Source organism: Chlorocebus sabaeus, chromosome 21 (assembly GCF_047675955.1).
Source record: "Chlorocebus sabaeus isolate Y175 chromosome 21, mChlSab1.0.hap1, whole genome shotgun sequence".
NCBI classification, from domain to species: domain Eukaryota; kingdom Metazoa; phylum Chordata; class Mammalia; order Primates; family Cercopithecidae; genus Chlorocebus; species Chlorocebus sabaeus.
In genome coordinates this window covers 105,095,491-105,672,206 of record NC_132924.1, presented here as the reverse complement: position 1 = coordinate 105,672,206, position 576,716 = coordinate 105,095,491, and the positions used below count along the sequence as shown (strand labels likewise).

Here is a 576,716-nt window from a genome sequence, read left to right as displayed (position 1 = left end):
ATGGAGCATGCAGCACGCTCCTCCTGCTGCCTGGCTCAATGTCTGTCTGAATTTCCCTGAGGACAGGGAAATTCCCTGAGGGTCTGCCTCTATTCTGTCCTGTCCTCAGTTTCTAGCACACAGTAGGCACTCAAGAAAGGCTCAAAGAATTCCTGACATCCTCTAAGATCCGGCGATTATTTTGGTGCCCTGGGAATGGCCAACGTCCATTGGGTTTTCACCTTGCCTCCTGCCTTCTCAGCCCTTGGCCATGCCTGGGACAAGGCTGGGTGGGTCACAGTGGGATGTGCAGTGGGGATGGGCCAGACAGCAGCGGCCACTGGCCCCAACCCTGCAGGCTTCTCTACTGTGCTGGAATCCAGGTGAGTGATGGCCGTGGAGCCAGGTCTGGCAGAGGAGGGGTAGTGAGCTTCCCCAGTGACCTCAGCAATTACCCAGGCCTCTGTGGACTCTGGACCGCCTGGCATTTCTTCCCTCTCCCAGTATCCCCAGGGCCCTGGCCTCTTTGAATGTGGGGGCTGCAACTCATTATTCCTTCCTCCGTGCATCCGCGACTTGACTTCCTGACCAGGAGGCAGCAGGGAGAGAAGGGGTTAATGATGAGTGGGGAGGTGGAGGAAGGGAGGATGATGTCAGCCAGGCCGCAAGGCAGAGACTAAAGCCCCTAATTGCTCTTTTCCTTCTTGTCAGAAGTGCAGTGGCTGACTCCATAGTTACTGTAATAAAGGCCCGTGGACAGGGAAGGCGGCCCACTAATGAGAGGGCCATTGTTCAGTGAAGAGGGAAGCAGGAGACAGGCCCATGGGGCCAGAGCCCTGCTCCCCAAAGGGAAGATGGAGAAAGTCCCTGGGTCACCTGGCCTGCGCCATGGGTAGGATCATGGAGGTTGTGGTCAAGTTGCATTTTAAATGCCTTCAGCGTAGAGCAGCTGGTCCTCTCTGTGACATAACAGACTTCCAGGACCTCACTGGGAGAATGATCCGAGGAAAAGAGACTGGGCCCTGATGGCTGTGTTATTTGGTTAGCAAGTGGGATGACTTCCTTCAGGGGGCAGGTTTTGAGAAGCTGTTATGTTTGCAGGGATTCACCCTGAATATGGGGTCACTCCATCTTCTGTAATAAACGTGTCTTGATTACTCTCAATTGAGCAATTCTTCTAGAACCTACCTTAGAATCAGAGACTCCCAGGAGCAGGAGGGAGGGCTGTCCATCCACCCATAACTAGTTTTTGTTTGTTTGTTTGTTTGTTTGTTTTAGCAATGCAGGAGGATTACTCCATGTCCTTGCCAGGCTATGGTACGGAGGCTCTGCCACTTCCTCAGCGCCCAGCAGGCCAAGGATTTGGTGGACACTGTCACACAGCTATGCATGGGCATCCCCTCAGCCAGTTCATTTCCATGTTCCTGAGAGGATCCTGCACAGAGCTGTTGAGTTTGAGTCCTCACCCTTGACTATCCACACCTGAATTGTCATCTTCTCTCTCCTCCCCTTGGAAAACTTGCTTCCTGCCTTCTGCAGGAAAGCTACCCAGATCAACAACATGTGGTCTGTCTGTGCAATGGGATATTACTCAACCTTTAAAAGGAAGGAAATCCTAGCTGGGTGTGATGGCGTGCATCTGTAGTTCCCGCTACTTGGGGGGCTGAGGTGGGAGGATCACTTGAGCCCAGGAGGTCAAGGTTGCAGTGAGTCATGATCGTGCCATTGCATGATCACACTCCAGCCTGGGCAGGAGAGTGAGACCCTATCTCACAAAAAAAAAAAAAAAAAAAGGAAGGAAATTTTGATACATGCTACAACATGAATGAAACTTGGGGACATTCTGCGAAGTAAAATAAGCCAGTCTCAAAAAAGCAAATACTGAAAGATGCGACTCATATGAGGTCCCTCGAGTAGTCAGATCAACAGAGATGGAAAGTAGAATGGAGGTTGCCAGGGGCTGGGGGCGGAGAGTGGAGAGTTAGTGGAGTAATGGGCATAGAGTTTCAGTCTGGGAAGACGAACAGAGTTCTGGCAATGGCTGCCCAACATCGTGAATGTATTTAATGCCACTGAACTGATACTTAAAAGTGGTTAAGATCATAAATTTTATGGTGTGCTTATCTTGGCACAATAAAAAAAAGGCTTCCTGACTTCTCTCTCCCTTCTCTAAACATCTATAGAACCTTCCTCTTGAACCTCCCAAAGGAGAAGCCTTGCCCCTTCTTCTAGATTGTGGTCATTCCAGAGACTGTCTTGAATTTACTACAGGGCTGAGTACTTAGTATTCAGGACATACTTGCTGCAATGGGTTAAATGGAATTCACATCTGCATCCTCACCAGAAATCCGGACTTTTCACTTTGGGTGCTTGGGGTGGCCCAAGTTTATACCAAACAAGTTGAACTGCTTAAGTACTTATTAAGGCTCCTGGAACCCCAGTACCTAGAGCTACCATAGAATAGGAAAACATGATGTCATTTCAGGAGCAGAGGCCACATGAGGACAGGAAGGAGGGCCAAGGTATGGTCCCCAGCTGTATCTTCCAAGGCCAGGTCTGTGAGGAAGTGGTTCTGTGGTTAGGCAGCTTTGGGAAGTGGCACAAGCCAGGTTGATACAGCAGGAATTCTCTGATCCTTTACATATGAGTGTGCCAAGAGGCCCACGTGGTGTGTGCTGCTTTGCACATGCGTATCACCCCAGAGTCCCTTTAGGGAAAACCATCTCCCAGGAGCTGGGGTTCATGGATCAGCCTCAGGGAACTTCCTGCATATGGGCTCCCTATAGAAGACTGAAGGGTCCACACATCCTCACATTGGATCAGGCCCTGGAGAACTGAACATCTTGGGCTTGCCCCGGTCCTCCCCTTACCCTTCTTGGTGCCATCTGGTCACCCTGTCCTGGCTCACACCCTCACACACCCTCACAACAGAAGCTGTAGGCTCTGCCCATGTCGAGGGCAGCCTCTTCCTGCTCCCAGCCCTATCCCTTCCCATCTGAAGGCTCATTTATCTTGTCTTCTGTGCTTCTTCTGTTTCCTTTTGAACCCCACTCTGGCCCAAGGGCTATAATTTATTAACAATCCCACATCTCCACCCTGCTGCTCTGAGTCACTGATCCCATCCATATTCAGTCGTGCATTATTTAAATCTAGAAAATGTTCTGGGCTTGAAATGAACAGGGAGAGACTCATTAATATGGGTCCTGTAGATGTATTTTTTCCAACTCTTTGGAACTTCAGAGGGCTCTGCGACCATTATCCCAAATAGCTCTTTCTTCCTTTGAAGAGCAGAGGCCCACAGGCGGCCCATTGGGTTGATGGGGGGAGGGCTGTGGCTGTGGCAGTGGCATCGCAGTCGGTACCAACCCTGCCACACAGGGAGGGCTGCGGGGAAGGGGGGATCGGCACGTGGGTTCTGGCTGCCCATGCTGTCCCAGGGAGTCTCTTCCTCTCTCTGGACCTGGAGTCCTCTTCTGTAAAGTGAGGCATCAGCCACATGGCCTCCCAGGTCCCTCCGAGTTGCTCATGTGCGCTGTGAAATGCATCCCTGCCTCTCCGTCGCACTGAAGAGGAAAAGAGTTAAAGTCAAGCAAATCACACTTGTCAACTCATATATCTTTCAAACGCCTCTTACAAGTCAAAAGAGCAGACCGATCACAAAGTGAGTTCATCCTTTTAAATCATTTCGCTGCAATAGGAAACCTGAGAATGCCCAATGCAGAAACTGTTTAAATCCATTGTGTTTATATAGCAGCTTTATTTGCGAAGTGCTTGAAATAACATTTTCATATTTGGTCTTTGCAGTCTATTTACAGAAGGTGAGTTGAGGAGAGTGACTATTGCAGTTTACAGATCAGGCACTGAAGCCCAGAGAGACGAAATGCCTTCCTCTAAGCCACCAAGCTGCACAGTGGCAGGGGGCTGTGACATGGACTCAACGTTTCCTGGAAATTTCTCCACCAGGATACCCCCCAAGTTCTTGGGCTTCACCTGATAAGTAGAACCATCTCTTTCTCTCCCAAGCCTTGTCCTCTTCCTGGTCAGTCCTACCCAGGCTCATCTAGGCCAAAATCTGGTCACCGGCCTCACTTTTGGGACTTTGTCATACTCCACATCCAATCAAGCACCAACTCGTTCTCCTAAGAATTCCCTAAAACCTTTCCCTTTTCTACACTCTAAAGTCAACTGCCCTCCGTCAGACCTCCATTGTGCCTCATCTCATGTGGACTGGGCCTTTTTTTTTTTTTAATCACAGCTTCCTAACTGGTCTCCTTGTTCCCAGGCTCCCTCAAACCCCTTCTCCAAAAAGGCAAATCTGGCCACATCCACCCTCTTCCCCGCCCCTCCCACACTAGTTTGAAGCCCTTCATTGGCACTCATGATTTATTGAATAGCCTGTGTTTTCTAGCATGGTGTCTGGGAACGGCTGATCTCATCTGGTGCATCTATCTGCACCACACCTTATGTTTTCCTAATATTGGGCCAACAGTAATTCTCTGAATAAGCCATACAATTTTCTGCCTCCATGCTTTGGCTTGTGCTGTTTTCTCTGCCTCGAACAAACAGTGCAGTCCTGTTTGCCTCTTCTTGGCTAATTCCTGGTCCTAATCTTTCGAGACTCAGCTCACGTGATGCCATGTGGCTGGATTAGGTGCCACTCTCTGGCTCGTCTAATACCCTGTACCCATTTCCAACATGGACTCTTCTGTGTTATAGATAGAAATGATCTGTTTACCTATTTATCTCCACGGTAAGACTTCTGTTTTTCTCAGAGCAGGAACAAAATCTTATTCATTTTTATAGCTTCAGTGCTACAGCTACAAAGCAGAACAAAGTATGTGTGTGGCAGGGTTTGAAGGAAAATACTCTCTTTGATTTTATTCTCAGAGTTGTGGACGGGGAGAAAATGCCTAAGGATGTGGGGTGCCCTAGTAAAGATGTTGTTTCTTCTTCTTTGTGCTGATCCTGGGGGTCTCTACCTAAGATGCTTCACTGAGGTATAGATGCTTGGTCAAGGTCAACTATATCTGTTCAACACTGTCTCTAGTTCTGAGTCCAAGACTGTAACTGCAGCCCTAAAAAGAGCTATTTACTTGGCTTAGAGGAAACTTCTATTCCAAAGCCACAGATGTTCCCGTGATCCTCGGCAGTCATCTTGGAAATTACTGTCACTGGCTCACAAGGAAGAGCTGGTGACAGGTCATGCAGAGACCAAGGCAAACCCCTTCTTTCTCCTTGTACAGGAGAGGAGAGAAAACTTCAAGGAAGCCTTCAGCATCACTGTTTGCTTCTCAGCAGTGGTGGTGGAGGAAGGGGAGGTCAGAGGGCAAGTACCATTTCAGAGAAACGTGTCTGTTTGTGTGTGTGTGTTTGTGTGTGTGTGAGAGAGAGATCCTTGTTTTCTCTGCTGCCTAGGGAGACTGAATAAGTTTTGGGACAGAGACGGGCAACAGCCAAGGTTGACCAGAAGTCAACCCCTGACCAATTGGCTTTCCCTCCCACGAGGACACTTCATCCCTGTCTATCCATGGGCCTAACAAAGCAATCACTGTCTCCCACTGTTTCAATCTTTTACTCAATCACTTAATGATTTCTCAGGTCTGGGTGGCATGGCCACAGCCCTGTATTAACACAGAGCATAATTACCCACCCTACTCCTTGCGACTGTGCCTCCTATTTACTGCCCTTAAAAAGACCAAATTCCACCCCTCTTCTTGCTGTGGGCATAAAAAGGACCTCGGCCTCTTATCGCTGTCTGGGGCCTTGGAGCAGCCAGCCATAAACTGCAATATCTGCTCGTTTATTCCTGTTCATTCAATTGGCTCCAAATTGCTCTGAACGAATTCTTGGGCTATAGAAGAAGCTGTGCAGGCCTATTTTCATTAGTGTGGACACTGAGCAGGGAGAGAGGGAGAGAAAAGAGGAAAGGAGAGGGCACTGCAGCTGGGATTTTCTCTACTCCCCACCCCTACCTTGCCCCTCAGCTCGTCTGGGCACACATTGCCCCTCTGTGCAGAAATCAGGCCACTCCAGCATGCCTGTGCCTGAGCCTTCTGCTGAGAACCCGGATTTTATTGACACAGACTCACCCCCATTAAATGTATAACTTAATGACTCCATGATAGGAGGGAGAGCTAAACCTGTCCTCCCCTCTGGCCAAGCTGTACTTGTTGGAGAAGATGGCGCTATCTGACCATCTTTTTATCTTTCCCAGGGAGCTGGAGAAACTTGGTCAGGGGGAGACAGGGTCCCAGTGTGGCCAGTTGAGCAGGGATGCAGGATCAGCTCCACAATGATCTTAATGCATTGATATAGTTTGGATCTGTGTCGCAACCAAACCTCATGTTCAACTGTAATCTTCAGTGTTGGAGGAAGGGCCTGGTGGGAGGTGACTGGATCATGGGAGTGGTTTCTCATGAATAGTTTAGTGCCATCCTCTTGGTACTGTTTTTGGGATAGTGAGTGATCTTGGAAGATCTGATTGTTTAAAAGTGTGTAGCACCTCCTCCGTCTCTTTCTTGCTCCTGCTCCTTCCATGGGAAATGCCTCTTACCGCTTCACCTTCTGCCATGATTGTAAGCTTCCTGAGGCCTCTCCAGAAGCAGATGCCTGTGTAATGCTTCCTGTACAGCCTGCGGAACCATGAGTCAATTAAACCTTTTTTCTTTATAAATTAGCCAGTCTCAGATAGTTCTTTACAGCAAGGCAAAAATGGCCTGATACACACATTGAAGATTTTCCCCTCTTGTCATCAACACTGTCCCCATAGGACCACCTCATCCCAGCACCCTGGGACTGAAAGGATTCTGAGGTCAAGACATTTGGTTTCCCTGCCCTGTGTTCTTTCTTGATTTCTTGCCTACTGCGTTTACAGTTTGGAAGTTCTCAGGGAGTCTGACCTGAATCATCGTTATATAACGAAAGCCTGTTTCTTTTTTGTTTGTCTTCCCTTGGGGCGTCCGTGCCTATAACTCTTTTGAAACTGGAAGTCAGTTATGAAAGTCTTGTCTCATTTTCCTCAGCCTCATGTTCTCCAGGCCAAACCTTCCCAATTCCAAGAGTCCCAGCAGCACGTAACTTAAGAGTCAGAAGGATGCCTGTTAACCAACCCTCCCGCTTGACTTTATTACCCCTTCTACACATAAGTGACTTCCTTCAGATCCTGCCCAATTTATCTGCAAGATTTTTAAAAATGTGGGTGGTCCACTTCTATTTCTAACAGCCCATTTGGTTCTGGGGGGCTGAAATGAATACTTTAAAGAGGGGTTCTTGGTTTTTTCAGCTTTTTTCCTAGAGTACTGGGATGGAAAAACATTAACCTGACTTCATTTCTCTCTTTCCCTAAGGACAGGGCAAAGGGGACAAGGTTTAGTGGGACTGTGGGTTTTCAGCATCCAGTTCCCACATTTCAGCTTCAGGAAGGAGGCCTGCCCAGAGGAGGTGGGGTGTGACAGAAAGAATAATTGGTTTGTGTCCAGGATGCTTGGATTCTAGGTACAATTCTCCCAACTGTAGCTGGGTAACTTTGAACAAGTTGATTTACTTCTGTGGGTCTCAGCTTCTCTGTCTATAAAGTGAGGAAATTGGACGAAGGAATTCTAAAGTCCTCTCTAGTTCTGACATTTCTGAGTGAAGAGCCCTGTAGAGGAATGACCAGAGGGTGAGGGACACTGGCGATCCAGAACAGTGCTGCTGAAGACACCTGGGCCAAATGAGGCTCCAATGAAATAAGCAAGAGAATGTGATGGACGGGAAACAGGGTGGTGGTATTGACTCAGAGGGCTGGTGCAAGGTGTGTGGCATGGGTGGTCAGGCCCACGTGTGCTGGGGAGTGTCAATCTCCTTTTTGTTCTTCTAGAAACTGCTGTACCCATCCATGGTGCTCTTCATGGCATTGACCTCCATCTTTCTCCTGTACCCATAGCTCATGTTTGAAGTGGGTTGCTTCAGATTTTTCAGATCATCTGAGAACTGCTGTGTTTTCCAGAGTTTCTCTCCATCTGGTCAGTCGGCTGGCAAAGAAACCCATCTAAAGGCTAGGATCATCTCATAGATAGATTAAAAAAACCCTGCCAGCTTCAAGCCAGCCTTTTCTAACAAAAGAATCCAATAACCAATATTTCCCACTGCTTTTTCTCTGCTAATGCTATGGAAATGGTACATTAGATACAGGAGCTGGAGTGGTTTGAAGAAGGATAAAGAATCTATTTTTCTGTGTCTGTAAACATTTTCTCCTTGAAATCTTTGACATGGTTGGGTGTTTGAATGCCTTGGGCCCTTGCAAGCGGAGTGTCCACTGTAGCAGGCTCATTTCCCTGTCTCCTTCTTCCCGGGCTCAGCCAAATGCCCCAGCTAACAGAGAAAATGTAGCTTTCTTGTAGTGATGGACGCTGGAGCAGGCGTGGAGCCCTGCAGCTTGCCAGATAGTGCTGGGCAGTGCCACCATCTGAAACAAGTTCCAGAGGCAAAGGCAGGGGAGAGACCAGGTTGACTCATGGTCATTTCCCAGAGCCATAAGATTTCCAGGCAGCTGAGCCAGCCTTGGCTGGACAGTCAGGAGCAAGGCCTGGCCAGAGGGCTGAGGGTGGCATTTCTGGTCCCCAGTCTCCACGGCATGCTGTGGGCATTGTGACTCAGGACTGTTAGGGCAAGCTGCTTTGTCAGTGTCCCCAGAGCATTTGCCTTCTCTCTCCTTTTCCCCGAGAACATTCTGCCAACTACCAACATTGCAAAAGACTGAGCACAGATGAATCCTTCTGTAGTTTCCTGGTGTCTGGATCAATGGAGCTCACATGATATGTGACCTTGAACAAATGTTCTTGTTTTTTGTAAAGTTTTTCTAAAGTGAGGCCATCTCATCCCTGGCTGCTGCCTGCATCCCCCTTCTGCACAGTACAGAAAGGGTTGTGGGCCTGGAGTGAGGCATCTGGGTTTCAGTTTCAGTTTCCGTTTTAACAATGCCACATAACAGCAAACTTGTGACGTCAAGCAACACATTTAACCTCTATAAGCTTCCATTTCTTCATCTGTGAGATGGGTTTAATATTTGCCATGACTATAGCGTTTTCGAATCAAATGAGTTAACAGTGCTTTGCAAGAGGTGAAGATCTGTACAAGGGTAAAGTAGTGCTAATGATATAGACGTGTAGCAAGTTTCATGTGAAATCCTTTGACGTCATCATCAGAAACCATGTGTATAGGGGAGTGGCCACTGGAAGTGCTGTGTTGAGCAAGGAGATGAGCCTGTCAGACCATAGTGCTCAGAGCTCCACGACATCATCATTCACTTAACCATCTGAGAAATGATGAATCATTGGGGCTGTCCAAGCCCTTACTTGATATTCCTCAAGTCATGCTTATGAGGACATTTTAGGGAAGACAGAAGAGAAGAGAAGAGAATAGGGAAGGACCATGAAGTGAGGAGAGCAGGAGCCCAAGCTTCTAGGTCCTGAAGATTGGCACCATATAGTCCTTATCCTGGTGATCTTCCAAATCCATCAGCAGCTTCTCCAGGCAGGCCTTAAGCTACAGTGGTAGGATTCACTTCTTAAAAAGGCTTATTCACTTCTTAAAAAGGGGACTAACTGGGTCATGGGAACCATCAAGATTTTGACTAGGGTTGACCAACTTTGAGCTAATTCATTGAGAAAGCCTCATGGGTTGTGGATATTTCATGTGAAAAAAGAACCAAGTTAAGGGCCTGTGCATGAACAGAGTTGCTTTTTAAGACATTATAGTGTTGCTAGTGCCATGATAGTGCCTGCCTTTGCCTTTGCATTCAAGTGTGTCTAGGCCTGATCTGTATCACGCGGATAGGTATCTAGATTATCCTTTAAAATATTCTGGGATAGGAGATTCCAAAATTGCCCTTGGCAAGCTATATAAGTATTAGCAAATTTAGCAATACAAAGGCCTGGATCCACATCTCATTTCCTACTGTAGAAGAGGATATTCTTGAGTTTTCAGGAAGCGAGAAATAAAGTTTATTGACCTCTCTTTGAGGATATACTATTATTTTTATTGAAATTTGTTCTCAAGTCTATTAATGCCAAGAGTTGTGAAGGGTCTGAGATTTTACTTTACTTAAAATGTAATAGTTAGCCTGTTATTGTTCAAGTTGGTGAAAGACATGAGATTCCTGGATCAGAGATGAAAAGTTTTATTACTCACAGCAAAAGCAGTAGCCAGGTTATCAGCTTATTTGTGTTGGTTCCCTGGACCCAGTTCCCACAAGGTGGGAATGACGATGGCCAGATAAAACCTGTACATAGAGCAAGTTTTATTGTAAGAGAGAAACCCTGAGCTTAGAGAATCCAAATCTTTTCTAATGGGCAGTAAACATTCCTGTTCTTCACTCTGGAGTGAGACCCCATCTCTATCTTCCAGGGATGTTTGCTATAGAAATACTCTTGAAAAGGTAATCTAGAACATAAGATAACACCTTGCTTTCAAGACACGCAAAAAGCTGAGTCCTATGGAGAAGTGTCTCCCAATATTGATCAGTTTTACTATGTTTAGGTGAGCAAATTCCAATTTCTTTAACCTTATTCCCTGGGCTCTATTTCCCCACCCCTTCATTTGTTGGGCATTTATCCCCAGTGGTGCTCCATAGCTATTTTTGGGTCCTGTGGTTTCTTGCCTCTTAGACAGCACCATCCAGATAGACCCTCTACTCTTCTGTAGGAGACTTCCACAGAAGAAGTTTACCTCCTTGTTCAAGGGTCCCCAAGGAAACTGCACCTGGAAGGTGCATTGCTATCATCTCTTCTGTTCTAGAAAGAGGAAGACAAATTGCAGGCAATTCAGAGAAAAGTAACTTAGGTGATTAGGGGTGATGTCAGGGGAAAGATGAAAAGAACTGCACATGCAAGCGTCTGCTCATGTTGTGTTGAAGAAATTGGAGAAAGAGGATGTAGGGGTGCTTCCAGTGCCTGAGCAGATCAGGCTCAGAGTACCTTTCAGGACACAGATATCTGACTCTGTTCCTCCCTAGTTTGGCCTCTTTGTGGATCTGTTTCCTTTTTCATAAAACAGGGATGAAAAGGATGCATTGTTGCTGGAGATTAAAGGGCATACTATGTATTTATAATCACCTAGAATAGTGCCAGGCACATAGGAAGAGCTCAAGTAATGCCTCATGTTTTTGGAACACAGAAAATTCGAGCTAGAAAGAATCTTAGCCTCATATTCAGCTTCTCAGTCTGCAGAGGAGGAAACTGAAGCTCAGAGGCAGAGGTGACGGATCCATGGACACAACACTAGCTACAGGAAGAATATGACTAGCCCCAAATTCATCCTTTCTTTAAGACAAAATAATATATTATGGCTCCCTGTCATTTTAAAGGTGTTTTAATGGTTAATGTCCAGACAGTGAGCAAAAGTGGCACGTATTTATTAGGCTTCAAGTTCTCCTTCTGAGTTTCTTTAGAGAGGGTAAGCGCGTGGTGGTAGCTTTTCTGAGATGAAATGTAGCCTTCTTATTACAAAGGCCTACTGCTGAAGCTCACCTTCTTACTCTGGGTGTTAACACTATGGCTAAATGCATATGGGCTTTTACAACAACTTCGGGTGTTGACACCGTGACTGGATACATGTGGGCCTTTTTATTCTGGAGGCTGAGTAGAGGCAGCCACCAGCTCCTTAATTTCCAAGTTATCTTGTAGGTGTCTGTGGGTGTGGGTGAGAAAATGTACTCTAACTTCCCAAAAATAAATTAAGCTTCCTCTTGCAACATACATGAAGGATGCCAATACTTTTAACTTCTAAGTGATCTTACAAGACATTTTTTTTCAATCAAGATGTATTGATTAAACAATGATTATTATTCCATCTTATGTTAATCAAAATTTAACTGCCAATCAGAGCTTCTGATCAGTAAAATACCCTTGCCATCCTACTGGGTTGACATAATTCTAGGCCATATATTGAGACATAATTTTTTTTAGTGTGCCTGGGCAAACCTGTCTCCAATACAAATTTCTGTTTCATTTTTGGAAATATTGAAAGATGTCCAAATAGTCCCATTATTACTTTCAAGAAGCACTAGGGACTGCCACCATGAACCTCAGGGTCAAGAAGCTAGGAGGGATCTCAAATAACCTAGTCAAATGTCTGGCATTTACAGAAGGAACAGAGGCCCAGGGACTGGGTAATGACCCAAAGACACTGGCAGAGGCCTCTTGGAGTGGCTTTGTATTAGTTCGTTCTCATGCTGCTAGTAAAGATATACCCAAGACTGGGTAATTTATAAAGGAAAGAGGTTTAATTGACTCACAGTTCACATGGCTTAGGAGGCCTCACAACCATGGCAGAAGAGCAAGGGACATCTTACATGGCGGCAGGCAAGAGAGAGCTCATGCAGGGGAACCCCCCTTTATAAAACCATCAGATCTTGTGAGACTTACTCACTATCATGACAACAGCACAGGAAAGACCCACCCCCATGATTCAATTACCTCTCACTGGGCCCCTCCCATGACATGTGGGAGCTACAATTCAAGATGAGATTTGGGTGGGTACACAACCAAACCATATCAGGCCTTTCCAGCTCTACTGATGTCCCTCATTCCTGAGAATGACTGCAGTATAGGGGGAGGCCTCAGGGCCACATCTGGGCTGTCATTCCTCCTGACCTAGACCCCAGAGATAGCAGGTTTTCTCTCCTGGCCTCGAGCTGAGCTTATCAGTCTCTTTCTCAAGAGTTTGACATTTGACACAGGGACTCAGGCTGAAGGTTTCTTGAGGGTAGGTCTGTGAAGGGTGGCACAATTGGAAGGAAGTCCGTGCTCTCCTAACGCTGAGTGCTGGAGCCAGTCTCATGTCCTCCCTTCACGTATCTTGCTTGTCCAACTCTTTCTTCAATTTTGTACACCAGGGGCCTTCCAATAAATTTTTCATAAAAAATAAAAGATCATTTAGAGCTGGTTTCTGTTACTGGTTACCAAGAGAACTTTAACTAAAAGGATAAAGAATTAGTAAATAGCAATATTATACTTAGAATCCAGGTCTCATGATTTTCAGTCTAATGCTCTTTCTGGCACAGCATGCTGCCACTCAGAAAAATCCATAAAGTCTTGATATAACTCATGCTTTGAGCGATATAATAATTATTAGACAATGAAAATTCTAGTGGGAAAAATGCAACCTTTTTTGGAATCTTTATTGAAAGCTCTTTTTCAAAGTATGAGATGGAAAAAACAAAAGTCACATATATACCTACATACTTGATTGCATTAAACTAAATAATGAATTCAGTTTACTTTAAAATGAGATATTATTACACAATCTCTAGGGTAGATTTACCAAACCATTAATATACAAAATAGAAAGACATTCTCTGAATTTTGAAACATCTTTCACTGGTATGTTTAATACTGCCACCTGGTTTTCTGTGAGTTCCTAGAGGGATGCAAATGAGTATGCTCCTATAGACAAATGAATATGCTTCTTTTCAAAGTTGTGAAGGAAAAAATAAGGATCTATTTTACTCCTGTCCCTGTTTATGAATAGAGAAACCAAGGCATTGAAGCTGATTTAATTGCTTGAGGTCTACTGAGAGGAGGCAGTGGAGGGGTCAAAGGAGGAACTAGAATTAAAACCCACATGCTTACTGCTTTCTAAGGTTGGGTTTAACTTCTGAAGTGAATTTTGAATGAAACGAGAATGATGGCTTAGTTTGTGTATTACATATCTTTATACCTCCCCATGCCTACCATGTAAACAGGCACCTAATCAATATTGACGGAAAGATGAATAGAGGGAGGGAGAGGAAACAAAAAGGAGGATGAAAGAAAAGTAGGAAATAGGGAGGGAAGAAACACAAAGCTACTGATATGGTTTGGATTTGTGTCCCTGCCCAAATCTCATGTTGAATTGTGATCCCCAGTGTTTGAGGAGGAGCCTGGTGGGAGGTGATTATATCATGGGAGCAGATTTCCCCCTTGCTGTTCTCGTGATACTGAGTGAGTTCTCACGAGATCTGGTTGTTTAGAAGTGTGTAGCACCTCTCCCTGCTCTCTCTTCCTCCTTCTTTGGCCTGCTTCCCCTTTGCCTTCTGACTTGATTGAAAGTTTCCTGAAGGTTCCCCACCCATGCTTCCTGGACAGCCTGCAGAACCCTGAGCCAATTAGACCTCTTTTCTTCATAAATTACCCAGTCTCAGGTAGTTCTTTATAGCAATGTGAGAACAGACTAATACAGCTACTGAGCTGGAGAGTGTTAAAGGAGAGCTTATTTAAAAACTGCCCCAGGAAGTCCTGAGGACACATGTCCCGGTTAAGCTATGAGGCAGACAATTTGGGAAACCTGTAGCCATACTGGCTGGAATGGGGATTCGTATGTGTAGAAAGGGAAAAGATGCAGAATAGAGGAAAGAGAATCAAAAGAAAGCAAAAGATGAAGAGGTTGAGGTTGACTTTTGGGGAGCAGCTGTGCGGTGCATGGTGAGCTCCCTGTCCTTCTCCACTGCTGGGCTCTCTCAGCTCCCTCTGGTTATTGGCCCCCTCCTCGCTCAAGGTGCCTACTCCTCTCCTGTTTTTGATCAAAGCCAGCCTCCAGGAAGCGGAGGCACATTCACAGCTGAATAAAACACTGACCTCTTTTTAAAGTGTTACCAAGACATTTGCATTTTAGCAGATTTAAACCTTGAGCTACAGAAATGAATTTGTAATGACGCAGTTTGTGTCATCAGCTGGTGGACTGGCAAAGTTTCACTTGGTGCCCCGAAATGAATCCCACTGAATGACTCTCACTGCTCAAGTCCTGCTTCTTCCCCAAATGCTCTTCCTCTTCCTACTTCCTGACTCAGCCCTCCTCCATGCACCTGGGCCCCACTCGTCTTCCATCTGCTCAGTTTCCTCCACGCTTACCACTTGACTGGTAAGCCAAGTGTTAAGGAGTTCTAGTCCCAAGTGCACACACAGGAAAAAATTATGCACTGCATCCAAAAGGGGGTGTGTGTTATTCCTGTAGAATATGTGGCTTGTGCTTTGGGCCCAGGGTGGCATGTCCCCACTCCCTGAGATGTAATTTGTGCTCACCAGTGTCACAGGCTGGACCATGCCGTGCCAAGAAAGTTTAGGTAAACAGAGGTAAGGAGGGAAATATGGAGATGGTTTGAGGCAGATGAAAATAAGAAGAAAGATTAATGGATGAGGAGGGGTCCATTTGGCCACAGTGATTCGATGCCATACTCACAGATGTCCACCAGGAGCAGTGTTTCCTAGAGGTTTCCTGTATTAGGGTTCTGGAAAGGGACATAACTAATACGATATATGGATATATGAAGGGGAGAACTGACTCACACGACCACAAGGTGAAGTCCCCCACAATAAACCGTCTGCAAGCTGAGGAACCAGGAAGCATGTCCGAGTCCCCAAACCTCAAAAGTAGGGAAGCCAACAGTGCAGCCTTCAGTCCGTGGCCAAAGGTCCGAGAGCCCCTGACAAATCACTGGCATGAGTCCAACTGTCCAAAGGCTGAAGAACTTGGAGTCTGATGTTCAAGGGCAGGAAGCATCCAGCACAGGAGAAAGATGAAGACCAGCAGACTTAGCAAGTCAGCTAATTTGACCTTCTTCTGCCTGCTTTATTCTAGCCAGCCTGGCAGCTGATTAGATGGTGTCCATCGAGATTGAGGATGGGTCTGCCTCTCCAATCCACTGACTCAAATGTTAATCTCCTTTGGCAACACCCTCACAGACGCACCCAGGAACAGTACTTCGCATTATTCAATCTAATCAAGTCGACACTCAATACTAACCATCACAGTTACTGTTGGGTGATCTGGGACCAGGGCCATTAGGATCCAATGGGAGTCATTTGAATTTCACAGTTAGAAGGTTGAATGAATGGATAACTTTAAGGGCAAGCAGTGTAGCTTAAAGATATGAATAAACTGTGTGTGTGTGTGTGTGTGTGTGTGTGTGTGTGTGTGTGTGTGTTTTCCAAATTGGTAGGAGACTAACAGTTAAGACTTTGTTGAAGAGATCACTGTATCAAGAAACTGACATTTTAATAAATCCAGATCAGCTTCTGTTTCAACCATTCTGAATGCTCTGCTGTGGGTCTGAAGTTAGAGCATTTAAGGACCCATTGTACCCATACTTTCATCTCTTGATGCCTCAGTTTCCCTTCCAAATGACCATTTCATTATTGACACACCTTCAGTTTTCTTTTGCCTTATCAACCATGCAGCAAAAACAATTTAAATTCATGCCTTAGTAAAATTGCAAATTACTTTGGGTAATGGACCTCCTGGGTCAAAATAGCAAATGATAAGCCTGTAAATGCCAGTGTTCTGTCTACTGTATAAAGTTGGGCTCCAGAGGGAGGTGGTTTGGTGGGGTTCCCACTCAACTTGGGTCCACTTACAACTCTGAGCTCCTCTGTTTTGGGATGAAGGGAATGAGGTTTTCTACTGAGAGGGGAATCTGTTGGAGATTCTCCTTCCTTAAAGGAAGGTTCTGGGGTGCACCATCAAGCCTGACGAACCAGCTGCTAGGGTTTTCTATTCTCCTAGGACTGGGTAGTGCAGTTGCAGCCTGAGCCTCGGTGGGCTCTGGGTGAGTTGCTGGTGTTGGGATCTTAGCAGGAGAGGAAGCAGACAAGAGGAGCCCAGCACGGATGCTCGTGAGCCGGAAGAGGCAATAGTATCTGCCAAGTTGATAAAGAGTAATGTGCGGATCTTGAAATCGCTGAAAGTGCAGAGGGAGGGGCCCTCGGAGAGGGAGAGAGAGCACAATGTCCCACCAGGGAAGCCGCAGCACTTCCTCTCTGGTTTGATTCCCGTTATGCATGTCAGACAGACTTACTCAGAGAAAGAAGGGGGTGGAGGGGAGTAGAAAATCAATTGTTTTTCATATTTATTGATCTCTTTCAATGAATCTCTGTGGTAATGGAGTGGGAGGGGATGGAGGAGAAAGGGTCAGCTCCAAAGGGTGAGTAGCCATCCACTTTGGCACTGGGAATGTCAGGAGCCCACTGAGGGTGCTGGGTGAGAAACTGCCACTGTGTCCCCAAGAGGCTGTGGGAGGGGCAAGGCTCAAGTCTACCCAGGGTTGGGGGAAGGGCCTGAACATTCCTGTTTAAATATTTGGGGTTGCAGATTCATCCAGATGAGTTAGAGTTCTCCACCCCAGTGTTACAAAATAATACACATCTAATTGCAGAAAAGATGGCTACAGAAAAGAGTACTGTAGTAGAAAGGTATGTAATTTCATGAGAGCATAGCAAACATTCCAATCTTTTCACATATGGTTTATGTAGTTATGATAGAACTTACATGTACAATATCATATCTTGCTTTGTTTGCTTATCAATAAGTTGCATTTGCTACACTATTAAAAGTTCTTTAGAACATCCTTTAAGTAGGACTTTTTTTTTGCTATAAAATAACAAATGACCATTACAGAAAATTTAGAATATACAAAAAATATAAAAAAAGAAGTAAAAGTATTCAAAATTTTACCACCTAGAAATGACTCCTGATGATAGTTTATTATATTTCATTCTAAGCTGTTTTCTGTACATGTATATATAGTATATTTACCTCCATGAAATTTTGATCATTATATATATACATATGTATTATGTTCTACTCTTTCACTTATGTGATCAAATAATTTCACCTTTCCAGGTTGGGGATGGCTCAGCTGACAGGAGGATTTTTAATGTTCATGTAATGTTCTATCATATATGCTCAGCAGTCTTTATTGGATTGATCCTGTTACTTCCAGTGTTTGGGTTATAATAAACAACACAGTGATGGCTTCTTTACATCTATCTTTAACCTCTTCTCTCAGTATCTAGAAAATACTATTTTTGTGGAGATGGAGCTGGATTTCCCCTCAGCTTTGGGTAGAAACTCCACTTCCCCTGGCCTGCTGAAGCCTGGCCCATGCAAAGTTTCTAAACTTGGCTCAGAACCTGCTGAAAGCCTCTGGTGGTGGTTATCCCTCACTGACAACCCTTATTATTATTATTATTTTTTCAGTTTAGTTTAGGGTTTTCTAGAGCTTTCTGTCTAATACAGTAATACATATGTGGCTCTTCAGATTCAAATTAATTCAAATCAAGCAAAATTAGAAACTTGGTTTCCTGGTCACACTAACTACATTTCAGGTGCTCCAGAGACACACATGGCTACCATATTGGACATAAAATCATGGAGCATTTCCATTGGGGCAGAAAATTCTATGGGAAAGTTACCCTGGGCACTTCTGATTGACTTGTCTGGGGGTCTCTCCGAGTTTTTGGGGCTGTCAGTCTCTACTTGCAATCCCCTTTCACCATCTTCTCGGACAGACCCATATTTCAGCCTTCTCTATGCCTGCTTAAATTCTAATTTTTGCGTCTAAGTTGCAGCTTAGAGCAGGTTCTTTTTGTCTCTGGGTAAGTAAGAATTTACCCAGAGATCCGAATGATAAAAGCACAAGTAGGCTTTTCTAGTGCTACCTCCTCAGACTCAATGAGGAAGAAAATGGATATTCCTAGCCAAAAAAGGAAGTTAGCGGAGGTGGCATCTCACCTCTCCAAGCTGGGGATGGCTCAGCTGACAGAAGGGGTGAGCTGTTGTTCCTATAGTCACCACCCTTAGAGGGCTGGAGTCTTTCTTCTCAGCACAAGGGAGGGCTAGAGCTTCTGTCAGTGTCTTCCAGGCAGGTTTCACAGCAGCAGCTTGGGCACAGCAAGGCCATCAGTCACCACTTCCCCTTTATATAGGACTGGCCAGGTGTCATCAGACTCTGAAAGCATGTGGCAAGCAAGCAGGGATCGAGGGCCCTGGCACACCAAGGGAGACCATGTGTTCAGAAGTCAGCAAGTCACTTAAACACACCAGGGTGTTGAGAAGGATAGGGCGGGACACAAGCTTCACACCAACGCTCGTGAAAAACGGAGGTCCAAGCCATTTACATTCACATTTCAATCATGGTGCCAGGATCCAAATTCAGACTGTTGCAGTCTAAGCAGATGGCATCAGCCAGGTGTATAGAAAGGCCTACAGGCTTCAATTACTTGGGGGGCGTATTAGTCTGTTCTCACGCTGCTAATAAAGACATAGCTGAGAATGGGCAATTTATAAAGGGAAGAGGTTTAATGAACTCCCTGTTCCACATGGCTGGGGAGGCCTCACAATCATGGCAGAAGATGAAGGAGAAGCAGAGTCATATCTTACATGGCGGCAAGCAAGAGAGAACATGCGCAGGGGAACTCCCCTGTATAAAACCATCAGATCTCGTGAAACTTATTCACTGTCACAAAAACAGCATGGGAAAGACCTGCCCCCAAGATTCAGTTACCTCCCACTGGGTCCTTCCCATGATACGTGGGAACTGTGGGAGCTACAATTCAGAATGAGATTTGGGTTGGGACATAGCCAAACCATATAAGGGGGACAGTCTAGTGGCCAAAGAAAGTCTAATTATAAAGTAAGATTTATTTGGGAGGCAGATTCTAGACCCCAGAAGAGATTGTATTGAAAGCTCCTCCCAAGACAGGTCCTTGTCCTTTGTCCACTGCCTCTTCTCAGAAGACAGCAGCACTATGGGGAAGGAAATGGAGATTGCTTGTCCAAGAGGAAGTGAAGGAAGGAGACAATTCTCCAGGACTCAGGTTAGCTCCTACAGTCTTAGCTCTGTCAAAGTGAGAGCAAGAGCCAAGTTTGTCCTGCTTAGTGACCAGTCCTCAGGGCAGGCACATGGTAGATGCTCCATAATTTTTGGTAAATGAATGAATAATAATGATTTTACAATTGGGTTGATCTGGCCTTAACCAATCTCAACATGCCCCCAAAGGGCAAATGTATTTCAGGGGAGATAATGAGATTTGGGACCAGAGATGGCTTTCCCTCACATTCTTTCTTAGTATTTTAAATTTTAGTATATAATATTTAATAAATTTATGAATAAGTATATGTAGAGTCTATATAACAATGTAACAAATAAAGCATACTAATGAAACACACACTGCTGAAGCCAACACCCAAATTAAAAATCAGAGTTTTACCAATAAGATAGATGCTGTCTGCATTGTCCTCCCCCAACAGATTCCATGGCCCTGCTCTTCCATAAAAACAACCACTATTTTGAATTTTATGTGCATCATTCCCTGAACTTTTAAAATACCATTTCACCTCCTCATCTGTGTGAATTATTAAGCAATATGTTGTTTCATTCTGCTTGATTTTGAGTTTAAAAAAGACATATTGATGATAGTCCTTTGAAACTTGCTTTTTATTCAACATTATGTTTCTAAGATTATCCTTGTGTCTATATTTACATTCACTTTTCACCGTCACCTACTTTTCCATTGTGTGAAGATACCAGACTTACTACGCACTCTCTCACTGATAGGCATGTCGGTTATTTCAGGCTTTTGATGGGAACATTATGGTTGTGGATATCTTGCATATGACTCTGGGTACACATGTGTAAGAATTTCTCTAGGATGTGTACCTGGAGTGGAATCACTCACCCTATGGTAGATGCAATTTTAACTTTCAAGGTGTTTCCATATTATTTTCCAAAATGCCTGAATATGCTCCTGACAAAATAATTATACTTATACTTCTGACATAAGAACCCCCATGTCTCCACATCCTCGCCACCACTTGTTAGTCTCGAGTTTCTTAATTTTTGCCAATATAGTGAGTATGATATTGTGCTCCTAATTTATATTCTCATGACTATTAATTAAATTGACCTTCTCTTCATATTTCCTCTCTTTAGTTTTGTTTTTCATATTTCCTCTCTTTAGTGGCATCCTTTCTCATGCCTTTTGCTCTTTTTCTTTCGGATTTTGTCTTTTCTTTGACTTTTTTTTTTTTTTTTTTTTGAGACGGAGTCTCGCTCTGTCGCCCAGGATGGAGTGCAGTGGCCGGATCTCAGCTCACTGCAAGCTCCGCCTCCCGGGTTCACGCCATTCTCCTGCCTCAGCCTCCCGAGTAGCTGGGACTACAGGCGCCCGCCACCTCGCCTGGCTATTTTTTTGTATTTTTAAGTAGAGACGGGGTTTCACCGTGTTAGCCAGGATGGTCTTGATCTCCTGACCTTGTGATCCGCCCCTTTCGGCCTCCCAAAGTGCTGGGATTACAGGCTTGAGCCACCGCGCCCGGCCTTCTTTGACTTTTAAGAATTATTTCTGTGTTCTAGATACTAATCCTTGGGTGATTAAATATCTTTTCAATGTTTTCTCCAGTTGCTATTTACTTATTTACTGGTATCTTTTGATATCTCAAAATTCTTCTTCCTTTTTGAACAGAAGTTCTTGATTTTAGAGTAGTCAACATGTATCAATCTTCTCTTTTTGTGTTTTAAGAATCCCTTTCTGATTTTGAGTTTGTAAAAATACTCCTCTATCTTATCTTCTAAATGTTTTAAAAATTTTGGCTTTTTGTATTTAAGTCTTCAAGGGACCTGGAATTGATATTTATGTGATATAAGAGTAGTGATTCACACATTTCCCTGGGTATCCCATTGGGATATCCAGTGGAGTATCTTTGTGTGGATAGACAATTGTCTTGGCACCATTTGTTTAAATTAATCCTATCCCCAGTGACCCAAAAGTCACTTCTGTATCAAGAATATGGGTCTACCTAATAAATCTTGAAATCTGGTAAGGCGAGTCCCTTATTTCATTATTCTTGAGTGTCTTTCTTTCATTCTTAATCTGGAGGAAAGATGGCAGTTCCCGTGCCCAAGGTCATAAATAGCAGGGACTTAGAACTCTGACAGTTTGTGTGTAATGCTTGTTTATGAGGGCTGCACCAAGTAGACTATGCCAAAAACATCTGTCTGTGATGCTGAAGTCCCCAATTCAATGTAGGAAATTCCGAGTCTCTTTTAGCCCTGGGCTATACTTTCAATATCCTTCTAAGTGCTGAATTCCTAAGACAGCGAAACCATCTGACAGGAATGTTAGGGTTTACTCAAGGACAGGATATCAGTGTTTGGCTTGTAAACCAGATGCGGTGGATGTGACAGTCCCGGGAGGGAAGCAGCGTGGTCTCAGGATGGCTTGCAGCCGGTGGTGCTATCCTGTCACACATTAGGAAGAGAAAATGAAGCAGAAGAAAAATATTGCCTGAAATGTTCTCAGCAAAGCACTTTTCCATCAAAGCCTCTGCTTCTTGACAAACAGACTCTGAGATGCATCTAGGAATATCTCTGATGTAGAAAAATACAAGGTCAGAGACACGTCGGGTGTGGGAAGAGTCCATTTACTCATCTATACAATCGCTATGTATTGAGTGCCTACTATGTGCCAAGCACTATTCTATGGGCTGGGATTCAGCCTTGAAGAAAACAGACAAGTTCCTGATGTTCGAATAGGGGAGAGCAGACACTAAACAGCTAACAAAGGAGCCAGATAATCTTACCTATGAATCACAGTTATCTAGATGCTCAGGAAAGGATTCTTTGGGGTAGTGTGAATGGCAGGAAGTGGCAGCCTTGGCACGATCTGCTGTTTAACTCAGTCCTTCAACAAAGCAGCTCAATAGAGCTGCTGGACCAAGGTGTTGTCACCTCTGCTCCCTTATCTTGCAGAGGCCTGGAGTTTTCTTCCATGCTTTTGGAGGTGGTCTTTCACTCACCAGCTGCCTCACACCCTGTCCCCCATCCAATCCCTCCTGTGGACTGTGGCGACCTCCTTAGAGAGCTGCTGCCTGACACTTGCTCTTCAGAATTGCCATTGTGTTCTTCCTGACCAGTCCTATCTGCATGAGCTGTGGGACCATGTGCCCTCGGCTGCCCCAGCCAACCTGGCCTTTACTGTTTTGCAGTGATGTACCAGGCTGTCCGGGGATTCAGGCTCCATTGCTGGGGCTGTCCTTGACCCGTCTGGTGCAGAGAGCTCAGAAACAGAAGCCAGGGGACCTAGGTTCTCATCCTAACTTGCTGTGTGACCTCGGTTAAGCCTATCTGGACTCCCATCTATAAAATGACAGTTTGTGTGTGATGCTTGCTTATGCACTAGTGGTTCTCTAACTGTTCTGTGGGATCCAGGTCTTTTCTCTCGGCAGAAGTGATTCGAATTTTATCCAAAAACTATTTTTGTGGCTGTAATAGAAAAAACAAAACTCCAATGGGTTATATGCCAAATATCAATAGTTTAAAACCCAACATGTTAATTTGTTTTGCTAGGCAAACTCGTTTTTGCACAGATCTTAGAATAAATCTCTTATTGCCATCTGTGTGTGTGTGCATATATATATGTAAGCTATTTATTAAAATGTCATTGATTTGGATGCTTGTAACTTGGTTCTTATTTGGCATGTCTGCACCTAATAAACAGTACCAGCAAGTGCATGACTACAGTGTATACCTTCCCTGGGCAATTCACCGCCAGGTCTGTGCTAGCAGCATGTTCTCAGTGAACGTTGTAATATAGGCTGGGCCTGGCTTTTTTTTTTTTAAGTTAAATGTTTTAGTTGGAAAGAACCTTACATTTACAGAAAAGTTGTCAAGATAGTAGAGAGTTCCTGTATATTCTTCACCAGCTTCCCCTAATGTTAACCTTTCACATACCCCTCATTGCATTGGCAGAGGAGGGGAATTAACATTGGTACAATACTGTTACCCAAATTACAGACTTCATTCAGATTGTCACCAGTTCTTCTACTACTGTTTCCGGTCCCCTCCAGGGTCTCACGTGGCATTTAGTTGTCAGGTCTTCTTAGTCTCCTCCAGTCTGTGATGGCTTTCCAGTCTTGTTTTTCATGACCTTGACACCTTAGAAGAGTGCTGGTCATGTATTTTGTAGAATCCCTCTCAATTTGGGTCTGTCTTGTGGCTTCTCATGATTAGACTGGGGTTATGCATTCCAGAACCCCAGTCTAATCATGAGATGAGTTTCAATGCATTCCAGAACCCCAGTCTAATCATGAGATGCAGACTGCATGGAGATCTTAATGCATGGAGATCTTGCCCACGAGTAGCGTGGCGCAGTCAGCGTTATGGAACACAGCCCAATCAGACCAGTATTTCCCCTCTGTAGCTGGATTGAGGAGGGAACATGGGGACTGAAACCTTGAATGCTTCTGCTTTAATTACCCTGAAAAGGTAAAAAGCATTGGGTGGAGGAGCCCCCTCATTAGGGATCACTGGGGATACTGAGCAGCATTACTGTTGAGAGTGTGAAGGCAGAGGAAAGCTGAGATACAGCTCTTAGTGATGTCCCTTGGCTGAAGCCCCATGGGAAATGGCCAAATTCTATATTTCATGTCACTGAAAAATTGGTAAGAGTTGGAAAAGAGGAAGGTTCTGTAAGTCACTGGTCTCACTAATCAGGAATTATTGATACTGTCAGAGATGGAAAGCGTATCTGTGCTTAGAAGGACATATATGAAGTGTGAGTGTGTAAGTGGATGCATATGTGTGTGTGACATGGTGTGTGTATGTAAGTGTATATGTAAGTGCATATGTGTGTATATGACACTGAGTTTGTGAGTTTGTGTGTGTGTATGAGTGTATATGTGAGTATATATGTGACTATGTGTGTAAGTGTATGTGTGTTTGTGGGTGTATGACTGTGTGTTCATGAGTGTTTATGTGAGTATATATGTGATTGTGTGAATGTGTAAGTGTGTGTGTGAGTGTATGACAGTGTGTGTTCGTGAGCGTATATGGGAGAATGTAGATGTGTGTGTGAGTGTATGTGTGCATATGATAGTGTGTTTATGAGTGTATATTTTGAGGGTATGTGTATGTTTGTGACTGTGTGTGAGTGTATATGTGTGTACATGATAGCGTTTGTGAGTGTATATGTATGTGTGTAATTGCGTGTGTGTGAGTGTATGTGAGTATATGTGTGACTGTGTGTTTGTGAGTGTATGTGTGAGTATATGTGTGACTGTGTGTTTGTGAGTGTATGTGTGAGTGTATATATATATGTGTATATGATAGTGTGAGTGTATGACAGTGTGTGTTTGTGAGTGTATATGTGAGTATATGTGTGACTGTGTGTATATGAGTGTATGTGTGAGTGTATATGTGTATATGATAGTGTGAGTGTGTGTGCGACAGTGTTTGTGAATGTATATGAGTATATGTGTGACTGTGTGTATATGTGAGTGTATGTGTGAGTGTATATGTGTATATGATAGTGTGAGTGTATATATGAGTATATGTGTGACTGTGTGTATATGTGAGTGTATGTGTGAGTGTGTATGTGTATATGATAGTGTGAGTGTATGATAGTGTTTGTGAGTGTATATGTGAGTATATGTGTGACTGTGTGTGTATGTGAGTGTATGTGTGCTTGTATGTGTATTTGATAGCATGTGGGTGTGAGTGTATGACAGCATGTGTTTGTGAATGTATATGTGCATGACTGCATGTGTGTGTATGCTAGTGTATGTGTGAGTGTGTATGTGTGTATGATAGTGTGAGTGTATGACAGTGTTTGTGAGTGTATATATGAGTATATGTGTGACTGTGTGTGTATATGTGAGTGTATGTGTGAGTGTATATGTGTATATGATAGTGTGAGTGTATGACAGTGTTTGTGAGGGTATATATGAGTATATGTGTGACTGTGTGTATATGTGAGTGTATGTGTGAGTGTATATGTGTATATGATAATGTGAGTGTATGACAGTGTTTGTGAGTGTATATGTGAGTATATGTGTGACTGTGTGTGTATGTGAGTGTATGTGTGCAGGTATGTGTGTGTATTTGATAGCATGTGGGTGTGTGTATGACAACGTGTGTTTGTGAATGTATATGTGCATGACTGCATGTGTGTGTATGTTAGTGTATGTGTGAGTGTGTATGTGTGTATATGATAGCATGTGGGTGTTTGTGAGTGTATGACAGCGTGTGTTTGTGAATGTATATGTGTGTGTGATTGTGTATGTTAGTGTATGTGTGAGTGTATATGTGTGTACATGATAGCATGTGGGTGTTTGTGAGTGTATGACAACATGTGTTTGTGAATGTATATGTGTGTGTGACTGTGTATGTGTGAGTGTATATGATAGCATGTGGGTGTTTGTGAGTGTATGACAGCATGTGTTTGTGAATGTATATGTATGTGTGTGACTGTATGTGTGGATGTTAGTGTATGTGTGAGTGTATATGTGTGTACATGATAGCATGTGGGTGTTTGTGAGTGTATGACAGCGTGTGTTTGTGAATGTATATGTATGTGTGTGACTGTATGTGTGGATGTTAGTGTATGTGTGAGTGTATATGTGTGTACATGATAGCATGTGGGTGTTTGTGAGTGTATGACAGCGTGTGTTTGTGAATGTATATGTGTGTGTGTGACTGCGTGTGTGTGTGTGTTGGTGTATGTGTGAGTGCATGTGTGTGTATATGATAGCATGTGGGTGTTTGTGAGTGTATGACAACATGTGTTTATGAATGTATATGTTGTGTGTGTGACTGTGTGTGTGTGTATGTGGTGTGCGAGTGTATATGTGTGTATATGATAGCATGTGGGTGTTTGTGAGTGTATGACAGCGTATGTTTGTGGATGTATATGTGTGTGACTGCGTGTGTATATGTTGGTGTATGTGTGAGTGTATGTGTGTGTATATGATAGCATGTGTTTGTGAGTGTATAACAGTGTGTGTTCATATGTGTGGCTGTGTGTCTATGAGACAGTGGAACCAGCAGTGGCTTGGGAATTGGGTCCTAGGTCCAGCCTAGTTTTATGCATTCAACAACTCTACATCTTAATTTCCTCTTTCGTAAGATGAGCCCACCGGTAGGGCTCGGACTGAGTGGTCTAAACAACAGGCATTGATTTCCCAAAATTCTGGGGGCTAGGAAGGCCAGGAGCAAGGTATCAGTAGGACTGGTTCCTGGTAAGGGCCCTCTTGCTGGCTAGCAGATGGCCACCTTCTCACTGTGTCCTCACAGGGCAGAGACAGCACTCTGGTCTCTTTCCCTCTTCTCATAAGGACACTAATTCCATCACTGGGACCCTGCTCTCATGACCGTATCTAAACCTAAACACCTCCCAAAGGCCCCATCCCAAATACCACCTCCCAAATACCATCACATTGGAGATTAGGGCTTCAACACAGGAAATTTAGGGAGCCAGAAACATTCAGTCCATAACAGGGAGGGAATACAAAAGAGACGTCCCATGAGCCCAGGTGTTCTGAGTGGAACAGACTGAGAGTGGAGGAGGAGTTTGGTGAGTCCAGTCCTTCAGCTGTATCCTTGGATGACTCATCCCCAGAGAATCCATAGCTCTTCCAGGGAAAAAAACACCAAGGGACTGACAGAGGGGAGATTAGCGTGTTCTATGAAGCTTGTCACCTTAATGGCCTGATGAAAGGAGGTGACAGAGATAGATCAGAATAATACCGTTGATCACTTAATGGATTGCCACTATCATTAACAGCCTTAATTAGTCCGTAATATACTGTACCTCCAGAGCAAGTGCCACTGTTAGAAATGGAAATCAGGCCAGCCGCTGGGGTGGCAAGCAGCAGGAATGCAAATGTCCACGACCCCTCAGATCCACACAAAGCCTTCTGACCTTGGAATTCAAGGTACTGGCTCAAGCACAAAAATCAGCCTGAGTTTCTAATCAAGCCTGTCTTTGGCTCCTCTCTCTTTACAGTCCTGTTCTCTTCCTCACTGCTCTGATCAATCATTGTAGCTCTTACTGCTTTCACTTCCCTTGATGGTAATGCCACCTTACGTGTGCACATCACTTTGCACTCTTCCCAACTTGTGTCTGTGAGACTGTAGAACCAGCAGCAGCTTGGGAATTGGGTCCTAGTTCCAGCCTAGTTTCATGCATTCAACAACTCTACATCTGAATTTCCTTACTCATAGGATGAACCCCTACCAGTGGGCCATAGCAGCCCCAGCTGCCCAAGATACGCTCCTAGTATTCTTATAGAAACTGTATATTAGTCCATTTTCAAACTGCTATAAAGAAATAACCAAGATTGGGTAATTTATAATGAAAAGAGGTTTAATTGACTCACAGTTCCACATGGCTTGGGAGGCCTCAGGAAACTTACAATCATGGCAGAAAGGGAAGCTGGCACCTTCTTCACAAGGCAGCAGGAGAGAGAGTGCACATGAAGGAGGAGCTGTCAAACACTTGTAAAACCATCAAATCTTGTGAGAACTCACTGTCATGAGAACAGCATGGGGGAAACTGCCCCCATGATACAACCACCTCCCACCAGTCTCCTCCCTCGACGTGGGGATTATGAGGATTACAATTCAGGATGAGATTTGGGTGGGGACACAGAGCCAAACAATATCAGACTGGGACCATGAAATGAGGGCAAAGGAAGCAGCTGCATGAGGCTTGGCATCTGGTTACAGTGTAGGTTCTTAATGGGCATCCTTAGTAACAGGTGGCTCGCCCCTGTGGCCCCTGCTCAGCTCTGCAAACTAAGCTGACACACCTGAGAAGGCATTCCAGTCCTTCCTGACCCAGAGGCACTGGGTGTGGTCCTAACCTGAGGGTAAACATCTGTTGGTCTCTCCAGTACCCTCAGGCTCTCAGCTGGGCCCGTCTCTCTTGACCTGTACCTGAGCTGGGCACACAGGGTTGGCAGTTGGTTTAGGAAGTATGAGCGAGAGAGGGAGGTGGGCCTTGAGATTTTTGTCAGATGAGGAGACTTAGAACCAAACCTCCCCATGGTTCAGTCTGCCACTGGGAGCCAGAAAGGGTGTCTTCTTGTCAAAGTTCCTAATAAAGCACTTTCTCTGCCTCTCAGATATTGATTCATCATCTTTAATTTCGGACAGGGCATGCACATCATGTACTCTTTCCAACCACAGATCAACTGCCATTATTTCCTTCATCATCTTCCTCTTTAAATATATCATGAAGGAATTACAGTGGCTGGGACCATCTATTTCCCTGGAACCAATGCTGAAAGGGGGCTGGGATAACGAATGTCCTATTAGAGTAAAGTAATGTTCTCCCCTGAATTGAAATGCGCCTTTCTGGTCACCCAGCCCCTTTGATGGTGAAGAGGCAGGAATCAGTGGAGCCAATTGCTGTCTGTGGAGTGAGAAGGAGGATGCTAGGGAGAAGCTGCCAGGCAGAAGAGCCATGGGGCAGCTAGGAACCAGGCCATGACCAAGTTTATGGTTTGCTTTGGTGCCAGAGATTCTTGAGCAAGACGAAGGGCATATTTCTTGGTTGTGATAGTGATAGTGAATGTTTCTCGAGTGCTAACCATTTATCAAGTGTTAAGCCAAGATTTCAAGATAAGCCTAAGCACCTTGCAACCATCCCATGAGGTGGGTGTTGCTACTGTCTCCATTATACCATGAGGGGAGGTTAAGTCACCTGCCAGGGAGACAAAATCATAGATGTGGGGTTTGAACTAAGCTTTGCTGGACTCCAGAGCCCTTTGCTCACTCACTCCTCTAGGCCACTGCCTTTCAAATACTTTTGGCTGCAACCTACGGTAAGAAATATGTTTTACCTATGACCCACTGTTCACACACATATTTGAAATGAAACATTTTCACAAAATAATACTTATTTTTACTAGTGTGTGATATATTCTGATTTTTGAAAATTTCCATTCTTTTTTTTTTAAGAGACAGGATCTCCTTTTACCTAGGCTGGAGTGTAGTGGTGCGATCTTAGATCACTGCAGCCTCAAACTCCTGGGCTCAAGCAGTCCTCCTGCCTCAGCCTCCCCAGTAGCAGGAATTACAAGCATGGGCCAAAACACCTGGGTAATTAAAAAAAATTTTTTTTGTAGAGATGGGGTCTTGCTGTGTTGCCGAGCCTGGTCTTGAACTCCCGTCCTCAAACAATCTTCACCTTGGCCTCTCAAAATCCTGGGATTACAGGTGTGATCCACCTCTCCAGGCCCTCATTCTTTTTAAAAAAGGCTTGTTGGATTCACCACACTGATTTCACAACTTACTGGTAGATTGTGAACCCTCAGTTTGGAAACCCTTCCCCTTGGTGCCTGCGAAAGTCGTTTTAACCACAAAGAGCAGTTCTAATACGGCCTCTGAGACTGGGCTGGAATTTCTAGGAGGAGAGAATTTCCCCAGCTTGATTATGCAGCATTTGGGTCTGGGGCAGACTGCAGAGGCTGCTTCATGTGGAGTGGGGGCTGGGGGCAGGTGAGCCAGCACATCTGGCAGCTGGAATTAAGACACCCTTTGCTGTGTTTCATGTGCGTTAGGGCACTGTGGGGGCTCTGAGCTTGCATGTGAAGATTCTTGCCCTTGAGGAGTTTATGATCTTTCTCTGTGCATCTCTGTGTGAAACAGCAGAAAAGAGCATCTCTGTGTGAAACAGCAGAAAAACAATACCAGACAGACGGAATCCTGCAGGAAGCTGAAGGAACATGGAGGAGCTTCATCATTACCTGTCCACACGCAAGCCTTCCCACAAACAGAGCCACAGTCTTATATGAGCTGCCCTTCCACTTAAAACATCTTTCTTCTCCCTCCTCCTCCTCCTGCAGGACTAAAAAGATTCAGTGGCAGACCCCTGAAATTCTTCCTCCCACCCCATCTCCAGTCACCTAATACTCTTCTCTGGAGGTAACCAGCCCTTTTAGTTTCTTGTGTATCCTTCAAGAAATAGTCTAGCACATATAAGCATGTGTAAATTAATTTTTTAACACAAATTATATCGTTTCATACTCACTCTTTTGCATCTAGCACTTTCTATCTAGCACATTTTGTATCTAGCCCTTAATTTGTCTTGGAGATCACTGCATAGCAATACAGAGTTCCATGTTGGGTTTTTTTGGAACTTTCTAAAAATTTCTGTTTGGGTGAACCATAGTTTCTTTAACTAGCACCTTATGGATGAAACATTGAGATTATTTGTAATCTTTTGCTGTTATAAAAAGTGAAGCCATGAGCAACCTCCTTGCACTCTGGGATGTGCCTACACGTGGTGAGGTGGGCCCAGGAAGGCCTTGGCCTGTATCTCTGCTCTGTGCCCTGCCGTGCCCCCCATCCCTCACCCTCAACTTCAAGTCTGTCTGCCTCCTCCCTAGTTTCTGTCTGCTACCTCCAGGGCCCTGTGCATGCTGTTCCTTCTCCTTGGAATATCCCTTCTCCCTGGCTGACTCCTAACTCACCTTCTGGGTCTCAGCTCAAGAAATCCTTTCTTAGGGGCAACTCTGTTCATCCTAGCATTTTGTAGACTTGTGAGCAATCACTTAATACTATACAGGGTGACCCTAAGGTTTGTATGCTGTTGGGAATTTTAATATGTTTATTTCTAGAATACAAACATCTGCAAGATGGAAAAGAGAGGAAATTTAATCATAATTTACTATATTTAATTACCGAAATGTTGGCTTTCAACATATCCAGCATCATTTTAGATATATTTGGATAGAACCGTTCCGTATAGTGAAGGGTTTATTACCTAGAAAATTAAAGAAAGAAATTAGAACAAATGAATCATTAAAAATTTCATTGAAATCTTGAGTAAATTCATTCTCTGTCACACTTTACAGTTTGCTTATATATTATATAGAAGCGAATTTATTAAAAACTCAAACTGCACAAGAATTACATGGATATCCTAATTTATTTATTTATTTATTTATTTTTTACCATATTTCATCTAAAACACACACACTTTTCCCCACATTTAACATTTCTGAAAGGGGGATATGTCTCACTGTTAAATGCTATGTTATGATGCTGTGGGTTGGACAAGAGCGTTGACTGCTGTGATCATTGTCTGAGCATGCACAGACTTGGTCATGGGTGCTTATGTTGTCATCCCTCCAATGGAGTTAGGTGCATGATTGACATTGCGTATCTGGGGTTTAGTTTATATTTAAAATACCTTTTACAAAACAGTATTACTCTAATTTGGTACCAAAACAAAAAGTTTATATAGAAAGAAAACAGAACAGCAGGGTGTCAATTTGATGCTAGCAAGCAAAGCAAATTTTTTAACATTTGAAAGATAAGATCACTATTCTCTTGCAAAGTAACAACAAAATGCTTTACAAGACTAGTAGCCTGAATTGTGTCCCCCTTAAATTCACATGTTGAAGCTCTAACCCCCAATGTGACTGTATTTGAAAATAAGGCCTTTGGGGGAGGTAATTAAGGTTAAATAAGGTCATATGGATAGAGCCCTCATCCAACATGACTGGTGTCCTTACAAGAAGAAGAGACACTAGGGATGTGTGAGCACAGAGGAAAGGCCATGTGAGGATACAGCAGGAAGGTGACCATTTGCAAGTCAAGGAGAAGGCCTCAGGAGAAACCAAAGCTGCTTGCACCTTGGTCTTGAACTTCATTCTCCAGAATTGTGAGAAAATAAAGCTCTGTTGTTTAAGCCACCCAGGCTGTGGTATTTTGTTATGTCAGCCTAAGCAGATTAATATAAGGACAAAGAAAGAAAGAGTTCACAAGGAGATGAAGCTATGTTACAGTTACATTAGTGTGCAAGAATTGTGTATCACAGGCAAGCATGGAAGCATCAACATCCATTTGCATGATGAATGCCAAGAACTTGGAAGAAAGTCTTGGAAGCAATAGTGGAGCACACTTTCAGGAAATAGGCCTCATCCATCATCCATCCATGGTGCCATTTTCAAGTCTGAGTTGGAAAGTGATTCAGAAGACTTCGACACTGACTAAGAAGTTTTAGGGATAGTGTAATTAATTTATTTTGCTTTTATTCTCCTTTTTGCCTGTATAAGAGCAGCCCAAACTAAATGATTCTAAAAGAGTTTTTCAATGAATCTAGAAGTTCTAAGTGATAAGAAGTAATTGTGTTTAATTGGCAGTGCCTTTTTTTTTTCCTTCAGCAGACATAAGGCAATGGTGTGTTACAAAGTCAATAGTGTCCTGGATTTGATGAAGCATGGTGTAAACATGGTGTATTGGTCAGCTTGGGCTGCCATAACAAAATATTGCAGATTGGGTAACTGAAAAACATTGATTTTTCTCATACTCTTGGAAACCGTAAGTTCACGATCAAGGAGCCAGCATATGTGGTTTCTGGTGATGGCTCTCTTTCTCGCTTGCAGATGGCTGCCTTCTCTCTCTGTGCTCTCATAACCCCTTTTCTTTGTACATGCAGAGATAGCAAGCTCTGGTCTTTTTTCCTCTCCTTATAAGGACACCAGTCACATGACCTCATTTAATCTTAATTACCTCCCCAAAGGCCCTATCTCCAAATACAGTCACATTGGGCTTAGGGCCTCAACAAATTAATTTTAGGGGGATGCGATGCATTCTGTAACCTATGGTTATTTAGTGTAAGTTTCTCCTACCAACTGAAAGATCCCTGAAAGCCACAACTTCTTTGATTGTCGGTTCTATGCTGATCACGTCTTCTCTGGTCACTGTGTACCTCAGCACCCAGCACGTGGTCTGGCACACAGTAGATACTCCATGAACATCTGTTGGCTCACTGTCATCTCTTCCTGATCCTCTGCAAGAACGGAGCACCATTTCTGCTTTGGGAAGCAATAGCAGAGATCTCTCATATATGCTTCAGACGCTGGTGTCAAGGCCAAATCCTGTCTTGGTTGTAATTACTTATCATGAGTGATAGTGCAATGCTAGAATGTTGGAGCTCTGCAATCCTTAGAAATCAAGCCGAATCCCCTCAACTCACAGATGAGGAACCTGGGCAGTGTTCTTACCCCAAGCCAGTTAGAGAAAGGGCTGGGGCTGGAGCTTGGGTCTCCTCTGAGGTGCCCTTTCTACTCATGACTCTGATCAGTGGTCCGGAAATTTACACGTGTCACATGGAACTGGGTGCCGTGGCTGTAAGACTTTTACAATTTGAGTATAGAAGCCAGGAAATTTATCATTGGAAAAATTGCATGCATTTTTTCCCTAGCTATAGATAAAAACTTTAACATTATTTTGGAGAAGATGAATCCTTTGTTCTGCAAGACCCCTTGAATGGCCCCTTTGGTTCCATCCATGCTGGGGAACTGGGTCGGGGGTGGCGGGGGCAGTGTTGACTCAACGCAGAGGTAAAGCCTGGAAAGATAAATGTTCTTTTTAGGAACATTTTACTACTGGTGATTGTGGGGGCGCATGGTTCTTGGCAGGGCTTCAGGGAATGAGGGACAAGCTGAGTGGCAAATATTATATTTTACTTTGCCTGAATTCTTGCTTTTTCTTATACACACAATGATGTGAGTGTATACATGGTCATGATGGTGAGAGGTTGGGGAGGTTTGGAGATGCTTTCAGGAAAATAGAAACAGAGAGAGGACACAAGAGCATGAGGTTTGATCTTCCCTTTGCGCTGGAAGTGGAAACTGAGGCACAGGCTACCCTGCTATAGAAAATTAGCACAAAGGTCTAAGGACTGGAAGAATTGTCACTGTCCCTTTTAAATGAGAAGCCCTGGATCTGCGCACCTGGGATATGGAGGATGGATCAGCACTGAATCTCAGGCAGAGAAGCTATTCTGGGTCCACTGGCCTGGGTTATAAGGTCTGGGGGCCCCAGGCTCGGCACCATGAAGGGTGTTTTCAGTCTATCCTTAGATGGTGAGCTTTGATATGACCCGGATGCTGCAGAGTTGCTGCTCTGGGACGCCAACCCCTAGAGCACCATGTGAGGGGTGCCCACTGGAACTGGGAAGTGCTGGACACTTGGGTGTAATTCCTGAGGACCTTAGAGATATCTGGAGACTTGAAAAGATAAGATGTCTTGTGATTAAGCAGACTGGGGCTGAGTCATTGCTCTTTGTACGTTGAATGTCAGTGAGCATTTGTCCCCACGGGCTAAGACATTCTGGTTAGACACACACCAGAGCATCTCTTGCTCCCTCTAAGCTCAAAATGCTTCCTTACCATTATTATTATTACTTTTTATTTCATGTGATCAAGGTAAAAAGGGTAAAAGGGAGTGAAGATGTGATAGCCCAGAAACCATGGGTACAAATGATCAGCATTTTTTTTTCTTTTTTCTGTTTTTTGAGACAGAGTCTTGCTCTGTCACCCAGGCTGGAGTGCAGTGGTGCAATCTTGGCTCACTGCAATCTCTGCCACCTGGGTTCAAGTGATTTTCCTGCCTTAGCATCCAGAGTAGCTGGGATTACAGGCACGGACCACCACCCAGTTAATTTTTGTATTTTCAGTAGACACGGGATTTCACCATGTTGGCCAGGCTGGTCTCGAACTCCTGACCTCAAGTGATCTGCCTGCCTCAGCCTCCCAAAATGCTGGGATTACAGGCGTGAGCCACCATGCCTGGCCCTGGCATTTTCTTGTATAGGAGTTTTACCAAGATTCTCTCAGTCTTCCGATTATCCTAGGCCTAGACCTGCTATGATGTGTGTTGATCTGCTCATGACCTCATGGGGTAAGCAGGGATGGGGACAGGGCTGTGCCTGGCGTGACAGCTGCCCGTGATAGAGGGACAGATATGGGGAAACCAAACCATAGTCTCTCTTGCACACACAGCTGTGTAGGGAGGGGACTGTGCGCTGGGAGCGGAGGCTCCGTCGTGGCAGGCCCTGGGGGTGGATGAGAGCCCAGGCTTCAGCCTGGGCCCTGGTCAAAAGCTGTCAGGAAGCACTGCTATGAAAGACAGCGGAGCCCAGCTGACTGTGGGGCTGTGGGCAGACTCTAGTACTGATGGAGGCCAGCAAACTCCTGCTTAGTATCCATTTTTGGATTTAGGAGTTGAAGCCAAGGTAGAAAACTTTATAGTGGGGAGAAAGAAACTGAGCCACCATAGAAGCTTCCTGTCTCAGGATTAGTTCAGGATCTGGGCAGGGAGTGGAGGAGGGAAGTCTCTGTAGTCAGCCCATCGGAGATGGGGAGGCAAAGGCGTGAGAGATGAGGCAAAGCCTCCCACCTGCGGTTTTGGGATGTCTTGTCCTCATTTTCAGTTATTTGCTTGTTGATGGATTTTCTGCTGGAGTAACTACATCACAGGTGGGGAAACTGAGGCATAGGATGGGCCAATGCTAAGGCTGCCAAGGGTTTCTCATAGACTTGGAAGACAAGCATGGCTTCTGTCAGTCTTCCAGAATTTTCTTAGGCAGGAGCTGGGACGAGGGGCAGCTGAAAGCAAGTCTGGGGGCATCTTTGCTAATATTTTACTCCCAGTTAAAGAGCACTTCAAGTGTCTGAGAACATCGTGTGGCCTTCCTCCTGTGCAGGTTGTGGAAAATTGCATTCTCCTGTGCTCAAGGCAACCAAGGAGAGCCTGCTATGTGCAGGACGCTGCTCTGGTATCTTTGTCAATTCCCCTGTGACAGCTGCAGATTCAGAGACCACACTTCAATTATGGACCTAGCAGGTGAAGGGGTGCTTGGACAGGGCCATCATGTTGAGATCAATTCATCCTTTTCACAGCCACGGAAAGGGGGAAGGATTGTGAATACAAATTGTGGATCTGGTCTGAAAGTGGGATGGGGGATGAGGAATGGAAGAGGGGATAGACAGAGAAAGAGAAGGGTGAGGGAGCTGAGAGCCAAGGGAATGATCAAAAGGCTCTTTGGGAATGGACTTGTAGAGCCAGCTATCTCTGCATTCCCTCTCGCTCATCCTTGTCATTCCAAGCATTTCTACAAAGCACTGTTTAGGCATCAAACAATACCAAGAAGACTTGAGGCAATAGCTTCCTGGGAGGGAGCACGTGCATGTTGGGGAAGCTGGATAGAGCAGAATTCTTCCCAAGTCCCTCCCCACCTCCTGCATCCTTTGCATGCAGCTAGCTGTGGTCTCTGCAGCCTCATTCAAATAGCAAAGGTGAGGGCTGGCTTGGGTTTGCCCAAGGGAGACAAGAATGATTCAGTGCCTGAGGCCAGTGGCATTTTGAGAAGAGAATGAAGCTCAGAGAACTGCTAGGCTGGGAAGTCCTTTCTCTGCTCAAACAAGGCCACCTTATTGTGGTGCAGTGGGGGAAGTGTGTGGGGTGGCATCATATGAAATCTGACCTTCCAAGGCTTTACATGAATCTGGAAGGGCAACAGCAGAGCAGGGTTTTGGCAGGTGACTGGCTGCTACTCCCTGGGCCTTGTATGACTGGGCTTTGAAGCCCACTTGCCACCAGGCATTTGGGCATTTGTATAGCAACCACGGGATGGAGCTGAGAGTGTGGGACAACAGCCAATCTATCACTCCTGGGGGATATTCTTTGATGAGGTCTCTGAAGCTCACAGATTCTTGGAAAACCATACTCTAGAAGCCCCACACCTGGAACATCAGACTATGGGGGATCTCCCAACCCATGTGGCTGGAAGTCCAGGCTGCTGGTGCCTCAGCTTTCCTGCTTGACTTGGGGTAGCCCCTTCTCTCCTCTGCCCCCTGCCTGGTTTCTTGTGGTCCCTCATTCCTAGGCCCCTGCACTCTCAGAAGCCTCTTGGCTAAGGAGCTTTACTGGCGTTTGGCTATGAAACCTTCGGTTTGCTTGGAGTTTTGTGCAGAACTGAGCCAACCTGGGTGTTAGATGGGAAGCTTTGAGCTGAAAGTTTCTTGCGCTCATTTTCTATCCTTACTGCAAGATGGTGGACGCTTTCCTCACACCTCCCTGGGCACATTGGAGTCTTTTGAAGGGGATTCCCACTCCTGAAGCTCTCTACCCTCTGAGTTCTGTTGAGAGGGCTTCTAACAGATCCCTGGAGCCTCCTCCTCCATCCCCCAGCCTCCTGGAAGAGTTGCATCCTATCTTTGCTGCCTGCAGATAAATACTTGCCATTCATTTACCTATTTCAAGTTCAATAACCTGGCCCTTGGAAAATTCCTGTGTTGTTAAGTATTAAACATGGAATTTTCTGATGCTGTTGCGTGATTTTGCATCTTCTGGGGTTAGTTGGGGATTTGAGTCCAGCCTGACAGAGGCATGGGGCAAGGAGCAGGGCCGTGGGATCAGAAACAGCCCGTCCTGGGGAGCTGAGGAATTGTCACAGCATTTCTTCCTCTTCAGTCCTCCAGGAAACCTCTTAGCAATGTCAGCTCACATTGTTTTTTCCTTCTAATTGCTGGGAACTTTGTGTGTTCTAGCTCTTGGTTATTTTGAATCTAGCACTATATTTTGTCTTAGAATGTTTCATCCTGTGGGTGTATCATCCAGCCAATTTACAAGCTCCTGGGGACAGGAGCTATATCCCTAAATCCAAGTATACAGTTCAAAAAATCTATTCAAGTTCTTACTCTGTGCCAGGTGCTGTGCTGGCATTGAGAGTGCAAAACTAAGTATGCTATGACCTTTGACCCCAAGGAGGAAGCAATGGACACATGACTTCAGCAGAGCACAGTGACTGTATTAGGGTTCTCTAGAGGGATAGAACTAATAGGATAGGTATATATATAAAGAGAAGTTCATTAAGTATTAACTCACACCATCACAAGGTCCCACAATAGGCTGTCTGCAAGCTGGGGAGCAAGGAGAGCGAGTCCAAGTCCCAAAACTGAAGAGTTTGGAGTCCAGTGTTCGAGGGCAGGAAGCATCCAGCACAGGAGAAAGATGTAGGCTGGGAGGCTAGGCCAGTCCCATCTTTTCACGTTTTTCTGCCCGCTTTATATTCTAGCCGCACTGGCAGCTGATTAGATGGTGCCCACCCAGATTAAGGGTGGACTTGCCTTTCCCAGCCCATTGACTCAAATGTTAACCTCCTTTGGCCACACCCTCACAGACACACCCAGAATCAATATTTTGCATCCTTCGAAGTTGAGAGTCAGTATTAACCATCACAGAGGCCATGATGACAAGGCATGCATGCACATCCACATGTCCCAGACTACGTGAGAGGTGGTGACGAGAGGTGGATCTCAGAGGGGCTCCTTGAGAAGCTGAGACCTGAGTGAGGCCTGCAAGAGTGAGTAGAATTAGGTGGAAAAGGGAGAGGGCAATATTCAGAGAGAGCAGCATGTACAAAGGCCCAGGGGCACTTGTTCAGTAATCTAGAGGAAGTTCTATGTTTCTGGAGTATTGAATTTAAGGCAAAGAATGGGATAGGATGGTGTGGATAATTATAGCTTTCTGTATGTGTGTGTGTGTGTAGTGTGTGTGTGTGTGTGTTGGCACAGTGTTACTGTGTGTGTGTGTGTGTGTATGTCTGTGTTGTGCCAGACCCCTACTTACTCCAGTAGGGATGGAACCATGTTAGAGAGGCCAAATAATAGACCTGGAGCCAGTGAATGAGACATAGGGTTTATTGTGGCCTTACATATGGGTAGACTAGTGGCAGTGGGCTGGACAGGAGAACTGCTGTTTGTAAAAAGTATGCAGTTTATATAGCATTTTCACTTAGCACCCTCCACCCAGGAACCTCCACCTAGCAACCTCCGTTTAACCCTAAATAAAGGACCTTGATGCCCTGTGTGCCCTGCATTCTAAGGAATGGGCCAAGGGTTTAGATGACCCTCATAGATAAGGAATGAGGCTCCAGGCTGGCCACTCCTGGATTTCTTAGCTTGGGACTCCAAAACCAGCACTCTTCTTAGACCACAGGGCCAGTCTCAGAGTATGCTTAAGTTATTGCTGTCAGATGCATCATCATGCACTGTATGTTTATTACTGTCAGGTTCATCTGCCACGCACTGCGTTTGTGTGTGTGTGTGTGTGGTACGGTGCAGTGCATGCACACGTGTGTGTGTGTATGTGTGTGATGTGCTGGAGTTGCTGTGTGTGCTGAGTGGGAAAGCCCAACTTGATTCCTTGGGTGACAAGGGAGAAGATTCTGATGGGAGGAGGTGAATCACAGGTTTGCATTTTGGGAAAATCAGTCTGGAGAAAGATGGACAGGCCGTGGGGACATGGAGCAAAGCTACTTCAGTGGTCCACCAAAGAGATGATGAGGATCAGAGTTAGGGAAACAGCTGTGGGAAAACATGAAAAATACTTCGGAGATAAAATGGTCTGGACCAGATCCTTACCTTTAACTATTCAGTGCCTGAATATATCCTTGATGACACAGTAGACTGAGACAGGAACAATCCGCACAAGAATGAGAACCTTGGTGGGGCGCGGTGGCTCATGCCTGTAATCTCAGCACTTTGGAAGGCCGAGGAAGGCAGATCACAAGGTCAGGAAATTGAGACCATCGTCGCCAATATGGTGAAACCCTGTCTCTACTAAAAATACAAAAATTAGCCTGGTGTGGTGGTGGGTGCCTGTAATCCCAGCTACTCAGGAGGCTGAGGCAGGGGAATCGCTTGAACCTGGGAGGTGGAGGTTGCACTGAGCCGAGATCACACCACTGCACTCTAGCCTGGTGACAGAGTGAGACTCTGTCTCAAAAAAAAAAAGAGAGAGAGAACCTCAAGCCCCACTGTTTTCTCAATCACCTGGAGCAAATTGTGTTTGTCCTCCTCTGTCTCAGGCAATTTTAGATCTTTGTTGTCTGCAGCCCACTCAGAACACTGGCTTCATTGATTTAATTTCTCTCTCCCCATCTCTTCACCCACCTCCCCCTATATACTGACTGCCCTTGACCCAGGAATATTTTGAGTTGAAGGGAGTGTGGAAAGCCTGATTAGGATGGAGGATGCCTTGGATAGGAATAGGCACAGATTTTCCATCCTTGTGATGTTCCCGGGGTTGAAGCTGGAGTTCTGTCTGCCCACCTTCCACTCCATGTCAGCCTAGAGACTCAACTCTGTGTCCTGAGAACACAGAGATTAGAAGAGCTAATTTCTGGCTCCAAATGCTGTAAAAGGATCACAGTAGGTCCCAGATAGTTTCCACTGGTCTTCAGCAAAATGGGGAAAGTGTGGAGGCTCTCGTATTTTTCATAAGTCTAAATTTATTCCGTTTTAAGTTTCTGCTTTTATCCTGAGATTATCTTCTTCCCATCTTGTGGTGTTAACAAGTCATTTAAAAAAATGAAATGATAGGGATAATGGGATTTATTTTTAATGTGCTTATTTGGCAAAATATAAACTTGGCAATTTTGTGTTTATCTACCCTCCCCCAAATTATTTTGAAATTTTCTTGGCAGGTGAAATCTCAGAGCCTGGGAGCTGTTGAGATGGATGCTACATTTCTATCCTGGGAGGTAGATAATGAGTAAGAGCCTAACTCTGGAACCAGGCACATCTAAGCTCACACTCAGCTCCAGCATTTGCTCACTGTGTGATGACTTCTGGGCTTCAGGTTCCTGATCTGTAAAGTGGGAATAATATAGTAGCTACTTTATAGGGTTGTGAGGATCAAATGAGTTAATGTGTATCCTCTATTATTACTTCTAAAGAGTTCCATTACATATATCATTTTCTTGTCTACCATGAGCTCTAATTTTAGAAATTCTACCCAAGAATTTTACCCAAGACTGCTCTTGCTTCACTATTTTTTTTTTTTTTTTTTTTTTGAGATGGAATCTAGTTCTGTTGCTTAGGCTGGAGTGCAGTGGTGTAATCTCAGCTTGCTGCAACCTCTGCCTCCCGGGTTCAAGTAATTCTCCTGCCTCAGCCTCCTGAGTAGCTGTGATTCCAGGTGTGTGCCACTATGCCTGGCTAATTTTTGTATTTTTAGTAGAGATGGGGTTTCACCATGTTGGCCAGGCTGGTCTTGGACTCCTGACCTCAGGTTATCCACATGCCTGGGCCTCCCAAAGTGCTGGGATTACAGGCATGAGCCACCACGCCCAATCTTCCTCCACTAATTAATCCAATCTCTCTCATATTTCTTTAGCATTTAGAGTTTTGATGAGAGGTGTAAGTAGAAAAGAAAGGAATTGAAAGGAGAGTGCTTAAAGTTGGAACATCTGACTATGTCCCTTAGTGTAAGATCAGCCCGACTTCCAAGCATGTAGCTTCTTGGCTTGGACATGTAGCATAGATTTAATCATCCCAGGAATAATGAGGAGAGGTGGGTGAGGAGCAGACGAGATCATGGGGTTTGGGGAGGGTCTATGGAGTTGAGTGTCAGGGTGAAGATATTTCAGTGAAAGGCTTATTCAGGGACATAGCTACCCTGGGATCTCAGGGCAAAAGGTCAGATAAGAGCATTTGGAAAAGCTTCCAGTCTGGGGTACCATCTAGAGCAGACACTCACTAGACAATATGCTCATTCCTCCCTCTAGAGCTTAGCTTAGCTAAATGGTCTACTGGAAATGCCATATCTCCCCACTCCCCATCCAAATAATACCCTTCCTACAAGATTATTCAGTTCAGTTGATTCATCAAACACTTGTTAAGTGTATTATCTTCTAGGAACCAGCTACTGGGCCCAGTTTTCAGGACTCAATAGGACTAAGACACCTTAAGAGTAAGGGCTGTGCCTCTTAAACTGTATGTGTCTCATGGATACACAAAGTAATGAGATAAATTGATCAGTTTTTCAAATCATCAATTTGAGTTGAAGATTGAAGAAAGAAAGTAAAGGAAAGCAATTTAAATGCCAAGTAATTTAAACTAATATTCTTATTTTAAAACAAACAGATCCATTATGGAACAGGGTCAAAATTTGCATATATTTAAAAAATAAAACGTGAGATTTCAAAGAAATTTTATGCAAGTGGTTGAATCTTTTGGATTATATCCCAGACACTTGGGAATACACACGTTAATTATCTGTCACTATGGGTGCTCTGGTTTAAAAGTCTGAAAATTCTTTCTGTGTGTCATGGGAAGAAGTTGAAGGGTTTTAGTTAGGGAAGAGTCATAATAAAGATTGCAGTTTAACAATGTCACTCTTGAGGAATACCAGGTAAACTTACAGATCAAACACTTAATTTATTTCTACTCCCTCTAAAAACTCCACTGACATGACCATAAAGAGTCAAATAAAAAAGCAAAAAACAAACAAACAAACAAACAAAAAACCCAAAATGGACAAACAATGTTTACAAAATTGAGGAAGCTGGAAAAACAATGAGCACATGACAAATGACTTAGCAGTGCAGAGAAAGTTAAAACTCTGCTGGGGAAAAACCAAGAATCAAAGTGATTTGCAGAAAGAACCAGAAGTCAGAAGCAATAGAGTCTGAAGTTTTCTGTTATAGACTGTGTGCTATGGACATTGAATTGTGTTTTCCCCAAACTCATATGTTGAAGCCCAATTCCCAAGTGTGACTGTATTTGTAGATAGGGTGTTTAGAAGACAAGTAAGGCTAAATGAGGTCATAAGGGCATGGTCCTAATCTGATAGGGGTAGTATCCTTATAAGAACAGACACCAGGCTTGTTGCGGTGGCTCACGCCTGTAATCCCAGCACTTTGGAAGGCCAAGGTGGGTGGATCACAAGGTCAGGAGATCGAGACCATCCTGGCTAACACAGTGAAATCCCATCTCTACTAAAAATATGAAAAAATTAGCCGGGTGTGGTGGCAGGCGCCTGTAGTCCCAGCTACTCAGGAGGCTGAGGCAGGATAATGGTGTGAACTTGGGAGATGGAGCTTGCAGTGAGCCGAGATCACGCCATTGTACTCCAGTCTGGGCCACAGAGTGAGACTCCGTCTTAAAAAAAAAAGAGAGACACCAGAGAACACTGTCTCTCTATGCATGCACAGAAGGAACACCATGTGAGGACATAGTGAGAAGGCGGCCATCTGCAAGACAGGAAGAGAGCCCTTACTGAAAATCAAATTGGCCAGAACACTGATCTTAGTTTTCTAGCCTCCAGAACTGTGAGAAAATAAATTTCCGTTGTTTAAACCCAGTCCATGATATTTCGTTATGGCAGCCCAAGCTAAGACACTGGCTGGCAATAGGAGAAACAGTTAGAAGTTGTTATAAGGAACAGTTGGACTCATGGTTCCCAATCCTCAGTATGCATCAGTTTTACCTAGAAGAGTTAAAAAATATGCAGGTCAGGACCTCGCCACAGAAACTCAGAGGTAATGGTTCAGGAGAGGGTCTAGGCATCAGTTTTTAAAAATGTTTCCCAGGAGATCCTAATGTGCACTCAGCCTTAGACTAACAGAATAGGACCTACCAGATACCCTTTACAAGTCTACATACTCAGGTATCTGTCTATGACTTTAGTGCAGGAATGAAGCTTTCCTCTCTGGAGAAGTCACACCAGAGGGTCTCTAGACTCAGAGTCATCAGATAAAATTGATGGTGAGGTTGAGTCAAAACCAATTTACTGAGGCCTTTTATTCCCCTTCTTCCATTCAGCTTTGCAGAATGCTGGTAGTTAGGTTTATTTGTCCAAGGCAGGAGTTCTAAGTATTCCTCTCTGAGGAATACATTCCATCCAAGAGAAAAGCTCTAAAGGTATTACCACTTGGGGTCCCCTTACAAAAGGGCCTGGGCATACCTGATCAATCAATAGTGAGGTTAACTAGCAGAAAAGACAGTGACAGAGCTTTCAATCAGCATTTGAGTGCATCACTCTTGAACATAAATAGACAACCAAGAACATAAGACAGCTGAAGAAATATTTTTAACATGAGACAGAATTTGAACTAAGCAAATCAGAAGGAACTCAGAAGAAATGAATGCAAGGCGTAGTGTACAAGGAAAACAAAAAATATCCTCATGATGAAAATGCTTTGAGATGTAAGACAGAATACTACATTCATAAAACAATAATAGAAGGTTGTAAAACAAGGAGTTTCAGAGAACAAGATCACATAAATTAAAAATAAGAGAACAGAAATAACTCTTAACAAAAAAAGTTACAAGATAGAGTTGAGGAAAGTCTAGAAATTAGATCAAATTAACTTAGAGACTGAAATGGAAGAGAAAAATAAAGAAAATCCAGGAGATCCAAAAAATAAAAGATGTTTTGAAAAAGAGAAGAGAGGAAATGAGGGAGAGAGAGAGAGAAGACATTTTTAGAAACAAACCCACAAACAAAAAGGCATGTTCAAAGAATATGAGTTTACAGACTAAAATGATCTGTTGACTGTTCAGCATAATGAAGGAGAATAAAACACTCTAGCAGAAAATATGAATTTTCAAAATGCCGTATAAAGAGCCTAAAAGCTGAGAGACAGAGAGAAAAACAGGGAGAGCAAGAGAGAAATACAAAGGAGCAGGAGTCAACACAGCATGGGTCTTCTCATCAACAACATTAAAAGTTGGAAGACTGTGGAGCCACGTCTTTGGAATTCTGAGAGAAAATGCTTTTGAACCTAGAATTTTATACCCAGCCAAACTACCTTGAGTACGAGGATAAAATAAATTTTTAGGAAGGTAGGTCTCAAAATATTACTGCCTGTATACTCTTTACAGGAAGCTGTTAGAAAATGTGTTCCACAAGGATGAGGACTATTGAGCAGGATTAGAAAGTTTCTGTCCATATTGGAAAAAGAGGAGAGAGGGCTTCAGGAGGGATGTCACCAAGGAGAAAAATATTAAATGGATTGAAGACCAGCTGTGTTTAAATGTATTGAGAAGAAATATTCTGGTGGAGGATCTGGAGAGATATTAGTGAGAGTATCTGAGTCCATTCTTGTTGCTATAACAAAATACTTTAGATGGGGTTATTTATAAAGAACAGACATTTATGCAACCACAGTCTGGAGGCTGGGAAGTCCAACATCAGGGTGCCAGCAGATTCATTGTTTGGTGATGGCTGTTCTCTGCTTCAAAGATGGTGCCTTCTTGCTGAGTCCTCATATGGTAGAAGGAGCAAATATTGTGCCTTCACATGGTGGAAGGGATGAAGGGCAAAAGGACCTAGTGAGTTTACTTGAACACTTTTATAAAAGCACTAATCCCATTTATAAGGGCAAGGCCCTTGTGACCTAATCACTTCCTCTTAATTCTGTCATGTTGAGTCTTAATTCCAGCATAAGAATTTGTGTGTGTGGGACACATACATTCAAATGATAGAACTGAGGGCTACATAAAAACTAAGCAAATAAGACAACCAGGGAAAACAAACAAGCAAAACTGTACAGGAAAAGAAATGTAATCATAGTATACACCATGGATCAGCTGTGAATAATGTTATATAGAATCAAAACAACAAAAGCCATGAAAATTGTGATATAAGAATCTCAGGAGAAAGAAGACAGGAAAAGTGTGTGTGTGTAAAAGATCTAAACCTTCATCTTTGATAATAGGAAGTTGACAGATATCTAAAACTGAAAAGCATCAACAAATAGAAGCATAAGCATGTTATTTAGAAATGTAAAAATAAATGGCAGAAGGTGATGGGATGGGTGTTGGGAAGGAGTACCATTCATAATACCATAACTCATTGTGAACCATGAGTTATATTTGGTTTCATAAACTGTAGTACTTTAATAAAACTAAAAGTTAAACTACAGAGATTGGAAATACAACTTTTGTAGATATTCAGAGGTGGGATTGATGAAGGGTTGAGCCAAGGTAGAGCAGGTAGTCAGGAGCCATTGAAATTTTCTTGTCATCATAGATTGGATTCCAGCATGCAGCCTCTTTATTAAGGAGGGTACTTGGGATCAACATCTGTGAAAGGAAATGGACAGAGTACCATGTTGTTCTGTGATGCAAGCTCACTTGCATTCTCAGATGACTCCATAGGGTGCTCCAGAGCTATATCCTGGGTTGGGCTGAGATGCATGCACCTTGAGTGAGACAGTTCTCTGCAGCTGAAGCAATCCCATTATGGATTGACAGATGTGTTAGGTCATTCTTGCACTGATATAAAGAAACACTGATATAAATAAAGGTAATTCATAAAGAAAAGATGTTTAATTGGCCCATGGTTCTACAGTCTTCTAGGGAGGGCTCAGGGAGCTTTTACACATGGTGGAAAGCAAAGTGGAAGCAGGCACATTACATGGCCAGAGCAGGAGCAAGAGAGATATGGGGAGATGCTGCACACTTTTAAATGACCACATCTCATGAGGGTTCACTCATGATCACAAGGACAGCACCAAAGTGATGGTGCTAAACCACTCGTGAAAAAATCTATCTTTGTGATACAATCACCTCCCACCAGGCCCAACCTCCAGTACTGGGGATTACAATTCAACATGATATTTGGGCAGGGACAGATATCCAAACTATAGCAATAGCTGAAGGCTGAGCACTGACAGCACTCCCAAAGTTGAGGCAAAAATCCTTCAGGCTAAATTGAGAGGGAATCTGGGCTGTGCATGACAGTGTCCACTATAGTAGGTAAAAAATGATGATGTGACAAGGACTTGACCTAGTTTGTGGCAGTGGGAATGTGGAGGAGAGAATAGATTTCAGAGGTACTTAGAAGGTAAAGTCTACAAGGCCTACTTGATTGGTGGTGGTGAGTGAAGGGAAAGAGAATGAATTGGGATCATCTGGTATACCACCAGTTTTCTTGCTTGTAAGGCTAGGTTCACAGAAAGAGGGTATATAAGGGTAAGGGTGATGAATTCAGTTTGGGATAAACTGAATAAAGAGGCCTGTCGGGGGAGAAGACCTGCTTAAAGCCTCTATTTCAGACCACTCAGATCTTTTCTCTTAATTACTGATGACTTTGCTTTCTGAATTCCACGATCAAACCCTGAAATACGTTTCCTACAAGAATGTAAACTCCATGAGAGCAGGATTTTTGTCTGTCTTGGTCTTTGCTGTATCCCAGTCCCTAGGGGAGACCCTGGTATGAAGTATGCAGCAATATGTGGATATTTGTGGTTGATCTAGTGTGATGTTCCTATGTCACTTCTTTGTGTCTGACTTCCTCAATGAGAGTGCAAGTCTTTTGCAGTTATAGTATGAAAATTATTTTACTCCTCTACACCATATAGCACCCAGCACAGTGCTGGTACACATGTGCCAAATGCTTGAGAATGAATGGATTGAGGAAGGCCAGGGGATCTCAGGCCTCTAACTGCCTAGGACTCCACACACCCCACCCTGCCTCTCAGACCTGCCTTCTGTGATGGTCTCTCTGGTGCTTGATGTGACAGATGCTCTACAGGATCTGTGTGAATGGTGTGAAAAGATGGTACCTAGAGCGAGGGGGAAATCCCCTTGAAATATTGCAGAATTAACCAGTTTTATTGGAGATGAACTCACATTATGTACATTAGCAGGGTAGGGAGGTAGTTGTTGAATTTTAAGGACACAAATGTCAGAATGTCAGAAGAGGAGAGTTAGGGATCCTTCATAATTCTGCTCCTTCAGGATCCAGCACTGTGCTGGGCTGGAGGGGCTTTCATCATATGGTTGCATGACCCTCAACCCAGAGAGGCTTGATTTGGCACTCTCTACCACTGCTGGGCTGAAGTCACCAGTATGTACCCCATCGGGGGGTTTAGGTTCTTTCAAATTACCTAGCCCTCACTTTTGAGATGGAAAAAGCAAGTAGAGGACAAGTTTGAAGAACAAAGAAGAAAAAATCGTGAAGGCCAAATCGATGTCTTTATTTTTGGGGCTCAGAGTCCTGTGTGTGAAAACGTATTCTCAGCATTGGCCATTTGTGGGGAAGAGTTATTTTATCTACTTTATACAAGGAGAATAAATTGGGCAATCTAGAAGCAGAAGAAAGTCCGAGGACTTGGGTGGTTTGTTCTCTCTTACCCAGGACCCTTTGTACACATGCTTCCTGTTCAGACTTGAGGACTGACTTAGAGGTAGGTGAACTTTTGAGATTTATAGTGACATTGATTCTAAGGGTCATGGCAGGTGGTGGGGAGCCTAAATAGGGTAGCCTTTGCAAAATTTTCTGGTGGGGCTGGTGTTTAACCCTAAGCTTACTGAACACTAAATCAGCAATCTGTGAGTTATATGGACCAAGTTTATGACTAATACCAGGACCCAGGAACTGTGGTTTTCAAGCTCATGCTTCCCCTTCCAAGATTGAGTAGCCCCCAGATGTGACTTTTCCTATGAAGTAGGATTTGGGCTTTGAGTTGGTTTCTAGGTCATGAGGATGAGTTTGGGCTGATCTGCTCATTCTCTCTATTCTTCCCGCACACACACCCCCATGTAACCTCTGGCATAAACATTTAGACTATTTGGCATGGGCTCTGTGATCTATGCTCATGAGCAAGGATCACCTTTCTCAGTGTGAAGAGACAGAACCTATAGCCATGGGAGCTAACCAACCAGGCATATGCTTATGGCCAGGGACTGGAGCCTGTATATTCTTTGCATATTGCTGTGATCTTAAAGAATAGTATACTACTATCACCATGGGTACTACCATTATGATGGCAGCATCAGAGTCTCAGCAGTGAGGGTAGGATAAGGAGCCCTGGTACTTGGAACCTGAAGATGTGGTTCCAGTCTTGCAACTGCTTTGGGACTAGCTTTGTGGCACTGAGCATGTCACCTAATCCTCTGAAATTCTGTTTCTATTAAATGACAATCTATCTTGACTACATCATAGGAGGTTCTGAATATTGAATGAGACAATATAAGGGAAAGTGCTATATAAACTGTGAAGTGCTATATAAACTGTGAAGTGCTATGTGGCCAATATGCTGTGACTATTACTGATGGCAATGCAAAGACTAAGCTTCCTTTATTCTCTCATTCCCCTGATATTAAGTGCCTCATATGTGATGGATACCAAGCCAGGTACTAGAAGTACAACAGGCAAAAAGCAACTAAGTGGCATGGCTTTATGATTCAACGTTAAGATTTCCAGGTTCACATTTGGTGGTCTGCCACCTTTGGGTGAGGTGCTGTACACCCTGGGGGTTGCTTCCTGCTAGACCTTTGGATCGGTCACCTGTAAAGGCCTTTGGAGTGGTTGTTTTTAAACTGTTCTCTGTAGAGCCCCAGGGTCCCAGGGAGAAACTCACATGGTTATGGGGTAGAGCAAACAGGAGGGACTCTAGGCCCTCCTCCTGCTGTCTTCAGCCAGGCTTGCTCTCCTTTGACTGCTTTATTTGATGGTTTGAAAACTGCTGCTATGGTGGAAGGAGCTGGACAGTCTGGCTCCTTGATCTTTTCTAACTTTTGCAGTGACTTATGGGTGAGTCCTTTTTAAAGTCCACTTGCTCCTCACTCTTCCCAGGGCAGCCAGAGGCATAGACTGCTGTCGTTATTGGAAAGTAATCAGGGTATGAAGACTTTAATTTTAGTTTTTTTGTTTTTTTGTTTTTGTTTTTTTTTTTTTGAGATGGAATTTTGCTCTTATCACCCAGGCTGGAGTGCAATGGTGTGATCTCACCTCACTTCAACCTCCACCTCCTGGGTTCAAGTGATTCTCCTGCCTCAGCCTCCCGAGTACCTGGGATTATAGGCATGTGCTGCCACACCAGGCTAATTTTTGTATTTTTAGTAGAGATGGGGTTTCACCATGTTGGCCATGGCTGAACTCCAGACCTCAGTTGATCTGCCTGCCTCCACCACCCAAAGTTCTGGGATTACAGTTGTGAGCCACCATGCCCGGCCAATTTTAGTTCTTATACCCAGTGGGGAAGGGGCTGGGAGAGTCACCTGGAGAGGTGGGTTGGTTTCCTTTCACAGCCATGGAGCAATAGTCTGCACAAATAGCTTTGACAGCCACCTGGCTGGGCAGCCGTGCTTCATGAGAAATGCTGGGCATGACTCTACCTCGGGCAATTTCTCCATGCCACAGAAAGTCAACTTCAATAGGTAACCTGGTAACCATATGGTAGATTCACCCCTGGCCCTGAGCTCGAGGGCAGCTTCCTAACAGCAAATGGCATTTTAAATAGTCTGACCTTGGATGAAACAATTCTGCAGCATCTAGACTCTCTGCAGTAATTGACTCTGATGGCTGACAGGACATTTCCAAGGGAACAGGGTCCCCCAAGCCTGAAGCACTGACCAACAACTAGAGTCATCTGGGAAGTAGCTCTTAGGTCATAGTGAGGACCAGAAAATGGAAGAAATCTCTTTTTTAGCTAACTTGTGACATAGGCCAGGGATTTTTTTTTTTTCCTTCAGATAGCTCCTAATTCTTTAGACAGTTTCTAAGATGGAGTATTTTGTGCTGGGAGGTATACCTATATGCCCAGGATGACTCCCTGATTATTTCCCCAATGTTTTTATAGCATCTGCAATCATCTTAATGAGCTAATCCTCACTACAATCCTGGTGGCTGCTGTAATAATAATAAATAACCCCACAAATGCTTGAATAGGAGAGAAATTTGATTCTTGCTCACATTAAACCCAAAACAGGTATTCAGGATTGGCAAATAGATCTTTTTCAAGTGGTGACCTAAGGACTCAGACATCTTTCCTCTTTCCTCTGTATTTCTGCCATCCTCAATGTGTGGCTTCTAGGTTCATCATGCTTGTTTATATCCAGCCAGTGGAAGGGAGGAGAGCATGGAAGATTGTGTGCAGAAGGTTTTTGTAGGCCAATCCTGGAAGCAGTACACATTGCTCCATTTACATTTCAATGGCTAGAACCCAGTAACAAGTCTCTACCCAACCACCAAGAAGTCTGGGAAATACAGTCTAGTTGTGTGCCCAAGGAGAAGAGATTTGGAGGATAGTTAGCTGTCTCTGTTACTACTGTCTACTTAAGTAAAGTCTCCCTATTTATGGGGAGAAGAGGGCAAGAAATAGAGTAAGAAAAATTCTCTTAAATAGCAGCAATGTAGTTGACTTTCCACATTCAGATACTCCTGGGCAAAATAAAACAACAGTGGGAAACCATTTTCACTCATCCGATTTGAAATGATTTTTAAGTTTGGTGATGATGGCAGAGGTTTAGGGAAACTGGTTCTCTCATACCTTGCTTGTGGGAAAGTAAATTGGTGCAGCCACTTCAGAATACTATTTATCAGTATTTATGGCAATTTTAAGTGTTCATGTCCTTTGACCCAGCAATTTCATTTCTCATTATTTTTTCCTGGAGTAACACTTGCCCATGTATATGGTGGGGCTCAAATAAGATAGCTTTGCAGCAATGTATAAAAACCAAGAGATTGGCCAGGTACGGTGGCTCATGCCTGTAGTTCCAGCACTTTGGGAGGCTGAGGCGGGCAGATCATGAGGTCAAAAGATGGAGACCATCCTGGCCAACATGGTGAAACCCCGTCTCTGTTAAAAATACAAAAATTAGCTGGGCATGGTGGCATGCGCCTGTAGTCCCAGCTACTTGGTAGGCTGAGGCAGAAGAATCGCTTGAACTAAGGAGCCGGAAGTTGCAGTGAGCCGAGATTGTGCCATTGCACTCCAGCCTGGGTGACAGAGTGAGACTCCATCTAAAAAAAAAAAAAAAAAAAAAAAAAACCAAGAGATTAAAAACCATCTGAATGACCAGCAGTAAGGGATTAGGTAAGTAAACTCTGGTTCACTTGAATTATAGAATAGCATGGAATGGTGCTATGAACTGAATGCTTTTGTCTCCCTAAAATTCGTATGTTGAAGCCCTAGTGTGATGGTATTTGTGGGTGGAGCCTTGGGGATGTGATTAACTCATGAGGGTCGAGCCCTCATGAATGAAATTTGTGCCCTTATAAGAAAAGACGTCAGAGAGATGATCTGTCTGCCCTGCGAGGATACAGCGAGGAGGCCATCTGCAAACCAGGAAGCAGGCCTTTACTGGAAACTAAATTGGTCGGAACCTGGGTCTTGAACTTTCAGCCACCAGACCTGTGAGAAATAAATGTCTGTTGCTTAGCCACCCAGTTGATGGTATTCTGTGATAGCAGCCTGAACTAAGACAAATGGTTAAAAATATAGGGTAGAGTTATATGAGTGGATGTGGAAACGGCTTTAAGACACATTCCAAATGAAAACAGCAAGTAGCAGAGCAAAAGGTATCATATTACATCATTTATAGAGATAATGACAGCAAGACAAAAACTACAAATCTCTCTAAGTACATATATATTTACATACATCAAAGCCCACAGGGAAGAGTCTGGAAGGTTATAAACCAGGGCAATGTTGTTACCTTGGGAGAGAGGACAGGGTTTGACATAGTAATTAAGGAGACTTGAGATTTTATTGTTTGGATTTTAATAACTCTAAAGCATCTTCAATGTACTACTTATATAATTAAAAACAAATTAATAAAAATAAAGATGTTAAATAAATTTTAAAAACTCAAATATTTTGGACTTTGCAAGTATAAATACCAATGGTGTTTATCATGTTTTGTTATTACCTTAATGTTTTAAGACCTTGAACAAAGAAACAAAAACTAAGCAAAACAACAAGAACCCTCTCAGAAATCCTAATCAGAGGCAGGCCACTTATCCAGGATGTCTTCAGAAATCTCAAGAGTAGGTGGGATTATGAGAACCTGCATACTGAGTGTGTCATGACGTCTTTCAAGACCAGTTGGTGATCATGTGACCCTGTAGCCTTTAACATGGTACTATCAAAAAAGAGCTTATTAAGAAGAATGGGCTGGGCATGGTGGCTCACGCCTGTAATCCCAGCACTTTGGGAGGCCGAGGTGGGCGGATCACGAGGTCAGGAGATCAAGACCATCCTGGCTAACACGGTGAAACCCCATTTCTACTAAAAATACAAAAAAAAAAAAAAAAAAGAAAGAAATTAGCCAGGCATGGTGGCAGATGCCTGTAGTCTCAGCTACTGGGGAGGCTGAGGCAGGAGAATGGCGTGAACCTGGGAGGTGGAGCTTGCAGTGAGCCGAGATTGTACCACTGCACTTCCAGTCTGGGCGACAGAGTGAGACTCTGTCTCAAAAACAAAAAAAAGAAAAATGGACAACAAGTAGTCCTGCTGTTATCTAGTAGCTCTCCAGTTATGTTCCAGTAGTTTGATAGTTGGAGTGAGATTGGTTCTATAGCTAAAATCAAGTAGTTTGGTCACACATCTTTGTTTAGCTTCTAGACTATGCCATACACTAACCCGGAACTGAAATGGAGCCATGAATAAGACAGTCATTGCCACTTTGCTCATGGGGCTGGTAATCTAGAGATATTTTCCTAATTAATACAAAACATTTAGTCAATTCATAGAATTTTCTGTTTATAGTTTTTCTTCCATAGATGTTTCCTGTGATTTTTGATTTGCTTACATACCAGCAAGCACAAATGACAACAGCAATAAAGCTGATGAAACAGTAGCAAATAAGTATTAACAGAAAAATTCAGAAATCACTTTTCACATATAATCTGACAGTTAATCTTTTTGGACAGGTAAGCATGGTTGTGATATGATATTTCATGTATATGATATAATCTTCTTGTCCCCATTTAAAATTGTTGATTTGTACGTGGAATTTAAAATATCTCATGGGAACCAGCCAGAGAATGTCGTGATTTCCAGGCTTGATACTATCTGGAAAAGTTTGAGAAACATACATATATACTTGGCTCTTTTTAAGGGTTCGTTTTCCTAAGGATTCAAAACAGGCAGAAATCTTGGTTAAGAAGGTTTTTTGGGATTTACACTTCGCTGACATTTTCCCACTGTTCTGAGTCATTTCCTTCTGAGCCACAGCTTGTCTAGTTACCAGGCAGTGTCTGGGTCATAGAAATACAGTCTAATGAATTTTAAAAATTTCCAAATAATTTCTGTCCTCTTCTTGCATTTTTTAATTTCATAATGTCCACAGTGATACTTCTGAAATCTACTTTTCTTTCCTATCCACTTCTCTCATGGAGCCCAGGCTACCAGAAATCACTTTTTATGTTTAATTTGACAGTTAATCTTTTTGGACAGGCAAGCATGGTTGTGATATCATATTTCATGTATATAATATAATCTTCTTGTCTATAATTAAAATTGTTGATTTGTAAATGGAATTTAAAATATTTCATGGGGGCTATACAGAGAATGTCATGATTCTGTCCGCCCAACATAAACCTTCTGCTACTTTTCTCTCTCCTCCTTGCCTCACAATCTTGCATTGCAAAAGCCCAAAGCAGTTGTCTGGCCTGAATGAGCCTGGTCTACAGAAGGAGGAGGAAAAACAGAGAGGCAGACAAAGTTAGGCAGAGCTAGAGGGAAGCAGGGAGTGAAAGACAGAGAACAGTCAGAGGTTAATTACGATTATCTTTTCACATAATCATTTGTGAAATAGTTCACTTGGTCAACACATATTTATTAAGAACATACAAAGTGCCAGGGCCTGGAGATACATTAATAAATAGACAGAGTGAACATGGCCTCTGCCTTCATGAAGCTTCCCCTAATGGGACTTAGAGAGGAGTAAGGAGGTACTCACACAGCACCGTGATGAATGCTGAAGAATAGCAGTGCAAGAGTTCATGGGCCATGGTGAGGTAGGAGGAAAAGCTTCCTGAAGAAGGCCACGTGGCTTGCTAGGAAGCCAGAGGCTGCTAGGTGTCCACTAATATTCCTTTAATAATAGCACCTAAATTTAGCTGACCAATGGCTGCCCAGCTAGGGACTACATTTCCCAGGCTCCCTTGCAACTGAGTTTGGCCATATGACTTAATTCTGGTCCATGAGACTTCAGCAGGAATGATGTGGGCAACTTCTGGTTTGCACCCATAAGATGAAGGGTCTGCCTTCCTGCTCTGATTCCTGTCTGGAAAGTGGGCCTGGAGGTGGTAACTGAAGCAGCCACCTTAGACAGTGAGAAGGAAGCTCAATGGTAAAGGTGGCAGAGGAGAAAGAATGAAGCAGAAACAATACTGTTGAGCAGAGTTGCCCTACCAGCCCAAGACCTGCAGATAAAAAGATTCTATCTGGTATAAACTGCTCTTATTTAGTTTCGATTTTGGTAGCTGGACAAATATTTTAGGTCATATATCAGGTTTAAGAGAGAGTTCTGAATTTCTAACCTCTTCTTATCCACTTGGGATCCCACAGTTTAATTCAGTAGCAGTCCTTGGATCAACCAGTCTGGGAGGCATTTGGGAAATGGGCTGTCAGTGTTTTAGATTTCATGGGAGGAAGCCTCAGTGATGTAGATACTCTTCTAATTTAATTACTGTGAAAATTTCTAAGAGACAGTGATTACTGCCTTATTTGCTGAAAGAATGGCCTAAAGGAAAAGAATTTATGTATTTGGTCTGAAATCAAACTCCTTACTATTAGGAAGACATAGGACATGCAGAAATGGAATACAGAGGCATTTTTCACTCTCTAGCTTGGAGCTCTTTAGTCCAGGGTTCAAGGATGGCCTTGGGATAAGAGCGGAAAGTGCCCTTCAGTTCCTGGATCAAGTCTACCCACATTGTGCCTTCCTGATCAGTCTTCAGATTCTGAACCATTTCTTACATTTTGACCCCATCCCTCAAACCACCCTGTGCTTTTCCTCTATGGCACTGTGGCTCCCTGTCACTACTGAGAAGCACCCTCTCAGCATGACAACTGGGTGGGAGCAAGCCTCAGAGAACAAACCAGTGCCCAAGGTGGCACTCGGGTTCTTTACAAATAGAATCAGTCAAGAGAAGCTAGGTTGTGCTGATGTAATGAAACCCCTCAGATCTCAAATCCAACATGGCTGCTCACTTTATCCACTCAAGTCAACCTGGATGACTATCTTGACTCCACCATCCAACATGAGGCTTCAGGCTTCAATGTGGTGAGAGGAGAGAGGGCATGGGAAGTTCTTGATGTTCCCAATCAGAAGGGACCCATTTGCTGGACAGAGCAAGTCATGCAGCCACTCCTAACTTCATGGATTGGAGAGTAGGGTCCTCCTGTCTGCCTGGAAAGGAAGGGCAACTGGAGGATCAGAGAGCAGCACAGTCTACCACAGAGATGACCCGTGAAAGGGCTGGCAGGCAAATGCAGTGTCTTCAGACAGGTGCATATTCCAGGAAACTCACAAGAGGATCCACTGGGTGCAGGAAGAACATAATAGAATGTTGAGTTGTATTTATTCTTTATCTTCTCCTTTTACAGTTTCTGTATTTTAAGTATGTCCATTACATCCACTATAATGTCTATTTTAGTATAAATAATGTTAGACATGTAATTTATGTGATTATAATTTATAAATAAATATGTATATACTGGGGGTGGATGCTCAAAGAGTTTTATGGATGAGGCAAGCAATTAAAAATGTTTGGAGGCCACTGGGCTGGAGAACAGGACCCAGAGCCTCTTAGGTTGTAAGTGCTGAGGGCTCTTAGAAAACAAGGCTCCTGCAGCCCTTGACCTCAGGTGACTCAGTTTCCTTGGCTATGAAATTCCCATCATGATTCCCTTTGCAGAAGCTTTTAGGATCAATACCCCAAAGGTCCTTAGAGAACAGGCTGAGACAGGATAGGCAGGTAGGGTAGACAGAGGAGGCTGAATACATTTTCTCTCTTGCCTGCAGCCAGCAAATGCAGAAGCACTGCAGTGCTTTGCAGAAGCACTGCGAAGAGGCAACATGCTTTTTAAACTGTGCGTGGCACATATAGTGGGTGTGTGGGGTGCATGGTTACTGTCTGTGTGTCAGGTAGAGAAGGGCAGCCTTGGACTGGAGAGCCAAGGGAAAGCATGACCAGGGAGTCTGGGCGTTATGTGCCATTGCTTTTCCTGGTGTGGCTGGAAATTTTTGAGGGATCCGCTCCAAGGGAAGAGTGTTGCTAGCTAAGTCTGGCTGATTTGGGGATAGGGAGAAAGCAGGTGGTGGGGAAGAGAGAGAGAGAGAGGAGAGAGAGAGAGAGAGAGAGAGAGAGAGAGAGAGAGAGAGAGAGAGAGATCCTTTATCTGTCAAAAAGTGTATTAGGTCTCCAGAGGGGAGAGGGGAAAGGGGAGAGGGGAGAGAGAGGGATAGAGGTGGGGAGAAGAGCGAACGCATGCATGTGTGTGTGCATGTGCATGAGTGTGTGTGTGCACCCGCGTGCACGTTGCTGAAAGCTGATGTGGACAGAGTCTGTTAGTTTTTCTTCCTCTGGTTCAAATAGGGTCTCCCAGCTTTGGAACGTGGAAAGTGTCACTTCCCTGCTCACTCCAATGGCCCGCAGAAGGGAAGAAGAGCAGGGAGGAGAGTAGGAGCAGGGAATAAGGTAGCAGGTGCTACCGGGTGCGGAAAGGAGAAAAAGTGTCAGAAGACAGATCCCGAAGTGAACACCGGAAGTGACTCTTCGTTGCGTCCAGAGCCCTCAACCAAAGCCTGCAACCCAGAGCTCTAGGGACTCCGAGGCCGGGCACTGCGGGCCGCCTGCGGTGGCGGGAGAAGCCCCAGCCCCCGTCCCCTCCGCCAGGGGCGCGGGCTGCAGAAGTCCCTACGGCGGCAGTCCAGGCAGACAGGACGCGCGTGGGGTTCGTGCTGCACAGGCATCAGTTTCCCATAGGACCCTGCCCCCTCTGCCACCACTCCCCTCTCTATGAAGGACATCATCACTTTCCCAGCCTCAGGCTCAAAACCTCAGCCATTTCCCGAACCCCCCTCCCGCTCCACCGGTGGCCAAAGCCCTGGAATCTCAGCTCTCCCAGATCCCTCCCTTCCCGCCCCCATGCCGGGTCCGTAGGTCGGGAGGAAAACCACAGCGTGTCCTAAAGCCCTGTGCTGATGGTATTTCTTAGGACCTTCTAAATCTTTTGTTCTATGGAAGAGAAACCAGCGTTCTAAAAGAGGGCGAGGGCTGGGAGGAGAGAGATTAATTGCAGTTTAAGGGCAAGGGACATCTTGGGAAGCCAGGGGGCAGGATTTCAGAAGAGGCTCCGGAAGGGTCTGGAACTTGGAAGCCGGCGGGACACAGGCGACCTTCCCAGACACTCCTCCATCTCCGCCTCTCTGCACATCTGCTTCCTCCTTCTCTGCAGCTTGCTTTTCTCCGCGGCTCAGTTCCGCGGTGGGAGGTGCCTCCGGCATTTCCCAAGTATTTACATCTCCTCCATTCAAGAGACCTGAATAAACTGAACTAGTACCAAATTTCTTGGAAATTTCTCATTAGTCAAATTGGGCCAGGTGCCTCTGTCCCGTCAGCTGTGGCCAGGCAGTCAGAGCGCTACACACAGCTGTGGTTGCTGGGGCCCGCGTCTGTGCCTGCCAGCCTTGCCTGGGCACCCTCCCTGTGGGTCTGGCATTTATAAACCTCTGCTCCAACAGCACTCCTTGAGTCTTCAGTGCCTCCCCACCTTTGTGCTTTATTTCCATCAACTTACATGCTGAAAACAATATGAAATATGCTTGTTCCAACTTCACCCGCTGTCTGCTGCATCCTGCTATTTTTCAGGGTGGGCCTGCTCAAGCCCACTCCCGCTATGGCACTAGACCTGTCCAGTATGAGGGCCTCTAGCCACATGTGGCTACCAAGAACTTGAAATGTAGCTAGTCTGAATTGAGATGTGCAGTAAGTCAATCAAACATTAGATTTTTAGCATTTAGAAAAAAAGAGTGTAAAATATCTCAGTAATCGTTTATATTGTTGATCTGTTGGAATAACATTTTGGACATCCAAAATATTGACTATTAATATTGGGTTAAAGAAATAAAATGTAATTTTAAAAAGTTAATTTTACCCGTTTTTACTTCTCTAGTGTGGCCACTAGAAAAATATGACTCTCATTACCTTTCTACAAGATAGCACTGGGTGAAAGCACATTCTCAGCAAAGGCCTGGGCTTGCTCACTTACTCCCTTTACTCAAGCTGTTCCTCCCTCCAGAAAGTCTCCCATCTTCCACCTATGCAACTCCTATGCATCCAGCAAAACCTCCTTCTAATGTTGCCCTTTGAAGCCCCATGCCCACAGGCAGAAGTAACCTTCCCACCTTCAGAACTGTGGAACGTTTTTTCTTTTACTTTTTTTTCCTGGATTTAAAAATACATTCCTAGCACACTTTACATGTAATTATTAAAATATATTTTATCTTCTGTATTATATTGTAGGTCCTTGTGGCCATGTTTTGTTTATTTTTTTATTCCAGGTATAGATAGCCAACAAATGCATATAACTGACTTGGAAATATTAAGTCTGTGCAAGAATATCACACATGCTACTTTGCGTTCGTCCTGGTCTGTATTCCAGTTTTCTCCATCACCTCCTCGTCCACTCACTGACACACCACAGGTGCACACTGTCTCACCCCCATTGCCATATCCACTCAGCCACCAAATAATGGCACTTTCCTGTGCCAGGTGCTGGTGGAATATGGGTGAACACCGGTGAATAAAAAGACACAGCCCTTGCCTTCATCAAAGCCGCAATCTAATGGGGAGAGTGATAATTAAAAAGCGAATAGACCCACATGGACTTATGAACTGTGATATGGAGGATTCAGAGGAGGTGCCAGTGGGGGAGGGCAGGTTTATTTAGATTCATGGTCAATTGGTGGCAATGACCTTTAAGTAGAAGCTGGTGGGATGAGGAGGCATATATGTACAGAGCAGAGGAGGGGAGGCCCAGGCTGAGAATCTGATGTGAGAAGATCCTGAGATGGGCAAGAGCAAGGTGTGCTAAGCCTAGGGAGGGAGGAGGAAAGCTGCATGAGACCAAAGGGCATTTTCTCTGCAGTCCAACCTTTGTGTGCATGAGAGGAATCGCTAGTAGGTCAGTTTCCTCTCTGTCTTCTGAGTTTACTCTTTGGAACTTCAGAAGCATCATGGACTACACTGAGCTCTTAACCTCTTTTCAACAAAGCATAAAGATTAAGTCCATTTTTTTTTCTTATAGTGTTACATCAAGGTGACTGTGTAATACAGTATATGTATATATATTCTTATGAAGATCACGTGTATAATCTCATTTTGATGACCTTTTGATATAAATCAATGGTTCTCACCCACGGTTGATTTTGTCTTCCATGAGACATTGGGCTATGCCTAGAGACAGTTTGGGTTGTCATAACTGCTTGGGTGGGGGGTGTTGCTACTGGCATCCAGTGGATAGTGGTCAGGGATGCTGCAAAATATCTAATACACAGGACAGGCCCTCCCTGCACCCAATGAAGAATTATTTGCCCAAAATGTCAGTAGTACTGAGCGGGAGAAAGAGTCAGGATGAGGACCTGTTTTTTTTTTTTTTTTTTTTGAGATGGAGTCTCTTTCTGTTGCCCAGGCTGGAGTACAGTGGTGCAGTCTCCTCTCACTGCAAACTCTGCCTCCTAAGTTCAAACGATTCTCCTGCCTCAGCTTCCCAAGTAGCTGGGATTACAGCTGTGCGCCACCACACCTGGCTACTTTTTGTATTTTTTAGTAGAGACAGGAGTTTCAGCATGTTGGCCAGGCTGGTCTCGAACTCCTGACCTCAAGTGATCTGCCCACCTTGGTCTCCCAAAGTGCTGGAATTACAGGCATGAGCCACCGCTCCTGGCCAGGATGAACACATTCTTGTGATAGGTAGAAGGTTGAATCTGTGACAGAGACTGCCAGATGCTACATCACATCTGTGGTTCCTTCCATTCTTAGTAAAAGAAACCCAATTTTTTTCAAGGTCACACAATGCATGCAGCTAACAGGTGCTATGTCCCAGTGTCCTCTGCAGTTAGGTGTGGCCATGTGACTAAGTCCTGGCCACTGAGATGTAAGCGGACATGTGCTATCCTTTGGGAAGGTTGCTAAAATGGAGTTGACTTGGCAGGCATTGTTGTCAAGGGGGCATTTTGCTCTTGTTTTTCTGATTTCCTGCTCCCTGGAAGGTGGTGTAATAGCAGGAGCTCAAAACAGCCATCTTGACATACTGATGACCTTGAGAATGGAAGCCGTGAAGCAGCCTTGAGGTGACCCTGAAGATGGCAGAGCACAAAGTCAGCAGCCTTGGTCTCCAATGACTTCATGGAGCCCCTGGACTCTTTCCCTCCCTCCAGGCTTTTTTAGGTGAAAGAATGTGCCCTGCCTGTTAAAACTTCTGTTACTTTAGTTGCTTGTAATATGCAGCTGCGTCTATTTTTAGCTGAGAGCGTCACGGTCACAGAGAAGGTTGAAGGTCCAGGGCCCTTTCTACTGGTTCTTTCTCACTACAGGTATCAGCACTCCTCTTTTGGTACTGGTCTCCCTTGCTAAATTGTCAGCCTCAGACACAATTTTCAAATTCTAGGCCAGACTCTACCTGTGGGGAGATTTGTGTGTAGCCCATCTTGCAGGATCATGCCCCAGGTTGTTTAATAAATTCCCCCTCTTTGGGTGCACATTATGGCACTGGCACAGCATAGTAGCCTCGCTGCCCTCTGATCTTTCTTGGAGACATTCAGAAGCTGTGAAGGAGCTGGGTACTGAGGAGTGTGCACCAGGCTTGGCCCCACTGCTGTCACTTTTGAAGTCTGAAGTTCTGTGTCGGAGCGTGGATTTGGAAGCGTTAAGATATGTTTGCCAAAGGCTGGAGTTTTGATGTGGAGTGGAGAAAGAGCTGTTACTTTGAGGGGGAGAAAAACACCTTTCATTTCTTTAGGGAAAGATAAGTAATGCAACTTTGCAGTTTCTCACTTCTGATCTTCTGGGGAGCAGATGTTTCTTAAGGAATGGCAGGTCCAGAGGCGACATATTTAAGTTCGCAAACACCACACATTTAGATGTTAGACATTTCAGTGTTGCTAAAGAAAACCACCAAACGAAACAGCCAACTCTCCCTCTTAGTTTGTCAAAGAGAGACTTTTAAAAATTCACTTGGCGGCTGGCTGGGGGGACCGGCTCACTTGCCAGTCTCAGAGATGGGGGAAGGGGGTGACTGTGTGAGTGGGGCTGGGGAGACCAGTGATTGAAGGAGAAGGGATATGGGGGTGCCTAGGTACACAGAGAAGCCTCCCTTCCTTATGGGGACAGACAGGGAACCGCTCCATGGGCCAGACACCCTCCTGCTCATCCACATTACAAATGGCGAACATCTGCTCCTCCAAGAGGCCGTATCATGGCACTCAAGGGGGAATCCACCCCTGTGCTACACGGGCGGTTATCTCCTAAGATGCTTTCTCCAGGAGGCAGAAACTAGGAGGAGAAGAGGAGCCTTAGGTAAATGAATGGAAAGGATTCCTTCAGATAAGAATGAATGACACCTGGGTTTTATATGATGCACTTTTGGTTGAGTAAATGGCTTCCCTTAGCCTGATGACCCTCTTCCCATGCATGCACATGTTAGTTTTGAAGACATTGTTGAGGCTGAATGTCAGGGGAGGTTGCTGCAGAGAGCAGAGAGAGAGGGAGTTTTAAGCAGCTGTATTCTAGCTATGGTCTGAACAAGATGAAATTCAGCCTTTTATTTTTAGCAGGGATTGGGGGACCAGGAAGAACCTTCTAGAGTGGACTGAAGAGCTTCTTTTGGAGGATGAGGATGAGAAGGTTAGGGATGCCCTCCAAACACCTGCCAGTGCAGCAGCAGCAACAGCAGAGCAGTCCCGCTGCACACAGCATAACTCCACTTCCCAGTCTCAGAGGCGCCTACTGCCAGTGCTCTGGTGGAGAAACTGAGGCCCAGAGGTTGTAGTGACTTTTTTCCCATCTTCCCAGAAATTCCCTAGGAGGAGTACGACCAGCCTGGGGCTCCTGGCATCTCGTGTAAGGGTTTTGTCTGCATGATTGCTTTGCCTTCATTATATCACTTTCTGCTCGGGTTCTTGGAAGTGTTCCATAAATGCCCTGCTGTGTGAAGCTCTTTCTTAAAATAGGAAGAGGATAAACTCATCTAAAGGAAGGGAAGGACCTTGTGAAGAGAGCTGGGCATAATTACAACTCACCCTGGTTTCACTAGTTCAAGCAGGCAGATGGTGGATAGAACTGAAGCCAGATAATTTGCACTTACCAAATTAGCACCCGTCTGTTAGTCTGGAGAAATGGGAAAAAAATGGGCATCTCTCTTTTAACCATATAAGGTAAATAAAAGCCAGTATTCATGGAGTGTTGGCCCTATAGGATGCAGAGTCAATGCTGTCCCAGCTACTGCTCTACAGCCCATAGGCTTCCCCCTCCCACTGCCAATAGGGGGCAGCCCAGTGTAGCGGGAAGAACTTAGTCAGACAGTCAGAGGTTCAAATCTTAGCTCTGGTACTTACTAGTTGTGTGATCTTGGGGAACTTAACACCAGAGAGGCTGTTTATTCACCTATAAAGTGAGGATAATAATATCTATTAGTCTAATCAGTAAATAAAAGTAAATGAGCAGGTTGTAGTTGGCCATCTGCAGTGATAGCTCATTGGTAATGGCCACCAACCACCATTCAGTCATCACCTACATATGACCATAGCCACAAGAAGGGTGGTGGAAGGGACTAAGGGGAAGGCTGGTCCAGGGCAAATTCCCTATCACTCCAGGACATTGCCCACAAACCACATGCTCTTGTGGTCAGCCATATGTGAAAGAAGGATGAGGCTTTTACTCTGCAGGAGTTACAACCACGTGGTGGAGCAACTCACATTCTTCCAAGCAGCCATAGACACATTTTGGAAACAGTTTGTCATTCACCACTCTTTCCACCAACTATTACTGAGTGGCCCTACTCAATGTCAGGCACTGCTCTGGCATTGAGAAGACTGGCTCTGCACTCAAGGAATTGTAAATCTGGGAGGGAAGGGAGATACACAAATGTAATTATTACAAAACATGTAAAATGCTATAATCAAGGTGTGATGAGTCCCACTGGGAATGGGATGGAGGGGGCTGTGGGATGTCACTCATGTGGACACTGAACTGGGCCTTTAGGGACAAGGGGTATTTCAGCAGGTAGTGACAGGGTAGGAAGGGCCCCCCAGGTAGAGAAACAACATGTGAGCAAGGTCTCAGGGGTGGCAGTGCCTGGCTCTCCCAGAGAGAGTGAGCAACACAGGGTAACCAGTGTCAGTCCCACCTGGGCATGGCAGAGCAGGGCGGCGTCTGACCCTGAAGGGGCTTTTCTGAGTTTGAATGTGGGCCTTGAAAGGAGAGTTTTTAGTCAGTGGAGTGAGTAATCCCTGAGGGTTGCAGTTTGGGAAGATCCATCTGGCTGCACCAGGGAGAATGGACCACGAGAGGCAAGAGTGGAGGCAGTGAGACCAGTTTTTAGGCTATTGCAGGAGTGCGGGGGTGGGGGATGGGGGGAGGGATTGAATGGAAGCAGTGGCAGAAGGAATGGATTGAAGTCCCCATGAGAGGAGAGACTGGGCAAACTTGGTGATGAATTGACCACGGGGTAAGTGTCAGAGGGCCAAGGGTGAATACCTTATGACTTTCTTGGGCAGTTAGAATCTTGGGCCAGCTTTCTCTGAGAGCACTTTCATTGTAATGCTTGCAGTGTACTTCTCCTTTGCCATTGGACTGAGTGTTCCTTGAATGCAGTGACTCTGTGTTATTCATTCTACCTGTAGCCCTCATGCTAATACAGAGTATGGTCCCAACAAGCATAGAATTAATATGTTTGTGAATAAATGAATGAACAATTCATTCTGCCTTTTACTGCACACTCCTGCCTGGAGAGTGTGTGCCCAGTTGGCTTCTTACAGGTCTCAGCATGGGGTCTCATTATCCCCATGGGATAATGAGGATAATGGCGGTGATGGTGGTGATGTGATAGTGATGAGGATGATGATGGCGGTGATGGTGGTGATGGTGATAGTGATGAGGATGATGATGGCGGTGATGGTGGTGATGGTGATAGTGATGAGGATGATGGCAATGATGGTGGAGGATGGTGATAGTGATGAGGATGATGGTGGTGATGATGGTGATGGTGATAGTGATGATGATGATGGTGGTGATGGGTGGTGATGGTGATACTGATGATGATGATGGCAGTGATGGTGATGGTGATAGTGATGAGGATGATGGTGGTGATGATGGTGATGGTGATAGTGATGATGATGATGGTGGTGATGGTGTTGATGGTGATACTGATGATGATGATGATGGTGATGGTGATAGCAATGAGAATGATGGTGGTGATGATGGTGATGGTGATAGTGATGATGATAATGGAAGTGATGTTGATACTGATGATGATGATGTCAGTGATGGTGATAGTGATGATGATGATGATGATTGTGGTGATCGTGGTGATGGTGATAGTGATGAGGATGATGGTGATGGTGCTGATGGTGATAGTGATGAGAAAGATGGTAGTGATGGTGATAGTGATGAGAATGATGGTGATGGTGCTGATGGTGATAGTGATGAGAATGATGGTGGTGATGGTGATAGTGATGAGGATGATGGCAGTGATAGTGGTGATGGTAATACTGATGATGATGATGATGGCAGTGATGGTGACAGTGATGATGATGATGATGATTGCGGTGATGGTGGTGATAGTGATAGTGATGAGGATGATGATGATTGCGGTGATGGTGGTGATGGTGATAGTGATGAGGATGATGGCAGTGATGGTGTTGATGGTGATAGTGCTGAGGATGATGGCAGTGATGGTGGTGATGGTGATAGTGATGATGATGATGGCAGTGATGGTGATTGTGATGATAATGATGATGACTGTGGTGATGGTGGTGATACTGATGATGAGGATGATGGTGGTGATGGTGTTGATGATGATAGTGATGAGGATGATGGTGGTGATGGTGTTGATGATGATAGTGATGAGGATGATGGTGGTGATGGTGTTGATGATGATAGTGATGAGGATGATGGCAGCGATGGTGGTGATGGTGATAGGGATGAGGATGATGGCGATGATGGTGGTGATGGTGATAGTGATGAGGATGATGGTGGTGATGGTGATGACGGTGATAGTGATGAGGATGATGGCAGTGATGATGGTGATGGTGATAGTGATGAGGACGATGGCAGTGATGGTGGTGATGGTGATACCAATGATGATGATGGGAATGATGGTGGTGATAGTGATACAGATGATGATAATGGCAGTGATGGTGATAGTGATGATGATGATGATGATGGTGGTAATGGTGATAGTGATAATGTGATGCTGCTCCCCTTCCCCTTTCTAGAACATAATGCTTCTGTTCTGAATTTCCTTGGGGATTGCAGGGGCCTAATTAACTAATGTGAGGAAAGTGATTTGATTGGCACTTCTAGGCTGCAAAAAGGTATAGGCTCAGGGAACATCTTCTTTACACAGTGATCATTGCTCTCATAGCCCCTCATGAGGGGCCCCATTAAGGTGCTTCTATCAAAGGTAGATAAAACTCCAATCCCTTTAGCCTGGTTATTACATTTCAGAACTATCCATCTCTCCATCTATAAAGTTTTCCCTTGATTTCTCATTTGCTCAGTATGGATTTGCAGCTGCTCTTCTGTTGTGCTCTGGGCTGCTCCTGGCTAGGTATGAGGAGCCCTGGCTGCCCTCGGGGAGGCAAGAGGAGATCCAGGGTTAGTGAGCAGTGAGGCAGGAGGGAGAGAAGGGGAAAGGAAGGAGAGAGGCTGCTTTTCCTTAGACAACTTGAGTCATATTGGCAATTGCTCTAGAATTTGAAACCATGCTCAGAAGGCATGTCTTCTGGTTGTACGTGCAGGTCAGCCTCTGGGAACTGGAATGCTCCGGGCATGGGTTTTCTGGTTAACTGTGGATTATTGAAAATCTTTGTTTTAGTTAGACTCATTAAACTTTTTCAAAACCTTCTGTTCATTTTCCTTCCTCGGATGTTTGAATGTTGAACATTATTTACTTTTGATTTGGTGGTTTAGAAAGCTTCCAGGATCATGATTCAGAAACCCCATTCTAAAAAGGCCAGTTTTTATTTTGCTTGACCATAGGTGTGGAAGGCTCAGGGGACTGTGTGAATCTCACTTCGGGATGCATTCCTGATTTTGTTTGTCTAAATTCCAGGTATCAGCTTGTTTCTTGTGATTTGCTTCTACTGAAGTTTAAGGCAGAGAATTCTAAATATGTGAGAGCTCAAGCTGCTTTCTGATGAATGACATTTTTGCCGTGTATCAGGTGCTCCCTCCTCCCTATTTTTTCTCAGGCTTAAAGTGAGGGGTGACCCTGTGAATCTAGAGAGTTACGTGTAAGACTGTGCCCAGCCCTATTGCTAACTCTCTGTGTGAGTTTGGTGGTTCAGTCAGTTCTGCTATAATGCTTGTTTTGGAAATGCAAATCTGTTCCAATGCAATTGATGGATTAGGGAATGATCTGAGCATAACACAGATTTCACATTTACTTGCATGCGATTTAGCCTACGAGAAACACTAGGTGAATGCAGAAAACTGCATACAGATGAACCGAGTGGCATGAGAATGTATAGAACGCATGCTTACACACTTCAAATGTGGCCCAGTGACCTTGGTTGGTTTCCCTTTTGTTACCCTGACCTGCTCAAGGAACTAGGTTTTTCTGATGATGGCTACTATTTTCCTGGGGCTGACATAACAAAGTACCACAACCCAAGTGTCTTAAAACAACAGAAATCTATTCTCTCACAGCTCTGGAGGCTGGAATTCTAAAACCAAGGTGCCCACAGGGCCATGCTCCCTATGAAACTCTCAGGAGAATCCTTCCTTACCTCTTCCTGGCCTCTGGTGGTGGCTGTCAGTCCTTGGTGCTTCTTTTCTTTTATCCGAGATGGAATCTTGCTGTGTTGCCCAGGCTGGAGTGCAATGGCACGATCTCAGCTCACTGCAACCTCTGCCTCCCAGGTTCAAGCGATTCTCATGCCTCAGCCTCCCTTGTAGCTGGGGTTACAGGCGTGTGCCATCGTGCTCAGCTGATTTTTGTATTTTTAGTAGGGGCAGGGTTTCACCATGTTGGCCAGGCTGGTCTTGCACTCCTGGCCTCAAGTGATCCACCTGCCTCAGCCTCCCAAAGTGCTGGAACCACAGCCGGCCTTTGGTGTTTCTTGACCTGCATCTGCATGGCTCCAGTCTCTGCTTCTGTCTTCACATGATGTTCTTCCTGTGGGTCTCTCTGTGTCCAAATTTCCCTCTTTGTGTAAGAACACTAACCATATTGGATTAGGGTTCACCCTAATCCAGTCTGATCTCTGCTCAATTTGATTACACCTGCAAAGCCTTATTTCCAAATAAGATTACATTCACAAGTACTAGGGATGAGGACTTAACATTTTTTTGTGTGTGTGAGGGGTGGGGGTGGTGGTGACACAATTTAACCTATTAACAATAACCAAACCAAGTTCCAACTCTGCTTGACTTCTTGTGTCCCCAGAATTGACCCAAATCTACCAATGCCACATACCTGCTTCCTAACAGACCCTCCATGCACCGTCATGTTTCCAAGCCCTTGGCCTTTCCACCACTTATCATGTCACCTACCTGTTCTCCAGGGCCAAAGTCTAGTTCTGCCTTGTCCCCAAATCCTGAAGACAAAGATCTGATGACTCTATCACTGGATCCCCTCCCTAAATTCTTACAACTGTTGCTCAGACATAGCCTCATTAGTACAGTAAATAACAAAAGCAATGCCTAGTCCGATGGGTCTCATCTACCGGGGCTACGAGGCACAGTGCATGGCCTTGGCACACCGCTGCGTGGAGTGGGATCTTAGTTCTGCCATTTCTTAACCGTGTGACCTTGAATAAAGTGACTTATCTTCCCCATGCTACATCCTCTTCATCAATAAAATGTGGATAAGAACAGTGCCAAACTCATAAGTTGTGAGAATTAAATGAGATGGTTCCTGTGGAGTGCTCAGCATGGGGCCTGCACATTTGTTAATTTTATTTTGAGTGCTGAGGACACTTGCCTTTTAAAAGTACTGCTTTTTAGGTTGGTGCTGAGCCTGGGCTGGTGTGCACTGCTAGGACTGGAGTCAATAAAGGAAGAGCCATCAAGGGCTGGGACAAGAGGGAAGTGCAGGACCAGGAGAGTTGAGTCCCAGGGAGAGACTGTGGCTAGGGGCAGAGTCTGGCGCAAGCAGAGTCATATCTAGGGGACAGGACTGAGATATGTCACCATCTGCACATGGAAACAGAGGTATGTCATGCCTGCGCCTGTACAGAGAAATGGCTTATCAAATGAATGAATTATTGAATAATGATAAGTTTAGTTCGAAGTAGTTGTAGAAGGAGATATAGATAGAGAAGATGTCCCAGTAAGTAATCATATCAAGTCAGATAGTTGGCTGGGCAGGGGTGGGGTGAGGCAGGAGAACCTGTGGCATCCCTTGGCCAATTCTTGTGTATTACATAAGTTGGTGTTTACTGTTTATTGAAAAACCACTGTTTACCAGATTATTAAGACTCTTTTCTATTTCATGTAACAAAACCAGCACAAGCTGATTTTCACAAGACAGGGAACCTTATTTTGAGGATGCAAGGGTATGAGTTTCATAGAAGCCAGGGGCAGAGATGAATTAGAAGCAGAGCCTTGAATGATATCTACCCTCTGTCTTTTGTTTCCTCTCTGTATATCTATGTTCCTCTTCTCTCTCTGCATTTGAAGACTAGCTCCTCCCATTGTTCCAGGCTGGTTGGCAGAGCACAGGGTCCCCATCAGCTCCTGAGCTAGTGGGAGTTCATGGGCCACTATCCAGAGAGAGACTGATTTCTCTCAGCACTCATCCAGTGCAGAATCTTGGGGAAATGCATGCATATTGGCCTGGCTTGTGTTAGGTGCCACCTCCCCACCACCCCGGAACACAGAGGGGTAGTGGAGTCAGGTACCTTAGCACCCACCCCTGCAACACAGGGAACTTCACAGAAGAGGGATGTGGACAGTGTTGGGTACAGCTGGGCAAATAACCCAATCGAATAGTCTGCTAGGCACTTTAGACATGTTATCTTTTAAATCCTCACCACAACCTTGCAAAACATGCATTAACTTTCTCAATAAGTCACCACCAATACATAGTGGACGCAGGGTTTTAATTTAGATCTGTTTGAAACAAAGGACCCTGCCCCAGTAAGTTCTTTGCTCAAGGCCAGAATTAATTGGTAGCTAAATATGCACTCATCAGCATGATACAGTTTTTAAAATACAAAACCACACCCAAGGAAGAAATATAAATATAAACCAGTCCTCACAGCTGGGAGTCTAATATACTTGGTTGAAGTCCAATATCTGACTCCCAAGTCCTAAGGTTGGCCCTGCCCTTTTGCATGCTGTATGAGCTGGCTCCTGGGGAATGCAGGCCCCTTCCCATAGCAGAATCTGCACTTTCAGCAGTGGCTTCTCTACTCAACATGTTTACCTGTGAGACTGAATCCTGGCCTGCAGGTGGTCAAAAAAGCTGATACATATTAGAGGCTGGGCTCATCCACTTCTTCCTGCAGGCAAAGCTGGTACCAGAATCCTCTTAGGGGAGGTCAATGAATCTTTTGCTTAGAGACCAGACACAATCACTGTCTGGATTATCTGCAACTCATGGCTGCCGAGTAGCTGGGCAGAAGTGATTTACGGAGGAATAGTTCCCGACAAGGGACTCTGGTGACCTTATAAACCAAGAGACTGAAGCAGCTCGGCTTCTCTCTTTCCAGGGTAGAATTAATTCCACCTTAATCTCTGCAGTCCATTTGATATTTTTTTTTTCAATAAAGAGAATACAGATCCCAGCAGTCTATGCTGCTTCTTGGAGACATTTAAATGACCAATCTCATTAGTGTGGGAGCTTCTTCAAGGAAAATTGAAACCAGCAAACTGGCTATGAGAAGAATAGAAACATAGTATGGAAAGGAAGAAAAATAGGGAAATTTGTAAAGGCTTTTATTTCCAGGCTAACAGCTCTTTTCTGGGTACTTTTGGTATTTCTTTCATTTTTTAATTGATTGATGGGTTGTAAGTGGTTGATAGGCATACTTATTGGAAAGTTTTGGTTATGGTAGGGGAGAAGTTCTCTTTCTTTTTCCATGTTTCTTCTGGTTCATAGAATTGTACTAATACTTCCTGATGGCATTAGGGAGATCTTTCCACTTCTCAGTGACCCCTCCATGGGTAGAGGAGAATCCACTGAAAGGTGAGACAGTGAGAGTCTGATAACCTTCTCACCATGCCTGTGTCTCTTCACGGTGCAGATCTGTATCATGGCTGATTCTCATGTCTCTGGTCCCTCTTGTACTCTCTTCCCTGGCTAAGATGGGAGGCAGGTCCTTGTCATCCCTGGTAACTATTTTGATGGCTCGGTAAATGTCTTTTCTGCAAGCTCAAACCTTCCTTGTGTGGGAGGATCAGGGTTGGGGCTTGGAAAGAAAGACTGGGAAGCTTGTTGGGGTCTTGAGTGTAAACTTTTCTCCTGGTCACAAAAGCAAATATTTTTATTTAATTTGACTCAGGTGATTTTGAAGTTGAATTTGAGAAGAACATGCTGAGAAACCCCCCATAACAACAAAGAGACCACAGGGCCATAAAGAAGCTGGTAGACAGAGACAACATGGTCTCTTGGTTGTATAGGTTACAGAGCATGTAGCTGTCATCTGGGAAGCTTGCTCTGGACTGAGCTCCAAACCTCCCTGCAAAGCCATGACTGAGAGAGTGGACTCCAAATGACAACTCATGAAGGAGGCGAAATAGCCCCTTGAGAGTCAAGCTCATTAGCCACAAAGGGTGGACAAAGTTCTCATATTTTGGTTCAATGGTCTTTGACCTTGAAAAGAACAGGGAGTCTAATTACCTCACTAGCTAGAGAGTCAAACCTGAGAAAAATCATACCAGAGTCTGAAAAATTTGAGGCTTACTTGGATTTTTCCCAGGCGGTCACTAGAACTGAAAATTATTCGGTGTTTACATGAGTAAACCTAGATTCTTCTATGAAGAACCTTTGGGACCAGCCCTCATTGATTTAGAAGAGGCAAATTTGTCCAACAAATTGAGATCTGAGTAAGAATGAGAGACAAATCTTAGTCTCAGCTCCCACACTGCTTTCCCCATGTGTGAAACGGGGATTTTAACATCAACTTCTTTCTTAGATCTTTGTTGTGTGTGCAAGGACATCTGTCAGAAAAGGATCAACATGTACCCACTGAATCAATTACTAATCTAATTCTGTTCTAATCATTTAATATGTTCAGCTACATGTGACAGAAACCTCCATCTCGCCACCATAGAAAAAGACCCCAAACTGTGCCTTAAACAACAAAGGAGTTCTTTCATAAAGAAGTTCAAAGACATTTACATAGAAGGATAAAAACCCACCAACAAAGCAAGATCATAGGAGTGAGTAGGGGAACCTACCCTACCAGACTTTAAGACGTATTAGAAACATGTGGTAGTAAAAACTGAGGTGGTCAGGCAAGAACAGCCAAAAAAATCAATGGAACAGAGTCAGTATAGGGAGTAAATACCCAGTTAAGATGAATTATGAATGATTGAGGGAAAGATGAATTATTTAATTAACAGATTTGGCTAAATCTACTTATCATACAGAGAATCATTAAACTAGTGCCCTACCTAATGCCACATATAAAGGTGACCTAGAGATGGATTAAAGACCTAAATAGGAAGGACTAAACTGTAAGGTTAAAAGGAGATTTCCTTTGAGACCTAGGCCTTTTTGTTTTTGTTTTTGTTTTGTTTTGTTTTTTTTTTTTGAGACGGAGTCTCGCTCTGTCGCCCAGGCTGGAGTGCAGTGGCGCGATCTCGGCTCACTGCAAGCTCCGCCTCCCGGGTTCACGCCATTCTCCTGCCTCAGCCTCCCAAGAAGCTGGGACTACAGGCTCCCGCCACCACGCCCGGCTAATTTTTTGTAGTTTTAGTAGATATGGGGTTTCACCGTGTTAGCCAGGATGGTCTGGATCTCCTGACCTCGTAATCCACCCGTCTTGGCCTCCCAAAGTGCTGGGATTACAGGCGTGAGCCACCGCGCTCAGCCTGGATAAAGGATAACTTCTTAAACGGAGTTTTAAAAGCACAAAATATAAGGAAAAAAGTATTTTATTTAACCATAATCGTATCAAAATCCAGAATTTCTATTGGATGAAGGATACCATGGACAGTGAATGAGCTGATGACAATTGGGAGAAGATATTTTACTATGTTTAAAACTGACAGAGCGCTATTATTTAGAATTCACAGGAAATTCTTGCAAATCAACAAGCAAAAGATGAGAACTCCAAATGAAACATGGGCAAAGGTTATGAACAGGTAACTTATAAAAGAGGAAACCTGAACAACTAACAAGTATATGCAGAAATAATCCAAATCTCTTTAAAATGCAAGTTAAAATGTTACTTTAATGTAGTAGACTGATAAAAATGTGGAGGTTGGATAATGTTTGTTGAGGTTGTAGGAATATGGAAAATCTCATGCCAATAAGAATATATATTTTGGCCAGGCACAGTGGCTCACGTCTGTAATTCCAGCACTTTGAGAGGCTGAGGCTGGCAGATCATGAGGTCCGGAGTTTGAGACCAGCCTGGCCAACATAGTGAAACCTCGCCTCTACTAAAAATACAAAAATTAGATGGGAGTGGTGGTGGGCACCTGTAGTCCCAGCTACTCAGGAGGCTGAGGCAGAAGAATCTCTTGAATCCAGGAAGCCGAGGTTGCAGTGAGTTGAGATCACACCACTGCACTCCAGCCTGGGTGACAGAGCAAGACTCCATCTCAAAATAACAATAATAATAATAATTATAATAATAATAATAAAGAATATATATTTTGTTGTAGACATTCTGAAGGGCAACATAGCATTAGTTAGTCACACATATTTGTTAACCATATGACCCAGAGATTCCATTCCTGAGTATATATTCCAAAGGTGCCTAACGGGATTGTACCCAGGTGCAAATCTGGGTGCCTATCAATGGGCAGTAACAAATGTAAAATGTGATAGAAGCACACAATGGAGTGCTATTGAGAAGTTAAAAATGACAGATTGGATATATATATATATAATATATATATATAGAGAGAGAGCACAACATGGATGGATTCTCAGAACTTAATACTGAGTGAAAACAGTAAGGAACAGAATGAAGCATATGACATTATATATGTATGTAAATTAAAATTCTATATGCATGAAATATATACATATTTTACAAAAATGCATATAAACAAAAGACCCCCATTAACCTTATCAGAATGGTAGTCAGTGGTCAAAGTAACAGGATTGGGAAAGGGAAATAAAAGGGAATAAATAAATACATGAATGAATGAATGAAAGGAGAGAGACAATGCTTGATTGAATATGTCATGAACTAAGAGTATGGTTGACTCAATTCTCTGGCCTAAAGCCTAGTAAAACAGAAAAGAAAAAAGAGATGATTAAATATGGCCACTAGGTCTTACAATTTAGTAAAAGGACATAGACATATTTTGTTTAAACAGTAGGATGGAATTATTGAGATATTTTGGAACAATTCTGCTTGTGATAGAATAGTGACACAAATGATGATGTAGTGACTTCTGTCTGAGTGGGGGCTCAGGAAATGAGAAGTGGTCTTGCAGAGGAGACAACAAACTATTGGGGGAGACTGGCATGAACAGAAATAATACAATTCAAAGAATGATAGGGAAAAATTCAAAGTGAATTATAAAAATAAATTCAATGGGAATGCAAGGAAAGTCAAGATAATTCTGCAGAGGGAATTGAGGAACGCACCTTGATCCTGAGCTAAGCCCATAACACCGGGCTGGTGACTCAGGCAATCAGTCAGTCTGGGGTCACATCTAGGTCCAGAAATGGCTGCTGACTTTAGCAGACTATGCATGGAAGCTCAAATCAAAGCTCTGCACAATTGTACCCCCAATGTAGTTAGTGTGACCTGAGAACCAATCAAACAATTAGTAATAAAATATAAACTTCCATTCTGCTTCCTCAGTGAGGAGGTGAATCATTTTAAAACCAGGTTCCAATGCTGTTTTTGTTTTGTTTTGTTTTTGTTTTTGTTTTGTTTTCAGGACCATGGCATTTAGATTCTGTTTCCAAGTTTGTAGATGTAATGAGATGATTAATCATGGAAAATTATTGCATGATCATCAAAAAGTAATGAAAGTTGTCACAACCTTCCTTCTTAATGGTATTTTTCCCTGACCTCCTTCTCCCTACCCCAAAAATGAGCTCTAGGACTCTAGCATGGAGCCAACCCAGGGATCTGATACTATTTAATTCAGGCAAGCAGTCAACCATAAATGCATTTTTCAGAAGTTGCAGAACTTCTGCAACTTTTTAATTAAAGCATAAAAGCCCCTAATTAAAGAGACATAAATCACTGAGAAACCTTTAAATCTTCATAATCTTTTGTGGCATTGTATGTGTGTTTCCTGCTGTGCTCACTACAATCTCAAAGGCAGCAGAGTCCAGAAAGGGACAGCACTGTTCTCCAGTGTCCTGGAGCAGTGGCTTGGCAGGACCAGGCATTCGGTGGCTGTGTCGTGGGGAGGTGCTGGTGTGGACCCTGCACTCAGTGGAGAGAGGCCCAGAAGACCTTAGAGCAGGAACATCCAGCCCTGCTTGTGTCTTAATCTCAGCCCACACTCAGAGTGTTTGGTAGGTCAAGATGGCAGTCATTTCTAGGGGATAGAGGGACAAGTCAAACAACACCAGGAAGAAGCAATCAGACAAATCAAGAATATACATTTATAAAACTATCAGCCTGGTTCATCAAAAAATCAGTGTCATGAAAGAAAAATGTTGGAGGACTGTACTGAATTAAAAGAGACTCAACAGACACTACAAATACAATGTGTGACTTTTGATTGGATCTTGGTAATTGTGAAAAAAAATCCTATACAAATATATTTCTTAAGATGATGGAAAAATTGAATAGGGACTTGATGTTAGATAATATAATGGAATATTATTAATTTTATTTTACACAATAATGGTATTGAAAGTATGTAGGATAATGTTTTATTCTCAAGAGAGGTTTGCTGAAGGGTCTAGAAGTGAAATTTCATGATGTCTACAAATGTGACAAGATGATAACAATTGTTGGGTATAGGTGGAGGGCACCTGGTGTTCATTTTATTAATCTCAAACAGTTTATATACATTTGAAGCAACTTTGTCTCAACACTTGGGGGGAGAAAGAATAGCAACTTCTTTGTAACTTCTATTTGGTCTTCCTCTACATGTGGGTCACCAGTGTACTGAGTGAACAAGAATCAGGTTGGGCCAGTATATCTGGACAAGGTTTCCTCTCTTGCGACTTAGTGCCTGGGTATTGTGAAAGTACCCCTTTTCCAGGTTTTAAAATAATATGGGCTTTAAGAACAAGGTAATTATTCAGGTCTTCCCTCTGGAGCATTCATCGCTGATCCACCCGTATCTGAGGATTTAAAACTTATGAGCACAGAAGTCCTCGTTCTCCTGGAGCTCCCAGTCTAGCATGGGAGACAGATGAATAGTTAGGCAGTTAGTCCCCATGAGGCATCATCCCTTGCCGAGGCTTCTGACACCTGTGTCATCAAGTTTGCCATGATGCCTGGTGACCCTCCAATATTGGTGATACCATGCTCCTTCTTTCTCTGTTTAAAGATAGACAACAAGGGCATCATATACATCTCAAAGTGGTGTTTACTGTTCTATGAGGCATTGGACATCACTGCTGGGTGCTGGGGGTCTCTGTGGGAAGATGGGGAAGTGGCAGGTCATGGAAGCTTTCACGTGGTTGGGTCCACTGTGGAACTTGAGATGGTGACTAGGTCTAGAATCGGACCGAGTCTCCGGGATCTAACAGGATCTAAGCCTGCCAAAGATCTCTATCTATCTATCTATCTATCTATCTATCTATCTATCTATCTATCCATCCATCCATCCATCCATCCATCTAGCATCTATCATCTATCTAATCTCTGTCTGAATGGAAACACCGCTGGACTAGACCCAGAAATCTCCGCACTTTCTAGCTCGTGTGTGAAGTAGCCACCTTCTCCCAAGGCTCAGTGCCTGAAGAAGCAGAGTGGAATTGTGTGGGATGGAGTCCAGCAGGGTCCCATCAAGAGACCAGCCTATCCATGCAGCTGGAGAAGAAAATGTCCCCCCCATGCAGCCTTCCCTAAATTTTGAACCGTTCTTTGTCAAAACTGAAAACGGCTTTAATTTAGAGAGTGAGAGCTGGAGGGACCTCGGAGATCGCACCATGGTTTTCAAAGGGTGCTGCCACAAAGTTGTGGGACGCTGAGAAAGTTCAAATGGAAGTCAAGACTCAAACAGTTTGAAAACTGCAAGTCAAGTCCAACCTACTCACCTTATAGAAAATGAGCCTATTAGTTTCCTAGGATTGCCGTAATGAAGTACCACAAACCAAGTGGCTTGGCAGAAATCTGTTTCACAGTTCTGGAGGCTGGAAGTCTGAGATCAAGGTGTCTGCAGGGTTGTGCTCCCGCTGAAGGCACCAGGGGAGGTTGTTTCAAGCCTTTCTCTTAGCTTCTGGTAGTTCCTTGACTTGAGACAGAATAATTCCTTATGGAAAACATGGTATTCTCCCTGTATGGGTGTCTGTGTCCAAATTTCCCCTTCTTGTAAAGACACCAGTCATGTTGGATTAGGGTCCCATGCTCCTCCAGTATGACCTCCTCTTAATGAATTGCATCTGTAATGTCCCTAATTCCCAAAAAGTTACATTCTGAGGTATTGGTGGTGACCACTTTAACATATGATTTTTGGGAGAGACACAATTCAGCCCATAACAACGAGTAGAGAGGCATAGACTTGCCTTAGCTCAAGTAGCCTTGCCTGGTCATGGCCCCATGCCTGGGTCTGGGTCTCTTGGTCCATCATCCAGAGCTCCCTTCATCACTGCAAACTGCTTCCCACCTGATGCTCGAGCTGAACAACGATGCCCAGGCACACTTTTCTCAGCCCTAGCATAGGAATCACTTGCCAGTTTTGGGGTGCCCTCATTCAACCTCTTTTTGTGAGTGCCTGATCTCCCATTTGGGGAATCCCCTATTGTATGGCCCTTCCATGGCAGGCAGCACTTGTTTCCCTCTCTGCGGATTGAAACGGCAGACCCTCTTTCTCCTGTCTTCAGGGAGTCCATGTGGATACGTGCCTTAGGCTGAGCCAGTGAGACCTGCTGCCTGCGACTTGGTCCCTGGAATGAGCAATGGCACGACATGGAGGCCACATTTGGGTCCCAGTGCTGCAGCCACGCCTGCACCCGCCTGTCCTATAAAGTGTCTTTGTGGGGCCTCCTCCCTAGTCATCCTCCAGGATTCCCTTTCTTCTTGCTTTTGCGAGTCCCTGATGTTCTTTAGTAAGTTCCATCTTTGCCTAGGAGAGGCAGATGGCATCCATTTCTGTGATGGACACACCCAGGGTGTCCCGGCTTACCTGGGGTGGTGTCACAAAATTAATTTTAATTTTAGGATGAGCCAGGACAAATCATGAGACCCTAAAGATGACAAATGACCATTATGTGGATTTTTTTTTTCCTGAGACCTGAGACCTGTTCTCTGAGGGTCGGACTAACCCAACCAGCTTGGAGCTGGGGTAGGCAGGGAGAGGAGCTAATTTAGATTCCAAGTCAGCCCACACTTCGTGTCAGTTGTGTGGGTAAACAGCTTCCCCACTGGCAGAACACCAGGCCCAGTGATTTTATCTTGTTAAAACTGAGCCTAAACAAAACAGATAAGCGTTATATCATCCTCACGAATTAGTCCACCTCTGGTTTATCTTCTGAGAGGCTTGCTACCCTGTCATTTGTATCACTGTAAACATAGGTTGGGTGGATCACTCTTAACTAATTTAATTTGCTTTCAAATGTATATGTGTGTGTGGGACCTCCTTTAAACCAAATTATCTGGAAAAATAACATCAAGGTGGGTGAAGAAATGCAGGTGGCAAAACAAGGTCTTGGTTTTTTTTTTTTTTTTGCTTCTGGAAAAAAAAAAAAACCACCTAGGGGTTTATTTTTGATTAAATGCCTTAGCCTTGCTTTGGTATTTATCTTTCTGTGGCAGCCCCTGATCTAGTCACAATGTGTAATTCCATTAGCATTATCTCTCCATTCATTTGAGAGGGGCTTCAGCCTGGACAGCCACGGCATAAAAGGGCTACAGCGTTCCGGAGGCTTATTTCTTATTTCTTCAGCAAGTTTATTCCTTTATCGGCAGCTCATTTAAAGGGAGCTAAAGGGGACCCCGTCAAATCGTTAAACGAGAATTTAATGTGGGTTTTTAAAGGCAAACCCAAAAGCTTTACAGAAAAAAAAAAAAAAAAAAAAAGGTTAAATTAAATAAATGAACAATGGCCCACAGCAAGCATAACTGATGGCTGAGGATAATGCGGACGGGCCTCAGATTTATGAAGGAGGTTTTATCTTTGTGCTTTTGATCGGGTGTCAGGACTCCTGGGTGCATTCTAGCTGAGCCGCTAAGTGACCTCATGACTCTGTTTCTCTCCCTGCACCGCACTCCCATCTTTGTCTCTTGTCCACCGCAGAGGTGATGCTGGGAGGAAGAAAGAGAGGCTCTTTCTAAAGTGCTTTGAGTAGCTGCAAAGGAAGATGAGGGCAGATGGAATGTAGATACTGGCAATTCTCATTTGTCCATGCTAATGGGAGGCAGGGTTCCCAGGGAGAAATGAATTGCACAGCGAATGCCCAGACCTTGAGTTTTAACTCTCCCTTCCCCGAGGGGCCTTTCACCTCATGGGCTGGCAGGTCACCTCTCTGGCTGGCTTTGCTTCTCCTCCTCTCCTTGCTGTTGTTCACCCCTTCACAGAAGTTCCCACCAGCCAAGACATATAGGGAAGATGAACAGCAGGTGGGAAAGAGGAGAAGATGCTGGGGGTTGGGGTAGCTATGTGATAATAGCTCCCGGGAGCTGCTTGTAGGATGCAGCGCCTGTAATCCTGTTTTCTGGGACAGAGATTTGAGGTGCCAAAAGAGTACATAACACACAGCATTCTGAGAATGGAGTTGGGAGGGACTGGGACAGATGCCGACCCTTGCCATTAAAAATGGCAACACTAATGCATCTGAAAGGGAGATGGGGACAGCCTTTGCTGAAGACCCAATATGCTCCCAGTCCTGTGCCAAGTCCTTTATATGTGTTACGTTTTTAAGAAAGTGTTTCCAAGCTTACAGATAAAATCTGGATCCTTATCAGTACATTTTTTGAGCATTTCAACATATACACATGTTATGTATTTATAAGTTATATATATTCTATTGTTGTAATGCATTATGTATTTTATATGCATAGCTGTATATATTTTAAAAGAATGAGAAAAATAAATAGAAATAGAAGTTACAATACTTTTTTTCCTGCACCCTTGTGGAGTCATGGGCAGACACTAGGTGCTCACAATTCACTCTGGCAATTCGTGCTCTTCACATCCTGCTTGACAGAGATGTTGTCACTTCCACTGTATGGATGAAGAACTGTGGTGAAGATTGTTTGAGTGATTTGATCAGAGCTGGGACAGTAACCCATGTCTTCTGAATCCATTACAGTGCATTCTCTTTGTCTTCCCTCTTGTCCCCAACATGGGCCCTGTGTTTCTGTGGCCCAACCTTCCCTCCATCCCCTGTTCCATGGCTCCCCATGTTGATTGCATCTGCGGGGGATGACACCTTGACTCTTGATTAGTCCAAATCAGTGTTAGTGATCCCATGCTTACTTTCCAGATGCTCATTTCCCCAGCCTCCCTTGCAGCTTGGAGTGGCCAATTCTGGCCAATCAGATATGCAGGAGCACTCTAAGAGGTTTCACTTGCTGTCAGAAGGGAGCACTGGGAAGGAGATGCAGAGAAAGTAGGAAGAGAGACTGGGTCCTTGATAACTTCACTGAGTCCTTGATAACCTCACTGAGTCCCTGAACCAAGCCAGGAGCCACCTACCTCCAGACTGCTCTCTTGAGATATTAAATGTCTTACCGCTTAAGCAGCTAGATGAGCATGATGGTTAATACTGAGTGCCAACTTGACAGGACTAAAGGATGCAAGGTATTGTTCCTGGGTGTGTTTGTTAGGGTGTTGTCAAAGGAGATGAAGATATGAGTCAGTTGGACTAGGAGAGGCACAATCCACACTCAGTCTGGGTGGGTACCAGCTAATCAGCTGCCAGCACAACCAGAACACAAAGCAGGCAGAAGAACGTGGAAAGGCTAGACTGGCCTAGTCTTCCAGCCTACATCTTTCTCCTGTGCTGGATGCTTCCTGCCCTCAAACATCAGACTCCAAGCTCTTCAGGTTTCGGACTCTTGGACCTTTCACCACAGACTGGAGGCTGCACTGCCCACCTCCCTACTTTTGAGGTTTTGGGACTCAGCCTGGCTTCCTTGCTCCTCAGCTTGCAGATGGCCTATTGTGAATCTTCACCTTGTGATCGTGTGAGTCAATACTCCTTAATAAACTCCCCTTTATATATACATCTATCCAATTAGTTCTGCCCCTCTGGAGAACACTGACTAACACAATAGGCATTTTGTTACTTGCAGACAAAGGCCTTCGTAACTGACTTAGTCTCTATTTCTAATCGGCACCTTCCGTCCTCAGTTGTTTTCTCAGTTACCTTCTGTGCCCGTGCCTCAGTTAACTTTTATGGAACCAGGCTTGGTTCACACGGCATAAGAAGTCAGATGACCCCGAGGTCTTTTTAGAGCTACAATATATTTTCCTAACTCTTTTCTGCGTTATGTTTCCCAATTGTATTACCATGTGTGTATTTGTGTGTTCCGCTTCTTTCCCTTGCATAGTTCTATCCACATTGATCCTTTCATGGTTCTTTGGAACCGAGTATTTTCCCTCCTCTGTGTCCCAGCTCACAGCCTTTGCACTGGGCACTCCTCTGTTTCGTCTTCTCTCATCTGCTGGCTCTTTCTTTTCCTTCCAGTCTCAGTTCAGACGTCATCACCTCAAGGAAGTCATTCCTAGCGTGTGTATCTCCACTCTTCACAACACCATGCTTTAATTTTCTTCATGTAAATTACCACTGCAAGAAGTTCTAGCAAGAAGTTCTATTGCTAGTTCGTTTCACTTATTACATCTCATCGCCATTCAGAATGTATGTTGCACAAGAGCAACCTTGTCCACTTTGATCTCCACTTTATCTGCAGCACCTAGAGCAGTGCTTGGTACACACTAGGAGCTCACAGTGTATTTTTATAACAAATGAATAAAAGAAAGAATGACTAGATATGAGGGGACTACTCACCTGAGTCCTTGGTTTTCTTCCTCAAGGGTATATTTGAGTGTTTATAAATGGGGATACTAAAAGCTAGAACAATCAGAGCTTCCTGTGCAACATGCTAGTTAAATAATATGCTATCATCAACTTTCTGTAACTTAAAATCTTAACTTAGAAGAACATATATAAACATTACTATTTCTTACTGAGATGACTTTTATTTTTAAAACATTGTAACGGCAGAGACAATATTAATAAAAATACATAGTTATAATTTAATATAGTGTTATGATCAGAATCAAGAAGAATTTTATTCTAAATCTACACTCTCTCCCTTACAGTCCCACACTACTGGGAGAATACTTATATCTTAGCATTAACAACAGGCTACGACAGTTACTTGTTTGCTGTTTTGTCCCCTATTCACCCGAAAACCCGTAAGGGTAGCAACTATGGCTGAAACAGCTTTGATCTGCAGCATGGTGACATATGGCAGGCATTCCATAAATGTTTTTTTCAATGGATGATTCTAAACATGATATGAGTTACATAAAATATCCTGTTGGCATATTTCACTCTACAATTACAATGAAATTTTCTAAAATAAAAAATCTTTATCATCCCATGAAAATCTATATTATCTCTTTTGGTTGTTTGAATATACCTTTATTATTGTCATAATCACTCCTTCCTTCCTCTCTCTATTTCTTTCTCTCTCCCTTCCCTACCTCTTTCCCCCTTTTCTTCCTTCTCTCCCTCCTTTCTTCTTTCCTCCCTCTCTTCCTCCCTCCCTCCCTTCCTTCCTTTTTTCCTTCCTTCCTTCCTCTTTCTCTCTCTTTCTTTCTTCTCTTTCTTTTCTGTTTCTTTCTTTCTCTTTCTTTCTTCTTTCTTTCTTCCTTTCTTTCTTCTTTCCTTTCTTTCTTCTTGCTTTTTCTTTCTTTCTTCTTTCTTTCTTTTCTCTCTTTCTTGCTTTTCCTGTTTGCTTCTTCTCTTTCCCCTCACTTCCTCCCTCCCTTCCTTCCTTCCTTCCTCTTTCTCTCTCTCTTTTCTTTTCTTCTTTTTTCTTTCTTTTGTCTTTCTTGTTTCTTTCTTCTTTATTTCTTTCCTTCCTTCTTTCTTTTCTCTCTTTCTTTCCTTCTTTCTTTTCCTTTTTTCTTCCTCTCTTTCCCCTCCTTTCCTCCCTCCCTCCCTTCCTTCCTTCCTCTTTGTCTCTCTCTTTCTTTCTTTGTCTTTTCTTTCTTTGTCTTATCTTTCTTTCTCTCTCTCTTTCTCTTTCTTTCTTTCTTTCTTCTTTCTTTCTTTCTTTCTTTCTTTCTTTCTTTTCTTCCTTCCTTCCTTCTTTCTTTTATCTTTCTCTTCTTTTTTTCTTCCTCTCTTTCTCCTTCCTTCCTTCCTTCCTTCCTTCCTTCCTTCCTTCCTTCCTTCCTCCCTCCCTTCCTTCCTTTTTTCCTTCCTTCCTTCCTCTTTCTCTCTCTTTCTTTCTTCTCTTTCTTTTCTTTTTCTTTCTTTCTCTTTCTTTCTTCTTTCTTTCTTCCTTCCTTTCTTTCTTCTTTCCTTTCTTTCTTCTTGCTTTTTCTTTCTTTCTTCTTTCTTTCTTTTCTCTCTTTCTTGCTTTTCCTGTTTGCTTCTTCTCTTTCCCCTCACTTCCTCCCTCCCTTCCTTCCTTCCTTCCTCTTTCTCTCTCTCTTTTCTTTTCTTCTTTTTTCTTTCTTTTGTCTTTCTTGTTTCTCTTTCTTCTTTATTTCTTTCCTTCCTTCTTTCTTTTCTCTCTTTCTTTCCTTCTTTCTTTTCCTTTTTTCTTCCTCTCTTTCCCCTCCTTTCCTCCCTCCCTTCCTTCCTTCCTTCCTCTTTGTCTCTCTCTTTCTTTCTTTGTCTTTTCTTTCTTTGTCTTATCTTTCTTTCTCTCTCTCTTTCTTTCTCTTTCTTTCTTTCTTTCTTCTTTCTTTCTTTCTTTCTTTCTTCTTTCTTTCTTTTCTTCCTTCCTTCTTTCTTTTATCTTTCTCTTCTTTTTTTCTTCCTCTCTTTCTCCTTCCTTCCTTCCTTCCTTCCTTCCTTCCTTCCTTCTTTCCTTTCTTCCTTCCTCAAGGTGTGTTCTCTTCCTGTAGTTTCTATGCCTGAATACGCATGAAGAATTAGGAGGGAAATTATGATCATACTTGAAAGATGTTGATAAAGCCACCAGAGAGGAAAATACAGGTGCTTTAGTTTTATTTTCAGGAGAAGAAAATGATGGCAATGTTGATAATACTGATTGCAGTATGGAAGGAAGCATAATTGGGAATGGTAAAGAGTTTAGAAAAAATTTGGAACTCCTGCAGAAGAAGTAAGCACACATTCTTTCACAGACAGGTGCATTGATGATAGAATTTCTCCCAAGGGAGAGATGAGAATGCCATTGCTCAGGTCATTTAAGACAAACTAGAGGAGGAAAAAGCAGTCATTATTTTTAGTTTGAAGAATGTCCACAGTGTAGTTAGGCATAGGACAAAAGCCTGTCCAGCCCCCAGGTTCACAGTCCATAGGATGAGATGATACTACCTGACACTGAGTTCATCACCTGAGGCTTCTTTGAGACATTAAGATCTCTGTCCTAGTTTTCAGGACCTTATTAACTGTTGAAGGCTTCAGAGGGTTAAGGGGGTAGGAAGGGAAAAATGGAAAGGGTCCCCCAAGGAAAGAGAGAGATCACCTAGTGAAAAGGGAGACAAAAGGAATCTGGACATAGAACAAAGAAAGACTGGGAACTCTGGGGAGTGTGGAATGGGAAGAAGATTTGAAAACCAAAGAGAAAAATAAACAAAAATTCAGAGCCCTGGATTATATGAATATCCAGTAGGCAAAAGGAACATGGAAGATAAATTCATATGGACCAAGTGGAAGATGGTGCATCTGGTGAATGAGGTGTACAGTGCAGAGTGGGAAGAGGCAGAGTTTAATTGAGTTCTGTGCCTGCTCCTTCCCTTCGTCCCACGCTTGGCCTTGAGTTTCTGGCTTCATCCTTGACTTCTCTCCTTAGTAATGGTCTTGGGTGGGATATTGGTTCTCTTCCCAAGGAATTACTCCCAAAGCATTCCAGTTCAACCTAATAAATATCTACTGAGTCAATGCAAAGCCTACGGCACCATAGGGCATACAATGATAAATACAGAATGAAAAACATCTCAAACCTCTAGAGACATCAGAGATCATTCAATCCAAACTCTAGTCTTCACTTGAGCATCCCCTGGTTTCTGCCTGACCACACGAAGTGATGGAGAACTCACTACCACTCAAGGAAATTTATTTTATCTTTAGAGAACTCTATTAGAAAGACATTCCTCGCATTGAGCCAAAATATGTCTAAATAAGATAAGTTCCATTCTCTGATCCTACTTTCTCATCTTGATGTTACACAGAAGGAATGCAGTGGCTCTTCTCTTTGACAGCCCTTCAAATATTTGAAGCTGTTATGTTCCCTTGAGCCTTACTTCTCAAAGCTGAACATCACCAGTTACTTTGATTGTTTCAAATTAATTCCCTTCTGGGCTCGGCCACTCTCTCCTGAATGTGCTCAAACTTATCATAAAGTGCTTAAAGTGTGGGGCCTTGAGCTCTATACAATAATGCAGGTATAGTCTACCTATCTCAAAGTTGAGCAGGACTGCTTTCTTTGGGACTCTATTCTCTTTTAATACAGCTTACGTTCCCTTGACTTTGGCAGTGTTTCACTATTGATTCATATTGAGCTTATTGTCAACTTCAGCTCATACTTTGTTTTTGGTTTGAGACAAGGTATCACTCTGTCACCCAGGATGGAGTGCTGTGGTGCAATCACGGCTCACTGCAGCCTGGACCTCCTGCCTGGGCTCAAATGATCCTCCCACCTCAGCCTCCTGAGTAGCTAGGACTAGAGGCACATGCCATCATACCCAGCTAATTAATTTTGTTGTTGTTGTTAGAGATGGAATCTCACTGTGTCACCGAGGTTGGAGTACAGTGGCGCCATCTCAGCTCACTGCAACCTCCACCTCTCGGGTTCAAGTGATTCTTCTGCCTCAGCCTCCTGAGTAGCTGGGACTACAGGTGCCCACCACCACGCCTAGCTAATTTTTTTTTTTTTTGTATTTTTAGTACAGAAGGGGCTTCATCATGTTGCCCAGGCTGATCTTGAACTCCTGAGCTCAAGAAATCTACCTGCCTTGGCCTCCCCAGTTCTGGGATCATATGTGTGAGCCACCGTGCCTGGCCTGAGAGTGCCATATATTTTCAAACGTAAATCTGTTAAGCTCTCTCACCTTTTTCATTCCTTAGAATGGTACCTCAAGGCAACACCAAAATGCCCTGTCAACACCCAGAATGCCCGACATTCGGCAAAAGTTTCTTTTTCTTTAAGATGGAGCAGGATTGTCAATACTCACATTTAATATGTTTCTTTTATTGCAATCATAGACAAATTTGATGACCATGTCTCCTCTATCATTATCCAAGCCATTAGTAAATGTGTTGAATAGGATTAGTCTGAGAACAGAGCTCTGACATATACCCTAAGAAAACCTTCCTTCATGTTGTCTTTGATGCATTAATGAACATCTTTGGGGTTTAACCATTGAGTCAATTAATTCACCAGCCTACATTGCCTGGTGTTCTACAAGGATTTTATTAAAGAGTCTATTAAATGCCTTGATTCAGTTCAGATGTTCTCACTTACGTTTCCTTGATCTAAAAGCCTCACAGCCTTGTTGAGTTAGAGAGCAAGACCAGCCTAACCAAGTTTGTTCTTTGTAATTGCTATGGACTAAATGTGTTATCCCACTCCCAATTCGTATGTTGAAGCCCTAACCCCCCAAGCTGGGGTCTTTGGAGGTAATTAGGTTTAGATGAGGTCATGAGGGTAGAGCCCCCGCCCCTGATGGATAGAGTCCTTATAAAAAGAGGAAGAGTCGTTTGAGATCTCTGCTTGAATGAACCAAGGAAGAACCATCTGAGGACATAAACCGAAAAGGAGCCATCACCAAGAACCTGACCATGTTGGCCTCATCTCAGACTTCCAGCCTCCAGAACCATAAGAAATAAACATTTGTTGTTAAGGCAAATTAACAACAGAGAGTGGCATTTCATAATAGCAGCCCCAAATGATGAAGACAGTGATTCCAGACTTACTCCTAGTGATCAATCACATCCTTTTCTAAATAATCACATACCTATCTTTTAGTGATCCAATGGTCACTTTGGGGGCCACGCTCATTTGTTTGTTTTTCAGAACTCACATTATTTTCCCCTTTTGCAAAACTGGAATGCCATTTGCCTGTCTCTGGTCTTTCTTTGTCTCTCCCTACACAGTTCCTGATAACATTAATAACAATATGGAGCTTTTACCCATTGCTATCTAAATGTTTCCTGGCATCATCCTATTTTTGGCCTGTACCATGTCTGAGTGTTAGTTTCCATGAGTTTACTGACTCCAATGTAGAAGGATATTTCCTTTGACTTGATCTAAAGCTGCTTGCTTTAGCATAGAAAGGAGGTGCTGGAGCATCTCTGGAATCCCCCTATAATCAATCTAGTGCCAAACAGAAGTTCTCTGGCCAAGTGGGATACTGGCTGGTCTTTAGGAAATGAGAGATGAAGTCTCATTCTCTGGGACGTTTACCGGATCATGCGTAGGCAGACAGGCTGCTGTGTGACCTTCACGGCAGCCCACAAAAGAGGAGCAACAGGGTGCATCTAGTAGGAAACTAGAACAAAGGCAAACTCGAATATGATACAGATGGGGTGGAGGAGTGGTTGGCTGGATTTGAGAAGAGAGAGCGAGCAGAGGACTGGCGGTGTGAGAAAGATGTTTTTAGTAGCAGTATTTTTTTGTTCATTTTCAACTAGCTTTTTGAAAAATGGAGAATGTAGTACTTGCACGTGGTAAAATGTCAAAAAGAATAAAGAATATACAATAAATTAAGAAAATACATATTGTTCTCTCACTCTGAGGTTTCTGCTGTTTTTTGTGTATCCTTCCAAAATGTCCTATGTATGTACAAGCCTATTTTGTATACTCAAAATATGCAAAGATATACACGAATACACCGTTCTGCATTTTGCTGTTGTTTTTCAGAGCAGCATACATAGATTTACTTCATTTTGTTTTCATTTTGTTTACATCTGCACCATGTTCTGTTGTATGGATGTATGGTAATTTTAACAGCAGTGCTTTGAGGAAATGAAAACGGAATTTCTGCCAAACCCAAGGCATTAATCTTAAGTTTGAGGTGGAGGGAGTAAATGACAGGTGTTACCAGATGTATATTTCAAGCTTCCTACGCACCTGTGGGTCACGTCAACATCCCTTGCCTCAGTTTACCTAGCAGGAAAAGAATAACAATTTGATTTTAGTGTCAAAAACCACGAGTAAAGGCTCCTTACCTACAGGACTTGGAAAGAACAGCTAATAGAAAGATTCCATATTAATATTTTCTTATAATCAAAAGATGGGGTACGCACAGAAAGAAACTCTTACTCTGACGCTGAACTGGGCTGATGCAGTTCATGTATCTGATGGGTTCCTATGAACAATTATTTGAGAACTGGGCAGACCTGGGCTGACCTACCTTATCCAGGCCCATCATTGGACCTGCCAGAAGTGTACTGGAAGGTGTTTAACACTCAGCTCTCCACAAAAACAAAAGTCCCGATTTGTAGCATGTGCCAATTTCCATGGTGCAAATACATCCACAGTGGCTGATTTCCAGCTGCTGACCTGGCATTGCTGGCTGCAAAGTTGGGGAGAGATGGCACGATTGGCCCTCCCCAAGCCTCATGTGCTACCACACACCTCTGTGGACTTCAGGCTTCGAGGGTACCTGCTCTCTCTGGACTCCACAAGGGACACCTCACATCTGTGAAGGTTACAGTCAGCAGGGGTGCATTAGGGGAAAGCCCTTTAAAAACAGAGGAAGAATATTTGGCCTAGCCATGAAAATAGGATCAGAAGGAGAAGGGAGCCAGGCTGCAGAGTCCTGGAGGCAGACACTAAAGTGGGGAGAGGTCACCTTGGGCCTAAGACCTGTCCTCAGAATCCCCAAGGCAACTGTCTGCGGCTGTCTTTCTCCACTTCGCATAGGCACCACTGTCCCTTCATTCTTCTTCCTCTTTGCCTCTTTCTTCCCTTCTTCTCTTGTCCTAACCCTTGTATATGCCTTGGACTTGCTGATAGCCTGCAGGCTCCACTGAGCTCTCTGGAAGCTGCTGAGGGCACAGGAGAGAAGGTGATACGAGAAGTTCTCAAGGAGAATGGTGTGTAGGGAAAGTGGACGATTAGCTTTCAATCACATCTCACTTCTAGTCTCTTTTTACACTACGTGCCATCTATGGGAAGCATGCTTGGGCCTCCCTCCTGCCCTGTGGTGCAGCACGGGTCAGGATCAGATGTAGGGAACGCTTTCTGCACCACTAGGCCTGATGCTTGGCAGGTGCAAGTCCTCACCTTGGAACCCCATTCAACCTCACCTCCAAAAGACTCTCTGGCAGAGGCAGGTGCCAGACAGCTTGTGAAAGTGAACAGGACCTGGCACAACTTTCTGCCTCTCTCTTGAATGTCTCTGATGGCCAATACCCTGGAACTGAACTGATGATGGCCCATCTCAGGTGACTGCTGGATTTCAGTATTCTGTATGTGGATGCCTTCAAGCCTCTTCACTGGGTTTTCTTATTTCCATGTAACACACTGAGATGTACTAAGAGGCTTAACCCAGGAGCTCTGAAGGGAGTGACTGGCAGGACATCTACTGGTGCCCAGTCCTGACCAGCATGAGACTATCATGCATCAAGCATGCCCCTCTTTGTCCTTCTCATTCTAAAGCCAAGTGGGCTCAAATAATAAGCTTAAGAGGTTAATGAGGTCAAGGTCAGAGGAATGATATCTTCCCTGCAAATCACTGTATTTGTTATCTGTTACTGCATACCAAATCCCTGGGATAAAACCATATCTTATCTCTGCTCCATGATGTCTGGGACCTCAGTTGGAAGCTTCTGAAGGCTGAAATCATCTGAGGGCTGAACTGGGGCTGCAGGATGGGCTCCTAGGCTGGGAGGGGATGGCAAGCTGGCACTGGTTGGTGGTGGGTAGGCTCAGTTTCTCACCACATGGCAGGTCCAAGGGCCTCAAGAGACCAAGCTGGAAGCTAAAATGTCTTTTTTGACCTAGCCTCAGACACTGTCACTTCTTGGTCAGTTAAGTCAGCTCTGATTCAGTGTGGGAGCAGACTGCGTGATGGCATGAATACCTCTGGTTGAGAGTCACTATGGCCATTTTGGAGGCTGGCAACCACAGTCACTTAGAACAGCTTACACTCAGACCACCTGGCAACCATCTTGTAAATGTGTTACCAGGCAAGAGCCTTCAACCCATCAGCATAAATCCATCTTCATCACAAGGAAAACAACCTGAGGCCTTTCTGTTATGTGCACCCCAGTCCGAGGGGCCAAGTGACTCATTTAAACCAGGCAGTGCCGAGAGAGAGGCGCCATGTGGGAGACATGAACTGTATCCAGTCCTTGGAATTCAGGCATACTATGGGATCTTATGCCTCCCAGGACTTAACCCCCAGACGTGTTACACTGAGGTATTTCTCCTTTCTTGTTGTAGCAAGACATGGCTTTGGCCAGATCTGGGACTCTGTTGTTTCTGGCCAATGGAGTTAGGTCACGCCACCTCCCTCCCTCGGTCTCCCCTTACCTCACAATATCCTCTAACTTCTGGTTTCTGTGGTTAAAAAGACAAATTTTGTTGTTGTTGTTGTTGTTGTTGTTGTCAGTTGAAAGAGAAGGAAGCATTCTGGAGAGGGGGCAATAGATGAAATGGTCTGAGGAAGAAGAGGAGTAAGACTCAGACCATGGGAGGCATGGGAGTTGTTTTGGCGCCCAGAAGATCAAGATCCACAGAGTGTGTGTGTGTGTGTGTGTGTGTGTGTGTGTAGGAGGAGAGGGGTGTCCTTCCTACTTAAACACCAATCCCCTGGTGTGGCTTGGAAAGCCATGGCACTGCAGCAGAGCTTGCCATGTCCAGCAGTGCAGCCTGGTGGAGGTGCCCTTACAGAGGGCAACCACAGAGCTGGCAATGCAGAGATGTCCTTCCATCAAATGGCTCATGGGCAGTGGATTTCCAAGAGGGTACTTGTGGTGAATGAAGTGGTCAGACTTGTTCCTAAGCACAGGGGGTCTCTGACATAATGGGAAGAGACAGGGAGGGGTTTCTCGGTGGTGGCCAAAGTCTTATCTGAGCAGAAAAGGCTAGGAGTTGAGATTCGGATGTTAATATCTCTGTGCTCATTTGCACCCATATGCTAGGGAAGCCTGGAACAGTTGGGTCTGCTAAGAATACCCAGCCACCAAGTTCAACCTACTAGTAGGCACTGTGGTGACACAAGGATGTTCCTCCCCTCATCTTCCTCGAAAGGCAGTCACTTCTCCTTTCTGCTTTACTGTTCCATGGTCCAGTCTCGAAGACAGAACCCTTGGCTTAGAGGTCCACTTAGTCCCTTGGGAGACAGAGGGAAGAGTAAGTTAGTTTGAATGGACTGAGAATCTTGAGAGCTGCCGTCCATGCCTTGAAATGGCAGCATTCAAGGAGGATGCAGATTAAAGGCTGCTGGAGTGTGCTGTGGACATCTGGTGACACATGCAGAAAGCAGGGGCCAGAGGGGACCCTGGCCTCACCCATGTCACTGCAGAAGGCTCCTCTTGCCTCGTCTGCTGAGCTGTGGGATACCGATGATATTTCTGCTGTCCTGCAGGTGGCGCCACAATTTAGGTTTTTAAGCTGCTGACTGCCTGCCTGTGGTTTCTGTCCAGTGCAAGGTACAAGACCCAGCCATGAGGGCAGCTCTTGGGGAAAAGAAAATGTCTCTCTAGCACCACCAGGCTCTGGTGATTTATTTAACAAGCAAATCTGGCTTTTATCAACTTAAATAGCAGCACTGTTCCTAGGCTCATAAAATGGTGGTAGCTAAGTGAAGGGAAATTTAAGGGTTTATTCTCCTCTTTCCTATTAAACTGGTCCTTTTATTCAGCCGTGAGAGATGAACCAATACTTTTTCTGTCTAAACCCAGCAATAAACCCCAACCCAAGTCCCAAACACATAGCTTCTTTAGAAAACAGGACTCTCTGAAGCAATATGCCATTTAGCTTCTCCCTCTTGTGGCCGTGGGTCCAGACAATGACATAACCAGCTTCACAACCAGGCAAGGGACAGAGGGAGTGACTCACAGAGCCATTGTCAGTAGGCGACAGCTAGATGGTCCTACTTGTGTCTCCCTTAGCCCTCATCGGTTGGAAGGAGTAGAGGAGGTGTGAGAGCCAAAAGAACTTGTACCTAATGCAGAAACACATTTTGAACTGTGGTAAGATGCTGCCTTTGCCTGTGTGTTTATTCATGGGGTGGGGATAAGACAGCAGAAGGCCTACCCTCATTGTATCATTCTATTTGAAAATAAAAAAGATATGTTTGTCTGGAAAGTGACCCTAATTCCCTACATGTGTTTTGTACGTACCTTTGAGTTTCAAAGCACATTAATAAGATGGTATATCTTTTGAATGTCATTGCAACTCTAAAGGGGCAAATGTGTCAAATGAGAGATGAAGTATCATTGAGAGGGCGTGACCTGCTCCAAATTATAAAGCCGATGACAGGACCAGAAGTAGGACATGTGTCTTCTAACTTCCAATGTAGAGGCTCTACTCATCCCATCCCCATTCCATTCTCCTAACTTAAGGGAGTCAATCCAATGGGCCATCACTGAAAAAAAAAAATCCTCTATTGCGGCTAATTTGACCCTTTCTGCTCCTCCTTCTGATAATATGATAACTGCCCCCTTCAGTATGCCTTTCACCGTGTTATTCAGTGAAAGGAAAGCGGGGAAAAGGCAATTTGAGATACGGCCCCATTAACAAAGGAGAGCTGGCTGGGCCCCTCACCTGCCCATAGCTGGTCCAGCTTTTTGCTGTATGTCTTCTCTGTCATTTGGCTCTGTTATTACTCTTCAGGCACCACATGGCATTCATTTCTCTGAATGAAAATAAATGACACCACACACTAGGCAGGAGATAAAGAATAATAAACACATTTTATTTGCCACCTCTGAAAAAAAAAAAGAAAAAGGTCTTTGACTTCCCGTCTATCCATCAGGAAATGGGCCTGGAACTCAAGCCATATTCACACACACACACACACATACAAACACACACACGCCTGAACCGAGGAGGAAAAAGACAATCAGATTGTATTAAAAATACATGCCAGAATGACTGAGAATGGAGACAGAGCTGTTTTCTCACCTTCCCCATTCCTTTCAGCATTTTATGGCATACTGAGTGGCCAACAGACATTCAGAAGGAGTACCCCCTGCCCTGCTTTTATTGAACAATATTCCTTAAGTAACCCATTAGGGACTTTCGTGGGGCTATCTGGGCTCTCACTTGTGGGAATGGACTGTGATGGTTCCATGCAGCAATTTTAAAAGGGGCACCTAGAAGCAGTGCCAGGATCAGGTGATGCAAACCTTACATGGATCCGGGGGTGAGGGGGCTTCCTTCGATTTTGTATCCTCAGTGCCCGGCTGGCCTCATGTCTTGCACAGAGAGACATTTGGCCCTGGGCTTCCTCCACCCCGGAAGGATGTCCAAGAGGCAGTAGCATTGAGTGATTTTGTTATGTGTGTCTCTGGACTTCTGAAACTAACCTGATATTGTGTGCTTTATCTAGAGTCTGGGATTCAGGGTTTCTGGGAAGAGTGGAGCCAGATCAATGTATTCACGTAAGCTTAATAAGATAACTCCTTGCTGCTCTCTCGGCCATGCAATACTTAGCAGAGAACCAGAGACTAAAAGGGCTCCACGCTGTCTCCTGGAATATCCTTTAACCAAAGAATCAAACATCTGGTTTACTCCTCATTCTGGCTTGGTTCATCTTCTCATTGGTGAGAGCAAAGTTTCAGTGGGGTCCTCTATGGGTGGGCCAAGCCTGACCTACATGTGCTGCTCACTTTGGGGCTTGTTTAAACTATCATCTCACAGCTCCTTTCAAAGGCTCCCCAATTCACACAACTTTGTTTTCTGTGAGAATATAACCCATATAGGGAGGTATAGGAATCTATGCCATTATCAATCATGTCCATCTAATAAGGAGGCTCTGAGATGTTTTGATGGGAGGGACAGTAATGGGCAGGGAGTTGCTGGGTGTGAGGACACGGAAAACTAAAGAAGGGACAGGAGAGAGGAAGCCAAGAGCCGTTGACTCCTTTAGAGGGTCGTCCTTGATGGTTGCCTATCCCAGGGAATGCCTACTGGACACTGCTGAAGGTGCCACTTCCCTGAGACTATGCTGGGAGCCAGGATGAGGATGAGGGAGGTATGCACAGAGTTTCGATAACAGGTGTGGGAATCCCTTTGGGTTCTCTTGGTGGCTGGGCCCATTCCTAACGGGATCTAGGCAGAGGTTTGGGAGGTAGTGCCACCCACTCCCCATCTCCACTGCCTAAACCAGAACCACATGGTAATTGCTTTCTTTGGACTTCAGAAACCACCCTGATGTTGGCATGGTCTGTTTTGGATGTAGTCTAGGATCCAGGGTTTCAGAGAAGAGAGGAGCCAGGAGAACCGCTCAGTATAAACATGACAGGAAAAGTCAGGTTACCAAGCCAGCTCTGGGGCACTGACCACTCATGTTCTCTCGTGCAGGCCTTGTGCCCTCGGTGTCCTCGGCCTCCTTGGGTGCTATGTGGGGGTGACTTGGTGGGGTGTTGGGAAGGGTTCTGAGTAGGAATGGGTGTATGCCTCGGCGTCAGTGTGCGCTCGTGTCAGCTCTGAGCACCTGAGGGTCCCTCCGACGGCCAGCGCCCAGAGCTGCACCTTTCGAGGCGGCTGGGTGCCTCCCTCTGAGGGCGCGCCTTGCGCCCGGGTCACCCATGTATGCCCCCCTCTCTGCCCCACATCGCCACTGCCAGGGTGGCTCCGTGCGGGCCGACGGGACCCGGGGGGGTGTCGGCAAACATTGGTAGGGCGAGAGCCGGCGAGCCAGGCGGCGGCAGGTGGGAGAGTGTAGGGAGGCGCCCCCTGCCCCCTCTGCCGGCAGCTCTCCCTCGGTCTAGATGTCAGCCGCGAGCTCCGAGCCAGCGAGAGCGAGCCAGAGAGGGAGCGGCGGCGGGCGGCGGGCGGCGGGCGGCGGGGAGGAGAGGAGGCGAGGCGAGGGAGGGAGGAAGGGAAGCAGGGAGGGAGGGAGGGAGGAGAGGAGGACCCAGAGAGCGCCAGGCAGCTGGAGTTTTTGCAGCGCTTGGCCGGGCTTCAATGCACAGCAGCAGCGAGCCGCGGCGGCAGCAGGCAGCCCGGGAGCTCCGGCGGCGGCCGAGCCAGCGGCGGCCCCGCTCCCTGCCCCCTGCAAACTTTGCTAGCAGCCCGCCCGGGGGGCCGGGGGCGCGCCCGGGAGGCCCGGCTCGGCCCGCGGCCGAGCTCTCCGCTGCCGCAGCGCCAGCCGCCGCCGCCACCGCCGCCGCAGCCCCGTGCCTCCCCGGGGAGCAGCCGGCGGCTCCCGAGGCCCCCCAGCCCCGGCCCCAGGGCACTGCCCAGCGAATCCCCCGGCAAGGGTGGGGGCTGCAGCGGCGCGGCCGGCCGCGGGCTGCCGGGGGGCGGCCGCCGCTACCCAGAGAGGCGCGCAGAGGCGCCGAGAGCGCTCCCCGGCGGGTCCCCCGCGCACTCGCCGCGCCCGGGCAGCGGCCCGACCGGGCGAGCATGGGCGGCGCGGAGTGACGCCGCTGTGCCCGCTTGGCATCAAGGACATTCAGCCCGCGGGGGTGGGGACGAAGGGGGGCAGCCCCGCGTCGCCACCGCAGCCCCCGAGAGCCGCCGCCGCTGCTCAGACTCCCGGGTTGGGTGGAGGAAAGGGGTGTTCGGAATCGATCCCCATTTTCCGACCTTCTTGTTGGACATTACGCCCACCTTGGACGCCGTAAGAGGAGCTGTCAAGCCCCGCAGGCTCTGATTCGGCGCCCTCCGCGTTCCTCGGTTGCTCCCGGCTTCCCTGTGCCTCGGTGGAGTATTTGCGTTCGGGGCTGGGGCTGGAGGAGGCAGCCACACGCGCGCACACGCACACGTTCAGAGGAGGGCGAGAGGCAGCGGCATAGGCTCCATCTGCAGTGTCAATGCGGCGCTCCCGCTGAAGGAGGGAAACGCGGCGCGTCCAGGTAAGGAGCCGGCCAGCCGGGGAGCGGGGCCGGGCGGGCGGTGAGGGCAGCGCGGTCGGAGAGACCCGGGCCGGGTCGGCCCGGGAATCCTCGGTGCCCTGGAGCTAGCCCGCGGCACACGCACACACACACACGCAGGCACACACACAGATCCACACCGGCACACACAGCGCTCGCGCACCTGCCCATGTCCCACCTGGGCGCCCGCGGAGGTGCAGCGGCCGGAGCAGGGATTTCCCGGGTGCGTTCTCCTCTCACGCTCCCGGACTCAGACTTCTCTTTCCCGGACTTTCGGGGTGGGATTCTGTGTATTCCCGGCTCTGCCTCCCACCCGAAAAGGTTGAGGGAGCGATTTTTTAGCTCTCAGCCCCTTTCATCCCTAGCTGGGCTTTAAAACGGGAGAAGTCCTGGGAGGTCTCCGGAGACCCACCCAGTGTCATCGCGGCCCCGTGGCCTTTGGACACCCTGGGATTTCAACGGGAGACAGAACCACAGATATTCGGACGCCTATTTGGAGAGAGTGATGGCCCAACGCGTGGAGAGGAGGCCACATAGGCGGTTGGGGCTGCAGTTCTGTAGGGCGGCGCATATGGAACAGACACTGCGTTTCCCCAGTAAGAGGCAGCACAAACGCCTTTCTGAAGCGTGGCACTGCTTCCCCGGGAATGCGCCGAGATTTCAGACAGAAAGCGGCTTAAAGCATCGCCGCGTATGTTGCTTGTCTAGGGAAGGTACGGGGGTCATATCCTCCTTAAAAGGTATGACCTTATTCACAGCCTCAGTCCCTGCTTAGCAGCAAGCAGACAGGGCTTGGGTCCCCTCTCACCTCCCTACCCTTCCTTGGCACATGGGGCTGCCTTCCCTGGTGCCTCCGGCTGGCGAACACCTGTCACATGCCTTTCGAGGTGTGTGTCTGAGAAAGATAACTAGAAGGGGGAAGCACGAGGGGTGTAGTTCTCCAAAAGAGTAGGCTTCCCTCCCTCACGACCGCGGCAGGCGGCGGTGCCCACTGGAGGAGGCAAAGCATTCATGGGTCTGCCAGCGTCCCCCAGAGCCCAGGGCTGCTCCGAGTGTAGAACCACTCCACAGAAGCCCATTCTTTAAGGTCCTATATCCCGAAAGCATTTTCATTCTTGTTCTCTCTGGCTGGAGTTTCACAGGCTGCTCATTTTAACTTTTTCTGGAGGAGGTAGGAAGTGTCTGGGGTTCTAAGAGGCTTTTCCATAGTTCCCTTCTTGGGGTCTAAGAGCAACTCATTTAGGGTCTCAGTGGTCATAGGGAGAAGAACATGAGCTCCAAAACAAATTTGGAATTGAATATACATGTACAAGCTCCTGCGTTTCTCGAGCTGTCCCTTTGAGGTACCTTTCTGGGCAACCTGATCATATCATTCTCCCCCAGAACTGAATAAGCTTGTACCCTCTGTCCAAGATCATGTGTTCAGAGTATCCCACAAACCCACCAGTGGAAAAAATATGTTACAAGTCTTCCAGAACATGATGGGAGAGGAGCAAACATTCTTTTGAACAAGGAGGCCTCAGTGCTAGGCTCAGAATTTGGGTTGTTTTTGTAAATCCTGAAGATGGGGGATGAATGAAAGGGCTTTTTCAGCACCCTGACTCCGCTATTTCCAAACTTTTTTCAGCTCCTGCAAAGGTCTCTGGCTAGGCTGAGGAGAAGCGCAGATGCCCCGGGAGGGAGATTGTATTCCCGCTGTGTGCTGTGTGAGCTGCCCTTTGATTGACTGAAAAGCGTAGATGGAATAAAGCAAATCTCTCACAATGGGGAGACCCCAGTAGGGGGAAGAAACCTTATTTGCTTTTTAAGCATGGTGGGCGTGTGCACACACATACACACCCAAGATATATACCCACATGCGTTCTCAGAGTCTGGCTAAATGTGGTCAGCTCCCCCAGCATGTGTGACAATGGGGTCCACCTCTGTCTTCCGGGCTGTGGAAGAAATGGAACATTTCTCCCCACATGCCCCTCGAGGGCGTGGACAGGTAGGTCCCACCTACGTGTACAGCAGCACATGGTTTGCAATAGAAATAATGAGCTCCAGCAACAGTGGGTGCCTCCCAGGTAAACAGTCCCTCATGAGACCTGGAAGAGGCAAAGGGATAGGGTACAGGATCTTCCTGAAATGTCTGCATCTTCCCTGCAGACCTCCACTCCTTTCTCTGCTTTCCTCCCTACCCTCTTTCCTTTCTCATGTATTTGCAGCCTCAGGATCCATCATTTTAATGCAAAGCCAGCAGTCATTATGCTGGTTATAAGCTAAACATCTGGGTTCAAACAATCTCCGCACTTTCTGCACTTAGCGTTAGGTACCAATTTGGTTTCTAGGACAAGGCAGGCATTAATTAACATCTCTGTAAAGCGGAGTATATATCACGTTTTCCTGGCTCTCTTGCCCAGCCCTGGAGCATGCCATACTGTCATTCACCCTCTCTGCCACTCTTCTGTGCCCTTCCTTTTAAGTTCTCTGAGGTCTTTCTCACTGAGAAGGGATTCACACTAGAAAAACTCCAGCCATGAATGCTTCTTTTCAGCAGACCCTCACTGCCTGGTAGATGGTGCTTAAGGCAGCTCTCCTGTGAGCACTAGGCGTGGGTCACCTGCAAGCTGCTCCTTCTTGCCCAATCACAGCCTCCCGGGGCTCTCCTCTGTCCTCCCAGGACTTCATCCTGGATGCCCACCGGGACACTGCAGACATTTCTGGAGGACTCCAAGGCAGTCAACTTGTTTCCTTTCTCCTTCTCTGTGCCTTTCTGTCGCCTGCTGCTGCTACTCCCTGCAGACAGGGAAATCTGCACGGCAGAGTCTGCCTACATACACTTGGCCTCGGGATCCTTTTCATCACAATGAGGGCTGCTGGGAATGAAGTGGGGGCTTTCTAGGATGGCAGCAGTCCAGAAGTGGGAGAGAGCTAAAGGGGCTGGGTCATTAACCACTCTTGGTTCATAGTTATCATCAGGCTTTGATGCAAAGAAATCGCAGTGGATCTCTCTACTTCTAGCCAGCTAGGGGGCATTTCTTAGCTGCTTCTCCCCATCCTCACCTAGAGAAGGCATACGCAGACAATGAACATCAGAGACCTGTTGGAGTGGCTCTGTGGTGGGTTACAAGGGGGCGGCAGCAATACAGAAAACACGACCATGATCTTGGCTGTCATTAGACTATGCAACAGATGTGCCAGTGTCTCTTCTCTTCTTATTTGTGTCCGGCGCTACCCAATGTGAAACTGTCTCAGATCCTGGGCTATTGAGTAGGTTCATTTCCCTCCCTTGACACCTCCCTTCCTCTCCCTCCAACCCCCACTTCTCTGTCCCCACCATTTGCTAATCTACCTCTTGGCTTTGTGCGCACATCCGCCAGCCCATTCGCCCTCAAATTTGCGGCACTCCAAGAAATCAATATAACATGAATTTAACGACAGCTGGATGATTAAGTGTTATTTATATTTAAGAGCGGCATTTTAAAAAGACGTCTCACTAATAAATCAAACGGCTGTTTGGGAGATGCACATGATTAGGATAATTGGCCTATAGGCTCTATCGAGCTATGCTTGGTCCCCACAGGGCCCCGTGGACAGGACACTGTCTCTTTAAAAGCTGCAAGCTCCACTGCTCCCTCCCGGGACTCCCACCTGATCCCCTCTAGCTGCCCAGACTTTCTCTTTCTTCTTTCATGTTGTCCTCACTGCCCAGGCAGTACCATTCAAGTTGTGGTAGGAAGGTGGAGCCTGTAGGGAGGCTGAAGGGGGCTCTGCTGCTAAGTGGTAAGAGATGGATCTTGAAATGAAAGACGGGCAGGGGTCCTGATTCCCACAGCCCAGGCCTGTTCCTGAAGGAGGAGGCTGCTTCCCTGCATGGTATAGAGCAGCCTGGAAGAAAAGCTTCCCGAGTCCCTGTGTAAGTCTGTGTAAGCCCCCACACCCCTGCCCTGTCCTGTGGCATCAGCCTCCCAAGGGAAGAGGCTGTGAGGATATTAGTATTGGTTTCAGTTCTTGTAAAAACAATGGAACGAAAGATGATAATTAATGATGATGGTGGCCAATATTTATTGAGCACTCATTAGGGCTAGGCACCATTTAAGTAGTTTGCCTCATAACAACCCAGATAGGCTATTACAGTCCCCATTTCCTCCAGGAGGAAACTGAGATGCAGGAGGTTAAAGACTTTGTCCCAGATCACACAGCCACTTAGTGATGGAGCCACGTCTCACTTGTGAGCAATCTGACCTTTCTCCTCATCACTGTGCTGGTTGCCTCCTTAGAATATATGTGTTCACTGTATTGCTGCCCCTGTGGGAGGTTTATGGGTGAGGGCTTGGGAGGAAGTTTAGAATATCTGGTCCTAGTCTCTTGCACTACCTCCGTGATACCAGGCAAATGTATTTATTCATTGAGACTCTATTTCCCCATGCATCAAGGGGGATGAATCTTCTCTTTGGCTGTTGGTAGGTTATAAAATTGCATGGATCATTCTAGCAGAGTGCCCAGGTCCTGAGGGTGACTGTCACCTCATTTGGCAATTCCCATTTTCTCCCAGGAAAAAATAAGGAGTGAATGAACGAATTGAGTGAAGTCCCCGTCTTTACTTTAGACTCTCTGAGGCTCCAATTCTGATAGGAGTCTAGTTCTCCCTGCTGACTGCTTCAAATTGCTAGTATTGTGGAAACAGCACTTTCTCATTTCATCTTTAAAGTAGCTGTGCAAGGTAGGTATTGCTTATTCCCATTTTGATAGCATAGAAACGAAGGCCGAGAAGAGAGTTTAGGTGAGATGTCTAAGGCCCCAGGTTGCTAAGGGATGGATGGTTTTTTCCCTCTTGGGCAAAGATTCTTACCATTACACCACTCACGGTAGGTGTTTGACATTTGTTCACTCATGCATTTATTACTCGTAGAGTTTCTGACTTTAGGATCCAGAAGCAGGGAAGAAATCTGTGCCTGGGGACAACATGCCATGCTGGGTACCTGGATCCTATGGTGGTTGGAGCAGAGACTCATCAGATGTTGGTGCCAATGGACCATGTCAGGGGATAGCCATCCTGTAGCACTTAGAGGAATTTTGATAGGTGCCCATTTGCATGAAGAAAGTAATCCAGACCTGAGATGGTGCAGGCCAAGGCAAGGCATTAGGAATTATATCCTGATGCCAAAAGGTGTGGGTGTGAATCCCTGAAGGAGCCCATGGGCCTGGTTGGGTTCTGTCCCATTCCAAAGCCAGGGCTAAGCTTAATCCCTCTGGTCCAAACGTTTTAGGAGAAATCCACAAGCGAGGCACTTTGGTTACTTGTCTTTTTTTTTTTTTTTCTTTTTCTCCAAAAGACAAACTTTTATTCCATGCATTATTTCTTTGACTTCTCTACACTGTAAAGTGAGTGAAGGTTCTGTCCAACTTGAGGTGGCTAGAAGGGGTGTACTTGGAATTTCATCTCCTCCCCTCTGAGGCAGCAGTAGGAATGAGTGGATAAAACACTGGCAGGTAACGTCCTGTGCACACTGAAACCAACAGGTGTTGGCGAGATCTCAGGCATCCTCTCTTTTCCTTCTGAGCTTGGATCTTCCCCTTCTCCTCTATGGTGTTTCCTCCATGAACCAGGATTCGCAACAGCAAATTGGATTTGGGGATGTTTTGTCACTCCAACACAAAACAGATCACTAGCTAAGAGGATAGAGCCTCCTCAGTCAATGCGCTGAACATAGCCTCGCTGAATTAATTCCCAAGGTCTTACAGTGTAGAGTATTTTCACTATGAAGTGCGAGAAGAGAAGCAGTTGAGGAAGAGGTCACTGGAAATTTAGGAAAGGAAAACCGTGGCAATTGAAAGGCTTTCCTGGTCTTTGCTCAAGATCAGTTCCTTATCTGACATACTCACTGAACTCTTCTCGAATGAGCACAGCTGGATTTCCCTTTTGGTAGTGTGGAGGCTCAAACTAGAAGGTGAACCAATCATTCCTTGGCTTTGGCCCAGAGGCCAAGAGGAAAGAAGTAAGCAAGGCATAGCTGGTGGATTGCTTCCGTTCTTGTGGCAGGGTTAGAGAGTGAGAGGAGACAGTAGCAGACTTCAGGATGTGCAACTGAAGAAGCAGCCTGCCTGGAATGTCAGCTAACATTGCTAGAGTCAGTTGGAATTCATTTTCTTCCTCTCCGTCTCAGACCTGCTTTCCTGAAAGTAATACTTAAAACAGAGCAGAGTTTCCCAAAGTATATGCTGTGGGGGAGTGAATAGGCATTACATACAAAAAAGTTTCCACAGTCAAATAAGTTTGCAAAACCCTGGGTGTAAAGCAAAGCTAAAGTTACTCCTTGCTGCAGGACTTCTCAGATCCTTTAATACACTCACATGGATTGCGAAATCACAAAAGTAGATATACTGTGTAGTGGACCTGGAATCCACTGAGAAACACTGAACTAAGACAGGCACTTTCCTATGTCTACTCTCAAATGTGAATAAAGAGGTGGCTTCTACAGTGAAAATTTCCACTGAACCTTTGCATTACATAAACCAAGTACTGGATTCTGGTGATTGTGTAAGCATTAGGTTCTCAAGCAGAATTGTGCCAAGCAGGTAGAGAGTCCACCTCTGGCCTCAGCATTTGCTCAGGCTTCTTCAGAGCCTATCCTGCCCCTTGTCTTTCCAAGGAAAGAGACAGCTACTTAGGCACATGTCCATTTTCTTAGGTTCCTCGATGATTCCAATATGTCCCTTTGCTTAAAAACCACTGTTGTGGAAAAAGCTAGGCTTTGGAGACAGATAGATGTAGAAAACTCTAACTAAAGCATCTTGGGAAAAATCATTTTATGTTTCAGTTTATTGTTTATAAAATGAGGAGGTTAGTCTAGATCGGTGATTAAACATATTTTAATATGTATACAGTGAAAGTCTTTGCCCCAGTGAAATTTTATATGGAATTCCAATGCACAGAACAGATGCAAGCAGGACTGTTCTTGTCAAACCTATGGAGAGCCTGGGCCTTGCCCCCTCTGCCTGTCTGTCCTTCACCCCAGTCACAGCCTGGGTTCCCTAGAAAGTAGAGCTCAAGGCAGAAGCTGTGTGTTACCACTTTATTGAGGGGTGGGGTCCCAGGGAAGCAAAAGTGAAACAAAGGAGGAGAGGTAGGGAAGGAAGAAGAACAAATAGTGTGTTACCAAGCTGGCCCTGGCTTCCCAGTGAAAAGCAGCTGGTGGCTCAGTCACTCAGGAGGTATCCAGGGAAGCCTGGTGTGAACACTATATCTCAGAATAGTCTGTGGTGGGGAGGCACAGCCAGCAGTTAATCCACGGGTCCTTCTGGTCTGCTGTAGCTCAATGGTCACAGGTCAGCCCACGAGGCTTCAGTCAACTCCTCTCACTTCGGGGTTGGGATACCAGGTCAAGTTAGAGCCTCTGTGGGTCAGGCCCTGGGGCTGGGGCTTCCTTGGTTCTCCCTGCAGTAGGTATGTCAGAGTTAACCCTGCAGGAGCTCAGCCTTTGCCTCTGAAGGAAGAAAAGACAGCAAGAACTTTAGGATCAGAGGAATGGCAGAAAGCATCACTGGGACCTCTCTTGTCCATTAGATACTGACCCTGTCTTCTTCCCTAAATACATATGCTTGCCCCTAACCACTGATTGATGTGAGCAACTCACTGACTTAGAGACGTGGGTCTGCGTTAGGGCATCTGCCTGAGAGGAGCAGCTCCTAGAGGGTAGGGTCAGCCCCTGCTTCAAGGAGTGTCTTGTTTAGTCAAGAGCTCAATTCATGCTTTTTAATAATGGTGAAGAAGCTGCTACTGGCAGTGGCAATGATAACAAGGGGAACAGGAAAATGACTGCAGCTCAGAATTGGGGTGGGGTGGCATGATGTCAGGTGAGACTCTGCAGATTTGGGTAGATACATAAATTGGGAGTCTGGGATAATAGTTTCCATGCAAGGAACATAAAGTTCTTCAGAACAGAGTCAGATGGCAAGACAGGGCAGGGTACTCCAATTAGGAGCCCCAGAATTCACGAGTCTATGTCAACACTAGTCGACTACACTGTGGGTTATCCAATTTAAACCCCAAATAGAAACCACATGAAGAATGGGTGCCAATCCGATATCTGGAGACTTTTCTAATGTTTTGGGACTTGTTAAACAACAGCAAGCCTTCCGCATAGTGGTGTGTGACTATCTCAGGGACGGCACAGCTGCTGGGAAGCAGGGAGAGGTCGTAATGACCTCTGCCACCCCCCTAGTTTTCAGAAATAATGAAAGCATTGAAATATAATGCTACAGGGGACATTTCTGCATAAACTATTTCCTGTAAGTCATTGCCTTTAGCTAGTCCTGCCCCTCATCAACATTTTTTACTACTCCTGTGCTTTGAAGGCCCTTTAGGGTCAGGCTGGGCAGAGGACTGATGGTCATGCTGTGCTTGTGACCTCTTTCCAGCTCTCTTGTCCATTAGATACTGACCCTGTCTTCCTCCCTAAATGCACTTGTCCTTAACCACTGATTGATGTGAGCAACTCACCGACCTAGAGACGAGGGCCTGCATTAGGGTGTCTGCCTGAGAGTTGCAGCTCCCAGAAGGTAGGGTCAGCCCCTGCTTCAAGCAGTTTTTGGTTTAATCAGTAACTCAATTCATGCTTTTTAATAATGATAAAGAAGCTGCTACTGACAGTGGCAATGAAAACAACGGGAATCATGTATTTCCTTATACTTTAGGTTGAGAGGGATCATTTCTTACTTCTTGTATACTCAGTGCCCAATCCAGAGCCTATCTTACTGGAAGCAATGGATAAATATTTGCTGTAAAAATAGAAGGAATAAATGGAGCAGGATAAGGTGGAGAAGAATGACCTTAAACATATCAATACTAGGGAAGTGTGAACCAGGCTAATATGGTGGGTTCTTGCTCTGCAGCAGGGACAGAGCCAAAAGTCAGGCTGACTGGCTATTCCAGAGGATTCAGATGAATCCAGATGGGTGCAGGCTGAGCCCCTCAGTCACCCTCCAGCATCCTGGGTCATAATGGTCAAGGACAGGTAGGTGCAGTGGTATTGCTCATGGATGCACATGGAATTAAATTATTTCCCTCTGTGCAAAACTCACTATGGGTTTAGGCGCTGATAGATTGAAGGGGAAGACCAAGCTGAATTTAGCAAAACATTCCAAAGACTAGTCTATAAAATCCTTCATGGAAAAAGCGTTCTGTGACCAAGTAAGTTTTGCAAGCATCCTCTCTTTTGTCCTATTCACGGAGATGCACAAGGGTGAATTAAAGGCGAAGAAGACCTGTTATTGGGAAACCTATTTATTCTTCGCCCACTGCTTTTCAGGTTATTGGGCCATGGGGATCCCTTTATGTGGGTGTATTTAAGCCTATTGATGTCTCCTGGAAAGAGGGTTCCCTAGAAAGGCATTTTGGGAGATGGTGGCCTTCAACCGGAAGCTTTCAAGTTTTGGTTTACTTCAGAGGTGAAAAAACCGGAAGAATGAATTCACTGTACTGATAAAATGGGGACTTGCAGGGACTTGTGGCCCCAACTTTCAGAGGCACTGCCTGCCTCTTGTCCTTGTCATTTGCTTTTGAGACTCCCAGAAATGACTGCGAATTCTCACAAAACTTTAGCGACCGTGGCCTTGCGATCTGCCTTCAGGTGTATATTTCATAAAGAAACCATTTCGAGAAGTGTGAATGCCATTCTGACAGGTTTGTGGACATGTTTCCCACAAGTGGCACTTTTTGCTTGCACATAACAGATCAAGATGGATGTTTGCAAAATATGTGAGTAATGACATTCACCTTCTCAATTTTTTTTTCTCCAGCTATACTTCTTGAATAAGAGGCTTCAATATAACTGACAAAGATAAGTGTTCTTTATCAAATTAACAAAGGAAGCTTGAGTTATTAAGACACATCTCCCTAAACTTTGGATGATTGAAACAAATTTTCTCTTGGGAAGAGAAAACTTTGCCATCCAAGAAAGGGCTGAGTATTTCTAATTAGACTGTAAATCCATGGTTTCCACCACTGGGTAGTGACCTGGGAGTGAAGTTAGGCATTTCCCATGGAAAGCATTTTCACCACCTGGCATTCATCTAACACAGTAATGATTGTGTATGTGCGTGTGTGTGTGTGTGTGTGTGTGTGAGAGAGAGAGAGACAGAGAGAGAGAGAGTGGGAGTGTGTATGTGGGTTGGGGTAAAAGGGAGTACCCTCTCAGTGGTATTTGGGTTTGAATCACTTGGGGACACTGGTAATTCACGTGCCCAATTATAGGCCCCCCCCATTGCTTGGTATAGGCATGGTCCTCCTTTCCAGAGTGAATAACAGTTGCTAACACACACTAACAAAATTCCCCTGACGCCCATTCATAAGGCATTGCACTGGTGATTCTATCAGCATTAAACTGTTTGGTGACTGAGCTTAGAATTATAGAAATCGGAGAAATGAATTAGCAGTAAATCAAGTCCCAGCTGAGTTCGAACCCAACTGCAGTGAGTTTTAAATTAAAAATATCTTGCTATGATGAAGCAGTTGTAAGTCAAGCACTGGAGCTCTGTCGCTCTTGACTTTGGAGAAGTGTGGCAGCCACCCTTTGAAAGGAAAACCCTGACAACAGCTTGTATTGATTCCCAGCCATGCTGGGAAATTGCCACTTCGTTTCTTCTTCATAAACTGTTGACTTTCATTTTTTTTCAAAAAAAGGAATCCTATTTGCAGGGATACAGCAGGGCTTTGGGAGGAAGACAGGTGGGAGAGGGCTCAGGCCCATGGGGGACTATTCATGGCATTCTCTTTGGTCCTCAGGAAGAGTCATGCTGAAGGGGAATCTGGGTCTGCGGGTGTCATGTGGTTTGTTTCCCTGCTCGGACCATATGTGATTCTTCTTTCTGGAGGATCTGTACAAAAACAACAAAGAGAACACTTCAAGGAAGCTGCAAGACTGTCGTGTTGCAGTGACAATTGCGGTATAATAGGAAATCATTTATGTAAGTTACAGTGCCCTCTGAATGGAGCTTGTCAGAAATGTGGCTACGGTCTTTCTAGGCCTATTTTTGTTTCTTCCTGCAAAATAATCCTGAGGTTTTCATTTTCAAAGCAATTGAAGAAATATTATGTACTGGCCAGGGAATACAGAAACTGAGCTTCTAATCCTAGGTCTGCTGAATGTCTTTCAGCGAGTGCCCTCTCTGGGCTAGGCCTCAATTTCTCCTCTTTAAAGCCAGGAATAAGCCCTTGCTGTTTCACACCTGCAGCCCAGGAGGTGAGGATGAATGTGGCCTTGCATATTAAAGAGTTGGGTGAGCATCAGAAGAAAGAGTCTATTTACACACAAGGTCAAAGAAAATCAAGACAAAGAGAATGAAAACTGAGCTTAGGCCTCTCATCACACCTTTATCAGCTCCAGTGTGTTTGCTGAGCTGGTGAGGAGGTATAAGTGATAAAAGCCACATGCAGAGGGTCAGAAAGGAGAATGTAGTAGGGATGGCAGAAGACCGTGGCAGGGGATGGTCAGTGCAGGAGTCCAGAGGCCTGGGTCCCCGGGGAGATCTCTATCCTGGCAGTAGTAGGTTCAACTGGGGACTGCAGAAAAAGAAAAGGGTTCGTAACATCCCTCGATGCCTACATTTCACCAAGCTCCATGCACATATATTTGCATATTTTAGTAAGAGACGTTGATATGATGTCATGAAATATTTAATCAATTAATTGATCAAGCAATTAGTCAATTCAAGCAATATTTATTGAGTGCCTACTATGTGCTAGGCACTATGTGAGAATTTGTGTAGAGATGAAAGACCTACTTCTGCCAGGAGGGAGTTCATGGCCTAGTGTGGACACAACATATGTGGGAATAGAGAATTTACATGCAATGTGGCAGGAAGTGAGATTGAGGCATGAAGAGAGTGCTCTGGGAATAGGAAGAGAGGCACCCATCTGGTTATGAAAAGCAGGACATGAAGAAGGGCTCCTGGAGAAGGAGGAGGAGGAGCAAGAAGAGGGGGAGGAAGAGGAGGAGAAGGAGAAGGAAGAGGAGGAGGGGAAGGAAGAGGAGGAGGAGAAGGAGGAGGGGGAAAAGGAAGAGAAGGAGGATGAGGAGAAGGAGGAGGAGAAGGAGGAGAAGGAGGAGGAAAAGGAGGAGAAGGAGGAGGAGGAGAAAGAGGAGGTGGAAGACGAAGAGGAAGAGAAAGAGGAGGAGGAAGAGGAGGAGAAGGAGGAGGGGGAAAAGGAAGAGAAGGAGGATGAGGAGAAGGAGGAGGAGAAGGAGGAGAAGGAGGAGGAAAAGGAGGAGAAGGAGGAGGAGGAGAAAGAGGAGGTGGAAGACGAAGAGGAAGAGAAAGAGGAGGAGGAAGAGGAGGAGAAGGAGGAGGAGGAGAAGGAGGAGGAGGAGAAGGAGGAGAAGGAGAAAGAGGAGAAAGCAGAGGAGGAGGAGGAGAAGGAGGAGGAGAAGGGGGAGGAGGAGAAAGAAGAGGACAAGGAAGAGGAGGAGAAGGGGGAGGAGGAGGAGAAGGGGGAGGAGGAGGAGAAGGGGGAGGAGGAGGAGAAGGAGGAGGAGAAGGAGGAGGAGGAGAAAGAAGAGGAGAAGGAGGAGGAGGAGGAGAAAGAAGAGGAGAAGGAGAAGGAGGAGGAGGAGAAGGAGGAGAGGGAGGAGGAGAAGGAGGAGGAGGAGGAGGAAAAGGAGGAGAAGGAGAAGGAGGAGGAGAAGAAGGAGAGGGAGGAGGAGGAGGAAAAGGAGGAGAAGAAGGAGGAGGAGAAGGAGGAGGAGGAGAAAGAGGAGGAGGAAGAAGAGGAGGAGGAAGAGGAGGAGGAGGAAAAGGAGGAGGAGAAGAAGGAGGAGGAGGAAGAAGAGGAGGAAGAAGAGGAGGAGGAAGAGGAGGAGGGGAAGAAGAAGGAGGAGAAGGAGGAGGAGGAGGGGAAGAAGGAGGAGGAGGAAGAGGAGGAGGAAGAGGGGCATCCAGTTGAGTTTTAGAGGATGTTTTGAAGGATCTCTCAGATTGTCTTTGTGAACTCATAAGCAGACGTCCCACGTGGAGGAAGCAGCACAGAGAGGTGAGAGCACAGCCCTTGGGGTCTGCAGGAGTTCAAGGCAGAGGTGGGAAGTGGGGCAAGGGGCAACATGGCAGAGGCTACACCAGGAACAGTATCAGTGTCCAGCTAAGGGATTTATCCATCAGGCAGCAGTCAGGCCTTGGGGATCTCCAGGAAGAGAATCAAAACCAGATTTGTACTGTGGCAAGGTTAAGCAGGGGCCACGTGGAGAATAACTGGAAGTGGGCTATTGCAGTAAATCAAAGCATCCTGAGCTGGGGCTGATCAAAGGTGGTGGCAAAGGAGAGAAAGGGGCTGATCTGAGAAGTACATCATAGGAGTTAGCGCTGACAGATGGTGGATATGGTGGTGAAGGTGGTGGGCAGCAAAGAACGGGCAGTGGGGCTGTCCTGCAGGTGTCCTGCCTAGGTGGCTGTGGGAGATGATGCCATTCATGGAGCTGGAGAAATCTGGACTGAGGCAGGTTGTGGGGGAAGTGGTGGGGCAGGAGTACTGCATTCTTTTCTGGACAAGGTGAATTGAGGCACATGTGGATTTGCAGGTGGAAGTGACCAGGAGGCCGGTGGATACAAGGCTCTTGTGTCCCTGGCAGCTTCAACTTCATGCTTACCTAGTGCTGTTTCCTTCTGGACCCAGTTGCAGACTTAGGAGTTCCTTTTGGGATCTGGCAGAAACTTGACAAAGAAGCTAGAAGATCCACACAGAGATTCTTTCATTTTTCAAGTAGTTCATGTTTCGATGTAAACATACTGTCTTGGACAATGTACTTGAAATTATTCTGAAAGCATCCCAAGTATTCACCTTCCCTTAGGAGAATCCCACTACTTTCCAGTGGAAAAAGAACGATCCCTGGAGGTTGAGTAGCACCCAGAGTGCTACTTATGGAGCAAGCTTGGAACAGAGCACACCTGGGCCACTGTTCTGCTTGTTCCCTTCCTTGGCGCGTGCCTCCAACTTCAGTGAGTGCATGCTCAAAACAGTATGGTCTAGGGAAATGAACTCCACCATGAACTAAGAGATTGGTGATTAAAATATTGACCTTGCCCATTAGGAATAATGTCCCATTGACCTAATCCCACATTCTGGGAGGTAGGACAAAGTCTGCACAATCAAAGCCTGCAGGTAGTACCTGGCCGCTACATAGGGTTGGCTTGGTCCAGGAGTGTCAGGTGTCAAGGAAAAATTTTTATGATTGGAATGCCATTAGGTGGGGCAATCCCTCTCCAGGTTCTGCCCCCTGTTTCTTATATCTTTGCTTCACAAATCTATGATGAAGGTATTTTTAAAATACCAGACACAGTCTAGGGCTTAGTAAAACTCAAGCACTATCTGTTCTCTCTCTTTCCAATACATGGGGAAAAATGAATGGATTAGCATATTAGTGACAGATGCTTTGCATTTTGCAGGGGAGCTTTATAATTTAGTGGTCTTCATTTGTTGTAGGAGGTGTAGACACGGGCTCCTGTGTTCCATTACAGAGTGCATGCCTTAGGAACTGCAGAGAACAGGCCATTGGTTTGAGCAGTGCTAGAGAGAGATATACCCAACTCCTTCAAGTCTTCCCAGATGCTTTCAGCACTCTGTGCTGCTGTGGAAGGTAGTGAGACTTGGGGATGGGGAGAGGCCCGAGACAGTGCTGGGCCTCTGACTAGCCCAGGCATCATTTAGACCTGTTCTTCCAGACTGAGGGACCCCGGGAGTTCAGGCCCAAAGAGTGTCTTTAGCTGCAAAATTGCAGTGCAACATCAAGTGAAACGATGGATCTACCCTCTTCTCTGGATTACTTCTGGGTATCTCAGAGCTGCTGATAAAATTGGCTTGTGCTTTGGGCTGTCTTGTGGGGAGAAACGGGGGGCAGGGTAAGTGTTTTTGAGCTCTAACCTTTCAAAAACCCCACAGAGGTGGCAGGATTTCTGTTCATTCCTCCTCACGCCTCTTTTCCCAGCTCTTGTACATTATATCAACTGCTCTCGGCATGTAATACATTTATGGAGCTGCACTTTTAGTCTCAGGGAATTCAGCAGCTTCTCCCAGTTTATCTGGTGGCACATTGTTTCCTTACTAGGAGGCAGAGGGCAGGGCCTGGGGCTCTAAGAAGGAAAGTAACCTAACCGCAGTGATCTGTGGTTAGCACTGGAATAGAGCAGTTGATGCCACGGGGGGTGTCCTTGTTACATCCCCTCACCATGCCCCTGTCCACTGCAACTGAGGCCTTTGGGATTGGTGAGCTGAGCCCTCTCCAAGGCTGTCTCAGAGCCTGCAACAAAGGTAGGGAATCCCTACGCTTTCCCCTTTTCTTGTACCACCTTCTTACATTTCATTTTAGAGACTACCTACTGACCTGAAGGCATCAGATGTCCTCAAAGGGGCTGCTGGCTTTATGCTTGGATGAGAAGATCTAAGAAAGGAGGCAAAGGCAAAAGAGGCGGGATACTGACCATGTGCATGATGTCAAATTGGACAAAGAATCTTGGCTGTCATTGGCTCCAGGCCGAGTGTTGGGGGTGTGGAGCAGAGAGAGGGAGCTTTGCTAAACCCAGGCCTAATTGCATGAAGTTGCTGTAGCTCATTTCACTCTCCTTTGTTCCTTCTCCCAGGACTTAATACTAGCAAGACCGAAGCCTTCTTGGCAAATACTTAAAAATAAACTAATTAAATAATTTTTCTAAACTGTATTTATATTTCTGGCAATCATTATTGAGTGAAATGCTATTTTATTTACATCTAGGATTTGCGGCAATGTAATAGAAGTTCTCTTGTTTTAATTTGATGATGCTCATTTTTGGAATATTCTAAAGAGCGTTTATAAAAAAGCTTACAGAATATCACATGACCAAATATAGAAAATTCGCTTTGAAAATATGTCATTTCTCCAGCACATACTGTTTTGAAAGAATGGCATTTTCACTTAAAACTTATATTTGAAAACTTAAAAATATTGCTAGGCATGGAACAGCATGTTAACCAGGTAACAAATTTTACAAGTAGACTTAGCCACATGCCAGGTCTGGGCATTTTTGTGTGCAGACAGTAGTATACAGAGAGACTTTCTGAAAACAGCCTGCCAAGAATTTCCTGGTAATATATGATTTATTGGCTTGTATTTTCAGTATTTATATCTCATATCCCCACTTAATTGCAAGCTTCTTGAAAGCAGATATTGTCTTAGACACATTTGCAGTTCCCTTTGGACCCAACATAAGGTTATTTGATTGTCTCTCTCTCTCTCCCTACCTTAAACTTGGTTTTCTGAGCTTGAAAAGAGAAGTATTTGAATGGTCGGACAGTAGAGGGCATACACATCCTGAAACAGCTGTGGATCTACAGGAAGTGGGAAGTAGCTTCCTGGGGAAGTCTGCAGGCAGTGATGTCCATGTTTTTGTGTTTATTCTTCCATATGATTATCATTTTTCACCAGCTGATGGTAAACAGAGCACCTAATGAGTTGGTCTCTAGACCACAGATGTACCATATTGCTTGGTGGGCACAGAGGAGCTGCAGATAATATCCTTTCCAAAATGAAAACTCCATTAAACTTTGCTGATTTCCTGTTGTCTTTGGTCAAAAGGTCCAAAGGTTTTGCAAAGGTGAAAACTTAAAAAAAAAAAAAAAAAAGGTAAATTCAAGGAAAATTCAAGGAAATAAAGAGATTTTTATTCAAGGGCACACACAGTTGCTCCTTGGTAATTGATTGCCTGTCTTTATGTACCCCCTCCTCCCATTTCCTCCATCTTCTGAGAAGAAAATCTTAAGTTGTAGGTTTTGATAAACTCTCTTCCCACCTCTTTTGTCTGAGCCAAACATCCTGGCTGTGCTGGCAAGTTGGGAGCCTTTGCAGGGGATGGGAACAACTCAACTTCAGTAGCACGTGATAGAGGGCTCTTTCTCTTTTAACTGCTTTGCACATTGATGCAGAGCTCATTGCTGCTCATGGTACAGGTAGGTCTGACTCCACATCTAATTTTGTGCAGGTCACCATTTACAGGAGGTGTAGATAGCAAAGCCCAATGTCAAAATTCATCCGCATGGCAGGGTTTCTGGGCAGCCCTTTAAGATCTTAGGGCAGCCCCCATCCCACTGCTGGTTCATAACTAGTGGGTCTCTAAGCTTCTCCCACCCTCATTATATGTGTGTCTTCCACAACCTTCTGCCATCTGGTACTTTATCCATTAATATTTTTTGAAGCCTAAAATTTGAATTTTTGTTTGTCACATTCAATTTCTTTTGGGGGGTCCAGTTTTGACCTGTTTCAGGTTGCTAAGATAGTCTTAAACTTTGTGTCATCCTCATCAATGGGTTGAGCCTTACTCTACTATTAAATGACTTCTCTCATATTATCTCATTTGACCTTCACAAGTCCTGGAATCTGTCAGTTGCAAATTTGATAAATGTGACTCTCAGTCTTCATTCAACTTACTGATAAAAGTATGAAACAGCACAGCACCAAGGACAGAACCCTTTGACGTGGCATTTTCTGAAGAGCATCACTTTTGGGTTGGACAAATAACCATTGATTCACTTTCTTTAGGCTCCAGAAGCAGGGGAGCACCCAGGACCCAGGATAGACTTTGGAGGCAGATAGATCTGGCACTGCAACCCGACTTATGCCAAATTGACCACGCCCAATGGGCAGATTATGTGGGGACTCATTTCCAATGATTATAGGCAGGTGAGAGCTATGGGCCTTCTCCACAACCTTCCTACAAAAGCAAGTTGCAGACTCAATTCTACCCTACCTACCATTCTTTGTTAGTAACCAGGCACAGAAATAGCCATACAGCCTGTTTTTGAAGCTCAGTGTGGATCCTGCTCTCTGCCTCATCTGGTGTCCCGGGAAGGCTCTCAAGATTTGCTGATATAGCGGATCACCTCAACCCTGCAGGTGGACAGCCAGAGGGCACAAGGGGCATGCAGTAGGCAGAGGCTCCCTCTCTGGCCCCAGGGTGTAGTAAAAATATTGTCAGTTTCTGCAAGTATCAGGAAGTGAGAAAGTTTGAGAGGCACTGACTTAGTAACTCTGACAAGTTTATTTCAAGGAAGATTTATTTGAGGCAGATGTGGCAATGTGGTTGCAGGTTTCGGCTCACCTTCTAGTGGGATTAGAGGACAGCATTCTTTGAGAGATGAAATAGACCCTAGTAAGACCCCTAGGCCAAGAATGGAGCCACAAAGGGCTCTAGGCTTGCCAGATTCTTGTGCCCAAAGGGCAGAGATGCCTGGATGGCATTTCTAACCAATTATGCATATTCAACACTGCTTAATTTCTCGTTGATAAATTGTTTCTAACATCTCTTATGCATTTTAACAAACAGTGTAGACTCTGATGCAAGGCTTTCAAAGGCTAAGTCACCGGCCCTGGTTAGTTACAATACTTCAGATGTTGACTAACCATCCTTGGGTGAGGATTGGAACTAACTTATATTATATCACTCTGTTTAAGCTGGCACATTTTAAAGTAATTTACAGACATCATCAAGCCTTGGCTACTCAGCTGTGTGGCATCAGCATGTTACCTGTCTTCTCTGTTGTTCAGTGTCCTTATCATTAAAAGAATAAAATAAGGGACTACTCTAACAGTTAAGTGACATAACTTAACTGTGACATAACATAACTTAAGGGAAATAGCTTGCACACTGCTTGACACATATTAAATGCTCAATAAATGGAGAGGTGATATTATTGAAAATTGTTGCCTGTTCTTCAGATTCCTAAAGCTTGTCAGTTCTACTACTTGCCACCCTGTGTTGAATTAAAACACTTCAGTTTTCTTGGTTTATAAACAGTCACATCTGTTTCTAACACTGGGCTTCAACAAGTCTACTGCCTTGAGGTTCTATAAGCAAATGGGAAGGGAAGAAGAGCAGGTGGCTGGTCCCATTGCATTAATTCTGGCTCTCTGTCAGAGTATGACCTCTTAAAAAAAGATTTAAAAATATTTGTAGGGATTCCTTTATTTTTGGAAGACTCCGAATTTTCTGAGTCTAGATTTAACAGCCACATTTATATATTCAATCTGTGCTCAGATCAGCCATCCACATGTAAACATACATTATTTTTATAGGACCTGGAGTGATATCTTAGATAATGTGCTTTCTTGCCAGGCCATGGTAATAGTTAGGTTTTTTGTTTTGTTTTGTTTTTTGTTTTTCAGGTTTACCACCCAAGACTCTGAATTTGGTGTAGGGAGAGCAGATAGGAGACTCTTGGCTCAAAGCAGTGGCTAACCATTAGTGAGTAATTATTGCCTGGAGCCTACCTGATAATTATGCCAAGCATTGCAGGATGGGGCATCTGCTAATGTTTGCCTGCAACAAAGTCAGAAAGCTGAAGTGGTCCATCACAGACCAGAGAGGTGTATTCAGTGTACATGTTATTTGCATACTTGGATGTCCTCACCTGCCTTCAACAGGGGATATTTATGAGCACAGCCCATCTCAGCTGTCTTCAGCCCCAGGCCCTGGTTTCCTGGAAAGACAGCCTTAAACTGGCGAGTAAGGGCCTCTGGGATTCTCCCGTGTGGTTTTCATCATGTACAGCCAGCCAGCCAATCAGAACCCTCTGCCCTGAGGCATCCTGGTTCAGAGCATGCTCGATTCTTCCAGGCACCTTAGCTTTGAAATCAGTGAAATCTCTGCATGATGACAAACGATTAAGCTGGAAACATTGCATTATTCCCAGCAACACTCTGGCTGAGAGAGGAAAGAACCACTGGTTGACTGTGGAGAAAGGTGATTTGCCACTGTGGAGAGGGAACAAAAGCTCTGAGAGTCTGGAACCGGAGTGTGTCAGTATGTTTTGAAGATGATGAGACCTCTGTGAGCAGAGTCCTGCTCTGGGCTTGTGGAGATGGTCTTTCCACAGCATAGCACATCATGGGGAGATTTTCCATTGCTTCTCTGTCCCCTAAAAGAAAAGGGGCACCTCATTGTTACACTGTTCCCCCAGGGTCCTTGTCACTGCCATCCTCTACTGTTCAGCCCATCTACAGAATGCAAAAGAGGGGCCAGATATTCTGTGCCATTGCTTGAGTGTGTGTCCTGATATTTTTGGGTTGAAAATAGTCATATATTTATATCTATATCTATCTCCAAATGGGTATCCTTAGGCAAAATTGAGAAGTAGTTGAATTTTGCCCCAAGTACTTGGGTATCTCCTTTCTATCTCTCTTTCTTTCTTTAGACAGGGCTTTTGGCGCTATACACTGTAGTGTGTATACCTGTGAGCTGGGAGCAAATAAGGGCTGAGATTCTGCTCATGTTTTATTGGCCAAGGCTTGGTGTATCTCTTTGCTCAGGAAGGGCTGCCCTTTTCTTCCCCCAAGATGCCTTCTGTTTACCAACTTCTGTTTACCAAGTTCTGGCCAACCAGAGAGGACAGCACTCCCTAATTCTCAGTAAATAGCCATGTAGACCAGTGGGGACCCTGCTGTTTGCACCCTCTTCACTCTCTTCTGTTTAGCCTTGGGCCACAGAAAAACAGAGGTGATGGAGGAGGTACACTAAGGTGTAAGATGTTGAAAGAGAGAGCATGATGCTTGACCCCAAGAAACCATGTTCCAATGGTGGACTTTCAGGATGTCAGTGGAGGGAGTAAGATGTGGACTGTGCAGGGGGCTTTGCTAGAACCTCTCAAACCAGACAGGAAGGTCCTATGTGTGGTTATTCTCTAGGTGCCTGTGCTTCAGATTGAGCTCAGGGACAGCTGTCTCTGGCCCCTCTTTTGCATTTAATTTTCATGTACCCTGCCAGGAAGCTTTCCCCCTGGGCTGATGACTCTCACCCCTTGGCTTTTCTGATGGGTCTGGGGAACCTTTTCTGATGGGTCTGGGGAACGGGGAGATCCTTCTGACCGTGTCATGAGCCTCCTGGGGGCAAAATACCATTCACAGTAATGTGGAAAATAGCCTAAGGACTGCTGAGAGCTGCCTCCTGCCATGTCCCCCAACTTCCTTTATGTGTATCCTCCCTGTCATTCCAGGAAATGCTGACCTCTGGGTGAGCAGGTTGCAGGCCACGCCTGGGGCTGGCAGAAACATATCTCAAGACGCATCTGCGAGGCTTCCAGATCATCCATGTGTGGATGCCGTGCAAGAGCTAGGCATTCAGAGCGGCAGGTTTTCTGCCTTTGAGGTCCGCCCAGAGAGACTGGCTTTTCCAGCAACCAGAATTAGGAGGAGCTTCCGTTTCATGGCATGGGAGCCCACAGCACCCCAGAATCCTGAGCCAAGCATTCTAACTGCTAACAAGCCAATGCCCTGCCTCCTGGCAGAATCACCCCTAAGAGGGCTTGTGATAGGCAGTACTGGTCCCAAGACAAAAATTTTTTTTGAGTTTCTTTTATCCTAACACAACTTCTACTTCAACTAGCATCACTGAGCTGGCTTTGGGGTGAGGGTCTCAGGCACTGAATTGATTTTATACAGAAGGGCATTTCTCCTGATATTAATCTTTAGGGAAATGAAAGCCTACTTTTATTCTGCCCAGTGTTTCGTGGTCCAAAGCGGGTGTGTCTCCAGATGAAGGAAATGGAGTATCAATGCTAATTTGAGATCCAATGAGCAGCGGCTCAGGTAATCAGATACCACTTCAGCTGGAAACCTCACACCTGCAGAAGGACTTTTTCTTCTCACCTTCCAGAGCCTTCTAGCTATGAGGTGTGCTACAGGAAATTGGGAGCTGATGAAGAAGCGGACTGCCCCATTCCCACTCCCAGGGCTGCCTGTAGAGAGTCCAGACCCTTCACTTCCCAGTGCCTACCATCTTGGGGCAAAGGTACTTACAGTTACTGCTTGTGAACCAGAATTTTTGAAGGGGGGTAAGACTAACAAAGAGCCCCAAACAGATAACTCCCACTGTGGCTTCTTTTTGACCAAGTGGTTGCTGAGAACTAAATCAACTCTCCTAAGTGTGTTCTTTCTCAGTATTTTAAATCAAGGTCTAGGAGTCAGGGCTTCAGCACTGAGGTTCCGGGTAACTCTGCCAGCTGTGATCCTGGACACCATCTCTGAATGGCTTTTCATGCCCCAATTAATGTCTTCCTTGCTCATCATATTAACTCTCACCAGGAGTTTTCCTGTCAAAGGAAGGAGGCGGAGCGAGCACTTAGCTTTCCATCTACTGTCACTTCGGCTGCATCTTGGCTGCATGTGTGGCATTGATTTTACATGTCCCTCCTCAGCAAACCTGCTAATAAGATTATTTTCCTTCCTCTCCTTTCTCCCACCCCCTTCAACCTGGCCCTGACTCCTGGTCAGACCTTGATTACATGTCTCATTGATTCCATTCAGCTATTTATTAATACACTAATTAGTATGTTCATTTAAAGGAGAGTGACACCGCTTTTTAAAAATAGATGTACAGAGGTGTAGGTTAATGGAAGTCTCTGTTTATTTAACATCGATGTCTGGTGTGAAGAGGATTAGTTTTGGATGTTAAAAGGACACAGGGGTTTTTCTGGGGCTTAAATCACTTTAGCTGACAGTCAGTAACACCCTTTGAAAGGTGACACCTAGAATAGTGTTTCATTTTCCTTCAGTGATCATAGATACTCCAGTATTGGGGTGGGGAAACTAGAGGGCAACTGAGAGGGTACAGTACAGGGCTGGTGGTATTAAGTCTTTCGCAGATAGCTCTGATTGTGTATGGGGACTGGCTGGCCCTTACAGCCTCCAGTGAGGTATACTCACTACTCTGGCTGTAGGACCTGACTGGCATTTTGTAATGAAAGGTTTGTGAAGGGAAAAGCATTGCTTTTCTATTATAGACTTGTTCTTTTTGTTCTTGAGTTGCTCACTATTAATCATGGCCGGTTAATTCTGTAACAAACCACCTCAGTTCAATATGGGTTAGTATGTGGGGAGATTTTGCTCCATGCAGTCATTCAGGAGCCCAGGTTCCTTCCATGTTGTGGCTCCACCATCCTGTTGAGGGCTTCTCAATTTCCCATTGGCTCTTCTGTATCTGGTCAAGAGAGAAAGGAAGAGAAAATGTGTGAAGAAAGCTGCTGAGTGCTCTGGGGACCTGGGTGTGCACCTAAGCTCTTTGTCTCCAAGTTCGGTGTGCGGGACTGCACTTTGAGTGTTGGGGAATTGTCAGGAGGCTGCTGCTGTGGTCCAAGGGAGAAATGATGAGGACTGGGCCTGGGGTACTAAATGGAAGAGAAGGCAGAGGCCCAGAAGTGGGTCTTGGTGAGAACTAGATGAGGCAGCTGAGGGGCACGGAGGACTGAGTGGGTGCTTGTGCTCTAGCAAAGGGAGAGAATGCAGGAAAAGGAGCAGGTGTGGAAGAACTGATGGGGCCTGTTTTTGAGGAGCTGGATTTGAAGTGTCTATGGGACAGCATGGAGATATACTGGGTGTGTGAGTGGCCAGGAGGTCAGGGGGAGACCAGGATTAAGGTCTGCACTGCAAATTGGATGAGGGGCTATGGGTACAGATGTGGTCATTGCAGCCCAATGGGGTGGGAGGACTATTAGGGTCATCAGCAGCAGAGGAGCTGGACTCTTCCTTTCCTCCTCCCACTGAGTCTTTCAGACAGAAGCCTTGAGGGAGAGGAGGACGGGGGAGGTTAATTGTGTATAGCAGACCTCGGTGCCTTGCAAATACAAAATAAAGTCATATTTTGGTTAAAACTCAAATTATAATGATTTTTTAAATTAGCTGAGCTGCACTCAGATCCTCTTTAAGTGTCTACTAATTGCCTCCTGCAGCTGAAGAAATGCTGACCCCTCCCTCTCATTGCTATTTCTCCCTGTTATTCCAAGCCTGGAAGAAGTCCTTCCCCAGATTCCTTCCAGCACAAAGAGATCAGGCTGTATGTTTGAATATAACTTTTTTTGATGGGTCGAGGGTAATAAAGGAAACACAGAGAGTAACTTAACACTTCTTCAAAAGGTAGCCGCTTAAACCTGTCCTCACTTGTGGGTACCTCATGCCCCACTCCTGGGCATCCTGCTCCCTAGAGGAAGAGCAGGCTCACCACCATGCTGTGGGGTCGGGGGTACTCTGAGTTGCAATGAAGACCCACATTCCAGCCCTCATTGTCTTCCTAGGGAACGTTCACTTCCTTCCGGGTAAACCTTACCTTTGGGCAGCAGGTGGGGTATCGCCCTAGCCTTAAGGCACCCACAGAGCAACCACAGCAGAACAAGGTTACAAACCCAAAGTCTGGGTTGGTGCTCCAAACTGCAACTGGATCCTGGGCTCAACCTCCACCTTCTTGTAAAGTGAGGATCTCACCCACCTGTGCTGTCTTCTTCTGCCTAATTTTTAAACTATAGCTCTACCTCTCTCTACCTAATATTCAAACTGTGGTTTGAACTATAACTCGTCTGCCGGTCCACAAAAATAAGCTGAGCATTCTAAAGTCATTTTAAGAATAAAATCCCAACCCCCATGCTGTTCCCCAAACAAACAAACAACTCACACTAAGGAAATATTAAAGATGTAGCAGTAACTTAACCCAAATAGCAATTGACATGAGTGCTGAGGAATCCTCCCTGCATTTGATGTACTTTGCCATTTTCCAGAACACTAAGGAGGGTAATGGCTCAGGCAAATGACCCTCCCAGGAGCAAGGAAATCTGTCCCCAGGAAGATTTTAGGGTCCACTCACTTTTAAGGTTTTTCCTGCCTTGATGGTTCCAGCTTTCAAAAATCTTGGGAGGGTCCAAATGTATCAGTGTCACCGGGGTTGGGACCCAGGATTTTTTTAAGTTCCCCAGGTGATTCTCATGAGTAGCCAAGTTCGGAATAATTTCCAGTGTCTGAACTAAGTGGTTCAGGTCCTACCAAGACACCTCAAAGGGTGTGAGTAGTTAATCAATAGTTTGCACGAGGGGAAATTAGGTTCCCTGGGATTCCTGTTTTCTTAGGTGGGATAATGATAGGGGTGTTATCGGAAAAGGGTCCTGATCCAGACCCCAACAGAGGTTTCTTGGACCTCACACAAGAAAGAATTCAGGGCAAGTCCATACAGTAAAGTGAAAGCAAGTTTATTAAGAAAGTAAAGGAATTAAAAAATGGCTACTCCATAGGCAGAGCAGTAGGATGAGTTGCTTGACCAACTATACTTACGGTTATTTCTGGATGATATGCTAAACAAGGGGTGGATTATTCATGAGATTTCCGGAAAAGGGGTAGAGATTTCCTGGAACTGAGGGTTCCTCCCTTTATTAGACCATATGGGGAAACTTGTGGATGTTGCCATGGCATTTGTAAATTGTCATGGTGTTGGCGTGAGTGTCTTTTACCAGGATACTGTATTATAGTTAGCATATAACCAGCAGTGGGGATGACCAGAGGTCACTTTCATCACCATCTTGGTTTTGGTGAGTTTTGGCCAGCTTCTTCTCCGCATCCTGTTTCATCAGAAAGGTCTTTATGACCTGTATCTTGTGCCAACCCCTATCTCATCTGGTGATTAAGAATGCCTAACCTTCTGGGAATGTAGCCCAGTAGGACCCAGCCTCAGTTTACCCATCCCCTATTCAAGATGGAGTCACTCTGGTTCAAACACCTCTGACAGGGGTACATTTTACTCTGCAAACTAAGAAATAAGAGATTAAGGTTTAATAGCTATGTTGGGTATTTATTGGAACTTTTAGGAGAAATCTTGGTCTTGGTCTTGGATGAGAACATGCCTTACCTTGGGTCAGAGCACATTTCTCTTGGCTCGGGGCTAGGAACCATTTGTCTCAGACTGCCTGGCAGCCTGTCTCACTGTTATCCGTGTTGTCTACCTCCAAGTCCCACTCCTGGGCACTCTCCACCAAGCAAAACCCCCAAATGCATACAAAATGGTAGGACATTTTTTAAAAAGCAAATAAATAACTACCTTACTTGCACTTGAAATTTCCCTAGGCTCATCTGCTTGTCATAAAAGTCCTTTCTCAGTCATCTTGCAATAAGAATTAAACTCTACTCTGTTGATTTGTGATGAGGGCTAGGGGAGTCTAGAACTCCGCTTCCTACTATGACAACTAAGTGCTGTTTGACAAGCAGGACTCTCCAAACCCCTCACCAACCCCACCGGATTTGGGACGTGGCATTCCTAGAAACTCTTTTGAGGCTTTCCAAAGCCAGGCTTTGTCTCTCTTCACTCTCTCCCCACTTGCAGCCCTGGAGTGAAGCCACCAATTCAAAGGGCTCTGTGTGGCTGGGTGTTTTCTTCGGTTTCACGTTTTGTTCGACAGCATTAGATCTGCTCGTGTTCAGACTCCCCAGGGCCTGTGTGTGCGTCACTGAAGGCTTTCTGTCCTAATGTGGTCATAGTGGTCTTGGGATCTGTAGTTGTGGCTACAAAGAGAGGTGCTTTCTGCTTTCTTGCCATCCCCAGGGCTCTTTTGCAAGCTGCTGCATGAAGCTGAAATACAGAGCAGTCCAAAGAATAAAAATCTAGGCCACCAACAAACTCTCTTGTTGCCTCCACAGACCCCGATTTGATTCTCCCGGTAGGTATATTTGTGGGGTTCTGATGGCTTTGACCGCCTCCCTGTTTTCTCTGTGGTTCTGGTTTGCCTGGCTGTTGGAACGTCTGTCCTTTGATTCTTCTGCACAGTAGGCCAGAGTTGGAATCCCTGGTATAGTTCTGCACCCTATCAGGATGTCCCAGTAGGAGCTCCAGACAGCTCCCAGCCTCTCCTCTTGACTCCTACTACCCACTGTATCCTTACCCATGCCTGCATGCACTCAGGAGCATTGTAGCAAAGAAATAAATGCAACCACATTGGCATGGAGGGGATGCTTGTTAAGTAACATACAAAGACCTAGAAACTTAAGCAGAGATGTAGGTGTGGGAAGGTTTAAGAAAGAACATACTGTAGGCTTCAAGGTAAAGACTCCGAAATCAGATTAAAGTTCAATTCACATCCCACCACTTTGTAGTTTGGGCAAGGTACTTAAATCTCCTTGAGACAGTGACTTCATTTGTAAGAGGTGAGTGACGATGCCTTCCTTACAGTTTACGTGAGATGACGTGTGTGAAGTGGTCAGCATCAGTACTGGGCCCAGAGCAAGCATCATTGAAGAGCACAGACTACTGTATCTTCCTTTTGAAAAGCATTTTTCACTTTAAATTCTCTCTGTGAACTGGAATCAGGGGAAATATCACCATGGAGCTAGCTTGCTGTAATTCAGTTTACTATTTCAAGAGAGGAAGTATTTAAAACATAGATGTATTTTTCAGGCCACTTGTAACAAATTAGCATCCTTTTGGGCTCCCTTTCCTGGAATAGTGAAACCAGATGGGCCAGTTTGGCATTTGACTTGCATATTTTCATTTTGTGAATCTCAGGGGTTGGACCCATGGTTCCTAAGCCTTGCTTGTCCTCAGATTCACCTGAGGAACTTTTGAAAGTTACAGATTCCCTGCCCTCCTTCCAGACTGATGTAACCAGAATCGACCAGGGTGTTAGGAGCAAGGGTGGGGATGGAGAACCTTCTCAAAAGGGGCTTAAGGTGGATCTGATAATCAATCAGTTTTGTAAGTCCAAAACAAGATCACTGTTCAATAGTGGGGCATTTGTTTCAATCATTTCCATTAATGCTGTTTCTTCTCCCCTCTGCTCTCCAGTGTATTATTAAAAAAGCTTAGCACTCAAGGGATCACTAGCACCTGCCCCCTTCTGTTCCTGAGTCTCAGTGAGTGTCTGGTTGTGAATTAACGGTGCCCACTGTTTTTGGCCACACGGATATATTAGATTCTGGAGATATGCTTACAAATGGCATTCACCAGAGTTCCACTTTCTTTGGACTTAAAAAATTTGATTGGTGCATTGGGATTTTTAGTCTCTCAGTTCCTACATCCCAACGGGGTAGCATATTGAACCCACTAAGACTGTCAAAGCAGGAGGGAAGATCCAGACCATATGAAAGGGATCCCTAATACTCGTCCCTTCTTAGATGCTGCATTTTTTGTGGTCCTGGAGGCACTATTCCTGCATTTCCACATCCTAGCCCTTTTTCTGCTGTGCTGCTATTGTTTTTCATTCTGAGGATTAGTTTTGGGAGTAGGCGAGCCACTATTCCTGAAGCTCTAGCTAGAGGCAAAGATCCCAAGTACTTGGGTGGTGGCCAGAACATCACAGAGGGGAACCAGATGTAGGTCAGGCTAGTCAAATGCACCCTTCTGTGCACCATCTGGGGTTGGTATTTAAGCCAGTCCCCTGTTGGACTCACTAATGATGACCGTGGTTATCAAAGGTGACTGACAACTCAGCACTGGTCAGTTTTTGGGGGTTGGTTTGCAACTGCAGGTCCCCTTCTTAGCCTTGAATGTGCACAGTTATCCTATCAGTCAGCAGGAATACACCCAGCCGCCTCCTGCAGGGTCCAGGCCCACAGGTGCCTGATGACTTTGTGGTGGATGATGTCAGTCGATCAGTCAAACCTCTCCCTGCTCCAGCAACACTGAGTTTTTCTTAGCCTCCTCTATCCTATTACACTTCTTAACACCTTAGTTCCAAGTTTTCTTAATCCTCACTTTTTTTTTTCCTTTCCTGTGAAAAACAAATGAAAGTCATCCACTCACTGTTTTGCTTTCTTCTGGAATAAAGGCATTTGGAGAGAAAAAGTAAGCACATTTATAGGGAGGATTCTCTTTGGGGCTGTGTCATGAGAGAAAAACCTTGGGTCAACCCATTGCCCTGCCTTTGGGTGGCAAATGTATAAGAATTATTTGACTAGAAAGGGATGCCTGGCTTGTTTTCCTCATCCCAGCTCTCTCAGTTCAATAATTCAGCAAGTATTTATAGTATGTTTTTTATGAGCCAGGTATTGTGCCAGGTGCTGGGGGTTCAGTGTGAGTGGCAAACATGGTCCTACCCACAGGGAGCTGAAAGTCTGTATCTGGGACGTTTTTGTTCAACCTCATTCTGCTTTGATAGGTTTCCAACCTCATTCTGCTTTGATAGGCTTCCCAGGCCTCTACCCAAACCTACATCCTGACTTCCACTGGGATAAATTAAAGCTGCCCACAGGAGCATGTGAAGTAACTGCAGGAGGTAGGGTCCTTTTGAGAGAATTAGTAGGAGCTTTCTTGGGACAGACAATAGGAGCCCAGAGGACACTGGGGGAGGGGTGGTTATCCTCGTACACTCCAGGTCTGAAGCGGGAAAGGAGTCTTGGGATAGACTAGGGAGAAAAAAAATACATTTGCTTTTTACAGATCTTATTACTTTGGTGTAGACAATAAGAAAGGCAAAAGCAAATAGGCTGTGTGGTGAGCTTTGCCTGGTGTGGCTGTACTAGTCCCCTCTATTGTAGCACAGGTCCAGTTCAGATCAATGTCAAGATCAGTCATTTATTTATGAAATTAATATGGGCCCTTCCCCAAGTTACATTTTACTTTTAATTTATTTCATCTCCAAGATCTTTGCAGTGAAAGCGAAAGTTTTCTATTTTTATTTTTTACAGGTACCTACTTTTGATATTCACTCATATATATGGAAGGGAGGAAGAAATATCTGTAGTACATGACAGACATCTAGGCCAAGAAAGTCATAGTTATTTAAAGGTTTACATTTCCACTCCATTCAGACCCTACCTAAAAACCTGGGAAGTTAACCCTAATGGGCACCTTTTCATTACTCAGTAGAACCAATAGTGAGAATCCTAGGAGCCCCCATGGATCACCTGTCACATAGTGACAGGGTGTGCCCCCCTCACCCTCTGCACACTTAGGTCTATTTCTGTGTGCTCCTTCTTTTCTATGGAACTTCCTGGCTTGTATTCCAATGCTCCAGGACCTCTATTACTAACAAATGGCTCTGGGAGCTTTCTCCTTCCCCAAAACAAGAATTGTGCTGTCAGCCAATTTCACTTAGAGAATCTCTAATATCACAAAATGGGTTGCTCTCTGACTCTCCAAGAGGTTATCCCACCTGCCTGACTGTAGTGACACCATATCTAGATGTATTCCATGGTAGGTTCTCTATTCTCAAATGAAATCATCTCTCCTCTGGGAGGTTTTTGGGTTGGAGAGTGGCTACTGTCACTTACTTGAAACTGAGACCTTTACTTTGAGCTGTCTCATGACTAAAGGAGGATGGGTGGGTTGTGGCTTAGCCCTCATAATCTCTTTCCCTTGTCTAAGCTACCCATGTTCAAAACCTCAGTATCATCTTTGATTCTTCTTTCTCTTTCAATCCCAGCCTCAGTTAATGGGCAAATCATATCATTTAACTTTTCTCCCTCTGTCCTTCATCTGGTTTTCTTTCCATATTCTGATTTCTGTCCCATCTTCTAGTTGGTGTGCTTCACTCATGAAATAACCCTGGCCTTCCCATCTTTCCCTGTCTTCCTAGTGTTGTTGCCAGCATAGTCCTAGCTCAGATAGTTTGCCGCCTTCTCTGAAGTTTGATAAAAGCGGTCAACTCTCCTTCCTGATTTTGGTCTCATCCCCCTCTAATCAGTTCGGCACATAAGTGTCTGATTCATCTTCCTCAAGTATAGCTCCCCAGGAGAATTCCTTTGCTTGAGAATCTTCAATGGCTCCCCATAGCTTGTCAAAGATCCTTCCTTTTTAGCCTAGCATTCAAGTTTATCCTTGTTTTGGAATTGGCCTGTTGTTTGGGTTATCTTTTATTTCCTCCCAAAAGCTGGGAGATTTTTGCTTCTAGTAAAGGCAGACTAGCTAATTCAATTGACTGACCTTCTTACTGATAAAAATTCAGAAAGTGGAGAAGAAATTTTCAAAAGCAAGCTTGAAGACACATGAAAGCTAGTAAGGTGGTAAATATTGATAGGGCCACATTTTGGAAGAAGCTGGAAATCCAGAGGTTAACTAATCAGAGGGATTAGACTTTTGCTGGCTTCTAAAGAGGCAGCTGAGGGTCTAAGCATTGCATTTGACAGCATCAGGGCATTAGAGGACACAAGCTGGAGTTCAGGGCCTATTAAGCATGGGAACATTTTGGGTTGGAACTACAAGTAAACCAGCTTTTGCAAGTTGTGAAGTCAGGCTTTGAATCCCTTGAGTAGCTAAGAAAAATGACAATTTCTGAAATGGGATTAATGTTACACTATGTTGCAAGTCAGTTACCTGGTAGAAGCAAACAATACTATCTGGAGGAAGATACCTTATCTTAGTCATCATATTATTTCCACAAATAAATCTTTGAATACAATGTCTAGCATGTAATCAAAGATAAGCTGGCACATGAGGAAATAAGTCAACATGACCAAGAACCAGCAGAAATAATAGACTCACGGGTTTCCTGGATAATTTCCAATGTAATTATCAGACCATGGATTTAAAATAACCATGCTTACTATTTTCAAGTAGAAATAAGACAAGATTACAAGTTTTGGCAGCAAACTAGAAACTATAAAAATGACATAGTAGATTTCAAACAAGAACCAAAAAGAAATCCTGGAACTGAAAAAATACAACTGAAATTAAGAGTTCAATGGATGTATTTTAAATAATTTAGAAATAGCCAAAGAGATAATTAATGAAGTAGGGCAGGGGGCAAATGAAATCATCCAAAATGAAGTATAATAAATACAGAAAACTTAGGTAAGAGACATCAAGGATACAGTGAGAATAGTCTTTATCTATTTAATTGGATTTCTACAAAGAAAGAAAAAAATGAAGAAGTATTATTTGAAGAGGTAATGGCTATGAATTTTCTAAAACAAGGAGAAAATATCAATACAGAGATTCAAGAAGGTCTGTAAACTCCAAGCAGGATAAATAAGAAGAAATCTACATTCAGACCTGTCACAATACAAACATAGAAAATTGAAGACACATTGTAGTATTTGTTATTTCCGGAGCAAGTCTTTAATTTTCTTGCATCTGTACCTTGGTCTATACTATTTCCCCACCCCCTCATCTTCATCTGTCCAGATGTTACCCATTATTTACCAAGTTTTATCTTATAATCCTCCTGTCTTTACCTCCAACTGAATTTATAATTAAAATTATCAGTAAAAACTTAATGTCAACCGTATTAATCCTACTTGTTTGACTACTGCTATCATTATTAAGTGCTTACTTAGTTCCAGGCATTGTCCTGGGCACCTGTCATATATTATTTCTTTTAATTCTCATAAAACTCAGCAGAGATTATTACACAAGAAAACTCAGAGACCACCCACCTCTCCTCTGAACTTGTCTAGCATTTTACCTGTCATGTACCACCTATTTCATTTCTTTAAAAACACCTCTTCTTCTAAACATGTATTCGATTTTCCTGGTACTATTATAATTTGTATGTAAAGCCTATTTCATGTAGAGGAAGTGAGTAGCAACTGGTTTTGCTCATGCATAGTAGGTGTTCATTCATTTGTTGAGTGAGTGTCTCACATGGCTTACCTGGCTTGTCCCTGAGATGCCTTAAATGCCTGAGGATCTGTTAAAATCTGAGCAGATGCACCAATGGAAACTGAGCCCATCCCCACACCTTATCATCTCTGCCTGCCTTAGCGGCTCCCGTTCACACGTTAAATTGAAAGCAGCAACCCATGCTCTATTTAAAGTGTCCTCGAAAATGGTACTCAAGTGTGTAACACAGCTATTTCACTGACATGGGCAGGGTATTTATGGAGAAGTTGTTTTTCTTTTGGATAGGGGGCTTTATAACCAGGAGCCATTATATGACACCTATGTGGATGTCAAAAGGAAAACAACGAAAAAACCTCTACTAGTTACTTCCATCTCTATCAAGACATAATCTCCCTGGTTATTTTCTCTATCAAGCCGTCTCTCTTCCATCAGCATCCAAAGATCACAAAATACGACCTGGGGCCAGTAAAGTTGAAGCAAGAATTGTCCAGAGGAGAAAGAATAATTGCGGTTTTCACCATTAGCATTCCAGCAGCACCGGCTCTCTCTGGGTTTGTTCACCAGCTCAGCTTGACAGCTTAATGGTTTGCGGGGCAAGGAACATTTTAGCACAGTCAGTTGCTACTCTTATGGGGAGGGGGAAACTGGTGAAAGCACTAGGTAGGAGTCTCTAGAGAAAGGGGCTATGTATGGGAAGAGAGGTGTTAAGTTAGGGGAAATGACCAACTTCATCCAAGCCACATTTCATCCAGTGCTTCGGGAAACCTGTGAATTGTGCATGCTTTTGTGTGCTGCTGTTACTTTTCTCCCCTCTGGCTCTCTGTCTGGCACTTTTTCCTTGGGCATTCTTTGAAAGAAATCTTCATTGATTCTACTGATTAAATTCACTCCTGGCATTTTTGACAGCCAGGATTGTTAAGTTTCTGAATAGTACCAACATTCTCCTCTCATCCTTACCTCCCTCTCCCTTTCTGAGTAAAAATTAATAATTAGCACAAAGTTTTAAAGAACAGGCTACACTACACCTTCTGCTCTCTTGACCCAACATCCATTTCCTGTATGAGCTTTGGGGAAATTTGGGGAATTCCTACGAACACCGTGTTGGAAAATGTTTGCCTGGGCCCAGGGAGCTGGAGATCTAGCCCAGGTTTGGTAAGGGGTGATCGGAGCCAGGGCAATTGAAGCAATTGCATGTTAAATGAGATTTGAAGCAATTGCATGTTAAATAGGACAATGAAATGTCTAGAGTGAAAGCTGGCCCTCACAGCACCCACAGTAGGACTGGAGAAGGAAACGTGTCCCATGAGACTTCCAGCCCTCCACTGCAATTGTTGTGATTGTTTAGTGGATTCTGCAGGCAGAGACACGGTGCATGCTCTGGATAGCTCCGAAACTCTGGGGTGATCAGTGTTTCTCAGTGGAGATGCCACCTGCATTGTAAGTAGGATGCTTCTTCATTATGCAGAGCCATCTTACACAGTGCAGGAGGAGCATTCCTGACCCTCTGGATCCTAAAAGCTAAGAGCACTCAGTCAACCACAAAGCCTCCATACATTTCTAGATGCCCATGGGGAAGGGAAATGGTCCAATAGGAGACCTTTTGCAAGTCAGAGAGAAGGAAGGGCATTGTTAACACCTTGCCTTCAGTTAACACTGTACCATTCTCTGGGGAATGGCCATTAAGATATCTTTGATAGCTGAGTGACCTCGAACAGTTCCTTTCAAAAACTCTCTAAGCCTTCACTGAGGTCCTTGATAGTTGCCTGGTGATCGTAGAACTCATCTCTTAGGTTTTTAGGAAGATCAATATTAGCAAATATTTATGAGTGCTTACAATTTGCTAAGCACATTATATGCAGGGTCTCATTTAATCTTTGTAACCAACAACCCTATGAAATAGGTTCCATCATCATTCCCGTTTAACACATGATGAAACTGATCCCACCTTAAGATGCAAAGACTTAAGTGTATTACTCAAGGTTGTGCAGCTAGTCGGACTATAACATAGGTCAGTGGCTTTTCAAACTTCAGTGTGTTCCAGAACCTCCTGGAGGGCTAGGAAAAATCAGATTGCCAGAACCCAGCTCCAGAGTTTCTGATTTTGTAGGTCTGAAGTGAGCCTGAGATTTACATTTCTAATAAGTTCCCAGGTGTTGCTGCTCTGGGGACCAATTGCAACTTGAGAACCACTGACTGGAGCCCTCTGATTCATAACTGCCAGTAATTTGGAATGTACTGTGAGCTCTGGGAAGACAGGTGGAGGGTCTCCCCATGTACACACAGCACACTCATCACGGGATATTGTATGGCTCTACGTGGCCTTGGACAGGGCACAGTCTTTGTGGCAGGGACAGAGTCTCACTTGGGTTGTACTCCACTGTCAATCTCTTGAGACTCCCTGTGTCTCACAGCCCTGGGAGGGAGACGCAGGGTCCTAAGTAGGCACAAATAGGTCCTGGGGCCTTGTAGTAGGAGAGAGAAGAGCAAGGTGGGTGAGGGGGTGGCAGCAGTCACAGGGAAACAGGCGGGGGCTGGGAGGTTAAAAAGTCATAGAAGATGTGAGTTATTACAGGATCTGAAACCTGTATTCAGGGGCTTTAATTATTTCTACTGTGTTTGTGTTTTCTGTGACTATCAGATTTTCATTCTCTGCTTTTCACAATGTCAACTTGGGCAAACAGGAGCCAGGGAAAGGGATTTTCTTTCCCTCATGCTTGGGGCAGGATGTTAGGGGAACAACGTCTCCCTCTGGTTGGTCATGATGGCTGCAGCTGGAATCAAAGTGAGGGAAGTTTGAAGAGAATGGACAAGGGGTGGGGCAGCAGCCTACAGCGTCCTGGCTCTCCCAGCCTGGAGGCACTTCCAGTCGTAAAATGATACACACTGCTTGTCATGTGCAGGCGCAGATGCTAGGTACCTTATCATAGTTGTGAGGGAAGGATTCTATTTTTGAAATCCATTTTATAGATAAAGTAAGTCTGAGAGATTCAGAAATTTGAGAGGTTTACACAATGAGCAAATGACAGAGCCAGGCTTGGAGTCCAGGGCAGCCTTAGGTATAGCCCGCACCCTTAATGCTTTTGCAGTAATGCTCACTTACAATCTTGGTGCTTGCTCTGTCTGAATTCCTGACACTGGGGATACTTCAGTTCCATTCACCTTGCCCGGAAGCAGGTATTCCTTCCTGTGAAGCTGGCCATGCTCCAGGCTTCAGACTGCCTCTGCCTAAGACCTTGCTGGTGAACTTGTGCTGATCATATAACCTCATGCAGCCTGAGTGTCTCCGCTTGGGGAGCACCAGGACTCCTTTCCTTGCTTGCTGGGCTGCTGTGTGGACACTGACATGTCTCTGTGCTCATAAGAGGAAGGTGGTACAGGTGCTTATGGAAGCAGGCAAGGGCTCCACTGCCACCCTGTGTCTGCAAGCCTGGTACATGTTTCTCCTCCACGTGGGTGGCGGCATTGGGAGGACTGGAGATGGAGAAGCAAGAGAGGACAGCGATTGATCCTTTTCTCCGAGGAATTGAAATGTGAGCAGGTTTGGGGTCAGGCAGGATCAGCGAAGCTCTGCATTTCGCAGAGGAGTTGCTCTGTTCTGGGGGATTTTCCCCTCTGCTGGTTTCATAAATGATCCCAGGCTGGGTGTCCAGGCTGAGGATGCAGGTCGTCGTGGCCCCCACTGCCCGTGCACTTCTCCGTGAAATTGACAACAGAAGGTCATGGCTTGAAGAAGGGCTTGATCCAGATAAAGACTTTCTTTTTTTAAGAATTTCCCAGCTCCCATTCTTACGCAAGGCTTTGCTGTCATTGTGGATTTGACACCTCACTCTCAGAGGGCCTGGCTTCACTTCTCTCTTCCTGTCTGGCCTTTCTCACTCCCACTTCCATGCAGCACGGTAGAGCATGTTGAGTAGATGCCTCCCACCCTCTTCGGGGTCTGGTCAGGCACACGTGCCTTAGTCCCGAGACACCCTGCAGTTCTGCTTCTGGTGTTTGTCTCTAACTAGGGAATCCTAGCTAAAGCCCTTAAAGAGGGTCTTAACTTCTTTGAAATAGGACCTTGGGTGCTGAAAATGGCCCCTTCAGGGCAACGTATGGACTTAAAAGATTAAGGCTCCTTCCCAAGAGGCTACTTTCATTGTGTCAGGCCAAAAAAGAACCACCGAATCTTATCATTAGATTGTTAATTCCATCCAAAGTTTTCATTTGTTGAGTGCTTGGTAGGTGCCACACACAGCCAAGAGCTCATTTTAGGCATTGCTTGCTCCAACCTCCTGCCCTAGCAGGGAGTCTTGTGCACAGGAAAAGGGCACCTGGCTGCTGCCTGGATATGTCTGGGGTTGCTTGACCCATTGCCAGGCTGGCCCTATGGACGGTGAGGTCTCAGAGAGGATCAAGATCTCTGATCTTGATCTTCTGACCTCCACTTGCAGGCCCTGCTTCTGCCCCTTGAAAGAAAGAAAGCTCGCTCCTCCAGGCAGCAACCCCCAAGTGCAGTTTATACATAACCTGTCACTTCAAGGCTTCCTGGACTTCTCTAGTTGCTTGCTTCCTTGCCATCTTTTAAATCAGCCTAATGCCCCTGGGAGGAAGGTCAACTTAGCAACACTCCTTGGTAAGAAGCAGAGGCTGACATAGAGTGGGGACTCAGCAGTTCATGCTCAAAATAATCTGCTTTTCTTCAGAAATGCTTTCCTCATGACGATCTCTTCCTGCCCTGACTTTTTGGAGTTGGGACTTTTGACTTGTCAAAGTCAGCCACCTCTTTAGGACAGCATCTCCTCACTTGGCGGTGGCGTATGAGTCGCTGCCACTGCCGTAGCTGCAGCGCCAGGCAACTCCATTGCTGGCTCTAGGATTACAGCCTGCTATCCTCTCTCGGCAGCTCCTTGTGGCTAGGTCCTCTGGGCCGATTTGCCCAAGGACTGGCTGCCTAATTAATCTCCAGGTGTCTGGAGCCCCAGTAGAGCAGCCTATATCTGGCAGGTTTACTCAGAGGAGAAGCTTGGCTGTGCCATGTGGGGGCCCTGCAGGGGCTGAAGGAAACCTTGTTCGGAAGCAAGCCTTGTTCAGAAGCCTCCTTCTTCCTTCTGCACCACTGAAGTCCTCGTTCTATTTGTTGAGACCTTGATATGTCAGTGGGGTGCATGCAGAGGCGGAGGTAGGCTTAGGAAGGGGAATTTAGTCTTTGCCCTCTGTAATGCACAGCTTCTCCCTTGGTCTGTTGCAAGGGTCAAGACTGGGATAAAAGAATAAAAATTAATCATTTACAGGGAACAACAGGAAGAAAAACTGAACTTACTAGGGAGAGCAATATAACACAGTCAAGATGGCAATAATAACTGCAAACACAAATACAGCAGCTACTACATGTACAGCACTGTTTGAAGCATTTACACTTATTAACTCATTTAATCTTCACAAAAGCCTCATGCAGTATGTCCTATTATAACCCCATTTTACACATGAGGGCCCGAGGTTTGGAGAGTAACTCGTCTAAGGTCATAAGACAGAGGTAAGTTTTTCTCCAAGTTTGGCACACCTGCTTGCTGTGGGAAGCAGAAGAGAGGTGGGGAGCAGGGTCTTGACTTTGAGTCCAGGCTGCAGCCTTTAAAATGATCTACTCTCTGTGAACCCCAGTTTTTCCCTCTGTCTAATGGTAATAAGACCTACCTTGTAGGGTTGTGGTGGGGATTAATGGAGATGATGGGGGTCAAGTGTACAGCCCCGTGCCTGGCCTGTGGTAAGTTCTCCGTAATTAGCTCCTGTTGTGCAGGGGAAGATGCCTTGGTTTTTCAATCATTGGGAGAAGATCCTACCTGTGTGGCCTGCAGAGGGGATCTTGGCCAAGATATAAGGCATGAGTCTGGGAACAAAAGGACCGGGGTTCTATTCTCTTGGGGTCACACTTTCCTTTTGGCTTTCTTAGTGAATTGGTGGGACAGTGAGGTGTGGGGTATGGGGCGGCTGTCATTGAGGTAAACAAGATGAATCAGGGTCCTGAATACCAAGGGACCCCTTTCCTTTGCTCTGGAGTCCCAACTCTGCAGCTGATACGAGGAAGAGGGTAGGGTGGGAGATAAGCTCATTGACCTCAACCACAAAAGGCCATTACCAAGAGCTGAGTCTTGAGGTTCCTGAGTGTGGTCCCCTCTTGCTCTTCTCCCACGGAAACCCACCAACCGGACCACAGCCCATTCTCTGCCTCTGCAAGCCAGGAGAGCCCTCAACAAAGTCGGGGAATGGCGTTTGGTCTCTGATGTTTTTGGCATGTGCCTCCCTCCATTGGGCATTGTCTCTAAGTAAATCAGCGCTCATTGGAAGGTTCATCATTAATGATGGTGAATATAAATCCAGATATCAGAATAGTCTTCTTCATAATTTTGATTTCTTTTTTCTTTGGAGATGGGTTGATTTCTGGTCTGATGAGTTGGTCCTGCAGCTTGTAATATCGACGATGAAGAGCTATACTAGGCCGTGAAGGATCACATCTTCATTTTGTTATTGATTACCAGTGCCTGCATTATTTATGTGTTACGTTCTATCCATATTCTCCTGATAGGAAGCCCTTAAAGCCACTTGCCTACTTTTTAAAACACTGGATTATTGAAGTGAAATAATTCAGTAAATCATAAGTTTCCTGAATTGGCCCAGGTATACTGTCATATCTTGCTAAATACCGATGGCAGACTAAGGAATGAGGTCACCGTGTCAGCCTCAGCATCATGGCGCTGTCTGCTCTCAGACACCTGCAGGACCCACGCCCCACAACACACCAGCCCGGTCATAGCATCCATTCTCTATATCAAATATTAGTAGAGCTGTTATGTTTCAGTCTTTTGAGATACAAATGGATTTAAATAGAAGTTCTAGTATTTTCTTTCCATAGCCCTTCTTTTGGAGACCACTAAAATAAAAGGCTCTGGGTGCCAGCCAACCCAGTGTTCGTCCCATTTGCTCCAACTTCTGACTGCTCTCAGGCTAGAGGCTCTTCGTGCCTCCTCACCCCATTCCGCCATTACTGAATCTGTGCACACGCAACACTCGTGGGTAGGCCCCCATGGACAGGGCCCCTGGAGCCAGGTTCTCAGTCTCTGCATCAGGCTTAGATATGTGGATGCGAGGGTAGGGAGGGCTAGGGTGGAAGGAACCTCAGGTCTCTCACTTGGCTCCTCTCACTTGGAAGTTGCTGCTGTTTCATGGGGCCTGCCACAGAGGGGAGAGTGTCTAATGGTGAAAGTAGTTAGTAGGGGCGGTGGCCCTGAGGCTGGTGACTTGGGGAGCCTTGGAGCAGAGTCAGGGAAGATCTGGAATTGCTGATTGGATTTCTCACCAGGTATCCCTGCTCCAGCCAAGCAGTCTTGTATCCTCTCCTTGTTGAAGCTGACTGGTTTTCTATTTCAGTGTGAGTTCCTGCTCCCCTCCCCTCTCTACTACTACACACACTCAAGCTGCGGCTTCCTCTTCACTGGCCTTTTCTTTTCTTCCTCTTTACTGGCCTTGGGAGTTCTCATAAAGCAGCCATTTTTTTTCCCTTTCTTCAGCCTTCGCTCAGCCACCAAAGAATGTCTCTGAATCTTATTGCCTTTGTTGCCTGATGACTTGTTAACATAATGATAATAATAATATCCTTATTCTGTCCTTTAGAGCAACCCCACAGGGGTCTGGTTCTGTGGGAAGTGGTCCCAAACCAGAGTTCTTGGTTCTTTTCCTTTTGTGTGTGTGTGTGTGTGTGTGTGTGTGTGTGTGTATGTGTGAGATGGAGTCTCGCTCTGTCGCCCAGACTGGAATCCTGCGGCGCGATCTGGGCTCACTGCAAGCTCTGCCTCCTGGGTTCACACCATTCTCCTGCGTCAGCCTCCTAAGTAGCTGGGACTACAGGTACCAGCCACCATGCCTGGCTAATTTTTCTGTATTTTTAGTAGAGACAGGGTTTCACCATGTTAGCCAGGATGGTCTTGATCTCCTGACCTCGTGATCCACCCACCTTGGCCTCCCAAAGTGCTGGGATTACAGGCATAAGCCACCTGACCCGGCCGAGTTCTTGGTTCTAAGATGAGAGGATGAGGTGGCCTTGTTCAAGGAGGTGGGTTGGTGTGGGATGGGTGATGGCTCCAAGGTGGGCGGTGAAGGGAAGAAGCGCTAGGTGCTGGCAGCAGACACAGAAGGGAGAGCAGAGCTCTCTGGTCCTGCAGCCTCTGTGCTCAAGAAGCCCAACTTCCACTGATCAGAGTTCCCCGAGGTGGGCAGGGCAGCTGCAGCTTCTTAGACTAGCACAGCAAAAGGAGAACAGAGGCCCAGAGCATCAAATAGAGAAAAATGGCTTTCTTGTGGAGCCAAGGTTTTTTGTTTTAAGTAAGCACAGGGGAGTCCTGATATGGATGAGAATCTTTGAATTATTGGAAGATGCTTGGGATGGAAAATTGGGCTTATGCTGGCCTCTGTGGATTCCAAGGAACCCTTTGAACAGGGGGGTGTCTGGAGACAAGTTGATTCTTTTTATGTTGGGGGCCTTGCACCTCTCCAATTCCTGAGTTTGTGTTCCACCCAAGGATTTGGCTACCTACGACAGGACCTCAGAGCACTGCAAGGGCGGCTCTAGGGGGAAATTTAAGGTGACACAGTCCTGATCATTTGTTCCTCCTACTTTGAGTGGGTGTTTACCCTGTGCTGAGTACTGTGCGTGAAACTGAAAATAAGAAATATATCTTCACCTTAATGGGGTTTCCTTAGCAGCAAAGGGAATACAGGTATAAACGTTATGGCAAGTGCAAAGTAGAACATGATAACGATAATGTGTATACAGGTTCTATTGTTCTGGAAATTAAGGGAAGGACAGAAATCCCTTTGCTTTGGAAGTTAGGAGGGATTTGTGGTGGTGGCACTCAGTTCCACTGATGGCCCTACTGATTCCTCATCACAACCTACAAGGAAGATCCTACTGTCCTCTCTGTTTTATGCTTAAGGAAACTGAGGCCTAGAGGGAACAAATAGTCTCAGCTCACATTTGTTAGTGTAGAGTTGGGGTAGGAAGGAGGAAAAAGGGATCTCAGGTAAAGGAAACAACTAGGTGAAGGTGTGACAACAGGAAAGCACAGGACATGCTTGGGCAATAGAGAGTAGTTCTATTAGAGTGGGAACCATGAAGCCAGATGATGGAGGTCTTTGAATACAACGTTAAGTCTGTCCCTCACTCTGTAGGCAATAGGGAGCCATTGAAGATTCTTGAGTAGGAGAGTGGCATGATCAGAGAAGACAAATGGTTTGGAAAGAGGAGAATCTGGAGCTGTATAGAACATTAGAGGTGATGGTAACAAAACACAGGACGGATAATGCATTGTGCACAGAGGATGGTATGAGGTCATATTTTTCAAACAAGGCAGGAAAGAAGAGGCAACTGATTTCATAAGAATAAAGAAGAAGTGACCCATATTCTAGTTCTTCCCATCTGCATCCACACGTTTGTACCTGGAAACTTCCTAGAAATGCAAACTCTCATATCCCACTCCAGACCTGTGGCACCTGTGTTTATGAAAGGCCACCAGGTGATTCTGAAGCATGGTCAGGTTTTAGATTCCACTGTGACAGAGTCCTGACCCCCAAATGAGGCTCTAGTTATTATTGTCCCATCCTTTTTCTGTCTTCTTACTGCATTTCTCTAGCACAAATGCCAGTTAGTTTTTTAGATCACTCTAATGCCAGTTTGTTGGAATGGGTAAAAATGTCTTTTATGTCTTCAGACCTGTGTTGGCTTTGAGGGAGGTTGTGCCAAGTTGGCACCTGGAAGCATCCGGATCACTGGGGTGATGACTTTATGCTGTAGTGAAAAAAGCTTTGGACGGAGGCTGTAGGCCCAGCCAATGACTAACCCCTTTTGTGGTTCTAGGATTTACAATGTCAGATTTTGAGTGACAGCATCTGTAAAATGTGGACCATAATGAGATTCTGTATATTTGTGATTCTCAAAGTGTCGTCCCTGGGCTATGAGTGTTACCTGGAAACTCGTTAAGAATGCAAATTACTGAGCCCTGCTCAAGACCCACCAAATTGGCCTACTCAAGATGAGCTCCAGGTGAGAACCACTCCAGGCAAGAATCAACTCAGGTGACTCTGATGCACCGTTAAGTTAGAGAACCGCTGCTGTTTGTTGAGAATAACTGCTGCTTGTCATAGCACTCAAAAGTTCAGGCTCTTAACTGAACTCAATTTTGGCTCTATTATAGTGGTTCTAAAACCTGACCACGCTTCCGAATCACCTGGCAGTCTTATCACACAGCTTCCATAGGTCTGGAGTGAGGTCTGAGAATTTGCATTTCTGGGAAGTTACCAGAGGAGAAACATTATTCTATTAGTAACTTTGTGGTCTTGGACAGATTTCCTGCTCTCCGTGACTCAGTTTCCTCGTCTATAAAATAAAGATCATAATAGTGTCTACCTTATAGACTATTAAGATAAATAGAATAGTTAATTCATGTAGAGTTCTTAGTGCATGATAGCTTCATAAGCCTTTTTCTTATTATTAATTAATCTATAACATGTTTTACAAATACAGACAATAATTGTGAGAGTTGGGTGGCAGGGGACTACAGTGTGTCTATATTTAAAAATTCTTGTGGTGGTAGAGTACATAAAACATAACATTTTCCATTTTAACCATTTTAAGCGTAAAATTCAGTGGCATTAATTACACTCATGATGTTGTGTAACTAACGTTGTCATCCATCTGCAGAACTTTGTCATCATCCCCAGCTGAAATTCTGTTGCCATTAATAACTCCCCATTCTCTTCTCCTCCCAGCTCCGGGTAACCAGTGTTCTACTTTCTGTGTAGGAATTTGCCTGTTGTAGAGATTCAGATAAGTAGATTCTTACGATATTTGTCCTTTTATGTCTGGCTTATTTTACTTAGTGTAATATTTTTAAGGTTCATTCATTTGTAGCGCATATCAGAACTTCATTCTTTATATGGCCAAATAATATTCCAGTGTGAGGATATATAACATTTCGTTTATTCGTTCATCTGTTTGTTGATAGACACTTGGATTGTTTCTATCTTTTAACTCTTGAACGTTGTCTGCAATGAACATTTTTGTGTAAATATCTGTTTGAATTTCTGTTTTGGAATATACCTACGAGTGGAATTGCTGGATCATGTGATAATTCTGTTTAGCTTCTTGAGAAACCACCAAATAGTTTTCCACAGTAGCTGAATAAACCATTTTACACTTTCGCTGGCAATATCCAAGAGTTCCCATTTCTCCACATCTTCACCAATACTTGTTACCTTCTATTTTCTTGATTATAGCCATTCTAGTGGATGTCAAGTTGTATTTTGTTGTAGTTTTGGTTTGCATTTCCCTAGTGGCTAATGAAATGCATACTGGGCATTTATATATCTTCTTTGGAGAAATATCTCTTTAAGTCATTTGCTCATTTTCAACCTGGTTTATCTATTTGTTGTTGAGTTGTAGAAATTGTTTATGTATTCTGGATATTAGACTCTTATCAGATAGTTGATTTGCAAATATGCTGTCCCTTTATGTTTGTTGCCTTTTGGGTCTATTTTTAAATACAATTTTGTTGAGATATAATTGATATTCCATAAACTGCATGTTTAGACATTTGAACGAGTTTTGACCTGTGAAGCCATCACTACAATCAAGGTAATGGTCATATCCATCACCCCTAGAAGTTTCCTCATGTCCCTTGGGGAGTCCTTCCTCCTGCGCTTCCTCTCTATGTCTATTAATAATAATGATCTAAATACCCTGGAATTGACACAGAAGCATGATGAGAAGATTCCCAGTCTGGGGCTCCGGAGATCAGACCCCGAGTGCCCTGACTTTCTTGCCAACAGATGCGTGATTTTGAACCCTGGGCCTGCTTCCTCATCTGCATGTGACAGGGTTTGGCTCTCAGTGGTTCTCATCCACTCTGACTGCATATAAGAATACCCATTTGGGAAGCTTTTAAAAAATATTGATGTCTGCCCTAGACCTTTTAGACCAGAGTTTCTGGGGGTGGGATGCTGAAATCTGTGTTTTTAAAAAAGCTCTCCCAGTGAATCCAATGCATAGTAAGTTGAGAAGATTTCCAACACAGCCTTCACATCCCAAATCCCATGATTTCTATAACACCTTGTATTTTTCATGCTGATTTAATGTTATTCTTTCAAAAACACCACGAGGTGGGTAAGAAAGATGTAGCTCATTTAAAGACATGAAAATAAGTATGCAGAGTAGGGAGGATTTGAGGAGATGTGAGGTAGAGTGGGGATGAGAAGGTAGCAGGTGTTTTCTGCTATTTCTGTTATTCCCTTTGATTACTGTTAAGCAAGATGACACCAACCTGCATTGGAAGGCAGCCAGTGGCTGCCAGGTAGGGCCTTCCGGGGTGGGGTTATTATGGACTGGGGCTGGCTTTGCTGGTGTGTGTACCCAAAGATGAACAGATTCTCAGGACTAACTCATTCTATTCCCAAGGATGTTGATATTTAAGATAAAATACCATCTTATTCATTGCTGGTGAATGGCCGTTGCTGTCCTAGACACCCTTCATAGTCTTCATGGTAGCAAGGTATCATCAGCGAGCACAGCTGTAGCCTGAGGGATTAGTGGGTGAGTCAGTGAGATGCTTTCACCTTGGGTAGGACCCAGTGATAGTGTGAACCATAAGTGAACGGTGACCTCACACAAGAAGACCCAGGTTGGGCGGCTCCAAGATTGGTCATTCAGCAGCTCCCCTGCATCATCCTACTCATGGCACTTCCCTTCTCTCTGTTCAGCCATTGCAGGCACATCATTGGTGCCTCCCTCATGGGCATAAGAAGTCTGCCACAGTTCCAGGCATTGTAAGCAGGTGGACAAGTAAGTAAGAGAGGTGCTCCCTCACATGTGTCTCTTTTAAAGAGCAATAAAATTACATTCCTGATTCCCCTGGCAGGCTTCCTATTCCATCCCATTCTTCAGGCTTGGGTGGCATGGCTGTTCCTAAACTCATCACTGGCAGGGGAAAGGAGACCAGCATGATTGGCTTAATCCAATCATGACTGTTGGTTGGGGCTGGGAATCATTGGCTTAGTCCAATCATGGCTGCCCGCTTCTGGGGTGCGGCCATGTGTGGAGGGTGAACTCCTGAATACAGTTGGGAATATTCCAGTAAGAAAGACACATTTGTGGGTTGGCTGCTCCCTGGGGGAGCATGGATCGGGACCAGGAGGCTGGGTGTTCTTGAGAACAATGTCATCTGCACCGTGGAGAAGCCTTGTGTCCAACTGCTGCCCCTCCTGGGAGTTCACCTTCCTGGTGAGTCAACCACAGCTCTCTCTCCCTGGCTGGCATGAGATTAAGAACCAAGTGCTCATGCTGCTTACTCTGTTCTCTGAGTCAACCACCCTGAGTTGGTTAATACCTTCTTTATTTGAGCTGTTTAGATTATAGCCTTCTTAAGTTATATTCTTGTCCTGGGGAAGAAACCTTGTCGCCCTGATTGGGCTTCACTTCCCTGCTCTTTCAGTGGAGACCTGGGGACACCTTGCCCTTGTAAGGTGGTTTCTGCAGGTATCTGGTGCTTCCATGCGGATGTCTTGATTGTTACTAAATTAACTCTCAGAAGGTCACCTTATCTCCTTGTTCCAGGGGCTCTGTTCTCTTGCCTCTGTGTGCAGGCTCTATCAGTTACCTCTCAGGGCTGTTGGAAGATGCTCTTCAGATTGGATCAGGTGGGCACGTGCCTAGAGGTTAAGTCTGGCGTGTAGGCAGTATGCTGGCAGGTGGCATGGGGAGTCGGTCTGGACAAATACAAATATGACTGTAATGCAGTTGGGTGTCAATTCAGCTGGGAATACAGGTTATTGGTCCGTTGCCGCATCGATTTTTGCAGGCTGAGTCTTTGCCTCATTGATTTTTCACTTTGGACTGAATCTTATTCGTCCGTTCACTAGAGATTGCTTCATTTTCTTTCCAATTCTTTTTTTTTTTTTTTTTTTTTTTGAGTCTGTTTCACACTGTGCCACACTGTGCTGCCCTTACTCACTGTAGGTTCCTAGGAAAATCTCTGTGATGTGGAGAAAGGCATTTAGCCTCTTTAAGCTTCACTTTCCTCATCTGCTCAATGGGGATGGTAATTCCTGCCTAAAATGCCTATAAGCTTTGAAGGCAGTTGGGTACCTGGGAGAGTAGCTCCTGAGAGGTGGATGGCAAGATTTTCTCAGTAAGGGAATTCTTACCTTGCTGAGCAAAATAAAACTCAGACTCTAGACTTGGCAATGGAGGAAGAACCTCTACTTGAGGAGGTGCTGAGGTCCTGCAGCCTCAGCTCTTGTCTAAAGATTTCAATTTCTCTGCCAGTAACTGCAGCTTTGGCCACGTTGGGTCCAGAGAATGGAATGCTTCTTCCCAATAATCTACATCCTAAGTTGGGATTTACAACTGTCCATTAATTTCTAAGAGCATGGCTAACATAAGGCTGGACATTTAACAGGATTTTATCTGGGGCCTGGGGGTGATAAAAGTGAAATAAATAGAGAGAGTTACCATAACAAGTAAATGGGCTTTCCAAGTTATGGTTTATTTTGCTTCATCGGTGTCTCTTGTAGAGTGGCCCTGTTTAACACCCATTGTGCCACCATGGGGGCAGGGTCTGTCTTTGACCACTAGCCAGACCCTCAAGACCCCTTAAAGTTTAGGCATGAAGACTATGCACCAGAGAGGGATGGGAGGTCCCTGTCCTACCTGTGAAGGTGTGCCATCAGTCCTAGTGACCTCTTTGGGAGCCACCTGGATAACTGCCACCATAAATGTTCACCTCCTTCTTGAGAAGCCATGTCCAACCTCACAAGCATAGCCTTACCCCATAGGGCAGAACAGAAGAGTCATTATCCCCAAATAAAACAGCAGCCCCAACAGGGGTTCCAGGAGTGCGTACACTACAGGCAGCAAGGAAGTGAGCCATTCAGGCAGGGCGCCTTAGAAGTCGAATCAGCAATTTGGGTGTGAGGATTGGTGGGGCCTTTGAGCCTGGGAATGAGTTAGGAGTTGATGAAACAGAAACCTACACTTTATTCAGATAGACTTATTTTATCCTTCCTCCTTTCTCTACATTTGTTTTCCTGTCAGATTTCTTATAATCAGAGAAAATTGTGGCCTCTCTCATCTGTGCTAAGAGGATCAGGAGAAGGCAGTTGTCACAGGCGGGCAGGCATCTGCCAGAAGATTAATGGGAGGGCTGCTGTGTTTCCATGGGGCCATGGTGATGGAGGATGCAATGTGTTACATGCATGAGCCTTCAGTGGGAAGGGAAGATCAAGGAATGCAGTCTATATCAGTTGCTCTCGTTGCTTCTCCTCACCTAGAGGTTTTCCTTCCAGACCTAAATCTTGAGAGCTTGGGTTTTTGTTTCAATAAGTGAAGCAAATTGCTTTAAGTTTCTCAATTTGCTTGACAAGGTTTTTGTAAAGACTCAGTGAGACAATAGATGTGAAAGTGCTTTGAGGAATGGAAACCAACATGCCAGTTTTTCCCAAGGTGTGTACCATGGAACAGTGTTCCCAGAGATCATAATAGGGATTCAGCAAGAAAAGCTTCCTTGGTCAAACAAGTGTGAGAAACCCTGGTTCACAACTCTTCCATGGGTTTGCTTATCAAAGCACCACCTCTCAGGACTTTTAGTGAACTGACGTGCATCATGGCTCCCCAGGAGGGTGGTGCAGTGTTGTCCATACTTGCTTAATAGGGGACCTTTTCAGGGCAGAGCCTTGGGAGGGACTGGTGTTCTTCTCAGTGCTATATTATTATAATCCTGTGGGTCTGAAGATGCAGGTTGGTGAAAGGGACATGTTTTCACCCAATAAGGCTTGACAGACATTTGTTCACACGCTTTCTCTAGGTCTTCCCTTTCTCACCTGTGTCCATGAACTGGCAACTGTAAACAGGAGTTACTTAAAACCCAGAAGTGTCTGATGCCCCCACAAAATGGATCTTTATTAAAAAGCATCTTACATGCCTGTAATCCCAGCATTTTGTGAGACTGAGGTGGGAGGATTGTTGGAGTCCAGGAATTCGAGACTAGCCTGGGCAACATACTGAGACTCAACTCTACAAAAATTTAAAAAATTAGCCAGGTGTAGCAGCCTGTGCCTGTCGTCCCAGCTACCCAGAAGGCTGAGGTGGGAGGATTGTCTGAGCCCAAGGGTTAGAGGCTGCCGTGAGCCATGATTATGCCACTGCGCTCCAGCCTTGGTGACAGTGAGACCGTGTCTCTCAAAAACAAAAACAAAAAAACACCTTGTTGTCTACATGTTACCACATGAATGAACCTTGAGGACATTATGCTAGGTGAAAGCAGCCAGACACAAAGGAAAAATACTGCATGATCCCACTCATATGAGGTACCTAGGATAGTTAAATTCATAGACATAGAAAGTAGAATGGAGGTTGCCAGGGGCGGGGGCTGAGGGGATGGGGAGTTGGTGTTTGATGCGTACAGGGTTTCAGTTTGGGAAGGTGAAATGGCAGCGATGGTTGCACCATGACATGGATATACTTAACGCCCCTGAACTGTATGCTTAAAAATTGTGAAAATTGTAACTTTTATGTAATGCATATTTTATCACGAGTTTTAAACATGTTAATATTTTTTTTAAAAAAAGTCTTGCCCTTAGTCTGAGTTACTTTGATTTCAGCCTAATTTCCTTGAGACTGGCCTTTAGCCCTTCACTGGTTTATGTAACGGAGTACCCAGGAGACTCTTTATGACTTGAGAGAAGAGAGGGCTCCTTGCTAAGAGGTATATGATCAATGCTGTTTCCCCTTTTCATTTTCAATCCTTTAATGTTATTAACTTTGTTTGGGAACTGATGAAGTTTATAAAGTAGTCTGTACTGCATAAGCATCTGTTATTTCCCTTTGGTAAAATGGAAGTTTTGCAGTGGTAGTTCTTCCTTCACAAAAAATAAGCATCAAATTATAGGTTCCCAGGTAAAAGACTTTCATTGACTTTCAAAAGACTTTCAAAAGACTTCCAGCCAAGGACCCTTGGTACAATCTCTGCATCTACCCAGGGCCCATCCCAGTTACAAGGTCCCCATCTCTATGGGGCTTTTTGCAGGGTTAGGTTGGTATCTTAGCCTCACTTCATTGTAATTATTGAGAATCAGCTTCTCATCCAGAGAATGAGGATGACATTAGCATCCTCCTGGGGGCATTTACATGCGATGCCTTCTGCAGAACACACAGTGTGGTTCTCTGTGAGTCACCTCCCTTGATTGTTCTCTTGAGCATCAACCTGGGCTGGGTGGGCCCTCTAGACAACCTCACCCTTGACATCCTAAAAAGAACTCTTGCCTTCTCTGCTCCCCTGCCTGATTTCCCCATATCAGTTAAGTGGTACCAGCACCCACCCAGACCCTCAATCCAAAAATCAAGGAGGTGTGACTAAGTGCCTCTCTTCCACCCCTCTCGTTTCCATCATCACCAGCAACCCCTGCTGGAGCAACCTGTCTTGTTTAATGACACTGTCACCTGAGTCAGGCTGCTGTCTCTCCTCAGTGAACTCCTCTTCCACCCAAAAACCATTCTCCAGACAGCAGCCAGACTGAGCTTGCAAGCCATAGACCCTAACTATGTCACTCCCTTGCTTAGAATTTTTTCATGGCTTTTCCTGCCATTTGGAATATACTTTCCAGCATCCACTGTCTCTCTTCTCTCCCACCCCATCACCCATCCTTCCATGCTCATCTGGGTCTTCCAGCCCCTTGGCCTTCTGCCTTTTCCGTGCCAAGTCTGCTTCAGTGTCTTTGCATTTACATTTCCTTTGGTCTGGAAGGCTCCTCTCCCAAATCTTTGCATGACTGACTCCCCCTGGCCATTCAGTCCCCCTGCAGGCGTCACCTCAGAGATACCAACCGTGGCTATTCCAACTACAGAAGCCAGGGTTAGTCTCTCTGAGGTCATGCTTGCAACAGTTATCTTGTAGCAAATGACTTTGCTTCTTTTTTGTTTTAGGTTTTAACACTATCTGAAAATAGTTATTTTTCTTGTTTATTGTGTTTCCTCGCTGTTGAATGTAAACTCCATGAGACCAAAAACTTTGTTGTCTTACTCATTGCTGCACCCCCAGAATGCAGGTTCCCAGTGTAGAGTCTAGGGAGCTGAATAAGTGTTGGTGAATGAATGCATGAAGACATGGGCCATCTTCCCTGCCTGCTGGTTAGCTTCTTCAGACTAGCACTTGGCCCTCGAGAGCCTGCCCAATAGTGCCACCTCCTTGAGCTCCATTGTGCACAAGTTATCAAGGCCTACCAAGGTGACAGGCTAGAACAGGTTAGAAGGTTTTTCTCTCTTCCCAGTTAACATCTGTGCATTTATCATGGGCCTTCTAGACCAATTTCCCTTCCCACTTTTGCTATACAATCCCCAGTGATGACTCTGGTGAGTGACTTTGGGGTGTGTTTATTTATTTATTTTGAGTCAGAGTCTCCCTCTGCCACCCAGACTGGAATGCAGTGGCACAATCTCAGCTCACTGCAACCTCTGCCTCCTGGGCACAAGTGATCTTCCTGCCTTAACCTCCTGAGTAGCTGGAACTGCAGGTATGTGCCACCATGCCTGGCTAATTTTTGTATTTTTTGTAAAGATGGAGTTTTACCAGATTGCCCAGGCTAATCTCGAACTGCCGGGCTCAAGCAGTCTGCCTGCCTCAGCCTCCTGAAGTATTGGGATTACAGGCGTGAGCCACCACACCCAGCCAGTTTTGGAGTTTATTAGGAAAGTATCAGATCAACAGAAGACCTGAGGTGTAGACAGAAGAAAGGTATGACTTTGGGCAAGTTAATGAGATTCTGTGACACCCAAAGTCATGCCTCAGCAATGATCCTAATGGGTTGGGTTGGGGTGGTCATGTATGTTTGAAGCCATGAGTGGTTTATTGCCTATGAAGGAGCTTAGAGAAGGCAAAGTGTTCCACCAATGAGAGGTGGTGATGGTTGTGTTGATGATGGAGTTTCGGGCGGCATAAGAGGAGGAGGGCAGTGGGAGCTGGCAGGTGTTGTCCCCTCTGCATGGAGCATACTGTGTTTCTGTCCGTGGAACTGATCCACAGAGTGGATTCAGAAGAGCTACTGAGTCTACTGAAAGGCCTCCTGCGTCTTGCAGTGGATCTGACCCTTTATCACACCTCAGTCCACCTCATGGCCTCTCTTTCCCCATGGACACACAGCAGGTCCTGAAAGGGGGATGTCAGCAGCATCCAACACGAATCCCTCTTTTGCCTGGCCCTGCCCTGGGCCCTCCACCAACATGCTTCTTTCTGTATTCCTGTCACCTGGAAAAGGAAGAGGGCATGACCAAGTCATAGGGGTGCCGTGGGAGAGAACCTGTTAAGTCAGGAGTATTGGCGAGAGGGCCTGGTGTTGACCTCAGGGGTAGAGGTTGGCTTGTTGAGGACACATCTACTTTACAGTCACGGGTACCTGAGAGGATGGCGTCCCCAGTGCTTCACCCTTCTATGCCCAGCTTTGTGAAGTTGGGGAGGAAAGGGATGAGACTTCCTGCTCCTTGCCCATGTGTTGCTGGCACAAACACAGAGATAGGGTGAGGTTTCATCATAGTGCAGAGGTGAGGGGAAAATGAGCTGGGAGATGGGGGTGTGTTAGTTGATTTGGAATCATTTGGAATCAGTTTGATTTGGAATCAAACTGCACATCTCCTTGGCCATTTGACTTACAGGTGTGTGCCCAGTGGGAGAGGCAGGATGACTCGGAGACTGGGACCCAGAGCCTTAAAGCACATGTTAATTCTTGGGAGTAAGGAATGAGTGGGCCCAAAACAACCTCTTTACGATGTATGACATGTTCTTCTGGCATGTACACTATATATTACACTTGTTACTTGATCAATACTAAATATTTCTTAAATTTAGTGTTGTCATAGTGATAGAGATTATTTCCAAACTTTATGTCCCAAAATCCTCTATTCTGCTACCCCCTTACATATTCTCAGGTAGTAGTGCCTGGCTCCAAAACTTTGTTGCAGTCATTCTGAATTTTTTTTTTTTTTTTTTTTTTTAAATGAGCAAATATAGCTCTGTTCAGCTTCCGGCTGCAGCGGAGATTTCTGCCAAGATTTTCGGCACACAGCTGAAATATGTTTTGTATTTTATGAGCTTTGGCTCATCGTGGAATTAAATAGCACTAATTACATGAATATAGACCAGCAAGGGAGACAACTGTTCACTTCCTGATTTTCCGGGGAATTGAGAAAGAAGAGAGGGGGTACAGGGACAAGAGGGGCCTGGAGTGAGGCGCTCCCACTAGATGTTAGTGACAACAGAAGCACTGTCATTTGGCTGAGTGAGCCCCAAATAGCATGCTCCCCCGCAGTGCCAATGTTTGGTGGGATTATGGGCTTCCTGGAGTGAAGACTCTGTGGGGTTAGAAGGTAGGTGGCTGAGCTGTTGGGGAGGCTGTGACAGGGGCTGGTGGGGGTGGCCAGGCCTTTTAGGAGTGGAGGGGTGGCCGGAGAGTTGCTGAGGCCCAAGGATCTGAGTGTGTGGACTCTCAACTTGGTTTTTCCAGAAGCTTGCATGTATTATTATCATTTCTAAACCCCCTGACTGTTTTTACAGTTAGAAAAGTCTAGCTAGAGATTCCACACCAGTCTGCGGAAGGGAATATTTCCATTTCTTTTTCTTACTTGCTATGGGTAGGAAATGAAATGGGTCAGATTATGCTGGCAGAGTCAACCTGTCGAGGGGTCTAAATTAAGCCCTTGGGTGGGTGGGGGAGTTTCAATGCTTGGAAGCCTCCTGCTGGCCTCCTGCTGTGGACTGAGGTCCTCAGAGGCCGGAAGAAGCAAAGGCCCTTCCTGGAAAGATCAACTTGCTTGTCAGGCTCAGTGAAATGGGCCAACACCTGAGCTGTTAAGAATGTGCTTGGTCCTTTTTATCTGAGGGAGAAAATAGACTCCAAAGCGTGTGACTTATGTCCACTTAACAGATGAGTACCCAGAGTTCTCTGAGGGCAGGCTGTGGAATTCAACCCTGGCAGGCACTCCTGAGGCTCCCCACAACCTAGATTCAGGCAGCTAAAAAGGCAACTTAAGCAAAGATGCAAAGAGTCTTTGGAGAGAAACTTCAGCACCAGCTTTTTGTCTCCCGGTGAACACCACCCCCGGGTGTTGTAATCATCACATCACGTGGCTCTGCCCTGCACCTCCACAAAGGCCGTTTGTGGAAACTTCCCAGCCTCAATAATGGCCTGTGTTCTGTGAAGCCACAACATTTCACTCTCACTTCTGGATTTAGCACAAGAAGAAACTGGGTGATCTCTCTTCCCCGTCCTATTTCCAGAAACACCATTTTACAGATGGGGAAACTGAGGCAACAAGAAAGAAGGCCTGTCACTTAGCAGGACGTGTCTGGTTAGAATGACCATTCCTGATGCCTGTAGTATCCTCAGCCATGGCGATCCTGAGAGGAGGCTTTTATGGGTGACACTGGCTGGTGCGTGACTGGCTGTGAGCTAAGAACATCCCACTTCTTCCCTTGACCATGAAAGGAGAGCAAGGAGCTCATTTGGGTGAAGACCACTGAATGTGGCTTTGCCTACTGGGGCCAGGCCAGAGCAGCTGGAGAGGCTACAGGGAGTGTAGGTTAGAGTGGCAGGCAGGAATGCAGTGAGCCTCCTGTCCTGATGAAAATGTCAGCTGGGCAAGCCTCAGGCCACATGCACGAGACAGGGATTCCTGGAGAGGTGACTATCCCCAGCCTGTGGTGACACCCAAGCCCCTTTTCTGTGGCCACAATGTCCACCCAGGTCTTGGGGCAGCAGAAGTGACAGCAAGTCTCCCTTTGCTGCAGCTTAGCAACTTTCCACGGTGTGCCCCCATTTCTGTGCACTCAGAGGCCAGTGGATCCCCTTTGGAGACCAGGAGCCAGCACCCGTGGACAGACCCCGGATAGAGTGTTCCTCATGGGCTGGGTAGGAGACAGTGACCACATAGGTGCCAGGCTGTGCCATTTTGTAGAGCAGGTCTTGACACCGACTCCAGCTGGGGCATCTGACTCCAAATTCCTGGCTGGACTGTTTCTTTAAGTGAAATGCTGGAAAGAAGTTTAGGATTCTATCCTCCCCAAGTCAGGATCCTATTGAGAGTGCTGTGTTTTTAAAGCCTCGCTGCCACACTTGGAGTAAAGAAAGCCATTGCCTAGCGACTCCCCCGCCCCAAGGCACAGTGCCTGGAATCTCAAGGCGATCTCCACGTGGTAATGGAGAGTTTCACATGGGGCTGCCTGGGCCTCGGCTGGAGCTCCTGCTCGACTCTGCTGGGAACGGCAGACTTGGCCAGGGAGACGTGGTTTTGTACCCTGAGGGAACACCCTCCAGGCCAAGGACAAGGAGTCCTGGGGCAAGGAAAGGAAGGAAGGCATGGAAACCATGGATAAATGCCTCAGAGGTCCAGCTGGGACCTGATCTCTGAATGGAGAGGCTCACAGGCTCAGCCTCCTGCAGAGGCTTCTTCCAGGCTGGATCCAAAGGCTCTGTCCATGGTAATCACTTCTCAGCCCCTGTTAATAAACTAGGAAGTAAGGATGAAGGGAGCCCTGCGTAGCTGAGCTTGGTGCTGGATTTCCCTGGGACCGGGCTTGTTGCCTGGCGGTGCCAAGACTCTACATCAGTGCCTGGCCCTCTATCGCTCCCTCTTCCCCATCTTTTGTACTTTTCTCTAGCCCTCCCACCAGTCATCAGTTTCACAGTTCCCATCTCTCAGAATAGAAGCAGAGGCAGAGGGAAGCACACTGGAAGGAGGGCTCCCACGGCCCCTGCTGGACTGCTGCTTTCTGACCCCACAAAGCCCCACCCACACCGAGACTGCCCAAAGCCAGCAGTGACCTTCTCTTGGGAAAACAGTTGCTTTGACTTGACTTTTCCCCCTAGTGGTAGTGATGGGTTGTGCTGTGTCAACCCTACCCTCTGGCTCTTTCCTTTGATGAATGTGACACTCATTTCTGAGATAGCCAGCAACAAGGGGCAGGGGTAACATTGAAGGCCAGAACAGATGAAGCTGCAGTGAGGTGGGTAAGTATATAGGGTCAGTTGTCTGTCACGGGCCCCAGACTGTAGTGGGCTGCATGATTGGGCCCTAGATGGGTGTAAATAGAATTCTCCAGGGAAAGATGTAAAATAATTCATGGCTCCTACTTCTAGAATCCAAGAGTTGAAAGTAAAAACAATGCAGACATGAAAAAATACCAGTGTTACTGAAGATGCTATTCTGAATGCATGGATTGCGGATTGGGGTAGAAATCTACAAATAACATGTGTCCATTTTGTTTGCATGGATCAATGAGGGTTTAGAGTTTCTTAGATGAAATGGAAATGAGGCCTGTCGCTGCTCCCCAACTCCCTCACTGCCCTCAGCTACACACACACTTGCCTCCTTGGGCCCCAAACTTGGAAATGGCCATCGAGCAGGAAGATTTCTCTATCCTGTATATGTTAGCTTGGCTGTCTCCTCTCTCTCTGGGCTTGGCTGCTTGCCATCTGGCTTTGGGAGTGAGGGAGGGGGCTGCTGACATCTAAAGAGAACTCTTCCTAGGGCCAGAGCCTGATGTACCACAAAGAACAGAGACCTGCAGCCCCCCAGCATTAGGTTTGAATCCCAGCTCTGAGTTGTGGTGAGCTTGCTATGTTTCTGCCTGTGAGTTAGGGTGAGGCTAACTGTTGTCATACACAAATCCACAGTTTCAGTATTATCACAGTAAAGGTTTCTTTCTTGTCTGATATTCCTGGTTGGTGCACAAATCTTTCATCTTGAGGCTCCACCATCCTATAGGGCCTCAGGGTCCTTTTTATCCAGCTGGGTGGTGAAAGAAACTGTAGAGAAGACACACGTATTTCTTGCCTGCTTTGGCATGGAAGTGTCACCATAAACTTGCTATTCACACAGTCACACCTGAATACCATGTGGAAATGGAGAGGCTGGGAAATGTCATCTATCGCTGGTGGCCACCGCTCACTGACTTCATACCAGCAGCCTCACGCATAGGGAAGCCCATGTTTTTTGTAAAAAGTTAGCTTCCTGTTCCCAATCCATCTGCACAATTGAGATGAAATGACTTATTGTACAGTGTTGTAGGAATGACTAAGGGAGATGATGAAGTTCTGGGTTTCTAATAGGAGCTGGGAAGGGGAGGATCTGCAGAGCTTACCAGTGGGACAGCTAGAGGGGCCTCAGCCCCTGGAGAGCAGGGGCACTGTATTTTGTGTGTGTGTGTGTTTGTTTTTGTTTTTTTTTTTGTTTTTGTTTTGTTTTTTTTTGAGATGGAGTCTTACTGTGTCACCCAGGTTGGAGTGCGGTGGCGCGATCTTGGCTCACCACGGCAACCTCTGCCTCCCAAGTTCAAGTGATTATCCTGCCTCAGCTTCCCAAGTAGCTGGGACTACAGGCATGTGCCACCATGCCCAGCTAATTTTTTTTTGTTTGTTTAGTAGAGATGGGGTTTCACCATATTGGCTAGGCTGGTCTCAAACTCCTGACCTCAAGTGATCTACCTGCCTCGGCCTCCCAGAGTGCTAGGATTACAGGCGTGAGTCACCGCTCCTGGCAGGGACACTGTTTTTTTTTGCTCTGGAATGTATCTACCCTTTGCACCCAGCCCAGAACTCCTTATGTGGTATGTGCTCCATCAATAGTCGTTGGCTGAATACATGAGTGCATGCTGACTTCTAGCAACTGGCATCTCCTGCATTGTGGCTGTTTTCTGTTGTTGTCTGTTTTCTATCTGCAATTTTATTTTCAGGCTCAGCTTCTTCTGTTCAACCAGGTCCATACTGATTTCCTTTGTTGCATAGGACGGTAGTCCTCAAAGTCCAGTTTGCTAACACAAGACAACTTTTTATGATATTCCAGCTGGTGGACTGGTTGGTCTCTGTGTCAATCATATATGAAAGATGTAGTTTCTCTGATGCATTTGAACTCATGTTTTAAAAGGACAAAATGGAGTATTTTAAGTATTTATAAGCCCTGGTTTAGAAGAGGGTACACCAATTTTTTAGGTTGGTCCCTGTTTGAACTGACTGGCTCAAAAATTTACTTGAAGCACCAAGATTTACTTTGTACTTTAGCCGTACGTGATACCCACTGCCATCTCATATACTCTGCTATGGAGCATTCCTTCATTCATTTATTCACGTGTTTCCAAACATCTATTATATACCTACTGTGTTTCAGGCTCTGAGCTTGGAACTGGAGAAAAGAGGGGTAAAATATAATCCTTGTCCTCGAGGAGCTCATATTTTTAGACTAGGGGATAGCATCAATGGACAAATATCACAGAGTTTGTAAAATATGAGACTCTGGTGGCACTGGTTCCCGCACTAATATATAGTAGGGGCATCTTAGACCAGTGGCTTGATCAGAGAACGCTTCATTTGAACAGTGAGTCTAACTCAGGGCACGGAGGCGTGAATTGGTGAAGACTTCCCAAGAGGGCTGCTGGTGCAGCTCCTAAGGCAAATGCTCGGCAGATAGGGAAGTGTTGTGTTTGATTCTGAAAGTTGGTACATACACATGCACACACACTCACACGTCACCTGAGATTATGCCTCACTATCTGTAAAACCGTAGTTTATCTCTGTGGGCAGTGGAAGGCATAGATCTGTTTGGCTTGCTCACTTGAACCCATGGAATAATAGTCTATTAAAGAGGTTGTAGTGGGAGACACTGTACTCTTTGGGATTTTTCTCTGTATGGGTTAGGATTCTTATATTAGCCAGTGCCAGAAAACCGAACCCAAACTGGCTTCTGCAAAAGGGGTTTTTTTTTTTTTTTTTTTTGAAAGTACAGGCATAGAGCTGGTTTCAGTGGACACAACTGAGATATTTATAGGATGTCGTCAGGCCTGGGAGCTAGTACTCTCTATCCTTTGGCTTAGTTCTGCTCTTCTCACTACTTTGGCTTCATTCTTCCAGGCTCCTGTCCCCTGCTCCCACCCCTGTGATTACAAGATGGCACCAGCAGTTCTTAGGCCCTTGCTTCTCCAAGGTCACATCTGGTGGAAGAGCTAGAACTTTCTCCCACAGTATCCCCATCCAAAGCCTGTTGCTTGTCAGAGACCTGATTTAACCAGTTTCTCATTGCTGAGCCAATCACTCTGCCCTCCCCACCCCTGTTCTGTGCTGAGTGGCTCAGGCTCTGAACCAGAGGTGGAGTCAATTCCAGCAGAAGTGTTTGGGCTGAGAGAGGGCAAAGTCACAGATGCCCAGAGGATAAATGAATGACAGCAAAAACAATAGGTATGCACTGTCTCTGAAAGTGTGTTTCAAATTTTTTTGACCATGACTGTATTAGTTGGGCTTCTTCAAAGAAAACAGAACCAAGAGGATATGTGTGTGTGCGTGCGTGTGTGTGTGTCTGTGTGTGTGTGTGTATGTGTGTGTCTGTGTAGAGACGGAGAGATTGATTTAAGGAATTGGTTCACACAATTTTGGAGGCACCAGGTTCAAAACCTGTAGGGTAGGCCTGTAGATGGGAGACTCAGAGAAGAGCCAATGTTTTATCCAAGTCCAAAGGCCATCTGCTGGTGGAGTTCCTTCTTGCTCAGAGCAGGCCAGTCTTTTGTTCTATTCATGACCTTCAACTGATTGGACGAGGCCCACCCACATTATAGAGGGCATTCTGCTTTACTCAAAATCTACTACTTTAAATGTTAATCTTATGCCAAGACACCCTCCCAGAAACTTCCAGAATAATGTTTGACCAACTATCTGGGCACTGTGGCCCAGCCAAGTTGACAAATAAAATTAACCATCCCAGGGACCCAGTTACATCACACATATTTACACCACACTCGATGTGTACTTTGCTATATAGTGGGTAAAACAAAAGTCTCACCAAACAGTGCTTATCTTTTCTATGTGACATACTAATATTTTCCCTTCTATTTTATTTCATTAAGAAGAGCACCTGGTCAGGTGCGGTGGTTCACGCCTATAATCCCAGCACTCTGGGAGGCCAAGGCAGGCAGATCACTTGAGGTCAAGAGTTCAAGACCAGCCTGACCCAACATAGTGAAACCCCATCTTTACTAAAAGTACAAAAATTAGCCAGGCATGGTGGTGGGCACCTGTAATCCCAGCTACTTGGGAGGCTGAGGCAGGAGAATCGCTTGAACCCCTGGGAGGCGGAGGTTGCAGTGAGCCCAGATCACGCCACTGCATTCCAGCCTGGGCGACAGAGGGAGACTCCATCTCAAAAAAAAAGCACCTGTGACTCACCTAGTTCATGGTGTGTTGTGACGTGAATTTTGAAGTGCTATCCCAGGACACATTTTCTGAGAATCCTATTACCCCATAGCAAAAGGTCTGAGGACCTGGCCTCTGTCCAAGGGGCCAGGGAATGTATTGTAAATAACCAAGTGAGGCCTGAAGAGCTCAGCTCTCCAATGCCCAAAGTGACTATGTGTGACCTCCGCCAAGACCTGTACCTGTTCATGCCTTGGTTTCCTTATTTCTAGAGGGCATACTTATAAATACCTCATCTACCTAACAGGATTGTCATGAACAAGAAATGCAGAACAAGGTAATATCCATGAAAACACTTTGTAAACTCTAAAGTAATTTCACAGGGTAATTGCTATTTTAAACGACTCTATAATAACTTTCCTTTCTACCACTCAGGAATCTGAGAGGATGGTGCTATTTCATGAAAATTAGTTTCAGTTCTTTGAAACTGGCTGCCTAAAACAAAGACAGCCCCAATTTCTTTAATCAAAATGATGATCATCCTCTATAAATGAGTCCCATCTCCCCCGAGACTACTCAGAATTAAAATCTGATTTCAAAGAAGGGAAAACTGTGGCGTGTTTGGGTTGGGTTCGGGGGGTCTTTCGGTTCTCCTGCCTTCTTACCCACCCTCCGTAGTTCAATGAATCCTTCGGGGCAATCATGAAGCTTATTTGGTCCCATTACTTGCCTTTAAGAATCAGAGTTGGGCCGAATGTAATTTCCAATACTTGGTTTTGACACTAGCTAAATGGTGACTTGAGAACTAAATGATGGGTAGGCTCTGAAATTGGGGTGGGGGTTTCCTAGGTTGGGGTTACCGCTTACAAGAATTGACATCCTGAAAGGGAAACCCCCCTGGAAACTCTTGCTTTGCCAGATTGGAGCAGCCTTAGACAGCTCGGGGAGGCAGGGGGCTGGTGGCTGGGCATATCTGTGTGTCCCAAGCTGGGCAGGGGTCACCTCTGTGGTGGTGCCTTGTGGGGTCTTCGGTGAGGCAAGCTGGAGCTCACATCCTTATTTTCCCACTTTCTCTTCCATTTCTCTCTTATTTGTTTCCTAATCAGTCCCTTTCTTGGTGTGTAAAATGAGAGGCTGGTTATTCCCAGTACATGTTATTGTTTCTGTGGGCCCCCCTCCTCTCTGGGTATAGTAATCTCACCATCCCCAGATGAGGCGATAAGTGTTTGAGATGCATAACTGTGTCTCATTTCAGTGCCTAATAGAAGATGCAGAATGAGCCATGGCACCTTTCTGCTCAGTAAATTCATAATTATAGGATTCTTCATCTCGCCTCTTGCAGACTAGAGAGCTGTTGATTGGCCGTGGGTCCATGTGTGTGTACAGTAAGGCAGGTTGTGGGGTACGCACACTTTCCCCAGCATGTGGCACGTTGTGATACAGAGACCGTGCGAAGTTCCCTCCTCAGAAAAGTTGGTGGCTGAGCCCCGACCTGCACCTGCCTGTCTGAAGGGGGGATTATCAGCCCTGCTGGAATTCGGTTGTTGGCAGAGATGCTTTGAGAGCCCTGTTAGCCAGCAGAGCATATGGTGCCCAAAGAGCAGTCTCTTTCAGACAAAGGCTGGAAGCAGCTGCTGGAGTGAGTTCACATAAAGTCAGAAGAGAGGCCGGGGTGGTGGAAAGAGCATGGGACGGACAGTGTGAGACCCGATCTTACACCATCTTCAACTCAATGTGTGACCTCTTGCAATTTCATCTGACCTCTTGGATTTCAACTTCCTTGTCTCTAAAATCAGGGATTGGGAAACACTAAACTGGATTATCCCTTTCAGATAAAAAACATATAGATTTGTCTTTGATATGAATTTGACTTTGCACAAGAAATTCAAGGTGAACCATCCTGACTCTTCATCACTCATCTTGAGATGTACCACCAAGTACCATCTCATTATCATAATCCTAATCTTTCTAATCCTATTTTAATCTTGCTAACGATAACAATGACAGCAACTATCATTTCCTAAGCACTTAACTGTGCTGGGCAGAGGCTCTATGTGGCTTTACAGTCGTTAATACTTTCAGAGGTTAAACCACAGAGCTCACCTGATCGGTGTTATCTACCAGCTTAGCCCCTGAGGGTCAGAGAGGACTTTGTTTTTCTCCTGATACTGGTTGGTGATATCCCAGGATTTCTGTTTGGGGCTTCCATGAGTTAACAAGGGCTTCTAAGTGCTCTATCTTCTGGGCTCTGGAATTGTGCATTTCTAGAAAAGTATGGATTTTGCAGTGATTGAAACCTGGAATTCAAACCCAGTTCTGCTACGTATTAACCAGTGTCCTTGCAGAGCTAAAGTTTCCTCACCTGAAACAGGAATAAGACAGTTCTGACCCCAGGGAACAGTAGTGAGGATTACGTGAGCCAAGCTATGTGAAAGTGTTTGCATGGGCTCTGGGATGCAGTAAATGCTCCACAGATATTGATATTCCTCTATGCTTCCAGCCCCTCTTTCTGCCAGTCAGGAAATAGTTGTTGAGCCTCCTCTATATGTCCAGCTGTGAATGTGTTGACGAGCGAGAGAGACCCAGCCCTGCCCTCGTGGTGCTCACAGACCCTGAGCTCCAAACTCTCCTTCTGCAAAGGCTAAGGCTAAATGGAAAGAGAGAGGCTGCTCTCTGGGGGCCTTTGCTCTTTTCCTCTGCAATTCCATTTCTTTCTTCAACACTTTGCATTTCAGTCTCAACTTGCCAGTGATATCCTGGCAAGGCTGAAGCTCTCTCTTTTCAGCCTCATCTTCCACCTGATTCATTCGTGAACTGTGTTCTCCAGACGTACTCTTCCTTGTACACACCCTCATGTGATATGCCCATGCTTCTGCTATGTAGACCCCTCCCCTAGAAGGCCTTTCCCTTCGTGCTCTGCCTGTCTTCTCTAAGTTCACGGCTCAGCCCGAATTCCATGCCCTCCCCAAGGCCTCCTGCAGCCTGCTCTTTGCTCTCTCTCACCCCAACTTAGAAGTCTTCCTCCTCCTAGGAACTTCCAAAGCACTCTCTTGTATGCCACGTGATTTTCATCATGCACATCAGTTCAGGTTCTGGTGGTATTGGCCTGATGTGACTACGCGTTCTTTGAGAATCTGATCCTTGGGCCCCACAGCATCTCGCACATTTTGTGTGTGTTCTGAGCAAACATTGACCACATAGGTGAACGAATGAAGGCCCTTGGCTTGCAGCACAGCTCTTGGTTGTGGTGTGCTCCACTAACCAGTCTTCCTCCTCAGATATGGACTGGAGAAGACCTGTGCTTTTCATTAGGATGCTGACTGACAATGCAAAGTCTTTATTTGGTTTTCTTCCTTCTTCTCTTGGTTTCCATCTAACCTAGTGTTTGCTCCCTGCTGGGGAATTTTCTATTGCTTAGTGGTCTACCTCTTCTCATTCTCCACTTTTGAGGTGTTTGGGGGTGAATGAGAAAAATTCCACAGAGCTGAGGTACCCCCAGATAGGATGTTGGCAATTCCTGCCCTGAATTCTCCCAAACTGGAAGAAACATAAAGCTGTCCAATGGGAACATACACAGGAAGCATCTTGAATAGAAAGAGACCCTCAGGATGGGAGGTGATCTTGTTCCCTGGGGAGTTTTGTATTTGTTTGTTTATTTATTTGCTTGACCGCTTCTTAAAGCATTTTTTCTCTCCCTTTAATGAAAACCTCTCAGAGGAGGCCCTGCTAGGGGAGGAAGCCAAGATCTGCCTTGTTAAAATGACATTAGGGCTCAGGACTGGGCAACGAACCCACAGGACCTTGTTGCCGCCGCAGTGTGAAGAGACTGAGGATGTGGGTTTTTAATTTGGCCTCTTCCTTCGGCAGAGGAGGCACAGAGGAAAGTTTCTCCTGCAGTAGTAGGTACGGACACAGAGAACCAGAGGTAGTGGCTGTAATGGACAGCCCCCACAAAGGGATCAACCTTAACTCTTCTGCTGAATTTCACAGGGACCACGGTACAGCCCCATCTGTGCAAGGCTGGGGTGAACTGAGATGGTTTAGCAGTTAAGATTGTGAACCTGTGCACATTTACACTACTCATATTTGGAGCTACTCTACCACTTATAGCTGTGCAAGTTACATGACTTCCCTAAGCTTGCTTTCCTTAGCTGTAAAATGTGGATACAATAGGATGTACTTCGGAGGTCTACCAGTCAGGGTCCCGGCAGGTAATAGACAGCACACACAAATTTGGTCCTTTGAGAAAAGGTTAATAAAGAGGCTGCTCATAAAAGTGTGGCTTTTTAAGAGGCAGTGTAGTATGGCGGGACAGTAATAGTGAGGTCCCCATTACCACCTCTACGGCCAGATGGGGTCTGGCAGGAAGTGGTTTACAGAGCCTGGAGACGGAGAAACTGTGTGCAGAGGCCTGCTGTGGGGAATACGGGACAAAGCTTGCAGCCAATGCAGGCAGTCCTGCCTCCTGCCCTCCCTCCCTCCCTCTTCTCCTACAGCCAGTCTTTGCGGATGCTGCCTGCTGGTGGCACCTGACCTGGGTGACAGTGCTGGACAGTGTCTGACACAAATTCAGGCACTCAGTAGATAATGGCTGTTGATCATGATCATCATCATCATCACTGCTATTATTATCATGTCATTATCATCACCACCATTATCATTACTGATGTGTCCTCCTGGGGCCACTGCCACCCGGCTCTGACTGTGTCACATGCCTGTGGTGGGGGTCGACTCAGTCAGCCTCCAGCATCCCTCCAGTGCAGTTCTGCTCAGTGTGTGCAGAACATTTTGAAAGTCCAGGCAGACAAGCCGTGGGGTGAAGTGAAGCTGCTGGCGCTGTTATCCAGCTCATAGTCTTCCCTTTCTCCAGTAGGGGAGACTGCATTGCTGAGTCCTGGCCCTGCGAGGGGACGACCGTGCCTGAGTGCTGCTGTGCCACTGGGACCCGCCTCTGCCATGAAAGCCATGCCCTGGAACTGGACCTGCCTGCTCTCCCACCTCCTCATGGTGGGCATGGGCTCCTCCACTCTGCTCACCCGGCAGCCAGCCCCGCTGTCCCAGAAGCAGCGGTCATTTGTCACATTCCGAGGGGAGCCCACCGAGGGTTTCAATCACCTGGTGGTGGATGAGAGGACAGGACACATTTACTTGGGGGCTGTCAATCGGATTTACAAGCTCTCCAGCGACCTGAAGGTCTTGGTGACGCATGAGACAGGGCCGGACGAGGACAACCCCAAGTGTTACCCACCCCGCATCGTCCAGACCTGCAATGAGCCCCTGACCACCACCAACAATGTCAACAAGATGCTCCTCATAGACTACAAGGAGAACAGGCTGATTGCCTGTGGGAGCCTGTACCAAGGCATCTGCAAGCTGCTGAGGCTGGAGGACCTCTTCAAGCTGGGGGAGCCTTATCATAAGAAGGAGCACTATCTGTCAGGCGTCAACGAGAGCGGCTCGGTCTTTGGAGTAATCGTCTCCTACAGCAACCTGGATGACAAGCTGTTCATTGCCACAGCAGTGGATGGGAAGCCCGAGTATTTTCCCACCATCTCTAGCCGGAAACTGACCAAGAACTCTGAGGCGGATGGCATGTTCGCATACGTCTTCCATGATGAGTTTGTGGCCTCGATGATTAAGATCCCTTCGGACACCTTCACCATCATCCCTGACTTTGACATCTACTATGTCTATGGTTTTAGCAGTGGCAACTTTGTCTACTTTTTGACCCTCCAACCTGAGATGGTGTCTCCACCAGGTTCCACCACCAAAGAGCAGGTATATACATCCAAGCTCGTGAGGCTTTGCAAGGAGGACACAGCCTTCAACTCCTATGTAGAGGTGCCCATTGGCTGTGAGCGCAGTGGGGTGGAGTACCGCCTTCTGCAGGCTGCCTACCTGTCCAAAGCGGGGGCCATGCTCGGCAAGACCCTTGGAGTCCATCCGGATGATGACCTGCTCTTCACCGTCTTCTCCAAGGGCCAGAAGCGGAAAATGAAATCCCTGGATGAGTCAGCCCTGTGCATCTTCATCTTGAAGCAGATCAATGATCGCATTAAGGAGCGGCTGCAGTCCTGTTACCGGGGTGAGGGCACGCTGGACCTGGCCTGGCTAAAGGTGAAGGACATCCCCTGCAGCAGTGCGGTGAGTCCAGGGAGGGCTGTGTGGGTGGGGATGGTTGGGAGTGTAGGATAAGAACCCCAGCCTTGTAGCCCCCATGGGGTGTGTATCATCCTTCCCCTTTTGCAGATGAGGTGAATATATCCCATACCATCTCTGAGTCTCATTGGACCCAGAGTGTCACCAAACATTCTGCAACTATGACATTGAGTGTATAAGAGTCAGAGTGGGAACTAAAACATAAATTCCCATCAGAGTACTCTCCTCTGCCCCATACTGGCTCACTGGTTATGAGGGGGAGTGCTGGAAATAGGTAGGAATTGTGTCAAATGGATGTTGTAGGGACCGGGCATGGCTGGAGTCTAGATCACAGTGTGCTGTAATGCAAGATGTGTACACACCCTTTGTACTCACCAAGCCTGCAAATAACCTTCCTGGGAGCTTATAATAAAACCACAGGGTAGGGGAAGAGGAGAATGTGAGGAGTCAGCCTACATTTGGGATAGATATGGAATTTCAGGAGAAGTGTGTTTTTAGCCTTTCGTATGTCTTTAGCAAATGCTAAAATGAGAGCACAGTTAGGTAAGAGTGCAGTGAACACATAGAGAAAGCAAAGCCAACTTAGAAAAGGGATGGGAAGGGACAAATCATGTTTATTGAGCATCTTCTGTGTGTACAGTGCCTTGGAAGAGACGTGAGAAAGTCAGGAAGCAGCCCGAGAGCAGCATGGGATGATGGGAGAGCTGTGGGGAACCAGAGGGAGAGCAGGAGAAGGGTTCGCTTAGGGGTCTTCGCATGGCCTGTGGGTATGGCCTTGCTGGGTGACCCCAGGTGAAGCAGGGGACACAGACTCTTGCCTGTCGTAGCCTAGCTCACGTGTGCCGCACCATGAAAAGCATCTGCCTTCTTGTAGCTGGACTCTGTTCCTCTTCACAGTGGTCCTGTTTGTTCACAATCATTCTTTGGGCGACTTGGAAGGCTCAGCTATCAGCATCTTCTGTGCTCTTGTCCTTTTCCTTTTGTAACTGTGCATTTTAAAGATTATGAACCTACTTTGAGAACATCAATTCTGTAATTTTAATTTGGGGAGAAGAAGAAAGGAAAATGTATCCATCAGACAGAAGTACACATCCATACTGATGTGATTCTTGACTCCTTAAACTTTGGTGGAGTTCCATATTAGGAAATGTATTTTGGTTGTTTAAAAAAGCATTAGTTTCCTTTCATAAAGTATAACTATGTGCCAGGCAGATCTCAGAGGGGACTGGCACCCTCCCCAGCCAGAGTGTAGAGAGGCTATCATTCCAGTCTTTGGGATTTGGGTTGGAGGTAGGGAAGAGGGAGGAGAAAGATGGTGCCCTGGCATTAGGCTCAGCCTGTTTTCCACTGGCAAGTCTTCCAGGCACTGGGCCGGCTGAAACTAAAAGATGTCATCTCTTCTTGGAGGTTTTGAAAAGCCAGGAGTCCCCTGATGTCACAAAGGAAACAGGAGAGGTGCTGTGGACCAAGCAGGGCAGGAAAAAGTTGACACATCAGAGCCAGACCAGAGAATGAAGGGGACTCCACTGTATCTACTGAGCCTTCCTAGCAGGTGACTTAACCTTTGCGAATGCCTCCTGGAGCCCTCTGTTTAGGGCAGTAGCGGAGCCACTTAAGAGAGTCCATGAGACAGGGCTATGAACTTGTGGGGGCATGGAATGCTCCCAAATGAAGGCAGCTAATGACAGAGGCTGTGCTGGACATATGTCTATTACGCACTCAAACATGGGTCTATGTGAGATGTATTAGAATGCTGGTGTTGAGAAGGCCCTTCGAGAGCCTTGGCCTAAAACTTCATTTTACATTGAGCACCTTGAGACTCAGCAAGGTGAATGAATTGCCCAAGGTCACACATGTTAGGAGTGAGTGACAGAGCCAGCAATTGAAGAGAATCCCCCTTACCTGCAGGATACCCACACATGCATACATGTAATAAATTCCCCACGAGCATGCACACATATGCAGGCCTGTTAGAAGATGGCAAGTTTAGGCCATGTACTTACTAAACAACAACTAGTTCTTTTGAGACCAGAAGGGTTGGCAATCTCTGACAGTTTCCTGTAGAAAACTTGCTTCAAACCCTGACTTTCTGGGTGATGCTCCTAGGAGAAAAATCAGCTGCAGGGGTCCGTCTGGCTGCCCGTGGGCAAGTGTTCATGCTGCCCTTGCTTCCTGCCACAATACAAAAAGCCAAGTTCATCATGGAAGTCTGCAGAGCTGCAGGTCCTAACACCGTGTGGTGGCCTTGGAGAGAACAGAGGGGAAACAGCTTTGCAAGACAGGCTAATGCCAGGATGGGGAGTAATGGAGCCAGATAACAAGCTTTTGATTTTTCTTTTGGCTTTAATTAGTCCTTTCAAGTTACAGGCAAGTTCAGGGCCGAGAGTAGAAAGGAGGAGGCCAGAAACTCTGCACAGGGCTGGGGCTATCTCTCCAGCCAGTCTGAGAAAGGCCAGGCTGCCGTTTAATGCACAGTATCAGTTTCCTTTGATTTGGCAGATACCTGAGTTCCTTTGCTCCAGCATTCATTTGGAGTCGACTCAAACCACATGTGTTTCATGCGACATCGGCCAGGCCAGGCTCTGTGTTGCCACGATGGCACCATTTGCAAACCCAGCTCTTCCTCAACCCATTTACAAGGCTGTTGGTTTAGTTTTCCTGTTCCCTTCCTGCCTAGAGGTGGAGGATGAACAAGATGAACTCTGGAGTTCTTGCTTGTCATGGAGTCTGACTCTCCCTTGAGCCCTGTGAAGTGGGAACTCAGTCCCAGATGACCTCTGTCCTGTGGTGTTCCTGTTGTAGGAAGATGGCAGAGGGCAGGGCAAGGTCCAGGAGGTTGGCTTTTAGTACTTGTGTTTTGTAGGGCAAGGGGTTCCCTGTGGGTTTTATCAGAGTTGCAACTCTAAAAACTTGAAGAAGGGATTTGACTAGCAATGAATATCGACTGTGCTCCAGGCTGTACCAGCTCTCTAAGTTAGAATGCTCCTCTCATGTGGCTCTTCAGGCTTTTCTAGCCCTTTTCACATCCTGAGACCCATATTCTTCCCCCTGAACTCACACCTCCAGAACTCAGAGCCGGGATCCGCATAACTCCTGGGCCACCTGCCTGCTTCATAAGGTCCCAGCACCTCCTTTGGCTATGTTCATTCGGGGGATAGGAAGGAATGGGAAGAACCCCTACTACAAGGCCCCTGGTGCCAGGAAGCATCCACAGAGCACTGGGCAGGCCGAGGCCTGAGGACTGGGCAGAGGGAAAAGTCTTGGGCCATGGGGGTGGAACCTGCTGACCCACAGCCCCCAGAGAGCTCGACGGTGCCTCAACTTCAGGTGAATCAAGTAAGGCTGGCCGTGCTCCCATCGGAGATGAGGGCTGGTTGGCCAGGAGTGGCCTCCTCATGGGAATATGTTGCTGTGGACATAAACAGGCCTGTTGCAAATGCACATTCCTGAGTGCGCACGGAGTGTGGAGGCTGGGGAAGCAGCTGGGGCTTTCTGGTGTCAGTGGGGTATGAGAGCAGCAGCTTCTGCCTTCGCCCTCTGAGCCGTGCTTTACCCCTGTCCTGGCTTTCTCCAGCCTGGGTGGAGAGAGGTCTCCCAAAACAAGTGGGTTAGTATCTGCAAGTAACTCTAAGGATCTCATGAGGACATGGGTATGAGGGGGGTCCTAGAGGGTCTGTCAGGGCCCCAGTTTGTCTTGGGACTCACAAGACTAGAGGTCAAGCTAATGAGCACTCATGTGGGGAATGGCAGTGATTTCATTTCTCAGTTTCTGTGGCTTATCCTTGGTGCATCTCTATCCTCAGCCCCTTTTGAAGGCTGCCATCCAGGCTCCCTGAGACCGCCTGTCTGCAGAGCATGTGACAGACAGTAAGGCTGAGGAGCCCATACCTGTGGCCTCTGTCATGTGCCAGGGCCTTATGCAGGAGAAGGCGATGGCTCTCTGTCCTTCTCTTGGGGGGACCTGACACTCCTGACTTGGAGTGGGCAGCTGGCTGGAGAAGATGCTGGGTTTGACCAAGCACCTGGCATCTCAGAATTCCCCAGGCATAGGGTTATCTATACCTTCTCTCCTTTCTTCAGCCTCCTGGGGCAACCTCATCCAACATTAATGAACTAGCGCCTCCAAATAAACTAATGAATGGCGAAACATGTATGGAGCCCTAGGAAAAGGCTTGGCAACGCACTGCCTCCTGGTGGATATCAAGCATCGTGGAATGGCATCTGTCTCCAGGAGCCCACACAGTGGAGGCAAGAGATGCACACCAGCAGGTCATTATGGCCCAGGTGATGGGAACAATGGCTGCGGTCATGGGAGTGACTGTCATTCACTCCACTTCATTCTTCCCTGACTTTGGAACCAATTGAGCCATGGGTAAGGGAGTCAGATAGTCTTGGCCATAGTACCGATTAGGTGGTGTGGAGAAAGGTGACATGCAGTAGGTACAGAAATCGGCTTCTCAATCTCTCTGTCAAGCTTTGACCTGAGTGTCCTTCAACTAGAAAATTTGGGTCCTTGGAGCAGAAACTATTATCTAGCATCACTGACTCACACCTGTCAAACCCCAGTAGTGGGAGCAGAGGGCAGAGGCTTCCTGCCTGTCTGGAAATAACACACTGGAGTTTGCATGGTACTTGATGGTTAACAAGGGCTTTCACACACCTTTTCTTCTCCCGCCAGTACTGTAGGATAATGGAAGGGCAGGCATCCTCTGCAGTTGAGGGAACAGAGGAACAGAAAACTCAAGTGTTTCACTCAAGGTCATGTCATTAGTAAACTGAAAGCTGTTCTGTATCCTAATTCTCAGCTTGGTGCTCTTCCCGTGGTGTTTCACAAGAGTGTTCTAGCGGTGTCTGTGGTAGGCAGTTCATGGTGCCGGGATTGCCTGATATTGGGGGGTATTTGTGATCCGGGGCCCTAGAGTGCTGAGCACCAGTGGAAGTTCCCAGTCACTGTGAGGCAAGAAAACCTCTCACATTTCCAGAAACCTCTCATTGAGAATCATTGCTAGACCCAGCTTCCACTTGACTCTGGGGTTTACCCACCAGCCCTGTGCAGTCCCACAAGGACCACACAGGCACAGGAGATGGAGCTTTTCCTTTTTAACTCAAAGCTCCCCTTCCTGCCCTGCTGTGTACATGACTGGGTGGCGACGGAGGTCCCCTTCCACGTGCCATTCCTTTGACTCACTGGTTTCCTAGGCATGGCAGTCCTGAGCAGGAGACAGGGTCACCCACTTGGACTCGGGCTGGCCTCACGTCCCAGTCTGGATGGTCACTCAGGTTGATCTGGCGCCTGAGATCCTGAACCTCCACGAAAGTGAGCATCCGGAATGGCCAGGCAGGCATCCCAGGCTCTGGCGCCTGGCTTCTGCAGGTCTTCTTGGGGTGTTTTCTTTTCCCTGTCAGCAGGAAGCACAGGGCTCAGACTCGATGGGGTTGTATCCTGTTGTTTATGGCATTAGACAAGGCTTGCTCTTTCTGCTCAGCTCTTGTCCTCTCTAGACCGGGAACTCCTCCTCTTCCCTGCACCATCCCTCCTCTCTCATCTCCACTACACTTGCCGCACACACCATGGTCCATGCCACACTCACGTCCCAATAAATGCACGCATCAAAAATCTCACACAGTGGTCTGAGTGCCCATCTCTCATGGCCCATGACCCTGTACTCCAGATTTCTTATTTAGCACTGGGTGCCTGACATATCACAGCCCCAATCTTTATAGAATCAAGTCTTCCCACTCTCTCTTGGAGATGGCTCCTGTCTCAGGTATTTAGGTGAAAGGCCCACCCACCTCCCTCTTTTTGGCCAGCAGGGTTTGCAGTGAAAGTCCCATCCCAGCCTAGTGTGCATGGTGCTTTGTGTGGCAGGTGGCTGAACCCTGGGGGATGTGCTGGGTTTGGCAGGAGCAAAGTTAAGGCTGGCTTCCTAGGCTGGATGTACTCCCCCAGGATGCCCACCCTGGAGGCCATTGGGTCAGCGGGGGGTGAGGCGGGACCCAGGAATCACACAGACTGAATTTTAACACAGATGGCTGCCAGGAGAGCTCAGCACAGAGTTAGGGTTGAGGATGTGGGGTCTCACAATACTGAGCCGTGGCCTGCATGTCATGAGCCCAAGCACAGTGGTGTGCACACCTGTAGCACACCCACATGCACACACCCATTCTCTCTGTCCTTGATGTCTGTCCTCCTCATTGCTGTCTGTCTGTTGCTTTCTCTGCTTCTCTCCTCTTGCTCACTCACTCACACTCCTGGTGCGTAGTCCTCTCTTAGCCTTTCTCTGTCTCCCTCTTTCTGTGACTTGTTCTCCCTCACCCCACACACTGTGCTTAGCAGCAAGTACAGTGAGATTCCTCTCTTTCTCTCTCTCTCTCACACACACACACGCCTCATGCAGTATGAGATAGCCCTGCCAAAATGGGAACCCGGACCTCTTGTTCAATGGGCACATAGACCAGCCCTACTTAACAATCCAGATCTGGATTTCTGGGCCTTCCTTTCAATTCCTGTCATCCTCACAGGGTGGCGTCTTGGCTGGGTTACTGGTCTGGGAGTCAGGATCTTTGGATCTCAGCCAGTCCCAGTTTGTGAGATGTCACTGGGCAAGCAGTTTCCCTTTTGCTTTGAATCACACATTTTATCTTCAAGAAGGAGATGATAAAAAAGTATCCTTTTAATAAAGAGTACGGAAGCTCATAAGGAAAGAGAAATATACAGATGTTAATAATGATAGACACACACAGCCCCTTATATTCATAGGACACTCTAACATCTTCATAGTGTCATCCTGTGTCTCCTCCTTTAGTTATAATAACCACCCAAGGGGACAGAAAGGGGCATAATAATATTGCAGTGATTTCATGCTTAGAATTTTTTTTTCTTCACCAATACCTGCTTTTGAGAGATTTGGGCTGTGCTTAAATCAGGTGTGATGTTTGGTATCTCAGGCCCTAGGATGTGCTCCAATTGCCTTTATTATTATTATTTCCCCATTCACCTTCCCCTTCCCCTCCTCTTCCTTTTTCTCTTCCTCCTCTTCCTTCTCCTCTTCCTCCTCCTCCTCCTCCTCTTCCTCCTCCTCCTCCTCCTTCTTCTTTTGAGACAGTGTTTCACTCTTGCTGCCCAGGCTGGAGTGCAAAGGCACGATCTTGGCCCACTGCAACCCCTACCTCCCAGGTTCGAGCGATTCTCCTCCCTCAGCCTTCCGAGTAGCTGGGATTACAGGCATACACCACCACAACTGGCTAATTTTTGTATTTTTAGTAGAGACAGGGTTTCACCATGCTGGCCAAACTGATTTCAAACTCCTGACAGGTGATCCACCCACCTCAGCCTCCCTCCAATTGCCTTCCTTTCTATATAGCACAGATTACAAATGATAGGAGAATGCATTTGGACACTAAGACACGTTTTGAGCCAGTGCTTACTGCTGTTACCTTCATGTGTCCCTCAGTTTTGTAAGGTGGAAGGGAAGGACTGCACATCACCACATCAGGCTTGTTTCTTTTCTCAGGAAAGTCAGTGGAGAGAAGGAAAAAGAGACAGCTGAGAGAGCTCTTCTCCATCCGGCCTCTCAATTTACATGTTTTCCCTAGTGTGTGTGGCCCTTTGGGCGTGAAATGGGGTCAGTGGGAGAGAGGCAGCCCACTCCCTTCCCTGGTCTCTGTGTCATTACTGTGTCTCTGTCAGTGTTCCAAAATATAATGGGATTTGTTCGACTGATTTATCCCACACGCAGGCAACATTACCCAGACCCACACTCAGACCCGAGGAGCAAGAGAGGAAGATACACGGCCGTGAGATTGGGGCTAATAAAATTTATTTCCACTAACCAGGGAATGACCTACCCCCTAACTTAGCCTGGGGAGCAGGGCCACTGCTTCCCAGCACCCACCAGAAAACACACAAACTTAATCATCATGGTGTTCCTCACTTCAATGACAGCCCTTGTGGCAGCTGAGGCTGCCTGTCACAAACTCTGGGAGGGAGAGTAGGATTTGGGATTCATGGACTGGTGGCATGGGATTTATCTGCCCCTGACAGGTAGCCACTGGGGTTCTCTGGAGCTAAAGTACAAAAGGAGAGAGGTGGCACCCCAGTAGGTTTTGGTTGTTACCGTTCGCAATGCTGAGATGCTTCCCTGGGATTTCCCATAGGTCTCGTGTTGGTTGCTAAACCAGCCCCCAGTGATAATGCCATCTGCAGAATTACAATTCTCTTGGTAGACTAGCCTAGAGCTCTGGCCTGTCCAGACTATCCCCAGGTTATTGTGCCATAGCCCTGTCTGCTTCTCAGAGAGAAGAACATGAGGCTCTTGGCAGCTAAGCTAATGAGGAGAAGGCTATGGGTTCAACCCTTAGGATTCTGAGCTAAAGCTTGTCTTTGGCTGCTATGCTCAGCAACCCCTAGAAGGGGTGCATTGCTACAGCTCGCTATTGGTTACAGCCTGGCCCGCAGAATGTGTGCTTGGCTTAATGCCCCTCTCCAGGGAAAACTGCTCAATTTAGTGACATTAGATCCCTATTAGAAGGATAGTTTGTTTTCATGATGAATGAAAGATCACTGAGATATCTGGTGGGCTTGGGTCACAGATGGTCCCAAAACATACATAGAAACTTCAAAATGAGTATTGAAAGAAGTGTTGCTTTTAACAAATGGCTTTCATGGTTCCATAGGTAGTTAAATGCCTTCATTTAATAAATATTTACATGAAAATCCCCAGCCCTACCTCCTAAAACACAATGACTTTCTATCCTGTTTTGTGGTCTGCTCTCCTCCTTTTTGAGATGCCCAGAAGCAAAGCTCTTGGTTCTTGAGAACTGGGGCCATATGATAGTCCCCACTTATCCTTGGGAGATGCGTTCCAAGTCCCCCAGTGGATGCCTGAAACTGCAGATAGTCCCGAACCCCATATATACTGTGTTTTTTCCTATGCATACTGTCATGGTTTGGCTATGTCCCCATCCAAATCTCATCTTGAATTCACATGTGTTGTGGGAGGGATCTGGTGGGAGGTAATTAAATCATGGGGGCAGGTCTTTCCTGTGCTATTTTTGTGATACTGAAGAAGTCTTAAGAGATCTGAGAGTATTATAAGGGAGTGTTTCCCTGCACAAGCTCTCTCTTTTTGCCTGCTGCCATCCATATAAGACATGACTTGCTCCTCCTTGCCTTCTGCCATGACTGTGAGGCCTCCCCAGCCATGTGGAAATGTAAGTCCATCAAACTTTTTCTTCCAAGTCTCAGGTATGTCTTTATCAGCAGTGTGAAAATGGACTAATACACATACATACCTATAATGAAGCTTAACTTATCAATTAGGTACAGTAAAAGATGAACAGTAATAATAATCATAAAATAGAACAGTTGTAACAATATACTATAGTAAAAGTTATGTGAACATTATCTCCTCTGTCTCTCTCTCAAAAATTTCTTATTGTGCTCTACTCTCCTATTTTTGGACAACAGTTGATCTGAAGCTGTAGTAACTGAAACCATGGAAAGTGAAGCCAAGGATCAGGGGAACTGCTGTAATTTGTTGAGTTGTTTTTCCAATGCCAAGACACTTTTCTATAAGCCCCTGCAATGATGGGTTTGTCTAACTGGGTTTTTGTGACTGTGGCTTGCTGGCTCTCCCTCTGTTTCTCTTACACATTCATTTTCCCTACAATCTCATTGAAAAAGACACCAGAAAGAATCATTCTGAGATGAAGCATTAGTAACTGAGTGTATGAGCCCTCACTCCAGCACTGTTTCCATGGCCTGTGCTCACAACCAGGGTGCAGGGGTCAACTTTTACCTGTTATAGGGCTTCTCTGGCTTGCTTTCAAGAGACTTCAATCTCATAGGGCCAGTGTGGGTCATGTGCCTGAAGGTCACGTGTCTGAAGGCAGACCTTCTGGGGAGGGCTAGAAGTCATAAAAGAGAAAGTTTAGGCATTACAGTGAAGCAATCAGAGGATTGGATAGTCAGGTCTTTTTGATTTCTTCTTTGTTACAGAAATCATCACTCAAGCATATGGAAATATCTTATAGAATAATAGCCTTTCTGAGGAGCTAAACCTAAGCCCACTAGAGACTCCCAGAGATATTTCTACCTCCCTGTGGACACTCTCCACTTACCTCTACCCCTGAGGAGGTAGTGGGGAGTAAACACGGTGTCATCTCAAGGGGTGGATGCATTTTGTGTATTTATGAACACCTTAGGGGTCAGCCGTCATATTTGAGATATGGTTGCCAATAAGTGGGTGATCATTATCTCCCTGTACTGCAGAGCTTTACAACTGGAGCCTGCATTTAGACATGAGCTATTACAGCTTATCTGATCAATATCTCCCTTTAAAAAGAAATCCCACATGTGCAATTCACTGATTCCCCATTTCCAGTGGAGGTGTGCTATGGTCAGCTCCCAGGATATGTGTATGTGTGTGCGTATGTGTGTGTTTGCGCACATGTGCATAAGTGTAATTAATGGGAAGAAATTTAGGGCTGCTCAACAAGAAGAATATAAAGACCTTTTCTTTTCTGTATCAATAGGCAGCTCATGGGCTTCCCTTCTCTTTTTCTCCTAACTTGAATTTCTTTTCAAAATGTCAGCTCTCACTTTCTTTTGGGATGCACAGACCCAGGAAAGGAAGAAGCCCAGCTTGGGTGAGTGGTCAGGGGCCTCCTTGGGAGGGGAGAGTTGGTTGATTCGGGTTCTGGAGATGGCAGAGCACTCATCCCTGGTGCTGGGAAAAGAAGTGGACACGTAGGCTCTTCCCCAGCAGTCCCCTGCCTTCCTCTGATCCTGGAATAGATTGTCTTTGTGACCACCCTCTAGCAACCCCAGAGGAAACCCCTGCTTAAGATCAGATTTTTGGCCAGGTGCGGTGGCTCATGCCTGTAATCCCAGCATTTTTGGAGGCCAAGGAGGGCAGATCATGAGGTCACGAGTTCAAGACCAGCCTGGCCAACATAGGGAAACCCCTTCTCTACTAAAAATAAAAAAAATTAGCTGGGTGTGGTGGCAGGTGCCTGTAATCCCAGGTATTCAAGAGGTTGAGGCAGAAGAATTGCTTGAACCTGGCAGGTGGAGGTTGCAGTGAGCCAAGATTGTGCCACTGCACTGCACCCTGGCAACAGAGCAAGATTCCATCTTAAAAAAAAAAAAATTCAGGTTTTTTTGTTTTGTTTTGTTTTGTTTTGTTTCTGTCACCACGAATTTGGGGCTTTGGTACCCATTTTGTCAGCAACCTGATAGGTAACTAGGGGAGGCACCTCACTTTCCAGGCTCTAGTGTCCCCTTCTGTAAAATGGGGCTGTTGGATTTTATAATCCTGAATTATTTTCCACATCTGAAATATGATGTGCAAAAGAAGGGCAGAATACTGTTTCATAAGCCAGAGAACTTGGACGTGAGCCCAAACCTCGCCTCGAGCCCAAACCTCACCTCCTCCTCAAAGTCATGCCTGCTCCCCAAGGCAGTTGGTGGCCCACTCTCTGGACTCCCCCAGGCACATAACTGAAGCAGGGCCCAGATGGCTTTGTCCAGTCATGGCCCAGGCTGTCCATCCCTGCACTGGGAAAGAGGCAGTTCTTTGGGGCATGAACTGAGACTTTTTCATCTTTATATTCTTAGGGGCTCACCTGGTGCTTGTGGCTTAGTAGGTTTTTCATAAATGTTCTTAAGCAAATTAGTAAGTGAGGAAAAGTAAATAGCATTGTCTTCATCTAGTGCCTGTTTCCCTGGCTGAACGCAGGGAGTTCCAATAGCCCAAGGAACCAAAGGTTTGGTGGAAAAAGGTTGGTCTAAAGATCCGGTTGGTCCCACCATGGGTGAGCTTGGGAAAATCTCTGATGTCTTCTTACCCCATGCAATGGACAGGAGTGGGGGCTTCCCAGCTGTGGAGGAGCATGAGGCTAGATGATACTTTTCCATTCAGGAAGGGCAGGAGAGCTGGTTTTCTCCAGACGAGAGAAATCTTCTCTCTCCTGGACCACAGGAGTTGCCCACAGAGTAATGGGAAGACCAGAACTGATTTTGTCTTCCATCCTGGGACTCAGAGATGGCTGCTGCTGCCTCAGAGCAGCAGGGCAGGTACATAGGTGGCTGGAGGAGTTGGGTGCATTGCACATCCCTGCTGGTCACCTGGTCTGCCTCTTCAGGGTCAGCTCAGGATGTTTGTAAACAGTGGATGCCTGCAGTAAGAGGGCAGCCTGTGGCTATGGAAGAGGCTGTGTCCCAGAGCTAAGCTAATTGGCCCACGGGGGATGGACCTGCTGACCTTTACCTCATTAGCACTGCATTTGGCCACTGAGCTCTGGCTTGGTTCTGACCTTTCCATAATAAGGACTCAATGTGAGGTTTCTGCAAAGGTGGGGCAAGCCAGGGCCGGGTCTAAAACAGCTTCGCTTGGCAGAGGAGGTGCAATCAGGACTCACGCCAGGGGCTGTGCAGGCTGGGGTCAGGGGAGGATTTGGGGATCAGGGGTCCACTCCGCCTCGTCACCTGCAACCTTCAAGATGGATTGGTGTGGCTGTCAGAGTGGGTGATAGTTGGTTCCTTAAGAGTGTGTCATTGAGGCCTAGGGTTAGGGGTGATGTCTAGGGTTCTTGAGGAGATCCCCCCACTGTTCCCCAGGTCTACCTCCTCCTCCAGCCCTTCCCAGGGAGTCTTCATAGAGACCACTGGACACTTCTGGGGTCCTTGGGCAGTGGCTTTGCAGCTCTGCCCCCGAGCCTGTGGAACTGCTGGAGGAAGGACACTGTCTGCATTTAAAATCCCCTTTTCATGGAGATGATAGAGTTTTTCAGAGTGCCAGTCTCTCTGCAGAGTGGGAGCAATTTCCCTGTAATTGGTAAAGTAACCGTAACTGCTCTGTCATTTGTATGTGGCGACACGTAATTGCACGGTAACCTTTGCCGCAGTGCACGAGGGAAGCGCTGTAAGCTATTAGGTTGTAATTCGGAGTGTCAGCTCCAGCTCCCCACGCCACCTCCACCACTGCCACACTGTGTGGCAGCCCCTGGGGAGGCTGCTATGGGGTCTGTCTGTATCCAGGTCCAGCTCAGGGTCCTGCTCCCGAGTGGGGATGCTAGGCACATGCTGTGTTCTGTAGTGCCCTCAGCTAGGAAGGGCCCTTCATGGTGATCTAGCCCAGTGCTTCTCAAACCTTAGCAAGGGGAGGTTGGAATCACCTGGTGGGGTGTGAAGACGAAGATGTCTGAGCCCCCACCCAAGACTTTTTAATCCAATATGTCTGGGGTGGAGCTCAAGAATGTGCATTTCTAATGAATAGCGCTCAATCTTCTGGATCTGAGACCATTCCCCAGCTCCTGCATTCAATTTTGTGACCAAATGTCTATCTGATTCTGAAAGATCTTTGGGAAGAACTACCTTTGCTATTTCATCTTCACAACATTAGCCCCTTTAATCTTGATGACACCTCTGAGATAGATACCATGAATTTCCTCAAAGATGCTGAGACCCACAAAGGTCATCTGACCATCTAATGACAACAAACAATAAGAGTGAACACTCTCAATAGAACTAAGTGTCAAACATTGTTCTATATGTTTTAAATTATTTAATCCTCACCACAGTACTATAAAGTATGTACTATTGTTATAATCCCCATTCTACAGGTAACAAATTAAGGTACAGAGAGGTTAAGTGACTTGCTCAAGGTCACGCAGGATTAAGTGGCAGAGTTGGGATTCAAACCTAACAGTTCTGGTTCGGTACTGTTACCCACTGTGAAACTCAGGCTTTTATTTATCCCATCTATCCACCCATCCATCCATCCATCCATCCATCCATCTACCCATCCACCCACCCACCCACCTATGCATCCACCTATCCATCCATCCATTTAATATACATATATTAGACTACTATGAGCCAGGCACTAAGCTAGGGGTACAAAGATGCATAAAACACGGTCCCTGTCCTTGAGCTCATAGTCCTTGGAGCACAGTGGATCAGCCATCTTAATTTGCACCCCATGCATTCTATGAGGACATTTGAGCCAGTGAAAAAAAGATCCAGTGTCCTCCGGATAGGGATCCAGACAGTGTGGCCCTCTCAGGGCTTCTGGGTCTGTCCACAGGGTTGTCCAAATGCGTTCCACATACATTCTCATGTAATGGGCCCGTATTTCCTTTCCTTGTGAGCGTAGAGTTGCTCTCTAATAAACAAGTGTTATCATAATCATGGCCAAACATTTTGTGTATTTGTGGAGTGACAGGAGGCCGGCCTGGGCCTAGGGCACGACTGGGCTCCTGATCATAGCAGAGTCCGGACCTGGCTCCTCTGGCTGTGGCTCTAATCTCACTGTTAATGGGGCCCAGGGGAAGGCCCAGCCAGGGCTGGAGCAAACACTCTCTCCCCCTATCACCAGGGGGCTCAGGAAGCCACACCAACCCTCACCTGTTGAAGGCTTTCACCAATTAGCCTCCCCTTCTTGGGCCCAGGCAGCCCTGGCATCTCTTCCCTACATGTCCACCTCCCAGGTCTGCAGGCCCTAGGGACCCTCCCTCCTCCTGCTTCAGGTACTGTAATTAGCTGGTGGTTTCAGCTCAGACCCAGCAACGCATACCGTGTTTGCAGTGCATGCTGTGGTCGAGAGGCATGCTAGGGCCACGCCCTGCAGCCATTCTACCCCTGTTCCAGGCAGGATTTCTATACACGAAAAATCAACATGAAATATCTTACACTGAAGTGCTTCCCAGCTCACCAGGTGCCTTCGCTCCTGCAAGCTTACCCACTCTATAGCCAAGGAAAGTCAGGTTAGAGAACAGTAGAAGCAAGTTGTGCAATTGGGAAGCAGCTGAGCTGCCATTTGAACCCAAGTTTTTCCACTGTTTCAATCTTAAAACTCCCTCCCCATCACCCCAGCCTCGAGGCAACAAAGAGCAGGGCCACCTGCTGCCACAGCTGGGGGACCTCAGCAATCATGCAGACCTGGATGGTGCTTGGTCAAAGGCCTCAGTGGCACCTGTATCACATTCAAAGAGAAAAGCCAAGCCGTGGGGAAACTTAGGGAGAAAGCTGTCATTGTCTCAGATCTTGCCTGGGCTTCTTGCTGCATGAAGTTCTGCAGAGGAAGACAGTCACAGGTCCCTGACTTTCTGGTGAGTGAATGATGTCACTGGTCAAATGTATACTCTCTTTTTGTACATGGCTGTTGATGTGCTTGTGTTGTGCCCAGCCAAGGGGAAGAATTGTATTCAGTAATCCTGACCACTCAGAAATGCAATTTTGGGAGCTGAGAGGCCTGAAGCCTCCTCGGGCTAATGAGGCCTATGTTTGTGGCAGAGGTGGTGGGGAACTGTGAAACATGGACTCCCTTTCTCCCTGCCTCAGTGTCCCCACCTTGTGCAGTGTGAGCAATCATTCAGCCATCTCTACTGGGAAAATGGATCATAACGGGCGATGTACAGACTTGGCGATGGCAGAGGTCCCTGCAGCACAGTTTAGGCCTGAGAAAGTCGGGGATGTGAAATCCTTGTGAACCAGAAGCGGGAACATTCAAGGGCCATGAGGACGCCTAGCATTCCAGGCTGCCCTCGGAAGGCCTGGCAGGTTGCCGTGGTCATATCCAGCAGGGACAGGGCATCTTCTCCCCTTTGCCTGGATTTGTCCTTCCTCTCCTCTGCTCCTCCCTTTAATTCTCTGCCTCCTGTCTCCTTCCCCATCTCCTTATTTAGGGAAGAATGGTAAAGATCAGACTAAATCTTGAATACTCCCTTGTAAATTTGACTCCTATAATTTTTTGTTTGTTTGTTTAGTAGAGACAGGGTTGGTCTCGAACTCCTGACCTCAGATGATCTGCCTGCCTCTGGTGGGATTACAGGCATGAACCACCATGCCTGGCCAATAATTTAATTTTTCTTTTCTTTTCTTTTCTTTCTTTCTTTCTTTCTTTTTTTTTTAAAAAAAAGGGAAGGGGAGAGAGTTGTGTTTGGCCTGGGCTGGTGGACCAGGCCACGCAAGAGAGGCCAGAGGCTATCAAAGGCCTGGAGAGCAGACGTCTGCTCTGCACAAGGCCTGCTTGGGCTCGCCCATGCTCCTCCCCATTTTCACTCTGGCTGTCCCTACCCTGTAGGAAGAAGGGGAACGGTCAGAGAGGCTTCCGATGTTCAGCAGGTTGCCTTCTTTGGAGGGACAGTGCCCGCACCTCTTCTGGGAGGGAGTGGAGGAGCCTCCTGGGGCCGGGTGAACACCTGTGCCTGGTTTCACACACTCCCTGGCAAGAGCCTGCCTGCTGTTCTCCAGATGCCCTTTCCTTTGCCCAGATTGAAGCCTTTAAAAAAGTGACACCTTGTATTTTATTTCACCCCTTTCTCTGCAAAGTCCAAAGACGTTTACAGGCACGAGTGCAATAGGTTTTATGGTAGCCCATCAAAAAGCAGGGACTGTTTCCGTCATCTTTATAGAGCAGAAAATAAAAGCACAGGAAAACGGAGTAACTCTTCTGAGACCACATAGTCCTTCCAAGACACGGTGGAAAATCCACCCCAGAGGGGTGTGTGCCAGACCCAGGCTGCTTGTGGGGAGTGCTGAGGGCTTTTCACCGGCTACTGCCGGGGTCTTCACCACTCCCCAGCACCACAGAGCCCAGGTGAGACCCTCTGTTTCATGGGGGACCTGATGGCCTGGTATAAAAAGGGGAGATTCCACTGGAAATACAGTGGGGGAACTGGCCCCAAAGCTTCCTGACTTCTGAACTTATACTTCCTGGAGTCAGGAGCAAGTGAGTCAGGGTCAGTGTCTCAAGGATATCTGGAGAATATTCTCTTTAAGGAACACTAGTAGGTGTTCCAGTCAAAATGGTTTAGCGGCTGGGTGCAGGGGCTCACACCTGTAATCCCAGCACTTTGGGAGGCTGAGGGTGGTGATTACTTGAGCCCAGGGGTTTAAGACCAGCCTGGGTAACATGATGAAATCCTGTCTCTACAAAAAATACAAAAATTTAGCCGGGCATGGTGGCACATGCTTGTGGTCTCAGCTACTCGGGAGGCTGAAGCAGGAGGATCGCTTGAGCCTGGGAAGTCAAGGCTGCAGTGAGCCATTATCATGTCACTGCACTCCAGCCTGGGTGACAGAGTGAGACCCTGTCTAAAAAAAAAAAAAAGAAAAAAGAAAAAGAAAAGAAAGAAAAGAAAAAAGGTTCAGAGAATAAAATGTTCAGGAGAGGCTGAGATAAGGTTAAACATATTTTTTCTTAAAAATACTTTTCAGACCTTTCACGTAACTAATCGTTATGAATCTCTTAGATGGTGTTAAAAGGCTTTCTAGAAATTTGCCTGCGGAGTCCTTTTGTGTAGAGCATATCGGGGACCTGGGTTTCCATGGATGGCACTTTGGGAAGTGCTGGTGTAGGCATGGCAGGGCCAGGACTGCCCGTCTTCACAATGCTGTAAAAGAGACAGGGAGCCTGCGATCAGAGCTCATAAAGCACCAGCTGTGGCACATTGAGTTGAATCAGCACCTTCCTTCCCCCACTGCTCCTTTCCCCAGCTGACTGCCCGCACATGGCTCTGTTGTGATAGTGCTCCTTACATGCTAATGTTTTCCATTCCCTAGTCTACACTTTTGAGTCCTTCTGTGTGTGTCTGCTCAAGATATGGAGACCACATCCCTTTTCTGTATAGATACAAAGACCACATTCCTCTTTGTGTATAGATACGGAGACCACATCCCTCTTGTGCCTGAGCAGAGTGGCCTGGAGCCCCTGCTCATCTGGGCTGACCCAGGGCTTTTCCACCTGAGGATGATGATGATAATAATGATGGCCAAAGCTCCCAAGATGGTGCTGGGAGGGGTTGGAGAAGAGGCAGAGACATAGATTATGGGGAAAGGAGACCTGGGATCGTGTTTTTTGCCTTGTCCCTGCATCTGCCTACTCAGGTGATTCTTCACAGGTCACCTAGTTTCTCTGGAGTGATGTTTTCCATGTAAAAAAGAGGGATTGTTAGCAGATGATTCATCTCTAAGGATTCTTCTACCTCCATAGTTTCCTGACTTAATATCTCTGCCAATTTCCCTGACGCTCCCTTCTAATTTTTCTCTTTTTAAAATTTTCAGCTCTTAACCATTGATGATAACTTCTGTGGCCTGGACATGAATGCCCCCCTGGGAGTGTCCGACATGGTGCGTGGGATTCCCGTCTTCACGGAGGACAGGGACCGCATGACGTCTGTCATCGCATATGTCTACAAGAACCACTCTCTGGCCTTTGTGGGCACCAAAAGTGGCAAGCTGAAGAAGGTAGGAATGAAGTGCAGTCCTTTTGGTTATTGTAAAGACAGTCTGACCCTCCTGGGCTGGAAATTATCTTGTGTCTTTTCGCTACCTTGGGCGTGTGGGCAGGTGATGCAGTTTGAGCTAAGGAGATACGCCGCTGTTGAGGTTATGATGATCATCTTGTGATTTCTCTGCCTCCGTGCTGAGGTTGCAGGGTGAGTGTGTGGATTCACCTCCTCCCTAGAACTGGTGTGCACATGAGAGGTGTCAGACTAGCCTTGCAGAGTTGTTCTAAAGGGCACATACTGTGTTCAATTTGAGCTTGTGCCTTTAAGGCAAAGGCTTTGCTGGGTCTGAGCAATTGGGGAAGGTGGGCAGGGGGAAGGGACAGGCCTGTTCCCCTTGCTTCAGCCCTTCTGGCTGCTGCATCATCTGGAATGCATTCAGGGAACAGAGGGAGGAAAGTGCAGACCTGGTAAAGTTGCAAATGGGGCCCAGAGCCAAGTTGTGGGCTGAGAAAACCACGGGTGCAATGGGAGCATGGAAATTGCTTCTGGTGAGGTCAAATGGTATGATCTGGGGACCTGACCTTTCCCCTGCACTTTCGGAAGCTGGCAGGTTCTGGGGTCCTGGGCGATCTTGGATCATCAGTTGTGTTGGGAGCAGTCATCCACCGAGGGATGTTCTGTGCTCAGGCTTCTCATCTCATGAGTTGGAGCTGGCCCTACAGCACATGTCCTTCTTGATTGGATTGAAAGCCCTTCTAAGATGGTAGGCAGGATGTCCTGTTTCCTGTTGGCCAATAATTGCATTTTAGTCCTTTCCCAGGAAATATTGGTGATTTCATGTGGAGCTCTTGCTTGCTTTATTTTGGCTTCTCTTGGAGTTCTCTGGACATTGTGTGGACATTTACTCAGATTGAGTAAAGAGGCACTGCCTGATTGAGACTGAGCCTTAATCCCTCCATTTCCCTTTGCTGTATTTCTGGCTGCTAGCTCTGGATGGTCAAGAGGAAATGTGCCGGGCATATTTAGAGGACTATGCCTATTTTACCATCCTACAGTGTAACAGCCCAGCAATCATTTCTGTTGGCATCTCTGTGGACTGGTGGTGTGTCTGGAATGGGAGCATGAGGAGGACAAGAGGCGGGCACCCCAGAGTGTGTTTGTGACTTGGGAACTTGTGTGTGGAGTAATTCTATGGGTGATGACTGGGAAAGAAAACAATGAGCACTGGGGAAACATCATGGTACTCTGCAAGAATGGTGTCCACGAGGCACCACGCAGCCGGTGCTGCCTAGGAGGAAGTAACCGCCTAATTTGAGTGGACCGCCTTCAGTGTCGCAACCAAAAACAGCAAAACACATCTTTAAGAATTGTGTTTCATAATTCATTGCAAATAATTATATTTCATACTTCCTTTCTGTGAAGAAAATGGTAAACACAATGGAATCTTTCCTTGCTGCCTCAGACTCCTCGTGAGTTTTGCTCACATAATGAACTGAGTTTTGCAGATGCCTAGGGAAGATGCTGCGAGGTGTGGGCATGTTGTCCCCACACAGCTCCTGTGTCTGATTGTTGCTGCCTTCCCGGGTCTTCCTCTTATGCACTTGGCCACTCATCACTTCCAGTTGCTGCCAGGAATCCTGGTTGACTTCAGCACCCTTCCTCCTCCCTCATTCTGCGGCTTCCAGCTTTGGTAGGCTAGGAAATCAGATTGCCAAGCTTACTGAAATTGTGTCTGACAAGCGTCAGTCCACACTGAGGAGAGAAGTGTGTGAGCTTTTGGGTAGGGACTTCAGATGGCTCGATTCTTCAGTAGGATTCGGCAAGTTTGGTCTGCTGGAAAAGTGAATTCTAAATACAGGGGACATTACTATGTACAATTCATGCACTGAGACCTGCTTCGCCTGCTGCAATGGGTGAATGAGCACTATTGAGAGTAAATAAGTCAGCAAGGCAGTATGGGGGATGCTTTAAGTCTTTTCTCCAGTGAGCTCAATCTCAGTGCAATGGAGAAGCTAACTTCCTGCCTTGCTCTAAAACAGTCCTACTCACTGAATTTCCTACCAGCTGCCAGAGGACCATTTACTAGCTGGCAGGATGGAGTAGACCCTGGATGAGGATTTGTGTACGCGTGTGTGTGTGTGTGTGTGTGTGTGTGAGAGAGATTGTCTGAGCTGGTTGGGCAGTGAATGTTATCATTGAAATGAACATTGAGAGTTCAGTGCACATAACAAAACAGTTATTTTCTCTTGGAAAAAGGAAGGTGTTTCCTGTCCATGGATGCATTGTAAACCCAAGACAGTCAACTTGCATTTTTGTGCTGTTGGTCCAAGGTTGGGTTGAGGCATTTGGTGGCTGGTGCTCTCTCACCTGTGGAAGCCTGTCCAAATCTGTTCCCCGACAGGGAGGTCAATCAAGTGCAGCACCGTGAGTGTGGAATCAGGACACCCCCAGGAGCCTGGGCCAGCAAGGCGCTCAGAGACAACCCTCCTGAGGCAGGTGAGGACAGAGCCCAGCAGTCAGGCAGGCAGGCAGTGACAGGTGACACACGCAACACCCCACCAAGAGCCTGGGGCTTCATAAACCGTGGCTGGCATTTCCATCTTTTACTTTGGTGGATTGATGTAAGAACAGTTCTGTTTCAGCCACCTGGGATATTCTATCTAATTTCCAGAGCAGTGGTGGGGCTGGTGAGGCATAAACGTTTCAAAGGTAAGAGCGCAAGGGTCAGTTGCTGGGAATGAGCCTTCAGTCCTCCTGGGGAAAGCCAGGCCACCGGTGGGGGGGGGGGGGGGCAAACTTTCTGCTCTGCAGGCTCAGAGTGGCAGCCTTTTAATAGTTTTGCTCACGCCCAGCTCCCGTGCCTGCAGACTCAGCACAGCTGGCCCAAGGGAACAGTCTGAGTTGGGAAAGGAAGGCTGGGCCACCGAGTCTGTTGTTTGAAATAATAAAAAAGCAAAAGTGACCCGTTTATTTATTTTTTTTCGAACAATAGAATTCCCCACCCCCGCTCACTCACTAAGCACCACTCCCCTTTCCTTGTAATAATTCCGACTCGCTTTTCCCAGAGGTTATCAGGACCACAGTCACCTTTTGGGCAGAGGCCCAGCCATGACAAGTTGTGAAGCTGCAGGAGAATTTCGCTGGAAGTTTTGCAAGCGACTGAGGCCAGGGCGTGAAAATAATGGAAATCATACTGTAGCCATAATTATAGAGTTGGTTTCTCTGAGCCCTGTAATAATCTCCTGTGTGTATCAAGGCTTTACGGTATGACAAGAGACTGGAAATGGGGGTAGGTGGTCAGGAGACAGCTTGGGGGGATGCTAAGAGTAAGGGTGTTTGCTGTGGGTTTCAGGGGTCCAGGAGCTAGACTGAGCTATCTGTGGGCTGCCCTCAAAATTACTGAGTTTTTATTTTGCTTGAAAGGCATGAGTCCCAATCATTTGCAACCTTGTCTTTGATGACCGTGATTTCACTCCTCTGGTGCACACATCACATGAAGCAGGGGGAAAGGAGGTGAGGAAAGTACCAATTTTAGATGTCTTTGATGTTTTCTGATGTGTGTGTGTGTTGTCATGGTATTGGCAGCCTCTTCCTGTGGTGAGCTTTAAGGGTATGTGTGTAAAGAAATATGACCTATAAATGCTACAGTCATGAGTAGGTGTCTAGGAACTTAGCAATAACCTACAGACTGTTAATATTTCCACTATAGGTAAAAATCGTAAGGCAAATGCCATCTTGACTGGCTTTAGGGCCAAGCAAACCTAAACCTTTGGCTTGAGTTGGGACAATCAGCTCAGTGTTGTCTCAGAAGCACAAGATTTCTTTGCTTGAATATTTCTGCTGAAATCCTTTCCCTCTCTCTCTTTCTCTGCCTCTTGCTTTCCTTTCACTAAGTGATCATTTTTATGGCTGCTGTTCAGTGGTGAATTACTGCCTGACATTAGTGGGAGAGACTAATGTTCATTGTGAACCAAAACATCATAAACTTCCACTTGAGGTGCGATTGCTCCTCTCGCTGGTGATTGCATCTTCCCTGGATGTTTTTGCTAGGTTAAACTGTTCACACCTAAGGGGGTGGAGCGCTGTATGGATGTTGGTTAAGTCAGGCTGGCCCTGCTATTAGCCTGTTGTAGGACATGCATCCATGTGTCTATGCACAGACGAATCCATACCAGCCTCTCTGAGTAGGAACTGGGTGCACATTCCCATGGAGGGGCGATAGGAGTATACAGTACAAAATCATTCTTATTGGGAATTGTCATGTAGATTAATTTAATCTTCTTAAATTTTTTTGCTTAAGCCTGTTTTAAAATTAATTTGCTTGTGTTCCCTAGACCTTCAGCACAGGTCCACAAGGGGGAATCACCCAGGAGTGGATTGGAATGGAGGGAGACCCACCTGGGGTGAACATTGCTTCTCAGGAACAGATGCTGTGTGTGTGTCTTCAGTGCTCGAGTCACAAAGCAGTATCAGATCAGAGAGTCCAGCCCCTGCTTTGTTGTTCCCTAAATGTACCTGGGAATTCTTCCTAAAATTACTCTGGAAATTTGAATCCACTTTAACTAAAAATAAATATTCGTAGCATAGAAAGCCCTGCAGATGGATGGAAGTGTCAGGAAATCAAATGGAGATACAATGTTGGAACACCAAATAGAACAGGAACCTGCAGTTAGGGCAGAGGGCATGTGTATTTGATACAGGGTTGGGTCAGGTAGTTCTGTTGTGCTATATGTTTCTCCAGCCTAAGCTGCCATGTTCTCATGTGTGATTGATCACAAGCAGAAAGGGAAAGAAATGCAGAAGCATCAGGGCTGACCGATTTCCATGACAGGAAAAGACCATCTATTTGCTATATTGTGTCTGCGTTTTCCATCCTTGGTTTTGCAAATGTTAAACCTGCATAAACCTTACCCTGTGCGTTGTGTGAAGGGGAGGCTGAGGTTGAAGAGCTCCAGGCAGAAGATCCCACAGGTGTACCAGCAGTGCCATCCTCCCTCCTCTGATTTCACGTTCAACCACAGACAGATGGTATTCTGTCGTTAGTCTTTCCAGCCTGGGAATTCTAAGACTGGCCCTTCAGACTGACCTTGCCTCAGACCAGTGCATCCGCTTCTCAAGGGCCTTCCTCCCACCTCGTTTCAATCTCTTCTGCTGTGTTTTAAGGTTTCTTCCCAAGTTGAACTCAGTTAATAAGAAGAGCAACTAGGCTGGTTGATGTCCTCTTGGGCATATTTTATATTCTGGAACACTATTAAGCCCTCACTCAATCACCCTTTTGATATAAGTGTGGCCACACTGGCCCTCTTTTCTTATCTTTTCCCATTTCTCACTATTCTGCCCTTGGGCCCACCCACCTTCCCTGCAAGTCCCTGGGGGATCTCGAGTGGTCCCTCTGTGCTAACCTGAATAAGCCTGGGGAGGTATTCTTATCGTGAAGTTTCTGCTGCAGCCAATAGCGAGGCACTGTTGCATTCTCCTCCTGGCTTCATCCTGAAACACACGTTGAGATCCCAGCAAAGAGTTTCTCAGGAACGCTTGTCATTCTGTTTTCCAAGTGATCATTGCTGGTGCACATGATTTAAAGAGATCGTCTTAAATGAGCTTTGCCAATTCAAGATTTATTGATACATGTGCCACTTTTTTGAATCATATGTGTGTATATATACACACATTGGTATAGAAAGATCCTGATCATAAATTAAAATGCAAACACATTAAAATTGAAGAAAGTGCTGCAGAAACACCCCAAATCATAGAGCACATTCAGTCAGCTGATACACAAATGTCAGACACACTAGAGGAATTTATCCAGTGACACATGCAATTGAAGTAAAATATTGTGCTTTACAAGAACATATCATTAAAATGAAAACTAGCAGCATATCAGGAGTCTGGCCATGTAACCAAGACAACAAAGATAGGAAAGGATGAAAGACATGATGTACAGAGGAAGAGGGAGGAGGCAGAGGCAAGAAGAGGGAATGAGCCCCCAACCATAAGTGGTCCTTTTACTGCTGGGCTCACACCTGCTAGACTCCGGATGGGAGGAGAATAGAATCTTGAAGACTCCCAGAGAGGGTAGAGCCAGAGGAGGTCTTTGTTACCAGAAATTGCTATGATTTCCTCAGCCACTTTGATGGGGAAGGCAGTGGCAGTTGGAACGATTCACAGCTCACCAGTTGATGTTCTGGTTGGGGGTCTGCTGAGAGTCCATACTTATTCTTAGGGAACTTCCTGGGAATGTATCCACTGGGCTTGCTTATTGGTGATATGGTGCTGCTTTTCCCAGCAGTTCTGGCTTCTCATGGAAGTATGCATGGTGACTTTAAAAGAGGTCTCTTGGCTGGACACAGTGGCTCATGCCTGTAATCCAAGCACTTTGGGAGGCTGAGGCAGGCAGATCATGAGGCCAGGAGTTCAAGACCAGGATGACCAACATGGTGAAACCCCGTCTCTACTAAAAATATAAAAATTAGCCGGACATGGTGGCACGTACCCTAATCCCAGCTACTCAGGACCCTGAGGCAGGAGAATCACTTGAACCCAGGAGGCAGAGGTTGCAGTGAGCCGAGATCACGCCATTGTACTCCAGCCTGGTCAACAGAGCAAGACTCCATCTCAAAAACAAACAAAAAAGGTTTCTTCAAAGCTCTCACACTCACTCCGTACCTTCTCTTCTGGCCCATGAGACACAGGTGTATTAGTTATCAATTGCCGTGAACTACTCCAGAACTTAGAGGCTTTGAACAACACTTATTATCATACATAGAGTTTCTGTGGTTCTGGAATCTGGGCATGGCTCAGCTGGGTCCTCTGGCTTTGGGTCAAGGTGTGGGCTAGGGCTGCAGTCATCCCAAGGCTAAAGACCGGAATGAGGAAGAATCTACCTCCAGTGTCACTCCCAGGTTTGTTGGCAAGCTTCAGGTCCTCACTTGAGAGATCCCTACATTGCCATGTGGGCCCCCCCATGAGGCCACCTACACAACAATGTGTGAAGCAGCAGGCTTCTCTAGAAGGATGTCTGAGAGATGGGGGTGAGAAAGAGGCTGAGTAAGGTGCAGGCCTTTGTCATTTTGAAACCTGGTTTCAGAAGTGACACCCCATCCCCTTTGCTGTATTCTGTCTTAGAAGCCAGCCACCGGGTCCAGCTCACACTCCAGGAAGGGCTCTACAGGTCATGAGCACCCAGAGGTGGGGATCACTGGGGGCCATGTTGGAGGCTGCCTTCTACACGAGCGCTTTGTTTCTCAGCCATTGAGGGGACTTGAACCCATACTTTCAAACTTCAAGTTCACTTTTGGTAGCAGGGAAAAGGACACAGCCTTCCTCAGGAACACCAGTGGCCCAGGCACTGAATCCTGTCTTTTGACTTGTGGCTTTGATTGTGCAAACACAGTAGAGAATCCAGAGGATAAACAGGAGGCTGTGAAGCAGTTGCCACACCCACAGGACCAGGGGTGAGAAAGCTTCCTCAACAAGGTGGCCTGGGGGCTCAGCAGGCAGTCCCAGGTGCTCTGTTCATCTAGAGAGAGGGCAGTGCTCGATGATGGACAAAAGACACTTAGATTTTGAATCAGTAGCTGCCGAGAACTCTGTGTGTCCATGGAGAATCCATATCTTCTGTCTTTGGCCTCTGTGGGGAGGCCCCCAGCATCTTAGGAAGGGGTTGTTTTCTTAATGTTTAGGGCTGGCAGAAAAGAGGTGATGCAGAGGAAACTACCAAGCTTTGAACACCGTGTAGGCACCAGGATTGTTCTAGATGTTTTCACATGTTACTTACATTGATTGTCACGTGTAATCTTCAATTTTTTTTTTTTTTTTGAGGAGATGTTACACCTTCCATGTAAAATGGAGGAAAGGGGTTGGGTAACTCCCCAGAGGTCACATGGTCTAATCTGAGGTTGTCCTGGCCCTGTATGGAGTAATATCATGGACTCTACCTAAGGCCCGGCTCCTGGGCTGTACAGTAGGTCACCTCTCCGATGGAGGGAGGAGGTGGTGGCTGGGCCTCTGGTACCTGCCCCGGAGCCTGTTGCTCAGAACCCTCCTTTCATTCCCTTTGTCCCTGCCCTGACTCAGGTCCTGATGTCCATGCTAGGGTGGTTGAAACTGATTTTCCCCTCTTTAATCCATCTTTCTGGGATGGATTAAAGAGGAGAGCACTTTAGGGACAGGAAAATCAGTTTGGATGGATCCTAGATGGCAGATTCAGCTTCCTAAAGCAGTTCCAATCCTCTCATCCTTGTCACTAAGAAAAACAAAACTGGACTCGTCTCACCCACCCTTCCGTAGACCCTTGCCTGTGGTTCTGCCTGCGTGGAAGTGGCCCCAACATTCTGAGGACTCAGGTGCCCGACTCAGCCATTCAGCCTCAGCTGGCTGCCTCGGCCTTCACGTTTTGAGTCCTCAAGGGCCCTGGCTAAATTTAAATACCAAGGAAGAGGCTCCCACCTGAGAAATAGGAGGGGACTCCTGCCTCCGTGGCTGTTCTCACATCACCAACCTGCCTCCATGGGCAATTTCCTTCTCCGAGGGCAATGATGCCGGAGCTCGGATCCCACAGCCGAGTGGGAGGTGGCCATGGGGAGGGCAGGAGGTTTTGTGGGAGGCAGCTGAGCTGTGCTTTTCCACTTACCCCTGGCGAGCTGCCTGGGACAGACTGGGCCTATCTTTGTCTTGGTTTCTCACTGGAGTTGTCCCTCCTAGAGCCTGTGTGACTGTGTGCTGTGGTTCTGGCTGATTTTTCCTGTGATGGGTTATCCATGGTCCCTCTCTTGACCCATTTGGAGGATGATGGCTTCTCCCTAATCACGGATCATTATTGCTTTGCAAGCCCTCTGGAGTGGAGGGCCTAATGAGCCAGTCTCCTTGTTACTCCCGGTCACCTGGAGCACCTGTCACCACCAGCACATCCAACCTTCTTTTTCCAAGTGTCTAGCCCCCAAACCTGAGCTTCTCGGCTCTTCTCACAATCCTTTACCTACTTTCCTCACTTTCACCCCTTCCATTCTTACCTTTTCCTTCCTGTCACTCTGTAGTATTGTACTTTTAACTTCACTTTCACCCCCTCCATTCTTACCTTTTCCTTCCTGTCACTCTGTAGTATTGTACTTTTAACTTAGTGAAGATGTGCTCACAAATGTTATCTTGACCAATTAATTTGCTCAGGATGATGTGGAGTTAGGAAGGCCTGAGGCAGTGTTGACTTTGCTATTTCTTTATAGATATGGGGACTTGGGGGAATAGTATGATTGGATGGGAGGTTAGGGAGACTACTTCAGAAGTGTGCATAGTTCTTTATATAGTCAAACCTCTTTTTAAAAAAATGCAAAGAGACCAGGAGCAGTGGCTCATGCCTGTAATCTCAGTACTTTGGGAGGCCGAGGTGGGTGGATCACTTGAGGCCAGGGGTTCGAGACCAGCCTGGGCAACATGGCAAAACCCTGTTTCTACTAAAAATATAAAAAATAAACAAAAAGAAAAATTAGCTGGGCATGATGGTACATGTCTGTAGTCTCAGCTACTCCAGAGGCTGAGGCAGGAGAATCGCTTGAACCCAGGAGGTGGAGGTTGCAGTGGGCCGAGATTGTGCCATTGCACTTCAGCCAGGGCAACAGAATGAGACCCTGTCTCAAAAAGAATGATTAATAAATAAAATAAAAGAATATGAAGAATCTATAAAGAGCAATCCTCTTTCCCCCCAAACCACTCCTGGCGGCCCACTGCAGGCACTCATTGTTCTCTCCGTCACTCATTGTGGGGGTCCCAGGCTCACTAAGGTGCGGGCAGAAGGCCGTATTCCCCATGCCCTGTGTTGTGGCACAGCTGCATGGGGACCCAGTTCTATTTTGTTGGCTTACTGGGTTTCCCTTATGAGTCCTTTTAGGAAAGACTCTCCACTTACCCCTGGTGTGCTGCCTGGGACAGACTGGGCCTATCTTTGTCTTGGTTTCTCACTGGAATTGTCCCTCCTACGGCCTATGGGACTGTGTGCCACATTGCTCCAAAGGTTGCATCTGTGAGAAGTGGGTGTTTGGGGTTTTACCCCACCTTACAGGCTCTCCCTTCTTTGGGGTTGCCCTCTGACACTCCCAGTGCCTCACCTAGTCCCAGTTTTCCTTTTGGGAACTTTTTTTTTTTTCCCCTCAAAGAGATAGGGTCTTGCTCTGTCACCCAGGCCAGAGTGAAGAGGTGCTATCGCATCTCACTACAGCCTCAAACTTCTGGGCTCAAGTGATCCGCCTGTCTCAGTCTCCCAAGTAGCTGGGACTACAGGTATGTGCCACCATGCTCCACTAATTTTTAACATTTTTTTATAGAGATGGGGTCTTGGGTCTTGCTATATTGCCCAGGCTGCTCTTAAACTCATGACCTCAAGCAATCCTCCCACGTCGGCTTCCCAAAATTCTGAGATGTATGAGCTACCATGTCTGGTCATGGGACATTTTTTGAGCTGCCTTCCAGAAAGTTTCTCCCCTCCTGGAGAAGGCTTCTGAGGCTTTGGTGGCAAGGAGGTTGGAAGGAAAGAGGTGGGTTGTCTTTCTGCTTAACCACTTTTGCTTTCCCACCAAGATATGAGTATTCTGGGGCTGGAGGTGGCTAAATTTGAGTGTTCCCAGGTATTGTTGGACCTGAGAGGCCAGAATGATGTTGAAACCACCTGATGACCTGCCCTCATCATTGCATCCAAAACTTAAACCGAATCCTCCTGTGTTCCAGGTATTCCCATGGGAGTCTCAGATACAAATTGCCATTTTGGCCTCCAGGCAGGAGATCATATATGGGTGCCTTATATACATTGTGGTTTTTATTATAATGAAAATGATTAGATATCTTCAGTCTACCTTTAAAAATCTGTAAGTCAATACATTCTTTACCTTGGTCTTTCTGCAACAAACCAACATTTCCTCCAGTGATAATTCAGCTCTGTCCCTTTTGTTCTTCCTTCCCCCACAGAGCATAAAATTTATCCATGATTTTCTGTCAAACAGGATTCCTCTACTACAGGTATCTCTTGTGAAGGGTAAACAGATTTTTTTTTAATGTTGCATGTAATTATAACCATATTTTAAATGCATCAGGTTAGCATACCTGGAATATTTTATTTTATTTTATTTTATCTTTATGATCAAAGTTGTCCTGGACCTTTCCCTAGACATACCAGACTTGGGAGAGAAAAATATATCTTAAACCTCACTTAGAAAATGAGTCTTTTTTAGATCCAGAGAGGTTTAGTTAGGCAGTGTTGGCTTATGCCCTAGGTGGGCCTGAACTTGTACACTGTTGACCTTAAGTAGAGCTAGAGTGGCAGCTGGGGACCCTAGAGGTTCTGTGACCTAGGAAGGGCCATGGCTGAAGGGAGGCTGATAGTACTGATGACTTCCCTGCCTCAACCAGGCTGTGGGCTTCTTTATCTCATTTGGGGTAGGAAATGTGGATTCATTGTAGGAAACTAATGAATCTCTTTCTAAAATGGAGAATTATTTTCTAAAATTAATAGCCTCATAATGTATCCATTTTATAAATTTGGTTTTTATTTAGTCACATTTGATTACCCCAAAAATTACAGGCGATAGAAGGTTTCAACATTGTAGCTGAGATGGTTTTCTGAAAGGAATTTGTTCATTTTCTTCACATAGAAAATACAGTTCATTAATATAGCTGGATCTATTTCCCCAGTGTGTTTACACTTTCTTCCAATTAAACTGAAGGTGCCTCCACAGTACTGCCCCGAAGGTAACAAGTGCTGAATAAAAAAATGTATTTGAAGATGGGCCACTGGAGCTTTAGGGTCTTCTAGTGCCTGTATGCACATGTGTGTGTATCAGCTAGCTTAGACTACATTATGTTGCAGTAACAAATGACCCCCAAGTTTAAGTGGCTTACAACAACAACAATGAAGGCTATTTTCAACTCATGTTCATGTGCACCCTGGGTTGGCTGCAGCCCTGCTCCATGTTATTTATCTGGGAGACTTAGAAGGGCAGCCCCTGTCTGGGACATGTTGATCTCATGGCCAAAGGAAAAGAGAGATGGCAGAACCGTGCCATGGTTGTTAAAGCTACTGCTTGGTGGTGGCCCATGTTTTTACCACCCCCATTTGATTGGCCCAGTCAAAGTGAATGGTGTGGAAAATATAACCCTGCCTGGAGTCTTGGGAGGCCGCTGATGTGTATGTATGACGGGAGGTGGAGTCTTGGGAGCGTGCTGGTGCGTGTATGCAGGGAGGTGGGAGAGAAGGGCAATGAATATTTTGTGGATAATTCTGTCCATACAGTTTACCATAAGGATTATTTTTGTGAACATCAACATTCAGTCAAGAACTATCTTCTTGGCCATCTAAAATGCGCTAAACGCTTCTTAAAGAGCTCGCGATCTCGTCTTTGCTCAGTGTTGGAGAAGATGTGCAAAAAATATAGGATATGGCTGATTTGATATCATCAACCCCAGATATAATGTTGGAGATTTTTAAAAAACTAAATCCTCTCTCAGATGATTTTCCTGTGATTTACTTTTTTCCTCCTAAAACTCAAACTGAAATTATTCCTTATCTTTCATTAGTCAGGTTCTGAATGTTTGTATCTCCCCAAAATTAGTTTTGTTAAGAGTGAGGGCACTTTTCTACTTAAATACAATGATTAGATTGTGTTCAGCAGATGTCTCTTGGATAATTAAATTACCCAAATTTATGGAAGCATTTCTTTTACCTATAATTAAATAAAGTTTCCAAATTAGTTTTCCCTAAGTAATTTAAGCTCCAGAGATTCCCCCACTTTCCCTCTGAACCCACCTTGCCAACCATGGGTTCCACAAATTCACTCTGGACACAGGCAGGATATTGCCCATTAAATTCCATTTCTCAGGACAAGGAACCCAAAGTTGTCTACTGACTCAAAACAAGCTCACATGCCTTCTTGTCAGGGTTTCCTGCCAGCCTGCTCCTCTCTGGAAAAGGCAGGACACTTGCAGAGTCAGAATCCTCAGTGGAGGAACCATCCTGCAGATTGCACTGAAAAACATTGATTTTTACCTCTCAAAGTCATTTTGTAGACTGCCAAGTTTTTGGCCAACGTGTCTCAAACTTGCATTGTATTGATGATGCCTGGGAAAGCATCAGTCATCCGTAACTGGGTACCATAATATGTATTTTCATGGCTGAGCTGGTGACAGCAATTGCGGGGGCCTTGACAGTCTCAGAAAGCTCATAAGGAGTTGGCCGGGTGCTATGATGCTAGGAGGGGCACTTTGATTCTGTCTAAGCTCTTCACCTTCTATTTTCAGGTAGATAAGATATACTCACACATGCCTGGCTCTGTATCCCCTCTCCATACACACATCCATAGTCATAAACACGCACATACACCCAGCTGACACACACACCTGTGTTCACCCATGCTCAGGGAGGCACCCACACATGCCAGCATAGGAACTGGCAGAACCTTCTCTTCACTAAAGCCTGGGGCTGCTCCCGCTGGTCTCTGCATTCTTGGATGGAGCATCCACTTCCCTCATGTTCTCTTTGGGAGATCAGCAGCACACTGTCTAATCAGTTTACCTCTGACTCGCCCGCTTTGGCTTCAGGATGATGACAGAGCGGAGCTATTTAGCTGTCAAACGCCCTGACCATTGCCCAGATGAAGAGTGCCTCAAACACCAGAGTGGTTTCTTTCTCCTCTGGGTGTGGGGAAATCAGTCTCCCAGCTGCTTTTTTTAAAAATGCTCCTTGCATCTGCCTTCAATTTTCATGTTAATGCCTCTTGCTTGCTGACCTCGCTTCCCAGCAGCCAGCCTAAGTGTGAGTCCCATAATTAGCTTAGTGATAATTTAATCTCTCTGCCTTAAATCTGATTGTTTCTGAGGGAGTTGGGTCAGGGGAAGGAGGACCTTTATTTCTCTCTTGACCTGTGCTTTTGTCTGGATGCTTGTTCTGTGTGGGGGCAGGGGCAGAAGGAAGCAGTGGGATTGGGGGATACAGTGACAGAGTGGTCCCTGGCATCGAGGGTAGATGCCGGGCAGGAAGCTGAAATGAAGTTCATCTCTATCTCTAACATTTTCTCTCTTAGAGGGGGTTCTATTTCTTTGTCCTCATTTCCCCCTAAAACTGTGAAGGCATTTAAGTGTGGGCATATAAAGAGCTCTAAGATGCTTGGAGCTGGGGAGCAGCTTGAAAATGGGAAATCAATGTGCTTCCTCCACTGGTCATGATGACCATTCTCTCAAGCCCAAGGAGGGCTAGGAGGGGCCACGGGAGCCACTGTGGGCCACCCCGCTGCCTCCCACTCCTGCTCCTAGGTACCCCTGCAACCTTTATGCCCAGGTGTCTGCCCTGGTCTGTGTCTGAGGCCATCCATCCCTCTAAACTCTTAGGAGCCAGGCCTGGGTGTGGCTTAAAATCTTGGAACCGACATCCAGGAGATCTTAACTTTGTTGCTGGCTGCACTTCTGATTTGGGACAAATTCTTTATCCATACGTGTATCACCTTTGGAGTAATGAGCATATTAATGTATGCACCCTCCCTCCATCTCTCTTATGAATAAGCTGAGGGTAGTGAGATTTCACATCTATAGAACATTCTTTAATTCACCCAGGAGGAAAAAATTAAAACAAATTAAGAAGATGGCAAGGATCCATAAGACTTTCTGTGTTTAAAAAACTTCTAAGAAGAGTCTTCAGACTCACAGATGCAAATAGCCATGTGAGCCGAGGCAAGGTAGAAATGCAGAGGGGGGCAGGTCTCCAGAGGTGGGGCTCTGCAGGGGAAACAGCAGATACTCCAAATAGATGCACCAGTTCTGATGGGATTTAATTGTGTGTGTGTGTGTGTGTGTGTATGTGTGTGTACATGTGCTCAATATCTCTTTGGGAGAACTTCGGAAACCCCAATGAAGAAGGTGAGGTGTAATTCATCAGAGTCACCCTTGGCTACTCACTGAGTCCCTGTAACATGTGCGGTGCTGTAATTGGGGTGAACAACCTGGGTGAGGAAAAGCAGGACAGGCGGGGCAGGCTCAGCTCTGCAAGGCTTAGGTTCCCTCCTAATACCTCCTGCAGGCTGGAAACAGGGGCTTTGATTTATGAGCTCACTTTTAATGAAAAGAACTGCAGAAAAAAAAATCTCACGTTGCCTCTGCAGAATAAATGTTTTACAATCTAAACTAATTTTGTATCTTTCCCAAACGCCCCAGTGCTGCAGGTGGTGTGTGTGTGCGTGTGTGTGTGTGTGTGTGTGTGTGTGTGTGTGTGAGTGTGAGAGAGAGATCGATTTGACCTTGGCTCGGCCTTGTGGGTCTGACCCCGTAAGGATTCTTTGCTCCCACTGCTAATGCTGCCTCTGCCCTTTGAGCTCTGCTGCACAGCCCTAATGCCTCCTACTAGGTGTTTATTGTCCTGTTTTTTTTTTTTTTTTTTTTTTTTTGCCATTTCTGTCTGCAGCTTTCTCTAAAGTCTTCACCTGAGATGCTGTCAGTTCTGCTCTAAGTTGCTTGTTGAACTTTCTTTCCTTTAACCACAATAATGTTCACGCTATCTTTGGTGGGAGAGATTTTATTTTGGTGGCCACCCCAAATTCTCAGTACATTTTAATTTCTTTTTTTTTTTTTTTGAGACGGAGTCTTGCACATTTTAATTTCTCTGACAGCCCCTCATTACGTTCCCTTGGCACTTCCCAGTATGGAATTTATTAGCCTCCCAGCCCTTGTTCTCTGGGAGCTGATCTTCTCTAATATGACTGAAACTGACACAGGAGTGGCCCTGGTGTGCTTGAATATAAACCTGGCCTTTTTCACATGACAATATTTATTTGCCATCACTATCCATCCCCATTAGCAGTGTGATACCAACCACTCTTTTTGGTGGGCCCTGCCTTCTGTAAGTATCTATGTTTATTTGACATTTAGAAATGTATTTATTTCTTTGTGAGAGGTGTCATGTCTGCTTTTCGTAGTTATTTTCATACCTTCCTTCATCACAAAAGTTCATGGGATGCTGTCCATTAGCTACAGAAGCAGGAGACAGGGGTCCCCATCCCAGCAAAGGACCTGCCTCCACTACCCTCTTGGGACTGCTTTTTGGAAGCACTCGGGGAGCCGCTGGGGCCTCTTTGCTCCAGGAACAGGAGGGAGAATCTGACCACCAGACATACTAAGAAACTGCAGGGAAACGGACCAGCAAAAATCTCCAGCTAAGGAAGCCAGAAAACCAACTTCAGAGCCATGGAGAGGCAGCTTGAGCCAGTGGCAAGATTTGGGGTTTGCACCTAGTGACAAGTTCTCATCTTTTTCTGCCACTGACTCACTGCAAGAGACAAGGGATCCTTGCCCTCCCTTTGCAGGGATTTGGTCTTATTTTCAGTAAATAAGAGGGAATGTGCCTCACCCTCTCTACCTTCTGCCTGCTGCTGCATTTATAAATACTCTGCCACGTAACGTCCTGAAGTGGGCCTGACAGGGGAAGCTGTAATTCCACAATGAGCATGTTTCGTACTGTTTGCCACTCATCTCAAACAAAGTGTGTCCGTATGTGGACCTGTCCTGGAACTTCAGCTCACTGTGCCTGGTGTTGTGGGGACTCTGAGGAGAGCAGACCTGCCAGCCTGTTCCCCGCTGGCCACGCCCTCACCACCACCTCTACCTGCTCCTTGTGGTCTTGGTGTTCCCTTTTGGTGAGCTGAGAGAGGGGCCCTGTGCCTTTCAGAAACCTACATTATGGGACTAGCAGTGACATCCTCTTCCCAGCTCGTCCAAGTGATGTTTCCCTGAGCCCTGGGGCTGTTCTGCAAGATGAGATCATCGGTGCTAAATTTGCCTCTGCTGACAGCCTGGAATTGGGTTCCACAGCCCCAGCAGGCTTGGGAGGCTTTCGGCTGGGGGCGAGTCCCGCGCACTGCCCTGGCTCCTGCCATCGCCCCTGCTGCTGTCCGTTGAGAGAGACTTCCGTCTTCCTCTGCAATTCTTACCTCCCTCTTTTCAGCTCCCAGTTTCCTTGTTCTAAAGATTTGCTTTTGTGCCCAAGGAGGGAATTAAAAATATGATAATCATAAGGGAAGTCATACAGATATGAAGAATCCTGCAAAATATAGATAATTGATGCTCTTGTGCAACTGACCAGAGCAAATCAAGAAACAAGCAGAATCCAATAAGGAAAATATTTCTGAGCAAGAAAAGATCTGGATTTTCATGCTGAAAGACCTTGCTAGGCCCCAAGAAAAATAAATGGATATGGGGGGAAAAAGTATCAGGGCAAATTTTTTTTCTTTTTCATGATCAAAAAGCAAGTATGCAGGAAAATAAATTGAACTTGAAGAGGAAAGAAAGGTCAGGGTGGGCTCAGATTCCTCAGACTTCTGAGGCTTGTAGACGATAATGGAGCGTGGTTACAAGCAAACTTTACAGAGTGTTTTCTGCGCAATACAAGTTCCGAGAAATACTCCATCGGAAAACTGTTTTGGCTTTTGTTTGTTTGATCAAACAAGTTTATGAGATGCTGCAGGTGTGTCTTCTTTTGGGCAATTCAATAAAGCTCACTCAATGTATTTTAAAATTCTGAGAAAACAAGCCGGAAAGCATACCCGGTTCCGGTAAGAAAGGCTGTGGCCCTGCTTGTTGGTTCTTGCATGAACTGTTGTTTGGCATGGAAAGTGAGGTGGCTGGTGTTTTACAAGTCCACGTGAGGGGAAGCGGGTGAAGGGGGAATCAGTTTGAAAGAGCGCCCCTTCTTCTCCTCCCACTCCAAGGCATCTGTGGTCTATCCTTCTGACAAGTGATGTTTGGAACTCGAAGGGCCCTAGGGATTAGAAACAAGCTCTAGAAGGCCCCCTCCCCGAAGATGTCCACATCCTAATCCTCAGAACTTGCAAATAGGTTACCTAACATAGCAAAAGGGACTTGGCAAATATCATGAAGTTAAGAACCTTGAAAAAGAGAGATGAGCCTGGACTATCCAGGTAGGCACACTCAAAGCACTTGAGTCCTTAAAAGCAGAGAACTGTTCCTGGCCATGGTCAGAGAGAGGGAGACATGACTACGAAAGAAAGGCCAGAAACTTGTATCACTGCTGGCTTTGAAGATGGAGGAAGAGAACCGTAGCCAAGGAATGTAGGTGGCCTTTAGAAGCTGGAAAAGAAATAGATTAGGAAATAATGATCTCCTAGAACCTCCAAAAAGGGATGAGCTCCTGGAAAGGCATGAAGACCTGCCAGTGCCTGGATTAGCCCAGTGAGACCCGAGTCAGATTTTTGACCTACAGAACTATGACATAGCTTGGATACGAGTCCCTGCCCAAATCTTATGTTGAATTGTAATCCTCAGTATTGGAGGTGGGGCCTTGGGGGATGTGATTAAATCATGGGGTGGATTTCTCATGAATGGTTTAGTACCTTCCCCTTGGTGCGGTTCTTGTGATAGTGAGAGAGTTCTCTCAAGATCTGGTTGTTTAAAGGTGTGTGACACCTCCCCATCTCTTGCTGCTGCCTTATCCATGTGACATGCCTGCTCTTGATTCACCTTCTGCCATGACTATAAGCTTCCTGAGGCCTGCCCAGAGCTGAGCAGTTGTACAGCCTGCAGGACCATGAGCCAATTACACCTCTTTTCTTTATAAAGTATCCAGCCTCCGGTGTTTCTTTATAGCAAGTGGAGATTCCTCTAAAGCATCTGCAAAATTGTTTGGGGATAGGTGTGAAGTTTGGGAGATAGCATTTTGGGACCAGATAGGGCCACTTAGAGGCCCACATCCAAAGAGAAGGTGAGAAAGTTTGTACAAAGACTGACAATCCCACCAAACTTTGTCATCATTCTCAACTAGAGCACTTCAAGTCCTCCGATCCAAGCCAGACGGGGTGAGGACAGGCCCCCCATGTTTCTGAGCCCAGTGAACTCTACTGGTCAAGACAACTGTCAGCTCTCCCTCTTGGATATTTATTGAGAGGAGCCCTCTGTAAACTTCTCATTGACTTTATTTGAGGTTTCAGTATATACAGAGTTTCTTCCCCTTGGTTTTGGAAGATGTTTGGGCATAAAAAACTTTTGGGAAGTTCATCTTTGTCTTAATTGGACAAGGCAGAGAGGCTTTTGGTGGCTCTGGCACGTGGAGCAGCTACTAGAGTCCAGTGAGAAGATCTGCCACTGAAGCCGACAGTGTGCAGGGCCAGTCGTGACAGTGGCAAATGGTGTCCTCTCTCCCTAAGGGGAGTCACCACCGACCTTGGTTGTTTACTGGTCAGGAGAAACCATGACTGACCAGGCTTATGTTCTTGTGTTTTGTTTCTGTTTTCCTCCAATAATTTCCTGGCACCACTGCCATCTTCCGCTTAACAGTTCCTGTTGAGCAGGATGTGATTTTAGGCAGTGTGTGATGATCAAATAAGGAAAAAATGGTCTGTCTATTCTTGGAGATTTTAGGTAGACAGAAAAATTAGAATGGACGAATGCATTGAGAAACCACAGAGGTATATTGGGACGAAGACCATGGGCTACTTTCTCACTGAAGGGGTATGTTCTTTGCTTGGCTTTGCAAAGCGTCCAAATGGAGCCGTGTTTCAGGAAGGCTAAGAGCTCCAGAATCAAATTTTTGAAAGTCAGTTTTCAATCCCAGGGTTGAGAAATAGAACTCACTTCCAGCAACCAGGTGAATCATCAGCTGAGGTTGGGTCTGCTGCAAAAGTGAAAATCACTTCCAATCAGTCAGGGCTGAGGAGAGGAAGAGAGAGAATGGAAAATGAGAAAACGGTGAGCAACTACTTCATGGTGAACCTTGTGCTATCAATGTTTTACACATGTACAGTCTAAGGCCCTCACAACAACCCTGCAAGGTGAGGATTTTTGCTCCAATTTACTGTAAAGAAACTTACACCCAGGGAGGTAAGGTACTTCTTCGTCCACAGACTCCAAAACCCATGCCCTTGTACTACACCATGACATTGTGACACTCCTCCCTTTTGGATCAAAAATATTCTTTTTGTTGTTGTTGTTGGTGTGCAATTCAGAGCTCAATTTAGTTTCCCTACCAGATACCCAGCTCTGTGGGGGTTAGTCTGGGGGATATGTGGAGACCGAGGCTCCGGAGAGGAGGCACTTGGTGCTAACATCTCAGGTCGCCCTCCAGGCTGGAAGCTTTCAAGGATTCCACAGGCCATGTTCTGTGCTTCAGAGTGGGCCTTTTCTCAGTGCCTGTTGAAATTCCTAAACTCTCACCCCAGACTTCTATACTTATAGGATTGAGCTCCATTTCAAGTGGGCCTGTGAAAATGAACAGCTGATGTGTTACATAATTCCTTCTCTCCTTAAATGTGTGTATGTAACAGTCGTGCATAAATATTGTGTGTATTGTGTGTGCTGAAGGGAGGGAGGTGTTCCTGGAAAAGTGGAGGAGGACCTGTCTGCCATTTTGGATAACTTATTTCAAAGCATTCTTCTCTCTTTCTCCTCATCTCATTCTACTCCTACTTCTGCAGGAAGAGTGAGAGGGCCACAGAGCAGTGTTCTAAAAAGGGATGATAGAAGCATTGCCTGCCCCTTCGACTGCCTCTTCTAGTTTTTCACCATAAGGCTAAGACTTCCCCACCTGACCTCAGCTCTTTGGATTATTGAGATGAGAATGTTTTCCTTCAGGGTTCACCGGGATTGAGAGTGCAAACTAATAACACTATTAGGAAAAATTATTGATGTAGAATACGTATGGTGTATGTATAAGCACCAATTTACAAAATGGTAACTGGGGACAATTTCTAAATCGTGTCCTCTAAATATGAATTATATTTTAAGTTTTCAACAATACCATCTCTGTGTGTGTGTATGTCGGTGTGTGTCGTTTAAAGCCTTGGCAGTTTGAATTAAGATTTGTCTATCTCTGTTGTAATAACTTGAGACTTATCTTAGGCCCAGTTGATACCAGGTTACAGGGTTGTTGTTTTTGTTTTTTTTTTTTTTTTTGTAAAACTTTCTCTTTTTCCAGAGAGCTAAGGACTGGAGGGGTTTCTTCTAACTCAGTCACACCAGGATGGATTGGGGAGTGCAGCCAGCTGTACCCAAGGAACCACCCAGTGAGCCAGCTGGAGCTGCGTGCATGTGTGTGCAAGTGTGAGAGCCATGTGCAGTTACTGCTGATGGCATTGGAGGGGACAGGTGTTTCATTAAGTTGGAGAGATTTGGAACATGTTGGCATTCCAAAGTGAGCCAGCAAAAGGATCCCACAGCCAAGAAGTGTGTTCCTCGGCAGTGCTGCCATCCAGGGATTGTCTGTTTCACCACTTGGACACCACCATCCTGAATGATGAGACTATTTGAAGTATTAGAAAGACTGAAGCAACTTACTCCCATGCCACCTATGGGAATATTCTCTTGGGCCATCATGGGAATGGGCTGGGAACCTGGGTCCCTAGGTTCAATGCCTTTTAATTTTGTGATCTTTGGCAGCTACTTTGCCCTCTCTCTGTGTGTTAATTTCCCACCTTTGAATTGAAGACCAGAAAATGTGCTTGGGACAGGATATGCTTGAGACATGTGCTGGGACATGATGCCCAGCTGAGAGGTGGGAACTTTGAGGAAGTTTTTGGTGAGTACCATTGGTGCGTGGACCAGTTTTCAGAGCCTAGGATGGGAGGGTCGAGTTGTGAAGCAGTATAGTAACAAGGCCAAGGTCTTTCACATGTCCCCTGCAGGAGGATAGCAAATACCTCTGGCCCGCAGTCTCAGGCAGAGCCCTGAGCTCTTGCCTAATGGGTCACCTTGGCTGTGAGAGACTGGGACTGACTCAGCTCTGGAAAAATAGTACAAACTCACCCCCCAATATAGGTCAGTTACCCTCACACCTCTTTTGGCCCCAAGGTCAGCCACTCTACAGAGCTGTAGAGATGACCCCAGAGAGGTGGGCTAGGAGCTCCTCATCTTATTTTGTGGCTTGATGAATTGGGAGACAGGAAGCTTCAGGGGCTGTGGACTCTCAGTCCCCATCCCACCAGTGACTCAGTCCGTCTGAGGCTTTTCCATGTGTGGAGCAAGTAGTGTGCAGTTTACCTGATGGGGCTGCTTAGGGAGTGATTAATGATCATGGAGGGCAGCTAAGGCGTAGCGGCCATGGCAGCTTCTCTAAGAGGTTAGAAAACATTCTAGTCAGGTGGCTTCCCCCGGCGGGAGTCTCCTGCTAATCACCCAGAAAGCCCAAGAGCTTGTGAACAGGCAGTTGCAACTATGGTCCTACATTATTTAAGTTTCTTGATAGATGGCTCTGCAAATCTGCTAAAAGAATACAGGGGGAGAACTTAGGAAATGCTTAAAAAATTAGGAAGAAAATGGAGAGAGAAGAGAAAAGATGGAAGTGGAGAGACTGCCCCCGAGGGAGGGGGTTGCACATAGAGAAAATTGCTGTGGGGGTGCTGTTTGCATCCCATTGCCACCAGGGGAACTTCATCCACCCACCTCCATCCTTGCGTCTTGGGAGGGCTGGACCCAATGGGGCTTAGCGTGAAAGGGATTTCCCCACGGCTGCTCCAGCCAACACTGACTGCAGACTTACCAAGTGTAGACGCTGCTCTGCGTGATTTACACCTGCTAACTCTTTCAACCCTCAGAACAGCGCCACAAAGTAGACATGCTTACCGTTGCTGAGGACGCTCAAGGAAACTGAGGTCCGGACAGGATAAAGAGCTATCCCAAGGCCACATGACTCAGGCTCTGGAGGCAGGATTTGAATGCAGGGCTTGACTCCTGGTTCCAGAGCCCGTACTTGTCCTCATCATGCCCTGTTGGGCTCAGGCTGAGCCGAGTGTGGTCATCCACGACTCCTGCCCGAGACCTACAGCCTCCAAGAAATGTCAGACATTGTCCCTCCTGTATATTTGCCCCTTTCACACTGGCCCTCTCTCTTGGATCCTTCTTGCTCTAAGATCTTTCAGAGCCAAGCAATGATAGATGACCCCTTTCTGTCTTTCTGGCCGATGGCTTCCAAATTCTCCATCTCTGAGGGGAGAAGCTGAGCTGAGGGGCTTCAGCTTGCTGGCCTCTTGATGTTTCCCAAGTTGAGACCAGGCCCCTGACCTGCGTGGGTGCCTGGCGCAGTGGCTTGTGTTGCCCACGTGCTTTTGAATCCCTTCGAAGGGAATGTTCTCTGGCTCTAGGCAGGTGTCTCTGCTTCCCTAGCCTCCTCTTTTTCCAAAAATGCGTTTCGAAAAACACAGATGGGCCTCTGTGTGCCCTTCCAGCCCCTCTCTCCTCCACCTCTGCAGGAAGAGAGGTCTCCTCTGGGTCTTTCTGCTTTCTTTCCTTCCCACCAAACCTGCTGCCTGTGTCCCCTTCCAAGTTTGTGAGAACACGTTGCTCACTTGGGCTCATCTGGCCTGAGCTGACATTCCCAGGCCCCATGATCCTGGGATGACAGCACATGGGAGAGGAAGAAGGGCTTTTTCCAAGAAACAGAAAATTCCGTGTACTTAGGTTTGGTAGCCACATGCCCAGAGAGATTCTGGATGGTGTTACTGTTGGACTACATTTTCCCACTAGGAATAAAACATGGTCGTTATTTGGATGGGTCCTTAGGTGACTTCACTCCAATCCAAGGACCAAGGTAAGATTCCCTTTCCCTGGATTCATATAAGCCTCAGGAACAAATATTGTAAAACTTTTTAGAGTTTAGAGAGAGAAACTTTTCTTCATATCAAATCTTATGCGGAAGCCAAACATTAAACTGATAAAAATCATTTCAGGTTGAGGGTGTACATTGGTGGGTATGAAGTGGTTTCAGAGCTTCCCTCTCAGATTTCCCAATGTTCCCCCAAAACTCCTAGGACACCTCAGGGAAGCTTGGGGGGCCCAATGCAGCACAACAAGAGGCCCCACCCTCCACACTGCCTGGTGGGTGGTCCAGACTGAACTGTGAAATCACCCTGTCTATGGGCTGCGTGTCTAGTTGTTGGGGTGCGGTCTGGGGAGTGGGGAATGCGAGTGGTGGAGGGAATGAAAGGAGGGAGGGAACCTTCCAGTGCCTCACCATTCACCCTCCCCATAGATGGCACCTGGGCTCCCCGGGACTGGGTCAGGCTCTGAGTGACAGCTGTTGAAGAGAAGCCAGCCTCCAGGAAATTTCTCCAGTGTGACTGGGCATCCTGTCTCCTAGCCAAATGTATCAGATCTTGGAGGAAAACAGGCTTCTGGCCAGGCCAGCCTCGTCCTTAGGAAGAGCTGTTTCCATCTGAGGAATCTTTTTGTAGACAGGTGCTGGCCCTTGAAGGGTAGGTCCGCTGAGCTTACGCCATAGAATGCCTGCACCACTGACATCCTTTAGTCCTGCTGAGGGGAGGGGCTAACTCCTGGTAATTTTCATTTTGCTGATCAATGAAGGTTGTTGTATTGGCAAATGCCACCTGTATCACTACTACAGATTCTTAGGGACTTGCCCTCACATGTGAATCTCGGGTTACATTTTGCAAAGCTGTTTCATGTATTTTGCAAAGCATTTTGACACATTTTTCACATATTTCACATATTTTGCAAAGCCCTTTCACTGTATTTCAATGCACGCCCACCTGAGAGGCAGGTGCTGAGAGTCTTACTTTACAGATAAGCAATCAGCTTAAAGAGGTTCCCTGACTCAGGCAAGGTCACAAAACTGGTTAGTGCCAGAGTGCAGACCTAACAATCAAATCTCATTCCAAGCCGGATGGCATCTCGCCATGCCGCAGGGGCCTTCTGGTGGTATATCTGGTGACTGAGGACAAAAGAGGAGTAAGACAATGGCAGACTCTTAATTTCTAGCAGGTTCTCTGCAACTCCCTCCTGAATGCCCCTAATATTCCCGCTTACCTCCCCACCCTTCCCTGGTGAGACAGAGCAGGACTCTTCCAGAGAGCAGATTTCCATTGTTATTTTTCGCATCTCAGCACCACGTGTATTGCTATTTTTATCCTGTACTAGAAACTATTAAGTGGGGAGAAATGTTAATTGGTATTATTACACAAACTGTGTCCTAGTAACATTGCAATTCAGAGGTAAGCTCCCCACTCCCCTCCCCTGCCTTTTAGGCAAAGATAGGGATTTTATTCATTTTGCTGACAGTCAGCCCTGGTTTCCTAGGCTGGCGCCTGGCTTGTGGGGAGAAGTACTTGGGACTCTGACATGTATTGGACATGCTCCTGGCCTCTGCGCTGTGGCTAGTTTATGAGGGAAGGAAGTGGGGGTGGGTGGAATAGCGATGAATTTAGTTCTGTTTTATCCACTGACGCTGGACTGGAAGGAATGAGATGTCTGCTCAGGTAGCCCTCATGAGGGGTGACTTGCAGGGTCTTTGTGAAAGAATCTGGGACATGTGGATTCACCGTCCAGCTGAAAGTAAGAGACCATGGCCCTCATGGTGTGTCCCTGTAAGCCAGAGGGAAGAATGAGCAGATTAAAAAATAATAGCAGTGAAGTTCACACAAGTTCTGCCTAACTTCCAGAAGGAAGGGGACACATTATTATTAGGGATTCAACAAATGGGCTGGTTTCTAAGCCTGGCAGCTCTCTGGCGTCAGTTTTCTCATCTGTGAAATGGGCTAAAAATACTTACATCTCCGGGTTGTTGTAAGAATAAATTACACTGCACAAAGCACACAGTAAGGGCTCTGGAAATTAAAGCTTAATAGTGATTTTTTTTTTTTTCATCATGTGCTCTAAGAATCCTGAGGGCTGAGTGTGCACTGGTAGATGGAAAATCCAGTTTCCAATCCAGCAGCATCCACTGACTGCTCAAACCCAACCTGCGCTTGGTAATACCTTCCGAATCCTCTCTGGCCCTTCTTCCTTGCGTGGGAAGAATAATCAGCTTGATTTCATGGTACCCTACCACTTTTATTTTTTATAGTGTTGATTGTTTTTAAGAATTATTATAGGCTGGGCACTGTGGCTCACGTCTGTAATCCCCGCACTTGGAGAGGCTGAGGGGGGTGGATCATCTGAGGTCAGGAATTAAGAGACCAACCTGGCTAACATGGTGAAACCCCGTTTCTACTAAAAATACAGAAGTTAGCTGGGCTTGGTGGTGTGTGCCTGTAATCTCAGCTGCTCAGGAGGCTGAGGCAGGAGAATTACTTGAACCTGGCAGGCGGAAGTTGCAGTGAGCGGAGATTGCACCATCGCACTCCAGCCTGGGCGAAAAGAGCAAATCTCGGTCCTCTCACCAAAAAAAAATTATTGTAGAAATGCATATTGTTTGTGAAAAATATAAAACAAGAATAAACAAGAAAAAAAAACCCTGAAATCCTACCATCTTCAATAAATTATTAATGCTTGGCATGGTGACTCATGCCAGTGAATACCAAAGACTTGGGAGGTTGAGGTGGGAGGATCACTTGAGGCCAGGAATTTGAGGCCAGCCTGGGCAACAGAGTGAGACCCTGTCTGTACAAAATAATAATAATTAATTTTTTAAAATAAAAAAAATACTTGAGTATATCCCTATGCCTTTTTCTCTATGAACATGTACCTTAAATATAGACAAAGTTGAGATTATATATATGTACATATTATGTTTTTGTCTCTACTTTTTATTGTGAACATTCCCCTGTGTGATTAAGTATCCTTCAAACATGGTTTTTAGTGGCAGCCTAATATTTCATAGCACAATCCTTGTTTTTCTGTTTTTTGTCTTTAAGCTTTCTGGTTTTCTTTTTGATGCATTTACTTCCTATTTCCTTTTTATCATTTGTTAATTATGCTCTGAGGGTTGGATTTTCTCTGCTTTCCTTCCTTCTGGTGATTTGGAAAGTATTCATCCTATTTTAACCTAATAGTGGTTACCCTTAAGTTTTTGAAAGCACATTTAAACCCACATTCCCTAAGGCATCAAAGTTAAGAATTAAACAGTATGATTTTATGTCCTTCTCCCCCTACTTCCAATTTTTATTAATATGATCTAGGTTTTAAGACTTGTATTAATTATTTTTATATTATGATAATTTCAACATTGATTCATCCCTTTCAAACACTGTTTTTGACGTCTCTGCTATGTTATAATTGAAATTATACTAAGTATTTGGACAACTTTAACAGCTTTTCATTGCTCATAGATCTATAACATTGCAAATTTTCCACCTGCGGGTTGTTAATTTTGATTTGTCTCCTTAACGGCATTTGCCGTTAAGACGTTTTTTCCCCCATGAAGGGGATAATATTTAAGCCCTTGGATATCTGAGACTGTTATTCTGTTAACCTTAAATGTAAATGGAGACTTGACTGAGTATTTTTCTTTTCCTCAAAGTTGTTGAAATGACTCCATTGTCTCAGAGCAATGAATACAGGAGAGGAGCCTGAGGCCCATTGGATTTTGATTCCTTTGTAGGTAATCTTTTCATTTACTTTGTCTGAAGGTTTATAGAATTTTCTCCACATATCAGAAACATTTATCAGGATATGGATGTGTGTTGACTTAATTTCTTTTGCCTTGGATTTAAATATGTTCTTTCAATCTGTAGCCTCCAGTTTTCAATGCAGGAAAGGCTTTTATTATCACTATTATTATTATTATTATTCTCATCAAGATGTCTGCTCTGTGCTGTTTTGTCTTTGGAGGGTTCCTTGTATGTACATGTTGGGGTGTCTGGTTTTGTGGTCCAGATCTTATTTTGTTTTCCTCCCTGTCATCTGATTTCTGAGGAAGCTTTTCAAGTGCGTCTGTCACTTTCTTTTTTGCAGTGAAGTTCCTGCTTCTTATAGTGAGGTTTTAGCTTCAGTCATTCATGCAACCTTACCTGACGGCAGCTCCTTCCCTCTGGAGCAGGGGAAGAGGCCAGATTCAGTCCCACCCCCTCATTTACACGTTGTTTCTGCTTAGGGAAGCCTTGTTGTACAGACACCATGTGGTCTCAAAGCCGTGCATATTTCCTGCCTAGCCTTTTAATGGAAAAGTTTGCTGACCTCTGCTTCAGATGCTATTTACCTTGATCTTTTTCAGACAAAAGGCCTCTTGAATCTTACTGAAAAACAAAGTTTCCCAGATATTTTCTTTCTTTTTTCCTTTTGGTAAATCTATCTCATAGGAAAATATTTCTTGTGATCATCCTCATCTCTTTTATGTTTTACTTTTTGGGGCTGCAATATCTTTCTGCTTACTTGGTTGCTTGCTTCTGTTTGTTCAGCCTTACAAAGAGAGGCTGTGTGCAGAGGTACCATGAGTCTAAGAGAGAAAAGCGCGAACACCTTTCTGAAACGTGTAGATTCTGCTCCCATCCCCCCTCTGCTTTTGCTTTACTGAAAAACCAAAATCATCCTTGTCGGGGGTGATGTGTGCGATTAGCAGAGGGTAGGATTCATTCTCAGACGGTAAAGGAAAGACAGGGAGAAACTGAGGCTCAGAGAGGCTGTGACTACATATGCTCAATTTTTGAATTGAAATACCGCCTGCTAGGTTTGACTTCTCCAGTCCCGCACTTCTCAGCCGGCGGCCTGATCTCCAGTTGTCCTGACTTGATTTGGCTTCCAGCTGGCAAAACATCACCCAAGGTTCTTTGCCACCTGAAGCTCTGGGAAGCCTGTGATGCTGTCACTTGAGAAGTGGACCCCACAGAGTTGCAGGAGAGAAGGGTGGGCACACAGCTAATTTTTTCCATGCAGCTATTTTTGAAAATATTTAGAGAAATTACGATTTGAGGGTTTTGTTTGTTTGTTTGTTTGTTTGTTTTTTGAGACAGTGTCTGAGTCTGACACCCAGGCTGGAGTGCAGTGGCATCATCATGACTCACTGCAGCCTCAATCGCCCGGGCTCAAGGAATCCTCCCACCTCAGCCTCCCAAAGTAGCTGGGGCTCCAGGTGTGTACCACCATGCCTGGCTAAAATTTTTTAAAAATTTTGGTAGAGACAGGGTCTCATTATGTTGCCTAGGCTGGTCTTAAACTCCCGGGCTCAAGCAATCCCCTCAGCTCGGCCTCCCAAAATGCGGGCATTACCGGAGTGAGCCACAGTACCCAGTCAAATGGAATTTAAACTGTTGTATCTGAATTGTACACAGTCATAAGTATTTTTGCTATCAGTTGCCATCATGACAGCATTGGGTACTCGTATTATGTGCTGATGTATAGGTTAATTATAAGAGGGGCATGGGGAAGAGAAGGGGCAGGGTGGGGACACTCTTGTACACAGTGAATTAAAAAAATCAGTTATTTTCGCAATTTAGTCAACTCCAATTATCTACACTTCTGGAAGGGAGGTGTGATGTAGATCATAGAAACCAGAAGGTAGTTTAAACGTTATTTTCACTTTGTTTTGGGATATTGTATATTAGGATCAAGGGAGCCTCCCCACTTCAGATCAGGCCCCCTGCCCCTGGCACCCCCGCTCCACCACCCCCTAGCAGATTTCCCTTCTGGTCTGTGCCTGCTTGGGCTGGTGTTGAAACAAGCCCAGATTAGCTGAAACGCTGCCCAGGGGCCTCAATATCTGGGGGAGCAGGAATATGAATTGAAAATGCCCAAGGGAAATAAACCACACACAAAGCCGAGACCTGGACCACTTCTGGCATCTCTAACCTCCCAATGTGCTGGCCCTGGAAGAATCCACAAAATCAAATTGACTGTAACCAGCTCACCACTCTTGGTCTTTCCCTGGCTTCCTCTCCTACTGCCATTCCATTTGCATCCAGCTCCTCTTGACTGACAGATTATGACCAAGAAGGCTGTATTTCAAATAAGAAAAGGGGTGGGAGATTGTTTCCCCGAATGTAAGATCTTGTTGGTGTTAAAATTAACAGTGATAACTATTACTCTTCCTCCAGTTCTTACCTTCTGCTTCTTCATGCAATTTTTAAATTAGGGGTTCTGGTTCAGAAAACCGTCTGCTCAGGGGAATTGATCCTCAGAGCTACCATCTTTGATCAGACAGTGGCCCAAAGGGTCCAAATGCTCCACGGCTGGGAGCAGGAGGAAGAACGCCGGCTCTGGTTCGGTCGTGCCCTGTAAAGGCACACGGTTTACCTAGGCCTACGTAGATGTGTGTATTTATACTGCCTAAGCTGCATATTTCAGGCTGTAATTGCATCCTGTGTCCCCACAATATTATAGACATGAAGGGAAAATGAGGGCTTTGCACATTCCCAGAGATGTAATTATGGTAATAGGCAAACCTCATTTGCAGTGCTTGTCCCGTTAGGCATTTTGCCCAGCTCTCCACTGCACACAGCTTGGGAGTGGATGGGCTTGGCGGAGGGACTGTTTCCAAACTTAGGTTTCTTGGGTAACTTTTTATTGCACTGTCATATTCAAGCAGCAACGTGCGTATGTCCTAAGTGTACACCTTGGTGAGTTTTCACATGCTAAACTCCTCCATGTTGCCTGTACTGAAACCAATAAATATAACATTCTCATGCCCCAGAAGTCCCTTTCTATTCCCTCCCTCCAGGGACAGACACCATCCTGACCTCTCACAGTGCAGATGTGCCTTGCCTGCTTTCTGCTTGATATGCCTGGAATCCTGTGGTCCATACTCTCTTGTGTCTCTTTTGCTCTACTTAAGTTTGTGACAGAGACCCAGCTCACTCTATGCAGCTGTGGTTTGTTCATTCTTATTCCCGTGTAGCATTCCGTTGTGTGGATACACCAACATTGACTTTTCCATGTAATTGTTGATGAACATTTGAATGACTTTCAGTTTTTGCCTTCCGTGAACAGTGCTGCCCTTGATACTCTCATGCAGGTCTTCTGGTGACCATATATAATCACATTTCTTCTGGCAATACACCTAGGAGTGAAGCATGTGTGCCGCTTTGGTAAACCCTGCCAAGCATATACTAGATATTTTTAAAGGACTTTTGGGTTCTGGTAGGCTGGTTAATATCCTCACCAGAAAATAGCAGGAAGGGGATACCTTGTCGTTCTTAGACTGCATGGTGTAGTGGGTTTTGGAAGGAGATACACCTGGGTATATTCACTCAATGAGCATGTCTCGAGTGCCCACTATTGTAAATGACAGGATGTGTTAGTTTCCTATGGCTGCTGTAACAAATTACCCCAAACTTGGTGGCTTCAAATGACACAGATTTATTCTCTTACAGCTCTGGGGGTCAGAAGTCCAAAACAGGATTTGCTGGCCTGAAACCAAGGTGCACACAAGGCCACATTCCTGCTGGAGGCTCCAGAGGGGAATTCATTGTCTTGTCTTTTACAGCCTCTGGGGCTGCATTCCTTGGCTCATGGCTCCTTTTTGCATCTTCAGGGCCAGCGGCATAGCATCTTTAAATCTCTCTGCTCTGTCTTCACACTGCCTCCCTCTCTGTAGTAAAGTCTCCCTCTATCCTCTTATAAGTGTCCCTCTTAAAAGGGTACTTGCAATTGCATTTGTGATCTACCAGATAATTTAGGGTAATCTCCTTCATCTCAAGGTCCTCAACTCAATCACATCTGCAAAGTCTCTTGCTCTAGAAGGTAACGTATAAGGTAACATTCTGAGGTCCTAGGGATTAGGACATGGGTGTCTTTGAGGACCATTATCTGGCCAACCACACTGGGAGGTATTGTCTCTCCATTTTCACCATGTCATCCTTGGAACCTGCCTTCGTGAAACATCATAAATGGCACCACAAGCTGCCCAGTTGTTTGGCTTCTGTCTGTGATTCTTATTACATTGTGAGGGAAGGTTGATGGATGCCATGGGGGATGTGTGCTTAAAGGATAGATGACTTAAGATTTGTTTCATCAAATTGTCATTTACTTTCAGCAGTAACGAAGACTCTGAAATGGATAGGAAGAAAAATCCAGTGCAGTGTGGGATCTTGGACTGGATCCTGGAATGGCAAATGGACATTAGTGGAAAAACTGATGAATTCCAAATATAAGCCTACAGTTAGGTTAACAGTACAATGTTAATTTTGTTACAGTAATTGTACCATGGTTCCGCGTAACATGTTAACACACAAGGGGAAGCTGAGTGCGGAATATACAGGAATCTCTGGATTAACTTTGCAATTGTGCTATAAATCTAAGATTGCTTTAAAATAGAAAGTTAAAAAGAATACAAGGTACTCACTTAGGTACCAGAGGAAAAGCTCCAGATTCCTTACGTTTATGTGACATGGGAGACAGGGTTCGGTGTTGTCAGAATGAGTTTAGATCTGAAAGGTAATCATGAGGTTTTAAAAAATACAGAACCATTAAAGTGTAAATGGAAACTGGGGAATATGAGACGAATCAGATAGTGTCGGTTATCTCTATGGGGATGTAGGAACCAGTTCCATCCAAGGTCTCCCAGGCAGGCTGGGCTGAGGGTGGTCCTTGGGCATGAATGGAGAGGGAGCCCTGCCCTCAGTCTTTCTGATTGATTCGTCAACTCCTCCCTAGCCCTCCTCCCCTCCCCTCCGCTGCCCTCCTCTCTTCCTGGCCCATCCTCGGCTCAGTCTGTTAAGGGCTCCCCAGTGGCTGCCGGCTCGCAGCTGAGTCGTTATCTTCTCGTCACACACTTATCTGGGCACGGTTAGAGCTCCATAATAAAATTTGTCACTGACTTTAATCCCATCACTGTCCAGACCCGGTTGATTAGTCCCTCTGGTTGTTTTGGCTTAGTTGTGTACCTCCAGCCTCTTCTAGGAAATTGGTTGAGATGGAAGTTCAGAGTGTGCTCTTGGCCTTACAAAAAGAGAACAGAGGCTGGGCGCAGTGGCTCATGCCTGTAATCCTAGGACTTCAGTAGGCCAAGGCAGGTGGATTGTTCAAGACCAGCCTGGGCAACACAATGAAACCCCCCTCTCTACTAAAATATAAAAAATTAACCAGGCATGGTGGCGGGCACCTGTAGTCCCAGCTACTCAGGAGGCTAAGGCAGGAGAATCGCTTGACCCAGGAGACAGAATTTGCAGTGAGCTGAGGTTGTGCCGCTGCACTCCAGCCTGGGTGACAGAGTGAGACTCCATCTCCAAAAAAATAAAAAAATAAAAAAATGTAGAGAGAACAGAGGAGATGCGAAGAGGGACCTTCAAACATGTCTACCAGAAATATATAAAACAGTTTTGTCTCCCTGCTGCCCTCCCAGCGGCCCCTGTCAGGCCCATCAGGGCCAGAGGCAGAGGAGGGGCACCTTCTCTCATCCATGCTGTGAGCTGCAGAAGGATGGCCTCACCTGCATTCTCCCGACAACTTCGCATGCCCCACATCTTCCTCCCAGGCCTCTGGAGATGGGCGGAGGGGTTGATGGTTAGGTCTGGACAGGGGAGCAGAGGGACCGAGACTGTCAGTCAGGTCACCGGGAGCCAGGCACCCACACCCTCAGACTGGCTGAGGACCATCTGGGCCCCACTCCCCCGCCCCTTTGCTAGGCCACATGGAGCACCCTGGCAGGCTTCTCTGCTTGTATCACTCTCTTCACAGCTGCATGCTTGGTGCACAATTTTGAAGCCCAGAAAGAAAGGGTGTGTGTGGAGAATGCAAAGGGAGGATTCTCCAAGGAGCATTTTCACTCAGCAAACTTACTGCAGGGGCTCCCCACAGACAGGAAGACTGTGCTTGTGTGTGTCACCCAGGGTCTGCATGCAGGCATATGTGTGAGTGAGTGCATTGGGGTTTGGCGTGTCTCCAGGTGTCAATTCAAGCGGCCCTCACTCTGTATGTGTGTGTGTGTCATATACTTGGGCACACTTGAAAGTGGCCTGGCCCCTTCTTCCTTCTCATGTTCTGCTTGCTGCACACCTGATACCTTCCTCTCTGTTGTTCCCTCTGTACCATCCTGAGAGCCAGGCGCCCCTCCCTGCCCCTGAAGTTGAACCTGTTTTCTGCAAATACGTGTTTTGTCTCAGCTCCATGGTTTTCCATCCTTGGGCTGTCTGGGCTTCATGTTTTATTTTCAGGTATCTGCCAGGAGGGATGCAAACACTGGAACAGCCACAGTGCTGGCCACAGATACCTGCCAGTGTGTTTGAGTACAAACAGCACCCAGGCGAGGCTGCAGGCTGACGGCCGGGGCTGCCTGTTTCTCTGACATCTCCCCACCTCCTCAGTCAGGGCAGTACCTCTACAGCTTCAGGCCCCCACCCAGGGCAGGGATGCACAGAACCTGCTCCTCTTGGCCAGCACTGGCCCCATCGAGGATGCTGCAGGAGCTATGGGAAGGTGGACAGCCCACTGTGGGACAGGAAGAGATCTGGATGAGTTTGCTAAGGCTGCCATAGCACAGTACCACAGACTGGATGGCTCCCACATTTATTCCCTCGATCTGCTGGTGACTGGATGCCCAAGATCAAGGTATAGGCAGGGCTGCTTTCTCCTAAGTCTTCTCTCTTTGGCTGTCTTCTCCTTGTGTCCTCACATGGCCTTTCTTCTGTACCTACTGGTGTCCAAATTTCCTCTTCTTATAAGGACACCAGTCAGTTTGCATTAAGGTCCACCCTGGTGATCTCATTTTAACTCAATGACCTCTTTAAAGACGCTATCTCCAAATACAGTCACATTCAGAGATACTGGGGGTTGGGACTTGAACATATGAATTTGTGGAAAGGCAGTGACACGGTTGTGGGGGCACACTTCAGCTCAGAACAACGTCCTTTCTATGCCCTACTCTACTCGGCCTCCTTTTGTAGAGCCATTTCCCAGCCAGCTTCTTGTTAAAGCCAAGAAATGCCCGTCACAGAACCCAAGCCCCTTTTCTTGCATGGGTGATAAGGCAGCTTTTGGTTTTGTGGTTTGCAAATTAATTGCAAAGAAAATGGAGAGGTTTGTTGTTGTCGTTGTTAAGAAAAAGGCAATGCAGAAGCAGGAACAAGCACTTTGAGATGAGACTTAAGAGTCATGTGGCCTTGATCAAATGGCTTCACCCCTCTGCACATGTTTTGTCTATACGATGGGGCTGTTGTGAGGATTGGGGTGAAAGAAGGTGTATCAGATGCTCAGGACAGCGCCCGACACGCAATGGGTGCTCAAAGCTTACTTGCTTCCTTTACTTTCATTGACAGCATTGATGCTGCTGCCATTCCTGCACAAGAAAGTGTGCTGACAACAGACACACTAAATCCACTGGGCTGCTTGGCTGCTGCCCACACCAGAGAGCAGGGACAAGGGTGTGCTCAGCACGTGGCACAAACCTCATTCTGCTCTTTCAAAATAAACCACACTCTGATGTCCTTTCTGCTGATGGTGGGCCAAAGACCACATCTCTGGATACAAATGCTTGTAATAGTCACTGAAAGTGATGTGAGGTCTCAAGGGGAAACCTGGAGTTTAAAAACACTCATTGGCTGAGTGCACTGGCTCATGCCTGTAATCCCAGCACTTTAGGAGGCTGACGTGGGCAGGTCATGAGGTTAGGAGATTGAGACCTTCCTGGCCAACATGGTGAAACCCCATCTCTGCTAAAAATACAAAAATTAGCTGGGCATGGTGGCATGTGCCTGTAATCCCAGCTACTCCGGAGGCTGAGGCAGGATAGTCACTTGAACCAGGGAGTTGGAGGTTGCAGTGGGCTGAGATCACACCACTGCAGTCCAGCCTGGTGACAGAGCGAGACTCTGTCTTGAAGAAAACAAAAAACCCTCATTGTGGGCAAAGGATGCAATGGAAAACTATAATTCTTTTTCCTTCCAGGGACTGTTCTCAGACCTGAATGTGAGTTGGGATCACCTGGGGAGCTTGTTGAAGCACACCCCTACAGTTTCTGAGTCAATAGAGCTAGGGTGGGATCCCAAAAGCGGTATTTCTCACAAGTGCCAAGTGATGCAGCTGTGGCTAGTCTTAGGGCCATGACTGGAGAACCGTGGCCCTGCAGTCGAAGTCCCATGTGGGGTCTGTCACCTTTCTCTCCAGCTTTGCCTGTCTTTGCTGCCCTCCTGCCTGCCTGATCTGACTTCTCTCTCTTCTTGGGAGAAGGGCAGTTTTTTTGGCCCACCTCCATCCTCTCCCTGATTGACATAGGATTTGCATCTGTTCATGGGCAACTGATTTTTTGGCCCTTATCCTTCTCTCCTCCTTTTCCTCCACTTCTCTTGTCATTTTGGGGCCTCTACATAATTCCCCATGACCAAAAAGTAGAACGTGGTGCATAGCTCCCTAAATGTTGCCTGCAGTGACCCCAATTAGGAGGAGGCAGATGCAGAAGGAGCATCTTTACCACTGCCATCCTCATCTTCTGAACCCCCAGGTGCCTCTACCCTAACACATATCCATTCCCTGGTCCCAATTCCCTAATCACTTTGCCAGAGTAAATAATTGCTGGTGCATGGTGACCCAAGGTCGTAGCCAATGGAGGAATGTAATTAGGACCTGCATTTCTGACCATCTTGGGAGCTGTCTTGCAACTGATATGTTTCTCTCAGCCCTTGCACTTATGCTCATGTCCAACCCCACCTCTTCTCTTTGAAGACCAGAGAGCTTGGGTTGGAAGAGAGTTGCTCATGAACAGATGGCCATATTGCCTTTCTTTGCATCTCTCCCCCACAAAAGCGAGAGGGTAGAGAACCAAGCCCCCAGGGAGCTGGGAGCTGGACCCTTACACCTTTCAGACCATATCTTTTTGTGTATGAGGGCTCACTAATGAGCCTTGCAGGGACAGATTCGAGACTAGAAACTCACTCTTTGCCATGTTTTTTTGGATTTTCTAAGACCTCATGGCCACCATCGCTTTCCTTGTGTTGGAGACATTACTTCTTCTTTTCCTGGCCTTCTGAGTCTTGCTAACATGTACTTGGTAGAGATGGGCATGCCACAGGCTCCCTGGGTCGAAAAGGCCTGAAGTGACTTGGCATGCGTCCTGATGGGTGGGATGTTAATGTGGGAGGCAGAAGCCTGACCTTTTATTCCTGTCTCTTCCGTCTCTCCATGCTGAAACGATTTCTCTATTAAATGCATGGTGCTGGGATGCCTTACTGGGGGAGATGATGACAGATAGAGGCTTTTGATTTCCTTTGGAATTATCCTCCTGGTCAAAGCAGGAGGAGGAAAACATCTTCTTGCCTCTACTCTGGCTCCCATGGCTAAGCCAGACTTGAGACAAAAAAACAAAAGAAAAGGGCAAGAAACTCTTGTGTGTCCTTCTAGCATCCCTTTGTGGAATGAGAGAGGACTCTTGGGGAAGGAAGGGGGCAAGGAGTATGATACAATATTTTGGTGTCTGATACTTTGAGCCTCCTTTTGAGAACTTCCAGACAGCCTGAAGGGAGCAGAAGTTTTATTGATTGAAGAAAGATGGGAATCATTGGCTGTCATGTCTAGGAGGGCCCTGCCTACCGATGAACTTGCCCCTCCCACACAGCCCCATCCCATCCCTGTGCCAATCACTCCTGGGCCACTGGGGCAGCTTAGGAGTGTGAGCTTTGTCTCTTCCAGGGGCCAGCACTGCCCTCTCTTTTTGGATTCCCATGGGGTCCATGGACCAAGCTCTTGCATCCTTCTAGAAAGACTCTCTATGTGCAGGGATGTTTCCTTGACAGCTCAGCTCACGGCCATTTACCCACTAGGCCCATCAGGCAGGGCTGAAAACAGAGTACAGGAGACTCCACAATGGAAAAAGTCTTTCCTTGCTGGACATCAGTGCAGGCAAGCCCTTACTGAAATTTTGATTTGGGACCAGGCTTCTGTCCAATCCTATTTCCCCAACTTCATGAGTACTGGGCCCATCTGCCCTTGTGGACGTGCTTCCCCAAATACCCCCTAAGCTGCTCAGCACATTGGCTCTTGGTGGTGAAGGGGATACTGATGTGAAGTCAGTGGCCACTGCTGCCTCCAACCGTTTTCCTGTGATAACCTCAAGAGGCCTCAGGGCAAGGATGCAGCAAAGAGGAGGCCCAGGGTGTAGACTTTAGCCAGAAGGATTGGAGTACAACCCAGCCACTCCTTAAGATGAGATGCTCATGACAGGAAGACTTCTGGATCAGTGTGGATGAGGCCTCAGCTGTGAAGGGTGGGCCCTGAGTCCCTTATGGTCTAGACTTACTGCACCTGGCCTCAAGCTCCTTCCTTAGACATGGTCTTCCATGAGGCATAGCAGTCAAGTGCCATTTTCACAAAAGTGCCTGGAGGTTAGTGAGTAACTAGGACTTCTGTGTTTGTACTACTTGAAGGTGTGGCTACAGAAGAGAGGGTGACCTGGAATTTTTCTCTGCTTGAATCATCTTTCTGGGCTCCTTAGCCTTGCGTCAAAGATTCCACCCCTGCAGAGGACCTTGAGCCATAAAACAAGAGGACTAGGGACTGACTCATCCATGTGGGCCTCCTGGGCCTCCGACTTGCTCAGGGAGCTCAAGGCCATAGTGGAACAAAGTGCTCCCTCATGGACATACAGAAATACTCCAGAATCTCAGAGAGAGAGAGATCTGAAGAGGCCCCCAAAGGGGGCTAGGAGTCCCTGGGGACACTCAGCTGACTCCTTGGCCATTGTTCCTATAGCAGGCCAAGCAGGTTCCTCTGCTCCAAGAATTCTAGGGTGATGCCACCCTTGACTTCAGCTGAGGGCAGGGTCCTGGCCTTTCCAGCCTTCCCAGTCCACCCTCCTCAGTAGCTGAGTGACCAAGGAATTGGGGAGGAGGAGTGAAGTGGACATGATCACTGGCTGCTGATAGAGCAGTAATGAGATTAATGGCTCTTAGAGCTCTCTCATTAACAGTGGAAACGGTGTGTCAGAGGCATTTACAGTATTGGTTCTCAAGATGTCAGCCCAGGACACACAGAGCTAATCGCGTGTCCTGCCTACCTCTGAGCAAAGACCTACCTGCTTCCTTGGAGGAGCACTCCCTACCATTTTGAAACTTCGTGTATGAGGTTTCATACCTTCTTCATAGCTGAGGAGGAGTGGAGGCCACAGTTTTTGATGTGGTTGCTTCTGAGATCCACAAACACAGCACTATGTGCCTGCATTAGATTCCAGAAAGAGCCACAGCCTCCCAGACCTACCTGCTGATCCCATCTCTCCTAGTAAGTTTGGTGTGAGCCTGAGCAAGTTGCATGGCCTCTGTGGATATCAGTGTGCTCACCTGTATCTGGAGGGGTCCCGTAGAATAGTCATCTTCCTTCCTGGAGGACAGAGGGGACTCAAGAAATGAAAAACAGGAGCTGGTGTCCAGGAAGGAAATGGACAGTGTGACTGAGAGAGGCATTTCATCAGAGGCCATTAGCCCAGGGTCCCCAGAGGGGCTGTCACAGCCTCTGAACTCTGTAAGGTTGTCTGTAAAACAATGGATGAGTGAGCATTTTCCAACATCTTTGAGAAGATTCTCAGAGAGGTCTTGGTTCCCCCAAGGTGAACGCCCACTGCCAACTTAGGGTGGAAGTTGTCTGGACTTCTACCACTAGGTTGGGGAGGACGGGCGTCTCTGTTGAGTCAGTGCCCCAGCCCAGCAAACCTGGGCTTTCATACAGGGTACTGAAGGCTTTTTGCCTCTGGTTCTGGATGAAGCTGTCAGGAAAGAGAGAAGCATGACCAATGGTGGCAGTCATATGTGACAGAGAATCCAGAAAAGGACAGGTTTCCAAATGAGGTAACTCTGCCTCCTCACCCCTTTATGGGAGTAGAGCTGATGCCATGTGACCAGGATCTGTCCATGCATTTCTTTGGGCATGGTTTCCCTGAAATGGATCATCTGCAGTGGGAAACACTGATTGAGTTGGGGGTTTAGAGAACACAGTTCCTCCTGGCTTCTGAGTCCACCTCTGAATGTGGACATGGTGGGCCACCAACTTCATTGTCTTGACCTGACTAGACTTTGGATTGTTTTAATTTGGGTTGATCAAGGTGCGCAGTTGAATGTTGTCAGGGGCCAAGTTACCAGCTTACTAAGAACCCAAATCCCATAGCACATGGATCTGAGTAAGAGGCCAGGAGCCAGGAGAACTGTGGAGAAAGAAGCGAAGCCAGTCAACTGGACCATACAGCAATGAGTAGAGCCAGGGGTATGAGCTCAAGATAACTTATAAGGTCATGTGTATGCCTAATCAGTGTCTATTGGTCTAGCCCGCCAGCCAAGCAGCTCATTTTTACCTCTTAGAAAAGGAATTTGAAAAGTCTTGATGTCTGATCATAAGCCAGTGGTTTGCCACCAGTTCAATTCAATTCAAAGTGATTCAATTAATAAACCAACATTTTATTAATTACCTGTTGTAACATCAATATCTTACCAGGTACAACAATGGTTATATAAGAAAAGAAGAGCACAATCCCTGATTTTGATGAACTCTACAGTTAGCTGTTGTCTGGTATAGATATTTCTACACAAGAAATCTCTAGAGACAACTGGAACTGGGCTATGTATAAATGTGCATATAGAATTCAGTCCGTGGTTCAGAGCTCTTTGCTGGTTCTTCCTGCTCTGACTCACAGCTTCTGAGAAATGATAGGATCCAAAGTTCTGTCTCTTTAGTTTTCTCCACTTTAGGTCTGAGAACATGAAACAATAACTACTTTCCTTAGAGAAGAAATAACATATAGATGCAGAGGGAATAAGATGTTTCCTGGTTAGGAAAGAAGGGCAGGAAAGGTGATTGTTTAGAGTTTGCTTTTCCCAGGATACTGAAGAATGTGGATTCCCTGACTTGCCTCCACCTCGTCCTCCTCACCCCACCCTTTCTATGCCTCTCCCTCTATCTATGTTGATCATGTGACTGGGCACCCTCTTCATGAAACTCTTGGCTCTGCAGAAAAAAGAAGCCCTGATGTATAGCATATGCCAATTTCTATGGTGTAAATACTTCTGCCCTGGTGTTCTCAAACTACCTATAGTTTAACAACTGGATCACAAACTTCTTAAAAATGTAACAACCAGCTATTGTGAGCTGGCAGTGGCCACTCTAGTGTACCTCTGTGAGTCATCTCCTTGTGGAACTGGTCACCACTGACCACTTCACAGGACACTGGGCCTATTCCTCATTGACAAAATGGAAGCTTCCATAAAATACCAGCTTGGACACCCACTGGTCATCACGCACTGGGAATGGGAAGTTCTGGGAGGAAAATGTAGCTCTATCTGGAACCTAGTACTCCAGTGTACTTATCAGAGAAATAAGTTAGAAGGTGTGAGAGAGGCTATATGTGTGTGTTTGTTTGAGGTGTTTGTTGTTGTTGTTGTTGTTGTTGTTTAAGACAAGATCTCAGTCTGTTGCCCAGGCTGGAGTGCAGTGCCATCATCTTGGCTCACTGCAACCTCTGTCTCCTGGGTTTAAGCAATCCTCCTACCTCAGCCTCCTAAGTAGCTGGGACCACAGGCACACGCCCCCACACCCGGCTAATTTTATTTTTTAATTTTTTTTTTTTTTTTTTTTTTTTTTTTTAGTAGAGACGGGCTTCACCATGTTGCCCTGGCTGGACTTAAACTTCTGTACTCAAGCGATCAACCTACCAAAGTGTTGGGATTACAAGTATGAGCCACTGTGTCTGGCGTGCGTTCTTAAACTTAGGAGAGATGCTCACCTTCCTACGATGTGCTGTGTGGTATGGACAGAAGACTGACTTAGATGACCTCTGGGGATTATTAAGTCCCATTTTAGAAAAGTGATCATTCTATGGAGTCTTCTGATGGATTAAGAGATGAGAGGTCCTCTGTTTGCGACATGGTATCCCAGTCCCCTTCCCACCTCTATCTCTGAGTCCATTTGGTCTTCCTCATAATCCTCTTTCTCCTCCACAAGAGGTCCAATTACCCCAGCTATGGCTGAAAACATCAGTACTTAGGAGATCAAAACTCACCTGGTCCCACCTCCCAAGACATTTTCCACAGTTTTCCCCTCCTCCCCTTCCCGTTGAGAATCGTGAAGGACTGAGGTGTGCATATCCATCAATCGGTTAATGGGGACAGAGTCTAGAGGGCACTGAGTTCTGACACAGTGCGAGCACTGAGAGCAGGAAGGAGGGGATGAGTTCCAATTCCGTTTATTCAGGTGATGCGCTATTTTACTCTGGGCTCTGGCGGGAGCCTGGTAAGCCAGCTGCAAGCCTCTAAGGGGAAATCAACCAGAAATGTCAGTCAGGCAGTGGAGCGGGGCCAGAAAAATCAATGCTGAATTTCAGACATCAGGAGGGCAAGAGAAGGGATAGGAGGATGAAATGAGAGCATTTGTTTGCAATTCTAATATAACAAATCAGCAGATCACTGGGCAAAGAAGCCTAATGAAAATGCGCATTATGGATGTGGGTGGGTGGGGAGAGGAAGGGAGGATGGAAGGTCCAGGCACAGGCCTGTCGAGGAATTCAAAGGTGTGTGTGTCTGCTGCAGTCCTGCTGCAAAGGGGAATGGTGCCAAAAAGCAGCTAGCTCTAGGCTGGAATCCCAAATCTACCGCTTACTAGTTGTATGGCCTCAGACCTTAGCTTGTTGACCCTCTATTTCCTCCTCTGTAAAATGGAACCCTTGGGAATTCAGATGGGGTAGGGTTTTGGGAGGATACAATGAGGCAACATAGTTACCTGGATAGTTGAGTGGGTGCCAAGGCAAGGGCACCCACTCGGCTGTGGCAAGGAGAGGGCTTTGAAGATCCCAGAGACAAAAATCAAGATGGTGTGGGGTGTGAGTTGCCGTAGACAAGTCTCTCTGTCTGCTCCAGAGGTCACATAGGAGGAGGAGCAGGTGGCAGACTGGGAATATTAACCTACACATGGAAGGGTGGATGTGGTTGGCTAAGCCAGGATGTTCATGAGAACCAGTCTTAAGGGGATGCCTTTTAACACACCTGACAGTGCTGGTTTTCAGTTTCTCCTGCACATCTAGAAAAATGATTTTGCTTGTATGGTTTACTGACGGTGACCAGCAGAGCACTCAGGTGTGGGGAAAGTGGACAGGGTGCATGGTTGCACACCCACAGGTTGGCACAGCTTCACACAAATCCCACACACCCTCCCACACTAACACACACACACGCCTTAACGCAGATATGCACCAGGCTGCCTGGGGTTACTGGAACTTAGGTCCCTTTACATGTTCATTAGATGACACCTGCCGTTCAAGATGCTTAAAGGACAGAACTGGGTCCTCTGTTAAGAAAGTTGTTATATTCAGCCAGGTACAGTGGCTTACGTCTGTAATCCCAGCACTTTGGGAGGTTGAGGCAGGTGAATTGAGAGTTCGAGATCAGCCTCTCCAACGTGGTGAAACCCCATCTCTACTAAGAATACAAAAATTAGCTGGGCATGGTGGCACATGCCTGTAATCCCAGTTACTCAAGAGGCTGAGGGTGGAGAATTGCTTGAACCCAGGAGGAGGAGGTTGCAGTGAGCCAAGATCGTGCCATTGTGCTCCATCCTGGAAGACAAGAGCGGAGACTCCTTCTCAAAAAAAGAAAGAGGTTACTTTCTGATAACAACACCTGAGCCAAAGGTCATCGTTAAAAGGATGAGAAGGTGTCTGGTTTAATTTCCAAATTTGAAGGACAGGAGTAAGTGTGAACTAGAGTTTCGAGACAAAAGACTTTCAGATTCTAGAAAAGGGTATTCATGAAAGCTGAAATTCAGCAAGATAATGTTCTTAAGTTGGTCTCCAGGTTTTCAATCAGGCTCAGTTTGTAAGCCAGGCATTTGCAGAGAAACAACAAAGGCGGGGGATCCTACCCAGTTCACTGAGCTGGGTGTGGCTTCGTTGGCCAGTGTTTTAGCACTGAATGACAGCGGGGGAGCCAAAGGAATCCATGGCCCTCCTCTGCTCACTGATGGGATTGGTCTATTATTGTGTTGCTTGGAGTGGAAGTGCACATTTTTTGAAAAGAAGTCATGCCAGAAATGTTTTAATTTGAGAGAAGTACCAATTTAGAAAATGATGGGGAACCCTGGAGATGCCACATGTTGGTCTTTGGAAATTTTCTCTGCTGAATCCTGCAGTAGCATTATTTTCACTTCTGTGTAATAAAGAAAGGATGCAGACGTGAGGTTAATGAAGAGGGAAGTGTCTAAAGGAAGATTGAGTCCAGGGCAATCCAGGGGAACATGGTCACGACCAAGCGCAGTGTCGGCTCATCGTCTTTATTTGTATTGACTGATCACATGCCAGGAAATGGACAACAGGCCTGGTGGCAGCTGGAATTGACTCTAGAAACATCTGGGAAGAGAGGGCAGAGAGATCACAGTCGTGAAACCATCAGTTTCTCATTTGCACTGAGGAAAGAAAGTCTATACAGAGTATCGGCAGTCTTGAGTTCTAGAAAGCAAATTGCCCCGTTGATTTAAACTTCAGGCAGTGCGACTGCTCTCTCTGAAGGTTTGGGACTTTGGAACCAGATGGAGAGCAGCCTAGAAGCCAGGAAAGCTCCTGCAAAGAGAATGGGGTGCAACAAGGATGGTACTGCTGATTAGATTTGCCTTGGCTGTAGGAACACGGCCACAAAAAGGAAGGACACAAAAAGGAAAGAAAGCCTCCAAACATCAGCAAAGGAACATCCCTCAGTTGGGCAAAACTTCTTGTTCCCCAAGAGAATCTGAGGGAGCTAGGCCCCTGAAGACACCAGGAGTGGGAAAAGCATGGAGAGGCCTGGCTGTCTGCATGATTATACAGTGATCTCAGGCTTCCGTTGGTTGGTCTCCTTCATGATAAAACCAGTAGGATGGAAGCTGGTGCAGCACGGACTGAGGTAAGCAGAGCCGACACTATTTGTCAGCAACCCATAGGACCCTACTGGTGCCATCCCATCAAATGCCAGCCAGCCTTGGGCACAGCATAGGGGTTTGACCTCTCAGGCCCTGCCAGCCCCAACAACCAATCCCTTGAAGTCTGCTAGATCAGAGCAAGGTAAATCAGAGAGACAGAAAAATCAGGGGCCAGAAGGTATTGCTGATGCGGGCAGCTTGGTTCCTTGTTTAATGCCTGACCCTGTGAGCTCAGGTTGGCCTGGGACTGTTTTTTGTCTTGGTCAGTGTTCCACATCTGGTGCTTAGTCCAGGGCCTGGGCACAGAGCATGCTTAAGTGGGGACGTTTGCAGAGGGGGACTTCTCTGAGTGATAACATTTGGGAGGACAAAGGTCAGCAAAAGAAAAAAGAAAAAGAACAGAAAGAACCCCATGGAGAAGCAGCAGATTGGAATCTAGAAAGAACACGTAGGTGGTGGGGAAAGTTGCCCGTTCAAGAAAAGTAAGAATCTTGAGGCATTCCCAAGAAAAAAGGGAGTGGAAAGGACATCTGTTAAAACTTCTGAAAGTGGGATGGGGGTTGGGAGATGCCTCATTTCCATCTTTACAGGCTTCTCTTTCTTGTTTCAGTGCTTGCTGGCATCAAGCAGTAACTTCATACACAATTTATATACAACCCATAGGCTCATCCCAGCTCCTGGCATCAGGGACCTCTGTAGCCCTGACACAAGAATCCAGGCTGGTGACACTCACTATGTTCCCTTAATCTTCCACTCTTTGTCCCTGACTGATAACTCAGTCTCTGTCCTTTGAGATCTGGATTTATCCTTTCTTTTTGTCTCTGGAGTGCCTGGGCGTCCCTGAAGGCATGTGATCATTAAGGGCCTGGGGCTCCTCCCAGATAGGGTGAGCACATGGTTCTCCAGCCTCAGAAGATCTACGCCCTTGTCTTGCCCCTGACTGTGATCAACGGGTGACTTGAGGTCAGGAGTGTCACTCTTGCGTGTGATTTTGACCGAGCGTTGGTGGCATGCCACTTCACAAAGCCGTTGGCACTCCTTACCCTGAAGGGCCTCTCCAAAGTGAAGCCCCAACAGACCTCTGGCCTCATTAAGCTGAGTCTACCTTTGGGATCATCTTTCTCTGATATTCAGTTTTTGCTGGCCTTGGGCAAATCACTCTTTGTGAGACCTTCGTTCCCCTGACTGGCAGCCAAGGAATAGGATTATTATTTGACTGAATAGGTTTTTAAAATGTGGTACAGTCATGATTTTTAAAAATATAAATATAATATGAAATGTAAAACGGCATGAAAGAGACTCCAAATGCAGGGTTTAAAAAATAATTCATTACTACCTAGAAACACTGAGCTTAGTGCAATGAGCACATGGAAATGCTAGGTCCTATAGCCTCAGGATCTATGGGCAATGTCCTATGCTTCGGATCACAGTGTGCTCCTAGCTAGGGAACGTCAGTGGGGGTTAAGAGAATTTTGTTGTTGTTCTCAATTCAATGCAGTGAGCATTTATGGAGGATATATTATAGTTCAGGCACTGTGCTGGACACTGCCAACCAGAAAGAACTCACCGTGACCTAAGGAGCTATCAGCCTCCCCTTACTGGTCAATCTTCCAAAATACTAACAAGGGAGGCATCTTGTCCGAGATCCCATAACAAGTTCGGTGACAAAGGCGAGTTTAAAAGTCACCTGCCTATAGAATTTACCTTTTGTTGCAATGCAGGTGTGATGCAGTCACATTGGGCGGGAGCTAGCAGGCAGAGACTAAGAGTTAGGAGGCTTCAGTTCTAGCTCTATTTCTGATGGGAACTCATCATGCAAAGCTGTGGTTTACCATACTGTTTCTATATTATATTTGAAGAAGCTGAGTTTTCAATACCCTAAGCCTTGTTTTTTTTCATATGTAAAATGGAAATAATAATACTTACTTTGCATGGATTTTAGCAAATAAAATGTGAGAATAACTATCATATTATTTTGGAAAAAATAAGTTCATAGCGGCCTTGACTTTGCTTTTAGAAACAGATGTTGTCCTGTTCATCAACCTTTTTTGCTCCTCATCCCCTTCTCTACCAGGTGCCCAAGTGAAACTTTGTAGATCCCAGCAGGGTTTCTGCAAAGAGAATCAGATGCAATTTTTAAAAACATTTTACTTGTGGGCAAAAATCCCATAACAGCAGCTAGGCCTTGACCCCATCTGGTTGACTCTTTTCACAAATAAGTGTTGGATAATCACCCTTTGTGGTAAAATATTTGATTTATTCTATGTCAGTTCTTTGGAGAGCCCTTAAAAAAAACTGCAAAAGCATTCGCTAGCAGCTTTAGGGAAGGGGAGGAAAGAACAGGAAGAATTATGAACACACACCCTTGGAATCGTTATCATATTAAACCTGTGTTCCTTGAGAGCACGGATTTTCTGCTGCAGTTGGATCTCTTGCCTCTGGACAATGAAATTGGTATCCTCTGCCACAGAATAAATTACCTGTCAGGCTCTTTTAAGCAGTTTCAGGATGGTTAGTTTGAAGACAGCAGCCCACGCTGGAGAAGGCAGGCAGGGCTGGGTGTGAGGAGAGTGTGCTTTCGAAAGTTGCTGGTTGCATGTCGTAGTGTTATTTGCTGTGTCATGTTGATGGGGTGTGATTTGACAGCTGCATGGGAGAGGTAGCAACCTCAAAGAATTGAGAAGCACCTTCCAGGTGTTTGTCTGTGCAAGGCATGGGGAAGGTAAACCAAGGCTCCCTTTTTCAACACAGGGATCCTGGCATTCTCCTGCAGGTTGAAGCTCAAAATTTGTTTTTGTTGCCTTACTTGTGGGGAAATGGGAGAACATAATGGACCCTATTATGAAGATAAATTTGTGTTCTATGGCAGTATGGCACAAGCCCACGCAGATCTCTCTCACACATACACACACGCACACGCACACATGTGTGCACATGTAAAATAAGGTTTTCCAATAGCCAGAAGCATTTATCCTAATTCCATAAAGCTTTACAAAGTGCCACACTGCTCATTCACCATTGGGAAATTTTTGAGGTCAGGAACCGGGTGCTTCTCTCTCCAGTCATGCCCTAGTCAGCAGGGCCTGGAGGACCATGGGTGCAGAGGAAACTGTGCTAGGGCCTTTAGGGAAAGGGAAAAGAGAGCAGAAATAATTAGGACCACAAACTTTGGTTGGCTACCTGTTGTGCAAACCTCCGAGTTCAGGTCTTGCCCCTTGAGTTCAGATCTTGCCCCCTAAACCAGTGGTTTGCACATGTTTTGGTTCCAAAAGCTATTTGAGCAGCAGAAAATGCCCCTCCTTGTCCCACAAAGATCCCTAGCAAAATGTGTCACCTAAGGTGACTGGGAAGGGTAGTTATGCATGGATATACACATTGTATATGTATATGCATATGTATATATGCATATGTGTGTATATGCATGCATGTGTATGTACGGGTATATGTGTGTATATGTATATCCATGTATACCTGTGTGTATACATGTATGTATAATATGAATCACCAAGTAAATTGCTTGTTCGTGTATTCTAAAGTGTAGATGGCCACACATTCTGAGAGACCAGTTTGCAGATAGCCGGGAGAATTTCCAGAGTCCCCCAGGGATGGCTTCATTGGCTGGGACGGGCCTCTGTGGTTGCAGAGCCCCAGCAAGGTGGGCTTGTTGCACCTGTGGGCCACGTGTCTGAAGCTCCGGCACCTGCCAGCTGCACTGCGAGTGTCAGGGCGGCTGGATCTGGCTGAGACTATTTTCTGCTTCTCAGTTGCCTCCAGGCCTGAGGGAAAAAATGAGAACTGCAGTTTGTGAATGATACCAGGGTTGCTGAATGAACCAGAGACTGTTGACATTCTTGCCAATTGTAAAGCACATTATACACGGTAATAATTGCAGGTTAATACTTGCTGCCTGTGATGGAGTTTAAAAGGGATGTGACAGTTCATCTCAATGTGGGTTGAAGAATTAATATATCCACGTGTTTCATATAAACCTGTGAAAGTCCATCGACGACTTACTGTCTAGCACTGGGCAGTTGATATGGAATAAATCTTTTTGTTTTGATATGTTGACAATCAACTATAAGGATGATTGGGAAAAAAAGCTATTAGACCAAAAACAGAATTGTCAATATTAAGCACATCTAAAACTCCACAGAACTGTAATTTTTAAAAACAGCTATTGGGGTGTTAATATGTGCAGGGCGTTAGGCTAAGCCAGCCTAATTGCCAGCAAGTGGCAAAAAATAGAATACTCCCATAGTCTAATATCAAAGTTCTTGCTTTACCATGACACTATGGGATACTTTTAAATATATGTTAGACTAATACTGAGATTATCCAGTTAGAATTATCATCCTATGTTGATACTCAGTGTGTGGTTGAGAAGTTAGCAGTTCCCTGTTTAACTGGGTAATATGAACAATGGCTTTCTTGCAAACAATAATGTTATGTATCAACCTACCCTATTTTTGCTATTAGACCTGAGCTCATGGGGAATGTCAAATAATAATAAACCGAATTAGTATTTATGGAGCACTTACTACATGCCAGACCCTACGTCCCATGCTTTATCATGGATTATGTCATCAAAGCAACCCTGTGATAGTTTTTTACTGTTATCTACACCTCATAGATGAGGACATTGAAGCTCTACATGGTCATATACTCTAAAGCTGGTATTTTAACCAGAATCTGTGGTCCTAACCACCCTTTAACCCAATTTATAAATGTGCTTCAAACCCACACACATGCTTGTACACCTGTAAGTCGTGCTGAGGTTTTCCTGCGTAGGGTGTACCAGAGACACACTTCTCAAAAGCTCCATCCTCCCAGAACCACAACCACACACAACCACACACTGGATACAGTTCCTGCCCCTCCTCTTGGCTTTCCTTCCTGCCTGGTCTCTACGGAACCCATGGGCGTAATCTTGGCTCAAGTTAATTTCACTTTTCACTCCTCCCACCTCTTCACCTCTCTTTCTCAGTGGAGAGAGTGGTTTCCACTTAATGTGGAGGGAATCACATGGGCTTGTCAGGCTGCCCTCTGCAATCACATGGTCCTCCTGCTGCTGACGGTCTGCATTGTGTGTACTCGTGTTGCTGTGGTCACCACCTCTGGGTTTTGCTGTATCTTCAGGTGGTGTGTATTTAGTGGTCTGGGGCCAACCTGGGGTGGGAGAAACAAAGGAGAGTTTCACTGAAAATAGGAGAGGCTAAAGAGGCCAATGAGAGCGCAACAAGCTAAGGATCTCTTGGTGCGGAGGGTACCAGGCTGGTGGCTTTTTCTGTTTTTTTTTTTTTTTTTTTTTTTTCCCCTCAGATGGAGCTCTCCTTCCATTTGTGATCCCGAGCTTCACATAGCCACATGCACAACCCCCTAACTCTCACACATACACCCACACATCACCAGTGATCTCAGTTTCATTTGTAAGGATGTGTGTGTCTGTGCACGTGCTTGCAGGCAAACATGCACACACACGTGTGGTCACATCCCTCCCTGTTAGATTTCTGCCCCTCAGGAGTCAATTTCTTCAGATACTTTAAGGGGTTGCACTTAGGACCATGAGGGGAGGCAGCTGACACAGGCCTGGACTTTTCAGGGTCTTTCTATGCACCAGGTTCTGACTATTGCACTTCTGATTCTCTTTGAAGAGCAAAGTGGATGCCCTGTATTAGTTGGTGGGGCACCTGAATTGGATTCTCTTCTCCAGGGCATCAGCTTGCAGCTGTTTTCATCTGAGGACTCAGGGAACAAAGGAAAAGAAAATCTGAGGATGCTCCCTGGGCATGCTCCTTCCCATCTGTGTTTTGGGGCTGAGGTCAACATGGGCATGATCCCTGAGCAATGCGTGGGTATGTGGCGATGGAGCATCTGTAGGGCATTGCAGCAGGGAAGCCCAGTCTTATCCAAGTCAGATGGCTCCACATGCTCCTGCAGGGGTGGCATCTGAGCTGGCCAATAGTCTGAGTGTCCTGGAGCCCTGAAGCAGCCTGCATTGAGTGGGGTATAGCTGCTGTGAAGCCACTAACAGGGACTGCATCCCAGCTTGAGGGAGGTGCTGGGGATTTTAATAGGTCATTCCTAGCTTGTGGCAAACATCTTTCAGCTTCTCCTTTCCCCTCTCTCATCACTGACCTTTTCACTGTTTCTGTCCTGTGTTGATTGTGGGTTTTCCTTGTCTCTTGGCTCAGCAGCCATCACTGAAATTCAGAGCCCTGATTTTCCATGTAGTAACTTGGAGGAGGGGTATGCAAAGGGACTTTTCTTTGCATTTCTCCAATGATTGGAAATTGAGGGACAGGTCATCTTGCTTTGACTGGGATCTCCCACTGCATTGGTTCCTTCTGCTGTTTCCGTTTGCAGTGAAGGTGCAGGTGGAGGAAGGGAATTCCTAAGCTGGCTGGCCCTGTCTCATTGCTCATAATCTATGGGGCAAGCCTTCCGCCGCCTGGCTCCAGGATGGCTGGGCAAAGTAATTATCCTGGATAGTGGCATGGTGTTCGTTGCCATGGCCTTACCTCATCACTCCCCATTTTTCACTCTAGCTGCTTAAAATATAAACCAGACCCGTTGTCCCCATAGACGGACTCCCTTCAGAGTGGGACGGAGTGTGCAGCATGTCATATATCATTTGATTTGCAACGTGTTTGGGTGATTGCCAGATGAATACAGGAAGAAGGAGAGTGCAGCCTGGAGTGTGCAGGGGGATGTGTGGCTTTGCAGGGACAGAGTCTCCAGGCTGACACCTGACTCAGCAGGTGAGTTTGACAAGTTGCCAGCCTCTGAGGTCTCATATGTGGATTGGAAGAAAACCTAGAAGTCACCCATCATTTTCTGGGAACTTGAGAAGTCTGTGGGGAGCAGGGTGGGGGGTGTCCCTAAGCCAGAAGCCTCTCATTTAGAGGATATTAGCACAATTCTTCTCTCTATCCCAACAATTTGCTGAGAAATTGTTGGAAGCTGCTGATACCTACTTCTGGCTGGGTGCTGATCCTGGCTTTTGCTTCACAGGGTTTATCCTTGGACTACAAAGCTTAGAGCTTTATAGGGAAAGAGAGAAGAGAGGAAGCGGGCACTCCAATATGTAGGAAGGGGAAGGGAGATGAGCTCAGTGGACGTGCTGTGGATGGTCACACTCACACACTGGCTGCAGCCTGTCATGCGTCATGTGGTTGCTCAGAGGCTCACCAACACAAAGACAAGTGTCACTGGACACAGGTGGCTCCAGCAGACATCCACAGACAACCCCCCCAACGTCCGGCTGCATCTCTGACTCCTTCCTTTCACTCTCTACTTTCTTCAACACTCCTCACTGTTCTTTCCCACCTCCCCCGTGAGCCTCACCCCTCCTTTGCCCTCTGTTCTCTTTGTAGGAGATTGGGGTGGTCGGAGGATGATGGTGGTCCTCCAGGCTGCTTGGGAGCCCCCTGGCTGGAGGCCATTTCTGGGTCTGCAGGCTCCATCCACGGGGCTGATTAGAACAGGCTGCAGTCTGAGCAACTGTATTAAGGAGGAGTTGTCATGGAAACAGGCTCTTGATGTTGTCTAGATTCCAGAATCTCTCCCCTCTCCCCACCTTGGTTATTTTCTTTCCTCCCTTGTTTTTTCCCCTGGGGCTATGGGTACATGTTCAGTAGGAGTTTGTGGACCCACAGCTGACACTGAAGACTGCAGATCTCAGCTGGCTCCATGATGCAACCATTCGAAATGAGGATATGGGTCTGTGTGGCCAGGAAACCCGAGGCAAGTCACACGTACTTCCTGCTCGAGTCCTAGAGATATAGGCTGATGTGTCCAGATGCCAGAAGCACAGACTGATGCTCCAACAAGTGTTCTTTAGGCGTAAAGAAGGGCTGGGGAGAGTGGAGCAGACTGGGAACTTGGATCTCAGCCCTGTCTCTTCCCAGGGTGGCCCCCAGAGCAGAGACCTGGAAAGAGGGTTGAGCCTCTGGACTTGGATGAAAAATTAGAGTGGAGACTTTTGTAATCACCACTGACAAGGCTAGTGTTCCATCCATACAAGAGACTAATCCTCTAACTCTCTACACCTGTACCCATCAAGGCCGTGCCAGCTTATGCAGCTGAAGGTGGTCAGAACAAAGCAGAGCTCACTGTTCCATACTTAGGATAACATCATTCATGGGCTGTGTGCCTCGGTGTCCCCAAATGAGGTAAAATGGGGTTCATGTTCTTTGATCTGACTACATTCATCCCAAGGAAGTTACGTGGCTAAAAAGAGATAGCAGATGGCAAGCTCCTTGGAAAGAAGCAAGTATTATACAAAGAAAAGAAATAGTTGTAGTTGGAAATCTACTTTAAGATAGACTTGAAACAGCGTGACTTAAGAAAAGCCACAGACTGATTTGTGTCTTGAGGGAAACTAAACTTCTGAGTTTGAATTTTGCTAAACCTCGGGGAGAGACAGTATAGCATGCACAGAGTGTTCGCCTACCTCTCTGCCCTCCTTGCCTCCCACCGTGGGCAGCTGGGACAGGCATGGCAGAGATGCCAACAAGATGGATAAGGTGAGCTGGGACCCAGGGACAGCAATGCGGGTACCCTATGGTGGCCAGAAAACCGTGGAACCGGGAGCTGGGTGCACACTGTGGCCAAAGGAGAGCTTGGAAAGCCAGTGCCGGGAGTGCCAAATCTGATGCCAGTGAGGGCACTGGGGATAGAGAAGGAGAGACAAAAGCAAAGTGTCAGAAACTGAGGAAATAGGAACGGAAAGGAAGGGTAACCAAAGTCGGGAGGTGTCCCTGGAGTCAGGCAAGGCTGTGCAGCGGTGGGCAGGCCAGCCTGGTTTCAAGGCCCAGCTTGGAGCAGTTTCATAGTAATGGCACCTAGTAGGTGCTGAACATGCTTTTATTGATGGGCTGACACTGGTTCATCCATCTCTAGGGATTGGGGTCATCAACTCTTCCTTCTGTGAATCCTTAGCCTGGTGTTAGCATGTTGGGCACTTTTGTTTCTAATTTCCCTCCTCTGCCTATTCAGCTGAATGGAATGAGGATATGGAGGGAATTTTCCAATATGGTGATTCTTTCTAGAATCCTGAGAGGTGCCAGATGAGGTTAGGAAGTCAGGGCTGACCTGAGTCCTTTTATCTCCTTGCTTAGGGGGTCTCGGGTATCACAGGTGGCACAGGTCAGGTCTTCTGTTTTGGGCCTCTCCTTCTAAGTGGTAAATTGTGCATCTCTCTAAGTAGGAAATCATAAAAGGTAAGGTGGTGTCCAACTGGTTCTCTTTTCTGAGAACAGAGAGGAAACTTCATGCACAAGCCAGCTACTCTCTTCCTTTCAGTGGTGTTTGTGCTGTCTCCAAAGGGAAATGGACGCTGAGCACAAGCCTCAGAAAAACACCCTAGTTTAGAATAGTTCTGCCGTGGCCATGGCCACATGTTTTCTCTTGCAGTTGTGTTTCATTGAATGTCTTTTTACCTCCAGCCGCCTGTGTTTGGCACTAACCAGCAAGGGTGGCACTGAAGCCTTTGCTGGGTGTGTAGGGTAGAAGGCTTCCTGTCCACTTCAGGGACCCCCAAAGCATGTTTTTGGTATCGCTCTGTTACTGTGACAAAAGGTGACATCAAACCAGTGACTGTAGGAACAGGTAACATCACAGAGCTGTCAAAAGCGGTGAGTGATCTCAGAGTCAAAAATATTGATTTTTCCTCCCAAGTTTTACTCTAGTAAGGGAACATTTATAGAATTTAGGAAATTCAATATAGTTCCTACATTTTCCAACCCATTCAGGTGCTTTAATCTAGTCATGTTTGTTGGCCCTGTTGACCATTTGGTGTGGGTGTCAACCAGGACTAGACAGAAGCATCATATGTGTAAGAGCCACTGTAATGCACAATGGAAGTATAATGAGAAACACTTACAATGGTGGGATGGTAATGCATACAAGAGACATGGTAGCTCCAACAGTACACTGTACTTGTTTGTAGAGATGCTGCGGGAAAAATATACTAAAAGGGACTTGAAAGCCCTAGGTTTCAGTTTAGGCAATGTCATTTCTAGTGGTGTGTTTTTAGAAAGATCCTTTACTTTTTGGGGCTTTGTCTATGTGATAAATGAACCTACTTTGGGGGATGTTGTAAAAATGAGATGAGAGAATAAAAGTGAACGCACTATCCAAATGCAAACTGCTTTTAACAATACTGTTTTCTTATGGCATGTTCCCACAGCCTCCTTCTTACCCATTTCCTCAGTTTTTCCATCTGTTAAATAGTCCTTCCCCACACCCCATCAACAAGCAGACCTCCTCCCCTTCTCTCCTTCACATTAGTGAAGAAAGAATAATAGATGTGAAAATCTTTGAGTTCCTTGGAACCAAGGAGTGGGATAAATACCCTATATTGATTATGATGATTATATCTGGGACTAGAAAAATATGATTGCCTGGTTGCCAGTAGCAACCAGATGGCAATGCAGGAGTAGGAAGTTGAGCTGCGTTGTGTGGAGAGCTTCCCTGAGCACAGAAACACATTTATTTTCTTCTTTTTCTCAAATCCCCATTCCTGCTCTCTTGGCCTAGCATTCTTGCTTTTGGGAGACTGGTCACTCATAAATGGGATTCAAAAGGAGTTGCAGAAAGGACTAACTAAAAGCTTTTTAGGGAATGACATGAGTGACTGGTGAGTCTTCCGTCACCAGTTCTGGTCCCCCTTTAGATGCAGAGATGGGATATCCAGCTTCTTGGAGTGAGGAGGGTGGGCTGTAATTGGACCAGGGAAGAGAAGAGACCATTATTGTGGAGAAACACAGAACTCCCATGCAAAGGAAGACAGAGAAGCTATCTAAAAAGATGTGGGGGAGAGTCATCACGGAGGCCATGGGTAGGGAGTATGGAGAGGCTCTGAGCCTGGTTAAAACCACTTCCACCTAAGCAGAAACCAAGGTCTCAGGCAGGCATCGGTTATGAGAGGCGAGGTCCCATCCTTGTCTCAGGTGTGAGCAACCATTTCTCCAAATTCCACATTCCTCTGTCTTTATGCCAGAGGTCCCAGGCACTGGGCCACAGTCTGTGCTGAACACACGTTATCTCACGTACCCTCATTTAACTGATGTCCTTATTTACATAGTGACATGGCCAGGGAGCACCGAGGCCAAGACTGGAGCTCATGGCTGCCTGGATGCAGGGCCTGTGCTCTCTCTGCCAAGATACTGATCATGTTCCTAGCAGGTCAGAGCCCTAAATCTTGAGCATGAGGGTTCCCAAAAGTGAGCCCTCTTGCAGGTCAGACGTCTTGCAGTCAGAGATCTTGGTTTGAATGCTGTGATACTCCTATTTAACTTCTAAGGCATTTAACTTCTGAGTCAGGTCTTTCCCTCCCTTCCTCCTTTCCTCTCACAGTGTTGGGGCTGTGAGTTTTCTGTTGAGCACATTAACTTGCTTGACAGAGGTCCCCACATGGAGCTGCACATTTCTGGTTGTTGGTTGCCACTAGCTGGCTGAGGAGTGACGAGGAAGGGTGTATGTCAGCTCCCTGAGGATGTGTGTGCCTGGCCACCCAGGATTGGGAGGGGGAGAGGGGAGGTTGGGCGGGGGGATTGTGGACTGTGGTCAGCTACCCTTCCACCTCCCTGGCAGAAACAAGCTTCTCTGACGCGACTGGGACTTCTGGCCAATGGACAAAATTTGACCAGGATTAGCAAATGTCTATTGAGAATTTGCTCCGTGCAGGGCATGAGGGTAAGCACGTCACTTGTTTAATCACATCTCAGCTTCACATGGAACCTAGGAGATGATGACTCCATTTTATTGCCTCTGTTTTACAGATGGGGAAACTGGGTTCCAGAAAGGACTGATCATTTACAGGGAGTAAGTGCTGGAGTTGGACTTCAGCCCAGTTTATCTGACTCCCAGTCTACACTCATAACCACGAATCACTTTACAAGTCCCACCTCCTCCCGCTGGCCCACAGCCACTCTTCTGCTCCGCCCAGTGGTATGGCCAAGGCTGCCTGCTCCTGTCCTAGTTTAGGGTTTCTTTAAAGGTACTCCTTGCTTATTCCAGTCCTGATGTTCTCTGCCACCATGTTCACTTTCCTAATCTCACTGCCGCCCAACCATCTTTGCTGAGAAGATTCGATGCCTCCTACCACCTACAGATGTTTAAACTCCTTTGCCTGACTTACTTGGCCCTGAACTATCTAGAAACAGCTTAACTCTGGATTGTTAGCACTCAAGCTATTATTCCTCAAAAGGCATGAAGACTGCAACCTCGGCTATCCATGTTCTTATAGACACCATCATGCCTTGCTAGTTGTTCTTTCTGGCTGGAATTTTTCTCTCCTCTTTCTCTGTGCCCCAACTGTGCATACCCTAATCCCACTCCTCTTGTCAGGCTTAGCTCAACTGCCCCCTCTGTCATTGGCCCTTTCTTGGCTTCCTCAGCTGGACCTAATTCTCCCTCCTCCCTGCTTGCATAGGATTTGATTTGCCTTATGCTACTTAACCATTTCCCTCTTGTGCATTGATTTTCTAATTCACTCAGCATTTCCTGAGCTTCTCCTGTGTGCCTTATGCAGTACTGGGTGCAGAAGAGGAGTAACATCCCCGCTGTCAGGGTACTAACTGCATAGAGAGACTTGGTGTCTGTATGTGTCTGATATCCTGTGCCTGTTTTCCTCTGGTATGGTGCCAGGGCAGGCATTCACTCAATATACTGGTTTTGAATGAATGAAGATGCTTGGTACTCCCTGTTGCTAAACGGAGAGGCAGTAGGAGAAGACAGTGGTAAGTTGGGTTGTACTGCATAGAAACTCAGGATGTTGGTCTCTTATTACCTTATATGCCACAAATACCCTCTGCATAGAGAGGGGCAAATTGAGACATAGTTCCTCTTCCATATCCTTCTGGGAAGGGATTGTTTGCCCATCTGAGGAAAGCTGTCATCCAGCTGCCCAGCCTGCTTCTGGGGACTGGGTTCTCACAGGCATCAGAGGTGTCTTGAGCAAACCTTGTAGGATGATTTCCTGAGGGCTTCCGTGGTTGGTAATAGCCTGGCCTACCACAGTAATGTGACCTAGCAAAGACTGACCATCAAGCCTTGTTCTAAATACCATGCTGGTTTTATGGAGTCAAGGGATGGTTAAACTCTGAGTATGGAATAATCAGAGATGCACAAAGTCTTCTAGCAACATCCTAGAGCAACAGTCAGCAAACTCCAACCCATGGGCTGGATCTTGTTTGCCACTTGTTTTTATAGCTCACAAGTGATGAATGATTTTTATGTTTTGAAAAGGTTGAAAAAAATCAAAGGAAGAATAATATATCGTGGCATGTGAAAATAATACAAAATTCAAGTTCCTGAGTCTGCAAATCCAGTTTTGCTAGAACACAGCCATGCTTACCTGTTTATATATGGTCTGCGCCTGCTTCCATGCTGTGATGGCGAAGTTGAGTTGTTGCATCAGAGACTGCATGGCCCACAAAACTTAAACTATTTCTTATCTGACCCTTTCTGGGAAAAGTTTACCCACCCTTACGCTGGAGGACAAAGTTCTTCCCATACCCATCCATTTTGGTCAAGAAGGTAGAATTTCCCAGCTGTCCAGTGGGTGGGACCAGTGATTTCTAACTCAGGCACCAAAGGCAGAAGTTAAGGAGCCTGCACATGGACAGAGTGTTGGCCTGGGGCTTGGAGTCCTGAGTTCTGTTGGTTTGGGGCAAGACTGTTTCTCTCTTGGTCTTTCTCATCTTGACAATGAGAAGTTTTGGCTGCATGATCTTGAAGGGGGACATGGTTCTCTAGTCTACATAGCTATTCCACAGATGGGTCTGCTTTGCATGAGGACTTTCTGAGCCATCCTTTGAGGCCCTGAGCTGGAGGCAGCCCCCAGCTGACCTGCAGGCAGACATAGGAGTGCCTTTGTCCTCCCCAGTCTCCTTCAGGGTCTCAGCCTTTGCACCCCAAAAGCTTTCCAGAAGTACCATCTTTTCCTCACATTGGTCGCTGTTTGGACTCAGTTAAACTTTTTTTTTTCCCCCCCTGAAGTGCCTGAGATCTAGGAGAACTGTAATTATGTAATTCTTCCTCGTTATCTTTTCTAATTGTTCTCAGAGCTGTTTCCTAAACTGATTGGAAACAATTGCAGACAGGGAATGGAGTGGGAGGTAGGCGAGGACCTGGCGGCTGGCCAGAGCTTGGCTGTCTGATGGAGGCAACGTCTTGGCAGTGGGTGCAAGGGCCGGGACAGAGGGGACCACCAGGGGCCAGGCTGCCCCACACGGTTTCTGTGTCTGAGCAGCAGAGGTAGCAAGAAGGAAACACTCATTGAGGTGTTGGAAGCTTCAGTTTAATCACCCCAAAATAATAAATCTCCTTTCTGCTCTCGGGCCCTAGAGATCCAGCTGTTTTCCCTTTCTCTGCTGACGCTGGTAGAGCTCCCTGGGGATTGCGCCAGGGGCCAACAGGGAGCAAGGTCCTCACCTGGCATCAGATTGTTTGTGCTTTCTTAACAGAACAAAAATTGCAACTCGAGCCTTCCATCACCCTCAGAAGGCCAGGAGAGCCAGAGTGGGAGAGCATAGGGACTTCCCACTGATTTGAGCCTGAGTGGGTAGAATGGAGTCCCTCCTATGAGATCTTTGGGAAAACATCAAAGGTGCTGGCTCTTTGGGCCAGAGCCCCAGGAAAGGGATGCTCCTGGGATGTCCTCGCTGTTAGGAATTTGTCCCCTAGCTGCATGGTTCTCTGGTGGGGGCAGGCAGAAGGCAGCTCATGCAGGGCACTTGAGGTACATGGGGCCTTCCATGTCACCTGGAGGCTTTCCTACAGTGTCCCTTGGTTTCCCTGTCTGTGCTGATGTCCTCCCCTCCCCCATGCCTCTTCTCACCTACTTTGCAGAAGCGTATGGGTTTTCTAGCAAGGGAAGAGGAGAGGGGATGTGGAGGGGACGCCCACCTTGCCTATTGTACACAGGTTCTCCCTGCACATTCACACCATCTCTTTAACATTCCCAAGAACCCCCTGAGGCATGGAGATGGTCACTCCCATTTTCCTTTTGCAAAAACATTTGCAAAGGAAGGGATCACACTGGATTCCGCAATCATGTATGAAGCACATAGTGCATGATGGGTTCTAGAGAAGGCATCGGGCAGGAGAATGGAGTAAGACAGAGCCCCTTCCCAAGGACCAGACTCTCCAAGATCACAGGGACAGTCAGACCATGATGAGCTGGTGTGCAAAGCCCAGCGGGTCTGACCCCAAAGCTCTTTCCACCAGCCCCCGAAACTGCCAGTTAAGATGGATACTTGTTAGGCTGAAAGCTGCACCACTCGCTTGGAGGAGCTAGCCCAGCTTCAATTCTTTTCCGGGTGGAGGTGAGGACCCCCACAATTGTCACCCATGAGTTTATGACTGGGTGTGTGGGGGCTGTCCATTCTGCTGTGTAGTTATTTCTCTTCCCTCTTTCCCAGCCTCTGGAACCAGAGAGGGAAGAAAAAAAGGAAGTGTGTGAGGGGTTCTGGTGGGGCGCTGTGGACCCTAAGGTCACTCCACTTTGGTCTTCTACCTGGAGCATCCTAACTCCCCTGGCTGTTTTTAAGGTCATGAATCCTTCCAGGCCCGCACTCCGATCCTGCCCTCAGTCAACCTCCTGGAGCTCAGATGTCCGGTGGGCCATTTCTCTGAAGGCTTTAAGGTCTGGGGTCAGGAGCAGGAAGAGGCCCCAAGATCTTTTTACTCCCGGAAGCTCTTCCCTCTGCCCCAGCAAAAGAGACAGCATTGCGGTGTCTCAACCAGTTGCCCTGCTAGGTTGCTCAAGTCTCCCACCACTTTTAAAGTTTATGAGTTTCTTCGGTAGGGGTCACTGACTAGTTTTGGGGAAGAATCCCCTCCTGGGCCCTGTTTCGTGTTTTGTGTGCTGAGCTTGGTCCCAAGGGGGTACAGGTGAGTGGATCCAGCTCTGTCCTGTGGGACTCGAGGGGCTACTGCCCTAGGTCAGCATTTCTCAGCTTTTTAAAAATCACCTTTTCGCCCTTGGAGAAAAGTTAAATTTAATTTAAATTCTCTAATGAGATGACATGTGAATTTATTGAGTAATGCTGACGTTTGGAGGGCCACAGATCATTACATCTAAGATTTTTTTTCTTTTTTTGTGCCCTCTAATTTTCCCCCTCTGGGGAGCACTCTTGCACCCATTGAGAATGCATGTTCAGGACTAAATGTTTTGAAACGCTCTGTAATTTCTCCAGACTCTCACTTAAGCTATAGAAAGGAGGGTCTCAGTGAATGAAGAATGTGCCTCCCAGGACTTTAGATGGTACTAAATCTGCTACTACAGCAAATTTGCCTCGGTGTTTCTGGGCCTCCGAGTTTCCGTGTATAAAATACAAACACCTGCTGCTGCGCCTTCAACCAACAGGGAGGCCACACCTAGTGTCAGGTGGGCGTGACACTGAGCTGGGGTTGGGCAGACATGATAGCACTGGCCACTCTGTGTGCCTTACACAGAGGCGGAGACAAGACATCTTTACTGTCGTTTTCCTACCCTAACTTCTGCCAGCAACCCAGCCCGTGGAGGGGTGTCCCTGGTGGAGAGGACCCCCGCCCCCATCACCTTAGCCGTTCTGCTGAGTCATCACTGGGGGTCATTGAAGGGCTGATGAGCCATGGAGGTGGGCTCTGCAGGATGACGGAGGCCCTGTGCAGTTGCTCTGGACATCTTCTCTTGCTTGGCCGTGCTTCTTGACACTCCCCCAGTTGTACACTGAGCTCCCCCTGGGAGAGACCCTCTTGCCCCTTTTCGGAGGCAGGAATGAATCTACAGCAGTGGCAGAGGCTGGGAGGAACCAGAAACAGCGCGGTGCCGCCTTCCTCCTGAATGAGGCACCAGAGTCCTGGGCCTGCACTTTATGGACAGTTTTCTCATTTTCAGAGCCAGGGAGTTGGGGCCACTGAGCAGGGTCAGGGAGCCTGGGCAGGAGGCCTGAGGGCTGCAGAAGCCCCCATCTGCCTCCATTGGAACTGTCTGATGGCAGGGTCAGGGAGCCTGGGCAGGAGGCCTGAGGGCTGCAGAAGCCCCCGTCTGCCTCCATTGGAACTGTCTGAGGGAGGTACCATGTTCAAGAGCAGGCCAGAGCCCCCAGCTCCCGCCCCTACCTCGATGGAGAGTTTAATAGGAAGCACAAATGAGAAACAGCCTTCTGGAATTTTGCTTTGGTTCCTTTCTCTCGGTTTCCTCAAATGTTTCTTTCTTCTCTGTTTTCCCTGTCCTTCTCCTCTCTCTTTGTCCTCTGCCCCTGTCTTCCTCCTTGTATGATTTTCTGGCTGCGTGGCCCTGTCTGCCTGCCTGCGTGTCTGCCTCCCTGTATGCCTCTTCTAAGGCAGGTACCCCTGACTGCGGCAAGTCAGGGCCCAAGGTGGCGAGAGGTGGGGATCTGAGGAGGGAGGGTGAGGAAAGGGAGGAGGAACCAGGAAGGGCCTGGGGTTCCGGGACACAGACATTAACCCTTTCCTGGCCTAAGGACGTCATTCAGCCTTCCCCTCCCCTTTCCCACCAAGGTCATAAAATCTGTTTCTTACTTTCACCAATTCCCCTGTCAGTGCCAGAAACACACAATTAGCTTTAAAAGTGTCTCCAAGCTGTGGCCAGTTAGAAATTTATGACTTTTTTTTTTTTTTAAAGCTTTCCTTTAAAGTGGCTAATTAGGTGTATTTCTCCAATGGTAATTTTAAAAATGCTAATTGGTCTGCACTCTGGAAGGAGGAGAAAAATCTTTCCCCCTTATTATCTTGGCACTAGGGAGACATAGAAGAGATTGACATGGCCCGAGCCTCCAAGGAGAGAGGCTGGGCGCCTGCTCTTTTACGGACTTGGCAGTGTGGAGGGGCCAGGACTGGTTTTGTGTTTCAGACAGTGGCCTCGCCAAGAGGATGTGGCACAGTGGGGCTGGAGAGGGCAGCTGGGGTAGGACGGGGAAGCGATTGGCTCACCCACCCGGGTGCCATGGTACTGACACCCGGCAGAGGGATGGCATTCCTGGGAGGATGGGTGAGCTGGAGGATGTGCGGAGGGCACACCCTGGTCAGGACTCGGCTGTAGCACAAGATTTGACAGCTGCCAAACCACACACTAGCAGAACCTCCCTTTTTTTCCTATTTACTTATGTATAAAATTTTTATTGATATATAATGCAATTTTTTGGTACATGTATGTGGTGTGTAACCATCAGATCAGGGTAATTGGGATATGCATCACCCCAAACATTGATGTGAGAATTCGCCATTTGGGGGAGGCTGTTTCTGCCAGGGACGATTATAAATGGAATTGAAAGGGGACAGCATCCAGGGTATAGTGTCCTCACATGTAGGAGGGGCAGGTCACAGGGAACCCTAGGCAGGAATGAGGCTGGGAAAGGAGCCCAGGCCTGGGGGGTTCTACTGACCTCCTGACTTGCTAGGCAGGATAGGGGTTCCACCAAGATTTTGGTCCCCCCAGAAGGATGGAGATGACCTCAGCCTGGTTGGACGTCTACAAGGAGCGGTGCCCCCTCCACTTTCTTGTGGGCCTGGGCCAGGGCTCTCCAGCTGACTCCCTTCTCAGCCCCTTCAGCCATAGAGTATCTTGGGACTTGGCATGGGTTTCCTAGATCTTCTTCTTTTCCAAAAGTTGCTCAAAGTTGGAGCAAAACCCAGGCCAGGGACCGGGGGCAGCCCAGCAGCACCAGCATGTGAATCCACAACCCCTGTGTTTCCAAGACATGGGTATGATGTTGGGTGAGGGGCTCCCTGCTCCTCTTCTTGGGGCTGGGGAGCCACTCAGACCCAGGCAAGGAGGAGGCATGGGCTCATTCATTTCAATGTCTCAGCCTTCTCTGTGGGAAAGCTGAAGTGGGGATAGAATCAAGGGCCTCAGGTGACCCCTGCGTGGTTAGAGGCAAAGGGCATGTTCTGGGAGCTGGTCCAGAGGGGAGGGCAGCCCTGGGGGGCATTGACCTCTGTGCAGTCCCGCCTGGTACAAGGGGGCCTGGTGGGGAGTGGGGCATTCTCTTAGAATGCCATTGCTTTCTCCTTGTGGCCCTGATGCTGGTGGCTGTAGTGTGGCCATCCCCCTGTGTTGCTATGTGAGTAACGCAATTACGAAGACACAAAACAGGGATGAAGAAAAACATTCTGCAGGAGAGAGAAGGGGAGGGAGGACCAGTCACAATCAGCTCCGTTGTTATCAGATCATTTCAGGAAGGAGTCGAATTCCAGACAGGGAGCCCAGTTCCCTTTAAAACCCTGTGCTGTTGTGGAAAGGAGGAGTGATGAACAATTAAACAGATTCCTCAGCTTGTTTGTTGAAATGAGCTTTTATTAAGGATGTCACTTCATCTCTTGGCTTCATGACTGTCTCTAGAAAAGCTGGATGGACATGTGACTGGTATTCTGACCCCAAATCTCTGCAGCTCTCTGCAACTTCCCTGAATTGCTCACAGACTCAGTTTATCCATCAGCAAAATGGGAAGAGGGAAACCCCTTCATTCTCTCTGCTGCAGTGTGACAGATTCTTGGGAGCCCTGAGGGAGGACAGAACAGGGCCTAGATCCTGGCTTTCCATTTCCCGTTGAGTGGACTTGGGCGCGTCCCTTCACTATGTAAGCTTTGGCAGGTTGGGAAGAGTTAACTGAAATAATAACATGAATTGTGCAAAATAGAAATATGGACTCAATCTGATTGATGTAAAAATGAAAGATGAGCCATGCAAAGTGCCCAGTACAGTGCTGGGAATGCAGAGCCTGTGCAGGGCAGATCTGATTTCTTTGCTACTCCTCCTGGCTAATTCCATGGTGTGTGCACAGGAGGAGACTGGAGAGGATGAACACAGCTCAGGAGTCATGTAACAAATTCCGTGCCACCCCAAGGGGCTAGTGGGGCAGGGATGATGAATGTTCTTAATCAGAACCTGCCACACCATCCATTCTGCTCTCCCTTGACTCTCTGCCTCTGATGAGGTGGAGAAGCCTGGCTCCCCCGGTTGTGGAAGGCTTTGCTTGGCAGATCTCACCTTCAGAGGTTTCCCGAGGTGCTAGGCCAGCTCATTTGTCCATCTTCTGGGGTTACCCAGAGTTACTTAATCTTTATGATCCTCTGCCCAATGGGGTAATAATACCCCCTTTATAGGGATATTATGAGGATTAAGAGAGATTATGTATGGCCAGGAGCTCCTGGAACAGGGCCTGGGCCTTGGAAAGTGCTCAGCAAATGTTACTTCCCTTCCCTTTGCAAACCTAATAGCCAATAAACTGGCAACTGGACGTCTGACTAAGCACATCGCGAATTAGCTTGAGTCAAAAAGGAGACAGAAGGGGAACGAGAGCCAGGCCATTAGATATGGCCAACACGAATCTGTCTCTGGATGAATTACTGCTGGGCAGTTAGGATGGCCCCTATTAGAATGGCTGCTTGGAAGAGTAGCACGTTCATGGATTTTGGAGGTCGGCAGCCATACTTTTAATCTTGGGTAAGCTGCACATCCTTCTGTGCTTCTCTGTGTGTGCACATACATGGGAAGAATTAAATGCCATTGTGACTGTAGAAAATCTGGAAGGACAAGTAGATCCCCAATAGATGTTCATCTTCTCCCCTCTTGCTCTCTGAGGTGGGAGATCAGTTTGGTCTGAGTAAGTCACCCATTGTTCTGCAGGAAGTCAGATTCTTTGCATCCCATCCATGCAGAGCCATACAGGGTGGAGGAGGGTACTGGGCTCACACGTTCACCCTTGTTTTCTGGCCTCTAGGGTGGGGCTTGCATAAGACATAGACTCAGACCATTCGGTAACCGACTGAGCAAATCGTTCTCAGAGTATGACCATTTTTCTGTGACTACAGGTGTCTATTTGACAATGACTTCCCTGTGAAAGGCTCAGGGCACTTTGAAGACATTACCTCATTGTTGGGAGAATTTTAGAGGCATCATTTGATCTATTTCAGAGTCAAGGAGGGTGAAGAATACAGAAAGACTTTGGCTTGCCAGGGTTGCAGCGAAGCAGTGATGTATTTGACATCTCAGTTCTAAGCCGGGGTTCCCACTGCGGTAATCTTGGTAACTAAATTGGTGTCTCAAAAAAGAGGTTCTGGGATTCTCTTGGTGATCACTAGGGTTCATATGGGATACTAAGACTAGATTGTGACCCTGGAAAACATTATTAATTGGGATAATAATAATTACCATTTTGAGCACTAAGTTGTAAGTTTTGTGTTTGATATTTTATATCTTTCATCTTATTTCTTTTTCACAACAGTCATTATATAGATGGTAGTTATTTTCGTTTTGTAACTGAAGCTCTGGTCAAAAATTTTAGCAATAAAGTAAAGAAGCAGCTAAGATTTAAATTCAGGGATGTCAGCCCAAATAAAGCCCACTCGGTCTCCGTGACACAGTAGAGAAGTTGGACAGGGTGAGCAGGACGGGGGAATTTTCTAGGGGCAGAGTGATGATAAGAGGAGGGAGTGAGATCCATCCTTGGTATTGTTGGGGGAGAGATGAAGAGAGTTTGTTGTCAATGTTGTCATATGTCGAAACTCCTCTTCTATTCTAGAACAATTTGGGACCCACCTTTTAAAAGTGAGTGTTCTCTTATTTAGCCTTTAAAAAAAAGGACATTCTGACACATGCAACAATGTAGACGAACCTCAAAAACATGAGGTTTGAGTGAAATAAGCCAGACACAAAAGGACAAATGCTGTATGATTCCATCTACATGGAGTACCTGGAGTAGTCAAATTCATAAAGACAGAAAGTAAAATGGTAGTTGCCAGGAGCTGGGGGACAGGGGAATGGGGAGTTAGTATTTAGCAGGGACAGAGTTTCAGTTTGGGAAGATGAAAAAGTTCTGAAGATGGATGGCAGTTGTATTAGTCTGTTTTCACACTGCTGATAAAGACATACCCGAGACTGGGCAATTTACAAAAGAAAGAGGTTTGTTGGACTTACAGTTCCACATGGCTGGGGAGACCTCAAAATCATGGTGGAAGGTGAAAGGCATGTCTCACATGGCAGCAGGCAAGAGAAGAGAGCTCGTGCAGAAAAACTCCTGTTTTTAAAACCATCAGATCTCGTGAGACTCATTCACTATCACGAGAACCGCATAGGAGAGACTTACCCCCATGATGCAGTTACCTCCCACTGGGTCCCTCCTACAACACATGAGAATTCAAGATGAAATTTGAGTGAGGACACAGCCAAACCATATCAGTGGTGATGGTTGCACGACAATGGGAATGTTCTTAACACCACTTAACTCTACACTTAAAAATGGTTAAAATGGCAAATTTTAAAAGAAGTTGAGTGTTCTTCCTATTCAGGTGCATGAAGACAGAGCTTTTTGTTGGGCAGAGGCACCTGTGGGGCAGGTGGGAGCCCTGTGGCTTTAGTTAGCCGAGGAGGCTGTGGAGGCTGGAGCCTGAGGCTAGGTACCAAGAAGCACCAGAGAATGAGCCCAGCAATATATTCTTTGCATGAGCCAAGAAAGTATTACGAAGGGCAGAGGCTGTCTTGCTGTCCTCTGGACCAGAAGCTCAGGAATCTACTGGATCAGAGTCCCAGGGGTAGACAAGCAAAGAGACATTTCAAGGCAGACTGAGAAACGTGTGATCCAAGAAGTATATCCTCTTGGAGGACACAGTTCAGGGGACAGAGACCATCAACTAAATACATTAGAATTCATGCTCTAATACAGAGGCACAGGAGCAATGTGGACTTTACCTTGACTCGTGGGCAGCTGTAGAAGAGGTTATTAAGGCTCCCCTCACTCCCACATATTTGTGAATGCCAGAAGCCTTGAAGAGAAGGACTGGCAACATGCTGCAAGCATTGGATGATGTGGTGTGGTCTAGTGGGTGATAAACTCTGTCTCCCAGGCCAAATCCAGATTACCCCTGATTTTGTACAGCCCATGAGCTAAGGATTTTTTCTCCATATTTAATGGTTAAAAAAAAAAAAAAAACAAGGCTATGTCATAGCCCATGAAAATGACATGAAATTTGAATTTTACTGTACATAAGTAAAGTTATGTTGGAACACAGCCACCTTCATTTGTTTTTGTATTGTCTGTGGCTGCTGTCATGCTACAACGGAAACGTTGAGTGGTTGTGACAGAGACCATATGGCCTGCAAAGCCGAGAATATTTCTTATCTGGCCTTTACAGAAAAGTTTGCTGACCCCTGGTCTAGTCCAGTATTTTTTCAAACTGTGGGTCACAGCAGCCAGTCATGAATCAACTTAGTGGAACATGACCAGAATTCAAACAAGAAAAATAGAAGAATGGACAGAAACTATCAGAGTGTATCGCTTATTATAAGGCTGTGTTTATCCTCAAACATTTTCTTATTTCCTTTAACTTTTATTTTAATTAAGCATGTATGTGTATTCTTGGTCATGAGCTGAATTATTTATCTTACTTATGGGTCTCAACCAAAAAAGTTGGAAAACTACTTGTCTAGGTGAACCTAGGAAATTTCCAGTTGCTCACTCAGTTATCTGGGATGAAATTTGCATGCAGGCTGCTCAGCTACCTGTGCTCAAGGGAGCAGTTCTCTATTCCTGCAGCCCAGATCCAAGCTAAACTGGTGGGTACAAGATTCTCTGCTGCATTTCTCTCTCTGGAATAATGGTGGTTACTTCTGCCCAGGACACAACACCTGGCCCCAGGTAGAACCCTTTCCTTGTTCTCACCCAATTTTCTCCCACTTAAAGAGGAAGGTTTCCATTTTCCCACTGGGAGTGAATGAGAAATGTTCACTTCCAGGCAGGAAGAGAAAAAGAAGCAAGTCCCAGGACGAAGGACACAGAGCTCCCTTCCCAACCCTTTGACAGCTAATACTCAGTGACAAGAGACGGTGCCTGTGCAAGGTGACAAGAAGTGAGATCCGAGAAGCCTCTGTGTTTACAAACATATTGCCAAAAGTGTCACGGATACAATTGAAAAACATCGATAGCGATCAATGGGAACAAATCACTGGCCCCAGCCATTAAAAAAGAAAGTGAATCCAGGCCTGGAGGAAGTGAAGGGGAAGAATCTGTAGAGGATGGGAGCATGGTTACACCCTCTGCCTCTCACTTCTTCCCCTCCTGCTTACTCTTGGTTTTTCTTCCCACAGCCCCTGCTCTGAACCTCTGCTCATCACTGCCAGTTGCCCCCTTTACAATGGAAAGAAAACCATTGATTTCTACAAAGCCTCTGCCTTGGTCTTAGAGGAGGAATCTGAGCAGAGCTCCCTGCTTTCCTCTTCCTTTCTCCAGGCTGTTCCCCAGTGCCTGTTGAATTTCAAGCAGTGACTTTGTGAACCAGTTCTTAGCTAAGCTTCATGTTCTCACAAGGCATCCCTCCACACAGGGCATTATTAGGATGTGATGTGCTTTGTCTGAGCAGGGGGTTCTAGGACTTGAGAGCTAAGCTTGGTTGGATCCATCTTGGTCTGGAAAGTTTTGGGAGGCCAAGGAACTATGTTCAGCAGGAAGTTTCGACCCTGGTATTATGGTAGAAAATAGAGTGTGGAAAACAGGAGCACAACTCCAAAATCACAACTCCAAATCACAACTCCAAAAATTTGAGGTGAATTTGCCGCTGGAGTCTGAGGGACTGGAGTAGACATCGTGGAGAAACTTGGGGGAGGGATGAATGAACTTGGATGGATGGAGAGTAGAACCTTCCTGAGTTCAGGTCACTTTAGAGCCTGGGAAAGCGGTGTAATCCTTCTTTTAAAAAATGAGATAAAACATACAGCAGCAGCAAGAAGGACAGTGCTCATGCCAGAGCTGCAGAAGTGTCTAGAAGGACTCAGCAAAGGGTTGGGGTTGGCTCGATGCTGGGCTGTGGATGGTCATTAAGACTCGATTCAAAAAGTCTTCCACAGGAGGAATAATGAATTAGAAGTGTTTTGTCCAAATAAACCAAAGTGACCTAAGAAGAGACTTTAGAGGACAGATATCAGGTGGTTGCAGAGAAAGCAATTTCCCCACAAAACTAACAAGGTAGATAGGGGGCCCAGAGAGAATGAGAACAGAGACCCAAGGACCAAGGAGTAAACCAGCTTTCCTGGGACAAACAACAGCAGCCCGGGCAGAAACCAGAGTAACAGATTGGGCATTGTTTGATCTCCTGCTCCTTCTCTCTCCCTCTGTGTCTCCCTCTCCCCTCCTCTCCCACCTCTCCCCCTTTCTCTCTCTCTCTCTTTTCTGTCTTTTTCTGTCTCCTCCTCTTTCGCCCTCACACACATATATACATTCATTCATTAATCTATTGTATTGCTTATTTATTTTGTGCAAGGCATTTTTCTGTACACTGGAAATTCAGATTTAAAAGATATAGAAATAAAACCTCTGCCCTCAAGGAATTTGTGAACTAAAGCATTACCTCATTCCTTATCTACTGGACAAAGTCTATATCCTGAGATTTTTCACTGAATCTTAAAACAATTGCATCATTTAAGTGACTGAATATGTAGTTTGAGGGAACAACCATGAAGCAAGGGTCTAGGAAGAAGCAGAGGAGGCAGCCCCAATCCAAAGCACAGGTCCCATGACACAGGGAGCACACTTGGCCATGGTGACAATAATGTCGTGGCAGGTAGGAGGAGATGCCCAAGAACCTTCAGACAAGGAGCCCCTTCTGCCATTTCATCTCTGGCTGTCAGAGGCTCCCCCACAGCCCTGGTCGGTGGTAAGTGAGCTGTCAGGAGGATGGATTAGCGTCATGCAATGAGATAGGTAATGATCTTTGAGGCCGGGGGAAGCAGGAGTCCCTGTAGAGTGGGCATAAACTTAGCTTAAGAGTGTGAATTTCTTGTGCAGACAAGAAGGCATTCAGCGACATTCTCTTGCAGGACTTAAACCCCTTCTTTGTCCTGGTATATAGTCATGGTAGGATATAGTCACTTCTTTTTTTTTTTTTTTTTTTTCTGGAATCTGAAATGCAGTTGAATTTTTCTACATGCTGAGATGTTTTCCATTTTTAGTAGCTTGTAGAGAAGCAACTGTGAGTTTGTGATGAACAGTATGGGGGTGGACACTAGTCCATAAAGTGGTTAAAGGACTGTTAGGTGTCATCCAACCACTCTTCCATCCAGCCAAACATCCATTGGTTTACTCAAGGAGTATTTACTGAGATTCAATAGGGAAGAGAGTCCTACAGGGCTGCTTCCCAAACTCCAGGTTTGTCATTTATCTTTTCAATTGCTGCTATTTTACAGATGTTCAATGTCTCATTCTTGGACAGCCCTGTGCCATAATAAGAAAGGAAGACACAGCGATAGGGCAGTGATTTACCTGTTAGGAGTCATAATAGTGTGAAGATGTGTTGGAAATCACCTCTGAGTACTCTGATATTTTCTATGCACATCTCAGAAGGGATCAAGGATGAGAATAATGGGAAGAACCCAGAGTGACAGGCTGGGTGGGATGGGAAGAGCCTTCGACATAAATGGCCATGTGACCTGGTCCATTGGCCTCCCCAGTTGTCACTGGTCTTATTGTAATGTATGAAAAGAGGTTGAATATGCTAATCTCCAAGGCCCCTTCCTTCTGTGGCATTTCATGAAGTCTCACTTGTTAATAACAGCAACCAATTGATCCGTGTCATGCTGCCCTAGGTTCTTCTCTTTGCTTCTCACCCTTTTCTTGTCCTTTCTAGATGTGGACAGCTCACAAATTAATGCCATCCTTCCTCCAGCTGCTGGTTATCCTGAAGAGTGTTTCCATTTGCCAACATCTAGCCTTATACTCTAACCAGTGTTACCCAATGCATTTTCAGTAACGGTGGCAGTATTCACATCTGCACTAGTCATTCTGGTGGCCACCAACCACATGGGACTACTGAGCACTTGAAATGTGGCTAGTAGGACTAAGGAAATAGATTTTAAGTTTTACCTAATTTAAATTTAATTTAACTTTAAAGAACCATGAGTCATTGGTTATCAGACAGCATAACTATAATCTGTTCTTTCCCCAATGCTCTCTGGTCTATATCAAACTTATCTGTTCCTTTCTTCCTAAATCATTGGTTAAATTTGGTATCTGTAGTGAAATTTCTTTGGCTGGAATTCTCTTGACCACTTACTAGCTGCAGAACCTTGGGAAGTTCACTTAACCTATCCAGACCTCAATTTCCTCACCTGTAAAATGCAGGTACTAATAGTCCTACTTTGTGGGATTGCTGTATTGATGAAGATAATGAATATAAAGCACTTAGCACGGTCCCTGCCACTTTGTGTTGATAAAGGTTAGCTGAGAGAGAGGAGGAGAAAGAGGGAGAGAGGGAAATGTATTTCCACTATCTATCTCCTATTAAAGTTAAGTCTTGCAGGCTGACTATCTAACCTGTAGTGTTACTAGTTAGCATATGGAGACAATACTGTCTCCCAGGGCCCACATGTGTATCTTTTTTATTTGAGTCTTATCTCTTTGTCAAGCACTCCTGATATCTCTGTTCCCTGCACCAGAGCAGATACAAATCTCCTAACAGCAGCTACACTGACACAAGCTGAGGGTCTGTATCCCTGGTCTCACACACACATACATGTGAACATACTCATGCACACACACACGTCTTATAAAGCAGACAGACCTGCGATCTCATTCCTTCAGACATCTGTGTCTTCTGGCTGTGGCTCCTCCTCCTTTGGGTGATGGGGAGCAGGGCGATGACCCCATTAATTCCAGGCAGGCCCTTGTTGCTCTGCAGGCCTCCAACTCCCTTCGGACCTCCCCTCTGGCCAACTTGATCTCCCAAGTGACGTCTCTCAATCCTGCCCCAGGAATCAGATGTCTAAATAGCAAATGAAAGATTAATGCCAGTGGCCAAGATTAGGGTGTGAATAATTTAAAGGGCAGAGTAAGAGCCAGCTCTGCTTACCAGTAGGGCTGCCTGGTAGAGGTCAGGGAAAGGGTAGGGGCCTGTGTAGGGCCAAGGATTGGAGGTTGTGCATTCCCATGGATTGATTTGGGAGAGGATTTGTTGTCCTTGGCGTTGGGAAGAATTTGTAGTTACAACTAGGAAATGGATCCTTTGGCATTCTTATCAATATAGAGATTGTGGGTTCCATGAGGTGTGTGGGAGGATTTCGTGTGGGTGCCATGTTTCCGTGGAACTCACAGCACATCCTATGCCTCTCATGATAAGGATGCCTCTCACCAGTATCTCTGTTCTTGTTGCCACCTTGAACCCGTTGGGCTATAGGAATCCACATGACTGGGGACTGGGGGCTGATTAATTAGCTACTCCCACAAGCAGTGGAGCACTTTCTGGGGTTATGGGTTTTGAGGTGAGGAGTGGCCAGGTATTTGTGAAATGAGCAGATATTTTACAGAGAGTATGGCTCTTGTCCAGGCATAAAACCTCTGTGCGGATATTTTTTTCTCCCCTTCCTACCATCTCGGTCACCTCTCTGCCACCCCAGCCTCCTGTTAGGTTTACCACAGTCTCTCCTCTGATGGTTTGGGGTTTGATAAATATTTTCCTCTCTGGAAGTCTTTAGCAGTGCAGCAAAAAGGTTACATGATGGATTCTCCCCATCACTTAATTGAAGCCATAAAAAATGAAAAGAGAGTTTCCAATAAACCAAACCATTACTCACTGGTGGATGGAGAGGGGATCCCAGAACCGGGACCTGGGAGGCACAGCTGGGAAGCCCTCCAGCTGACTGTCTATTATGGTTATTAATCACAACAGCAACAGGGTTCATCTGCACCGAGCTTCTTAATGAACTTGGACTCATGTCCTTACAAGGTTGTAGCCATTACAGCAACCAGAGCTTTTCCATTTAAAATCCCTGAAGGCTTAGTTGACTTGGATGGATGTCCAAGTGGGTGCATATGTCCCAGTGCTCCCCCAAATTATGAGATATGTGTAGTCGTATCTAGGCCCAAATAGTGGAAGAGAAATAGCTCTATCTGCCATGACTGGGAGACTTGTATAGTGACTAGCAATGTAAGAGTATGGCTGGTGGCTGAGTGCATACCTTTTTTTGCGAGCACAGCTTGATGGCTGCATGTTGTGAATGGGGTGTTGAGAGTTTTGTTTACTGGATGGTTGATATGGGGGTGGGGAGTGAGGAGTGTATGGTGGTAGTGGGTGTATATACTCTAAAATAGCATCATCTCTGTGTGGATTCCATAACATTTGGGTTTCCAGGTGCATCACAAGTAGGAAGACCCTAGAATTTATTGTCCAAACTGGAAGAGTTTTAAAAGTAAAAGAGGGCATTGCTAATATTTTGCCTGGGCCACACACCTAAAGCAGCACCATATTTCAGGCAGCCAGGACCATGGGGTAACTCCATTTATAAGGCATCGTTGAATTGCTTAGGTGTGTTTTCTGTTGTGTTTTGCTCTGAGTTGGGTTTAGGTTGAGGCCTGTCTGTCGGTGCCTAGAGGAGTGGCAGAGGGTGCCTCCTTGGTGGCAGAATAATCGTGACATCTGCCACATGGTGGAAAAAACAGCCTCATGGCTCCAGGGGCAGAGATGTGCTGGTTGTGTGCCCCTGTCTTGATGCTGGGGGACTTTGATGTTCACTCCAGGAGTTACTAGAGACAGTGAAGCAAACCCCTGGGCTACTCCAGGGAAGGAAGTAAAGACCCCATCGAGGAAATCTTCAGAGTTGCTTCCAGGCTTTGCTGTGTGCCCTGGGGCCACTGTGCAGCAAGTCAGGAGGCAGACTCTGTTCCAGTATGATTAGGTCTGTCCTAGACTTGCCTGGGCCTCAGTTTATCTCTGTGTAACACTCAGGGAAGAATAGTATCTAGTAATGAGAGTGTTAATGCTTGAGACAGCGTCAGGAATGAACTGTATAAGAACAGCATGCCGTCTTTTCCATTTTCCTTGCTCCTTCTCTCCCCACCCCCTATCCTTACCATTCTTTTATCAAGTGACTTTGCTTCTAAAGACCTCAGATCTTTGTTCCCTAGTCACTAATCCCTACACATCACCAATAGTTGACCTCCGTCATGGCACCCCTGAGGTTTAGGAGGAAAGGAGAGGGGTCATCCCTCCAAAGCTTGGCCAGTGTGTCCTGCATGGAAGTCCTTCCCCGGTGCTCCAGGCCCTGGTTTTCTCTCCAGCTCACCCTGGGATCCACAGCAGGCAGTGAGCTCTCTGGAATAACACAAGAATTGTGTCCTGGCTGCTTTCTCCAGAGGTCCTCTCTCCCACCTCCTCCCTGAAAACGAGGAACTCCCCCATGCTGCCAGCAACTAGATGTAAACAGAAATTAATCCATCTGTGCCAAACCTCAACATGTCACCTGATCCTTATCACTGCCTCAATATCGCCTCCAAGGAAGATCTTATTATATTAAAAAGCAATTGCCCTCTATGCTGGTAACACTAATAGATTTTTGTGTGATATTTATACAGGATTTTGTTGTCAGCTCACGAGATGCTATTCCCTTCCTTCTGCCTCTTTCCTGCCCCCTTCATCTTTGCCCAAGTCTCCTATCATTTCAGTTTCCTGCAGGTCTCTGTCTGCAAGGTGATCAGCTCTGTGAGGGCAATGCACCTGTCTTCTTGTCTGTTGTATCGTCAGTATGGGAAACATGCTTGGTGCATAGTAGGCATACCATTTCATCCAGCCACTTCATTCATTCATTCATTCAACAGATGGAGCTGAGGTCTAGAGGGGGAGATACACCAAACACCAAACAAATAAATAAAATAATAAACAGTTATCAGCGCTTTGAAATAAATAAGCAGGGTGTTGAAATAGAGGATAATCAAGTTTTGGAGGTCTACTGAGAATGAAAGGCTGGAATGTTTGCTCTGAGACGTAAAGAATGTGAGGAGCTGAGGTCGGCTGAAGAGCGTTCTAAGGCGAGGACACAGTCCTACCTGGGGGTTGTGAAGTGGAGAACAAATTCGGCACCTTTGAGGACCTGAGAAAGGCTTCCTGTGGACAGACCTTCATGAAGGGAGGCAGAGGGCATTGGTTAAGTTTGGAGGGGCAGGCAGGAGCTAGGCCATTTCAGAAATGTCTGGGGTGGTCAGAGCATTCAGGGATGTGATCATGTAATTGGATGTAGAATTTAGGATCCTTCACACTCCAAGCATAAATATCGGTGTAAATGAGAGACCAAGCCCTTATTAAGTCTGTGGTGTGGAAATGCAAGGTGAGGTTGGTGAAGAGTGGAATTTGAACTGGGGATGCCAGAATTTCTGGGCCTTTTCTTCTCTTTCACACTGACTGACACTCATTTCCTCGTGTCCTCTGTTCCTCAGTGTTTACTGAGATTATGTCGACATAAACATGGAATTTGAACTCAGATGGTGGCAGAACTTGAAATCAGGGCCTAGCTGAAGCCTTGTGATAAGTTGAAAAGACCCAGGTTTCATAAACAACCACAATTGTAACAATGGCAATGACAGTCCATTTTTGCCTTCTGGGCTCTTTGGTTTCAGTAAATTCAAAGCAGTTTAAATTGAAGATAGATTTGATGGCAAGAGCCAAGCCCATAACACACCCTTCATCAGCTATGGTCTTGTCAATTACTCATCAGAAGTAGCTGCTGCTGAAGGATTCTGGGGTGAAGCCCGAACAGGGTGGCGAGGTGCCAGAGCCCAATCTGATTGCTGGAAGGTACCCATTCAGAGTCTGGGGAAACGTAACCTGCACAGAGAATCACCCAGCTCCGAGAGAACTTGGGCCTTCATCTGCAGTGAGGGAAGAGATAGGAGAGTTGTTTGGAAACATGGAGCAACTCATTAATTAGAAGTTGAATGTCCCCCTTTCTCTGCCAGCTCTGAATACATTAAAGTGAAAACGAGATCAGGCACGTTCCTTTCGTTCTCTTTTTCTAAACATTCCTTGCATTAAAACCCTCATGTTTCTTTATTCCATGACAGCCGGATCATGTCATAGGCAAACATAAGCGGGATGATGGCCAGAGTACCAGAACTTTTTCTAAAAGATGCTACTGAGGACTGGTGCTTGCTGCACAGGCTAGTATCTCCTGGGGCTCACGTCTGAGGTTTGGGTTCCCGCTGGAGTTTCCACCTAGAATGGATGGGGGACGGACAGATGGGTGGATGCACTGTCAGAAGGGGAGCTAGCTGGAGTCGAGGCAGGTTTGTGGCACCTTCCATATCTCCTGATGGAGATGAGTAAAAGCATAAATGATAGTGGCCTTCCCCACCAGGGCCTTGGGGAGGGGAGTGATTGCATGCCTGTTTTTGGCAAAGTGCTTGGAGAAAGGCAGCCTAGACAGACAAAACTTTTATTATCAAAAGGCAGCACTTGGTAACCCTCCTCTGGAGATGACACCAGCCTCTCTGGTTGTCAGCTCATAAATGTGTCTCCCAGTTACACAGCACACGATGTAATCCCATCAGATCTCCTCACTGCCCATTGGGATGGAGTTGGCAGTTCTAACGGTTATCCCTGCGGAGGGGGGAAGGCTAGGCTGGGATCTGTTCTCAGCTGTGCGAGTGACAAGGCAGCTTCGTGTCTCTGTGCTTCCTTCTCCCCTTGGACGAAGTCAGGAAAAGCGTCTCTCCTTCCTGTTCCTTCTGAAGGTGCCATGTGTGAAAGGTACACAGGAAGGCACTGTGCTGCTTCTGGGGTTCCACGGTGCTGGCTCAGAGGGTCTCAGTCCAGTCTGTAAAAAGGAACTGTGAATGCTGAGAATAGCACGGGGGGCCACGGGGAGGTGGGGACAGTTTCCCTTTCCTACCTGTTTGCCCCAAACTGTTGCCATCCCCCAACTTTCACCCCCTAGAAGCAGGAGGGAGAGCATGAGGATCCAAGCCTAAACTCGTCCTTATTACATTTCAGCCATCGTGGTTATCCCATGCAACTACAGTCAGCTTCTCTCAACTCAAGGGACTCCATTCAAAAGAGGGAGCAGGGAGAGGTGAGATTCAAAATATTTAAACTTCAAGGGCACAAAGCCTTAATGCTGGGTGAAGAGTCTGGAGGCCCCCTGCCGGGTCAGTCATTAACCCTTTAGGTGACACATCTTAGGTCATTGGGGGGGTCTCCCAGAGGACGAGCCAGCCTGCTGGGACTACAGGGGAAGTATCCGAAGGTGATGGCAATTTACCAACCAGTGTGGAAACATTTCAGTATTTTATCTTCCATCCCTCCTGGTGCATGCTGGATGAATATCAGTTCTAGAAACAAGTCATATTTTCTCTGAACTGTGGGAAAGATGGCCAGGGTCCAGGAGAGAGACACAATTCCATGTAATTATCAGATCATGGAATTCCACCATGAAAGAGTGAAAAATCCAATTAACCCCCTCATCCAGGGAGGGGAGCTGGTTCAACGTGTGGATTCTCATTTCCCCTCCCCTGTGAACCACTCAACCGCTCTGGCATGATCGAAGGAGGGACAGACTTTCAAGGGGTGACAGACAATGTCCTTGAGGAAATGGAACTGGAAACCATGAGACCATCAGATGATATGTGAGGTGATGCCCCATGCTCATAACGGACAAAAAGAATCCCATGGAGTTCGGTCAAGGGGAGACGTCTGGGGGCAGGAGCTGCCATGGGAGTTATAGGACATGGGATCTGTCCTGCTGTGCCGGTGTGGGCCACCAAGCCATCTACTGCAGTACCCTGGAAGGTCAGGTCCAGCTGGGGCCTGGATGGAGGCACAGAGCTGAGCCCCCCACCTCCCTAACCTGGATTTCTGGCATCACAGGGCAGCTGCCAGCGACCCCATTAATCTGGGTGTTTGGCTCCAGATGTCCAATCCCAAGGACATCAAGTCAGCATTTTTCTCTGCAGACTCTAAAAGAACAGCTGCATCTAGAAGACCGTCCAAGTTCATGACTTGTTAGGATGATTACAGTGTTTTACTTGTAGCATAGTTACGTCTCTTGGACCCCTTTCTGAGATCCCATTCTCAAACACAGGGGGATGGTATTTCAAGACACAGAATGTGAGAGCAGAGAGGGTTTTAGAGATCATGTGATCCAACACATTCCTTCTTGAGATGATGACATGGGGTGGGGGGCGGGAGGGAGGCAGGCAGAGAGGGCACTTCCCTGCAGTCATCTGCAGAGGTAGTGGAAGAGATGTGACTGGATCTCCTTTTGTAAATAATATGTTTTTAGCCCAGTGCAGTGACTCATGCCTGTAATCCCAGCACTTTGGGAGGTCGAGGCTGGTGGATCTCTTGCGGTCAGGAGTTCGAGACAAGCCTGGCCAGCATGGCAAAACCCCTCGCTACTAAAAATAGAAAAAAATAGCCGGGTGTGTTGGCACGTGCCTGTAGTCCCAGCTACTCATGAGGCTGAGGCAGGAGAATCGCTTAAACCCAAGTGGCAGAGGTTGCAGTGAGCCGAGATTATACCACTGCACTCCAGCCTGGGTGACAGCGAGACTGTCTCAAAATAAATAAATAAATATTTAAAAAGTGTTTTTGTGTTCAAAGCTAAAAAAGAATTGAAAAATATTTGTTTATTTAAAAAATTTAGAAATCTATAAGAAATGTAAAAACTGCACACCCAGAATGCCACCGCCTGCGGCTATCATTAATATTGCCTTTCAATTTTTTATGTTAATCATTTTCTGTAGATAAGATTATACTATGTATCTCATTTTTTCCTACCTATTCAGTGAACCTTGTGACTCAACTAACTTCCTCACTTGTAAACTCTTCATAATTTTAAACATCTGCTTAATATTCTATTATGCAAATACATTGTAGTTTACTTACCCACTCCCCTACTGTTTTATATTTTAGTTCTCATTTTCTAATTATAAATAATGCTAATATGAAAATTATTGTGCATAAAGGTCTCTTTTTAAAATCCCTGTATTTCAGACTATTTCCTTTGCTAGAGTCCCAGAAGCGGTATTTCTAGGCCAGAGGGTATGAACACATTAAAGATTGACTATCTGTTACTCAGTTGTTTTCCAAAAGTATTGTTCCAATTTATGTTCCCACTAGAAAGCTACGAACTTTTATTAAATCTTTGCTAATGTGGTAGACACTTCTTGTTTCCGATGTATAAAATCTGTGTGTTCTAAGTTCAAGTTCTGTGACATAGCAGAGATGGTGATATGAATAAACAGTTTCATTTAACATTCTTGAAAATTCAACAAAGCCCTGTATCCACCTTGGATAACAAAAGAATTGGCCCCATTTAGCCCAACTGACTAGGACAAGCCCCTCAAACTGATGCCTACACTCCAGACCAGGAGAAATGTATTGACATAGTCCCAGGAATAAAAATAAAACAAAGTAGGTTGGTTTCCAGGGGGCATGCTGGGATGTAGGACCTGAGCAGCCAATGTACTTGTGTGCATATGTGTGCATGTGTGTGTGCATGTGTGTATTTGTGTGTTGGCGTACATGCATGTTTGTGTGCATGTGCATGTGTGCATGCATGCAGGATGCATCTACATCCCTGGAGGAAATCCAGAGTGCTGGATCAATGGACTCAGAAACACACTTCTCACACTAGAAAATGGGCGTCATACACCTCTCTGTGAAAATCACCAGAGGGGCTAATTGGCTACTCTGATGATCCACGCCAGTCCATCTCAGCCCTGCTGTTCAGAGGGCCTCCAAGTCCCGGGGGTGCCCCAGAAAGGGTTGGGCCATTTCAGCCTGGCTTAAGGAGACAGCCAGCTGAGATAATGAGCCCCTGCTCATTTTTAGGGCAGTCTGGCAGGCAGGACCACCAGAACAAATGAGAGTGTCAATATCCATCTTTGCAGATGCATCAGTCAGGGCCATCAGTGTAGCTATTTCTAGAATGCCCCTCTCTCCCAGACTCCATAAGGCAGATGAGGACATGGGGGATGAAGGGTTCTTATGAAAGCTGAAATCCCACTTGGGCTTGTTTCCCTTATTGTTAGAAAAGGGGTAAAAGAGGTCTAGAAAGTTGAATTTTCCCCTCAAAATGATCACCTACTCCCTTTTGATTCTCTTGGTGCCCACTCAACCTTCTCTGCAAATGCAGAGTTGGGGAAGTGCAAGGACATTAGAGATTTGAACTTGGCCCTTCTTACCCTCATTCACAGAGAGGTTGCGTGGCTCCTGGGAGACAGGTCACTCAAATTCTAGCCCTCACTCTAGCAATCCATGTGGCTCCAGGTGAGTCACAAATGTCCCTGGGTCATGCTCTTCTAACCTGTGAAACAGGAGGCTGGATGAGGTAAATCCTGGACCTTTTTTTTTCAGTTTTATGAATTTGAGATATAATAAAAATAAAATATGCCTAAATAAGTGATATTTGGCTAGAAGGCAGCAGATGCTCTGAATCTAGGAGGCCAAAGGAGAAGCCCTATTCCTTTCAGTCATGTGGTCAAGAGGCTCCTGAGTTTCCTATAGCATCCAAAGATGATGGGAGAGTTCAAGATGAACAACAAGTGAGTTAGAACGTGCTCTGGTTTACTCAATTCCAAAAAATCTCACAAGGGAGGAAATAAGCTGCGGTTGGAGTAGCTGAGTAACTGATTCCAAATTTGAAGAAGTTCTTGGAGTGCATGATTGACTTATCTAATGTCAGCTTCATTTATGGGCCATGGAAAAAATACTCAGACCATTGTGTGGCAGAAGGGTATGCTATCCCTTTCAAATGAGCCAACTTCTGTCTGGGCTGAGAATTAGTTATTGGAAGGATACAGAAATCCTTCTCTGTGAAGAGGTCCATGGATCTGAAAAGTCCTTTTAACCCTACAGTGTAAGCCTGGAGATACTTGGACTCTGACTTGGTCAGGCAGTCTGTCCCTTTGCAAAATGGGATTTCCGCCTGCATTGAGGCCACATTGAGTCATTGTCACTTCCCTGCCACTCAAACGGTACTTTCCAAGCCAGGGGGCCACAAACTCATTGTGTAGCTTTAAGTCAATTTAGTGTGCTGTGGCCAACCTTTTTAAAAATGGAATAGACTAAGGAAAATATCTGAGTGCATTGCAGGTAGCAAGGGGAAGACTTCCTTTCCTGAAATGTGTTGTTTTATCCTGGGTTTCAACATAAGATCTGGGTAGGCCTCCAGCAAAACAATTTTTACAACTGCCCTAAAGGATGGGGAACCTGAGGTCTAAGGAATCCAGATGCTCTCTGCACATCCTCACAATGTATATTTTGTGCCTCATGGGTATGTGTAGTAAAAACCAGAAATACCACCTGGTTCTGCAAGTGATGGGCTGTGGGGCCTGTGGGCATCCACTCAGCCCAGTGTCCCCTGGCTTTGCAGCCTGGGCTCCAGATGGAGGAGACCTGATAACCTGACACCTCCTCCCCTGGGAGGACCAAGAGCTGTCACCCGTATTTCCAAGACCGGCAGTAACCAGGACTCTCCATTCCCTGTTACTCCTGCTCCTCTGGGAAGAAGGAGCAGGAAAGTTTAATCAAGGAAGAGTGAGATCAGAGAGAAAAGGGAGTGGCTGGCTCAGCATCTCATGGTGAGTCCAGTGTGGCAGGTATGGAATCACAGTTCCTAGGATTTCCTAAGTAGGAGCAGCTGTAGACACAGCCTAATCCTGCCTTATCAGTGTACAAGGAACCCAAAACTCTGCATTGCTGTAGCCCATTTCAAACCAGACTTTTAATCACCAAGGCCCAGGCTCCACTGCCCTGCCTCCTGCTTTCAGTCAAGCAGGGAGCACCATGTTTTAGCAAATGGCTTCTGAGAGCTATGGAGTGGAAAACATACATCCCTCAGAAGAGAATGTGTCCGACACACACACACATGCATACATGCACATACACACACATACGCACATACACACACATACCCTCGGCTGCCCTCTCTTATTATTTTTCTGAAACAATGGATCCCCCTGATGTTATTTTAAAGTATAATGTCAGACTCAGGTCCTTCACAACAAGGAGGACCAGCCCGGGGAAGCCAGTGGGGACACTGGGGTGACAGGAAGGCAGTAGCACCCCACCCTGTGCAATACTCCCCCTGCAGCTTCATCCTTCCACCCTCTATACCTTCTGGTCTCCTGGATCACAGGGAGAATAATAATAATCGTAGTAGTAGGCATCAGAATGATAATCACAGTCTACACCAGCTTGGCACTGTTCTAAGAACGTTACGTGAATTATCTCAATCTCTATACCCCTATCAGGTGGCGCTGTTACTGTCAGCCCCTTTAACAGGGGACAAAACTTGGGAAAGTTAAATAACATGGTCACATTGCTCATTAGGATGCCAATCCAGCAGTCTTACTTGGGAGTCCATTCTTAATCACTACCCTGTAGCGTGTGGCTTCCATGTCACCTGGTGCACTGCCAGGTCCATGTAACAGGGACACTGTGACACCAGCAAGCCATGTTGGTCGTGTGGCCATCCTGTTCTGCCACCCAGTGGGAGGCCACCTGCCCACTGCCCCCTGGCTCTGGGCCTGCGAGGGCTGGTTGGCGACAGTGGTGGCGGGTGGCCCCCTGGCCCTGGGCCTGCGAGGGCTGGTTGGTGACAGTGGTGGAGGGTGGCCCCCTGGCCCTGGGCCTGCGAGGGCTGGTTGGCGACAGTGGTGGAGGGTGGCCCCCTGGCCCTGGGCCTGCGAGGGCTGGTTGGCGACAGTGGTGGAGGGTGGCCTCCTGGCCCTGGGCCTGCGAGGGCTGGTTGGTGACAGTGGTGGAGGAGATCCACCAGCCTCCTCTGCCTCACAAAGGCTGAGGGGGCTGCATATCGTCCTGGTTGGGGTTTCAGTGATGAAGTCACTGGGGGGAGTCTCCCATAGTCTAGGAAAAGGGGTCTTTGGAAAGCTTTCTTGGGACATTTCCTAGAGTTGTGTTGGGCGGGCCCATCAGAGCTGGTGGCATTGTGTGTAGCCTCACATCAGCCTCCTTCAGGGTTAGAGGTTCAGCCTTCTCATGGAGCTATTTAGGGTCTAGGCCTCTGGGTTAATTCCTCAACGGGCTCTGACCCACCCTGTGTTATGGAGGTGCTTGGAGACCCATGGAAACAAAAGAAGTGAAAGAAAGAAAGTCTTGTCTCCTGGCCCCCACAGAGCCTGGGTGAATCTCTGCTCCCCATAACAGCAGGACCAACTACGAACCCCTTATCCCGCTCTGAACTTCCCTGTTGCACTTCCTGAGTCCTGCCCCTTGTGAATGGAGCATGTCTGATGCAGACTCTCCTGGCTGCCCTGGGGACTGAGAAGGGGTTTGTTTGCAAGGGGGACTGAACACCAAGTCGGCAAGTGGGTCCTGTTGGCCATTTTCTCCCTCCTGATCCCTCAGGTCCTGTCCCCAGTGTCAGCCCCCAAACACCCTCTTCCCCCTTCTCTGCCTCTTCCCTCCCACCCTACAAAGTGAAGCCACAAACCTGCATTTTGGAGTCGGCAGGCAGATTCCTCCGTCATCACTATGCGTGGGGTGGGAGGAGGTTGGAGAGAAGAGTGGAGAAAAAGCCAGGCCAGGCAGGGGAAAAAAGTCCCAATTTAAACCCAGGCCAATTTGGGAATTCAGCTGACACAGCAAGCAAACGCGATCAGTAAGAAGTGAGAGGGAGATGATTTATGTTTTGTGCCTGAGGATCCACGGAAGACTTTCAGGTGTCATCAGGGCCCCCCAGTGATCTTTAGCAGCAATTAGGGCCCCCTCCCCTCACCGGCCTGCCTGGTTTTCGGCTCACGCTGCCACCTCCTCCCCTGAGTAGGGGAGATCTTAGAAGCCTCTCTCCCTTGCCTGACTTCTCTTTTTCAACTTTCACATTTGGATGAAAATGGGACACTGGCATTCCCAAGAGAGAATATGATTGAGTGCTGGGTTCCTGAGAGGGCAGTGCATTGCCAGCATAGGATGCTTAGGTTTGGAACCTCCATGCCCTTCTCTGCTGCTTTTGGGGGCCAAGCATAACAGGGGTCAGGGCCTCTGAGTCTGGGGCGGGGACCTGGGTTCTGTGTAGTGGGAGAGATCATCTTCTCTCATCTTCCTGCTCCAAGCACTGCGTCCTGGGATGTTGGCATGGAAGGGGCTGCCCAGCCTGCCCTCTCTGGCTCTGAACCACACAGAGAGCCAAAGCAATGCAGCTAGCCAAGAAGAGATGCTCGAGGTTAGCTGCGGGAGAAGAGAGATCCAGTTATTACATATTTGCATGGTGGCGGCGGGTCAGCTGAGTGTTTTGTGTTTTGTTAATGAGCTCTTCAACACTAGCTCTCTGGATTGAGGGTCAATGGGTGGGCGTGATCAGCACAAGAAATGAAGCAACTGGGTCAAGGACACACAGTTTCTGGCCACGCTGGAGGTGGCATTCTCAGCCAGACCTGTCTCATGCAAAGTGATGGTGCTGTGGTAATAATGTAGGAGGTGCTTCTCCTGGTCCTCGGATGCCTCCTTGTTAAACCTGATTGATCCAATGGACTGAGCGGCTCGGGAGCCGCCTGCCCTTTGCTCTGCATACCCTGTGATGGCAGTGGCCGGTGCTACAAAGTGAGAAAGCAGGCTTTGAGAGGGGAGCTGTGTTTTTGGCAGAGAGTATTTCCTGCAATAAGATGATTAGCCAGCCGCCCCTCCCATAGTGGCAGCCTGCAGCAGCACACTGCCCCTCTCCACTGTGTATATGTTGGATTAACTAATAACATGAAAAAGTAAAGAGATGTTCTCCAAGGCATTTAGAACTTGGACTTGAGTATCTTAAAGCCCTTTCTCCACCTTTACAATGGAGCCCCTCTGCCTTGCTAGGGTGGCTTCCTCATGTTAGGTGAGTGCCCCAAGTTACTTTTTATAGCTTTCTGTCTCCCTGTCTACCGTCAGGATGTCTGTCACCTGTCACTCCTCACTGTTGTCACTGATCCTGTCTGATGCAGCTCTCCTGCTGCCATTTAATTTGTTCTTTTTAATTTGCTATGGGCTTGGAAACAGATACTCAAGCTTATTAGACTTGTGTATAAAATAAGAATAAAGAGGTGTTGCATGATTACTCCAGGGACCTGCTAAGTCAAGTGCATTCACTTTGGTATGTAGGCTTGAGATTTCTATTTTACTATTTCCCAGATCATTTCCGGTGTTTTCTAGCACCTGGCTGTGTTCTTGACTGGGGAATCTAAGGCCAGTTGAAGTGCAATCAGGCAAAGTGACATGAACCATGACAAGGACTGCTTACTTTTATACCCATCGATACTGTATTCTGAAGCCTCTCCAGCATCTCCCTCTTTTGCTTCTCTGAGAGATGCCAAGTGCCTTCTGGGGAATTGGCTTTTTGCTAAAAATTGCTATTGGTAATTTGCAGGGACTTAGAGCTGGTTCAGGTGTTTGAAAAGATTCACTCGTCTAAGCAGAGGGATACAGCCAGTTTATTATGAAAAGTTTTATCCATCTTCACTCCTTAGCTGTCCCCAAGTTCAGTTCTTCCCCTCCTCCCCAGCATGGCCACACCATCTCTGAGCCCTTCTTTATTGGCTTAGAGGGCACTTTCCCTTCCTTGAATTCTCCAATTCTGCCCCGTCCTGGTTAAATCCCACTTCACCATGAAGCCTTCCCTCATCCTACATGAATTTCTCCAACCTTTTGCATCTGTTCAGCAGTTCACTGATTTACTCCACAGGTATTTATGAAGCCTTTGGTACTATATCACATCTGTTTTTGGATTTCATGTGTGTGTCCCACCTTCCTCCATGAGCAGAGGTTCTCAGCCTGGGCTTCACGTTAGAATCACCTGGGGAGCTTTTAAAACTCTGATGCTCAGGCTGCACCCTAGTCCCATTAAATCAGACCCTGGAAGCACATTTTTTTAACTTTGCCTTTTGAGATAATCCTGGATTTGCATGCAATTGCAATAGATTGTACAGAGGTATTCCTGTATGCTTCACTCAGTTCTCCCTTCCACATGGCAACATTTTGCATAACTATAGTACAATATCACAAATGGAAAATTGACTGGTACAACCCACCAAGCTTATCCATTCAGATTTCACCAGTTTTTGCATTGGTGGGTGTGTATTTAGTCCTGTGCAATTTTATCACACGTGTAGATATGTGCCAGTCAAAGGTCTCTCCCTTTTCCGCAGGTCCTGGAGACCTGATTTGAGATCGTGCATGTCAGGTCGCTGGAGTCCTCTTCTGGCCCGCTTGCACAGATAGCTATTTGCAGGGCTCGGGAATGAAATTGAAAATAGACCAAACAATGTGACAGTTTTCTCCTGCTATTTTTTCTTCCACGAACAGAATGTTCAGCATTATTTTTTTCTCTTTGTGCAATACTGCAAGTGAGAAATAATCTGATTGGAATGCTGGCTTATGCTGTTTATAAGCCTGCAGTCTCCCGCAAGCTGTGCACAGGGAGCTTTCCCGAGGAGGACATCTAGGGACTTGCAGGATGAAAGGTTTTGGGAGTCTCTTCTGCCACATCCAAAATCCTGATGAGGAGGCCGGGCGCGGTGGCTCAAGCCTGTAATCCCAGCACTTTGGGAGGCCGAGACGGGCGGATCACGAGGTCAGGAGTTCGAGACCATCCTGGCTAACACGGTGAAACCCCGTCTCTACTAAAAAATACAAAAAACTAGCCGGGCGAGGTGGCGGGCGCCTGTAGTCCCGGCTACTCGGGAGGCTGAGGCAGGAGAATGGCGTAAAAACCCGGGAGGCGGAGCTTGCAGTGAGCTGAGATCCGGCCACTGCACTCCAGCCTGGGCGATACAGCGAGACTCCGTCTCAAAAAAAAAAAAAAAAAAAAAAAAAGAAACAAAATCCTGATGAGGCTAGGAAGGAAATGCGTGGCATGCATATGGATGGTACCCCTGGAGGTTTCTCTTTTTCCTGGGAGTGTTCTCATGCATTTTGCCTGAAAACCATCAAGGAGTGGCCTAGCCCATTCACACAGGGCCTGGGAAGGAAGGGTGAGCGTGTCTGAGACTGGGGTACATTATGTCTCGGATTTTGTCTGCTGAATAGCGGGGAGGAGAGACAAGGACCTTAAGCTACCTGCTTGATTTTGTGAAATATATGGAATTTGAGGCCTGAGATGGACTGGCTGTAGAGAACACAAGAGCCTGGGTGACAGGTGGGTCGCAGGACAGAAGGATACTCTTCTGCATCCTCCTAGGGACTCCTTCCTAACCTCAAGAGAGGGGACAGAAAAGCATCATAATTGTCAGTATCACATGGGAACTTGGAGAAAGTGAAGTCCTTGATTTCCTGGGAGACTTTAATCTGAGGATGTTAATTCCTTCCTTTTTTTTAAGAAACACGTATGGATCACTCACTCTGTGCCTGGTATGAGGCTTGGTTCTGGGGCACAAAGCTAAGAAACACAAAGACAGACTAGGCATTTGTCTGTTTAGATGTGGATGAATTTTATTTTATTTTTTCTCCTGGGGTAGGAGGTGAACTGGGTGGGGCAAGGGAGGACGTTGATTATTTTTATTTATTCCAATTTACGAATGCCCAGAAGATGTAGGTATGGGACAATCTGACCACAAAGGTCACATTCCTCCCCTTTCATGCCCATGAAAGTATTCTAGATCTCGGTTGGATTGTTAGTTACACAGGTGAAGGCATTTGTCGAAAACTCATCAAAGTGCGCCCTGAAGGTCTGCACGTTTCACTGTGTGTAAATTTTACCTTAAAAAAATCACGCTCCAAACAGAAATGGAAAAGAAGCAGTGAAGCCCCAGTTAAGAGCAGTCCACTTTCATCAGGAATAAAACCTGATTTTGAAATTTCGTTCTAACAACATTTTCAGATGCCAGAGCCCACTGCAATGAATATACCTGTGGCCCTGCAGCTCTGCCCTCCAAAGCACAGACGTGTGACCTTCAGCAAACTCACTGCAGCCCTGCCCGGGTGTGCCTGTTTCTGCTTCTGGAACACTCCTCCCAGACCCCACTAGGACCAGTGTGGTCCCGCCTCCCCCGTGAAGCCTCTCTTGATCTCTCCAGTCAGCCAAAGTGATCTTTCCTTTTTTTTGCTTCACCTGCATTGACTGCCTTAATATAATGTGACTCTTATTATTCAGAGTCTTTCATTCACATTTACTAAATAAGCCAGCACATAGTGTAGAACAGTGCCTGGTACAAAATAAATGCTCAAGAAGCGATCACGACTATTTTTGTTGTTGCTATGTTTTATGCTTATGATCAGTCCCCCTAAAGCCTGTGTCTTTGACTGACATACAAGCTGATAAGTCTTGTGGGGACTGGGTTGTGTCCCTTTGGTGACCCGTGTGATGCTGAGCACTTGTGCCCGTTTGAATCCATTGGAATCTGCAAAACCGTGTGTAAATACTCCAGGCAAACTTGAAGCCCGTGGGTGTAATAGAGACATGACTGAGGGAAATTCTAGCAGGGACCTCTGTACTTAAATGCAGCACCAATCAGATGGCATGAGGTGGGAGGGGATGCCCAGGATTCTAAGATTCTTGTCCAGCCCTGCTGTTGAGAGGCCTTGAGAAAAACCTGGTGCCAGGGCCAGCCGAGGAGTGGATGTGGCAGCCACAAAGGCCATCTTTGTGGACAGCCTTTAGAATCTCCTGTGGGTGTCCTGAGGTGGGGTAATAAGATGCCACTTGATGACAACAGCCCTGCCTTTCAAAGTGACACTTGGCAAAGGGACATCATGACAATGACACCTGCTCATCAGCCCTGTCCACCTCGAGTTGGCGAGGGCTGGGCCACTGTGCTCATTAGGTCGGCATCTGTCCCCACCAGCCTGCCGGCAGCTGATGCTCATTAATCCTGGAGCCCCGAGCCTACTGGGCTGAAAGAGGCTGAGCTTTTAGAGCCATTTATGGCAATGGCCTCAGTGAGTGCTGCTAGATTGATTTATAATTGGGCTGAGGAGCCTCCCTGCGTCCCTGGAGCCCAGGCTCTTAAACTGGGCCAGCCCAGGAGGGTGGTTTTGGCTCACTGGCTTTGTGAAAAGGACAAATGCAGAGCTGGGGTTCCCATCAGACCCGGCATGGATGGCATCTCCACCGAGCTGACTCCTGCACACCCAGGGCCCTCCTGGCTTAGCCGCCTTGGACATGTGGTTCCTTGTTGGGACACCAAATAGAACCTGTGATAGTGAGGACATGGACTCTTCAGGAGAGCAGAACACTTAACAGGGTCTTCCTGGCCGGCTTTGGGATCAGTCCTCTGAAGTCATAACTGTTTCACAGGAGAATATCAATAATGAAAATGGCAGATTATATTTATTGTCTGCTTTACATCTGCTTGGCATTGATCTAAAGGTTTCAAATGGATCATCTCATTCAATGAAGCAAGAATTATTATCAGGCCTCTTTGGCAGATAAGGAAACTGAGGCACCAAGGGTTCCATAACTTGCTCAGGGACACACCATACTAGAGGCAGAGCATGGCTTTGGACTAGGTGGCTTAGCTTGGGGCTTTGGTGCCTTTGCTTTCTGCTGCTCCAGGCATGGGACTTGGCATTCCCAACCTAAGCAATGGGTCTGATGGATTGTCAGAGATCCTGGGACCCTCCATATTGAAATGGTAGTGCCCAGGGTGATGTAAGAGAAGGTGACTGGCAGTCAGAAGACTGGAATTCCAATTTCCTTCTGGCCGCTAAGCAGTCGTGTGACTAGGTATATCACCTTTCTCCCCTGTGCCCTTCGTCAAATAGGCATACTGTCCTTAGTTGTTGCTTTTAAATAAGGATATCGGCCCACAATAGATATTAAAACACTGAGAAAATAATAAATAATGATGACCGTGACTGCCCTTGGCCCAGTAGGAAGGCCCCCAGCATAGGTCGAGAGCTTGAAGGAGAGCATCATATTTCAGGTGGTAGAGACAGTGACCTTTTGACAGTCTAGGAGCTGCTTCCTCCTTTGCCAGGATGAATCCCTGGTTCTCTCTGTTGCTGTCTTTCTGTGTCCTGTGGAATTTCCCGGATTTGGGGGAAACTGATGTCTACTGACCTCTTTGGGTCTTTTCTTTCTTCCGGCATGGGGCTCTCATGAATGTGTGGTAAATAAAGCACTTAATGCCACCTTGTTCCCCTAATTCTTCCTACTACCTGCTCTCCACTTCCCCTTGTGTCTGTTTCTCTCCTTCTGCTGGTTCACTGTCATCAAAGACACATCTCAGTACCCAAACTGTGCACCCAACTGACTTCATTGCTGCAGGTTTCAGATCAGCTCGAGTGATGGTGGCGCTTTTTACGGCAACAGAAGCTGCTGATGCATAATTCAACAAACAATCCAGAATTGCATCAGAATCCAAATTACTCACATCAGAAGGATCTTGATGTTAAACACTGTCTCTTAAAAACCAACTTCATTCATGCCGGTTCCTGTGCTTTTATCTTCTAGTATTTGTAAAATTTGGGGGAAGACTGAGATGTGGAGAAGACTTTTAGCCTAAAACGGATGGCTGGGTATCCCTGTGGAGAATGCGGGTGGTGTGATGTCCCCAGCCCCCATCCCTGGGCCAGCTGTCAGAGTGGCAGGTGTCTGTGTCTGGATCTTGGGGCAGGATTTCCCTAGGCCCCAGGCAGGTGTGGGGCAGGGTCGCCCCCGGAGGCTCTGGTTCCCACACCCAGGCAGGGTCTTTCCCTAAAGAAGCCAGCATCCTGCTTTACTCCGGAGAGCCTGCGTTGCACCATGGTTAAGAGTGCACAGGCTTTGGGAGAAGCCTTCTCAGGTTCAAAGTCTGGCCCTGCTGGCCAGGTGCGGTGGCTCACACCTGTAATCCCAGCACACTGGGAGACTGAGGCGAGTGGATCATTCGAGGCCAGGAGTTTGAAACCAGCCCCATCTCGTGGTGAAACCCCGTCCTCTACCAAAAATACAAAAAATTAGCTGGCCATGGTTGCACACACCTGTAATTCCAGCTACTTGGGAGGCTGAGGCATGAGAATTGCTTGAACCCAGGAGGCAGAGGTTGTAGCAAGCTGAGATTGTGCCACTGTACTCCATCCTGGGTGACAGGGGTGACTCCATCTCAAAAATAAAAAATAAATAAAAAACCCCAAAACCAAAGTCCGCCCCTGCCACTAATCAGTTGTTTGACCTTAGGCATGCTACTTAACCTCTCCGTGACTTAGCTTCCTTACCTATCAAGTGTGGATAAAAATAGGATGTGGTAAATAAAGCACCTTATTTGGAATCAGGCTGCTAACTGGCTTCATCATTTGTTTCCCGGCCATGAGGACCCTGGTCATTCCTTCTAGAGCAAGTGGTTATGGATTGCACTTGCATCTGGGCTTCTTGCTTTTTCTGGGAGGCAAAGAAAGTCAAGTGTTTATCTTACAGTGCTGTTGTGAAAATTAGAGTTAGTATATATGAGTGCTGCATACGTCTTGGCTATTCGTCTCTTCCAGAAACTTCCATAGATACCTAGGGAACCCGCGGGTCTCCCCATTCCTTTTATGAACTCCCCAGTTTTCGAAGCATGACATATACTCTTCAGTATCTGGACTGAGTCCCCAGAGTCCTTTCTGCCTATCCATGGTGGGGATATCCCAGGGGGCTGGCTGAAGGCTTTCTCTTGATGTGATCACTTTGACCACCGGCTCCCCATCTCTAGGGTGCATTTACACTAAGCCTACTTTGGTTCAGCTGTGTGTCCCAGGAAGCCCCCAGGCAACATCACTGTCTATCTCCAGTGAGGCTTAAAGGATCCGAAATTTATAGCTCACCAAACTATGGCAGCTCTTGGGATACCAGTTGCCCATAATTTGCAAGAAAACAAAACACCCCAAACAGTGAAAGCTTTCTGTGTCTTGAACATATATACAGGTAGAGGTATAATGGGAGAAATACTCATTTGGAATCAGGCTGCTAATTGGCTTCGTCATTTGTTTCCCTGGTCATTCCTTCTAGAGCGAGTGGTTATGGATTACACTTGCATCTGGGCTTCTTGCTTTTTCTGGGAGGCAAAGAAAGTCAAGTAATATTCTCCCCTCTTTACGAGAGGCTAATTGAGGATCCCAGCTTCCAGGCTGTCTGTCTATCAGAGGCAGCCTGCATGGGTGCCAGGGTTTAACTGACTGCTGCTTCCCCCTGGTTCTGCCCAGCAGCATGTCAAGGGCCACATGGCCAGACATGAGATGCACAGGTGGGACGCACATGCTAGCCTCCCTGTGATACTTCAAATAGGACTTCGTGCCCCCACTCAGTGCTGCATCATCAAATTTATCGGGCTGACACCCTCTCTCAGCAGGACTCTCTCTGGGTTCCCTCCCAAGGTTTCCATTGATTTCTTCCTCTTACAGCGCCTCAGACTCTAAAGAAAGTGCTTATTCATCTTGTCCCCACTCCTCATCTTCCTTTCTGCCTGAATGGCCACCAGCTAGCCCGTTGTCCTCAGCCATGCCAACTAGCCCCCATAAAACCCTTGGTCCTGTTATCCTGCAACAGCCGCAAACCGGTGATTTCTAGGAGCCTGGAGGGCAGGCTGTGACTTCCACTCAAGTCCAAACCTACACCTGAATGCTTAATTGAGTGTTTCCCCCATTATTTCCAGGAGTGAAAAGTGGGTTACTTGGTCAATAGCTCTCCTAGCTGTTTATCAGCAGCTGTGGTGGCTACCCTTTTGCTGTAAGACTGCAGAGAGATGCAGCTTCACTTTTGCTGGAGTGTGCAGCCACACCTGTCCCGGAAAGGCAGAACTACATCCACATGTGATGAGGCCTAGGATCCCTGAAGGCTGAGAATTCCCAGGGCTGGTCCCAGAGCTCACCTGACTGGTGGATCAGAGCCATAGATGGCCTCAGAGAATTCTGACAAAGCAGAGGGATATTTTAAGTGGGGGAAGAACGGCAGGAGCTCAGAGCAGGACTGCACACACAGTGGGTGGACCAGCAACTTCCTCATGACTCGAATCCCAGGGCAGGGGCAGTGGGAAAAAGTAGGGAAAATTTCTTCATAGATTCTCATGATTTCTTCCTGGGTTCATTCATGGCCCTGGACTCACACTAACTTGGTTTTAATTTCATGTTGCGTGCAATGTGACTTCTAAAAGATGGCTAATCTTAGCACAGAGAGGTGAAGGAGTTTACCCAACTTCACACAGCAGGTTAACAGCAGAGTAGAAGTGAAAACCCAGTTTTCTTTTCTTTCAAAGCAGTATTTGCACTTCTGACAGCTAGAATCATAGACTCAGACAACAGGGACACCCAGGGTCAGAGAGGTGAAGTGACTTGCCCAAAGTCATACAGCCTATTTGTGGCAGAGCTGGGACTAGAACCCAGGTTCCTAACTCTTAATCTAGTGTTTGTTTCACTTCTCACTCCTGATCACATTCTCTGGTCCCTTCACCTGCTCCCCTCATTAGCTAGGGAGGAGGGACCCTCCTAGGGACTGGCATCTGCTGGTGCCATCTGCACCAAATCGGCTTGGGTGTCTCGAGGGGGTAGGACAGAGGCAGCCCTACTGGCTGGGCACTGCTTTAGAGGAAACTCGGCCCCATCCTGGCCCAGGGGCAAGCTTTGCATGAGCACAAACTGTTCCCTTCCCCCTCTCCCATGTGTCCTGGGTCTTGGCCAGGGCTTGGAGGAAAAAAAAAAAGAAATCTGGATGGCGGCTAGCCAGGCAGACTCCCAGGTTGTCAGAGGATTGGGGAAGGTCAGGCAGAGATGCCAGTTAACAGAAAAAAAAAAAAAAAAAAAAAAAGGGTGGGGTGCAAATTGGTGATCTGCGTCTCAACACCACTGTGCCTGGAATCTTTAATAGGTCTTGTCGTAAGTTGGCAGAAGAGCCTGGATTGTTACACAGCCCCACTTCTGAGTCAAGCCTGGGCTCTGCTGCCATGCTCTGAAGATGGCTCAGTGTCCTGGTGCTGCCCCGCTTAAATGTCCAGTTTCTCTCTTACATGGAGTCAGGGGCCTCTTCTTTGGATTCCCACCCTCCTCTCCACTTCCCTTGCCATGTCTGCTTACTCTTCTGCCTCTCCTCCTAGCCTCGGAGTTTCTAGAGAACGGGGACTATGTCTTGCTGCACTCTGTATTCTCAGTGCTTAGCACAGTGTTGTGTAGTGTTATGCTCACTAAATATTTCTCAGATGAATGAATGAATGAATGTGTAGCTAACAAAATTAGGACTTGAGTGATGAGCTTGTTGGGAGGGAGGGTGCTCCCATGATAATCAGCCATGCCCAAATCCAGGTTCATACATGGGGCTGTTTGCTCTTGACTCCTTAGTTTGACACCCAGGTTAAAGCCAATGCACCCTCTCTGGATCATGGGTTCTTGGGGTAAAGCCCATTCACTGCCTTAGGTGCTGGGCTGATAATCAGATGAGAGACATAGTCTGGCAGGGGAGTGGGATTTATCACCCGCTGTAGGAACCCAGAATGGGGAGTGGGAGAGTCTTCTTGGGTGGGTGAGGCTGGGGTCAGTGGTGATGGTGGGGGTGTTGGGGTCAGTGGTGCTGATAGAGAAGGTGAGCATGAGCTAGGCCTTGGAGGATAAGTGAACATTTCCAACGAAAAGGATGAGGAACAGCATGAGAAAATTCGGAGCAGGAAACTGACAACTGGTATGGGGAACTGTAATAGTTTTATTTGGCTGGGGCATAGGATTGGGTGGGATGGGGTAGGGCATGGATGCGGAGGAAGCTGTGAAGCGCCTTCATGCCAACTGGAGGAGATCCTCTGCCATGGGGCTTGGGTGCTCAGATGGACTCAGGGAGGCAGCATCTTCTAGGGCTGCTGGGTTTTGTGAATGATCACGCCTGTTTTGTCTCCTGGCCAGCCTGGGGTTCAACAGGACTCCAGTGTCTGTGTCCACTCACTGGTTTGAGATGCCTGGACCTGCACAATGACCAGGATGGCTGTGGCTCACAGGATTGTTGTAGCCTCCAACAGCGGCCCCTTCTCCTCAGGACAGCCTAGGCAAGGCTGAAGCCTGGCTGTTGCCACAGTAACTGCCAAGCAGGGCACACAGCAATGCGCGATGCTCAGCTCTGCACTGTACCTCACTGCAGAAGAGCACTGAGGCCAGATGGCAGCTGCCAGAGCCTCTGGGGCACCTGGCTACCTGCCTGGAGCATCACCCACCAGGGGTGAGCCTCCTGCTGGCTTGGAGTATCATGACTGTGAACCCAGGAGACCTGGGAAACTCAGAGTGGCAGCCCTCGAAAGATTGTGAGGACAGATTGGGAGAAACAATGTCTGCACTTTTCAGAGAGCATCTGAAAGACAGACCAGGGCCTCCTGATAGCAGGTGCACATTTACAGACCACATGAAGGCTAGTTAACTTTGTTGCCTCCGTGATACCCTTCCATTCCTACATTTCTTCATACATACACTTATTAGTGTAATAAATATTTTTCAAGTGCCCACGATGCCCTTGGCACATGGACGCTGCCCTCCAGAAAATTACGTTCTAGGAGGACAGAAATATCAATGAGTAATTTCCACACACACTAACGTGTGCTTCTTCCAGGAATCTTTTTTTTTTTTTTTTTTTTTTTTGAGACTGAGTTTCACTTTTGTTGTCCAGGCTGGAGCGCAATGGTGTGATCTCGGCTCACTGCAACCTCTGCCTCCCAGGGTTGAGTGATTCTCCTGCCTCAGCCTCCCGAGTAGCTGGGATTATAGGCACCCGCCACCATGCCTGGCTAATGTTTCATATTTTTAGTAGAGATGGGGTTTCACCATGTTGGCCAGGCTGGTCTTGAACTCCTGACCTCAGGTGAACTCCATCTCAGCCTCCCAAAGTGCTGGGATTACAAGCATGAGCCACCAGGCCCGGCCATTCTAGGAATCTTTTATTGATGCTCCAGAGCCTTGTGCCCTCCAGAGACTGTGGAGTCTGCCTCAGTGGCCTTCCTGGCCTCTGACTACTGGATGACCTGGACAGTGAGGACCCCAGCAGGAGACTAGTGGGGTGGAAAGGATAGAGGTTGGAGATTAATTCACACTAGTTCCCCACCTTTAGCACTCCCCCCCACCCACTGTCCACCACTGCTGGGTAGCCTGGGATTGGCTGTATCCTCTACCTAAGATCACTTCTCAATGTGATCTGCCCTACACGATTCTCCTTTCAACTTCCAATAACCATCCCCATTCCTTGCTCCCTCAGGCTAAAGGGTTATAAGGGTGCTTTACTTTTGCTAGCTCCGGGATCCTGCATTATCCCTTGAGGTTGCCCATTAGTTCACGTGGGTGAACCAGAGAAGAAATTGGAACCTATCAACACAAGCTGTCCCTAGTAACAGAAGACAAATGCAGGGAGGTTCTACTTCTTCTTCAACATGCTTTGCCAGTCACTATGGGGGAGATCAAGTAAGGGAAGGGAAGTGGGTTCCCCTAGCCCCAGTTCTCCTGCCCTGAGCCTGATGCTGGGCGTTGCATTTCCCATGTCACCTACCTGATGCCACCTTGCAGCGTGGCCACACACACACGCAAGCACACACGTGCACATGCCTGCTCCTGCCAGCCGCTGGAACTCTTCCATCCTCCTGGCTGGGCACAGATTCTCCTTTCCACTAATGCTAACTGGCATTGAGGCTAAGCAGAAACTAGATTCCATCATCCCTTTGCTTTGCTCAAAAGGAAAAGGATGGGGTAAAAGGGAAACTCTTTAAGACTATGGTGCTGTCGTATAGGGAGAAATAACTAGAGTTTGCCCTCTGTGTTCCTTCCCATCCACTGCCTTCTGTGCTTACCAGCTTTTGAGTCACCAGCAAAGAATTTCCTGTCTTATTACAGACATCATTTTTCAACATTAAAAGCACAAAAGGAGAAAGGAAAAGCCTTAGCCCAGCTTGTGCCCAACCAATGTGAGGAAGTACAAGCTCCTTGGGACTTTCAAGGAGTGCGAGTAACTGCTGAAAGGCAGGGTGTGGCTGGGCATGTCTCAGGAAACACTGAGGAGGATGGTTGGTGGGCAGAAGGGGGCTGGGACTCATGGGGCAGAGAAGCAGGGGCCATGCTGTGACACATCCTGGGGCTTGCTTTGCCAGAGGGAGAAGTTAATGATGGCTGTGTTTCCAGTGGGGGCCTTTTCTTTTTTTTTTTTGTTATTATTTTTTATTTATTATACTTCAAGTTCTGGGGTGCATATGTAGAACATGCAGGTTTGTTACATAGGTATACATGTGTCATGGTGGTTTGCTACACTCATCAACCCATCATCTACATTAGGTATTTCTCATAATGCTATCCTTCCCCTAGCCCTCCACTCCACAACGGGCCCCAGTGTGTGATGTTCCCCTCCCTGTGTCCATGTATTCTCATTGTTCAGCTCCCACTTATGAGTGAGAACATGTAGCGTTTAGTTTTCTGTTCCTGTATTAGTTTCCTGAGAATGATGGTTTCCAGCATCATCCACGTCCCTGCAAAGGACATGAACTCAGCCTTTTTTATGGCTGCATAGTGTTCCATGGTGTATATGGGCCACATTTTCTTTGTTCAGTCTGTCATTGATGGGCATTTGGGTTGGTTCCAAGTCTTTGCTATTGTGAACAGTGCCACAGTAAACATACATTTGCATGTGTCTTTATGGTAGAATTATTTATAATCCTTTGGGTATATACACAGTAATGGGATTGCTGGGTCAAATGGTATTTCTAGTTCTAGATCCTTGAAGAATCACCACACTGTCTTCCAGAATGGTTGAACTAATTTACACACCCACCAACAGTGTAAAAGAATTCCTATTTCTCCACATCCCCTCCAGCATCTGTTGTTTCCTGACTTTTTAATGACTGCCATTCTAACTGGTGTGAGATGGTATCTTACTGCCCAAAGTAATTTATAGATTTAATGCTATCCTGATCAGGCTACCATTGACTTTCTTCCCAGAATTGGAAAAAGACTACTTTAAATTTCATATGGAACCAAAAAAGAGCCTGCATAGCCAAGACAATCGTAAGCAGAAAGAACAAAACTGGAGGAATCATGCTACCTGACTTCAAACTATACTACTAGGCTATAGTAACAAAAACAGTATGGTACTGGTACCAAAACAGATATATACACCAATGGAACAGAACAGAGCCCTCGGAAATAATGCCACACATCTGCAACTATCTGATCTTTGACAAACCTGACAAAAACAAGCAATGGGAAAAGGACTCCCTATTTAATAAATGGTGTTGGGAAAACTGGCTAGCCATATGCAGAAAACTGAAACTGGATTGCTTCCTTACACCTTATATAAAAATTAACTCAAGATGGATTAAAGACTTAAATATCTAAGACCTAAAACCATAAAAACCCTAGAAGAAAACCTAGGCAATACCATTCAGAACATTGGCATGGGCAAAGACTTCATGACTAAAACACCAAAAGCAATGACAACAAAAGCCAAAATAGACACATGGGATCTGATTTAACTAAAGAGCTTCTGCACAGCAAGAGAAACTACCATCAGAGTGAACAGGAACCTACAGAATGGGAGAAAATGTTTGCAATCTACCCATCTGACAAAGGGCTAATATCCAGAATCTACAAAGAACTTAAACAGATTTACAAGAAAAAAAATATCAACCCCATCAAAAAGTGGGCAAAGGATATGAACAGACACTTCTCAAAAGAATACATTTATGCAGCCAACAAACATATGAAAAAAAGCTCATCATCACTGGTCATCAGTGGGGTCCTTTTCTTTTGAGAATGTTGTCTCTTCCAGTCCGAGCTCTGTGAAGGCCACGCCTCTGCTCTGAGCTGCCAGTCATGGCTTGTGGGATTCAGGTTCCTCTCATGTGTTATGGGACTTGACAGAAAGAAGCCCTGCTTTGAGGAATAGAATAATGAAGGCTAATGCTTCCTAGAATCTAGCAGAATTGGAAGGGAGGGCTGGCATGAGCCCCAGGCTTGAGCTGATCGTACCCTGAATTCTACAACCCAAAGTTTGAGACAGTTTCTGTCTTATCCACCCTTGAAGCCAATGTCGTCCCAACTTGTGGCCCCAATGCCTCTTAGGACCCCTGGGAGAAGTAATTGGGTGAAACTCTTCACATGTACTTATTCTCCAAAATGTTGAACAGCTGGAACCCCTTAGTTGGATTGGTAAAAGCACATGGTCAGGACCACAGAAAAGACATTAATAAGGAGCCTTTTTTTCTGAACCAAAATTGTTAGTTAGGGTAGACTATTACAATATAATAACGAGTACAAAATTATCACTGTGGTGGAATATCTGGTGACTGGGACTAATATGAATGATTGACTTACATATTCATTTTCTTGTATTAATCTCAGGCAGGGACACAATCTGGCTGGGTGACTCTGGACAAGACACTTAACCATGGGGGTCCTCAGTTTCCAGGGTCTCCCCAGCTCTGTGTATTGGTGATTTTGGGTGGAAGGGGAGAGAACTCCTATGGAAGTCAGATTGAAGTGACGGTCACAGTGCAGGTGGGACAGGAATAGGGAGGATAGTTGTAGGAGAGTGCTCCGAAAAGGGAACTAGGGCCCCCACCTGCACCCTGAGATAGAAGTCTCTTATGAATCTGTACAGATTCCTTGTGATTTCCTTTCAGCTGTACTGAGGGGGCTGTGACTTCTCTCCTAACTTGTGTGCAGGTTGAATGTTTTAATTAAGATCTGGGCTGCTGGTCGGTGGGAATTGATTGAAGCGGGTCTGCAGTCCCGTACAGAAGCAGAGACACGCCGCAGGAAGGAGGTGCAGAAAGAGACCCTGGGGAGCTTCCAGCCTCTCTGGCTCTATGCTGGAGACAGAGCAGGGTGCAGAGAACCGTTAATGGCCAAGCAGATTAGGAACATGGTTCCGGCTGAGGGCATAAAGCCCTGGTGAATGATAATCAAACTTGCAGCCAGTCAACCAGCTAAGCAGACAAGATCTAAATAAACATCCTGCTGTCTCTGCCTGGGCCACGATCTCCATTACAGAATCAAGTTGTCCCCTCCAGCACACTGACCTTGGGCTCTCTGCTTCATCCTGGTGCAATGCCCATTTCCCAATATTGGATTCATAAATGTCTCTCACCCTTTGTGCTCACTCTCCTGAGCTCCCTTTGGATCTGGCAAGTGAGTGCCATCATTCTCTGGTAGCTTCTGAACCGTAGAGTTACCTGGCGACAGATGAGCTATCCAGTTTTCTCAGCTTTTCTTCTTCATTCTTGCCAGTTACTCAACTCCCATAAAACATTTCAGCCTGCAGACCCTGCCAATTTTTACACCCCCTCTTCTCTCCAACTTAGTAAAGGCACTTCAACGTTGAGAATCTCCTTTACTCAAAGACATTGTGAAGGTTGGATGAGAAGAAAACATAATCTATTAGCTCAGAAGCCTGGTCTGTTCTAGCACATCTCAAACTTTCACATGCACACAAATTGCCTGGGAATTTTGTGCAAAGGCAGATTCTTATTCAATAGGTTTGAAGTGGGACCTGAGATTCTGCATTTCTTGCAAGTTCACAGGTAATGATGATCTTGGTCCTTGAACCACACATTGAGTGGCAAGGATCTAGACCAGTGCAATTCAGAATATACTCTGTGAACAAGTTAGTGGTCTGTGCTGAGATAGGTACAGACGTTGAGAGTGAGTATTTAGAAATCTATATAGCAATTTGATATTGATGCAATATCCCAGTGCTTAGTCAATGCATTTGTATTTTGCAGCTTTAAGTTTCACTCTTCTAGTAATTTGTTCTTCTAGTATTTGACAAAAGCATCTATCTACAATAGATGGGAAATTTTACAGAATGGCCCTGCAAAACAGTTTGAGAAGCCCTGGCCTATGTGACATGTGATATGCTTTGCAGTCCCTGAGATTCTCTGATGCTCTGCAGCTTGTGCACACAAGTGTCCTGTCTTTGGGGGCAACCCTGGGGAACATCCCTGCTGAGGCTCTCAAGTCAGGTCCCTAGAATATCCTCATCCCACTGGTTTTCCAGGCTCCATGTTTTCTTTCCACAACAGAATCCTGGATATTTCTGATTAGAGTTTAACGTACCAAGGGGATATGCTTAGGAAAGGCCGACCAACAAGAGAGGCAGCCAGAGAGCCTCTGAGCCTGTGGCCCCAGAGGTGTCCACCCCAAGCCTGGGCAGCCTGCTCCCTTCCCCACTAAGCAGGATTTTACTCTAATGTAGTATCACCTGCCCCACTTCTGACAAGGAAAAAGCCAGGCTGCAAAACAAGCCAGTGAGAAGGCTTCCTGCCTTCTGTGCCCACAGGGGAGGGCTGGGTGTTAATGAACCCAAGTGCAGTCATAACAGGAATGAGACCAGCTGGAGCCCGCCCGTGTCTGACCAGCGGTCATTTGGCAGGATCCAGACTGCTGGGGGAGTGGTCAGAGATGCAAACACAGCCCAGTGTTCTCCCTGTAGAAGCTGTCTTTGTTGTTCTTGGACCACTGTGGGCCAGGACTTGTGGGGATGACCCTGGGGATGCAGGGCTGGCAGGATTCCTTTCAAACTCACTCCTTTTCTTCCCAGCTTGTTTCGATGCTGGGCAGCTCACGGGGCCCCTCTATCAATAGACTGATCGGTTTTATATTCCGCCCTTCTGAGCTGGAGGTAATCCCTCAAAGATCGCTGCTCTGTGAAACATCATGCCATCTTTACTAAATACTAATTAAGTTTAAAAATCACAGAGAAAAGGGGCTGATATTGAATAACCATGTGTTGAATGATCTTCTTCCATCCTTTGGAAATCAGTCACTTCAGTGTTCAAAAACAATGTGATTTCAGCTAGGTTCAGATTTAATTGAGTGGATAGATTTTGATTTGTGCTTATGATTTATTGAATGACCCTAAGCTGCTTTATCTTTTAATTTGTGCAAATTATTAGTGAGGGGCAAGGTTGGCCACAGGAGGGCTTGTCACTGAGAATGTGTGTGTGTGTGCGTGCATGTGTGCCCGTGTGTGTGTGCGCACGTGCGCGCATGCATGCTCACCTTTGGATAAAAAGTGATACTTGGTAAGGTGGGGCTTCGAGGTTGTTCTTTCAGGGATATAGGCGAGGCATCCTGTCCTGATCATTCCCCTTACTGTCTAAGACACGTGTCACCATATAGCTTGCTGAGCCAGGTGCCTGGGGCCGGGTGTAACATCCATGGCCAAGGAACAGAAGTAAAGTTTCCAGGATTTGGACTCCAACTGTGGCCTCGTTAGTTCTGCTCCACAGCCATTGAGGCTCTTAATACATTTTGTAATACGTATTTACTGTATTTCAGTAAATATGTGCTGTAATACATATTTGCTGTAAATGGAAAGGAGAAGGGGAATAAGGGGCCTTGTGGGCACATCTTGTGCATCATGGTCTAAGTCTGCTAAGGTTTCATCTTGTCCAGATGCCTGGTACCAGCCTCTGCCCTACCCTTGAGCTACAGACGGGACCCCGATCCCACAGAGCAGCAGTGACTCTGGAAGTCCTGTTCTCCAGCTGTTCATCAAACTGAGAAAAACTTCAGAGCTGTGTAGGCTTATTTAGTGTGTTGTCAGCCTTGGATATTGAAAAATGGAAACAGATGAGACACATCTACCTTCCTGTGACCCCAACCATACATCATAGCTCACGTTCTGCCACCCCAGGTCCTTAGGGAAAAAAGACTTTGGAGAATGTGTCTCTGCTTAGCTTGGCTAGGTAGCTGGTCTCTTTTCCCTGCCCCAAGCATCCCATGGGTACTCTTGGACAATGGAGTGTAGGTATGTTTGACTCTTGTGGTGTTATCACTTGCAAATGTCAGTGAAACTAACTGATTCTCCCATTGGAATATAGTTATCTCTTGGACCTGGTCTATTTCTTTCCTGATATATGATAGGATAACCTCATGCTCATTTGCCCACTTCTGCAGCCAAGTCACCTGGCCACTGTGTGTGTGTGTGTGTGTGTGTGTGTGTGTATGTATGCTCATCTGTGTTTAAAGGTGTGTGCATACACAGGGCAGAGAGGATGGAGCCCACCTTACCGCAGCATCATGTAATTAACTCAGTGCTCAGAACCATCCCAGCCTCTGCAGGAAAGAGAAAAGGAAGCCAGCAGTGCCTGCTGAGCTGATCATATGTGCAAAAGCTCTATTGGCATCTGGTTCAGGAGAGCACCCAAAAAAAGTTAATTGGTATTGTTCAGTCTCCTTTCCTTAAGACTATGGTTACAACCAAGCATGAGCAGTGTCTCCTGCATGGCCACTATCCAGCACGATTCCGTAATTCTCCCATAAAGCCAGTGGGGAGGAGGAGGTGAGTGGCGAAGGGAGTGGGAACACTTGGTGTCATGTGCTCCCATCATTTCCATTAGCTTACTGGGAAATAAAGTGTAGTCAAAAGTGTAGGAAGGCAAGATGTAAAATTAGAGACTGTTACTAATCTGGTTACCTGAAAACAAGTGAAAGTGCTGTAGATTTGTTCTGTTGCTGAGAACCACTACACTAAACTTTGTGTAGTTCCTGGAGGATGCACAACAGCGTAATTCTCTTTAGGGTGTGCCACAGGTTCCTGGCCTGTGGGAGGGAATGAATCAGGAGGGCTCTTGAGAACCTTCCTCTGTGTGCTTGCTCCGGAAGTGAGTCCCAAAGCTGGAGATTTAGTGAGAGCAGGCATCCCCTCTGTGTCTGACTGTGTGTATTCTGGAGGCAGAGGTTTGTAACAGGCCATGTGCACCTGCATAGGGATGGGTAAAACAGGGACTTTGAAAGAGTTGAAAAGCATTATAAACAGTTGTTCAGAAACAAGTCCCAGGAGTTCCACGTGAAACTGGCTCTGTGTGCATTGAAACATGGCTGTTGGGAATTCTCACTGGTCCAACACCCCTGCAAAACAATGTGTAAATATTTAGGAAGGCTTGAAAGTAGTCGAATCCTTTGAACTAGTGACAGTTTTTTTAAGAATCAATTCTAATTTGTTTTAAGAGTAATAATCACCAAGATACACATTTCAGGATTTATTTAGCCTATCGAAAATTGGAATCGATATATATACTCATTTAGAGGGGAATGGTTAGGTAGATTTGGTATATTTATGTAGTCATTGAAAACTTAGTTTATAAAGGCCAATCTTGTAACTGATTCTTGTGTGATAACATTCAGTGAAAAAGCACGAGACAATTAGAAAGCACGATACAATGAGTAAAATAAAAACTGGAAAGAGAACCACCAAAATGCTAACAGTAGTTGTGCTTGGAAAATGGGATGAGGTGTGGTTTATTTATTGTTTTCTATTTATTTACGTTTTTTTCTTAATTTTCTTTAATGAGCATTTATTACTTTTGTATTGGAAAAAAATAAATTTTGAAAAATAGAATCCCAGGGAATGCTTTAGGTAGCATTTAAGTCTAAGGGTGAAGATGCTTGGAAATATCCATGTCCAACCCCGGTGTGTGCAGCCAGCCAGCTAATTAACTCAGCAGCGAGGTCTTTTTTCAAGTGGGTTGTACGGTTTGCTTGGTGGCTTGGCCATCTCACAATACATGCCATGAGTGGGCTTCAGAGAGAGGAGCATGGATGGAGGGATCAATACAAGCCTTTCCCCACTGCTGGGATAAACCTGACTGCCAACAGTAATGTATTAAGGGGTTTCCTACAGAGGATGCACCCTGCTTTGAACTAAAGATGATACAGAAGAAGTACAAAGGAAAATTGTTGCCGATAAGAACTTGTATTCCTATTTAAGGATAAGACACTAAGACATAGACATGCAAAAAAGTTCATGAACATCATATATAACTACATTTGTGTATGCATATACTTGTGTGTGTTTATGTATATATAAATATACACATGCACACCCACACATATATATACACTCACACACACATACTGCAAATACTCTCTCAAATATATTGGTAGCTCAATATATAGACAATATATAATTGGGCAATGGAAAATAAGCACTTGTTACACTGTGTTCATAGCGTTGTCTTTGAATACAAAGGACAGTGTATCATTGCTGATCATTTTGATAGCGATAACAATTATTGCAGACCATGCCAGTGCCAATACTCTGTTATTAATGAGCTGATGATGTAGCAATCTCCATTTGCAAAATGCCACACATGACAATTTAAAAATCTTGATCTTTTCGTTAAAATTGACTGTGTATGCTCAGGGTGAAAGGCAGGTGGAGGTTTGAGGTCCCTGCCATGGGGACCTCATATTTGGTTCTCATTTGAATCCCTTCCAGTGAGCTTGAACAGCCATCCTCATTTTACCAAGGAAGAAACTGAGATTTGAGTAGGCTGCATAAGAGCCTGAAGCCAGCAACAGCAGGGGCTGTGATTCTTGTGTCTACCCTGCACCCCTCAGCTGGTCAAATATTATCCAAGCAGGCAAGGCAAACAACCATGAAGGGCTCATACTGGAGACTGGAATGCGTCTTTCTGACTCCTGCAATTGGCTGTGCTCTTAACCCTCTTCCCGCTTCCTCTTCTCTGGGCTTCAGGGAAAGAAGGAGACATCCTCAGCCTGTATGCTTTGTCCAAGAGGACAAAGGCAGGTGACCTGTTAGAAAGCACATCTAGTGGTCTACCCTATACCCAGCCCAGAAAAGTCCCCCAGCTTTCTTTTCTCCCCTCTCCCTTGTATTGTATCATCCCCTGTGGCTTTTTCTGTGCTTTTTTTCCCCCTCCTCTCTCTCAAAGCAAGCAAACAGGAGTGTGAATAATTGATTGAGAGAAACTGGAATGACTAACAGTTCTGGTGGGAATCGTCTCTCACGTCAGGAAGCCTGCGGGGGTGCACAGATGACGACCAGACGCCTCTGGCTCCTGCCCTGGAGGGATTGCGGGCGCAGGGGGTGCTCACCGGGCCCTGTGGCACCTGGCTGTGTCTGGACTCTGCTCAGGGCTCCTGGTGCTCTCCATTAAAGCCTCGGCCCTGGGCAAATGTTGCAGGATCTTGGAAAGTCCTCTGTTCCAATCTGATTTGAATCACACCAGATATCCGCTCCGCATTCATCCCAAATGTGTGAGTGTATGTGAAGTAGAACTAGGGGTATAAATTCTTTGCCTTATTAATATCCATGCCAGATGTTTCCAGACCGTGTTCCTCGCAACTGGAATGTCGCTTGAAATTTAAATAGATGTTTTTCAATAAAAGATTATCTGGTCAAATTTGAGAAATGCTACATAGCCTCCTCTTAGAGATTCACTGCACGCTTAAGTAAATTAAAACACCTGAGAAGTCTAAAAGATTTTTCCGCTGCATTTGTTTTCTTCAAACTTATTTGGCCGTTTGACATTTTGAATCACTTCTTTTTTGTTTTATATCTTGTAGGACACTGTCTCAAGTATACAATTTAGGAAAATATTGTTCTGTGCATCTCTGCTCCCTACCTCATATCTAGAAGGGACAAGATCAGACTGGCAATGTGAGTTTGAATCCTGTCTCTGCCTCATGCCAACTGTCAGACTTTGCAGGAATCTCTGAGCCTCAGTTTCCCCATCTATAACAAGGATACAACCAAACCAACCAGTCCTCAATTTGCAAGTGCTGCCTATTGCAGATAACAGTGCCCAGCAGAGTGCTTGGGATCCTGGAGATGCCCTATAATCTTGTATTGAAACTGATTATAGTCCATGGTAGATAAAATTACCTTGTAGCTAAGCAGAACAGATTCAGATCCGTTTCAGAAACATGAGTCTCTAACTCAGGAGATTTCCACAACTGTCCTTTGTAACCTGATCTTATTCTTGTGTTTAACCTTGGCAGTGGAAGTTCTTCCTGGTATCTTGCCTAATTTACTGGAGTTGGTGTTAATGCTATTTCCCCCTAAGGCATGGCTCTTGGACCAGTATCACCTGAGAATTTGATAGACATAGACGCAGAGTTACTGAGGCAGGTGCTCTGAGTTGGGGACCAGCAATCGGTGCTTTAGCAAGTTCTTTGAGTGATAGGGTTTGGAAACTACTGCTCTAAAGTGTCATCTGTTTTGACTTTGCCAAGCACAGTCTGAACTCCCATGAGGCCCTGCTCCTGATACTTTAAATCTGTCCTGTCTCTTTTTCTGCCTCCCCGTGGAGGACTGCTGTCTATTTTCTGGGTTTCTGGAATGTTGGCAAGTTTAAATCAGGATTATGAAATTACTTGAGAATGGCAATCTTCCATACTTTAGGAACACCCCAGGAGATGAAAGGCCACATTATATTATCTTCTCTCTCAGTGCCTTGGTCCTTCTGTCTGGGCAGATTCTCTGATTCCACCCATCTGCTTCCACAGCCATGTCAGGGACCAGGCAGGGTGAGCCAAGAGGGCCACAGTACTGCAGTGGCGGAAAAACAGGCTCCCTGGGGGAGAAGTGTTAGATAAATATGCCTCCTTGTTATCACCACCAGGGCCTGGTGCTGCCCTTTGCACATGATCACAATGCTGCAAATTCCACAGGCTGCTCTCTACAGGGAGTTGAGCAATGGATAACAACTGTTGGGAGGGTTATTTCTTTAGTATTTTGATTCGTTAAAAAAGTTATCTGTAGTTCCCGGAAGCCGCAAGGGGAGGGGCTGCTTCTACTCCTGGAATCCCATATGGGGCCAGTTTCAGCATCTCAAGCAATTCTCAAGCCATAAATAAGCCAACACCATTATAAAATGTGGTGAGCCCTGCCTCTGTTGTATTAAGCCACTGTTATATTATGAGGTGCAGGGGCGGTGAGGGGTGATGGTGGTGGCAAGTCCAAGAACATATGAAGCCCAAGAACATACCTTTGACTAGTAAAGGCCAGACAAGAATTAAGTAACTGGTCCCTACTGCAAAGGCCTTGAAATCTAGAGACAGTGTGTACACCAAAAAGGGTAATAGTTTGGATGTTATCTTTCATTGTTTTTGAAATTTGCAGAGTGACTGTGAAGAGCTATAGTGTGAGATTCTGGAAGCCTTGGTTTTAAGATTGGCTCTGTCACTGGTGGTTTGCAACCTTGAACAAGACTATTTCTTCGTTCATTCTTTTACTCTTTCCTTCAACATTTGACTGATGTTGATGATGCTCTTGCCACTGTGCTGGTTGCTCGGAGTACATTATATATCAAAGAGTGGATGCATAGCCCTGTTCTTAAGTAGCCCACAGTCTGAGGAGGGAGGTACTTGTAAATAGATCACAATACAGAGAGCAAAGGCTTCCATGGAGGTATGCAAGGTCCATGGGGATCTGTAAGACAGAGGGTGCTTTGGAGAAAGGAATGCTTCTCAGACAAGGCTTTGACATGCTGCCTCCATTTCTTTCCCTCCTCCAGGGGTTTTGTAAAAGCCAGGTCATATCAACCTAGTCCTGGTTCTCCCCTGCATGTTAGGCTCCCATATGAGGAAGGACATGAGACACTGCCTGGTGTAATCACCCTTTGGATGCTAACGTACCAACTCCCATAATACACACCACCGTTGCCCACACACAACAACCAAGCCACTTGTCCCGCCTCCACTTGAATATCTCTGATCATGGGGAATTTTGTACCAAATGTTATGCCATCTGTTATAAATAAAAGATCTGGCCGAGTGCGGTGGCTCATGCCTGTAATCCCAGCACTTTGAGAGGCTGAGGCGGGCGGATCACCTGAAGTCAGGAGTTCGAGACCAGCCTGGCCAACATGGTGAAACCCTGTATCCACAAAAAATACAAAAATTAGCTGGGCATGGTGGTGTGCACTTATAATCCTAGTTACTCAGGAGGCTGAGGCAGGAGAATCGCTTGAGCCCAGGAGGCAGAGGTTGCAGTGAGCCAAGATTGCACCATTGCACCCCAGCTTGGGCAACAAAGAGTGAGACTCCATTTCAAAAAAAACAAAAAACAAAAAAAAACCCGATCTAATGCCCATTTCAGAATTGTCTTGGCTGTCATTGGTTTAAAGTAGACTAAATCTCAACTAGCAGAACCTCCTGATACCATTGAGTGAAATTTCAAATCTTAGCAGCTCAAAGAATATGAGAGGTGGGAGGGACTTTTCAATAATCATTCTCATTCTCATTCTCTTTCTTTGAAACTCATTCTGCATAGGAGAGATCGCAGACCCAGGTGAAATGACTGGAGGAAGTTAATCATCTGCCATGGCTGTTATCCGTGAAACTTCTTGGAATGTCTAGTATTTTTAGGGAATAAGGAGCTCATAAGAACACCTTAGGGATAGGCAGAGTCCTCAGAAGTATGACATGCTAGGGGAGAGGGGACAACCCAGGACACAGCCTGCTTTAGGCCTTTCTAATCTTTAGGGATTGTTGCCTAGTAGAGAACTTTGGCATCAACCAATGACTCAAGAAATAATCACCCAGGATATACCATGTGCCAGCCATGTGCCGGGGGTGGTGAGAAGCTGGAGCTCTGAATTAAACACTCCTACTCTTTTCTCTAAAGCACGTCTTAAGTTTTCAATGGGAGGAATCACTATTTCCATGACTTGAGAACACTAGACCTCTGGCCCACAGAGCAACAATCACTTCTGCAGCATGAAACGCCAAGCTGCCACAGCTAGTGCTCCCTTCCAGGTACTGTCAGGACTCTTGAGAATAACGTACGTGTTTCTCACAGAAACAAGATAATTGGAGAATAGCATAGATGGTTTCACCAGGAGCGTGTGATGGTCGGGTGGGGTGGGTGATGGAACCTCTATGGTGCTCTTCCTACCCTCACTCCCAATATTTGGGGGAACAGTGCTATGTCAGCAGAAGTTGGAGGATTGCTCCTGAAAGCCCCATCCATTGCCTCTCCCATACCACAGTTTCAGCTTGTGGCCTCCAGTGGAACATGGGTGTGTGTTGCCATTCTTTTCTCTTGTGCCAGGCTGTGCTGTGAGAAACAGCACTCTCCCCTGTCATCCATCCTGGCTCTTTCCTCTCCTCAGTCCCAGGTCTCTGCATTTCAGTTGTTACCCCGGGCCATAGCTTCCTGCTCACATGTATCTTCCGGAGAGCAAAGGATTTGCAAGTGGGCAGCAGAACCTAGCTACTGAGTTGGTGCTGGTGGCCACTGAGGGGCACAAGGAAATCAAATGGTCTCTCCAAGCAGAAAGGTGGGGAGGGGGGCTCCTATGGACCCATGAGGAATGTCGTAGAAGGGGAGGCTGTGGTACCCCATTTTCTGTGCTGCCCAATCAGATGTGTGGGTACCACAGAGATGGGAGAAGATGTCACATCTTGCACCTCAGTTTTCCTACTGCACAGGGGAGTTGATCCTTCCAGCTCTCTCCTTTGTTTTCTTTCTTTTTTTCTTTTGAGTTTGTAGAAGACTGTGTCTGGAAAAGCTCTGGGCTTATCAGGGAAACACATTCTGTACAGGCCATTCTAGGGGAGGCTATAGAAAGGAGGCAAAGGTCATTTGACTTGGAAAAATGATCTTTAGTATTGAAATCATTTAAAGCAATTTTTGCTAGGAAAAGGAGAGGACTTACTTATTTGGGAATCTGGGTTTTTTCCAACTGGGTCCCAGAAAACAAGGCTGCTGGGCTGATATTTCATAACACAAGCATCTCATATTCTCTGGCTTTTCCTAAATAGCCTTTTCTAGCAGAGAGAAAGAGAGAGAGAGAGAGATCCAATTGCCTCATAGAAAACATCTGGGGAATCTAGTGTAGGATTTCTTTTTCTGTATTTTGTTTTTACACATTTCATGAGCCTGGGAAAGGAGTTTTTGCTGGTGTTCACATTTGATGAAGAGAGAGTAATGCAGGAAGATAAGTTTCTCCATAAGCAAACATTGCCATAGGCGGGATTTGGCTCCTCCTGCTAAAAGCAGAGAGGATTAACCCTGCCTGGCACCCAAGGTTGACCTGGGAAGACAGAGAGGATCGAGGAGGACTGGGTGCAGGTGGGGCCAGGTAGGAGTTATGGCTACCTCGTGTCCTTTCTAGGACAGTCACAGGGACAATTTCTTCTGTGTCCAAATCCAGGCCAAAGCCACCATCAGGGCCTGCTGCATGAAATTAAAGGTGGTGGGCGCTGCCTCCACTGCAGGGCGGAGAAATCAGGAGACCTGGAAAGGCCTTCTCTCCTGCCCAAACAGTGATTGATCAGGGCTCCTGAGAAATGGTTATTGCTGAGCAAATCGCTTCCTGAGAGCGGAGATTTAACAGCAGCAATTTTATTTCCTTATGGTTGCCTCTTGCTGAAAGTGCCTTGCCTAACATCACTGTTTATAGTTGCTGAGTTTGAAGGGCCTTAAAAAAAATCCTTTAAAGGAAGGTATTTGGAGAGCTGAGTTGAGTGTAAATGAGGAGAAACAGATACTCAATCAGGATGCAGGGGGCACAGGGACCCCAGCATCTTGCTCCTCCATGGAGCAGTGGCAGAGACACGGATTTCTTCCTCCCTCCCCTGTATCCTTGGCTGGGGATCTTTCGCCTTATGGAGCAATAGATGCTTTCCCCTTAGTATGTGAGCTCCAAGGACTTTCAGCAAAGTTGGTACAGTCCCTGGGCCAATGCTGGGATCCCTGGTGATGATTGTTGAGACCTTTTCACATCGCCATAGCTCTCCACAGTCTTCAGAGGAGCAACGCTTCGAGAACCTTATTGAAATTTTATTCTGACAGCAACACCATGGGGCAGATGCTACAGGTGGGGCTGTTCCAAATTTGCAGATGGAGAAACTGAGTCCCCTGAGGTGAAGGCGTTGGTCTAGGGTCATGCCAATGGCATTGGGACTCAAACCCTACTGTCTGCTGTTTTCTGTTCACATAAGGGACTGGCTGGACTGGAAGGAAATATTGCTCCCTGCTCTCCTTGGCTCCTATTTGCCTTTTTCCTTTCTGAATTCCACGTAAGCTCTCCCTCACTTAATTCTTCATGCTGGCAGTCCCCACTTGTGCTTAGTTCCCCCATACGCCATGCTGTTTCCCGCCCCTCTGACTGAACACATGTTGCTCTGCCTACAGTGTCTTCCTCACCATTTTCACTGCTCTAGGAGCTCTTTCTCAGCTCAGATGTCACCTCTTCCAGTAAACCTTTTTTGATCTGTCCTTCCTATCCTCCCCTTCCCCAGGTAGACAGAATCACTCCCTTTCCTGGACTGCTACTGGGTCCTCTAGCATGTCCATGTTGGCATGGATCACACTGTGCTGTGGTTAATCAACTGCCTGTCTTTCTTACTGAGTTCTGCATGAGACCCTTTAGGGCAGGAACATCAACAATTTGTCTTTGGGTCTCCAGTGCCACACACAGAACATGCACATGCTATTTGCTTTTGATGAGTGGAACTGGGGCTGAGGAGCCCAGTCCGTGTGGCATTATTCTTGAGCCTTTTCTACCTCTTGGGGGACAGCCGGGTTTCTGGATCCTAAGGAAGACATCTGTGTGAATTTCATGATGTCCCAAATCCTTCTGAGGGCTGGGTGGGGTGGAGTTAAGGGGAAGGATCAAGATGACATGGAAAATGTGTAAGCACTGGCCACATGGGCCTGGAAAGCCCAACCAGCCTCTGCCTGACTAGGTTTCTTTCCTACTCTGGCCTTGCCCAAGCCTCTACTAGTAGGACAAGCCTCTACTAGCAGGACTCAAAATCCCAGCTAAAGTGTCTGTCTTGGAAAAAGGCATGTAGATGAAATGAGGACATCAGCCTCAGAGGCCTTGCTAACATGAGCTTGGGATACCCAGGATGAGAATGGGGAGGGTGGGGACAGCCTCACCTTTGTTTGTCTTCTCACATACAGACTTGTGCACCTTGTCCATCAGACCTTTGACACCTTGAAAAGGACCCACACAGAGCTTGTACCACAGCAGACAGGGTAGTTGTAACTGACTCTGGGTGGCTTACCCGTCACATACATTTTCCCTGTAGAAAGCTGGAATGCTTTTCTGGCTTTAAGAGTGAGTTTGTTGGAGTTGCTAGTGAAATTGCTAGATAAAAATTATATGCTCTCTGTTGGTACAAGTGCCTCACACTGATTCATATTGCTAGTCATGACTTTTCCATTTGTCTTGGGGGCAAAACTGGCAAAACAGGAGTTTGGTAGAGCTAGAAACTGTGGTTAGGATTCGAGGGTTCAACAAGTGGTGACTCTTTGGCAATCATGGAATAATAGCCCAGAACCTACACCAGCTCCTGGGACCCACAGATACTCTATGTGTGTTCCTGTCTGAAGACGTCTGTTGGATGCATTTTGATACCCACCAGTAGCTTCTAATTACCAGCTGCTCACTCTTACCTTCCCTCCAGCCTTTGCTGGTATAGGCCTGGCATCTCCCAACAGCTAGGCTTTGACACCCTGCTTGTTTTGTGAAGGAGCCTGTCGTATGGTATTAAGGCAAGGTGGATCAACCCCTCAGAACTGAGAGCCAGACCCTGGATAGAATTGTATGTGACAGGAGAGATGAATTTATCAACATCAGCGGCTCCTAATGAACACAATCTCCTGGTGCTAATGGGAACCGTAAGGAGTTAGGCGTGGATGAAGGCCACGGAGGCTTTCAAATGCAGATGCCCCTAATCAATCACATATTGTGACTCATCACTTACTCCTTTGCTCCACTTTTAATAAAGACCAGGATGACCTTCTCTGTCCAAACAGGAATGAACGGGAGCCAAGCTGCCATCTTCACTTGGCCCAGGTCAGCATCAAATGGCTCATGATTACTGTCTGATGTGCAGCAACTTTGTGTCGCTGAACTGGCAGTTCTGCAATCAATCCCAGCTGCTGGACTGGAGGGTGGGGAGCTCCTGGCCACCTGAGCCTCAGGTTGGAATCTCTCTTATATTCCCATTAAATACAAGGCCCCACTGCATAGGAGAGTTTAAAGGGAAAAAGATTTTATTAAAGCCAGGAGACCTCCCTGATAGAACAGAAAACCTGATAAGGGCAGTAAGATTTCTTATCTCTGATGAAAGTTTCCCATTCTCCCAGATTCCTCTCTTTTGTTGTCCCTATATTGCTCCTCCTCCACCCCTGTATTTCCATGGGCACCTCATTATTTTAAGTCACTGCTAAAAAGCCGAAAATTAGTAGCCAAACCATCTAAGAGCTGTTTTCCCCCAACAAAGGCCCAGTGGTTTAGAGCGTATTTGTTTTACAGTTTGAATATGGTGACTTCAGTAGGTTCCCTAGCTTTAGAGCATTGATGGAATCTGGATTTCCAGTGGAAAATAAGACAAGCCAGAAAAATGTGAGGAGCTGATGGCCAGACACACAAAATCTAACCTTTCCTGCTGCCACTCTGCTGGTTTCACTAACTGTATGCACATCTAGAACTTCGGAGGCCTGGCACCAATCGTGAGGCACTAAGGCCTGGAAGTCTGTCCCTTCCCTTCCCTTCCTCTTGACTTCTCCAGACCTTGGAGAGAACATTGCAAGACTGGGTCCTCTGGGAAAAGGTATACTTGGAGTCCCTGGTTGCTGTGGCTAAAGGTGAACTTAGCAATGAAGTTGCTAAGACTCATGGACAAGACTCTTGGGCAGCCCAAGACTCATGGGCAGCCAGGGCTTGTCTTGCCTGCTCTCCTGGTTTTATAATTACTTCTGCTACCTGACCACATAGTGCCCTGGCCACCTCAAAGCTTGGAATTAGTGCCCATGCAAAATGGGAATAATGATATTTACCAACCACATAGTATTTTGAAGATTAAAAGGGATAATGGATGGTAAGCCCTCAGAAAAGTGCCTGGCACATAGTAAGTACTCAATAAATGTTTGGCATTATATAGCTGGCATTGCATTAAATTATTTTATGTTTTTGTTAATAAATGCTGGAGAAATGCCAATTTTTGAGACACTTTCCTGCTCTCCATGCCAGGCCCTCTGCTGAACCCACAGACAAAGATTATCTTCTGTAAGCCTCCCAACTTTCCCTATTTATAGGTGAGAAAGTTGAGGCTTCCAGATGTTGCACAAAATTATACTGTTGGTGAGTGACAGAGCCAGAATTTCTTTTATTGATATGTATGCAGTACCTATTTTATGTCAGATACTACTAGGTGCTGGAGATTTGAACCTTTGTGGGTTTGATTCTAAAAGACTTCATCTCTCTAATGCATTATGCTGGTTTCCAGTGTGTGAGGTATGGGAGAGGGTGAGTAACATCTGACCTTGGAGGAAATGAAGACAGAGAGGACATGTTGCTTGGTGTAGGGGTTTCCACTCCTGCTTGAAGGCTGTGGTGCAGTAGCTAAGCTGATGCCACTGGGAGGAAGGATCTGCATGGGTCCACCTGACCTCCTTCAGAGGACTGTCATCCGCAAATCCTAAGGGAACAGGAGGGACCCCTTCAATGAAGAAGAAACTGCTTGAGTAAACAGGGCCCAGGCCACACCACATGTGTGATCCGTGTGGTGATACTGAATGCTATACAGTTTATTCTGGGAAAAATTAAACATCAAAACAGCAGAGCCACTCAAGGTTATCATCTCTGACTTGGTTTTAACCATTTGTTTCTGCTTCTTTTGGATTAGAAAATTGAAGCTCATTGCTGGAAGGGGTGATACCTTTGTTCAATACCTCATCCTGCAGCCCTAATGTAGTGGCACATGACATGTCACGTGACATAAATCTTCCCCAAAGCATTCTCATGTGCCCGACCACCTTAGTACAGCTGCTGGGAGTGTGGGTGATGCATTGATTGATAGGAGATAAGCCAGGCTGGGACAAAAATAATGCAGGTGTCAATCTAGAGGCAATGGTCAACAATCATTAATCAGAGTGGTGGCACAGATAATCAAAAGATCGTGTCTTTTTGGCTTTGGATGCATGATTACAGTTTTTCACATCGGGCTTACCTTCCCAATCAAGTTTCCCTAGAGTTATTTCTCAGTGTGTTTTCATGGATTAAAGCAGTCTTCAGTGGTTGGGTGTGGCCCAGACTGAGAGTGTGTGTGTGTGTGTCAGGAGGCAGGGGCAGATCAGAGAGGCCCAACCATGGGCCTTGATAAATGAGTTACTGTCCCTGATGCCTTCTCTTTAATTCATCGCTTTCTAGGACGTCTGTGAAAATCTCTGGCCACTGTCCCCGTCCTCACCCGAGTTTAAGGCTCCCTCCCGAGTGGCTGCCTCCCTTCCAGGCTCACTGCGACTTTGGTTTTAGCCATCAGGCCCCTTGGTGCCCCAGTTTTATGATCTCCTAGGGGGAGGATTAATTTTCTATCCCAAGGCTTTATTCAGGGAACTGTGTCCAGAAATACACTCCTACATCTAAAAGATACTGACATCATTGGCAAGAAACTCTCACAAGAAGTGATTTGAGATTAGGGAGATACAGGAATAGCTGTAAGATCCCGAAAGGTAGAGAAGAGGTAGCTGAAGATGGTGGGCCACTTTCTTTGAGGGTCTTGGGTCGTCTCAGAGGGTCTCCTGGACAGTTTTTGGTAAGCTCCTTCCTTGCCCTCCCAAACATCCCAGTCTTAACTTCCCGTATTCTTTTCTCTGTGCCTTCTCTATACATAACATGGAGCCAAAGGACTTAAAACCTGGTTCATGATTTCCACCTTCACACTGTTAGTCCCCACCCCCATTTCCCTCTCCACCCCAACCTGTCTCCCCAGCCCGACCACGGGGCACGCGTGTCTGCAGACCAGCCCTAATCTGGAAGCGTGCCTTCCCATTCCACGTGCTCCTTCTCTGGGATCTCCTTTCACTCTTCTTGTGCCCCCCCCACCTCTGCCTCTGCCCACCAGCGTGACCATCCACATGTGGCCGACACTGATTCAGATGCTCATGCCAACCAGGCATCAGCTCTCCCTGCCTGCCATAGGCATAAATGCAGCCTTACTGGGGACCCTCGGGGCAAAAGTGAGTCGTTGACTCCTGGGACGTGGTATGCCCACACAGGAACACAGTCTTGCCTAACGGCAGAGGATGGCCTAGCTCAGTCACACCCATCAATATCTAGGGGCTGGAGCAGGGGGGGAAAGGGGTGATAAGAAGGAGTCAACAGAATACAGGAAAAGAATCTGCTCACTGCTCCTCTGCATGAGTTTCTTATACATTGACATTTATTAGTGATACGATTGGAATAGAAATAGGTGAAACACACACACAGGCACACACACAGAGTCCAGGAGAGCCGGCACCGTTAAATACAGGTAGAACAAGGCTAGTTTTATTAACCAAATACAGCTAAAGGATATTTTTAGGTATGCATCCAAATACAAATGGATAATTTTATAAAAGTTGTTTGCCAGCGTTAAGAATTCTAAATAAGGCCAGGAGAGCATCACCAAAGGCTGTGGGCTGGACATTCTCCAGCATTTGAGAGGCCACGTCCAAGTCAAGAAACCATGGCACCTCTGGCTTGCAAGGCCTGTGGGCTTCCCAGTAGTCCCATCGCCAGCTGGCTGCCTCTACTTCCCTTGCGTCTCATCCAGGGCGGCATCTGTGATAACACAGTGATGGGCAGCCTCTCTGCATCCACCCACCAGAACAGCACTTTGGGAGGAGTGCACCTGGATTTTCTATACTCAGAGCTAAGACTGGGAAGGAAGAACACCCAAGTTGACTCTTGCCTCTTCCACATTAAATGCTGGAGTCCCCTTTGCAAGGGAGCTCAAACCTGCTGTCAGGGGCCACGCTGCATACCTTTTTTTTTTTTTTTTTCTTTTTTCTCTTTTTTTTGAGACGAAGTCTTGCTCTGTCACCCAGGCGGGAGTACAGTGGAGCGATCTTGGCTCACTGCAAGCTCTGCCTCCTGGGTCCATGCCATTCTCCTGCATCAGCCTCCTGAGTAGCTGGGAGTACAGGCACCTGCCACCTCACCCGGCTAATTTTTTGTAGTTTTAGTAGAGACGGGGTTTCACCGTGTTAATCAGGATGGTCTTGATCTCCTGACCTTGTGAGCCACCCGCTTCGGCTTCCCAAAGTGCTGGAATTATAGGCAGGAGCCACTGCACTCAGCCACATACCATCTTTTTATACCTACTTCTCGGGGGACCATAATGGACAGATTAGTAATCAAAATCACTCCTCCATAGGGTGTCTATAAAAATTCCCTTTCTTTGATGAGCTCTTTGTTCAAAGTGATGGTTTCAGGGTAGACATGAAGTGCCTGCTTTTTGGTGAAGTCTACTGAGGGATGTCCTTCTCTGTCAACACAGATGGTCGGTGCCCTCTCTTTTTGGTGTATGTTATGCCCACTGGGGGGCTCTTCCATTCTTTCCATACAGCCCCCTGGCTTCTTCCATTAGCCGAGCCAGTGCAGGCATTAGTCTGCTCTCCTTGGAAGGCTCCTTGGGGTGGCAGCAGAGAAACAGGGGCCATCGACCAGTGCTCCCTCTGTTCTCACCAGGCTTGGGGACTCCTCCCCTCACCTCCTTTCCGGGAAGCCATGTCCTGTCAGTTTTGCTGAGAAGGGGAAAAATGCTTATGATATCAGCAAGGGATCTGGTGATGTGTCTTAGCAGGTTTCTGGCGCCTGGTTGGCTCTGGGGGCCTGAGAATCAAAGGAGGGGCTTAGGCCACTCAGCTTAGTCCTGTCTCTGCTGCTGATTTTGCCTGAGGGGAAGGGAAAGTTGAAAGGAGCTGTCTTGGTCAAATGGCAGAGGCATTAGGGATTATCTCAACTCCTGTGAAAGGGCTGGGAGAGGCTCTGGGTTCTGAGCAACCAGACACATCAGACCAGGCAGATCCAAGCAGGAAAATCAAATGTGGAGGTGTGCGGCAGGATGGAGAAATGGCATCGTCTGGATTACGGGAGGGTGGATGGAAAAGAGGACTGCAGGGGAAGCCCCTTCAGGTGGTGCTGACAGTGGCAAACATTTTCAGAGTGCTATGTGAGGTGAATGCAGACACCCGCTGCAGATGCAATGTGGGTTCCCAAGGTCATCGCCTGAAATCCAATGTTACCATGTGGCTGGCGGCTGGTGACTGCAAATTTCACCTGGCAACCATGTGCTTTGGGAGGGCTGGGCTGCCTGCCTTCAGGGTGGGACCCAGCTCCTCAGCAGACATCTGCTTGTCAGTTCTCCTCAGCCCCAGCTTCATCTGCGACTGTTGATGGGGACAGGCATGGTGCCCAGAGCAGGTGTATTTGAGCCCAGCAGGATGGGCCACACCTGTGTGTCCATCAGGTGCTGTGAGCCGCAGTGCAGGCAGCTGAGGGCCCTGCCCTAGACGCTCTAGGTGTCAGCCTGGGCAGACAGAGGGTGACAGGAGAAACCACAGCCCACCTCCTCCTCTGGTCCCCAGGTCAGTGGGGGTTCCCGCCAGCGGGGCTTAGGCTCAGACAGCTGCTCCTCTGGATGCCTGGCAGGCCCAGGAGCTGCTGGCAGGAAGGAAAGCAACAGGGAGCCAGGGTTTGTGTGGGTACAGCTGCATCCCTCCCCACCCGGCTCTCTCCTCCCATGTCTCCTTGTTGCTTTTCTTTTCTCTCACACCTTAGTAGTTGATCAAATAGTTAACTTAAGTGAAAAACACTAACCAGAATAGAATACTCAAATAAGCTGCTGTTCCACTCCCTCTAAATGCCCTTCATTCTCCCTTCTTATGGAGGCGACACTGCCCCTCCTTTGATCACACCTGGCATTGACATTGGCCCCAATCAACACCCTGCTGTTCAGCCCATTTCCAAGACATTCTTCTCTCTTGCCGACTGCCCCCATGGTGCGTGGGTGTTTTCTATGTCATCACAGAAAGCTCCTTTCTACACCCCCTGTGATCTCTGCCCTCTGTCAGGCCTGGAGCATTAAGAGAAAAGTATCACAGTAGGAAGAGAGAGGGCTTTGACAAGCAGAACTGAAGTTCTACCGCTGACACCTGGGGGACCCTGGGCTAGCTATTTGGCCTTCCTGGTCCTCCGCTCTCTTATCTAATAAGTACCCGCACCGCAGGTCTGTTGTGAGGGCTCAACTCAAGTCAGTTCTGTTAAAGCGTCTGGCTCCTGGTGGCTGTTCCGTCCCTGCAGGTGCCCTTTACTGCTCTGTCCTTCTCGTTCTCTGTTGGTCTTCATGGATGCTCCCCAGAAACATACTGCTCCAACCTGTGGTCAGCTGTATCAGCCAGATGTGTCCTTCCTCTGGACCGTGTCATCTCTAGTGATGTCCCCTGCATGAGAGGGGGACTTATTATTGGTTTTATTATGTACTCATGATTCTTCTGGGTTTCTCCATCTTCTTGTGTGTTGTGTTCATCCCCCAATCCCCACCCCACTCCTCACCTGCATCCTTCATCCTTTCTTCCCAATACCTCTACCCACCTTTCTTCTTCCAGGCTCCAAGGCAGTTCCTTCTGCATCTCCCTCCTTCCCTGCCACCTCACCCCCAGGTATGTATCCTTTTTGAGGGTGGTACACTGCCCACTTGCTGTCACACCTGAAGAGTTCAGTGTATGGTGATCCTTTGGAAATACCTCTTTGGTCATAGTCCATGACAGAGCTGCTAGGCCACCATCCTTAGCAGTCTCTGGATCTAGGCAAGGGAGTCTGTGTGGCCACCACAGCCCAGCCCAGGGGCTACTCACCTGAACATTTTCACTTCTATTTCTTGAACATAGCCGATGTAGTTAATGATTTGCAACTTGCAATTACTCTATATCCACATGTAGAACCCATGTTTAGTAAGTGTTTCATTTCCAGGTAATCTTAGATATCTCTTTCTTAGCTTATTTGAAGCTCTCACCAGCCAGGTACAGTGGCTCATGCCTGTAATCCAAGCACTCTGCGAGACTGAAGCTGGAGGATCACTTGAGCCACAGGAGTTTGAGACTAGCCTGGACAACATAGTGAGAGCCTGTCTCTACAAAAATAACAACAACAAAAAAAATTAGCTGGGGATGGTGGCAAGTGCTTGTGGTTCCAGCTACTCAGAAGGCTGAGGTGGGAGGATCACTTGATCCCAAGAGTTTGAAGCTGCCATGAGCTATGATTGTACCACTGCACTCCAGCCTGGACAACAGAGCAAGACTCTGTCTCAAAAAAGTTGTTTTTTTTTTTAAATAATAAAAACAAAAAATTAAAGCTCTCATCATCATATTCCAACAGCAGATGCCAATTATTCTTTCAACTAATTTTTCCAGGGTAAATTATAAATGGCCCTTTGCTGGAATTTCTTTTCCACAACATCAGTCATTCCCCTTCTTTCCAAATAGTTACTTTTTATTTCCCAAAGAGCCCCTACTTTGAGGTGGCCAAGGGAAAGAAATACTTCTTATTTAATTCTCTCTCTCTCTCTCTCTTTTTTTAATTGAGACAGAATCTCACTCTGTTGCCCAGGCTGGAGTGCAGTGGCACGATCTCGGCTCACTGCAACCTCTGCATCCTGAGTTCAAGCAATTCTCCTGCCTTAGCCTCCTGAGTAGCTGGGACTACAGGCATGCACCACCACGCTTGGCTAATTTTTGTATTTTTAGTAGAGATGGGGTTTCACCATGTTGGCCAGGCTGGTCTCGAACTCCTGACCTTGTGATCTGCCTGCCTCAGCCCCCCAAAGTGCTGGGATTACAGGCGTGAACCACCACCCCTGGCCTTTCTCTTTTTTTAATGGTAGGAAAATCAAGACTCAGAAAGCACAGGGTCTATTACCCTAAAAGACAGACCCTCTTGGTCATGGAAGTGAGAAAAGAATGGAGGCTCTCACCTCTGGCTCCTGCACAATGTTTTCTGGAACTCTGAATGTACTGTGTGTGTTACAGGAGGTAACTCGCCATCATCCCCGGCTTCATGATTGGATTACAGATTTCTTCCAATTTCTCTTAATATGGAGCTCCCTGTAACCAGACAGTCCTATTGAGACAGGTTCACAGCTTGTAACTCATCTCACTGTTTCTCTGGAGGAGTCCCCAAACTCCCTGAAAGATAGGAAGGCACCCCAGGGACTGTGAAGGCGAAGGAGTCCCATCTCCTGTGGTTAGCGACGTGAAAGCAGAGGAGGCAGGACACCCAGATTTCTTCTTCACAATGTGCTTTGCTAGCTCACTTTTTAACATTCTCAAAGGAATTGAGTTTCAGTAATTTCCTCAGGGATCTGGGTTTCAAGAGCACTTGACAGAGGAAAGATTTACTTGCTGATGCCTGTCTTCTCTTTCTGAAGCCCCTCTTCTGTGCCCTCAGTTTCAGGAGCCCTGGATTTGCACTTCACTTCTCCCTTCTGCCTCATGGAAAATTGCCTTCCTTTTCTTTTCTGGTTTTCCGTCCATCAGCCACAGTTCCAGAGTCATGGATCCACTGAACCACAAGTCATTCCAGAAATGAAACTGTACAACTTTTATTTTAGAGATGGGGAAACTGAGCCCCCAAAGGGGGAGGGTCTTGCTGAAGACAGAGGTGAGCCTAGAATCCAGTTTTCTGACTTTCAGCCTAACCCCACTCGCCATCACACTCTTGCCCCATGCACAAGCGCGTGCGTGCGTGCGCGCGCGCACACACACACACACACACACACACACACACACACACACACCATAGGAAAGACCGGGGAAGCAAGGCCTGGAAACCCCTGGAGGGACACCTTCTCCAGTGTACTCAAGGGACTATTATTCACCAGTGCTTTTGATTGACTCACTGCTGAGCTCTCTCAGCTTATTGATGGAGCAGTTAAATGAACCAGACATAGACTTCAATGAGATGAGCCCTTAAGTTTGTTTCCTAGAGCTTCAAATTTGGTGAGAAGCCATTGCTATCCCGGAAAGGCCCAAATCCAGCTCTTGGGAGCCCTGGTAGGAAAGGCATTCACGAGGACGGACGTCTGTCAGGGAAGGTTTGGTGCAGTCTTCCCCAGGGAGGGAGGACATCTCCACTGGCATGGACAGTAACCCTGAGAGCTTACATTGTGCTTTTAGGTGCCAGGCTCCTGATATTATTAACTGAGATAAGGCAGGTGTTCTTGTTTTCTCCAGTTAACAGATGAAGAATATGAAGATTAAGTGACGTAGTTACTGTAATAATTCACCTAAATTCACACACTAGAAGCATCAGCCCTGGGAGTCAAACTGGGTTTTTCCCATCCCAGAGCCCACTTAGCTTAACCACAGGACTAAACAACAAACGTAGTGGGAAAAAGGAACCATCATTCTCCGCATTCCCTCAGCAAGACCACGGAATGGGAATTTTTGGTGATAAGGAAAATTCCTGATAGTTTGGGATGGTTTCACTAATGTCCATTCCAGGCAGAAAGGGGGCTAAATGACCTTCTTTTAAGTCCAGTGACTTCTTGACGACTTTATGGAGAAAGGAAGAGTCTGTCAAGCTGGCTGCCATTCTCAGATGTCAACAGTGCCCTGGGTTGGGCCGCATCCAGGCAGCGCAGCCTCTTAATGGCTGTGAGCTGGCATGAAACCACTGCCCCAGCGCAGAGAGGACAAGGAGTCTAAAGCTTTGTACTCTGGCAGGCTAGCTCTGATCTCACCAGCTGCCAGGGCTTTGGGGAACAAAGAAAGGCAATGAGTTTCTTTCTTGTTAGCCCATTATTTGAAAGCTGAGTTTCTATCCAAATATCCTGTCATTTTCTCCGTATGACAAAGTCCGGACACCAATATGTCATAACCAAAATGTGAATGGCTTCCTCCCATCATGTCTGCCCATCCCTCCCCATTGTTCCCTCCCCACACCCAGCCCCACCTTTCCCACAAAGGGGTCTGCATTCCAGAGGGCAGCATCTGAGCCATCCCCCTGCCCAGGGAAACATTGCTGCCCATGAGTGATAATGTTCTTCCCCACTAGAGCACTGGTCCTGGCCCAGGGACCACACCAGGCAAGTGACAAAGGGGATGGATTCAAGCTATTGCTCCTCCACCCTGGTGCTCTGCTGAGCAAGACAGCCACAGGCAGCAGAAGGGGAGGGCAATTTGCCACGTGCCCCTGGCCAGGCTCAGGCCATACCTGGATGATTTCAACTTGAATTTCTCCAACCTTTATCTCTTTGTGACCCTTCAACTTCTCTATAAAGTTTTTCAAACAGGCATTACTAATTGAAATGTAAGAACAGATGGTGACACTATGATGGTTCCTCAAAAAATTAAATATAGAATTACTATATGATCCAGCAGTTACACTTCTGGGTCATGCCCAAAAGAATTGAAAGCAGGAGTTCAAACAGATGTACAACCATATTCATAGTAGAATTATTCACAAAAGCCAAAAGATGGAAGCAACCCAAATGTCCATCAACAGATGAATGGATAAACAAATGTGGTCTATCCATATAATATAATGGAATATTAGCCTTAAAAAGAAAGGAAATGCTGATATGTGCTACAACATGGATGAACCTTGAAGACATATGCTAAGTGAAATAAGCCAGATACAGAAGGACAAATACTGTATGATTCCGCTCATATAAGGTTCCTGGAGTTGTCAAACTCCTAGAGGTAGGAAGTATAATGATGGTAGCCAGAAGCTAGGGGAAGGGGAGAATGGGGAGTTGTTTAATGGATTCAGAGTTGCAGTTTGGGAAGATAAAATAGTTCTGGGGGCTGGGTGCAATGGCTCATGCCTGAATCCCATCACTTTGGGAGGCTGAGATGGGTGGATCACTTGAGGTCATGAGTTCGAGACCAGCCTGGCCAACATAGTGAAACCCCATCTCTACTAAAAATGCAATAATTAGCCAGGCATGGTGGCGCACGCCTGTAGTCCCAGCTACTTGGGAGGCTGAGGTAGGAGAATTGCTTGAAGCTGGGAGGCAGAGGTTGCAGTGAACTGAGATCGCGGCATTGCACTCCAGCCTGGGTGACAGAGTGAGACTCCATTTCATAAATAAATAAATGAATAAATAAATAAAGTTTTGAAGATAGATGGTGGTAATGGTAATGGTTACATAGCAGTGTGAATGTACTTAATGACACTGAACTTTACACTTAAAATAGCTAAAATGGTAAGTTTTATGCTATGTATATTTTACTACAATAAAAGAGGTAGCATGCATGCATGTTTCACAAATTGCAAAATTCATATACATACATGAGTTTTCCTGTTATTATTATTTTTAATGATAGGGCACCTGTGACTCAGAAAAGATCTGTGTCTTTCCCAAAGTCATGGTTTGTAGTCTTTTGACTTCAAGTCAAGTGTTCTTTTAAGTGTACCAACTTGGCATAAACATGGCATGTGATACCAGGACTTTCTTCTAACCCTTATGGCAGACATCAGTTAATGGGTCACTATACTTTCTTACTAAGTGCAAATTCAACCCCATAGTCATTCTTAACACAGCACTATAGGAAGTCACTATCAATCAGTCAGAGTTAGCGTGCAAGTTGCAGCTTACTCCCATCTCTGCGCTTCTAGCATTTGCATCAGTTTCTTAGTCTAGGTGCCCCTGATTTATCACTATTTTGTGTGAAGTTTTGAAGATGCATGAGATTGGTGTAGAAAGCATGTGGTCCTCCTTGGGGAGCAAGGGGGCTAGTTACACCAATTCCCAACCCAGAAATGAGTGCTTGTGGTCTCGTCTTATTTGAATATTGCTATCTCAAGCCACCTCTCTGAGCTTGTAGCAGCCCTACCACATCAATAGTATCCCTCCCTGCAGGTGGCTCTACAGCAAACCCATTGAAGATGGAAGTATGAACTGGAGGCCTCTCCATCTTGCTCTTCCCATCTTGGCCTTACTTGACCATGTATCAAGGCCTCTAAATGGTCTCATGACTTAAGTGGGCCCAGGGGAGGGGAGAGGGCCTATGATTAAGAGAATCCCTGGTGGCTGTAGTGGCCTTGGAAACCCTCTTATTACATGCTGCAGATTTTCATTTGTGGATTGCCTGGGCTTAATAGCTATTCATACCTCACTTTAGATCCAGTTGAGTTATTGATGGAAGTGAAGGAAAGAAGGGAACAAGACTGGTATCCATTTCTCTTCTACTTTTCCTTTTCAAATGTTCTTTTCTTTGAAAGATCAAAGGAGGGCCAAATAGAACTTTTTCTCACGCATGCGTGCACACACACACACGCAGCCACACCCCCACCATAATAGAACACAGGAGGGAAAATTCCAGCAAACAAAATTGTTCTCAGACATCTTTTTATTTTTCCTTTCAGTGGCTTTGATTTAGTCCCCTGGCTTTAATCAAAGTGTTCAAGGAGGCACAGAAATGATTCTGTTAAACAAATTTCTGGCCTCACTCCCTCTTCCTGCTCTAACCTTTCCTCCTTCCGCCCCACTCTCCACATTTTTTATTTTTCTTATATTAATGTGGGTTGGAAAAAAAATTCTCTTAGCAAAAGAGAAAGTGAGGACTGGGGAGAATCTTATTTTCCAAACTAATAACTGGTTGCGGTCCAGCCTTTGCAGCTGACATACCAGTCTCCAAACTTGATTGTCCCTTTCCTCCTTCCTTCTTTACTAAATTCATCCATCACTCTGGGCACAATAAATAAAAGACTCAATAAGCAAATCAATCAATGCATCATTTTCTGTGGCTCACGCGGTACCTACAGTGCAACACATGTGGGCTCTGTTCTCCAAGCAGTGAGTGCGCACACAAGGCATCGTGGACCTGCAGGGGCCTTTGAAGAGGCTAGCTTCTGTCACTGGGCTGGCACAGTGGGACAGCCCTCATGATTGTCATCTGCCAACCTGGGACACTTCTCTCTCTCCTAGCTCTTCCTAGTTTTCCCTGGAAGGTACCCCGTGAGTTCACATCTGGAGAAGAGCAGCAACCCACCCCCTAGGGCTCATTACAGCTGAGTCCTTGGGGAAGGGGATGGCACAGAGGATGATCCATGTTAAGGCCAGTATCTTCAAACAGACTGTCAGGCAGCTGGAAGTAATACAATCAATTTTACTCATCTCTTTGCTCCATTTACCATGCATTCTGCAAACATTTAGTGAGCTCCTATGCCAGGTTAAGAACAAAGCCACCACCAGGGATAAAATGTGCATTCAGCAGATGTGACCCCCATCTTCAAGTGGAATGCACTCAGTAGACTTGAGGTGGGAGAAGAACAAGACGGGGCTATCCAGGGTGCTGTGCAGGACTGGGTATGCTAAAGCCAGCCCAGTGCAGAGGGCAGTACCCACTGTCTCTCTCTCTATATAAGCATACAGGCCTCTGTGCCATCTTCTGAGCTCTGACGTTGACAGAGGCACTGGACACCCTGCAACAACTCTACGGGGAGGTTTGGGGCCTCTTCTTCCAAATAGGTCCATTTTTATCTTTTTTTTGTTGTCGAGAGAAACATCATTCAGCTCAGAGGTCACTGCAAGACCTGTCATGATATATTCTTGCTAAGGAAAGGATAGAACAGGACACTTATTGTTTGGTAACCCCATAGTCCTAAAGAGAAACTGAGTATCTGATCTGTGTTTTTAGTGAGCGCCACCTTTGCTGTGATCTTCATAATCTCCTGTCTTGGTGCAATGGGATAGGCAGAGATGATGCCTGGGACCTGGCGCGGATGAATAATTGACAGAGCATATTCTCCTAAGCTGTCCTGGGGTTCATTAGGAAGGCCTGAGGGACAACAAGAGCTCTCATGGCAGCTACATGTGGATGAGGGACAGGCCCACCTGGAGGTCCTGACTTCTTGGTCTCTCCCACCCTCTGAGACCATGTTTCTTAGTGACTGCCTGGCAGAAAGGTAAGCTTAGGGAGAGAAAGTGCCCATACCTTTAAGGTACATAGCAATGGTCCCAGGAGCTGTGTAATCTTGTAGGATAAGAAAAGGGATGTTGTGTCTTTAACATCAGGTCCCTAAAGGGAATATATTTGTTAAACATTATAATTACCCTTCAGCCGCTGAACTCCATGGCAAATGAGAACTCAATAGCAATTGAGAACTATATAGCAATTGAAACCACACTGAGGCCCATTACTGTTTCTCAAATGATGCTTTCATTTAGATAAGACAGGCAATTATGCATCTTGATTAGGTCACTGCTCCCAAGGGGATAAGGTATTTTTCAGGATTTCCCCCCTCCCTGTAAATAATGCCCTAGAACTACATCCAGTCTCTCAAATATCCTTTTTCTTTTTTCTCTCTAGATATAGATAATGAAATAAAAACTTAGATACAAAGACACAGACATACACACATAGACACATGCAGGCAAAGCTCTATTTTTATCTCTCTTATCCTAACACTTAGGAGCATTGAGATGTGTGAGTCTTTGTGGCCAGGGTGGGAGAGATCAGAAACAATAATTTAAGACCGTAGGTATACATTTTTCTTTATTTTACAAAATATGTTTACATGTATTACTTCTTTTTTTTTTTTTTCTTTTCTTTTTAAAGCTTTTATTTTGAAATACTTTCAAACTTACAGAAAAGTTGCAAGGACAGTAAGGTGGATCACTTGAGGTCAGGAGTTCGAGACCTGCCTGGCCAATATGGTGAAACCCATCTCTACTAAAACTACAAAAATCTGGCATGGTGGTACACACCTGTGGTCCCAGCTCCTTAGGAGGCTGAGGCAAGAGAATCGCTTGACTCTGAAGGTACAGGTTGCAGTAAGCCAAGATTGAGCCACTGTACTCCAGCCTGCATGACAGAGCAAGACTCCATCTCAGGAAAAAAAAAAAAAAAAAAAAGCAACTTTGACTTTTTCCTTCTGAAATAGGAGAGAGCTGGACATAAAAAACAAAACTCTCAGGTGCCTTCCAGGTCTAACTTTGAGTCTCTTTGTATTACCCATTTACAGAGGAGAAAACTAAGACAGGAAGGTTGAATGGCTTTCTCAGGGATACCTCACTGGTCAGGTCATTGGTCTGGGTCTACAGCCCGGGGGGTCTGATTCTGGTGCTTTTTCCTCTATATGATTCTAAGTCCTTCAATGGATTCTCCTTGCATCCATGATAAAATCAAGTGCCCCTCATGTATCCTACAAGATCCTGACTTTTCCAGGCCTTGCCTTGTCTGGCCCTGCCTGTTTTCAACCTTCAAGTCTCAATCATCCTGCTCTTTTCTGAGCAAGCCCACCCTAGCCCTGCCTATGAGATTGTGCCCAGCAATACTTGCCCATAAGACATTCATCTTTTCTTCACAGAACTTGACATAGATGTAATTATATACTCACTTGTAAAAGTTGTTTTAAAAAGCTTATTTTTATCCCTGTATTCCTAGCACCTACCCAAGTCACTGTCATACAGTAGGCGTCAACTTAATATTTGTTGAATGAACACATGCATTAAGGAATTAACTGTAAGTAAATAATGGCCTGGAACCTCTACATGGCCATACCCAAAGATTCTAAATTACTTCCAGGTAATTTAATAAAACACAGTCATATCCTCATTCTGTTTTCTTCTCCACCAACCCTCTCCTCCAAATTACTTGACCATTTGAGAGCTGCTGCTCTCTAGCTATACTGGCAGGCAATACCTTTTCTTAAAACTTTGCTCTCCCCAAAAAGAGTGTGGGTACATTGCGTCAGGCTCACTTGTTAGTAGAAAGGGCAGCCCTTGTAGACAAGTGAACTTGAACCTCCAGCCCCACCCTGGTTTCAGATGAGAAACCTGAGTCACACAGGCTTGCTACAGACGACAAACATCTGGGCTGAATTGGAAGTGGGGAACAAAAAGGATTTGTGTATTTCAAAATATCTGAATAATTAAATAAACTTCTCAATTCCCTTCCAGATAGTTGATGCCACATAGATGCAGCCACAGCAAGACTTCGTTTTGCACTCTAAAAAACAAGTTAGCAGTGGCAGTGGAATTTGAATCTTGTTCACAAATCCTCATCTTCATTGAGACACACTGGCTGGGAAAAAAATATATTGTTGTCCTTTCCCCTGAATGGAGCGCTCTGTGTCTAACAACCTCCTGCTTTCTGGCATGGATTTCTCTGTAATTCCTTTCTCTGACTTTGGCCTAACAAAATCCTTCACTTTAACTTGGGCTCAGCCCAGCGCTGGTATTTATTTACTAGAGTTGCCTGCGGAGTTCTAAGACCACCAGGTGTACGCACAAATGTATAAAAACACAATGCAATTTCCAAACACTGCAGTAAACTCCCCCTAAAAAGTCTGCTATCTTCGGGGAGGTTAGACTGAAAAGAAGGTTTGTGTTGGCGGCAAAGAGAAGGCTGAGTGGCTTTCTACAAATTGAATGAGGACAGACCTTAATTCCTCTTAGGAAAAGTTCTGAACCCCTCACATGCCTGAGATGGGATGTCAGAGACTCTGGCGGATCCTATCTTCATGGCAACTAGGGGAAAGACAACATCCTGCCATGCAGGTATTTTGGCATCTTGGTCTTTTAAGATTCCAAACTGGACATGGATTTGGGACCAAACTATTGCCCTACTCTGGGGGGCACTATTTACAATGAACAAATGAATTGATACTCTCATTTGGCTGAGAACGTGGACAAGAGCAGTTTTCCTTGAGACATGCACTCCTGATGACGAGAAGACTGTGCAAGAAACCCTTTGCTGAGGTGGATTAGGAAGGCAAGAAGGATGCAAAGGAAAGAGGGAGGGCAAGTGAAATACAGGGCACAGAGCTTGGCACTCAGTGTTCAGTGCTCTCAGCTGAGCAGGCTGGCTCTCCAGCCCCTCCTCTGTTTACTCCATGTGCCCTGCAAAGATTATCCTTTCCTATGGCTGCCATGAAAAAGGTGGGAAAATTCTGCTGTGTTTAGATGAAGATGGTGTCTCTGGCCACATGTACATTTTTTCCAGGTTCTTGTGTCTGGAAGAGACTCTGGCTGGTCAACATTCCTTAGCCGACACCCATCTCTCCATTTGGACACCACACCTCTCATAGGCAGAGATGTTGCCTCTAATGTTGAAGCCCTTTGGAAACAGGTGGTTTCACAACCTTCCTTAGGAATCCTTCCCCAGGCCCCTCTGTCTTCCTCATCCTTTAATGAGAATCCCTCAGGTAGTATTTTTGGCTCTCTAACACATGTTCCTTCCTCAGAGAAGGAAGGCTGGGTTCCATTTCTCATAGTTGGAGAGAAATAACTCTTACGAAGTCCTGCCTCCAACTTCTGTTTCGATTAGAATTTTGATGGGCTCTCTATCTGATCTTTAGCAATCCTTTTTGTTTTCCACCGGACTTCTCAGAACTTGCTTAATAGAGGGAACCAATATTGCCTGGACTAGAACAAGAAACCCTTTACTGAGGTGGATTGTTCTGGCAAAGGGTTAGGTCCGTAATATTCCTGCCCTAGCCTTACTTCTGTTTTGGTGGACAACAGCAGTGGATGCAGATCTGACCTTGGGAAACGACCAAAGCAGGTAGTAAAGAGAGGACATCCTTGCAAGGGTTTGCCCTTATATGGTGCTCTTTGCTCAGCACAGGAGTGAGAATATGGGAATCTTCAAAACACGAACCTTCTAGTCTTGTTTTTTAACAACAACAGCATTGACCAAATGCAGGAAGTTCATCTTGAACATCACTGTTTATAAACGGCTCAGCAATGTTTACCGTGGTTATAATTGGTATCATTAAGCTTATGTGACATTATTAATGCAGCTGATTAAATTACTATAAACCCAACTTTGCCATTTACACAAACAGCTGTATCTGAGCTTCAGGCTTTCCCATTTGAGCACCTGGGTAGAAAAACAGACCCACCGGTGGGCCCAGTTGGGAAGAAAATGGAACCCCAGCTGCTTCTCACTGATCTGCTAGGTAGAGCTTCTAGGAAGATCTGTCTCAAGATATCTTCACCTTGTATAAGTAAAGTAGTTTCCCTTTCTAAAGCAGTTCTTCAAAACTGGACATCCCAAGTCCATTAATGTATGTTCAAAAGGAGCATAAATATCTCCCCTCTTGCTCTCCTATCCCCAACCCCCTCCTCCCTCTTCCCCTTAAACCTGCATCAGTTGCCCACTGATATGTTGGGGTCATTTCTCAGCCTTGTCCTACTATAGAAATCTACTCTCTGTCATATAACAAACTAGTACCTTCTTACCTCCTTGTACACTTTACAAAATGAATACTCCCTCCTTCTGGAATCACTTTTCTCTGTTGACATCATATGATCTCCATTTCTCTCCTTCTCTCTCCCTCCCTAAAGCCTCTTGATTTTCCCCCTTGCCCCTCTCCCTCTACCCCTCCTCTTCACCTCCTCCCTCTCTTCCTAGACATAGGCTGAGGGATTTATATGCCTATTTGTAATTGCTTGCCTCATCCCACACTAGGATACAAACTACACGAGAAAAGGGATTTTCTCCTATTTGTGGCTGCATCTCTTGTTCCTAGGACAGTGCCAGGCACATGGTTAGTACCAGGTAAATATTAATTGGCTGAATGGGAGAGTCTGCCGAGCACCCAATGGTCTCATTTGTCCAGACTTGTGATGAAAGTGGGGTCACTCTGGCTGCACTTTTTGCTCACAGCCAGTGGGGCTGGCCCCTTTCAGCTAATGGAATCTGACGACAGCTGTCTTGGGGGATTTATCAGTTAGGATGTTTTGGTTGCAACTAACAGAGACTGACTCAGGTTATCTTAAATCACAAAGGGAATTTATGGGGAAGGATATCGAGGCCTCCCAGAATTGACGGCTAGCTGGAGAACAGACTTGGACGAAGTTCAGGAATTGGGACACAGGAAGCTGGAAGGGTGATAGCCATCTCTTAGCAGGAAGCATCGTCTCTGCAGTGACTCACCACAGACATCCTGAAGAGTGTGTAAGCATCCTTCCTTACCAGTGCATTACCTGCTGGAGATCCAAAGGCTTGGGAGCAAGTCTTCATGAACCAGCCCAGGGCCCTGACCACTAGAGGCAGGAAGAGGGGGCATCTAGCTCTTTGAACTTCCAAAGTGGGGGCACTTGGTCCTGCCTGAAACCAAGATCTTCCATCGTGGAGGGTTACACCTAAGGAAGGAGTGCTTGGATCCTGGACACCCCTAAAATAAGACCAGTAGAAGAAAGCAGGCATTTGCCTCATCTTTTATGAATTGTGTTTCTAAACCACTAGACTCATGTATGCTCATGCTGAAAAGGGGCTCAGGCACATTCTCCACATTTTCCCTGGGACTGTCAGCAAGTTGCCTCCCATAGGGCCCTTGTGAAAATTCCCACCACTTCTCTAATTCTCTGCCTTTGCCACATCTCTACGTGCTGGTTGCTAAGTGGAGGGAGGAGCTAGAGCATCTTCCTTTTTGAAGAAAAAGAATCCCTCTCCAAGAGCTTTCCCTGTCCTGATTAATTAGAGCCATCTGCAGAGCAGGGGTACATTAGAACACACACACGTGGACAGACAAGCACATCCAAGAGCCATTCACCAAGAAGCCTGCCCCTACTCCAGTGACCTACCTACATTAGTGCTAAATAGCGCTGATGATAATGATGATGCATTATGATCAAAAGTTATTTTTATGAAAGACTCCTGTCTACCACCCTCTGCCATCAGAATAGTCTATTCCCTGATGGGGAAAGAAGAACTATAGTAGAATAGGAGCAGAAGTGGGAATATAAAACGCTTTGACTCCAGATAACTGAGCCCTAAAAAGAGTTTAGACCCCAGTGGGTTTCAAATAAAAACTCCTCCTGGCTAAATTGTGAGTACCGTGAGTTCACAGGGATACATGTTTGTGGATTTGAGCTCATTCCTGATTTAAACCCCTTAATATGCACAGGCTCAGTGTGCAGTGTGCGTGCACATGCGCGCGCGCGCACACACACACACACAGTGCTGGTGCCCCAGGCTTACAGGCATACACACTTCTGGCTGTAATGATTCAGATGCCATTAATCCAAACCCACCAGGACAGTTGCTCCTTTGATGTCCCCTTGGGGGAACATTCCAGGAGGTCCCACTCTTACTGATGTGGAACTCTCTGGGGGTCAGTGAGCAATGAGGACATGTGTTGGGGGTTGGAGGGGAGAAGAAAACCCTGGGCTCAGGCTCCATGAGGAAAACAGATCTGACTTGAAAAGAATTCAGACTTTGAGGGGTTGCAAAGCTTTCAAGAAGCACAACAGACTTCATTAATACCAGACTGTGAGGACCTTCCCTACAGAAAGCAAGGCAACTGACACCTCATTGCAGGGCTGGACAAGATACTGCTTGCCCCCCACCTCAAGTTCTCCCTATAATAAATGGGGGAAATTTATGCTTTCTCTGCCTCTCAACCATAGAACCAAGTCATTCATAGACTTGTTGGGTCAAATAAGAACAGCAGAGGAAGCTAATGCAGGGATGAAATAAATTATGCTTGTGTTTTTTTGTTTTGTTTTATAATGAAGTTTTCCTCCAGCTTCAGGAAAGTCAATATCCCAAATACACAGAACTTGCCAAACAGATATTTCAAGATGTGATAATATGTATTAGGAGGAGAAACTTCCTAGTGAATACAGAAAGAAATGCAGTTTGTAAATTTCAGCTTTACAAGCAACTTTTCCAACATAAATATATATAGCATAGAACCGAGTACACAAATCTGTGATTAAGTAATAATGGTAAGATTATAGCAATTGGCAATGCACTGATGCTAAGTTGATACCGTAACAATTAGTCCTCAAATATGATTTAATAAAGGAATAAGCACATATTTAAGAATGGATCTAAGAACAACTTAGAAAGTAATCACAAAAAGTGTTCTGGGATGGAGCCATAAAAACTGGGCCAATAAATCTCAGCCAGCCAACCAGACATTCTGTTATTTGATAAAACTAATAATGCAAAACTTATTGCTATAGCAGAAACGTCATAAAAATGTAGTAAAAATAAACAAGCACATGGCTCTGGCAGAAGAGCTAAAAACAAGCGTGGAAATTGAAGACATCAAAGTATAGCCAAGAAACATCTTGGCAAGTGGGAGCAGGCGATGTTCACATATATTAGTGGAAAATGTTAAGGAATTTGGGAGTTTTTTTCATGTTTGAGCAATATTTTGGGAAGTGATATTTCATACATACTTGTCTCTGTACCAAGATATTTCCCCTCCCAAGATTATTTTGTAACGTACTTGACTGGTGAGGTCTGTTACTTTTATGATGCCTTTTGGTAGAAACATTTGAAATTTATACAGCAAAGGGGAGAAGGCACTAAACGTTATTAAGCCTCCTACTCACCACCTTACCTGTATTATCCCAATTAATTCTCAAAGCAATCCCAAGTGGAAGGAAAGCGTGTTCCTATTTTACATAGGAGGATGCTGCAGCTTTGAGAAGTTGGTCACAAGTATCTGGAAACTGTCACCAGCCACGAGAATGTTCGCTTCCCCATTATGTGTGAACTTTTACCCATATCCCTCCTCTATTCAGCTTCTACCACCTGCCCCTGAGGGTCTTTCAAGGATTGACCAGGCAGGGGGTGGGAGGAGATTCAAAGGTCAAGGTAAACTCTGCTCCAACCCCAAGTCCCCCTCTTCCTCACTGTCCCATGAAACACCCCTGCACCTCCCACTGCCAATCTCATCCACAGTGGCTTGGAAGCAGGAGCGGTGAGGCTGGCCTCCCTCCTGGGGACTCTACTCACAGTCTGAAGTCTGCTGCTCAGCCTGGGCAGGCACCCACAGCTCTGTACCTCCTACAGCCACCGAGGACCGGAAGCCAGCCAGGCAGGGATGGGCACACGTAGGCGAGAGGGGGGCCTGCTTTGGCCTCCAGGCTCTTATCAAAAGAGGAGGAGGAAAACAGCTGTGTTTTGGATCTGAAGGGGTTACAGGGCCTGCTAAGCCCCTGGGATGGCAGCCAGCAGGGGAAGTGGGGAAGCTGTGAGGAGAATAGTAAGTTTCTCCTTGCAGGGACCCTATTCCAGCTGAATGCAGCCTCCTCGCCCTTAAATCCAATTAAAGGCCGATATTATGTCAGTGGAAATGTATGCCAATCCTAATATAGTCTAATAAGCCTTAAAATAGCACTCTGTAAGTGGAAAGCCCTGTGGTTTAATTTGATTCGCAGCCTAATAACAGGCTTAATAAGAGGGAATTGGCCCCCTTTTATTTTCCAACTGGTCCCTGCATGCTCTTTTCTTCTTTTCTTTCTTTGTCTCCTTTTTCTCTTTCTCTAGAGCTCTGTGGAATGACCAATCAAGGCGGGAGTGAGCAGGAGGTGGGCGCATCTTCCCCACATTGCTTCCAGCTCAGAGGCCTGGCACCTGCTACCTGAGTGTGGTTCTGGGATGTAGCAGGGACTCCAGGTCCTTGGCTGGGTCCTACATGTGACTTGACTCCTGGTGCACATGGACAAGGTGCTTCCTGTTGGCTTTGTTGCCTTCCATTGTAAAGGAGAAGGTAGATGGGAAGTACCTCAAGGCACGTATCTTGGGCATGCACCTTTGGATGACAGAGGCCTCATCACTTTCTTCCTGGGCCTTGAGTCTCCCTTCCCAGGATGTTGGAGCCAACGGCCATTTTCACATACCCTCTGCTAGAGATGACGGGGTGGCCAGCCATGGGCAAGTCTTATCAACACAATCTGGAAACTGAATCCGCTTTATGGAACTTTGAATCAATTCTTTGGAAGGACAAAGGATTCTCAAACATTTAAAAAGCAGAGTTTTTTAATTTAAAGTACTCTTAAAAAAACAGCTTTAATGAGATATTCACATTTGGTATAATTCACCTATTTAAAGAGTACAAGTCAATGGCTTCTGCAATTCAGTAGCTTTTACTATAATTATAGAGTTGCACAACCATCACCACAATCAATTTTAGAACATTCTTATCGCTGCAAAAAGAAACCCCACATCGCTTAGCCATCTCCCTCTCCAGCTCCACATGGCCCCCAGCCCTAGGTAGCCACTAATCTATCTTTCTCTATACATTTGTCTATTCTGGACATTGCATATAAATGGAATCTTACATGTAGTCTTTTGTGTCTGGCTTCTTTCTCACTCAGCATAATGCTTTCAAGGTCAGTACTTCATTCCTTTGCCTTGCCACTAATATTCCATTGTATGGATATACCACATTTTATTTATCCATTCTTTATTTGATGGACTTTTGGTTTGTTTCCTTTTTTGGCTATTCTGAATAATGCTGCTATGAACATTTGTGTACACGTTTTTGTCTGGATGTATGTTTTCATTTCTCTTGCATATATTTCAAGGAGTGGAATTTTGGGATCATATAGTAAATCTATTTCACCACTTGAGAAGGTGCCAGACTGTTTTCCAAAGCAGCTACCTCACTTCCATTCCCACCAGCGATGTGTGAGGGTTCCAATTGCTACACACCCTCGTCAACACTTGTCATTTTCTATCCTTTACTCTAGCCATCCCAGCGGGTGGGAAATGGCATCTCCCGCTCATCGAGGCTATGATTTGCATTTCTCTGAATGGAGTTAATGTATTCTTTTATTTTTTATTTTTTGAGACAGACTCTCACTCTGTTGCACAGGCTGGAGTGCAGTGACACGATCTTGGCTCACTGCAGCCTCCACCTCTCTGGTTCAAGCAATTCTCATGCCTCAGCCTCCCACATAGCTGGGACTACAGGTGCACACCACCATGCTCGGCTAACTTTTGTATTTTTTAGTAGAGATGAGGGTTTCACCAGGTTGGCTAGGCTGGTCTTAAAATCCTGACCTCAAGTGATCTGCCCACTCAGCCTCCCAAAGTGCTGGGTTTACAGGTGTGAGACACTGCACCTGGCCCTGAGTTAATGCATTCTTGATCTGAACTGGTCTGCAAGTTAATAAACAATGAAAACAGAATTTAAACCTCAGCTGTGGTGATGATTAGCCAGATTATCTTGAACCCCTTACTTCTCCGAATCTTAACTTCTGGCTTTGTGAACAGGAGGTTGGGATTTCGATGATTCACTAAGACAATGTGGGGAACGGCTTACAAGGGGGAGGGCTGCAGCATACATTCATTTCCTTCCCTTCACCTGGTCCTGATGTGTATGCCTCCATTTTCAGGACGGTACAATGGGAATGATATTTACTCCTGTGCCATCAATTTTTCAACAAGGTCAGAAGAAAACATATACTTTAAAAAAAATGAACAGTGATGATGGGTTGACTTGGGACAAAGGAAAAGGGCATTTGATGGCAAGATACGGAAATCGGAGTTTTAATTTTTTCTATTAATAAGCAGCAAGTGGTGAAAAGCAACATGATACCCATCTTCAGTAGAAGAAGGGTTATGATGGGGAGGAGAGTGACCAGCTGTTCCTGATCTCCACGAAGGACATCAGAAGGGAAAATGCATTTAAACTATGGGAAGCAGCGTGTAGCTTAGTTATTAAGATGAGCTCCTTTGCTGTCAGGGTCATGAAACATTGGAATGGGAATTTATCAAGTTTCCTGTCCCTGATGGCCTTTCCAAATATGATCAACTGCATCTAGGAGTGGGAATGAGATGCCCTGAGGCAGCTCTGTCCAGCACAAAAATGCTGCAATTCCTGGCATTGGCCCCCTTGGTAGCCCTCCCTGTGTGGCCCTCTGCACACACCAGGCAGGGTTGCAGCCACTCCTCGTCCCCACCAGCCCCCCACCCCCACACCCTGCTTTGGCTGGACCCAGTTGCTCCCTCCTCTTTCCCTCAATGCTGTGGGGGAGATGCTGCTCTTCTCTATTTCAGTAGTGAATGACGTGGCTTCTATACATAGCACGGCTTATAACTTCTTTGGCAGCTCCTGGGTTGAAAGGTGCTGTTAAGAGAAAGGGAGGGGAAAAAAGAGCTAAATTACCCTTTTATTTATTTATTTTTTAGAAAAAAATCTTTCAAGAAAAGCTCAAACATGTGGTGCTTTACTTCAATTGCTCACTGAGACCGTTACGATCCTTGACCCATCTTTCGGAGTTGGATGGCTACTAGTGTCTTACCGAGGAGCAAACAGAAGTACACATGGGGAGCACAGAGGGGAGACTCAGACTTGGGACGCTGCTCCCATTAGGAGCTCTGCCTCTGTCCATTCATTGTGCAGTAGGGATGGTGGTGGCTTCCTCAACAAAAATTCTTTCCACCTTTCTCCAGGAATAGTAACCAGGAAGTGTAATAAGAATTACCTCCACCCCTAGGACCTGAGGTGGGCTCCTATTGGCCTGAGCTAACCAGAGTGATTCTCTGCACTCCAGGGTTTGGCCAAAATACTTCTAAACCAATTGGTGTCCAGATGTCCCCTGGCCCCAGGGACTGTGGTCGCCCCCACCCTAATTTCTGGCTGTGCTTATTTTGCTTCCTATTGGTTACCAGGAACCTAAATATTGATCCCCACAGCCCTGGAAGATGCCAGGAGGGGCGTAGGGCAGCCAGAGCCTCAGGCCATGTGCTTGCAGCTGGGAACAACCTCTCCATTGACCTCAGCCTGTTGTACAAATACTGTGATCTTTCTGTGTCATGATGTGGAAAGGTTTGGAGTGAGGACAGACTAAGCTTTCTTCATGCATTCACTCACAAACTGTTGAATTTGTTGGCTGTGTCCTTGGACTGGGCTTCCCTCAAGCATGCAGGAGAAAAGCTAGTGATATCTTAGGTCTTAGGTCTGTGGGTCCCTGTTTCTAAGGCAAACCCTAGGAGGTAGGTATTGTTATGATTTCTGTATAGAAGATTAGGAAAGATTGTTAGGATCTCTGTGTAGAAGATTAGGAGGCAAAGAAGTGAAGAGAGGGCAAGGTTATTCAGTTAGTGAGCGGAAAGGCCACAGTTTTAACCCAGGCAGTCCAGCTTCATTACCCTGATCTTTCCAACTGAGTAATGGGTGGGTAGGGAGAAGAAAGGCCAGATTGATATCTGACATCTCCTGCCCCATTGATCACTTCTCCAGCACCAGCCTAAGGAGCAACTGGGAGGAAAATGGAATGTTTTCTTCTTTTCCTCTCATCCTTTCTCCCACAGCTGTCCCAGAAGAGCCATCCCTGGAAAGGTGCTCAAACCACAGTGCCCAGGCCTCTCTGCAGGGAAATTCTGGTTACAATGAACATGCTGGTAGCATGAAAGTGCCCAGAAGAGCAGCTGCTGCAGGAAACACTGTACAAAAGGGGAGAAGGAGAAAGTGAAGCCAGTAGAAGATATAAAGAGAGCCCCAGACTGAGTTAGAAAGCATGGGCTTAGATCTGGGCTCTAACACCATCTCTGTGATCATGGGCACCTGCCTTCCCTCCCCAGACCTCCAAGGTGGCTTGCAGACTCTTCTTGGAGCACACAACTGCTTGTCCCCCTCTGTGACCAACTCAACACTAGACCCTAAGACAGCCTCTCCTTTTATGACCCAGCTACCATTTCCTACCAAACGATCTTGGACGGCTCTTTGGGCAGCCAACACTCTTCTCCAAAAATACCTCTTCACTGAGCTGGCGTTGATTTGGTCAGTTTCTTGGTTGGTTCCCCGATCCTTTTGTTCCCTTTTACCCATCCCACATCTGCTGCAACGCATGCCTGCGTTCAAACAGGCTCACCCTTGTGGGAATCCAAACTTCCTGACAGATGCACCCTCCTTTCGTGCCTTGCTTAGTTTTCAGGTGATGAAAGTGGCCTTGGCCTGGGTGGTTGTCATGGAGACACATCGCAGCTTCCCGCCTCATATGGGCCCTTGAGCTCTTCCCAGCAACCTCTCTGGGCTAGAAAAGGAAGAAAGGTCTGGCTTTGCCCTCTGTGTCTCCTTTTTTTGGGGGAAGGGATTCAGCTGAGAGTGCTTTGATGCTATTTAATCCAAGTTATTCCACGGGGGAGAGGGAAATGGGCTAGCAAAAAATCCAGGCAGTTTTTCTATTTGCCTTATTGTATTAGCTAATTATCTCAAGTGGCAATCAGAGAAAGAAGAAAAAAAAATGGAATCAGAGTAACATCCATGTTATTTATATTTTATCATCTTTGCCAAGCTCAGCAAAGGGATGCAGTTTTCTTTATTTCTCTGACCCTTCATTGAATGTCATCCTCTCACTACTGATCAAATCTCACTGCCTATTGATATCAACATCAAAAGTACCTCACCTTTTCATTCAAGGCTCTGAATAGACAGCTCATCAATAATATCTACCTGAACCTCTGCAAGTATACTTTCTGTAGGAGCCTGGACTCACCCAAATGTCTAGTAAAGTGTGTGTATATGTGTAATTTCTCCAGAACTCATCTCTAAGCATCTCAAAAGATTTTAAATAGTACCTTACATAATTCTAACCATTTTTACTAGAAGACCTCCTGCTACAGTGGGCAGATGGGGAAAACTGAAGTATAAACTACAAATGAAGGATGCTGTGTTCTTTTGTGGAATCCAATAAATTAAACAGGTTTAAATCTAGTAGGAAAAATAATGTAGGTTTCCTGCTGCTCTGTGGCCTTTCCAGCATGTTTGGAAGGCAGGGCTAGCACAAAAATTCTGCCACCACATTTGCTTTATAGAGAGAAGAGTGTAATTAGCAGTGGATAAGGAACCTGCTAAACCTGCATTTTATTTTTGCTTCCTCCGTTACTGACTTGGGTAGGTCACTTAATATTTTTGACCTTTGTTTTTATTTTGTTTTCTTTAAACACTGAGTTAAAATACCTACCTGCTTTCCTGGTGGTGGACCAAAGATGTGAAGAGACTTTGTACCCATAAGGCATGCTAAGTTTCATGAAAGCTATGACATATCTCATTTAGTCCTTGCACCCATCCTATGAAGTTAGCATTATTTTGAGGCTTGGGGACATCAAACAAGTGCCCAAAGTCACACAGATAGCAAGCAGCAGTATCTGGACCAGGGTATGCTTGTCAGTAGCCCACAGCTGTCTGTGGGAAGAAGGTTAAGTCAGTGCTGAGAAAGACCCAGGGGGAAGGTCATTTCAAGGTCATCCCAACAAACAGCCTGCTGTACCGGCTGTGGAATGATATGCTGCTCCAGTGACCAGAGCTGATAGGAGCCTTATAGCTCATGCAGCAGATGGGGAAAGAGGAGAACAGGATAGAGTGGGAGAGGAGAAACAGTGGAGGAGACGGGGGAGTCATGTGAACGGCTGTGCTGGCCTGGGAGAGGGATGGGTAATGTGCCATGGTGAGGTCCTTTGAGCCAAGAGAAAATGTGTGTCTTTATCTTTGTCTGTACAATTTATGGTCCAGCTGGGCTCTTTCGTGAGACTGGGGCTGTTCTGCCAATGCCAGAAGAGTTACTCTTGGGGTGAGACACTGGATCCCCTGGGGCCCTGCCAGCAGCATAATGTCATTGTGGTTATTGGAGGGGAGTTCCCAACTGGGGTTGGCTGCTACAGCCCAGAAGATTTAGGGAGCAGAACTCTATGGAGTTCCCAGAGCAACCAAATGACCTGACCTCATGTATGTTAGAACCGTGGATTATATCATTTCCTTCCCCACTAGTCAGGATGACAGTAACATAGCAAGCTAGGTAGTTGTTATAATTGTGGATGAGGTGTAACATGTTTTTTCTGCAGGAGAGATCAATGTGCTGGGTACATTTGAGCTTTCTTGACTTTAGGAAATAGGCAAGAATGAAGTATTAATGCTTAATGCACATATGGTATGTGCAGATTATTATAGTTCACCATTGTTCAGATGATTTCTTGGAGTTAATAATTTACTGAGATTAATGACGATCTTTGAAGTGTTGATTTAGCAGAAAACTTTGTTAACCAACTTTGTGCAGTTGTGTGTGCTTTGGCGGTTCCAATGTTTGCCAAAGTAACCAGCTTTAATGTGTTAAGAGTCTAGACTTTATGCCCAAATGTTATTTTTTATCACTCTGCTCATCAATGGATTTCCTACTTTCACACCTACATCCATCCCCCAAAGATCTAAAGATCTATGATCTAAAATGTATGTATGTATTAATTCATTTCCTCAACATCTACCAATTGCTGGCACCTAGTCTGTTGGGGAAAATAGGTATTTTTTACAACTTTCTGGTGAGAAAACTGAGCTAAGTTTTCTCATTCCTTATGAGCAACCCTCATTCCTCTACTGGGGTGGGGAAAGGTCCTACCTGCTATGACATGTGTTACTTTGGGTTTAGACACAGGATACCTGCAAGCTTTGCAGATATTATTATTCCCTAGTTCTACTGAGAGGCAAGACCATCTCAACTGATCTCTTCCTTGACATTTAATTAAATTGTAGTACAGAAGTGACATGACAGCATTTTGAGGACAAAGATAGAAATAGAAGATGTTTTGATGAACAGCAGTTGGAAATCTGCATCAAACTCTGCATGTAGATAATGATAAAGGGGAGGGATGTGCCCTCATTGGACAGGTGCTGGTAGTGACTATTTCTGGGTGCAGGAAGTAGGTAAGGCACGTGCAGTTGCTCCACAAGACCCCACACCTGCTCTGCAGGGGTGAAAACCCTAAGGTAGCCCTTCATTGTACTGGTCCCACCCTTGCCTCTGGGGAGCTCAAAGTTTTTCTGAGTTTTTTGTCTTGTGAAAAAAGAAAATCCAAATTTCAATAGTCCTTAATCATATCATAGCACATGTAGAAAATGATAATATCTGTGGGGCACATTGAGGTTGCACACAGTGGCAGGCAACTGCCACCGCAAGGGCTAAGGGGAAGAAAAAAATCCATGTCTCGACACACCCATGGCCCATTCATGGCTCCCCTTCTGTGCTGTGGACAGTCAAGGTGAGCTCATTAATGAAAGGACTGGTGCTTTCCAGAAGGCATTTAACCTGTTCTACATGTAGGAAACAACTGTACTGGTGTCATCCTCATAAGACACAGTGATTTAAGTTGGCCATTGGGTACTAGGGGCATTATGGGCAGGAGTGGTGAGTGTGGGGTGGCAATTCTATAACTAAGAGAGGTAGTACCTGCTTGTGCACTTAACTTTTTTCTTTTTTTTTTTTTTTAGACAGTCACACTCTGTCGCCTAGGCTGGAGTGAACCTAGGCTGGAGTGAAGCAACATGATTTCAGCTCACTGAAACCTCCACCTTCTGGGTTCAAGCAATTCTCATGCCTCAGCCTCCCAAGTAGCTGGGATTATAGGTGTGTGCCACCATGCCCAGCTAATTTTTGTATTTTGTAGAGATGCGGTTTCACCATGTTGGCCAGGCTGGTCTCGAACTCCTGACCTCAAGTGATCTGCCTGCGTTGGTCTCTCAAAGTGCTGGGTTTACAGGTGTGAGGCACCGCGCCCGGCCACACTGAGTGTTCTAAGGGAAGCCAAGTCTTATTTTCTTCTGAGCCTCAGTTTCCCACTTGTGACTTTAAGCCAGAGGGCTCTGGATGGATGGTTCTTCCCTTTTCAAAGGGCACAAATTGCAGTAAGGCCTCCTGAAAGAACAGTGCAATACTGATTATGAAATGCTCCATTGGAAAAAGACTTTCCAGACAGAAACTAGAATGGTGGTTGCCAGGGCCTTGGAGGAGGGGAATGGGGAGCAGTTATTTAATGAGTGTGGAGTTTCAGTTTTTGAAAGATGAAATGAGTTCCATGGCTGAATGGATGGTGGTGATGGCTGCACAACAATGTGAATGTTCTTAACACTGCTCAGCCACACATTTAAAAATGATTAAGATGGTCAGTTTTATGTTAGGCACATTTCACCGCAATTTAAAAGTATTAAAAGGAGATTTTCCATGGAAGGATCTCACCCAGTCTAATTTTTATCATTTCAAAGTAGCTTCCTTCTTCCTTTTGTAGTGGGTTTTCCTAACCTTAAAAAAAAAAAAAAAAAAAAAAAAAAAAAAAAAAAAAAAAAAAACACTTAACTGTTGAATTGATCTTCCATGCTAGAACTTTGGACACTTCTTACTTTTTCCTAGGGCTTGGTCTTGGAAAGGGACTTCTGCCAGATGCTAGTATCCCCCAGTCCTTGTGTAAATATCTTTTTTTCTTTCTTTCTTTTTTAATCTTTTTTTTTTTTTTTTTTTTTTTTTTTTGAGACAGAGTCTTACTCTATTGCCCAGGCTGGAGTGCAGTGGTGCAATCTTGGCTCACTGCAACCTCCATCTCCCGGGTTCAAAACAGTTTTCCCACCTCAACCTCCTGAGTAGCTGGGATTACAGGTGCTCACCACCATGCCCGGCTAATTTGTATAGTTTTAGTAGAGATGGGATTTCAGGATTTTGCCATGTTGGCAAGGCTGGTCTCGAACTCCTGACCTCAGGTGATCTACCCACCTCAGCATCCCAAAGTGCTGGGATTACAGGCATGAGCCACCATGCCTGGCCTCCTGTAAATATCTTCTGAGGGAAAACATATAGTGGCCCAGGGAGGCTTAGTCAGCTCCCTTCTCCTTAAGCCAGCTTGCAATGGTCAGAGGTCAGGCCACACTCTGGCCTGCGAGGTGACCTGCAGGATTGCTGGCCTCTCACCTGTGCGCAGGAACATCTTTGAGCTAGAGAAACAAGAGGCAGAATTCTTGCTTGGGGTTATGCTTTCAGGTTTATTAAAACGCACCCTTTCTACGGCGTGATATTTTTAAGCCCAGCTTAATTTATAATAACAATAACAATCATAGAAGCTTCTTATTTTATAGCCAAGATGAATCTGTTTGTAACTCATTATATTCACAGAACCTTTATTGGATTAAGCATATTACTATGGTTCATGAATTCTCTTGTTATTATCAGCATTGTTATTCATACCTTTATCCAACTTTATTATTTTTTTATCTAGTTGCCTTTTTCCTTACTTTTTAGTAATGTGTTACAGGCTTTATTTTTATTTATAATCATAAATTCCCTAACAGCAGGAAATACTTTTTCTGAACGGTGTGGGGAGGAAGAATAGTAAGAGATAGAGTTGGCCTAGGTAGTCTCCTTCAAGCCGGATTGATGCCAGAAGAAAATCCATGATGGACTGGTTCATTCACGTCACTCCCTGCCTCACTTGATGCCAGTGCTTAGACCATTAAGATCCATTTTAAATGGTTAAAAATGGGCAATGGTGTCACCCAAAAGCATGTTGGAATCCCATTTTGACTAAGTCAATAGCCTGTATGAGTTTGCTATCTACATCTTATTTTCCTCATTAGATAATAGCACCGTCTCACATATGAAATCTATGTAGTTTACACTTATATAACCGTCATTCAGTAAACACTCAACACATGTTAACTATTGTTGTTTTATCTTCCTCAGGGAATTTATAATCTAGAGAAAGAATTCAACCCTAAAATACCCAGAACTATGCTGTAAAGGGACAGGCTAAGGGCCATGATGAGGAAGAAATGGAATGTGAGGACCAGCCCAGACAGGGTAGTAGGGCTAGGGCCAAGTGGCTACCTCCCAGGCAACAGAGACCACATTAGCCCAGGCCCAGAATTAGAAGGTATGCATGTGCTGACCAAGGAGAATCAGGCCAAAGCTCTGGTCCGTGCAGGAAGGAAGGATATGAGGCTGGAAATATTGGTTGGGGCCATTCTGGGAAGGGCTTGAATGCCATTGTAAGGGATTGAGATGTGACTATATATTAACAATTCTAAGACACATTTTTCCCTCACAATCTAACATCTCTGAAATTGAATGCTTCTTACAATCAATGTATTGTCATAGCTAATTGCCAGCCTTTTTTTCTTTCTTAGTAGTACATAAAATTATAGTGTACCGTACAATTGGTGCCTTAGATTAGATAAAATATGGCGTATTAAAGGCTGCAAGACCCAAGGGTTGGAGAAAACTTCATGTTGCTATTGTTTCTGTGCCATTCTAGTAACTTGTTCAGTGTTAGTAAGTAAATGCCCAATTATCCTCAGATAGAATTCAGTTCTGATAGAGGACATGAGTCTCCCCAACTCTTAGCAGTCATTCAGGGGTAGGGCCTGGATAGGGGTCAGTCCTAACACTCATGCCCCCTCCAAGACTGGTTCTATCTGTGCATAACTGCTATGGGTTCTTCAGGATGAGTTAAGAACCTAGGAAGAGACCAGGTGTGGTGGCTCATGCCTGTAATCATAGAACTTTGGGAGGCTAAGGCAGGCAGATCACCTGAGGATGTGAGTTCGAGACCAACCTGGCCAACATGGTGAAATCCCGTCTCTAATAAAAATACAAAAATACAAAAAAAATACAAAATTTAGCCAGGTGTGGTGGTCTGTAATCCCAGCTACTCAGGAGGCTGAGGCGCAAGAATCTCTTGAACCTGGGAGGCAGAGGTTGCAGTGAGCTGAGATTGCATCACTGCACTCTAGCCTGGGCATGAGACTCTGTCTCAAAAGAAAAAAAAAGAAGAAGAACCTAGGCAGAAAACTGGACTTGCAGGATGGATAATGCTTCAGAGAGAGGTCCTTCATTGTTTCCAATTTCCCAGTTCTTTTGTGGTCTTTTCCCATCTCTTTTATGTCCTCCCCTTCTCCATTATTTCTCTCTTTTCTGCTTCTCTCCATTGAGTAAAGCTGTCCTTGGGGTACACTAAATCCATGGCGCACTCTTCAGTAGGGGCAGGGACAGGAAGGTAGAAGGTGGCAGAGGATCTGGAGATTCTACCAACTGATGCTCAGAAGTATCTGAGGTCATTTACATCTGGGTGCCACGGAAGCCTCGCCCCTCCTTGGTGGACCGGGGTTGGTTGCCTAGCAACAGTGCCCTCTGCTCTTTTCACACATCCTCTTCAGCATCTTCTGTATCTTGTTTTCCTTCAGACCAGTCCGTGAGGTTGAGTTTTATCCAGTTTTAAACTTTAATAAGCAATACAGTGAAGAGGGGTGAGAGGAGTGTTTGGTACCATTTTCCTTAGACCCTCAACCCTTTAACTCCAACCAGGACACTAAGGATGTAGGTGGAGTCTGATCCCCTGAGTCTCTGTCTCAGCTGCCACAGACTCCCTCAGGAACTGGTCAAAAGCAAAGGTTGTGAATGAAACCTAGAGAATGTAAAAAAAAAAAAAAGATCTGTTGGGCCCATAATTCTACAATATACCCATTTCCCTGCTATGGCTAGCTAGGCAGGGAAGTGGAGTGAATATTTTCAGTCTGGATCTATATTGTCTTACATACTGCGTGTGTAGATTACAGTGTCTTTGGCTAAAAATATCTTCATTATTAGGTTCAACTTCTGTGCTAGGTCCTTTTAGATAAGAACTATTAGAGGCCTTTTTATAAAGAAACTTCCAGTCAAAATCAAATATTCTATAATCTAATCATAATAAGTCCTGAATGCAGGCATGCTAGGTCACTCGTCATCTAAACTAAGTGTGGGGGCCCCTGAGTATTTCATCCTAACCTAAAAAGATGGAAAATTCAGGCCTAAACATTTACAATTATTGTATCCAGGACGGGGCAAGGAGAGAGAGAGCAGGGGGAGAGAGGTTATATTAAGGTTTATTCATTTATTTACATAGGAGAAAATGCATTCATAATTGCTACTTTTCACAAAATGGAACACTCTTTTTCCCTTTTTATTGATGCCTTGCATATGGTAGGTACACAATAAATACCTTGGAAAGGAGAAATGGAAGGAATCGCTAGTTCAATGATTTTATTAAAACAAATCTTTTCATGTGATAAAATTTGGAAAACTGCTCTGTAGAATATGTGACTGAGAACTGGTGTTAAATTTAAGTTGCAAGATTTATTTCCAGAGATAAACTTTCACGTAGTCTTTACTGGCCTGGTGTGGTAAGAAACATTAGAAGGGGGATGAGGCAGTATAGGCCAAGTCACATCTCTGGCATAGGTGTCGTTACTTATGAAATGAGAGGTGGGTAGAAAAATCTCTAACATTTAGGCTAGCTCAAAGGTTCTGTGATTCCAGGTGATAATCATTATGTTTTGCCGACTCTCAGTTTGGTCTGTAAAATGGCGGGAATGCCACTTGCCCTGTAATTTACTAGCTGAATCATCACCTGAGCCAGAAGAGGCCTTGTGGGGTCCTTCTCTTTCCCAGGCTCCCCGCCATTCTGGAAGAAGCTGTGTCTTATCTTGGATGGATCCGTGGGCTTCCATTCCTCCTCTTCAGTAATCACAGTTCCCCGAAAGGAACTGTCATAGAAAACAGTGCTAAGTGGTCTGTGTCATCTCACCAGCAGTGAGATGAGCCATCCTTCCTCCATAACTTTAGGATACTGCTGCAGCCGAGAAATGTGTCTTCCTGGAGAAGAAAAGAACCACTTTCCTGTCCAGAGGATGGGTGCCTGATGAGGGAAGTGGGTGGTTGGGGTTGTCAGTTTCCACAGTTACTATTTGAGGGCAGGTCCTGTCTTTTATTCAGTGCTGCACCCCCACAGACCACCGTCTACCTCCTGATATTTATAATGTGGTCACTAAGTAATTATTTATTGAATGTTGAGCATGGTGAGTCTTTTACAAGACATTCCAGGCTAGATTAGAAGATATCTGACTGTCTATAGAACATCCTCATATGATTTGAAGGGTGAAAATGTTAATCACTGTGTAAATATCTGAGTAATTACTGCACTGGCAGCATTTTTGAGACAATTTGTCCTGAAAGCATGGAGCATCTCATTTTTACTGACATCACATTACATCTAGACTTAATAGTTGGCTGGCTTTGACAACGTCAGAGGTATTCTTTTCTGTGTGCCGTTTTTCATAAATGCAAGATTGACATTTGCCTTTCATCAGTGGATTTCAAAACATCTTGGAGTCATAAGTTTAGGGGGTCTCACTGACCCACTGAAGTGTCATTTACGCATTTAGAGGCCGAGAGGAATTTGAGTCTGTTCGTGGCTCCTGTGCCGGTGGCAGAACTAGTGTGGACCCAGTTCTCCTGACTCCTGATCCAGTGCTTTTTACAAAACACACAATAGCCTTCCATCCTGCAGTCCTTTCAGAAATTGGAAATTTTAAGAGCACACCCTCAGCACAGTATGCATCTAAGAATGTGAGTTTCGTAGAGGATGAAAGTCGTAGTGAATTTCACTGAGGACCCTGCCCAAGTTGAGAGTGAGTATATAACAGCGTTCTACAGTGTAGATATGAGGGTGTGACAGCAACTGCCTTTCCCACCACAAGAGAAGATGAACTGAAATTGCTCCAGGAAAAACTTAGAGCAGACAGTCAGCAGAACTTCCTTGTTCTTCTGTGACTGGGCTGGGCAAAGGCAAATCCCATCAGTCTGTGACTCACCCAGCTACTGGGAGTGGCTTTCTGTTTTCTCCAAAAGTTCAAGAAAAGGCTCTTTAGTGAGCAAGGCACATTTTACCCAGCCTAGAAATATGTTACAAGGAGAGCCTCATACCCCCTTAAGCTCATTATGCCCTGCTCTTTTTTTGAACATCGTCTGGTTGTGTCATTTTGGATAAAGCCAAGTCTGCCAAAACTACTGAAGCTACCTTGGCTGTGTTTTCTCTGCAATAGGAAGAGAATGCTCCAACATTTAACATCTAGGTTGTAAACATTGCTTCTCAGAAATCGGCTTAACTTTCTGCAAGTGGGATGCAGTTGATTACAGAATTCCAGGAGGGCTTTATTGGTGGCATTTATATGAAAGATAATAAAGCACAACCCTCTCCATATGACTTCCCATTTCTACACCTGTGTTGAGCAAGTATGAATGTGCACAACACAGGTATATGTGTGCTGCTTTAGCCATGTATTTCTGTGCATGCATCTGAGTATTCATGTGCACAATTTTATGTGCTTCCACAGCCACAGGACATGTGTGAACGTGGGAAGTGTATATGAACATGCATGTGCATGTGACCATTGTCAGTTTTTATTTGCACATCACGCACAGCTGCACACATGCACAGGTATCTATAGCACATTTGCAAGTGTCCATTCTATTTTTGCTCATGCCACTTTCCCTGCCTTTATGGGGGAGAAATTGTTGAATGTTGGCAATGCAATAAAGAGAAACTGATTTCAATGGAATGTTCCTTTGCCCTGCAGACACATTGCCACCGCTTTTATGCAGCACATTACACTGTGGTGAAATTTAGTTAATTTTATGGTTTGTTATTACAACGGCAGAGTGGATTGAGAGAGGCAGCTTTTGTTGGCTCCAAGTTCCAGATTTCCTGGGTGTGATGGGAGTGAACAGAGCAGGAAGCTAGAAGTGGTAGGAAACAAAGTCCACACAGAAGCAGAGTGACTGTTTCAAGTGGCTTTTAACTACAAGAGTTAGTTAATTCGTCAGCAGAGGCTTGGCTGCTACCCTCATGGAGTGGATAATTTGGTCAAGGGCATCAGAGGAACATTCACAGAGCAATGAGAAAGCAACCAGTTGCTCCAGTGTTTTTGCTGAAAAGCAAGATGTTTTGGTGAAGAGAGCTTTGCAGCCTGAATGTTCTGTGTTCAAATCCCAGCTTTGCTAGTGATTCGCTCCTTTGTCTCTGACCTTAGCTTCTTCGTGTATAGAGTGGCGGGTAGTGGTGGCCACCCTCTGAAGTTCTGGAACCAAGTACCTAGCACATAGTAGATGCTCTGTAAGTGTTCCTTCCTCATCTCCCTTGTTGCCTAGGAAAACTCTTCTGTTCTGCAATATCTGTAGAGGAGAGAGAAAGGCAAAGCAGGTGGGGTTTTGAGATCAGGCTAAGTACCAAGTGGGAAGAGGTTATGGATGCCCATAATAGTACCCATAATTTCTGAAATCCCATATCAGGATATACAATGTGAAAACTTCGGAAGGACTACTCTGGAAAAACCAGGACAAAGATGTGTGTTGCCTGGATCAGATGCTCAGCACCTTGACTCGGGATGTGACTAAAACCCATTAGCTCATTAGGAGTTAAGCCATCAGTCGCTGAATGAAACAAAGCTATTAACATTCTTATTTATACTACTAATGAAGCTAATTAAATCTTAAATCCAGAAACAGAGTTGGTGTGGACTAGAATACTTAGAGAGCAGAAGCTGTTTCCCAAAGAACATGGCTTTCCTTGTTATTCTTCTCAGCTGGGGCCTTGAATCTTGCCATACATGGTAGGGCAAGCAGATGACAGAGAATATGTCAGCTCTGCTATCATTCCTCTAAGTTCTGGCAACTTCTTTCCCAGACTGGGAGGCTGTTCATCTCTCTACTGATGGTTCCTTCATTCTCAGCAGACAGTAGCCCAGAAACTCTGGTGGTCTTGCCAAATGGCACGTGCTGGTTGGGGGAGACCACCAGCAGGCACCCACTTCCCTCCTAGAATTGGAAAAAAGTCTTGAGACAAGGTGGCAACACAGAGGACAGACCTGCAGATCCAGGCACATGAGTGAGCTTTAGTTCTTCATTGAGTCAGTCTCTCATCTTTGGTAATGTGTTCTCTGGAAGTCTCCTTGCCTTTTCCTGTCTTCGAAGACCTCTAGGAGCATGAAGATGCCATGAACTCATACTCATTGATGGTTTGAATAAGAACAAACAATGATATCTTTGTTTCCTGAGTAGAAACTCATGATTTCATGGATAATGTTAGAACTCATCAATTTAATATAGGATGACCTTGAGCTTTAAAGCTGAAAAAAAAGGGGTGGGGGGGGGTCTATTTTGGCCCAGGGAGCCCCAGAATGAAAATTCTTGAAAATTAGCAAACAAGGCTGACTCATTGAAGGAGAATGAACTCTTGTGATCTGGGGCAGTGGGAAGAGGAGGTAGGGCTTGGGAACAAACAACCTCTGACAGAGAACACAGGCTTCTGAGTCACAGCATTATAGAATAGTTAGATTTTAGCAGTCATTAAGCCATACCCCTTATTACAGAAAAGCGACACTGTTTATTTAGTGTCCTCCCTCCAGAATCAAAATGTTCATATTGTTCATCATCCCTAGAATCCTAACTTCTGATATAGCTCATGAGCCGTATGAAGGTTGCTGTAGGAAACTGTTCGGCTATGAAGACTATGCTTAGAGAATAAAGTGTTGGGAGTCACTAAACAATAGATTTGAGTGAAATACAAACAATATATTTTGTACAAAGGTGATAAATGGTCAAAAGATTAAGGAACAACAAATTTGACTTCCCAATACAGTTATGCCAAATATAAATTTTTAAAAAATTATTTGAAAGCAGTCAGGATTTTCACAGAGCTTAGAGTCATCATCCAAATATTAACTTGTCAATGTACATAGGCTGACATTCTGGGTAATTGAAAGAACAGCAAAAGCAACTTACAGTCCTGCATTTTGAATGAAAGTGTTTGATCATCTTCTGGTTAGACCCTGGGGAGAGTCTTCTGTTATGGCGCCATTCAATGCCAATGTTCTGGGCCCTGGGTGGTGAGGTGCCTGAGGGCAGGTTGGTAGAAATATAAGGAAAAACGTTTAATCGCTAGTCCAACTATTATCCACAAGAATGGGAGAAGGGCTTTAGGGGCCGCCATTCCTCCTCGTTGTTTAACCCATGAAGTTCAGTCCTGATTCTGGCCTGCATCACATGCCAGCCCTGAATTGTGACTGCCTCATTGTTTGCAATCACCACAGAATCTGCAGTGTCTCTTTCTAGAGTAAGAAAAACATCTCAGCCGGGCACCTGTAAGCTGGGCACCTGTAATCCCAGCACTCTGGGAGGCTGAGGAGGGAAGTTCTCTTAAGGCCAGGAGTTTGAGACCAGCCTGGGCAACATAGTGAGACACCATCTCTACAAAAAATAAAAAATTAGCTGGGTGCAGTGGTGCATGCCTGTGGTCCCAGCTACTTGGGAGGCTGAGGCAGGAGGATCATGTGAGCCTGGGAGGTTGAGGCTGCAGTGAGCTGTGATTGGGCCACTGCACTCCAGCCTGGGAAACAAAGTGAGACCCTGTTTCCAAAAAAAAAAAAAAAAAAAAAAAGAAAGAGAAAAGAAAAGAAATCTGAAATCTTACAAAGCAGCAGAAGACACCTCTGTTTGAATATAATCATGAGACTTCTCTGTGCAAAAACATGACTATTTCGCCCTTCCTATAGCTTCTGTATTTTACACTGGGCTACAGAGTTCTATTAAGGAGATTACATATAGTGTGAAACAAAAAATTTACAGATGTTATAAAATCATCACAATTGTTAAACACATTTAATAAGCACAATAACAGCAGCTATATATGTGTACAAAACACTGCTTTGTTCAAAAGACATTATAAACAGGGAGAATTAGGTCTTCCAGGACCCTGGAGAAGAAGGTGAGTTCTCTCTGTGTAGAAAGAAGAGAAAAAATCAGCAGGGCCGGTGGTTGGAATGACTCCCTCCCGCTCAAGCGTTGCTGGCAGTGTTTATAAGACAAGACCCGTGACAAAGCTTTGGAAGTGTCTTATCCCCACAGGACCCTGGGAAGTGGGGCCCGGAGCTGATTTTCCTCACAGAAGGGGAACGATGTCTCTTTCTCAGGACTGTCTCCTGGGGTGCCCCAAACCTTGACTCTCATCTTTTGGCAGCCCTGCCTTCTGGTAGAAACACCCTTCCAAACCCAGACACCTCCTGGATTGCACCCCACAGTGGCTGCGTCCCTCCAGCAGCTGAGAAGTGGGCACAATTAAGAGCACCATTGCAGCTCCCAGTGGGACTGTCAGCAGCAGCAGGCACCTGGGAGGAGGCCCGGGTGCCTCCTGTCGCACCTCCCCTGGCGCTGGCCCTGGCCTAGGTTACTCATGGTTGCTTGGTGCTAGTTACTACCTTCCCACCTCCCCACCTCCCTCTTTCTCCTCCTGGCTGAAGATGCACGGGAGCTCCAGCTCAGAGCTGGGAGCAGGTGCGGCATGGCGGGGAGCTAGGAGAGCCCATTATTACTCTGCACACATGTGCCAAATTGTCACTGGGCGGGAGTCCCTCAACAAGCGCCAGTTTTGGAGACCCCTTCCCACAAACCCCCCACTAACCATGCCCAGGGATGGCCGCTGCAGGGCAACAAGTTGATGGGGAGGAGTCAGAGAGCTGCTATCCCAGTTTCTGACTACAGCATCGGAAACTGGGAATGTCCTTTTGAGCACATCTCATCCAATGACTTTTAAATTGCGGGGTGAGACCCATTAATGTGTCATGAAAGCAATTTAGTGGGTTGTAAACAGCATTTTGTTTTAGAGTGAGTGAGTGAGAGAGAACAAGAAAGAGAGAGAGAGAAGGGAAAATATCAGAATTCATGTCATAGATAAGTGGAATTTTACTTCTGTTGTCTATAAACATGATGTCCTGTCCTTTTGTTTGTTTGTTTGTTTGTTTTTGGAGACAGGGTCTTACTCCATCACTCATGCTAGAGTGCAGTGGCATGATCATGGCTCACTGCAGCCTCCAGCTCCTAGGCTTAAGCGATCCTTCTACTGCAGACTTCTGAGTGGCTTGGACTACAGGCCCTCGCCATCACACCTGGCTAATTTTTGTATTTTTTTTTTTTTTTTTAAGAAATGGGGTCTCACTATGTTGACAGGCTGGTCTTGAACTTCTGGCCTCAAGCAGTCCTCCTGCCTTGGCCTCCCAAAATGCTGAGATTACAGGCATGAGCCACCACACCCAGCCCATGGAATAATACTGGAATAAATTATTCCCATGAGGAATTTAGGAATCCCAGTTCCTCAGATAAGATTTTGGCCAACTTCCCATAGATGATTCCTGCCCTTCCCACTGGCTTCCCTAGCTCGCACCCTCTCAGCCAGCCGGGACAAGGCTCAAGTTAAACAAGACCTGACAGAGATGTTCTTGCTTCCAAACATAGCCATGAAGACCAGTAGTCACAAAAGGACAGTAGGGGAGAAGAAACGTACTGATTTCAGGGTGGACAGGTCCCAGAAACACTATAGGAAAAGCCTGTGACCCTGGTAGTGCATTGCCCAAAATTTCAACTGAAACAATGTCCATTCCCCGGCCTAAACGTCTCAGGCTTCTTTCCACACTCAAAGTGGGCACCATGGGTTCCTTCCACTCCCTTTACAGGTACGAGAAGGCAAAGGAAAGAGGCAGAATTCCAGATGGCTTCAGAATGTTCCCTTAGTGAACAATGACTTTATTGTTAATGAAATGTGAGTGTTTGAAGGGAATTTAAAAGTCGTGTATTCAGAGTCTGCATTTTACATTGATGATATACACATTGTCCATGAAAGTTCAGTGCCTTGCCCAAGGTTGCCCAGATGCCTGTAGCTCAGCAGGGTCTAGGACCCAGATCTCAACACTCAAGAGCCCCTTCCACTTTCTCATGGATGCATAAATGTCTCTAGCCACAGCAGTGGCTGTAGAATGGGGAGGATGGGAGCAAGAGTCCCCATCCTATAGAACCCTCCCTGTACCTCACAGGGCACACTAGTTCTGCCCATCACGTCTTTCAACCATAGTGCTTGGGACACGTGAGACAGAGAGCTGGTGCTTTGGGATCCCTGGAAAGGTGGCCTGGAAGGAAAGCCCAAGAAAATAGCCACCATTATAATTATTATGAGAAAAATACTGTACACTTGAGGTTATTATTAGATGCAATGGCTGAGTGAGCCGTTCACTTGGACCTAATAGAAAATTGCTCCTGACCACTCCCCATAACCACAGGATCTGGAGGAAAGCGATTGAGAGAGATGCTGTCACCTTCCCTGGGGAGTGACATGGGCAAGACTCAGACCTGATGCCCCAGGTCCCTGAGCAGCAGACCCGTGTGTCTTGCTCCTTCCTGGGCCGGTGGCTCTGAGTGGGAAGAGCGGGTGGAGGTTGCAGAACAAGCTGCAAGCCCTGATTACCCTTGGTAGAGGCAAGCTCTCCGTCCTTGGCAAAGGTGAGGCTGTGTGCAGCGTTGTTTCAGCCCCTCTGCCAGCCCCAGCTGGCAAGGTTCAGGGGCCAAGGCAGAGAGAGGTTCCCATATCCATCTTCCTCCCGCTCTCAGCTGAGCCCATTAGGAATGTATCTCTGCCTCCTGATTGCTCTTCTGTGCTATTAATTTGTGGTTGTATTAATTCCTGCTGTTATTATACAGCTAGGTGATGCAGAACAAAGCTGCTCATTAACATGGCCAAGGAGTTGTTGCTATTGCCAGGGTTGAGCAGCCCCTCCCCACTGTCCCATCCCACCCTCACTCTCTACTCGTAGTAGTCTTGACATGAATGGAGCCCTGAACCTTGAAAAATGACTGGCAGGCTTGGAAATCAAAGGTGACCAGGGAGGTTACAGTAAAAGGAGTAACTTTGCTTTGTTACTGCCCTTGGTTGGCCTTCTTTATTTAGAAAAACGTATTTATTATGCTCGTAAGCAGCACCTATAACCCCTTATGACAGGTGCTGCTTTTGTGATAAGTAGGGATACATGGTACACATTCACCAGGTGACTGCCAGGGTCAGTGGTGCTGTCTGTGACCTTGGACATGTCCATCCTTGTGAGTCCGGTAGATTCAAGATCAGACCCATAGCGCAGCTGGGGCACTCAGCCATTGACCAGCCATGTCATTTTCCGAGGAGTTCCCATTTGGGCCACTTCCCTCCTACAACCAGATGCAGGCACAGCTGGGGGTTGGGAAGGATCCCCAGTGCAATGCCCTGGCTTGGCCAACTTCTTTACATTTTCACATTTTAAAGTGTGCTGTAAAGAAGTACTCAGGACTCCTACAGGACAGAAGACGAGTTTTATTTTTAATGCTTGAGGAACTTTTCCGCCCTATCTCTGTTTCTGTTCCTTCTGGATCACTCACTGGTGAGCAGGTTATATTTCACCCTGAGTGATTACTGGAAAGGCTTGAAATCCTGATTCTGATGGTTACTCTGCCACTGTGAGCAATCGATTAAGTCACTGCTGGTGTCGCGGAGGTCTCTTGATGTAAGGTGGCCAGCACTGCGAGGGAATGTCCCTCCAGCTCCACCTTCTTCCCACCATGTCCCTACTCAGCTTCAGCCAAACTGAGCACCTCACTGCCCCCATACAATCCAGGTCCTTCCCACCTCTGTGGCTCTGCACAGGATGGGCCTTAAACTAGTCTGTTCCCTCTCTGTTCCATCTTCAGAATGCCCACTCATTCCCTAAAAACCAGCCCAGGGAAATCTGCCCTGTGCTCCTCCCTTTGCCTCCTGCATGTCCATGGCACCTTCTGGTTTCAGCCAGCTCTCCACACACAATGGAGAGCACGCTTCTAAAGAGTTAAGGTCTCTCAGACGTGACATGTGGTGCCCAGGACAGCACCTGGCTTCCTCTAAGCTCAAAAAATACCTGTTACTAAATGATGGAATCCTCCCTATTTTGTAACCAGAAAATCTTAATCACGGGGCTCAGAATGACCAGGCCTAGGTCAGCAGATAAAGATTCAGTGGCAGCAGAACTAGAACTCAGGAGCCTTCATTTCTTTGTGGGGCCCCGCGAATCGTCAGTATCACCAGATTTCCCGACGGCCTCCAGAGACTAGGAGTCAACCTGTTTGTTTCCTCTTTGTTCTTATATCCCTTCAGAATGACTGGTGCAAAGGACTTGTGAGTTATTATTTTGATAATTTAAAGAAATCCAAAGGAGCTGGAGGCCCATGATGCAGACGAGGAAAAGCAGCTGGAATTGGCTGTCGGCTCTCAGGCAGTGCAGCCACAATTAAGGCTAGTGCTTAATCAGTTCTCCCTGGTTTCTGCACAGGCAGTGTGTGACAACCGCTGGACCCCTGGGGCCCTGGCAGGCACAGGGCTGAGCACCCTTGGGCAGAGTCCTGGGAAGCACAAACAGGAGGCACCCACTCTCTTCCTGTAAAAAGGGGGAAACACACATATAAAGATATAAAAATTCCTTCCAAGAGCCAGAGACAGGGAGAGGGCGAGCATTCCCAAAGATGACGGGGAGACCCCAGAGCAGCCTGAGGTGAGTGCTAGAAGGGTAAGGCTGGAGCTGGAATCAAGAGACAGATTGCATCTACAGGAAGGTGTGCAGTGGGGGCATTTGGACTTTTCCTAGAGATTTCTTTTATGGGCCAACACAAAGGTGTCCTTTGGGTAGCAGTTCCCAAACTTGGGGGTGCATCCACATCATCTGGAGTGCTCCTTGAAGCACAGACGGTTGAGCTCCACCCCCAGACATTCTGATCCAGTAGGTCTGGAGGGAGTCCGAGAATCTGCATTTTGAAAAAGTGATGTCGATGTGCCGGAACCACAGTTGGAGAACCACAGCCTCAGAGCAAGCAAACCCAGCTTCCCCAGGAACCCAGACCTTATGAACATGATGCCAGATGGGGCATCTTTGGTGGCTGAGTCTTGATAAGATGCCCCCTCCTCATCTGCAGTGGTCTCTCCCTCTTAAGAGTTGCCATGAGCAGGACAGGAAATCACGCTTGCAGAGCCTGCGGTACCTGGCAGAGGGAGTGATCAGTAGAGTACTGGGGACTCCTGGAGTGTGCACAGGTCTTTCTGATCCCACCTGGTTTGCCAGGGCCTGGAAATCCTGCAGGGCAATTCCTGGGCAGAGACCAAGCCCATGCTCTCCTGCTCTGCTTTCCAGTTTCGCCACCATGACATCCTCTCTAAGGAGTGATTACCCTTTATTTATCCAAGGCGAGGAATCTGTTGAACCTCATGGCCCTGGTGATAATTGCTCCCAGAGTCAACAGTCCAGGCCCTCTGATTCTTGCATCTGATTCCACTGGAACAGAAGTGGTAGAGGTGTGGGGCAGGGGCAGGAGGCCCCCCTGCTCCTGTTAGCCCCAGGCATCTTGCACAGAATACCCTTTTTGTCCAGCCCTCCACCAAGCCCATGTGCCTCAGTGATGTCACAGTGAAGACTTGGTAGGAGGAAGACCGTGGGGTGGGGGAGGGTGACACAGGCCGAGAAGATCAGAAATGCAGCTGAGAAGGTGGCTCAAAATAGCTCATGGAGAACAGGCTTCTGCTTGACAGGCTGACGAGGATGTGCCTGGAGCCAACACTCCTCTTTGAATGCTCTGTCTCCTTCTAATTATGGATCTGTCAGGAGGAAGAGAAGCCAGCGCCCGCCCGACCCAGTGACCCCTTCCCTTAACGTGGAAACAGGGAGGCAATGCTCAGTCCCCATTAACAGGGTCAGACGCCTAAAGGAAAATGGGCTGCCAGAGTGGAACTGGGAAGACAGTTCAAAGGCAGTGCTCTGTCCAGCCACTCTTTCCATGGGGACCGGAAGTTCTCTTTGCACCCTGCCGCTGGTTTCCTTCTAGATGTGCAGAGGAGCTCACCTGTGTCCCCACACAGGGCGGCTCTCCCTGTTCTCAAGGACCAATGGGAAGGACTGGAACCTTCTCCTCGTCCAGCTATGGGGGAGGAGGTTGGTGGAGGGAGGACTTGCTGAAAATCTCTCTGCCGCTGAGACTGGCTTCGTGTCCCTTCTTCATACACGGGGCACAATGGACCATGTGCTCTGCTCTGTTTTAGAGATTTGTTAACTCACATATGAAGAATTTTATGAAAGGATTTCAATTTGATATACTTTGATGAATAAATCATACAGGATCCAGATGTGACCTTCCTCACACAGTATTCACCTCTGCGTTCAAGGACCCAGGGCATAGCAGAACCTTGATGCATATTTTGCATGGGGGCCGACCTTGGTGTTATAAGGGTGACAAATGAAATTCACTCAGAGAGGACCTAGCTTCCAGGCAGACAAGTTATATATGGATCTTATTCTGGAAGAAGAACCTGCCACTTCAGAAGGTTTGGGGGTAGGGGTGAGAATGGGAGACTCCATATGTTATATAATTTTGTAACAAGCAATTATGACATTCCCTGAACCTTCAAGTTAAAGTTTATCTTTAAAAATCTATGTATTTAATCTTAATTTTCACAAGTAACCTATTTCTCAGTACTTCTGACCCTTAGATGGCAGCCTCCCCTGGAAATGTCAAATTATGGGATGCTCTGGGCATGAGCAGACCCAAGGGACCATCTTTGGATGGTGGACTTAGAGCCTGGGGTTACAAAGCTGCCCACCTTCCCTCCCTCTCTCCCACTCCCCCCCTCCCTCCCACTCCCCCCCTTTCTTTTGGCTTCCTTTTCTCCCTTTTTCCTTTCTTCCTTTCCCGTCTCTCACTCTCTCCTTCTTTTCCTTCTCACGTTTCTTTCTCACTCCTTTCTTCCTACCCTCCCTCCTTTCTTCTATCCCTCCCTCTTTTCCTCCTTCCTCTCTTCCCTCTTTTTCTTCCTTCCCTCCCTCCTTCCCTTCCTTCCTTTCTCACTCTGTTTCTACTTTCCTCCTTCCCTCCTTTCCTCCTTCTTTCCCTCTCTTTCTTTCCTCCCTCCCTCCCTCCATCTTTCCCCATTCTCTTCCTGCCACAACACTTACTGAGTACCAGCTCTGAGCCAGGCACAGGGCACAGACACTGTGGGGAGTGAGACAGACATGATTCCTGCCTTTAGGGAGTTTCTAGTTTCTACTGGGGGAAACACACTAAATAAACAGCTATAACTTCAGGTTGTGTTATTGAAATAAAAAAAAAGATAACACTGGGTAAGGGCACAGAGATGTGTTAGAGGAATGGGAACCATCGGCACTGGGAGTCAGGGAAGGCCTCTCTGAGATGCCATGGGGGTGCGAGGCCTGCGGGAAGTGAGGGGGCAGCCTTGCAAGGTTCTCCAGGAGAGCATCTGAGTGGACAGAACAGCCCTGACGCAGGGGCTGGCAGAGGAGGCACAGTGAGAAGGCAAAGGTGGGGGTGGACAGGAAATGAGCAGGGGCAAGAGTAGGATAGAGAGAAGGCCAGACCATGCAGGCCACGGGAGCACCAAGGGTCACCATTCAAGGGCATCAGGGCATCTGATTCCACATGGATTCTACCAAAACCCAGGAACAATAGGATGGTGTGTGTTCATTTATTTATGTACATAAAGAGATTTGTTGTAAAGAATTGGCTCACAGGATTATGGAGGCTGGGAAATTCCCTAATCTGGAGTTGGCAAGGTGAGGAGCTAGGGACGTCAATGGTGTGAGTTCCAGCCTGAGTCTAAGTTCAAAGGCAGAAGACGACCAACGTCCCTACTGGAAGACAGGCAGGCAGAGTTAGGGAATTCTCCCTTCCTCTACCTTTTTATTCTATTCGGGCCCTCAGTGGATTGGTAGAGGCCCACCCTCACTGGGAAGGCAGTCTGCTGCACTCCTCCAACCACTCAAATGTGCATCTCATCTGAAAGACCTTCACAGGTGCACTCAGAATAACATTTAGCCAGCTATCTGGGCACCCTGCGGCCCAGTCAGGTTGACACATAGGATTAAGGATCACACAAAGTCTGTACAGCAGGTAGGAAGGGCTACTGTGTCCTGGCTGTCAGCTGTGTTGGAATCCACTGCCTGGTGGGCCAGGGGCCCTGCAAGCTTCATGCCCACCCTCCCCTTTACATAGCTCCCTGTAGTGCCGAGAATGACCCAATGGGCTTGCATGTGTCAGTTTCCTAGGGTTGCTATAATACAACACTGTAAACTGGGTGGCTTGGGGCATTAGGAGTTTATTCTCTCACAGTCCTGGAGGCTAGAAGTCTGAAACTAAGGTGTCAGCAGGGCCATGTTCCTTGAGACTCTGTGTAGAACCCTTCCTTGCCTCTCCTTTGTGCTGGTAGTGGCCAGCCATCCTTGGCTTGCAGCTTCATCACTCCAGTCTCTGCCTCCATCACTACATGGCATTTTCCTCTTCTGTCTCCATTGCCACATGGCATTTTCCTCTTCTTTTAAGGACACCAGTGATACGGTGGAGACTCCGCACTAATCAATTCCTCTTATCTTGATTATTTCTGCAAATATTCTATTTCCAAATAAAGTCACATTCACAGGCACTGGGGCTTAGGAGCTCAGCATATCTATTTGGGGGACACAGTTCAACCTGCAACAACTATTTTTCTGAGATGCCCTTGGGTGCTAGAGACTTGTCCAGAGGGGCCCTGATTATTCAAATGGCAATTTTACTCTTGCCTTTCAGCTATTAACAAACTCACTAACTGTGGATGGCCGTGTATCCAGAAGCTTCTTCAAAGCTCTGAGACATCCTCATTCACACCCCAGGTCCAGGGGAACTGTTAGGCACCCTAGAAGCCACTTGAGCAGTTGGGTAGTAAAATTTGAGCCACAGAATGAGGGTTTATTTCTTTTTCTGAACCAAGCTAACAGTTACCCAGAAGAATAAACCAGTATGAGGAGCCTGGAGGTGAAGGCAGGTGGAGGCAAGTGTCCGACGCGCTACAGGAATCTGGTGGCGGTTTGTCAGCCAGAGGATGCTGCCAAAATTCCATCTGGAGAAGAGGAGGCTGCTCTCCTCTGTTTTGTGCTTTTCAGGGGGCTTGTGTTCTTGATTTTAATCATTGTGGATTCTGCATTCTATAACCCGTTACCCAACACTCAGACACCTTTTCAGGCACCTGTATTTTATACTGTATTTTGTCAAAATTTAGTTATCTCATTTTTGATGTCCCTACCTTTCTGCAGCATGCAGAGAATCCTTCTAGAATAAACTCTGGCCCCAGGCATCGCTCCCATTCACCCTAGGGAAAGGATGTTTAATCTGCAAAATTATTTTAAACTTATCTGAAGGGGCTCTCCAATGCTTAGCCTTTTTAAGAGCCAACTCTCATTCCCTTCCCAATGCAAAGAATAGGGAGATTTATTTTGGCCAGTTTATCCCAAGTAAATCTTGGGTATCTCAATTTTACATTTTAACGAGAAACAAGCACTTTATAATAGCTGCTCAGATTAAACTCCAACATACTCTCAAACCATTAACCTGAAGGAACTGTAACGATAAATTAAACATATTAATGAAGCTGTATTACAAGCTCAAAATTTGTTAGGTAAATTGTAGCATTATTAACAACCAACTTCTCACAATCTATCATTGGGGGGAAAATGAACTGAAACAGTGATTACATGACATGCAAACTCTGCCACAGTAAATAAACACAAAAATGTTTGTTACTAGGAAATGCAAATCTGCTGGGACATTTTCATGGGAGTGTCAAACCTGGCAGATCTTTTAAATTTTTCTCTTTTTCCTCTCTCATTCTCCCTTCACTCCTGTCTGCTTTCTCTTCTTCCCTTCTCATTCATTCCCTTCACTTTCTTGGAAGGATATTGGCATCCGGTTTTGGGTTCACTGGTCAATATCCTTGTCTGCAGGTCTCTGCTAAGTTTTTAGATAGAGCCTGATTTTTGTAAATAGGATAAATTGCTCCAGGGCCCTCCTTACCCACTGTTTGCCTGTCTCTGATGATCCCTGCCTAGCTCAGTATGGTCCAGGACCATCTCCATCCTTAGGCTTATTTTGTGATGATTTGTAGCCAAATTAGTTTGCACCTCATGTAGAATTGCATCATTTCTGCTTGGAGGAACCACAGAGATATGAGGCCCTCACTTCCACACAAGGAAGCTGAGGCACAGAGGGTGGTGGATCTTTCCTGCAGCCACCCAGATATTTAAACAGTGAGAAAAAGAAATCAAACCTGCAAGTCTTCTCCACATGACAGATCTGTACATTACATCACAGATTTCTCAATCTTGGGTTCAGATTGTTTTGCAGAACCCGGAAGCGTGGCTATAGTCTAAGGACAGTCGACATTATAGTGGCCTGGAAGTGGAACATTCACCCTTGGCCTGGGAGAGTCTTGTCAGAAGACTCCCTGGCATGATAACACCTTGCACAGCACAGCCATGAAGTAGGAGGAAGACCTAGAAGACCTATTTTGGAGGGAGAGTGCCTAGAATTGTCCTGAGGGATTTTAGGTGTACCAAGGTCAGGCCTCCTGTGTTGGGGTTTTGTTGTTGAAGGCTTTGTTTTTACTACTTTCTCTTAGGCTGTAGAGGTAATAATGCCTGACTCCTCAGATCACTCAAAGGATTAGATGAGATGATGCAAGTACAATCCACTTTGTAAAATGAAAACCTAATGGACTGTGTAGCCTCATGGCTGTTACTACTGGCAATCAACACACCCATGCCTCTCAGTCCTTCAGTTTCCTGTGCCCACCAGGGCATCTGTCTCTTGAGTTTCATGAATCATCTGCTGGCACCCAGCAATGCACACGTACAGGTGATTGAAAGTCTGGTGGTGGGGAGAGGGCAAAAGGGAAGACAGGCTGGACAAGGTGAACTCATGGGGATCACAGTTCAGTGGTTACCTGAGTTATGAGTCTCTCCCTCAACAGATCTTTTCCCTCTGTGAATTTCCATTATGTCACCCAGTATATTTCTTCTGTGCTAAAGGAGAATACACTGATACAAATGCGCACCACCCCTCCCCAACCCTTGTATTTCTGATGTTAAAGGCCTCTCTGGCTTACATTGCCTAGAGGGGACCCAGTGAGATAGTGGATCAACTGTCCTGTTTAAAATCTGAACAGATCTCTAAGTCACAGGAAGCTGAACCCCAGAACAGTGGTATCCAAACCTGGTTTTGTGACATCCCTTTCTTCCTGAGCATCTCTGGTTGTTTCAAAGAGTGACCCAATGATCTCCTAAATTTCCAAAGCAAAATAAGTCACAGTAGTTTAAAAATACATACAGCACAGGAGGTGCTTAAGAAGAGATGAGTGTCTCCAACTAAATGAGTGGTAGTGACAGAGCAACTCACCTCCTATGTGGCCAGGTACTTTTTGGGGTTTGAAACTAGAGAATGTTGAAATTGCACCAGGACATTTAGCGATGCTACCTTCTTGCTGTGTGGGATAAAGAATGGAGCCACAGCTTCTTAAAACCTGATGCGACATCTAGGAGATAGAGAGGAAAAAGGCAGCCCTTCTGGCTGGGCACAGAGGCTCACACCGTAATCCCAACACTTCGGGAGTCCAAGGCGGGTAGATGACTTGAGGCCAGGAGTTCGAGACCAGCCTGGCTAACATGGTAAAACCCTGTCTCTACTAAATATACAAAAAAAAAAAAAAAAAAAAAATTAGCCAGACATGGTGGCACATGCCTGTAATCCCAGCTACTTGGGAGGGAGAGGCACAAGAATCGCCTGAACCCAAGAATGGAGGCTGCAGTGAGCCGAGTTTGCACCGTTGCTCTCCAGCCTGAGTGATGGAGTGAGACTCTGTTTAAAAAAAAAAAAAAAAAAGACAGCCCTTTTAGGGAAATTGAACTGTAGCCTTGGTCTATCTGGTTTCCAGACCCAATGGAAAGTGTGTCTCAGATCCGAGTGCCTGCATGCAAAGATTTCCACATTTCTCTGGCACATTCCTTTTCCAACCCTTTTGCTTACCATGTTTATTTTTACTGTTTTTTTTTTTTTTTTTTTTCCCTCACTACTATTCTACTGTAATCGTGCCCAATTTGGTGATTGGGACAAAAAAGGCATGGAATCTGGGTTGTAACTTGCCCAGATACTCTGCTAGTTTCTACCTTCTTCTGGGGGTAGAGTTTAGGACTTCCGATGCCCCCTCCTCCCCAGACAGGCTTCCCTCCTCCCCAGAAACTCGGAACTCTCCTGGGAGGCTGGCCACCTGCATACAGGCTCCCCAGCACATGCACCTTGGCCGTCTCCAAAGGGCCTCCTTTGTGCCCATCCCCACCCTCAACCACAGACACATTTTTAAAACCTTGTCTAATGTTCACTAGACTCTAACATGTGTCCACGTGTCCCCCAGGGCTCCCTCCTGCCTGGCTCTCTGCCTCCTGCAGGTCTGTCTGCTCATTGCACCGACACAGCAAACACACATGGCGCACCAACATTTCAGCTCAGTGTTGCTTTGAACAAGGCCTTCCAGGGGATCAGAAATGTGGACAGCAGATGTCAGAGGTGACCCATCGTCTGCTGTTTATGGGAGTTGCTCATTCCCTGGGTCACGGAATGTGTACAGAGACTGTCACAGCCGGTGCAATGAGCATCCAAGAGGTTGTCACTGGTATCTCCCTGGGAATTGGATCACGATTTTAAAAAAAGAAAAGAAAAGAAAAAAAAGCTTGCCTAGAACACAGACACGCTGGGGTAACTGTAGATCTTACGTTCACACACACCCTGGGCTTGACATCCTTGCCTTCAGCAGCTTGGCAGACAGAAAAATAACAGTTTGTTTTCTGTGTGATCAGAGTTAACTTAACCAGCCCCTGCCAAGCTCTTCTCTTTGTCGAGTTGGAGGGAGGTGAGGGCATGCAAGTAAGCGTGAGGGGGCGGCGGAGGGAGAGCCAGGTGAGGAGAGACAGCCAGAGAAAACCAGTGGTGGGGAGCTGGCCGGTGAGTGTGGAGCCAGATGATGTGCCAGGCGTCTGACAGCCATCAAGGAAGGGCAGCTGGCAAGGGATTGCCAGGAACTGGAGGGCAGAAAAACAGGGAGATTTGGGGCAACAAAAGACATAGTCGGTGGCTGGAACTTGCTGGGGATGCCCTTGTGAGTCCTTCTTCAGGAGCAGTCATTCTCAAAGTTTAGGATGCATCCAGACCACCTGTAGAGCTTATTAAATACAGATTGCTGGCTTCACCCCTGGAGTTTCTGATTCTATAGGTCTGCACAAGGCTAGAGATTTGGCATTTCTAACAAGTTCCTGGATGCTGCTGGTCCGGAGCCCAAACTCTGAGAACCACTGCACTCAGGGAAGCCCAGCTGACTTGCTTTAAGCTCTTCCAATATGGCATCCACCAAGAGCACAACCTTTATTCATGGGAAAGGTCATTCAGTGCTTGGAGAAGCGCTGAGACCCCGCTCTCCGCTCTCCAGGCAGGAGGTAAGAAGTGAAAGCACAATCTATGGTTCATGGGGTGTTGCGAGTTGAACTGTATCTCCCCAAAGGGGATGCTGAAGTCCCAACCTCTGATACTTGTGCATGTGACATTATTTGTAAATAGGGTCTTTGCAGATGTGATCAAGTTAGGATGAAGGATGGGCCTTAATCCAGTGACTGGTGTCTTCATGAGAGAAAGGAATGGGAAATTTAGACAGACAGACCTGGGCCATGTGAAGACAAAGGCAGAGATTGGAGTGAGCCAAGGAACAGCAAACACTGCCAGCAGTCACTGGAGGTGGGAAGAGGTAATGAAGGATTCAGTCCTGCCGACCCCTTGATTCCAGACTTCTAATCTCCAGAGCTGTGACAGAATACATTTCTGTTGTTTTTTGACACCCAGTTTGTGGTCACCTGTTATGGCACCCCCAGCAAATGAATACACTGGGTTTTCAGAGTTCGTTTGCGTTGCCATCTTAAAAGCACTGGGTATGACCACTGTGGGTAGGTCTTGTGTCATGCTGACTTTCAAGGGAGATGCCTGTTCTCTGCCCATGTCTGTGGGTGCAGCTCTAGGTTGCTTGACTGTGGAGACGTTCACCAGGGGCAGTCCAACTCAGGTGTCCGAGAAGGCAGGGGTGGAGAGCATGGGAGAGGCGTGGAAGCATGGCACTGCCCTGCAGAACTCCAGCAGAGTCCCATGACTGGGAAGGAAGCAGGTGGAGAGCATAAGAGAGGTATGGAAGCATGGTGCTGCCCTGCACGGCTCCAGCAAAGCCCCATGGCTGGGAAGGCAGGGTGAGGCACTGCATTTTATGAGCTTACACCGAATAAAAGAAAGGTTAGGATGACGGGGAGGCAGTGTGAGAAAACCTGCTTCTAGAGCAGGCAGTCCGGTGATCTCAGAGCACCAGGAAATTAGCATAAGGAAACAGCAAAATGGTCCCTTAAGAATGCAGGGCTGAAACTTCATGGTAGAGGAGTGCAGCTGCAATGTGTTTGAAGAGTAGGAAACAGGTGGAGAGAATTATAAATTACAAGGAACCCTGAACACAGATCTAGGATGAAGCCCTCATCACAGCACCTGGAATATGCTAGTTTTCCATTGCTTAATTGGAGTTCCCTGAGGACTGCATGGGACTCACCAGTAGCACTTATTCAAAATGCACGTTCCTGGGCTCCACCTCAGGCATGCTGCGTGAGAGTCTCAGGGGACAGGGCCTGGGAAGCTGCATTTTCACAAGCTCTGCAGGGGTTTTATGCTAAGTCTGAAAACCATACAGCATGTGCTTAGTAAACCTTAGTAGGTTTCCCCCTTTCTAGATTAAATTAGGGGAAGTAAGAATGGAAGAGAGAAGGTTTCAGAAGCGCCTTTGGATGGCTCTCCTCCATATCGCCTTGCCTGGGACCTCTATGTGGGCCACCTTGGGGTGCATGTGGACACGCCTTCCCTTCCATGGTTAGACTAGTCCAGAGGAGCGCTGCGGGGCCAGGAGTCACAGGACTGTAGTCACCCGACTGTCGCAGCACTGCCACCTGCTGGCTGCAAGAGAAAATGCAGAATGCAACAGCGAGTCCACACTTGTTAAAGACCAGCTTCAGAACACACATGCAGACGCCCATGCACACACATACTCACATACACACCACCGAACAGAGCCCCTCCGACCCTGGCTAGACCACAGCAGCATCTGTGATTTCACCTGTGTAACAACTGCAGATGCATTCGATTTCTGTCTTCAGGGACAGATGAGATTGGAGTGGGGAAGAAGAATTAAAAAAAAAAAAACAAAAAAAAAACGCAAAGTGCATGATGATCACCAGAGGCTCTGAAAAGACTTCCTCTTCCCTCCTTCCTTCCTGTTTTCCGGTAAACACAGGAGGTAAAGATGTTGTGCAGTTGTGGAAACGCTCACTCTGCAGGGGGTGGGGAGGGAGAGTCCCGCAGCTGAGGCATCCCTTGGCTCCCAGCCCTGGGGAAGGAGAGAGAAAGGAGGGAGGGGAGGGAGGGAGCCAGGAGGCTGGAGAAGCCGACCCTGCCCTAGCTCAGCGCTCCCAAGTGTCCAAAGCAAGTGAGCACATATTGATATCATCCCCTTTCCTCAACACTCTGGATTCTGGGCACTATTGTGCTCTTTTCTGCCTCAGTTTCCCCTTTAGTGAGCAGATGGGGCTGTCAGAGGGTCCCACCCAGGCGTGATCTCTGGTGCTCAGAAGGGTGAGAGTGTCCACATGAATCACCTCTCTGGCTAGGAAGGGCTCCAACTCCCTCCCCCTGCAACCAGAGCCCTGAGAGGCATGCTGCCCTGCCCTCTCGGCTCCAGTTCCCTGCCTGCAGGCCTGCTTGTTGTGTGGGAGGAACTGCTGAGACTGCCTTGTCTCAGTTCATGACCTTATGTCAAAACCACTTGGGATTGAGTTTCTTTGACCGGGTTACTCAGGTCTTCAGGGAAAATGGATTACAGCCTTTCCCAGGAGGCACAGATTCTTGTGTGCTCTTAGAGAATGTTCTCTGGCCTGCAAACTGTGCCTGCCTGGCCTCTACCCTTGCCCTGTCTGGCTCTTGTTCTCCACTCCCTGCTCTTGGATTTCTTCCCTACCCATTTCTGAAGTTGCCTGGCCAGGTGTAACCTGAGCCAGCTGAGGGAGGGAGCAAGCTGAGAAGCTCCCTACAACTGGTGTTCCACAATGCTGTGCTGACTTTCGCTTGTGCTGCTCCACTTTGCTCTTGTTGCACACAACCTGGTCATGGTAAACTCATGGCAGCTTTGCAAGGACACACAAATGGTCACTGAATGCCACAGAATGAAAGCAATCAGGGAAGACTTTGGATCCTATGCTAGTGAATCCCAGACCAGTAAATCCAACCTAGTTCAGTCCGACTCAAGTCAACCAATTTAATCCAATGCAACATAACACAACCCAATCCAACCCCATCCAATGCAACCCAATCCAATTCAGTCGAACTGAACTCAACACAACCCAATCCAATCAAATTCAACTCAACTCAATCTAATTCAATACAATCCAACACAACCCAATTGAATCAAATTCAACCCAACACAACACAACCCAACCCAACCCAATCCAATCTAACATGATACAGCACAATACACACAACCCAACCCAACCCAATCCAATTACATTTAATCCAACACAACTTAACCCAGCGCAATTCAATTCAACACAACACAATCCAGTCCAATCCAATTCAACCCAACCAAATCCAGTCAATCTAATCTAACACAACACAACACACACAACCCAATTTAACACAACCCAACCTAATCCAATCCAACACAACACAACACAGCCCAACCTAACCCAATGCAGCACAATACAACTCAATCCAATCCAACCCAACCCCAGCACAACACAACTAAGCTCAAGCAACAGGCAATCTTATAACACCCTGTTTTACTCATCTCACTCTGCATTGATGAAACTGGAGAGGTGGGGGACTAAATGGTATACTTTTCTTGTGAGACCCCAGTCCGTTATTTTAAAAGAAGTGGGTGCCAGGATACTGTGGTAAGGACCACAGGTTCAGAAGTGAAGAGACCTAATGAAGCTACAGTGGTGTCATGAATTTGGAGAGTCATTTCTCATCCAGGCTTTTGTTCTTCATCTGCTGGGGAGCTATGGCCTAAGGACACTTCCCAAACCCAGCTCACAATACTGCTGGGAGGACACACTGAAATAATGTACATAAAAATCCTTTTCAAAGTTTGAGGCACCAAGCTATTACTGATTAAGCACTTTATAGGCTAGTGTTAAATCTATGTCTTAAAATCTTAGTCTGGAAGTTTGTGAGAGTTTAGGGTCTCTATCCCATAGTGACTTTATCAGTAAAGTGCTAAAATTAAATGTTCTTCCTAAGTCCACCGTTTTCCATGAGTTTAAATTGGTTGATTGAATTTATGTTAAGAACTTCAAGGTTTTCCCAAACTCTGGTTGGAGAGCTTGCTGCAAATAAATGTATTGTTCCCTTAACCCAAACACAAAAAGTTGACTAGAAGGGAACTGGGAGAATGTGGACAACTCAATATAATCCACCTCCCAACACAACGTAGGGAGGCTTATGGTGATGGAGTTGCATTTTTTAGTTTAGTCGTTTGAGGCAATAAGTAGGTGTTCACCTTTGTTAAAGGGAATGACAATGCCCCTCTTCAAGGGCATAGCAGTTTTTCCAAGTTGAAAAGTGGGGTATGCTTTGCTTATTATCTCCAATTTACAAAAGTCAGATCATGTCAGTTCCCCATCCTGGAAACATACACCACTTCCCCTCCATGTACAGGTTAAAGCCCAGCTTTTCGAAAGACATTCAAGGGTCTTTTGCACCTGCACCCAACCTACCACTTTGGGCTTCCCTCCCACCATGTCCCCATAAGGCATATGCCCTGACCACAGCTGACTACCCTACATAGCACACACACAGCACTTTCCTCCATCTCTGCCTTTGCTCATGCCAGCTTGCCTAGGACATGTTCTTCCTCATGGTTCCTGCTATTTGAGTCACATTCCTCCTAACAATCAGCTCACATTGCCACTCTTCTGGGAAGTGTACTCCTCAGAATTGACCACTGCTTCCTCAACATGGCCACCAGAATGGAAGCCAATCATTTGAATGTGCTGCACTCGGGAGGGGTGTGAGGTGTGGGCCAAGGTATATTGGGTTTTAACCAGATCTGATTGAAAATGAGATCCAGCACTTGTTAGCTATAATCTAATTTTGAGCATCATGTAGCCCATCTGAGTCTTAGTTTGTTCATAGATACAACATGAATACAAATAAGCATCCTCCTTCCTTCACTGGAATCGTGGTTTATTCAATAAAGTTAATTGTGTCCCTACTATGTGCAGTGTGAATTAAATTTAGAAAGTCAATGTGAAACTGCCTTGTAAATTGTGTTATGAATCTTGTTTTGGACAAGAAGTCTTTGAGGGTTGAAACCAGCCAAATTTAATTTGAAACTTCTGCATTTCTGGGTGGGATTTTACGCAGTAGGTGCTCAACTCATGTTCAGGTCACACAGAGCAGACGGGTGTGAAAGCCCCTCTGGTCCTGTTTCCCAGGCCCCAGTAGCAGAAATGTCTCCCTTGCTCACAGATCCTCCCCCTGGCTCACTTAGGTGCCAAAGGGAAAAGTCAAGAAAGAAAGTGCCACAGAGGAAGAGCACAGTATTCCATTGGATAACTTGCTTAGGAGGGTGGATAAGATTATCCTTAATAATCTGACACTTTTATTTATGGATCGTCTGTGATAAAACCCCTCCAAAGTGCTTGCAGTCCATTGGAGGAGAGGAAATAATTACCTGCTTAGAAATCTGAGAGGAAGTTAAGTGACGCAAGACAATTTTGTTGCTGGCTTCTTTTTTGTCTTGCAACACAACAAACTGGCATGATCAGAGCCCTGCGGGGCTGAGGAGGAACAAAGAAGTCTTTCCATCATGCCTTTTCCTGGTCACCTTGAGGATGGCAAGTAAAGTGGCTGGAAGTCCAGTTAGTGAACTCCAGCATGCAGACCCAGGGCAGTTCTGATACGGGACACAGGGTCTGGTGATGTGGAACCTCCGTGAGGACCTCTTTTGGAACCCCAGAGTAACAACCTGTAAAATCTCAGTTTTTTCTTGATATTCTCCAACCCTCAGCTCTCCCACCCTTTCCTTCCTCCCTTTCTCCCTTCCTCCCTTTCCTACTTCCCGTGGCCTCCCTTTCCAGACTCTGATAGGGGTGAACCATGGAAGGCCCCAAGAAGCAGAAGGGAACCAGCGACCCCTGGTGGTAGGCATTGGCATGAGGCCAACTAAACGCTCTGACCCAAGGGGAAGGTCTGTGGGGAGAAGGGGCCACACCACACACTCAACCCTTAAGAGTGCTTCATTTTGCTTTAAGTCTTGTCAGCGTGGGAAATAAACCCTGCTACTTTTTAAATAATGGTAGATATTTCTGGATTTTTAAGTTGACATAGACTTTGGAAAGAAGTTCCTGAACCAGCCCTAAGCAAAAATTGTGAGAATTTTGGTGCAAAATGAGACTTTTGTTTGGTTCCGTGAAACTGTTTAACCCAAAGAAAAGTTCCTCAGATACTAAAATTGAAGGATCTTGGTGATGGTGCAGAGAAGGTAATTAAATCGGTGTGTCTTTCCTGTGCTCCTCAAAATGACTGCCTATTCATTTGTAAGTTTATGTTGGGTCGTGCATGGAGCCTGTTTCAGCTGCTGGGATGGGAAGTGGGAGAACATTCTATTTCTCAACTGAGCGAGCCCTCTGTAGTGTCTGGGGGCAACGTGAAGGCAAGTAGGAAAAAGTAATTTGTGTTCTTCCCTTTCCCTGGCACTTTTCCAATCTGTATTCTGTAATCTACGGAATGTGTCTGACGTGACCCTCAGAGACAGGGTAGGAGGGCCAGCCTGCCATGGTGGTCATCTAAATTCTGGCTCTGGGAAATGATTTGATATCATGATTTCACAATCCACCTCTAAAATGACAGTGACTCAATTGTCCTAAGCAATGACTTTCTGCCAAAGCACCAGTCCTGAATGTCCAAAAACAATCAGATGGCCCATCGGCCACACTCCCACCAGTGACATTCAGCAGATCTCAGACCCGCACTTCTTTCCACCCACACGGCATTCCCTTCAACTTGCTCCTTGGGCCCGCCATTCCCTGGGCCACCCAGGTGTGAAATGCAGAGTTGTCCCTCATTCTTCAAGCCCCATCTCTTTCTCCCTCTATCCTTACCCTCTATTCCAACTGCCTTTTGGCTAGACCAAGATAAGTGTCACAGTCCTTTACTGCCACCCTACTTCTAGTCTCTCCCTGTCCATACCATGCAATATAAGAGAGTATGTTCCAGGCACATGCAACTTCCTATAGCAAAAAGGTTCAGGAAGGAGAATTATTTCCAAACCAGTCTCAGACTCCCACCATCCAATACATTTTATCCCTTAACATGTCCTTGAAACACATTAAATAATATTACTTTAAATGCATTTCATAAAGAAGGCTTTGTGTAACCGTTACTAGCTTAATATTGACTCTAGGCTTGAGGAAAAGTGATGGGGACATAGGTACAGTGAGGTAGGCAGAGAGGGAGGTTGGAGCTCAGAACCACCCCCATGTGCATCCAGATGGCAGCTTCAGACAGAGGTCCAGGCCCAGCTCCTGTCTCAAGACCATCAGAAAAGAATGCAGTGCCCTTCAAATCTCAGTGCAGAGATTTACAGGAGAGTAAGCATTCCCTCTCTCTTTTGCCAATGACGTAGCTGTGCAACATGAGTTGCCAGAGGTGTGTCATGGTCAGTGAGTAGCCATGGAACCCCTATGTTAATAAGTGCTAACTGTAGTTTAGCTCTGATTATGTGCTGAGCAGTATGCTAAATGCTTTTCATCTACTAACTCATTAAATCTTCACGTCAGCTGATTGTGATAGGTAATGTTATTATCTGCATTTTCCAAATGAGGAAACCAGGGGTTAGAGAAATTGACGTATTTCCCAAAGGTCATGTAGCTAGGTCCTGGCAGAGCTGGGTAGGAGCCCTTGTTAATGGCCTCTGGAACCCATGCTTTTAATCACTACATTGTTAATTTATTGGGCAAACGTAAAAACTAACACTTTGACAGTGTAAGTGCTGGCCAAATGGATAAATGGATATATTACTATTGTATGTCAATATACCATTAGCATATTATATTAACATATTGATCATTAATGTTAATATACCATCCCCTGCCTCTTGTTCTTGGTGACTTCCCCACTGGGCTCAGTTTTCACATCTGAAACATGGGGAGACGCAACTTCCAGAGGACCAGAACCAGTGGCTGTAGGTTTTTGCTCAGTGCCTCAGAGCTGGGAGATCAATAGTTTAATTGCTGTGAAACACATGGGCCTTGATGATGTCGCATAAATAATTGTATAACTGTGGCCAGTGATAGAGAGAATGGTTTTCCAATATCTTATTTTAAAATGGATTTCTCTGCAACTAACTCCACAGGCTTCTGGCGGAAGGAGTAGCTCATACAGGCACTTATTTTTTTTTTTTTCCTTCAAGGCACTTTGGCTCTGTTGCCTCCCTCACTGGGATCAAAGGTCACCCATCTGATTGGAGGAGGATGTCTTTAGGCCCCTCAACTGAGGGCAGGGGTGGCTTGAAGCCGGGGCTCTGTGGTTTTTCCTGGGATGAGGGTGGTCAAAAGCCCCTTTGTGATCTCCCAGCCAAGCTCTCTCCTGGCCCCAGGGCCCCCAGCTTTCTGTATCTGTGCATTCCAGCTCTGTCTGGTGATGTCATCCCCAGACAGGGATGCCCTTCTCAGCTCCAGCATTCTAAGCCCGGGAAAGGCTGTCTCTACAGTCTCTTTGGGAACAGATTTTCTGACTGTAAACTATTCACATGCCTCACCCCAGGCCTCATGAATTCCTGGGTCCTCATTTGTGATAGTTCCAAGTGTTTCTTTCCCAGAGTAGCTGCTGTTTTTAAAAAGTAAGATGTGGGCAGTATCTGTGCTAGAGAGATGTGTGGGATGGGGAGGGGAAGGATTCAGTAAGGGGTGGTGATCTGTGAGATAGCCCTCAGCGAGGCCCACTCTTCAAAGAAGCTCTAGTAATTTTTTTTTTGCTGGTGACACTGAACATTACAGTGCCTACTCTTAGAAGAATTGGTGCTGAGTACAGGTTTGAAGCCAGAAAATGTAAACTTCAGTGTGGGGCTCCACTTATTGGCTAGTGAGCTTGGGTAAGATGAATAACATGTATCCCCTGCACTCAAGAAGCTCCTAGGGAGTGAGGAAGACAGTGAGCGCTCATGACCTAGTGTAGCAATGCGTGTGAGTGCCATGAGCAAGGTGTGCAGGAAGTGCCACTGGAGCCCACGGGAGGCACCAAATCATACCGGGAGACTCTGGGGAGAGTACTGAGACTCTCAGTTTTCCCTGAGCTGGATCTTGGGTAATGTCATATGCATCCCTCACTTCCTTCCGACCCTCATTTAGGACACGGACACACACACACACACACACACACACACACACACACACACACAAAATTATCCGAGATAGCCCAGGAACTGGGGCTACTTTGAAATCCTGGTATAGATCCCAACTGAGCAAATCTGGAATCCTCTCCTGTTCTAGGGCTTTGCAAATGCACTGACATTGCAAAATGAAACTCCATCATTTCGGCCAGAAGCCAGGCAGCACCACTCTGACCAGCGTGTGCTTCCCAAGGGGACGAAGAGTGGATGAAGGGAGATGCCCCAGCCTTGTTGAAGTTGTGTCCTCTGCCTTCTAGGAAGCTGCACCTCTGCCCCCTGTAATAGGTGAACATGGGCTGTTCTTAGCCTATCTCACACACATAGCTGTCCTTGGGTGGCAGCCTCAGTGTCCCTTGAAAGGGCTGGTGCCCCAATAGCTTGATGAGGCTGCAGGCGAAGAACCTAGAGCAGAGCCCAGAAGGGAGAGCAGATGTTGAGGTAATATGCACTTGTCTGACGCTCCCTGGGTTATTTATTTGTCAAGGAGATTGCAGAACAGTGCTTGGGGGCCGAGCAACAGACCCATGGGGCTTCCTGCAGACAGCATGATGATGGGGGCCATATAGGGCTGGCTGCTGCAGATGCCCTTAGTGCTAGAAAGAGGCTTGGTGGTCCTATAAGGACAGAACATCAAAGAAATGCAAGCTTGGAAGATAGTCTCTGAGGTTGCTGGGACCCTTCTGATCTCTTTCCAGTGTTAATGGGACTCGTGTGTTCATTTGTTAATTTACTAAACATCTATTAAGCAACTGGTGTTCCCAGAGCTACCAGGGATCCTTGCTAGGGGAAGCTGTGCTCTGCTGCACCATCATCACCATCACATTATCTTCTCTTCATCTTCATATTGGCTTACTGGGCACAGCTACATATTAACTAGCCACAACTCACAGGCGCGTCCATATATTGCGAGCATGTATCAGGTGCTGCACTGAGAGCATTTCAGAATTCACCTGATGAGATCCTCATGGCAACTCTAAGCTCTGAATTCTGAGACCCATATTTCAGCTGAGGATACCAGGCAAGTCTGAAAAGTCCTGCCTGAGGTTGCAACATCCATAATAGACAGAATCAGGGGAGCTTGGTTGCCTGCACAGCCCCGGGCTTAAGCTCTATACCACTGACCTGCCCTCAAGATGTTGACACACTCATGGCTGAAACAAAACATGCTCAAAACGTGAAAGGAATGTTAGGAATAGGCTTCCACGCCCTAAGTGCCTGCACCCAGAACCGAGGCTGCACATGAGGTGAGAGGGCGATCAGAGTGGGGAGGTGTTACGGAAAAAGCCCTCAGAGGAGTGACCAGGGGCAGGTCCAGAGGGACTGATAGGCATGGCCTGGCTGAAAGGAAGCAGAGTCAATGGAAGGAAAGGGAAGAGGGGACGAAATGGTATGAACAGGACTGTAGGTGGAGAACTGAACTGAGTCCTGGAGGAAACAGAAAAGTATCTAGCTCTGCAAAGAAGGGCAAGAGGGATGACTGGGGACTGTGCCCCCCATGCCCTTAGTGGTCAGTGTCCAGCAGTTGTTGACCTGATGAGGAGGAAGATGAGGCATGTTCCCGAAATTGGGAAAGAGCCAAGAGGAGGCCTTAGCTTATAGGGGAGCTGCTCTGGGGTGATGGTGACAGCTGGTAAATCTGGGATGTGAAGGGAGAGGGAGGTGAAGCTGCGTCTGAGGCTGCAATGAAAGCCTCCTTTGCTAGCGCAGTTGACTTATTGAGTCTCTGCTCCGTGCCGAGCTCTGTGCTAGTAGCGCCCTTCCTCTGAGTTAGGACCTGGACGACTCCTGGAGGTGCAGTAGCAGCTCACACAGGAGTCCCTGGATTCCCCGGCTTTTCTCTACTTCTGTTTTCTTTGGGCCTCCAGCTGGACAGCGGTTTTCTCCTGGTTCTGTTGTAGCTGCATGAAGCACCTGCTGGATCCCACTCCGGAGGAGGCCAGATTTCCAGCAGGAGAGGAACATGGATTGTGCCAGCCCCAACATCCTTGCGCACCTGTTCCTAGTCCTCATTGTCTCAGGAATCAACCCCTTTGTCATTGCAACAGGTGTGTGGGCAGAGAGGAGAGGAGGGAGCCTCTCCATGTGTCAAGGCAGAGATGAATATGGCTTGTCCAAGCTGTAGGATGAGGCAATAGAGGCGTGTGGATGAGGAGCTGGTGGTCCTGGTTCTGGCCTGCCTCTCTGTGCCTGATACCATGCAGGGCCACTGACTCTGCTTTTGGAGACTGGTCCTGCTTCTCCCCAGCATCTTTCCAGCCCCTCCTCTGCCCTGCATCTTCCCTGGGTCCTCAGAGATGCCGCATCTCTCAGCGAGGCTGGGCTGTGGTTCTCCACTCCCACTTCTGAGCTTGGTCAGACCATAGGCATGAAACTGCTTTCCTCTTCCTCCATGAAGTTGTTGGCTTTCTGAGTCTCTCCTGAGTTAAAGCAGACTCAGCATTTCCTGGACAATTCCTGTAGCTTTAGGGCAGCCATGAGAAGGTCTCTGGGTCCACGATGGTGGAAGGTCAATCTGTACAATTTATCCTAAAGAGCAGACTCTTTAGTCCTGGTTCCTTGCCCTCTATTGACTTCAGACAGCCCAGAGCTAAGCTGTGGGTCCTCTTCTGTCTCTCCTGCCCTTAGGTGAACTTGTCAGATGTTGGGAGTCCAATCTGCAGGCCACATCTTCCAGCCTCTTTATCTACTGCACATATAGAAACCTTCTAACCTCTTTATATTAGGGTTGTGCTCTCAGTGGGCTTGGATGAAAATCATAGAGATCCCTTCATTTGAATAATAATCATTGCACATTAATCATTGCTAATATTTATCAAAGCCCCCTCACTCTGCTAAGTATTATCCATGCTTGAGACATTATCATACTTGCCCAATAATGGTAACAATGAGGTATTGTTATTATTTCTGTTTTTTCATATGAGGAAAGTGATACTCAGGAAAGTTTAGTAGATTGCCTGAGGCTACACGGTTCCTAAGTGTCAGAGTTGGGAGTCACGCTGTTTGCACCACTCCTGCGCTGCCGGTGCACCCCAGTTCAGGACTCTGGTCTTTTGCAACATAGATGAGCGTGGTCCATCTGCCAGGTGTCAGAAGGAGCTGATGCGTGTAAAGTGCATGGCATGGTGTGGGGTACATGGCAGGTGGTGAATAACTATCTATTCATGGAAACTTGTTTTCCTAGGGGTGGGAGTTGCCCAGGCTCCTTTCTAACCAGAGGCACATGGGAAATGGCCAACCAAGATTTTAGGGTGCAGGCTATCCAAAGAAGTGGTGGCTCTGGGGTCATGGGGTGGCTGACCTACCAAGGTTTCAAACCTGTAACTTTAGCACACAATGCCCTCTGGTGTCTCTGGGAACGGTACAATCAATGAAGCTGTTTCAAAATATTCCACATGTGAAATATGCTGGTTTGAACCTTTTCCTGGTGTGTTCTTTATATCAGTCCTATTGAATTCCCTATTTATTTCTTCAGCATCTTTCTCTTCTGGAGTCATAGCATGTTCTTTGTGTCACCACTCAAACAGGTGGTGAAGGTTAGGAGGCCATTATCCCTGGTTTCTTTTTGGTTTGGACATTGCAGGGCAAGACGTTCCTAATGGCAGCATAGAAATCATTATTTGGCTCCCAGAATGTGTGTAATGGGAGACCCAAAGGGACCGATTGTCCCGGCAGTGTTTGGTAACACGGCGCGGGATTCATGCACACACACTGCCTGTCTAATTAATTAGTGTTTACACTCTTGCAGTTCCCTTTGCATCCTCTTTCTCCTGGCTGGAATCAGGAAATCAAAACAAAGTGCCTCATGGAGCTATTCTGGGGCAGCTTAAGCAGCATGAACACAGAAGCAGGGTTTACACCCACCTTCCAAGCCCTGAGACTAAAGGCAGGAAGGCACAGATGTGGCATCAAACAGTCCACCCTGCTGGCGAAAGAGGGCACCTATTGGCCACGTGGGCCTGGCTGGGCAGTTTCTGCTTCACTTTTGCCGTAGAATCTCCCAGTCACAGTGAGGGAAAGCCCCTAACTGGCTCCCTCACTGTAAAATAGGGGAAATCTACACCATGAGGCTGAAGAACACGAAGATGATTACTTTGAGTGTTTTCATTCATGCATTTATTCAACAAATGGTTATTGAGCACCTACACTGTGGCATGGTTCAAGGGTCTGAGATACATCACTTGATAAAGATTTCTGCTCCCATGGTGTGTATGGTCTAGCAAGGGCGTAAACAATAACCATCATAATAAATGCAGGACGCAGTATATCAGAAGGGAACAAGTGCTGTGAAAAAAAGCAAAAGCAGAATGGGGAGAGGGGATTGGAAATCCAGGGGAGAAGTAGAAGGGAATAATTTTAAAAAGCAAAAGCCCTGGGGAAGATGCGAGGTGCTTCTATGACTGCAGTCTTATTCTCAGATGCCCTTGGTGTGGGGTTGTAGGGATATTGGCAGTGAGGGCCTGGGGTATGAGGAGCTCCTCTGGTGTGGAGACGGACTTGCAGCCCATCAGAGTCTGATGGGAACTGAGAAATCCTCCAGTCCACCAGCCTGCAAACTAGGCAGCACTTCCACAAGGAAGGGCCCCTTTCTGAAGACGTTTAACCCACAATCAGCCAGTTGCCAACATACTCAGACCTCATGCCCATATTCTCGTCTATCTTCCTGCCAGCCTGCTGCAACCTTCCCAGCTCCCCTTTGTCCCAGACACAGTTGTATCACCTGCCCTCTCTCCCTTTTCACAGAATTAGAAAGGGAAGGTTCTAGAGATTGTGTTTGAGCTGAGATGTGGCCCCATCTTCAGAGCCAGAGGGTGTACATGTGTATACATGTGTGTGCGCATATGTCTTTGAGTGTGCGTGTGTGTCTCCTGGTTCCAGCTGTGGCAACTCAGACCCAGAATCAGCTCCTCAGGCCATTCATTCATTCATTCAACAATGAGTACCTACCCTGTGCCTGATTCTGGCACTCTTTGTTGTGCTAATTCTTCCTTTCAGGTGCCGAGTGACAGTGATGAGGTCTACATCATTTAGAACCTGTGGGTGCAACTGAGTAGACTGCATATCTATGATCCAAATGGCTCACAGTTTGCTCCCTCTTGAGAGACATCATACCGCTGTTGTGTGCCAGAAATACGGATCCTGGTCACTTATTGCTTGCCAAGGATCTTTGTTGCTACTTTTGCCTCCTTGGGAGCCAGGTCAGAGCCAGGAGAGAGACCCAGGACAGCTAGGAGAGCTGAAGTCATGTGCTCCAGGCTTCTGAGAGGAGCCAAACCTGGCCCCCTTACTTCCCTCCTTCAGCTCCTCACCTATCCCTGCCTGCCCCAATGAGGTCTCCCTTGTGCAAACTGACTGGTTTGCATTTTGTTGCAAGGGATCTCCTTCCAATTCTGGGCAGTTCAAGGCCTAACTCTGGCTCTGGCATGGCTGGAATATGGGGCGCCTCTCCGTAAGCCCTCCACCTCTGGCCCTGTGAGCAAGGCGTGACCTCCTTCCATCCTGACCACCAGCTGGTTTGTCACGTGCCTCTGTGTTGGAGGTTTGAGGGTCTAGGTGGGGAATTAAGATTGGCCCTGGGACATATGCCTCCAGGTTTGCTCTGTTCCCCTCTCCATCTACAGTTCCAGCTCTATTTCCCTGTTTGCTGGATAAGACCCCACCCTTGCATTCTTATACCTGGGTCCAGCTCCCAAATCTCAAAGGTGTAGACCTCCACTAGGAAGTTTGGGGAGGATGTGAAGGGATAGCGGAAAGGGAGAGTGCAGAGGTGTCCTGCATCTTTAGAGATGAATAGCACTGTTTGCTCATTAGGGAGATTAGTCCAAGCAAGACGGCAGCCAGAACGCTCTAGTGCAAGCATCTGCCTGCTACTGGGAGACTATATTTATTGTTCAATCCTTCAATGGATGTAAATAAACAGCCCAGCCCAGATAATGTTCCAGTAAACAAACAAGCAGCTGCCAGGAGCTCCCTGGATGGCTGACCTTTGCGGAGGCCATGCTGCTGATGTTTCAATAGCAGTCTGTCTGGCAGTGCAGAGACTCACCGTGCCAGGGATGGAGATAGGTGGCAGTGCCTGCTGATGAATCGGCAGGGGGCCAGCGGGGCTGGAGGAAAGGGTCTCGCTGCCATGGAAGATCCCAGGGTCTGGCTGCCTTGGAAGACTGAGTAGCTGGGGATGTGGATGCCTGGATACCCAGAGTAGAGGGTGTGTGTGTGTGTGTGTGTGTGTGTGTGTGTGTGTGTGTGTGTTTTCTTGGTAAGTTGCATGTACTCTGGAGTAGCGCAGTGCACATTGAATGCTGTAGTGGAGGTTTCTGTGTGGCACAGGCGAGATGATGCTCAGTCCTTAAGTGCTCATGTGGCCTCATCGGTTGTTAATGTTGAAATGCATCTATGCAATTGGTAGTCAGTTGCTGCCCCCAACCCCAGATGCCCACCACCGTCTAGGTGTCCCACTTATCACCACTCTCTCCCAGGGCAGTATTACTTGGTGCGGGTAAGCGTCCCCAAGAATCTCCTCCCATAGCAATGATTCTGGCTGACTGGTTGGTTCCCTCCCACGAGCAGGGGTACCAGGGATCCTGCTGCACAGGAGGTGTGCCCAGAGTGTGGGAAGAGAAGGCATGGGTGCATCAAATGAGCCTGGATTAGAATGAGACCCATGCAGCAGCATTCTGACTTGATGGGGACCATACAGCTTGTTGGAGCATACAGCCCAAGAATGCCCAGAAAGTAAGGGCAGTGGGGCACACTGCACTGTGCCATAGCTCAAAGGTGCCTGGGAGACACAAAGGGGTTGCAGCAAAGGACGGGGGGAGGGAGGGTCGGGTGGGGTTGGGGGTGGTTGCAAAATCTCAATGGAGCATGCCTCCAGGGGATAGTCACCAAACCAAATTATTAGCAAGGTCACTTGGTGAGTGCAGAATCAAAACACAGGGAAGAGAATAGTCTAGAATTGTGCTGTCCAATATGGTAGCCTCTGGCCACATAGGAAGCACCTGAAACATGGCTGCTTCAAACTGAGCTGTGCTGTAAGTGTAACATGCACCTCAGGAGGCAAAGGTATAGTTAATATGAGGAAAAGGAGGTAAAATATCTCAATAATAATTTTAATAATTTTTATACTTGTAGACATGCTAACATGATCATATTTGGGGTATATTGGGTCAGATTAAACATTACGAAAATTAATTTTACCTGTTTTTGTTGTTGTTGTTGTTGTTGTTGTTTTGAGACAGAATCTCGCTCTGTTGCCCAGGCTGGAGTGCAGTGGCGCGATCTCTGCTCACTGCAAGCTCCGCCTCCCGGGTTCACGCCATTCTCCTGCCTCAGCCTCCCAAGTAGCTGGGACTACAGGCGCCCGCCACCATGCCCGGCTAATTTTTTGTATTTTTGGTAGAGACGGGGTTTCACCATGTTAGCCAGGATGGTCTTGATCTCTTGATCCACCCACCTCGGCCTCCCAAAGTGCTGGGAATTTTACCCGTTTTTTTAAATTTGGCCACTACTAGAAAATTCTGAATGACATATGTGACCCACATTTGTGGCTTATACTATCTTCCATTGTCTAGTGCTGTTCTGGAACATTCTACTGGGGCTGAGGCAAGGCCTGCAGGGGCACCCCTCCCTACCACAGAGGACACAGTGGTTCTCTGATCTGCTCTAGTCTCTCTCTCTCTCCTCAAGATGATGCTGCAGAAAGATGATCAAATTCTTCCCCTTGGACACCCTTTTTCCAATTTTTACTCTAACCCTCCTGTCAGTATGTTACATCTTTATGAAATCTATTAGTCCTGCCAATTTTGCTACTTCAGATCAGTCTTCCTACTGATGTAAAAGATTTCGTCCCCTAAGGTGGCTTTGAGTAAATCTCATGTTACCTGTTATGTGTTGTATTAGTCCTCATCACTGGCAGCGCCATATTGGTAATTCTAGGGCGTGATGCTGCCTGCCCACTAGCCTCACCTGGAGCTGGGCTCATCATCCCTGGTTAAACTCCAGTTGGCCAGATCTCCTGAGAAGAACAAAGCGAGATCTTTGAACACCCCTCTGCCATAACATTTGCCACTGGGCATTATTTGTGTGAAATCTGAGCCCTCCAGGAGACAGGCCTCCTGGAAGGCAGGGCTGGCACTTACCACCTCTCCTCTCCAGAAGGAGAGGCCCTGGAACAATGGGCATTCAACAGACGCATGGTGGGTGTGGGATGTGTCGTTCCGTCAAAGGACACACAGGATCAGGGTGTGGTTTCCTCCTTGGTGTCATCCTCAGAGATTAACATCTTCCAAACACCCAATGTGTCTTTGTGACCCGTGATTGTTTTCTTTACATTTTCTTTTTTGAGACAGAGTCTCGCTCTGTCACCAGGCTGGAGTGCAGTGGTGCCATCTCAGCTGACTGCAACCTCCACCTCCTGGGTTTAAGTGATTTTCCTGCCTCAGCCTCCTGAATAGCTGGGACTATAGGTGCCCACGACCACGCCCAGCTAATTTTTGTGTTTTTAGTAGAGACGGGGTTTCACCATATTGGCCCGGTGGTCTCAATCTCTTGATTTCGTGATCCGCCCACCTTGGCCTCCCAAAGTGTTGGGATTACAGGCTTGAGCCACAGTGTCCGGCCAGTTTCTTTACATTTTCTACCCCCACCCCCAACAAAAAAATCAACTTCTGTTTTCATCCTTTCTCATTATTTAGGTGATCCACAAGTATATATACTATGTAAAATAAGAAATCTAGGCTGGGCCTGCTGGCTCACATCTGTAATCCCAGCACTTTGGGAGGCTGAGGCGGGCAGATCACGAGGTCAGGAGTTTGAGACCAGCCTGGCAAATATGGCGAAACCCCATCTCTACTAAAAATACAAAAATTAGCCGGGCATGGGGGTAGGTGACTGTAATCCCAGCTACTCAGGAGGCTGAGGCAGGAGAGTTGCTGGAACCCAGGAGGCAGAGGTTACAGTGAGCTGAGATCGTACCATTGCACTCCAGCCTAGGCAACAAGAGCAAGAATTTGTCTGAAAACAAAAACAAACAAACGAAAAAAGAAATCTAATTTGTTCAAGCTGTCATGTTATAAGTGTCGGGGTGGCCTCTGCATTGATGCTGAACCGTGGCCACTGGTCAGTGTGTTTCCTTTCATCTCAACTATTTCTTTCTGGCTTGGGTTGTCTTTTCTAGGCTGTTCTTGAGTTGCAGGCATCTGGATTGTGTTCCTACCTTATGAGGGGTGAACTGAATGTGATCTTGTATGTTCAGGTGAACTTGACTAAGATGATGGCTCTGCTAGTCTGTTTTTCTATGAAATCTTACTTAAATGCTACCTATCATTTTGTTGGCCTTTTGGCTGCCTGAGTATTGGGAGTAGTAAATGGTGGCTTTGATCCCTTCCTCAATCCTGACTCTTACCTCGATTATAACTAGCAGCTCAGATATTAGAGACTGTGGTTGTTTTACATTTATTCAGTAATTACTTACTAAGCACAAACCACGTATCAGGGATTGCACCGAGTACAGCAGGCATGACCTCTTCCTTGGGAGACTCATGGTCCCAGGGCTATTTGCCCACGTGGCAACTGTCAGCCCTGCAGAGGGTGGACCCTTTTTTTTTGTAGTTCACCTTTGTTGTCGGACTTCTTGCTGTCCCAAAGAGTTTACAATCATTTGTACATTTTCCTGCTGCCTCCTCCAGGCCATTTATAAAAAATATTAAATGAGATTAGTCATAACACTAGTTACTTCTCCATGCACAAACCTGTCTTTTCCTGTCTCTGAGTCAGTTCTCTCTCTCCATGGCCAAACTGCCCAAAGTCCCATGGAGACTCATTATTTTTAAATACCTTTTCATGTGGAACCTTGTCAAAAGCTTCTGGAAAATCTAAATAGCTAAGAGACAAGCACTGAGCTAGGAATCAGGAGACCTGGATTCTAGTCTTGTATGCCATTGGTTTATCATCGAACTTGGGGCAAGTCACAGAACAGCCTCCATCTCAGCTGCTTCATCAGGAAGATGAGAATGATTATTCTGGCAATCAACATCATAAAAATTTTACAACCATCAGCTGAGACAGTGTTATTTAAGAATGCTTTGCGAGGTATAAAGCAAAAATATAAGGGATCATTATTTAGAAAATTTACAATAGCATCTTCATTCATACGCAGGTTTCTCTCCCAGAAAAACTGCAGTAGATAAAGACACGGCTCCTCCAGCACCCCTGGGGTGATGCTTGTTTAAAATCAACTCCTTTGACATCTTGAAGGAATGCAGGTTTACATAAACAATAGTGCCAGGTTCAGTGTGAGCCTTTGGTGTAGTGTGTGAACTCATAGAAGCATAACCACTGGAATCAATCAGACCCTGGTATGGGTGCAGCCTGTGCCATCTGCCAGATGTGTGACCTTAATCAAGTTATTTAACATTTTTCGTGCCACACCTGTAAATGGGGACAATATTAATGCTTACTTTACTGAGTTCTGAGATTTAAATAAGAAAATAAATATATGTAAAATGCCTATCATTGTCCCAGACCCATAGTGGCCACTCAATAAATAGCAGCTTTTGTTCTATTTGTCTGTGTTAAGGGTCCAAGAGCCAGCAGCTGGTCCATTCTACCTAAATTTTTGGATTGCCCATCAAACATTCAGTAAATTCCACCATAAATTCCTTTATCCATGTCCTGTGTGAATTTTTTCAACAGATGAATAAATAATGCTTTTCTTTGGTTTTCTGAAAAGTTGTTGGAGGGTGAGTTGGGTAAAGAGAGAAGGAGCCTTTCCAATTACATATTTCCCACTGGCAAAGTGCAGAGGGTGGGGACTTAGCTGCATCCAGCCTCCTTGCAGAAGGCCAGGCCTATGGAAACTTGGCCAATTGGTGCTTCCTCGTCCACCCCTCTGTCCCTCCCCCAAGTCATCTGGTTTCCTTTGATGTCCAGCCACACCCAGCAAACCCCTCATCCTCAGGAGCAGGGAAGTTGGAGTCGAAAGATAAAGGAGACTGCTCAGGCACTGAATGTAATTTCATTTGGGGATCAGGCCAAGGGGCACTGGATGAGGCTTAGTTCCGCCAGCATTCCCCCGGGGACCCTGCTCTGGCTGACGGTGGCCTGAGGGGGCTGGAGACCAGCCAGGGCATTCAGTATCATTCTCTGCTTCTGCTCCAGGGGCACCTCCCAGCTGGGGATGAAGCTTGGCTGGGCCAGGGGCCAAGGCCATCATTTGCGCGGTCAGACTTGGGTGGTAATCCCAATTGGTTTTGCACAAACTCCTGTTTCATGCAGATTAGGAAAGGAACTGGCGAGCGTGGACATCTGGTGGCTTGGGGATGGGCACAGAAGAAGGAGGGCTCTGGGAATCAGAGGCATTTCCATTTTAAACACTAACCATGACTCCTTTAACTGTTGTTTTCATGGGCTTAATGGGAAATTAGCAAAGAGGAGTCTGAACTACATTTATTTATTCATTCTTTTTTAGAATAAATATTTGTCAAGCTCAAGTGTTTGAGCACCAAAATCAAGAATGACTAGAGAAAGTCTCAGGAATTGTAGACTAGAGACAGACCCTGACCTCAGCCCCCTGCCTTTAGGTGGCCGCCACTGGGAGAGACACGGGAAACCCTCTGGGAGCAAGGACTCTCATGTAACTGGTGGTAGGAAAAGCATGGACTTCCAGAGTCAAACTGAATTCTAATTCTCTCCCCAGATTTTATCGCACAGGCCAGTTGTTTAATGTACCTGGGTATCATTTTTCTCATCTATTATCAGTGCATCCGTTAGGACTTTGGATGTTGCAAAAAAAAAAAAAAAACACAACAACAACAACAACAACAACAAAACCTTTGTATTACTGTAACATAAAGAAAATATCTGGAGTAACTAGAAAAAACCTTTGTATTACTTTAACATAAAGAAAATATCTGGAGTAACTAGAAAGTCCCAATGTCAGGCAGGCTTTGGGGTTACTTTGATTCAGTGGCTCAGCAATGTCACCAAAGACCAATTTTTTCCCGTCTCTGTGCTTGACCTGCCCTGGTTAGGAGAGGGCTGCCCACAGATCTTTGAGCTCCAAGTTCATTTTACCCCTTTGAGAGTTAGGAAATATGATCTCTTCTCTCTACCATGAGTCCCTGCTTTGCTCTGATTCACGTTGATTGGCTTGAGCCTATTTTCTCTTAATCACTGTGGCAGAGAGTAAGATCAAGCTGGTTTGTTTGTGCTCATCATGGACAATCTGGGAAGCAGGAAGTGGATTCAATCCCACCCAAAAGGTGGGAGAGGGTGGAATGGATGCTGGAGGGGCACATGAGCCATAATGAATGAACATTAAACCCACGGGATTGAGAGGATTACACCAATAGAGAATTATGTGCAAAACCATCTCCCAGTACCTGATGTCCATGAAGCTTAAAGTAACGCTTAAAAGGAAATTTTAAAAATCAGAGTCCAGAACAAACCTAAAATCAAGCAAATAAACCACAAAATAACCTGATATTAGAGTTCATGGACTCAAGAGAAATGAAAGGTGGGAGCCTTCTGGGGGACCTGGTGTGGTCAGTTGTCATTAATGTGGTGTTCTTTCTGTAATTTAGTTCCTCAGAATCCCTCTTTTATTCTCCTTGATCTTGTGAGAGGTTAAAAATTACACATTAAAAATTAAAAATAAGAGTGCCTAATGGAAATATTTGGAATATATTCTTTTTCTTTAGCTTTATTGTTGAAATCTCTAAAATTACACTATGTGTATCTTACAGTCCTGTGTGTGGTGGGGAAGTGTGGTGATCCCCTAGCTCTAGCCTAACCACACTCTCAATAATATTTGTTCCTAGTTTATGGGAATGGTGTTATTAGCACTCACTGTGCAGTGGTCATGTTGGGTCTATGCACTCAAACACAGGATGGTTCCAGAGACCTTGGCCAACATCCAGAGGCCAGACGAGCATCATGTAGGGTTGTAAAGCTCATGTCTTTTCTAGGTTAGTTCTCATTCATGGGGCATGTGGGCAGAAGTCTTCTTTCCATTGTCTCTAAGCTGTCCCAGCATTTCTAGGAAGGACTTGTGGATGGCTGGGGAAAATCTACTCAGCTGAGTGTTTGCAGAAGGTTGTGGATGACTCATGCCTGAAGCACATTTTCCTGTAATTCCCTCATCCCCTTCCCTGGGGACGTGAACAAAATCTCTAGAAGGTTTCAGGACCTAATATTATAAGTATAAGCCACTATTTCAATGCCAAAAAGAGACCTTTAGTGTGAAACCTTTGGGGTTGGCCCCCTGCCTGGTTCCCCTTCAAGGTACAGCAATGACATCTGGGTAACAGTTCCCTTCCTTACACTGACATATTTTTCTGCTAACAAATGCAGCAAATAATATTGCCTTTCCAATGCAGGGTGACACTCTGATCTGAGGCAGCTTCAATTACATGTTGTTCCTCCAAGCCTCAGAGCCTCATCTTTTTCTCCAAAGACCAGCAAGAAAGGCATCAAATGCTTGAGCCTGAGGCAGAGGGAACCAGGGAGATCAAGACTGGATTCTTGGTGAAGCCCAGCTTGGTCCCCGGCTTCCCTCTCTGCCACTCCCATGCTGAGGCCCTTGGTGAGCTTATGTCACTCCACTCCTTGGCTTTAGCCTGTGAGCACTGTAGAGACAGAACTCATGCCCTCTCCCTCGGCTGTTGACAGGGTCTCTGGCTGAAGTTTGACTGCGGGCAGTGCAGGATCTGAACTCACATTGACTCTCCTCCTCTTCTCCACAGATCCGGGTGGATGGACCCAGGGGCAATGCTCTCCAGTATGAGACCGTGCAGGTGGTGGATCCTGGCCCAGTCCTCCGGGATATGGCCTTCTCCAAGGACCACGAGCAACTCTACATCATGTCAGAGAGGCAGGTAAGGCTCTTTGGGCTCTGCTAGACGTTTGTCTTACAGCTAAATACTAGCCTGTGGCTCAGTACAAACCTTAGGAGGCCAGCTGCAGAGAGGTGATTTGATTTATTTGGCGCAGTGTGTATCTTTTCAGTTTTGCTGCCTGGGGACTGAGGCTTGGTGTTCTGAAACAGGAAAGAAACATTTAAAATATCAAAATATTGGAGACTCTAGAACAAATCCACTAACTTCAAAATCATGTGTACATGTTCAGGGCCAACATTTGCTTTCTTTTGAAGAAACGTCATACGGATGTCCAAATTGTGGGTCCAGATTTCCCTATACAAAATGTGATCTCAAACCAAAGTCACCTTCCTGGCCCCCAGAAGCCTGTGGGAGGCAAGGATTTATTGCCAGAAGAGCCTAGTTAAGGGAACACCATGGTCAGGACCCAGAAAACAGAGTCTGTGTGGTGAGATACGTTGAGGTAGGGCACGGCCTGAACATTTGTGTGTACATACAACTCTGTGGAAACTCCAGCAAGTGCCACGGAGCCCGCCCGAGAAGAACAGATATGGTGCAGGTTTACTGATGCTGAGTAGGAAGTCGAAAACCTGGGCTTGGTTCTCAAACTGAGCTGAGAAGGAAGTAAGTTTCTATGGAGTCCCTGAGCTCGGGCCAGGAGTCATATATCTGCAGCAGGCAAAGGAAGGGGTTTCACCTTGGACATCCATGTATTTAAGGGTATTTCCTGCAGTCCTCTAATTCACTGCCTGGAGTGCTCCATCCCACAACACACAGCCCACCCCAAGTGTGGTGCAGGACCACCGTACCTCTGCCCTGTGGCCTCTGTGGAGGCTGGGTCGTTCCCTGGAGCTGTCCCTCCAGGCCATGAATATGTATGCGTTAGCTCTGAGTGGCAGCAGCAGCCATGAGGGGCAGATCTCTCCTCTTTTTCATCCTCGTCAGCGTGGCCTGAACTCTCTGGAGGACCCTGCTAACAGAGTCTGGATTGTTCTGCCTGGACCCTCTCAGCATTGTGGGGGAGATGAATTCCACATTATGCCACCCACGGGGCTTGTGCATTATGCCTTAGCAGTCACAGGAGCTCTGCCCTCCCCAAGAGCTCAATGACATCTTCTCTTGGTGTCGGACTCCCCGTTCTCCCAACTTTAGCCACACTGGGACCCATTGTGCCCTGGTTGAGGCTGCCACGGCTTGGGAATGGTCTCATTCCCAAGGTGGGGTAGAAAGTGGAGTATTTTTTCCTGGGAGGAGAGACTACCAAGATGGAGCCTGCAGCTGGGCACAAGGCTTCCCATTTGTCTACATTCCTTGCTCTTATAATAGCTTCCAAACTCCCCACTCCCAGCCTACCTCAGAGGCCCTCGGAGCTGAGGGGAAGTAGCTTTCCTTGGTGGCATGAATCATCTGGAGAAGATCTTCACAAGGCATTGAATATTCAGGATTTCTTGCCTGATCTGAAAGCCAGCATTTCTGAACCTGGGACTTAAAACATAAGAGGACTTTCAAAGATGGAAAATATAAACGGAGCCAGGTGCAGTGTCTTGCACCTATAATCCCAGCTGCTCGGGAGGCTGAGGCAGGAGGATTCCTGGAAGGCCAGGAGTTCAAGGCCAGCCTGGGCAGTATAGCAAGACTTCGTCTCTAAAAAAATAAAGAGAAATTTTTAAAAAAGCATAAGCTGATAATATGAGTTATCAGCCCCCTCTGAGAACTGAGTCAGGATTCTGAGCATTACTCCTTCCCTGGAGGGGCCCTTCTGAATCCTTGTTCACCTCCTTGTCCTCAGCTATTTCCCCTTGGATGGGTAATGTGTTCAGTATCCATTCAGGCTTGGCAATGAGGCACCCTGAGAGCTCCATATTATGGGCACATTGGAAAGGAAGGCAGGAATGAATAGAGCCAGGGCATTCATCCATTCCAGGGCTGCTCCACACAGATGGGGAGACTGGCCTGCCACCCAAATGACCATTTCAAAGCCCTAACACCTGGGCCGACAGTGGTCTCCACTGCACTTGTGGATTCTTGGTGGAGATTTGTAGAACAGTGCAATGATTAAGTCCACAGGTGTTGCCATTGGAATGACTGAGCATGCATCTTATATCTCATTTACTAAATGTAGTCTCTGATAAGTTCCTAACCTCCTTAAGATTCAGCATTCTTTACTGTCCTATGTAGGTGACAATAATATCAGATAGTTTTGTTCCAAGAATTGAATGAGATATGCATATAATAAACTTAGAACCATGGCTGGCACAGAGTAAGTGCTTGTTAAATGGAGAGACTCTTGTTTTTATGACTCTGTGACAGGAGTTTCCAGACACTGACTGTGCTTACAGTCAGGCAAGGGCTGGTATTGAGATTCTAGATGGTCCATCTGGGTTGGAGCACAGCAGCCCAGGTGAGGCCAAGGTAGGCAGGGAGCAAAAATCCAGTCCCAGGGGAGAGCCCATGAGGAACTCAGGCCTGCTTGACAGACTGGGCACGTGGAATAAAGCTCAGGGCCAAGCAGCTTGGTAAATATACCCGGGTATTTTCCAGACCCAGGGCATCAAGACTAATTCCAGCCTCCTTCAGGTGGTGGGTCTCCCTCAGCCATGATGGGTCAGAACACTTTGCACACCGTGTCTGCAGGCTAAGGGCATAGCTTGGCCATGATGTCAGCGTGGCCTGGAAAGCACTTTCCTTTCTTATCTGACTAATTTTTCCTTGTCTTTCAAAACTTAGCTTGACTGTCACATTCTTCATTGGGTTATTCCTGGCCTGCAGTTAGACAAGTCTGTAGTAGCTCATGTCAGACCAGGCTGTGATGATGACTTCCTTGTCTCTGTTGCTGCCAGCAACTTGAGAGCATCCCATGCCTTGCCAGCCTAAATCTCACGTAATAGGCCCCTCATAATTTTTTAATGAATGAGTCCCCAGTGCCTTCATTGAACCAGAATTGGAAGAGAGAGGTACCAACAGAAATAACCTATTGCTTCAGTGAATTTCAAAGCTCAAACTTAAGTAACTGAAAGACTAACTGAAGCCTGACCTTACTCTCTGCCACAGAGAGTAAGGGTGGGATTGAACAGACAACCCTGCTTCCCAGGTTGTCTGTGATGAGCACCAACAAACCAGCCTGATCTTACTCTCTGCTACAGAGAGTAAGATGGAAAGAGAGAAGTTCAGATAAAGGAAGCACCTCCCGTGTGTCAGTAATCTATCACTTGTATTCATTGGCTAGGGCTGCCATGACAAAATAGCACAGACTGGGGAGCTTAACCAACAGAAATTTGTTTTCTCCCAGCTTTGGATGTTGGAAGTCCAGGATCACAGTGTCAGCAGGGTTGTTTTTTCCGAGGCCTCTCTCCCCGGCTTACAGATGGCTACCTTCTCACTATGTCCTCACATGGCCTTTCCTCTGAGAGCAAAGCCCTGGTGTTTCTCTGTGTGTCCTACTCGCCTCTTCTTCTAAGAGCACCAGTCAGATTGGATTAGGGCCTCTTTCTATCAGCCTTATTGTAACATAAACACCTTGATATGTTTTTGCTGTGTCCCACCCAAATCTCATCTTGAATTGTAGCTCCCATAATTACCTCGTGTCATGGGAGGGACCCTGTGGGTGGTAACTGAATCATGCAGGCAGGTCTTTCCCATGCTGCTCTCATGACAGTGAATACGTTTCATGAGGTCGGATGGTTTTCTAAGGGGAGTTCCCCTGCACATGCTCTCTTGCCTGCTGCCATGTAAGACATGGCTTTGCTCCTCATTTGCCTTCCACCATGATTGTGAGGCCTCCCCAGCCATGTGGAACTGTGAGTCCATTAAACCTTTTTCCTTTATAGATCACCCAGTCTCAGGTGTATTTTTATTAGCAGAGTGAGAACGGACTGATACACACCTTTTTGAAGAAGCCATCTCCGAATACAGCCATATGCTGAAGTGCTGAAGGTTAGGGCTTCAATGTGTGAGTTTTGGGGAGAAATAATTTAGCCCGTTACATCACTGTCATGACTTTTGCCCTGTCCTATTTTTTTACATTTCTTATGTTTTTGTTTTAACTTACGGTTTCAACTTGGATAACCTACTTTAACTGTCTCTTAAGTAGTAGTATTATGGATCTAACACATCAGTCATATATAGTATGACTAATGTACTTACAAATCAAACAGAACTATTAAAATTATTAAAACTCCATGTCTGCATCCACACAAAATCTATGTGTGTGTTGCTTTGGGAACCACTGATATATTGGCTGTAGCTTGGGTTTTGACGTCTGAAGACCTAGATTCAAGGCCCAGACCTATCCTCCACTGGCTGATGACCCTGGACAAGTCAATCAGCTTCTTTGAGTCTCACTTTTCTCATCTGTAAAATGAAAATAATCATGATAATCTTCTTCCATCACAGAGCTCAAATAACACAAGAGACACATCTAGTAACTTTCAGATTGTTATTTTTTTTTTTCTTCACATGAAGTGAAGACCTAAATATTCCTGAAAGTTGTGAGTTAACAACATTACATACCAATGAGTTAGTCCAGGGGTCAACAGACTTTTTCTGTAAGGGGTCAGATAGTGAATAGTGTAGGGTTTGTGGACCATATGGTTTCTGTTGCCATTATTCAACTTTGCTGTTGTAACACAAAAGCAGCCATAGATAACATCTAAACAAATGGGGACAACTATCTGCCAATAAAACTTCGTTCACAAAAACAGGTGAAGAGCAGTGGTTTTGCAATCTCTGAGTCAGTCCTATAATGAAAATGTGTTAGATGATGACCCTGGCATTGGAGATGGTGGAGTTACTGTGTACAGGTCACTCAAAGAAGTGTGGGGAGAAAATTCCTCAGCCTATTAGAATGGACCCCAGCACCACATATCCAACTGCTGCCTGACATCTCCACTTGGTCATCTGGTAGATATCTTCACTTAACATGTCTAAAGCCAAATTCTTCATTGACCTTCCCAGCACTCCTCACCTGTAGTCTTCTCTATCTCAGATGATAGGGATGATGGCAGATGATGGCAACTATGCCATTCAAGCTGAAAATCTTAGAGTTATCTTTGATTCCTTTCTTTATCCCTTGCCCCACATCCAGTGTGTCAGGAAATTCTACGGACTCTACAAAATATTTCCAGAATATGACTATTTCTCACCACTTCATTGTTACCTACCTGGATTGAACCCCCATGGTCTCTTGGCTGAATATTTGCAATAGCCCTCCAACTATTCTCTCTGTTTCCACCTTTGTCTTTCCAGTCTTTTCTCCATGCAGCAGTTAATCTTCAAAAGTTTGAGTTAGGTAGTGTCATTCCTCTGTTCAAATCCTTTCAATGGCCAAAGTGCCTGTGAAGACCCACAGGGCCTTATATGCTCTGTCCTCATGAGATGTCCAAGCTCATCACCTGCCACTCTCCCGCCTCCCCTACTCTGCAGGGCCAGGGTGGGAGAGAGTGCCCTGGACACAGAGATGTCCTCTGTGATGCTCCTGCAATATGGCAGTCTCCTGCTTCGGGATCTTTCTCCTGGTTGTTCCCCTTTGCCTGGAATTCTCTCCAGGTATCTGCTTCCCCTGAGTACTACAGGTAAAACACTAGATTGCCTTCCACCCACACTTATAAACTCCCTATCTCCTCTCCTGGGTCTATTTTTATCCATCGCACTTAGTCTCTTCTTATTTGCTATATGATTCTTATAATTGTTCTGTATTATATGTCTTCCTCATTTAAAATGTAAACTCCATGAGAATATAAATTTTTGTTTTTTAGTCTTTTTAGTTTACTTGTGTATCACAGACCCCTGGAACAGCACTGACACCTAATAAATACTCAATGCACATTTGTTGAATGAGTGACTGAATGGATCTGGGCTCAAGAGAGCTGTGGTTTCAATTCTGCTGCTCTGGCTGCTCCTATAACTGAAGACTAAAATCTACCGTGAAACATACTAGCATCTGTATTCCCAGATCTTAGTGGAAGAGTGTCCTAAACATCTGGTAGGGTGGCAATCTGGATGATAATCCAAGAGGTTTCTATTGGATTGAAGGACACATTTTCTTACAGGGATCACTGTATAAAAAACTGGTGGTAGAAAATGGTGTGCTTTATGCTGTCCATTCTTACATACCAGCCTCTCTCTTCTCTGAGCTTTTTGGGATCTGCAGCAGGGCAGTGGCCTAAAGGAGCTTTTGGTCCTGGTGTTGTGTTCAATACAATGATAGGTGATATGGCTTGGCTGTGTCCCCACCCAAATCTCATCTTGAATGGTAGCTCCCATAATTCCCAAGTGTTGTGGGAGAGACCTGGTGAAAGATAATTGAATCGGGGGGGTGGTTTCCCCCATGCTGTTCTCATGTAGTAAATAAATCTCACAAGATCTGATGGTTTTATATTTGCTTAGCTCTCATTCTCTCTTGCCTGTCGCCATATAAGATATGCCTTTCCCCTTCTGCCATGATTGTGAGGCCTTCCCAGCCACATGGAAATCTGAGTTCATTAAACCTCTTTTTCTTTATAAATTACCCAGTCTCAGGTATGTTTTTATCAGCAGCGTGAAAACGGGCTAATACAACAGGTAAAGAGAGAGCAGAGATGAGCAACTGAATCAGGAGGCTTGTGAGCACTTTCCAAGTTAACAGAATGGGTGTTCATGAACCCTTCCTACCATCAGGGGCATCTCATCACTCTCAGCATAAGGCCCAAGCTCCTGGCACGGCCCCTCAGACCCATCCTGCGGCTACTCTCCACCTCTGCAAGCTCATTTGGTGGCCCTGGCCCCTGGCTCTCCGTGCACCAGCAAACAGGCCTCCGTCTGTCCCTGAGCCTAGCTCCTTCCTGCTGCAGAACTTGCATGCTCACTGTTTGCTCTGCTGTGACAACTCTCTGGCTTTTCCTGTGGCTGGTTCCTCCTCATGCCTGTCATTTTTGCTCAAATATCGTGTCCTCAGAGAGGTCTCCACTGGCCACCCTACATAAATGTCCCTCATCCTGGCATCTTGACTTCTTCCTATTAAGTCTTTTTGTTTACTTACTTCTTACTTCTGCTGCCCACCACAGTATGAAAATTACCTGTTTATTTCTCATCTCTATGCATCAGCATATAAGTTCCTGGAAGGCAGGGACCTTGTCTCTCTTGTGTCTAGCAGGTAGAGGAAGACCTCATCCAGAGAAGGGGCCAGGTATATTCTTGTAGAGTTAATATGAGTGAATGAGCTTTGGACTTCATCTCTTTGTGATGAAGAGCAGCCTTTCTTTGAAAGCACTCTGATTTTGGTGAGGCTGGGACCTCCTACCTGGAGATGATGCCTGAAGACTTAAATAGAGATAGCAGGATTCTGAGTTTTGTTAAAAACCAGATAACTGTGATTCAGTCAGCAACCCAGCAAGCTCTAGGGTGTTACCTCTGCCCCTGAAGAATGTTCCTCTTTATCATTTGGTGGGCAGCAGCTGCTCTCTCTTCTAAACCCTCCTTCATCCCTTCTTGTCCCTAGTTTCTTTGTGGACGGAGATGCTGGTCTCTGCCACCTCCAGCCTCCCTCTGATTTATCTGATACCACACTGGGGGACACAGTGCAGAAAATAGGCATTTGACAGTCAGGGGAAATATTTCACATCATATTTTAGTAGTTGTGAAATAGTTAATGAATCCATAGTTAAAGAAGTATCCGGAGAGATCAACTAAGTTTGAATCCCCACCGCCGTTTGAAACTCTCCTTGGGGCCGAGTATGGTGGCTCATGCCTGCAATCCCAGCACTTTGGGAGGCTGAGGCAGGCAGGTCATCTGAGGTTAGGAGTTCGAGACCAGCCTGGCCAACATGGTGAAACCCATCTCTACTAAAGATACAAAAAATCAGCTGAGCCTGGTGGCACGCACCTGTAATCCCAACAACTTGGGAGGATGAGGCAGAACCACTCCAACCTGGGAGGCAGAGGTTTCAGTGAGCTCAGATCACGCCACTGCACTCCAGCCTGTGTGACCTAGTGAGACTCTGACTCAAAAAATAAATAAATAAATAAATAAACAAACTCTCCTTGGGTTCCAGTGCTCCTCATTCCATATGCTGAAAGAGGCCAGCTCTTGGCATGTGGTAGGATGAATGGGTGGTAAAGAGGATGAATGAATGGCCAGCTCTTGACATGCAGGGTAAGGATTATATGACTAATGGAGGTAGAGAATGGAATGTGTGTGTGTGTGTGTCTCTCTCTGTGTGTGTGTACACATGTGCATATCTCTGCACACAAATGCTATACATTTTCTGGCTCCATCACCCATTCCCTCAGCACCTCTTTCGTTCAATATTCAACAAATGTTTACTGAGCACCTGCTCTGAGCCAAGCATTCTTCTAGGTTACCAGGAATTCCATGGGGAGCAATACAGTCAAAGTCCTTATCCTTATAGGCTGTACATTCTGGGCAGAGAGACAGATAGTGAATGAGAGAATGAGGGAATGAATGAATGGCTTAGATCAGGTAATAGTGAACAGAGTGAAAAATTAAACCGACTCAGGTGGAATGAGGTGATGGCCAGAAGAGTGGAGGTGAGTGCTCTTTTAAAGACAGTTGTCAGGCAAATTCTCCAAGGAGGGAACTTTTGAGCAAAAAGCAGAAGAGAGTGAAGTGGTGCGAGGGGACTGTCTGGGGAGAAGTGGTCTAGGCGGAGGGAACAGCAAGCACAGAGGTCAGAGACGGGCAGGTGACATGTGTTTTTGAGGACACCAGACGGGCTGCCAGGAGGGGAGAAAGGGGAAAGTGGTGAGTGAGGCAGCAGAAGACAGAGGCCGGCTCAGGTCACTCCAGCCTCCATGTGCACCTGTGAAATGGGGATTTATAGTAAACAGTATTGATCTCCTGGAGTGAGCGAGGATTCAATGAGATATTCCAGGTAAAAGAGCTTAGGTCAGAAAGGACATTCAGCAAATGTTAGCTATTAGATTATTTGCAAATTACATAGTTCTGCAGGCTGGATATGGTTTCTCTTATCACGGATGCATGGGTCCCTCTGTGAGCTCATGCAACAAGTGCCGTGTTCTGTGTACACTTCTGCTTGGAGTGTATGAGTGTGCACTGTGAGGTGTCAGTGTCATTTTGTCATGATTTAACTGTCTCTTTCAGAGCCGTGTTACATTTTTCTCTGTCTCTTTTCTTTCTTCTGCATGATTCTGAATCTCTCTCTGCTGTGTGTGCACATGCACACCCACCCCTTCCCCTGTGTCTATCCCTGTCTGTGTGTCTCTGTTAGCCTCCTTCTTGCTTTGTGTGTGCATGCATGTGTATGAGTGTGGTGTGTATTTACTAAAATCCCAGTAACCCCGAGGGAATGTCTATACACACTGAAACCAATGTGATAAAAACCTGCCAAGACAATGGGAGGGAGGTGAGAGGAAATGTCAGTGAGGCAGATAAATGAGAAGATGAGGTGGCAAAGCTGGGACCGTCCTTGTTCTTGGGTGCCCTGGAGTGACCCCCACCAGGGGAGAAGCAGCTGTCCCCCAGACAAGGCAAGTATCTTCTTTGATAGGCCCAGAGGAAGTGGCAGATTTCTCAGTGAATTTCAATGTCTCTGCTTCTCCACATACCAGCCCTTGCCTGCCTGAAAGCCAGAAGCCTCAAACACACATTTCTGCTTTGGGGATCTGTTTCAGCCATGTTTGGACCAAAGCCATCTTTTATGATATCCTTTGTTTTACTGACTCCTCTTCACAGTGGGTCTGCTTCCAGGTGCTAGGGGACTCTTGCAGCCTCTCCTCCTGAGATGCTGGTGCTCAAGTCCTTGCTATAAAGCAGGATGTGGACGCCTGTGGGGCCTGAGGAGGTGGGCCTGGAGGTGAGTCCCCTGCCCATAGGCATTGCCCAGGATAGCAGCCTTGCCTGGCTCCTTCCGGCATAAACCAGTAGTGAAGTGGCGAGGGCCACTTTGCTTTATAGCATATTACTCAGGCCTGATTCATTCATTTGTTCAGGAAACACAGACCAACCTGGGCAACATAGAGAGATACTATCTCTAAATTTTTTTTTTAATTAGCTGGACACTGTGGCTCATACCTGTATTCCCAGCACTTTGAGAGGCCAAGGTAGAAGGATTGGTTGAGGGCAGGAGTTTGAGACCAGCCTGGGCAACATGTCAAAACCCCATCTCTACAAAAAATTTAAAAATTAGCCAGGTGTGGTGGTGTCCACCTATAGTCCCAGCTACTCAGGAGGTTGAGGCAGGGGGATCACTTGAGCCTAGGAGGTTGGGGCTGCAGTGAGCCGTGGTCACGCCACTGCACTCCAGCCTGGGCAACAGAGGGAGATGGCTTCTCTAAAAATATAAATAAATAAAAATGAAGTTCTTTTTAAGAAAAGAAACATTCCGTAAGCTCCCTCCTACTATGTGCCAAGTACCAGTCAAGGCATTGGGAATACAACCCTGAAGAAACAGTGACATATCCCTATGATTTTAGCAAAAGGAAGCAGCAAAGAAGGAACCAACCTAAGAAATAAATCAGAGACTATTTATGGTGATAAACACTCCAGGAAAAGGAAATCAAGTGGATTAAGTAGAGTCAGGATCCTTGTGGGGACCAAAGGGTTGCATTTTCAAATAGAGAGGTCAGATGGGCATACTAGAGGAGAAGGGGAGGCCTGTCCATGTTGTCCTGTCCCTTTCCTTCTTCTATTTATTTGTAAGTTCTTTGTTTGGGGTTGTGAAATTGAAAGATGGTGAAGCTAGCCTCTCTGGAGGGTAGAAGTGAGAGGAGGCATCGTGATTGTTTTTTTACCACGCTGTGAGCTTCAGAAGGAGCCATAGTTCAACGGGGAGGTGGTACCATGGTCTAAGAAAGGGTGGCATCGCTTGAGGCTTGGGACCCCGAAGTGGATGGTGCCTCCACCAGGGACCCCTGTGTGATGAAGGAGTCATTACTGTTTCTTTGCACCTCAGTGTCCATCCCTGTTTCCACCCTGCCTCCCAGGATGTTCTGAGGGAGGTGACGTGAAGTCTGGCAGTCTGGGAGGTCTATAGACATTGATTTGATAGAAGATGCTGTTGTGAAGATACTGTCTCCAGCCAAAGGTGCTGGGCTCCTGTGAAAATAATTCCCACTCTCAACACTGGGTCTGCGGGCATGTCTCACGTGAGGTGCACTGGATGGTGATGCAGCCGTTTCTCTGCCATCCTGTCTGCCCCTGCGGGGGCCAAGCTGTACACTCCAGTTAGTGTTTGGATGGCTGACACGGTGACAAGACCATGTGGACGTTTGCTCCTGGCACCCAGGCTGGCCTGTGTCTGATAGCTCCTGTGAGAGTGAACTTGAAGCACAGGGCTGAGGAATGAGTGACAGGAAATGGAGCTACCTCAGACATTCACAAAAACAGAAAAGCTGTCTCAGTGTTTCACCCAATTTCACTCAGGTGGGAGCCTTCCCATTTGTCTGGAACAGATTCTGAAGGTTCCAGAATGTCATTATTGAGATAGTCCCACTTCCCACTTCATTCTCAGTCAAGGTACAGGATGTCTCCATTTTACCACAGCGGAAATGGAGGAACCAGAGGGGAAGTGACTTCCCTCCCTCATTTCCTACAGTCAGTAGGTGCTGAATTGTCCACTGCACCCTAAAACCTTAGGCTTGGAAAATGCTGCTGGCTTATCTGGTGCAACACACTCCTACTGCACTTTCCTTCTGCGATCAGTGTGGAAACTGAAGCACAGAGGAGGGAGCAGGTCATCCAGAGTCAACAGCAGTTTGGGAAAGGAGCTGAGCTTGAATCCAGGGTTTAGCTCCTTCTGCAATGCCTTCCCCAGCCCCCTCTTCCAATGAGGAACAGGGAGCTCTCTGTGAGAGGAAGAGACACTATTCATCGTCTTGACTTCCCAGTAAAAAGTGATGTACCCTACTCTCATGTCAGAATCAGCTGTAGAAGGCAGAGGGACTCTCTGGGGATGGGGTAATGGAGCAGTGCAGATGTGATCAGAACTCAAAACTCACCTCGGCCCCATGAAGGACGTCCCTTGGTTTACTTCTCCTTTGTTGTAACCTGACACAAGGTGGGACAAGAGCCCCTTTGCAACCTTTAGGGCATCTTGGGGTACATGGAGCCCTGGGCAGCACCAGCCCCACCTCACAGAGGGAGTAGGCAGGGAAGCAGCCCATCACTCCCACTGTTCTTTTCCGACAGACGTGTTTCTACATGGTCACTGGTGTAGGCAAAAGTCTCTGACATCTGAGTATGATCACCACAGTGGCCTGGCATCTCTCAGACAGACCATGGGGGTGACCAGAAAGCACAAGCATGTGCAGGACAGAGGCCACAGGGGGGTCATTAATAGACCACGGACTTGGCTTTTCATACCTGTCCTTAGTACTCACCAGCTGTGCCACCTGGAGTCACTCACTCGGGCAGTTCATGCTTTGGTTTCTTATGTAGAAAATGAAAGTGATGATAACTCTCTTTCAGTGCTTTTAGGATTGAAGTTAATATATGTAAAGTGCCTAGCATGTAGTAGGAAGTTGTGGTTGCTGTCATCATTATCATTATTCTTATTACTATTAGAAAATGTATTGTTAATCCTAGCACTTTGGGAGACTGAGGCGGGCAGATTGCCTGAACTCAGGAGTTTGAGACCAGCCTGGACAACATGGTGAAACCCCGTCTCTACTGAAAATACAAAAAGTTAGCGAGGCCTTATGGTGCATACCTGTAGTCTCAGCTACCTGGAAGGCTGAGGCATGAGAATCACTTGAACTCAGGCGGCGGAGGTTGCAGTGAGCCGAGATCATGCCACTTTACCGCAGCTTAGGTGACAGAGTGAGACTCTATGTCCAAAAAAGAAAATTCTTGTTAGGGGCAGGGAAACCTTGACAAACCACTGCTTGGTGGCTAAAGGTCAGTCGAGCTCCAAGCACCAGCTACCCAGGATTCTGTGCTTCCCCAATCCATCTCAAAGCCCCTGGAAAGTACTCAGGCAGACACTCCCTTCGTAGTAAGGAGCACTGCCTTCCAGGGGATGGGGAGGGCCTGGGAGGCTGCGGTCTCCCACCCTAATCAGAGAGAGCTATGTTGCCTCTGGATTTTTCTCTGTAACTCTGCTTCCACTCCAGGGAAGGAGTCTGAATCCATTTGAGTCCAACCTCATTGGATATATGAAGTTATCACAGATTGGGCAGCTGAAGAAACTTTTGGTCCCTCATCTTCCAGGACTTCTAGAGCAGAGGGAAAACTGGCTCATTTTCCTTCTTTCTGCCCCAGAATAGAGAAGAGCTATGATGTGGAGGTAGAGCAGGGGTGGGTGAGGGAGGATGTGGAGCAGAAGGAAAGCTGAGGAAACCCAAGGGCCAGTGGTTAAGGAAAGCGCTGGCAGCTCTCTAATCCTGAACTCCATTAAGCATCTGTCTCCGGCAGTTGCCCTGACAGTCACAGCGCCTTCTCCTAACTTAGCGCCGGTGTCCTGGTACTTTCGGGGCACTCTAAGTGCCATTTTTAAAGACAACCACCCATCCTCGTCCACTTAGCAGTACATAAGGAGACTCCACAGGTTGGATAGACAGGACTAGGGCTGCTTCTCCTCCAGCTTCCAGCTCCTCTCCCACCATGTCTGTTTAGTAAGCGCCACTGCATGCCCCGCACAGAGCCAGTCCCTGTGCACAATCAGAGAAGGGCTGAGGAAAGGCTCTGTTCTGGAAGCTCTGCAGTGGTAAAGTGAGAGCAAACTCCAGCTTGAAGCCTGTTGAAAAGAGTGTGGTCCTACTGTGGGAATTGCTCCAGAAACCCAACTTTCTTGTGGAGTTAGGGATCAGGGAAGAAAAAGATGTCAGTTTGAAGGGCACATTCTCCTCATGCTTTTGAATGAGGTCATTACAAGGACTCTGGTCTGGAGGCTGGAGCCTTTGGGGTCTTTCTTAAGACTACCACTGATCCTCACTTGTGGGTGGGGGTTGGGCCTTGACCACCTCACCCCTCAACAGGCCAAGTATTGGTAGAAGTTGACTCACACCGTTCCAACCCACTTCCCTGTTCCCTAGGGATGGTATCCTAATGGAAATGGTTAAATTCCATGAGCACTGATTGACTTGCTCTTGAGTTCTGTGAAAAACAGACCAGAAATGTTGATACTTAAGTAAATTTTACACTCCGTTTGAATATCAATGGGACGTTTTCAAAAGTAAATAGATGCACATTAATTTATGCCCTTGTTCAAGATGACTAGTTAGCATTAATGATGTCACATGACTTTACTAAATGCAATATAGGTATAAAAGGGTAAATTACAAATGGCATTTATTTACATATCTCATATGAGTCTTTCAAGTGCATTACATATTACAAGCAGACAATGGAGACATCAATTTGAAGATATGCACAATGGCTGAGGGGAGATTATCTGAATACTTATTTAGACAAAGTCCAGAAAAACAATGAAGGGGTGGAGGAACAGGTAGAGAATATATCCTTCTCCAAAAGGATTCCAGCTGGTGCAGAAGGCTATCCAGTTACAAGCTGTATGGCTTGAAGGTGGGTCAGGGCTAGAATCACAGCTCTGCTGCCGGATTCTGGCACTGCCACTTGGCTTTGGACAAGTTATTTAATCTCCGGGTATTTCAGTTTCTTCATCGGCAACATGGGAATATCCTAGTGCCCATTGGCTGGGTGGTTACAATGAACAAATAAGAAAGTGCACATAAAATTCTTAGTGCATTGCCTGGCACATAATGATGACTCAATGAGGCTTAGCTTTCATCTCTATGATTTTCAGTATGCTGTTGACTATTATAAGAATGTCTATGTTTCGTTGAAAAAAAGCCACTATGCCAGGTGTGGTGGCTCACTCCTGTAATCCCAGCACTTTGGAAGGCTGAGGTGGGCAGATCATCTGAGGTCATGAGTTCAAGACCAGCCTGGCCAACATGGTGAAACTCCGTCTCTACTAAAAAGTCAAAAATTAGCTAGGCGTGGTGGTGTGTGCCTGTAGTCCCAGCTACTTGGGCGGCTGAGGCAGGAGAATTGCTCGAATCTGGGAGGGGGAGGTTTCAGAAAAGAAAAGAAATAAATAAATCCACCTGTAATATTTTTCTTCCAACATTTATAAACTCACTCCTGTATCCTCTGGGGCATTTAAGGTTTTTTTGGTGCCAAGAGTGACAGAGAGCAGACCAGGAGGCCTCCATCGGCCCCACTCCCGGTTGGCTGTGGCCTCATAGTCTGAGTCCGCAGGTTCCAAGGCCCTTTGGGTGTTCTAGTGGACTGAGGTGCCCAACCCCCTTCCTTGAGACATGGCCTTTGGCTAGGGCCACTACTCACACCTGAGATCAACTTCAGTGGGAGAGGAAGGCCCTCCGGAGAAAGTTTTATTCCCTCAAAGCATCTTTTAATCCATAGGCTGGGAGGTAAATGTTCACTTTCATTAAAGTGTGGGGCTCTAAAGAGACAAATGATACTCTTGTGAAGCGTGACATGTGTAGACCTCCCCCTAGTCCTTGCTTGGTCCAGATTTAAGCACGTTAGTCCAGCATTTCCCAAACTTTATTTCTTAGAACCAAAATTCTGCAGGATTTTTTTTTTTTAAACAAAAGCTTTCTTTAGTCAAATATGTTTGAGAAGATCTGAGTTGAGCAGATGTATAGATATACAGAGATTTTTAGAGATAGGGTCTCACTCTGCCACCCAGGCTGGAGTACGGTGGTGCCATCATAGCTCACTGTAACCTTGAAGTCTTAAGCCCAAACGATCCTCCCACCTCAGCCTCTGGAGTAGTTGGGACCACAGGTGCCATTTCTCTCTAAGCTAAATTTTTAAAAATTTTGTGTAGAGATGAGGTCTTGCTGTGTTGTGCAGACTGGGCTCCTCCTGGGCTTAAGTGATCCTCCTGCCTTGGCCTCCCACAGCACTGGGATTACAGGCATGAGCCACTGTGCCCAGCCCTTGAGTTAAGTGGATATCTTGACTATAGCATTTTATAGTGCATTTAATATGCTAATGGGTATTATGAATCTCTGAGCTATGAGTGGGATGACAAATGACAAATGTAGGAAGTAGTATCTACCAAAGTCATTTGACCACAGAACTCATGTTACCAGGAGTACCTAGAATGATCCGTGCATTGTGGAACCTTCACTGGGAAAGACTTAACTATCTTTTCCCAGCTCTCCTGGTTTCCTCTGCCTTTTCCTTGGCCAGTCTCTCTTGCTGTAGGCCTGACCCCAGTTACTCTTTTGTGTGTGTGCTGTTCTGTCGTGAGCACAGGCCGAGTTCTTCTTGGTCTTCATTCTTGCGATTTGGGGAAAGGAGGGTTCTCTTCATCAATCAGAATCTCGGGGTTACCCCTTGAAGTCCGGGGAGCTGTTGCCTTTGAGTCTAACTGACGTCTGGCTCGCTCATGCTCACACAAATGCCCAGGATCGTATCTCTCTATCCTAGGTCAGTGGAGCTTTCCTCACCTCTGAGCTTAGTCCATGATCTCAGTCTCTAATTCACTGTTCTTTTCTAAAAGGCACACATTTTATTACTATTATTAAAAGTTTACCTCCTACTGCTGCCAGTTACATAGTTCTCAGTGAGAACTCATGTATCACTTTGCATCTTCTCAGATGTTCTTAATTTAGGAGCCATTGTTTATTGTCAAATATTTATTGCTCTGTCTTCCACAATTAAAGTTGAATGCTAACTGGGCACGGTGGCTCATGCCTATAATCCTAGCACTCTGGGAGGCCGAGGCCGGTGAATTGCTTGAACCCAAGAGTTCAAGGCCAGCCTGGGCAATGTGGCGAAACCCCGTCTCTACAAAAATTAGCTGGGTGTGGCGGTGAGCGCCTGTAGGTCCCAGCTACTTGGGGGGCTGAGGTGGGAGGGTCACTTGAGCCCAGGAGATCGAGCCTGCAGTGAGCTGTGATGGTGCCACTGCACTCCAGTCTGGGTGACAGAGCAAAACCCTTTCTCAAAAAATAAATAAATAAAATAAAGTTGAATGCTGATGACCCAATATCCCCAACTTCACAATAATCTAGGGGAAGCTATTTATTTAGTGTTTTGTTCCAGAATATCAGAGACCAAACTCTAAAACACTGAGCTCCCTTTTGCCTCTTTAGTGTTATGCATTTTGATGCTAGGGGCTGCGAAGAAGGAACACTCTCCAATGGCGCAAGGGGGAAACTGTTAGAACTACTGCTTTTTTTTTTTTTTTTTTTTCTGAGACAAGGTCTGGCTCTATCACCCAGGCTGGAGTGCAGTGGTACAATCGTGGCTCACTGCAACTTCTGCCTCCCAGGTTCAAGCCATCCTTCCACCTCAGCCACCCAAGTAGCTGAGACTACAGGTGTGCATCAGGGCATACAGGGTAGTCTCGAGGCATCACCATGCCCAACTAATTTTTGTATTTTTTGTAGTAATGGGGTTTCTCCATGTTGCCTAGGCTGGCCTCAAACTCATGAACTCAAGCGATCCACCTGCCTTGGTCTCCCAAAGTGCTGGGATTGCAGGCATGAGCCATTGCACCTAGCCTATAACTTTTAAAAAAAATTTTTTATTTAAAAGAAGAAATCTGGTTTTACTTGTGTTTAATATAGAGTTGATGCTAGCTAGCGTCTGCCTCCTTTGCTCTATGCATCAGTCATTCGTGCATTAGAGAGGCACAGAGATGCTGGGAGCCCTACATCTTGGGGGGCTTGACACTGGCATTCTTACTGGCTGAGTCAGTTTCAACATACTACAACAAGTTTGCAATTTATGTGTGATAGATATTATCAATGTTATAAAAACAATCCTTTAAATAAAATCTTTATAATACTTTGCAATGATGTACAAGTGACCATGGAAATTTTTTGTGCAACACAGAGGTCTGCTGCTTACAGAAACATAATTAATCATTTTTCTCTTAAAAGAACCAAAATGTTCCACATTTGCTGATCTTTTCACTTTGACAAGCAGCTGTCAGAGTATGCCACTTTGCTGGTAACTTTGAAGAAAAAAACACATAATCTTTCCCTCCAATATAAAGGTAATACATTCAAAATGGGTAAGAAAGTAAGTACTTTCAGAAGGATTTATGGCATGGGGAGATCATTTGGGGAGAAAAGAAAAATGTTTGGAAATATTTTCATCATTATGTGATTTTGTTGCCGATAATGAGTAAATGTGACACCTTAAAAATTCATATCTTAAAACTTTTAAAACTTGGAAACAGAATCTCCTACCTGCTTAAAATTCTTCCAAATGAAGAGTTTCAGAGAATTTTGACCCCTTTGTTTAAAAAGTATAAAAATTCAGCGCCCTCCAATTAGTTGAAAGAGCTGATTGACATCAGAGAAGATGGAAATCTAGTAGCTGAATTTCAACAACAGTTCTTCACATAATTGGTGCATGAGACTGAAAAAGAAAACTATCTTGATTTATTCAGCATAGCCAACAATGCACTTTTCTGCATCTCTGCATCTATGTGAGGTGTCCTTTTCAGTTATGACAGCCATTAAAACAAAGTATGGAAATACATTGAACCTTAGACCTTAGAGCCTTGTATCACTAAGTGCTAAACGAATGTGTTAAACAATAATAAAACCAATTCCAGCACATCACTCTTACCATTATAATAATTTTCTTGGTGATAGTAAAATGTTTTGTGTCACTCCTTTATAAAATCAAATACAAATTGAGATGCTATTTTATCTTTATCTCACTTCATTTCCTAATTTTTTAAAGGTTTGATAGTGCTATGATGCTAATGAGCAGAGCATATATATTATTTGTAAATAAATATATGTGCATTGTAGGTGCATGCTCAAAGAATTTTTTACTATGAAGTGTGCAGTCAAAATCAGTTAGAGATCTCTGGCTATTGGAGTATGTAAACTTGCAGCTTCTTTATAAATTAACTTCACCTCAATCTCTGAATTTCACTTTTCTGTTACCTTATAAAACAATCTCTTTTGTACCAAGAGTTGGTTGTGAAGACTCAGCTCAAAGTCTATAGAACCCACGGTGCAAAGGAGTGGGTAGAGTGGGTGTGGTCAGTTTCTGTTCCTTGGTAATTCACCCAATGCCTTCTAGACTTTTCTTTTCCTAAAGAACAGATGGAAGATTCTCTCTGAGAGTCACTATAGGAATTTGAGATGGTGCTGACAGATATGAAATCCCCAGACAGGCAGACAGCATTATCAAGGCTATGGTCATTAATGCTGGCAGGGAAGATTCTTGTATAAATGTGGCCAGAATGACTGTGGAGCTTGAGAGCAGTTTTCATGGATATGAATCTGTCAGCATAGGGTTTGCCTTTTCTCATTATGCCTCCCATTTCTCATTCATTTCTCCCTTTTTCTCATTTAATTTCCATTTTTTCCTTTATCCCCTCCACTATTTTTGGTATTTCTCCCACCTTCTTCCTTATTTTTATCTCAATCTCTCGATCTCTTGTCTCATTCTTTGTCTCCACATTCAACTTCCATTCTCCCAGCCTTTGAGGAGGGAAGGGGAGCTGGAATAGGGTCAAGCCAGTGTTTTACAAACTGCTGGTCATGACACATTAGTGGGTCAAGAAATCAATTTAGTGGGTCATGAAATCAATTTAAAGGGTCATGACCAGAATTTTTTTTTTAATGGAATAGAATAAAGTCAAATAGAAAGTGGCCATCAAACATAGTAAGGATAACTACTATTTGTGAAACTATATATAGACATGTATGTATGCCCTGAGTTGCAATGTAAAACATATCTCTTTCTATGAGTCATGGTCAAAATGAAAGTCACTAACCTAGGGAAGAATGCCTTGTATAAACTGGCAATATGTTGACTTCAACTCTGGGTATCTGGCTCCCATTTCAAGCCATGCTAATGTCATCATCTCTCCCTCCATTAGTTTTTAAGTGATTTCTCAATCTCAACAACTTGCCTTCTACAGTTATTTGTTGACAGTTTACTGTGGTGGCTATGGAGCAGCAGGTGAAGTATTAAACACAGAGTAAAGCTAACTGGATTCAAGTTCTTGACTTGTGAGACCATGACTTCCAAGTCTCAATTTTCTCTCTTTTTTCTTCATTGAGACAGGGTCTCACTCTGTTGCCCAGGCCGAGTGCAGTGGTATGATCATGGCCCACTGCAGCCTCGACCCCATCAGGCTCAAGCAACTCTCCCACCTCAGCCTCCCAAGTAGCTGAGAACTATAGGCACACCACCATGCCTGGCTATTTTTTGTTTTAAATTTTTGATAGAGATAGGGTCTCACTATGTTGCCCAGGCTGGTCTCAAACTCCTGAACTCAAGTGATCCTTCCACCTTGGCATCCCAAAGTGCTGGAATTACAGGTGTGAGCCACCATGCCCAGTCTTAATTTTCTCATGTGTAGAGCAGATCAATGCTTTCCAACCTGTCAGTATGTTAAAACACACATGGAAAATGAATGTATTTGTGTAGCTAGCCCGAGTGATGGAGGTCCCCTAATGACCAGAGGGAACGAGGTATAACCAGCTGCCCCAATGGCTGAAAGTTTCACTTTGGTGGCACACTTTGGCCCATCACAGTGTGCACCACTCACCAGTCAGGAAGCACTTTCCAGATGACCACAATGGACTCTGTAGGTCTAGAAATCTTTGTCCCTGTAACTTTGTGCATATATCTTCATGCTAGAACATCCAGAGATGCACAAGACAAGCTCTATACCTTCTGGGAGCTTACTATTCAGTCATTGTTATCACCACCTGCGGTTTGCAAGAGACACAGTGTGGTACAGCCAGCTGTGTCACAATCAACCTTCCTTTGCAGTGGCCTCTCCTTGCCTGAAGCCCTGACATGTGAAAGTTTCTTTTATCTCCTTGGGAGCTGAATACAACCCCTGAACTACCTTGTAGTCTTGATATTTCTTAGTTATAGACATAAACCTCAGGCAAATCAAGATGAGAGAGACAGACTCCAGTGGTTCTCCAAATACCAGATTCTGCAGCATTCACCGTGAGCACCGAAGGGGAAAAAACTAATTACTACCTTTCTAAAGAGCTGAGCATGGGTGGATATGCCCTTGATAGTGGCCAGCAGATATGCTTCTTGCAAACCATTCTCCCCATGCAGCCGCTGGCAAGTATCTCTCCTAGGGCCTTCGCTGCCCTGAGGACCCCTGCCTCGGGCCATTAGTGAAGAGGCTGGTCATTATTAACTAGTTGGCATTGACTGATGACACGAAGGCTTTTTGTGGCCATGCATGGGCTGGTGGTAGGCACTTAGTTGACCCTTGGAATTTGGAGTTTATTCTGCCATGAAAACAAAGAAATAAAGAAATGAACAGAAACCTCCCATAGTTAGACATACTGGTTAGAGACAGCCCAACAGCCTGAGCTGACCCCATCCAGAAGAATCTGCTTCCCAGTCCCTTGTCTCAGGCTCTGGCACAGCCCCTCCTCAGGCCTATAAAATGAGAAGGGAGATTCTTTCCCTTTTATTGCCCTCTGAAGTCTGGTGCCATGCAAAAAGATAGTGTCTGTGCAATATCTTGCACACTGGAGAAAATTCTGAAATTCAGGTTGTATGTAAGAGGCTATTTCTTGACATGTGTTCATAGAACAGATTGTATGTTATTTGGCCACAGGAACTTTCTGCATAGAAAATAACTCTTTTCACATGTTCTACATTTGTGTACTTTGTCAAGTCATATTTGATATTTTTTAAAAGTGAGGTACACTTGTTATTAATTGACATTCCTCTAACTCAATTCAACAGGCACTATTTTTCACCCAGTAGAGAGGCTGGCAAGCAACAATCCCAATCTGATCAACCACCTGGTTTTGGAAGTAAAGTTGTATTGGAACTTGGTCACACCCATTCATTTACATGTGTGGTCTACGGTTGCTTTGGCCACAACAGTAGAGTTGCATAGTTGAGACAGAGACCATATGGCCTCTGCAAAGTCTAAAATATATATGCTATATGCTGTCTGGCCTTTCTTAGAAAACAGTGTGGTTTCTCCTTCCCTACTAGGTATTAAGCCTCAAGGTCAGCGAAGAAAAGGGGTAGGAACCAAACAAGTCTATGGCAAGGTCCTTGTCCTAAGAGAGGTTACAGGTTTATTGGAGAGAAGAGTCTGAAACACAAAGCATAAACCGCCAACAGTTTCTCATTTTCTGGGCAGCCACATGGTGTGTGTCCTCCCTCCTGAGCCTCTGCTTTCATCCTGCCATCTGTTCAGGACACTGTGGGACTCATCTCCCTGGGGAAATCCTGTGCGTGATTCAAAGCCTGTGTCCTATACTGAGTCATCCTCACACTCATCCTCCAGACTGCACTCTCCTGCAGGGCAGACACCAGGGCTTATAATTGGCTTGCAGCCCTCACGGGACCTTCATGGTGGTTGGTGCCGTGCAGATACTCATAGGCATCTGGTGCATTTAAATGAATCTTCACACTGATTTAGGGAAGGTGGGAGGAACTTACATGAAATGACCTTTTCTTCACCAGTTAAAAAAAAAAAAAAATTCCAGTTGGAGCCTGGGTCAAACTCCTGAGATCCAACTTCCCCCACTTAAGCAGTGCCAAGGATTCCCTGAATAAATAAACCATTCTAGTAATTGACTTCTAAGCAACCCAGTGTTTCCAGAGAATATCCAGACAAAAATGTTTGCCTTCTAGGAAAAAGGGGCCAAGTGACTCCTTCCTCTCTTGCTTCCTCACTGATATCTTCTCAATCCCACCATCTTACAAAAGAAAATTCTTTAAAAATCAAAGTGAGAACAATAATTTTATGCGACAGGAGTATTTATATGGCTGTTCTTCCCATGATGAATCCATCTAGGGGCTCAGCAGCTCCCTCAGATGCCAATTCATAAATCAGAAAATGCTATTACCCACTGGCCATAAAAACAGAGCCCACCCCCAACACAGAGGACTCATTTCAGAAACAGGAGCCCCATTTCCAGGGCAGAAATGAGTTCAGAAAATCTACCTGGCTGTCTAGAGAGAGGAAAAAATGTCTTTTCTTTGATAAATAATCAGTCTTTTCTTCCTCTCCATTCTTTTTCCCCTAGAAATATGTAGAGTTAATGGCACGGATATATGCCATTCCACAGAAATAATAATAACAGGGCTAACCAGATTGCAGCAGGGCAAAGGGGAAGAGTGGGAACAGCAAGAAGCCTGAAGATTTCCAGGGAAACCTTTTCTATTAGCTTAAATGCAGTTCATGAATAAGCTGCTTAGGAACGACTCAGGGAGAGTCCTGCTTTGTAGGCACTCCTCCTGGAGGCACCCATCAACAACAGGCAGGGCACCAAGGGAAAGGGTGGGAAAGGAGGGGGTCATTGCAGAAAAGGCTGGGAGTAGGAAGAAGTCGCTGGGTTTGCTTGTGATTCCACTAATGATATTCTATACTTTATTTTCCATCTCAATGGGTGTGTGTTAGAAGCAGGAGCAGACAGAGAGCTGAAAGAGAAGAAAAGAGGAGAGAGAATGAGAAGGAAGGTGGCAGGAAAACTCTTCTGGGGGTGTGAACAGTTTTAGAAAGTCCCCACTCATATTCCTTTGACAGAGTGGAGAGGCAGCAGTGGACCAAACAGGCTATGCTCATGCATTTATGTAGCTTACATTCTGGAGGGGACCAGGGATAGACAATAAACACAGCAGAGAATAAATAACCAAGACAGCTTCTTCCAGCAATAAGTGCTATAATGGAATAACACAGAGTCACATGACAGAGAGAAACTGGGACTAAGGGTTGCAGGGAGGGGCCAGTTCAGACTAGGTGGCCCAGGAAGCTCTTTCTGAATAAATGACATGAGAGCTGGCCACTGCATGTCTTCAAGGAGAACACTCTAGACAGAGGGAACAGCAACAGAAAAGACTTGGAAGCAAGATGCACTCGGTATATGCAAATAACAAAATATAGTCACTGCAGAGAGGGAAAATGGGAGCAAAAGAAAGCCCAGGCTGACATGCATGAGAGTCACATGTCACATGCATGGGGGTGACAGCCCTGGGGTCACTCCAATAGAGCTAGAGGAGTGCTAGACCCAGGTGCTGGTGACTCATTTCCATCTAATCCATCCAGAATAACAGCAATCAGGGAGGCATGCAAAAGGAGAGGTCCCTTGCCCCTTTGTTTGTTTCTGAGACTGGCCTATCTCTGTGGTAAAACAGCAACAGTATGAGAGCTGATAGTTACAGAGTGCTTAGTATAATATGATCCTGGCAGTGTTTGGGTGGTTTTTGGTTTCAGTCTTTTGCCAGCTTTACTGAGGTATAATGTGCATCTGATCACCAATATTAAGTGTCTAGTTTTATGGTGGTGATGGACTAGTTCTGGATGTTGATTGTGGTGGTGGTTTCATGAAACTAGACATGTAATAAAATGGCATAGAACTATACTCACATTTTAAAGAAATGTCAATTTCTTGATTTGATAGTATGCTAAGATTTTGTAAAATATAACCATTGGGGGAAGCTGGGTGTAGGGTACGTGGAACATCTCTGTACTCTCTTTACAACTTCCTGCGGTTCTATAACTGCTTCAAAATAAAAAGATTTTAAACAATTAGAAGATAAAATCAATTCAAAATGTGAAAGAAAAGAAGAAAAATTTTTAATTATGTTACAATAATAATTATAGAGAAGAGTCACTACTGGATGCAAAATTGTGGGCAACAATTTGAGGAGAAACTGGATATTTGCATAGTCTCAAAGTATTGACCCTGAATATTAACTACAAAGGTAAAATAATTACTTTATAGTGTAGAAACCTGGCAAAAACCATCTTCGCCAGGTGATCAAAGTTAATATCATCAGTAACAGGACTTGACAACATCATGAGAATTTGATATGATGCACGGAGGCTGGGTGCTATGGTTCTCACCTGTAATCGCAACACTTTGGGAGGCTAAGGTAGGAGGATTAGTTGATACCAGGAGTTCAAGACCAGCCTGGGTGACATAGTGAGACCCTGTCTCTTAAAAAAAAAAAAAATGCACTGAGAAGAGCACGATATCACTTCTGTGGTATTCTTGCCAAAAATATATAACTTATTCTAATCATGTGAAAACCTCAGACAATCCCAAATTGACAGACATTTTACAAAATTACTAACTAGTACTCATCATAAGTGTCAAAGTAATAAAGATGATGAAGGATTGAGAACTTGGTAAAAATGAGAGATGATGATGTTAAAAAGGAGTTATAACAACTAAATGGAATGGGGGACCCTGGAAAAGAATAAGAAATTAAAAAGAACTGGTGAAATTAGAATGAGGCCTAGAGCTCAGGTCATGGTATTGTACCAATGTTAATGTCCTGGTTTTGAGCATAGGACATGGCTATATATGCTCTTAACATTAGGAAAAGCTGGGAGAAGGAGATATAGAAGCTCTTTCTACTATTTGTGGAACTTTTTTGTAAGTCCAAAATTATTTATATTCTAAGACCTATTGATTTTGAAATATATATATACACACACACATTAGTGTAAGTACCACTATACTTGTGATATAAATATTGCCGTCACTCCACACAATTCTTTTATGCCCCTTTGCTGTCAGTCTTCTCTCCCTGTCTCCAGTACCTAGAAATCACTGACCTGTATTCTGTCACCATAGTTTTGCCTTTTCTAGAATTTTCTAGAAATGGAATTACACAATATATAGTCTTTTGTATTGGCTTCTTTCCCTCAACACGGTGTTTTTAACATTTATCCATGTTGCCCCTTTGTTACTGCTGAGTAGTATTCTATGGCATGGGGGAACCTCAGTGTACCCATTCACCAGTTGAATGATATTTGAGCTGTTTCTAGTTTGAATTATAAATAAAGCTCCTACAAACACTCTCACCCAGGTTTTTACATGAACATAAGTTCTCATTTCCTCAAGTGAGACTTCCGGACTTCAGTTGCCGCTTAAAGCCCCTTCAGCACTTTAAAAGCTGGAGGTTGTCTCTTTCCATTTTTTATTTTTGTAGATAGATGAGAGCTGGTGTTACAGAGTTCTCCCCATTTTAGAAACAGGGGGAAACAAGCTGAAGTCTTATAGCAAGTTGTGGCTATGGAGAGGAAACTCATCTAGGGAGTCCTAGGTTCTCAGTCAACACTATGGCCATCAGCTTCTCTGATCTACCTCCCATCTCCTCTTTGCCTCTAAGCTGAATTACCATGCAGCATGATACTACCCCAGCAGATAACTAAGTGAGGATCTTGCTATTCATCAATATGGCTTCCCTTATATTCTAGAATCAGGGTCAGAAGAAAAGTTGAGCAGTACATAGTTGAGGTCAGTCAGCAAAGCTGATTGCAATTCTCAAGGTTGAAATAGCCTGTAATGTTATGATTTTGGAGACAAAGTGACAGGAGAGGTGTATGTGTGTGTGTTCAAAACCAATGAGGCATGAATTAAAGGGTTCCAGTTCCAAAAAAAGAGTTTCCAGTGTGAGCTTAGTGTATTATATTTTCCCCCAATGTTAGGTTCCAATGCTTCCACTTTCAACAATTCCAGAAACACAGACATCACTCAGAGTGGATGATGTCTGCTCCATGAAGATGAAGGCTATGTAGGGATCATCTTCATGGCCATTTTATGATTGCTCCATATAGGCAGATGCATTTGTTCAATTATTCATTTGTCAAACATTTGATGAATACCTACCAGGTAGTAGATATGGCTTTAGGAAAGAGAGTTACAGAGTTAAATAAAACATGGCCTGCCCTTCAAAGCATTCATGATTATTGAAAGCTGACATGTAAAGACATAGATGACAATATAATGAATTAAGTGTGACAACTGAAGTGAATACATTATGCAGAGGTAACAGGGAGAATGAGTGATGAAGAAGGTTCTTAAGGAGGCCAAATATGAGCAGGATTTCAAGGATGAATAGGATTTTGCTGAGAAAACCAGAGAGAATAAGGATATTTAAGGCAGAAGGAGCAGCATTACAAAGTCATAGGAAACTTTGAAACATTATGGTGTCTTAAGGGAAGCTATAAGAAGTGTAATGTTGCTGGGACATAAATTGAGATGAGAGACTGGTGAAGCCCGAAGAGTTCGACAACAGTTTTATCATCCTATATTCTAGTATCATGCTAAAAGAACCCCTGGATTTTACTCTTTAAATAATAGAGACCAACTGACTTGATTTAAGCAGGAATGAAACTATGCAAGACTTGATTGTCAAGCAGATCAAACAGATCATTCTGGTGACAAAATAGTGAATAAATAAAAACTAGGAAATCCAGGGCTAGGGAGACCAAGGAAGAAGTTTTTGTGATCCACTGCCAGGGGCTTATTTAATTTAATCTTCACAGCAGTGCTTATAAAAATTAATTGTTTTTATTTCCATTTTACAGATGAGAAACTGAGAAGTTTGTAATGTACTTGTAAAGCCATGATTTGAATAGCTCCATCAAAATTAAGGTCGTGATTTAAGGCTGTAGAAATGGAGACAAAGGTATAGGTTAAGAGATATTGAGCAGGTTAAATAGCATTGATGCTAACAGAATGCAGGGAAGCCTGAAGGACATAAAATGTGTTTGCCAAGATTTCTGGAGTTCTTGGCCATTAGAAATTAGTTGTGTTGATGCACTGACTCAAGTGAGAAATGCAGAAGAAAAACCTACCTAAACCCTCATGTGTTTCCCCTCCTGATAACAAGTATCTTCCACCTGTGCTCTGATCCCTAATTCCTTCAAGCATACATGGGATTTTCTGTCCAAATTTTCAAAATCTTGTGTTTCTTCCTATTGTCTGTTTTTTCACCTCTAACTTCAATCAAACTCAAGTTTTATTTTTCTCTTTTAAACTACAGCTTTGTTTCTTTCCTTTACCACTACATAATTTGAGTCTGTAGTTTAGAGTTTCTACTTTCATTTTTCCACCTTTCTTTCCCCAACCCTCTGTAATCTGGTTTTTCCAATGAAGCTACTCTTTTGAAAAGGTAGCCTGTGACCTCCTGTTGACCACATCCCATGGTCTCTGTTGCATCCTCATCCTCTTTGACCTCTGCTTGATAGTTACATCCATCATTTCATGACAGTGATGTTGACCTTGGCTTCTCTATACATAGAATTCTAATGATCAGAAATTCAATATGTATTCTTTGACCATTTAAAAGGCAGTGGAGAAATGGACTTCTATACCAAAGAGGTGCCTCAGCCTCTGGAAATATTTCCTTCATAGCTTTCCCAAATAAAGCTATGTACCAGTCACCACTGGGGTAGAGGGAGGGGACATTGTCAGGTATGTTTCTTGTTTGTTTGTTTGTTTGTTTTTTTCCTAAGTGACTAAAGTTCCTGGTTTCCCTATCTATTTATTTGATGTCTTTGATAGCAGTGTAAGGTTTTATTGTGATGGTCATGTTTTTTAGACATCCAGATGAATAACTTAGTATATTGAGATAGGATAGATTAGGATAAGCTTCAAAAATTCAGGAACTTTAACATATAACATTTTATTTCTCTTTCATTCAAAGTTTACCGTGGATCTGACAGATCTTCCAAGGAGGATCCTTTCCAGTTGGGCACTTAGGAATTTAGGCTAATTCCCTCTTGTGACTCTGCTCTCTCAAACATGGTCAATATTATTGTTGCTGTGGAGGGAAAAGAGCTGACTGGTCACACAGTGACTCCAGTCTTTTGGTGCAGCAGTTATACGTTTCACTTTTACTTATATTACTCTAGATAGTCATATGGCCTCACATAACTGCAAAGGGGTGAGGAAGCTCCATTTCTATGTGTCTAGGAAAAAAATAAGAACCAGATATGTCAGTACTACTCATCTCCACTGCATTGAAAAGTTTCAAAAAACATTTTTCTTTAATTCTCTAGTGATGGAACAAGTACTCGTTCAGCTTTATATTGGTCATAGATGGTTGAGCAGCAACTCTACTCAGAGCTAGGAGAAAACATTCATTCATATTGTGTAGGCACTTTAAATGATAAAATTCTTTGGTTCTGTATTTCAGCACCAGAACTTGAGGACAGCTCCTCCACATTGTAAATGATTCTGCCAGGTTTATTAGCCGTACTGATTTCCTGAATTTTCATAGAGGTATTGACATATATACAGCATAAAATATTGCAATTAAAATACTTCTTGCTCTCATTCCTCTATCCCACAAATTTGAGCAATTTCTTTGATGAGCAGGGACAGAATGTCAAAATGCCATCCTAAGTGGTTGGCAAGTCCATCTAAATTTTAAGGAACAGCCTTTACTTTCTGAACTTATGAGGCTGCACTGCCTTTCACCCTAATGAAACTGCGAAGTAATTTTGGAATCGTGGGGGAAAGTCTGGCTCTAGCCCTCAGGGGATGTATTGAATAACTTACTTCTTGCTGACCTCAATCGGTCTATAATTTCTAGACTTTTTAAGCTATTATCTGTGAATTTCTCCCTCTCTCTGGGTTCTTATTTGGAAACTATTCCCGTGGTACACATAACTTAAGGAGTTACAGGCATGGCAATTGTTGCTAAAAGAAATTCACATGTGGCAGCTCTTTCCATATGTGGTATGGAAATTAATAAGCATTTATTTTATGGCAAAATAAAAACAAAACTGTAGGTAGGGCTATGTCTTTGTTTCTTCATATATACATGTCTCTTTACATATAGTGGTTTCTCTCCAAGTAAGTATTTAGGACGATGAGTTTAGTTCTTAGAAACCTGAGGGTGAACCGAATGGATTCTGAGCATGCTGGTGTTTTTTATTATTCTTGTCAACCCCTCAAGCACGTTTCTTTGTGATTTCCCATTAAAAGTAGGGGCCTCAGCACTGACTTCCCATAATGTACTAGGGACAGCTCCCTCTCCCCTCTGCAGGACTTCCTGTTTGCCTCATTCCTTTCTCTTCTCTCTAGCAATAGCAATATCAGACATCCCAGCAGCGTGTTCCTGTTCATCCAAACCTGGCAGCCACTCAGGGAAAAGGACAACAAAATGAAGCCACATTCCCAGAAAAAGATAAAAATAAAACAAAACCTGCAGAGGGATATGTTTTTGGAAGGGCAACAGTTGGCAGAAAAAAAAAAAGTCTTTTTTTGGCAGAAAAAAAAAAAATCAATGTGTTAGAGTCCCACCACTGGGTCAGCTTTTTGTTATTTCTACAATAAGATTGCATCTGCACCTTCAGATCCTGCTGGCCATTTCAGACATGCCTAACCTGTCATCAAAACACTACCCAGTTCTGAAGAGAGCTGATGCGGTGTCCCGTGCCACTGTAGGCATCATGAGCAGCGTCCTTTCACTCTCATCTGGTCTGTAATGTTTGCTCCCTGGTCTGGTGGAGCTGTGGGGAAGGCTGTGGTGGGAGGGCTGATGGTGGGGGGAGGCAGGGGGGTCTATAGGACCTCTTTCTGCTCAAATTTGCTGTGAACCTAAAACTGCTCTAAAAGTCTATTCAAAAATAGTTTAAGTTAGAAAACAGGCAGTATACTACTCTTTTGTCATTCCTTTAATGAATACACCTACATTCAAATGTCCTTCCTTACTCTCATACCGCTAAATCTGACATACCCAGGGGGCATGGAAGAATAGGAAGGAGCAGAGCTGCCACCAATACTGGGGCAGCTGCAAAGGTTGAGGGACCCAATGTGGAGAACCAGAGGTGGGGGAGGACACATGTGTCCAGTGTCATGTGGACACTTTCCAAATATTAAGACCACAAGCTAATAGAATAATAATACTTTGTTTTTATATAGCTCCCCCCCCCATTTTGGAGGTATTCCAAGTGCCTTGCCAACTGAGACTCTCACCAGCCCTAAATGAAGTGCTACCCTGTCCCCTTGCTAGAAGCAGGGACAGCTGAGACATCAATAAGTGGGACTCAGGAAAGGTGACATGATACTCCTTCCCCACACCACACATTCACCAGGACAGCCAGCAGTTGACATGCCACAAACATTCCTTGGTCAACTAAGGAAGCAACAGATGCTATCCAAGAAAAGAGGGCTGAGATCTGTCATCCAGGAAGCCTGGCAGCCTTCCTCCTCTTGGAGGCACCAGCAGTCTGAGATGTCATGTGGGAGTAGATTAGTCCATAGGCACCTACACTGTTCACATGAAGCATTTAGCTCTCTCTCTTAGCAGCGTGGGGGGTGATCCCCTGTGCTCCTATGTAAATAAGACCCATGCCCCTCCCACCAGCCACACTCCAACTAGCCTTGCTTCAGGTAATTTTTCATAAGTGTTTCGTGAGCAGACCAGTGATCCAAACAAAATTTCAAACTCATGATGAAACTGGATGAGGGTAAAATAAAGAATTGCACAGAGTGGGCAGGGAGCCAGTCTTATATTTGGGATTGAGGAAAGTGAGGCAAAGAGGAAACTGTCATGCATGGTATTTCCATGGTGCTGTAGTTTCACACTCTGATACTTTAAAGCAAAGAAGCTAGGGGCAAGCCTAAAGTAGTTTTACCTGCATGCATTCCCCTGTGTAATAAATTACTTTCTTAAGAGACAAGTGCAATCATGACAGGTTAGGGAGTTCTGTGCCAGCCACGTTGTATCTCAAGGCCCTGCAAACCATGGAGTGGCACTAGAGGCTGGCAAGTTCATAAATAACCCTCCCAGTCTATTGCATTTTTAATCACGGTGTGCACCATGATCACTAATGGCACTTGCTTACGGGACAAAGCCCCAGTATTTATCTTGTTTTAATTATATTAGAAAGCAGTGATATTCAATTAACCAACTAATCAAGCAAGCCAATCAATACTGGTCCTGGCAGGATTCTCCATTGCCCGGCTTATTGTTCTGGGTGGCAGTGCGTGCGTTAGAGTCAGATGGAGTTAACTCTTGATGGCCAAGGTCCTGCTGCTGAGAAGTAGGCAGGAGCAAGGAAGCCAGAATTCATCTCTCAGACATGGGCAGAAACCCCACGGGTTCTTTCCTTTGCTTTATTACGGTGAGGACTTGCAAGAGCCTCCATTTGGTTTGAGGTGTTATTTGTTCTACACAGTACGCTCATTTTCCAAATACATATAAAAAACAATTTCCCTGCATTCCGAGGATTGAAGAGCCGAGATTCCATATCATATAATAAACCAATGGCAGAGCTCTAAGTTTTGAGCTGACAGAGAATCTAAATACCATGAGATGAGGGCATGATGTTTCCAAGGATTGCCATGTGGTTCCCAGCTCCACCATGTAGCTTAACAGCAGTAGATCACCCTAAAAAGCCTCTACCATGATTATTTGGGGCATATGTGTCTAGATTCATGATAAGCTGGAAGATGTACTAAGTCAAGGTCAGAGCTGGTCTAGAGCTGAGGGCTCTGTGAGCTGGGCACACCACCTCCCCATTCACATGTGTCCAAGGACACCTGGTTTTAAGACTGTGTGGTTGGTTGTCCAAGGCTGGGAAGTGGTTGTTGACCAGAGAGGAAAGTGTTCCCCTTGGGCTATGCTCTTTATTCTTCATCCTCATCAGGCTCCTCCTACAGACACACCTGAACATAAACACGTGCATAACAACCCCACTTCCCAAGGTGAACCGATGACTGACATTTGCTCAGGGTTTCCTAGTTACCTGATTATTTTTCCTCACTTAAGAGGCAAGAGATAGTGTGAATTTGCTCCTGGATGCTCCTAACTTGGGTGGTTATGTATTAATCAGACCCCAAGCCTTGTGATGGTTTCATGAATTCCTACCCTTCACAGAGCTGAAGGTCTCAACTGAAACCTCTGTAGATGGTCTGCTGCTAGATGGGGATGGCATTGGAAAAGGAGAAACTATCCAGATAAGATGGGATTCAAGGATGCCCACCATTAGCTCACAACTCCCTAGCAAGTAGCATGGCCCATACACAAGATTAATCCCTTTGAAGCCCACTTTATTCCAAAATGGAAGTAGTTCTGTTTGATGACCAGACTGTACCCTAGAAATGTCTTTTCAAATGTATTAAAGCTCTCAAGGCATCCTTGGATGGAAAGTAGAAATCACTTGGTGCAGCCAGGTCGATGCTTATGCAGAAAGCCAGTAAGCATGTTGCTGGTTGGAGAAACCACCCAAGTTCTCAAGCTCTTGCACCTCTGTGGGCAGCTGACTCCCTGATACTTCAGATAAGCTAAGACTCAAAATCTAATTCCTGAAGTGCAGCTATCTGAATCCAAGTGAGTATGTGGAAAAAATGAGACATTTCACAGAGAGATAGATTAAAAGGAAAAGAATCTTAAGACTGCTATAGTTTCCAAACATTTGATGAGCTTCAATTCATTAAGTTTCGTAGGCTTGTTAATTTCCTAAGAGCAAATGGGGCCCTAATGTCAGACAACAATCAGTAATTTGAAGGGAGTGAAAAAGAATAAGAAGTAAAACAGTCATTACCTAGCACAATGTTTAATCAAAAGACACTAGGAACTTTCAACTTTACAATAATGTTTTAAAAGGTTGGAGATTTCAAATGCACACAGTCTTTGACTCTGGCTGGCAGGCTGGAAAAATGGACATAGTTGTGATAATTGATTGTGATGGATTTTTAAAGTTCAGCTCACCCTCCTCCCCACACACCCAAACACACAGACACATACACCACACATATACACACACACACGCTTATCCCAAACCTTCTCTTTTTCCCTAGAGCTGGATTTAGTTTGGGTTCCAGCCCAGTGAACATAGGGAAACAAGGCTTTATCATGGGATTTGATGTCTGCTGAGCCACACATTGATACTGAGTCAACTTTTTCTTGATTCTGAGCCATTTTAGAACTCCTCTTTTCTAATGACTTTTTCTTATTCCCACCCATCCCTTTTCATGGTAGTTAGGACCTGTGTGCACCTCTGTTTCCCCTGTTCTTCAGCATTAAGGGTGTGACCATGTGGTCTGTGGATTCCCCAAGCCCTTTAGGACCCCAATCCTGCACTGGCTGCTGGCTTCTAGATAACTGCCCAGAATATTAGTACCCATGTGTGTGGCTGGTAGGGTCATAGTGCACAGTACCTGCAGCTGAGCCCTGTCCTATTCTTCAGGGACTACCCAGGTTCACATGTACATCTGCTAGGGTCTGTATATACTCGCTTCTGCTACACAGAGTATTCAGTTTGAGATTCAGAGATTCATAAATACCTAGGAAGGACCCCACTGATCTTGTCTGCCTGAATCCTGGCTCAATTCTTTGCCCAGGACTGAAAATGACCCCAATCCTGTCTTCTTGCTATTCTTCTGCCACCTGATCCTTCCCACACACACCCTGCATATTGCTACCCAATTCCTAATTGTTCGATTCATGATGCCAATTGACCACTCAATTGAATGAATGAATAATGGTTCCAAAGGCTTCTCTTCAATTTTTAAGGTGCTGCATTGCCTGACCTGACCAATATAGCACAGTACTTAGCCTGGGATAGACACCCAGCAAATGCTTGATAATTGGTGAGCAAAATAGTGTTTTTTAGAGTGTGGAAACAACCTGTTTCAATCTAGATGCTTTAGAATGCTTTTGAAACCTGGACAATCAGGCAGGACCCAGCTGACCCCAAAGCACAATTCAAACTCAACACCCAGAGTTTCTCAAAGTTATGAACCTGGTATATGGTGTGGTTGGGACTTAAACCCAGGTCTCTTCAGCGCTCTTCCCACTCACTGTACCTAACCGCTTCCTGTGGCCTGCCATTGCTTATTGCATTTGTCGTCGTTTAAAAGCCGATTTTATCTACTTCTGGGATCCAGTTTCTCTATTAGCATTAAAAGGGAAAGACAGGGCTGGGCTCAGTGGCTCACGCCTATAGTCCCAGCTCTTTGGGAGGCTGAGGCAGATCACTTGAGGTCAGGAATCTGAAACCAGCCTGTCCAACATGGTGAAACCCCACCTCTACTAAAAGTACAAAAATTAGGTGGATGTGATAGCAGGTGCCTGTAATCCCAACTACTTGGGAGGCTAAGGCGGGAGGATCACTTGAGCCCAGGAGGTGGAGGTTGCAGTGAGCCGAGATTGCACCATTGCACTCCAGGCTGAGTGACACAGTGAGACTCTGTCTAAATAAACAAATAAACAAACAACAACAACAACAACAAAACAACAGCAACAACAACAAAAAAAACCCAGGGAGGACAGATAGTATTTCCCAGAGCCAAATGATACCTAAAGAGCAGGTGGGGTAGCTCAGGGCATTAGGAGCCCAGCATGGCCTGTGGTTTAGGTGGTGTTATAAAGCCTGCTCACCCTGTGTATAGCAGAGGTAGCAGAGTGGCCACAAAAGCAAGCGCTGCCTACTTTTAAGTGTCTCTGCAAACCAGGGCATATGAGGCCTCATTTGCAGAAAAAAATGAGTTAGGTGTAAGTTGGGGAAATTCAAGGTCAAAGCCAGGTTTGGACTGAATTATTAGGTACTACCCCCCAAGTCCCACACCAGACAGTTGACCCCACAATCATTTCTGGGCCCTGCGGGCTGCATCTCCCTAAAGATAAAAGCAATTTTAGTACCTGCTGCAGAGAACGTAGAGGGAGCAAACTCCAGGGGAGAGGGTTCTGATGGGATATGGATTCCTTCATAACAATTACCACAAGCACCAGAGCTTTCAATTTAATTAAACCAATTCTTCAGCTTTGGGATCCATCTCTGGGCTCAGTTGCTTTTCTTCTTTCTTTTCATTCTTTCTTTTTTATAATGTTCTTGCTTCTTCAGTCTTGTATCTGAGTGCAGCAGGATATCTGAAATAATGACGAGCGGATGAACAAAAAAAAAAGGAAAAATGATTTCTCTTCTGGTGCCTTAATGGAAGGCAGTGAAAGAACTGAATCAAGAAGTTAATAGTTACTATCATTTATGCACCCTAGAAAGCTTGATACAGGCGAACTCTAAATTATCTTTGCTAATAGTACAGTGGTAGCAAATGAAATGATGCCATGGATCTGTTTAGTACTTGCTATTTCCCAAGCGATTTTCCACATAATCTCTCATTGAACCTACCGAGCAACTCCTTGAAGTTGGCACCATTATCTCATGTGACAGATGAGAAAGGTTAAATTACTTCTCAAAAATCACCCAGCCGATATGTGGCAGTCAGCTCTCAAATCCAGGCCTTTTGATTTTGAGTCCAATGCCCCATAAACAATCCTAAAATCTCGTCTGGGGTGTTACTTTTAATTTTCTCCTCCACAAAATCAATGCACACAATGGACAATTTGGTAGGTTTTAAGTGTCAGCTCCACTCCATCTTCTAGCTATGGGTAAAGGCTTCCAAACCAGAACTAGTGCGTGACAAGTTCTTAGAACAACCCAGGTAGGGTTTCTTACCCCTACTTTACAGTGAAGAAGCTGAGACTCGGAGACACTCGTAACTCAGCCCAGGCATGTCTCTAGTAAGTGGTAGGCTGCTGCCCCAGCCTGCTCTGATGGGATGCCATGGGGCTGCTGGCTTGCAGGGTAGAAGTGCTGCAGACACTTGCCTCCTGGTAAGCCCGTGCAGGGTGGTGGTGTGTGTGGATGGGATGGCCAGAACACATTTGGAATGGCCAGTCCTGCAGTCCCCACCCCACTAGTGGTGGGCCAGCCACGCCAGGTTCCTTTCCACAGAGGTGTTCCCCTTTCGCATCTCTGCGAACTCGGTGGATATGAGGGAGAACAGGAAAGTTGTGGGTACCCAGGGGAGAAGCTCAGCCTCCCACTCTCATCTGGACTTGTGTTTTCCTCAGTGGTCCTGTGCAGGCTGCCTGGATGTAAGGCTCAGGGGTCCAGACTTAACAGAAAGCACTGGAAGCTTACGAGGTGTCACATGCCGTAAGGAAGTGAGGCTTCGACTGCACTAGTAAAAGAAATTGGTTCCACTTAGCCACCCAGTATTTGTGGCTTACCGCCCCCAGCTGTATCCAAGCCTTGGGTTGTGGTGTTATGCAGAGTTGTGTGAACTTGAACCACTGACCTTAGGGAGTCATGAGTGACAAGTGGTCTCTAGGGTCTGGCAGTCTGCTGATGCTTTGACCCCTTAGACCCAGCATCTCCGCCTTCCTCCCCAGCCTCCCCACTGAGCTCAAGCCAGCAGAGGAACTCTCCCTTCCCCCGAAACGCCATCTGAAGCAGATGGTGCCTCTCTCCTTAGTGCACATAAGGAATAACCCTAACAACAATATTAATTGATCAGTTAATTAATTTAAAATTCTCATTGCCATGGGAACCCGACATGTACATAACACTGTGCTGTCTCCTAGTAAGTGGGCTGGGAGAGGCAGGCTCACCCCATTTGTCTGTACCACCAGCTCTTTCCTACATGCAGCCATGGGGCCACCTTGAAGGACAGTCCCACTCCCCTCTTTACCCCCTCCAAGGAAAGGGGAAAAAGTCCATCAAGGTTTGCTGTCAAAGGGTCCACTGAAAATCAAGTTACAACCAGCAAAATGTGTTTGAGAGCATCTGGGCTCCAATCCATCAGCCCAGGACATCGTTAATAACCCACAGCCTCATGACGGAGATGAATATTGGAGCAGGGAGCAGAGGGGTGGCAGCCCCTGAGCATCAAGGCGGAGGGAGAGAGTGACTTATGAGCTTGGGTCCAGGTATAACCTTCTCCCAACCACCAAGCCGGGCCAGCATGATTTATTGATACAGTAAACAGATTTTTATAATTAAAATTGATTTTCAGTTTTAGCCTGGTCTGGAAGGGCTGGGTCAAGTTCAAGAAGGGAAAGGGGGGCAACCCAGAGAAAGGAAGGGAAATGTACTCTCAATTTCCCATGTATCTTGGATTGTTAGAGCAAGAAGGAGCCTCTCATTTTACAGATGAGAAAACAGCAGCCCTGAGAGGTTGATCTATTTGGTCAACCTCTGCTGGTGAAGTAAGGCAGAGCTGAGATTGGTTTTGGGTCTCCTGGATCTCTGAGATACACTCATTTCCCTGGGACTGTGTGTGTAGGTGCTCACAGAGCCACAGTATACTGTTGTGCAGGTTGCTCACTGCACAAGGACTCCTCGCTAAGGGGCTGAGTAGGGGCTGAAATCTAGCCATGTCTTGTGTGCTAGGGCGGAGTGGCTGCTACCCAGAGGATGTGCTCAAAGGCACCATCTGGAACTGTTTCTTTTGGTGGACTGCTAGAGACTGGCCAGCAGCTGCCCGGGTCCTCAAGGGCTGTGCCTATCTGACCCACTCCCTTCATTCAGTGCCTGGGGGCTATGCTGGGGATGTTTACTGACAGCCCCAGTGGGCTTTGCTGCGGACAGTGTAAATACCTTGGGGTGTGCTGTGTCCAGCCCAGTGTCCTTCATCAGGCAGAGTACTGGTGACACTGGCAGTGGCAGACACTAATTGATAAATAGTGCGGGTGTGTCTGCATATTCACACACAGATGGACCTGGGCACATCTGGATTACACTGGTGCTGCTGGCACTCCCACATGTGCACACACTGCTCTTGCCCAGTCCCTGCAGGAAAAGCACAGCTAGGAGAGAGAAAGTGAGTTTGTGTCCATTGCCAAATTTCACTGAGCAACCTTTTTCTGTTCCAGCCCACCGCGGGCATCGCAGCCACAGGGCTGTGCGTCCTCCCCCACCTCTGGCTCTCCACATTGGGTCCCTCAGCTTTTGCAGCATCCCCAGTACTGGTGGCAGTTCTGCTCCTTCCCCTTCTTCCACGTCCCCTGGGCATGTCAGATTTGGCTGTATGAGAGCAAGGAAAGACATTTGAATGTAGGTGTATTCATTAAGGGAATGATAAAAGAGTAGTATACTGCCTGTTTTCTAACTTAGTATTTTTGAATAGACTATTTTTTAGAGCAGTTTTAGGTTCACAGCAAATTTGAGCAGAAAGAGGTCCTATAGACCCCCTGCCTCCTCCCACTGTCCCCCCACAATCAACATCCCCAACTGGGCGCTCCCTTTGTTACAATCAATGAACCTACATTGGCATATCATTATCACCCAGAGTCCACAGTTTTCGGTTGTACATTCTATGGGTTTGTACATTCTATGGGTTTGGACAAATAAAGCTATCCACCATTATGATATCATATGGAGTAGTTTCACTGCCCTAAAAATCCTCTGTGCTCTGCCCATTCATCCCTTTCCACTCCGCCAACCCTGTCCAACCCCTGAAAACCACTGATTTTTTTTTTTTTTTTTAACTTTTATTTTAGGTTCAACACTTATATGTGCAGGTTTGTTGCATGGTAAATCGCATGTGGCTGAAGTTTGGTGTACAAATGATCCCATCTCCCAGGTAGTGAGCATAGTACCAGATAGGTAGTTTTTCAACCTTCAGCCCCTTTTCATCCTCCCCACTCTAATAGTCCCTAGTGTCTCTTGTTCCCATCTTTATCTTTATGCTCACATGTGTGCTCACTGTTTTGTTCTCACCTATTAGTGAGAGCATGCAGTATTTGGTTTTCTGTTCCTGCATTAATTTGCTTAGGATAATGGCCTCCAGTTGCATCCACGTTGCTATAAAAAGCATGATCTCATTCTTTGTTATGGATACATAGTACTCCATGGTATCTATATACCCCATTTTCTTTATCCAGTCTTCTGTTGATGGGCATCCAGGTTGATTCCATGTCTTTGCTATTGTGAGTAGTATTTCAATAAACATACGAGTGCAGGTCTTTTTGGTAGAACAATTTATTTTCCTTTGGGTTGATACCTAGTAATGGGATTGCTAGGTTGAATGGTAGTTCTGTTTTAAGTTCTTTGAGAAATCTCCAAACTGTTTTCCGCAGGGGCTGAACTAATTTATACTCCCACCAATAGTGCATCGGTGTCCCTTCTTCTCCACAACCTCACCATCTGTTATTTTTTGTCTTTTTAATAATAGCCTTTCTGACAGGTATGAGATTATATCTCATTGAACCACAGACCTTTTTACTATCTCCATAGTTTTTGCCTTTTCCAGGTCATATAGTTTCCAGGTCATATAGTTGGAATAACATAATGTAGGCTTTCCAGATTGGCTTCTTTCATTTAATAATATGCATTTTAGGTTCCTCTATATCTCCTCATGGCTTGATAGCTCATTTCTTCTTAGAGCTGAGTAATATTCCATTGTCTGGATGTACCACACCATTTATTTATCCATTCACCTACTGAAGGGCGTCTTGTTCACTTCCAAGTGTTTTCAATTATGAATAACATTGCTGTAAACATCTGTGCGCAGGTCTCATTTGATAGGTAGTGGATGGACCACCCCTCACTATAGAAGAACCAAGATGCTCAAAGGCTTCAGTGAGTCCAGTCTGGCTGGAGGGCCTTGGAAATGCACACCTTATCCCACAGGTGCCAAGCCCTGGAGGTTTGAAGGGAATACCATGGGCTGGTTTTCTTTTGCTTTTCTTTTTTTCTTTTTGTTTGACTTGGAGTTTTGCTCTTGTTGCCCAGGCTGGAGTGCAGTGGCACGATCTTGGCTCACTGCAACCTCTATCTCCTGGGTTCAAGTGATTATCCTGCCTCAGCCTCCCAAGTAGCTGGGATTACAGGTGTGTGCCACCACACCCAGCTAGATGGGCTGGTTTTCTAAGCCGTGATCTCTGAGTGATCTTCCCAGCTGTACTGAGAAATAGGTCTGACCCTGCAGACTCTCTGTAGATGGAGGGTCCATCTGAGCTTTCTGTGCCATTCATTTAGGGTTCCCTAAGAACTCTAAACCCTGAAGTGGCTCCATACTGTCTGCTAGGGTGGAGGAGGGACCTCTTTAGAAGTGAAGTCACCAGGAGATGTAAAGAATGCTCCCAGCTCTTTGTTTTTGTAATTATGAATAGATTACCATGGCACACAAGCAATAAATTAGGACAACAGTACCAATAAACACAGTTTAATGTTGCGTCAAACCCTTTCATAAGTCATGTCTGATTATATTTAATGATGTTTTTCTTATTATTTTTCTTCAAATTGGGTGTAACTAGCAAACATATAGCATAAATGTCTGCATTGAGTGGTTATATCCAATGAAAGTTTGGGTTAGGCAGCTAAGTTTTCACCCAACTCTGGGATTCTTTGGTCATATAATTAGGTTAGTGCAGCCAACCTTTGCTTTCATAGTTATTTTTGTCTGCTTCCCAGGTGTTTTCTTGGATCTGGGGTCTGGATTGGTGTGGGTGGTTTCTCCAAGCATCACAAAGGTCTAAGCACAGCTCCTACAGAATCATGCACATGAGTATCACAGGGACACTGATCACAGGGGACAGGAAGGAGGAGAGTGGAGAGAAAGGAGAAAAGGCCAGCCCCAAAGGCAGGGGCTGTGGTCAGGCAGGGTCTCCTGCTCCTGGAGTCATTGGGAACACAGGACTTTCACTTCTGATCCTTGACTCTGCTCCCAAAAACAAACCTGCAGCAGCCACCGCCAGGAACGGCCTGACGCCAGCCCATTCATGCTGAAGTATGAGTGAGAGAGAGCCCACTAGGCAATTTTTGATAAAGAACGAAAGCAGGAAGAAGAAAAGGGAAAATCTAATGGGGTGCTGAGGCATGCAAAGTTAACCTTTCATACCCTGTGGTGTCACCAATGCCACCCTTTGCTCAGACCCCAACCCGCCTTTCATCGACGCAGCAGCTATTTGGTCTGCACTGCTTTCAGATTCCCTTCACTCCTTGAAGAAGTATTGGCCAGAGAAGCATCAGGGGTGGGGAGGCCCTCTCCAGGCTTTGCTGAGTCTCAGTGACCCGACATGAGGGCAGACCAGGGTGGCCTTCCAGGCCAGTGCTCTTGTAGAGAGTAGATGGACACTATGGGGTGGAACTTTCTCTCCAACTTTTCTGCCTTCAATGACCCCTTTCCAGCTACACCCTCCACCTCAGACAGCTGGCTTTATTAAGGCCCATGCTAGCCAAAGATGCCTTAGCATGTCAGTGGTTTTGCTGGATTCTCCCTTGGCAGGACCAGGGTGAATGGCACAGAAAGCTGAGATGACCCTTCCAATTCCTCCATCTACAGACAGTCTGCAAGGTCAGACTGATTCTTCAGCATAGCTGGAAATATCCCTCGGAAAACATGGGCCTAGGAACCCCATGGCCTTCCCTTCAAATCTACAGGGCCACAGCTGAGCATCTGACAGGGTCTCTGTGTCAGAACTAACGGCCCACTCAGTTCTAGCAGCCTGGGAGCCCTGTGAGGTTCAGGTTGTCCTGAAGAATTGGCCTACCTATGGGCTCCTGCTGCTCTGTGTCCCCAGACCATACCCTTGGCCCCAAGACAGGATGTGGATTCCCTACCAAGCTACAGGCAGCAGTTGCCTCAGGATGTGGCCAGCTCTGAAGTCTGCAGCCCCTGGAGCCAGTGAAACAATTCCATAATTGGTAAAGTCTCATGAAGTCAGACATACCAGCCCCTGCTGGGTTGGGCCAGGGTGACATTGCACCAACACACTGAGCGATTGTCTAGAATCCTGCCAGGCCCCAGATGATAGAGAGCCTTATTTGGAGATGTGTGTCACGTAGAAGGAGACAGACCTTGTGAGGGAAACATGTTGGCCAAAGAGTGATTATAAGATATATCTGAATGGAAATGCTCCAAGCCAAACTCTGCCTTCATCATTGTCCATGATGTTTGGGGCAACTTGCCTCTGCAACCAATTAGGCAGCTGCTGCTCATCACGGGGGAGCTACAGTCACCTGGCCCCTGCAAGCGAGGGGACTAGAGTGAAGAAAGGAGGCTGCACCATGCCTCAGAGCAGCCGTTGGTCACAGACACCTTGTGTTAGGGACCTGGCACTGCCACTCACTGGCTGTGTGACCTTGAGCAAGTCGCTTAACCCCTCCCAACCTGTGTCTTCATCTGTAAACTGGAGGCTGTCATCCCTGAGCTGGCTACCTCACCAGATTGTGGTCACAGGCAATCGTGGCTGTGAAATTGCTTATGAATGGGGAAGCCATGTACAGCTGTCCAGTGTCATCGCTATGCTTGTCCCCACCCTGTCCCTGTGCCCCATAGCCTTCCACCTGCCGTATTGCTCAGATTCCAGGGCAAAATGCATAATCCTCAAATCACTAACTCCTCTGCTCCCTATGGTCAAGGCCAGTTGTCCCAAACCCAGCCCGTTAACAGGGTCATGGGTGGGGGAATGAGCAGAGCAGTACAGGGCTTTGAGAAAATACAGATGCCCAGCTCCTGGGAATTTTGATTTTGCTGCTCAGAGCTTGGCCCAGGCATCAGCATTTTAAGGGTTCTACTGTTGATTCTGATGCTCAGTGAAGTTCAGAGTCAATTAACCTAGACTCCAAATTCCTGCCTTTCCCTCCTCCTTAGCACCTTGTAAGTGCCTTGATTCTCCCCTTAAACTGTGAGCATCCCTTAGGGGTGTCCCACAACTCAGCAAGCAGTGGCATGATAAGCTTGCCTGGGGAGGCACACAATCCAAACCAGCCCCCACTGTGCCCCAGACTCTGGTCCAAGTTAAGCTATATTCCCAGCAATATCCAAAGTAGGCTTAATGGAGGAGAAAAGCATTAGAAAATGAATTGCACGTATGGCATGCTACCTGCCCTGAATTGTCACATCCATTTTCTTGCTACTGACTCAGCCCTGTATCCTGCAGGTTTGTTTGCAAACTCAGCAAATGCCCCATGTTTAATTGTGTCTGGAGGCTGCATCCTCATGTCCCTGTCACAGCAGGGGTTGCTGGATTCTGTGCCAAATACCACCATGCTGGGCCTTACTGCCTGACCCTGGCCTTCCAGACGTGCCGTGCCAACTCATGTCCCAACATGCCAGTGCACAGCACGGCCTCTTGTGCTTGGCGAGGAGCCAGCATGATCTCCTATCCCAGACCCACAGCGCACTTGTGGTTATGCCTGTTCACAGAGGTAAGGGGAGACCCTGATTGAATAAAGAGCACAGATAACCCTGGCCTCATTTCATCAGATAGTTGGAAGTGTTCCCTGTCTTTTCTTAACTTTTCCAGGTGCTGGGGCAATAAAGTTTACTTGCCTGGGTTTTCCTCTTTTCCTTCCTATACAATTCAAGAGCAGAGCAAAAGCTCTCAGAATAGCTGAAGAGAGGAGAGAAAGAGACAGGGGACTGGTTGGAAAGTTCCGGGGCTGGCTGTGTAGCCAAAGCTCTATTGATAGGGAGGGGTTTTTTAGGCCTGGGGACCACAGGGCATCACCCAGTGGAGTCAGTGGTCAGGTTAGGAATAAGACCGTGAGGTCCCATCACAGGTTCTCTTCAGTTCTGACTCCTTTTCCAGCACTTACTTATAAGGTAACTGAGGGCTGAAGTATTTAGCAATCACAGGGACACATCTGGAAACCTTTAAAGTTGAATTTTAAAATTGAACTTTGCGTTAAGGGGAATGTTGTCTGTCTCAGGAAAAGCAAACCCAAAAGATGAGTTGGCCCTGGTGGTCATGCCTACAAGGACAGATGCTGGGTGTTAGGTGTGGATGGTCTAGGATTGTGTTGAGTGTTTTACATGTATTATATCATTTAATCTGCATAGTTTTCGGAGGCTTGAGAATATTGAGTGCACCTGACGAAGCTCTTAAGTGACCGAGTTAAGATCTGAGCATCAGTTCTTGGACTGCACAGCCCAGGTCCCAGGTCCCCTGTGACCCACAGACTTCTGACTAACACTCAGTTACTAAGACCCTCCACCTATCTGCTGCCCCTTCCTGTGGGCTGCTACACTTTTAGATCCTTCTCCCAGGTTCTCCATCTACTGAGTTTGTCTGTCATAGGCAATGGCATTTTGGTATTGGGGGTTGTCTGTTGCTGTAACAGAGACCTGAATGGACAGAAAGAGAGTGGCTGAGACTCCTGGCCTTCCCCCAGGCTGTCCACCCTGAGAATGGGCCCAAATTAGCCTCCTCCCACCCCATCTCCACCCCAGGGCCAGCAATTATTTCTGAGCTCACTGAACCCCTAGTCTAAATATAGGTCTAATAGCCATTTCTCATTTCAGAATGGGGAATCTATTCTGAGTTTTAGTTGGATATAGATCAGACTCCCCAGATGCACAAAATGTGAAATGGATTCATTACCCCTGCCACCACCACCACTCACCCCTTGAAAACGAACTTCCTAATGGAAAGTAACTGGCCCGCTACTACAGTCCAGCGGGGTCAGCTCCTGGCAGATGGAAGCGGGAAGCTCTGCCTTACATCTGCAGCCTAGAAAGAATGAAGGCTGGCACGGCGCAGCTGGGTCTCCCAACTGTCCTTCCTGTCCCACCCAGAGAAATGCAAGGAGGGACATTGCTGAGCACTGACAACAGAATTTAATTGTCACCTAATAGGGGGTATATTCACTACTCCCTTTATGCATAGGAGGAAACCGAGGCTCAAAGAGACACTTTTGACAAGTGGCTAAGCCAGGAGTTGAATCTAGGACTTCAGAAGACTGTGCTCTCTCCATTCTCTCAGAGACGATGTGCACACAACCCTTTACTCACCCTCACAATTGTTTACATTAATGATAAATAGAAATGGTCACAGTAAACTCTAGTGGTTTCATAATTCATCATTAGAAGTTGTGACAATTTCCTTTCTTAGAATTCAAAGTATATTTCAGATTGATATCATTGTACTTTTTCAAGATCACAAGAGCTAGGGAAAGGGCAGAGCTCTGAGGGTCCCTATCATACGGATAGATGAAGTAACCCAGATGAGAATAAAATTGAGGGAGATCCTGGAGTGAGACTCCTGGAGATTTTTCTAGCCTTTCGATAGTTAGTTATGATGGAATCTTCTGGGTAGAAAGGACAATAGAGATCAATTTATGTTGAACACTGAAAGCTAGACAGATGAAGACAATTGCTAAGGGCTTGCAGCAAGTGAGGAACAGGTCTAAGATTACAGCCCAGGTCCTAGGACCCCCCGCCCAGTGATGTCCCACCACACCATGACTCCTCCACATGGGAACTAAACTGATGCAAACATAGTGCATGATAGCATCTGCACATGTTGGGGTTGTAGGCAGAGGTGCCCTGGTCCTCGCCCAGTAACTTTTGTAGAGAGATAGAGTCTTCTGCATGTTGGGTGGAATTGGTGTCTGGGTGGACAGGTGACATCACTGAATAAGTGCATTGCTAAACAATGACTTTCCCACCCAATATGGGATAGTTAATTTTATAAGGAGAAAACTCCCCCATGGCCCAGGGCTCACTTCCAGGGTGCTGCTGGTCAGAAGGTGAACCAAGAGGGAGAGACCAAGCAGCCAAGAGCCCTTTCCATAGTTCCAGAATATTAGAAATCTTGTGGGTATAAAGAAAAGTTGGGCCAGGTGTGGTGGTTCGTGACTGTAATCCCAGCACTTTGGGAGGCCAAGGCAGTCAGATCCCTTGAGGTCAGGAGTTCAAGACCAGCCTGGCCAATATGGCAAACCCCTATCTCTACAAAAAAGAAATACAAAAAAGAAATTAGCTGGGCATGGTGGTGTGTGTCTGTAGTCTCAACTACTCGGGAGGCTGAGGCAGGATAATTGCTTGAACTTAGGAGGCAGAAGTTGCAGTGAGCCGAGATCGCGCCTCTGCACTCCAGCCTGGGTGACAGAGTGAGACTCTGTCTCAAAAAAAAAAAAAAAAAAAAAAAAGAAAGAAAGAAAAGAAAAAAAAATTCAAGCTGTCACCCTAAAATAAATTTTGAGCTGCACAGTTAATTTAGTTTAAAAGACTAAAGGTTAAAGCATCTTTAAAATATTATTTTAATTTCCCGGTCTATAATACCCTGTCTGTGAAAAATTCAAACTCCCCAAAGTTAACCACTATTAGCAGATAGTAGGTATCTGCTAGATATCTGCTAGGTATCTCTCTAGAAATTATTCTTTGCACAAGGTTTGCATATATATGTGTACACAGCTGCACAGTTGTCTTTTGAAAACAAACATTGAGTCTTAATATACCCTTTTTATAAAATTTGTTTTTTTAACTCGAAGATGAATCATAGACATTCATCCATCTGATACATACAGACTATTATCTTAGAGTGTAGATGTACCGTGATGTCTTTAGCCAGCCCCTGTGGATGGATATGTTGTTTTCAAACAGTCATTACTACATACAAAGCCACTGTGAATATCCACAGCCAACCACAGTTGTCTAGGTGCTAGTATTTCTGCAGGAAAGATTCCAAGAGGAAGACTTGCTGGGTCATTTTAGGTTTTAGTAATAACTGCCAAATTACTCCTCAAAATGGTTGCACTAATCTAAACCCTCACCGACAGTTTCTAAGGCATAAAACCCTTTTAGAGGCCGGGCGTGGTGGCTCATGCCTGTCATCCCAGCACTTTGGGAGGCCAAGGCAGGTAGATCATGAGGTCAGGAGATCGAGACCATCCTGGTGAAACCCTGTTACTACTGAAAATACAAAAATTGGCAGGGCGTGGTGGCGTGTGCCTGTAGTCCCAGCTACTCAGGAGGCTGAGGCAGGAGAATCGCTTGAACCCAGGAAGCGGAGGTTGCAATGAGCCACAGTCAGGCCACTGAACTCCAGCCTGGGCAACAGAGTGAGACTCCATCTCAAGACAAAAAACGCCTTTTAGAATGCTGTCATTTTAACAATTGTCCTTTCATATTTGAAGAATTACTGGAAGATGCCCTCAAAGCCATATCTCCTAATGAAGAGCTACATTTTGCCTGTGTAGGCAAAGAAGACCTGTGTCCAGGGTGACCCAGACACAAGAGGGCCCTCTTCACCTTTCCCCAGCAGCAGACTGGGCCCTGATCCCAAAATGGGAACTAATGTAGTTCAGGAGAGTAGGTGGGTACCTTGAGATAGGAGATAGGATGGAAGGAAGACGATTTAGGATTCCTTGGGTCATCTGTCATCTCTGCCTCCTTTCTAATCCAGCAGCACCTGGTCTCCTTAGAGTGGGGCCCCATGTTGATGGACCTAGAAGGTTCTCCTTCAGGAATATCAGTTTCCAACCATTTGAGCACCATGATTTTCCCAGAGTCAAATCTCTTTTTGAAAAAAAGATGTTTGTTTCCCAGCCAGAGAAGCCTCATACCCAACCTTGGTTTCCTGCGGGGAAAGATATGTTTATTTGCAAACATGCTCCTGTGGTCCAGAACACTTCTGCCCATAGGTGTGTACAAGTGCCACTCCTGTGCTGAGATATGCACATCTGGGCACACCCTCTTGGGCTGCTGTGCACTCATTCACAAAAAGTATCATTTACACACAGTGTTTTTTTTTTGTGGTTTGAATAGCTAGAGCATTGCTGGGGATGCTGGTCAGCAGAGCCCTTACTAGAAGGAAGTCAGAGAGAAGGGTCAGGTGCTGGATGGAGAAAGGAGTACCCGCCCAGCCTGCCCTGCCACTTCCCACAAGGAGCCAGTGCCAGCCAGCTAGGGAGCCTCAGCATATGCCTGGGGACTAGCCTGGCTCCACTGCCTGGGCCGGGAGTTAGGTGTCACCGTGCCAGCCCCTCCCCACCTTCTTTTTGGCTGCAGGAACAAAGGCTCCCATTGAGCAGGCTGTGCTTGGGAAACACACAACAGCAGGTTCCCGGTCCCAGTTCAGAAGGGGCCATAGTCTTTGTCTGTGTCATTCGCTAAAAGATGGGCTGGAACAGGAGCAGCACTTTGATCCCCAGGACAACAGCCCCTTCCCACCTGCTGGGCTTGGGGATGAGGAGGGAGGCTTGTATTTTTCTCCAGGATGTGGGGCCCTGAGGCTCTGCCCCTGCTTCAGCCCTGACCTTAAGACTGGGTCAAGAATGAGCATCTTGGCCAGGAGCCCGTATCTAGGGACTGGGTATCAAATGAAGAGTGTTGGTAGCCATGTAGCCTTGGACAAATCCCTGCAGCAACTGAGCTTCAACTGAAAAATGAGACGATTGGCAGCTAGAATGTTTCCAAAGTCCTCCTTGGCTTGTTAACTGTGTGAATGCCAGAACACTCCTGTCATCCTCCATTCCTTTGCACCTCCATGTTGGCGGGGCTGCTCTGGGACTGCAGTCTCCTCTGTGAAATGCATGGGATCTGCCTAGCTAGAGAAACTCACACATTGCAACCCCACAGCCCTGGAAGTCAGGAAGTTGGGCCTCGTGAGCCTGTATGTGAATATGAGTATGAGAGCTCAGAGGAGAGGATTTAACCTTTACACTAAGAGATTAATCTGTGGCAATAATCTAGAAATGATAGGTTTTAGAGTAGAGCCAAGATTGTCAAATCAATGATCTCCAGGGGATTCTTGGAGTATGCACAAGTGTAACAGGAACCACGTTCATTCATTCACTTATTTATTTATGCGTGCATGCAAACATTCATTTACTTTTCTCATTTACTGCGCATGAGCTGAGTTCTAGGTGTAGTGGAGTGAAGAGAGATGGCTTTGCACCACCCATCACAGGGGCATTTTATCGGAGGAAGATGCTGGAACAACAGAGTTACCATTAGCATAACACTAACACATTCATATGTGTCATCCCAATTAATCTTCGAAACAACCCATCAGGGTGCTTAGATGAGGAAACAGAGGCTTGATGAAGTTAAATAAGTTGTCCAAGTCACACAGTCATGGCAGATCCAGGATCCAAACCCAGGTCTGTTTTTCCCCCAGATCTCTGCTTCTCACTTGTCCCTGAGATAAAACTATTTCAAACTCTATTTTTCTCCCTAACCACATTTGAAAGAGTAAGAAAACCTCCTGGAGGAGGAGGCTGTGCTGAGACCAATTGTCATTCTCTCTTTAGGGCTGCTACTTGGTGATCTGCCCATAGGGGGGCTCCTCAGCCCCTGAACTCAGCCAAACCTTCCTGATAGTATAGTAAGTAGCCTGAATGCTGTGAAGTTTTCAACACAGGACCTGCGTTCAGCAGAGGGACCAGAGGTTTCTCAATCCCCTGTACTATGTTCCAGGAACCAGTGGTGTCTGGCAGGCCCGAGGGTGGGCTCCAGCCCCCAGCTTCATTTCAATTTCCACCTTTGCCACCACCCTGCTGCGTGACCTTGGGCAAGCTGCTCAGCTCCTCTAGGCTATGGCTTTTCCGTCTGTGCAGCAGGGAAGCGGATCGCTCTCCCACTTGGCGAGGGCTCTGGCTAACAACAATCACGTGCCATTGCAGCGCAGCCCACACTGGGAAGCCTGAGGATGGGGTGATTTCTCGAGGCTCTGCAGAAAGCACACTGAGAGCTCCTTGCCCAGCTTCCCAGCTACTGCCGTTTGCTAATGAGGACCAACATATGTTGATGATTCCGGCGTCGGCACTCGCTCCTTGGCTGTCCGAGTTCCCGGAGCAAACTGGCTTCCTATTAGGCATTTATTCTTATTAATAGCAACAAATTGCAGCCCTCCGCAACATCTGCTACTTTTCGTTTACAAGAAGCTTCCCAAATCATTTGTATTGGTAGCATTTTGTGACCAATTCTTTGAGGCAGAGCAGGACTGGATCCCCCTAATCTGAAAATGAATCAAGTGAGGCATGAAAAATGGGAACTTTTTGTTCAAGGTCACCCAGACACACAGAATAGATTACAGTTTGGAATCCCAGCGCCCCAACCCTCATGCCCTGTGGCGGTTGCCTTTGCTATTCTAAATATCATCAGCCTTGACCCCAGAGGTCCTGCCTAGAGGCAGGTAGGGATAGTGGTGGTAGCCAAGGCTGCTGCCCTTGACCCTGTGCCTCTGTCTGCCCTCAAGTGAGGCCCCAGCTGGATTAGCCCCATGGCCCAAACACCAACAGGAGAAATTGCAAAGCTCCAGGCAAACCATTCCCAAGGAGCTTTTACTGCTGCCAAGTAGAAAAAAATCATTTTCTGACACTGGGGCAGCCAGATGGCCAGTACAGGGGGTCTGAAGCACATCTGTACTTCTGGTCAGCTGACCACATCTGGAGGGCTACATTGTCTTTCCAGAGTCTTCTTCAGTCCTTTGCTCAGGGGCCAGACTTTCCTGAGATCAATAGATCTATGACCATAGAATTAAGAGAGCATGGCCAGCATGGGAGGTACTGAGAAGGGCCATTTATCATGTCAGACCCGGCTTTCAATAATTTCTGAACTCGTACCAGGTACATATGCCCTCAATCTGTGCATGATCTATTTGAAGCACAGGGTGATAAGAAGCGACCACACTGCAGCCTTCCCCCTCCTCCATTTGACTGACCTCTCCTCTCTCCCTCTCATGGGACTTTTACATCCTGGTGTAACTTTCTGCCCAGCACCTGTGTATCAGCTAGCTATTACCATAATAAAGCTTTGTAACAAACCAACCCAAAACTCAGTTGCATACAATAGACATGAATCGTCACACTCATGGCTCTACAAAGCAATTGCATGTCAGCTCCCTAAGCTCAACTCAGCTGGGCAGTTCTGCTTCAAGCTGCTGCATCAGCCAGGGTTGTCTCCTGGCTATAAGTTGGGCTCAGTTCTCTCTCCATGTGGGTTCCTTTGGGGCCCAGGCTGAAGAGGAAACAGCTATTTTGGGAAGCTCTTCTCATGGCAATGACAGAAGCACAGAAGGCAAAGAGGAGCACATAAGCACATCTGAAGCATTAATTTGTCTCAAGTTTCCTACCATTCCATTGGCCAATCAAGTCCTGAGGCCATGCCCAAAAGCCAAGACGTGGGGAAATGCATGCCACTTCTCTATTCACCATGAGGCGATGGGGTGGAGACATAAAAGTCTTTTTAGGGAGTGAAGAATTGGGACTCTTAATACAATCTGCTACAGCCTGGGACCAGCCTCCTGGCATCTGCCTTTCTTACCAGTTAGCTAGGTTCAGAAACACCTGCCACCTTTGAGCAAAGAGAACAGGAGTGACAGGGTTCCAGGCATGTGGAGTGACTTGAAATAAGCACAGCTTCTTGAGCCACTGCTCAGCCACAAATTGCAGCCCTGGTGGTGAGGGCCTTGGAGCCATCACAGGGAGACTCCACAAAACCTTTGTGTGGTCCCTGGCCAGCAGAAACAAAGCTTGGAAAGGCAGCCAGTGGTGACCAAAGGAAATAAAGGCCGGTGGAGAGGCTTTGAGGAGCTCCCCAAGACCAAGCCACCGAGACCCATGTGTATTAGTGAGCTAAGAATCTGCCAAAAAAGGAGTAACTTTTCTCAACTCTACTTCCTCTGCTCGGGGACAGTGGCAAGGAAGGACAGCATGCTGTACAGCACCAAGTGTGGCATCTGCACGGCTTGACAGTTCCCCCAGCAGCCTCTTGGAGTTTCTTAATGGGTCATCTTGCCTCTTTTTTTCTTTCTTTTTTGACAATTTTGAAGGAAATTGGGTACTTAAGAAACCTTTTGGACATTTAAATTAACTCCAACCATCAGGCTCAGTGTAGCCATCGTTGCATTAGCATCCAATTATAAGAGTAGAAATGGAGTAATAACTCACATTTTGACCAGAATGTCAAATGCTTAAACAAATTAGAGATACACACAGAGACTGCATGCTATATCTATGGAACATTTCTGAATGTAATCAGCAGAACAGCAGGCACCCTTCAGAATGTGAGCAACAGGCAGAGTGGGACCCTATTGCCAGAGGAAAGCATCTTTTGAAATATCAGGGAAACCAGGCGGGAGTTGGGCAGTGGGGGCCAGGACTCAGAAGCTGTAAGAATTCCTCCAGCTGCCATGGAGGACCCCCAGGCTCCCAGGCCCCCAAGCAATGGGCTCAGCTCATCAGATGGAGAAACTTACGAAGACCAAGGCCATGACTTAAAATCTGATGTGGGACCCTTTGCTCTCTTCTCAGTCATTCATTGCCTTGCTATGCTAGGCCATTGTTCTGTCAATTTGTGACCTTTGGAACTGAACAGGTTAGGAAGATGATGATGATGATGATGATGATGATGATGATGATGATGATTGCATGTACAACAGCAAATGATCATTCTATTTAGTTATTTAAAACCAAACCAAACTACATTATATTATTTAAGGAAGCTTACCTTGGTGGCAAAAGGATAAAACCACCCAGATTCCCAGAAAGGTGATCTAGGGGGAAAGGAAGTGTAAATGAGGAAGGACACACAGGTGATTTCTGGCCATAACTGTGAATGAAAAATACCAAAGCAGAGGTTGAGCAACAGCAGGATAATTTTCTAAAATCAGTGGCCATTTGACCTCGTGTGAGTTAATTGAATTGGGAGCTCCTCAGTTAGGCCTTTTGGAATGGGTGGGAGGCAAAAATTTCCAGGAAGAACAAGGCTATGGCATCATTTTTCCAAATCAGGAAACAGGTATCCAGACCTTGAGAATGACAGAGCCAGTTATGTAATGGTACATGATAGGTGACACTTATCCAAAACCCTTTGTCTATTTGAGATTACATTGAAAAGAGTAGCAATGCCTATCTTTTGACTGAAAGATCTCAGAATGTTTCATAAACATGATTGTATTAGTCTACCAGCAAAAGCTATGCCCCTTTGACCCAAGGAGCTAAGCAGAGAACAGGTGTTTTCATATCCATGCTGCCATGCTGAAGATGAAGTAATTTGTGAAGTCCACTCAAAAGGATTATTTCAATATTTTTATTGTGGTAAAATACACATAACAAAAATTCACAGTGTTAACTATTTCTAAGTGTGCATTTGTAAGTACACTCACATTGTGGTGCAAGCGTCACTACCCTCCATCTTCTGAACTTTTGCATCTGCCCAAACAGAAAGTCTTTGCCCATTAAAGAGTAACTCCTTATTCCTCCCTTCCCCAGTCCCTGGCAACCACCATCCTGCTTTCTGTCACTATGAATCTGACTACTCTAGGCACCTCACATAAGCAGAATCATGCAGTATTTGTCCTTTTATGTCTGGCTTATTTCACTCAGCATCATGTCCTCGAGGTTCATCCATGTTGTAGCCTGTGTCAGAATTTCCTTCCTTTTTAAGCCTGAATAATATTCCATTGTATGGATATACCACATATTGTTGCTTCATTAATCCGTTAATGGACATTTGGGTTGCTTCCATCTTTTGGCTGTTGTGAGTAATTCCACTATGAACCTGAGTGTGCAAATGTGTCTTTGAGATCCTGCTTTCATTTGTTTTGCTTGTGTACCCAGAAGCAAAATTGCTGGGTCATATAGTAATTCTGTTTAACTTTTGAGGAACTGCTAAACTGCCTAATAGGTTTTTTTGCACAAAGCCAGACAATGTCCCAAGACAATGTTATGCAGACCCTACCCTAACCCTGCGCCCAATCCTTCTCCCCAAGCACAGCTTATGCACACGTGGAGGTCCCCAGAGATGATGGGGCTCCCATCTCTAGAAGCAGTAAAGGAAGCTGCAGCCACATCCATCAACACGTTTGCTAGAGTCTTGTGACCAAGGGACAGACCTCAATATTCTGTCGTCTCTGATACCATCTATCATTATGGTAGCTTAGGTCATGTCACCATCTGATTTGTTCTCCAAACAGAAGTCCCTCCCCCACCCCATTACTTTCTTTTTTCACCTCTTCCTGTGGTCTGAATTCCCTCACTCAGTTAATTAGCATGCCTGGCACTTCAGCTTAAGACTTTAATCAGCGTGGGGTGGTTTTAATTAATCGTGTGGCTCTGCATCTGGAGTGGTTTGTGTTCCAGGGTCAGGAGAGGAGTTGGAGATGGGGGTTGGGAGAGGCAGCTTTGTATGGTGTAAGGCTATGAGTGGCAAGTCTAGGTATTTGGGGAGAAAGAATCATAGAGGCAAGGTGGCTCAGAGGTCATCTGGCCACCTGTGCAACGTACTAGCAAGGTGTGGATGGTAACTGGGAGCATGAGGGAATACATTTATACTGAGCTAAATGGTTGGACTAAATCCAGTTTTCAAAAGTGATTAAAAGTATTAGAAAAACTTCTGATGCTTTGCAGAATTAACCATGGGGTAGAGAGTGAGGCAAAGCAGTAATAGAGATGGAGAGGTGTGCAGCCAGCCTGGGAGGCCTTGGCCATGCTAGAGACTATTGCCTGATGGTGGAGCCTGGGAGATTTCCCTGGTTCTGTCCTTCCTTGGGAAGGTCCTGGCAAGGTGAAGGAGGTGGTACCTAGCTTTCAAATGATGGTAACCTTTCTACTTGGACTGTCAGAATCCTGTTGGCTCCCCAATTTGAATGTCCACACTTTAAAAAGAGTGGAGAAAACCTAGATGAAGTTCAGGAGAGAGTCATAAAAATGATTACATCATAAATATAACTATTCTGTAAGGACAGACTAAAGGCAGTTGCGTTGTTTACCTTCAAGATGAGAAAGCTCTAGATGCCTGGATGATTGTCACCAAGAGAGTGTTTTCTTGAAGGTGGACCCAGTGCCATTGTTATACATGTCCATGAAAACCATACAAGTGAGATGAGGTTGACCCGAGAGACTTTGTCGGAGCATTAACAAGGAGCTTAGGATGTTAGGACTGAAAGGGAATTCAGAACTAACCTGCCCAGTTCCTCATTTCTCAGATCATCAAAAAGAAGCCCAGAGAGAGATTTGTCCAAGTTTACCCAAGAAACTGGGGGGCAGAACTGTGGCTGGAACCCAAGGCTCATAATACCCGTGCAGGACTTGTGTCAGGGCTCATGATAACCGTGCAGGACTTGTGTCCCTGTCTCACATGGACCCACCTACATGAAAAGCTAAGAAAAGCAGATAGTTGTTCCAGAAGCTAGTAAAGATAGTGAATAAGTCCTGGAAATGAGATAACTCTGGGTTTCATCCGAAGCGTGGAACAATGAATGGTTTAGGGGCAAATATCATAGTTCAAGGAGGAAATGACGCTATCAAGGTATTAAAAAAGAAAAGTTCTCCCAGGTCTGTTGAACTCCTGACAGAGTTCATGAGGCCTCAGAAGACTGTCAGAGGAGTTTTCTGGGATGTAGGGGAGAGGTAAGTGATAGTACAAGGAGGATTGGGATATTAATAAAAAGGATAGCAGCGATCCATCATAGCCATCACTTGTAAAGTGCCAGACCATTTACAAAACCATTGCGTTGTCTGTGCTTTGGGAAACTGAATTGGGGTGGGGGTCGGGGAGGGGGGATTTTTATCTCTAGTTAAGCCAGAATTTGAACCTAGCTCTGAGGGCTCTTGCATTCTTTCAAACCCAACAAAAAATGACTCATGTTTAAAATCAAGAGGAGGGACTTGACAATTCCAGGTTATGGACATTGTTCAACACCAATTTCAAAATATTTTAAGAATCTGAATGCAAAGGTTTTTGAGAATTTCACGTTCACCAAGGAGCTGGCTCTTGACTTGATGTGGAACATTCTGGAACCTGCAGCCACATTCCATCCAAGGTGGATTATAGAACTTGTCAATAGGAGAAACTGAGGAGGATGGTAATTAAGTTTAAAGCAAGAAAATGTTTTTGATTGAGCAAGGCATGATTTTCTGTTTAAGCTCATGCAAAATATGGAGTGCTAGACAAGCAGCTGGAACATATGAAAACATTATTGTGTACTTATGGTTCCCAACTTTCACCATTTATGGCCCCTTTTATTATTTTTTCCCTCTGTGCATTATGTTTTGAAAGATTCTGTCTACTAAACAAACTGCATTTATTAAGTAATAACATATTTCCTATTTTTAATATGAGACGTACATCACTGAATATGAATAAAAAACATAAAACAGCAACAATTCAATTTCCATTAGGCTTTGGGAAATACTGAAAATAGCTTGTGGACCTCATTACCACTCATGAATTCCTAGGAGTCCAGGTACTTTGGGTTAGGCGTCACTATTTATATGCTTACATAACTAGCATGTCTATGCTCACTTAAGGAGTAAGAAGAGAAATTAAAGACACAACAGGAAGAGGGCAAATTCTTGGCTGGTGTGGAGCCAGTGTGGGTAATTCATAAGAAACTAATTGTTAAGGTTAATTAGTAGGATAGGAAGGTCGTATGTAGGCAGACTCCAGGCACAGCCCATGCAGATTACATGAGCAATAACAAAAAAAAAGATAAAATTCCAAATGTGCAAAACAGACATCTGAGAAGGTGGAGGAAGGGCCACCAAGGTCAAGGTCACTGCCGTCAGAATGGGAGAGGGAGGCTAAAAGGTTGCTTGAAAGAAGTGAAAACGCAGTGTGATCATTAAGAACTCTCAGTGTGTACTTTGGAGAACAAAAAGATGCATAAAGGGAATAAGAAAGTTAAGGGAAAAGAGATCATGTGGGATTTGGAATTAATTATTAATTAATTCCAAAAGAGAGTTGGAGACTAATTGAGCAGCTCTGGTGCCAGTTTGCCTGTGCGTGAGTTACAAGTAGCCCCTGCCAAGCGGACATCATTTTACAGAGGCACATGCCCCATAAAACAGCAGGGGAAACACTGCCTCTGCATTTGCTCATGTAACAGAGAGGGTTCAGCCAGGTCAGCGCAGTTTATAGTTTTCTGTGCCTGTTGTCTGGTGGCGAGAAATTAAAAAGGATGGCCACATCAAATTCTCTTAGCTCAAGCTGAAACATCAGGTAGGATTCTCCATTGAGATGAAAAGGTATCCCAAATGGAAAAGGATGATGTAAAATTTAAAAAAAAAAAAAAACTTTTTGTAAAGAAGAAACTGGCAAAACAGAGAATAAAGACCAAGGCTATAAAAAGAAAATAAAAACTCTGTTTGATCCAGTGTGTCATTATTGAGTACCTACTATGTAGCAGGTGCTGGCAAGTCATGTAAAGAGACATCAAGGCAAAGCTACATTGGAGAACAAAGAAATTCAAAAGATATTTAAGAGCATGCAGGAAATGGAAGCATTTGGGCTAAGCAAAAATGTCATGTGGAACATTTTACATTAGCAGGCGGCTGGTGAAAGCTAATATAAAGTTTTGGGTTGGAGAGGAAGCCTCTAGTCATGAAAAGAGTGTGGGTAGGAGGAGAAATAGCAGCAGATGCTCTTTGAAAGCACCATAGTGAAAGCTTTTAGAGCCAGTTGGCCAACATTATGAGAAAGAAAGAGCGGGTAAGTAACAGCTACAGAGTGAGCTTATGATATCTTGGTAAATGGCAAGGAGGAAGAGAAAGAGAAGGGTCTTGGTCTCAGGCTAAATGCTCTCTGGAGCAGCAAAAATGATGAAATGTGAAGGAGAACTGGAAAGAAGGGGAAACACTATAGAAAAAGAGAAATGATGAGAGAGTAAGAATGACCATTTGCACTTATTAAATTGATAGGAAACATACATGATGAATTGGCCATTTGTAGAGAGATTTGGGGGTTTCAGAGGTAGAAAACTTGAAACAAATGCTGTAAATATCTTTTCTAACAACTTAGTATGGACTGTATGGAGTCTGTATTCATGGAGACTGCTAAGAAAATAATATGGCTGCTTGTCTCCCTGGATGCATATGTGGCCACCTACTCAAACATAATCACTCAAGGTCCCTTCCCACACTGGACTCCAAGCACCTTCATGCTCCTGCAACATTTCAGGTGATCCACTTGATATTTAGAGCAGCATCTCTTCTGGTACACTACTGGGTGTTCTGCAAAATCTTGACCACTTTCTCCCTACCCTGCTATCCTAGCTCACCAGAGTCCCTGTGGAGTCCTGTGGTCAGTATCGGAGCTGCGGCGAGTGCCTTGGCTCGGGCGACCCCCACTGTGGCTGGTGTGTGCTACACAACACGTGAGTACCATGGGGAGGCTGCCTCCTGCCTCCCACTTCCTCCTGGTAATTCCCTTCCTCCACTTCTCTGTCATCACTGCCTTTCCCTTTGATCTGTCTTTTCTCCTCATCTTCCTTGCTCTTCCTTCCTAGCATCCTTTCCAAATTTTATCTCCCTTCCTTTGTTCTTTCTGACTTCTCTTTAAATTTGCCAAATTCCCTTAAGAAATATGTGGCAATGGCAGCATGGGAATGATGATGGGTCAGGATATAGTTGTCACGCTGAATAATCATACACTGGAGGGCGGGAAGAAGCAGGATTCCTGGACTTTCCTGACTGTGGCTTACTGGGCTGGAGATTGACTTTCCAGGACTGAACCAGGAAGAATGCATTGGATATTTTTTTCTCCAGCTTCATACTGGCCACGAAATCATGAACAAGATATATGCTGTCCCTTTAGTGATTCCACATCTCCTTAACATCTCCTTCAACATCTCTATAGGATTTTCTGGTTTGGATCTGCAGTTAAAGTGCGTAGCACCTGAGGACCCTCCCACTGCTGTCAAACACCCATCAGCTGGCTGTGAGTGCACTTGGGCTAGAGTCACTGGGTCAGTAAAGCCTGGCCTGAGTGCTGGCCACTTGCCAACATGCCTCCTTTTTTGTGGCTCCATTTTATTCTGTAGAAGAGGGAAGAAGGCAATGGCATTATAGTGGAGGTAAACGGTAAATAAACCAAGGGGCAGAAATAGGGTTCAAACAACCAGAAAGCTGAAGGCTTTCCTTCGGGGATCCGAAGACCCTTGCCATCAATACCTGGAGAAGCCAACAATGGTTGGACCTCACTCTGATGAAATTTGGTTCCAGTCCAGCTATTGTTGTTTCTGGCCAACACCTGAAATGTGCCACTTTGTAAGCTGGATCCAAACACTATAAATTAAGAAGAAAAACTTTATTCTTCCTACTAAGAACCTGAACTACATGTGACCAATAACATTTACCAATAATTTTCAAGTATAAGAAGGTAGGGGTAGGATCTTGTCTTCTCCCCTCCCCTTTGCAAAGGGTGCCTCTAAAAGTTAGAAACACCCTCTTAAACTCGAATACATCTCTGGGTGGCAGTCTCAGGCATAATGAGTCCTTGAGTTCCTTAGGGGAAGATCTGACATCCCTCAGGTAAGTTATAGTGGAAAAAACTCAAAAACCACTGAGCTACACTGAAGTATACGTAACTCAGTCTACAGCCATGCCACCCTGAATGTGCCTGATCTTGTCTGAAATATACATAACTCACAGACAGATCAGAAACTGTGCACTCAAGTGTATAGAAAGGTTGCCTGGTAACAGAGCAGGGGATCCTAGGAGTGGCCAGCATAGAAGAGGATGGCAGAGGTTGCATTCAGAATGCAGATTGGCTCAGATCAGACCAGAAGAGTTTCCTGAATGATACCTTGCAAGGCAGACAGGGGACAGTTTTCTTTGTGTCACCCAGTGAGGCCTCTCAGGAAGAGACTATGCTCTAAACTCATTGCCTTACTTGGGAGCCTTGACTGCCCTGTTTTCTGCTTGGTTGAGGATAGCTCTGCAGTCCTGGCATGGGGCTTTCTTACCTGGCATAATTCAAAGACAATCAGAAAATCTGGTCCCTCCCTGACACTCCATGCCCAGTGGCAGTTTCCATGTCAGCTTTGGTCTCTGCCCACAATGCTGTCCCAGCCCCACAGAGCACAGAGCTCTGTGAACAGAGGGGCTCCAAAGCTTGGGGAAGGCACCAGAGGGGCTGTGAGAACCCCTACCTCCCACCCCCAGGGCTGCAAGGTAAGCAGACATGAGAGGAGGAGGCAGAAGACAGTACTTCCTGTATGGCCTCAGTTTCACCTTCTGTAACATCATACCTGCCTCCTGTCAAGCAGAAGAAAACAGGGATGGATGGAGGCCAAGGTGAAGTCTGGGTGGTTTGTGAAAGGGGCCCTCAGCCTGCATAGGGAAGCCAGTTGCTCCATTCTCAGCACGGCATAAAAACAGCCACAGACATGAATTTTGGACACCTGCCCCCAAGTCCAGACTCCTGATCCCAGCTCCTCCTCTGTGAATTGGACATGGTGACGCCTATCTCCCCTGCCTCACTGAGTCACTGGTGAATCAAATGAGATGGTATGAGGACCAGTGCCTAGTGGGCTGTGGAGCACTAGTAAATGTAGTGTAGGGTGGGGCAGGAATGTTGACAAGACTAGGGAAGGACTGCGAGCTCGTGATGACCCGCCTCTTGTGACTCTGCTGATCCCTGGTGATTTTCCAGATGTCTCTACTTTAACTGCATGCTTCTCTTCCTGGGGGGTTCCCAGCCTTTGTCCAAGTGGTGGGTGCTCCTGCTAGATCCTCCTCGCCCCTTTAGTCTGGCACCATGTTTTATTCCGACACTTGCATGTCTTATTCGTGTTTCCATGTAGCACCAGCCCTTGTTAAGCACAGGCTCTCAGAAGGTAGGGGCTGTGCAAGTGTTGCTCTCTTTGTGGTCATCATTGTCTGCTGCTGCTGCTGGCACCTCCTTGCTCAAGAAGCCACAGTGGAGCCAGCGAGTTGAAGCACTGGGGGACACTGGGAGGATTACTGGAGTGGAAATCGGTGGACTCAAGTTCACATGCCTTGGAAACTTGTTGCAGGGCTTTAAGCAAGTGCAGTCAGTTCTCATTGCACATGGTAGATATGTTCCATAAAGTCGCCGGAACACACAGTTACTGAATACCAAGCCATTGCTCCTAGGAGAAATACAGAGTTAGGTTCCTGGGAACCTCTGGTCACATTTTCATCAACAAATCCATCTATAACCTTGTTTTGTGTGTGTTTTTGTTTAAAGACATCTTACTTAATATATATATCATTGATTCATTAAGGTTGACCTCACTGCCAACAGCACTGTAACACATACCTGAACAAGGCTTATCCAACACAGCTATTTTCTCCATAAGGTACACCATGGCCTTCTTGCACTTGAGATCACTAGACAGCCCTTCAGCACTACATACAGGGACTATTTTAAACAGCAAAATCACCTGCAAAATTAGAAAAATGTGGCACTAAATAGGGCTTGAAGTGGACATTTGTTTATACAGTGAGAGCTAAAACGAGAAGCTGAGGCTGCCTCGTCCTACCTCAGCTGGCAGCATGTGTACCAGATCACTCAAATTTTTCAGTGCCCTGTGCATGTCCACAGGTACCAATTTTTGTCACAAATAAACGTTAGCAGTTAGTTGAATTTGCAAATAGATTCCACGATAACTCTGTATGTCAGAAACTTGGCATCGTTGTTTCAAAGAGGGAGAGCAGTACCTTCTCAGTGGTGGCACAAGGATAAAAGGAGGTGATTGATATAGGATGTTACAGAATTCCAAGATGCTCTACCAGGGCAAGGTGCTGTCATTTGTAACCTTGAGCCTCCTGGTTATGTCCATGACTTGATGAAGGCAGACACAGGTATAAGAGTTGTACCAATGTATCTGGTAAAGCCCAACTCTTCCAGGAGGACAAAGCTCAAGAGCCTCCATAGGCCAAGGCTGCCTGCCCACTGAGACACTCAGTAAATCCATCCTCCCTCCCTCTTGGAGTTATGACCAAGAAGAGCCCCCTGGCCCACATAGGGCCACATCCTTTTCAATTGTAAGAGGGTGGGAAAAGAATCTTGTCTTCTCCCACTCCCTTGCGAAGAGTGCCTCTAAAAGTTAAAAAGACCTTCTTAAACTCGAATACATCCTTGCTACAAGAGCAGGCACCCTCCCCATCTCTGAGTGGCAGTCTCAGGCATGAGTCCTTGAGTTCCTTATGGGAAAGTCTGAAATCCCTCAGGTATGGATTTCTGAGGTCCTGAAATCCAGGTTCTAAAATCTGGTCATGGATAAGTAGAGTAGGTCCCTGGATTTCTAAGATGTTTTTAGTAAAGGTACAATTTTAGATTTAGATGGAATCAGATGCACAGATCTTAAGTGTACAGCTTGAAAGCTTTGACAAAGGCGAACAACACCCCTGTAATCCACATGTCTATCAAGATATAGAACACTTTCTTTATCCAGAGAGCTCTCTCCTTCTTCTTCCCAGCGGGCCTTTCTTCCCTAGTTCCTCAAGTTCAGGTCAAAGCCAGACACTGCTCCTCCTTATCTGCCCTCCCTTTCACTTTTCGTGAGAGTAAACTGGACATCCATGGCTTGGAGAGACACATGAGGAAGTGGATTCAGCAGTAGAGAAAGGAGAAGGCTGGTGGCTGGCAGTTCAGTGCAGGAGACTGAGGGCAGCCAGAGAGAGCCTATGGATGCTTGCTCTGAAAGGCATCAATTTTCTAGGGAGTCAAGTGGAAAGAGTGGGAGGTTTAATTGCTTCCAGGGAGTGCTGTGTCCACACTCACAAATTTGTCCGTAGATCTCTCAGACCTGCCCTTCTCCCTCCGTGCCCGGCAGTGTGCCAGGCTCAGTGATATGAAGGCAACTCTGGTAGGTCATCTCTGCCCTAAAGCTTTTGTGGAACCAGGCCTTGGATTCAGGGTGGGAGTTTACTAGAATCAATGCATTTGTTCAGCCCCCACCATGGGTAAGACCCCATGCCAAGTGATTCAGTCGCTTGCTGAGTGGCCTCAGCAAGCCTGATCTTCACTCAGGAAGACCAGAACAGCAGGAAAAGGGTTCCTCGAGGTGTCAAGAGAAATTCATTTTCTTAGTCATTTTTGCCAACTTTCCCCATGGTTGGAGTGAGTGAGGTGGTGGTAGCATCAGGAAGAGAAGGGCAGCAGATGGGTGTATGAGAGACAGAGACAGACAGACAGCAAGAGAGGAAGAGGGAAAAGACAGAGAGGGGTTGAGAGTGAGCACATGTGACTGAGCTGTGCAAGGGCAGGGCCTCTGTAAACAGGTGGCTCATGTGGCTGAATGGGCTGTTTGTAGCAGCAAGGTCACAGGTGGGTTGCACAAAATATGCTTGAGAAAGGCTCATGTAATTTAAATCCTCTCTCCTGTTACTCTCAATTGTCATGAAGCACTCACCTGCCAACCTGGTAGTACATAGGGTCACTCAGTCGCTCTCTTTTGCAGCCGCTGACCCCAGCCCACAGGCTTGCCCATCTCTGATGGCAATGACAGCTTCAATAATGCTGAGTATTGAGGTGGCCCTGAGTTTTGAGCCTTTATTCCTTGTTCCTGAGCTGACCCATTCTGACTTGGGTGAAGGTAAAGGAAAGCCTTCGCCCTATCACAGCTGTCTCCTGTCCTGGGCCAGAAACATTTTCTCCAGTGACCAGGCTTGGCAGGTCCCCAACCCCCTCCTCCATCTTCCCCTCCCATGGCTTCGTGCCCAATCAAAGAAGCCTGTCTCAGTCTCAGCAGGTAATGGGATCCTGCCCAGCAGACCCAGCTGCATCGATTGGCCCAGACGTTACCTTTCTTAAGAAAAGTCATCAGCGTCACTCCTGGGAGGCTCATGTAACCCAAGACATCACAGGGGAAGGATAAGATCAGCTTTTCTAAAGTCTCCCTCTCACCCCCTCATGACCCTGCCTCTTCCCATATTTCTTCTGTTGGAAGAATGCCCTCCTCTGGATAGGCTGGCAGGGGTTACTTTTCAGGAGTCGTTCCTATTCTTTTCTATATGGTTTCTTCCAAGATGGCGAGAGTGGAAAGACAAGAAAGACACTGCTTTTCAGAGCAGGAAAAAAGAGTTACAACTTAGTTACAACTAAGGACCTGTCTATGAACAGACCCAGTCTGGGTTTAGTTTCTTCAGCTCTAATTTCGTAGCCATACTATGAAAATTAAGGAAGAGGACCTGCATGAAGCCCCTCGCTGGGCCTACAATGCAGCAAGCCCTCATGCCTGAAGTGGCCCAAATGGCCATGACTGTGGGAGCAGAGGCTGGAGTTGGACCCCAGTGCCTCCTTCTGGTCCCCCTCCTCTTCCATTCCTCTCCCTCCCAGGGCTGGAGGGCTGTGGCTGGTGCTGGAGCCAGCCCACTGTTGGGAAGTCTTCCTCCCCTTGGAAGGCTTCAACCAGTCAGGCCAATGTCTGCTTAATGACACACAAGCTGATTGCAAAATGCAAGCCCTGCTTTGCTTCACCCAGGCATATCTCACAGCCTTGCTGTCTCATTTTTTAAACCTATATTCAAAGGCTACTTAACACTAATCTTCTAGGTCAATGATCTCTCCTAGGGCTGCTTGCACAGGGCCTACACAGTCACGAGGAATGGTTGGTGTCCATTTCCACCCAGCAAACTCCTTGCAGTCTGTGCAAGGAGGTTTTCCTTGACTCTGCCAAAAAGCTATCAGCCTGTGGTCCAAAGAAATGAATCCCAGACTAGATACTAGTACACTGGAATTTTCCTCTCCACGGCTTAGCAGAGACATAGTATGACTTAAGGAAATTGGCCTTTTCTTTTTTAAACATGCCCCCTGCCGCCTCCCAGCCCCCAATACACACACACACACACACACACACACACACACACACACACCCCCCACATGTTTCATGACCAGAGAATGATAAGTTAAAAATGCCATCTTCCCATATGAGTTAAAAAAGCCCTGTGGTCTGCTCAAGCTCTTAATGTCTCTCCCAGTCTAATGACTTGGATCCCTGTGGACAACCTGAGGAGCTGGCCTACCTGTGAGGCTTCACTCCAGACATACACACCACACCCGTATTCCAGCATTCACACACTGCATTCAGTCACGCTGCACTGGGCCACATAGGATGGAGCAGCCCAGCCTGCACAGAGCAAAGTGCTTCCCTGCACCAAACCTACTGGACTTGGTGACATTAATGGAAATGAAGACACCAGGCTGTTGGATGAAGTATAGTGTAAAACTGATGAGAATCAACTGGAGTCATCGTTGGAATGTGTCTCAGGTAATAGGCAGTGTTCTCCTTTTTACTGACTGGATTAGAAAGAGAATGGATTTGCCTGCGGCGATGCCTTTGTTGTCTCCTTTTTCCCTTCTCCTGCCTTTCCCTCCCTTTCCCTCCCTCCACTCCTGCTCTGCTCCACACCTGTTCTTTCCTAACCTCTCCTCAATCTTAGTAGAAAATTAATAGGCCCTAATAGAGCTAGCCGCTGATGAAGAAGAGAGAAAGACAAGCCGACTTCACTTTCTCTTTTGGCAACTGCTACATGTAATTTGGTTTGGTTTGGGATCATCTGGGAAAAAATGAACATTTCCAGGTCCTTTGTACCTCTCATGTAAGGTTTTGTTCAATAGATTGTTCATTCAAAGCATGGCTACCAAGATCAGAATCCAGTCAGGGACCCAGGGCAGACAGAACATGGCTTCTCAATGCAGGCTGCAAGCCCAGCATCTGAGCTAACTGTGGTGGGACAGGATGCCTTGGTTGCCATATAAGCCCAGAAAGGTTCTTGGGCCTCCACTCAACCCCTGAACCTGCTGGTTTCTGCTAAGTTCTATGCCCTCCTCCTGTAGGGGAGGCATGGATAAATCTGATTCGGGTGCTTCTTAGGTTAATTTTGGGTCTTTAGAGATGGCAAAGGACCATGGGTCCATTTGCCAGCAACTGATGGCAGAGGGAAAATTACAGTAGAACCTTGGGCTTCCTATCTTGGGATTCATCCTAAGTATTTACATCCACAACCCAAATACTTCAAGTTCCATGAGACCATGATGTCAGTCACTGGATCCTAGAATTGTAACATTGAAAGGACTCACCTGGTCTACCCCTACGTATAAGGAACCTCTTTCACATCCACCTGCCTAGGAAGGATCCTGTACTAGCTACTCCACTTCCTCCAAGTCACGTACATCTATCCATTACTGTGGTCATTCTCAAGGAGGACAAGGATTATGAATTAGGAATTATAGTCTCTTCCCTTGTCAGTGTCCCCAGATGTGATGACAATGGCCAAAGCTTCCAATAATCTCCTAGTTGAGTAGGCATTCTAAATTCTCTTAACTTTTCTATTAGGTCCGCTGGGGAAAGCCCTCACCCCTACCCCCTTTCTTTTTCAGTCTCCTCAATTCTAAGCACAGATGACGCACCTTAAGCATAGGTCATGGCCAATGTGAAAAGTTAAGGTTTGGGGATCATCCGCAGGGAGAAATAAGGAGCAAGCTCTGATGTCTAAGCCTGGTAAACACGTGCTGGAGAGCCCAGGGAGATCAACCAGCATCGGCCTCTCCAAGCTTGGAAGCTCACTCAGGCTGGACTCACAGATAGCCCTGTTTCCAAATTGAAATTTGTTTGCCTGGCCAGCGGCACTGGGAGTTAATATTTCTATCGCTGTATTTGGGAATTAATTTCTAGAGCACTTAATCACCACCTCTCTCCCTCTCCCTCACCCCCTTCCTTCCTTCATTCCTCTCCCTTCTAATTTTCCACTTGGCTGGGAATTCTCCAGCAGTGAAAGTTCAGGCTTAGGGGAGGGCGGAGGTAGCTGCTTCATTAGAGAGGATAATCTCATTGGAACCACTGGCTTGAATAATAACCCCTTCCAGGGGCCCTAGGGCCTTTCTCCCCAAGGGCTTTTTGCACCTTTGATCTGAGACTGGAGAAGATGAACTGCAGAGAAGTGGAATGAGGAAGAGAGGTCAGAGGAGGTTAGCAGGGAGGGACTCCAGCTCTGGGGGTCTGATGTATCATCTTGGGGTCAGCTTCCTGCTGGCCATCTGAAGGTTTGTATTTGGAGCGGGAGTGACATTGGCGTGCAGAGAAGAAAGTCAGAAAACTCCAAGTTACACAGCATATGCACTATCTAAATTCGTATCAGCTCCAGTTTTCCTACCTGGGAAACGGATGAAGCAGGGGATTCCTTCATGTCAAGGGGCCTGTACAGTGGAGCTGAGGGACATGCTTTAGGAGTACCTGAAGCCTCTTGGAAGGAAACATCTAAGCCACTACCCCTGCCTCTCAGGTGATGAATTAACACTTTGCTCTGGTTTCCAGCTCTGGTCTGGGCTGTTGGGAATCACAGTCCTAGAAAAGCAGAAGTCCGTTCCCTTGACAGACCCCAGAAGAAACCATCAGGAATTCATGCCTCCCCTTCCATTATCCTATCACATTTAAGGTCAATTGTCTGTGCTTTTGGACATTTGTAGCCTCCACCCTCATGAGTCCTGGAGGATAGCAGAAATGTCAAAACATCTCTGGCTCTGACCTTACACTTGACTTTCCACTAAGATAGCTGAGTTCTCAATACCCTTTGACAGCTATTAAGAAAACAGAGCTATGATCCAGACCATTCTTTCACTCTTTTCTCCCTCCTGGTCTCTGGGCTGTCCTTCTCCTTTATTAAGAGGAAAAGTGCTGCAGTCCTGCCTTTCTTTTGTCTTTGATTTGCCCCAAGGGTCAGTCATGGAGAAGATCTGTGGTTCTCTGGGCTAAGCCTGGTGGCTCATGCCTGTAATCCCAGCACTCTAGGAGGCAGAGATGAGTGGATTGCTTTAGCTCGGGAGTTTGAGACCAGCCTGGGCAATATGGTGAAACCGGTCTCTACCAAAAAAATACAAGTGAGTTGGGCATGGTGGTGTGTGCCTGTAGTCCCAGCTACTTGGGAGGCTGAGGTGGGAAGATGGCTTGAGCCCAGGAGGTGGGTTTGCAGAGAGCTGAGATTATGCCACTGCATTCCAGAGCCAGACCCTGTCTCAAAAAATAAAAATAAAAAACACTCATTCTAAAAATAAATAACAAATAAAAAAATAAAATCAAATAAATCTGTGGTTCTGCATCAGCTACAGTTTGGAGAGGTCAAATGAGGATGTCAGAGAACGGATAGGATGATAATACTAGCTAACATTTATGAGGGCTTACTATGAGCTATGCCCTGTCCTTAATGCTTTACTCACATAATCTCATTTAATCCTCATAATAACCTTATTAGGTAGTTACTGTTTTGTCCCCATTGTATAGATGAGAAAGCTGAGGCACTGAGATGTTAAGTAATTTGCCCAAGATTATACAGTTAAATGTGATATTTAAAATTATAAATTACAGGTGGCTTCCCTGTAAAACCTAAAATTGGGGGAAGGTGATGAGTAGTTCCTTTGTTGCTCTCAGGAGCAGTGACAAGATGCAACCACATGAACTTTGGAAGCAGCAGGCAATGCAGGTAGAACTTGTCCTGAGATCCCCTGAGCAAACACCTGTGTGCCACCTCTCCCTCCCTACCCCTGGAAGAGAGATGGAGTCCTGTCTTTTCTATCCAAATCTCTATTTGGTAACTCCAGGTGATGTTTGGCCTGGAAACAGCTCTGCTTTTCCCTCTCTTCATAATTTAATCAAAGACATTTTTCAGACCTACTGATTGCTCTTAGAAATAGGAACTTCAAAGTTGGGGAGTCAGTGAATAATTTAAGCCCGTACTAGCTCTCTGGGTCTGCTGTTAATGGGAGTAATAACACTATTAATAGCGATGTCAGTGCAGACACTCTGGAAAAGTCCATAACATTAGCTTAATGGCTGAAGGTAATGGAGTCCTCGCAGAGGAGCTGGCCTGGTAAATTAACTTCCAAGTCTTTTAGGCAGACACTCTTGTTGCCATCGGTCAGCTGGAGCAGCAAGAAAGTGCCACAGGGGTGACCACACTCACGCCTGATCCTTTACTCCTGGGAGGGTATTTCCTAGAAGCACCCTGGAGAATTTATCTTCATCCAACAAGTTGCAATAACACTCAAAGTGCATCCCAGTGCCAGGCAAAAACAGCGATTAGCCTAGACAAAAAGATTGAGGGGAAAATGTTTGAATTGCCCTAAGGACATGAAGAGGGCACCAGGATGGTGAGGAGAACTGGCTTAGTCTGCAGCAGGGGGTCTGCCCCTCACTCCTCAGTCTGGAAGTTTCAGGAGGTAGAGCTCCATAGTGGAGCACAGGCTGCAGGGTGCATCTGTGTCCCAACATGTCCTGAAAAGGTGGGGTTTGTTGCAGCATTGTCATGAAACTTAAACGCTAGGCAATGTAGACCCCATATCATGTGCCTATTAATAAGTGCTCATACCTCGCAGCCATGAATGTACTGTTCAGGGTTGTTTTTCACTTTCGCATTGCACATCCAATCTACTTTGAAGTCCTGTGTTCTGTCCCTGTGTCGCTCCATTTATCCCATCCTTAGAGGAACAGCTTCAGTCCATGGCCTTCAATGATTTTTCCTTCATTTGTTAGATTCTCTTCTCAGGCTCTCCACCCAGGCTGTCACTCTTGCTGTGGCCAAAAGTGGGAGGAGAAACCCCCATAGCTTTCCCTAAGCCTGAGTTACCCCAAGAGCAGCTCAGGGTATCCAGGTACCCCCTTCCCTCATCTCCTTGCCCCACACCACACCTGTCTGCTTCCTGAGACAGTTGTTCCCTCCCCAAGTCTCTGTCCCCAAGGCTCCCTCTCCATGTAGATTCCCTATCCCTGACTCTTCTGTGTCCTAATAAACTCCTTGCCTGAGGCTCCCTCCTGCCCTGCAACAGCTCCTGACATCTTCCTTCCTCTGCAAAATCTTATCTCTTTAATCAAAAGAGATCAGCAACTCTGGAGTGACTTCCCTGCTCTCATCTTCTTTCATCTTGTCCCTCTTGAGGACCCTGCTTGACCCCACCCCACAACAAAATCTGTGGTCCAGTTTCCAAATCATGACCACTTGATGAAGCCCTATGTCCACAAAGTTCACCTGAGTTGGATTAAATACTGCTCCCTGAAATTCACATACCTCCATACAGTGACCTCAAGTGATGTTTGCATTTGGGGGAGGTCCATGATTTTCACATGCATCTTTCACAAACCTTCATCAGCTAGGACTGCGAGATCCCAGGTCACACTGGCCATGGTCCACCTGTGACACCATACACTTTGTACAACACAGAGCACTGAAGAGTAACAGCAAACCTTAGATAGAGCCAGGATTCTGATCCAGAGCAAGCTTTTAACTACAGTTTTTAGCTCCTTTGATCCTTCCTTCCCTCTCTCCCACCTGCCTACATGAGGGGATTCCAAAATAAATTGAACATAGCTGCTTTTTTTCTGAGAAGCTCCTACTTGGTAGAAGAGGGCTGCACTTAGCCCAATAATTGTCATATAATCTAAGAAGCTCCAGACTTCTTAAAGTAGGAGACTCCAAGGTGCTATGAGATCCTAGGAGGAAGCTCTTCACTTTGCCTAGGGTGGGAAGGAGAGATTGCAGGTGCATCTTGAGCCATGACTGGAAGAAAAAGTAGGAACTGGACAGGTGGAGAAGTGAGGAGAGGGAAGCCCAGCAGAAGAACTGGCATGTTCAAAGGCAAGGAGGTGTATTTTCTATATGAAGAAAACAAATCTCAGGTTGCCTAAGGAGGGGAAGAGAATGGCAAGGCCTAAGGATGTGCAGAGAGGGTGAATAGACAGAACCGTGCAATTCCTTATATGAGTTTGGAGAGGATGAGTAGAGTTAGGATGACTCTCAAGTTTCTGCCTTTGGTAAGAAGTGATTGGAATTGCCATCTTTTCTACATTTGGGAATGATGGAGGAGGACCAGGCTTGAGGAAGGACACAAAAAGTCTAGCTGCAGGTGCATTGAGTTTGGACACATACTGGGAGCTGCTGGAAATGCCTGACCTCAGCATCCGGACCTCCCTGGACCAAGTGGCCATCTCCTGAGTAACTCGAGGGTATGTCCTTCCTAGTTGCACCCGGAAGGAGCGGTGTGAGCGGTCCAAGGAGCCCCGCAGGTTTGCCTCAGAGATGAAGCAGTGTGTCCGGCTGACGGTCCATCCCAACAATATCTCCGTCTCTCAGTACAACGTGCTGGTAAGAGTTATGGGGGTTGGGGTAGGGTCCAGGGATGCAAGGAAAACTCTCTCCTACCAAAAAGTGCCTTAGCCCAAGGCCTCTCTGGAGGACTGGGCCAAGCCTGGCCAGCAGAAGCAGCTTGAGAGAAGGGTGCAGGATATCAAAGAATTAAGTGTCCATGGGGGGATGCAAGAAGGGGACAGGGACAGGACTATTGGGGAAGAGACTCTATTCATAAAGAGTAGAAAGGCAGGGAGCACCAGCACCAAAAATGATCAAAGGTGACAAAAGGTGTTGGGAATGATATCTTCAACTATAAAATGGGAAAGATGCATGTAGAGAGAGAGAAAGGTGCACAGGTGACTTCCAAGTTCTAGCACTGGGCACTTGGTGGTTGGTGTTTCTGTTTTTCCAAAATAGGGCCTAATGGAAGAGGTGCTCCATCAGCCACACCTCAGTCCTGTCCGATGTTCTCTCACCACAAAAATCCCCTAAGCATTCTTGTTTCCTGGGGCCAAATCCATTTAGATCCTACTGAGGTTTCTTTTGTCTCTGTCTCTTTGCATCTCACCACGGCCTCTGTGCTGCTCTCCTAATAACTTGAGTCTCTTCTCCATGTTAATATTGCCTCTCGCTTGTCTTTGCTTTGCCTGTGATCTCTCTCACTCTCCCACTTTCTTTTTTTATTCCATACCTGTCCTTTTCCCATTTCACCCTCCTCCTTCTCTTCCCCTTCCTGGCTGTTCACAGCTGGTCCTGGAGACTTACAATGTCCCAGAGCTGTCAGCTGGCGTCAACTGCACCTTTGAGGACCTGTCAGAGATGGATGGGCTGGTGGTGGGCAATCAGATCCAGTGCTACTCCCCTGCAGCCAAGGAGGTGCCCCGGATCATCACAGAGAACGGTGAGCATCCTGGAGGCACAGCTGAGTAGCACGTCTTCCTCCTGGCTAGATGAGAACTCAGGACAGATGTGGGGGGATTGAGAGAGCCTAGAGGCAGGGGAGGGTCAGAGGAAGGGGCATGGGTTGGTGGGTGTGTTATGGGAAGAGGGGGATGAAATCTCCCTCCGCTGTCCTTGGCATTGACTGTTAAAGCCCTTCTGTCTCAGCTCTAGGTTAGCCCCCAAGAGTCACCCTCATCCTGGGCAAGGAGCAGCTGCAGAGAGGGTGGGGAGGGGCAGGCCAGGACAGCGGTTAAGTTCAACCTGCTCCACTGGCTTGGCAGGTCAGTGGAGGAGGCCACTGAGCAGGTGCAGGGATGCTCACATGGCCGGTCTCTGACCCTGGACCACTGCCTTCCCCATTCTGCCCTCCCGGGTCTCCCCAGAGCTTCCTGTTATTGGGAGCAAGCTGCCCTGGGAAAGACAGCAGTGGGCAGAGGCTCCATGCTGGTGAGGGACAGGCCCAGCCTGGGCAGATTGATTCCATGTTGTCCCTCCCATTTGGGCTTGTCACATTTGTTCGGAGCTGATTGATTAATGAGGCTCTCAGGGAAGGCAAAGAACAAGGCTTGAAGTGGGGGCCTAAGGTCAGGGTTGTGAATTAAACATGGGCTGCAGCTCCTCCCTGGCGCCAGCTGAGGATTCCAGGGTCTCCCACCCCGGTGGAGCCCTGAGCGCCCCCAGAGGAGGTAGTGTCAGAACAGGGGCTCTCTTTACAGAGATGGAGAATGAGCTCATGCATACACACACATACATGCAAAACCTCTTATACAGTTTGTGGCAGCATTCCTAGAAGTCTACATATGTGTTTCTTCTGGTTATGAATCAATTTTGTGAGTCTGGCCAGGATATCATGCATGTGAATGCACATTTGAATTCCTGGCAGTGTGCATCTGTATGTGTACACGTGGAAGAGGGGAAGTGATATGGTGGACAGGGAGAACAGACTAGAACTGCCCTCTGCAGCTGCTCTCAGGGTTGTCCTGGGACTGGGTCTGCTGGGTCAGAGCCCTGTTAAGCCAACAGCACCCTGGGGAGCAGGCTCCCTTTTCCAGCATGTGTCACTGGTCGGGGAATCCTTGACTTGGGGCCTCAGCATTCCCCGACCTCTCAGCCATCTCTCCTCGTAGGGGACCACCATGTCGTGCAGCTGCAGCTCAAGTCAAAGGAGACTGGCATGACCTTCGCCAGCACCAGCTTTGTCTTCTACAATTGCAGCGTCCACAATTCGTAAGTCGCCCCTGCCTTACCCCACTTCCTGTTCCTGGGGTCAAGGTTCATCCAAAGATCAGAAAACCCCATCACTGTTCCCAGGGAGTCACCATTTAGAAGCCCCAGAGGAGACCTCCTTCACCCTCTCTCCTCTGGTACCCACAGGGTTAATGGAAAGAGACTAGAAGAGCAGAGAGTGAGGACTTAGGGAGTGGGGCTCTCCACATCCCTAGCGCATACATCTTCCCTGACATCAGTCCTTCTAACTCAATTCCATCTCCACCATCTGTTGTGGGGTGGTGCATCCCATGTGAAGAACAGAGAGCAAGCTCCATGGGCAGAGGATGGATCTGAGGGAGAGAGGCCCTGATGTGTATCCAGGACAGGGGCAAGTGGTCTAACCACTCAATCGCATGTTCAGCTCCCCACGGGCCCCTCAGGCTAGGTGGCGACAGTCTGGTAGGGGCCAAAGGGAGGCGGAAAGGTATGGGGTGGGCAGATTCTGGCTCAGGGGTCAGGAAGAATGACTCCAGCTCCAGCTCCAGCTTTGTTTGACTTAAGCATCCAACTTCCAATGGCAGGTGGGGAGGGCAGAGGCTCTGGCTCTGCAGCCGGACCAACTGGGAAGGTCAACCATTCTGTGCCCCAGTGTCCTCTATCCACAGGGAAATCGTAGTGCTCCTTCCCAGGGTGTCACGCAAATATTTACCAACTGACATGGCAGGAGCACTGTCCCATCAGAGCAGTCATTGGTTGGGATGCTGTGCTTGGCTGCTAGCCCTGAATATCAGCTCTGCCTACCCCATAGGACAGCCACAAGGGGTAAAAGGGCCATGCTAAGAAGAAGCATTTAGAGCCATGTCTGGCCCAGTGTTTAGGCACCACATGTTCTTGCTATTATTATATTATCTTTTCTTTATCAAATGATGGGTTTGGACCAGGTTGTGAATGGGCCAGCCTGTTTTTCTTTTCACCATAGAAACCTAAACTGAAAGTAGGTGTAGATGCCCAGTATACAGAATAGATGGAAGCAGGACCTTCTCTAATTAAAGGTTGGGGGGCCTGGAACCCCTCTAGGAGCCCCACAAAACTTCACATTCTCCAAAGGAGCTCCATGGCATCCCCAGAGTTCCACAGAGCAAACCGTGGGACCTGACCTCAAAAAACCCTGCTTGCTTTAACACACTCCTCTTTTGCAATCCATGCATGACATGACAAGAGACACTTTGGGGATCTAGGCTGGTGGAATTTTAGGGTCTATTGATCTGCTTATGGCAGCTGTGAGTCTAAAGCTTAGCTCTCTTTGGGGCCCCAAGTAAGAAGGCATCCAGCCCTCCCAGACAAAAATGAGTTGCTCTAGCCTTGGGACTCTCCTCTTGCCTCTTGTGACAGAGCAGTCCCTGTCTTTACCAGACAGAGCTGTCCTTGTCTTTATCATTCGGTGGCCTAATCCCTCCATCCTCTCTTTCCCCTCTGGGGAAGCGGAGTAAATAGGTGAAATCATGTGTGAAGCTTCCATTAAGCCCATAAAATGATTTTAAGCATCTCCTATGTGCAAGGGAATGTGTTACTCATTAGACACGGTGGAGTCAAAAATCAATACAACACAAAGACTCAATCCTTACCCTCCAGGAGTTGATGGCCCACGGACTAGTAGAGGAGCCGGACAGGTAATGGTGAGATGGCCAGGACTGTCCCAGAGATTTCAGCCAAGAGATTCACGGGAGAAGGGCCCAGGGTGACCAGCTCTTCCTTGGTCAAGCAGGTAGTCAGGTGGTGGAAAGAAGAAATGGTGCTCTGGAGGGAGGGATGGCTTGTGGGGAAAGTGTGGCCTATTCGTGGCCAAAGCAACAAACCTGCGTTTGGGGCAGTGGTCATCGACACCGTGAAGGGCATAGCCTGTATGGAGAGGCATCTGAGTTTTTGGAAAAAGGAACCATGTTGAGCTTCTAAGCAATCAGGAGCTCCTATAAAATTGCCTTGGTTTCCTGGGGTAAAGGTAAGGGGTGGGGTTGCCAACCACGGAGGAGCCATCGTAGTGAGTGAGCAGCCTCAGTCACTTCCTCGTGAGGCAAGGTCCAGGTGGCTTCTCAGCAGCAGAGACCCAGAGTCCATTTGAATACAAACCTAATCTTTTGTTTGCCCCAATTCTTAGGTCTCTCTACACAAGCCCTCTACTCCAGACCTTATCATTCCCTCTTTTGAAAAGGAGGATATTATCCCATGGAGATGGAGGAGGGTTAATTTGGCCTTGGGGGACCAGGGTTGTCAGCTACATATGGGAAAGGAAGGAAACCAGAGACCATTAGCTTCCTGGGGTCTTGGGGAGTAAAGGGATAGATGTGCATAAGATCTGCCCTTGCTGTGCATTTCATGGTGGTTTCTCTTAATACTAAAAATGTTTTGCTAGATCCTAGAGACTCAGGCCCTCTGCTTTGGGCTCATCCAGGTTCTTAGATTTGTGTCTCCCTTCCTCTGTGCCCAGGTGCCTGTCCTGCGTGGAGAGTCCATACCGCTGCCACTGGTGTAAATACCGGCATGTCTGCACCCATGACCCCAAGACTTGCTCCTTCCAGGAAGGCCGAGTAAAGCTGCCCGAGGTAGGTCCCTGGCAGCCAGAGTGGTGAGTGCCTCTTGTTGTGAGCATGGGACACAGAAGAGAGACATTCCCTTAAGAGGAGAAACCAAAGGAAAACCGTGCAGGACCACCCCCTTCCTCCTGGCTCTTAAGGGTCCACTTTATAAAAGCAGGAAATATGCCAAACTCTGTGCTGGGACTGTGGGTTCTGGATCAGCCCTGGAGGTTCTGTTATAGACAAAAGTGTATTCCAGGTCATTCCAGCAAGAAGGATCCTCCACACACCAGATGGGTCCTAGAAAGTTTCCAAAGAGATGGGTGTGTTGGTGTGTCCTAGAAATAATTGTGGGTACACAGCAGGACTGTGTCCAGACTCCTCAGCTATTCCTCAGGGCACTGTTGACAGAGGAGAACTGAGACCCCCAAAGAGGGCAAGTTGAGTAAAAGGGAGAGAGATGAGAATAAAAAAATGGTCAACTTGTGAGCTAGAGCAGTGGTTTTCAAAGCATGGTTCCCAGACTAGCAGAATCTGCATCAGCTGAGAACTTGCTAGAAATACAGAGTCTTCTGTTCCAGCCTAGGCCAACTGAATGAGAAGCTCCGGGGGCAGAGTGCAGCAACTTGGGCTTCAACAGGCCCTTTGGGCTTCAACAGGCCCTCCCTGGGGTTCTGATGCTTAGACCAGGTTGAAGAATCACTGAGATACTGTAGGCTAAAACGTGATCTATTTCCTCTGAAGTTTTATTCTTCTTGAACATTCATCATCACTGCACCAAAAATACTTTCTGCCTATGCTGTTATCTCTCTTAGAATGTTAGAGTGTGGGCAAGGACTTCAGGGATAACAGGTATACCTCTGGAAAAGTCTGTTGTTCAAACATGACAGTGTTTCTTGCACTCTCTCAGGCAGCACTGGACTCAGCAGGCTCCAGCACCTTCACCTCCACCCCTAGTCTTGGGCGTATCTTTCAGACCCCTTTACACACCACACAGGTGTCATGACCATGTGGCCAGCACCACAGCTGTGAGAGAAGGGACCTGTCCAGGTGCAGGAAGCATAGGGGATTTGGTGGGGGGAGGGGGCAGGAGGGGCATTGAGAGAACATACAGGCCCATCAAATGCCCTCCCCATTCCAGACTCATACCCCACTAAGATTCCTACCTTTGGCCAAACCCTCATGGCAGGAGAGAAGCTCTCTTTTATCTGAGGTTGAAAGGGAAGGTCAATGTACAGCCCATGCTAACACCTGCTGCATGGGGCTCCCCTAGCACGGTGGGTGTGACTGCATTGTGCTTAGCCATCAGAAAATCCAGGCCCAAATCCCATTTTTCCCAAGTCTTGATGGTTGAGCAGGAGTTCTATAGGTGGACAGTAAGAAAGGTGATTCATTTTAGAAGTAAAAGCAAGGAGTGGAGACGTTGTCAAGGGAGAGGATGGTCATGATTGAGTAACAGACAAGGGGAGCAAACAAGAAAGAAAGAGTAGAAATTGGAAAACCTTCATTAAGATAATGAAATGACTAGGGACCTTTGGAAGGCTCCACATAGCTCAAATGTTTTGATTGCATTTTATTCTTGGGCCTCTTTGCTAGATAAAACCTTTGCTAGATACACTAGTCTGGAAAGCTGGTGAAAGGCTGAAAACCTTTGTCTCAGCTCCCATGAAGTTCCTTGCAAGTTTCAGACAGAAACAAGAAGAGATTATGAAAGCCTCAGACAAAAGACCAACTGCCTCTCCATGGGAATCTGTTCATGCCTGGAAATGGCTACTATGGATTCACAGTCAGGAAAAGAGACCCTGTCCCTTTATAGGGAAAGGGAAGAGAGTGGTTGCATCTTGGATTTTACGTAGGAGTGTGAATCTCATACTTATGTGTCAGTTCTCTACTTTAAAAAAGACAACACGGATATAAAGGTAATAAGAGCGATGTGAGTCAGATAGCAAGGGAATGTCCTTGATAAAAGGCTGTACAGTCTCATCAGCCTGGCTGGGCCTGTCTTGGGGTGTGGTTTCATGAGCAGAAGGACTGGTTGACCCACCAAGGCTGGGGACAGGGATGTGAAAAGAATCCTTTTCTTGTTCTGGTCTGAAACCTGCAAATAATTTGATGGGAGTTAAGACAAAGTGGTTCTCAGCTTCTCTCCAGCTTTCCAGACTGCCGTGTTTGGCAGAGGTTCTATGTGCGGACAGGCCCAAGAGTAAACTGAAAGCAAAAACAATTGAGCTAGCTGGTGGATTCTGAAGGCCTCTAATCATTTAATTATCTTGCAGGAAGCTTTTGAATTTCTGCTTTTTTTTTCTTATTTGCTCTTCTTGTACCAAATTTCTTTCTTTTAAGTATAGAAGAGGAGCCTCCTTCTGTTGCTCAGAAAGAGGGAAAAAGAACCAGAAGAGAATAAAATAAGGCCAGGCACGGTAATCCCAGCACTTTGGGAGGCCAAGGTATGAGGATCACTTGAGCCCAGGAGTTCAAGACCAGTCTGGACAACATAGTAAACTCTCCCCAGTAGAAAAATATTTTTATTTTTTTCTATAAAAAGTAAAAATAAGTAAGTAAGTAAGCTGAGCATGGTGTTGCATGTCTGTAGTCCCAGCTACTTGAGAGGCTGATATGGGAGGATTGCTTGAGCCTGGGAGATTGAGGCTACAGTGAGCCACGAGCAAGCCACTACACTCTAGCCTGGGCAACAGAGCAAGATACTGTATCCAAAAAAAAAAAAAAAAAGTGGGTGGGGGAAGAAAAATAAAATAAGAGCCCACCGTGTTTCCCAGGGCAATGCAGAGATTTTAGAGGAATGATGGCTTCAAGTACCCAGACTCCATGCCAGTTGGGACACCCCTCAACACCTGACACAAGCAAAGACTGCCACAGATTCACAGCATCTCAGAGGATGGGATGCCAGGGCCCCAGAGAAAGGAACTAGTCTGGAGGAAATGGCCCAGAGAAGGATATGGAGCTGTATGTACTAAGCTCTTGCTGCCACACTGACATCCTCTCCATTTCCCATGAGCCATGGTATGGTGAGCCTGGCAGGCCATGGCAGGGAGCGGCTCTGAGGTAGTTCGGAATTGCCCATGCCTCCTTTATCACATGGAATACATTTTGGCTCCTCTTTACCTTGGATGTTTATTTATTCTAAGAAAAGGAAGCTCTCCTGGGGTGCTTCTGGTCCAGGCTTGGAGGTTGCATTCTACCCAGCTCAATCCCAGGGCCATTTTGAATGTGAGCATAGAGGTGAACCAGAGTTGGCCACCTGGTGATGGTGGTTGTAGCATCTTCCTAGTGAATGTGGCAAAGGGGAAACAAGTAAAGAAGTATGTGTGGACTACTGACTGACTCCAGCCACTTGGGGTCAGTGAAAGGAGGTCATTGTCCTCAGAACTCAAAAGACAGTTCCTGGCTGCTAGTGTAAATATGAGGATTTTTTATGTTGTTGTTTGATTGTTTGCTCTAATTTTACATTCTACATGTATTTATTTTAGCAATGTACAGTCATGGGCTGCTTATTGTTGGGGATACCCTCTGAGAAATGTGTCATTAGGCAATTTTGTCATTGTGCGAACATCATAGGGTGTACTTACACAAACCTACATGCTGTAGCTTACTGCACACCTAGGCTACATGGCCTAGCCTATTGATCCTAGGCTACACACCTGTGCAGCAGGTAACTGTACTGAATACTGCAGCCAATTATAACACAATGGCAAGTATTCGGGTATCTAAACACATCTGAACATAGAAAAAGCATGGTAAAACTACAATATTATAATCTTATGAGACTTCTGTCCTATATATAGTTTGTCATTGACCAAAGCATGCTTATGTGGAACATTACCATATATGTTTCTGGGAAGAGATAGTAGAAGGAGTTAGGGGTAAAAAGAAAACTACCCAATTAAATGGTGATTTTGTGGAAGCCTCCAGACACCTGTGTGCTGTCACTACTCTAGGGGAAGAGCTTACTTACAGCACGATACTCTGAAGTTTTGTTATGATTTAACTGTTCATTCTTCATTACCCTAAGCATTTCAGCCATACTCAAGGCATTGTGAGAGGTTTAAAGGTGAAGAAGATCTATGGAGATCTGTGTTTAGAGATCTGTAAAATGAGGCCATTGGTCTACATCATCTCTAAAGTTCTGTCATTGTAAGTAGAAAGAAGCTGGAAAGTCCCCAAGATAAATCCATGCCCAAAAAGTGGTCAGGGGGCTGGCAATTATAGGGTGACTGTCAAGTCAAGGCTTAGGTCAACCATCTTTACCTAACAGGGTGACCCATACCCTCAGGACCTGCAGTTCCACTGAACATCCAGCCCAAGGCTCACCCTTTTGGAATGAAGGTGTACCCAGGCCCTGGTGACTCTTCTGGAAATCTCTGGGGTTTTCATTTCCTTTTACCCTTTGAGTGAGCGGATGCAGACAGTGTCCTTTTGTTAGCTAAGAGTAAGGCTGACAGGTGGCTTTTCATCTACGCGGCACCATCTTGCATCTCAGGAATGCTTTCATCTGTGTGTCTTCCATTTCAACAGTAGCTTTGTTGACTATCAGGGATATTGAATTACCTTTTTTTTTCCCCCTGAACAAAGAATGCGTTCAGGTGAGGTTATTGGTCTGGAACAGAGAACTAGTCAATCGTTGTTGTTATTATATTAATGGCAAGTATTCCACTATAATTACAATTATTAGAAATAGAATGCCCAATAACATATGCTGTTTATGGTAACTATATTCCAGTTACAAGGAATGATTTTGTTTCAACTAATGATGGCATTGTGATAACAGCCCTGGGTCTTCAGATCAGCTGCCAGAGCCTTGGGTAGCCATTAACAAAGCCATGCCCACCCCTCTACTGAGCAGCAGCAGCCACTGGTCCCCAGGTGGCTTCAGAATCCATCCCCAGCTCCTCCACAGGCCAACCTGGACCTCCACACACTTAATGATGATGCTTAAGGAACAAAGGTGAACTTCCTTGCAAAAGCAAATCCATTGGCAAGAATTTGTCCCTGATGGACTATTTTGTTGTTTTTTCTCATCTAAACTGAAAAGCAAAGTGAGCTGCTGCTGAAGCTGTATTCTCTGGGCACCAGACTAGAGAGGCTTTGCAAGGAGGGTGAAGCACATCTGGCCCCCAGGTGTGCAGACTCGCCGAGGAGGCTCCCAGGAACGCCTCTCCTCTTGAAGTTCAACCAGCCTGCCTACTCCAGAGAATAGTTGTAAGATCAGAGGAGGCAAAATGAATTCTATTTGATTTGCAAAACTGTGTTTGAAAGCTTCTCCCAACATCCCCTAATACCCCAACACCCCTGAAAAGAAACTCAGAGCCAGGATGAAATCTGGTATCAAAAGGATCAAGTCTTCTCCAGGACTGAAGACCCAACAAGACCGAGAAAGTCCTAGCTCATGGGCTGCTGCTTGCCCCTGGTACTGAAATAAGCCCCATGCCCTGAAAAAGGAGCAGAGCAAGGGCATTGACCCACTGACTGGACTCTGGAGGGAAATCACCAACCCACTTTGTTAGCAATTCTGCTTCCCTTCTTGCAGGGAAGGCATTCCTGGGATCCAACCCAAGGGAACAAAACCACGCCTGCCGTGCCTTTCACCCTCCTGTGAAAAAAAAAGAAAAAAAAAAAAAAAAGCAAATCCAGCTACAGAACATGCTCTCCACCCATGCACCACCCCCACTCCAGGTATTCAATTACTGGGTTGCCATTCCTCCAGACAACTGCACTTTTCATCAATCTTGCCTGCCCCTCCCCGCTTCAGGTTATGGGTATTTTCTTTTTATATTATTACTTTGCTCTCTCTATAAACCAGCCTGTCGTAGATCACACTAATGGCATTATAAACTTGGGGAACAGCAAGAAAATATATGATGCGTTACATTTTTGTATTGGGCACCGTGGTTCTGAGAAGGTGAGTATAAATTTTGGGGGTTGGTTGGGGTTAGGGCTGGCTTGTCTTTGGGACTAACGAAGGCTGAGGTGACTTGGACGGAGGAGAGGTGACCTGTAAATCATTTATTCCTTAGCTGCCCACCAGGTCCCTGTTCTTCCCTAGAGCTCTGTTTTCCCCAGTCTTGCTGTAACAATAGGAGAATTAGAGCCCTCATTTTGTAAACACACTGAGGGCTATAAATTCAAGGGCCTATCACTCCCATCTGCAGGCAGCACCAGCCCTGAAGGCAGCCTTTTCTCTCCCAGCTAGGCTGCATTCTTTATGTCCTTGTTCAATTATTTAAATATGCAATGAAGCCTCTGTATAAAGCAGTCACTAATGTGCTGGACATGGTGGATAGAAAGTCATCATTCTCGCTTTTATACTTTGACTTCGTGTTCCTGTCCTCTGCAATTAGCAGTGCAATTTGTATTTTGTGTGCATATCAGTGGAGACCAAAATGTTCATGGGCTGGACAGTTGACCTTCGTCACCTCCTGAATGCCAGGCCTTTAAAGGTATGCTTGTGCCTCGAGTCACTGCCACTTCCCACCCCCCTGCATTCTTAGAACTGCAGAATGTAGCCACAGGCAAAACAGCCTCCGAGGGAGTCGGGTTCTTCTGGCATGCATGTGTCTCCGAAGAATCTCGTTAAATACAGGTGTTTTCCATCCTCCAAAAGCTGGCCCTTTCAAATGGTAGTTCAGAGAAATGGCCTCCTTCAAAAGAGAAGGGCAGTATGTTTTTGAGGAGTTTAGGATGGAAGCTGGATAATCATCTGTGGATAAAGGTATGGTATGGTGATTGGGTGAAAATACTGTGCTCATCATTGTCATGGGCACTGAGTGAGGTAAATAGTGTCCTTAGTGTCTTTATCTAGAACACGGGAGTGATCTTGTGTGTGTGTGTGTGTGTGTGTGTGTGTGTGTGTCTGAAACAATATAGTACACGGAAAATATGTGGAAGGGGATGGAGGTAGTGGAATTGACACTGAATTGAATGCTTGTACCAAGTTAACCATGTCAATTAGAATCGCAGCAGTATCCCATGCTGCCTGTCAGAGCCAGTTACTCAACTGGACAACCATACCAAGTTGCAACATACCAATTATTAAAATATTAAAACATGTCCCTGCTGATAGGTGAAGAGCCACCTCTCAGAGGCCCACTTCCCCCATACTTCCAGTATTCATTCATTGGCTCATTGAATGACACATTTTGAGCTAGTTTTGCAGGTATTATTATCCCCATTTTAGAGGTGGGAAAACTGAGCTTCAAAAAGATCATACAGTTCTATATCCCAGATTATCAGCTGGGTTATTAATAGAACTGGGACTAAAAGGAAAACAAACTGTTCTTTTCTATACTTAACAGCAAATGTGTGGAGCTTTTTTCTACACCAAGCAATTCTCCAATCCTCGGTGCTACCCAAGAAACCACTTGGGTAGCCTAGAACTCAATTCATTTCTGATGCTACGTGCCCAGAGTGAGCATTGGATCTCACAAGTTAAAGGGCTCAGTCCCACAAGACTGTCCCCACTTCAGATGCCAATTGCAAGTCTTTGGTTGTCCCCTGCAGTTCTGATCCACCAGTTATAAGTCAGAGGCTCCCACAGTCCCCTCCTCAGATTGGATAATTTGTTATAACAGGTCACAAAACTTGGGGAAACATTTACTTACATTTACTAGTTTCTTTTAAAGGGTATTGCAAAGGATACAGATAAACAGCCGGATGTAGCAGTGCCTAGAGCAAGGTGTAGGAAGGGGCACAGAACTTCCTTGTCCTCTCTGGGCACCACTCCCTCAACATCGCCACCTATTCACCCCCGGGGAAGCTCTCCAAACCCCTTCACTTAGGGTGTTGATGGAGGCTGCTTTATGTAGACCGTTGAACTCAGTCACCAGCCCCTCTCCCTTCCCCAGAGGAGAGGGCTGAAGTGCCACCCTCTAATTACATGTGTGGATCCTCTGGCAACATACCCCCATCCTCCAGGAGTCACCTCATGAACATAAACTCAGGTATAGTGGAAAAGGGCTTACTGTGAATAACAAAAGATGCTCCTTTTCCCCCAGTCATTCAGAAAACTCCAAAGGTTTTAGAAGCACCATGCCAGCAGCCAGAGGAAAAGACCCAATATATATTTCTGATGTCACAATATTCCAGGGACTACACAATTCATCGAATCCAAACCAACCTCTTCATTTTATGGGTAAAGAGACCCAGAGGGTTTGAGGGGCTTGCCCAAGGCCAAATGGCTGGCAGATCTCCTGTCTCAGGACACATGGAATGTGCAACTTTACGATGTCACTTCCCAGAAGCGGAGGCTGCTGTTCGGGGAGCAGTGGCCAGAACTGGGACCTCCTCCCTGCCAGTCCCCTTTGTGTTTGGGACACTTAGAGCTATTTAAGTTAGGCAGACTTATCCTAAGATGTGAAGCCCAGAGGACTGGAATAAGTTGGGTGGGAACTGCTGGGGTATTTGCAGAAAATCGCATGGAGGCAGGAGCAAGGGAGATGGGTCTTTTGGAAATGAGGTGGGAAAAGGGAGCAGATGAGGGACAAGATGCAGCCTGGGTTGGGAGGAAAGGACAAACATTTGCTGAATGTCCACTCACTCTAGGCCAGATGCTTTATATGTGTTAGTTTATGGAATCCCCAAAATGGTCATTTGGAGGAGGAATTTTCAATCCCTATTCATCGTTAAGCCAAGCAATGATGACAGGACTTGTTCAAGACTCTGAAACTAGTGGGGGAGGAGGGAGACAGACTTACTCTCACAGTTACAGGATTCCCAGCCAGACTCCTGCTGGGTGATGAGCCTTCAAGGTGAAGACAAAGGTCTGGGTGCCCTGAGTCCCTGGGCCATGAAACAGGGCCTCAGGCTCGCGCCCTGGAGGAATATGAAAGTTTCTCTGAAGTTTCCCTGGAGTGTCAGATCTGTAGGTGATTTTGTACCTGGAATCTCAGCGCAAGGCAGGTCAGGATCTGGGATGCTGGGGTGGGAGGAAGGGGCAGGGTGGTGGAATAGGTCCCTTCATGCCTTGTTGCCTAGGGAGAAATTGCCATTTTACATTTCAATTAGGAGGGACACTGGGGTCAATCAGCAGCGCCACTAGAGGAAAATGTGCCCAGCCCAGCCCTGGGCCTCTCCAATTATTATTAATGAACTTACTCTCAGAGCTGCCAACCTTTTTATATGCAAACTAGGCCTTTATGGGGCTACTGATAATCAGGACTCATTAGAGAACTCGTCACACGTCTCACTAAAAATCTTACAGGGGACATGGGAGAGAGGCGTTTGCTGCTGCCCATGTCCTGGACAAGAACAGTCCAGCCCCCAGGCAGGGTTCCAGCCCAGCTCCAGAGGGTTTCACAGCTCCAAGTCCCCTGGACTTCAGAGGGACCGTTGCTGACTGACCAGCCCATCCTGAGATGGTCCTGCCCATTGGTGGGAACTTGCCTCTTTCATGAAGGGCAGAAACTTGGTGACTCAGGCAGTTGGCATCTGAGTTCTTCAGCTACCAGCTCATCTGCTGATACTGAGCCCTTCTTTCTCCTCTCCTTGCCTCAGTTTCTCCTTTGCAAAATAGATGGGGTCCATGAGGGTAGTCAGAGGATTCTGAGATTCCATTACCCTCAGCGCCTCATTTCTGGGTGGCAACATGTAGATGCAGGAGGTTGAGGGAAGAGGTTCCAGGGCCTCCTGGCTGTCACTCCCAGTGCGACCAGACCCAACTCCCTCCAGGGATTGTGGCAGGAGGGAGAGTCAGGCTCCTTCCTGCTTCAGGGGAGGGGAAGCTGCCCAGGGCTCAGGCGGAGGGAGGAGTCAAGTGGAGCCTGGGCTCACAGCAACCCCACTCTCAAGGATCTGCTCTCCTCGAGCTGCCAATATCACTCTCCTCCTACTCCAGCTCTGATCTCCATCTTTTCCGCAAATCGCTTCTTTCCTTTGTGTCTCACATTCCCACCTTGCTAGAGCAGGGGCTGAGGGAGCGGCTGTGGTAGGGGCACAGGATGGAGCTGCTAAGACTCTCCACAGGTGGCTACCTGGCGTCTCCAGAGACCCACATGCTGTAGAGCCTCAGACCACACGCAAGGTGAAGGCCAAGACCAAGGCCCCTGTTCTCTTCCTGCTGGCCCACCTCCCTGCTGCTTCTCTTCATTGTTTTAGAATGGTGGCAAAACACACATATCATAACATTTACCGTCTGAACCGGTTTTAAGGATACGGTTCAATGGTGTTAAGTACATTTCACATTGTTGTACAGCTGTCACCACCATCCCCAACTGAGGTGGTGTTCCCGTCAAACAACTACCCATTCTGCCTCCCCTTAAACATCACCATTCTACTTTCTGTCTCTATGAATTTGACTGCTCAAGGGACCTCCCACAAGTGGAACCCTGCAGCATTTGCCTTTCTGTAGCTGGCTTATTTCACTTAGCATAACGTCCCCAAGCTTCATGCATGTTATAGCAGAGTTTCCTCCCTTTTCAAGGCTGAGTAATATTCCATTGTATGAATAGGTCACATTTTGTTTATCCATTCATTCCTCAGTGAACACCTGGGTTGCTTCTGCCTTTTGGCTGTTGTGAATGATGCTGTTGTGAACATGGGTGTGCAGATTTCTGGAGTCTCTGTTTTCAGTTCCTCTGGGCATGTAAACCCAGGAGTGGAATTTCTGGATCTGCAGCTCCTCTTTTAGCTGCACTTCAGGATAAACGTGTGAGCAGCCTGTAGGGGCATGGGAGGAAGGATTAGTTTAATGGGCCTGGGACACTCCCATGAAGCAAGGCTCCACTGCTGGTCCATCTGTGGACCATGGTCTTGCTCCTCCAGCTTCTTCTCTGTCTCCTAGCTTCCCTTATAGCTTTCTCTCTCCCTTTCTTGCTTCCATTTCCCCTGCCTCTCTTTCCCTCCTCTTTTCTTGTTGGATGATCAGAAAGGATAGAGGGAACAACCACTCCAAATCATGGAATCATGATGGGTTAAGAATGGGTTAAGATGAACAGGGCCTTGGAGTCCCGCTCAACTAATAGATAAGGAAATTGAGTTTCAAATGTGCTCAGAGTTCCAGAGCTCATCAGCAGCTCAGAGGTGCTAGAGCTAGCTGAAGCCTTCTCCCTCCGAGCCTAAGTCTTGTTATGGTGTAGCTCGTAATGGCATGGAGATATTTGGCTCATGTTTGCTCTGGGACCTGGGAGGGACAGCTACTAGTTGCCTAACTACCTGGAACCCCTCCCTTCCACCATTCCTCAGTGGCTTCCTTTCTGCCTTACTCTGCTGAGGACAAGTGTTAAGGTGGGGGAGAGAAGCCTCTGCTGAGAGTTGGTGGTGAGCCCATGACAAAGCACCCTCAGAAAGAACATGTGCGTCATGCTTTTGATGATCAACCTGCCCAGGAGCCATCTGTCTTGGCATGCCCCAGACAGTGCCACAGATGGAGGAATCTGGGGGATGGTGGGACCTGCCTGGCATAGGGGGTGCCCAGGCCATGCTTGTGTTATGGAAGGCCTCACGCCTGCCCACATCCATCAGCAAGAGCTGCAATACTGACTTTCCTCCACCCAGCTCCTGAGAATACAGCAACATACCAGCTCCTACCACTCAACTGGGCAGAGCACCCACCCTCCTTCTGACCTCCTTATGTCCCCAGTCCTCCCTAGACAAAGCCGATAGCCCCAGGAAAAAGGGGCCCAGTGATTCACTGTCTCCATCCTAAAGGCCATCTGGGTTCCTGTGGCTCCAGGGCTAAGTATGCCCATTGCTAGCATCTAGAAAGAGCTCAGAGTGTTTCTACCCTGAGAGGCATTTCTTTGGGGCCAGGACATCCTAAAGCTTGGTCAGAAGTTTCTGGATTTGTAAAGCCTCTGGGGCCCATTCCAGAACATTCTCAAACATCAGATTCAGCCCATGTAGGGAAGGTCCTCCCAGCCCCTCTGCTGCAGTCAAGACTCACATGCCAGGGACAGAGTAGGGCCCAGGGCTTTGCCTCTCTGTGGAGATTCTCACATGGTCTATCCATCCCAATTCTTGACAGCCTGGAACTTAGCAGGGAAAGAGATCATCAGTCCGCAGCGGCGGCGGGGAGGCCTAGCCAGCAGAGGCAGTCTGTACTAGGGTAGAAGGGTGCCATGAGGAGGCTACAGGAGTGTCAGAGAATCTGGATTGCATAAGGAAGGTATTCAGGGAACCCAAAAAGGGTGGGGACCACCTCAAGATATGACACTAGGACCCCAGATTCCTCAGTTTCATTTTTGTCCTCAGTGCATTGCCCACTGGGTGGGTACGAGCACCTCAGGGGTCACCTGTGGGTGTGTCCGTGGAAGGGTGGAGACAGGGAACATGCGGATTATGTCTGCAGAGGTCTTTGCTCTTTTGGTTTCCTGGCTGCCCAGCCTGAGCCATGCCCTGTGTCCCCAGGACTGCCCCCAGCTGCTGCGAGTGGACAAGATCCTGGTGCCTGTGGAGGTGATCAAGCCTATCACGCTGAAGGCCAAGAACCTCCCCCAGCCCCAGTCTGGGCAGCGTGGCTACGAATGCATCCTCAACATCCAGGGCAGCGAGCAGCGGGTGCCCGCCCTGCGCTTCAACAGCTCCAGCGTACAGTGCCAGAACACCTCTGTGAGTCACCCAACCCTGCCCACCGCCAAACCAGGCCCCAGCCCTGCCCACATCACTGTCATTTTCTCGGAGCCAAATCAGCTCAGCCCTGCAGTCATTTCCTCAACATGCACAAAACTGCCACCTGCTTCCGCCATGCCTGCTGGCACATCCCAGCCCCACAACACCTGCCCCAGCCACGTGCTGGGTTCTGAGGTCACCCAGGGCCTGGCCCTAGCTGTAAATGTTTTGTGATGAAGGTTGTCCGTGCAAGACAGGATTAGAAAGGATATTGGACCAGCCGTGGAGCTGTGAGCCCTGTTTGTGGGCAGATGCTGGGCTCCAGGAACCTTCATGTCCATCCTCTTTCCTGAGAAGCTCTGAAAGCCCTGCACCCTGCCTTCTCAACAAGCCCCAAAGACATCCCACCACCTTCACATCTACAAAGAGGCTGTTTCTCAGCAGAGAAGGCTTCTGAGACAGACCAAGCATTGGCAGGAGGAAACAACAGAAGGGAAGGAGCTGGCCAGGAGCGTGCTGCTTAGATCAGCACAAACCCTGCCCAATGTATAGCAAATCCACACTAAGCCCAAGCCCTGTCAATGAGTGGTCAGCAGGCCCCAGGCTGCCAACAGCTGTCTACCTCATTCCTAGGTACCCCACAGTGAACCCCACCTGTGTATCACCTTTCCTGCCCACTTCCCTTCGCACCTGCCATGTTGCCTTTCCAGCTACTGCTCTGGTCTCTCTCTCTCTTTCTGGGTTCCCTTCTTTGTGCCCAGATGCTCAGAGACAAACACTAGAAACATAGATTCAGAACATTTTCAAGTCATAGAAACTTGAAAGTTTTTCTTCACTGCACAAAAGAGAAAGTGGAGGCCTGGAAGCAGGGGCAGATCTAGGTTTGTGGGGTGAGACATACCATTTGGAGACCTTCTTTAAGACCAAAATATACTAAGTACAAAATTAGATACATAGGCCTTAAAAGGGGCTGTGTGTGCGAGTGTAGGCCCAGAAGCTGAAGCTCTATTCACTTTGGGGTAATGCATCCCAAAATGTGCTAGAAGGTAAGTGACTTGCTCAGGGTCACACAACTAGTGAGTAGCAGAGGTGGCCTGGATTTGAGGGCCCCTCCTGTGTCACAGTGTTTCCCATGTATTCTTCTAGTTGCTCCTGGGCACTTACATACAGTGTCTGTATTTGGAGATGTGATGTGTGACCAGGAAAGTCCCAGAAAAAGGATTTCGTGGGACACCCCACTTTTCCTTCAGGAAGTAGTCCAGGGGGAAATGGAGCCCACAGAATCCTACACACTTGCCCTGGGTCACTCAGCATTACAGGGATAGAACTGGTCGCTGCTCTCACAACCTCTGAAACCCCAGATGTTGTCCCCACGGCATCCCGTGTGCCCATCCCCCTCCTCCCCTGGCGGCCAAGCTATTTTTCAGATTTCTGCAGCACTCCAGATTAAACCTGCAAGCAAAGGAGATATTAAACACCTCCTGTTTCCCCATAAATTCTCAGTTCAAGCAGATCAGCCCCAAGGGTTTGGCTCAAGTCATTCTCTCCAAAACAAGACACTCCCTATAGAAAGAGACCTGCATCTGGGCCTCACATTTGACTCTGCAGAAGGCTGGTGAGGATCTCAAACCATGGGGAAAACAGCCTTGTTTCTTCAGAGAAGCTGCACCAAGGATCTGGGGATGTCAGGAGGGTGGATAGAGCCTGTGGTCCTCAGATGGCTGTGCCCTCAGTTCCCCAAGAGAGGGACACGAGTGTCATAAAACTGGGCCCCATGGCCTAGGCTTTGGTTCACTCCATTAATAGACAAAGATACTTCAGACAACAGCGTGAGTTAAGTCTTCTAGACCCCTTGGTCAGAAGTTCTTTTGTGCCCTGGGGACTAACTTTAGCTTCCAAGAAGCTCGGTGGGACCCTCTGCCATTCTATTGACTGCCAGAATTGGAAGTAGATTGTGTTGAAATGTCCTCAGCATTTCCCAGGCCAAGAACTGCCTGACCAAATGAGTCCTTAGCCATCACAGGGAACTCCCCAAACATGGGTGCGAAATCAGAGCCTCCTGGGAACAAGAGCACAAACAGGGTCTCAGCAGCGCCAGGCAGGTGAGTGCTGTCTCTTCCTTCATGGTGTCCCCATGGGGTACCTAGTGCTGGCATCCTCGTCGGCACCCATGGGAAAAGGAAGGGAACGACTGGGCTCCAGTGTGCACACAGTCTGTTTGTCAGATGTTGAATCCTTGGACCTCAAGAAATCAGCAAGTGACATAGCTCCACCCCTGGGAATTTCACATCTGGAAGCCTGATATCCCAGGACACAATGGTCAGTTCTACTTCCAGCCCCTGTTGGCACTGGAGCTGGAGGCCTGGAAGCTGCAGCTCCCTTCACCAAGGAGAGAACCTGAGACTGAAGCTCCTGGCCCATGCCCTGCCCCCAATTCGGGACCTGAGGTGGGCTCCCGCTGTGCTCTGGCCCTCTGGAGTTCAGAGCTGCAGCCTACCCGTCCACCATGGGCCAGGTGTAGGTGCCCCCAGGTCACCGCTTCCAAAGCAGTTCAGCTGACTTGGCCTCCATGACTTTTTAATTTTGACACCATTAGTTGTAGGAGAGGTGATTTCTCTACCATTTTAAAGTCTGAGGAAAAAAGGCAACAGGAGGGGTACCCCTCAGACAGTAGAATGTAGGAGGAGTCCCCTCTGCTTCCTAGGACCCACTGGAATCACATAGTTCTGGAGGGCTCAGCTCTGCCATCTCCCGGGAGCCTCTCTTTTCATGGGGGACAGTGGAATCCCAGTTTAAATGCTGGTCTGGGTCAGGTTGCTGCTTGCCATCAAGCGATTTCCATCAAACATCTTTGCGGTCATGATCGGAGCAACTGTCCCCCACCATAGTTACAGAAAACAGGGTACCATCAGGCAAGAATAGACCTGAGAGAGTATCTACTTAATCCTGTTATGGATGAGGTCTCCAAGGCCCAGAGAGGGCAAGCGACCATCTCCAGATCACATAGCAAGTAAGGTACAAATTGAGAACTTGAATCCAGTTTTATAACACAACCCCTAATCACAGGTTGAGCAAAGAACAGCAGCGAAGGGCACTTTCTACCCCAGCTTTGGTGTTATTCCTGGGAGTATGGTCTGATCAGCCTCAAAGAGGACTGTGTGGAAGAAGAAATTGTTTCATTTCCTAAATCCATGAACAATCGAAACAGCATTGGACAAGGGATCTAACAAAGAAATCCATGAGTTTGTGATGGCAGAAGGAGGTGGGTGATAAATTAGTCTCAGAGGAGAGCAGAGAAAAAAGAAGAAAATTCAGTGTGGGAGTGACACTGGGCTGGGGTGGTGGAGCCACTTCCAACCCCATTATGTGGGGACAGGCCTTGAGCCAATGGCTGCAGCCCCCAGGGGCTGGTGGGAGGAGGACAGAGCGGACTCACAGGTAGCAGTTGAGGGGAAGCAACTGTGGGTATTCGTGGCCTACTTTAGACCAAGGCTCCAGGAAAATGTCAAGTGCTGCTAATAATAGTGCATGGCCACCAGCTCTCAGAGGCTGCCAATCACACCAGTGAGTGGGCTGCAAAGGGCATCTGGCTGGCTGACGTGCTGGTCGTGAGGGCCGGCGTCAGGCCCAGCTTCCGCGGACTCATGCTGGCCTCTGGTTTTCTCTTGGCACCTTCATTTACCACGTGCAAAACAGGGATAGGGGAGCAATAGGAAGAGAACTTGCCCCCTTTCTACTTTACTGGGACACAGCTGAAAAGGGGTCAGCAGAGCCCTCTGGACTAGAGATGGACACAGGGTACATACCAGCTTCTTGTGTAGCATTAGGTTGTTGAGATTTGTTTGCCCAAATGACAGAACTTTCCGGCAAAATATCTCAGATCTCGGGACAAGGGACTGGCTGGGGGAAAGAATGTCTCAGTTATATTGAGGTCATTTTTGCTTTAGAAGTAGAAGCTGAGGTTCACACTTTCCCAAGGTAATGGGGAAAGTCATCCATTAGCCCGGCATGGTGTGCCAGACCTTGATTGAGACACTTAACCTCCCAGCCTCCAGGAGCCTGGAGCCTGTCCTCCCCGGGCTCTGAGCTTTGTGCAGATTAACTGCCCGCTGATTACAGAGAGCTATATAAATGCTAAGTGGAGTGGAGATGGGGGGATCCTGGGGGATGGGAGCCTGCGGTCCAGGCTCCCAGCTGTCTGCAGAGGCAGAGAGCTCCGTCTGCCATGCCCACCCCTTTCCCCTACCATGCCCCAGGCACGTTGCAGGTCATCCACAGGAGAGAGAGCCTCCAGGAACAATGGAAACTTCCCTAGAGACAGAGGGGGGTTTGGGGGGAGCACATGGGGTTAATGATTTCTCTAATATTTCATAGTTGTGATCCCAGCATTGGGGGAGAGAAAGAAATGCCCAGCATATGTGATCCTAATGTCTTTTTTATTTTAAATTTCTTCAAAGAGAAAATTCATGCATGCACACATGCACACACACACATACCAGAACACATAAGCATTCTTATATGCATACATCCCATACATATTAAGGGTCTGGCACAGAAACACTCGATGCATGGCTACTATTATTTTTCTGCACAAACATAAACATAGGCAACACGAATATAGTTTTGCATAGCATCCCCAACTGTATGCACATAGAGTAAAATACAAAATCACATTTGAGTGCTTAGACTATATGACAGATACTATGCTCAGAGCATGCTGTGCTTGATCTTGAATCCTTACCCCAATCCAAGGAGATGTGAACTGCTTTGAATTCCCACTTTACCAATGGGGAAACTAAGACTTGGATTATCTGCTCACTTCACATAGCTGGTCACTGGCAGAACCACTTTGTGGAACTGTGTGTGTCTGTGTGTCTATGTGCGTGTGCATTTATGGACACAGATAACATGGAGATGTGTGCTAACCTCTCCTCAAGTCAGCATGCACATAAACACATTTGTGTACACAGATGCTCACATGCATACGTATGTAGGATTCTTTGCCTTCCTCTCTGTGGGATGTCAGGTCCTTCCTGAGAGGGGGCTTGAGGATTTATTGATCTTTGGCTAACACACTCCTGGTCACCACCTGCTGCTTCCACTTTGTGTCTTGGCCAGACCCAGGCCTGAAAGCAGAAGCCAGGCTCCCATCCTGACATAGCCACTGCCAGTATCCCTCCTAAAGGTCAGAGCTCTGCCCACCCCAGCACTGCCTCCAGGTGATCAAATGGTGCTCAGCTTGGGGTGGAACAGCCAGCCCTGCCCAGAGTCATGCAGACAGCAGCTTGAAGCCTGTTGGGATCACCTTTCCCCACTGGGACCTTCAAGGAGAGAGATGGGAAGGATGGGAAGAAATTGAATGTGGCTGGAGGAGGGAATTGGAAGTCTGGAAGTTCTCTCTCTCTCTCTCTCTCTCTCCCTCCCTCTCTCTCTCTCTCATACACACACACACACACACACAGAAGGAGGGAGGAAGGGAGGGAGGGAGGTCATCCCCCTCTTATACCCTTCTCCCTCCACAGGGGCAGTCCATCTACCTCCCTACTTCTAACAGACTACAGAGATTCTCTTAACTCTTTAATCAGCACCAGAATCACAGGGTAGTTCTCAAAATGCTCCCCATCTCCAGAGATTCCAGTCTGGCAGATCTGGGATGGGCCCTGGCATCTGCATTTTAGTAGACCCCCTGGGTGGTTCTGATGAAGGAGTCCATAGACCACACTAAGAACCACCAGTCTAAAGTAGAAGAGGTTTTCAGGAAACTTAGGACCACCCAGCCTGACCCAGCTGCAGAGACAACCTGTGGGGAGTTGATGATTGAGTTCTATGAGGATCAAAGTCTCCACTGTGGTTTCTGCAGGGCTAGGAACCTTTGCTTTACTCTGTGAGCTTGGACCCTGGCCCTGGCCCCAGAGCCATTGTTCACAAGACAGATTCAATGAGGGGGATGCAGTGCATCCATTGTGGGACAAACAACGAACGTGGCTCTCTGGCCATGGCACACGTCACCAGGGAGGGAGTTAGAACTCTGGACACTAGGGCAGGGCCGGAAGTGACTGGAGGCATGTCCTCCTGCGGTTGCTGTATGAGGGCAACATCAAGTCACAGTCTGTTCTCATGGGAGAACATTCCGTAACTCAGGAATTTAGGGTGATTTCCTGCATTGAGGATTATAACGTCTCCTTTAGAAGCTCCTACAAACAGGGTGCAGACCTGTCCCTGCCCAGAGGCAGAGATGTGGACAGTAGCCCTCTGAGATTCTTCTCAGATGTGTTTTCCCACGTCCTGTGGCCACCCTCCCTCTCCATGAAGGTGCCGTGGCCAACTTGGAGGAGGAAGCCTCAGCAGCCTCCCGTGATACCCGTCAACATCACCCTAGTGAAGCCCTCCAAATTTTTAATTCAAATTAAATTTGAATTAAAAGAGCCCATGGGTTCTGCAAACATAACTTCAAACCTGGTCGTCTGGACTAACCTCTTTCAACAAATTGCCAGGCCTCAGCCCCTCCTATGCAGAAAATCTGTCCCAATTCCATTCCTCCATCCCGCCCCATGTGGCGAGCAGAGTCGGGTAGAATAATGAGAAAATCACCAGGTAGGTGTTGGAAATTGCTGCCCAGGGTGGACTCTAAGTTCCTCTGCTAACCCTCTTTCTCTGGGGACTGAGACAGGTCTGCTATGGGAAGGCAGACTAGGGGCCATCATGCCTAGGGACTGCCCCCTCCACTAGCATCTTCAAGCCAGCACTTCCCTCTTCTCTCCACCCTTCACCTCCTATCTCTTAGCCAGGCAGGGGAGCAGGACCCTGAGGGGCCCTCAAAGGACAGGAGCACAACAGGAATCTGGGTGTGAGCCTGGCTTTGAGCTGGTGACTACCTGCAGCATCCAGGCCCAGATGCCCATATTTGCCCTCCAGGGTCCTCAGGATTTCCCCCCTCACCAACAAGCTCCCATCTAGTCCTCTTTTCTCTTAACCTCTAGCCTCTCATCCCCCTAGGGTGTAGCTCCCTCATTTCTTAGTCTCTGCAACCACCATCTTGCCTGGGAAGTGATCACCCCTCCCCAGGTCTTTGGAAAAGCATCCACCTATCCTGGACATTTCCTGGAAATTAGAGTTCCCCAACCTAATTGCAGACTTGGGAGGGCCTAGGGACCAGGGTTTCCCTGGGCAGCCCGGGAGGAAGTGGACTCTTCCCTCAGTTTTACCTCTCAGGAAAGCCCGGGGGGTGGGAACAGGCCTCCTGCCTGAGACCCACAGGAGATGACCTAGTGGCTTGCTCCCATCTGCTCCTTGAGCTGGCATCCACAGGGGTGTGCTTGGAGGCCTGGCCCACCCCTGTGTTATCTTCCACCCCCTCTAATATACACTTCCCTGCCTGTACCCACATGTGCCTGCGCATACTTGTGTGCACACAGGTAGACACAGGCACACAGGCACAGTCTTGGCCAGTCCTTAGCCCATGAGCTCTTAACAGCCCTAGGCTGATCCTTTGGGCCCTCTCTAGAACTCTCTGTGACCCACTTTCTTCTTTCCTCCTCCCCGACCTGGCTGCAGTATTCTTATGAAGGGATGGAGATCAACAACCTGCCTGTGGAGTTGACAGTCGTGTGGAATGGGCATTTCAACATTGACAACCCAGCTCAGAATAAAGGTGTGGAAGGGCTGGGGCCTGGCAAGGGAGGGAGGGGAAGGGACGGGGTAGAGAGGGAAGGAGCTGCCCTGCATTCTCGCAGGTGTCATTCTGCCCCCGCCTCCTGGTGGCTGTCCCTCTCCCTCTGAGCCCCTCCCTCACAGCCTCTCCACCATCTGTGCTTCTCCGTTACTTCTTGAGCATGGGCTCTGTACAGCTTGACCTGGGCTGGTGGCTTCTGGGAGGAGGTGGCGTGCAGAGGACTTCCTGGGAAGGGCTGCTGAGTGCTGAGTGAACAGAGTTCCCAGAGCTTCCCATTTCAGTCCCTCTGCTCTGGCCTGGACTTTCTTTCTGGTTCTTTTTTGCATCAGAATGGCTAACGGGGCAAAGCTGCCTTTGTGCCCCATTGTCCCAGGCTGGGACTGCACTCTTTGTCCCTCTCTGGGCCCCTCCTGTCCCCACTGCCGTTCCCAAGCACCCCTTGCCCTTGCCCTTGCCCTTCCCCTCTGCAGTTCACCTCTACAAGTGTGGAGCCATGCGCGAGAGCTGTGGGCTATGCCTCAAGGCTGACCCAGACTTCGCATGTGGCTGGTGCCAGAGTCCGGGCCAGTGTACCCTGCGCCAGCACTGCCCTGCCCAGGAGAGCCGGTGGCTGGAGCTGTCTGGTGCCAACAGCAAGTGCACAAACCCCCGCATCACAGAGGTAAGCCGGGGTCGGGCCTCCTACTCCAGATGGACAGGCTCCAGGCTCTGCACCACACCCTGTGGAAACTCTGCCCAGCCATGGTGTCAGTCACCCAGTGGTCACCGGGTGGACTTGTTTGCTCCTCCTGGCTGGGTGGTGCCCTAGTTTTCCTTCATGGCTTCCCTAGAAGCTTAGGCTTGGATCAGAGACTCTTGTTGGGGCTCGACTCTCCTGTTGGAATCTCCGAGGAGCTGGGTCAGGAAGGACTCAGTCCTTGCCAGCCCCTTCCTTTGTCTCTAAGAGCCTCAGTGGCAAGGCCTGAAGTTCCACCGGTGGCACCCTCACCAAGTGTCAGCCCATGGTTGGAGGTTGCATGGGCGTTGGGGCACAGCCCGGCTCTGGGGAGGTAAAGAAGGTCACAACAGAGAGGACTTCGAACTCCACCAAAACAAGCCCTGAGCCGTAAGATGGAGCACAGTTTAGGGGGACCAACGGGACACAGGCCATGGAACGAAGACCCAGGGAGAAACACAGGGAAGAGCTAAATATGCAGACACTGGGTCCCAGAGAACAGGGTTTGAATCCAGGCTCCACCAGCTGTTTGCTGGGTACCTAGGTGTGGCTACTATCTCTACACCTCACCTTCCTCACATGTGTGGTGGGCCTCAGCATCCCACTTACACAGGAGTTGGAAGAATTTCATGCGTACCTGCAGGCAAGGTACCTCGCTCTGGGCCCAGCGCATGGGGATCTCACCAGGCTCCTCCTCACTCATCATCATTGATAAAATCATTCCCAGGGATGTCTAAGCCAAGGAAATTACTGCCCCTGGAGTTAACTTAAGTAGTCCTGTCTCTTCTCCTCCAACTCCTCTACTCTTCCAGCATGGCCGGAGTCCCTTGCTCCCTCTTAAAATAAAAAAGAGGGCTGCATCTCTCTCTCCACATGCTCCTCCCCCATGGCACCATGGCATCTGTGGCACCATGGCATCTGTGCCTCCAGCTCAGGGCTGAGCACATAGTAGGTGCTCAATAGCTCTTTACCATTGTGGATGCTGGTCAGGATTATGAAGCAGCTGGAAGAGGGGGAAGGAGAGAAGATAAAGACTCAAGTCTCTGCCTCAGTGAACAGTGAGGACGAACTGGTACCAGGCTTTGTGCACAGTTTCACAAATGCACACAGTATATGATCACTTAACAGTGGCAGGCAAAAATATAGGCCATATGTTTGTGTGATGGCTAATAGTTGCACCGCACCTTTATACCCCTTACCTTGTCCAAACAACCACCTGTTCTATTGGAGTCCCAGGGCTGCTGTCACAAGGTACTGCAGACTAGGCAGCTTGCATGACAGAAATGGATCATCCTGTAGTTCAGGAGGTAGACAGTCAAGGTCAAGGTTTTAGCAGGGTCGGTTCCTCCTGAGGACTGTGAGGGAAGTATCTGTTCCCCATCTCTGTCCTTGGCTTGGAGATGACCATCTTCTCCCTTTGTGGCTTCCCATTGTCTTCTCTCTGTGCATTTCTCTGTGGCCAAATTTCCCTTTTTCATTAGATCATATTGTACCAAAGCCCATCCTAACGTCTCCTTCAAATTTAATTGTCTCTGTAAAGACCCTGTCTTCAAATAAGGACACATTCTGAGACACTGGGGCTAGGACTTCTCCCTGTGACTTTGGTGGAAACACAGTTCAAACCCATAATGTCTCCCAAGGCCAGGGTTATCATCAGGTTATTATTCTCTTCCAGACAGAGGCTAATGCTCAGAGAGGCACACATACTCTAACCAAAGTGTCAGTAACATGGTCCTGAATCCCAGGTCTCCTGAGCAATGTTCTCCTAGGTTATTGTTCTCCTCCACTACAATGGTGAGACTTCACACCCCCACTCACAAATTGTGCATGTGCACCAGGGATGTGTGAAAGCAAGATTATTGGGTTTTGTGGATGAACAGCCTCACCCAGCAAAGCAGCCCCTTGGGGTGGCCCTCAAAATGTGCCCCATGCTTCAGATCCTTTATCCTCCACCTTCCTGGCTGTATAGGCTCTGAGAGTTTCTCTCAGTCCCCACTTCAGTCTCTTGCATGGTAGGAATCTAAACAGTGATTCTCAGACTTGGAGGAAATATTTGCAGAATTAACCTACAGAATGATCTGGGATAGGAGGACAGGTGGACCTCTCCTGTCTCCACTACCCCCAACCCCACACTGGGGCCCATGTCCTCCCTTCCCGGTCCCCACCCCTCACCCTCACACCTCCTCTGTGGAACAGCTCCTCCCAGAGCCCTCAACAAGAAACCAACCCAGGGGGCTGCTGTGTATGGCAGTGTGTCTGGTGCTATCGGTGGAACTTGCTTTCTTCTTGGCCTGGGTCCAAGAAAATCACAGGGAGGAGATGGCAAATTAAACAAATCTCCCTGTGACAGAGGCTATTTACTGCCTCCATACTGGTGTTGGCCCTAGGGGAACCTGGGGAACTAAGGAGTGGGCCAGAGATAAAATTCCTTTTTCAGTATGACAAGCCAGGGCTAGAATATCATGGGGACACCACTGCAAGGTGCCAGTGGCACTTTGGGGACTGGCCAGGCAGACACTTGGGAAGAACACAGACTCTCCCTCCAACCTTCCCCATGTCTGTCCACGTCCCTCTCATAGAAATGGGCCTATGTCTCCAGGGAAGCTGTTTTTCCACTGCAATGGGAATACAGTTATACACAGGCTCACACCCTGCATGCACTCACTCACAATCACAGGCACCCTCACGGGGATGTGTAGGAGGTGGGAGATAGCTTGACTGTGGCAGGTAAGCAGTCTCACCTGGAGAAGTTGCCACTTGGTGGGGAGGGCAGCACAGCCTAGTTTCTTTTGCTTCCTCCTCCTCTCACCCTCACCCCAGGTTGGAATTCCCACTTGTGGTCCTGCAGGGTTGAGGAGAGTAGGATATGCTGGAAAGGAATAGAGATAGAATCTCTGGGCTCCTTCCATCCTAATCCTGCTGACATTGGCTAAGGTCCAGGTGCTGGTGCTCACAGGTGCCAGGAATGGAAGCACGCCTTTCTCTGGCCCATGAAACACCAGGATGAGATTGTGTTAACTCTACAGCCCCCACCTCAAAGCAGGCACTTGGATGTTGAGTCCTCACATTTTAATCATGGGTTTTTGACATGGATTTAGGAGAGAAAGCCAGTACACTTTGACCTGTGTATGAGGATAAAATTTAAATTAAACCTAAATCCATGTGGTACCAGGCCAAACAGCAAAGGCCAAGGAGTTGTGACAAATGCTGATAATAATTCCGGAAAGATGTTTGGACAGTTGTAGGTTTTATTACAGTGACAATGCAAGACATAAAGATTGTAATGTTACTGAAAATCCCACAAGGAGGAGTGAGACAGACCTGCTCCTAGAGACTCAGGATCGGAGGAGCAAGGGGCTTGGAGTGGGAAGGATGAGGGACAGGCACAAAGAATTGTTGCCATGTAAGTGTCACAAAGAAGGTATCTTGGAATTTAAGTGGAGAGAGGAAGAACACAGGGTTGCGGGGCAGTGTCATTTGAGAAGCATCTTGAGAGGTGGGTAGGGTCACATAGGTGTAGAGGGCTCCGGGTGGATAGCAAGGGTTTTTATTTTCCTTGAGAGTAGAACCAACACAAGCAAATGCTAGAAGGCATGAATTCCAGTTTTCTATGAATCACCCAGTAGCATTGCTGGTCACGTTCCATCCCCTCCTCTCTTCTTCTATGAAATGGGAAGATGTACCATAGGCTTTGAATATTGTTCCTAGGGACACACACAAACACGGACTGTTTTCCTAGAAGCTACTATACATTGATTACCCAGGATTTGGGTGCCCTTGGGGACTTCGAGCCACTCAGGGACTCTGGGGCAGATGAGAGAAGAGCCAGCAGCCTCTCCTGGCCTCATCAGCAAGTGAGTGATGGCAGTATCTTGGTGTCTGTCTAATTACTTCTTTTCCTGCCTCTAGATAATCCCAGTGACAGGCCCTCGAGAAGGAGGCACCAAGGTCACTATCCGAGGGGAGAACCTGGGCCTGGAATTTCGCGACATCGCCTCCCATGTCAAGGTGGCTGGTGTGGAGTGCAGCCCTTTGGTGGATGGTTACATCCCTGCAGAACAGTAAGTGAAGTTGCCCAAAGCACAGGAGGAACAGGGGAGGGAAGACAGGTTAGTATTAGGGATGTCCTGGTCAGCAACTAGGTGCTCTCAGAGCTTGTTGTGGGGGAAAAAAAAGGAGAATCACCCTAATACTCTAGAGTTGGAGGGTGGACTCCCACAACTCCCTGCCTGCTCAGCTAGCTAGCTGCCATACTGGGGAAAGTGTAGAGAGGAAAAGGAGAAATAGCTGGGAGAGAAAGGTGACCGTTACCTGCTTGGGGTATAAGGCTGCACGGAAGGAAGGGGGACAAAACAAAATGAAAATCTGCAAGAGAAGTATGAGTCCAATTCCTTCTGCTCTCCCCAACTTCCCACTCACATCCCCCCCCTCCCAGCACTGATCCTGTGCTACTCTCTGTGGAAACTGATGATGAAATTCACACCACTCTCAGGCTGTGGGTGCCTTAGATTATTTTTCTCTTTGAAAGTCTGCTGGCCCACTGAATAGGTCATTCAACAAATGACCCTGACCTGTAACCCATCTAGTAGAGGAGGTTCGTAAATCATGCATGGCCTTGTAAATAAGTAAGCACCATCTTCCAGCCCAGCAAACACAACTATGAAAATGTTTACCAGCACTATAGAATCTCTATTCCATACCGTCTTTGTTGCACCTCCTGGAGTGAAATCTTGTCACTTGTGCTGTATGCATAAATTATTGACTCTTCGCAAGGCCTCCCCTAGGTATGTGAGTGCAGTTTCCATTTCTGCTTGGGTCTTGCCTAGGTTTACTGATTCTGAACTATCACTACCGCCATCCTCAATTGCTCCTGATTTCCATGAGGTCTCCCCAAGATGCTCATAGCAGATCAGATGGTTTAAGGATCTAGTCTTGGTAGGACTCACCTCTCTGGTCCATCACCAGTTAGTTACCAAAAGATCTTTCTATGGCTCTTTCAACTTTCTGACACCTTTCTGGAATGACACCAAACTAGGCCACTGCTAATATATTGTGATTTGAGGAATTTTAAATATCCTACTTTGGATTTACATATCTAGATATCAAAAGTATTAATGAAGCCACATGATTAAAATAATGTGATACCATTTAGATCAGTAAAGTAAGATAGAGGACCCAGAAAAAGAATGCTGATGCATACAAATTTAGTTTGTAATAGAGGTGATATTTCAAATCACCCAAGGAAAGATCATTCAATAATTGATGCTGGTTAACTCTCTGGAAAAAGTACAATAGCAGATCCTTATTCCACATTATACACCAAAATAAATTCCAGATGGATTAAAGAGTTACGTTTAAAAAATGAAACTGTGAAAGGATTAGAAGAAAATGCAGGTGGAAATTTACTTGATTTCAAGAAGGCGAACTTGTGCAAAGTGTAACTGCAACAGAGGAAATTATAAAGAAAAAGATTAGGGGATTTGAGTACTTAAAACCTTAAAACTTGTGCATCAAAAATCATTACAAGCAAAATAAAAATGTGAATGATAAACTGGGAGTCTGGTTACATCCTATTACAGTTAATAAATACTTTTTCTTTATATATAAAGAGCTTTTATAAATAAAAGGCAAAGATCACAAAATGATCAAAGAGCTTGAACGTACAATCTATGAGATTAAAAAAGAACCAAAAGTCATACGAAAAATAAATGTTTAACAGCAGTAGTAATCAATGAAATGCAAATTAAAACACTAGGGAGTGGTTTGTGAAAGTTAATGCCCAGTGCAGGAGAGGCATGAGAAGTAGCTGACTCCTTCACTCATGGTGCACGGGGAAATTGGGACAAACTTTCTGGAAGGAGATTTGGAAATGTGGGTCAAAGGCCTTTAGCCTGGCCATCACACTTCTAGAACTTTCTCTAAACCAGAATACACAACTATTTATTTTCAAGAATGCTTATTTCAGCCTTATTTATAATAGTAAAAACTCAGAAGTGATTTACATGTGTAAAAACAGGGAATTCGTCAATTCAATAAATTATTGTATAAGCACAGGAAAGAAAACTACACAGCCATTAAATCTGATATTATAGAAGAATCATGACCAGGCATATACTCAAAGTATATTAAGTGAGAACACAGGTTCTTGGAACACAGGTTACAAGCATAATATAGAGTTTCGAATCAGTTTTGTAAAAGAAAATTAAGACTGGCCACAGAAACACCAAAACGTTGACACTGGATATTTCACGTGGGTACAAGGCAGTGTGGCATGGTACATAGGCAAGAACTTGGACTTTACAAGGAGATTCCTGGGACTGGAGCTCTGGCTCTGCCACTTACTAACTGGGTGAATGTGAGCAAGTTGCTCAACATTTTATTTGCCTCCATTTCTTCATTTATAAAATGAGGATAATAATGGCATCTACTCCATGGTCTTATGAAAATTACATTCTGAATGGTGCAACTGGGGGGTATGTAAGTATGACAAGTGCTTTTATGTACTTTCTATTTTTTTTAAACACCAAACATGCATTAATTATGTGATCTGAATAGCAAGGTATTACTTGTTCTGGAACCTTACTCAAAAGTTGTTTCTAAGAGAAACATAAAACATAGAAGCCACAAAGTAAAGAACAACCAACTTAACCACACAGGTGCTTTTAAACTTTAGTGTGGCAAAAGACATTGGAACCACAGTTGAAAGATGACAAACAAGGAGAAAATCATTGCAATATTTATAACAGACAAAAGTTAATACTCCTAATTCAGACAATCTATCAGCAAGAAAGAGGGCTTCACCAGAAAAGTCAAAGGAAAGGCTATATGAGATTTTAAAAACACACTCATGTGAAAAAATATGAAACCTCACTCATAATTTGTGAACTAAAAATTAAAATTAAAATGAGATTCCCCCCCATTGGATTGTTCATATCTGGTGTTGGCGAAAGAGCAGACCATCGATAAAAGTGCATGGTCCAGACTTCTTGGAACATTATTTGGCTCTACCTACCAAATATTAAATACGCAAACTGACCCAACAGTTTCCCTCCATAGAAATCTATCCTACTATACAGTGTCTAAGGATGTGTGTGTCAGTTGGTTCATTTTGCAGAATAATTTGGAGTAGCAGAAAAATCAGGACAACTAAACGTTCAATAGGAAGATGGTTGTGTAAATGATAGTGCAATCATCAGAGGAGACACTGTGAGGCTACTGAAAAGAAAAATGTCAAGCTGTGTCTATAGAGATGGGAAGGAAGGTCCACGCTATTGTGCTGAGCAAAAATGAAAGTGTTTATAGTAGTGGATATGTTATGTTTTGCTTTTATTTTAAAAAACACATATATCTTTCCTTACATATGTATGTTTATAAGTGTAATTGTATATATATGTAAAAACACATTTATGCTTATGTGTGCCTGCATATGAAATACAAATATAAATATACATATGTGCGTATGTATATGTGTGTATGTGTATGCAAAGATATATATTGGGCAAGTTGCCTAACTTTCCTTTGCCCCAGTTTCTTCATTTGTAAAATGAAGAATACATATACATATATACATAGATATATATACACATATATATTTATTATGTCTGCAAAGATATATATATACACACACACACACACTTAAGTTTTAAGTATATATATAGTTTTAAGTCTTAAGAAGAATGAGGCCCTCACTTTTTACTGCCATACTCTGTACTGTTTGACTGTTGGATTATTTTTAAAAAGGTATAAACAAAATTTTGTAATCGAAGCAATAAATATTTTTAGAAAGGAAAAAGTTCACACATGCATACACACACACACACATACACACACACATACACACTCACTCAATTATCCCCTCACCTGGCCTGGAAGCTGGGGCTGGCTGGGAAGCAAAAGCACTTCACTGAGGTAGCCCAATCATTGGGAGCAGAAAGCTCCCAGGTGGGGACCAGAAAACCTTAGGTCGCTCCAAGTTCTGGTTTGACTTGCTGCAGCCCTTGGATAAGTCACTTTGCCTCTCTGGACTCTGCCAGTCCTATTTCCCAAGGGTTTTGACTAGAACATATCCGCCAGTCTAGTTGACAACTGAGTAGATAATCATGAATTAGAGACTGAACATCTAGAGTCATTAACAAAGGGACCCTCTTCTAGGCTCGCTCAAAGGATATCCCATAGGTCAAGTTTCCTCACTGCCTGACAATTAAGGAGAAGACCCTGCTAGGAGGAATTAGGGTATCTTCTCCTTCCTCCCCTACCTGGCCATCCCTGAGATCCTACTGTGGAGAAAGGGACCTGGGTAGATGCTGTGGGGTGCAGGGTCTTGGCTGGAAGTCCTGTGACCCATGGAATTTCTCCTATCCTCCCCGCAGGATCGTGTGTGAGATGGGGGAGGCCAAGCCCAGCCAGCACGCAGGCTTCGTGGAGATCTGCGTGGCTGTGTGTCGGCCTGAATTCATGGCCCGGTCCTCGCAGCTCTATTACTTCATGGTGAGTCTTGACCAGCAGTGATCTGGCTGGGTAAAGGCCACAGAGCTCATTACCATGATTGCTGGGCCCCTCTAGAGCTCTGTGGGCAAACCCAGGGCAAGGGCCTGCCCTGCAACCTCCTTCAGTTCATGAGAATCCTGTCTGATGGTGAGTGAGAGCACAGCCTTTGAAGTCTGGAAGACCTGGATTCAAATCCAGACTTTGCTGTGCCTGGCTGTGTGGTTTCAGATAAGTTGCTTTAGCTCTCAGGGCCCAGAGTCCCCAGATGGGTACATGGCAGTGTAGCACAGTAGGTAGGCAAGAGCTTGGACTTCAAAAGGCAACTCCTGGGATTTGATCCCTGGCTCTTCCACTTACTAACTGGGTGAACGTGGGCAAATTGCTCAACACTTTGTTTTTGCCTCAGTTTCTTCATTTATAAAATGAGGATAATAATAGTATCAACCCCATGATCTTGTGGAAAATTACATCAATGTATTTATGACTTCTAGTATCATTTGTTTTATTATTTCTGTGGTTGCCACCATTGCTTCCATTTTCTGACCCATTCCTGCACACTCATGGCCCATTGTGCCATCCTATCGCCCTCACACTTCTCCCTCACCCCAATGTCTTAGTCTGTTTACTGCTGCTATAGAAGAATGTCTGAGACTGGGTAATTGATAGAGACAAGTCATTTATTTGATTGCTTGTTCTGGAGGCTGAGAAGTCCAAGATCTAGGGCCTGCATCTGGCAAGTGCCTTCTTGCTGCGTCACCTTGTGGCAGAAAGTGAAAAGTCAGGAGACTACATACAAGAGAGCATGAGCGGAGAGGGTAGAACTCCCTTTCATAACAAATCCCCTCTTTGATAATAAGCATGTTCCTCTGATAGTAACATTAATCCATTCATGAGGGCAGAGCCCTTGTGAACTAATCACCTCTTAAAAGTCCAGCATCTCAACACTGTTTAATTGGGGATTAAGCTTTCAAGACATGACTTTGGAAGATGCATTCAAACCATAGCACCCACTCACCATTATCCCTATTTGATGACCTCATTAACCCCTGCCCACCACTCACCTGCATCCCCAATGCATTTCCCTCTACCCACACCATTGCCCCCTACCCACACCATTGCCCTCACCTCTCTCACCCTAGCACCCCCTTCCCCATTCCATGGCCTCTCTGAGGATCTCTCCCCAGTCCTTAAATTCCTTCCTGCCTGGAACCTCTCATCAAAGGCTGGCTGACAAGTAGTTCTATGGGACAGAGGCTTTTGGAATCTCTCAGCCTTGTGATTATGGAGATGGTGGAGACATGAACACAATCCCTGCTGCACACACCCATCATTTTAAAAACTAAACCTCTCAGATTAATGACAGCTGTAATGGTATAATTTCCTCATGATTCTGAGCTGCTTTTGGAAGCTGGAAGCCTGAAGTGATGGATTTTATGCCTGGCCATGAAATGCCCTGAAATATGTCATGGGGAATTTGGCATTCATTCTCCTTCCTCTCTCTCTCCCTCTTTCCTCCTTTTCCCCCATTGCCTCCCTCTCTCTCTCCTTCCTTCCTCTCTCCCTTCCTTCCTCTCTCCCTTCCTTCCTTCCTTCCTTGATCCCTTTCTCCCTCCCTTCCTTTCTTCCTCCTTTCTTTGCTTCCATCCCTCCTCCCTCCCTCCTTATCTCATCTTCCTTCCTCCTCCTCCTTTCTTCTTCAACTGACAGCCATTGATCGCCTTACACAATGCCTCTCACTAGATTATTTAATGAGTGCTTGTTTAATTGAGTTGGATTTTATGACTTGATGGTTCTGGCTGTGGGGGTTAGGATGAGGAATAAGTTCCAACACAGCACCTCCCTCAGGAGGCCCACAGTCTAGAAGGGAAGGTGAAAGCAACTGAGCTCCAGTACTTGACACAGACTTGAATGTAGTCAGGGCCAAATCTTAGAGAAACATGAGTGTAGTGCGGCACCATGACTGGGACTGCAGCTGCATCTGCTCCACCTCTGCTCTCCGAGGGCCAAACACCCCCTGGATGCAGTTGGGTGTCACTGAATGCACATGGGAATTCATAAAATGAGTATAACATGCGCATATAATGGGGTTCATGGAAGAGTCATTTTCCTTATTTGTTTAGGATTTGTACCCACCACCTTCTTCTGAAAGCATATGACGGAATTTCCAAGGGGAACCCAGTAGACATTAAGACAACTAATGAGAAATGTATATATATATTTGTATATAAAGTATGCATGTGTGTGTATGTGTGTGTATATATATATTGTATATGATATAGACATAGAGACAGAGAGAGAGAGAGAGAGAGATGGAGAGAGGAGGGATGACATTCACCAGGTATTTGCTAAAATTGGGCAAGAAATCTGGCTTTGAAAATTCCTGGCAGCCAAAGTAAAATGGGAGGAAACTGCTGCATGGCCAAAGCAAACACTGGACTTCCTTGGTCAGCCACTGCCCAGAGCAGCTTTCCATCCTGAGGTTCTTGGCAGTGATCCTGAATGATAGAGTGGACAGGGCTAGAGCCACCTCCAACTTATTAAGCTGATGCTTCTTTTGAACCTTAGCTGCCTCTGCCCTGCATCCCCAGTCAGGCCCCTCACTCCTCTGGCTCAATCAAGGCCACCACCACCTGGCTATCCAGCCATATCTCCACGTGGCCTACCCAGGCTGTCGGCTCCCATAAACAGTGCATCCTCCTCGCTTGCCCATTCCCATCAGTGGTCCATCCCCTAGGCCTGCAATCCTGCTGGACTGTGGCTCAGCATACCTTCATTCCTGACATCCATCCATCACCATGTCCTGGAGTCTTCCTTTTCCCATTCTCTTTGCCATAACAATAGCCTCCTTAAATCCTTCCCTTGCTTTTCTCTGTTGTAATCCATTTACCATCATATCAGCTTCCACCTCAAAAAGAGCCAAGGCTCCCCTCCCTGTAAGACATTGTCCGGGCTCCTCTGTCTGCTTCCCCATTCAATCCTATTTTGCCAGCCTTTCCATTGTTTGCCACCTTACCTTCTCTGTCTCCTTCTGGTTGCACGAGCCGTATCCCCCTTATTCGTCAAACCTGTGCTTGGGACCCTGTCCTCGGTCTGTGAATGCACAGTCCTGAGCTGTGGATACCCACAGGCCCTGTGCCTCACCCCACTTCCTGGGACTCCAGACATCTGCCTGCATCACACCACTCAGGGGGTCCTCTTTGCGCCCTGCTCCTCTTATCAAACCAATCTGTCTTGGGAGCCACTTGCCTTGGCCAGCCACCTGCCCAGAGCAGGGTTCCTTGGCAGGGACCCTGGAGGACACAGTCGACAGGGCGAGAGTCACCTCCGCCTCATTAAGCTGATGCTTCCTTTAAGACTCTCTGCCTCTGCTCTGCATTTCCAGTCAGGCCCCCACCGCTGAGGCTCCATCAAAGATCAGCCCAGGACCCTCCTTTCTTTGGGAGCCCCACAGTGCATAGGCAGCGCTAAACCTCCCGACAAAGGAGAGTCTCCTGGGGCGGGACGGGCATTAAACAAAACGCCCTGGACCTCTCCCTGCCTCCTGCCAGGACTAATTAAACCCAATGCTATGGATCCTGGGTAATTCTGAGATGCAAGCTGGGCTGAGGCCCCCTGACCTAGGAGAAAGGGCGTTTCCTGTGTGGCTCCTGTGTGCCAATGCACTCAGCTCTCTGCTTTTATTCTTATAATAAGCCTGTGTGCTACACATTGGAAAGTTCCATCTGCCCTCAGGAAGGGTCCAGTCTTGCCTGTGTGATTGTTCTTACCCTGTAGAGGGGTGTGATTGAATTTAGGGCATTAAGGGAGGTTTCCTAGAAGCAGCTGGAGGGAAAGATGGGATTTGTATAATACAAATAGAATATAATTTTCCATGTGGATCTGAAGTGGTGGGAGGCTGTTCCCAGCATAAGGTCTGACAAAGTAGTACACCAAAAGATGGGAACAGGAGGGAGAGGGAAGAGGGTGGGTGGTGAGGAGGAGAGGCTGAAGCAGAGGCAGGTCAGGACAGATGACAGAGGTTGCCACAGGCAAATATGCATTTGTCTGGTGGGTCCCTGCAGCTCAAAGATTTGTGTCACTTTTCTACTTAAGGGACATCTTTGAGGAATGGCTCTGGTGCCACATGTTCACTTGGGAAGACTTTTAGGGAGGAGAAATAGTGCTATGGACCTTAGTCTCTTTCTCTGGCCCCTTGCATTTAAGGGTTGTGTCATTGAGGCCCACCCCCATTCCTCGCACAGAGTTTCTAGGGATTCCAGGTGGGAGTGAGGGACAGAGGTCCCCATGAGTCTCCGCAGGGGTTGAGAAGGGACAGAACCCTGTCTATCACACTTTCCAGAGTCTCCGAGCCCTCATGACCTTCTCGTCTACCAGGAAGCTTACAGGTGCACTCTTTGGGCCCTAAACAGAAGCCTCTAGTTCCCCTGGAGTTCTGAGACAGCCAGGAAGCTCTTTCCCCAGCACTTGGGGCATGTTGGAGAGACCCTTTTTAGTACCAAGGCTAGAGGGAAGACTTGTCCTCTCCGACAATCAGGCCAGACTCCAATGTGTGGCTTTATTCACCAAAAACCAAATGCCAAGGCCAAGGGGCCCCAGATTAGCACTCTGGGCTGTCCCTAGCTGTTCCTAAAGGTCTCCATGCAGGGAATGCTTTCCCCCTTCCCTCCACCTCCATTCCAAGTGAAGGAGGTGACAAATAATGCAGAATTTGATTTCCCATGCAAACTCACCGTGAAATATTTATGAAGCATGGCTTGAATAATTAATAGCTTCTCACAACTCTAAAACATGTATCCATAACATCCTGTCCCCACCAGTGAGCCCCTTGATAGTGCCCCAGCAACACCTGCAGGAATTACTGACTTCTACCCCTTCTAAGAACCCTCACCCACAGGCTGCCAGGGAGCACCAATCCCCATCATTTTAACTTCCCTGAGTTCAACTCTGTCTCTCTAGGACCATCTCTGCATTGAAGCCTGTGTGTACAATCTCTCTCTCTCTCTCTCTCTCTCTCTCTCTCTCTCTCTCTCTCTCTCTCTCTCTCTCTCCTTTCCTCTCTGGGAAGGTTAGTGGGGTTCCTTTAAGGTGGGGCACAAGTACCATTTGAAGAGGTACTGCAAGTTACAGAACAAGAAAACTGCCAGGAGCCTTGGAGATCACCACTTTTTGGCTCAGCCCCCTGATTTTGTTGAAGAGAGAAGTGAAATGTCTTGTCCAGAGTCACACAGCGAGATCCAGGCAGAGCTGAGAAAGGAGGGCTCTTTCTGCAGCCTCACCCCACCCTCTTCCTGGTCTCCAGTTGAGCCAAAATGACAAGCTATTCCTTGGCTTGGCCCATGTTACAGGGATGCTAGACCTGGGATCCAGAGACAGGGTGCTGGGACCTGGTGAGGCAGGTCAGGAACTGTGGTCTGTGTGTCTCCCCACCTGCGCGCCCTGATCCTGGACCTGGGGGCGCCTGTGCCAGGTGATAGGGAAGCTCCAGAGCTTCCCTATCAAAGCATCTCCGAGGTGAGGTTGTCAGCCTGCTCCGAGGAACTGAGAGGGTTGACTTTTGGTGCTGAATTCTTTAAGGAGGAGGTAGCTGGGGAAGGGAGAGAGAAATCTTCATTTAAATGCAGATACAGACTTCTCACCTGGGACTGAGGAAAGTTTTTCCATTAAAATGCTAATGAAAGAACAAACTGCAACTCCAAATCCCCAGCTGTCAAGAGCTTTTTTCTGCCCTGCCCCCAACCTGGACTCCTCACTGGTCCCCTTCTGGCAGAGGACTGGGGGCAGCCCTTGAAAGCAACTGACTCTTTTCTGCTTCTCTCTCTGAGTTTCCCTGGGGCTCTCACTTCCCATTGCTCTGCCACTGGGTGCTTTGGGCAGCTCTTTGTAGAGACCTGTGGGAGAGACAGTTTACCACCCAAGAACAGAGCTGTAGGTTGGAAACGGGTTGAGAACTGGAGCTCTGGGGTCAGATCTCAGTTATGCCATTTTTTAGCTCTGTGACCTTAGAAAACTAAGTTAACATCTCTAAATCTCTTCTGTAAAATAATAATGCCTACTTTATAGAATTGATTGGTGATTAAATTATATATGTATGTATATAGGGATATACATATAATGTGTATACATATACATAAGATATAAATTATATATGTATGTGTATATATCCCTATATACACATACATGTATAATTATGAAGACATACAATCTGACACTTAAAAAATAAGTACATGGCAACTATTAGTATTACTAGTACTAAGGTAGGTATGCAAACTCTCAGGGTCTGGAACATTACCTATCCATACAAGCCTAAGAAAACTGTCCTGGTTCTCTGGGAGACCGCTATTACCAAAGATTCCAGAAAGCAGCTTGGGGGAGTGGGGTGCTGCCTCATGCCTGCCCAGAAGCCTCCTCCACCCCTTCCCAGTTGTGTCTCAGGCCACATCCTTTCTACACAGACACTGACTCTCTCAGATCTGAAGCCCAGCCGGGGGCCCATGTCCGGGGGGACCCAAGTGACCATCACAGGCACCAACCTGAATGCTGGAAGCAACGTGGTGGTGATGTTCGGGAAGCAACCCTGTCTCTTCCACAGGTAACTCAGAGGGCCCCTTTCTGCAGCACCAGAGGGGGAAAGGTTAGACAGGTAGATCACTTCAGGGTAGTTTTGTTTTTATTGCAGAGTTGGGAGGGTGTAACCACCTGACAGTTTCTTCTTGCCAGCTGCACAGATAGAGCCAATTTCCTGAGACAGCATTATTGCAATAGAGAAAGAATTTAATCGATACAGAGCCAGCTAAATGGGAGACAGGAGTTGTATGATTCAAATCAGTCTCCCTGGAAATTTGGAGACTAGGATTTTTTAAAAGATAATTTGGCAGGCAGGTGGTTAGGGAGTGGGGAATGCTGATTGGTTTAGTTGGAGATTAAATTGTATAAAGTTGAACCAGGATTTTCTTGCTGTCTTCAGTTCCTGGGTGGGATGGCAGAACTAGCTGAGCCACATTACTGGTCTGGGTGGTACCAGCTTGTCAATCAGAATTCAGGATCTGAAAAGTATCTCCAACAGTGATCTGAGGTTTTACATTAGTGATGTTATCCATAGGAGCGATTGGGAACATCTGGAATCTTGTGGCCTCTGGTTGCTTATGTGCCTCCTGAGTCATCATTTTTGATCTTGTGGCTAATTTATTAGTTTTTCAAAGGTGGGCTCTCTGGTCCCCAGGCAAAGAGGGGGTTTGTTTAAGGAAAAGGCTGTTATCATCTTTGTTACAAAGTTAAACCATAAACTAAATTCCTCCTATAGTTAGCTTGGTCTGTGCCCAGGAATGGACAAGGGTAGCTTGGAGGTGAAAAGCAAGATAGGGTCCGTTAGGTCAGACATGCACTGTGATAATTTTTCTATGTCAGACTTTCCTCACTGCCATACTTTTTGCAAAGGTGGTTTCAATCACCTTATGGCTTAGAAGTACTCCTCCTGCCTAACAAAGTGGACATGCTCTTTGGGAGAGAATTTGGGCTCAGTATGGAGACCTGTCTGCCCTCCCTTCCCTGGATGGGCCCCATATGCTTCATGGCCCATCAGTTAGCCCTGGTGACCCCATAGCACCCACTCTGCAGAACCCTAGGATACCCCAGAATGCAATTTGGAATCTACAACTAAAGCCCATTCACCAGGGTCAGATGCACTCTAGGAGCTGCAGAGCCAGCTGGACCTTCTCAGAGATGATAGGCACAGCAACCCAGTGGCTGAGGTTGAGCCTACAAGGCCAGGTGACCTTGCCTCCCCTGGTCCCACTGTGCAGTCCCAGAAGGGCACACCTACCGTGAACTGGAGCCTAGGGGGTAGGAGCAAGGGAGGAGGGGCATTCAGTGAAGGACACTAGGCATTGTAGCTGGAGATGCTCCCTCAGCTGGCCTAAGATTCTGTAGAGAGAGGATTTTCCCTGAGAGAGCTATGCTGAGGGTTGTGACAATTCCCAAGTCAGACCCGGCCAGGCCTGGCATCAGTAGTGTTAAAGAAACAATTATTCTGACACTTGTTAAAATGGCAAGAAAGACTTAGGACGATTGCAATTGATATCAAGACTACTGCAACAGAGGAAACAGATGGGGCTCAACTCCAAATACTACAAAGACAGCAGGGGGTTTATAGCCAATGAGCAGAATAAGGGGCTCAGTGAATGAAAAATCACTAAGAGGAAACATCAAGGTAGGTGGACTCCTGCTAAACCAACTTAACATGATTCTTGCTGAAGGCAGGCCAGGGTGATCAGATATCAAGTACGGGAGGATTCTCCCCAAACAGACTTTGCCAGATTCTTGCTAAAAAACGAGGCTAGACAGGCCAAAGACAGACCCAGGGATGAGGCCCGGTTGAAAAGAGGAACCTGTCTAAAGTTTGGCCGAGGAGAGAGTCTTTGTCACTGGATCTCCAGCTTTCTATCTGACAGCACCCACCCATGGCCTCTGAGCACCCTGACATGCAGGGAGCAGTGTGGGAGGGCCCTAACTCAGGACCTCTGTCCTCCTCAACACTAGGCACCCAATGCTGTGTCTTCCTGCCCTCCAGGCGATCTCCATCCTACATTGTCTGCAACACCACATCCTCAGATGAGGTGCTAGAGATGAAGGTGTCGGTGCAAGTGGACAGGGCCAAGATCCACCAGGACCTGGTCTTTCAGTATGTGGAAGACCCCACCATCGTGCGGATTGAACCAGAATGGAGCATCGTCAGGTAGGAGCTGGCCCAAGTAGACCTTAATGCTCCTGCACCTGTTTCCCTTCCCTGACTCTCGAAAGCCAAGGAGAGTTCTAGGGGCCCAGTTTTACTTGGGGAACTGATAAACTGGAATTGGTTCCAAATACCCCCAAATCAGACCTTCCTACTGTGGTTCCCTCCTTCCACTGAGAGCACCTCTGTGCCAAACCCAGCCTGGAGGCCAAGCTCCTATAACAGCAAGAACCCACCTTCCCCTGTCCTGTCCTGTTCTGGGACAGGAACTGTGCTAGAGGCCATGTCCCCATGCTGCAGTGACTGCCGGGGGTGCCAGGCTACTCTTCTCACTTCTGGTAGACATAGGTGCTAATCCTGGTCCCACCTTCAGGCTGAGGGGTGTGGAAGAAGGAGTTAGATCAGGCCTGACTACTCCTTGTAGTCAGCTTACGTGGGGGAAGCTGTGTCCTGAGCCTGGAGGCCCCATCCAGATACCCATCCTCTCTGCTCCTGGCTGCCTGCTTACATTTCTCCTCCCCTCTGCTGTAACCTCCTCAAGGGTAGAGTTTAGTCTTGTTCCCTGCTTTTTCCCAGTGCCAGCCAGATGCACTGAACACCTGTCTCAGAGGGAGGGGGCAGGCATTGGAATGTTGGTATAGAAAGGCCCTGGGGCAGGGACTTGGGGACCTTCATTTACCTTGGGCAAATTGGTATTCTTCCTGGGCCTCTGCCTATTCAGTGATTCATCCAGGGATTTTGAAATCCCAGGATCTCTAGGGTCCCTGGAGTGGTATGTCTCCCATCAGGGGAGAAGGGGCAGGCACATGGCATGAGTCTGCCTTTCCAGGCCCTGGATAGCACATGGGAATGAGAAGATGCTACAGAGGGCACCCCATGCAAGGTTCACAGAGATCACTGGGAAATCACTGTAACAGGGGCAGCATGGGAAGGGTCTCAGCCCAGCTCCACTGCTTACCAGCCCGGTGACCTTAACAGTTATCTCACCTCCCTGGGGCCAGAGTCCCTCATCTGTCCACTCTCGCATAGGCAGCTGAGAGACTGAAGTGAGATGCACATGCACAGGGCAGTGCCTGGCTCCGCCCCCTCTCCCTGCCCCCTGCTGGGTCCAGGCCTCTCACTGTCTGCTTCAGTTCTCAGGGGCGTGGGGCTGGGGGAGTGAGCAGGAAGTACATGAGAAGTGGTCTCCCCAGGCTGAGGCAGAGAACAGGGATGTGTCCAGTCCAGGGAACAATCTTTTTTTAATCCAGGGATCGGCAAACTCCAGTCTGTGGGCTGAATCTGGCTAGCCACCTGCTTTTGTAAATAAAGTTTTATTGGCGCACAGCCATGCTCATTCGTACATGTATTGTCTATAGCTGCTTTCTCACTATAACAGCAGAGTTGAGTAACTGCGACAGGGACCATATGGCCTGTAAAGCCTACAATATTTACTATCTGGTCCTTTACAGAAAGAGCTTGCCACCCCCTGCCTTAAGCCCAAAAGAAAGACAGCCTTTGCCTGCTGAGATGAGATTTGGCCGTCCTCAGCAGTTACTTTATAAGGCCCAAACCTTCTGAGCTTTAGCCATGACCTTAAGGCAGATGAAGACCAGAAGGCACAGAGGGGAAGGTCGTCTGTAGAAAGCCATACCAGGATTTGGCCCCAGAAAGTTGATGCAGCCCTTTGTGACTTAGTCAACAAACTTTGCAACTCTGCAAAATTCACAGCCTGGTATAATTCAGTTCTTCTTGGTGTCATCCTCATAGAAATAGAGGTGTCACCCTTCCTGGCACTCAGCTGCCATTCCTGCATCATGCTCCCACTAGGAGGGAGGATGGAGATAGACATGTTCTGGGTCTGCCAGCCAGCTCCAGGGCTTTTCTTTAAGTTAATCAAGTCTGAGGATGGGGTGAGGCTCTGCTCTTATGAGCCGCCTGGGTTACTTGTGAACAGTGATGGTGGGCGTTTGATAAATGTGTGTTGAATTGGTGATTGAGAGGACTGGGAAGATGGCTAGACACCAGAAGGTCATCTACAGCACTGTCGCATGTGCAGGAGCCTCTCTGAGTTTCACAGGAATCTTCCTCTGTGTGTGCACACACGTGTGTGTGTGCGCGCATGCGAGCAAGGAGAGAGGGGGAAGCAACTGGCAATATGAAGACAGGCAGATGGATAGATGGGTGGAAATGAATGTGGGTGTGTGTGTCAAGGATTCTTTATTCATCAACTTATAGCTAATTAACTTGCTAAAGCCTGTTTTAGATAGCAGGATTCTTCTCGAAGATGCTCCTTTGATTGGGGATCAGGCTATTTCTCATTTTTCTTTGAGTAGCCCCCCGGAGGACACAGTCCACTACAGTACTGCCCACCACTTTATGCCCACTTCTCAGCTGCCCTAAGGATGGGCACTGATGTCCAGGTTTCTTTTGAAAAGCGACACAAGATGAAGCTCCTAAGCCCTCCCTGTCAGCAGTCCTGTGTCCTCCCTGTCAGCGGTCCTGTGCCACCCTAGGGTGCAGGAGACCCGAGTCCCAGAGCATTTCTCACTTGCATTCACATTTGCATTCGTGGACCCTCTGCCTTTCCCAGATCTCAGCCTGATCGAAGCCTCCAACATGGAAACTTGTAGAATGATTGCCCTGGGGGAGCAGACTGTGCTCAGCCCCTGGAGGATGTGGTGGGGACAATCTGGAGCGAGGCTTTCATGAGGCCAAAGCTAATGTTTAAAAAGTCCCAAGATTGGCAAGGACCAGGGGAAGGATGGAGGAAGAGACACCAAGGGGTTGCAGAGAAGCAGCTGGCACAAATCAAAAGGTCCTGGAGAGCTAAGGGGGCTGTGCTGTTGACTGGGCCTCCACAGGGGTCCATGCTCCCAACAGACTCAGCAAAGGATGGCCACAGACATCTGGTCATTACTGTCCTCCCCTTGGCTGCCGAGATGCTCGTCCTCATTACTATGCAGTCAGCTTGTCATCCTTGTCCCCATGAACATTACCCTGCTGCCTGGTTGTCACTGTCCTTATTGTTGTAGCTCAGTCAGTCATCATTGTAGGGTGCCATTGCTCTTCCTGAACTTATGATTTACATGCCTCCTTCTTTCTTCCTGCTCAGTGGAAACACACCCATCGCCGTATGGGGGACCCACCTGGACCTCATACAGAACCCCCAGATCCGTGCCAAGCATGGAGGGAAGGAGCACATCAATGTGAGTGCAAGGCTGATGGGGTTCATGGAGGTTACCCACACGAACATGTGGGTCCCCCCAAGTACTGAGGCAACTCCCTGCCCATACACTGATAACCCACAGCCTGTGACACCCTTGAATACTCGGATAGTGGGATGGGGGAGAAGACGTAAGGGCATTTTTACTTCTTGGGGTACAGGCATGGAGGAGCAATTACTTTTGGGATTCCCAGGGTTTTATACCTTTACTCTTTCATTCTTCCAACCCTAGCCATTGCCACACCCACTACAGGCAAAACCGGAGCTGGGTGCAAGCTATAGAGCCTATTCCTTGAGGGCCCAATTGTGTGGTCCTGACTCATCTCTAATCCTCTTGTCAACCCCATGCTATCCGATGACATCCAGGGAGGCCTGGTACATGTACTGGGGCTGTGGGTATGTGGAGATATTGCATAGGCTCCGCCCTGTGGCTCCTCCCACAGATCTGTGAGGTTCTGAACGCTACTGAGATGACCTGCCAGGCACCCGCCCTCGCTTTGGGTCCTGACCACCAGTCAGACCTGACCGAGAGGCCCGAGGAGTTTGGCTTCATCCTGGACAACGTCCAGTCTCTGCTCATCCTCAACAAGACCAACTTCACCTACTATCCCAACCCAGTGTTTGAGGCCTTTGGTCCCTCAGGAATCCTGGAGCTCAAGCCTGGCACGCCCATCATCCTAAAGGTGGAGTGAGGGTGGTAGGAGGTGGGGGTGGGGAAAGGAGGGGCTGCTGCATGGAAGGGGATGTTCAAGTCGCAGACTCCAGTCACGTTTTTCAACCGGCATCTCTTGCAGAGGTTGCAGTGTAGCCCAGAGTGTGATAAATGTTCTCTCTGAGGTTTGTACTGGGAAGAAAACTCTCTTTATGGGCCGGTTCTAACCAGGGAAGGCAGATGCACCTTGGCTATTTGACTCTCAAGCTTTTATTGTCTTGAAAGTCCAAGTACTGGTAGGTCAGGCTCACTGCTTCCTCTGAGGCAGCCTTGTTCGAACCACAGCATAGGGCCTCCTTTGGAACATGGGTCACAACTTAATTAAAGCTCATGACAACTGGAATCAATCGGTAGTGACTGACTCCAACTCTGCATTGAGAAGGATTCTGAGGCTGCATTTGGGATAAGCTGAAAGGAGTACTTTGATAACTGATTACCCACTGGGAGGAAGAGGCAATGGTAGTAGTCGTGCCACGAATATTTTTTGCACTTATTACCAAAGGTGGCTTCTTCACCAGCTCACCAGCAGGATAGGACCTCCAGGTGGGAGGACGTGAGAGCCAGCTGGTAGCTGTGGTCCTCACTCTGGGATGGGAACTGGGGCTTTCCCATCTGTACAGGGCAAGAACCTGATCCCGCCTGTGGCTGGGGGCAATGTGAAGCTGAACTACACTGTGCTGGTTGGGGAGAAGCCGTGCACCGTGACCGTATCAGATGTCCAGCTGCTCTGCGAGTCCCCCAACCTCATCGGCAGGCACAAAGTGATGGTGAGACTGGGAGAACCCCATCCCGGATGGAGTGGGCACTAGGGATGTGGATGTGAGCGGCCCAGCTCTGTCTCAGGCCACCAGGGCTTTCCAAGAGGGGATTCTGGCCCACAAATAACTTTTCCTCTAGCTACCACCCACCCCAAGTTCTTTCTTCGTGTCCCCTTTTGAGCTTCTCTCTTCTGTATTGTCATTCTTTCCATGCTGGCTGGTGCAACAATAAGGAACATGCAAAACAGCATTAAATAGTTGCCAAATCATCTGCAACAAACAAGAAAGCCTTCAAGGAGAAGGCCGTTGCTGGCCCACGGAAGTCTGTAATATCTTAATACCATGTTCTGTGCTTCCGTTGTCCACCCTTAGAATGGGCATAAATCTTAGGGGATCTAGTCATTGGTGGCAGACTGTGTTTAGGTCCCAGTTGTGTGCTGTTTTCTTATGAAGATGACAAAACTCGCTCCTGAATGAGAGGAGGTGAGGTTTTTCCAGTTGGTGGTGAGCTCTGTTAAGCTGTGTCTGTCCCTGCTCCCAGCCCCCCATGCCATCTTGTCTATCTTGACACCAGTGACTGATCTCCTTTCCCTCATCCTGCCCTGGTCACCAGTTCCTGGGTGACTTGGGACTGTTGCCAAAGCTGCTGTGTCCCCACACCCAGCTCCCTCTTGCCCGGTGTGCCCCCAGGCCCGTGTCGGTGGCATGGAGTACTCCCCAGGGATGGTGTACATCGCCCCGGACAGCCCGCTCAGCCTGCCCGCCATCGTCAGCATCGCGGTGGCTGGCGGCCTCCTCATCATCTTCATCGTTGCCGTGCTCATCGCCTATAAACGCAAGTCCCGCGAAAGTGACCTCACACTGAAGCGGCTGCAGATGCAGATGGACAACCTGGAGTCCCGTGTGGCCCTGGAGTGCAAGGAAGGTACTGAGTGGCCCCGTGCCGGAGGCCGTGTGTGTGTGTGTGTGCATATGTGCATGTGTGTGCACATCTGTGTATGTGTATGTATATGTTTCATATACAAACAAGCAGGCTGGGCAGCAGTGGGTAGTGCTAGAGGCTAGCGGTGTGTGTGTCTGTGTGAATGTGTGTGTGCGTGTGTGTGTGTGCACCTCTGTGTGTGTATGTATGTTTCATATACGAGCGAGCAGGCCGGGCTGCAGTGAGCAGTGCTGGAGGCTGTGTATGTGTCTGTGTGCATGTGTGTGTGTGTGCACATCTGTGTATGTGTGTGTATATGTTTCATATACAAGCAAGCAGGCCAGGCAGCAGTGGGCAGTGCTGGAGGCTGTGTGTGTGTGTGTGCGCATGTGTGTGTGCATGTGTGTGTATGTATGTGTTTCATTTACAAGCAAGCAGGCCAGGCAGCTGTGAGCAGTGCTGGAGGCTGTGTGTATGTGTGTGTGTGTGTGTGTGTGTATGCATGTGTTTCATTTACAAGCAAGCAGGCCAGGCAGCTGTGGGCAATGCTGGAGGCTGTGCATGCTACCTGCAAAGCCTCTCACTCTGTAGTTCCTATAGCTGTATCCCAGACCACACTCATACCCAAGCAGGCCCTATCCTGGTAACACCAGAGAGGCCAAGGTCTCCTTGCCCTCTCCTTGAAAGTGTCATATTAGGATCATTCTCCACCCCACTAGAGCAGCCTCCAGACCTAGAATCCTGGCTGAGTGGGTTTTGCACTCTACTCAAGGGGAGATCTGGGGGTGTCTTAACATGACGCATTTCAGCAATCTTCAGCTTTCTTCCTCTAGCAGGAAGGTAAGGCTGTAGGGCTGATCTGTGATTTAGAAGGAAGGGTGCTTCACAGCTTGTATTAAAAAAATTACAAACACCACCATAAAGTGAAATCAGCTGCACTAAATCCAAGAAGGAAATTTAGGAGTCAGACTCTTGTAACCCCCAGGATATCATTTTGTGACTCACCCTGGGAGGATCTGAGCTGGTTCTTTGCTGTAGATTTATACATGGAGTAAATCCGGCCCTGTACCTGGAGCTCTCACTTCACACCGATTCCCACCAGGGCAGCCACAGCTCTTTTTGATGGGGAAGTGGATCCATTCCATCCCCTCTCTACATCCTTCAGCTGTCAACACAGCATCCGTCTTGTGGGACCGTTAATTACTGCCTTTTATTATATTTACGCTGCTTAATTTTTTTCTCCGCAATGTACTCTTTCCTCTAATTAGGTGTAGTGATTAGAATCTCTTTTATGTGTGGCAGGCACGCTGCTTTGAATGTTGGAGGCGCTTGGTGACTTAAAGGAAAGCTGCAGACTGATAAAAAGCCAACCCCCCCTTCTCCTCCCTGTGGGCTGAGCACCCCAACTGGGAGGGGGCAGCCGAGGGGAACTCCCGCCCAGGATTGTCAGCTGAGGCCCCAGGAGGAAACCTTGGCTTCAGACTTTAGGGGCGAGCTATGCTGTGCACGTAGGAAGAGGGGGTCTTACAGCAAAGGACTTGTCAGACTAGCCACAGAAACACTTTGCAGGGTGCCCAGAGCCGGCTGCTGAACGATTACAGGGCTGCACTGGTCCAAGTCAAGGGATCTCCTTGAAGACTTCACAGCCAGCCAGGATGTCCTGTACACAAACTCAGAAGACAGCCAGCTGGGCCCTTCATGGGCCTGAGCTTCTGATATATAAACATACCCATGTATTTGCAAACACTCCCACACATGCCCACACACTCACTGACATACACTTATGGACTAACACATACACTCACATGCCCACATGCATGCACACTCACATACACTCACTTGTGCACTCACATACATGCCCACACACTGACATGCTCACACACTCATGCTTTCACATACATACACTCACTGACATACACTCATGTGCTCACACACTCATGTACTCACATTCACACACACACTGACATATACTCACACACTCACACTTGCACAGTCACACACACATTCATGCACTCAACTCACATGCATGCACACACTGACATGCCCACATACTCATGCACTCACATTCACAAGTGCTTGCACACATAGACTCATGCACTCACACATGCATACACACATACACTCATGCACTCACATTCATACTTGCATACACACCAACACACACATATGCACTCACACTGACATGCATGTACACTCCAGTCACACACACATACGGACTGAGACACACGCAGGCACTCACATTCACACACATGGACATACATTCATTCACACCCATGCACTCACCTTCACACATGCGTACACACTCACTGACATACACACTCAAACATGCCTACACACTCACTGACATACACACCCTCATGCACTCATGCTCACACACTGTCATACACACTCCCTGACGTGCTCACACACTGTCACACTCACACACTCACACTCCCTGACATACACACTCAGACAAGTGCCCACACACCCACACCTATGCTCATGCACATGTTCCCACGCTCTCCTATAAGCATACACACCCATGTTCCTCACTCAGGACATACATGAGTGTTCCCCAGGGGTTTTGGTGACAGCACATGCCGAAAACACATGCACACACATTGGTGCAGGCTCCCCTTGGATGCATTTGGGTTCTCTACTGTCGAAGTCAGGCTACATATCAGGAACCCCTGTGTCTGTGTGGCCAGTGCAGAGGTGCAGGGGTGCAGGGAGAGAGGAGCAGCAGGAGAGGTTGCAGAGGCCTCTCCAGGTGGCATCCTCTTGGCTCTCTCAAACAAGCAGTCTTGGTATTCTCCTGGCACAGAAAGCCAAAATTTGAGGGTCTGAAGTCTGCTCTGCAGTGTGGAGCTCTACCCAACTCATGGGCAAGGGCGAGACTGGGGTCCCTGTAGACAGTTCCTAGAGTGGCTGTGTTGTGTTTCCGTGATTATCACGGCTCACTGGGTGCTTGGCTTGCTTTTTGAGGCTCTAGAGCCACATTGGGCTTGTTCATCCCTTCTGAGTTCACAAAATATTTTCTCCCTATTTTTGAGATTATGTAAATAGAAAGGAATATTTTTTAGTAGTCAGCCCACTGGCTGTTCTTTGCCAGCATGTGTTAATCCATCCTGGTTGTCCATGTGCATGCATGCACGCATATGTGTGTGTGCACACACCAGAGAGATAGGCAGAGCAGGGAAGGGCTGGGTGCCTCACCCCTGAGTACCCCTGTGGCAGAGGGTGGCCCTGGGGGAGGATGTTCTCAGAACGAAGTATGGTGACAGCTTTGGCGCTATGTAACAGCCTCAGGCTGTACTGCATGCTGACTTTCCTGGGGGTCTTGCCACTGTGTTCATCTGGAGACCTGAGCTGCCACCACACACAGCAGTGCCCATATGCAGGTCATAGTTCACCATCAAGTAGCATCACCTTGAGGAAGGAAGGACAGAGAAATACCTTGCCTATTTATACAGAAGGACTATTTGAGTGTGGCTGAGCCTCCATCTCTGCCCCATTTGGAGGTTTGATGGCTCTCATGAGCTGCATGGTCCAGACTTGTGTCTTTAAACTTGTTTTCCTTTATCAGAAGTTGTTCTTGTCATCTTATAAAGAAATCTATTATAAAACACAGCATCAGGAATGGACACTTACTCATGGTACCTCTCCCCTCTCTTACTCATCCCTCTACATCCCCCTCCCCAGCATATTTTGCAAACCAAAGCCCTTCATCTTCAGATGGGGAGTCTCTCCTGGCCCAGCAGTAGCACAGATCTGTGGACAGCCTCACCCACCATCCCCCATCACTCACGCTTTGGAAAGGTTTTAGCCCCGATGCAAGGTTTCTTGCGCTACGTGTTTCTCCCATGCTAATGCAGTTCATCCCAATCCCAGCTAAGTAAACAGCATCTCCAGTTATTCTTGCCCATCGTGGTCCATTGCTCATGTCTCCTAGGGGCTTGGGTAAGGGTTCTGAGCATTCTGAGATGGAGGTGACTCCTGGGGCCTCCCCATCCAGCCGTCTCACAGACTTCTCTTTGTGCCAGCCTTTGCCGAGCTCCAGACGGACATCCATGAGCTGACCAGTGACCTGGATGGAGCCGGGATTCCCTTCCTGGACTACAGAACCTATACCATGCGGGTGCTGTTCCCAGGAATTGAAGACCACCCTGTCCTCCGGGACCTCGAGGTGAGAAGCAGTGCTCCATCCTGGCGTTAGAGCAGGGGAGTGTGTTGGTGATCTTCAAGTCCAGCCCCTCTTTCAGAGGTGAGAAAGTTAAGACCAGGGAGAGGACACAACTTGCTCAAGGTCCTCCAGCTTGTCAGCACCAGCCCATCCCTCTGGAAGAGGTGGGGCCAAGCCAGGGAACCTTGGAACAGAGATGTGAGTAGGGCTTCGAATCTTAGAGGGTCATGGAGCCCTTTCAGAATTGAATGGAAGTAGTTGATGTCCCTCTCCCCAGAAAAAACTACATATGCACAGAAACAAGAAGCATGGCAAATACATTGGGGAACCTCAGGGACCTTTGGTTAAGGGTCCATGAAGTAGGGGATTTGACTCACATACTTGGTACTCAATATATTTACCACTTAGTTCTTAATTGGAAAAGGTAAACAATGTGTTGGGAAGCGGGGTGGAAATGTGAATGAGAAATCATAACCCTCTCTTCTACCAGCAGGGACCTCATCTTTTGAACACTTTATCCTGCTTACTGTCTAGCATGGTATCTGGCTTATGTGTCTATTCATATTATACGTTGTTCTGAAAGGGCTTTGGAATGGCTTACAGAGATAAATACCAGAGAAAAGTGAAAAATATAAATGAGAAAAGACCAGGACAGAATAATAATCCTAAGGAGTAATCACTATGAATTGACTGTTACTAACATCTTAGCACAGTTTAAGCACTTTGCATGCATTCATTCATTTCACCTCCCAAGAAGGCTCTGCAGTAAGGCCATTATACAGGTGACAAAACTAAGGGGCCAGAGTTCAGTGGTTGCCTGGGACCACAGAGCTGGTGGGGGCCGAAGGGAGATTTGAGCTCAGGCATTTAGATGTCAGTGTCTTCACTTCCAACAACAGGCCTCTGTGCTGGACTTCTGGGGAGCTATGTCAGTGACCTGCCTTACAGCTGTGGATGGATCAAAAATCTACAGCCAAAGCAACAATGCAAACTAAGATTAATTCCAAGGTTTACATTGTCCATAAAATAAAAACAGACCCATCACTCAGGAGTTGTGTGGGTTTGCAGGTACCAACACCTGAGGGAATGTCTAAGCAGGCTCTCCAAGGGCATGTAGTAGGCTGTGTACCTCTGCAGCAAATGTGAGAAGTCCAGAGGGGCATTTGTGGCACACACATTTCTCCATACTTGCTTGTTGCATGAAGCATGAGCTTGTGTGTGTTTCTATATTGAGGGCATGGCCTTTTCTATCTGGAGGAGGCTCCCTTTGGCTCCTCAGCTGATAGATACCAAGAGACACTTTCAGAAGTTGGAGGTGACAGTCTCTATGTCCTCATTGTCAAGGTACCTTTTCTCTCTGTCTATATGTATGTATGTGTGCATGCATGTATACATGCATCCCATGCATAAATAAAAACATAACGTGTATCCTGATACTTTTATCCATCCATTTCCTTCGTCTTGCTCCTGGTCTTTGCTCCTCCCCCAGTCCCACTCATTTTTCCCTTCCTTTTATTTTTCTCCAGCCTCACCTTTGTTTGCTTCAAATTACCAGGATTCTCTTAGGGCCCTGGAGAGTATGCAAATTCCTGTTTAAAGTGAGACATGAGAGGGACAAGAAGATAAGACCATTGTGTGCACACGTGTATGTGTGATTGGATGTGTAGACTGTGCATGTACCTTATTTATCTTTGTAGTTCTAAATTCCAGCAGAGTGGAGTGCCTGGCACATAGTGGGCATGTGGGAAGTGGTAAATGATTGAATAAATGAGTATCTGTGTGTTTGGCTGAGTTAAGGTGGAAATGGGGTTGTAGGAAGGGAAATTATGTCTGAACATTCCCATACTACTCTGTGGATGGGATGGAATAATCTACGTAAGAATGCAGCGAGGACGAGTATATAAAGTTATTCTCCTTTCTTCATGAGTTCAGAATTCCAAATCTAAGTAGGTTTCCTTTAAAGATGTAACTTTTAAGTTGGATTTTCCAAGAACTTTTACTGACCTGCATTAGCCTGGAGCTATGTCAGATCCAGCCTTCTATGTGAAATTGAGGGATTGTGTATGGATCACTGTTTTCTTATTTGCTTTTATCCAACCCCTTCTTGCCCCTGAAGTAGTTTCTCCCCCTTGGTGTTCTGAGTATGGAAACAAGTCATTGATTAATCCAAACCAGTATTTCCCAACCCTTTCAGCCACTGGGGTTCCTGCTCACCTCTGGAAGTGTGAAGAAGGAGGTGTCCTCTTGCTTCAGGCTATCCTGGAGGGGAGGTCACCCGGCCCCCTCACGTAGGACTCTCTGGGTTAAATCCAGGCCTTCAAGAAAGGTGCTTCCCAGGCACTAGTCATGTAGCAGCCCTTTAAAATACAGAGCAATCTTCCACTCCCAATTTCAACCTATCATTGGCTCCTAAACTCTAACCTATTGGGTTACAATTAAAATTTACTATCCAGTTTTATACTCACAGACTTCAACTAAATTAGAGAACCATCTGGTGAATAAAGAAAGTCTTGTTTCAGAGTAGCATTTGCTTGGGCTGGGGAGGGTGGCAGGCAACAGTGAGGAACTGTTTTGGATACTCCTTACAAAGACACTTCACTTCCATCTCCTTCCTTCATAAAGTGGGGAGAAAATTCCTACCTCCCACACCCCAAAACACTGTCCTGATGCACTAGATGTCTGGGAAACTCTTGGAAGAAAGGGATCCCTAGAAAGCAGTCCAGGGAGTCTGAAAGGCAGGTAATAAAACTGTCCCCGTTTAAGTGTGCATGGAGCATGCCAAGCACTTTACATACATTATCTTATTTAATGTTCATAAAACATTATGACATAGACACTCATATTCTCATTTTACAAGAGAGGCAATAGAGCCCAGAGGTGATGGAGTTTTCCTCCACCTACGAGTCACTGTGGTCTCTTTGCTTCTTAAACCCATGCTGCTGAATAGGATGCTATTTCGCTGTAGGTGGCTTTGCTAAAATCTTCCTTCCCAGGAACCCGGACCTCTTCCCAGGAGGCATGTGCATTTTGCACGCAGAGAAAGGGCAGCCTCGCAAGAAGCCCAGAGTGTATCCTCACACCAAGTGTGCTATCTGGCCAACCCATGTCCTCTTCCACCTCTCTAAATGCCATAGTGCTAAACCTTCTGGTGACTGCCCTCCCTTAGCCAGCCAGTCTGAGCTGGTGGGAGGCCCTGCACGGGAAGGCTTTAGAGAGACGTCCGAGTTGGCTTTCAGACAGCTCTCAAGCCCAGGGGTAGGGCTAGACATGGTGAAAGATGGGGAGGACGAACGGGCACTTGGGAGCCAAACAAGTTTGGGTTTCATAATCCAACTCTGCCTGTCATGAGATAGGCTGCCTTGGAATAGCTGCAATAGCTTCTCTGAGAGATTGTTTGCTCAATTTTGCAAGATCATTAGAAAAATTCATTGAAACAATGTGTGTAATGTGCCAGGCACTGTGCATTGCACATGGTGGGTGCCCAAGAAATGACATTATCTACTATTATTAGAACAAGTTGTAGAACTGCTCTTCTGGGTAATTTGAAGGACAGCAGCATGTATGTGACGGGGATGGTCACAGAGTTGGAAGACAGATAAATGGGGCAATGGAGGCTTGGGCTGATGGTAAGGTAAGGCTGTCCTTCCCTCATCAGCCCCCAGTGGAGGGGAGAACTGGGGGAGGCGGGCATGAAGAAAGCAGAGGCTAGTCCCACCTCCGGAGGTGAGGGGTTCGCCAGCAGGGACTGTGGCCTGCTGTAGCCTGCTTGTCTCTGGCTGTTCCCATATGTCTCCTGAGAACTGGCCCTCCAACGATCAGCACCACAGTGAGAGAAATGAAAATGGACCTGATTTGGAAACACACACGTTTCCTATAGCTTCCAGATCCATAGGAGCTACTGATACCCGGCAAGTTGGAGGTTTCAATGAGAGCCCTTCTGTGCAGGGTGCAGGGCTGGCTCACAGAGTTCCCGCTGTGGAAGGGACCTCAGGACTCGCTGGGGCTGGCCTCCTGGTTGAAATTCTCAGGACAGGGCCTGGGTCTAATTGAACCTGGCCTCCTGCCAGTGCCTTGCCCTGAGCCTGGAACACAGGGAATTGGTAATGAGGATCATGAATGTTCTGCCACCCTGTGACTTTGGTTAAACAAGGCTTTCTCTGGCCATCTCCATTTTTCCCAGTTTAAAACCTCAAGAGTAGAGCAGGGGAATGTACCTGCTCTTTAGGAGCTGGGCTGTGCATCAGCTTTTCATACACCCTCTCCTTTCAATTCACATCATGCTCCCTGGAGATGGCGGAACGAGGTGCCAAGTGCCTGGATTCATGACCTCCCTCCACCCTTCTCTGTCTTGGGGTTTTGTGAAGCTCCTTATCCTCACAGGGTCCCTCATAGGGATTATAACAAACCTACCTTTTTGGTGCTGTGTGCGTTAAGTGGGTCAGTATTTCTAAAGTACATAGAATAGCAGTGTGGAGTTAGATCTATATTAATATTAGCTATCATTATGTTCATTTTGCTGGTGAAAAAACTGAGTCACTAAGGGCCCTAAGAAATGACTGTGACAGAATTAAACCCAAGTGTGACCGACTCTGAAACCAGGCTCGTTACTGCTGTATACATGACACTCTTTCTCAAAGAACTAGAGTATCCACCCCCTCAGGGAGACAGAGCCCTCAAGGTGTGGCTCTGAAGGCACCTCCCCAGGCCATCCCTCCCACTCCCTGCCTCCTCCAGTGCCCCACTTCAGGAGACACACCCTGCAGTGTTCTCAGAAGCTCACCATTGGGGGCAGATCCTATAGCTGACTTTTTAAGTAAGTTTTTTGGTTTAACAGAAGCATGCATACAAATCATGCACAAATTGTCAGCGTGCAGCTCGATGACTTTTTCCCAAGTGAACATGCCCATCAAGCCGGCACCCATCAAGCCAGCATCAAGCAGAACACAGTCAGTTCCCCAGGAGTCCCAGGGTGCCCCCTTTTAGTTACAGCCACCTCCTAGAGCAGCCATTTATCTACAGCCATTGATTAATTTTATCTGCTTTTTAAATCTTTCTTTAAATGGTATTCTATGAATACTATGCCCTCTCTAGCATCTGGCTTTTTTCATCCAGTACATTTGCAGGACCCATCCTGTTATTGTGTGTAGCCATAGGTCATTCATTCTCGTTGCTGTGTGGTATCCATTGGGTGGAATACACCACAGTTCTTCCACCTGTTTTTTTGTTGCTGGACATCTGAGTGTTTCCAGTTTGGAGCTATTACTGACAGGATTGCAGTGCACACCCTTGGACATCTCAGAGGTGGATCTTCTGTACTTACCTGAGTTGTTGACTCATGTTTGCTGAGTGAATGGCACACCCTTGCAGGGATCTCCCAATGAACAGACAATGGAGGCAGGAAAATAAGACCGTCTTCTTCCTCATCCCCTGGATAGAGCAGGGTCTTAGAAAGAGTCCCTAAGAAAACAGCAAATGCTAGAGTTAGAAAGTTCTTTAGAGATGGTTGGGCTCAATCTTCCCTTTTTATCATGTGGATAAACTTAGGCCCCCAGAAAAGGAAAGAGACTTACCCAGTGTTACCCAGCAAGGTGGTATCAGAATCCACGTGGAACCCAGATGTCCTGACTCTGAGGCCACTGGTGTATCAACAGCACCCCTAGGGCTGAAGAGGGGTGGGCATTAGGTTAGTCCCAGGCTTAGGGCTGGGGATTCTCAGGGTGTAAACCATGACAGCCCTGGGCACCTGGAATTCCCCACAGGGACTGTGAGGTGCTTTGCCATGGCACAGGGGCCCTCATCAACTCTGCATCACCACCAGGGAAGAGCTCTGGAGTCTGGCAGAAGTGAGTGCCATCCCAGCCCCGCCATTTACTAACCATGTGATGCTCTCTCCTCTCTGTGCTTCAATTGATTCGTCTCTAAACTAGAGGCTGCAATCGAGGTTAATCAGATACTTAACTCAGTGCTAAGGGCTTCACAGCATTAGCCAGGTGAACTGTGGCTTAATTGGTGGGTGAGAGGGTCATGGGTATGGGCACAGCCGTCCCATAGGGAGGTCACTGAGCTCCCCACCCTGCCAATGGCATCACGACTCCTAGGTCTCTCTGCAGGTCCCGGGCTACCGGCAGGAGCGTGTGGAGAAAGGCCTGAAGCTCTTCGCGCAGCTCATCAACAACAAGGTGTTCCTGCTGTCCTTCATCCGCACGCTCGAGTCCCAGCGTAGCTTCTCCATGCGCGACCGTGGCAATGTGGCCTCGCTCATCATGACCGTGCTGCAGAGCAAGCTGGAGTATGCCACTGATGTGCTGAAGCAGCTGCTGGCCGACCTCATAGACAAGAACCTGGAGAGCAAGAACCACCCCAAGCTGCTGCTCAGGAGGTGAGGGTGCAGTCTGCGGCACCCTGCTCCAGCCCAGTCATGCACCTGGCTCACCATGCCTTGCAGGGAAACTGGGGTAGAGCTCCTAGGAGAGCAGTCACATTCCTAAGTTCAAGGCACTAACTAGCCCAGAGCCAGGGCTACATTGCAGGCCCCCTGAGAAGAACCTGTCCACTGTCCTCAGGAGTCAAGGGTGCATGGACTTGTTGGCTCACCCTCTTGTTCTCTTGCCCCTATGTCAAATCTCCATTTTTGCTTCTCTGCCCTTCTACTTAATCTTGACTGTGTCTACTGCAATCTCCTCTCATGGAATCTTCAGAAGTCACTTAGACCATCCTCTGGCCTTATCTAAGTCCAAAGTTGGATTAGGAGAGAAGACCTGTGGCCTCATGCCATCAGGTGGCAGGGGGCAGCATCGGGAGCATGCTGGAGCTTGTTAGAAAAGCAGAATCACAGACCAGGTACAGTGGCTCATGCCTGTGATCCCAACAATTTGGGAGACCAAGGCAGGAGGATCTCTTGAGGCCAGGAGTTCAAGACCGGCCTGGACAACATAGCAGGCAACATAGACCTCATCTCTACAAAAATAAAAATATAAAAATTAGCCATGCATGGTGGTGCACACCTATAAATTTCCAGCTATTCTGGAGGCTAGGACAGGAGGATCTTTTAAGCCCTGGAGTTTGAGGCTGCAGTGAGCCATGATCTCACCACTGCACTCCAGCCTGGGCAACAGAGCAAGACCCTGTTTCTAAATAAATAAATAAATAAGTGTAGAATTTCAGGCCCTCCCAGACCCACTGAATCAGAATCTGCATTTTAACAAGGAACCCAGGTTATCCCAATCCATATTAAAGTTTGAGAAGCACTGAAGGAAAGTCCTTTGGTGATGTCTCACTCAGTGCAGCCCAGCGAGTGTTTCCTGGCACCTGCTATAGGCTCTAAATGGGACCAGAGTCCACCACTCAACACCCTGGAGGCCTCAGACTTGATACTGTTGAAACCTTAAAGGTCCTATGTAAAGACATAACCTTATCCTGTGACTTTGGCCTTATAGGAACTAGAGACTGTCTCACTCTACCAGTGCTTCTGTTTGAACTTTCTGTGTACCCTACGACCATTTCTCCTCTAGGCCGTTATTCCAATACCTTTGGCCTTGGCATATCTGAAGTTAGAAAACTCCCACATCATGTCATTTTGTCTAGCCCTCTGCCTAGACCACTCATGTGCTCTCTGCCTGTCCCTCGGACTTCCATCTTTGGCCTCTGGGTCTAAGGCTAGGCTTCAGTGGTTCCCACTTGGTCCAGCAGATAGATTTGGCTTTCAGAAGTGTTTACTTCAGGCTTTTTCCTGGAGCAGTGGGCATTTGCCTGCACAGCTGCAAAAGTCTGCTGCATATAAGAGCCAGCAGACAGCTTTGGAAACAGCAAGGTAGATCATTTTGATTTTTGTTTTACTTTCACCACGCAGCCACCCACTGACATAATTCTAGGGTTGCCACTGCCTGCCAGAGCTCCCACCAACAACTTCCCGGCGTGGTCTCGCTCTGCCTCTGTGTCTCCCCACCCTTGTTTTCCATTCCTGTTCTCCTGGATGCTCTTGCTTCCTTCTGCTCTCCTTTCCTTTTCTTCTTCTCGCCCCTGGCTGCCTACCTCCTTTCAATATTCCTCCTCCTTTTCTCTTCCCAGCTTCATTTTGTGCTGGCAACCTCCCAACTACCTTGGGATTTTAGTTATTAGCATTTTCTGGCAACTGCAACTTTAAACTATCCAGACATACCTGGATGGGCTAGTTTCTCTCTGGAACTGGCCACATACTTAGTGCAAGTTTGAACGTAATTTGTTTTCTCTAAATGGATGCAACCAAGAATGTCCTTGGGCTTACTGCACTGCTTCTGCATCATCACTTCCAAAGTAAAAGAGTAGATGGGCTTGTGTTGTAGCATGAAAGACACAAGTTAGACTCAAGAATGAACTTTCTGTCATTGCAAATGAAACTATAGAAGGGCTCCCAAGGGAAGTTCCAAAGGATGTGGAAGCTTTTGCCATAGGACAGTTGTTTGTTTGTTTGTTTGTTTGTTTGTTTTTGAGACAGAGTCTCACTCTGTCGCCAGGCTGGAGTGCAGTGGCAAGATCTTGGCTCACTGCAACCTCCGCCTCCTGGGTTCAAGCGATTCCCCTGCCTCAGCCTCTCAAGTAGCTGGGGCTACAGGCACGTGCCATCACGCCCGGCTAATTTTTGTGTTTTTAGTAGAGACGGAGTTTCACCATGTTGGCCAGGATGGTCTTGATCTCTTGACCTCATGATCTGCCTGCCTTGGCCTCCCAAAGTGCTGGGATTACAGGCGTGAGCCACCGCGCCCAGCCGCAATAGGACAGTTTTGACACGGCTTGGGATGAGCTGAGTATATGGCTTTATGCTGCTGTGAATGCCAGGAGCCTTTAGCTCAGGCTGTAGGCTCAGTTTGGCCATCTGGCCTTCTGACATGGACCCTTCTCCCGCCACCTTTATTCCTATTCCCTGCCAAATTGGTACCTCCCCAGGAATTTGGGATTCTTTTTTTTTTTTTTTTTTTTCACCCAAAAGAACACAACTAGCCCGTAAAGTTCTCTAAGTTTATACTATTTAATAGGATAGCTTTGAGCCACATGTGACTATTTAAATCTAAATTAGTTAAAAATAAATATAAGTTCAGGGTCAGTTCCTCAGACATGCTGCCACATTTCAAGTGCTCAGTAGCTTCATGTGGCTGGTGGCTGCCATATCAGACGGCCCAGGTAGAGAAAATTTATATCATCACAGAATGTGCAATTGGTCAGTGGTGCTCTAAGGCACTCCAGCCAAAAACCCTCCCACAGCCTGACGCCCAAAATGTCATCTTCCAGCTTTGTAGGAAAAGCTTGTCTTACCATTATGGGGGCGTCTAGGAGTCCATGAAACTCTTATATTCATTAGGATCTCAAGATTTGGCCTAAACGCTAGAAGCAGCAAGATCAATGCATAATTCCTCCCCTGCCCTTCCCAGCCTGCGGGCTCTGACCAGCTGCTTCTTTCTTTGTCTTGTTCCGCTGGTTCCCTCGGTGACTGCTGACAGGACTGAGTCGGTGGCTGAGAAGATGCTGACCAATTGGTTCACTTTCCTCCTCTACAAGTTCCTCAAGGTAGGGTTGGATGTGGACGTATTTCTGGCCCTGCCTCGTTCATTCTCTGCAGCCTGACTGGGGATCACTCCACAACCCCCAGTTCTCCCTTACTGGGCCTGGCTCTTGTAACCCCACAAGAAATGGAATCCATCCTTACCATGGACTGTCTAGGAAAACAGAGGCCTGCAGTCCATCATAGCTCCAAAGACAGTCTTCCTGAGGCTAGTTTCCTCCCTCCTAGCGAGGGACAGATGAGCCCTGAGAGGCCCTGCATGGTCCCTAAAGCTGAATCCCCCTTTGAAGCTAAAAACAATTTGCCCATTATTTCTCTGCTTTTCCTCTTCCCTCTCCCAGCCCCAGACTTACTGAGGCTGATAAGGGCCCTGGGCCGGTGCAGAAGCCGCATGTTGCGGCAGATAAGCCAAGGATGCGCCTGGGAGGTGGAAGAGGCTCAGCTTCCAGTTATTAACTTATGTTCTAAGGAGTTCATGCCACCCAGGACTGACCTCTGCCTTTGGATGGAGCCTCTGAGAGAGTGGGGTTTGGGGGGGAGGAGGAGCTGAGAGGAGGGCAGGAGGGGAGAGGAGGGCAGGAGGGGAGGGGAGGGGAGCGGGGAAGGAAGAAAGAGCCCTGGAGAGGCGGCAGTAGGAAAGGAGAAATGGGCAGAATGGGAAAAGACCCTGTGATGCAAAGAGTCAGGAGGAATGCCAGCCTGAAGGATGAGGAGTTGGAGAGAAGGAGATTGAAGAGCTGAGTATAAAAGCAGGTGGGGGCAGGCGGAGGGGCTTGGCAGGGGAAGGAAGCTGCCCTTTGGAGAAGTGGGAACTCGGGGGTGCACTCCAGTGTTCCAGGAGCTGCTCCCAATGAGGTTCTTCTCACCTCCAGGAGTGTGCCGGGGAGCCCCTCTTCTCTCTGTTCTGTGCCATCAAGCAGCAGATGGAGAAGGGCCCCATCGACGCCATCACAGGTGAGGCCCGCTACTCCTTGAGCGAGGACAAGCTCATCCGCCAGCAGATTGACTACAAAACCCTGGTGAGCCCACCCATCTGTTTCCCCTGGGGCTTTGACAGGCGGGCTTCGGTCCTGGGTAGCCCTGCTCAGCAGAGGGGAAGGCGGAAAGGCTGAATGGTCACCTCTCCAGGTGTGTCTGCTATATGGGCCCAGCCAGGTGCTCCCCCTGTGTCTGTCACCCCAGACTTCCTCTGTTGTGTTTCACCAGGGCATTTGGATTTGGGGACCGGTAGCTCAGACACATTTGAGTGACACTTCAGACAATGAACTGGGGGTTTCTGGCTACACCAGTTATAGGGTCATAGCCCTTGACCCAGGTGAACTCCTCTTCTGTCCTCCCAGCTTAGAGTCAATGCTTTACAGAAGAGGTCCGTGCAGGCAGAGAGTGGGGGACAGAGAGGAAAGGAAGCTAGAAAGAGTTCCTCATAGGTCTGAAGCCCACGTTGCCTTCTGCTCTAAGTTCAAATACAACTGTGACCCGAGCTCTATAATGCAAAGCCAAGGTGGCCTGGTGGTGCAAGGCATTTGCTGAAGGGACATAGGGATCCCCTCCGTTAAGGTCAGGCTCCCTCACCTGACAAAAACAGCTACGCTAGGAGGCACCAAGGCTTAGCATTCAAGAGCATGGCCTTTGGGATCAGACAGACCTGTATTTGAGCCCTGACTCTGCCTTCGACCAACAGCGTGAATCGGGATAGGTCCCTAATCTCTCTGAGTTTGGGTGTCTTTATCGGAAAAAATGAGAACACCAACAGAACCGACTAAAGTGGGGATAATCCTAGTTGTTCAGAGTGAAGTTGTGCAGGGGATCCAGTGGGACAAGATGAGCAGGTGATGAAGCCCATGTCATACTCATGCCCTAGTGCTTGGTCACACAGGCCCTGCCTGCCTCTCCCCACTGTGATCATGCATCCACTTGCTGCTCACTGTCTTTTCAAACCCAGGGAGCTCACTCTCAGGATTTTTTGGAGATCATTGTGATCTCCAGCCAGCCCTTTCTCTCTGAGAAAGAGAGGATGTGGAAGGAGGGAGTATGAAAAGATAAAAGCTGAGTGTTGGGGGTGATATGCAAGTGGCACCCAAGAACGGAAGGAAAAGAGACAGAAGGGAATGATGAGGACGGGGAACAGACGGAAGTTCAAATGCAGAGGGAGCCACAGCAGGCCAGGCCATGGTAGAGCTGGGAGGGAGTGTGATTCCCGGACAACCCCTCCAACTGCTGTGAGTCGAGGGCAAATTCCAGACCCTGTGGCCAGCTGGGGAGACAGTTCCCACCTCTGAACAAAGCCATTCCTGCTGGCTGGGAAGACTGTGACCGTGATCCACCTATCCCACTCTCATTTTCCAAAAGCCCCGGGAATCCCAGTAGACATCAGAACAGATTTGTGGGGATTGGCTTCCTTATGAAGATTCAAAGGAGCAGCCTGTGAACGAGGCCCCTGCTTCCTGGCAGTTACCGTCTGCTTGGAAGGAGAGAGAGAGAGGCTCCGATTAAAATGGAAAAGGGGGGAAAAACCCTTCCAAAAATGGAGACCTGAATGGATTTCTTAATGAGATAGAACTACTGCATAAATGTCTTCCACCCTGTCTTCCCCATTCCACTCCCTTTCTTTCCTGTCTCCTCAGCACCTTCCCAATATTGAATCCAACACAATGAGTTGTAATCATGTTCTGTCCCCAGATTGCAGCATCCTTTGTTCCAGAGGCCACAGTAGTGCTAGTGCACTGAGCTGATTTCAGGTGCCACAACTTAAAGAGAACATGAGGACACTGGAGTGGCTCAGGGACCAGTATCCATTTAGGTGGGAACACCTGGGGACAGGAGCAGTGAGGAGAGAGGAAAGAAACTGCGGTTTTTTTGCCTGCCACAGGGAGCTTTAATAGCCGCCTTCAGGCCTGGGGAAGGTATTTGCACATGTGCAGGGGAGCAGCCCTTTCAGGGTGTGGGCAGACAGCAAGAAATCGTGCAGGACGGCAGCATACAGGGCGTGCAGACTCCGAAGAGCAGGCCAAATACAAAGATAGGGAGTCCTGGGACTCGGCGGTGGCTGGAGGAGCCCAGAGTGCTATGGGCCTGCTAAGAGTAGCCTTGTCTTGGGCAGGAGAGATAACCACAGAGAGGCTCTAAGAGGCTTGTGGGGAGAGTGAGTGTACCACTTTGCAGTCAGCTGTGCCTCCTAAGGGTTTAGTGATTTATCGGATTGATGCTGGAGCTTGGACTGGTGTGGCCAAGGACCCTGCTAGTGGGAGTGCCCCAGTACCAACATCAGCAACATCTGGGTGCTAGAGTGCAAGATGCCTACCTAGAAGCTCACTAGAACACTAGGTGCCCATGTGGAAGCCTGGAGCCAGGCAATGCTAGATGCCTACCTGGTAGCCTGCAAGAGCACTAATTGCCCGCCCGGGAGCCTGCTGGAGCACTAGATGCCCACCTGGGAGCCTGCCAGAGTGCTAGGTGTCTGCCCGGGAGCCTGCTGGAGTTCTAGACATGCACCTGGAAGCCTGCTAGAGCGCTAGATGCCCACTGGGGAACCTAGGAGCATTAGCTAGTTGCCTGGGAACCTGGAAAAATGGAGAATCTCAGGCCCCATCCCAGACCTCCTAGATCAGAATTTGTATCTCAGCAAAGCCCCCAAGTGCTTGTATGCACATTAACGTTTGAGAGGCACTTCCCTGGCAGAGAAATCATGAGGCAGCTTGTTCACAAACTAGCCAAGGAGCATGGGGGAAGGGAACCTGTGGGTGGAGTTCTGACTTGGCCAGTGGCCAGGGGCTGTGTCCTTCTGTGGGGCCACTGCTTCCACTTTAGAACGCCAACCCCTGCCCTGAAGTGCACCATGGAGTTGTTCTCATGAGGCCATGCTGAACTCCTGCAGCAACTAGAAATGCCAGGACATTACATTTAGGTGGCCGCCTCTGCCTCATGGGTCCCTCAGAGGAGGAAGCCCAGAGCAAACCATGTTGCTGTCTTGGGAAGGCTGAGCTGCCCCACCAGGGCCCATAGGACAGGACAGCAGAGGCTGCCAGAACGGCCCAGGGGTCAGGCTTTTCTCGGCTGTGGAGCAGAGGGAAGGGGCCAGAAGACTCTCAGAAGGAGGGGGGAGCTGGGAGGAGGCACACATGGGGTGCTCAGGGCAGAGGTCTCTCCACCATTGTTTTCAGGTTAGGGCATTTTGAGGGTGAGAGTTTGGTTTTATAGATTTCAGGGTTTTTTTTCTTCTCCTTCTTAATGGAATAAGCATGTTTCCATTGGAGCTCATAGCAGTCTAGTTGCTAATGAAAGGCAGGTGCCCAGAGCCCAGGGTTCTGATTGCCACCACATGGAGCAAGAAGGAGGGTGGAGTGGGAGAGAGACTGGTGTCTGGCTCTGCAAACCAGATAGGACAATTGGGAAATGCTTATGGTGGCACAGAGGGAGTGAAATTTCCCAGAAGAAGAGAGACTCACAGAGGGCTCTCTGGAAGCAGGGCCCGAAGGAGAGTTCGGGAGCCCAGAAGGGGAGGGCCACTTGGCATCAGTACCCCTAGGATGCCCAGCCTCTCTGCCCTGGATCTTGTGCCCTCACTTATTCCAGCACCCACCCCCGTTCCCCACCAGTCCACCCAGGAGCCCACACGGTGCCGTCGATGTAGAAAGATCCCACTGTGAGAAGAGCAAGAGAAGAAAAGCCTTGTTCTTTTTAAAGAAAAGCCCAGAACTTTTTCAAGGGAAAAAAAAAAAAAAAAAAAAAAAAGGTAGCTTGGTGAAGCAGAGTTTTAACTTTTCCTACTAGTTCCAAAAAGAGAAATGGAAGCCCTGAACTATGCAGTCACTTCTTCCCCCAACACAGGTGTTCAAGTTCAGGGCCAGGAAAGAATCTCAGGTGTCTTGAACCTGCAATCTTTAAAGGGCATCTTTTTGTTTTTAAAGAATACATTAAGTGTCTTATAGATTTGCCAACCTCTAATCAGGCAAATGAAACCTTCACAAAAATCGAAGCTTGTGAAATCTTTGGAGAAAGAAGCCAGATTCCTATTAGTTCTGTGTGTGAGTGTGCGTCCGAGAAGGAGTGACAAGAAGGAGACAGACACGTATGGATGGGCAGGGGGTTTCAGAGGTGGGCGAGGGTCTGGGTGTACCGCTGCGACACTGCCTCCTGTGTGCATGTGAGAGAGATAGCACGTGTGCATGGATGCATTGGTGTCTGTTCTGTTGCAAATTTCCCCTTACTGCTTCCACATGCTTGGGCATTGTCCCTTTGAAAAATCAGGATTTTAATGAAGTTTGTTCTGACAGGGAGTGAAGTGTGCAGCTTGCACTCCCTCAAGGACATTGAAGCCAAGGCATTGTCCTGCTTACCTGAACAGGAAAGGGCAGTGGGCTTGGTGGGAGCACAGATGGTCTGGAGCCACCCTACGCCTCCCCAGCCAATCCTGGAGAGGGGGAGCCATTTAGGACGGGATCCCCGGGTGCTGCTGGGAATCTAGGAGCTTTTCCTGCTACCCCATTTCATATCCTCCTCTCCCCACCTTTCCTTCAGGTCCTGAGCTGTGTCAGCCCAGACAATGCCAACAGCCCCGAGGTCCCAGTAAAGATCCTCAACTGTGACACCATCACTCAGGTCAAGGAGAAGATTCTGGATGCCATCTTTAAGAATGTGCCTTGCTCCCACCGGCCCAAAGCTGCAGATATGGATCTGGGTAAGTAGGCTGTCTACCCAGGGGCTGTCCTTGTGGCTGGTCCTGAACACACCTCACCTTCTCCTGTCAGCAGAGGCAGGGCTGGGGTAGAGATCCAAGGGGGAGAATCACTGGCTGGAGAGAGTCAGGCATGCCCGGACCCCAGAGGAGCCCATGGAGTTGCCTTCCTGGACTGCTTGGAATTGACCAGAGCTGGTCAGTGAACAGTTTGCAGAGAGGAGGCTGCGAGTCACTTGGTAGTCTGTTGATGATCCTCTTGGCAGGATATGCCTCTGGGGTCCTTTGAATAGCAGAGGGGTGGGAAATGAAGGAGTCATATCTGGAAAGAAAGGGATTTAAGGGCAGAGTCCGCTAGTCTGAGCTCCTGCGTCCCAAGGTCCTGCCACCACCTCTGTTGTCACCCGAGGCTCTTCCCTTCCACTCAGTTCTGTGGCTATAATTTTTGCCGAATGCCTACAGCTTGAGGGAGCTGGATCAGTGATAGAGAATGGAGAGAAAGTATAGGGAAAATGAGATATGACAGCCTGCTAGGGAGAAGGATGACATTTTAACTCAATGTTCCATGAATAGATCTCCCAACCTCTATAAACAAGGGCACGCTGGTTAGGGCCACCCGTACTTAGAGCCAGTTATGGTTTGCATAAGCATTTCATAGGATGCTATCCGGGGGAAATCCTCATGGGAGCCCCAGGATCTGAAGAGGCCCGCGGGGAAGAGAGGTGGTTCCAGCATTGTGGGCCAGCATCCAACACATCTAGATTTGAGTCCTGGTGCCTCCAAATCTTAGCTGTGTGACCCTGGTCAAGTAACCTGTGTGTATGCCTTAGTTTCCTAGCTGTAAATGAAGATAATCATAGTGCCTGCCTTGTAGTAAGAATTCAGTGAGATCATGCATGTAAAAGCCTCTTTAATGCAGTGTGTGGTCCATCATACACATTCAGTAAGTATTGGCTGCTGCTGTCACTGATTATGAGGATAATATAAGGATACTGAGTGTGCCTGTTTGTTGATGCTGGGCATGGAGGGAGAAGCACTGATGTGTGTATATGCTCGTATCTGGAGATTCCTGGCAACATAGTGGTGGGAGGACCCCTCAGACGCCTCTAATCCATCCATCTGGCCTCTAAGCTGGCTTTGGCTAAGCCATCCAAGACAGACGGGCATCTATGCTATTTTCTAGAATCCAGAGGGAATTTTCGTCGCCTCCCACTGCTTCACCCCACTCCCTCTGAATTCTGATGCCTAAAGATTCTTAGGATCAGGAAGTTGTAGCAACTCCTCTAAATTCTCACTTCTTTATTTAACCCCATCTCCTCTCTCTTGGCTCTTGGCTGAAGCTGTTTGGCCCTGTGCTCTGAGCTTGGATGCTGAGGGAGGGAGATTGGGTGAGCATGTGTCTCCCTCCACTGTGGAGGTGTCTCTGAGTGTGCTGCTTCTGCGACACAGAGGAAGCCAATATGTGATGTGGTGGGGAGGGGTGTGAGTGTGTGCTCACGTGTGTGCCCTTAGAGTCAGACCAGACCTATGTGTCTGTGTGCATTTGATTTGCTTTTGCTGCCATGAAGATCCCACAGACTCACAGGGTGAAGGAACCTGTTCTGGCCCAGTGGGAGACAGAACAGTTCCTGGAAGGAGGATTTTTGTGTTCCCCACGTCCAAACAATTGAGTGGGATACTCCTTAAAGGGTTTTTCCAGGGAGAATTGAGTTTGGTAGTGGAACCAGCTAGCACCCACTGTTCCTTTGTTTTATCTGTGGGCATCTTCAGCTTTGCAGGGTCCTTAATGCAATTCAGGTGGGAGGAGAGTCCAGACAGAGTGGGGCCAAGAGGGAGAGCTGTGATAGGAGCAGGCTCCTTCATGCTGGAAGCTGAGATTGCAAAGCTGTGCCAGAACACAGAAGGAACACCTGCATGCAGCTGCATGAGGAGATGTATGCTTCTGTGCTTAAGAATAGGTGATTTCCCTTGGAGGGGCTCACAGAAGGCAGCCCTGTGACCTTCGTTCTGAGAGTCCCTTAAATCGCTCCCTTAAAAAGCCTGGGAGCACAAGCCCAACAAAGCAAGTCTTTTATGGGATGCAAAGCCTCCTGAAGCCAGAGTTCTAGACTATCTGAAGTGGAAACAGCAGCAGACAAAGCAGGCACAGTCATTCCTGCCATCCACCATGATGAAAGGAAGCCCAAGGGCAGCTCTGCAAAAAGGACCTACCTGAGGGTGGCTGGTCTCCCCAGCTAGAGGCTGCACAAGCCAGGGAAAGGTACCCACTTCCAAGGGGAAACAGGTCTCCAGTGCTTACCATGACTGTTCAAGCTCCAGGCACCCAAACAAACAGAGGGGATCCCTCTGCCATCACATTTGCTGCTGGGCCACACCTGGAGAAATAAGATCCCCACAGCAGGGACAGATAACAGGGAGAGGCAAAGAGAGGCCTGGGGCAGTTTGAACCTTAGGGCCCCCTCTCACTGGGAAGGGGCATCTCGCTCACCTGCTCAGCAACGTCTCCCTGCTCAACCATGATGGGTGCTCTTCTGAGAAGTTCCCTTTTTCCCTTTTAAATCCAGCATTTGGAGCTGCCAGCAAAGCTCTAGGCTTCTTCTTACCAAAGCTAGATTGCATCACAAGAAAACTGGGGCCTCCTGAGAGACCCAAATGCTTTTTCCACACCGTTCAATCACAGCCCCCAAGGGGAGAGAGAGGCAAGAAAAGTTGTTCCCATCATGTAGGTGAAAGTGCTTTGAAAGCGTAAGAGCAATTTACAAGTGTAAGGTGTGACTATTTATGCCAATAGGATGCACAGCACATTGGCACTCACTCAGCCCCAAGTGCTGGACAGGGCCAAGACAGCACAGCATGACCCCCGACTTTCTCCCCCTACCCGCTGTGCTTTCTTCTCCCACTGCTGAGGGCATCCAGCAAAGGCTGCCTTCCTTCTCCTGATGCCCAGCCCCTGGCATGGCAGGAGCACCCTTCCCAGGCCAGCTCAGCAGGAAGCAAAGACATTTGGAACCACCCTGTCATTGTCCCAAGTAAATCCAGCCCAACCCTCCCCGCTCTTGCTTGGCTTTTGGCTCCTGCCTTTCATCATCACTGTGGCCCCTGGCTCTGCCTAACTGCTCACTCCTGACATGTCTATTCATTGCTCCTCAGAGCTCTCCCACTCCTCTCCCTCTACTCCTTCACAAGACTTGTCCAGGCATTAAGGAGCTAAGACGGGAAACCACGTTAGTAAGGGTTCTCCAAAGAAATAGAACCAACAAGGGTTGTGTGCATGCGTGTATGCGTGCGTGCATGTGTGTGTGTCTAGAAAAAGAGAGATTTATTTTAAAGAAGTGGTCACACGATTATGGAGGCTGGCAAGTCGAAAATCTGCAGGGTTGACTGGCAGGCTGGAGACCCAGGGAGGAGGCGACAACGCAGTTCAAGTCTGAAGGCCGTCTGCTGGCAGAATTCCCACTTTCTCAAGGGACGTCAATCTTTTGTTCGTCAGGACTTCAACTGATTGGATGGGGCCCACCTACATTATGGAGAGAAATCTGCTTTATTCAAAATCCGCCCTGGTATAAATGTTAATCTCATAAAAAGACACCCTCACAGAAACATCTCGAATACTGTGTGACCAAATATCTGGGCACTGTGGCCCAGCCAAGTTGACATGTAGAATTAACTATCCCAGGAACCGCAGGGCCCACTTTCGCTGCAATCTGTTGGAAGCTGGGGAAGGAAAGCGACCACAGTGGGAGGGGTTGGGACTGAGGCGGAGCTCTAAGGCACAGTGCCCAGGTAGCACTCCCCCTGCTACACGTGAGGCTGTCCCCACAACCAGGTTTACGTCCCTTTCCACTCACAGGTATCTGGGCAGGGTAGGTACCTGTTTGCATCACTTAACTCTTCGACAAACATGAGAAGATCCTACCCTGTGGCCAGCTCTGTGCCAGGCATGGAGGTGCCAAGGTGTCTAGGAGAAGTTCCCCACTTCTTAGCAGACTAGCAGAGGCAGGACATTTTTCTGTCTGAACTAAGGAGCTCTTTTCCTCCTCCCTTCACTCCTCAAGGGAAATCATTGGTGCCATTCTTTCCCCTGCACAGATGAAGAATCTGCAGCTCAGAGAAGCACAGTGCCTGGGCCCAGGTACACAGCAGGGAGGTAGAGAGAACTCCGATTCCCTTCACACGCAGTATCCTCTATGGCCCCCATTTCCTCTCCCTTCTGCCACTGTCCATGACCTCCAGAGATTCCTGTAGTTTAATGCAAATGCTCTATCAATAGCCCCAGAACTCCACCACCCTCTCTCTGTCTTGCGGCTCAAGTTGAGCGAGTTGAAAGGATATATTTTTTCAAATAAGTAATTCCTGTAGGCAATAAAAAGATACACTATCTTCTGAGTGAAATATAAAGAGTTCACAGCAGCTGTCTCCCCAGTTTGCATTTTCCTCTGCACCTGATGGGAAGGACAGATAAAGATAATGGGATTTTTCTTTCTTTTTTATTTCACCTCCCTCTCTCCCTGGAAGGTGGAAATGTAACAAATTGGATTGTGAGTGTGTCTGTCCTTTGTGCTTGGTGCCTGGAGCAGGGCATCCGGCTGCTGGGCAGAGCTGCTGCGAGAGAGGTCAGAGCTAGCAATTTTCTCTTGGTGCCATGCATATGAATGCCAGGGTCACCTTTCCTCCTTCCCACTGACACCACCTGCCTTCTAAACTCTTCTTTGACCCACCACACTGCCTGGAGTCATGCCAGAGCCCTGTGTTCCACATTCAAGAATATCTACTAAGTTCTAGCTTGTCTCTCTCAAATCAGGAAGTGGGGCACAGCCTGCGTTTGCCTTTCACTCTCCAGGCATCCCTAAATAGCAACAACTGACCAGTGCACAGCACTTTACAGTTTACAAAGATCTAGTACCTTCAGTGCAAAGAATGCACTTCTATTCAGGAACTTCTTCTTTTAAGCACCAGGTGTCATAGTTCAATCATGTTATATTTGGGAACTTGCTGTCACAATAATTTTTTTAAAAAAGAACATCTTTAGAGGGTCACCCCTCCTGCTCCCAGGCGAATTTTCTGGCCTTTTTAGCAGATACGCTCTGATCTTCTCTTGGCTCTCCCAGCTCTTCTCTGGTGCCTGCTCCCAGCACTTCAGCTTGGCCAGGTGTTGAAGGTCTCAGGGCTCCCTGCCAGGTGTTTCCTTGGAGCTCCCTGCTGACAAGCATGCAGAGCCATGAATCTTGTCTCCTCCTCCAGCCTCCTTCTCGGCCCGGGGTTTGGAGGGTAGAGTGGGCGCTATGTAGGGCTGGTGTGTGCTTCTAGTGAGAACCTATTCACAGTGCCCCCAAGGTAAGGAAAGGTGGCAGGGGTGGAAGTTCAGGCATGTGGTCATGAAGGTGGTCCTGCGTGAACTGTGCAGGTCGGTTTTGCTGGCTCTGCCTAGCCTAGTTGGTGCCTCCTTCCACCCTTGCCTTTCTTCAGCAGCCCTTCCTGAAGCTTCCTGGGATGGGTCTGAGGAGAGATGATGATAGGAAGACTGGAAGGGTAGTTAATGCAAAGCCTGAAGGGTCCCCAGCCTGGGGTAAAAGGAGGTGCATGTGCACATGTGTGTGCACATGTGTGTATGCACATGTGTGTGCATCTGTGTGTGTGCACGCATGTGCGTGTGCCTGTGTGTGTGCCTGTGTGTGTGTGTGCACACGTGTGTGTGTGCATGTGTGGGTGCCCTTGCACCCACCTGCATATCTACACTGTGAGGGCCAGAACTACAAGCTGCTGTGCACCCTGGGGAGAGTTTGCCTCTTAGCATGGCACCTACTGGTGGGTAGGGGACTCTTCAAGAGTCAGACCAGTGGGGTCCTCCATGCCAGCGTCTCCTTCCAGGTTGGCCTGCGGAGGGTCTCAGCTTCCCACTGCCAATTACATGGATCTCCACACACTTGGAGGCAAGCCAGGTTCCCTCTACCTCCCCTTCCTAGAGACTCTGCAAGCACGACCTGGCCATCTTCTGAGCATCCCTGAAACCCACACCCCTAAGCATCCCTGAAACACATCTATCTCCACAGCCATCTCCTGAGCGTTCCTGAAACCCACACCCCTTCCACACTGGCTTAGCTTAGATCCTCAATGCTACTTCTGCTTTGAACAAAGGCGGCCATCTGGGCAGGGCTCATGCCTCTTTGTCCCTCTAATAATGCTCTCCTCTCCTTGTCCCCTCTCTGCTCTGTCTTGATGGCCTCAGCTCAGCCCCAGACACCTTGGCAAGGCATGCTGGATCTTTCTTAACTCAGGTCCTGACCTCCCTACACCTCTCCAGCCTCTCCTTTCAACTTTCTCCTGCTCAGACTCATCGATCCCTAGAACTGTGGCATGAGTGTCACCTTTGGACCAGAACACTTATCCCCCTGGCCAGCCAGCAAACGCCCACTCATCCTTCACAGTTTAACCTGGGCAGCCCTTTCCCACCAGCTCCCTGTAGCTCTTCCTCCCTGTCTCACCCCTGCCCTGACCACTGGGCTCTTGCACAGCCCCTCCACACAAGGAGTCTTCAAGGGCAAGGGTTTATGTTTTACTCCATTTTCTTGTTTAACTACCTCTCATGCCCAACTGGCAGTGCCCAGCACACTGGGGGCACAGAGTAAGTGTTCTTTGATGAATGAGTGAGCATGGAGCTGCAATACCTCCTGGACCTGGGTTCTCACCATGGAGACTGCATCTTGTGAGATGGAAGGTGTCCTCTTTTGTAGGAGCAGGTGTTTATGCGGAGTCACTCTGCCCCAGGATTTTCAGCCCTCTCTGAGCTCAGCATCTCATAGCATTTGGTGCCTGGGAGGTATTTTCCAGCTTCTCACTGTGCCCTATGGGCAGGCAAAAGGCCAAAAGTCTCAGCCTTCATGGGAGGACTCTGGTCATTGGCTGAGCTGTGACATTGCCTCTTGACTGGTCCTAATGTGGTCACCTCCTACGGAGCAAGGTAGAGACTCAAAAGAGAAATATTTTTAGTGATATTTTTATAGGCAAGACAGAAGGAGCCCATCTGGTGAAAAGAGGGCTGGACCAAGCACTGGGGGACCTGGGTTCTATTTATTTTCATTACTGTTATTAAAACTAAGCACACATTGAATATGCAACAAAGCACAAAATTAGATACTGCCCTCACAGAGGGCTTCCTGAGGCTGATTCAGCCAGCCGTGCATACCATGAGAGGACCAGGATGCTGGCCTTCATATCTAAGGTGGCAGGGCTGTCTCATCCTCAGCTCACTCAACCTGACCTTGAGATCTTTACTTCTGGGGTGGGGATGAGATTTTATGAGCCCAGCCATGCAGCTCAGGAGAGGGTACTGCTCCTGGGCTAGAGGGAAGCCACCTGCGATGGCCTTTGACCTTGGCTTTTCCTGGCCCCTGCTTTACTCAATAGAGCTCTATGGCTCAGACTTCTATTGAGAGAAGGTCAGGAAGTTGTAACAAGAGCACTCCAGAAAGCTGAGCCCATACCCACTATCTGATCTTCTTGAGACATTCCGTGATGAGTCTAGGGAAATAGAGACCATAACTGGCCTGAAGAAGGGGTTTCAGGAAAGGAAGGAGGGCAGGTAAGTATGGAAGTGAAAGTGGGTTCTGGCCAACAGGGCAAAAGTAAGGAATTTGGGCAGAGAAGAGTGACATTAAGGGTTGGCTTTCCTTGTCAGCCTACTTGAATTATTCTGTGCCAGGGAATGTGGGGTTGCCCACCAGTTATACTTCACCCTCTCTCCTCCATTCCGTGTTCAGCTGGGTGGTCTACTTGTGATCCTTTCTTCTTTCCTGAAAGCCTCAGGAATGGAGCTGCCTATACCAGCTGCCCATCCCTCTGGGCTCTCTTTCATCAGGACTAGGTTGTAGATGCTACAAAGCAATAATTTCAACTACTACTTTCTTCTTCTCCTTCTTCTTCCTCTTCCTTTTCTCCCCCTTCCCCTTCTTCTCCTCCTCCTCCTCTTTCTCCTTCTTCTTCCTCTTCCTCCTCTTCTTCTTCCTCTTCCTCCTCCTCTTCTTCCTCCTCTTATTATTCCTCTTCTTCTTCCTTCTCTTCTTCTTTCTCCTTTCTTCTTCTTCTTTCACCTTTCTGATATTTCAGAAAAAAAGCACATAGTAAGCAATTTTTTTTTTCTGTCTAGGAGATAAGAAAACAATAGGCTTAAGTGATCTAAAAGCAAGCTAAGTGTACTCCTTGATTTCAGCCTCCTCTCTGTATATTGGCTTTTGGGGGAACATTCCTGACTTTTTGAGATAATTCCCAAGGAGACATGACAATCCTCTACCCAGTCTTTTTGGATAGGGGCATGGAGGTAGGTGGACTCTCATTCTCATTCTCATAATTTCTGGGCATGACTCAGACAGGGTTGTTGAGTATGGCTGCCCAGGCTGTGCACTGCACAGCTCAAAGGGGAATTGTACATCATGGAAGAAGACCTGCCCTGGCGCCCAGAATCAGTCACCAATTGTCATTGCCTAATTGACCATAGTTTATTCGGATGCTCCTGAGATGTGCTACAATTCTTTATCAGCAAGGAGTACCAGTGCAGCTGCTAAGCTAGAGGGTTGTCTCTCCACTGGCACCTTCTCCTTCTAGTCCTAGCAAGCCCCATAGTCACTTCAGTGAAGGAGACTCCCTTGGGGCCCAGCCAGAGGACTTGGTGTCCAGAGCTGAGTTCATTGCATCCCTCTCCCTAGCCCAAATATGAGGAAAGCAGAAGCTGGCTCCCTTTTGTGTTGTGCCTTACAGATGTTCCTCCACCCCATGCAGCCTCTGACTTAACCAGGTGCTGCTCACTATGCAAGTGGGGGAGACTCACTGCCATATACTCTCCAACCCAGACTGGTGTCCACCAGCATCCAACTGCACAGCACATCAGCTGTCTGGCCAGCTTGGAGAGATTCCTCTTCCTTTGCTCCAACCACTCAAAAGTGCATGCATGCATACCTCCATAAAATAAAAAACAAAACAAAAAAACTCAAGAAACCAAACAACACAATAACAAGCAAAAATGCTAGTGACCAGATACCTCAGTGAGGCATTTTCCCCTTTGCCCATTAGCCTAACTTCCCCAGACTGTAATCACCATGAGCAATCCCAGCTGTGACATCCACCAGACTAAGGGATGGATGGGCCCCAGAGACTTCTTGCTCCAGTGAGCAAGCATGTAGTCTCTGTGCTTTCATTCCTTTGACCACCTGACATGAAGCTAAGCTCTAAATTAGGCAGCAGGGAAGCCCCAGAGACTGGAGCCCCAGGGACTGGAGGCAAGGGGCTTAGATTTTAGGAGCATCTCTGTTATTCCAAAGGGCATGCCATCTGTGAAATGGGATTGGCAGCACAGACCACAACAAATGCACAATGCAGGGAGGAATTGGTGCTCTCTGCCACAAATGTGGCTGGTTGTGGACCAGCCTTGGCAGGAGGGAAACGAGGAAGAGAATCTGAACATGTGGCTCTGTGAGACATAGGAAGAAATCCCTGGTGGGTCAAGCAGTGACTGCCAGGCCACTTAATCCAGCAACTAACCCACACTCTGAATGAGCCCAGCGTTCTTTGCACATTTCAGAAGTATCAGCATCTGAGAGGCATTGAGCAGGATCTGGGCTGCCTGGAAACCAAATGTTTGGCTTCTTGGCTGGAACACATGTTGCATTTGAATTTAAGAGGCTGTTTCTCCTTTCTGGTGTGTGTCCATGAGAATGGTATGTGTGCATGCATGAGCTTATACATGTGTGTGCTGCATGAGTTTATGTGTGTCTGACATGCACATGGATTTTCATGCGTGTACATTTCAAGATAGGAATGTGCACTTCTGTACCTACACGTGATTTGTACCAAGTATGTTGGTGGGGATTTGGTTGATGAGAAACAGCCTCCCATTTCCCCATGTGTGATCCATCAGTAGGCCCATGTATTGTAGGTGTTTGGGCCCATGAGAATAATATGGGGATGTAAGTATATCCTTGTAACATCAAATAATTAGGTGTTGGATAGATTACAACGTTGATATCATTTCATCAACTTTGTGGGGAAGGGGACGTTCATGGGCATAAGAATGGGTTTTGCTGATTTTTTCCACACTCTTTGACCCAATCTCCCTGACAAGGGTGACACACCTGCCAGTTTTACCCTATGGCATGCACCCCTGGAGCAGATCTGAGGCTGTTCAGTGACTGAGCCTACAGCCTTGATTTCGTCAGCTCTAAGAGCTTCCAATCAAGCAAACTAGCCACGCTACCACAACTATGCCACTTTGCATTTGCCTCGTGCTTTGTCAAAGCTTAATGTTTTATTATGTGCCCCTTTTGTTTGGCTAATACTTTTTGAGCATCTGCTTTTTACAGATGTAGCCATTCCTAGCAAGCAGATGGGCAGGGGTGGGTAAGTGATGTTAGCCCCATTTTGGTCACATAGTTTGTTGGGATCAGAACCAGAACTGGAACTCAGGGCCTCTCTGCGTTGAGAGCTCTGGCACTCCGTTTTCACAGGAGCATGTGCTAGCACTTACAATGGATACACCCTTGAGCTAGCACTGCATAGGTTACCTACACAGGGGTCCTCAACTTCCCCACAGGAGGGGTCAGAGGGCCTCTCTGAGATGCCACTGCTCTCTTGGCAGAGTGGCGACAAGGAAGTGGGGCAAGGATGATCTTGCAGGATGAAGACATCACCACCAAGATTGAGAATGATTGGAAACGACTGAACACGCTGGCCCACTACCAGGTGAGGGGAATGTGGAAAGGGGAGGAGCTAGCCAACTACAAGTCCCTTGCCCTGGAAATCATTGCCCTGGAATAACAGGGCTAGACACCAAGCCCCTCAACAGCACTCCATGTTCCGTTAGTGCTCCAGAGGAAATTGATGTCTCCCAACCAAGAAACCAGGAAACCCTGACCTCTTTGGAGATAACATGCTGACATGCACACTTTCTGCAGGGCACGGGCAGAGTCCCCAAGGAAGGCCCTCCTGAGAAGTTCCTCTGGGCATTTAAGGCTGGGTCATCTTCCAGGGAAGCACTGGGATTGAGAATGCTAGAGAGGAGCTCTTGCCAGAAGTTACTCTGAGAGAAGCCACAAAATAAAACACTAGTCAGTATCCAGATCTGTGTCTTGTTTTGCTCCAAGGAAAGCTGACAGCCTCCAAAGTCCCCTAGTTCTCCAGCAAGGCACCAATTGCCCCTTAGTGCCAAGTTCATCCTGATTTGTCCTTATTTCCTGGAGTGGCAGAGCTGCTGTGCCCAGGCCCTGAGAAGCTTTTTTCCTGTAGGTGCCAGATGGTTCCGTGGTGGCATTAGTGTCCAAGCAGGTGACAGCCTATAACGCAGTGAACAACTCCACCGTCTCCAGGACCTCAGCGAGTAAATATGGTAAGATCCCACTGAGTGTCCTGGGGAGGCCCGGGTGTCCTGAGCAGCTGTTGTCATGACAGCAGCATAGCTAGAAGGCAGGAGACTCTTGGAGAGGGGAGCTGGGGCATCAGACAGGCTGACCATCAGGGAAGAGAGCCAGGTGGGGGAAGAGGCCCCTGGTTTCAGTCTGTCACTCTGATGCATAAACGAGACCTTCATCCATGAGCAAAAGAGTAAAGCCAACTTTCATGAATGTCTTCCATGCTGTAAGATGCCTTTCCTTGTGTGATAGCTGTTATCTCACATCATGTTCGTAACAATCCAGTGAATTAAATAATTATTATTTCCCCCTATTATGCAGATTAGTACATTATAACTCAGGTGCACAGAGGCTAAATGATTTGTAAGAGCCACTGTTATTTTGCAGTGGAGTGCCAGGTACAGACCAGGTGCAAGGCTCTGCAGTGGTGGGCAGAGGGTGCTGGAGGTGGGATAGAAGCCAGAAGGAGCCCTGTTCTGCCCTATCTGTGTGCTTTGGGGCTAGTCATCTGACCACTATGAGCCTTGGTTGTTTATTTATTTACCAGAAGAAGAGATTGAAAAATCTACTGACTGAACAGGGTGATTCTAGATAATAAATAGATGAATACAGAAAACAGTTCCTGCACACAGTAGGACCGCCATTTCATTTTCCTGCTCAGTAATCATTTCACAACACTTCATAAACACTGGCAGAAGTTTCAGCAAATAAACAGGAATAATTTGGCACAGGCCAGAGGGGAGGACAGACGAAGGTGAGCAGGTTACCAGGCGATTACTCATCCGATCAGCGGTTATTAAGGGAGACAGGCTACCTGCTCTTAAGTGTGTACTTAATTGGCTGCACAGAACTCATCCTGAGACATGACTTGAGAACTCTAACAAGGAAAAGCATTAAAAAAGTACAGGCTTATATTTTTTACAAATTGAATAATTAAGGGTTGACACGATGCAGAGTACAGGAAGGAGGGAGAGATCTGAGTGGGTAGAATTAGCCACAGATAGTTTCCTGGAGGTGGTGAGAAAGGCATCCCAGTTTCAGGGAATGCACCAAACCAAGGCGAGGTGACAGCATCGGCCAATGGCAGGAATGATCAGACAGTCGTTGGCTTCTGCCAGAGCGAGGGATGCATGGTAAGGTGATGGGCTAAGGCCTTGTGGCCTCACATACATTGGGGCGGTGATCCTTGCCTCGGCAGAAAACATGATCCGGTACACGGGCAGCCCTGACAGCCTCCGCTCACGGACACCTATGATCACTCCTGACCTGGAGAGTGGAGTCAAGATGTGGCATCTAGTGAAGAACCATGAGCATGGAGACCAGAAGGAGGGGGACCGGGGGAGCAAGATGGTGTCTGAAATCTACCTGACCCGACTCCTGGCCACTAAGGTATCAGACTTGAGAACTGGGTGCAGGGAGCCCAGAGGCTATGAAGAGGGACTTTGTCAGCCCACAGAAATGCCAGAGTAGCCAGTACCCAGCATTCGTGCTGGTGCCCACTCTATTATCCACCCCAGGAGGCACTGCTGATCAGCCCCTGTACCGAACCTCAGAATCTTCTCAATCCGGCACTCCAGGCAAACCCTACCAATACATTGGTGTTGGCGTGCAATCTGAAGATTTGTTTCTATCCCTTCTCCATGCCCTTCTGAAATGCTGAGACTCTGACTGCCTCTTTTCACATTCTTCTACCATGCCTTATAAAAGAATGGTTTCTTCTCTGGGGTATCCTCTACAATCTCAAGTGGGGGAAGTCGGGGCTCCATCAGTGACTTCTCAGGCACAATTTCTTTTTTTCTTTTTTCTTTTTTTTTGTTTTTGAGACAGAGTCTTGTTCTGTCACCCAGGCTGGACTGCAGTGGTGCAATCTCTGCTCACTGCAACCTCCTCCTCCCAGGTTCAAGCAATCCTACTGCCTTGGCCTCCCAAGTAGCTGAAACTACAGGGATGCACCACCACACCTGGCTAATTTTTTTTTTTTTTTGTATTTTTAGTAGAGGTGGGGTTTCACCATGTTGGCCAGGCTGGTCTTAAACTCCTGGCCTCAAATGATCCGCCTGCCTCTGACTCCCAAAACCTGGGAATACAAGTGTGAGCCACCGTGCCTGACCCCAGGCACCATTTGTAATCCTGGTTCTGGGGACATTGCTTATCTGCAGTGCTAGTCTTTCACTCCTGAGACTGGGCTCAACTCTGCTCTCTGCAGAGCCAAGTGAGTCACTGTTCATTAGCCAGTGTGAGTAATGCCCAAACAAAACCAGCAGATTGTGTTTGTCTGCTCTAACCAAGTGAGTGTTCATTAGCATTTGTGAAAAGTGCTAAAATAACACCGCCAGAGGGTGTTCAACCAAACCGTGTTGTTGGCAGAGGAAGCCTTACGTAGGTCCAGTCATCAGTGTTATATCTCTTTTCCATGTGCAGGGGAAATTTAAAGCTGTTAGAGACAGACGAAATGGGAAAAATGATTTACATGGACTTACCCAATTTCGCCCAAGCGGGGTGGACTGTATACCATCCTCCCCTGCCTAGGTCTGTGAGGCAGGTTTTAAAAGCCATCCTCAGAACTACGTGAGTTGAGCTGTGTCTGGATGTATCCCACCTCTCCAGGGCACACTGCAGAAGTTTGTGGATGACCTCTTTGAGACCATCTTCAGCACGGCACACCGTGGCTCTGCCCTGCCCCTGGCCATCAAGTACATGTTTGACTTCCTGGATGAGCAGGCTGATAAGCATGGCATTCATGACCCACACGTCCGCCATACCTGGAAGAGCAATTGGTGAGTGAAGGGAGGGCAGGGGGCACATCGGGAGCCCTGAGCCCACCCAGCCTCGAGTCAATGGTGATGGGACTCTGCGCCTCCAGGAGAAGGGCTGGCCAGAGTCTGTTTTCATCAGCAGGGACTCTGAGCAGGCACATTCTCTGGTCCTCCCCATCCACTCTTCCTAGATTTTTGTGCTCATTCCCTCTTTCGCTTCCCTCTAGTAAAATCTGTCTGTGCATCTTTCTTTCCTATCACTTAGTCAGTTAACAAACATTTATTGAACCAGCTGAAGAAGCAAGAAATAATATGCCAAATGTCACAGCCAGGACACTCTCCCATCCAAGTACCTCCTGGGTGCCTGTGATTATGCTAGACACTGAGGATCATGAGCTAATCAGACATGGCCCCTGCCCTCAAAAAACCAACAGATGAGGGTGAGAGGCAAGGTAGTGTGGGACAAATGCTATGGAAGATGGAGAATGTGTCATGTGCAACCAGATCTTAGAAGGGCAACATCTAACAGTGACTTGCAAGCAGTTTTGAAACACACCTAGTAAACAACCAGGTGAACAAAGGGCATTTGTATTCTGTTCAAGCAGTTGCTCTCTTCCCATTACCTCCTTTTCCAAGTTCTGTGTGGTGAAGAGACCTGCCCTTAACCACTATGTCTTCCTTTGAGACAACAGGATTCTCCAAGTACTAACTGACACTCTAGGTGTTCTCCCCTATGATCCCCTCTGTCCTTTTAGCATGGAGCATCCTTCCTTTCACTTGTGAGTAATTTGTATTTGAGGTTGAAATTTCAAGAGCTTACATCAGTATTCAGCACTTAGTATGGAACCTTGCGTAAAGCTGGGTCTCAGTAATTATTGATGAGATGCAGGGCCATGGTGGTCACTGGTTGAGAGCTCTACCTGAGGCAAAGCTGGCTTATCCTTTGTCCCATCAGTTCCAGAACAGCCTCCCTGCAGCTTTTCCATGGTGCCTGTCCTAGGCTCTTCTTCCCCAGATCATTCTTCTGAGGCAGTGTGGGCCTGTTGCCCAGCACTGACAACTGCTAGGATGGGCAAGGCATTAGAGCGCAGCCAAGCACCCTGGCACCTAGCCCCAGGCCCCAAAGCAATGCACAGATGAAGGCAGAAGTCAGACTTTGGTACCAAAACTGTGTTAAATGTAGTGTGCTCTGGCTCCTCATCCTCTTCACCAGGAGAAGAGACTATCCCTGCTGAATGTGAAAAACCAGGCAGGAACCAAGGTTGAGACCACAGAACTGAAGCGTGGGGTTTGCTCCCACATTAACTCCTGGTGAGAGAAGACCTTCATGCTGGGGTTCTTCCAAACTTTCTCAAATAAGACTCAAAAATCTAGATTGCTCACTCAGTGTAGCAAAACTGGGTGATGCGATTTCCTCCTTTGAAAGCTGTGCTGGGTCTAATATCTCCCAGGACCTGCCTCTAGGTAAGATGCATTTAATTCTCCTAGACTTCTAGACTTCTTGGCATGACTACTGGGAGCTGTTTGGTGGGGCATGTCCCCAGCCTACCAATCTGCTTTTGTCAGTGAGTCTTCCTACTTACTGCCTCCACTGAATGTTAGCAGCCTTCAGAAGATTAAAAAAAATGCTCTGCCCAGAACTTCTCTTGGTCCTAGCTGGAGAAAGTTGGGTATTTCTAAACATTTCTACCTGCTTTTAGTAGCACATTGCAGGAATATCACCTACAATGGTATCCAAACCATTTGTTTTCACCCTGTCCCTCCTGCTGGGGTGACGACACCTCCAGGGGTGCCATAATGTCCTTGGAGTAGAGCCAAATCCTTGGATCCCAGCTCTTCCAATTACTCAGGTCTGAGCAAAGGAAACCCCAGGAAGTACACAGTCCTGCTAGGCTCAAGTTCTCCCATCAAAGGACACTTTCCCCCAACCCTGACTTGATCTGTTGCTATGCTGAGCAAGACACAGTAAGTCTGGGAATTTTAAGATCTGCATATTGACTTGGAGTTAATTGTCTCTGATCGAAAAGTGATTATTTTTTTATTCCTGGCCCAAGGTGTAACCCACCCTCTCCCCACCCTCTTCTTCCACAGTTCCCTACCTCTTCTCTTTTAAATAAACCTCCTGCTCATTTAGCCTGAGTGGCTGCAATCAACCAGAGATTAGTGCCACCACTAATGTTAATAATATGCTAATATTTCATTAGGCGGGAGCCTTGAGTGAGTGCTGTGGCTTCCCTGTTTGCTGTACCTGTCAGCAAAACTGGCTTGAGGACCAGGGAGCATAGGGGAGAAAAAACCAGCAGAGCAAATGTGGACTCCCAGAGTCCCTGTTCCTGGGTGCAACTTCTGGAACAACAGGAAGATATGAACAGAGACTTCATTAGCTGAGAAGTTGTGAGTCCTCCATTCAGGGCTCTGACCCCAGCTGTCAGGAAGCCTGGGCAGCTGGAGTGACCCCTGCTTTCACCTGGGTGTTGTGGCTCTCTGAGTTTTTCTGGACACCATCCCATTATTTCCTATTAGGGATTTCCAGGGATGAAGGAAACACCGCCAAACATTGTCAGACCTCAATGCTGCCTGCCTGAGTCCCGCCCTGCACACTTTGTAGGAACTTAATAGATCCTTGTCGACTGATAGGCAGTCTTGAACATTAGGTTTTCCTGTATTAATAGCATTTGTTATTTGTACCTGCTGGCTGCTGGGAGATAGAACAAGTATAGAAATATTGTACTGGTTCTATTGAAATGATGTAATTCAAAGAGTTTAAGTTCTAAGAAGCAAGCCAAGCACATAATTAACATTCTAACTATTACCATCAGTGAGAACAACCACCAAAACAACAATAAAACATCAGGGGAAATGGCAGGAGGCAGAGGTGGGAGCAGAGGGAAGGAAGTAAGCAATCCCTTGCATGGTGCCTAGTCCTCTTTCCCACCTGCGTCCCAGCAGGCTGGTTGGAAGCCGTAGGATTAGAGCCCACAGGGATGGCTACAGCCAAAAGGGGCAGAAGGCAATTTCTCCCAGTGTCCCAGAATTGGGATATTTTAAGCAACAGGTTAACAATAGCAGACTGCAGGGCACACTTTTCCCTCTTTGTCTTTGTTGATGCAGATTTCCTATGTGCAACCCATCCTCCACCCCATTCCTCCAGGCCTCACCCTGCTAAGAAACACACAGGCCTGGCACGGTGGCTCACGCCTTGTAATCCCAACACTTTGGGATGGCAAGGTGGGCAGATCAACTGAGATCAGGAGTTTAAGATCAGCCTGGCCAACATGATGAAACCCCATCATACTAAAAATATAAAAATTAGCCGAGTGTGGTGATGGGTGATTGTAGTCCCAGCTACTCAGGAGGCTGAGGCAGAAGAATCACTTGAACCCAGGAGACTGAGGTTGCAGTGAGCTGAGATCGCCCTACTGCACTCCAGCCTGGGTGACTGAGCAAAACTCCATCAAAAGAAAGAAAGAGAGAGAGAGAAAGAAAGAGAAAGAGAAGACAAGGCAAGGCAAGGTGGAGCAGGGCAGGGCAAGAGAAGGGAAGAAAGGGAAGGAAAGAAAGAAAGACTTATACAAGTTTTAAAACTCCCACCATCAAGTGGCCCCTTTGTGAAGGCATTCTGGACACTGCCCTCTGGGTAGACTTGATGATTCCCTTGGTCCCATGTTGGACCCTACACATCTCTGGTCCTAGCACCAACAGTCCTCCCGGCATGTAGTCGGTTTCATGTCTGCCTTTCCATGAACCTATCACAATGCAGGCTTCTTGAGGGCAGAGGATGTGTCTCATTCATCACTGTATCCCCAATTGCAAGCACAGTTCCTGGTGGGCAGGAGGTGCCAACCAGAAGAAGCAGGGAGGGGAAGGAGGGAATACGATGGGGCCCATGAGGTGGGTGAATGTGGGTTTTCAAGCCTGCCAGCTTAGAAATGAAAAATCAGTCAGCTACACTGTACTTCTCAGCCCCAGTAGGAGTAGGCTGAGAGGCCCAGGCAGGGAGGAAGGGTGTGACTTCTGCCAAGTCATACAGTAGATGGCAGAGCGTCAGATATGAAGCCTAGATTCCAAGCAATTCCTTAAAGTTTGCCAACCTGGATACTCTTGTATCAGGCTTAGGAGCAGACAGACAGAGTTAGAAATTCCACTTTATAGCACACATCAAAGCTGCCTTTTAGGCCAAAGGGAAGATGATGAGCCCTGCCACCAAGGCTGGGTATCAAGTCCTCTCAAGTACCTACCAAGATTATATCTCCGGATGAATTATTCAGCCTTGGCAGTTCTCAGTTTCCTGGAAGGTAAATTGGGGCCCTGCAGACCTGCCTTACTTCCCTTCCTGGGCACATCCCATCCCCAGCATAGAGAAGGCTCTTAAGTTCTATTAGTTCCCCAGGCTTCTCTCCTTCTCCAGAGACCCCTCCTACCCATGCCGCAGCCCCACTGCGCCGTCTCCCCTGACTGTCTGCCTCTTTCACGCAGCCTGCCCCTGCGGTTTTGGGTCAACATGATCAAGAACCCGCAGTTTGTGTTTGACATCCATAAAAACAGCATCACAGACGCCTGCCTCTCTGTGGTGGCTCAGACCTTCATGGACTCTTGCTCCACATCAGAGCACCGGCTGGGCAAGGACTCGCCCTCCAACAAGCTGCTGTATGCCAAGGACATCCCCAGCTACAAGAACTGGGTGGAGAGGTGAGTGCTGGGCCACGGAGCCAAGTCAGGGCCCCTTGCTGGAGCCAGCAGCTTCCTCCACAAAAAGTCCCTTCCTCATCAAAAACCAGCTGTGCTTCCAGATGAGTCATTCACAAAGCCTGATCCTGCCACTGCAACACCCACACCCCCACGTCCCAGTGCTCCTGTCCCCTGAAACCAGAATAGGAAAACTTGGCCAGAGGTTGCTGTGATAGCTCAGCTTCCCTGGATAACAGGCTCTCGAACCTAGTGGCTGAAATGCCTTCTAGGCCCAGAGAGGAGATGTGCTCCTAGCTCTAATCTTCACCTCCCACCCCCCCAAGAAAATAAATAAAAACTGTCATTATAAGACTTCAAGGGGCCAGACTACATCATTGCAGCAGAAAAGGCTGGAGGCCTCTACCCATCTGCTCCCGTCTGGCTGGCAGTTCCCAGCATTCCGTGGGGATGTTTTTGTCACTGTCTGAACAGCTTCTCACTCTCTCAGCCCCTTGCCTCTCACGTGAGCTCTTAATGCCCTGGGTCTTGCAGTGTTGTGATCAAATCCCAGTGTCCTGCAGAGCTCTCATGGCTGAAGGTCCCCCTGTGAGCTGCAGGGCTGGGCTCCTCCTAGGGTGGCGCTGACTCATGGTAAAGAAGGTTAATGGTTTGAGCTGCATCAGCTCCATATGCCAAGCACCTGAACTAAGCAACCAGCTAAAGCTTTATTTATTCATCACAGCAGCTCTGTACTAGGGAGAGGACAGGAACTGTAAGCTCCTTTTATGCCATGAAGGTGAAGAAATATACATGCAGAATGGCTAAGTAATCTGCCCAAGGTGATTTAAGGGACCAAGATGAAACTAGATCCCAAACCTCTTAGCTGACTCCCAAATAACCTTCCTACCTCTTTGCATTACTTTCACACAGGACCTCTGCCATCCCATATGGTGCCTCTGTATGGTTTAAGAAAGATACCCCTTCCTACAGAATGAGGTAGCCCCACACCGAGTGTGTTTGCTGAGTGTTGGGCTTTGTCAGCCCCAGCTCATCCTCTTGTCCAAGTATCTTTGTGCAGTGAGTAACCTGCACAACTCTACATGGCAGTCCTGCATTTAGACTTTCTCTTTATTCCAAGTAGCTTAAATATAAGAAACCTAGAGGGAAGCTCAGATTTGGTGCCTTTTTGAAGAGTAAAAGAGTTCAGAAGGTGTGCTTGACTTGGTGACAAAATGTGCTTTATTATTTTGCCTATGATAGAGACAGCCTCTGTCTTTATACTTGAAAATTGCCTTCCCTTATAAAAAGGAAATAACTAAGAGGGAGTAGAGTCCTGGCCACCTCAGTGCATTAGTGTCACTGAAAGGCTTTGATTTTGTTTTTCCCTGTCCCCTCTGCCCTGTGATACCCTCTCCTCCTTTCCTACTGATACAGGTGGTGGACATGCCACCTCGGCTGTCCAAAAGGAAATTAACTCTTTTGTCCTAGTGTCTGATTACGTCTGAGTCATCTAGACGTGTTCTTACCTCCTGCTACATAGACAGTGGCTCACTCTTCCAACAATAGAGTTGCCAGGACCGGGCCCTCCAGCCCCTCCCGTGTGGGCAGCCAATTCTTTAGCAGGGAGAGGGGAAAGAGGCAGCAGTGGGCTGTTGGTCATCCCTGTGCTACAGTGTCATTGTGATAGTGCCCCAGGCAGGGAGGGGGGAACCAGGGTTGTGAAGGACTGGGAACATTTGTGAAGTGTCTGCATAAAGGACACTTCCCAGAAACAGGCTGCGTAGTCACAGCTGAAGCTCATGCATGCATGGGCCGAGGAAGTAGTCTCCTTTCTGCTTGGTGCTCAGTGAGATTTGTGCCATGCAGCTGCTGCAGGTCACAAGTAAACTCAGTCCATTGGGTTATTTTTAGGAGTGATTTGATGGTTTCCATTTCTTATCCCGCTCGTTTCTTAGCAACCACTGACACTCTGAAGAAAGTCATTCACTTACTTGAGGCCCCAAATCTTTTCTCCTTTCCGGGACCAGGGTACAAAGACAGACAGATCAAGAAAACAGCACGGACAGGGCTGAAGTCAAGCCCAGAGGGCTTCTTCACTCGGTGATGGAGGGACAAGTCCACTCCCATTCCCAGAGGACATATCCTCCGAGCTTGTCTGGCTTCCTCGAGGGGAAAGTAAAGTCTGGCAGGGCAGACCTCACCTGGTACCACAGCACACCTGATCTCCCACTTCCCCATTCCAAGGACATTGACAGCCCGCAATTGAGGATGATGGTAGAGTGACCTGGCCACGGCTTGTTCACTTCTGAACCTGCTCGCCTGCTGTTGGTCAAATGGAGACAGTCCTCCCAGGACTCGAACTTAGAGGCTCACTGCTGTGGAGTGTGCCTTGCACGTATTTGGGGAAGGCTTTCTGTACCATCACAACTGAAAAATAGGGCTTACCCTGCCTGGTCCTCTCTTCAGAGCAGGTGAAAAAGGGAAGCATATAAATTCAGGAAGCTTCAATAACTCTTGGTTGAACAGCATAGATGATTCTGCCAGTATGTTGAGTCTTCTAGAAATTCTTTATCTAGCCTCTCACTCATCTTTTCATCTGTCCTCCTACCCATCCCCGACTCATCCTTCCATCTAGTCTCCCACCAGTCTTCCCACCTGTCCTCTCACCCATCTTTGAGCCCATCCTCCCACCATGCTCCCATCTGCCCTCCCTTCTCTCCTCTCACTCATTCTGTTACCCATCCTCTAACCCATCCTCCTGTCTATCCTCCCATCCATCCTCCCACCTGCCCTCCCTTCTCTCCTGTCACTCATTCTCTTACCCATCCTCTGACCCATCCTCCTGTGTGTCCTCCCATCCATCCTCCCACCTGTTCTCGCTCCTGTCCTGCCATCTATTTTTCCATCTCTTCTCCCATCTCTCCTCCCACCCATCCTTCTACCTGTCTTCCCTCCCACCATCTCCCCACCCATCCTCTCCTCCCATTCCTGCCTCCAAGTATCTTGTAATAATGGTGGTTTGTAGACCCACTGTGGATTCCCAGTATTCACTCCCCGCGTATAAGAATTTGAATTTTGCTGTGGCCAAATCTGGAAAAAGGGAGAAGAGTCTCTTGGTTTCCAATTAGCAGTTAACTGCTACCCTCATCTTACAGATGAAACCCAACAGTGTCATCACCATGAAGTGGTGTGTTGTGATCAGTTGTAGTTTTTGTGTCATTACCAGTAGCAATACATTGCACACTTTAGTAGTGATTTTCTCCAATTTTAACTTGGAAGAGTTGAAAGGTCATTCTTGCAGCAACATTGGCCTCACTCACTTGCCATCAGTCAGCTTTTAAGAAGTAAGTATAATGGAGTCGCAGCAGGCCGCTGGGGTTTGGATTAGAGTGTGCCACACATTTGAATGTCATCTATCATGTGTGTCACAGCACAAAAAAGGTTAAGAATTTTAAATATTTAAATATGCCTCCTATGGAAACCATCCAGTCAAATACATAAAATGGTGACAGCTCGCCCTGGGAGCAATACTAGAGGTGAGATATAGACATTTCATTAACATATTCATTAATTCATGGGTCAAACATTAATGGTATCCATCATGAGTGAGTTGGGTACTTGAAATGCGTTGAACTTGACCCTTTCTTTGCAGCTCCTGTGGTCAGGGAGGCCACACAGATAGATGCTCAGCAGACCCCACGAGGATCATAGTGGGGAACTCAGGGTGTGGGGCCTCTTTCTGCTGGGCCCAGAGAGATCCTCCCGTGATTCACAGAGGAAAAGACTTTTGTGTGGGTTCTTGAAAGGTACATATTGGGGATATCAGAGCATCAGGCTGGAAATATCTTTCACTCCTGCGTCTTCATCCTCAAGGTGTGTGGAGGGATGCCAACACTGTGTTCTTCCCAAAGAGTTTAGGGCACTGGAGACCATCTTCCCAATCACTACAGACCTATCCTAAAGGCAGGTATTAGATACTCACGGTCACTCTCTGGGCCCAGGATTTCTGCTGGCATCCCACTACCCCATAGAAATCCACAGACTAGGACCCTAGGACCCTGCAGCCAACAGTGGAGGATGCAGCTCTGTGGGGTGTTGATCTTTATGGTCTCTTCCAGAGGCCTGATGTCGGGACCTCAGGGGTGCTGGCCTCCTCCCTGCTGTGAGCAGGTCAGCAAAGAGAACCAGGGAAGGCCAGTGGTGGGACCAGCTCCTTCTTAGCAGGTCAGGCTTGGGGCAGCTCGGAGGGGTCCTGAAGGACTTCCTGGAGATGGGCTCACCTGCAGGCAGAACGCCCACAGGAGCGAGTTCAAGCACAGGGTCCCAGGCTCCCTTTTCCCTTCCTCAATGCACAGCCAGCAGATGAGAATGCTTGTTTAAAGTTCCTTAACAGGGCTTAATTATGTTCTTCCCAATCAATAAGGCTTCCCAGTGGAGGAGCTCAGCACAGGGGCCAGCACAACAGGAACGAGAAGGAAGCAAGGTTCACCCGGCAGAGGTAGTACCACATGAGTCGGCATCAGGCACAAGGTGCTTGCTAGGGAGTGGGAGTGGGGGAGCAGGAGGGGTCAAGACAGCATTGGCAAAGCCCTGCAGAGAAGAGGGGACCACTTAGCAGCAGGCAGGCTTGGGATCAAAAACAGGGTAGACTGTCAGCAAGACTTAAGCCCCACACCCACAGACATTGGGCTGTCAGTGGCCACTCAGCTCAGCTGATTTAGAACTTGCTGAAGATGAGGTCATGCAGTTGGCCCACCTGTCACTAGTGTGTGGCCACAGACATGCCCTGGTTTGATCCAGACTCCCCAGTGCAAAGGCGACAGGAAAGAGACAGGAGCTGCCCGGCAAGGACCTGACCTCGCAGAGAGGATGACATATTCAGGAGAGGCACGCCACCCAGTACCTCTAGATGAGATGGTCAGGGCCCCAACCCTGTCCTAGCCTACTCTCAACTCCCTGCCCTTCACCCCAGCAGCTCTCTCTGTCTTTCTCACACACATATATATACTTTTAGATATTCTCTTTGGGGAAATGGATAGGGCTTTTAGTGCGCTGCCATGAGGCAAGCCACTGTGAAGGCACAGAGTGCTGGGCTTCTGTTGTTTCCCCTAGCAATGGTCCCTTCACTGCAGACATGGTGGCCCCTAACCTAGGATTCCTTACACCTCAGGGACTATAAAGGCAGCAAGAAGGTCCCTGGCACTGTTTGCAAAAAGCCTGACAGAGCCGCCTGCCTACTGTGATAGGTTCCACAGCTGGTGAGAGAAATAACAGGAGTCTTTGCTTTTGGTGACAGTTATGTCCTTTCCACGGGAACCTGGGTTTTTCACCTAGTCAGAGGCTCTGATTGTGTACAGGTGACAGAGTATACCTGTCTGGTGGAAGCTTGGAACTCAGCTGAGTTACCAGAGTTGCATGGCTGGCTGCTGGCCATGGTACCAAAAGTGAGTGAGGTTATTTGTTCACACTTTTTACCAATACAGCCTGTGAAGATAGCCCTTTACTTGACAAACATATCTTGCTTGGTAGACATGGGATCCCTAAGGGGACAGTGACACAAATCTCCTTGGGAATGGCAAGGTTGGGAGCTACTACTGAAATCTCTGGTCTCCCACTATAAAATGGAACATTGGCATTTATTGCATTCCAGAAATGGTGACAGTGAATCGAGTCTCGCTGTAATTGTATACCTGGAATGTCATTAAATTACTCAGAGCCCTGTGTCCTGAGGTACCTGAGGATGTGTTTTGGGGCAGGTGATAGGCCTTGAAGAGAACAGGCTCTTCTGGGGATGGGGCAAAGAAAGCAAAATGAAACAGGAAGGGGTACTGGGCCCTGGGGGTTCTGAAGGTGGAAGAGGGGCAGGGAATGGAAGAAGATGTGAAGGATGGAAATCCAAATGAGATGGGGACAGGGCAGCCTCTCTGAGTAGCCAGGCTGCTCTGAGAAAGGCCATGTTATTACACCCTTGGCCTTGTTGCCTGTCTCAGGCTCCTGCCCAACCAAAATGCTGCCAGTTCAACAAAGCAGTTGGCAAAATGTCTGGTATGTGGCCAGGGGAGTCCCTTCTGACCAGCCCCTTCCCTTGCCAGGGAGCACAGCTGTCATCTTCCTTCTGCCTCCCCATTTTTCAGACAGAACAACAGATCTGCAATCCCAGTACCACTCAGAGCAGGGTAAGCCATTCCAGCCCTCACTAGCCCAGGGATGATGCTGTGGGGCAAATTGAGCTGTCATTCCATTGCAGGCCCTTGAGCTGATGACTGGGACAGTACAGAAAACCATCTCTGCCAGTCTTCACCCACCTCCTGGGCACTGATGGGAACAGTTGGAGGTCAGGGAAACAGCACAAGACTGATGGGGTCCAGGTTGGAGAAGTGAAGGATAGGGCTGGGGTACAGGGGGAGACTGTCCCAGAGCCTCTGACCAAGATTCGAGTTCTGAGAACTCCCAGGGTCTGTCACTGTCACCAATGCTTGTGCAACCCTGAGAGTGAGTGTCTTTCCTTAAACTTGGTGCCTAGGTGCCTTGCTTGATGCACTCTAATCCCTGCCCTGGAGACTGTCCTCCCCCATCCCCTCTGATCCCAGGTTTCAGGTTTACTTTCTCCAGCATGGCAGCCACAGGGACTTGGCATGGGCTGGATTGGGCTAGGCTGAGCCGGGCCACCACAGGGCTTTGAGGTTTATGATGCCCCCCGTCATTGTAGTTACCTCTTCTCTTTTATGCAGTCCACAAGCCCAAAAGTGCATAGGAGAGGGTGAGAAGTGGCTGTCTGGGAGCACTGAGGCCTTTCAGTTCCTCATTAAGAAACTGCACAACTCCCCTCTGGCGGGGGAGTTGGGGTTTGGTGCATAAAATGTCAAATTGCAGAAATTAAAAATGTAAATGCTGGCATCTAATTAACCAATTGACAGCAGTGCACAGCTGCAAGTGACAGTGACTGATTGCCTTCCGCCAGTCTCTCCCCTAGCAGCCTCAGCGCTGCCTCCTCCCATTGAACCCCCAGAGAGCAGAGGACGTCAGAGAAGAGCAACCGCTCGGAAGAGCCTTCGGGCCCTGCTGGAGGAGATCCCTTGCATCTGTGGAAGGGGCGTTAGAGAAACTCAAGACAGTCTAGACCTCTCTGTGTGGTAGCTGAGAGCAAAGAGCATGCCCGAGGTTGGGCCCCTCTGGCTCTCGGTTCCTCTCCTGTCTGCCCTTAGACAACGTCTTGGCCACTCCCCAAATCCCTTCCCTCTATGCCTCCTGCATCCAGAGCTGTAGAGGGCTCTTCCTGGTTTGGACCCAGCAACCCAGATGAGAGAGAGACCACAGTGGTCCCCAGATGGTCACAGTGCAGGTATCCACTACCTGGAGTGCACGCTGAGCTCATGGCCCCAGACACGGTGCTGGAGCATCCATCTCTCCTCCAAATGCATGACTCCAGCTTCTCCCTACTTCCATCCCTCCGCAGGTATTACTCTGACATAGGGAAGATGCCAGCCATCAGCGACCAAGACATGAACGCGTACCTGGCTGAGCAGTCCCGGATGCACATGAATGAATTCAACACCATGAGTGCACTCTCAGAGATCTTCTCCTATGTGGGCAAATACAGCGAAGAGGTAAGCTTTGCCCTGCTCCAGGCCCATTGGGATGGAAGGAGGCAGAGAATGAAGACAACCCTGCATGCCTCCATGTAAGAGAACATTGCCACAGACACCTCCACCTCTGCTGGGGGAACTACCACTGAGGAGTTGGGGCTGTGTTCCAAAGGCTGGAATGCTAGAAAGCCTCCATCCCATAAATTCTGCATTCATCCCTGTGCTTCTTAGATACATAAATAAGTACCTATTTCTTTTATATTGTCTTTTTTAATTCTTATTTTCTCTCCAGTATTTCTTCTTTTTTATGTTTTCCACATCTCTCTGTGATCTAACTCTCTTTAAACAGGCACCTCCCCACTCCTATGGGCAGGCTATATGGAATGGCATGATATGGTATGATATGGTGTAGACTCAAATAGGAACAGAATAGACTAGAAATGAAACAGAAGTGAGTCAAAACAGAATGGAATAGAATAGAAGAGAATAGGATGGAATAGAATAGAATAGAACAGAACAGAACAGAACAGAAGAAATATAATGTGTTTTTCATTGTTGTGTTCCCTCACTGGAAAATCCCACCTGGGGTCATTGCCACTATAGACAAGGCCTTCTTTCTGGCCAGTGCCATGGTGCTATGGGAGTTTTCTTGGCTATGCATGGGGTCAGGAGCAGCTTGGAGAGAGAGGCACTTCAGACATCTTCTGGTCAGCCCAGGAAACCCAGGAAGGGAGCAGCCCAGGAAGACACAGGCATATTCAGGGGCATACACAGCACCGCTGGGTAAGAGGAGGCCTGTCTTCCTGGGCTTCTAGTTAGCTCTTTGCCCTGGGCCTGGCCATCCTTGGAATCCAAATTCCCTGCATCTGAGCAGCAGCATAGCCACCTTCTCTGAGTGGAGGGTAGGAAGCTCGTGCCCCGAGTTCTCTATCTCCTCCCATCCTCATTACTTAAGAAGAGTCCAGGAACCCCTGGTGAAAGAAGCAGACCCAGCAGGCCCAGGGCCTGGAGTCCTGCAGGGCATGAACAGCCTAATTCCGTGGCCCTTAAGTCATGGGAAAGCCAGTGCTGACTCCATTAGGGGAGGGACCCTGATGGCAGTCTGCAGCTGAGTACTGGGCTGGGACAGAGTTTTCCCCTGTCTGTAGCAATGCAACGTAATAAGGATGCTGTAGTGTGCAGCAGTGTAAGCTTCCAACCGTCTCATCTCAGAAAGGATTCTCTGTTAGTCTGCAAGTACAACTGTCTACCTTGGTGTTTAACCCATCTTTATGAAATGATGGTGTGTACAAATGACAGTTTTTGGCCAGCTCTATCTTGCCTCCCCAACTAAAGAAACATTAACTGGGTCATGAAATCCAAAGCCCTGGGTGCCTCCCTTGAGCCTTCAGCCTCCTTCTCATCCCCTTACCCTCCCTTCTTATCCCTGCCCCCTCAAACAGCAACATCAGTAGGTTCCACCCAATCATCTAGTGCCTCTCGCAGGGCAGGCCTTGTGTTGAGGGTGCTCACAGATATTATCTGACATCCTGTCCCCTGGAGGTGGATTAGTCGTTCCTACATTAACAGTTGAGGACGTTGAGTGTTCAGACAGGTTACCTGTTTGGCCTCAGATCACCCAGCTAGAAACTGGCAGAGCCTTTACTCAATCCCTCATCTCCTGAGTCTGAGTAAAATTCTGACACATTTTTCATTATGGGCCACAGTTGTTGGCTGTCATTGTCCTCTGCTAACTGCCTGCCCTCAGAAAAGGCTTTGGTAGACATTATCCATTAGGTGTTAATGGCCAGGAAAGCTTGTAGTCTTACTCTTCTAGTGATATTTGTTTTTTAACAGGCAAAGTAAAAACAAATGACTTTCTAAATGTAGAATCTGGGGCCCCAGGGAGCTGATGGGGAGGATTTTTTATTTCTGTGGGAGGAAGGGTGGGATGTCTTAACATCCATGAAATCACATTCCGGCTCCATGCTGAGCACTACACATTTCCATGGGCTATGGAACTAGCTGCTGTCTAACCTGCAGGTAGCTGCAGCAACTCGGCACAGGCGTCTTCAGCAGAGTTTCTGCCCTCTGTCTACCATCTTTTGTAGCCAGTAGAATGCACAGTCATTCAGACATGACCATGTGTGCTGGCATCCTGTGCACCCTGCCCTGCTGATGCCCACATGCTGTGCCTGCCACACCTTCCTGCCTGTGCTGCCCAGGCCTCCTCCTACCCAGCAGTGTCCAGTGTGCCCCTGCACGTGCCTGTGGCTTCCTGGGCTTCTGACCACATCCATACCATCTTTGTGCCTCCTGAGAACACAGACCTATACAGACGAACAAGTAACCTCCCCGTTCTTGGCCCTTCCGCAGATCCTTGGACCTCTGGACCACGACGACCAGTGTGGGAAGCAGAAACTGGCCTACAAACTAGAACAAGTCATAACCCTCATGAGCTTAGACAGCTGAGAACCGTCCTTCCAGGGCCACCCTGGAGGGGGACACACCAAGCCGTGCCTCAGTCTAGATTATCATCTTTACCAAGTGCAAGTTCCGACTGGCATCAGCAGCATCCCCTGAGCAGCGCTGTTTCTTTCTCTCTCTCTCTCTCTGCCTCTTTCTGTTTCTCCCTCCTTCCTGGATCTCTTCTCTTCCAGTTGCTCTGCCAATACAATTGGACCAAGCCACTGACCCTCAGTTAGTCCAAGAATGGCCAGGCCCATGGCAAGGGAACTGACCAGAAGATGTCAGAGGGGCCTCTCCCCCAGCTGCTCCTGACCCTGTGCATGTCAGCAGCAGGATGAGGAGCCAAGGACAGGGGACATATCTGTGCCGCTACTTCGCCTTCCACTTTGGCAGCCGCCGCTTCGATCTGAGCCTTGGCCTAGAGAAGAGGCAAGGAAGTAGTTCAGTGTTATCTTCATTGGGAAGACATCGCCTGGCTCTCCGTTCCCACAGTTCCATCTCCAGTGGTTCAGCTAGTGGTCTGATCACTTTGCAGCTGTGAGAAGAAAAGCCACACCTCCTGCATGTGGCTGGAGCAGGACATGTGTGAGCAGCTGGGAGGTGCTCCTTGAGGCTCCCTCTCCCTCGCTGGGATGGTGTCCAGAGGCTTCCGGTCCTCTTCCAGGTCTCTAGAGGGACCTGCCTGCCCCGCCTGCTCCCCTGCCAGTAGAATGCCAGGCAGGAGAAAGAATAGCAGTTACATTCCACCATGGAGATGCTCCTAACCTTTTCATCTGAATCCTAGCAGCAGAAATGTAACACAGTGGGGGATAAAAGGAAAGAGTTGCATCTACCCTGGAAGCAGAATTTGTTGTTTTCCATTTACCCCCAAATTCAAATGAGTCACAATCATAATCATAGGTCTAGTCCATTACCAGAGCCCTCAGTGCTGTCAAGAGAAAGCATCTATCTCCACCCTCCTTTGTCACCCTTCATCAAGGGCCAACGTGAAATGCAGAGTGCATCTAGGAGATTCTACCTCCAGCCATCTCCATGGCTCCATCCCCACCATCCTTCCTGAGAACTCCATAGACAGCTGGGGCCAACAGCCTAGTCCCTGTTCCCTCTGCAGAATCTGGTGCCATTGCTATGCAGATGACTTTGTCACTGGGCTGTCCAGACCTCTTTGGGAATGATTTCATCAACATCTCAGCTGTCTCTTTCATCATTCTCCTTCCTCATCTCCTCAGCAGTCATCCTTGAAAGAAACAGACTTAAGCACAGCCTCACAGAGACCACCCAAAATGCCAGCCAACCTCAGCCTCCAGCTTGTCAGGTCTGGGAGGGACAAAGAATCAAGCTGATGGGCCTGGCTGGAATTGAGAAGAGGGACATCCAAATGACCTTGGCCTTGGCATCCATCTCCCCATCTGTTCTTACATCTACAGATGCACGATTTTAGCCAGGCAGGCAAATGTGTGCCTAGAAATGGATACTAGGTAAGCTAGAGGATATGGGGAGAAATGGTCTCATGGAGGGTTTTAGGAACCTTTCATCGTAAGGAGACCTTAGGTGCTGTCTGGTCCGGTCTCCCACCCTAAGCAGGAGTCTCTGTTGGCACCTCTGCTCTGGAGTTGTTCACCACTATGGGAGACAGACAAGGAGAAACATCATCTTAGGTGAGGTTAAGGAGAAGGATTCACAGTCTTGCCTTCACTCCCCAAACATCAGACATCATTCCTTGTCACCCACTCAGAATGAGCCCCACTTGGGGAAGAAACCACACCATCTCCAGCAAAGTCCATGGAGCATCCGGTACTTTTACGAACAGTTGCCCCTTTGGATATGAATATGTGCACATGTGTGTGAGCGCATGTGCATGCGTGTGTGTCTGCCCCAGGTGTAGGCAGAAAGCGCAAAAGGATTCCTTGTCCTTTGTAGGAGGATTTTTGGTGTTCCCCTTCTCTTTCCCCTTGCTCATCCATTCATCCTGCAGCTTCAGGACATTTCAACCCTTGCTTTCTATGCTGAGAACTGATGGGTGGAAGGAGAGGTCACTTGTCCATAGGAAATCAGGGTGGTCACCTGCTGAGGCCTGGACCTTGGCACAGGGCATCATGTGACACCGCAAAGGACAGATGGTGGAAAAGACACGAGCAACCTAACGGAAAGAGGAAAATGGGAAACAATGCATTGGAAGAGGAAGAAAAAAAAAATAACCAAAGGTTTTGGCAAGTGCAGTACCAGGTGGAGAAGCTTGGATTTTTCTATCTTTGATCATTTTATTCCCTCCCAAGAAGTTATGGGACCTGGAAGGCCAGAAAGGGTGCATGTGGAAGACGGTCTGAGGAAGTACCTCGGTCACTAAAATATTTTTGCACATTTGAAGGGTTGGGGAGGAAAGAGACACGAACATATTTAACACAGATTTGCTGGATGGAAGCTGCGTGTGTGAGCGTGTGTATGAGTGTTTTTTTTTTTTTTTTTTGCACAGTTGAGAAAAAAGCAGAAAAAAAAAAAAAAGACTCATAATGGTTCTGCTGAAGCTTTTATTTTTTACCGGATGATTATTGTTGTTTGTTACTTTCGCGGTACAGGACTTTATTTTTTTCCATGTTTTTGTTATAAGAAAACCTTCAAACACCTCAGAGAACTAGAAAGGTTAGGAAGAAAGAGGAGACAAGGACAGACAAGTTTTCTGGCTGTCCCCATTTCTCCTGGGGAGGGGTTTGGGGCCGGTTTGACTTTAATTGGTGGGTGGGTTGTTTCTGTCGCTCTGTTTGCTGCAGTCCCCGTGGCCTGCTTGGGGACTGAGAAATCCAAGCCAGGTATCCAGAGCCACAGCCCATCTTGCTTATAAAAATTATGTTTTCTTTTGCTGTTTGTTTTCCATTTCTTCCATTTGGATTCTTGTGCACATGTGATATGTTTAAAAGCAAAGACAGGCAACATTGTCAAAAAGCTGTCCTTGCCCCCCCCCTCCAATCCCCCACCCAAACCTATTTTCCAAACTCCCCCAGGGATCTTCCTCCCCATCATGGCAGAGCAAATATCCAGGGGCTGCCCAGGTGGCTTGCAGGCTCCCAGAGAAAGGAATTGGGCCAACTTGGTCCTGTGGGATGGAGGCCCCCTCACAGCCTCCCTCTAGGCAAAGTTAATTTGTTGAGTCTTAGGCAGAGAGAAGGCGAGAAAAGGCCATCTTCCTCACCTTTCCCTCCACCTCACCCCCTGTACCCTCCCAGGGAAAAAGGTACCAGACTGAGTCATCAAAATCACTGACAAAGTTTAGGTGGGGATTTTGCATGTTGGAGAGAGAAGGGCTTAAGGTAGCAGGGAAGGAGGGGGCTTTGTGGGGTCCTAAATTTTAAGGAATAAGTAGAGGAAGACAAGAAAGAGAGCTGTAGGCTGGTCATTTATCCTGGGCACGAGTCCCCCAGATGTAGCTTTTGCCCATTCTTTGTCCTTCCCCATAAGGAGAGAGCCTGACAGTTCTTGGTAGCTGCAAATAATAGTGCCACTAAGTGAAGGCGGCCATCGTGCCAGTTACTTCCTCAGGAAAATATTTTCTTGCCTTCTTTCAATATGGTTTTAAATTTGGGGACAGAGGATAACCCAAGTGTCCCACAGGCCAAGGTACATTCCAATGGCAGCATGACCCCTGCACCCAAAGTCAGCCCCTAGAGCCTCCCCCTTGTGCACCCACAGCCTGGTAAGTGAGCTTAGGTGCTTGCAAGGAGCTACGGGTGAAAGATAAGTCATTTTAAATAAACCCCAAAGTTTGAGGCAGACTGTCCGGGACTGTTCCTAGGAAGAAGCAGGAGTTACCCACAGGAAAGGTCTCTGACCTGGTCCCCTCAGGCCCAGCTACCTGCGCCCACCAGGAGTGAAGGTTGATGTACTGGCCCAGCATCTCCACCTCCCCCACGCAACCAGGTCCCCGGTACCCGTGTCTCCCGTTTCATGTCTGGCTTCTGCCTGTGCTCCTCCTGCCACGAGCATCCTTCCTGTGCCTCCCCATTCCACCCTGTCTCTCCTGCACACATAGCCTCTGTCCCAGGGCCATTTATCCACTTGAGTACAGGAGCTGCTCAGACCTCTCAGCCCAGCCCTCTGTGACTGCCCCAGCCCCATCCCACCCTGCCCAGAGCTGCCTTCCTGGCTTTGGTGGGGGGGGCTCCCTCATCTGGTCAAGGCCCTATGGGTCCCCATCTGAGGATCCACAAGTAATGACTTCCCAAATGACCTCCACTGCAAGAGGCATCCTCACCACTGTTTCCAGAGCTGTGAACGATGCTGTGATGAACCCAGGTCTCAGCACCACCCTCTGTGACCTAAAAAGAAAAGCTCAATTTCCATCTGTCATCTTTCCCAGGACCAAGGGGACACAGTAATAGTAATGTGAAGTCAAATACTTAACCGAGCGTAGGGCCAGTATAATCAATCAAGGACAAACCTCCCACCTCACAGACAGCTGAGCAGTGAGGGAAAGACAGACACAGGTAGGAAGGTGCTCTGCAAGCATAAGGCCCAGAGGTGCTCCTCTCCGGGAACTTCCCCTGCTCCTTCCAGGAACAGTGAACCCAGTGAGCAGCCCCAGCCAACTCTTCAAGGCCATCAAGGGGTCTTTCTGTGAATAACTCACCTCCAGGAGCTCAGCTGACCCCCAGAGAAGACCCACCCCAGGCAGCTCAGTGCCCTGGCTTCTCCCCACACCCCAAATTCCCCCAGCCATCCCTCCTGGTCCTCGTCTACATCAAGGGCCTCTTCCCCTCTTCCTGCCAGCTCTCAGGACAGGTGACTGGGAGGCCTTGACCCCTCAGACTCTTCCTTTAAAAAACAAAACTGTGGGCCATTTATTTAGGATTTTGGAGTAGTTTGGTTTTTGTTTGTATATTTTAAGAGTTTGAGAGTAAGAAGGGAGCCCTGCTATGGATGTTAAGTCCAAATTACTTGGTTGGTGGGAGCAAAACCCATGACTTACAAGGGGATGAGGAGAACCTCAGAGGACAGGAAGAGCCTCCCGCACTAAAGAAAAGAAAAAAAAATGGGTCAGGACATTCCCTGGATGAGGACAATGCTAGGGGTGGCATCTCGCATGGCTGCTGCTATTCCTGGTGCTTCCCCACACTTTTGACAGATGGAGTCCTTCTCCTCCCTCCTCCCGCCACCTCACCCTACAGGCATTCTCTATATAGGAAACAAGAGCCTTGTTTTACTGAATGGGGGACTGAGACACAGCCCCAGTTAACACTGACACAGCTCTCGAGAGAGGCTGGGACACTCTGCAAACCTCTCCTCATGGTGCTGAGGGTGGCATGCTCTCGACAGGAAACCTAAATGACCACTCCTCTCACTTGGAAGGTAATCCACTGTAGTAAAAGTTTCAGACATGCAAGAGAGAGGTTTTTTAATACTATAAATTTTTGCTCCCCCATAAAATTATTTTTTTATTAGAGGGAGTATCCAAGTTGTAAAAATACATAGAATTTTTGGGTTGTAAAATAAATACATACTCATTAGGATCCCAATTAAATTCCTTGAGTAGACTGGTGACTACCAGAAAGCAAAGCAAAATTAAACAAAATGAAACAAAATCCTTCATATACAAAAAGAACTTTCTGTTTGTATTGGCAGAGGTAGTGAGGTAGGCTGAAAATCCTGGGTTGGGGGAGCCTCACCCCCTTTGATGTCTATGCTTGGCTCTCTGGGCTGCCCCTGGTACTACTGAATCCTATACATCTCTTATTAGCTATCCTCAGACTTTAGGGAGGCTCTGTTAGGGATGGGTCATGGGAAGACCCAAGTTTTCCCTCTGCCAGGATTGCAAAAGTAAGTAGAGTTGGTCTATGCAGCTCATCTTCCACCAGTTTCTTTATGTGGAATTAGAACGCCCTTTGTTAGTATCTTTGATCTTTTGACTCAAGCACATTTTGGAAGGGCTCCCTTACAAGAGTAGAATTTAAAACAGAGGATACAGTTAAAGAGCAACCCAAAGGGCACTTAAGAAACTGAGACCACTTCACCAAACAGGACTAAGGAACGCTTTCGCGCACAGAGGTCAGTCGCAATCCAGGCACAGGATGAAGATGGGATACACCTGCTCATCTTCTTGCCTCCTTCCCTCTCCCTCCCCGACGTTCTCGTTAGCTTGTTGGCTTGCTAGACCTTCTGTTCTTTAAAATGAAAAGCTAGCTTACCTCAAATAATCTTGTTTCCATTTGGAAACCAATGATTTTGTGTTTTAGAACGGACGGCCCGCCCCTCACCACTCCCTACCTTGGCCTGGTGTCCTTGAGACATGCCGTCTTTGCTTAGTCGTGTGTTAGCTGCTTTGAGCAGGAACAAGGCCCCCAGGCCCCGAGGTGGGAAGGAAGGATTGGATGCTGCTGCCTTCCTCCTCACTTTAGCATGTAGGGGCCAGTCCATCTCTTCCAGCAGGGTCCTGCCGAGTTACCGTAGAAACCAGCAACTCCAGGGTACCGCAACAGACAATGGCTCAGTGAGCCGACATGGCGGGGTGATGCAGGGGTTTTGGCCCGGCCAGATGACCCAGAGTTGAGCTTCAAATGCTAGAGGAGAAGGGAAGAAACAGGATGGATGGGTGGTTTAAGGAACCGGCAGGAGTCTGAGTCACATAGAGAAGATGTTGAAGGAGTTAGGACAGGTTATCTCTGTTCCAGTCACCCCCTTCCAGTCCCATCCCACTTCTGTTTCAAACTAAAGCTCCCACCTCGAACACTGGCCCTTTGTTAGAACAGAGCAAAACATATCTTTAGACAACAGTGTTAAAATGAGCCTCAAATATATGTGGATGAGATCTCTAAGAAGAGGGTCTTCTGGTTTTGATTTTTAAAGAAGAGTATCCTAGTAAGATATTAAAAAAAAAAAGATTTAAAAAAGTTTTTAAAAAGGAAACCTATGCTATTTAAATTGGAGCCCAGTTGTAACTTGGTAAAGGCAAGCTTCTGTACCTTTGTTATAATTAATTGTATACCTGTGTATGTAAATATAAGGCATTCCTATTTTGCAGTTCAGAACAAAAATAAAACTTATTTGTAATATAGAATAAAGTTTATTAAAAAATAATAAAAATGCAGTTTGGGATTTTGGGTCCTTCTCTATGTGACTGGCTGGGAGGGGCTGCAGGAGAAGGCTGGCTATACGATGGCAACAGCTTCCAGCGTGCAGACACATGTCTGGCACCTTCTCTCTGCAGTTGTGTGACATCTAAACTCAACCACCAGAGATGCGTCCTTCTACTTAAGACTGTTCTCAGTTGCAAGGCAGCCATCCCGAGGTGGCAACACTTCAAGCCAGGGACAGTAAACATGTTACTAGTCAGTGCTGTCAGGAGACAACGCTTTCCTACGCAGCCCAGTCAGTCCCAGAATCCCTCTCAACACAGCCCTCCAGGAACTTGCTACTTGCCCATTTGAGTTCGCTCTGGGGATGACACAAGCATTGCCATCTCTGCTTCAGGTCTTCCTGGCAAGCGACACCTTTGTGACCAATGATTCTATCAGCCCCCACTTCCCCTGGTATGTTGATGGAGAGTGAAGATCTTGAATCCAACGGTGTTCCTGGGGTAGAGTGGGTTAGGGAGAAAAAGAGAATGAAAAGGGTGGCAGTGAGGAGGGCCAGAGGGAAGGGGCCCATGCTGCTGCCTGCCTTGCACGCCCATCTAAGGCCCACGCTGCTCAGAGGTGGGGGGCAGGGAGCCAGTGCAGCTGGCATGACACAGAGAGCTCTGGCCCAGGAACTAGGACCTCTGCAGGTTCTGCTGTTGGCTCACCTGGCCACCTTGGGCAGATCTGTCCACGTTTTAAGCCTCGGGTCAGCAGGTGGAGGACAGTGGGCTGAATGACTCCATGAATATTCCAGCGTCCTTCTTATTCAAAGGGAAAGCCATGAGAGAAGCGAATCAGGAGAGAAGCAGGATAAAGAACAGGAGGCAGAAACATGGAAAGGGGAAGACTCAGGAGGGAAGCAAGAAAGGAAGGAGGAGTGTGGGGTGGGGACAAGGGGGAGGGGTGAGGCAGATGCTAGGACACAAATGCTGATGAAACTTCAGGCAAATTCCACCCTCCTGCCTCCCTGCTGCCCCCACCCACCAACCCACCCATAGGCCCCTCCAGCCTTCACACCCTGAGATGTGCATGGGGAAGAGTTCACCCAGGATGGGACCCCTGGAGGGCACAGAGAGAAGGGTCAGGAAGTGGCCTGGGGAATGTCCACAAGGGTCCTTCCTGGCCTTGCTCTCAGCACTGTCCCACCTTCCAGAGGCGATTTCTTCTGAGATACGAGGGAGCTCCTGAGGAGAGAGCATCCCTCAGTCTGAGATGGAGAATCCACGGCCTCTGGAGGCACCATCAGCATGGCCGGCCACAGGACGATGTACAGCGTGGAGTGACTGTCGAATGGATGGGGCACCTGTGAGGGAAAACCGAGGTCCCTCAAGACCTAGAACAAACCAAATGGATTGAAATCAACCAGAGTGGTAGTTTTTTTGTTTTGCTTTGTTTTGTTTTGTTTTGTTTTTGTTTTTGTTTTTTGTTTTTTTCTTAGTAGATCAGGCTTACAAGGAAAGTATAGTTCAGGAACAGGAAGGAGATGTTTTTCCCTTCTCCTAAATAAAGACTCAGATTGGGTGGGGACAGTGATGTCACTCTGAAGGTGCACATTGAGACTGAACAACGAAGTTTCCACCAGGGCCTCAGATTCCCTTACCTATCTGAGCTCAAACTTTGTCAGAACCAACCACCATGACCTTGAGCAGGCTGCTTCTCTTGTATTTTGTTTACTTAGCCGCAAAATAAAGATGGTTCTACTTGTACTACAAAGCCCAGAAGATTGGGGCAGGTCGATTTAGACAACTGAAATGAAAAAGACCCCATGTGCTATGAAGGCTCATACATGCATGCAGTGTTATTATTAGTCATACAAATGATACTCTACAGGCCGAGCATGGTGGCTCATGCCTGTAATCTCAACACTTTGAGAGACTAAGGTGGGTAGATCACTTGAGGTGAGGAGTTCGAGACCAGCCTGGCCAACATAGTAAAACCCCATCTCTACTAAAAATACAAAAATTAGCCTGGTGTGGTGGTAGGCACCTGTAATCCCAGCTACTCAGGAGGCTGAGGCAGGAGAATCACTTGAACCCAGGAGGCAGAGGTTGCAGTGAGCCGAGATTGAACCACTGCACTCCAGCCTGGGGGACAGAGCAAGACTCCACCTCACAAAACAAAACAAAACAAAACAGAAACTGTACAAAGAAGAGTGGGCCCATCCTGGAGCTTTAATAACAAATTTAGAATAATGCCTAATTTACCCATTGCAAAATAAGTAAATATCTAACACCTTATGAAATCGTTTACTTTTTGTGGTCATTAGACTATGAGATTTTTGATTCCCCCCCTCCCCCACCGCCAAGACAGAGTCCTGCTTTATTGCCTAGTTAGAGTGCAGTGGCATGATCTCGGCTCACTGCAACCTCCACCTCCTGGGTTCAAGCAGTTCTCGTACCTCAGCCTCCCAGGTACCTGGGATTACAGGTGTGTGCCACCAGGCCCAGCTATTTTTTTTTTTTTTTTTTTTTTTTTTTTTTTTTTTTTTTTTGTATTTTTAGTAGAGATGGGATTTCGCCATGTTGACCAGGCTGGTCTTGAACTCCTGACCTCAAGTGATTACTCTCCCTCGCCCTCTCAAAGTGCTGGGATTATAGGCATGAGCCACTGTGCCCAGCTGACTGTGAGATCCTTAAAGGCAGAGACCACATCTCAGTTGAATTTATTACCCCAGCTTAGCACAGTCATCCACTCAGAGAGAGTGCTCAATCAACTATGAATGGAGGGAGAGAGGGACAGAAAGCAAGACTCAGTGAAAGCAGTCAGCTACAAAGCTGGCCACTGAGTTGTCTCCCAACTATGACTCCATTACCTTCAAAATCAGGCCACTCGCCCTCTCCTATGAATGGTTTATCTTTAGAAAACTAATTCCTTGAGTTGCAGCTAGTGGCTATCTTTTACAGGTAAAGAGAGATGGTGTTGTAGTCAAAACCTCTCCCTGGATTAGTAGAGCTGCTCCTAACTGAGCAGAGTAAATGCAGGCAGATGCAGGTCACTTCTGCACCATCACTTTCTCTAAACCTGCCTCACTTTTCTCTTAGCAGAACTCCTACCTTGAACACTGAGCCAGAGCCTGCAGGGCTGCTGAGGGTATCCACTAAAGCTAAGGCTCATAAATGATGCTGGACCCAGGCAGAGGAGGTAGGGCCCAGTCAGAGGAGGTTAGACCCAGGCATAGGAATATCTGGTAGGTTATATCACAGTTCAACAATAGCTATTTCCCCTTCTTGAAGGAGTACAGTTTCCCACCCCAATAAAGTTCAGCTGACCCAGCGACTTGGTTTGGGCCAATGAAATATGAGTACTAGTGGTGTGGTCACTTGTAATGCTCCAGAGAGCAGCAGCCTGAATCACAGAGTGAGGACAATGACAGCACAGAGCAAAGCCACTGGATGATACCATGGTTGTGTAATATGAGTAAAAAATAAAACTTTGCTGCTTTAAGTCACTAAGGTATGAGGCTGTTTGCTACTGTTGCATAGCCAAGACTATCTTGACTGCTATAGGGTACAAGGGATTTAACCTAATAGGTGGCCCCTCAGTTCATAATGAATGTACGAAATCTCATATTTCACCTATGGAGAAGTATTCTTTTGACCTAAAGCCTTCTTTAAAAAGGACACTGTTGACTATTTACACTCAATATGAATCATTTTGTGGAAGGTCCTAATTTTCCTGAACTAGCTTTGGGTCAGATTAGGGAAGAAAGGGAAGACTAAAGAGGAGGAGAGGTGGAAAAAGGCAGTGTAAATCTACAGAGTTAGGAAAGAAGGAAGTGGAGGGAGGGGAAGTATCAAGGAGAGAAATGGGGAGGATTTGGAGGGTGAGAGAAAGGACCTGCCTTTTGCCAACTCTGTGCCAGGCACGTGCTGCCTGATTACCACACCACCTGCTGTGGTGAAGAGTTTTCAGGCCCAAGTGAAAGTCATGGCATTAACATCCCACAGTGCCCTAGGAGAAACTATTTATTATCTAGGAATGAATGCAACCAAGGTTGTTAAAAAATATAACCTATATAGTCTTCTGTACGCCTTGGTTTTGATCAATGATCAATTTACCAGGAAAGCAGAGAACCCATCCTTAGGGGATACAGACCATGTTCTCAGTACTGGTCCTTGATCAAGATGGCAGCTGCCTTCAAAAGCCATAAACGATAGCTTCTCGTGATGCCTAGAAGGATGCTGGCTGATTCTAATGAAGGCCTGATGATCCCTCTAAGATGCAGGAGATGAAGAAGTCATGCTTCTCATGCACATACATGCAGAAGAGGGGTCCTTCTTATTCCTGCTCCACATCCAAGTCCAGACCAGACCAGCCACTATATCACTCACCTTCCAAGTTCCTGTTCATTACCTGTTTAAGTCTCTCCAAACTCCAGCAATGCAGAGTCAGGGCTTGGGGTAGAAAGAAACAGAGGCCCTGGGAGAGGTGGCTGGCAGGTCAGTAGGGATGTGTGCTCCCGCTGATTCATTAGGATCACATCCCTCACCATAGGAAACATCCTGTTTCCTTAACTAAAAGGGCATTGGCTGTGCTGAACTACCCCAACTCCACAGTACCCTGCCAGTCCTTCCTTCTGCTTTGGTTTGCCTGCTGTTTTGTGAATTTCTGTGGGCAACGCAGGCTGGAGATGCCACTGACTCAGAGCTGTGTGAGCAGCCCCCCTGTGCAGACAGCTAGGACTTCTACTCCTAGGACCCGTTCTCCATCCCCCTTTTCTATCTGGAATATACTATTTACATAGTGTGATGGTGAAGACCATGGCCTGGTTCAAACTCTGCCCTTCTCTGGCCAGTTTTTACCTGGAGTTCCCAGCTGTCTCTAAATCATGGCTTCCTCACCTGTAAAGATGAGAATAATAATGCAGGGCTGCTGAGGATATCCTCATACAGTTCTCGTGAGGATTAAGTGAGGCAAGGATTACAAAGCACTTAGAGCAGGTCCTGCCACCCTGTAAGTTTGTGACAGATGATAGCTTTTACTATTGTGTAGCAGGCTTCCGAAAACTCCACATATGATCTCACTAACCCTTGCTCATGGGACAACACCAAGCACATAGTAGTTGCCCTATAAATGTTTTGTAAAAGAACGAGTAAAGTAGGTACAAGAATTTCTCAACTGCCCAAGTCTTGAAATACACATGTAAATAGAACATAGCTTTCCAAAAAAGTACAAAAATAGATAACTAAAAATTATAAGAGCCTGATTTCCCCCTAAAAGCAGAGGTGAGACAAGGGTTTGTGAGCTTATAAAGCTTCAAAATAAGGGGGCTTATTTTGGGAAGCGGTCCTGAGCAAGAGGAGTGGAAGGTAGGGAAGTGAGGACAAGCCAGTTCTAGGGGATATTTTCAAGCTGGGTCTCACTGTGGGGGCCGGGACTCTGACCCCTCTTGGACCTTCTAGTGATGTAGAATGCATCTCAGAAACCATCCACTGGCTCCCACTCCCCACTGCAGAAAGCTTGCCCCTGGGCTGTTGATTCCTAACACTTCTAAGTTTGCAAGTGAGTTGGAAAAACTGAGTGGTTTCTCTCAGGCACCCCCGCCCTCCATGGTAGGAGCAGAGGAGCCCTGGGGCAAGAGGTAAGGAGAGTGCAGTGTCCCTGAAGCAGACACTATCAGGCTCCATGTGCATGCCACCTGGTTGCTGTGGTAACAGCTGGGATGGAAAGGCGGGTCCAGAGGGTATGTGATGGAGTGCAAGGGAAGTCTACAACACAATATGTAATCCTTTAAAACCCTTCATTCTAGATCAGTAAGATTAAAGTCATTTCAAAAACTTTTTTTCTTTTTTTTTTTTTGGTAAGAGTCCCCAGTTCTTTTCTTCTACCTTCTCATTTTTCCACTACTTTCACCACCGGCTACAGTGATTGCCTTTTCTCCTCCTTTCCATTATTCACAACAAAGCCAAGTTTTTGTTCTACCTTGAAAGTTATGACATATGGGAGATAAGTAAAGGATGTCAAGGTGACCCTGACTCATGGATGTTGGTGAGGGCTGGACAAGCCCATTGGTTCTGTGACTCATCAAATTCACACATGACTTCTGGGGTGGGACGTGATACTATTTAACCTTTCCCAGCACTGTCTGCCTTTCTCGGCTGTGCCATCCAATTAGCACCTCATCTTGGGTGGCCTTAGCCTTTCATTGCCTGTAATGCACCACTCAGCACTTTATTTTAATAGAATCAATGCTGATACGTATGTGATAATTTTATCCCGTAATAATTTCACCTTTTTATGTCCTGTCTCCTTAACTCAGAAATAGACCAGGTCTTCTATTTCTTTGATTCTGAACTCAATGCTGGATACACAGTAATTAGATGAATGCTCAAGTTTTACATGAACTGTGTATGTCTTTATTACTCATTCAAACATGTCAGCCCATTAACAAAACTCGCACAGGGGTGTAATAATTATGAAATCTGGTTATTTATATTTTTACCAACTTTCAGTCACATATAAGGCATAGATTTCACTCCCCCTGCCCCACCGATTTTATTGCTTTGAAGGTATATTTGCCAAGGTACAAGGATGGAACAAAGTTTATTTAAATATAAGCATTTGATGTCTAGGCCTCCATTCATACCCTCACCCTCTGCAGCTCTGCAAATATCAGGACTGGTCTATGATTCAAGGTCTCCCCATATAAAGTAGGGAAATATCTGCACTTAATGAGCTTTTACTTGACTTAGAATCTCCTTCTCTGTCTCTTGGCAGGATGACACCTAGTCCATCTAGGAAGAGGGTTAACATTTCCAGTTTTTCAGGGTCATCAGTTCTTTCTACAATATTCAGTGCATAGGAATTCATGCAGTGGATCGTGATTTACTTTATGGAGAAACATCTCCTGAACTAGATAAGATCAACAGCTTCGGGCCATCAGTATTTGAACCTTAGGAGAGCTTTTAGAGACCCACCCTCCCTTGCAAAAGTTCAGCTTACTACTCATTTATCTCTGCAGCCCCCTCATCACCTATGTTCCAAAGATATAAATGGATAGGCCTGTCCAACCAAATGTCATTGACCATTGTTTTCTTTATAGCACTGGGCCACAAGACCAGGTATGTAAAGAAGATCATGTAATAAAATCAAGCTGATACTGAAGGCAAGTTTTTCCTAAGTGATCTTAGTCTGCTGTAGTCTATCAATTAAAAAAAAATTAGGTCCCTTAGAAAATGGAATGTTGATAAGACACTTGGAATAGATAAAGAAGACAATACAAGTGTTGGGTGAGATTGTAAACCTTGATTTCCAATTATTCGTTGTCCAAGAGTCATCACCTCCCAGGACACAAAAGGATTTCCTCAGAGAGATGATGTCTGTGTCACTCACATACATTACTTGCATTCAATTCTCAGGATCCAGCTCTAGTCTATAGTTACCATTATTGTACCCATTTTACAGATAAATACACTGAGACTTAAAATAATAATTGAACTCCAGTTCCACAAATGGAAAGTAATAGAGATCATAGAGTGGGGATGTAAGCCCAGGTTTCTCTGATTCCAAAACCTACGCTCTTAATGATTGTGCTGAACTACGACAAACAATAAACAAGTCTCCCTCTGTCTCTATTTCTCTCTCTCTCTCTCTCTTACTGATAGATGGATTATCATCATAGTGTTACTGGAAAGGGGTCCCAATCCACACCCCAAGATAGGGTTCTTGGATCTTGTGCAAGAAAGAATTCAGGGCGAATCCCTAAAGTGAAAGCAAGTTTATTAGGAAAGCAAAAGAATAAGGAATGGCTACTCCATAGAGCAGCCCTGAGGGCTGCTGGTTGCCTATTTTTATGGTTATTTCTTGATGATATGCTAAACAAGGGGTGGATTATTCATGCCTCCCCCTTTTAGACCATATAGGGTAACTTCCTGATGTTGCCATGGCATTTGTAAACTGTCATGGTGCTGATGGGAGTGTAGCAGTGAGGACAACCAGAGGTCACCCTTGTGGCCACCTTGGTTTTAATGGGGTTTAGCCAACTTCTTTACTGCAATCTGTTTTATCAGCAGGATCTTTATGACCTGTATTTTGTGCTGACCTCCTATCTCATCCTGTGACTTAGAATGCCTTCACTGCCTTGGAATGCAGCCTGATAGGTCTCAGCCCCATTTCACCCAGCCCCTATTCAAACACCTCTGACAATAGCAAAGGACATTGTAGAGAAAATGACTAGGGGTAGGCATTGGGTTGCAACTGCAAGCTACAGCAGGGAGAGAAGAACAGAAATTGAGGGTATTCCACCAGCAGATTTAGGGACTGCTGTGCACAGGATGGGGCACCAGGCAGCCATGCTTGTGGGATGCACTGCAGATACAGAGGGATCTGGATTTAAGTCTCCAGTACAGTACTTAGCATGTGTGTGTGGCTGGAGAGAAGTTGATTTTGATCACTTTGCCTCACTCCCCTCGTCTGTGAAAAGGAAATAATTTGTGACAAGTTGTGGGGATTCAGCATAATGAAGTGCACCACGCCCGACTCACAGTCAGCACTCCTCAGGAAAGGCAGCTTTGTTTTTTGTTCTTTTTTGAGGCGGAGTCTCGTTCTGTCCCCCAGGCTGGAGTGCAGTGGCGCAAAAGGCAGCCCTTTTACAGTGCCTCACTGACTTGCCATTAGAACCCACTTCCTGGGGCCTTTTCTTCATCCTGGACATGCCGGAGGCCACAGCTAGGGCCAGCGGGGAGGTGGGCATATTGGTAACAAACCACCCCTCTGGCCACAGGCATATCTTCCCCACCTGCAGGAAGACCCCAGCTCCTTCAGCGAACCATTTGCCCTCAGGCTGTGAGCTCTTCTGAGGCCTCAAGAGTATCTGTCAGCTCCCTGAGGAGAGGTTGGCGGTCACCATTTTGTAAAGTGGCAAACTAGAGACATGGCCCTGACAAGGAAGTGGTAGCAGGACGTCTTCACACTACCCCACCCCACCCAGGAAGGGTCGAGTGTGTGTCCTTGCTGTGCGGTTCCACAGCACCCCGTGGAATGGGACACTCACGCAAGCCTTCTATCCAGCAGCTCAGCTCACCTCTTCAGCCTCAGCTCCTCATCACTCTGACAAACCTCACAGAATCCCTAACACGGAGGCCTGGCTGCCCGCACCTAGCTCAAAAACATTGCCTCGGCCTCCCTTCATGCTCCCCTGAGGCCTCTGCCAGGTCAGCCTCTCATTGCTGTCATCCAGATTGGCCTTCCCTGGGGGCCCTGCCTGACAGCTGAGGCCAGGCTGGAGGAAGGAGCAGGCCCCAGTGAGTTATGAGGCTGTAATTCCATCACGGGCTTCTGGAGAGATCATAAACTCATGTCCCAAGTCTCCCGGGTCCCAGAGCCCGTTTTCTCCCCAGAGTGATTTATGAGCCTATAATTCTGAGATGGGACTGCTTCTTATTTTGCAGAATCCAAATATTTTCATAAAGCAGCATCTTTCTTTCTCCTGGCCTCTAGTTTTCTTCTTTGGAGCTAAAGAGCTGCAACAGCGTCACCCAGTGGCTGAACCCCAGGGTGGGCCCCCCGGTGGAATCACCCATCACACCCCTTTTGAGATGGCTGTGGAAACCCAAGTCATGCCTGAAACCAAGTGGATACGGAGGGCCTCTCTGGGGGTTCTGGGACATGCAGATATGAGCCAAGAGGGATTTACACAGCTTTGATTTCTGCATCATTAGTTGACAAGCATTTGCCGGGCTCCACTTGTATGGTGCTCTCTGCAGACCCTGTGAGCCGCATTGCTAAGCCCAAGCTCCTTGCTGTGGCCGTATTTCTGCCCCTCACAAGCCAAAGACCATGTGTGACTGTGGTCACCCTCAACAAGGCCCCGCCTGGCCCAACACACCACCCTGAGGCCAATGGAACATAATGTTTATTACCTGACATTACAGCTTCCATGTACACTTTTAATGTCAGTCTCTCGCACTGGAATATAATAAGCTCCACGATTGTGGGGATATTGCCTGATTGGGCTCTCCTGTATTATCTAGCCCCAAGCAGAAGTATTTGTTGAGTAAAGCATGAAGGAGAGAGCCAATGAGTGATATGTGAGGCAGCTGGGTGGTCCACAGCATTGGCCTCAATAGATGACAGAGACACACAGGCTTGCTGGGGACATCCAAGTCCCAAGCTTGAGCATCAGTGGTGGTAGGGCTGGTACAGACACTTTCCTGCCATTTTTCCCTTTTCTCTAGCTTTCCTTTGAGTGGAGGCCCATAGTCAGGGGTTTCACGGAAGGAGAAACAAGTGAAAATTCTTGGAGCTCACACTGGAATGGGGCCAGAGAGTAGGACCTCTGAATGGTAATCATCCTACCAACTGTGCCGAAGGCCCCTTCTCAGCCTGCTAGGTGCCCTTCATGGGAGGCTACCATGGTGATGTGCCATTACGGCAGCCTGAGGACCTCTGCCCCGGGATAGAGACAACAACTAGGACTGCAGCTATGTGAGTAGAAGCTGCCCTCTAGCCCAGACCCTCTCTGGGACCCGGCTCTTCCTCCCCTCCCTCCCTGCTTCCTGACTTCTACCCGTGCACGGCTTTTCCCTTTAAGATCTGCTCACGTTCTCCTCAGTGGTGGCTGGTAACTATGGAAACTACAATTAGGCTGTTTTGCTCCATGTCTCTAAAAATTGCCAAGTACAGGCAGCAGCAGCCCCTGACTTATGACAGGCCCCACCCAAGCTCTTCTGCAGGTTCTTTTAGGACACACCCTTTGCTGGGCCAAAGACTACCTGTGAAGAAGGACCAGTTTCTCAGACATTTCCAATTCATCACAGTTCAATGTTTTTGTAAATGCAATGAAAACAAATTAGAAATGAAATGGAAAAAAGATATACAACATTCAAGTCCCATTAATTGTGATAAATTTAATAGACATAAGATTACTCATTAAAATTGCCACAAAAAGTTTCTCAAAATTGCTCTCCATTTTTGTACTAAATTATCCTAGGTCAGCACCAGTGTGTAGACAGGCTCCAGGCCCCAGACTATCCTTTGAATAGCTCTAGTCTAGAGTCACACCCAGGGTCAAGCCTGCTGACCTTGTCCAGCTGGGGCCTGTACCCAAGGATGCCTCAAAGTGGAAGGTGGGGCTTCTCTAGGGGCCTCTGACAACCTACAGAAATGTCTGCACTTGACTTGAGCAAAACTGTATGATGGAAGCAGCTGCAGAGGCTTGGTCATGCCTGGAAGTCCTCCCCAACAGCCAGGAATTTGCATCGCATCTGGTGTCACAGGACAGAGGTCACTCAGAGGGGACCTCAGTGAGCCTGCGCTGTGCCACAATTCACCAAATAACCCTACCGCTTTCTTTATGCCTTCTACCAAAACAAAGATTACCGTTTGTATAAACTAGATGGACATTCATCTTTTTTTTAACCTGATCTCTGAGTTTCCTTCCCATTTTATAAAATTGAAGTACTCTTTTTTTTGTACACCAAAGCACATACATGTTAAGAACACAGGCTAGCGCTTTGGGAGCTCAGGCAGGAGGATCACTTGACGCTAGGAGTTTGAGATAAGCCTGGGAAATATAATGAGACATTATCTCAAAAAAAAAACTTTTTTTTTTTTAGCCAGGTGTAGTGGCATATGCCTGTAGTCCTAGCTACTTGGGAGGTTAAGATAGGAGGATCACTTGAGCCCAGGAGTTCAAGGTTACAGTGAGCTGTGATTGCACCACTGAACTCCAGCCTAGGTGACAAAATGAGACCCTATCTCAAAAAAAAAAATAAAAAGAAAGAAAGAAAAGAAAAGAAAAAAGAAGGAGGGAGGGAGGAAGGACGGACGAAGAATTTTTACACATTGATACCACTTAGATCAAAATATAGAAAACTGGCCAGGCCAGTAACCCCAGCACTCTGGGAGGCCAAGGTGGGCAGATAACTTGAGCTTAGGAGTTCACGACCAGCTTGGGCAACATGGTGAAACCCTGTCTCTACCAAAAATACAAAAAATTAGCTGGGTTTCATTGTGTGTGCCCATAGTCCCAATGACATGGGAGGCTAAAATAAAAGAATCGCTTGAGCCTGGGAGGCGGAGGTTGCTGTGAGCAGAGCCTGGGGGACAGAGTGAGAACTCCTCTCAAAGAAAATAAATAGAAAATCTCCATCACCTCCCCACAAAAATTCCCTTATGCCTCTTCCTAGTAAATACTGACTCTCCCACCCCACCCCACAAGCTAACTACTATTCTGATTTCTATCACCATAAGTTAGTTTTATATGGACTTTGTATAAATAAGATCAAATAGTGTGCACTCTAGTTTTTTATGCCTTTCATTCAATGTAATGTCTGTGAGATTGACCTGTGTTGTGGGCTGGTGTCACTGGGCTCTTTCTTAATTCGCATTGTATTCTATTGCATCTGTGAACACTCCTGTAGAGCATTTTTAGTGCACATAGATTTCATTTCTTTCAGGCAAATATCTAATAGGGGAATTGCTAGATCACGGAGTAGGCATATGTTTAGGTTTTTAAGCAGACACTGTCACATAGTTTTCCAAAGTGACTGAACAAATTGACGCTTCCATCAGCAATGTGCTGCTTGGAATTCCGGTTGCTCCCCATCTCTGCCACACTTGATTTTATCAGTCCTTTTCACATTAGCCATTCTAGTAGATGGGTAATGCTATCTCATCATGGTTTTAATTCACATTTCTCTGATAAATAATGATGTAAAGGACCTTTTCACATGATTGTTGGCCACCTGGGTATTCTCTTTCAAAAAGTACCTTGTTTAGCCCTTTCATCCTTTTAAAAAAATTGGTTTCCTTACCGGATGTGTGATTCATAGCTTCTTCTAGTCCTCAGATTGACTGTTTACTTTCTACATGATGACTTTTGATGAAAGAAAGCTATTATTTTCACATAGTCCAATGTAGCCATCACTGCCTCCATTTATGGTCAGTGTTTTTTCTGTTCTGTTTAAATAATTTTTGCAATACTCCTAAGATTATATTCCTTCTGTTTTCTCCAAGATACTTTATTGTTTTATCTCTCACATATGTCTAAAATCCACCTAAATTAATTTTTGCATATGTTGTGAGGTAGAAGATGCAGCTCATTTGTTTTGCCATTTGGGTATCAATGACTCCATTACTACTTATTAAAAAGACCATGTTTTCTGCACTTAATTGTGGTAGATTCTTTGTTGTAAATCTTGTGACCATAAATCTGTGAGTCTTTTTCTCAATTCTTTATTCTGTTTTATTGATTGGTCTATTTGTCTCTCCTTGAGCCAGTATCATACTGTCTTAATTATCATAACCCTGTAGTAAGTTTCAAAAATCTTTTAATTTCTCTCATCAGTGGTTTACAGTTTCTAGTGTAGAGATCTTGCACATCTTTTATTGGATTTATTCAATGCTACTGCAAATACAATTTTTTATTATGGTATGAAATATATAACATAATATTTACTATCTTAGCCATTTTAAGTGTATATTGCAGTGAAATGGATCTCTAGAACTTTTTAATCTTGCATAACTGAAACTCTATACCCACTGAACAATAGTTCTCCATCTCTTCTCCTCCTCTCATTCCTGGTAACCATTCTACTTTCTGTTTCTATGGCTCTATTTTAGATACCTTGCATAAGTAGGGTTATGAAGTATTTGTCTTTCTGTGACTGACTCATTTCACTTAGCATAATGTCCTCAAGGTTAATCCATGTTGTAATGTATGACAGCAGGATTTTCTTCTACTTCTCTTTTTTTTTTTTTTTTTTTTTTTGAAATAGAGTCTTGCTCTGTCACCCAGGCTAGAGTGCAGTGGTACAATCTCAGCTCACTGCAACCTCCGCCACCTGGGTTCAAGCGATTCTCCTGCCTTAGCCTCCTGACTAGCTAGGACTACAGGAATGCACCACCATGCCTGGTTAATTTTTTGTATTTTTAGTAGAGATGGGGCTTCACCATGTTGGCCATGCTGGTCTCGAACTCCTGACCTCAAGCAATCTGTCCCCCTTAGCCTCCCAAAGTACTGGGTTACAGGCGTGAGCCACTGTGCCAGGCAGATTTTCTTAATTTTTAATGCCAGATAATAGTCCATTGTATGTCTATGCCACATTTTCTTCATCCATTCATCCATCAGTGGAAATTATGGTTGCTTCCACCTCTTGGCTATTGTAAATAATGCTGCAATGAACATGGATACGCAAGTATCTTTTTGAGATCCTGTTTTCAATTCTTGTGAATATATACCCAGAAATGGGATTGCTTGGTCATATGGTAATTCTAACTTTGATTTTTTTGAGGAACCTGTATACTGTTTTCCATAGCAGCAGCACTATTTTATATTTCCTATCATAAATAGCATTTTAAAAATCTTACCATCCAATTGTTTGTTGCTATAACTAGAAATACAATTAGCATTTTGTCTATCAACCTTGCATATACTGATAATTGCTAAATTCAGTTTTTAATTTCAATAGTTTGTAGATTCATTGGGATTGTCTATGTATACAATCATGACATCTGTGAATCAAGATGGCTTTACTGGTTCATTTCCAATATGTACATATTTTATTTCTTTTTCTTGCCTTATTGAAATAGTGAGGACCTCTACCACAATGTTGAACAGAAGTGGTGATAGGGTACATCTTTGTCCTTTTCCTAAGTTTACGAAATTTCCCACTCCATGAGCTTTGTTGAGAAACAGAGCCTGCCTCCTACCTAGGAGCTGAAATGCCAGATTCTTATTTTCCTGACTTTCTTTGCAGCTAAGGCATCAATTCAGTCAGTATCCCCACGGGAAACAGAGGACAGATTCATTGAGATGGGATTCTGAAGAGAAGGTAACAAAGGGCTATTCATACAGAAGTGGGCAGGATTAAGGGAACCAATAAGGGATGTCAAGGCATTCAGAGACTAACAATAGTAGGAAGCAACTTCCATGCCCATACCTGGAAGAGGCAAGGTGAGAAAACGGTGTTACTCAAGGCTTGTGAGTTTGGAGCCCTAGAAGAGGACCACTCAACAGGAGCTGAAATCTTGGAAAGAAGCAGGTACTGCCAGAAAAGCTGCCCTGAGTTAGAAGGGAGTAAGTAGGGACAGAAATACCTTGGCTCCTCTCTTCTCTCATCCTCCAATCTCCTACTGGTACCTCCCATTGCTCCAACCAAATGGAAACCCAAGAGCAAGGGAGCCTGGGTGGAGCAGTCCATGGAGATTAGCCCCTGGGGCATGAGAAGGCTAGACAAGGATGTGGAATAAATGGGAGTGGGAAGGTAATGGGGATAACTGGTGTAGGCATGAACATGTGATCAAGGCTTGGCTAATCAGATGCATCCTTCGCAGACCACACATCAGAAGCTAGTGGTACAAATAAGCAGCAACCAAGAGGATTTGTTCAGGTCGTAGCAACAGGGACAGCACAGCATCCAGGATGGGGGCCAGCAGTGTCATGAGGGCAAGTGAAGCATCTGTTGTAGCAATTCTGCAAGCTACCCAGTATCTGTTCAACAGCCTCCTCTTCTGTTTAAATTAGCCAGAGTTAAATTAGCTTTGTTGCAGCTAAGAACGTGATGGAAACATGCCCCAGTGTTGGGTAACTTATCTCCACGCTGAAAATATTTTTTAAAACCTTACACTCTCTACCCCCTGATTCATACAACATTCACCAGTCATCCCACGTGATCCCAGCCTAAGCCAAGACATCTCTATCATGCCTTGCTATATGTCCTGCAAGAGGTGAAGGAGGCTGTGTTTTAGGGATTGTTAAGGCCACGAGATAAATATGGACCATCTTTCTTAGCATTTTACTTTAGAATTTTACTTTAAAATGTTTCAAGAAAAATTAAGTGAATTTGCCAATAAATAAAAAAATTATACGAAAATAATCACACATATTATGGAATTGAATGCAAAACTTGCTGGACTTCTCAAAGCAAAACTGAAGCCTTCGAAGAATTTCCAGGCATATGGTTGTTCACAACTTGATACAAAATGTTAAGAAGAAGCATATTAGAGTCTCTGATCCCTCTGCCTGTGTTGTAGAAGATCTCTCCAGAACATCAAATTGCTTCGGGAATCTAGACTCCCCTTCAAAACACTACTGATAGAAAGAACAGCTAGTTATAATCTAACCATTAGAATTTAAATGCAAGTGCTGTATTTGAAATGGAAGAGCCTAATTGATGTTCCTTTATATTTTTATTAATGTATTTTAAAAGGCTCAGTGAGAGTCTCGTGCTGAGCAGCCTGACCCTTGAATGCTGGGCTTCTATAAATAATGACAATAACCTTTGGCTGCTACCAATGGGGCAACACCCACCTGGCCCCTGTATTAGTGAAGGTTCTCCAGAGAAACAGAACCAATAGGTTTATTACAAGGAATTGGCTCACATGACCATGGAGATGAGGAGTTCTAAGATCTGCAGTCAACAAGCTGGAGACCCAGGAGTGCCTATCTGTCGCTCCAGTCCAAAAGCCAACAGGCTTGGGAGCCAAGAGAGGCAGATGTTTCTGTTTGAGTTCCAAGGCAGGAAAAGACCAACGGTCCAGCTCAAGGCAACCAGCTGAGCATTGGCGTTCCCCTGTACTCAGCCCTTTTGTTCTATTCAGGTCTTCAATTGATTGAATGAGGCCCAGCCACATCAGGGAGTGTGGCCAATGCACTTTACTCAGTCTACAGGTTCAAATGTGAATCCCATCCAGAAACACCCTCACAGACACACCTAGAGTAAGGCTTGGCCAAACGTCTGGGCACCCCATGACCTAGTCAAGTGGACACATAAAATGAACCACACAGCCCTATAAATACAGAAGTCCCAGTGGTCCCTTTCCCCATGCAGCCTGGAGAGGCAGCAGGACCCACAGCTAATCTAGGCTGCCTTTCATGTACCAGCCAAGACCCCCAGTAGAAGTGCTGTTTCTCCCCTGAACCATGGAGGTCAAATCTTCCGTAAGCACTGTAGGCTGCCAAACAAGGCTCATTCCTTCCTCTGCACCACCAAGGTGAGGCCTGGGGTGACCCACTCATCCCAGTTCACCCACGCCTTTCCTGGTTTTAGCACTGCAAGTTTCGTGTCCTGGCAATCCAAGGCAAACCAGGATATTTGGCCACCCTAATGCAGCCTGATCCTGGAGGTGAGAAGCTGCCAACCTTTATATCCCTCTGGGCAAAAGACCCTTTCCTTTCTTCCTCCTTGGTATAGGGAAGAGAAGTGGGAACATGAAAACTTGCTTTCTTACACCAGCTTGGTCTATGTCATAAGTTTAAGGCCCAGTCATTTCAAGTAAAAAGAATAAGCTCTTAGTACTACCTCTAGACCTAAGAAGTTGGTTCTTAACCAAAGAAGCCCAGTCAATGAGGCAGAAACAGTGTGTGCTCCAGCTCCCTGACCATCTCCCTCAAGGACAAAACTGGTGCAGGCTTCTTGGGCTGGAGGCAACATGATAATTGTTCCCCAGGATCCTCCTAAGGTCTGCTGGTTCTTAGGATTTTGCGGGGGGTTCTCAAAGTGCTCTCACATTAGTACTTGCTTTATGGGATCCTTCCAATCAAACATAACCCTGAACAGAAGTTCATGTTGATATCCTCATCAAAGAATATTTATCCTGTGCCAAGGGAGCTTCAGAGCCATGCAGTGTTTATCAAAAAAGGTTTGGTTCCTAGTCTCCCTGGACTCCCCCCATACAACCCCAATCCCACCCCAAGACAACACCACCACCAGACACACACTGAATGGGGCTCTGAGCAAAGCAGGGGAGAGGGGGTGAGAGTGAGAGACAGAGCAAGTTGGTGACTTGTTTTCCCCTCTTTCTCTTTGATCTCAGATAATTTGGGAGCTGTTATATTATTGCTGTTGGTTTTTGTGTTTTCACAAATAGGATGTTGCCTGCTTGCACTCAGAGGCTCTCTCAGCGAAGGGAAGTCAGAAACCTGTGAATATACAATGAAGGCAGAAAATGCATCTGGCTCTTGTCGGTCTGGTGAGCCCACTGGGATGGAGTTGACGCCGGGCCATGCGGGAGCTGGGGAGCGGCCTGAAAGGAGATGCTTATGTCCAGCCTTCTTGCTGTGATGGAATTGTATCTTCCCCCTGCCCCGATCTGTACCATATTCTTGGGGTGATATAATTGATTATTAACTGTTGCTGCTGTTGTTCTTATTGAAAGGCAATACATGTATATGGTGCCCAATTCAAGAGGCACAAAAGGGTCTCCACTCTACTCATGTCCTCAGCCCTCACTTCCCTTCCCCAGAGGCAGCCAACACCATCGACTATCTTTTCTCCTTGCAGAGATAGCCTTTGAGCACTTTGTGATGCAATGGTCCAGCTGATGTTTGCAGCAGACACAGGCTTGAATTCAATAAACAATTGCTTGCAGATCCAAAGCCTGTCCAGCCACATGACAAAACCCCAGAAGCAGGGGTATTTTTGTGAGAGTTTTTTTTTTTTTTTTTTTTGGTGGTGCAGGGGCAAGAACATGGAAGGCAGGGAGAGCCTATCGTCTCAAAGGAAAAAATAACAGCACCATAAGGAAAGAGAGAGAGAGGTAGGACAAGAGAGCAAGATGGAGAGGAGAGAGACTACTCTGTATTGAAGTACTCTATCCTCTCAGCTCTCTCCCAAGGCATGATTCTGGAGTGTGAGTGCGCTGCTGCTTCCCAGGGACTGAGCTGGCATTGGCGAAGGACAGGCAGAAGCCATCCTACCATGGGTCCAGGCCTGGCGTGCCTCCCCTCCACCAGTGGCTTCCCCACCTCTGTGCTGGGGAACTCACTAATTCATGTGGCACTCCTAGAAAACTTGGAATTGTCTGAAAGGTTCTTCTCTTATTTATTTATTTATTTAGAGACATAGTTTCGCTCTTGTTGCCCAAGCTCTGCCTCCTGGGTTCAAGGGATTCTCCTGCCCCAACTTCCAGAGTAGCTGAAATTACAGGCATATGCCACCACACCCCACTACTTTTCTGTATTTTTAGTAGAAATGGGGTTTCACCATGTTGGCCAGGCTGCCTTTGAACTCCTGACCTCAGGTGATCCACCTGCCTCGGCCTCCCAAAGCACTGGGATTACAGGCCTGAGCCACCGTGCCCAGTCTATTTTTTAAAAATAGAATGATTGCATCGACTAGAATCTCTTTCTACACAATTTTATGGAAAGTATAACTTTTGTCTTCTGGAATCAAGCTAACAGCCTGTATGGGCAGGTGGGGTGGGAGGGAGGTACTGAATAAAGGTAACTCTCCAATCACAGACACCTGAGGGCAAGCAGTCATCTGGGGCAAAGCCAATGGGAGAGAACCCCCTACCCCAGCCCTCGCCAGTGGGAAGTGCAGAAATGTGGGATGGGATGCAAGAGGTGCATTGAGGCCAGTGCTGCCCCTGCTGCCAGCTCGGGGCACTCTCCTAGCAGAGGATGTGATCTGAGAGACACCCAGGAAAGATAATCTTGCCCTCAACCCAACTTCCCATCAACTCAGCACGAAGGAAGCTTGTCTGCACCCCGTCCCCCACCCACACAAGTCTTTTCCAAAGAGGCTGTGACACAGAATCAGCTTTTGCTTTGCATTCCCATTAAATATAGAATTTTCACTGTTCTGGGTGTAGAACATACTAGACGATAGAAGGCCTGGACTTTGCCCTTCAGAGTTTATGGTATAACTAAATAGATTATAAACATGGTGAAAGTTAAACAGATGACCTGGCTGCACTTTGATGGTGGCAGAAAGAAGTGCTACAAGACAGTTCATGATAAATTGCTAAATGAACAGAAAAAGTATCATTGCCATAGGAACTCCACAGATGGAGCAGACAGCAAAGTCTCCTCAGAGAAGCTGAGATTTGAGCTGCATCTTAGAGGGTGGATAAGTTACACAGAGAATATAGAAGGTTATTGAACCCATCAAAGAAAATCAGCAGTCACTCAGAGCTCAGAAAACCCGTCCCGCTGCTTGGCCATAGACACTCAGGCCCTGACATCTGGGAGAATCGAGACATCGCCCAAGGTCAACAGTTGAGGCAGGTCTAACATTAGAGCCTTCGCTTCCTGCTTGCCCCCAGTCATGGCCTCTGGGGTCTTCCTCTCTCCCTTTGCCTCGTGGTGTTCCATCACCTGTCCCTGGTGGTGGAGGGACAAGTGGAAAGGTTTTCAGCAAAGCCCTAATGTGGGTCTCTGGGGTCTCTCCTCGGACCACCTCTCTCCCTTAGGAGAGCCCCTCAGCCTGCCTCTTTCCTCCCACTCACCAATGGCTGGGTAGCATACGCTCTTTGTGCTGTTCCCTCTTCCTTCATGTGCTCCCTCACATCCAGGCGTGGGGGCGCAGAAAGCAAGAGACACAGGAGAAAATTGCCACTCCTGTTCCCTCGCCTCCCTGCATTAGAGCTGTCGCTTCTAAATACATATGAGAGAGCCCAGCTCCGCCAGGCTCAGCGAAATCTGGCTGTCTCTGGTGGCTGTTCCCGCCCCCTCCTCCGTCTCCAGGGCAACCCCTCCCTGGAGGTACAACAGAAGGGACCCTGCTCCAGAAAGCCAGGGAGGCTGGTGGGGGCAGGATCGCAGCAGGCAGACAGGAGCCCGCCTGGTCTCTAGTGAGGGCCAGAAAGCCTCCTCCTGTTTTGGTAGCTGGCTATGCCTCAGAAAGGTGGAACACAGGCCCAGAGACCCTGAAAGGGAACTGGGATTCTCTGGAGAATAGCATTTTGGGAAACAAGTTACTAAAATCAAATGGACTCAATAGAAAGAAAAAAACAAAACTAGCTCACAGCCACCCCTCCCACTGACTTCCAAGTGAGATCCTGAGCGGAAGTGACAAGATCCAGGAGGTGCTCACAGGCTCCACTCTCCTGAAGTCACACAAGAGGACACTCAGATTCCTGGGGCTGGGGGAGTCGAGCCATGGTCACCCGGGCCTCCTTGATTCATAGACCCAAACAGAAGGGAGGCTAGCACAGGACGGGGCCTTGCCAGTGGCTGTGCCCACCCTGTGGAGGGTGGGGGTGGGGTGAGGAGCCTTACAGCAACTGGGCCAGGGCAGCCCCCATGCCTACCTCCCCAGCTTGGCATTACCCTCGAGGCTGCCTCCCACTCATGAGATCAAGATCTTCTGCTTCCCGAACCCCACGCCCTCCCCCAGGCCTCTCAGAGGTATTCCCCTACCAGGTTTCGGCCCCCTGGACTGTAGAGCATCCTATTGAGGGTACACATGGAGCTGTCAGGGTGCATGCTGCACCCCAATAAATCAGTGGTCTGGTCCCAGCTGTGCCCATGTCAGCTTGTTAGCCTGGCATAGATTACCATATAAATTGGATTTTTACTGCCATTCCCAGTTTTACTTTCTTAATTTACCTGTTTTACTTCCCTCGGCCCTGGTGAGTCTCTTTCTCAAAGCTCTTCTATTCAGGGGGAAGATACATCCTTTCTGTCTGGACTCCAGGTCCACTCCGCCGAGCCAGAATTTTTCTCTTCTCACCCGTCTGATCCAAAATGGTGATGCCTCTGGATCGGGCCCACAGAATTTCTCTGAGTTAGGCTGACATGTCGTTCTCAATTTTGAAAGTAGCCCCTCCAAGACATGGTGGTGTGGTTTTAGTCTGTTTGTTTCATTCTGTTTTAAATACCTGCAGTCTATTTTGACCTTGCCGTCCTACTGGTCCTCTTCTCAGCTTCTTGGTGGAAACCATAGCATGGGTGAACACATCAAACCAATCGCAGCTCAGGCACTTTGCCCTACACAGACTCAGCTTCCCTCGAATGAGGAATCATCAGTGAGCAGAAGGATTTTTGCCCCCACCAGTCCCTTCATATCTCCAGCCTGACCCAAGCCATCTCGCTGCAGCAACTCGCTGCAAACCATCTCTGCTGCAAGAAAAGGAAAATGGCTCTGAAGCTAGCAGGAAGAGGGAATGGGCAATGATATGGCTTGGCTGTTCCCCCCTCAAATCTCATCTTGAATTGTAGCTCCCATAATTCTTACGTGTTGTGGGAGGGACCTGTGGGAGATGATTGAATCATGGGGGGTGGTTTCCCCCATACTGTTCTTGTGGTAGTGAGTAAGTCTCATGAGATCTGATGATTTTATAAGGCGTTTTCCCTTTCACTTGGCTCTCATTCTCCCTGTCGCTATGTAAGATGTGCCTTTTGCCTTCTGCCGTGATTGTGAGGCCTCCCCAGCCACATGGAACTGTGAGTCCATTAAACCTCTTTTTTTAAATAAATTACCCAGTCTCAGGTATGTCTTTATTAGCAGCGTGAAAATTGACTAATACAGGCAAGAAGCGGAATATAATAAATACCAGGCTCTGATGGTTCCTGTTCAATTCCTCGTCTTTTCCAGGCTGCCAAGGACTTTCACTGCCTCATGGAAAGATTGAGAACTGATGCTCAGTCCCAGCCCCTTAGCATGACTCACAGACCCAGTAAGGCAAGGCCTTCCCCTTGCCTGCTGCCTGCCCTTCCCTCCGCCACCAGCCAGGAGATGCAGATGGCCGAGTCTAGGAGTGCGGGTCCATGAAGGGAGCTTCAGCCCTGATCAAAGAATGTCAGGCTCTCAAGTCAGTAGCTTTTTATCTTGCTCACTATTGAACGGCCAAATCAATTCTTTCTTTTTTGCAACAACTTCCACTCTCACTCTGATCAGCTCACAGCTGGTGGAGAGAGATGCTTTTCTCTTGAGGCCACCTCCATGGTCTCAGTTGGGGTTTCTTAGAAAAAGGAGGAGGGGACTCCAACTGCTTGTGATCGTTTTTGTATCAGGAGTTATAATGCTATGGTCCCAGGGAAGCCACTGAACAAAAACGTCTCTAGAAACTGAACAATTAATATGCTCTAGGGGAGAGATTCACCTTAAAGTAAGAGAAGACAAAGGAAGGGGCTGGGAAGAAGGAACTGTCTTTGAGTGTTTACCTTGTGCAAAGTGTCAGGAAAGACAACTTGTACATACTATAAAAATAGTGTTTTTTTACCCCATCAGTTCATTGCCTCTCTCTTACCCCTCAAACTTCTGGTCATCCAGACCCACCTCTGTTCACCCCCACTGCCCCCACAACGCCCTCTGTCCCTCACAACCACCTGCCCTCTCACTACCCCTGCACACACATAAACTCCAAAGGAAAAATGTTCAGCCAGATTCTCACATCTTTTTTGATGCAATCAGGAGAATAGGTGGATAGAATCAGAGAGGTTAGAGGTGAGGGGAAGCAGGAGGATCTGAGCCAGAAAGGCTAAGATCCTTTACATATTAAAAAAAAAGAAAAGCTAGAAAGAGAGAGAGTGAGAAAACTAAAAAGGAGAGAGTTTGGGTATTTGTTTGTATGTTCTGGAGAGATACAAAATAGACAAGAATTAATTGAACAGAAACAAAGTGCTCTCAACAATTGCTATGGGTTTGGGATTGTGTTAAACATTAAGAGATGCTCTTTGAGAGATACAAGTAAAGCCTGAAATTCCTTCTATATTGCCATTTTGCTGATGTCTTTCTGTACCTTTTTACATGCAATTCTGTACAGAGACTGAGCTGTAAAGATCCACAATTATTCAGGTGACATAACAAGCTCATTTTGGATCTAAGATGCAAACTGTATGTAAAAATGTCAAACTTTATTCTAGACTTGAGTCAAGAGCACAGAGCACAACTTTTCCATGACAACCCAGCTACTAGGGTCACATCTCCAAAGGGGTACAGGAGAGTCAGACACTAGCCAGAGGGGCAGAGCAGTTACCTTAAGTGAATCTGAACAGGCCAGACATTGGCATTCTCTCACCGCCTAGCAAGGATTCCAGTTTCTTAGTAGAGTCAGTTTTGTCGTCGTCGTTGTTTCTTGAGACAGGGTCTCATTCTGTCGTCCAGGCTGGACCAGGCTGGCTCACTGCAACCTGTGCCTCCCAGGTCCAAGCGATTCCCCTGTCTTAGCCTCCCGAGTAGCTGGGATTATAGGCATGCGCCATGACACCCAGCTAATTTTTTGTATTTTACTAGAGATGGGGTTTCACCATGTTGGCCTGGCTGGTCTCGAACTCCTGAGCTCAGGCAATCTGCTGGCCTCGGCCTCCCAAAGTGCTAGGATTACAGGCGTGAGCCACCGCACCTGGCTAGAGTCAGTTTTATGAGGTTAGGATGAAAATGAATTTCTCAGCTTCATAAAGGATATTTTTTGAAGTATCTTGATTGGGTGATCTCACATGATGCCACCTGGAACATTCTGTTCGAAACCCTGCATTCTCCTGCAAGTTGTAACACTGCCTTCACAGCATCTCCCTGATTTCTCTGACTTTGAGGCTACACTGAATGAGCCACTTGGGGCCTTGGGGTTTATTTTGGTTCCAGGTACATTTATCCCTTAATGAGATTAAGAAGCAGTTTTGTCTTCAGTGTCTGTTGTTGGTACTTGATGCTTTAAAATAAAATGGTGGCATCTGACCCTTTTGAATCCAGTGAAACTGGGATAATTATGAATTTAAAACAGTTTCAGCAGTGATACACAGAAACAAAAATAATTAGGAAAAGACTTCTGTCTTCCTTCAAGTTGCCCCATCTTATTCTTGTCCCCACATTTTATTATGAAAAAAGTCACACATAATGCAAAGTTGACAGGATTTTACAGTGAACACACATCTCCCCACCAACTAAATTCTTCCATTAACACTTTCCTAGATGTGCATTCTCGTGTTCCTGTCCATCTGTACATCCCTCTATCCATCCGTCACCCTGTCCTAGTTTTGATGCATTTTAAAGTAAATTACAGGCATTACCACACTTCTTCCTAAATACTCTAGCATGGATATCATTAACTAGATTTCAAGATTTGTTACAGATTTCCTTTATTTTGAGGTATAATTTACATATGATAAAATGCACACATCTTAAGAGTACATTTGCTAAATGTTGACAAAGGCAGATACCTGTTGCAACCCAAATCTACATGAAGATACAGAACTTTGCCAACACTCTAAAAAATTCTCTAGTGGCCGTTCTTCAGGAATTTTCTCCCCCCTCCCTGATACCTCAAGGCAACCACCTTTCTGACTTTTTCTGCAATAGACTCTTAGTCTGTTCTAGAACTTTATATAAATAGAACTACACTTCATTTTAATTGCAAAATAAGCTAACCTCTAGCCCCATTCCGTATAGGCAATACTTAAGTATTGTTCCTTGCCTGGATCTAGAAAATGGGGAGTTTGCTTACTCCCCATAAAGATCAGAGTTCTCTGATCATCAGCTCTTATGCTGGATGGTTTTGTGGAGCTGTCCAGTACAAAAGAGGCCTGTGAGAACATAGGGAATGTCTAGGTTGAATGAGCCTCATAGTGGCTCCCCATAGCCCTTCCCTAATTAATTAGCATCTGGATCTTCCAGAGATCCAAGAGTCTTCTTGGGTATAGTTGTGCTCAAGTTTAGGAATCAGGGTACACAAGCTACTTGGGCTCATGGAAACCCAGCCTGGATCCTATTTGCTTTATCTGTTCACCGTGGAGGACTGTGGGCATTCCACCTTGGGTTCTCGGTCCTTGAATCTGAACTAAGGTGGGAGAGCCCTGCAGCATTTGTAACTAGGGAGAGATGCCTCATTCTCCCCATGCTCACTGTAGGAGGGATCAGCCCAAGGAAGGTGTTGTTGACCTTGCTTGTCACGTAAGACCACCCACCAGCACAGGATGGGAAGCAGAGGGAAGTGAACAGACCAAGTTCTGAAATGTGCTTATCAACGCAATCTGTCCTCTGAACATTTTTGCAGCAAGTGAGTGGCAGGACGCAACTGAGTGGAAGAAACTAATCAACTAGCTTAGCTGACAGCATTAAAGGTGGGAGAAGAGGCATCCAGATGGCGGTGCCAAGGCTACACAGACGTGTCAGCGCAGGATGCTCTGCCTCAGATACAGAGGGCTATCAGCTGAGATAGTCACGTTTCCTCCCTGTACATGGATTTTTCCATCAGCCACTATGGCTGTGAGTTTCAGCACTGTGGAGCTCTAAGATGATGAAGATAGTGGTGGCGGCGGTGGTGGTGGCGGCGGCGGTGATGATGATGACAATCATCATCATATGGGGATTAAGGAGAAGATGCTGAAGAACACAGTATTCATACTCTGAGAGAACATATTCCAGTCTTTTCCAGTACAGCCGCAGATTTATGGAGCACCTACTCTGTTGTAAATGGCATTTGGTACTATGGGTTCTAAGAAGATTCAGAGAGCTCACTGAATAAAGGTGTGCTGTCCACGTGAGCCTGGCCAGCCCATGCTGGGTCTTAATCATCCTGCTGTAAAGTGAAGATTTTTTTGGAAAATCCTATGCCTGTATCTCAGAGGTGGATAAGACTGGATATCCACAGTAGAAGTTAAGCCAGAGGAGTGTAAATGTTAATCCACATGGGCAATGACGGGGAGCAGGAAGGAGGAAGATGAAGAGGAAAAGGAGCAGGAGAGAGCTAATTGAAATTAGCCTAATGTTTATAAATATTAAGGCCCAGATCTTGCTTTGATAGGACCGCAGGTGCAGAGATCGCTAAAGAGAAGAGTCCACAGGTTCAGAGTTTCTGATGTGGAGCTAATAAGAATGCTAATGGAGGTAATTAGAGACCAATTGATTAGCAAGGATGAATTGAGGAGTGTCATGGGTTGCTATGCATTAAAGCTCTAGAACTATGTATCCTGGAGGCATGAACCACATGATGAAAGCCCCAGCTTCACAAGATAGAGTGGTGAGGCTGGGAGTTCCACACACACAATGAGAATGTGAAATAAACCTACAGCAGTTGGCAGGTGAGGATGCGCCAGCAACTTTACGTAGAGGCCAAGGGCAAGTCAGTGGAAGACCGGAAAAGATAATATTTTTTTCTATGTCCTTTTGGCTATACATTCCCAACTTTGATCCTGGGATCTCTGGATATTCATTCAACAAATATACAATGACTTTGCACGCTGTCCCAGGAAGTACTCTGTCCTAATCTAATTGAAGAATAGCACTTTACTTTCTTCCTATTTCCCTATCTGATTTATTTCTCCCTTCTCCTTTCAGAAGACAGTGCACAAAACAGAAAACAAAAGGAGCCTGATTATTTAAAAACTAAGGCAAGAGGAAGGGAGTGGAATAGGCATTTCCCTGCTTCCTATGCCCTGGATGCATAATAAATGTACACATGACAACTGTCCTCAAGGAAATTACTATCAAAGGTCAGGCTAAGAAATAAACTGGATGAATCAAAAGTGTTTTAGATATGGCATATGAGATAGAAAATAATGGACTGCTCCAAGCTCCAAGTAAATACATCAAGGCCATGAATTGATCCTAGCCTTCCATGGTATCCATCTCAATTAAGAACCCTCTAGGAAAACTTTCTTGAGGATTTACTCATGACCTCACCTATTTTTACTTTTTTTCTACCTCACCTATTTCTACAGTGGCACAATCTCGGCTCACTGCAACCTCCACCTCCCAGGTTCAAGCTATTCTCCTGCCTTGGCCTCCTGAGTAGCTGGGATTACAGGTGCATGCCACCACCCCTGGCTAATTTTTGTTTTTAGTAGAGATGGGGTTTCACCATGTTGGTCAGGCTGATCTCGAACTCCTGACCTCATGATCCACCCGCCTCAACCTCCCAAAGTGCTGGGATTACAGGCATGAGCTACCTCACCTGACCCTATTTCTACTTTTCCTCACCTAAGTCCTAATCTTAAACTGTCTCTGTTCCTGATTTCATCTGTCCACTATCACATTCCTTCCAGCGCTGTCCAGGACTCTCCTTCCCTTAGTGGAAAAACCTAGAGAGGTCCCCACACATGTGCCTCCTGGCTCCCTGTCATCCCAGCCCTAGGACAGCTGTTCAGATGAAGTCTCTCCCCAGAAAGAGCCCTGAATCATCAAGAGTTGGATCACCAGGTGACACAACTATATGCTTCAAGGGGCAGAACCATGCGGAAACAGCCAAAATAGGGCTCAGCCCTGGCTATGCCCATAGAGTGTCAGCTGCACTCAATTCACATGGTCCTGGCCCTGGATGACAAAGCCAGGTTTGCCTTCCCCAGGATCCTCATGGCCTGACCATAAAATGGCTTGCTGAGCTTATGTTGGTCATCATGCCTCATCTACCTGTCCATTTCTCTGTTGCTGTCTCTTGCTCCCAGAACACTCAGAAGCAGAGGCTGGGAGACAGAGGAGACTCTAAACTGGGTACCCCTGCACTCCCAGCAGCTGCAGTTCAGAGCACATTGCCTTCCTTGACAATTTAAAGGGCAGGAACTATCAGATCCCAGGTTTCTGTGCTCAGTGAAGCATTGCCAATTAAGTCTCTCTGGAGGCATTGCCTCTATGGAGAGCCACTTGCAAGAGGGCTGGGTCTCCAGGGATGGAAACAAGGATCCCCTATCTGGAGAGGCTGAGGGGTTCAGCTTCACAGAAGGGGTGCTGGGGATGCTAGTGTTTTCCTTGGGCTTTCCTACAGATGCTGGAGCTGATATAAAAACTCACCTTCTTCCAGGCATTTGGAGCCCTAACCAACCACATCCTTTCTAACCTCACAAACACACAGACTCATACACATGCACATGAATGCACACACATATGCATACATGCACACACACCAGCCTCCACTGTCCTAACAGGTGCCATTATTCCCAATAGTACCTCCCTACCTGAGACATTCACAAGACCACTGCCCAATAAAAAGCTATGAAGTAACTTCTTCATTACCTCGTTGTGCCACCAGGTCTCCATTACACTTTGCTTATCCACATCAATGTCATCTTTCTCATAGAGGTGGCTCCTAAAGGGCCTTGACAGGGCTTTACATTGGGGACCTCAGTGCCTGTTCAAGTCAACTCACAATTATTCTAATGGAGCAAATGGATGATCCAGTCCTAAAAAAGAACATCCTCCCAAATCACTGCTAATTGGATTTTAAACATGTGATGGGATTTTGTGGCAGATGCTTTAATATGAAAAACAGTTTCAATTCCCTGATTCACAGTGGCTCTTGGGATGAGGTTAGGGAGAAGGCAGGCATGTGCACAGGTGTGCTGAGAAGAGGGAAGGAAGCCCAGCTGGGACAAAAAGAAGCCCGGGGGGACCATTTTCCAGGAGACCAGTAGGGGTTAATAGTGTTTGCTTCTTTCCCACAGGAGCCCAAAGAGAGGGACCCTCCCACCTAGAAGAGGGAGCTGGAGGCTCAAGGTGAGGCTGGAGGCTGAGGGTTTTCCCCTTGTGCATGAAGTCGGGAGCTCATGGGGTTGAACAGAGTTTGGGGAGCCACAGCAGCAAATCCAGACAGGACCTTGGAAATGAGCTCTTCCGACCACTTTGTGCACAGATGAGGACACCCACGCTAGAGAGGTCAGGACATGACGAAGCTAACACGGTCAGTGAGCACAAGGGCCGAGCTGGGTCTCGGACCTCCAGGCTGTCCTCTGGAGCTCCTTCCACCACACCCCACAGACGTGCAGTACATGGTCTTGCCCCAGCAAAATACCCATGGTAGAAGCCTCTCTTGCTGTGACAAGTGGAAAAGGCAGGTAGAAGCCCCAGGGCCATGAATAAGCTCCTCTTTTCTCCTTTGGACAGAGGGTCCTATATGGCCACATCCACACATGCTCCAGGTCCAGCACGGCCAGTGGGAATGGGACCCATAAGAATTTTGGAAAAGAGAGTCCCTGATTTCCTAGAATTGTCTGTGCATTGCCTCATTCCCTCCCACATGCCACCTCTGTCACTGTCCAATCCTCACCAGGCTGTGGGCTCCCCAAGGGCAGGGACCATGCACAGCTCTCTTTGATAACTCCGAGCCCTAAACCAATGAATTATGCATAAAAGTCTTGGACATATACTGAATCAAGCTGTACTGGATTAGCTGGTCAACAGCAACTGGCTCTGCAGTGACTTGGATACGTAAACGGTGACAGCAGCACAGGGAAATGGAGAGACAGCCCGTAGGCCGGGCTGCAAGGACAAAGAAAGAGATTAAAGGACTGGGTTCATAGTGAGGGCATGGCCTCATGTGAGGGCCAATGCCAATTCTAAGAAAATACATGTAAAATGTTCACAGGAATTTATAGGATACCTATGTACCCATGTGTACTCTAGAGAAGCTGCAGGTTGATTTATAAGAACACGGTTGTAGCTTTGGAGAGTCGTCTGGCCTCCAAATCAAAGGAATGCAAGGGCTGCAGTGCACCTCTTGAGGAAGCTCAGAAATTAAGAAATACTGGGGCCAGGAGGGACCTCAGAAGTCACCTGGTGAACCCCTCCACCTACAGATGAGAGACTGCCGGCGAGAGAAGAGAAGCAGAGAGGGAGGACTTGAGGCCTGGACAGGAGCCCACTTCCCTGCGACTACCTCAGCAGCTGCTCCCTGCCCTGCTCCATGGTGCTCCGTGAAGATAAGGCTCAGTGTGCCACTGAACTCTTGAGCTCCTAAGCACTCAGCTATGGAATGTGTGGAGACTTCCCTGGATCACAGCGAAGTGGCCACCTAACAACCCCATGAAACTTGGGTAGCGAAACAGCAGGATCCAAGCCAGACTTCAGGAGAAGGCAAAGACGATTGGAAAGGCCCAGGATCCTCTTTTCTCTCCAGTGTCCCCTCCTGGATTCCTCTAACTCACTGGCCCTTACCCCCCACTGACCCTCAAAATCTGCTACACAAACAAAAATAACAGAGGGAAAGTAAACTGTGTATGTGGACAGAGCAAGAGAGTGTGGAAGAGGGTGAATTCAGAAGACCATTAGAAAAGGTTTATTCAGCCAACAATGGTGCCCAAGGCTGTGCCCTGTGCCAAGGACAGGGGGTCTTAAGTGGGAACAAATGGGGTCCCTCTGCACTGGAGGCTTTCCCCTTCGGGGCCTTTTACTCCTTCCTCCCTTTCTGGCCTGGAGACAGAAATGCAAAGTCCTTTCCCATGGAACAACTCACAGGGGCAGGGTGGCGGGTCAGGGGCTGTGCAGCCAGGGAAAGGGGTCCCTAGCATGTCATTCCTCCCATTGCAACTACCAGCCTCCGCTCTGCCCAGCACAGCTCCCTCCAAACCCAGCAGGACTCACAGATCACAGCCAGCAAGAGGAGCCCACCTTGAAGCTAACAGGTGTGACCAGCTGCAGATCCTCCTGGGACTCTCCAGGCCAGAGAGCAGATGGGACTCCATGGTGAAGGGCAGAGGCCCTCAGGTGGGTGAAGTGTGTGGCAGGTGAGCAGATTCCTGGAGGCAGGCTGGCATTAGGAAGCCTCTCCCCTCTGGGACTGCACTGTTCACAAGGCCAGGTGTGGTTGCTGCCACCTCATCCTTCCACCTGTGTCACTGCTGCCTTCGGGGGATGCAGCAGAGAGTGGCACAAAGAGCACTGGACATGGAACTCTGTGGATATGAGATCTAATCCCAGCTCTAGTGCCTACCAGCTGTGTGACCTTG

At 46.7% G+C, this 576,716-nt stretch overlaps 1 protein-coding gene and 1 long non-coding RNA gene across 2 annotated transcripts; one reads left to right on the top strand and one right to left on the bottom strand.

Moving 5' to 3' along the window:
• Nucleotides 1-95,981: 95,981 nt before the first annotated feature.
• PLXNA4 (plexin A4) lies at nucleotides 95,982-545,830 on the top strand. The gene is made up of 32 exons (XM_007982959.3): nucleotides 95,982-96,560; nucleotides 160,987-162,260; nucleotides 180,346-180,528; nucleotides 370,449-370,580; nucleotides 428,774-428,874; nucleotides 441,478-441,601; nucleotides 442,334-442,487; nucleotides 443,656-443,755; nucleotides 446,223-446,337; nucleotides 458,668-458,868; nucleotides 466,423-466,519; nucleotides 467,011-467,201; nucleotides 471,165-471,316; nucleotides 475,625-475,742; nucleotides 482,195-482,331; nucleotides 484,309-484,473; nucleotides 487,565-487,658; nucleotides 488,119-488,358; nucleotides 489,008-489,154; nucleotides 489,836-490,070; nucleotides 494,090-494,232; nucleotides 500,340-500,608; nucleotides 503,703-503,769; nucleotides 504,637-504,783; nucleotides 509,282-509,441; nucleotides 520,063-520,166; nucleotides 520,710-520,809; nucleotides 522,030-522,220; nucleotides 523,439-523,608; nucleotides 528,064-528,276; nucleotides 535,712-535,862; nucleotides 538,197-545,830. The coding sequence occupies exons 2-32, from the start codon at nucleotides 161,073-161,075 to the stop codon at nucleotides 538,290-538,292; spliced, it is 5,685 nt and encodes a 1,894-aa protein (XP_007981150.1). The 5' UTR covers nucleotides 95,982-96,560; nucleotides 160,987-161,072; the 3' UTR covers nucleotides 538,293-545,830.
• Nucleotides 405,918-409,499, bottom strand: LOC140709577 (uncharacterized). The gene is made up of 3 exons (XR_012090076.1): nucleotides 409,312-409,499; nucleotides 408,644-408,852; nucleotides 405,918-406,131 (listed from the first exon to the last, which is right to left on the bottom strand). It is a non-coding gene; the product is annotated as an uncharacterized lncRNA (long non-coding RNA).
• Nucleotides 545,831-576,716: the final 30,886 nt, after the last annotated feature.

Coding starts and splice junctions, on each gene's coding strand:
- PLXNA4 (XM_007982959.3), top strand. CDS start 161,073: ATGAAAGCCATGCCCTGGAACTGGACCTGCCTGCTCTCCCACCTCCTC. Junction 442,488..443,655: donor CCGGATCATCACAGAGAACG/GTGAGCATCCTG, acceptor CTCTCCTCGTAG/GGGACCACCATGTCGTGCAG. Junction 509,442..520,062: donor AGCTGCAGATATGGATCTGG/GTAAGTAGGCTG, acceptor CTCTCTTGGCAG/AGTGGCGACAAGGAAGTGGG.